The 576,716-nt window shown below is 37.1% G+C and overlaps 2 protein-coding genes and 1 pseudogene across 7 annotated transcripts; all 3 read right to left on the bottom strand.

Annotated features, from left to right (window-relative positions):
- Nucleotides 1–90,296: 90,296 nt before the first annotated feature.
- On the bottom strand, nt 90,297–576,113 carry DIAPH3 (diaphanous related formin 3). 6 transcript variants are annotated; one of them, XM_057707610.1, is made up of 30 exons: nt 575,765–575,850; nt 551,556–551,684; nt 544,329–544,361; nt 527,795–528,050; nt 524,321–524,488; nt 500,042–500,146; nt 455,219–455,349; nt 426,461–426,535; nt 426,309–426,378; nt 420,367–420,503; nt 418,365–418,470; nt 403,111–403,221; nt 402,705–402,823; nt 401,755–401,871; nt 397,243–397,361; nt 387,620–387,684; nt 382,459–382,563; nt 379,393–379,695; nt 378,575–378,689; nt 341,464–341,559; nt 332,491–332,585; nt 328,221–328,322; nt 295,265–295,504; nt 280,855–280,984; nt 263,481–263,604; nt 255,225–255,390; nt 236,856–236,991; nt 204,937–205,032; nt 204,393–204,449; nt 90,297–91,503 (listed from the first exon to the last, which is right to left on the bottom strand). In XM_057707610.1, the coding sequence occupies exons 4-30, from the start codon at nt 527,798–527,800 to the stop codon at nt 91,241–91,243; spliced, it is 3,357 nt and encodes a 1,118-aa protein (XP_057563593.1). In that variant the 5' UTR covers nt 527,801–528,050; nt 544,329–544,361; nt 551,556–551,684; nt 575,765–575,850; the 3' UTR covers nt 90,297–91,240. The 6 variants fall into 6 exon arrangements, with proteins under 6 accessions (XP_057563593.1, XP_057563595.1, XP_057563590.1 ...); XM_057707612.1 differs by lacking the exon at nt 527,795–528,050; XM_057707607.1 differs by lacking the exons at nt 527,795–528,050; nt 551,556–551,684 and having other exon boundaries at nt 575,765–576,113.
- On the bottom strand, nt 190,176–190,353 carry LOC130836026 (U2 spliceosomal RNA; annotated as a pseudogene).
- On the bottom strand, nt 352,294–354,258 carry LOC130835776 (dolichyl pyrophosphate Man9GlcNAc2 alpha-1,3-glucosyltransferase). Its single transcript, XM_057707614.1, has one exon. It carries the CDS (start codon nt 353,968–353,970, stop codon nt 352,447–352,449), a length of 1,524 nt encoding a protein of 507 aa, XP_057563597.1. The 5' UTR covers nt 353,971–354,258; the 3' UTR covers nt 352,294–352,446.
- Nucleotides 576,114–576,716: the final 603 nt, after the last annotated feature.

The following is a 576,716-nucleotide window of genomic DNA, read 5'->3' as shown; positions in this document are numbered from 1 at the left end:
AAAAAAAAAGGGTTTATAGGAATACTAAGCCACATAGCGTATACATTGGTCCTGTTTCCTTTTTTCCTGGATGATAGTTTGTAGAATTAAAAGAGGATAGGGAAATTTATATTTTGAGGGTGAGTCTTTTAAGAAGTTAATCTTTTGTAATGTCCTTTCTGTTTGAATAATACTGCAGCAGATAGGCCAGGCAATACATAATGTTCCTTTTCTGTACTTTTTATTAAAAATAACTTTTCTCTATTCAATTATTGATGGAGATTCTACTATGTATACTAGGTATTAAGTTTATATTCTTATAAGAGAGATGGACATTAAATAAACAAATAAATATGACTATAAAATATAAGTGAAATAGAGGAAAAGAATTGTGTTCCATGAGAGAAAAAATGGGGTAACCTTATTTATATGTGAGTGTGGCAGGGACGGCCTCTCTGAGAGATCTAAAGAACAGGTGCAAGTTTAAACTCATCAAGGAGGGGGAAGGACCAGGTGAAGTAACAGAATGTGCAAAAGTTCCTGCAGCAGGAAAGACCTCGGTGGGTCCAAGGAATATCATCAAGGTCAGTGTAAATGGAGTAAAGGAGAAAGTGGTACAAGATGAAGCTGGAGAGGAGGCCAGTGTTCATATTAGAGTGGTTCAAGAGTGAATAGGGGAGTTGATGTAGACTAGTATTGAATTTAATACAGGATTGAATTCCTTTTCTTCCTCCCCAAATCCATTATAAAATAGCAAACAGAAAGCAAATCTTTTATAAAAGGCATAGGAGGAAGAAAAATGGTGGTGAACTAGAAGGACATAGACTGCATCCCTCTCCACAGATGCATCAGGAATACACCAAAAGATGCAATAATTCCCAAAGAGAAAGCAGCTGAACACCAGCAAATGACCTCAGACACCAGAAAGGACTGCAAAGATCCTGACATAACTGGGTAGGACGAGGGAAAAAAAAGGAGAAAGAGGAGGAGAAGAAAGCAAAGGGATGGGTCCCACATCCTAGGGTGGGGGAATCTGAAACAAAGGGGAGATTGCCAAATTCAGGGAAATATCCCTTATCTGACAGGGAAACCCCTTCTCCAACAGGGAATTTCCCTGGGTCAGAAGGGAGGCATTTGGAACTGTTCAAAGAAGGTAAAGTGGCTGAGCTGTGGCAGACGGGAAAGAGTGAGAAAAACAGGGAGGGTCTGCACCATGGCTCAGCATGTCAGGACTGAGACATCGATTCACAGCTGAACAGGAGGTCTGGGAGCTGGAACGTGGGAACTGGAGAACTGATTCAGGGCGAGAAACATTGTTGGCAGTGGGGAGACAGACTGATAGGACAGGAGGGAAGAAATCTGCAGTGGAGAATGCCTACCGCAGAAAGCTGCATGGCCATAGTGGCAGCTTGATACTGCTGACTCACAAGCAGGGGGGAGGAGCTGCGGGTGTAGCCTCCCTCTCAGTGCCTGTGACGGACAAAGGAAGGACCCCTGTGGGCCTAGCTAATGCACTCAGGGATAACAAAGGCCCCCAGGCAGGGCTGGCCTAGAGTGTCTGTGACCAAGAGCCAAAAGCCCACAGAGTGGCCCAGCTCTGGAGACATTCTGTTTATACCTGAGCCACCAGTGTCCCTCTGCAACAGGCACCACCACGGCTGACTGAGCTGCCATGACCCAGTCAGGTGCCACTGCTCACTCACTCCCAGGGGAAGGAGCCACTATTGTACCCTCTTTCTCCCCACACACCAGCACTTACAAATGAACAATAAAGGAAGCTCTGCTGCTCACAGAATAATACAAAAAGCCCAAGGTGGGTAGAAGGACACTTACAGCTGAGACCCCAAGGAAACAGAAATATTAGTATTAATTCTATTGATCTGGTCCATTCTGGGGTCAGTTCTAGTTTTTTTGTTTGTTTTATTATTATTAATTACAATCTTAGTCCTAAGAGATCTACACATTTTATAACATATTTTTTATTCTATTTTTATTTTTAGACTTTTTATATATTTCTATTTATAAGTAACTTTTTTGTAGTGCTAACTGTATCTCTCCTACCTTCTTTTCATCTCTATCTTTTATACATTTCTCTTTCTTTCTTTTTTTTTTCATATTTCCAGTCAAACTACACTCTTCTGTTGCCCTCTCTTCTACCCTTTTTTAGTTTATTTTATCTTAATATACTTATAAGCAATATTCTCGGTCTGCTCTGTTTCCTTGCTTTATTCTCCAGATGACACACTGCTTTGGTATTTATTATTAGGTTTTGTCTTTATCTTAGTTCTAAGTATAATTGTCTGCTTTCATTCTGAGAATCTTCAGTCTGTCTGGTGGTACTCTTGCTCTTTATTATATTTGATTCTACCTTTCAAAATCTCCCTGGATTTGTGTTTGTGTGTGTGTGGTGTTTTTTTCTTTGTTTATTTGTTTTCATTTTTGTTTTGTTCTGTTTTGGTTTTGAATTTCTGTTGCTTTTCTCTTTGATTGTCTGATAGCATACTGAGGTTCTTCTGTCAGGTCTTTCTAGTGCCTTATGTTCTATTGGATTCACTATTTGTGTGTCTTATACATATATGTGTTTCCTTGACTTAGCATTTCTTTGACTCAACACTCTGCCATTAGTCTGGGACTTGGACAGTCTTCTTTAAACCCCTTTATTGCCGGGACAAGCAACCTCTGAAGTCTGGACAACTATGAGAAAACAAAGAAACACCATGCAGGCAAAGGAACAGGAAAAAAACCCACAAGACCAAATAAATGAAGAGGAACTAGGAAAAATGCCTGAAAAAGAATTCAGAGTAATGATAGTAAAGATGATACAAAATCTCAATAACAAAATACAGAAAATACAAGAAACAGTTAATAAGGACTCAGAAGAACTAAAGAGCAAACAAACAGTAATGGACAACAAAACAGCTAAAATTAAAAATACTCTAGATGGTATAAACAGCAGAATAATGGAGGCAGAAGAACGAATAAGTGAGTTGGAAGACAGAATGGGGGAAATAACTGCCACAGAGCAGGAAAAAGAAAAAAGAATAAAAAGAATGGAAGACAGTCTCAGAGACCTTGGTGACAACCTTAAGCACACATTTGAATCATAGGCATCCCAGAAGAAGAAGAAAAAAAGAAAGGGTCTGAGAAAATATTTGAAGAGGCTATAGTGGAAAACTTCCCCAACATGGGAAAGGAAATAATTAATCAAGTCCAAGAAGCACAGAGAGTCCTATACAGAATAAACCCAAGGAGAAATACACCAAGGCACATATTAATCAAACTAATGACAATTAAACACAAAGAAAAAATATTAAAAGCAGCAAGAGAAAATCAACAAATAACATATAAGGGAAAACCCATAAGGATAACAGCTGACCATTCTGCAGAAACTCTTCAGGCCAGAGGGGAATGGCAGGATATACTGAAAGTCCTGAAAGAGAGAAACCTACAGCCAAGAATACTCTACCCAGCAAGAATCTCATTCAGATTTGAGGGAGAAATCAAAAGCTTTCCAGACAGGCAAAAGTTAAGAGAATTCAGCACCACCAAACCAGCCTTACAACAATTTCTGAAGGATCTTTTCTAAGTAGGAAACACAAAAGAAGGAAAACACCTACAAAAACAAACCCAAAACAATTAAGAAAATGGTACTAGGAACACACATGTCAATAATCACCTGAAATGTAAATGGATTAAATGCTCCAACCAAAAGACACAGACTGGCTGAATCGATACAAAAACAAGACCCTTACATAGGCTGCCTACAAGAAACCCAGTTCAAACCAAGGGCCACACACAGACTGAAAGTAAGAGGATGGAAAATATATCCCATGCAAATGGAAGTCAAAAGAAAGCTGGAGTAGCAACACTCATATCAGACAAATTAGACTTTAAGGACCATTAAAAGAGACAAGGAAGGACACTACATAATGATCAAGGGACCCATCCAAAAAGAATATATAACAATTGTAAATATTCATGCACGCAACATGGGAGTATGTCAATACATAAGGCAAATACTAACAGCCATAAAAGGGGAAATTGACAGTAACACGATAATAGTAGGAGGCTTAAACACCCCACTTACATCAATGGACAGATCATCCAAACAGAAAATAAATAAGGACACACAAGCTTTAAACGATACATTAGACCATCTTGACTTAATTGATATTTATAGGACACTCCATCCAAAAACTACAGAATACACTTTCTTCTCAAGAGCACATGGAACATTTTCCAGGGTAGATCACATCTTGGGTCACAAAGCCAGCCTTGGTAAATTCAAGAAAATTGAAATCATATCAAACATCTTCTCTGACCACAATGCCATGAGACTAGATATCAATTACAGGAAAAAAACTGTAAAAAATACAAACACATGGAAGCTAAATGATATGCTATTAAACAATCAAGAAATCACTAAAGAAATCAAAGAGGAAATCAAAAAATATCTAGAAACAAATGACATTGAAAACACAACAACCCAAAACCTATGGAATGCAGCAACAGCAGTTCTAAGAGGGAAGTGTATAGCAATACAGTCCTACCTCAAGAAACAAGAAAAATATTGAATAAACAACCTAACCTTACACCTAAAACACTTAGAGAAAGAAGAGCAATGAAACCCCAAAGTGAGAAGAAGGAGAGAAATCATAAAGATCAGATCAGAAATAAATGAAAAAGAAATGAAGGAAACAATAGCAAAGATCAATGAAACTGAAAGCTGTTTCTTTGAGAAGATAAAGAAAGTTGATAAACCATTAGCCAGACACATCAGGAAAAAAGGGAGAAGATGCAAATCAACAGATTCAGAAATGAAAAAGGAGAAGTAACAACCAACACTGCAGAAATACAAAAGATCCTGAGAGACTACTACAAGCAACTATATGCCAATCAATTGGATAAGCTGAAAGAAATGGATAAATTCTTAGAAAAGTACAATCTTCCAATACTGAACCAGGAAGAAATAGAACATATGAACAGACCAATCACAAGTATGGAAATTGAGACTGTGATTAAAAATTGCCTAACAAACAAAAGCCCAGGGCCAGATGGATTCACAGGCAAATTCTATCAAACATTCCAAAATATATGCAGAAGGAGGAAAACTCCCAAACTCTTTCTACAAGGCCACCATCACCCTGATACCAAAACCAGGCAAAGATGTCACAAAAAAATAACATTACAGGCCAATATCACTGATGAATATCCATGCAAAAATCCTCAACAAAATACTAGCTAACAGAATCCACCAGCACATTAAAAAAAATCATACACCATGATCAAGTGGGGTTTCTCCCTGGGATGCAAGGATTCTTCAATATACACAAATCAATCAATGTCATATACCATATCAACAAATGGAAGGATAAAAACCATATGATCATCTCAATAAATGCAGAAAAAGCTTTTGACAAAATTCAACATCCATTTGTGATAAAAACTCTCCAGAAAATGGGCATAGAAGGAAATTACCTCAACATAATAAAAGCCATATATTAGAAACCAAAAGCCAACATTGTTCTAAATGGTGAAAAACAAAGAATTCCCTCTAAGGACAGGAACAAGACAGGGGTGTCCACTCTCACCATTATTATTCAACATAGTTTTGGAAGTTTTAGCCACAGCAATCAGAGAAGAAAAAGAAATCAAAGGAATCCAAATTGGAAAAGAAGAAGTAAAATTGTCACTCTTTGCAGAGGACATGATATTACATATAGAAAACCCTAAAGATTCTACCAGAAAACTGCTACCACTAATAGAAGAATTTAGTAAAGTAGCAGGGTACAAAATTAATGCACAGAAATGTCTTGCACTCCTATACACTAACAACAAAATGCCAGAAAGAGAAATTAAGGAAACTCTCCCATTTACCATTGCAAAAAAAGAATAAAATACCTAGGAGGCAAAAGACCTGTATGCAGAAAACTATAAGACACTGATGAAAGAAATCAAAGGTGATACAAACAGATGGAGAGACATACCATTTTCTTGGATTGGAAGAATCAACATTGTGAAAATGACTGTACTACCTAAAGCAATTTACAGAGTCAATGCAATCCCTATCAAATTACCAATGGTGTTTTTCACAGAACTAGAACAAGAAATCTTATGATTTGTATGGAAGTGCAAAAGAGCACAAATACCCAAACCAATCTTGAGAAGGAAAGATGGAGTTGGTGGAATTAGGCTTCCTGACTTCAAACTATACTACAAGGCCATAGTGATCAAGACAGTATGGTACTGGCACAAAAATAGAAAGGAAGATCAATGGAACAGAATAGAGAACTCAGAGGTAAACCCAAGCACATATGGGCACCTTATCTTTGACAAAGGAGGCAAGAATATACAATGGAAAAAAGACAGCCTCTTCAATTAGTGGTGCTGGGAAAATTGGACAGCTACATGTAAAAGAGTGAAATTCGAACACTTCCTAACACCATACACAAAAGTAAACTCAAAATGGATTAAAGACCTACATGGAAGGCCAGACACTGTAAAACTCCTAGAGGAAAACACAGGCAGAACACTCTATGACATCCATCAAAGCAAGATCCTTTTTGACCCCCCTCCTAGAATCATGGAAATAAAATCAAGAATAAACAAATGGGACCTAATGAAACTTAAAAGCTTTTGCACAGTGAAAGAAACCATAAGCGAGACAAGAAGGCAACCCCCAGAATGGGAGGAAATACTTGCCAATGAAGCAACGGACAAAGGATTAATCTCCAAAATATACAAGCAGCTCATGCAGCTTAATACCAAAAAAGCAAATAACCCAATCCACAAATGGGCAGAAGACCTAAATAGACTTTTCTCCAAAGAAGACATACAGATGGCCAACAAACACATGAAAAGAGGCTCAACATCACTAATCATTAGAGAAGTGCAAGTCAAAGCCACAATGAGGTATCACCTCACACTGGTCAGAATGGCCATCATCACAAAATCGAGAAATGATAAATGTTGGAGATGGTATGGAGAAAAGGGAACTCTCCTGCACTGTTGGTGGGACTGTAAGTTGGTACAGCCACTATGGAAAACAGGTTGGAGGTTCCTTAAAAACTAAAAATAGAACTACCACATGATCCAGTAATCCCACTCCTGGGCATATACCCAGAGAAAACCATAATCTAAAAAGAAACATGTACCATAATGTTCATTGCAGCACTGTTTACAACAGCCAGGACATGGAAGCAACCTAAATGCCCATCAATGGATGAATAGATAAAGAAGATGTGGCACATATATGCAATGGAATATTACTCAGCCATAAAAAGGAATGAAATGGAGCTATATGTAATGAGGTGGATAGACCTAGAGTCTGTCATACAGAGTGAAGTAAGCCAGAAAGAGAAAAACAAATATTGTATGCTAACTCATATACACGGAATCTAAAAAAAAGAAAAAAATTGGTACTGATGAACCCAGTGACAGGGCAAGAATAAGGATGGAGATGCAGAGACTGGACTGGAGGACATGGGGTTTGGGGGGCGGAGGGCAAAGGGGAAGCTGGGACGAAGTGAGAGAGTAGCATAGACATATTTACACCACCAGCTGTAAAATAGCTAGCTAGTGGGACGTTGCTGTATAACAAAGGGAGATCAACTCGATGATGGGTGATGCCTTGGAGGGCCGGGACGGGGAGGGTGGGGGGGCATTGCGAGAGGGTGGGGATATGGGGATATGTGTATAAATACAGCTGATTCACTTTGGTGTACCTCAAAAGCTGGTACAAGAGTGTAAAGCAATTATGTTCCAATAAAGAGCTTAAGAAAAAAAAGACATAAACCCGCAAGAACAAAGAAAGATGAAGAAGAGACAAACAGCATCAAAATTTTAGAGTTTGAAAAGCATGTGAGCAAGTGGTAATTGATTTATCAACTCTGAGAAAGTCTGAAGCAGGGAAAGCTGAGAATTCACCCAGTTTACCAAGTTACCTCTAGACATGGGGTAAAGGTGAGTTTAAAAACAGAAGTATTGGTTGAAAATCCATTCAAGAACCACTGAGACTCTGTACCAGTTAAGATGTGACTCAACACAGAGAATCAGCTGCTTAAAAAACTATTGTGAAAACTAGAGAAGTGCAGGTCAGAGAAAGCCATGGCTACTTCTTAGTTTCGCTGTCAGTTTTCAGAAAATCAAGAAGTTGCAAAAACTTCAGAAAACTGCCAAAGGTGATCACAGCTGTCTGAAGCATCATAGCAGGTGATTTGCAAGAAAACACTCTGAGGCTGCTGTAAAATCTCATATTTGCTGAAGTCCATAAAATTTCCTACAGCTGCCAGAGGGCAATAATCTGGTTTCTACCTTTCTGATGCCATCCAATGTTGTAGGTGTGTCTCTTATTGGCAGACTTGGATCCAGAACTTGGCCAGCAAATAATTCTGGGGATGTAGTTCCTGGGCTTCTAGCTCCTACAACACAAGCAAGAGTTCAAAAGAGTCGTGATAGTGGGGAGAACAGAAAGTACTGAAGCTGAGTTGCTACCTCTGTTCAATATAGAGCCCCTGCCAGACCCCATTCTGCATTTATACAACTGAGCAATCACCCTTTCCACTTGTGGACAGTTGATAAGGGGTAGGACTAGACTCAACTAATGGCTGGAAGACCATTCTTTTTTTTTTTTTTAAGCTCTTTATTGGAACATAATTGCTTTACACTCTTGCACCAGCTTTTGAGGTACACCAAAGTGAATCAGCTGTATTTATACACATATCCCCATATCCCCACCCTCTCGCAATGCCCCCCCACCCTCCCCATCCCGGCCCTCCAAGGCATCACCCATCATCGAGTTGATCTCCCTTTGTTATACAGCAACGTCCCACTAGCTAGCTATTTTACAGCTGGTGGTGTAAATATGTCTATGCTACTCTCTCACTTCGTCCCAGCTTCCCCTTTGCCCTCCGCCCCCCAAACCCCATGTCCTCCAGTCCAGTCTCTGCATCTCCATCCTTATTCTTGCCCTGTCACTGGGTTCATCAGTACCAATTTTTTTCTTTTTTTTAGATTCCGTGTATATGAGTTAGCATACAATATTTGTTTTTCTCTTTCTGGCTTACTTCACTCTGTATGACAGACTCTAGGTCTATCCACCTCATTACATATAGCTCCATTTCATTCCTTTTTATGGCTGAGTAATATTCCATTGCATATATGTGCCACATCTTCTTTATCTATTCATCCATTGATGGGCATTTAGGTTGCTTCCATGTCCTGGCTGTTGTAAACAGTGCTGCAATGAACATTATGGTACATGTTTCTTTTTAGATTATGGTTTTCTCTGGGTATATGCCCAGGAGTGGGATTACTGGATCATGTGGTAGTTCTATTTTTAGTTTTTAAGGAACCTCCAACCTGTTTTCCATAGTGGCTGTACCAACTTACAGTCCCACCAACAGTGCAGGAGAGTTCCCTTTTCTCCATACCATCTCCAACATTTATCGTTTCTCGATTTTGTGATGATGGCCATTCTGACCAGTGTGAGGTGATACCTCATTGTGGCTTTGACTTGCACTTCTCTAATGATTAGTGATGTTGAGCCTCTTTTCATGTGTTTGTTGGCCATCTGTATGTCTTCTTTGGAGAAAAGTCTATTTAGGTCTTCTGCCCATTTGTGGATTGGGTTATTTGCTTTTTTGGTATTAAGCTGCATGAGCTGCTTGTATATTTTGGAGATTAATCCTTTGTCCGTTGCTTCATTGGCAAGTATTTCCTCCCATTCTGGGGGTTGCCTTCCTGTCTCATTTATGGTTTCTTTCGCTGTGCAAAAGCTTTTAAGTTTCATTAGGTCCCATTTGTTTATTCTTGATTTTATTTCCATGATTCTAGGAGGGGGGTCAAAAAGGATCTTGCTTTGATGGATGTCATAGAGTGTTCTGCCTGTGTTTTCATCTAGGAGTTTTTCTTTTTTTTTTTTTTTAAGCTTTTGCTTTCTTTCTTTTTTTTAATTTATTCATTTATTTATTTTATTGTCTGTTGGTCTTCATTGCTGCACATGGGCTTTCTCTAGTTGCGGCGAGCAGGGGCTACTCTTCATTGTGATGCGTGGGCATCTCATTGCAGTGGCCTCTCTTGTTGCAGAGCACGGGCTCTAGGCATGCGGGCTTCAGTAGTTGCGGCACATGGGCTCAATCGTTTTGGCTCATGGGCTCTAGAGTACAGGCTCAATAGTTGTGGCACACAGGCTTAGTGGTATCTTCCTGGGGCAGGGATTGAACCCGTGTCCCCTGCACTGGCAGGCAGATTCTTACCCACTGCGCTACCTAGGAAGTCCATCCCCTAGGAGTTTTATAGTGTCTGGCCTTACTGGGAGACCATTCTTAAAACTGGGGGGTTAAAGAAACTCAACATATTAAATGTTGAGATTCCCCCCAAGACCTCTTCTCCCATTTAACTCTAGGTTGAAGCCCCCAGGCCAGACATTGAAAGAGTCTTCCCTAGAAAACCTGACCAGCCTCAAAGAAAAGCCTGCAGAAATACTTATATCAAGGATTTCTCCCAGAAAAAGTCCTTGTCAGATCACTTTATAGAGAAGCCCACAATAGCAGAAGCCAAGGATCACCAGCACTTGAGGAAGACAACAAATATAAAAATGAGCCCAAAATAAACAAATAAACAAAAAGTAAAACAAATAAAAATCATGGAAGACAGAAGACATAAAAGAAAGAGAAAAATGTCAAAAACAAAAACTATCATCAACTATCCTCAGAGAATAAGAAAGATATATTGAAATGAGAATGGGAAACAATTTTTTGTGCTCTTTATTGGAGTATAATTTCTTTATACTGATGTACCAGTTTTTACTGTACAACAAAGTGAATCAGCTATATTTATACGTCTCCATATGCCCTCCCTCCTGTGACTCCTTTCCCACCCTCCCTATCCCATCCCTCTAAGTCATCACCAATCATCAAGTTGACCTCCCTGTGTTATGCAGCAGCTTCCCACTAGCTATGGAAAACTATATTTTAATTAAAATATGATAGCAGGGCCAAAAAATTCTGCTTTTTAAAGTTTCTTAGCAGAAACTTCAGAAAATAGTTACAAAAACATCCCAGAAATTAGAGTAAAAAGACAAAGAGGTGTAAAAAAGATAAAAGGAGAGAAAAAATAGATGATGGTTCAAAAAATAGAACCTCCAAAAATAGAGAAATGAGGAAATTATATAAGAAGGAGAAGAAATTATAGTGAGGATAATTCAAAATAATATACCAGAAATGAAGGATACTGTGCTTAACACAATGAATGAACATGGACCAAGATACATTAGAACACTGGAAACAAAATCTTACAAGCCTTTAAAGAGGAAACCAACATAGGACTTATATACAAGCTTTTTCCTGTAAAGAGCCAGATCATAAATGTTTTAGACTTTGCAAGGCATACAATCTCTGTGAAACCTATGCCACTCTGCAGTTATAGTGTGAAAGCAGATATAGACAATATGCAAATGAATGTGCATGGCTGTGTTCCAATAAAACTTTATTGAAAATGGGCAGTGTGTCATACTTTGCTATCCCCTAACTTACTTATATAAAGAATCAAGAATCAAAATGGCATCAGACTTTGCAATCAACAGACTGAAGACTACATGACAATTTTTCAATGTTGGTAAAATTCTGAAGGAAAAGTATTTCTCATGTAGAATTCTATCCCCAGCCAAATTATCAAATAAAAGTGAGGGATGAATCACAATGTTTCAAAAATGTTATTTCCCACTGACCTCTTCTCAAGGAGCTAACCAACAGTGGGCTTCATCAAAATGAGAAAGAAAGGAAAGAAAAAGACATAGGATCCTGAAACCAGGAATTAGTCTCCATTTCATAGAACTCAGATTATGGTAAAGTAAAATACCAAGACTGCAAGTCATAGAGAACACAGGGCACCCACTCCAGACTGGATCACAAGATTTTGGTAGAAATGGCTTTAGGAAGATGAGATTGAGAGAATATCAACTATGTTTACATGGATTAAGAGAACACACAGCTACACAGAAAACTATCCAAATAAACAAAATGACCATTGTTAACTCCAAAAGGAACAGAAAGCTGTGAAGGAAAAGAAAGTAATCATTGATCACTGTATGACTCAACTCTGATAATGGTCTCAGAGTCATAATAAACATTATACATTGATCTAATCAAATTATGATAGCAGAAATAAAAGAGAAAATAAAAATTGGACCTAATTAAACTTGAAAGCTTTTCACAGCAAAGGAAACCATCAACAAAATGAGAAGACAACCTACTGAATGAGAGAAAATATTTGCAAATGATATGACTGATAAGGGATTAATATCAACATATATAAACAGTTCATGCAACTCAATCAAAAAATGTGCAGAAGAACAGCACAGACATTTTTCCAAAGAGGAAATGCAGACGGCCAGCAGGCACATGAAAAGATGCTCAATGTCACTAATCATCAGGTAAATGCAAGTCAAAACCACAATGAGATATCACCTTACACCTGTGAGAATGGCCATCATCCAAGAACTCAACAAATGTTGGCTAGGATCTGGAGAAAAAGGGATTCCTTGTACACTGTTGGTGGGAAGGTAAATTGGTGTAGACATTGTGGAAAATGGCATGGAGGTTTCTCAAGAAACTAAAAATAGAGCTACCATATGATCTAGCAATTCCACTCTTGGGTATATACCCGGGAAAAAAAGACACTAATTCGAAACAATACATGCACCCCAATGTTCATAAAAGTATTATTCACGATTGCCAAGATGTGGAAGCAACCTAAGTGTCCATCAACAGATGAATGATAGAGAAGATATGGTATATATGTACAACAGAATATCACTCTGCCATAAAAAAGAATATTTTGCCATTTGCAGCAACATGGATGGACTTGAAATGCATTATACTAAGTGAAATAAGTCAAACAGAGAAAGACAAATACTGTATGATAGCACTTATATGGGGGATCTAAAAAATACAACATAGTAGTGTGTATATGTCAATCCCAATTTCCCAGTTCATCCCACCCTCCCCTTCCCCCCTTCATATCCATATGTTTGTACTCTATGTCTGTGTCTCCATTTCTGCTTCACAAATAAGTTCATCTACACTACTATATATAAAATAGATAACTAATGAAAACCTACTGTATAGCACAGGGAACTCTGCTCAATGCTCTGTGGTGACCTAAATGGGGAGAAAATCCAAAAAAGAGGGGATATATGTATACATATAGATGATTCCCTTTGCTGTACAGCAGAAACTAACACAACAGTGTAAAGCAACTATACTCCAATAAAAAGTAATTTAAAAAAAACAAACTTCAGAGGATTTAGAAGCTAAAAAAAAAAAAATACAACAAACTAGTGAATGTAACAACAACAAAAAAAAGTAGACTCACAGATACAGAGAACAAACTAGTGGTGGGGGAGAGGCAATACAGGAGTAGGGGGGAGTGGGAGGTACAAACTACTGGATATAAGATGGGCTCAACGATGTATTGTAAAACACAGGGAATATAGCCAATATTTTGTGATTACTGTAAATGGAAAGTAACCTTTAAAAATTGTATAAATTTTTTGAATGTTAATAAACATTTAAAAATTTAAAAAATTATGATAGAACTACGTATATTAAAAAGATGGAGAACTGCAGTGTGTGGGAGAGGCAGGTATTTGTGGAAAAGAGAGCTAAAACCCTCTCCCATAGTGGAAAGTCAAACAATAATATATAAAGCCTAAAGTCTAAAAATAAGTAGTGTTACAAACATTTAGAGTTTTAGAGGCAAATACCAAACAAATCAGATGCAAAAGTTGAACATGGTCTTGTCAGGGTATTCTGTATTAAGGGGGGCAAGAATCATTTAACAAGCCTTATGGAGCAATGTGACCCATTTAAACTCCGAGTATGTATAAAATTTTGATTTTTTTAAGTTAATTTTTAAGAATAATGAATATTTTTTCATCAATAAGAAAATAACCAGAGACCTCCCTGGTGGTGCAGTGGTTAAGAATCCACCTGCCAATGCAGGGGACACGGATTCGATCACTAGTGCAGGAAGATGCCACATCCTGCAGAGCAACTAAGCCTGTGCTCTAGAGCCCGTGAGCCACAACTACTGAAGCACACCCTCTTAGAGCCCATGCTCCACAACCAGAGAAGCCACCACAATAAGAAGCCCATGCAGCACAATGAAGAGTAGCCCCCGCTCACTGCAACTAGAGAAAGCCCACATGCAGCAATGAAGACTCAATGTAGTCAAAAAGAAGTTAAATAAATAAACTTATTAAAAAAAAAGAGAAAATAACCAAATGATATATTTAATCGGTAGATTTTGTATAGCTCTTAAAGTAATCAAATGGAACTCATGTTTTAAGGTAAATAAAGCTCAATAACAATGTGGAAAAAGAAAACAAAACAAAGCAAACTGCAGAAAGAGCTGTGGAGTGTGATGCTCCACATCACACATTATGAGAGAAATGCAAATCAAAACCACAGTGAGGTATCACCTCACACCCGTCAGAATGGCCATCATCACAAAATCCACAAAGAGTAAATGCTGGAGAGGGTGTGGAGAAAAGGGAACCCTCTGGCACTATTGGTGGGAATGTAAATTGGTACAGCCATCATGGAGAACAGTATGGAGGTTCCTTAAAAAACTAAACATAGAGTTACCATATGATCCAGCAATCCCACTACTGGGCATATACCCTGAGAAAAACATAATTCAGAAGGACACTTGCACCGCAATGTTCATTGCAGCAGTATTTACAATAGCCAGGACATGGAAACAACTTAAATGTCCAATGACAAATAAATGGATAAAGAAGATGTGGCATGTATATACAATGGAATATTGCTCAGCCATAATAAGGAATGAAATTGGGTCATTTGTAGAGATGTGGATGGACCTAGAGTCTGTCATACAGAGTGAAGTAAGCCAGAAAGAGAAAAATAAACATCATATTAACGCATATGTGTGGAATCTAGAAAAATAGTATCGATGAACCTATTTACAGGGCAGGAATAGAGACACAGATGTAGAGAAGGGACATGTGGACACGGGATGGGGGGGTGGGGGAGGAGAGGGCAGGATGAATTGGGAGATTAGGAATGATATATATACACTACCATGCATAAAATAGATATCTAGGGGGAACTTGCTACAAAGCATAGAAAGCTCAGCTTGGTGCTCTGTGACAACCTAGATGGGTAGGATTTGGGGCGTACAGTGAGAGGGAAGTCCAAGAGGGAGGGGATATATATACACATATAGCTGACTTGCTTCATTGTACAGCAGAAGCTAACACAACACTATAAAGCAATTATATGCCAATAAAAAAATGTTTTTAAAAAAGAGATATTAAAAAATAAACCCATGGAAGACAATACTGTGTTTTGTTTATATATGCATACTAAAGAACAAAGACTTGTGTGGGAAAAACGAACAACCAATTCAGAATGTGGTTGTCTCTTGAACGGAGGACAATGGGGTCAGAGAGCGGTCCCAGGAGTGCCTTCAATCTAGAATGTTTTATTTCTCTAAAAATGTCTCCTAAGCAAATGAGGTGAAGTAATCCGGTTAAACAAAGCAGGAAGATGTCAGAGATGCAAGAAAGAGAAGGATAAACATGAAGAGCAATCATAACTTTAAAATCAGAGATGTGTCCCTTTTTCTAATAACACTTCACCCCTCCATAGAGGGTCTTCTTTTTCTTCTTTTTTTTTTTTTCTTTTCTTTTCTTGGCTACTCTTCATTGTGGTGTGGGGGCTTCTCATTGTGGTGGCTTCTATTGTTGCAGAGCACAGGCTCTAGGTGCCTGGGCTTCAGTAGTTGCAGCATGTGGGCTCAGTAGTTGTGACGCACAGGCTTAGCTGCTCCGCGGCAAGTGGGATCTTCCCAGACCAGGGATCAAACCTGTGTCCCCTGCTTTGGCAGGTGGATTCTTAACCATTATGCCACCAGGGAAGTCCAAGGGTCTTCTTTCACTTCTCTTTTTTTCTGTTTTGTTGTTGTTGTTTTGAGTGTTGTTTGTTTGGTCTTTCCACCAGCATTCCAACATGTTCTCGCAGTGACTACACCTCCCTCCAGGAAGAGTCCTGCTCAGTCAAGCTTCCTGAGAGGGTTTGTTACACACTGAGTCTCCATTTTCTTACCTCCCATCCACTTTTAAGGGATTTTTGTTTCTGAAGTAGCAATGCCTCAGTAGGATTATATTCTGGCTAAAATATAGTATTATCAATTAAAATTGTTTCTTACTTCAACCCACCCTGCCATCATATCTTTGGAGAGGGGAAGCTACAACTTAATGCACTGTGAGATTTGCAGCACAATTTCATCATTAAACATAGTGAGAAATCAGGAAAGAGCAATCTCCAGGATTGGTTCAGTCATGCAACACTGTAACCAGGAGCCGGCTCCTTCTCCACTGGCATCCTCAGAGCATTGGCTGGGTCAGTCTGAGGAGATTTGCCCCTCGCAGTGCCATGCGGATGCCACAGTCCCAGTATCAGCTCAAAGAAAAGAGGTATTTCCTCGAATGCATCTATTTTACTACAGAGGAAACCTATCTTAACAACTAAAAGCAGACGTCCCTTCAGGTTGCATTCACTGGGGTGGGATCACATGTTCATGCCATAAGTACAAAAGGTGATGGAAATGAGGCTCTAGAATCTTCAGTCTCTAGAGTGGGAGGCAGGTTCTGCCAGCAAGCAAGCGGGGATCTGGATAGGCAATCGACAGTGCCTACCACTCACCTTGGGTGGCTCAGAACATCCACCACCACACCCCACAGAGGGCACGGCAGAGCCAGTGCACAGAGCCACCCTAGCAGAAGCAGCAGCAATGCCTACCCAAGGTAGCCGTACCCAGAGGCAAGGTGGCACCAAATGGAAGCCTCAGTGGTGCCAGCAGACACAATGGTGTCCGACATAGATAGCTGAGTCCAGCACAGGGACAGACTACATTTGCACTGTTTGATGTGGTCACCAAGATCCACATGTGGCTCTTAAACAAAAATTAAATAAAATTTAAAATTCGGTTGCTCGGTCACATTAGCCACATTTCAAGCATGCAATAGCCACGGGTTGCTACAGCTATTGCTACTATACTGGACATCATAGATCAAGAACATTTCCATCTTTACAGAAAGTGTACTGTTTTAGCCCTGGGCTAGAGCAAAGGAAGAACTTCTTAAGTGACAAATCCACATTACGCAGGAATAGGCTTAAATTATAGCTCATCTGCAGGCATCTCCAGGGATGCCCAGAGCTATGGTACAAACTCTTGGCCAAGATAGCAATGAAATGTTCTAGCTAATGATTTATGATGTGCTGTTTAAAGCTCCAAATTCCCCTGGAGTTGCCCAGTACCAGTTTGTCTGCATTGTTCCATGACAATCTATAGATTGATAGTCCCTATCTGGTTTACCTGGTCCCTCAGCCTGATTTTGGCTGTGTGATCTGTGAGGTATGAAAGACCTCCAGGCAAACGTGTGCCTCGTCTTCCCTGAAACAGGTATCTGGTGCTCATAGTGATAGACCGTGATCCTGAGACAGCATATTCTGCACAGCTGAGAAAGGACCTGGAAGCTGTGCCCAGGTGTTCCAGCCTCTGTAATGTTGCTTTGTGCTTTCTGGCTCCTGGTGCTGTATATCCTTTGCTTGTAATAAATCTTTCATGAGCACACCTTGTTAGAGTCCTTCGAGTCCTTTCAATTATCTGACCCCGATTAATTGGTGCACCCCATGGTGGCCCATCAGTTTTGGTCATTAACACATACAAAACACCCCCTGGACACTGCCAGAAATAACTAGGCTGAACTTTACAAGGCTCTGGAGGTCACACTCTAGCAGGTGTGAGCAAGAAATACATTGATACATATACATAAGGTTTTGTTGTTTTCTTCACTCTTACATGGCAAAAGGGAGTCATCAATGAAGTGATATAGCTTGACAGGAATAATCAAAGAGATTATTTATGTTCAAATTCTTGGAAAGATCATTTTATTCCCTAAACCTCAATTTTCTCTTCTGTAAAATGGAAACTATTACAGAATTCACATCATAGGACTGTTTGAGGGTTTATTTGTGTAAGACGTAGTAATTAAAATGCTGAGCATAAAGTAAGAACTCCAGAAATGTGAGCTCTTATTATTACTCTCCCCAAATAAAGATATCTGTTAATAATGAACATTCGTAATAAACTGAGTAATGCATCACCTTAAAGATCTCATTGTCTGTCTTGGTTTTCATTTTCTTATTTTATCCAGTAGCATTGACTCAATTACCTTCCAATTACACGTCTATTTTGTTTTCCTTTAAATATTTTACACAAACACACACTGTTTCCAAAGAGAGTGCTGCATCTTCCAACCCCAAATAGCGTAATATTTTCATATGCTCTATTGGTGAGCTTACTTTTATTAAAAATGGTATATTTTTATTTCATGCATGGCACTTGCTCAGTGGGAAACTTACGAATGTAATTGTTAGACCACTAACTCAAATTTCTTCCCCTGGTGGTTAATCATGGTTTCTAATCCTAGTGGTATAAATGGCTTTCTAGTAGTCTGCTGGTATAATCTTCTCACTTTACAGTGAGATCTCACAGCTAGTAAATGATAGCAGTGGGACTCAAAGCCAATCAGACCCATATAAATGTTGAAGTTGTAAGAATATAGAGATGATATGATACATTTTTGGAGAGGATATCATTTATGATAAATATAAGAGATTGCGAAGAGACAAAAAAAATTTAAAGAAATTGCTTGAACCAATTTATAGGACAAAGCTGCAGGAGAGACAATGGAGTATAAGGTATTGTTCCTACCATTAAAGAACTTGGATCCCTCACTGGACCTGTCGTATTCAAGGTTCTTTAAATCACATGAAACAGAGACCCATTCAAGAGAACTCAAATAAAATTGTGATTTATCGTAAGGCTATCTTAAACAAGAAAAAGGAAATATGGCTAAGCCTCATGTAAACTAGACTGGAAATCAGAACAGTGCTAGGAGTTTGAGGCAGGCACTTTCTCCCTCTTTGATAATAAGATCCTTTACTCTGAATTACTTTCTGTCTTGCCTGGTTTCCTCTGCTCTCATATCTGAACATGGCCCAACACAGCTTGACTCTGAACTCTAGGGTCCATCGCCTCGTGTGACCAGCATCGTGTCTGTCATTTCTGTCAGGCACCATCCTCCTTACTGTTATAGTCATTCTGCATTGCTTGCCTTTGACTCAGAAGCTCATCTGTTTATCAGTTTGGCTCGAGGTTTGTGAGCACCTAGAGCTGTGAAAAATAAGCACCTCCAAACATATCCTTTATACATACGTATACATGCCACCGAAAGGCAATCATTTAAAGCTACCCCAGTGGTGCCATGTAAGGCATACACCAAATACATAGTAAAAGAGGAAGTGCTCCAACATTTCCATGGTAGTAGATATCCATGTGGGAAGAAGCTCTGGGAAGCCTGAAAGGAGGAGCTGAGTAGTCAGTGGTACCTTGAAGAATGGGTATATGATGACATGGAAAGAAGATAAAAGGATGTTCCATTCAAGTAAAAGGGCATGAAGGTAAGAAATATTAAGGTGCATTCAAGTAGCAGAGTATTTGAACTGAAGCAGAGTATTCACATATAGATGTAATTTAAAAGTAAGGGGGCCAATCCACAAATGGGCAGAAGACCTAAATAGACATTTCTCCAAAGAAGACATACAGATGGCCAACAAACACATGAAAAGATGCTCAACATCACTCATTATCAGAGAAATGCAAGTCAAAGCCACAATGAGGTATCACCTCACACCAATCAGAATGGCCATCATCACAAAGTCCGGAAACAACAAATGTTGGAGAGGGTGTGGAGAAAAGGGAACTCTCCTGCACTGTTGGTGGGACTGTAAGTTGGTACAGCCACTATGGAAAACAATTTGGAGGTTCCTTAAAAAACTACAAATAGAACTACCATATGATCCAGTAATCCCACTCCTGGGCATATACCCAAAGAAAACCATAATCCCAAAAGAAACTTGTACCATAATGTTTATTGCAGCACTCTTTACAATAGCCAGGACATGGAAGCAACCTAAATGCCCATCAACAAATGAATGGATACAGAAGATGTGGCATATATATACAATGGAATATTACTCAGCTATAAAAAGGGATGAGATGGAGCTATATGTAATGAGGTGGATAGAACTACAATCTGTCATACAGAGTGAAGTAAGTCAGAAAGAGAAGGACAAATATTGTATGCTAACTCACATATACGGAAACTAAAAATAGTACTGATGAACTCAGTGACAAGAACAAGGAAGCAGATACAGAGAATGGACTGGAGAACTCGAGGTATGGGAGGGGGCGGGGGGTGAAGGGGAAACTGAGAAGAAGCGAGAGAGTAGCACAGACATATATATACTACCAACTGTAAAATAGTCAGTGGGAAGTTATTGTATAACAAAGGGAGTCCAACTCGAGGATGGAAGATGCCTTAGAGGACTGGGGCAGGGAGGGTGGGGGGGACTCGAGGTGGGGGAGTCAAGGAAGGGAGGGAATATGGGGATATGTGTATAAAAACAGTTGATTGAACCTGGTGTACCCCCCCAAAAAAATAATAATAATAATAAAAAAAATAAAAAATAAAAAAAAAATAAAAGTAAGGGGGCTTCCTAGGTGGCACAGTGGTTACGAATTCGCCTGCCAATGCAGGGGACACAGGTTCGATCCCTTCTCCAGTAAGATCCGACATGCCAAGGAGCAACTAAGCCTGTGTGCCACAACTATTGAGCCTGCACTTTAGAGCCTGTGAGCCACAACTATTGAGCCCATGTACCGCAACCACTGAAGCCCATGTGCCTAGAGCCTGTGCTCCACAACAAGAGAAGCCACGGCAGTGAGGAACCCATGCACCACAATGAAGAGTAGCCCCCACTCGCTGCAACTAGAGAAAGCCCGTGTGCAGCAACGAAGACCCAACACAGCCAATAAGTAAATAAGTAATTAAATTTATTTTAAAAAAAATAAGGCTGTAGGGGCTTCCCTGGTGGTGCAAAGGTTAAGAATCCACCTGCCAATGCAGGGGACACAACTTCGATTCCAGGGCCAGGAAGATCCCACATGCCACAGAGCAACTAAGCCTGTGCACCACAACTACTGAGCCCATGTGTTACAACTACTGAAGCCCAAGCACCTAGAGCCCATGCTCCGCAACAAGAGAAGCTACTGCAATGAAAAGCCCTGGTAATGAAATGAAGAGTAGCCTCTGCTTGCTGCAACTAGAGAAAACCTGTGCACAGCAACGAGGACCCAATGCAGCCAAAAGTTAATTAATTAATTAATTAATTAAAAAATAAGGCTGTAGAAGGTAAATTGGTAATCAAGGAGGGTCCTGAAGTCTATAGTATAGAGAACGGATTTGATTCTAGAGGAAAATTTGGACAAGACATTGTTTAAAATATTTTCCTGTGGGGGTACATAGGGAGAAGTTTTGGTATTGGGGCTATTTGAAGATGAGTTTTGGGTGATCCCGGACTGGAAAAAAGAAGAAATGTGATATAGCACACTCTACTTCTAAGACTCCACCCTAAGGAAATTCTAAAAGATAAAGACCAAGATTTATGTACCGAAATATTCATGGCAGCACTACAAATAACACAAAATCCTGGAAATGATTTAAATACCTAACAACATGAGGTTCATTAATATATTATGTATATCCAGATGCTGTGTCATTAAAAAGAATGTTTCTGGAGAATATTTGGTGATGTAGAGGGAGGTGAGGTGGAGCTGCTCATTATATATTAAATGTAAAATTCAAGGACAAAGCTAATGTTTATGCATATGATACTGCCTAAAATTTAAACATCAAATCTTCAGAATTTTTATTATTCACTCTCTACTTCTTAAACAGAGGATGCTAACATGTTTACATGTTTGACAAAAGACATAGCAAGCAAATATTGGTATCTGCTATATGCGTTAAGATAAAAGCTTAGTTCCTATAACAAAAAGACACCAAAAGTACAAAGACTTCAATAAGACAGAGGTTTATTTCTCACTCATGTAATTGTCTGGATGGTGTAGGCTTATTGAGGAGCTTTTCTTTGAAAAGTCATTCAGGAAACCAGGTTTCTTCTGTCTTAGTTCTTCACCTTCCTCCAGGTTATCTTTCCGCTTGCCTGATCGTGCCACATCCCTGTTCTAGCCTAAAGGAAGGAAGAAAGAGAACAACTTCAACCCACTTTATTTTTAAGGATGTGTGGCAAAGTGGCTTCTGTTCATATCTCAGCAGCTGAAATTTAGTCACATGGTCTCATCTAGCTGTAAGGGAGGCTGGGAATTACAGTGGGAGGGGGTGTGCTCTGTGACTTGAAGAAAGGAGAGAAGAGATACTTGGGGGACAATAAACTCTTCCACATCTGCTGGGTGCCCAGGGATCCTTTATTAACTGTTCCCTCCAAATCCAAGCGTTTTATTTTCCTTATGTCAGTAGTGGAAACATTCTGTGACTATCAGTAAACAAGTTACCTACTTTAGTTTACTGCTCATTGAGCAAGTAAATAATCAAATAGAGCAAGGAGAAATCTAAGACCACAAACTTAGGTGGGAAAAAGTAACTGTATTCCTTTATTTTCTTTAAATCCCTCTAAATCTAACTCCAAACCCCATACCGTCTGGCTGGCAAGAAATTCACTCTTTGGCACTACTGGTCTCTTCTCCCAAGGTTGTGTCAAGGTTTCCCCCAAGTCCTCATGGTCATCAGCTATCCATGCACATCAGGTGCAGGTTTCCTCCACATGCCGGACTCTGAGATTTCCAGGCTGCACACAGAGCCCAGGAGTATTTCTGAGGCCACATGTGCACGGCACAAGCCTTACCTCTGGGATCTTTCCACCACCAATTCCCATCCCCACCCCAGCCCTGCTGGGGATCAGGTCCCAGGACCCCTGCAGGCAAGGCCTCAAGCTCTACTTTGACCTTCCCAGTTTTGTGTAAGCCTTTCTTCTCTCCCACAGTAACATTTCAGGGAAATATTGTGAAAGCCTGAAGTCGAGACTAACATTACAAATGAAAGGTAAAGCTCCAGCCTTCAGCAGGCTGTGCTTTCCACCCTGAAAATTTCTACCTGCTTAGAATGGAAATGGAAGAGAAGGAGAAAACACAGCAAACACACACATAAAGAATCACCTATTTTGCCACCAACTTACTGGAATTGTGTGTAAAATCAGAACCAATGTACTTCAGTTTGTGGACTATCTGTTTTGAATTGGCAGGTTCTTTTCTGCTTGGTTCTAGTTATTGGTCAGATTTTGGAGAGTTGGAAAGGTCAGTTAATCTGCACTTAAGCAATGTGTCCATGTCTGAGTTTCTGGAGGAGAAGAAAAGGAGAGTGGCAATGGGACACCATGAAAAAGGAGAGGTTCCTTATTTAATTGCTGAACCTACAAAGTTTACCCCTGGTTTAAGCTAAAGAACCTGGAGGCTGTTGTAAAGCTTGGAGGGTTTATATTTATTACCCAGACCTAGTCCAGCAGAGAGATGTGGAATAGTGTTGGAAGCCCTGAGCAGAACAGAGAAGAGGGAAAGAGGCGAAAATATAAATTTCACTCAAATCACACACAGGGCAGGTAAACGGGTTCCTTTCTTTCTTTAGACCACTTTCTGTCCACATCCACCACCTGAGAAAATAGAACTCTCTCTGGCTCAAAATCAGTTTTTTGAGAATCAAATCTTATTCCTCAGTTCTTTGCCTATCTGACTTCCCAAACATCAACATTTCAAATTTTTAGAAATATTTGACATTTTTCCTGTCGATTTAACACAAACCAGTGATTTTTTTTTTTTTAATTTAAGAAAGCTAATTTTAACACAGTGAAAACATGACAAGAAGCAGCATGCAGCCAAGTCCCTGCTAACGGTGCAGCCACCTCCCAGCAGACACTTGGGAAGCCCTCAGACATCAATCAAACAAGAAGAGGAGCTCAATATTTTATGTCAGGGAAAACTTCCTCTACATCTTCCCTTTTTCCTAAAGATGAAGAAGTGTAGTAGCGACTTTCCAAATGCCATGGTTAACATCTTTATTAATGATCTCACAGAGACAGCAAATGGTACTCAAATGAAGTTTGCAGATGACGCTAAATTAAGAACTGTTGCTAATACCAGTGAAGACAACACAGTAATAAACCTGCGATGGTTAAAAATACAGGGAAGAAAAAAAAGGAAGAGATACAATACATATATGACAGCAATACAGAATATGCACATCTTATAATGTTATGTGAAAGCTACCATACCCCTGAAAAGGAGACATATTTTAGGGTAAATATGAAGGCATTGCCGCATGGAGAGAAGAAATTCCATGTCCCTTCCCTCTAATTCCCTCTAATGGACCTGGACTAGGAACAGCATGTCTAATTTGGAGCCCTTATCGAACCTGAAAAAGCCTGAGAATAGAGAACAAAGAACTGAGAATCACTAAGTGTGATGCAAATAAAAAGATGAATAGGGATAAATATTTATAATTTCAAGACTACAGAAAAGTCTGCAATTATTTGGAAGGTGCGAACACTATGAAGACCAATTATTTAGCCTGGGGAAAGACTTATAACTAGAAATAATGAAGTTAAGTACAGCATTATTTCAGAAATATCAGGAAACTTTTTTTCCATCCACAAAAACTATTAGATCTAAGCAATAGGTGCAAAGAACATTCCAGAACTTTCCCTTCTGTGGGGAAGAGGAGAAGTAGTGGGAAGGATTGTAAGGTAGTTTAAGAGAAAACATTAGCCCACCAGTGAGTAAAGAGCAGGGAAATCAGGATCCAAGGGCTCAGTGGCACCAACGAAGGCCCCTGGAGGCTTTGAGATGGGCAGATCTAGGCCCGGGTTATGATGCTAAGGGAATGCATTACAAACAAATAAAGAAGACTCGTGATTTCTAGAACTCCTCCCTCCAGTCCTGGTAAGGATGAGCAGAAAAGATTCCATTCACGTATCATAGGAAATGCTTAGAAGAGATTTCTGATGCATATTCCTGGTGTCCTCTAAGAATTAACTCTCCTGTGATGGCAAGTAGGTTCTTCACATCAGCTAGTATACTGAGAATAGACAAAACTTTCAAGTGAATATTGATACATTCTGACAACAGTGAACGCACAAGGCAGTTGTGAGAAACTCTCAAGTTTGACGATTTCTCCTCCCATCTCTTCCAGATAGTTAAAAGAATTACAGGATAGAGCAACACATTCTTGGCAGGCCTCAGCTCTGCCACACAGCCGTATGATATCTTGATTAAGTTACTGGACTCTTGTGAGCCTCAGTTTTCCCATCTATAAAAATGGATAGCATAATAATATCTAGAAACTGTCATTGCCTACAATTTCCAAGGTCCAAGAATCTTCCTAATCACCTAAATGAATGTTTCATAAATCACTGGTTTTATACATTTTAGTTTTGTAAGGTAGGAAGTGGGCAATGGATGACGGCAGGCAGAGCTCTTGATTACATAAAACAAAGCCAACTCTGGTGATGAAACAAGAAATTTTCAAAAGGGGTATTTAACAGGGACAAAGATGATGTGGGAAAATTGGATATTCACATGCAAAAAAATAAGACTAGACCCTTCTCTTATACCACTCATGAAAATTAGCTCGAAACAGATGACAGACTTAAATGCAAGGCCTGACACCATAAAACTCCCAGAAGAAAACACAGAGAAAAGCTCCTTGACATGGGTCTTGGCAATGATTTTTTTGAATAAATTTAATCAGAGAAATGAAAAAAATGCAGAAGCAAAGAAAAGCAGTCAAACAGGACAAAATAATAATAGTTTAGTTATTAAACAAAGTCAACGACTTTTATTCCTCCTCAAGGGATATAGGTAATATTCTAAGCCATATCCTTTGAGCTGTTTTGTAGATACTGAGACCCCCACCAGGTGGAAGAAGTTAACTACATGATGACCAGACTGCAGCCATGACATAAATTGCTCCATCTTACACAATTCCAAGAACTGGCCTCAAAGAAATGGGAACAAACTTATCCTGGAACTGAAGATTAACTGTACGTACAACAATCAAGATGACACTCATCAGACCACTGCCTGACTAATTTCAAGATGATTGTCAGAGCTGACTGTGCTGTTCTGCATGTAGTCCGTCCCCCCCCCACCGCCTCCCTGCCATCCTACACACCCCTAAAAGTTCCCTTTAAAAGCTCCTGTTCCTGATCGGCAGCAGGGAGTTGGCTTTTGGACATTAGTCCACCTTCCCCCTTGGTTGCTGACCTCCTGAATAAACTTTCCATTCCTGCCAAGACTTGTCTCTCAAGTATTGGCTCGCTAGTGGCGAGCAGCTGAACCTGAGTTTGGTAACACAAGGAGAGGAAGTAAGGACCATTAGAGTTATTTGGTGATAATAGTGAAATATGCCACACCCATTTCCTTGGTTTCAGGACCCCGTGTTCTGGCTATGGAGGAAGCAGCACCAGATATTTGTCACTGGCTAAGGTCAAATCCACACAGAGATGTCACCCAACACAGAGCTGTTGCCCAACCAGAGTGGTAACTGAGTCTTCATGGACTATCCCACCAGGCTACCAGGCCAGCTGTTTCTGGATGTCAGGGTACACAATAGGGCCAGTGAATCCCATGACATGGGCACGTGTCTTTTGCTCTGAAATAAATTCTCTGTTCTGTAAATTCTGGCCCCAGCTAAGACCTTGTAACCATTGGGATCTTGCCTCCACCAAGTTCTCTCCTGACCCTTTTCCAGGCAGTTTAGGGGGTCAGGGAACATGATTCTCAAGACTCCTCAGAATCACACAGCAATCACAAGTAAGGCATTCCAGCCAGCAGGGTTCTGAGAGGCCAAGTTTATAGCAGTCTCAGATCTCCAATCTCTCCACCTTCCCCTCTTTCCTCCTTCCCTCCTCTCCCTTCTTCTTCCCCTCCACCCACCTCCTCTCTTTTAGCCTCTTTGTTATTATTCTTTTTTAACTCTCCCTCTCTCTTTTCTTCTTCCTCCTTTTTTTCCTAATTCTTTCTTCTCCTTCTTCACCTTGCACATTCTTTATCATTTTTGTGATTTCAGCCACCTACTATCTTTTCCAAATTGGGAGAAGCCCAATTCCTACCTAAATTTCCCAGAGCAACCTTTATCCTATTCGACCCCTAGGCATACTGTAACTTAGAACATACAGAAAAACAAACAAAAAAACCCTTAAGACTATTAAACTAAATTATTCTTGCTAACATAGAAACATTTCTCATTTGCCTTTATTTAAAAGTTCAAGCTTTGATTCTTTCACCTTAAAAAATTACTCATTTATATATCAGAGGAAGTGTTTGTAAATTCCTTAATACAGTCTTTATAAATTCCCAGTTTCAATTTCTATCTAAGATAATTTTTCTTTGAAAATAAAAACCCTCTTTCACATCCATGTTCTCACTAGATAACTGTGTTTTAAGTTGAGAATTTAATCGGCTTTTAATCTGTCTAATGTTTTTATGTTTGTTTTACTGTGTTAGATTTAAGTACATATTTTCAAGAACAGTACTTTTAGCCCTTTTGGACATTTTCTTATCTGTGTTGCTATTGTTATTGTTGTTTTACCCTTTTCTAACTTGTGTCAACAAATTTTATTTTGTGACTTTGATCTTTAGTAATAGATCTGTGATAAAAGTAATCATTATTTTTGTTATCTGACATCTTTCAAAAACTTTGAAGCCCAGGTTTAAACATTCTCTGTTGGCTGTCAGACATTTGTTTTTACTAATAATATGGTTTCATGGAAAAGATAAAGAATTGCCTAAAATTTCACTAAGGATTTTTCAATTGAGGCATAAATGGGAATGTATAAAAGAAAAAGCAACTTACTGCAAAAAGCATAAAAGAAGTAGAAATGGTCTAAAATAGAAGGAAATTTTCTAAGAATAAGAAAAAGTATTTGGAGCCCACACATAAACACACACATACTCTCCTCTTAATCCTTTTGGGTCTTGAATTCCTTTGAGAATCTAAATAAAGCTATGGACTTTCTCCCCTGAAAGAAATACATTGACACAGAAGGTCCATGGAGCCCAACTTAAGAACCCATCAACACGTCTCTAAGGAATAATATTAGATAATTAGTCAAAATACCCTCTTGATCCCCTTCTGCCCCAAGGCCCCCACTTGTTGAAATTTAGTACAATTGTGCTTCAGTACCCACAGGGTTTGTTTCCAAGACCCTCATAGATACCAAAATCTGTGAATGCTGAAATCCCTTGCATAAAATGTCAAAGTATTTATGTATAACCTGTGCACAGCCTCCCATATACTTTATTTTGTTTGTTTGTATTCGGATTTTTTTCCTTCCAGTTTTATTAAGGTATAATTGACTTACAGCACTGTATGATTTTAAGGTGTACAGTATAACGATTTCAGTTACATACATCATAAAATGATTACCACAATAAATTTAGTGAGCATCCATCACCCCATACAGTTACAAAATAAAAGAAAAAAATTATTTTCTTCCTTTGATGAGAATTCTTAGGATTTACTCTCTTAACAACTTTCATATATAACAAACAGCAGTGTTAACTATATTTATCATGTTGTATATTACATATTTAGTACTTATTTGTCTTATGACTGAAAGTTTGTACCTTTTGACTACCTTCATCCAATCCTCTTTCCCCTAACCCCTACCTCCAGTAACCACAAATCTGATCTGTTTTTCTATGAGTTTGTTTGTTTTTGAAGTATAATTGACCTACAACACTTAGTTCCAAGTGCACAATATAGTGATTCAAAATTTCTATACATTTCAAAATAATCACCATGATAAGCCAAGTTACCAACCATCACCATGCAAAGATATGACATAATTATTGACTGTATTCCCCACACTGTACATTTCCTATCCATGACTCATATCCATATTTTGTAACTGGAAAACTGTACTTCTTAATCTCCCTCACCTATTGGTCTCGTGCCCCACCCCCACCCCTGACAACCACTTGTTTGTTCTCTGTATCTGTGACTCTGTTTCTGTTTAGTTATGCTTGTTTATTGTTTTGGTTTTTAGATTCCACATAGAAATGAAATCATACAGTATTTGTTTTTCTCTATCTGACTTCTTTCATTTCGTATAATGGACCCTCTAGGTCCATCTTGTTGCAAATGGCAAGATTTCATTCTTTTTTATGGCTGAGTAATATTCCATTTTGTGTGTGTGTGTGTGTGTGTGTGTGTGTGTATACATATATATATATATCATATATTTTCTATCCATTCATCTGTTGATGAGGTACTTGGATTGCTTCCACATCTCTGCTATTGTAAATAATGGTGCAATGAGCATAAGTGTGTATATATCTTTCCTCCATATACTTTAAATCATTTCTAGATTACTTATAATACCTAATACAATGTAAATGCTATGTAAATAGTTGCTGGTGTGCAGGAAATTCAAGTTTTGCTTTTCAGAAATTTCTAGAATTTTTTTTCAAATATTTTCAATCCATGGTTTCTACCTATAGATGCAAGGGGCCAAGTGTATTCATCCTGACATAGAATTAAGATCAGTACTACCTGTGGTTTAACCTTACACCCATTACAACAGAGCAGAGAAAGAAGAAAGAAAGAAAGAAAGAAAGAAAGAAAGAAAGAAAGAAAGAAAGAAAGAAAGAAAGAAAGAAAGAAAGAAAGAAAGAAAGAAAGAAAGAAAGAAAGAAAGAAAGAAAGAAAGAAACTGAGTGAATGAAGCAGGGACAACTCATTATGGGTATGACTATGTGAAAATACTGTGGGCCCAGGTTTGGAGAAAGTCATTCTAGGCAGAAGAGACTTTTTTGGGCAGAGCAAAGGGAGGTGGTGTGAAGCACCATGCTTTGTGTGGCAAATCACCCATGTGAAGAGGCAGTGCAAGAGATGGGATCACTCCACGGGGGTAGGGAGGGGGCTGGTGTATGTAATGATTGGCACCTGGACTTTGCCCTGTGGAGAGAGGGTTTTGCACAGTAGATTAACTGGTCAGTTTGAAATGTCAGAGAGAGCACTCTGGCCAGAGTGTGGAGAGTGCATTTGAGGAGGACCAGACCAGAATGCTGAAGGCAGAGACCCCATTGGCAGGTGGTTGCAGAAGTCCAGAACAAAGAGGGTGAGAGACTGAACTAAGGCAGTGATAGTAGATGTAACAAGAAGGGGAAAAAAAATTGAAAAACAATGCAGGAAATAAAAAACATAGGACTTGGTAATGGAGTGGAGATTGGAAGTGATGGAAAAGTCAGTGTGCCATCCTTCTTAGGGGTGCTGCTATTTTACGGAGGATTTAAATTATAGAATAAACAGCTTTAGCATCCCAAAACCACTCCACTGAGGGCTTTGGGTGGTCTTGTGCTGAGGACACAGCCTCATCACGTGACAGTTTCCTTCTACTAAGTGACAGCCAAGACTGAAGTTAGGAAGCAGAAAAATTGAGGGGGGTGAAGTAAAGAAAGGAGACTCACAAAGAACTTTATACACTTGTAAATGTCCTTGTGGTCTCCCACGTCTCACATACACAGACACACACACACATACTGAGCCCTCAAAACAGAGAGTGCCCCCCTATCATTGCCACAAGCCTACAATCTGTTTGGCCAGGATTCTTGCACTACAAAGAAGGCACTGCCATTGAGTTCCTAAAGTATGTTTTCTTTGATTTTCAGAATATATTATTTCATATGGAAAAATTGCTCCCATAAGTGTTTATCCTAGTAAAATCACAGCTTATAATTCATATGCCCGTTTCTGCTTCACTGAATTTTGATTCTGTTTATAGCTGATATATTTGGGGGTATCTTCTAATTTCTGGTAAATTCCCTCTTTCTCTCTTCTTCAGGTCACTGGCCAATTGAAAAATAGAAGAACCAAAAAGAAAAAGAAAACAGTGTGTGTGTGAGAGTAATCTGAACTAGAGTTAACTCTTGATGGTTTTATCAGGGCTCTTCACCCAACTGCCTTCTCTCCATCAAGCCCAGCGTAGGGAGTGGCTACTGAGAGGGTTTCGGCACCCCAGCACCCACTAATAATCTCCATTAGTGCCTCCCTTAAGCAATTCATATAAAAATACAATAAAACATATATAAGTAAAACAATGTGATTTGTTTGTTTGTCTGTTTTGCAAGCCCAATTACAAGCCCATGTTCCAACCTCCAACCAATTTGCTGTTCCTAAGCAATTTCTCTTAGGTTGAACCATATTAAGTAACCCTTTTTACATGTCAAGAATGGTTGCATGTCAGCAATTTCACATGGCTGAACTTAATATTGTAGAAATTCTGGAGCCACTGATATCTATAATGTGTCCCTTCCTGAGCTCATAGCGAAGAAAACATTCTGAGCCATTCTTTCTGTGAATGTACCTGTTGTAACACCTCTGTGAATCCCCTGTTCCTTCTACTCCACTTGAGGAACCTCCCTTCCACAAACTTTGTGTTGGGTTGAAGGAGTAACAACAAGGTAGTCTGAAAAACTTAGAGGTTTGCTTGGAAACGACCAAAGAAAAGCCATCTGCAGCCTAGCTTGTGTCACAATCAGTGTAGTAGCGCAGAATTCCCCTCCAACTTCCCAGGACCACCCCACCAAGGGCCGCAGTGGTCCTGTGCTGAGGACACAATGCCAGCACTTGGCAGTATAGGAACCCATTATTTCCCTCCCACCAGACCCAAAGCACTGTCCTGGCTTCCTAAGAAAGATCCCCCCGCTCCTGCATACAAAAGGGAAAAATATAGATTTTATAAAATGTGGCCAACAAGAGAAATCTGAAGAGTCCAAATTCTGAAGACCCTGCTGGAAAAATTCGTATCTGACTTTAGTAATCAACAGCATATGCTGCTATCATAGCACGCACTGGGTGCCTGCAGACTGCAATACAATCAAGCTTTCATTTATATTTATGTGACCAGGAGGACTTTGTGTTTGACAATTTTAAAAGATGCATGGACTCAGCTCTGCTTAATTCTGATATATTGGCCTATTATCCATAAGAGGCCATTGGCTAAATTGTACTATTCACATGAGGGTCCGTGATGGAAATTTGTCAGAATGATAGGGAAATATTCAGATTTCAGTTTTCTTCAACAGCAAAATTTGAGAATATAAGCATATTGTGCTTCCAAATGGCCATCAGAACTAGATTTAAGAGGACCTCATAGTACAACAAATGCATTATTAAAATAGTTTGTTATGCTGCATTAAAAAAGAAGCAGCTTGACAACTGATGGAGCAGGAAAGACCAGATTCACTGAATTGCAGCAGATGAAACTACAGTCTCAGGGAGTCAAATTCAGCAAGCCTGGAAGAGGCCCCTAACAGTGAAGGAAACTGGCATTTCAAAAGGTAAGAAGAGTTATTTAGGTTTTTATTTTGCTTCAATAATGCAATATTTACTTAACTTCCTCAATGCTAATTCCATCTAGACAAGTCATTTCAGTTCTCTAGGCCCTTTCATTCATTCAGCATCTACGGGTTGGGTGTCTCAATGCGATAGTTATTGTAATGGACAGAGATTTTCAGAGACTAGTCATGGTCGCTGCCCTTAGGAATCTGGCAGTCTAGAGAGAAAATAGAGATACTGGTTGACAGAACACACTAGAGGTCCTCTTGAAGAAGGTAAGAAGTAGCAGGAAATTCCTGGTTCTCAATGGGAATTTCAAGAGCTTCAAAGAAAGGTGTTATAGGGGCAGTGAGCCCCAGTGAGCATGTTCCCCTCTCAACATCATCCTTGTTTAATGGGGCCTTTTAAGGGGCAGGGTATGTGTCTGCCGCTGTTTCAAGCAATGGTGATGGGTTTGCAGTAAATCATGTTTGTGTGTGATCAATGACATGCATATTCAGGTTGCTAGTCTTGGTGAGCCAAGATAATCAACTTTTTGTAAACAACATGGGAGATTAAAAATGCATTAGACTTGGGGTCGTAAGGCCTGGCACTGAGTTCCAGCTCTGCCACTCCCTGCCTATGTGACCCTGAAAAAAATCACTCCAGTTGCAAGGAAATCTCAGATGTGAAATGCTGATGGAATATTGAAAGTCACTAGAGGCCTAAGTTTCTAGGGCTTAGTGGAACTGAGCCTTTGCCCACCAAGCCTAACTAGACATCTTTAGATGAAGGCCACTATGCAGCATTTTGACTTTGTCTCAGAGCCACAGGTAGAATCCTGCCTGCACAAGACCACATGATCATGCTGATGAAGTAGCTTTTATTGTCTTTGGACATTATATATTGAGAACTAAAGACTAAAGATCCATCCATTCAATGAATATACATTGAGCCTATACCATGGGCTCTGGGAAACAATGGGGATAAAACAGACCCCTTTCTCTTCCCTGCATCAATAAGCAAGGAAAGCCTTCTAGAATTTATCAAGGAGGTCAAATATCTTCTAGTGGCAAGCATAGCTTAGAGCTACTATCAGAACCCTGCATCTGACATAATCTTAGAGATCATACAGGAAAATATCCTCATTTTTCAGTGAGGACCACCCTAGCTCTTGGCCACCTGGACTTTACTCCCTATAACTTCCTTCTTACATCGCCTTCAAATGTTTTGATTAGCTTCTCATCAGACCTTCCAAAGGAGGGAAATGACAAGTTGCAAACTAACCACACTAAGCCTGAATGAAAGGGGATGTGGAGGACCTGGAAGCTAATAAAATGCCTGTAGGTCCTGACATAAAATTTCTACTCTGTCGTTTTAGATACAATGATGATATCAGTTCACTCTTTTCTACTTAGTGTTGTTAAGCACCATCAGCTCCCAGTCTCTGACTTACAATTTTAATGATCCCTAACCAATAGATCTTCATTCTAAGTACAAAAATCCTAAAGATTTCTCTAACTGCTGGGCAAGCAACTTGCAAGTTTTTTGTCTCCTTTATACACAAATGCCAATGTTATCAACAAAAGTCAAACTTGTCACATGAGAAAGGGAGCATAGTGTGGTATTATTAGCCCTGAAAGAGCTTCATTGTTTGAATTAATTAATCCAATTAGTGACCCTTGTACCCGCCCAGCTAATTTTAAACCTCTATCAATGGGTGATTAGCCCATACAATTTTAATGAAAAGAGTCAAAATTTTATAAATAAGCAAGAGTGCACAAAAAGGGAATTATTTTAACCAATGTGAAAAAAAGCAATTCTAAGTTTTCAAATTCAGCAAGTCCTGACATCTCTGACAACTTCTGTGTCACTCTCACCTAACACATTAATAATCTAACAGTTATTGAAAGAGGCACTCTTCCTAGGGCTTTGATATCATATCAGTTCTCTTGTTCCCTCTTACATCCCAAGGTCTACATGCTAGAGCAGTGGTCTGAGCAGGGATGGTCAAATGGGATACTTGCAGCCCTGGGAGTATAAGGTCTTTCCAAGGGGTATGGGAACTCCTAATGTTTGGGCATTCCTTTTTTAAAAAATGAGGTATAATCGACATAACACTACATTAGTTTCAGGTGTTCAAAATAATGATTCTGTATTCATATACACTGCAAGATGATCATCACAGGTTCACCTGACATCCATCACCACATATAGTTACAAAATTTTTTTCTTGTGATGAGAAGTTTCAAGATCCAGTCTCCTAGCTACATTCAGATATGCAGTACAGTATTATTAACTGTAGTTGCAGCACCATGGTGGGGTTTATGACTCGACTGTGTCCTGGCCTCTCCTGTCTGCTTCGATGTGGGCCTTCCCTCATTGGCCTGTTGTGTAGGAGCCTGGTGTGTAGCCAGTTTTTAGGGTTTTTTCTCAGAGGAAGTTATTCTATGTGTATCTGTAGATTTAGTGTGTTTGTGGGAGGAGATGAGTTCAGGATCCTCTCACATCGCCATCTTGAACAAGTACCGACCCCTATAGTTTTAAAAAAATCAGTTTCTAGGTTCTCAGACTCCACTTATATCCTTTCCTAAGCAGGATTTGCCTGAGAATGGACCTGAGCTCACCAAAAGCCCCTTTCTTGCTTTATCAAAAGTGAACCACAGCCTCACTCCCCACCTCCACTGTAAAACATCAGCAGGGGAGAGGACCTTCTTTCCTGACTATGCAAAACACTCTAAGTTCTTAGGGCTTCCAGTAGTTTCCTCATTTTTATGTACTTCTGATAAGAATGAAGGTGGACATTAAAAATGAAAAATGTGAGTCCCTATTTGTATGTTCTAAATGCACATATACAATAAAACGGGGCTAATGATAATAAAAATAAAATGAAATAACATGGGAGTAATGATGATTTTTGCTTAATGACTTTACTTCTTTTATCCTCTGACTATTATCAAAAGATTCTCTATTCATGTTGAGAGTAAGGCAGAAACGGTGTCTGTGGGAAATATTGAAGACTAAAAATGGTCCCTTCTTTTTATGTATTTAAATGTAAGCACTTCTTTTCAGCTATTCTCAATGCTCAACCCTAAGACATGTTATTAGCTGGGAAAAAGCAGCTTTCATCAGACCAAAAAAAAAAAAGCACCTTCCATCAGCCAGAATGGTATGGATTAGTGACACAGATCTTTTAAATGTAAGTGGAATGTTGCCTGGGATTCCAAATTTTGCAAGATAGATTAGGTAAAACCCACATATAAACCTCTGTAAGATTTCTTTCAGAAACTGGTGTGTATTATTAAATAAGGTAGTTAAAACTATTTTATCTAGTCATATCTTGAAATATTTATTCTAATCTTCATCTTATGAAAAGTTTAATATTTCTACGTTATTAATAAAATAGGAAATTATGCTGGCTGCCAGACTGATTCATTTTCAGCAGTTTATATACCTTTCTCTTTTGTTTCATATGTAGGAACTTTGATCATAGTGTCAAACCAAAATAATGGAGTTATTACTTATGTGTATACCTGAATATTATTTAATTATACCTAAAAACGAGACACCAAAATATGGTACGTGCACACACACACACACACACACACATGCACCAAGTATGCACACACATTTACCTAAGGAGTGTCACGACTTTTACTATAATCTCTAATTTTTGGTGACACAATTTTACCTATACATTGTTACAAATTAAGTAATGAGAAACTACATATTGCATTATTTTTTTATATCTTATTACAAAACAGATAAGTTAGACGTACTAAAGTGAAAATATTTAAATATTGATTTAACAGTTTTAGTAACCACTTTTATATGATGCATTCCGTAATTTCTTTCTTCAAAATTTCTATTGTATACTTCAAAACCCACATTTATTTAATTTAAAAATGAAGTCAGAGAGATCTCCAATTCTAGGAAAAGATGGAGTAGGCACACTTCTCTATATTCCTGTAACTAAGTACAACTAAAAATTCAGGACATTATATAAAAAACAAACAAGAAGGCTCTGAAAGGAAGAGAGAAGGCAGACGAGTGAGAGACCTTGGGACCTATGGGATAGCACAGCGATAAGTTCCCTAGTTTTTCTGTTTGCCTTTTATATACTCTACTCTGGGCACTAAAGAAGTCAGGAACACCAACAGGTACAGGGAAAACAAAATCCCCCCAAAAGCCTGCTTTCTCTAGCCAAAGGACCAGGAAAAGGTTACCCAGCAAGAAAGAAAACTTTTAGATGATACTGCCCTACTCCAGCCATATACCATGAAAAACGTCAAGGCCATACCCCCACTCCCAAGGTGTGCCTCTCTACTGCCCAGGGGGGTGTCAGACAAGGCTAAGCGGGGAACCAGGACGCTCGCCACCACCCAGTGGTAAGGAGAGCTCCCAGTGCAGGTACACGGGGAGCTTAAACATCCAGTAACGAGGCATCCTCTCCCAGAGCATTCATGAAACCTGGACATCCACCCACACCTGACAGCAACTGAGTGGTGTCCACCTTTGCCTACCAGCATGGTTTCAGAGGAGGGCTGCTAACACAAAAGATTTAGATAAAATCCAGAGTTTCATAACAATACTCAAAATGTACAGGACATAATTTTTTAAATCACTCATTATACCAAGAACCAGGAAAATCTTAGCTCAAATACTCAACATACCCCAATACGGAAATGATACAGGTGGTAGGATTATCTAATAGAGATTCTAAAGCAGCCACAATAAAAATGTTTCAATGAGCAATTAGGAACATGATTTATACAAATTTTAAGAAATAGGAAGTTTCAGAAAAGAAATAGAAAATCACAGCAAAAAAAATAGAAGGTGTAAAAAAAGAACCAAACAGAAATTTTAGAACTGAAAAAAGCGATAGCTGAAATTTTAAAAACTCAGTGTATGGGGTCAACAGCAGAAAGGAGAGGAAAGCATCAGTTAACTGAAAGACAGAACAATAGAAATTACTCAATCTGAACAACAGAAAGAAAAATAAACCAAAAACAATTAACAGAGCCTTAAATATTTGTGACTATAACAAATGACCTAACATTCCTGGTTTTGATATGTAAGATGTAACCACGAGGGGAAACTGGGTGAAGGGTAGATGAGACCTCTCTCTACTGGTTTTGGAATTTTCTGTGAATCTTTAATGATCTAAAAATGTTTTAAATTTTTCTCCAAAAGATGAAGTTAGACACCTTCTGAGGTAAAGTAAGTCTGATTAAGTTCATCAGTTTGACAATGTGCCTTTGCTTTCTAAGTAAGCTCTATGCTGATCATTAAGGAGCTAAATTTTCTACTCTAAGCTTTAGATGAAAAACTATTTAAGCCACATGATAAAACAGAAGTATTTTCAATAACCTATAAGATATATAGGTTATTGAAAAAATTGATATACATGTATGCAAAAAAAAGTATTTTATCAAACATATAATACCGGCAAAAGTGAAATAAAATTAACAATATATTTTCCCTGTCCTTTCTGAACGTATATTGGGTTTGGGTAAATAGGGTGCCTAAAAATTTTAAAATAATAAGTATAATTAATCATCATTTGATAAGTGTGATAGAATCTTTTTGGTAGACTATACTGTACTGAAATTGGAAACTTAAGTTCAAGGAGACAAGGAAAATTACAAAAGTTTCCAAACTTCAGAGCATAATTATATGTATTTAAACTGGATGATAGTGGATAGATATTAAATCATTATGATATTTAAATTCCACTGGATACATTTCAAAGAGTAACATAACAGTTTCATATTCAAATGTAAATATTTAGAAAATACCAGAAGCTGCATCTTTTTGCAATTATTTAAAGTTATGGTAAAACATCTTTGAGGTCATTTTAAAAATGTATGAGAGGGAAAATATGCAAAAAATGTTTGAAGACCATATACATAAGCCCAGCATCTCTCAGAACTGACCTTTCTCCCCACTAGTCCTAGAGCACTCTGGGTGCAGACCATTTCTCACCAATACATAGCCACTCACAAATAACCTCTCCTATTCGCGCTTCTATCATAGTCACTACTGAACCCTTCCTAGAGCCAGTCTTAGAGTCAAGTGTTCTGGGTGTGGAGATAATAGACTTTCAATGCCAATCTAAACAAAGTGAATGAGAGGGTTAGTCAAGGATGTTTGTGCCTGGAGCACATTTGACCTGGGTCTGCTTCTGACCCATTGGATCTTTTTAACATTGGCTTTGTCAGCTTTTGATCTCCTTTACAAATTTGTTTAGTTATTTTAAGCAATATTTATAAAAATCTTCCGTATACCAAATACTGAACTTCATACATAGGTAGGTAGGTAGGTAGATAGCTTATCTATCACATATACATTTTTATATATTTTATATATATGATATATATGATACATACATTATATATATACACACACACACATACATCACTTGGCTTTTAAGAAGCTTAAAGCTAATAGATTTCAACAGATTTGAAACAAACAAAATACTGAAGGAAAGGCACAATAATAGAATATACAAAAATATCTTATTTTTTCAAATCTAAGATATCACGGAGTGTAAAATGTACTATTATCTTAAGAATCATTAAGGGAAACTACTGCCATTTAAATTATGACACAATGCTTCCTTATCACTTTATAAGTGATATAAATGCTTTCTTATACTTTATAATATAAAATAAAAGCTTTATTTTATACTTCATACTTGTTGAAAGGACCTTTAAATGTACAGTTTTATATTGTATATACATTAAAAGGAAAATGTAAGTAAATAAATTGATTAATATGCTCCTGAAATTTCTTCCAATTCAGTTTGTCTTTTCAATATCATTTTTGAGTCAAAGCTTTTTGTGTTTACATCTTTCAACATGGTATAGGACTTTCAAGTTGTGATACTCTTTCTGCAAGTATCTGCATGTTTCTTCTTGACTCTATGGAGAAACTGTCAAAAAGAATTCAAACAATTAAGATTCATGATCCTTCTTTGAAAGTCTTCCTTAAATAGTGTTGACAATGAGGGTACAGTGACAATGAGGGTTTGCAAACATTGTTTTCATAAATAATAACCACTCTAGGTACGTGCATGCATAACAATAACCACGTTATGACTGATGCCTGCCAGGCCACCAGTGATCCAGCAATGACAAAGCCTCCCTGATTTCAGAAATGATAAGCTGTAGGGGGAAAACTGGGTTTTAGATTGATTTAATATGGTAGTAGGAAGGAAAGACTTGTTAATGTTCTCCGGGATGGTCTGGGTTGATTTTCAGGGGTCACACCTGGACATGTTTTGGTTCATTTGTTTTTTTATTGCTGGGTAGGCTTCCATCAGGCAGATAAAGGGAGGGGGAGGAGAAAACATGGAGGCATGAAGCAACCAGGGACACTGGGGTATAAATGAGTTGGTGAGAGCTTAAGATGAACCTGGAAGCCACAAGGAGCCTAGATCTCAAAATAAGAAACCTAGATTCTATTAGGCAGGCTACTGTGTGCCACTGAAATTTTAAAGCAGTGTTAAGATTTTAAAACCCATTCCAGCTGCACAGTAAAGAAGTTTCAGACGTGTTGCCAGAGAGTAAGGAAAACAGGAAAGAAGTCTTCTAGCACCAATAGATTAGAGATGAGTGGGTGCTAAGACAACTGCAAACCTCCCAGCAGTCCTATACAGAACCAAAGCAGCATTTACAACATCAATACCCATGATGCAATGAAACCCAGGTCCAGCACAGTTCTGAGTAGATGAACTGTTAGAGAAATTCTTGTGCTGGAGTGAATCTCCAGTGGTGATCCTTTGCCTTTGACCTTTCAGATCTCAATGAAGTTTATTAGGCAAGAGAAAAATGCTGCTGAAGCCAACCCCTCCTCAATTCAACCAAGGTGCATTAAACCTTTATAACCAAGAAAAGAGCTTGATAGGCACTCTCCAGTAGGAGGCCAGCAATAGGCACTAGATAAAGTTCTTGTTCTCCAGAAGATGTATTAGTAAGTGAATAAACATTTGCTGACAGGAAGGGGGGGGGGGGGAGAAGTAGGGAAGATGAAGAAGAAAAAGAAGAAGGAGAAGGAGGAGGAGGGGGAGGAGGAGGGCCAGGTGGGGGGAGGAGAAGTAGTAGAAATAGTAGAGGAAGGAGAAAACTTTAAAAAGAATCAACATTTCAGATAGGAGATGCTGCTTGCATTTTGAAAGTTTAGAACAGTTTTAATAGATGATAGAGGAAAACGTCTAAAGGAATTTCTTCCTATAGGGTGAAGTTCTGGTAAATTTCATCATGTCCCCTACTACATGTTTACCCCATCTCTATTTACTCACATAAAGATTAGAATTAGGATTTATTTCCTTCTCTCCTCTGCTCCTGCGACTTCAGTTTTACATATATTAGACTTTTTACATCATTCCATAGGACCCTGAGACTCCATTCAGTTTTTTCAATCTTTTTTCCTATGATTGAGATTTGATAATTTTTATTAATCTATCTCAAGTTAACTGACTTTCCTCTGTTATCTACATTCTACTGCTAAGCCCATTCAGTAACTTTTTAAGATTTTCAGATATTGTATTTTCATTTCTATAATATCCAAATGGTTTTTCACTATCTCTGCTGAGATTTCCTGTATTTTCATTCATTGCAAATGTATTTTTCTTTATATTCTTAAGCATAGTTAAATAGTTGCTTTAAAATATTTGTCTGCTAATTCTAACATCTTGCTCACCTCACCTTTTCTCTTGAGAATGAGTCATATTTTCCTGATTCTTTAAATGTCAAATTATTTAGGATTGTATCCTTGACCTTGTAAGTATTGTGTTTTAGAAACTAATTCCTTTATATTCCTCTGAAGAGTAAATTTTCTGTTTTAGCAAGCAATTATTTGGTTGGAGTCAAACTGAAAACTGCCTCCTGGACAATACCTTAAAACTCAGTTCAGTTCTTTAATATTTGGCTGGAATCTGTCCCATACGTGATTTGAGAGTTAGCCAGAGATTTGGGCAGATTTTATAACACGACTTGGAGCTCTCCTTCTCAAACTCTCTGGGATTTCCCCTTTGTCAATAGCTGTGGTTGTGCCAACTTGTCCTCTGGTTCTTTAGGCCAGAAAAAATGAAAATTTTCCTTCAGAGTTTTAATGACATCTCAGTGCCAACTTCAGCCTGCCCTCAGACTGAATACTATTGGAAAATGGGTAATTCATCCATGCAGTTACCTTTTTTAAAGTGTCAACTCTTCACCAGCAACTGCCTGCTTTGGTTCATTTTCTTGTGCCTTTAGGTCATTGATTTTTCAGTTTTGTTCAGAATTTATAGTGTTATCAACAGAAGGGTGAGGTTTAGAAGGAGTTACTCAAGCCACATTGGAAGGAGAAGTTGGATTATGATTTAGAATTAATAATTATGATTTAGAATTACTGAGCCTTTGCTCTCTGCAAGAACTATGACAGGTAGATAGATGATAGATAGATAGATAGATAATCTCATTTAATCCTACAAGAATCCAGGGGGGAGGAAACTGTTGTTATTTACATTTTAAGGACAAGGAAATGGAAGTTGAGAAAGGCTGGAGGTCACACTCCAGTAACAGATTCAAACCCATTGTTTTAGAGTCCAAAGTCCAAACTCTTAACTTAGTGCTTTAAGGAAGAAAATTAGTTCTCCCTACCAAAAGGTTGCCCTGAGGCACCAACGACTGCCCCAGGCAGGTTTATTAATCAGAAGCCAACTTTAAACTCGAGGACTGCAGGTGCTTAGAAATTTATTTCCTTATTCACTTAAAGCAGTGTTCCCCAACTTGGCTTAACAGAAGGATCACCTGAGGGGAATCTCTGGCTAGAGATCAGACTTTGAATCAGCCTCCAGGGGCAGGGGCTGAAAATCCAAATATTTAACAGGTTCTCCAGATGATTCAATGTTCTTCCCAGTTTGAAAACACTGAGAAATGAGCACCTGGTACCCAAACACTTTATTCACAACTGTGTTTCCTGGTGTAAATAATGACGATAATAAGAAATGCTAATTATCACCTAGAGCTTACCTCAGGCGTGGCAGGCTCTTTTCTAAATATTCTACATGTATTATCTCCTTTAATCCTCCCGACAAACCTGTAAGTCACTACTGTTTTTATGAGGAAACTTGCCCACAATCATACCAGTAAGTAGAGGAGCAGGGTTTAACTAGGCTGTTTGATTCTATGACCACTCTTTTTGTTACTGCATTATTTCATTTCCACTTATCCAATCTGCCACAGCCACTCATAAAAAGAAATTTGGGTAAACGAGTGGCTGTGATACATATTTCCCAAGGGCCAAGAACAAAATCCATAACTCAGCCTGGAAAGAGTCCCTTTTCCTTGTCTGAACATATTGAAGCTTTGGGATGTGCTCTGGGCAGCATCAAAAGGTCCTGCTTCTTTGATTACTTTCAGCAGAAAGGTTGGAGAAGAGAAGGAAGGAGCACTGGAGAGCGCGGCCAGCTGATTCACAACCTGGTTACCTCCACACACTTGCCAAGTTACTTCCACACACTTGCCATAGCAGCCCCTGCACTAGGTGCCCGTGTACGAATCAGGTGAGGCGTTTACAGACTAAGGAAAGAGGAAGACAATAAACCAGATGCCAACTGCAAACTGACCTATTGACCACATGCACAATTCTTAGGGTCTTTTGTAGGAAATTGTGGCCACCGAAGAAGTTTCAAGTAGAGAGAATCAGCCATTTCCTGACAACAGGTTATGTTTAAAGCAAGTTAGACCAATAGATGTTTATTAACTAAAATTTTATTAGCAAAGCAAATATTTAAAAAAAATCATATGACTTCTGTAGACTGAGGAAGGTCTCTACTCTCTTCCCTTTCAGATGTTTTAACCATTAACTTGGCATGAAAGTCTCATTTTAGGACAATGCCAAATTTCCAGAGTCAGCATTCTATCTCCAATAGCCTGACAGAATCTAGAGTTCAAGGCTACAAACCAGACCGTTCAAGTGCAGTCCCTGAGGGGATAGTCAAAAGCCTTGCTGGGTTCCTGTACCCTATTTATGCTATTTATTAAACATTCACTGTATACTAAAGATCTTAATTTCACAACTGACAGCTCATTTTCTAATATTCCCCACATTGAGCAACAGGCTGCATTTTATGCAAATAGAAACCTATTTCTGACATCAAATATGCTAATTAGGAACAATCTGTTGTTGATGGAGATGTGGATAACTGGAGGGCCTGCGGTAGCTACCTCCCAAGTGTGCTCCTTTCTGATAGAGTGTTATCTGACCCTTCAGCTGTACGTAATTCGGATCCTAGCTGACCAGTCCTGACTGTGCTCTATAAATTAATCCCTGGGTATGGGCTTAACCTAAATTTTACATCTTATAATACCAGGTTATAATGGTAAAGAACTTTAAAGATAATTCCAGACACTAACAACAACAAATAACTAGAAACTACGATAAGTGCTATAAAGGAAGCCAATTATAGGGTGTTTGAGAGTAAGGAGGGAAACCCGTTTCCTCTCACCAGGGCCCTGAGACTTGAGCAGGCGGGGAGACTCGGGAGTCAGGGATCACCTTTCCTACTTTTTTTTCTCCCTTTCTTACTGCCTCAATTGTCCAGAAGTACAGTCAGGGCAGAGCAGAGAATGCTGGAAGAAGTGCAGATAATAGGAATCATGACAGTTAGAGGGGACAGGAAAGCTTCCTGAAAACATCCCAACTCATACCTTCCCCAGCCACCAGCAGAGCTGGTGTAGTGGTCTCAGGGGTCTTAGATGCTTGCATTCTTTCTTCTCAGAATGCAAACAATTCTAGGCTCTCAGAGCCCATTACTCCCACAAACCACCACCAACTGTGCTGTGACTGGTGCCTCCTCCACCACGTCTCCTTAGCTCCTTTCCCTCTGTTCAGCCTCATCTAATGCTTCTCTACAAAAGCCATCTCTAGTCATTCACACTTTCCAGCACAGCTTTTTCTCTGCTTCTTACTTCCTAAATGATGACAGCGAGTGGATACCTCATTTTTATACCTCCACTGGTGGGGCTTTTTTATTTTTTTTTCACAACAAAAAAAGTTATGTTTTGTGTGCTCATTATACAAAGAAATCAAGCAATATGCAAAAGAATAAGGAATAAAGCAACAATCACCTTAAATCCTACAACCCAAAGAGAACAACTGTCAGTAAATTAACTTTCAAATATCTTTTTACCAATAAATACACATAAATTTGTATAATTTTACATAAACAGGGCCTTATTATACATGTAAATTTTATCATAGCCATATTTTTTTAAACATATTTTGGCTTGCTTCCACATTCATACGTTCTAATATAATCAAACAAATGTGTACACATATACGGACGAGTTGTCATTGTTTTTAATGAAAACGTATTATGAATTCTTCCTTCATCTTGCTTTTATCACTTAATGCAGTATGGAAAATCCTCCAAGACAATGGTTTAAATTTCATTCTTTTTAATGTCAGCATAATATTCCATAAAATTACCAGGGCTTATTTAACTATTTCTTTAATGAAGGACATTCACTTGTTTCCAGATTTTGTTTGTTTGGGTTCTTTTGGATTTTCGTGGGGGTTTTGGCACTACAAACAATATATGATTGCTTCTTTGATATAATTATCACTTTTAATTCTTTGACTAGGAAAAATCTATAGGCATCAGGGATTGCTTTAAAGTTTCTTACTACTACCAATAAGACTGCAATGAACATCCTAGATTATACCTCTGATTGTTTCCTTAGGTTAAGTTCCAAAAAGTTAAATTAGTAAATTAATGAGGTAGAACATTTTTAAGTTTCTTAATGCACGTTGCCAATTTTTCTCCAGAAAGACTACAGTTGTAGCCTTTTCAATCTTTCTAGCAGAATGTAAGAGTGCCTATTTTACAGCACCCTCCCTAGTACAAACTAGTCTTCATTTCTTCACTGACGTTACCCCATAGGAACATCCCTAGTCATAACCATCATTCTGTGTGTCCACATCTCTCAACAGATCCTGAAATTCTGACATTCAGCCAGTGGTTTACTTTTTTTTTTTTTTAAGGTGGCACTCTCTGTGAAGTACCTTTAAGTAACTTCTGGAGCAAAGGGAATTCTCTTTTACTCTGGGACAGTTTTCACCATTGCTGATGGCAGTCTAGTTTATATCCCAAAATAACCAATAACTTTATCTTCCAAAGTAGACAACCTTCATCCCTTGAGGTTTCTAGCATTGATGGACATAAACTACCATAATGAGAGTGTCTTCTTGATAAAATACAGATAATATCGAGCTGGAAGAGGCTTAAAGTCTTCATTTCTTCAAGACATTTGCTTCTCAGGGATATCTGGAAACGAAGCATCCGTGAGAATTTATTTATCCCAATGATTCTCAAACCTAAAGTCCATCAGAATCACCTGAAGAGCTTGTTAAATGACCTGTTGCTAAGTCCCAACCCCAGAGTTTCTGATTCAGTAGGTCTGGGACGCTTTTCCAGGATTTGCATTTCTGACACGTTTTCCGGTGACGCTAATAATGCTTGCTCATTAGCCGCACTTGAGAACTGCTGATGTCTCCTGCCTTCCCCTCCCCATTTTGGTAACAGAGCCAAGTATTTAATAGGCCTCACCATGAAGTTCTATTACTTCTCTATAAAGTATCCCTCTTTTTTCTTCGTTCTGTCCTCTGTGACAGGAACGAGCAGCTGGTCAGCACATTCCTCATTATAACCTTTCATATCCTTGAAAGAAAATATTAAAGTTTCCTCATTCTCCTTTCACCTAACTAAAGTCCTGACTCCCTCAGCTTTCCCTCATAATCATATATCCACCTGCTCATCATTTTTATTGTTCTTCCCTGAAGCCCATTTTTGATTTCCACCCCACCCCCACCCCACTCCTGTCCCCATCTCTGTTACTAAGAGGACGTGAGGCGAAGGGGTTGTGCCAACAGAAGCCTCGAATGGTAACTTTGGGGGCTACTCCTTTGGGGCTTTTAAGTAACCACAGAAATTGGTAATTTTTTTCTCAGTTCTTTATTTTAAAAATTGTAGTGTTACATGAAAGGATAGAAAATATTGGTCACTTTCTTCATACTTATTCAAACATAATCAGCTGCATCTTTTGGTACCAAAAATCTCCATTCATTTATTAAGTCCACAAATATTTATTGAATGCCTAGAATATGCCTGGCACTGTGAGCACCGTATCTGGCGGATGTGGTGTTAATTTTTGGTCAGGTCAACTTGTTTAGGCAGGTCCTAACCGCCTGAGAATGTGGAAAACGTTTCCACCGCCCCATCCACGGTATGGCCGCAAAGATGAAGTTTAGCCACCCACATGTTATTTTAGCCGCTTCCAAATCCACTATGTTCATGTAGAAATGAACCTAGATTATAATCAACCTTCCATCATCTACATGCAGGTAATAGTATTTTCTATAATTCAAGTTGGTATGTTATTAAAAATAATCATCTCTGTTTGAAGCGTGATCTGAAATATGCACATGCAGTTTAATGCTGTCACAGGGAACACTGGTTACTTACAAACTATGTCTGAAATCATCTTAGGCCTCAAATGGTGGAAGGACAGAGACAGCTCTCTGGGTCTCTTTTATACAAGCACTAATCCCATTCACGAGGGCTCCACCTCAGGACTTAAGCACCCTGAAAAGGCCCCACCTCCAAATACCATCCCACTAGGCATTAGAATTTCAACGTATGAATTGGGGGAAGAGGGACACAAGGGTTCTGTCCATAACAGACACATTTTTAAAAGGTTCCTAGATGATTTTCCCCTGCCCTGAACACTATTCTGTCCTTTGAGGCAGCAAAAACTTGCATGGTAAACTGCATTGTGTGTTCTCTGTGCTATGCGTTCTTGCACCATGCTTGTGGTGTTAGGATGTGGGATGGTTATCCGTGCGAGCCAGGGAGCATTTTTCTCAGGTTACCCTGCATGGTGTGCTCCACATGTGAATTGTTTAATCCTCTTTCTACCAGTTATTTTGGCTTCTCATGAATGGGTTTTGACTCCTAATGCCAACAAAGTGTATGCAAATAATGGTGCTGAAACTATCTCAAGGAAACAACAACAATACAACTATCCCGTGAAATGGGAAAATGCAAGTTTTATGATAGCTTGAGTCTGCTTCAAGGAAATGACCACGAAAAAGGAAAGAAAAATCTGTAGACAATGAAGGACTGGTGCAAATGCTTCGACCTAACAATAGGCATCAGACATCACGGTAGCTGATGCCAGTCTCTGGCTTCCGGAATTTGAAGAAAATGAAGACTGATTTCCAATGTGCAACACCAGGGCCCCATTTCCTTAGGGGCTGTGCTAATCCAATCCTTTCTGATATTAATTCCATTCCTTCTAGGAACACATGGACCACATTCTGAGGGGACGTGAGGCAGGAAGTAAGCTGAGAGGCAAGCCTTTGAATGTCACACCCTGCAAACTAATTTTAAACTTTATATGAAAATTCCAAATACAGTACTAGTGAATTGAATTCAACAGTACATTAAAAATAATAATTCACTATCACCAAGCATAATTTGTTACAGTAAATTTGTTAATATACCATTTTAAAAGTCAAAATAAATAGGAAATATTATAATTGTACATTCTGAAGGGGTATTTGATAAAAATTTACTCCCATTCTTAATTTTAAGGCCTCTAAAAATTAGGAATAGAAAACTATTTTCCTAGAATGAATACCTTATTCAAACCAAATGGTAATATCACAGTCAATGGTAAAATACTGTAAGCATTTCTGTTAAAATCTGAATAAAGCAAGAATGCCTGCTACAGTAATTATTACACAAAAATCCTCTTCTTTATTCAAAAATATATATTAAGCACATACTTATTTCTAGAGGGTATAAAAATGAACAAAATAAAATCTGTTGTCTTGAAAGTTCTCACCAAACAAAAAGATATAAAGACACAGCTATTGGAAAAGAGAAAGAAATTACTGTTACCTACAAATCACGTAAGTTTATGTTGACAGTAGTTTATGTAGAAAATATCCGATAATAAACTGAAAATAAACTAGAATTAAGTGAAATTAAAAACATAAATGTCTCCAAATTAATATGGGGACCAAATGTTATGCATAAAGTAACAAAAAGATAAAATAATTAGGTACCTTACCAAGGAATATGCAGACACCAGAATGAAAGTGAAGAATACTAGAATATGCCACCCCAAAATATGCCTCTTTGGCATACAGATTATTTGGGGCTAGACTACTGAGATCTAGCAAAGGCATGGTAATCTATTTACCTCTCTCTAACTGCCTAGAAAGAGACTACAGTTGACTCTTGAACAGCTCAGGGGTCGGGGCACTAACATTTCGTGCAGTGGAAAATCTGTGTATAGATTATAGTCTGCCCTCTGTATCCACAGTTCTGTATCCGTGGATTCAACCAACAGTGGATTATATAGAACTATAGTACTTACTATTGAAAATAATCTGCATATAAGTCAATGCACATTGTTGTTCAACCATGTTATTCAAGGGCTAACTATAGAAATGTCCCCTTTTATAAACCATGTTGTTCAAGGGCTAACTATAGAAATGTCCCCTTTTATAAAGGAAATTTTCACTTGTAAGTGTCTTCACACCAGAAAGAGAGCGACCCCTGAGATAATCCTTTCACCTGAGAGAGACTCTTACCTGCATTAAGACAACACTTATTTACCATCGATTTCCTCTCCTTACCTTCCTATAGCTTGCTGCCTTTGCCCAAAAGCCCCAAATCCCTTTTCCTTTGTTAAATGTTGGATGGTACAGAGCCTCAATCATCTGGTAACCTCTTTGAGTCTCGTTTCCGTATAAAACTCTGGACATCAGTCATCGTAAGTAATTAAAATGGTTTTTTGTCTTTAATGTCTTTACTAGTGTGAATATCAGGGCCTAGTCATTGAACCTATGAAAGCAGAGGAAGATGGTTTTTTCCCTCCCCTAAAAGTGAACCTGTAAAGTCTACAGAAAGATCCCAAAGAAAATATGACTAAATGGAAAGGCATACTAACTAATCTCAATTTCTTCCAAAATAACATATATAGCTTGAATACAATATCAATTAAAATAGCAATGACTTTTTTTTTTAATTTGACAGACGATTCTAAATTTAATCAGAAAAATTAAAAAGCAAGACTACCTGAGAAAATCTTAAAAAAGATAAATGATAAAGGAGGGGTTTCTTTACCAGATATTTTAAATCTTCAGAGCTACAGTAATAATTTTTCCAGTGTCTCATTCTGGGAAAAGATTCAGGCAAAAACAATAGAACCACAAATTTAAAGGGGAAGGAATAAATTATTCAATAAATAATTTTGGTTAAATCAACAATTTAGAAATAATCCATTTAGAGCCTCACATTACAGATGAATTTTAAAAATTAAACCTAAAAATAAGTTCCTCAAAAAGTTAAAATAGAATTCTGCCAAGACCCAGAAACTACACTCTTAGGTATACATCCAAAATAATTAAAAGCAGATATTCAAACAAATACTTGTACACAAATGTTCATAACAACACTATTCACAATAGCCAGAAGTGGAATCAACCCAAATGTACACCAATGGATGAATGGTTACACAAAGTATGGTATATCATATAACAAAATACTATTCATACAAAAGATTGAAGTGGTTATGTTACCAGAGTTGCCACCAGACTCTTGCCCAATCCCTCCCTTGAAAAGGAACTAACATATATTTTTAAGTAACAAGATCTGGACACAAAGGAAACTACAGGAAAAGAAAAAACAAAAAGAGGATAGAACCATCTGAAACCAAGATGGTGATGAATCTGACCTCCAACTGACCCTGAGTCTCATTCTACACTGACTTTACTACATTAGCAAAGTAAATGACACACCTACTGGCACGTAATGGGAAGTCAATGAGCAAAAAAGGGGTGGCACCCCATTTCTAGGAAAGCCCTGCTTCTTTCCCAGAAAACTAATGCATGTTCCTCCCCACCATGAGTCTCACACCTCCCCATAATGTCCTTAAGTCCTTAGAATAAATTCTTCTCACCATTAAGGAGAGAAGTTGATTTGTGAACTAAATTCCCACTTCTCCATTCTCTGGCCTTTGAATAAAACTTGCACTGATTCAATCTCAGCTTTGGTTTCATTTTTGGCTGCATGAATCCAACAGAAAAAGAAGGCAGAAGCTTTGGCTGGGCTAGGGCTCGAGCAGGGGTCCATATAACTTAATTTGGTAACAGTTACACATGCTCCAAGATGGATGAACCTAAAAAACATTTGTTGGGAGGAAGAATTTTTCCTCTACCCTTCTAGGGTCTTCTGGCTGGTCTAAGAATTAACTGACATGAAACAGATTAAGGAGAAAATCAAACAAAAGTTTAATAACATGTATACACGGGAGAGACCAAAATGAATAACTCCCCAAAACTGAGTAACTCTCCAAAATGGCTGAAACTCTCACCTTAAATACCATCTTTAGCTAAAGGCAAAAGAGGTTGTTGGGAGTAGGGATTTGGGACATCCAAGGGGAGGAAAGCACTTCACGTGGAGATGGAAAAGCAAACGTTTGGTAAACAAATGTCTGCTGGGCTGTTCAGAGACAGTGGGACAAAGAGAGGAATTTTAACAGACTTTGCTGGGTTCCTCTCTGTTCACCACATCTATGTAGTTCATACTATCTGTGGTGACAGCTCCCTTCCTGGAACAAGTCCTCAGTCTACATTCTTTTGGGCAGTTAAGGAGAAGGTCAATGTTCTTCCTAAATCTTTTGGGTCTTAAAAATCATTGGCCTAGATTAATCTTCATGCCAAAGAAACACATTTTGGGGTGGCAAATTTTGCTCTGTACACATTATACTAAGTCATATATTTTATAAATTAGACAGTTATTCATATATATAAAATATATACATAATACATTAAAATATATGTAATAAAATATCTATAATAAAATGATTAATTTAGTTATGTGAATTTCACCTCAATAAAAATGTAAGTATACAAAATTACAGAAAAAAATGGGTGTATATGCTCTAAAATCTGGATTTGGTAGAGCTTTCTATATATAAAATCATGAAAGAAATCAAAGGAAAGGATGAATACACGATGTGTGAAAATATTTATAATTTGGTGAGTCAAACTAAATAAGAAAATGTACTATATAGATAGGATTCTGAAAGAATATGAGTCATTATGTCTCCAAACCTGCCCTTCCACATTTATAACTCTTCTCTGCTTCTCTAACCACTGCTAGAAAAAAAAAAAAAAATCAGCTCCTCTTGTTAATCTGATCTAGAGAACCAGCTGAATGAATATCAGACGTGTACATAAAATTTGTTTCACACGTTGCCAACAGCATGAAATAAGCCTTAGTATAGGCCTTATGAAGACACTATTTATACCCATAAAGTGTTGAATTTAAAAAGGAGTAGATCATAGCAAGATTTGTCATAAGTCTTAGTTTGGCTCACCTATAAACAGATTTTATTACATATTTATTTAGTTGTTCTGGGCAGATTGCTTTAATTTTGAAATTGTTTCCAGGTTGGCAGTGAAGTTTTAAATACTTGAATTCTAGAAAAGCGGCAGCTTTTAACCTTTGTACTTCTCTTTTAAAAGCTAATTAGGAAACCAAATCCAAAAGGACTGAATCCATAAAATGTTGGCTTTGTAATACTGATGGAACAATTTAAGTCACCTGCTATTTTGGTGTCATCTCCTGATTAGTCACTGGAAAGAAATCTTAAAAGATTTTTAAAAATAATTTAGAAGCTCTACCACCTTTGTTAATATTAGAAACTTTATTGCTTGGAAAATTAAATCTCAGCAGAGAAGTATTTTAGACCTTCCTATCACTCCTGGCTAAAGGTTTCCTCAATTTACTATGCCCTTGATCAGTCGGTAAACTTTGGGGATAATTCCTAGCCGTGGTGTCAGCCGGAGCTCCAGAGGCTGCCCATTATCTCTGTGGGTGCCCTGACACCCCGTGGGCTCTCACCACAAACAGCTGGAGTCCACTGAGGGGAAAAAACAGCACAAAAGCTCTTTCTACCTCCAAAGGCGTTTCCAGCCTGTGAGCACTTGAAATGCTTAGCGACATTCAAAATTCCCCTTTTCTTCAGCAGAAGGTTCTATTTACAGCTATGACCTTTGACTTCTTCAAATGAGTCTAAAATACCTCCTGACACTGAGGTAATTTTTTTCCCCTTTTATCTTAAATACGGCCAAGATCCTATGAAACCCCAATACGCAGGGAGACCCAGGTGTGTGTGCCTCAGGGGTGAGCTTCCTGGGACTCTCCTGTCAGCATCTCCATTTGAACTTTCTCCTCTTAAATACCAATGTGTGAAGCATATTTCTGGTTAATTTAATCCTCAAGAACAGCGGTCCCCAACCTTTTTGGCACCAGGAATCAGTTTCATGGAAGACAATTTTTCCATGGACCAGGGTGGGTTGGGGGGAGGGGGATGGTTCAGGTGGTAATGTGAGCAAGGGGGAACCATGGGGAGTGGCAGAAAAAGCTTCACTCACTTGCCCGCCACTCACCTCCTGCTCTGCGGCCCAGGGCTTGGGGACACCTACTCAAGAACAAACAGATTTCTTTTCCATTCAACAAATGCAACTACTGAAACTGAGCAGGGCCCCACGGGCCCCTCCTGGGTACAAATCCTTTCCGTGTCCCCTTTTCTTATTTGTAGGAAATAACCTTCATTCAGCCCTCTTGACCTTCCCTGAGTTCCAAAGGGCAGGTTCAAACAGTTGCTCATCAGGGAAGGGAGGGAATTCAGGAACAAAGGAGGAGCAGACAAGAAACTATAGTGCAGCAATGGCAAAAGGATCCTCATACTTCCTCAAGGAATATACATAACAATCTGATACAGAGCTCTGAGTCCTACAGGAACAAGGAGCCCCACCCAGGCAGAAGATGGTAACTTCAGGCTGAGTACAAGCAATGGACCCCAGATTGGTTGGAACCAGATGGCTAATGATTGAGATCCCTGGAGCATCACCCTGTTGCCTCACCACCAACCAATCAGGAGAACATCATACGCTTTGCAGCCCTCCCCCCAAATTTTGCCTATAAAAGCTCTTCCCTGAAAACTAATGGGGAGTTCGGACTTTTAGGAGTGCTTAGGGGAGGTGGATGTGACAATGAGTAACTTAAACAATATGTGTAGGTGGCAAATGAGAAGGCCACAGGGGAAAAGTAGGCTTACAAAGGAGAGTGGGCTTCATTCTGCTTTGAGGTGTGCAAGTCAGAGATGAAGTGGATCTTCAAAGGTAAAGGATGTGTTTGTTTATAGTAGTGAAGAGGAAGAGAAAAAAGCATTCCTGACTGTGGCCACTAGTCTCCAAAGACCATCACCATCACTTCCCTCCCACCTCAAAGCTGCATTATGTTCATTCCATCAAGAGTTGGATCTAATTTCCCAACTCTTGAATATGGGCTGATCTTGTATCTATCAATAAATTCCAATCTTGAATATGGGCTGATCTTAATGACTCCTTCTAACTAGTAGAAAGGGGCAGAGGTACACTGTGCGACTTCCAAAACCAGATGAAAAAAGGCCATGCCACCTCTACCTAGTGTGTGTGAGGTGCTTGATTTGGAACCCAGACACTATATTTTGAGGAAGCCCAGGCCACATGGGGGAACCTGCGTAGAGAGGAGCCAAGGGCCCCAGCTCTCAGCCCTGGCTGGACTCTAGCCCACAGCCACTATGAACTGCCACACATACAAATGAGGAAACCTGTGAGGTGACTCCAGCCCCAGCCACCATCTGACTGAAGCCCCATGAGAGGACACAGGTGAGAATCAAGAACACAGCTGAGCCCAATGGTCCTCTACTAACCCAGTGACTGTTGTGTTTAATCCACAGCATTTGGGGGTGATCTGAAACAGGAGGGAAGGGGGCATGGCACAACCTTTAAAAGAATGACATAGCAATAGGACATGAAAAAAACTGGTTAGAACTAACTAGGTCCAAGATAGGGGAAGATTTGACTTCCAGCAGACCATGAGCCTCCTTACATGCTCATTGTAATACATTAGCATGCTAAATGAAATCCACAGGAGCCATGACACTTCCAAGGCCAACCATAAAAGGCCAAAAAGTGGGCAGTGGCCCAATTTCTGGAAATCTCCACCCCTTCTTCAAAATAGTTGGGATAATCCTCCTACTCATTATTCTATGAAATTACCTAGCTTATAAAAACTAACTGCCTCATATTTTGGGGCCTCTCTCCTTCTGAGATGGTTCACACTCTGTCTTTGGTGTGTGTTTCTCCCAGGGCCATTCTTGCCTTTTGAGACAGACCACTTTCTGTCTATGCAGTGTGTATCTCTCTAAATAAATCCATTTCTTACCTATCACTTTGCTCTCACTGAATTATCTCTGCCACAAGACATCAGGAACCTGAGCTGCATCAAGTCCTCAGACCAGGTGTGTGATCTCAGTTAAAAGGTTGGTTCAAGTCCCAGTCTGGGTTTTGGCTGGGCTTGAGTCCCAGCTTGTGGGTTCCAGTCCCAATCTGAGTTGTGCAGTTTCAGCTTCTTACACAGCAGTAGAAACTAGAGCACAAAGGAGGAAGCCAAAGTAACAGCACAGGGACACTGAACAACAGCCTGACTTTGGGCATCACAGGCTCACTGAGGCTGAGGAAAGGGGACAGAAGGAAAGCATGGCGTAAGTCTGCAAAGCCAGGCACAGGATATGGACTGTCACTGATGCCATGCCAAGGGGGTCACTCCATCCTATGGGCAAAGGGGAAGCCACGGAAGGGGTCTTAGAGGGGTCATGGGAGGTTAGTATGATCAGATCTGAGACAGATCTTCTAGCAGCAGTGTGCAGAAGCCCTGGGAATACGCCTTTCATCCCAGTAGAGAGGGTGAGGGCCCTGAACTAAGGCCAGACAGAGGAGATGGAATGGAGGAGGTGGGGGCAGGTTTAAATGTGCTAGGGAAGATAATCTACAGGATTTGGAGGTTGCCCAGATTTGAGGTTGAGGGAAGGACAAATTAAAGAAAACTCATTCATTCATTAAATTCTGATTGACAGCCTGCAAAGTACTAATCATGCTTCTGAGCCCTGAAGATAAAGCAGTAAATAAGGCATTTGGGCCCTCATGAACTTGTATTCTAGTGAGGAAGAAAAACAAATGGGTTTAAATGAGTTTAAGACTCAATTTTTAGTTAATGCCCTTTCTATTCATCCATCTTCTCATATACCAGGCAGTATACAGGAGAAATGGACAATTCTCCAAAAAGTAAGATGAACTCAATTTAACATTCTGATAGTGATCTGTGGATAGATTATCTGGGTGCTGGAGAGAGTTCAGGACTTGTTCTTTGAGACTGTTAGACCCTGTGTGGAAATCCAAACACATGGGGGTCAAAGGAGTAACCCTGGGCTGTCTCTTGTGATCTTTGGTCCCAGAGACCATGGCCACGTGGCCAAAAGGAAGCATGAAGCACATGCTTGAGCCAGAAAAAGTGATTCTCATTCATTTTTCTACAGTCAGGTAGGCATTTGTTAATTCAACAAATATCCATCATTCTGACTGCTGGGCACTCTGCAGTGAAAAGAGAAAGAAGACCCCTGGGTTCATGGGACTTACACTGTATTAGGGAAGACAGGTAATAGGGAAACAAGCAACACAATATCAGTAGAGTAGCTTCCTGTTGCTGCTGCAACAAAATGTCATAAACTTAATGGCTTAAAATGCCACGAATTCATTATCTTACAGTTCTAGAGTCTGAAAATGGATCTTATGGGTTAAAATCAAAGTGTCAGCAAGACTGTGTTCTGAGAATCCATTTCCTTGCCTTTTTTAGCTTCTCGAGGCTACCTGCCTTGCTGTCTCATGGCCTCCTTTCTGCAACAGCCTCACTCTGACGCCTGCTTCCCGTGTCATATCTCCCTCCCTGACTCTGATCCTCCTGCCTCCCTCATGTAAAGACTCATGTCCCACCCAGATAATCCAGAATGATCTCCTCATCTCAGTATCCTTGACTTAATTACACCTGCAAAGTCCCTTTTTCTATGTAAAGGAAAAAACATACTGACAGGTTCTGGGGATTAGGATGGGGCATCTTTGGGGACCATTATTCATCCAACCACAGTCGAGTACTGACCACAGTGAAGAAAAATAAAGCAAGGTAAGCAAATGACTGGGGAGAAAAGGAGTAAAACAAGAGGTTGAGTTGGGGGTCTGATTAGGTAAGGTTTTTAAACCGTGGTAAGGACTTGGGAGTCTATTTTCAGCATGTAGGGAAAACTCTGGAGGATTGATTGGTCAAGTGTGGCATGATTTGGCTTACAGTTTTGAAGGTTTACTTTTGAAGATATGCGGAGAAATTTTTAAGGAATTGTATTCCAAAGAGGAACAGAAAAAAGGGCCTGAAGGGCAATGTACAGTCAAGGGAGGTGTTTGTGTTACTTTTGTTTTGATTCATTTTTTCACACTGGAGACCAACAAGTCTAGTGCCTGTGGGAATAGTCTAGTAAAGTGGGGAAATGGATAATACAGGAAGAGAAGAGGTTAAAAGCAGAGGCAGAGGCCTTGGCTGGGCAAGAAGGCAATAGGATCCAATGCATAAGTGGGGGGTTAATGTATAATAGGAGCAAAGACCATTCTTCCTTCATTAACAAGTGGGGAGGTGGAAGCAGAGGGAAGGGACAGATGTAGGGAGACCAGTACGCCGCAGTAGAATAAGAAGCGTGTGTGTGTTTTGGCGGGGCTGGGGGGTGTTATAGGAGAAAAATAAGTGTGAAATATTTGAGAGTGAGAGAGTGCATTGGCTATGGAAATGTTGTAGGTTTCCTGGGCAATGTTGAGAGCCCCTTGAGGACTGTAGTCATTAATTTAAAGCATGCGTGCTTTTTTTTTTTTTTTCAGCCATAATCAGCTGCTCGGGAACAGTAAAGTAGAATGTGAGAAGTTGGATTTGATCAGGATTAGAGTTTTGAATCTGAACACAATGGAGAGAGAAGGGGGGAAGGGATTTGAGGGTGACATTAGGGAACAAATATAAACATGGACTCTGGCATCTAAGTTGTATAAAGGAGAGAAGTGAGGACATGGGGCAGTGATAGACAGCTGAAAGAAGCAGGGTCAATGGATGGAAGATCTCAAGGGGGTAAAAAATTATTGGCATGGGAGTATTAGAGTGAGATGAAAAAATAGGAGGTAATGATCAGAGAGGCATGCCTCAAATGGAGCTTTTGAAGGAGATATATGTACAGGTACAAACCCAAAGCATACTATGGGTTTGGATAACTAAGGTGCAATGGAAGATAAGGTTATTAGAGGTAAAGACAAAGTGTTGGACAAATTATGCATATAGATATAAAAACACAAAGGATAATGATAGAATAGTGATAGGGAAATTTCCAGTAATCGAAGGCCTAAATTCTTCAACTAATTAAGGAAAAAATTAGAAGGATGGTAAGTGATTGTTAAAAAGAGGGGTACCAAATAGCATAGTCAAAGACAGTGGGTGGGGTCAGAGAGGCAGGGATAATGTTGGTCTGGAAGTGGGAATGAAGAGTATTACCACTCTAGGTCCAATGGTCCCTTGGGTTGTGGGAAGGAAAACAGCCATCATTTGAGAGATCTACAGGGAAAGCACTTGGCCTCAAAGGACAGCCAGATTTCCATAGAAACAAGATGATGAAAGGAACTTTGAGGCTTAGGATTTAAGGGATTTTGCTGATGACACTTAGTGATTTCTAGAGAATATAGCTGCCAAGTTTACAGCCTCAGAGGAGTAGGAGCTGGGGTTGGGAGAGAGCTGCACAGAGCCACGATGGGGGTAATGCCCTGGGCATTTATGGGATTAATCTGATGTTCTCTCGGGGCAGGGGCCAGCAAACATTTTCTGTAAAGAGCCAGGCAGGCTGTGTGGAACATAAGCTCTCTGTCATGATGACCACTCAGCTCTGGCAGTGCAGCCTCAGATGTGCATAAATGAATGGGGATGGCTGAGTCCCAGTAAAACGTCATTAGAAAAAACAGTCAGTTAGCTGACCGCTGCCTGAGGTGGAGTTGGTTGATGAGTTTTGGGGACTGTTGTTTGGGCGGTTGCAGGAATAAAGCAGGTGGAGGTCGGAGGAGGGTGGTGAGAATAGTATTCACACAGGGAGTTCCTGTTATTCTAGGGCCCTGCATCCCACCAGCAGGGTGAGGGCTCGGTATTCTCTGTGGCATCTGGACCTCTGCAAGCCCAATCAGACCCTGCTGTGGCCTCCTGGGTTTCAGCTAGACTAACGGGTAAATGGTGTGGTCATCCTCCAAGACACAAGTGATGAGGAAGAGCCACTTTTGATGGAAGGATGTTGAGTTTCATTTATGATGTTGACTTTGAAGTGTCTGTGGGACGTCCAAGTAGTGATGACCAGTTGGATTAGGATCTGGAGCTCACGAGATGTCTGGATGGGAAATATATATGAAGGCATCGTCCTTGGGTAAAGGATAAATTGAAGTCTCACTCAGACTTTAATTGAAGGCAATCCCCTTGGGAACACTTAAAGGCAGGCAGAGATAGTTTCCAGCTTTATATGTTGATAAAATCAGTGCCATATTTTCTAAATCCCATCCTCATTTTGTGCTGGATGGGCACCAAGATTCTGAAGAGTATGAGATGGAAAGTTTCCACTGTGCCCAGATCAGATAAATGTACTACTTGTTTGAGGTTGTATAACCAAGGAAGGAGTGCATGAAAAAAAGTCTTTCTCCTACCGTTTTTCAGTAGAGCAGCACTGATTAATGAGTTGAAGGTTGAAATTCCCTCTCCTTTTGATGGCTCATTTTTCTGCCCATCATCACCTCTAGAAGAGAACAAAGAAATGAAATCATTTAACATTACTACCAATTAACAGCTTCTGTGGAGAAACTAATGGAAACTCTTGCATAAGTGGACGTTTTTAGGTTGTCTCTTTCCCTGCCCTGAGAACCCAGAAAATCAGTACAAGGCAGTGTGGAAATGTGGTTTGTGCTGAGAATCTGAAGACCTGAATTTGAGGTGGTTTAGGTACAAACAGGACATGTGACCTTAAGCTCCTCACTTAACCTCTCTGCCCCGCAGTGTTCTCATTTGTAAAGTGCCAGCTATGTGTCAAGGATATGCCAGACACCTTGCGTGTGCCTTGTTTCGTTTAACGATTCCTGCCTAAAACAGAGTTGCTGTGAGAGCCACGGGAAATGGATATGAAAGCACTTTGTAAACCATAAAGCAATACGCCACCAGAAGGCATTCTATAGCACTAGTCACTTGTTTTCGGTAGCCCTAATGGCCAGAGAGATAATAGTCAGTTTGCCCATGCCTGAAAGCCTCATTTGGGGATTCAGTTTTCTTCTTTGGTGTCACTGTTTTTCTTTTCTTTTCTGTTCTTTTCTTCTTTTCTTTTCTCTTCTCTTCTTTTCTTTTCTTTTTTTGGCTGCATCCTGCAGCATGGGGAATCCTTTCTTTCCAACCAGGGATTAAATTCGTGCCCCCTTCATTGGAAGCATGGAGTCTTAACTCCTGGACCACTATGAAAGTCCCTGTGTTGCTGTTTTTCGTTATTGTTCTTAGGTTAAGGAACTAAATCTCCCATTTATTCTTTATATTTTATACTAAAATTGCCAAACTCAGAAAAGGGAAGGTAAAGTTCCAAAATTCTTCAGTGACCTGAGCTCCAATCCTCTTACTAAATGTGCTGTGGATTTACAAAACCCCCAGTCTGCTGCCCTTTCTAAAAGCTCCCCTTAGCAAAGTAAAGGGTTTGGAAAAGGAATCCACAGGGGTGCCCTTTTCTGGACTGAGGAGGCACTGCCATCAGAATATGATGGCATTCTTGCATTATAATTTACACCTGCATTTCATGCATTTTATTCACTGCCAATAATTATTGAATAATTACTGTGTTCTCCCACTGAGGCTTCTCTTTGTACTCCCACTTCTTCCTAGGGTTTCAGCTAAATTGTTGCCTTTTGAAAGTTTCTTTCCTTCTGAAAAGGAGGCAGGTGGCTTGTAATTCTTATTTTTGAGCCAAGCGTTTAAATAGGCAAGCTTTCTACCCGGTAGCCTATCCTATCTCCCTGGTTTCCACGTGTACTGTTTACTGGAAGGATAACAGGAAGCAGTTTGTCCTAGGAAGTCATTTTTGCTTAAAGACCTTAAAATCTATGTGTTTGTGACTCCCATGTTACCTATTTTCATGTAGCATCTTCCAAATCTGCTAAGCTGATTTGAATTGAGATAAATTAGATCATTTGCAGCCCAACTTGCCTGCCAAATTCAAACTGGCACTTGAAGCACTTTATCTATGTTTGGGGGTTTGTTGGAAGACAAAATCATCAAGACTTAGCTATAGCAAAGGAGTTTGTTTGTTTCCCCGTGTGGAAAAAATGTTAACTCCTGCTTCTTTTTGTTTTCCACACCCTTTGCTGCAAAAAATAATAATAATAATTCCCCAGTCACCTGGTTAGCCTGTCTTCATATACAGCCTATAACTCAGAGATTAGTGTCTTCTTGCCAGGAAACAAAAACTTCAGAAATGATAGCTTTAAAGTGCTAAATCTGAAGTACTAGATATCATCTGATTGCTTTACCTTCAGGATCTTCTAGTCGTTTCAGTGTCACTTTTCCTGGGAAAAGTCTGTTAAGACTGGAACCGTTACTCATCGCTCCTTTCTGCTAAAAACCTATAATTACTCTCAGAAAGAACTTAAACTTTTGTTACTCCCCAAAGTGTGCTTATGCTGCATCCTAAAGTGTTTATCGGGTTTTTGTCGCCTACTTTATAACCACAATGAACCTCAATATATGATGGTTTCATAAACAAGTCTTTCTTGGGCCTGATTATTGAAACGGAGGCAAAAGCTGTTCTGGACTCTAAGCCTTTCACATAGTCTCAGGCTGCTTTGTGTACTTTTTTCAACCTTAGAACTTGTCCAACATGACCGGAGCCCTGGTATTACAGGGTAATTGAATACTTATTATCAGAAGGCAACTTTCATTGGATAAATACAGATGTTGCTAAAATTGGTGGTATAATGTAACACCCAGCACTTCCGAAGGCAACGTTGTTTATACTCATCTCTGGTTAATCCTCACATCTAGGTCTCCCCAAAGGTAGGTGGGTGGAAAGTAGGAATTAATATGATTCTCTGCTTTACAGCACAGGAGTTGAGCTACTTGAAATTGGTTGGGAAATCTGAGCTCAAGACACTCAGAATATCATTTTGTTCCCAGGAACCTCCTCAGTATGTGTTACCAAGTGATTTTCTCATAAGAAAAGAGAAGATAATAAATAGACTCATAGGAATGTTTGAAACTTCATTTTATGTTGTTGTAAATAATACATTCCTTTAAATAATATCCCTTTGTAAGCTTATTTGTCACCTCACCCAGGCATCTCTCTTATGAAAAACTCAGATTTCGGAGATGACAGATTGGCAACCCCAATACCCCAATTGTTACAAAATGTTTGATAAAGCTGAAGTCTGCCTTCATGTATATTTTAGACACTGGTCAATTTATTCATTTAATAAATTATTATTGGACTTGCCTGGTGGCACAGTGGTTAAGAATCTGCCTGCCAATGTAGGGAACATGGGTTCGATCCCTGGTCTGGGAAGATCCCACATGCCACAGAGCAACTAAGCCCATGTGCCACAACTACTGAGTCTGCGCTCTAGAGCCTGTGTGCCACAACTACTGAGCCCATGTGCTGCAACTAGTGACACCTGTGCACCTAGAGCCTGTGCTCTGCAATAAGAGAAGCCACTGCACTGAGAAGCCCGCTCATTGCAACAAAGAGTAGCCCCCACTTGCCACAACTAGAGAAAAGCCCGCATGGGGCGTCGAAGACCCAATGCAACCAAAAAAAAAAAAATTACTATTGAACATCTGTATATGTTAGATACTGCAGTAGGTGCTAGTGGTAAAGCAGATAAAGCATAGCCCCTGCCCTTCCTAGGGCCCTCAGTACTGCTAAATGCAAAATCAGAATCAAAGTCTAGGAGATGAGATTAGTTAGATAAAGAAATGACTGACCTCAAGAAATAATCTGTACATGGGTGGCTAAGATGTTACAACACATGACCAATACATAATCACACTCGTATTGAGTCAGAGACATTAACTAAAGAAGTTGAGATAATTCACTTACTCATATATCACCTATTTATCATTCACATACCTTTCCGAACCCTCGTAGAACTTACAATGCTTATTTCCCAGTGTCTCCCTCAGTTTTCCCAGCTGTGTATATATCCCCACAACCATTCAGTTGCCTACACCAAATTGTAGGACTCACCCTTGATTCACCTCTTTCCTTCAACCTCAAACCTCCCCTGACCTCTCACCCCCAACACAATTCAGAAACAAACTTGGCCAACTCCAAAATACGCCAAACGTACTCTTGTCTCAGGGTCTGCATAGTCACTGCTCCTGTCCAGCTCCATCATCTCTCGTCTGGTCCTCAACGGAGTCCTAACTGGTCTCCCTATCTCGATTCTTCCCTTCCAACCCCAACATATATACCATCCATTTCCAACTCAGCAGCCAGAATAAACTCTTTAAAACGGAAACCAGTAATATATCAATTGCATCTCAATTAAGAAAAGAAGAAGAAACCAGATTGTGCCACTTACCAGTGCAGAGTGGCTTCCCTTGTACGGAATAAAATTCAAACTCCTTTTCAGGGGCTATAAAAGCATATGTGATCTAGCCCTGTCTTTCTCTCCAAGCTCAACTCCTATTATTATGGCCCACTCCCAGCCATACTGGGCTTTCTGTGCCTCAAATTCACTCACTTCCTTACCTTTGTACAGGCTGGTCCTCCTGATCTTTACATGGCTGATTCCTTCATCACTCAGCTCACAGCACAGAGTTACAGCCTCAGACGTCTTCCTTGAGCTCTCACTTTAACATCATATCACTACCAGTTTAAATCTCTGCACATTACTTATCACACTCTAAGGGGGGGTCCATTTTATTGGCTTATTTGATTCTTGTTTGTCTACCACCACTAAAATGGAAGCTCCACGACTATCTTGTCTGTGTAACTGTTGTGCCTAAAACAATGTCTGATAATGTATCCAATGCTCAATAAATATTTGTGGAATAAAAAGATGAATGATGTCACCTAGAAAAGGAGGGACGAATGAGGAGCTGGAGGGAGAGGAGAAGAGGAGAGACTGAGAGATGGAAAGATCTGGAGAGATGTTGACAGAGCAAGAAGAGTGAGAGCCAAAGAGACTGTGAGAGAAATTAACTGAGACTGAGATTCCAAGGACGGAAAGAAGTTAAATATGGCAGGTGAATAAAGTGGGATGGGGAAGAGGGTGGAGAGGTGAGGAAGGAGAGGTGAGCGGCAGGCAGATCTTCAAGATGCCTGAAATCCAAGCAAAGTTGTGCTTTAACCCTACAGAACCCAATTAAGGGTTTTAAGCAGGGGAGTGACAGGATCAGATTTGTGTTTTGAAAGAGCACTGTGGCTGGGGCATAAGGAATGAATTAGAAGAGAGGGGACAGAAGAAAAATTATGTTAACAGAAAGGAATGGTCAATGTGGCAGCTTAAACAAAGGGGTGTCAGAAAGCAAGGATCTGGCAGTGTTTTTCCAGCACTGTCAGGGAAGAAGCAGTAAATCTGAGGATCGGAACATTCTAGCGAGTGCAGAGGAAGTATATAATAGCAGTTAAGAGTCTGGGCTTGGAGTCAGACAGACCTGGGTTTAACCTCAAATCCATCACTCTGTAGTTTATGTGATCTAGCACACGTTATCAATTCCAAGCCATAATTTCCTTTTCTGTAAAGTAGGAATAATAATTGTAAGCATATAAACTGCTCAGCTTTCTGCCTGTTATGTGTGGATGCTAAATAAATATTCGTTTTAATGTGATATTATTAGATGTGCTCTGTTATAGGCTTGAACCCTTTACCCCATGACTGGGATGAACTATACTTCCACAGCCTCCACCTCTGTTGATACGATTCTCTGCAAGTCAAGCCACTCTCTGATTACTAACTTCGCTTCCTACATAGCTGATTCATTACTATCCTGGCTGCCAATAAAAGCGTATTTCCCAATGAATATTAGTGAGATAAGACCATGATTACATTTAGTCTCTTTCGGGTTTTGTTAGCTTGAGTCACTCCCCTGAACTTCCTCCCCTCTGGGAAAAACCAAACACAGCATCGTGAGGCCTTCGAGGCTGGTGTCCAGGCCGTGCCCAGCAGCTGCACCAAGGGTCCAGCCCAGGGGGAGCGACTGCAGGCTGCCCTGGACAGCCGTTCCCAGTTGTGCAGGTGGACTCCCGTGCTTTGAACCTAATCACTCTTGCACATGATAACTCTTCCAATACTGAAAATTTCATATTTTTCTTTTACTCCCCTCCCCCATATCTTCCTTTGAAGATGAATATCCACATAGAATAAGAAATCACTAGGGCTGTTTTATAGTTCTGAGCTTCAAATGGGTCAGGAGTGATGCCCGCCGAGGCATTTGATGTGTTTTTCTTTTAATCTGTCTTTGGGGGAAAGGGCAATATCTGTTATAGACTTAATATTTTTAGAAATTTAATAGGCTCATTTAGAGGTAAATATTTTAAACGGGCCACCCACGCATTGCCTTAAGTGCACCATACTGTGGCATTATCACAGAAGTTTCAGACCTCAGGGACCCAGAAACCTTTTAACACTCTGTTTAGTAAACGATAAACTCTTGGTTGCTGATCTGAGTTCACTCTCCTTCAGTGCAGATCAGGCTGCTGAGGCGGGTGATATTTCAGTCATTTGAATGTCAGTGTAAAAGCACGAACATCTCCGCCGCACATCATCAGAGCCCCGGGTCATTTACACTTGTGGTTGTCTTACTTCACAGCCCAGAGCCTTCCCCGAGCTGCTGTCATTCTGACCCTGAGGCCGCCCTTCACAGCCTCCTGACTCCACTCCCCACGTCACTCCCCACATCCTCTTTCAAGCCGACACAGAGCAGAAGTTGACCTTGTCCCATCAACCACTTACCCACACAGACCCAATTAATCTTTGGTCGCCAGTCAATCTAACTCACTTCCCTCCTTGAATACTTGAGAATCTCACAGAAGGGATGTTTCGGCTTCATTTACTTCCACGTGGAATGAACTGTGGCTGAAACATAGACGACTGCCCTGTGGAAGGATCTGAGGATCTAGGGACCACAGGCATCTTCTTGTTAGAGTGTCAGGGGGTGGGAACCTACCCCTACCCTTTTCCTTTGCTCCTTACGGCTTCTTTCCAAGGATAAGCAATTCCTAGGTAAATAACCAATTGCTTCCAACCTGGGAGTCTGCTCTAAGACAGATTCCATACAAAAATAAGGGGAAACGGATGAAAAAGGGCACCAAAGAAGGCATTCTGAGTGTCTCAAGATGTATGAGGGTACTGGGTGCCTGTGCATAGTGGGTGCCCAGGTGAGTTTCCCCATGGCCAGACTTGGCTTCAGTCAGGAACACAAAAACATAAATCAGTTGCTGTTTCCACAGAGGTAGGGCAGAAGTCTGTAATGAGGACTCAGTTCAGTGGTCAGTGTTTAAAACTTTCAAAATGTATTCAGACCACTTGTAAGATGATAATAATTGTTTACATGAGATGCCTATATCGGCATCAACCTGGATTTGATGAGCTGCTCAACCATGAGTAAAGGGAAGATTGGATCTGGGGCGCAAGGCTTGAAAAGAAAGATGGCATTGCCCATGGAATGAGAAACTCGAGCAGTGGGGCAGGTTGGTGGTCCAGCACACCTTCCAACACCAGGAAGAACATCCCATGGTGCCAGCCCTGGAGCTTGTGAGGCGCACCCACTGTAACAACAGTTGGGGCATATACTTGGGTCCTGCAGTAGGCAGAATACCAGCCCCCACCCCCAAAGTTGTCCGCATCCTAATCCCTGGAGATGTTGACTATGTTAAATTACATGGTAGAGGAGAATTAAGGTTACAGATGAAATTAAGGTCTCAATCAGTTTACCTGGAGAAAGGCGAGATTATCCTGAATTATCTTGGTAGGCCAATGTTATCACAAAAATCTTTAGAAGAGGGAAGCAGAAGAGGAAGTCAGAGGGATGACATAAGAAGGACTTGACCCCTGCTGCTGCTTTTGAAGATGAGAAAATGGGGCCGCAAGGCAAGGAACACAGACGGCAGGAAGAGTCACGGACAGAACCATGAGCCTAGTGCCCAGAGAAGGAGCACAGCCCTGTGCACACCTTGACTGTAGCCCCGTGAGACCCACATGGGACTTCTAAGCTGTAGACCCTGTAAGATGACACGTGTGTGTTGTTTTAAGCCATTCAGTTGTGATCACCTGTTACAGCAGCCACAGAAAACTAACACAGTGGTGGCGTCTCCCCAGGTGGCGATCCAGATGCCCTGCCCCCAGGGATAATTTGTCCAAAGCAGTGAACCATTTTTCAGCCTCTGAGGAGAGCACCTGCTCATTTTTAACCAAAAGCTAAAAGCTTCCCACTTCCACTGTCTCTTGGGGCGTATCCTGTTTAAACCAGCTCCTCGGTGGCCGCAGGCATTCAGAAGCCCTGGCTGGGCAGCTGAACGCTAGGGGAAGAACTTCCATTATTGGAAGTCAAGGTGAAACTTACCTTAGAACTTTTCAGACCACTGCTTCAAAAGAAGAACCAAACATGAAGGGCATTGGTAGGGATCTGACTGCGCAGCTTTAGGAAAACAAATCGAGACAAAATCCGTCCTCTATCTCAAGTTTACCTTTATTGTTCCAAAGAATAGCAGGGATCTTAGACGACTGTCCTCTTAAAGCACAATGTGTGGAGTTAGAGATGGAGTGGCCGTGTTAATGGAATTGCCTTGCTTTCGTAGGTTTAAGGAAAATCCTTCACATTTTCCTGCCGTTTTCTAAATTAAATTTATAAGAAATATTATGTATCCTGCTGTGCAGCGTGAAAGCTGTATTCTTGTAAAGGGCTTATAATCATATTAAAAAGCCGGAGGGTGAAGTTTGTTCATGCTATCAAAGTCACAAAGTAAAAAATAGAGTCTTACATTGTGCATTTTTATAATGGTAATACCTTTTGGCGTATATAACACCACAAAGTGCTTCCCTGATGTTGTTTCGCTAATCCTCAGAACATCCCCCCTGGGGAGGTATATTTTTATCTCCACTTTGCATATGGGCAAACTGAGGCACGGCGAGTGTCAGCAATTCGCCTTGGCCTGCCAGCGGGTTGGCAGCACAGCTGGCACCGAAGCTCCAGGATCTTAGCCTGAAGATGATTCACACCATTCATCAGACGACAGTCATCTTGCTAATCTACCTTTCTGCAGGTACAGAAATAGCTCCAGGAGGACTTCTGCTTCCCTCAAATTTTATCTTCAAGTTCCTCAAGAAAAAAAAAATCCTGTAAATAGATTTTCTGTTAATTCCACTACATCTGCTTAAAATACTTATGAAGTCAGCAGGTTGGAATGGGAGGGTTCAGAGTGGGGGCATTTTGTAAATTCAGTGGGAAATGTGGATGCTCTGGGACAAGCCAACAGTGAGAGAGTTTAGGGAGCCAGAACAGGAAGGACTTTTGGGGAAGCCAGAAGCTCTCACCAGAAGCCCTGGTCTCCCTTCAGAACAGGGAACGCCAGGCCTTTCAGAAGTCAGGTTCCCGGGCACAGAGGTTGCTCCTCTCTTTCTACAGACTTAGATTTTACCCTGGCTCTTAAGCCACTGCTTGATATGCTTTCAACCAATTATTATACTCCCCAGGTCTGAGTATCTTGATAGACAACTGCAGTAACTTAAAATCTTTACCTCTGCCCTGTGCCCTTGCAGGAGCAGGAGGTCCAAAATCTCCTTCTCTCTGCTTGTCCCCTCAGTTGTGTGTCCCTGGTTGACACAGAACCAAAGTCTTGAGAATCTTACAAGCAACAGAGGTGAATAAATGATGTTTCAAGCCCCACTACCTATAGGCATTAATCTCGGTGTGTCGCTCCGGTGGCCTCACTAGAATTAGGCTGCCCCTGTCATTACACAAGAGGAAAGGTCATCCACTCAAGGCCAAACAGCCAGTGAGTGGTAGGGCTAGGATTCGGTCCCAGGGCTGACAGGACTTAACTACCTGCTTTGAACGATCACACTCCACTCCCTCCGATATCCCGTGACTCTGCCAACCAGAAACAGTGATATACTCAGGACCGTCTGCTGTGTGTGTCTTTCTTTGGTGTCCCACCAACAAGCCTGATGTGCATGCCCATATCTTGTTTAATTTAAGGGTGTTTTATTCTCAACACCCTTTAATAAAACTATCGGGACCTTATTCCTAGTTCTTCTTCCTGAGAACTTATTTGAAACAAAGGTAGTTTATTTGGATCATTAACGTTTTCTATTCCTTTTCTTTCTATGCCCATATGCTGTATGTGTCACTAAGTGTGTGGCAAATGCTCAGTTGTTCTGTGAGTTATTTATACCAATAGTTGATTGACTGCACAGAGGCACATTTTAGAGCAAAATTTCCATTCCAGGATGAAGATCAACAATGGGGAGACAAAGGACTTGTCCTCCTGTTCCCTCCTGGATGGGGTAGGTGGTCTTACACAGTGTTGTTTCTCACACAGGGTGTCAGGAGCCAACTGGAGTGTTTCCCAGACCTGCCAGCAGAGCCCCGGCCGTATCCTCTCAATTCAGATCTTTCCAGTCTGTGCCAGTGGTGTCACGCTGCCAGCACCCCGGGCTCTGTCTGAGAGTTCCCACTGGCCACAAGCATACTCAGCGAGAGGAGGAGAGGCCAGAGGTGCTGGGGACTGACCACCCCCGGCACAACCCTAACCAGCTGTGAATTGAGTTGAGTGGATCAGTGTTCCACTTTCCTGGCCTCTCAGGTAGAATACCTCTGAGGCATATTCTATACCATCTCCCTGAGGCCCTTACAGGATGCAACCTGGTCACCCACAGAAGTAACCCTGTCTCGGCTTCCTTCAATTCCCCATCTCCCTTCTCCACTCCCTGTTGGCACCTCCTGGAATAACTTCCCAAATAAATTCAAGATCAGCTTCTGAGGGTACCCAACCTAACTCACCCATGTTTCCTGGACTTCTGTCTTTCTTTGTCCCATAAAACACCAACCTATTGAATGATAGAGTTGCATGGGAACTTCCAAATCACCTAGCTCCCAACAGACCTTCGAGGGTGAAGGAAGAGCAAGAAGGCAGGACTCTGGCCATTTCCTTCAGCTAGAACAGGGGAATTTCTATGTGTTTTACCTCTCATTTTCCCAGTAATATTCCAATTGAACTAAAGGATCTAAACCTTGAAAAAGTTGCTTGAAAACCATAGATCTAGGGAAACGTATTTTCCCATCCAGGAATCCCATCTGTATTCGTTTCCTATTGCTGCTGTGATAAATTACCACAAACTTTAAAACTACAGAAATTCATTTTTTCACAGTTCTGGAAGACAGAAGTCTGCAATCTAGGTATCAGCAAGGCCATGTTTTCTCCAAAGGTTCTGTGGGAGAATCTTTCCTGCCGCCTCCAGTTTCTAGTGGCTGCAGGCATTCCTTGGTTTGTGACGTCATCACTCCAATCTCTGCCTCATCTTCACATGGCCTTCTCCACGGGGTTCGCATCTTCTCACCTTTTGTCTTTTACAAAGACAGTTCTCATTGGATTTAGTGCCCACCCAGATAATTGAGGATGATCTTAACTTATTCATATCTGCAGAGGTCCTTTTTCCAAAAAAGGTCATATTCACAGGTTCTTGGGATTAGGACATGGACAGATCTTTTGGGAGCCACTGTTCAACCCACAACATCCTCCATGGTGTCTCTGGCCATCACAGCACAAACCTGTAATGATTAGCAATGCCTTCCCTCACAAGGCAGGGGATTCTATCTTTGCTAAACTCAAGTCTTGTAAAGAGAGTCTTCTTGTGCTCCATATTGTGCCCAAATCAACTCTCCCACCAGTCCTGCTTCTGCCTATGGAGATATCCAGGGGAAATTCAGTTCCTTTCCAATGAGATTAATGAATTGAGCTGAGCCTAAAAATTTGGGGTCAGAAAAACTTGGAAGTTTGTGACTTGAGGGCAATCTGAACAACTAACTCAACTTAATTCATCAAATATTATGTGCTTACTTTGTACAATGCACTGTGGTGGAGGCTGCAGAAGATTCTAAGATGGGTAAGAGAGTTCAGGATCCAGTATATGAGATTCTAGCAGGACCACAGGACACATTCACACGTAAGTATTATGCAAGCAACAATGAATCAAGGTAGAAGGTGACGGAGGTCATAAAAGAGGGTTAACAAAGTGCACTGGGAGTTGGATGATGGAGAATGTACCTTGCCATCCTCTCCAAACTATTCTCCACACAGAAGCCAAAATAAGTAAAAAAAAAAAAAAAAAAAAAATCTGAGCATGTTCTTCCAGGCTCAAAACTATACAGCAATTTTTCATGTAAAGAAAAAAAAATTGAACTCCTGGCATGGCCTTCAAAGCTTCTTCTGATTGGGCCCCTGCCTGCCTCTCAGCCTTGCCAGGTACACATTCTTCCTTGCTTTCTAGAAAGGCACCAGCCTCATGAACCCACATTGAGTTCCTCAGGTATGCCAAGCTCTGTCCTGCCCCAGGGCCACCTCCCCCATTACTCCCCAAGCCTGGAACCCTCTCACCCCCAACTTTTCACTATTTAGGTCTCAGCCTCAAAGAAGTCTCCCTTGATTCTTTCATAGCACCTTGATATTTCTTTACACCATTTATTACGTTAGCCATCACACACCTAGGTGTGTGGTTGTTTGATGTGGTTCTTTGCTATTCACTAGCAAGTTCATCGGGGCCATTGTCTCCCACAATGCCCACCTGGCCTATTACAGCACCTGGAAGATAGATGTTCAGTAAAGACATTTGCCAAACAAGTGACTCAATGATGAAAGAATGAGAGCAACCATTAAAAGTTTTGTGCACGAGGTGACATTTGAGGAGAATTTTGAAAAAAATGGTGGAGTTGGGGCAGGAAAAACCTTCCAGGAGAGTGAAGAATGTATAAATGGAAAGTTCAGGACTTACTGTTCAGAAAGAAGCAAATAACAGAGTTTAGTTTTAATATGAGGACATGTCTAGGGCAGGGATCAGCCAACTTTTCCATAAGGGGCCGAAGAGCAAGGACTTTAGGCTTTGTGAGCCATGGGGTCTCTGCGCCAACTACTCAACCCTGCCATTGCAGTGTGAAAGGTGACATAGACAGCATGCAAACAGGTGGGTGTGCTTGTGTTCTAACAAATCTTTATTTACAGAAACAGGTGATGGACCAAATTTGGTTAATGGGTTGCAGTTTGCTGGCCCCTGGTCCAGGGAGTAACAAGAAGGCTAGTATTCATTTGAGGCTGGTGCAGCACCCTGAATCCTAAATTGTGGATTCAATAAGTTCCTAGACAGATAATAGGCCCACTTATGGCCCAAAAAGCCATAGCAAGTTTTTGGGTAAAGAATGTATGTGATTAAAGTGGTTTTTTAGTATCATTAATCTGGCAGCATCCTCTGATGAACTGAATCAGAAGAAATTAGAGACACAGAGAGGAACAGTTGAGTGTCTATCGTAATAATAATAATCTAGGTAAGAGATGATAAGAGTCTTACTTGAAAAGAATGAACATGAAGCGATAAGGGAAAACGAAACGTTGTCTGATGTCTTCATCCTGGGTGTTAGAAAATGGCGCAAGGCTAGTAGGGAAGGAACAGGGAAGTTAGGAGGGGGAGGAGCTTTTGGTGTTGGGGGAAAATGACCAGCTTGAGTTCCCACATGTGCAGTTTAAGGTATGAAGAGGATATGCAGTGGGATATCCAACAGACGAGAGAAAATTTAGGATTCAAGTGAGGGATTCATACTGTGGCTGCAGACTTGGGCGACAGGCTGAGCGAGTGGAGAGAGGGAGGGCGTGGCGCCTGAGGACAGATATTGGCAATGATCTCCACTGAGACCCTGAGTGGAGGAAGGAAGCATGAGTAAGTGACTCAGGATAGCAGAGGACCACGGGACGCAAACAGGGAGGGTTTCACAAGGAAAGGTGAAATCAGGCCCAAACAAATCCATCTCCAGAAAGCCAATAGAAAACAAATCTGTTTCTGGAATTATTTTTTAAAATGTATTCACAACATGGTGCATTAACCAGAAATGATGCACGAAAATCAGCCAGAGCTAGCCTGGCCTTAAGGTCGGCACCGCCCCGATCTATTCAAGAACCTGCATCACAAAGAACGTGACACAGAAAAGAGACAGACCTATTTGCTTTCTTTATCCTAGGCAGCCTCGCATACTTCAGATGACCTGAAAAAATTCAATAATCTGTTCATTTGCTACAGTCTGTCTCTGAGACGCCATAGGTGGGTGATTTCTCAGAGCAGCCGGGGCCAGCGCAGGGGCATTCTCGGCATTTGCTTTGATGCTCTGATGCCAAAGCACATTATCAGGACCGAAGGCGGTTATTTCCACGGAAAACAATGGCTTGTGGTTAACACCACCCTGTTGGCATATAACAGGGGAGATGACTGGCAATAATGCGAGGGCTGAGAGTTCACTGCAGCTCACGTCTGTCCTTCAGCTGAAGCCTATCTGTCCGTTCTGCGCTCTCACGCTGCCCTGCACGCCCAGGAAGCGTGGGCTGTGTCTGTTCTTAGCACAAAGGCTCGGCATCCTCCTTGGCCCTAGGTAAAAGCAGGAGGGACAGTGTCCATCGGCAGAATACTGACAAAGGCTGATTTCACTGGAGTTTTTGCTTCCCACTCTTTAAGTCAAAGGCGTTTGACTGCAGATTCGTGCAGTTAGGCCAGCAGAGAAATTAGCGGAAGGAGGAAAGCAATGATCCCAAACAAGCTTTCCTGGAAAGGGTCCAATTTATCCTCACCTGCTGCTCTCTGCACACTTTCCAGGTACACTTGAATTTAAACTACTGTTTGTTAGTGTCTCTGGATTCTCTTTGTGAAAGATTTACCATTCTGCATTTTTTGGAAGAAAAAATAAAAAACTGCGGCGTCACTGGGGATTTTACAATGGGGAAGTAGAAAATTGTGTTTCAAAGTTGAAGCTAATGAGAGCTTGTCCTGTAATAGATGGAACGTAAGGCTCTCTGTCTGCAGAGGGAAGGGATGGATAAAACAGGCTATCTGCTCGCTGCTGTTCTCTGTCACCAGAAAAATCTCAACTTTACCGTCTGACAAGAAAGGTTTGCAGCCTGGAACAAGTCATGCCTCAAGTGAAAAACAACTGTTACCAATTCAGGTAACAATGCCTGTGATTTTCACAAAGTCATCTGGCTACAGAATAATGAGTCAGTTATTTCTCTAGAATGACTTTCCATGGAGTTTCTCTGTGAATACATTTCACATTTTAACAACACTACAGTGTTGCAAGTGTAAAAGCTACTAGGCTGTAAACTGAGCTGTGCTAAGTCATTCGCTTTTGCCCCTACAGATCGATTTTCCAGCCTTCTCTGTGCTGCATGAGGCTAACCTTTAAAAACCCTTTCACCAAAACTCCTCGTTCTCTGGTTTTCAATCGGGTTTGTCCAATAGGAGGCGCCAGCAGGAGATCAGAGGACAGGATGAGGGAGGCCGGGAGTACCTGTCCTTTCCCTGCCGAGGTTTGGGCTGCCTCCCAGTTCCCTGCTGTGCCCTTCATACCTGCCCACACCTCTGGAAGCAGTCCCTTCATTAACTTCTCTTCAGGGAAACCCTTTAAAGGAGCCTCTGCTTTCCTGATGGCTCCTTGAAGGAAACCACAACAATATGTCAATGATACCCATTGTAAAATATGTAAAGGGGAGTGTGGAAATGACTATGTATATCCTAGTCACAATTTTGGCAGGACTATTGGGAAACTTGAAAGAATAATTTGACAGAAACTTCATAGAATAATTCTATATTTCATCTGAAAGAAAAAAATATTTCAGAACATAGTCCAAAAAATTTCAAAAAAAATATTTAAAAGCAAAAGTGATGAATGGTGCCTCAATTTAGCAAATATTTCAATTGATTTTAAAAATTTACTAATTGAAACAATTTAACCCTTGTGCAAGAAGACAGGTGAGTTAAAAAAAAAAAAAAAATAGAGCCTAGCAATACACACAAGAAAATGTGGGAATACTCTTCAGGAATATATTTTATGAAAATGGAAGTATTTCCAATCATTAGGGAAAATAATGATTATTTAATAAAAGGCATTAGGGTAACTGGCCAGCCATTTGTAAAAAATGAAAAGCTGGGTTCCTAACCTCATTACCATATATCACAACAAATTACAGAGGAATCAGAGATTTTAATGAGAAAAAAAACCAAACAATAAAAATACTAGAAGAACACATATTTATAACCTTGGAGCAAGTGTGTATGTTTGTTTCTAAATATGTCAAGAAAACATGAAATAATACAGTTTTCATTCTTGTTGTGTAAAATGCAAAATTCTGTATACTTAAAAAAACAAAAATCAAAACCCACAGGACACATACGAGAAAAAATCTTAACAGAACTTACTGGCAGTCTTGTGGAAGACATAGCCCAAAATTTTTTTCCACTGAAAATAACTAAAATGCTGGATTAAAATTTTCTAAAGCTCTTTAAATGTATTATTAAGCTGGGTAAAAAATGAATTTTGAGAGGTCAAAAGTGGAATCTTAATAGCACCCTGTGAGATAAGTGAGGACTGAAACAGTTTTAACTCTGAGGGTGTCTGCCAACCCTGGTGACACAGATCTTCTCTTTTTGTTGCTTGTACAGGGAGAAGGGGACATATAAAGCAAAGGCCTGACTGGGACCACTAAGGCTATACCTTTATTGTAAGACTGAATGAGAACTAAGGCCTGTTGTGTGGAAGGATAGAGCAAGGAATCTTGCCTGTCACTGCCTTGGCACTGCATGGATAAGTTTATTTCCACTGAATGGAAAAATCCTACCCTGAGGATTTGCCAGCCCTCCTGGGGTTCTGCACCCAGAATTCTCATTATCTGGTACATCAGTCCAAAAACCTTCCAGCTGGCAGTGGCCCCAGGCAACTGGCAGAAGCAAGTACAGATCCTCTTTGAAGGCATGAAAATTCAACCCAAGCTTCAAAGAACTCTTAGAGATAAGAGTCCAAAGAAAATAAGCTCATGTTCAAAAATAAAGGAAACAAGGCACCAGAAGCAAAAGCCAGCAGATACAAACTGGCAAAATGTTTAGACATCAGAATTATCAGATACAAACTCTAAAATAATGTATTTAATACATGCTGGTAAATAAAAGAGAAGCCTAAAAATACGAAAGGAACATCAGGCTACTAAATACAGCCAAGCAGACCTGAAAAAGAAGCAAACAGATTTCTAAAACGAACCATATCATAGTCAATGTAAAAAGCAGTGGATGGATTAAACAGTAGACCCAGCTGGAGAGAAATTACTGTCCTGAACGATAGATTGGAAGAAATTATCCAAAAGCACAGAGACATAGGAGATAGACAACATCTTGGACATGTCTAACAGGAATTCCAAAAGGTGATTGAACAGAAGAGAAACAATACTCAATAAGGAAACGGCCAGAAGTTTTCAGAATTGTGGAGAGACACCAAAGCTCAAATTCAGGAAATTAAATTAACCTTGGGGAGAATAAATAAAAACAAAGCCATACCTATATAGGACACAGTAAAACTGCAGAACCTCAAAGATGAATTTAAAAATATTCAGTGAGAAAAGCAAAATTACCTATAAAGAACAGCAGTTAGACAGACAACCAATATCTCAATAGCAACAATGCACTTTGCAGAATAACACAATCATTGTGCTAAAAGAAAACATGCAAACATGAAATCTACCTTTCAAGAATGAGAGTGAAATAAAGAGAACTGCTCAGTTAAAAACTGAGTTTACTACTGATAAACTCTTACTAAAGGAAATTCTGAAGGAAGATGCAAAATGATTCCAGAAGGGTTTGAAATAAAGATGAAATGGTACTGGGAAATATAGGATACATGAAAAAAATTGTGTAAAACAGTGATAACATTAATTTACGGAGTTACAAAAAAAAGATTGCATATAATTTTGAAGGGTGTAGTTGATGTTAAAGTATTTAAGAAGTTGTATTATTTGGAAGAAGACTGAAACAGTAGAAAAAAAATATATATAGGTCTCTGCCTGTGGTTCCTGGCACAGACCCTTGTAATTTTCTGGGTGATAAGAGCACAAGAAGCATCTCTTATTCTAACATTTAGTCTCTTTAGTCTCTGACTCCATCCTTGACACAGGGCTCCTAAGTTTTAATATCCCTAAGTGATAAGGGCATGAGGAGCATCTTTTGTTCTAATGAAGTGTGGGTTTCTGGATGCGGGCAAGCCACCAAAAGACGGAGCCATGATGAGAAGCTTGGAATTTGCAGCCTTACCCCCACCGCCCTTTCTGCAGAGAGGGGGGAGGGGCTGGAGACGGAGTCAATAATTGATCATGCCTGTGCGAGGAAGCCTCCATAAAATCCCAATGTTGGGTGTTTGGGGAGTTTTCCAGGTTGATGAACTCATCCATGCTGGGAATGTGACATACCCCAACTCCATAGGGTCAGGAGACCCTATGCTCAGGACCCTTCCAGACCTTGTATCTCTTCATTTGCCTGTTCATCTGCATCTTTTATCATAAGCTTTAATGAACTGGGAAAGTTAAGTGTCTGCCTAGTTCTGAGTCACTCTAGCAAATTAATCAAACCCAGGAAGGGGGTAGTTGGAGTCTCTGATCTCTAGCTTGTTGGTCAGATGTGCAAGTGATAACCTGGGTTTTGCACTGGATTCTAAAGTGTGTTTGTGGGGAGGGGTAATTTGTGGGACTGAACCCTCAACCTGTGGGATATGATGCTATCTCCAGGTAGATTGTATCAGAATCAAATTAAATTGGAGGATACCCAGCTGATATCCGAGACCTGCTTGTTGCTGTGGGGAAAACCTTGCACATTTGGTGACTGGAAGTGTCGGAAGTGTTCTGTAAAGGAGGCCCATAGGAAGAAAGCACAATAGGGAAGAACTGGGTTTTTCCCTACATAGGAAGAAAAAAACTGTTTTCCAATTACAAAGAGTAATTAATTAACTTTAAAAGATAAAGCTATCGAAAAAGCGAAGGAAACTACTAGAAGAATAAAACGAACTTTCAAACTTACAGAGGAAAGAAATGAAGTGAGAAAATTTGGGGGTGGGATGGAATGGGACTGAAATGTGTTTTTTAGGAACATATGGAAAACCCACAAAGAAATGTGAGAGGAGAGTGAATACAAAATTCAGAAAGCTTGTGGAGACTGGACTCAAAGCGTGGCTGCTAGTCTGGGCTCCTTGGAGTGGCCGGCAGGACGGACTTGGACTGCCCAGAGCAGAGCTGGGTGGGGGAGGGCAAGGACCAGTTCTCAGCAGCACCTTCGGGAGCTGGAGGATCAATGGTGCAGATGGAGAAAAACAGGGATTCAGAGCCCAGGGCCCCTCCGTGGCTGCTCTGGCACATTTTAGCCTGGGAATCCTGTATGATCTCACTGAGGAGGAGTGACAGCCCCCAGATGTGACACGAGGGAAGCTCCGCCAGCTCTGCTCACAGCATCTGACTTAGAGAAATAAGGGAACAGGGCTTTTTTTTTTTTTTGTCTGAAAACAACAATGTTGAAGAAAACTCATTTCATTCCAAAATGTTAGTGGTGATGGTTTTTAGTGAAATTTCAAGTATTTGTCAGTTTCTTCATATTTGTATTTATAATATTTACACAAAAACTAAGATATGTATAAAACTAAATTTATCTGACTACAGAAAGGGAACTTTCCGTGTTTCGAAAAGGCCAATGTTTTTAATTCCCTAGGAGTTTCCCTGAATACATTTTTTTTCTGTAGCTTCTAATGTTCTAACTGAATTTCCTAAGGTGGGCTGTGCTTTATAAACTATCAAGCCCCCTCTATGCTACTGTTATCACTACCTTTCCTACATGGGTTAGTATTTAGCAAGCATTCTTCTCTCAAGAGATCATATTAATAAAACCACATTCATGTTGTGACATAAATGTGTCATCTTACAACGTCTTACAGCTATGTCATCACACAACAGAGGACCCACACGTTGTGGGCCTTCTGTAATTATCAATGCATGTAAATAATATTTTTTCTATCATTTTACCTGTTCTAACTACTATCCTGTTTATTATTTTCTCCTCATTGGCAAAACTCCTCTACCCTCCATCCTTCTCATCCCTCCCTAACACACACACACACACACACACACACACACACGCACACACAAGCGCGCACACTTTCCAGTTCTTTCATTTTCATCAATGGCACCATCATTGTTTCAATTTCTTGGGCCAGGAGTCATGATTTTTCCCCCTTCTTCTATATTTAATACATTCAATATTAAATACAAATAAATTTCTCCAGTAAATAATATTCCTAAAGGCAGAAGATAAGATCAGGGAGGTGGCTGTGGTGGAGACCAACCGTTTCCCCACTGCTCTCCCCTCCTTTGGGGGCACAGCTGCGGGACAGTTCTCAGCTTTCCCTATAGTGAGGTGATTCACCTCTCAGCACTGGGACATGAACACAGATGGTGTCTGCTGCTCCCAGACCTGGCCAGGAAAACCTCCCGTGTCCCCTCTCCCACGGTGTTTTTTTCTTTAAGCTGCTGTGCCCCCAACTCTCCCCAGCTCCTCACCCAAGCAACCCCAAAGTCGGACGCTGAAATGGCAAAGCCACCACCAGCCTGGGCTCTGAATGATTTGTGGGGTATTCTGCGCCCACCTCCAGGCCAACCCCAAACCTCTCTGGATTGTCTGGGGAGCGGGAAGCAAACGGCCTCCATGTTGAGCCCTGAGTCTTTGGGTCTCTTTGTTTCCACTGTCTTGCCTACCCTAACTCACATAGTGGCAAATTTGCAAGAGTCGCTCCTAATAGCCTGAGAAAGATATTTTTTTCTCTGATGACTTTCTCTAAAGTCCTTTTCAGAGGAATCCTTAAACACTGTGTGGTGTTTCACCCATGAATGTCAGATTTACCTCATTAGTTAATTTGATCTCCTGGGTGCGAAACTGTTCGTCTTTTCACTCAGTGTGATACAGAGGCACACTCTGTGGGGTACATTTCAGATGCCAAAAGTTAAGCAGAGCAGTATTTTCCACTAGAACCATTTGGTGTGTTACAATTGTGGATGGAAATGTGATCTGGAAGCTGAAACTGCAGTTCTGAAAGTGCGAAAATAGCAGCAACAAGTCATATATTTAGAGGAAACAAAAGGTTTAAAACGAGTTATAACCAAAACTAAATGACATGGGCTGTTCTGGAACAGGCTGTGGGAACTTCAGAAGCATTGTCTCCTGTTTTGATAGCTCTTCTTGAGCCTGTCTCACATGTTGCCCAAGTATAGCTGAGCCATTTATATACATCCCACAAATCTGACTCCAGATGCCTTGAGAAATCATACGGATATTTCTTAAAGGTCTTCAGGAAGGAGCGCTGCAGGGCTTCGTATGTGCTACACACAGGAAAATGCCTTCTGATGCCTCTTCACCCTCCATCTCCATCAAATCCTTGCAGTGGCTCAAAAGCACTTCTGGCCATGGAAATCTCTACATCTTCCTCCTCTGTCCTCTCCTGCCTTTTGCTCGATCCTCTCTGTTCTTTTCAGTATAAATCCTGCTACCCTGTTCTACAAATTCCCCAAATAGCCAGCCCTCACTCGGTACCCTGACCTCTGGGGAGAGATCCAAGCAAAGGGATGTGGGTTGGCAGGAAAGAGGGTGTGAATTCTTCCACATTCATTTTTTTGTCTCTGTCATAACGATATGTGAGCTTTATGGGTTTGTATTGATCAGATGGTTCTTTTCTATGCTCTCTCCACTTTTCAGGAAGAAGCGCTTAGTTCTCCAACAGCCCCATAGCCCTTAAGTAAATGAATTGGGAAAGTTTTAGGAAGTGCAAGGACCTAGGAGTTGAGAAGGCTAGAGTCAGACAATTCGCTTCATTTCACTTATTGGGGAAAAGGGTCCAGAACTAGAACTTGGGGTTCTAGGCGGCTCATGTTTCTGTTGCTCTTTTCATTTGTCTCAAGCCCTCAGTGGCTGGCAGCCCGCCTGGCGCCTCAGTCCTGGAGCCTCCGCCTCGCATTCTGAGTGCGGGGTCCCTGCCTCCCTGACAATGTCACGTTTCCTACCATCATTTCCTCTGTGACCTTTACAGTTGTCAAATGAGCTTATGGTCTTTTTTCCCTCCAGTGTTTTACCCTGAAGTGAAATAAAGCTACACGTTAATCAACCTGGGTTCCCAGACCCTTTGCTTTGAGCGTCCTCTGTAGTTTTATGCTGTCGAGTAGAACACGCAAGTAGGAGAAAGGCTGGCCTGCCCTTTCAAACTACAGTGTGTTCTCCAAGGCAGCGTGACAGAAGCTTGTTTAGATGAAAGCGCCAGGCCTGTTTTGGTAGCTTCTGTTTGGCTTATTTGACTTTGGTGAGATCATATTAAAGTTTCATGCTTTCTGGGTGTGTAAAATTGATGAAGCATAAATCAGTTGGCTGATGTATGCATTTTTGCTCTATTGTTCAAAAATGACTGTCTTTAGGAAGCTCCCTAGTGGATGCAACCTTGCCTGCATGGATCTTAGACAAAACACCCCTGCTCGCATTTCTCAGAAAAGTATGCATCTATGGATAAAAAAAAAAAAAAAAAAAAGAGTTCTCTGAAAAATCAGACAGAATGCTTATTTCTACATATTCTTATTTTTTCTCCCCATCATTTCTAAAGAATGTACATCCCGCGGTGGTGTGGGTGATATAATGGCATGGTACCAGTAGTGTTAAAAATTAGAGTGACAGACAATCTCAAATGCTATGGTTATTTTCTAAAATAAACACCTGAAAGCATATACTGAAAATGTATCAAATAGGAAGGTGATATGCTTGCCTTAAATACCAAGATAGTTTAGTGCAGATTAATTTTTGCCATAATTAATATAGTAACAGATGTTCACCTCGGAATACCTTAAATATAAATCTTGACACATATAAAATTAATAAAAATATGAAGCCTACCAATTTAGTTAGATTCTGCTTCTCTGAAGATAAAACCCAGCTTAAGGATGTTTAATACCATGAGTAATTGTTAGTTCTTTTCCTTTTGTAGGTGGCTCAACAAAATTTATACAACCTCCTGTCAAATTAAAAAAAAATTCCAATGGTTCAAGAAAAATATATGTCTGTGCATTATAAAAGAAGCAAGATGCTGGCTTGATTAGCTTCCGCTCAACCTTAGACTTACTTTGTGCCCACAAATGAAAATTTCATGCTATTTCCATCTTCAAAGCCTCTGTCTGTGTTGTTCCCTCCACCTGGAGCTCTCTCTGCCTTGCCTAGTTTACCATCCTTTCCACGTGAACTTAAGTCACTCCCCAGGAGAGCTTCCCTGACTTCCCATCAGCAGTTAGGCTCCCATTGTATTGTCCTAAAGCCTATTTCTTACGCTGAGCACACTTACTCCGTTTGTCTTCCTTGGTGACTTATACACCCCTCAACCGCAGTGGCTCTATTTCTTGAGACTTAGATCTCCAATTTTTAACAGAGTCCCTGGCATTACTGAATGAATGGATTTATGGTAAGGACTGACATCAGAACAGCTTATGATGGGCTCTTGCGTATAACTGATATTTTATATACATACCTGGACTTTAACAAAGGGGTCAGAGTTGCCTAAGAATAAACCAAGATCATTCTCTAACAGATCCTTTGGTCCTCTTTCATTAAACAAATTGTTCATTAATTATTTTCAACACAGTTGAAGTAAATTTTATCGAGCTTTATGGTATCATGCAGGACACTGAAGATATGGTAATTAACAAAACACAGAGCTTGTTTTCTATTAGCAAATCAGATAATGGAAATGTATGCCACTAGCTTTGTGTATAATGATAATGTCAGTAACTTTTAACTTTAGAAGGATTAAATTTGGGAACAGAAAGGATGGACAGATAGCAACCTTATACTGGATGTTTTAGTAAAAACAGGCAAGTTTGCTTTTCATTTAAGTTGTCTTTTAAAAATTCAATTATTTATTTGTTATTATTGCCGGCTATAGAATGGAAAAAGCATAGCTATGGGAGGCCAATACCCAGTTCAGTTCAATAAATCTACAATAAATCTCTTATCTTCAGTATGATTGGAACATAAATTGCTGCTCATCCAAATAATGGAATTCAGAAATCTCTCAAAAAATGTTAGTCCAAAATGCACAGCTTACTACTAATCAAAGGTATGAGTCCACCTTAATGAGTGGACTAGCTTCTAAAAGCTTTACACATTCTGAATTTATTTTATAAAAAACCCCAAACTCAAATGTACTCAATTTTCTAGATATTATTAAAAGGCCTAGTTTAAAGAAAGTGATGGTTTTGGCACAGAATGTCTTGTCGAAGTTACAACTTGTGTATTGTACTTCCATTTCCCCCTAAATTCAGAAAGAAAAAAGGAAGCCAAGGGAAAAACAAAAATGATGTCCATTGTTATTTTGCTGAGAGGCTAACGGTTTGGGAAGAGCTCATCTTTTGTACATACCACACTAACAGAAATCTCACGAGTCTTCAAAACACGAAGGGCTTGACAAGCTGTTCATCTGTGCAGGAAAAGCACTCCTAGTGGGAGCAGTGTCTGCAAAGTTGAGTGACCTCCGAGGACCCGACATGCCTGTCAACTGCTGGGCATTGTGACCAACAGTAGCAGCAAATGTTCATGTTTAAACTTGAACTTGTACTTATATGTGTGATGACGTGACAATACTGTACTCAGAGAGAAACCCCGATGACAGGAATGCACAAGAAAAAATATTTATCTGTTTTTATCTTTGGTATATAAGTATAGGAGATTCTGGGAAATCACAGCATTTTGAAACAACATAACGACGCTGGGTGGTGAGTTATCGCCAAGGGTAACTGCCATACAGTCTGCAAAACATGGCGCAGGTGGGGGTTTGAACCTCACCTCTGGTGTTTTTCTAGAAGGCATTTTAGAATCGCAAAGGGAGACAGTATAGCTTAGGATCACAGGGTCTGGGGTTTCAGAATGCTTAGATTTTCATTCTGTGTTCAGTCCTGTCTGGTGACCATGGATAAATTACTTAACTTCTCTACTCATTCACTGGTAAAACGGGCTCCAAAAGCAACTCTTCTTCACGAGGTTGTCAGACACATAAAGTGAGATAAGACACATAACATGCTTGGACGAGTGCTTAGCCCGTGTTAAAGTCTCTGAATGCTGGGAAGGAGCTGCCCCATCGCTCAGGCAGCACACCAGCCCAGATCTCAGCGGCTGTTCTTTCCCTCTCGGCTTTTTGCCTTTCCAGGCCCCTTCTTTCTAGGGTAGGGCTGATTTATTTCAGTTACAAGACCTGGCGCAGGCACATGAATAAACCAAGACAGTTATTATTTCCCTCAAAGAGGTAAGCAAGCGAGTGTGTGATGGCATGAAGGTGATATGCTCGAGGCTGGGGTGCCCACTTATGAGTTCATAAAGTCACAGAACACAGATTCTGCGCGTGATAAAGTCCTCCAGGGCTCCTATGTGCCAACCTTCTACCTGAGTAATAGAAGATTCCTTCATTACCTCCCAATCAGACAGAGACTGGCCTTTGCTTGCTGAGGTAAGTTGGTGAGGGAAGCCCTGTGATGAGGGCAGGGGTACCAAGAGCAAGGAGACAGGGGCTCCGGTGGGTGGGGGGCAAGTCCATTCATCCCTCAGATATACAATGAGGGGTTTGAGTTAGATGACCTCCAAGTCCCTCACAAGGACTTGCTTGAATTCTAAGACTCGATGACTTCATGACCTTGACAGACAGCCTCTCACTGGGCGGCTCTATGGTTAAAACACTTTTCCGTATAGGCTGTTGGCCCCAGCTCTCTACTCTGGAGACACACAGGATAAGACACAGATTATCTTTCCCATACCAATCTTTGAAGGATCTGAAGGCAGCTATCCTGTCCTGAGTCCTCCCGTACTCTGACCACAGACACACTGTACATCTGTATTGCTTCCAGGCCTCACCGTGGAGAACTCCCTTCTTGCACTGCTCAGCAAACCTCCTCTGATCTCCGTGTCCTATTCTGCCCTCCTCCTAACTCCCCACGTGTGCATGGCCTCTGTCCCTGCCCACACGCTCCAGTCAGTGCACCATCCCAAACCCAAATCAACAAAGAGGTCGAACCCAGGGCATAGTGTCAGCTGACAACACTATACAGTTCAGGCAACACCTGGTGCCTTGTTTCTGAGCTTTAGGGAAGGCCACAATGCCCGGACAATCCTGATGGGTATGTGGGCCATAATTCTGGGACTGAATCAGTGGTTGATATTCTGCAGGATACCCAAAGCTGTAAGAGGGCTGGGTTGTTCCTTAGAGATGGGCCTCTAGACCCCTGCCTCACATGCTGTCCTACCAGAGGACTGCGCCCCCCAGCTTCTCCTCAAAATGGGGGTGGGGGGATGTTTTCTGTGGAGGATAACAATTGTTTATTAGCGTGGATGCCTTTATATTTCCTCCCGCCTCTATCTATCTCCCTGCTTTTCTACTCAGAGCTTCATGAAGTTTTCAAAATCCCATCTTGTCTCAACTCTGCAGGGGGATGGAGGAAAGGGACTTTTGTCCTTGCTTTGACCTCAGCTTTACAGGGGAATTGGCTCCCCTTGAAGACAAGATGGCGGCAACAACGGTATTCAGGCTGAAAGAACACGGGGAAGGTGGGACGCAGGGCTCTGTTCGACGTGTGGACGTAGATGCCCTGGCTTTGTCACGTCTCAGTTCTCCATCAGTAGGCCTTCAGCTCTTACAGGTCAGATGTAAAATGCACGTGCCCTTAACAAAGGGTGACACTGGTGTTACCATCCATTTAAAGAACTCGGAGGAGGTTCAAGTATAGAGGAGGAGAAGCCGTAAGGATGGCAGAAAACCATTCTCAGCAGCACTGGGGCTTATAAAAATCAAACTTCCCCTTCCTCGTGCTCTACCTGGGGCACACCCAGAGAACAGTCATCCTGACCGAGGTCACCCTCCTGAACAGGGGAGCTGGTCTCCACAGGCACGGCTGCTGCTCCTGTGAGCCACTAATATCTTTATGCTTAAGTGTCCTTGAAGTGTGTCTGTTCTTCTTACATAAGTGTGTTCTCCTCCGGCTCATCAGACAGATGCTGTTAAGCTTCTCTGGAGAGTATGAGGAAAGCTATTATAACATATCAAAAAACTCCCTAAGTGGAATCATGAGACGGTGCCTGAGAGGCAACTCTTCCAAGTGACTGTCAGGATAAAGGAACTAATCGCTGAAAAAGTGGGTGGTACATTGGTGAACTTGGTGAATACATAATATTTCCTATAACAACCTGAGACCCCAGTTATTAAGGCACGAAGCTGGACACTTCTTGGTGAGGTCCTTTAATCTCTAAGAGATTCAGTATTCATTTCATAATGTGAGACGTACGTTTAATCTAATGGAGGCCATAAGTTCTGCAGAAAACATATGGAGTGAGTTCCAGGATATTTTAACTGACTTTCTTATAAAATCAAAAAAAAAAAAAATCAGATTTGTTTTCTTCAGGTCAGCACTCCTTTATTTGGGGGAGAGGCTGTGGAAGAAGGGGAGGGTAACAGATACAGGCTGTAATTCAGGAGGGTGATACAAGGAAGGTCAGGCAGGACAGAATGATGTGTGAGATCACATTAGAAATACCACCAGATTCCTTGGGGAGTTATAAAAGTGCCTTAATTCCTGTCCTTGCCAAACATCCTGTAATAGTACGACAAGATTTATTTATCATCAGAGTCAAATTGGACTCTGACGCTCCGGGTAGGCCACAGGTGTGGGATGTCAGTCATGGCTCTCACAATCATCAGAGCGGCCCTTGTTAGGTCATCAAGGAAAGGAAAGGAGTCAAGATGAGACCCTCCAAAGAAATGCTGGTTTTTTCAGGCTGGAGAGGCACCTGTTTGCTTTTATTAGGCAACTGCTTGGTTTTGCATGAAAGGGCCAAGTATTTGTGCCTGATAGAAGGGAAGGGAAGAAAGACCTCATTTTAAAATCAAGCTTCCCTCAGAGGTTGGACACTTTAATTATGATGTCTACATTTTGTTGCCAGGTTTTGATGTATTTTAACAGAGAATGCTCTACACATATTGAACTTTCAAATTATGACAAAGCATGTAAATAAAAATGTCCATATTATTAATATAGCTGTACCAACTCTAATTTGCCTTTATACAAGTTATTCAGTATATTAAATTAAATATGCATGTTATTCAATATTTATGGTTAATATACTGGGTTTCTTTTTATGCAAAGATAGACCTACTCCACCAGGATCAGCCATGCCTGTGAAAACTTTGGGGAAAAATTAACTGGAATATACCCATCTGAGGACTTGGGCCCCCTCTCAAGAAATAATTCCAGAATGCTTGATTCAATCTGTTTAATTGTTTTATTATTGCTTCTCTACGGTTTTTTAAAATTAATTAATTAATTAATTTATTGGCTGCGTTGGGTCTTTAGTTGCCGCGAGTGAGGGCTCCTCTTCATTGTGGCGCACAGGCTTCTCCCTGCGGTGGCTTCTCTTGTTGCAGAGCACGGGCTCTAGGCACATGGGCTTCAGTAGTTGTGGCTCACGGGCTCTAAGAGCACAGGCTCAGTAGCTGTGGCACACGGGCTTAGTTGCTCTGCGGCATGTGGGATCTTCCCGGACCAGGGGTTAAACCTGTGTGCCCTGCATTGACAGGTGGATTCTTAACCACTGCACCACCAGGGAAGTCCTGCTTCTTTATGTTTGACCATCAATCACACCCAGTCAGATTATACATGAAAAATTAAGGTTGATTGTCATTGGAGATTCATCTTTAAAATAAACTTTTAGTAACCCACAGTTAGAAAACAAGGATAAAGGAGAAATTTTTATAAATAGGTTTTTAATCCATACGTAACATGGAATAAGAATGCCAAGAAAAAAATGGAAAGTCTCAAACTTTGGATACAATTAAAAAAAAAAAGCTAAGGTACATAATAGACTTACTAAAATATGTTAAAAGGCTGTTGTAAAAGAAAATGAATAGGCAGTCCCGAAGTGATAATCCAAAAATTTGGCTTCCAATTTCATCATAAGAACCCCCTTAAAAAATTTAGATTTCAAATAGCATAAAATGTATAAACAACATAGATCTGCAGGCACCTGGAGCATGTTAATGATATTCATTGGAAGGAGGCAATTTCTGGAATCGTCAAAACATCTTTTATCCAATGGTTGGAATTTCAAAACGGACAGTAGAGGGGAGAAAAAAAATCTATCATTTTAAGTTTTCCTGAAATAAATTAAGATTCCTTCTAAGTTTCTGTCTCTTGGAGATGCTGAAGGGAGAGTGTGGTTGAAGTCAAATGTGACACAAATCTAGGTAAGTAGGAGAACGAGAGACTGCCACAAATCCTAATTAGGGGCATAGCTAACATCCACTCCACCTCAAACCCCAACCCCACCCTAGCTGTAACCTCCTCCTTTATACCCATTTTAAAAGGCAATGGTCTGTTTAGGAATAATGAAATTTTATAGCTTAAGGTTCCATTATTTTCATTTTATAGGGAGATTTGGATTCATTTCTGAAATGCCATCCAGTCTCTGTGGTTCCCTGGCAGCTCCACGTGATTTGCTAAGCAGTGGCTCTTGAGCAAAATGGTTGAACAGTTTGGCCCTAGGACGAGAGGGCCAAACAGTCACTCGAGGACACAGAGTAGGGGCGAGAGGGAAGCTGAGACGAAGTGAGAAAGTAGCACTGACATATATACACTACCAAATGTAAAACAGATAGCTAGTGGGAAGCTGCTGCATAACACAGGGAGATCAACTCGATGGTGGGTGATGCCTTAGAGGGCTGGGATAGGGAGGGTTGGAGGGAGCCGAGGGAGGGAGGGGATATGGGGATATATGTGTAAATACAGCTGATTCACTCTGTTGTACAGCAAAAACTGGCACAACAATGTGCAATTATATTCTAATAAAGAGCTTAAAAAAAAAGAACAGTCGTGCCTGGCGAGGGCATATAACAGCTACCATTCAACAATTCACCAGACAAAAATGAGGACTGGGTCACTGACAGCTACAATTCCTGAATCTCAAAGTTTTTAATAATTAACATGAAGAAAAACACAATGAATGCCATTTAAAAAATTTTTCATTCATATTAGTAGTTTATATATTAGGACCTACAACTTTCCAAAAGTTACACTCTATCACAAAACTAATCCAAATATGCTCGTAGTCCACCTGCGCTTACTATAAATGAGAGTTTAATTAATAAGATGAAATGTAACATAGACATGTACATTACAGATTTAGTTTCTAACTAGTAAACTCAGATCTACATTGGATTATGATACTTTAAAATAAGAATGAATCACCCAGGAAATAATCATTTGTGACTAAACTAGCACTTTGAAGTCATTAATAACTCCTATTTTTGAATAAATAGTATGGTAACAACTCAAAGAGTTTTGGAGTTACTTGGTATAAATAATTGTATTTTCTAGATTTAGCATAATTTTTTCATGTAAATGACTGGAATGTTTACTTACTTGTATAAACACTAGGTGTTTGGCATATTTGGTTTAAATACTCAAATATATTAACAAAAGGACATACATGCATATATGATTAGATTGCTTCCCTTATTTTTAAATTACTTTAAATATTTGATTGGGAAACGTGTTAGCAGCAGGCCTTTGTTTTTGGACCACTCAGTGATAGCTTACTGGTCCGTGTTCTTGCCAAATTTTCCCCCTGACATGAGAGAAAGGGGAGAGGAGTCTCTTTGGGGCTTGTCACTATCCTGGATGAAACATCCTCCTCAAGGCACCGACCAGCGTTGGTGGTTTTGAGTTGGCCTTTTATCTGCTAAATCAAATGAACAAAATCCGTTTGCTCAGAAACACACAATTGTACCTCCATGTCTGCCTTCAAATTAAAGGTCATCTCTATAGTTTTCATCTATAGTTGACTAAAGGAATATTATGAATTTTAAAACCCTAATTATACCCCTCTCCCCCTGTCTACTGTTGAAAGAAATATCTGCCACAGAAACCAGTGTTTCTTGGCTGGCTCTCACCTCCGTCAGCTCTTCGTTTTGTGTCTTATTCCTCATGGCTACAGCCCTCCTGTTCAGGCCTGTTCAGAGCCGAGGTGCGACAGGTGTGCTGCAGCGCTGCCAGCTGCGGGTGCCTGGCCCTCGCCTGAGGTTGTCCTGCAGCCTCCACAGGCAGGTGCTCTGGGGGCGGACTGCTCAGTGTGGGGACTTCCCTGCCGTCTGCCACCCTGGGAGGCTATGTCATCTTCACTTCCCTTTACTGGCCAGGCTGCTTCTCCCCTGTGTCTGCTCCCCGGCCCTAAGCTGACAGAGTATTTACCTGCCATCTGGTGTGTCCAAACTATTGGGTTGAATTTCAGTTTTGTTTCTGAAAATCCCAAGTCTTTGCAAAATTATGTTAAGAACAGTCAGAACTCCTTCATTTAACGTCTTCCCTCGTGGTTAGGGCTCCTGTCTGCTTAAATGCATAAATGTCCTTCACCTTCCTTGATTCTTAAGATTTGCCCTCAGGAAAATAGGAATTGCAACTGGAAGGCAAAATGCACATTTCAGCAACATAGATGAGAACAATTTATTCCCACCTTGTCTATAGATAACACTCTGTTCCCCAATGTCTATAAACAGGGCCTGGTTCATAGTTCTAATTAATTAACTTTATTAACTTGGAACTGAACGGAGGTGGCAACTTAAACAAGGAAATAAAAAGCAGTGGACCTCGCAGACTAGTTCCATATAACTGCTTTTTAACTGAAGGTAAAAGAGCAGTCCCTTGCTTATTGCATGTCATAAAGCAAAAGAGATGCTTAGATAGACTGCAGAGCACAGTCTGTTTCCAGCTAATCCACAGAATATGCTAACTACAAAAAAAAAAAAAAAAAAGAAGCAATTTTTTTCATTTAGTGCAAGTAACAAGTTTATTTTCTTTGATATAGAATTAACAGAGTTAATGTGATGCCCCCAATGAGGTAAAATTGCAATATTTGCATAGGAAAACGTTCCTTGAAACACTTCAGATCTTTGTTAAAGTTACTGATTGTCAGATTAAAGAAATCGTAATTTCAAATTTGTTCACAGAAATTAAAAAATTCGTTACTTGGGAAATTTTAAAAGGGCAATTTGATCACAGAGTCATAATTACCAGGGAGAAAATATGCTCTCTTGGCTAAGAGTTTCGGCAGCACTGTAATACTGTGTACATCCACTTTATACAAAAGCATGTACATTTTGCAAAGAGAGAGCATATATTCCTATTACATCATTTTTGGAAATGTGTTCAATTGCTGTACAGTCTCCTACAGGGTCTAATTAACATGAATTCAACAATGACGATAATGAGCTTACCAATCATTTCCTCACAGCTCTGTGATATTCAGTTTTATGTTTTCCGTGCAACGTTGATAGCATGCAGATCCAATTAAGGAGAAACCTGGGCCTATATAAATAACGGAATATACGTGGATATACAACAAGACTTGAGCCTGATGATTTGATGTTCATTAATGTTGAAAATAGTAAAGTAAAAATTACAGTGACTTGGAAAGATGGTATTTTCTTAAGGACACACTGCTGAACACATGGCCACCTACCTGTTCTCTAAAGTATTATGTACAATTCAACCACCAAATATAGAACACATGAACACCAGGAGACAAAAAAAGCATTAAAGCCCATTACAATCTTCAATAAGCCAAAACCTCAAGTACATAGGAAAAGCACTGCAATCATGTATTTAGTTTTATTTTTCTAATATATATCATAATTTAAAACTATATAAAGTCACTTATATAAAAAGCAATTTCTTCAAGTGTTATAGCTCAGAGCATGGCTTTATATTTGGCTTAATCATTTTTTACCAGTTTAATTTATAAAGCTCGTAATCTTGCCAGCAGGGCTTCAACTTCGGGAATGGATTCGTTTTCAGAAACAGAGCCAAGAAGTTCCATTTCCTTTTTTCTGTTGCTTTCTACATTACAGGCTTCCTTCTTCTCAGCTGCCTTGATCCTCCCTGTAGACGTGTGAGTGTCTAGATTATAATTAAGCTCCTTGGTGACTGCAGTCCTTGTTGAGCTGCAATTGATATTGTAGTGTGAACGTGACCCTTCTGTCAACTGCAGCTTCTGATTTTCTACAGTAAGGAAGAAAGAAACATAAAACTTATCACTGTGATAAGCAAGGACTATGCACATTATGAAACATTAAAATAATTATTCTCAACAAACAAGTCCTCTTAGACAGACTAAACTAAAAAATATTCAAAAGAGGAAGGTAGATTTAAAATAAACACACAGAGGTTAAGAGTAAGCTAAAATATATAAATAGATAACTATTTCATTAGCATTACTGCTTATTTCCTGCTTCCTTTGCGCCTGAAATGCCCATCACTCACTTATTAGCAAGGCTTGGTCCTGCATTTCATTCAGATCTCTGCTCAAATGCTATCGAGAGAGGCCATCTCTGACCATCCATTTAAAATAGCACTCACCTTTTCATCACTCTATCTTCTCACCCTCATCTTTCCCTTCACAGAACTTATAACAACCGGACACATTATGTACCTGTTTACTTGTCTGTAGTCTCTCTCTTCACTAGAATGTAAGCTCTGACACAGCAAGGACATTGCTCTAAATACTGCTGTAACACTGGTGCCTAGGATGGCCGTGGAGCACAGTAGATGCTCAGTAAATATGCATTGGGCAAAGAATTTACTTCCACACTCTATGACCCGAGATAAGCATCAGTTTGAATAATGACAAGATTAATTTCCTTTTCAAACAAATCCAAGGAGGAAAGTGTCTAATAGGAATTTTAAAATTTGATGCTTTCTTTTAAAAAAATATTGAATTTGGCAGGGAAATTGTTAAAACTTCGTAGCTAATCAAAATAACGTCATAATTTGCCAAATACATACACATATATTCATACAGGCCTGTAACCTATACATACATATATATTCTTTCACTGGTAAATGACAGTGATCCCAACTTAGCCAGGCTCTGTGGAGAGAGGTGTCATAGCTAACGGCTCAGTGGTGCTAGCTGATTGACTTTCCTGAAGAGCAACAGATCTTCTTTTAATTAACTTGACTCTCCTATCACACAACCTTATGAGTGATCTCTCTCGTAGATCTCAAACTTAAATAAAAGAAAAAAGGCACCCTCAATATTCATGTAACCTTGAACAGAGCTTGAAAATGGCTTCAACAAACTTGATATGACATTTAAAGTTTTTTGGTTATTCGCTGAGAGATGTTCCATTATCCCAATAGTGATGACTCTGGAGCTGAAGCAGTCACTCATGACAGTGTGTTTTATGTGAGTGCTGAAAATTCCAACCGAAAACAGCTTGTACATTAAAAGGTGCCTGCTGAAGATATTTACTGCACTGTCATTTCCTGACCTGGGGCTTCCAGTGATGGATGAGTATTTTACACACTTTCCTGGACACTCTCAACAAATTTTAGAAGTCTGATCACCTTTTAGCTGTTGGAAGAAAATAAATACACTTTTCCTATCACCTTCCCTATCAGATGGGCAATTGTTACTAAAAAGTTACTAACAGTGCTGTGACTTTCTCTTAGAGCTGTTTATGCTCTATAGTTTAAAACGTACATATTATGTTTGCAGTAAAAAGTGCAGCTCACGCTGTATTCCTACAGTTCCCCATGACCACACATATTATATTTCTTCTCTAGCACCCACTGTCCTGCCCCAGAATGTTTGAAAACTGTATTGTAGCTAAGTGCAAATTTTCAGTCAGCTTACTGCTCCTTCCCCAAAACATTCCTATCTCTTCTTGTCATCTGATTTCTTGTAAACGACTCCATCATGATGATATCTTCAACAAAGTAGTTTATTCTGCCGCTAGGCAACTCTCATTACATTTTTGATGACAGAGAAGAGATTAAATTGGCTAAAATATGGGTCTATAATATACATAAATAAAGTATTCCGCACCCTCGCCGGCTGTAATGCATCAAGCCCAATTCCACATGTGGCAAAGTAAAAAGAGCACGGGATATTAAGGTAAATCTGGGTTGAAATCCAACCCCTTGGCTTTAACAAGTTACCTCACCTCTTTGAGTCTCAGGTCTAATAATCAATCTCCAAGAGAACTAAAGGAAAGGATGTGGATGACACCTCCTTCAAGGTACCTGTCTGTCCCTTCCTCCCTCAAAGGTTTCCAAGGGAGGCTTCTACCACCCAAGGCTTGTTCAGATGCTCTGACCTTTCTGACTTTCTGGTGACCGTACCCGTGAGGGCTGAAATGCCATTTTATTAATAGCTTGTATTTATGTAGCACCTTTATTTCTAAAGCATTTGTTGCACTTGAAACATTGCCACCGTCATTTTACAGACTGAGAGGTAAAAGCAAAAGGAGGTTAAGTCATTTGCTTAGAATTAGTTACTGAGTAAATCAGTGGCAGAAGCCAAATGCTGTCTCTGGAGATACTAAGGCTGTCTTAAAGAAATTTAAAAAGCTTTTGCCAAGAAAAAGTGCTAAGTAATTCAAAGCTAAGTTTCATAATAACGATATCCTGTACTTATACTTCAAAATGCTTTCTGACACATTTAATACGCCCAATAACTTTGTAAAGTAGATAGTATACCTATGTAAACTACCTCAGCTTTGTACCTCCAAGGTCACACATAGACTCCTTTTCTTTCCTGGTATTACTTAAATTCCTGACTGTGAACTTCAAGTATGACCTTTACCCACTACAGTTCCCTACCACTCACTGTCCATTCTCCTAGACGACCCTTTCACCCTTCTCCTCTCCCATCAAATGTCCAACCCGTTCTCCTTCACTCCCATTTCACGCATTCATAGAAGCAATCAGAAGAGAACCCCCCTAAGCTTCCTGTGCCCCTGACACCTATCTGCTCAGTGCAGGCCCGCACACTCCTTCCCTCCCAGGGAACCTCCTGTGCTCCCCTCTGAGAACAACCCCTCAAGGTGGGCGCCAGCTTGTCCGTCCCTCTGGCAGCTGTGCCCATCTCTACTGTATTGTAAAGGTTTCTTTCTTCATGCAATCATTCCCCTCAGCATACAAGTACTATATAGTAACAATCCCAATCTTTAGAGGAAAAAAAAACACTCTGATTCCACATCCTGCTCCATTTACTTCTTCCATTATTGACTCCCTTTGCAGCAAAACATCTCAGAAGAATTGCCCATACTACTGTCTCATTTCCTCTCTTCCCAGTTTTCTCTTGAACCCACTCTGATCATGCTTTTGACCCTTTACTCTTCTGAAACAGGACTCTTCAAGGTCACTAATAAACTAGTGCTGCTAAAAACAAGACCCGTATACCCACCTGGATATTTTTGTCTTCTTTTACTCGACCTGTACCAGATCCAAGAATGAAATGCCCAGCAGAGCCTGGGTTTTTCTTTACTGTCTGCTCTAAACTTCTTTGGAGGCTTAGGTGGATAACAATGGGTGGCCAATGCAGCCAAAAGTGTTTATGCCCCATTAAGAAAACTCTACATAGTTGTGGGATAGCTTTGGGGACAAAACAATAAGAAGAAAAAACAAGCTGGATGTAACTCTTCTGTGGTTTTGGGTGGAGAATCTTTCATGAGAAGCAATAGACAAGATAGTATAAAATGGAAAGAGCCCATTCCTGAGACCATGGAAGAAACAACAAAGAATGTACACAAGGGCTTCTTTCAGAATGAGCTTATAGCTGCTAGAAATTCTTAGATAACACCTCTTCACTCCAGCCCTCACATTTCTCTCTCAGCATCCCAACAGCCCACGTCTGGGCCCCCAGCCTTGGGAGGACCAAACTGTGGCTCTCACCCTAAATTGGAAAGCAATAAATGAAACTGGGTTGGAGAATGAATCTCCTACTCCCCTGCTAACTAGAGCAAATGTTTACAAGCAGAGAAAGCTCCCAAATTCACTTTTATATAGAAATTTTATTACAGTGTTGGTTCAAGGCCAGGTGTCTTTTGCCATTACTATTATTTTAAAAGTCCACTATTGGTGGTTTCATGTGGGCTGAACTGGAGACCCAAATTTCACACAAAAGCATACACTTAGTTTATAAATGTTTCACTTCAAACATCAGAGGGATACTACAACTCTGCAAGCTGGTGAAAGCTCTATATAGGTGCTCAGAGGTATGAAATAAATTGTAATTTAAGGCCAGTGGGCTCATATCTTTTTTTATATAAAATTAGTTCCAAATACTGTACATATGGACTCTTTCAATGGAAGATATGGCTGGGTGTCAATAAAAAGAGAAGCATTTTCTATTTCCCCTCAAGTCAAATTCTTACCAATACACATTTTTCAACAGAAATGAAAAACATTAAGGTAAAGTAGAATCACTGCTTAACTCTTCAAAGACAGGAAGCCTGCGCTATTATTTTATGAATTGAATGTAAGGTTTTTTTTGCCTTTAAGATATTATAATTGATGTCTGTGAAGAGAACTATGATCTATCTAGGACTACTGCCAATATCCAGGCCATTGGTGATTGGAGTACAAGATGGGCAAGGACCAGCTGCTATTTCTAGTGCTAGGTCAGTAAGGAAATCCAATCCACACATCTTGTATTTATGCTTCTGTGGGAATAAACAGGGTGAGAATACATGCTATTTTCCTTTAAGATAGGAAAACTCACTTATTTCAGTTTAATTTCTCATATGATTCTTACCATAAGAATTGATTCTGGAGTCCCACAACAGCTTTTTTCTCAAACAATGAAAAATTGAAAACTGTTGAAAAGTTGAATGGCTCTCAAATACAGAGAACCCACTAGACTCAAAAAAAAAAAAAAAAAAAAAGAGAGAGAGAGAGAGAATAAAAGCCTTAAACCACATCCGGGGCTATATCCTGTATGACCTTGACAGACTACAGATTTGGATAACAAAGAAGGCTAAAAACAAACAAACAAAAAACAAACCACCCCCAAGCCCACCATCCTGAGCTAACTTTTGCACTGTTTCTTGAGTAACAAAAGACACAGGAACTGGGAAAATGACTGACAAAAAAGAAAATATAAACATATGCAACTTGGCATCGAAATGAGGAAATATTTCAGCCAACAGCTGTTATGCTTCCTGAGCTGAGAAGGCAAGGCTAAGGCCCTGGCTGACAGCCCTCAGGGAAAACCCTCTCTGCTACAGGAAATATCAGTTATGGTTCAGAAAGAGGCATTATTCCCTTTAAGTCGGTATTGATCCTCCATCACATTGTGGTTCTAATGGGCACTGGCTTCTTAGAAGTGCCAACTCTCAGATGAAATATAAAATTGAGCTCCTGCCTTTTGTGGTCAATGGTGAGCCTGTGGCAGCTTTGACAGGAGGAAGAATGTAGAACTCTGGTGTCCTAAATTGACTGCATCTATTCAGTCTTCCTGAAATTTGATCTCTCCTTATAATTCTTTACCTTTTGCTCTTAACTATTATTTTGACCTACTAAGTAGCTGTTTGTTTCACCCCAGCAGTGCCATTACTTAGGCAGGAGAAAAAAGTGACCCATAAATATAATTTGTAAAGCACTACTGGGCCTACATTATATTGAAGTGTGTGACAAATATATGTTTTTAATCTATGCAATAACTGAAGTTAGTGTTGGACGCCAGCAGCCCATATCCCTGTGGTTTTTCTTACTGTTGATTTATTGATGCTATAAATAACTGTCTTCCTTTGGCTTCATTTTGCTGTTTACTTTACCTTTTGTGTTGAAAATGTATAAAAATGATAAAAAGAGCAAAAGGGCATTTTGTATATAGTTAAAATCTTTTAGGCGTGCCAAGAAAACTCTCATTGAAACCAATTATGTAGAAACAAAAACAACAAAACAATTACTCCCCCAATTCAAACAAAACAGACAAAGCAGAGATGATAGATAAAAGTTATTTCTGAATAAAGGAGATAATTGACAATTAAATTAGAAGGTTTTTTGCATAAACGCGTCATATACACACTTCTATTCAGTCTTGGTCTTAAATAAAAATTTAAAGACACCACTGCCATTTTGCAATTTCCTATCCTGGGCCTTCCTAATTTGACATAGTGTAAGAAGGAACTCGAGATGCTACAGGCTCCTGGGCACAGGACAACCAGGATAAGTCCAGCTCTTTCCTCTAAAGGGAATAGTTGTTCAAACCCTTCCAGTCAACTGCTTATCTTTCTGATTTGTAACATAATAGCTGAATTGAATGCCCCACTCTATATTTGCTTCTTTCTTTCTCACCTTTCTACCCAATTTTTAGCAAATTCTAATTTGGCTTTCATCCATACCTCTCTGTTAAAAGTGCCCTCTACAAGAGTACCAGAAGTCTCAAAATCCCTAAACTCAATGGAATTTTCCCATGCCTCATTTTCTCTTACAGTTGCAACACTTTAGAGAGTGTGTAATAAAGAATTTGGTGAGCCTTTGTCCCATTCCTGGGAGGTAGCCACTAACCCCTTGAATTAAGAGAGTGACAGGAGTGTCTTTGTTATTCATGGTGGGCCTCTCAGACCACACCTGATAATTTATGCTAATGAGGGACCCTAGAATGGGGGATGGCTACATCAGAAAGACCAATCGTGTGATTGGAGGGTTGGGAGGTGGAGACTGAGTTCAGTCATGTGGCCTATCAATCACACCCAAGTAATGAAGCCTCAATACAAACTCTGGGCACTGAGGATCACGTGAGTTTTCCTGGTTGGCAATACGTATTGGCACACACTGACAACATGATGTATATTGTCACACAGCGATGCGCTGGAAGGTGGAAGGTAACATAAAACATAAAACAACAGAAGTTTTATGTTCAGAACCTGTTTGGCTGGTTCTGACTTGTGTCCTTTTGCTATAACAAGGCTGCAATAGTAAGTTTAGCACTCTCTTGGATTCTAGGAGTCATTCTAGTGAATTATTGAACCTGAGGGGATAGTGAAAAACCCCAAATTTGTAGCCAGCTAGTCAGAAGTGAGGCAGGACTGGAAACCCCCAAACTTGCAGCTGGTGTATGAAGTAAGGGCGGTCTTTTAGAGGATTGTGACTTGTGAAGTTTGGCCTAACTCTGGATAGCTGGCATCATAAGTCATTACAGAATGTTTTCTATAACTTAACATCAGTATCATCACCTTATCTTTGTACATGGATATACTATAGTTCGCAAGCACTTTCCCACACATCTACTCATTTGATTCTCATAACACTGCTGTCAGATAAGTGACATGGGTGTATTTACCTTGTTTTACATATAGTTGAGGCAGCAGATGTAACTTTCAGGCAGAGCCAGAGACAAAACTCAAGTCCTCAGACCCCTGGTTAGCACCTTCCATCATGACAAGGCCCTTGACCATGCTTACTCTTCCACTTATTGATGATTCATTCCTAGTCTTCTAATTTACTTTACCTTCTCAAACCTCCCAAACACAATGATATCTCTCTTCATGTGGCTATTTCTCATGGTTAGATCCCTGGCCCATTTCTGTCCTTTCTATATTCTCTTTACTAAGATCTCACGGCTTCAACCATCTCCCCTAGGAAGGAGACTTCCACATCTGCATCTCCAGTCCTAACGGGAGAGCTCTGGTACTGTGCCTCGGCACTTCCACCTAAAGGCCCTGCCATAATCAAACAACACATTTCCGAATCAAACTTTCACATCCATAGCAACTTCCTCTTCACACTAACATGCTGAAACCAATCACAGTGTCTGTTTCCCAGTCCTGCTATCTGTCACTGACAGCTGTCTCAGGCTACCAGGCACTCGTGGTCACCAGTGTGTGGCTCAGCAGCTATTAAGCAAATGGTTTCTAAAGTATGCAATTGCCTGTCAGCTAATAGATACCAGATAGTAAATAAATTGATTGGTTGGTCTGGTGGTTTATGAGGAAGAAGGTAAGAGAATTACACAGGGATATGGTTTCATATTACAGTCACTGAACACATACTATATGTTAAACCCTTTACATGTTATTTAAAAAATTCTCTGACAACCCTAAAATGTAAGTATTAACAACTCTGTTTCATAAATGAGGAAACTGAGGTTTAGAGAAGTCTATGAAATGTCAAGGCCACAGAGACTTTGATATTTGCCTCCAGCAATCCGAATCCAAATCTCACTCCCCCACGGCTCTGGGGGCACATGATGAGGCCATGGCAAAAAGACACACTGTGGAAGGTAAAGAGCATTTTACATTTGTGGGTTGAGGACAGGCCTATTCCCAGTGCTAATGATCAGGAAGCTGTTTTCCTGAAGCCATTTCTAAGTAGTATCTCAGAGTGTGCTTTTAAGTATTTTTTATTTTTTATACTTTCTAATTCAACATTTATTAGATATTTCGAATGTACCGATTTTTTTTTTTCTGAATGAGTAATGTATGCTATTTCAACTCCATTTCACTTTCATAGAATCATAGAATATAGAATCATGTAATCTCAGGATTGGAAAGACCCTTAGTTAGTTGGTAGAACCATCTATCCAATGCTTGAATTCTGTTTACTCAGCATCCTGTCAAGTGGTTGTCTAGCCTAAGTTTGAAGAGCTCCAGTCATAGCCTCAAAATCTCATAAGGCAATATATTCCTTTAATAATTAAATGTTTTACCTTATGTTTATCCAGTGTTTGTTCCCCTGAAATCTTAGTCACTAGCCCTATTGATTTTTCCTACTAGGGCTATATTAAGAGAGTCTAATTCACCCCTTCAACTACTTAAAGACAGATATCACACTCCCAAAATCTTTACCAGGCCAAATAGCCACAATTTCTTCAACTGTTCCTCCAGAGATCATGAGCTGAAGTTATGGTTAAGTCAACTCATTAGTTAATGCCCTGAGTACTGATCCACTGTGCTAGGTGCTGAGCCCTTGAAACATTCAGGGCTCTGTCATTTCTATTATGAACATGCAAAACCATATTCATTTAGTAGTTCAAAATTCCGGAAAGAAAAAAACCCAACTAGTATATCCAGTATTATAAAACAAAAGAATTATATGCTCATAGAATCCTTTTGAATATAACCTTTAAAAACTTTCCATGTAGACTTAGTACTTGAAGTTGATTTTCACCCTAATAAAAATCTGCTTAAAACTATCTGTTTTTATTCATTAGAGAATCCAATTCTGGGATACATTTGTAACGAAGGTGATTTTAAATGAAATAATTTTATATATGACTTTATATACCTTTCACTAAATATATATTTCACTAGCTATATCCAAAAGACAGTAATATGTTCAAGGAGCAAGAAAAACAAACTCATATCCATCCAATTCTGATCTAACTTGCTAGAATGTAAGCTCCATGAAGGCAAAGATCTTTGTTTTATTTACTTAGAATAAAACAGTACTTAGAACAGTGCCTGCTTTATAATGAGTGTTTAAAACATTATTTCTTGAGTGACTGAACCTAAGCATGACATAATTCTACCACCTCGTTCATATTAATGCTTCCCAAAGAAAACACTTCAGAATAATACTCCCTGAATAACAAACTGACGACATGTCATTTTAATTTAATGTATATTTTTGTGCTTTCTGGCCTCTTGAGGACCCAGCCTTGAGTCTAGAATAGTGCTGTCCAATAGAAATATAATAAGCATTATGAAAAAGGGAGACATATGCTACTTAAAATCTTGTAGTAGTCACAATGAATATTGGGAAAGAAAATCAGGTGTAACTAATTTTAACAATATATTTTACTTAACCAAATGTCAACTATTATCATTTCAACCTGTAAGCAAAATAAAAAATATATTCATGAAATCTTTAACATTTTTTGTACTATGTCTTCAAAACCAAATATGTATCTTACACGTACAAGTACATCTTAATTCAGACCAGCCACATTTTGAGAGCTCAAGAGCCAAATATGGCTACTGGCTACTGCACTGGGAGCACAGGCCTAGAACCTGGAATTCCGACCAGTGCTAATATCTGTAATATTTTTGAGTCAGATATTTTCATAGAAAATTTCAGTGATGAGTAACTATCTCAGTTGGATTTTGTACTATTAGAAAGCTAATAATTATTATTAAAAAGAATTTAGGAATTATAACAAAAATAATTTTTAAAATTTTAGTTTAAAAGTTCAAACTGGAATAATTCATATCCTAATGGCAATTAATATTGTTCACTCCCCCATATTTACTAAAAACACTTCTATAATTTACTATAAGTCACCACATGGGGATGCACGGTTCACAGGGCTGAAGCAAAAGTAGTAAAATCAAGATCACAAGCCCCATCGCTATATGAATATGTATTTTGGAACTTTCCTCCTCAGTATCAGGGATGCATTTATATCAGCAATTTATTTCCCTATGTAATTCAGACTAGCTTTGTTTTATGGTCACAGATTGTACAATAATCATAATTAATCAAATAAATATGTGCTGTTTGAACTACATAGGGAAATAAATTGCAGATATAAATACAACCCTAACACTGAGGGAAAAAAAATCCCAAAATACATACCTTATTGAGATTAGGTCAGTAAGTGAAAGATAACGTATTAATGCAATCAGTTATTACAGAAGGAAAATGCTTTTCAAACATAGTTTTTTAGCTACATGAAAAAACAATCAAGTGAAAGAATGCAATGTTCCAAAATTTAGCATTTCACTGTGATTTTGTTTCACACAGAAAGGAAGCCACAGTTATACATTCCTAGGTAATCTGGATTTATGTAGCTTCTGTGAATGGTAAAACAGACAATGGTTAAAGATTCAAAATGCATCATGAAATTGAATGCTACTGTTTCTACTATGTCTCTTTTGACATATGTTTATCCAGCCACCAAGGCATAGGGAAACCATGTTACCATTTAGACTCTTCTACTTTTACCTCATAGTTCTGTAGACATTTTAGTAAATCAGTGAAAATTAGAAGGCTCTAACATATTAAATGTGACTTTCCTTCTTTCCAAAACGAGACTGACCTTCATTTCTTGCCATCCTCCTATTCAAATCAGAACAGGACCTACACTGGGGCTGAGGTGCATAGAGGCACCACTGTTAAAGCTGATGGACCTGCCTTTTTTTGATTCTTCTATTCATAGTCCAGCAGCATTATCATGTACTGGATTGATGGTACCAAGTTTCATCATGAAATCTGAAACTACTTCTAAGATTTTGGTTTCTTGTATTTCTAGAAAATGAGTAAAAAAAAAATTTGGCATGAGTCGTAGCCATTACCTTAGACAGCAGCTCAGACTAGTACAATATTGCCTCCTGCTGTCAGTATGAGGAAGGAAGTTCCTCAGAGGACCTCACTCAACCATATTCTTTTTACAGATTTACAGATTACTGGCCTTCTTCTTCCAAAGTACAATTCTGCATAATATGTCCTTGGACCGGTAACTAGGAAGATATGTTGATGTTTTCTGAATTTCTCTGAATTCTTTCCCTGCTTAGACTACACTAGATATGTGACAAAAATCCAGCAAACACTCTGAGCATGGATCTTATCCACTTAAAAAAAATTAAAAAAACAAACAAACACTGCCTTTAACAATAATTCCCACATACATTTCCAAAGAAAAAGGCAAGAAAAAAATTTATATTATTTTGAAATCTTTTAACAGCTTTCTCCTAAATAAAAAATATTTGCAAGTATGAGTTAAAATAATACAGTAGGACATAACAGAAATGTTTAAATGCTTTAAGTTATGTTTCTGAAATATGGAAGGAGTACATGACAATTTAGGGTAAAAACTACTCATTTTTAGAACTAGCATATTTGGATCAATGATTTGGGTGTTGGATATAGAGTCCCTTGTGCTCAACCTGCAATCTGACTTCTGATGGTTTCGGCTGAGTCAAAGAATATCGATCTGCATTTTAAAGGTGAAATTTTTGATTGGCAAAATAAGTCAGGCAAAGAGGACCTTTCTTAGAAGCTGCTTCCTTTTAATGAGGAAACAGTAAAAGGAATAAGTCTATGTCACTTCAGTTATTTTCTTACAAATAAAACCCTAAGCTTGGTTCCTATGAAGCCCTAGGCTGTGCTGAGATCTCTGAAAAATTGGTTTCTGTAAACAACTTATTTTGAATGCAGCATCAGCTGGATCTGTGCTTCCTAACACCCTACAGACATGCAGTCGGATCTGACCACGTAATTCCCTCTTTCCATTTACGGCTATAGATTCCTGCCTCAGGCTTCGCTGGCCAGCAGGGACTGTTTCCTCAAAGACCTGCTTCTACCCATCTTCCCAGGGCTTTGGAGCACCTCCTGTCTCTATGGTAACACAAAACACAAAGCAGTAGAACTGTACTGTACAGCAGGCAGAAAAGAAAGAAGTTAGAGTGCAGTACTCTTGGTAAGCTAAAGAAGGTGCGGACTACAGGAAAATGGACAGGGGACAAGACGGAGCAATTGTTAGTTGTTCTATTTCTTGTATATTCTCCTAAAAGAGCTACAAGTGTTAGCATAGAAGAAGCCTTAAAGTATATGGAACTTTATAATCCACATGGTATTTGAAATTTTAAAAAAATTACTGGAGATCCACATTAGCCATATATGTCCAGCAATTTACAGTTCATTAAACTACTGAGATGAAAGTATTCGGTTAATTGAAATATCAAGTATGAAAAGAAAAAAATTAAATCAAATATTTCAGAATACTTTATGTTAAAGACAAAGGAAAATATGTTACTATCAAATGGCAGAATGTTCTCTTTTTTTTTATTACTCACCTTAAGATAATGTAAATTTTCTTAGTCTTTTTCAGTTTGGAGCACCATACTAATTGAAGTATCTAAGTCAATTTAATTCAGTGGTTTCATCTCCCCAAACTGTTGGTCAATTTCAATCCACTTCCTGTTTATAAATAGCATCCTTAACTCGTGATGAAGTATATGAGGAATGGTAATGCTATTCAATTTGAATCAGAAAATATTCACATAAACCTATAACATCTATGCGTTATGAAAGACGTAGTATTCATATAGACATTTGATAGCTGGTCCAAAAATATTTCATACAAGCCTATAAAATAATGCTGAACATCGATGCTGGAAGCTTGCTATGAACTTCAGAATGTCTATTAAAAACGCTGTAGAGAACACCTGGCTACTGGGCCTCAGGGCAGCATCTGCTGACACATTTCAAGCACTTGAACTCAGATTCACGAAGTTGGTTCTGGACTCTGTTCTTTGAGCACCCTAACAATCAGATCAGCAGAAACTCAGGGAAGCTAATCATACACTCACTTGTAATAGAAGCTGAGATTTCTTTCCATAGTCTTAGTTTTTTGTTGTTTTTTTTTGTGTGAAAAAACCCATCAACTGAGATGCAGCAATGAGCTATAGCCACTAGAGGTCAGACAGTTACACCTATCACTATTCATTAAGTGGGCATTTTAGCGCCTTGAATAACTTTTAGTGACTTAAAAATATGGAACGTAATACATTCTTTTACAGCTGTTACAGTAATAATAGGTTTGCTAATTACTATTCTATTTCTAACAGTCTTAGATTTTGCAATGGTACTGGCTTTCCATATTGTCTCTCACTTGATTGGAAGAGGAAAGAAACCATTGCAAATAGTGGAATCCCATAACATAAAAGGCCTCTTCTGGAGTAGAACAGAGAAATGCTGTGTTCTGCAGTTTTACCAAGTGCATTTGGTGACCCTAGTAATCATGGCCCTTTCAATATGAATGATTTTATTTATCTAATGTATTAATAATATCTTGTCTGTTTTCTCCTGGAATATACAAGCCTTATCATCTTACATCTTATCAAAGGAAAGAAGTAATTATAATGAGGGAGTGGGTCACTCCTTATCTGTCTTATGAGGTTTACTATGTGACACATCAAAAATACTTTGTTAAAAAACAACAAAATTTTCAACTATAACACAATCTGCAAAGATGGAACTCAGATTTAGTTGTAACAAAAATATAGTCACTTTATCATCACCTTATTAAAATGAATAGAATTACAATTAATAAAATAATTGTATGTAAGTGTTCCCCCTCATTTCAGCTTTTGTTTAGTAAAATACTAATAATAAAAACAATACTAATGTGTTTGAGCACTTATTAAATGCCCATCTGCACAAGGTGTTTTACATGAGTTGTAATACAATCTAATGAAGTGTGATGTTTATTCTCCCCATTTCACAGGTGAGGAAGGGATGCATTGAGGTTAAGAAACTTGCCCAAGGTCAGGAGGAAAGTGAGGGTGGAACTCAGATTCAAATGCAACTGGAGCCAGATTCAGCTCCAGGCTTCAAACTATAGCACTGTTATCTAACTGGAAAAAAAAAAAAGAAAGAAAGAAGCTATAAATGCTGAAGGAGAAGCAGACAGTATTCCTATATTAACACAAGGAACCTAAAGGAACTATGAGACACTTCACTTTTACCGATATCGTTTCTGACAAATACCTTAAAAATTTATTGAGCTCTCTAGTTAAAAAGAACCAGGAATATATTTTTCCAGAGTTTTTGCTTGTATGGTATAAAGTACTGCCTGTATTTAAAATTGCAATATAACTAGTTATTCATAGAAGAAGCAAAATCCATGGCCCAGTTTCACTAGTACGTTAGAAAATATGTAAAGCTAGTTATTTTGACATTATTACAAGTAAAAACTTTACATTTTAATTCATACTACCCAAATTGTACCAAGTAGAGAGTCCAGGGTTATAAAATTTTCTAGTTTTTACAAAAAAAAAAATGAACTAACCACAAATGCCTCAATTCTATTTTAAATTACAAAATTTTTGCATATAGTTTTTTTCTCACTAGGAATCCATGTTTGAGGAAATTACTATTCCTTAAACTAAAACATGCATTTCAACTTTTTTAGCTGTTCTTATGCAGTGAACTCTATATGTAATTCTTCTACCCCCTCCCTATCCTGTCCTAAGCATTGCCTACAATAAACTACAATCCCTCAAATCTCATCAAATGCTATCTCCTGATTTCTCAAAAGGTTGTGATGTCCCTTGCCACTGAACTTCTGTTGTACTTCTCTCGTGTGTTATACATCCTGTTGCTTGGTGGTGTGTTCCTGCTACAGGTCAGAGTCCAGTGACAAGACCATAAACTACTGGGAGCAGGATCTGTGTTCTTCTAATCCCTCATGGTGTTAAAAGCAGTGCTTTACATGCAGATGTGTTGTGTTTCGTCATAAGAGTCTACATTCAAGGGGGCAGAGTCTATGCTCCATCATTTTTTGGCATGCTGTAGAATACAAGATGGACAACTGCTTTCACTCATTTAGTCGAAAAAGTGCTGAGTATGTAGTGGCCCGCGCTATGCTAAGCGTCAGGAGTACAGCAGAGAATGAGCAGATGCAGCTCCTGCCTTCAGGAAGCCTGCAATCTAACTGCCTTGACATCTACATTCATAGCGATATCTCCTTATCATTGTCCATATACAACAAAGAGAAATGGCAAGAACTGCTCAAAGTGTTCTGAGCAGGCAATTATGCCTCTCATTTTTTAAGGCATTACTGGATTTGGTATCTGTTATGGTTTTTAGCAAAATTAGGATCCATGCCTCAAATAATAAACACAAATGTTCAAGTCTTGTGGGTGTGCTAGATTTCGAAAGAGAATGTGCAGGGTACAGGGGGATATGTCGCTTGCAGCAGATGATGAATGAAAGGAATGCAAGCAGTGCTGAAGGTAACAGAGAAAATCTAAGGAGAGCGAATGAATGAGGCTATTTGATGGACAGGCAGAAGACAGGGAGAGAAAAAAAGAAGCTATGAAGAAATGCAGCTGAAGTGCTGATTACATCAGGAATAGTTCATAAAAGGAGAATTGGGCAGGATTCGAGGAGTAACATACGAAGAAGGAAATGGATTTGTAAGAGGAAGTTCTTGAGTTCGAGACATTTTTGCTCTGCATGTAGATGAGAACGGTGGCTGCCTCCACTGTTCTTTCCTTGTGATTAAAGCCCTATTATTCTCCTGGTTGTCAATGCTGTATTAAAAGAGAGAATGACCTGAATTCATCATTCCACCTGGGCCTCTCTTAAGAGACTGGTGTTCTAGTTTTCCATTCTCTCCAGTCAGTCTGAAACCAGGTCAAAGCGCTTTGGCACAGGAAGTCACTCCCCAGGAAGCCTCCTCAACTCCCACTCCTCCACCCCTGTTGTTCATTCTCGCAGCACCGGGTTCTTTTCCTTCTGCACTTACCATAAGCATGATGTGTTTGTGAAATTGCATACTGAATATCTGCTTTCTCCACTACATTCTACCAAAGACATCTCTCACCGGGTCTTAGCCAAACAGTAATGATGATACTGCTACCATGTATTGTGTCTCTGTGTGCAAGACGTGGGGTGGGGGGTGGGGGGGGTGGGCACCTTAATAACATTTCCCCAGGTCATTCTCATACACTCTGTGAAGTTGTTCTTGATATCCCCATTATACAGGAAGAAAATCGAGACCAAGAGGTCAGCCACTATCTGTCAGACCATGACAATGCTCTCCTCAGGCAGGTTAAAGGCCCTTTTGTGGGAGGCAAGTTTAGCTTCACTCCTTCCGCTGCTGTCTCCATAGGTTTGGTTTTAAACTAAGCTTACTGCCATGGAACAATCGTTTAGTTTATCAAGCTGTACGCGCATTGATTTGTTTGTTCTTTGGATTTACATGAAAGAGAACCAACACCAATTTTCCCTGGCTCATCTGGTTAGCTGCAAACTCCACATTTGTGACAATTTGGGTCAAAGGGTCCTCTGTTATGGGGTTAGTTTATATCTAAGAGGAAAAACTGTAAGCTTTCTTCTTAGCACTATCATTCACTTTTTTATATCCTGGAATGATTCTCTTAATCTCTGTTAACTTCAGCATCTTTCTGTGTTTACAAATAAGCCAAACCTACACAGGATATTTATGACAAGAACAACATGTATGAAAGCTCTTAGATAAGGACAGATCACCGCACAAATGCACGGTCCACTCATCACAGATCTTGAAAGTGGCTGTGTTTCAGCCTCTTCTCTGATGGTTGCAGCAGAAAGAAGAGTAACACATACTCCCAAAGTCATAGAACTCGGAGTGAAAACAGAGCCATAGGTGCTTTTGGAATAATTGATCAAGATATGTCTGTTACTGTAAAAAAACAAAAAGAAAAATTCATTTCTAATATTTTCAGTATAACCTATTTCATCAGCAAACTGGCTTATGCTTACATATAGTATTAAATTCACAAAGTGATAAATCCAGTCATGTGTATTTATGTGTTAATTTTCTGGGACTAGGTGGGTGGATATCTAAATTCTGACTATATACGATGAGAATGGCAGCTGTACTACTTATGAATTATAGCTCTTTGTCATTTAAAATAATCTGGCAGCTTCCTGTTAAAGCATGATAATAGCAATAAAGAATCAAATTTGAGGATTTCAGGGCTTCCAGTTATTAAGAAAGAAATTATGAAAAGGTTTTTTTTTGGGGGGGGGTTGGGGTAGAAAGGAGATTTTTCTTTCTTAAAGCCACAGAAATATTTCACATTTTTAGAAAATGTTGGTGCTTTTCTAAGTGACTTCCTTCTACTCTCACCTTCAACTATCCTGAAAGATATATCTGTGACTTTTTTTTTTGAGTAGTAACTAACACATTATGTTCATGAATAAACTGAGAATGAGGAAACAGACTAAGAAGAACCATTGAAATCTCTAATTAAATATAAGCACTCTTGTTCTTGTAATCTCGCCTTTTCTAAGTGTCTTCCTTGTTCTCCTTGGCTATCAGATACAGGTCTCAAAGAAGCAGGTGTGCGGACACATTAGCACAAGTAGCATCCATTTAATCCTCCTGTGAGGTGGTTATTGTTTATCTCCATTCACTGACAAGGAAATTGAGCCCAGACGTTAAGTGGATCACTCCAGTGGCGCAGTGAGGAAAAGGCAGAGGCAGAATGAACACTTAACAGTATCCCCGTCTTATGTGGCATCCTGCCATTGTCTATGGGTCACAGATTAGCTGTTTTGTTGAAGGGAGTGCTCTTTATTGTAGAAGTGATTGGCTAATATGAACAGAGATAGAAAAGTGGTAATGCTGGTGGTTGTGTAGGAAAAAAAGAATATAGTGGAGCAGCAGGAGATCAAAGCATCTAAGAGCTTAAAGACTTTGTAGTAGCAGAGTTTGAGAAAGAAAAAACAAAGTTTTGCTGATCATAACTCTTGCTTTTTATGTGGAATCTTTTGGTGACTGATAGGTTTATCCTGAAATTCCCGTTTCTTTTTTATTTGCTTTTAATCTGAGATAAATGAAAATTTATATCCAAAGTTAACATTTCAGTAGTTAAGAGCTGGAAATCCCCAAATGAAAAGTGCCACTACCTGTGGCTTTATGTCATTTAGGCTCAGCTAGGTCAGTGACAAAAGGAATGCTTTTCTATTCTGAAGTTCTTTGATTCAATGAAGAAAATAAAATGATACTAAAAACAATGTCATAAATATTTGTTAGTAGAATATCCTATAGGAGAAAGAAGTAGATAAACCACAGAAAATGTGAAGCTCAGCCTTTCATTTTTTCTTCTGAAACAAAGGAACATGCAGAATCCTAATTTCAGATGATATGATGACAAGAGTATTTCTAAGCTGTAAATTTGCCAGTTACTATTGGCTGGATTTAGTACCTTAGAGGCGTCATGTACACTTTTAATCTTCTACTGTAATAATAACATCACAAAAGCCATCTATTCACATCAATGTTCTACTTGAAAAAGAAAAAACAATCACAGGTGGTTACCAGCAGGAGTACTCACAGGTTCTAAAAGCATAAATAGGAAAATGATGAAGCACTTTGGGCTCTTCAGGGAAAAGTTACTGCTATTAAATAAATTCAAGGACCTTTTTCCCATTGAGATAATGTAAAGAATGCTTTCACTGACAAAACAGGGCATTCATTTTTAACAGACTTGTATTCTGTAGACATTTACTTTGCTGTGCCAAATACAGTGTCTGATCTGCTTTGGGCTAGAGGGGCAGAAAGTTTGCTAGGAAGCCTTTTGCCTGGTTGGTACCAGAGGTTTACCAGTTTATACACCCAGGGTGAGCACATTCGAAAGCAGACCCCATCATCACACATCCTCAGGCAAAACCATGTGCACCAAAGCGTTGCAGAAACAGCCTTTAGAAGTAGAACAGAGCAGTGGCACAACAGTGAAAAACATTGCAAAGACCAGAACCTTGCATGATCTTTGACAAGTGATGGTATATAAAACAGTAACAACTTCAGAGCCATGGAGGTGCTGGGGGTTCATGTAAAAAAGCAACATCCCTTTCTCTTTGTCTGCCCTTAGTGGAGCCTCCCCATAAAGACTGAGTCTAGACCAAAAGGCAATATTAAAAACAAAAGGTTAGAGATCATCATGGGACATTAATTATGCAAAAGAAGGCAAACTGAATTTAATCAGAAGCAGCAGACTCAGGGCAGGAAGAATTTTCTCTTTTTGACAGAAGCAGTTAGGAAAACATTTACGGTAATACCACAGCATCTGCTGATTACAGTCAAAGCTGCAGGACACCAACGTTAAATCACTGAGCCATCCTGACAGCTCCTGGGTACTCAAGTCACATCGAACAGCAATTTACAGTGAAATGCATCCAAGTCTAAAAATCAGCCAACATGTTTAAACCAGAGAGCAGTAACTTAGTTTGGACTTCTAAAAAGCAATTATAAGAGGGAATTACAGCTGACAAAACTTTTGATCACATGAATTTTCAGGTCTATTAATGCAGTTTGTGATCAACAGTTTTGAAATTTGTAAAAAGAAAAGATTTTCTAAGGTCAAAAATGTAGGAAGTAGAGTTTTAACTCTTTTGACAAGTCAGGACAAAATCTGACATCTCAGTGCTTTGAAATGATGTATCTAAAGGATCCAGAGCATAATTAATTAGAAAAATAATTTTTGAACAATTAACTTGGTTGCTAAGTGAATATGAATAAAACAAAAAGCTCAGAGAAATAATGAACTACAGCTACACTATATCCTAGTGTAACCTTAGCATGGTTATTCTATAAGCTGCCCATAGAAGGATGGGCATTACCCATGTGGGAGTTGCTAAAATAGTAATTAAAAGAGTAATGAATTTCTATAGATATTACTAACTAAAATTGTCACACACAGGCGTATCAGTGGGCTTTCTTATGGTCAAAAACACAAAGATTGACATTTAAATCTTTGAATGACCCAAGAGCCCAGAGAACAAAAGATTGTGTTCAAATCTTATGAGATAAAAGTTCACAAAAGTAAATGTCTCATATTTTATCCAAAATCAACACCAAAGATTTTCTTTCACCAGTTGCTTTGGGAGTTCAACTGAATATTATTCATAACATGAGAGATTAAAGGAAAAGGAAACAAAAACTTTAAAATGACTATTTTTGAAGCAAGCCATTGAAACTCTAGTCACAAGGGATGGCTCTATTGTTGTCTTTTCCTCAGCTAGATAAACTGCTTCAAAATATGTTTGCTACAGTTAATCACTAACACAATATTCATCTGCAATTTTAAAATCTGAACCTCTCAAACACAATAAAAATGTCTCTGGACCTCTATTTATAGACATAACCTATTGATTGTAAAAATGTGACTAATCGAAAACACTGACAAAAAAACTAATAACTGAAAAGGTCAAAAAATGGACCCACTGAAAACTTCAACTTAACAAATAAGTCAATACGTAATTGAATAATGAATCAATGAATGTTTATTGCGCACCTATATGTATGAGCTACAGAGTTACATACCACCAAGAAGCTGAAGGTACTGTTGCTGGTCTGAAAGGGACCATGAACAAAAGAAGTGCTTATTGGGCTCATTTTTCAGTGTTAGGTAAGTACCAGGTGAGTTGTGCACACAGCAAACGCGCTAGGATTTCAGAGGAGTGAGGTTTACCTGGGGATAGTTTAAATGAGGGCAGGCTTCACAATGGCAGGGACTCAGTTAAGCTTTGCAGCAAAAACAGGACTTAAGATACTTCAGAAACAATTTGTAGGGCACCCCACTCAAGGGGAAATCTACTAAAAAATGTTAGAAAGGTCCCACCTAGTAGATCTTAAGGTTCAGGACAAGTGACACTCATGCAGATGAACACAGGAAGACAATCAAGAAAACATAACATAGGTCATTGAATACTAACATGTTTAATATCAAATTGTGTCAGGAATGTCACACAGAAAACATTTTTCTAATGGTTTCGACCCCATAACAATTGTTTCCATAGAAGAGGTTACATGTTTATTTCGTACTAGTTGACCCTCAGGCACAAAAGGAAAGCAATGATTGAGGGAGATGCAAATGTGAAGCTCTTGTTACAGAAAGTTAAAGATTTCAAGAATTTATCAATTTCTTTCTTTGTTCCAGCAAACTCTTTTCAAAGGCCACAAATATTCTGGGGAAGTTTAAATACAGGGCAGCAAATAAAGAGGGTTTGGACAGAGTGAGGAGGGAGTCAATCCAGCTAGCCAGAGAGAAGGAGTTGAGCCTCCAGCATTTTGTGTGGGGGAGAGCAGACCCCTGCTGACCCACCACACTCTGTCCCCTCTGGCACCCACACAAAAGGAAGGAATGAATGAGCTGGGAAAGTGGGAAGCACAGGTGGCGTGGTAAAAACAGAGGAAGGAGCTAAAATGGATTGCACTAAAATAAAAAAGAGTAGTCATTGGCAAACAGATGGCTCTTAATAGAGAAGAAAGTTGGATTAGACAGTTAGCTGGAGCATATATCTACTGCTCCAGAATCAATGGAGAAAATTTCCTCTTCCTGGAGAAACCAGAATTCTGGCTAAGGAACAAGAAGAGAGCTGTTCTTTAAGTTTGGGTGGAGACACTATGTGACTGAAGTTAGTTTCTATGTAGATTTCGGTGGCAGATGTTGGGGGAACACACTGGTTTTAAGGTAGGCATATTCAGCACACTAAGGAAACAATTGTATAAAGCAGTAAGGATATAAAGTATGCAAGCGGGGCTTGAAGCAAACTCATCACAGAAGAGAAAATTGAAGAAACTCAGACCATATTTATTAGCCCTCAAGGACATTTTTAATCCCACCAAAGGCACCACTCTGCCCAAATAATATTATGTATAGACATTCAGAACTGGAAGGTCATCAACTCCAATGTCACTTTGCCCAAGAGGAAACTAAGGCTCAGAAAGGTTAACTCATGGGTCCTCGAGCTGGTCATTATGGAAGGTGTAACATGATGGTTTTCCTGCTCCCAGCTTCCAGGTCAGGCCAAACCAGGTTTAAACCCCAGATCTACTCCATTAAATGTTTATAATTCAGTTTAATTTTATTTGTGTGTAGGTACTTTATACCATGATACACATTGCATTTATACAGTGTTCTCCCTATACGTTTCAATGTGTACTTATACCTTACTCTTTCTTCAGGGGGATCAGGCAAGAAATACCGAGTTGGGGGGGACAGTTGTAGAAACTCAGGCATAGTCAAGTCAAACAAGTTATGAGGCAAGTTAGTGAAAGAAGCTTGGAACTACGTGCAGCTGTTGCTGCTGGGTCACGTTTCATTTGCCCATCAGTATAATTTGCCCGGGAATGCAGTTTCTACACAGAAGAGGAATTTATTTACTTAATGTAATGAAAATACTGCACATTTGTACCAGTGTTGCTTTCTGCTATTTTTCATTACAACTGCAGTGTTTCAGCTACATTATGGGTTAAACAGACTCTTGAGGGCTAGCCTGGGAACCTACCCACCATTTGTAACATTTATAACATTGTTTCTGTGGGAAATTACTTTGTGAATTCCAAAACAACTGATTTAAAAATTAACTTTGGGAATACAACTGGTTTCAAAGTAGAAGGCTGTCCCTCAGACATTTCATATAAATTGGTTAGTTAATTCATTCATTGAAGAAACAGTAATGGATTGCTTACTACACACCTACAGGTCATGGTGCTGGGACTGGGAATGCAAAGGTGAAGAAGGTCCTAGACCTTGAGGCACTCCTATCTAGCAGGGAGAAGCACATTATTAAAACAAAATATAAATAAGTGCTAAAACAGTTACACGGAAAAATGCTGCTGGAGCAAAGAGGACAGAGGAATTAAGCCTACAAAGGACTGATGGCAGAAGTAACATTTGTGTCCAGTCTTGACAAGTGTGTTCAAGTCTGTCACATAAAGAAGGGGAGGAGTAGAAACAAAATACCAGGATGTGAAAGGGTCTGGTGGGTTTGGGGAAATGATGGCAGGAACTGGTAGAAGGAGTTGGGCTGTGAACTGTCAAGATGCTTTATAGTCAGAAAAAATTAACTTCTGCAGAAAGGACAAATAAAGAAAGGATCATTCCTCTGTCACTGGACCCTCAGGTTGCTTCCAAGTCCTGGCTATTGTAAACAGCGCTGCAGTGAACATTGGGGTGCATGTATATCCTTTTGAACCATGTTCTTCTCTGAATATATGCCCAGGAGTGGGATTGCTGGATCATGGTAGCTCTATTTTAATTTTTTAAGGAACCTCCATACTGTTCTCCATAGTGGCTGTACCAATTTACATTCCCACCAACATTCTAGCAGGATTCTCTTTTCTCCATATCCTCTCCAGCATTTATTGTTTGTAGATTTTCTGATGATACCCATTCTGACTGATGTGAGGTGATATCCCATTGTAGGTTTGATTTGCATTTCTCTCATAATTAGCAATGTTGAGCAGCATCTTTTCAGGTGCCTCCTGGCCATCTGTATATCTTCTTTGAAGAAATGTCTATTTAGGTCTTCTGCCCATTTTTGATTGGCTTATTTATTTTTGATATTGAGCTGCATGAGCTATCTGTAAATTTTGCAGACTAATCTCTTATCAGTCGCATTGTTTGCAAATATTTTCTCCCATTCTGTGGGTTGTCTTTCCAGTTTGTTTATAGTTTCCTTTGCTGTGCAAAGGCTTGTAAGTCTGATTAGGTCCCGTTTGTTTATTTTTGTTTTTATCTCCATTACTCAAGGAGATGGCTCAAAAAAGATATTGCTGTGATTTATGTCAAAGAGTGTTCTGCCTATGTTTTCCTCTGAAAGTTTTATGGTATTCGGTCTTACATTTAGGTCTTTAATCCATTTTGAGTTTATTTCTATGTTAAACTTACATTTAGGTCTTTAATCCATTTTGAGTTTATTTCTATGTTAAACTGTCTTTAATCCATTTTGAGTTTATTTCTATGTTATCATCTATTATGATGTTAAAGAATGTTCTAATTTCATTTTTTTTACATGTAGCTGTTCAGTTTTCCCAGCACCATTTGTTGAAGAGACTGTCTGTCCTCCATTGTATAGTCTTGCCTCCTTTGTCATAGATTAATTGACCGCAGGTGTGTGGGTTTATTTCTGGGCTTTTTATCCTGTTCCATTGAACTATATTTCCGTTTTTGTGCCAGTACTACACTGTTTCGATGACTGTAGCTTTGTAGTATAGTCTGAAGTCAGGGAGCCTGATTCCTCCAGCTCCATTATTCTTTCTCAAGATTGCTTTGGCTATTCACGGTCTTTAGTGTTTCCATATAAATTTTAAGATTTTTTGTTCTAGTTCTGTGAAAAATGCCATTGGTAATTTGATAGGGATTGCACTGAATCTGTAGGTTGCCTTGGGTAGTATAGCCATTTTGACAATGTTGATTCTTCCAATCCAAGAACACAGTATATCTTTCCATCTCTTTGTGTCATCTTTGATTTCTTTCATCAGCATCTTATAGTTTCTGGAGTACAGATCTTTGTCTCTCTAGGTAGGTTTATTCATAGGTATTTTATTCTTTTTCATGTGATGGTAAAGGGGATTCCTTCCTTAATTTCTCCTTCTGATCTTTCGTTGTTAGTGTGTAGAAATGCAACAGTTTTTGGGTTTTAACGTGTTATTGGCTGGAGACATATTAATACATCTTTTATTACCCAAATGTTGTTGACTGGGGACCTATCGATACATTTTTAGAGAGAGATACAATTAACATCACTGTGCGAAGTTGTTAGAGTTTAAAACTGATCAAAGGCTCATTGCACAACTGATGATTGTTGTCATAATTCACATTCTGCTCTGTTAGGTTTTTGTTCCAAGCCTGTGTACATTATAAATGCAAAATTTTCAAAAATGACTCATTACAAAATTTTGAGTGAAGAAGAATTTTTCAGTGAATTTATGCAGGTACTTTCTCTGATTGTCTGAACCAGTGTCTCAGAAGATGATAGTTCTTTATAACATAGTTCTGATTCAGATGATGTGAATATTAGACCAACAAAAAAGACAAAACTTTAAGTGATTGATTCTGATATGGAAAGTGAAGATGAAACTTATGGTGCTGGAGACTGCTCCTTTGCTTTTACAGAAGAGTGGATTGAAGACAATATTTCACGAAAATTAGAAGACTTTACAGGCATGTCAGGTGTAACTACTGAACGTAATAACCTGCAAAGTGTTAGTGAGATAACAGAATTAATTTTTGGCTGGCCAAAATAAAAATTGCTGGCCATAGGCATTAGTTTCTGCAAAAATCCCCTGGTCAATAATGAGTTAATTTTGTATCCAACGACTTTACCAAATTCATTGTTGAGTTCTAGTAGTTTTCTGGTAGCATCTTTAGGATTTTCTATGTATAGTATCATGTCATCTGCAAATAGTGAAATTTTACTTCTTCTTTTCCAATTTGGATTCCTTTTATTTCTTTTTCTTCTCTGATTGTCATAGGTAAGACTTCCAAAACTATGTTGAATAAAAGTGGCAAAAGCAGACATACTTGTCTTGTTCCTGATCTGAAAGGAAATGCTTTCAGCTTTTCACCATTGAGTATAATGTTAGCTGTAGGTTTGTCATATGCGGCCTTTATTATGTCGAGTTATGTTTCATCTGTGACCACTTTCTGAAGAGTTTTTTTAATCATAAATGGGTGTTGAATTTTGTCAAAAGCTTTTTCTGCATCTACTGAAATGATCATATGGTTTTCTTCTTCAGTTTCTTGATGTGGTGTATCACATTGATTGATTGGCAGATATTGAAAAATCTTTGCAACAAATGCTAAAGGAAATTCTCTAAGCAGAAAAGGAAAGGACACAATTAGAAATCAAAAGAAAGCTGGAGTAGCAATACTCATAGAAGACAACAGAGTTTAAAATAAAGACTATTACAAGAAACAAAGAAGGACAGTGCATTATGATCAAAGGATCAATCCAAGAATAAGATATAACAATTGTAAATATATATGCACCCAACATAGGAGCATCTCAATATATAAGGCAAATACTAGCAGCCATAAAAGGAGAAATCAAATGTAACACAATAATAGTGGGGAACTTAAACACCCCACTCACACCAATGGACAGATCATCCAGACACAAAATCAGCAGGGAAACACAAGTTTTAAATGACACATTAGACTTGATGGACTTAATTGATATTTATAGAGTATTCCATCCAAAACCAGCAGAGCACACATTCTTCTCATGTGCACATGGAACATTCTCCAGGACTGACCACATGCTGGGTCACAAAGTGAGCCTTGGTAAATTTAAGAAAATTGAAATCACATCAAACATCTTTTCCAACCACAACTCTATGAGACTAGATATCAACCATAAGAAAAACCTGTCAAAAACACAAACATGTGAAGGCTAGATAATATGCTACTAAACAACCAATGGATCACTGAAGAAATCAAAAAGGAAATTAAAAAATACCTAGAAACAAATGAAAACAAAAGCACAAGGACTCAAAACCTATGGGATGCAGCAAAAGCAGTTCTAAGAGGGAAGTTTACAGCAATACAATCTTACCTCAGCAAACAAGAAAAACCACAAAAAAACCTTGAACTTATACCTAAAGCAACTAGAGCAAGAAGAACAAACAAAACCCAAAGTTAGTAGAGGGAAAGAAATCATAAAGATCAAAGCAGAAATAAATGAAATAGAAACAGTAATCAATAGAAAGGATCAATGAAACTAAAAGATGTTTCTTCAAAAAGATAAACGAAATTGACAAATCTTTAGCCAGACTCATCAAGAAAAAAGGGAGAGTGTTGTTTGTTTTTTTTTATATTTAGCTGTATGAGCTGTTTGTATATTCTGGAGATTAATCCTTTGTCAGTCACATAATTTGCAAATATTTTCTCCCATTCTGTAGGTTGATATTGTATATTTATATAATGGAATATTACTCAGCCCTAAAAAAGAATGAAATAATGCCATTTGTAGTAAATGGATGGACCTAGAGATTATCATACTAAGTGAAGTAAGCCAGACAAAGAGAAATATATATCACTTATGTGTGAAATCTTAAAAAAAAAATGATACAAATGAACTTACATGCAAAACAGAAATAGACCCACAGACATATAAAACAAACTCATGGTTCCCAAAGGGGAAAGGCAGAGGGGTGAGAGGGATAAATTAGGAGTTTGGAATTTTGCACATACACACTACCATATATAAAACAGATGACCAACAAGGACCTTTTTCTTGATACCAAGAGGAAAAAAACATAGCAATCTGTGAAATGCAGACTATAAAATGGGCTTAAGGTGTGCAGAAAATAAGAAAGAAGCCCAGGGAACTATACTTGGTATTTTTGTAACAACCTATAAGGGAAAAGAGTCTGAAAAAGAATCAATATCTATAGATATATATACACACATGCATAATGGAATCACTTTGCTGTACACTTGAAACTAACACAACATTGTAAATCAACTATACTTCAATTAAAAAAAAAAGAGAAAAAAATTCACTCTCCAGCAAAAGTGAACCCCACCCCAAAAAGAAAGGATCAAAACTAGTGTATGTGCACTGCTATATGTAAAACAGATAGCTAGTGGGAAACTAGCTAGCGTAGGGAGCTGAGCTCGGTGCTCTGTGGTGACCTAGATGGGTGTGATGGGGCGGAGGGAGGTCCGGGAGAGGGGAATGTATATATATATATAGCTGATTCAGTTCATTGTACGGCAGAAACTAATACAACATTGTAAAGTAACTATACCCCAGTTTAAGAAAATGAAAAAAAAAAAAAAAAAGTAATACAAACAGAAAAAAAATTAGTGTATAAGCAAAATTGGTCCATACTGGGGCCTCTTGGACTGTCTTATCTTCTTGGATTTTCCAAAGGAAAGAGGAAGACTAGATCAAGAAAGTTACATAGACGCCTACCCTTCATGGAAGATGGAGATTTCTGCCTACTTATAATAGTATTGTTTTTAACTCCATGTGTGGTATTATTAACCTTCACCAATCATTTGCTGAACTATATAAAATTAAAAATGATAAAAGCTTGCCTAATGATATTTAGTGTTTTAGGAAATAAGATAAAGGATCAGCAATGAAAATAAAAATTGGCGTATTTTAACCATTTTCTTATGCTTGCTTCCAGTAAACTAATGTGTTTTATATTAGCAAAATTATGATCTTTTTCACTATAAGAAGCTGTCTCACTGTAAACACATGCTTCAGGAAAATTCAGAATAAAAGTTCATCGGACATTTCAGCCTGCACACAGATCAATTTTAGTTAATGCATGTAAAACTAACAACATAAACAAAAGAGAGGAAGCAAAGCTAGAAGAAGTGGAAGAAGGAAACAAAAAGGAAAGAATGTTTCAGCTCAAGTACATTTTAAATTTACAAGGAACTTTTTAATATTCAAGTACATGATCCACTTGCAGATGGCTGAAAGAGAGTGTTTAGCACTAAGTAAACTGTATTTCTTTCACGTGTAATATAAACAAAAGGATACAGTCCACTGATCCATTGTAAACACTAGTTAAAAATACCTTGACCCTTCAGGGTAACACTTATGCAGTGTACACATTAGGACTTCATTCAGCCTAAGGCAAGTTAAAAAGGGTTTTAAAAAGCCACACATAGAATTTAGAATGTAGGATACCCCAGCTGTAGTATTTGTATTCTGTTCCGTAACTAAAAATAGAATGAAATTTTATGCTTTTCCTATTTTACTTGGTACAGATTCCTCATAGCTTTGAGAAATTATTGTTTTGTTTTGTTTTTAAGAAGAGAATATCCGTTTTCACAGCTATTTTTCTGAATCCTGAGAATTTATCAATGAAATTTTGGTGAGAAAGAGGAGGGCTGAGGTTTAGAACTAGGATGCTAAGAAGGTGTGTGAATGATAAATAACGCATTGTAAATTTGGAGCCAAAGAGGTTATTAGTTTCTAGTTGCATCCCTCCTCCAGCCCTTCTACATCTCTTCATTTCCCCCCACCCCCTAGAAGCTCCATATTCTTGGCTGCCTGGAATCCCTAGCATGGCTCCCACTTATAACCCACCTTCTGGAAACCAAATAATACCAGAGCCCAAGCCTCACTGTATTCTGCTTGAGCCTGACAATATTATAGCCACAAAACTTTAGGTTTTTTTTTTACTGACAAGGAAACTGAAGTCCAGAGTGGTGAAGACACGTGCCCCAAATGAACAGTCAGGGTACACGCTTTCCATCTAAAATCCACCCACCATCAGCACCCGTCATCTATGAGGCCTCTGAAAATCAGTCTGTGCAACTCCTCTATGACACCACAGAGCCTCTCCTTGATTTTATGGTTTGCAGGCTGTGTGTTGCTCCCTGGGAATTATTTTGGTCTAATTTACCTGTCAAAAGTGTGAAATACTGAATATAATAAAGTCTTTCCTCTGACTCCAACTCTTTCTTTAATCATAGAGCTTACATTCTATTGGGAGAGGCAGGCATTAAACAAATAATCCAACAAATATGTAATTATAACTTGTAAACGCAATGAAGGAAAAGTAAAGGATGCAATTATGAAGTGTAATGGGGGACCTGATTTAAGTTTTAGAGGCAAGGCAGTTATAGGAATGCTTCAGTAAGAAAATAATATGTGAGACCAGAAAGATAATTAAAGAATTAGCGAGACAGGTTTAGTGGGAGAACTGTATTCCAGGCAGAAGGATCCGCATGAAACCCTTGGGTGGAAGACTCTTGTGGTTAGAATGTAGTGACCAAAGGTAAGAGTGACTTACTCAGCTAAGACTGGAAAGGTCTGGAATTTTGTTCAAGAACCATGGGATGCCACTAACAGATGTTAAGCAGGAGTGTGAGCTGGCCAGATGTGCATCTCTGATGGTCCTTGTCATAGAGCTCAGTTTTTAAAGTATATGTCCTGAGTCCGAAGAATGAAGAGCGTTATCAGTACAAAATCTTCTCTCCTATTTGTAAAAACACTTCAAGGCAAGTGTTCTTTTGATAGTCTTTATGTAGCATCATATAATATTTAGTATCTTAGTATTGCAATCTAACATGAAAACAAATTGCAGAACAAAAGCAGCATACTACTCAAATCCAAATTTATCCCTCCCCCCACAACCCTCTTTGGTAACCATAAGTTTGTTTTTGAAATCTGTGAGCCAGCAATCCCACCCCTGGGCATATATCTGGAGAAAACCATAATTCAAAAAGACACATGCACTCCAATGTTCACTGCAGCACTATTTTCAACAGCCAAGACATGGAAGCAACCTAAATATTCATCGACAGAGGAATGGATAAAGAAGATGTGGTATATATATATAATGGAATATTACTCAGCCATAAAAAAAAGAATGAAATAATGCCATTTGCAGCAATATGAATGGACCTAGAGATTATCATACTAAGTGAAGTCAGTCAGATGGAGACAAATATGTGATATCACTTATATGTGGAACCTAAAAAAATGATACAAATGAACTTATTTATGAAATAGAAACAGACTCATGGAGTTCAAAATTCTACTTTCTAATATGAATTTTAAAGGATCTTTATAATACTCATTTTCAAAGGCCAAAAGTGAATTTTCAATGAAACACTTTCTGAAATAAACTATGAAATGATAATCTGTTTAGTATAAAACATTCTAAATTCACCATAAAGAAAAATCCTTAGAAGTATCCTGAAATGTGATTGTGCAAATAAGTGACTTTATTTTGGTGATCCTGAATTATTCTTGTGGTGCTATATAGTTGCCAAATACTCTACTTTCAGTTTGCCTACCATTGTAGAGAAAGACAGATATGAGACATTATTAAACTTTTTGGCCTTGAAATTAATAACCAATAATCAACCTCAATAACACTAAGAAAAGTAAGTCTTTGAATGGATCTAATCAGGGTAAAATAAAATCAGAGACTGGCAAAAATTCAGAGAATTGTGTATCACCACCAACCTCCATAGGACACTCAAGATTTATTTGCTATAAGAATCAAGAATCTCTTTTCGGGTCAGGGTTTTTATTCCAGGAATAAGTTTAGGAGGTTGATACATTCTGATTTTGTTCTAGCTTACTAGAAAGGAAGACATATTTTTTATTTGTAGTACAATTCCTAACAGAAAAATGTAAAGCTCTACATCAAAAAGTTACATAATACATTGGAAGAAAGCATATTTTCATAGTTTCTGAAGTTAAATTTGTTTCTTAGTTGGGCATTTTAACAACCCAAGAATTGAAAACATTATAAATGTTACAAACCAGCTAATTTTTATAGCTTCTAATATACCTGATTGTTATAATAAATAATGCTCTTCGGATGCCTACATTTCTACTGAATAAAGGAAATTAGCCTTAACGTAGCTTCTTGAACATAAGACTTCAGTAAATACTTGCTTTGTTCCCAATTCTTAGGAAAATGTTATTAAAAACAACAAAAAAGAGAGTAAAAAACAGTTACAGTTCTAGAATGAAACAAAGTTGTTTAGTCATTTGAAACATCTGGTACTGAATGTGGATTTCTTAATTATTGAGAGGGCCCTGAAATATAAATATTCACAGGTTCAAAAGAGTGCTGCCAAATAGGTTATCAAGCAAAAAATACGCAACCACCTGGAGAACAAAATCCATCTGTCTGACTGAATTTAGTTGAAAATAATTTTTTAGACTTGTTAGTAAAACCCTCATGTAAAATTTATTCGATTGAATAATTTACCAAGAATATTTCCATAAGCATCATAAAGTGCTACAGTTGATAAAAATGAATATACTAATCATCTTTCTAACTTTGAACCACTGCCACAGCTTCCAGTGAATATATTTTGTAGGTTTCAGTTAGGCTTTATCACGTCTGTGATCTCAACTTGAAGAACAGGATTCCCATAGATATAATGTGGCCCGTCCCATTTACAGGTAAAGGGGGGTAGGAGTGAATATTCCTGGGTGTAGCTGGTATTTACTTGAAGGCAAGCAAGGATGTCTCTCCCTTAGAAATGAGCATCTGGGGCCCTCCTCATCTTCCCCAGTTCTAGAACTCGGGTGATGGCTAGAGTTAGGATGAGAAAAGCCAGCGGAAGTAATACTAATCATATATTTTCTCTCCTGGGACTTGCTTTTGCAAATAAACTGTGTATTTGGAAATAACCCACTGTTTACTATATTCAGATAATTCCCCCCTTCAAATATTTACAAGTAAAAAGGGGAATGTATTAAATGAGGTAACAGGATGTATATAAAGCATTAAGCATGGTACTTCTCATGTAAAAGTCACGAAACAAATAGTTCCATCAGGTGCCAACTTGCTCCTCCTCCTAAGCATCAGAAAACTTAACAGCAAAGTTCCTAACAAACAAGACAGGTCAGCAATCAGGTAAATCATCTTCTATTAAGTGAATTGTTATAACTCAATTGGATTCACGGTTCTGATACTAAAATGTGCATTTACTCTTTCTGAAGACTAAAAGATGTACTCAAGAAGTTAGTACTCAACTTTTAAAAGAGTAAGAGTATTCTAACAAAAGGACATTAAGTAGTAGGATAAAATGGCCCTTAGCTAAAAAAGAATGACAATTCAAGCTGAATCCAGCAATTAAAAAGATATGCACTGGTACCCTTTCTTCTAATCTAATGGTATGGAAAAAACGGTTTTTAAAAAAATTCCTTGTTCCACCACCAAAACCTCTCAATGTGGTTATCTTTAAAAACAAAACAAAAATCAGAGACTAAGATATACTCTCATCTTCCAAACACAAGAAAACAGCAGCTTACTAAATCCTTACTGAAGTTTGAAAGGTAAGAATGCAGCATCCTGTCTTTCATTCAAAAGAATTTCCATTTGCTGTACCCAATCCCATTCACTAGTTTCTATTCAGATGAGATGGTTACTTGATCCTATGCTTTTAGCCAGAGGTCAATCAAGATAATCTATTAAAATCAAAATGGCATATTATTTATATTAATAATCACTTTTTAGAAATAGCTCAATGGATTTCATATCATCTGGATTGATTTTTAAACATTAGACAACAGATGGCTCTTAATGGTGCAATTTTAGAATATAAAATTCGGGTCAGTTTGAAAACCTGTCAGTCGATATGATCACCATTTGAGAACAGGTGGAGTTACTTCATAGAGACAACGCCATGTTCCCTTACATCATAAACCTGTTACCAGGATAGGGAGGACAAACGCCTGCCATATAGTGCTATGCATCCTGTTACAATGGGTTCATTCATGTTTATAATACAATCTGTGATGTCGATGCAATCACGTTAGATCTCACTGTTATTTCAAACAAATCCATAACTGAGCAAAAAGGCAGGATGCTGACAGGAGTTAATGTGGGTTTTACGCTGTTTACAATTGCTTTCTAATCTACTAAATGGCTGTGGAAATTGATGCACTGTTAGGGGTGCTTTTATATACTAGTACAGATAAAGAGCTGTTGTGTTGCAGTAATCTCTGTAATACTAAATTGAATTTTCTACAGTGTTTTATGTTTTCTCTTGTTTGTACGTGATAAGTAGGCTGTGATTTTATGCAAACCCTTAATAAAGAAACCAAAGAATCTTCTCATTTTATTAGTTAAGATGTATTAATTGAGATGTATAGGCTTGTAATTCTATCCTAGTTACTTGTAAAATAAAACTTTTAATTGTATTTCAAATAGATTAAGGGGTCATATCCCAAAAGACTTGGATTACTTCATTCTAAATCATTTAACTTGACTAGCATGTGGTATATTGAGAGCTACAGAATCCAATGATAGTTGTGAAAATTCAGACACATCAATATGAAATATTATTAGTAATATCTCCTCATAGTACTTAACATTTTGACAATAATAGGCAAGAAGGCAGAAAGGCTTTTCAGAGAAGGAATTGAGGTTCATGTACCAATATCTATAATTATGTGTGTGTGTATATATATATATATATATACACACACACAGACACACACACGTGTGTGTGTGTATAGTTTATTTAAATATCACCGCAAACAGGCAATGTGTGAATGCCCATTAGTCATCATAGTTACCAGGAGACTGTATTGCCTCTTTGGCTGCAGCAGATAGGTACTGTAAACATGTGACAGATCTAAGAATCATTCCTCTCTTTAGTAACTGTGACTCCTGTTCCAAGCTCACCATCAGAACAATCTAGAATCTGAGGTTTCACTTGTATACAAGCTATGAATAAAGATTACCTTTTGATAAAAGCAAAGAACGACAAGTGTTCATGATGTTTGAGAAACAGCTTTAAATCACCCAACTAATTATCAACTACTTTTTTATGACACTAATCTTTTTATATTTACAAGAAAGGGATTAGAAATAGTGAATAATTAGGCTTTCATTGTCAGATGTTAATTGTGCTTGTAAAATGGTTGCTTCTATACAAAACTTTGTTTAGAAATAAATAATGCTCTTGGCATTTTTTTTTTCTTAAGCACTGGAAGTCAAAGGAAGGAAAATTCTGTTTTGTGTTGGTAAGAATTAAACGCCTAGGAAAGTTCATTTGCCCAAATATGCATAAACCAAAGAATGTGTATTTTATGACTCCTGAAACAGGGGCAGCATCTTTCAAAGATTCGTCTTCTTCCTTTTTATACTTATCAATACATTTCATACTCTTACTACTTTTCTCTCTACAAGTTACTGCATTGACATTTATAAATGCATCGTTAAGAAAATTAAATAATTGGTTGTCTGATTACAATTTCACTCTGAGCTTAATATGGGATTTTAAAGTCTCCCCGTCTGCTGTCTCTGATTCCCTGTGGTAAAGTGGTCTTTTCAGGACTTAAAATAACTTAAAGTGATGTCTTTCTAATGAAGGAACACAAGACTATTTTACTGCCTCAAAATAACTAATAAAAGAAAGGAGAAAAAACAAAAGTACTAACAACAAACCTGCTACATCTGGAAATCAGGACTTTAGAACACAGCAGTTATTGAAGCAACTTGACTATGAAAATAATATTTAATGATAGTAAAAATAACAAAGCACCAGCAAATATTCCTTTCATCTATCTTTTTAAAATCTGTTTTGAAAATATTATGGAATGAATATGCAAAAAACAAGAGTTGCTAAATTAGTGCATAAAAAAGTATTGTAATTGTATATTTTGACAAAAATAGCAGAATAAGCCATGTTCCTGCTTCCCTTAAAAATAGGAAGTAGGCAATATTCTTATTTCCTTAAATCAGCTTGAAGCAATTTATTTCCTATGAACAACACAAATACTACACAGCAAGGACTAACAGATCTAAGAGAATTAGGATGGCATGGCGAAGTCATCCCCAACAGTGCTTACAAGTGTTCACTGAGGCAAAATAACAAAAATAATGATTCCTGATGCTAAATTTATACAAATTTAAAATTACCATATGTCCTTTTCTTGGGGGTGTTAAAATATTCATATTAAAAAATGAAATATACATGTAACAGAGAAAGACAAATATTATATGACATCACATATGTGGAATCTAAAAAATAATACAAATGAATCTATATACAAAACAGAAACAGACATAGGCACAGAAAACAAATTTATGGTTACCAAAGGAGAAGGTGGGGGGAAGGATAAATTAGGAGTTTGGGATTAATAGATACAAACTACTATACATAAAATAGATAAGCATCAAGGATTTACTGTATGACACAGTGAACTCTATTCAATATCTTGTAACAACCTATAATGGAAAATAATCTGAAAAATATATATATAAATGAATCACTTTGTTGTACACCTGAAACTAACATGATATTATAAATCAACTATATTTCAAAAAAAAAGAAAAAAAAGAAATATAGGTGACTACAAAGGATCATTCTTCTATCAATTCATTCATTCAATAGTTAGGTACTGAACTCCTATTCAGTAGGAGTTCCGTCAGGCTCTGTTCTAGGAAGAGCAGACAGCAAAATTGAGAAGGTTCCTGCCCTCAGGGAGCTTGTATTCTGGGGGTGAGGCGGCGGGAGGCTCGCAAGAGACAACAAAACAAGTAAATACATCATATATCAGAGTGTGGTCGGCATAATGGAGAAAAGGGCAGACTAAACATGCCAAGGGTTGGGGTTGCTGTTTCACAAAGGATGGTTAGAAAAAGCCTCTCGGATAAGGAGAAAAATGGAGCAGTGATCTGCAGGAAAACAGGATGAACATGCATATACGTCCCAGGCAAAAGGAACAGCAAGTACAGACTAACGTGTTCTAGGGGCAGCAAGGTGGCTGGAACAGCTGATGAGTAAGCCAGGGCAGGAGCAGCAGAAGAGAGGTCAGAGACATGAGGGGGGCAGATGATTCGGCCTTGTAGGTCTCTTATCCCACTGGAAGGTTTTCAGATGAAGAGCATCCAATCTGACCTACACTTGTACAAGCTCACCCTGGCTGCTGTGTTCAGAACACACCAGAGGAGGATGAGGGTGGAGGCCAGGAGGCCAGTTAAGCGATGATTCCAATAACCCACGTGACAAATGATGTGAGTAGATTTGCTGTCCTTCCTAAGAGATCCAGAGAAAACATGAGATGTTGATTCAACAGCAATCATTTTAATAGACTTTTTAATTTATTTCCCAGGATCCCCCGCTTTTGAGGAACACTTATAGGCAGAGACTGGTCTTAATTCCAGGTTTTTGTTGGGAAGTGATTTCAGTCATTCATTCCATCTCAATCTGTAGCTGGACTTTCTTCAGGGAAGCAGAGCCCACTGGGGAAGGGCAGTTAGTGACCTCACAGATGCCGTTGGAGAGGAATCAGAATGAAGGCCTCACTTGGATTTTCTAATCTCTAAATAGGGTGGAAAGAGCTATTCTTTTTCTTCCTTTTCCTTCCAAACTTCTTGGTATATCCTTGCTGCCCCTAGTCATATGGCTCCTTCACTTCTTTTCACCTGTGATCCTCTGTGCTCCAACCTCAGTCTCTCTCTGTCAACCTGAAATGTTGGCACTTTCCTCTAGAGAGCTCACCTGTGCCCATGGCTTCAACTGTAGGCTTTTGGCGCCAAACTTCACACCTCTATGCGAAATACTTTTCTGAGTTGCTTTCTGTGTACAGAATGCCACCTTCGCCTTCTTCAAATTCCTCATGCCTAAATGCAGACTTATTTTCTCCCTGGGAGAAACACCTGCTCTCCTTCCTTACCGTCCCAATTTTGTTTAGTGGTACCGCCATTTTCCTGCTTAACCCATTACAGTAATTCCATCCTGGGGAAGGACACAGGGGAGGGAACAGGAATTCTAACACTGTATTTCTCTACAGCGTAACCACAAATTTGTCTGCTTCCCTTTTATCCAGCAGTCACTCAGGTAGAACTCTTTGTAATAGCAACCAGATATTTTTCTGGTGGGAGCTTCTTGTTTTGGAGAACCTTAGAAAAGAGGGAGGCATTTGTGTGTGCAGGGGTGCACACACCGGCCCATACAAATTCCTTTCTAAGGCCACAATGATATTTTTGCTGACAATTGTCCACAAAGAATGTAGTATTGGAAGGTATGTCAGATGCAGGGCCCACCAAATATTCCATGTGCTTTCCTACATTCCCTGGACTGCTCTGCAGTTATGCTGGGGCCATGTGACTAGTTCTGGTCTCTGAGTATGGGTTGAAGGGACCTGTGTCACATTGGGGGACGAGGCAGTTAAGAGCCACAGTGTCTCCTCCTTTCCTCCTTCCCTTCGGCAGAGACTGTTGTCTTCCAGAGGGTGTAGCTACATGATGGAAGGAGGTCGCTTGACCTATGCTGGACCTCATGTGGGAGAGAAACAAACTGTGTTAAGTCAATGAGATTCCAGGGTTTGTTTGCTATGACAGTTAAGTCATCATTAAGACCCTGACTAATAAAGATTGGCTACCCTTGATAAATCAACCTTAAATGTGAAATAGATTATTTTAGTACTCCTTCATTCTAAAATTTGTCTAAAATCTTAATTTCCATTGATATTTCCTTCCAGTATCATCTTTAGGATAATGAGTCCAGAAATTTATTTACTTAGTAAAGGAAGTTATCTAGATCAAGTTTCAAGGATATATATCTTTTATTCTAGTACTGAGGGATTTAGTAAGTCTTTGCTAACACTACATTGACTCTCTCTCTCTCAATACATATAGATACACACACACACACACATTTATATCTGTTTTATAGTGCCCTCTCTTACTTAGCCTCTGCCTTCTAGTCCAAAAAGTCACAAACTTAAAAACTGCTCTTCCCTTCTGTTCATATGTTGCTGTATTCCCCTGTACCTAACTTGAGGTGTATCAGACCTACAGATACTAAATGTTTGCAATATAGCTATAATAAAGTTCTGCTTCTGGACTTTTTTGGGGGTGAAATTTTGACTGACTGTAATCACTGGATATCAATTAGATGTCCCCTCACAGCCATCTCTGAAATCCCCGTTTCTCTGCTAAAGTCTGAATTAGGTGCCTCTCCAGGTCTCTCCAGCACTTTAGCATGGGGGTGGGCACAGTCATCACATTCCAGCACAAATGCTTCATTATCTGTCTCCTTCCCCAAACTGTAACCTATATGAGGTCAGATGCCAAGTTTGTCTTTCCAGTACCTAATACAGGGCTGAGATTATAACTGAAGCTCAATAAGTGTTTGTTCCCTCGTTGAATAAACAGATTAAGGAAATTTATTTTTGAACTTTTAATCTAGTTCAAGACCTTGAAACATGACTTATTATGGGGATTATGAGCTTTTCCCTAAGGAAAATGTTCATAACTTTAATCAGATTTTCAGAGGAATCTGGGTACTCTTCAAAAAGGGAAAAAGCCACTGCTTTAAAGTCTCTTTCTCCTCCTCCTCCCCACGCACACACACGCATACTGGACTCTTGATGGCCAGCCCTGTGTTGCTGCATTTGCCCATTCCAACACTTACTGCCCACCTGCACGGAGCTGCCTGGGTCTCCCTGAGGACACTCAACAATTTATTGACTCTTTCCTACTGGAAAGTTTTGCGTTCTCTTAAACCTCTGATATTTGACCAACTACTGCCTTTTCCCAGATTATTTGTAAAAGTCTTAAGTAAGCCTAGAGCTAATATCAATCCCTGAAGAAACCTAGTCCTTAAACTTCTCAACCTTTTCTCCTTACCTTTTGTTTTCCTTCTCTAAGAAAGTTCCTTTACCATAATTAATCCTCTCATTCAACCTGAGAAAATGAAGAATCATATTTATTTTCCCATCTTGGCTATAGAAATTACATTTTTACACACCTTTGAGCAGGAAGACAATATATAACTCTCAGGCATCCTTAGTTTTAATATCTTAATTTGTCAGGTGAAGAGATGCCTTATGTTTTTAACCAGATATCATCCTGTAATCTAACATACAATATACTGAAGACTAAGCTACTTATAATTTTAAAAATCCATGCTTAACTAATTGAATATGGTTATTTTCAATCTTTAAAATAAAAAACAAAATGTAAGAAATTTGAAAATGAATAACTGTACTGATTTTCTTGCTAGTTATTACATTCACAGTGTGGAAAAGCTGCTATTTAAAAACAGTTATGCTGAAAGAGCTTGATCATATCCTAGGGACTAGCGGAAAAGGACTCCTGAAAGCCAATTTCAAAACAAACACACAGGGCTTCCTTGGTGCCTCAGCAGTTAAGAATCCGCCTGCCAATGCAGAGGACATGGGTTCAAGCCCTGGTCTGGGAAGATCCCACATGCTGTGGAGCAACTAAGCCCGTGTGCCACAACTACCGAGCCTATGCTCTAGAGCTTGCGAGCCACAACTACTGAGCCCGAGCACTGCAACTACCGAAGCCTGCACGCCTAGAGCCTGTGCTCTGCAAAAAGAGAAGCCAGCACAATGAGAAGCCTACACACTGCAATGAAGAGTAGCCCCTGCTCCCTGCGAGTACAGAAAGCCCACATGCAGCAACGAAGACCCAATGCAGCCAATAAAAATAAATACATAAATAAATAAATAATTATTTAAAACAAAACAAACACACGCCTTCCCTGACTCTTCGCACTGCATGTTTAGTGGCACACTTATGATGGCATCACATGACTTTACCAGTCAGTCACTCTTAGGAAGTAGTTTTTTAGTTAACAACAGAAGAAAAACCAAAGCTAAGTTTTAAGCCTTAAGATCCCCCCCAATACTGTAAAAATTAATAAACAGAAACCTCAATTAAAATACAGCTGGGAGGCCAAAGGGGGCGCTCTCACACCCTATGCAATAGTAGAGCTCAACAGGAAGAGGAAAGACTAACTTTCTTGCCTGGCAAGGACTCAGCCAATGAGAGACTGTCACAAATCAGCCACTATACTGCAAGTGCTCACATCCTCCTGTAGACTCTTTGCTTACCTTCACCCTCCCAGTTTCCTTTCCCCTCTTTAAAAGCGTCTTCCTCTCCTTGCTGTGTGGGAACGTGCACATGGCTTGTCATAATTGCAAATCCTGAATTACAATTCTTTAGTGATCCTGAACAAACTCATTTGTGGTGGAGAAATAACTGGCAGTCTATTTGTTTTAGGTCAACAGTATGAAGAGAATAAACAAAACATGAAAACGTACAGATAAAGGCATATGTCAGAAATATTATGGGTTTTGTTCCAGACTAATGCAGTAAAGCAATAAAGGGAGTCACACAAATTTTTTGGTTTCTCAGTGCATATAAAAATTATGTTTACACTATACTGTAGTCTATTAGGTGTGTGATAGCATTACGTCTTTAAAAAATGTACGTACTATAATTGAAAAATAATTCATTGCTAAAAAATCATCATCTGAGCCTTCAGTGAGTGGCAACATCAAAGATCACTAATCACAGATCACCATAACAAATATAATAATAATGAAAAGTTTGGAATACTGAGAGAATTACCAAAATGTGACACAGAGACAAAAAGTATGCAAGAGCTGTTGAAAAAATGGTGCCAATAGATTTGTTCTATGAATGATTTGTTCTAAACCTCCAACTGGTTAAAGAAACCGCAGAGTCTGTGAAGCACATTGAAATGCGGTATGCCCAAACATTCTTTATCTCTAGATAAACTTTAAGAAGTATATCAGGGGAGAGGATAGGATCAAGATGGTAGAGTAGGAGGATGAGCGCTCACTCCCTCTTGCAAGACCAGTGGAATTACAACTAACTGCTGAACAATCATTGACAGAAAGACACTGGAACTCACCAAAAAAGACAGCCCACACCCAGAGACAAAGGAGAAGCCACAATGAAACAGTAGGAGGGACGCAATCACGTTAAAATCAAATCCCATAAATGCTGGGTGGGTGACTCATAAAGTGGAGAAGTTATACCACAGAAGTCCACCCACTAAAGTGAGGGTTCTGAGCCCCACGTCAGGCTTCCTAACCTGGGAGTCCAGCAACGGGAGGAGGAATCCCTAGAGAATCAGACTTTGAAAGCCAGCAGGATTTGATTGCAGGACCTCCACAGGACTGAGGGAAACAGAGACTCCACTCTTGGAGGGCACACAAAAAAGTGTGCCCACCAGGACCCAGGGGAAAGGAGCAGTGACCCCATAGGAGACTGAACAGACATACCTGCTGGTGTTGGGGGGTTGCCTGCAGAGGTGGGGGCGGCTGTGGCTCAGCGAGGAGACAGGCGCACTGGCAGCAGGGGTTCTGGGAAGTGCTCATTGGTGTGAGCCCTCCCAGAGTCCACCATTAGCCCCACCAAAGAGCCTGTGGGCTCCAGTGCTGGGTGGCCTCAGGCCAAACGACCAACAGGGTAGGAACACAGCCCCACCCATTGGGAGACAAGCAGATTAAAATTTTACTGAGCTCTGCCCACCCAGCGCTGCCCACCCAGCGCTACCCACCATCAGTCCCTCCCATCAGGAAGCACCCACGAGCCTCCTATATAGCTTCCTCCACAAGAAGGCAGACAGCAGTATCAAGCAGTATCAGCAGTATTTTGTCTTGTGGAACTGAAAACAGCCACAGAAGGAGAGAGAAAATGAAAAAGCAGAGGACTTTGTACCAGATGAAGGGACAAGATAAAACCCCAGAAAAACAACTAAATGAAGAGGAGATAGGCACCCTTCCCGAAAAAGAATTCAGAATAATGATGGTGAAGATGATCCAGGACTTTGAAAAAAGACTGGATGCAAAGATTGAAAAGTTTATCAAAGACCTAGAAGAATTAAAGAGCAAACAAACAGAGATATGCAACACAATAACTGAAATGAAAAAGATACACTAGAAGGAACCAACAGCAGATTAACTGAGGCACAAGGGCGAATAAGTGACCTAGAAGACAGAATGGTGATAATCACTGATGCGGAAAAGAATAAAGAAAAAAGAATGAAAAGAACTGAAGACAGCCTAAGAGACCTCTGGGACAATGTTAAACACACCAACACTCACATTATAGGGGTCCCAGAAGGAGAAAAGAGAGAGAAAGGACCTGAGAAAATACTGGAAGAGATTATAGTTGAAAACTTCCCTAACATGGGAAAGGAAACAGCTACCCAAGTCCAGGAAGTGCAGAGAGTCCCAGGCAGGATAAACGCAAGGAGAAACATGCCAAGACATATAGCAGTGAAACTGACAAAAATTAAAGACAGAGAAAAGTTATTAAAAGCAACAAGGGAAAAACAACAAATAACATACAAGGGAACTCCCATCAGGTTAACAGCTGATTTCTCAGCAGAAACTCTGCAAGCCACAAGGGAGTGGCATGATATTTTTCAAGTGATGAAAGGGAAGCACCTACAACCAAGAATACTCTACCCAGCAAGGATCTCATTCAGAATCAATGGAGAAATCAAAAGCTTTCCAGACAAGCAACAGCTAAGAGAATTCAGCACCACCAAACCAGCCCTACAACAAACGCTAAAGGAACTTCTCGAAGTGGGAAACACAAGAGAAGAAAAGGACCTACAAAAACAAAAACAAAACAATTAAGAAAATGGTAATAGGAACATACATATCAATAATGACCTTGAATGTAAATGGACTAAATGTACCAACCAAAAGACACAGACTGGCTGAATGGATACAAAAACAAGACCCATATATATGCTGTCTCCAAGAGACCCACTTCAGACCTAGGGACACATACAGACAGAAAGTGAGGGGATGGAAAAAGATATTCCATGCAAATGGAAGTCAAAAGAAAGCTGGAGTAGTGATACTCATATCAGATAAAACAGACTTTAAAATAAAAAATGTTACAAGAGACAAGAAAGGACACTACATAAAGATCAAGGAATCCATCCAAGAAGAAGAGATAACAATTATAAATATCTATGCACCCAATATAGGAGCACCTCAACACATAACGCAAATGCTAACAACTAGGAAAGAGGAAATTGACAGTAGCACAATAATAGTGGGGGACTTTACTACCCCACTTACACCAATGGACAGCTCATCCACACAGAAAATTAAAAAGGAAACACAAACTTTAAATGACACAATAAATCAGCTTGATTTAATAGATATCCATAGGACATTACATCCAAAAACAGCAGATTACACGTTGTTCTCAAGTGCACAAGGAATATTCTCCAGGATAGATCACATTTTGGGTCATAAATCAAGGCTTGGTAAATTCAAGAAAATTGAAATCGTATCACACATCTTTTCCGACCACAACGCTATGAGATTAGAAATCGATTACAGGAAAAAACTGTGAAAAGCACAAACACATGGAGGCTAAACAATACACTACTAAATAACCAACAGATCACTGAAGAAATCAAAGAGGAAATCAAAAAATACCTAGTGACAAATGACAATGAAAACACAATGATCCAAAACCTATGGGATGCAGCAAAGGCAGTTCTAACAGGGAAGTTTATAGCAATACAATCCTACCTCAAGAAACAAGAAAAATCCCAAATAAACAATCTAACTTTACACCTAAAGAAAGTAGAGAAAGAAGAGCAAACAAAACCCAAAGTTAGTAGACAAACTGGGACATCTGTAGAGACATGGATGGACCTAGAGACTGTTATACAGAGTGAAATGAGTCAGAAAGAGAAAAACAAATACCGTATATTAACACATATATGTGGACTATAGAAAAATGGTACAAATCAACCTGTTTGCAAGGCAGAAATAGAGACACATATGTAGAGGACAAACATATGGACACCGAGTGGGGAAAGCGGGGAGGGTTGGGGCAGAATGAATTGGGAGACTGGGATACCAAATTGTACACTCTAAAAATATGCTCTTTATTGTCTGTTAAAAAAAAAAAAGTCTATCAAAGCTTTACAGGATCTGGCTCCCTTTTGCTTCTCTAATCTAATCTTCTCGTTTCTCAGTTAATCCCTCCATCACATATCAGTCCCCTTGATGATTTTTAAAAATGCCAGCATACTCCTGCCTCAGGACCCTGCCTTCCATCTTCTTGTCTCCTGCATCTGCAAAGGACCCCTACTCCTTCATCTCCTTCATGTCTATCCTCAAATATTGCTCTTAGGGAGGGCTTCCCTCATCCCTTTCTTTAAAACCATATACCTCCTCATGTCCCCACTACCAACATTTAGCATTCTTTATCCCCTTTCCTACCTAATCTTCTAAAAAATATTGCTGCTGACTCCTTTCCTCTCTTCCTTCTGGGGTCCTAATTACATACATGTAAACCTGAGCTGCGAATATGACAGACACAGCCGCATGTAAGAGCCACATGGAGTGTAGAATGGATGTGGCCAAGTCTAAAACACATACTGATTTCAAAGACTTTGCATGAATAAAAGAAAGCAAAGTACCTGATTAGCAATATTTTCATATTAATTACATGTTGAAATAATATTTTATTAAATAATGGGTCAAATAAAATATATTGTTAAATTAACTTCAACTCTTTAAATTACATATGTATTCTGCCATCTTATGTCTATTGGACAGTGCTGTTAAACATTTTTGGATGTCTCATGTTCATTACATGTTTTTCGCCTTTTTTTCCTCTCTGTGTTTCTCATTGGATGTTTTCTAATGATGTGTCTTCCAGTTCACCAATTCTGTTTTGTCTATACTGACATTTCAACCATCATTTTACCTATCAACTTGTTTTCATATTCTGTACTTCTCAACTCCAGAATTTCCATTTAATTCTTTTTATAGATTCAAATTTTCCAGTAAAACACTCCATCTTATTATCTATTTTATTTTTCTTTTCCTTTATTTTCTTGAATATTTTAATCTCATTTAAAGTCCTTGTCTAATAACCCTAATTTCTGGATCATCTGTGTATCTATTTCTAGTGTGTGTGTGTTCATACGTCCTATCTTTTGACATACCTAGAAATGTTTTATTGCAATCTAGATGGTAAGTGTATACTTATGCCCAGATGATAATGCTTCTCCTCTCCTAGGAAGAGTTGAGTGGCTATACCTTTAGGATTCACTCAATAAGGGACTGAGCTGATCCCAGTTAAGCTGTAGTTTTAGTAAGACTCAGTCTACTCTGATTTGCCCCCTTTCCTAGGGCATTTCCCTCTAGAGTTTTTAAATGATTGCCTGGAAGGCTGTGATTTCCTCAATAAGGAAATTCTGTTTGGACTTTTAGTCTCCTGCAACTCCTGACTTCCCACAGTTTTGGAATACAGTAAATGTCACAAAGGGGAAAATGACTCTATACTGAAGCCCTTCCAGGCTCCCTTTCTGCCAGTCTAGCCTGATATGACTGCCATAACTTGGCTGAATTCTATGCCCTGAAGCATCCACCCTCTTTCTGGGGCCAAAGCAAGATTCCCAGCCTCCAGTCTCCAGCCTTAGGGATGATGACCTGCCACCAGCTCCATCCTCACCCAGAAGCAGAAGTTTGCTTTATTATTCTTTTCATAGCACACTTCACCATCTAACACTATGTATTTTATTTATTTAGTTTATCATCTTCTCTCTTCAGTAGAATATATTCTCCAGGAGAACTGGAGTTTTGTCTGTTGTTTTACATCTGCATCTTCAGTTCTCAAAATACACGGGAAGAATAAAAGAATGAATGTGACCATCACATTGGTAAGATAAGAGAAGCCTGAATAAAAGTGATTCTGAAGTAAAGACAAACTGATTTGCCCTTCCAAGAAATATTTATTCTACAAAAACCCCCCACAAAATGTACCTTCTTGGCATGATAAGAGAGCAACAGTGAATTTTTAAACATGAGGACCCTAATTAACAACAACCCCTTCAGAAGTTTCTGTGGGAAGTTATATTCTCACTCCCTGGATGCCCCTCTGGTTCTACTCAGAACAATCTGCCAGTTTTTTCTACAGTTGCCTTCAGGGCCAGCAGCATCTTTGTTTCCAATAGTGGCAAAAAATTTTCCCCTTGAAAGTAGATTTGGCTTTAGAAAAAAATAGACTCCCTTTGGAGTGAGGCTGGATAAAAAAGGAAACTCAGAAAATCATTTTCTGATCAATGAGGGAAGGCTATGATGTAAATGGGAATTCTTGTGTGGTTTGTAAACTGGCTCTGAAGGCAATTTCAAGAAACTGGAAAATTCATAAGAGTGAAAATACTGTTGAAATAAGTATTATAGTGTTTTGTTTCATTATTTTAGCCCTACGGTTAAATATATAATTTTCAAAGTATACGATGCCCATTGGAAGGTGAGAATTAAGAATACATGGAAGAAGAACTAAAATGTGAAGAATAAAGAGCTGTCTGGGAATTGTTATGGTAGATGAAATTATTTAGATTTCACAAAGCCTTTACTAGATATTGTGGTGATCATTTCACAATGTAGGCAAATGTTAAATAATTATGTAGTACACCTGAAACTAACATAGTGTGGTATATCAACTATATTTCAACTAAAAAAAAAGAATTGATTGGACAAAACAAGCAAATAAAAAAACCACACAAAAAAATCAAACATTCTCAGCTTAGAATGCAACACTTCCCTGTGCTAGTGTCACTAAGCAGGTCTCTAATAATTCTGTTCTGTGTTTCATGAGACTGAACTGTTCCCATACTGTTCATAGGTCACCTCACTGTTGATACTGTTGTTATCCACTTAGAGACAAATTGCATATATTTTTTACATCTTACAATTCTGAATCGCCCTCGAACTTAAACTTAATAATACATATAATAAAAAAACAACAGTGAAGAAATAAAGCCACCTCTTCCCATCTTCAGTTGAGGAGTTACTAGATCAAACAGGGAAGAAGAAAGAAATAAGAAACATTAAGAACATGAGTAAAATACAAACTATGAAACTGAAAGTTGGCTGCAAACAATGGTGCTTAAGTTACTTCAGTATATTTTCTTAATATACTTTGAAGAATGTTCTGATATTTTTATTTATAAACTATGAGAGGACCCAAAATGAAGAGACACTCAAAAGTGTCCAAAGCCACACGCCACCACTTTAAGAGGGCATTTCTTCTGTTATCTAGATTCTTGAATCAAATAACCTTTAGCTGTGAGAGATCTGTTACTAAGAAAATAAAGTAGCCCCTGAGAGGTCACTTCTCTTCCTTCCCCTTCTTCTCTCTCCTGTTAGTCATTCTCAGATTACTATCGATAATTTAGACTATTTACACGAGCGTTTTGGGACAGTAAGAAAGTTAAGTTGATTTCTTCAAATTGGAACTACCAACAAAAATGTTAATATTTTATATTAATAACACATTTTCTATGGGAATATTTTGATTGAGTAGAATTGACACACATATAAATGGAAGGAAGTAATTATGATTCTATTATTAGCAGTTATTGTGGAAATAATTTCAGAAAATGGTTATACCCATCTGTCTGAGAAAACAGACTTTAACACAAAATGAAGTCATATTCATTACATGAAAAAAAGTGATTAGATCCTAGTAGTAAAGCCAGATAAATGTGTTTCTACCAAGCTCTGAGTTTAAGTTTTAATGCATTTTTAAATGTTTCTGGTCTCAAAACATTGAACAGCTGACAATTTTCCCCAAGAGAACAATACCTTGAGGAGAAAAGCAATTAGAATATGGATTGACCAGCAATCAGTAATCATTACTTGGTACATTAAATGTAGTATGCTGGCACCTGGTTAAGTAATTTAGAAACTGGTTAAATAACTGGAAAACAGGGCTGTCTCAAGTTAACTGTGAAAGCTCAGAGAAATAAAATGGACTTTCTCACAGTTACAACATACCAGGAAGAAAACTGCTGAATAAGGCTTTAGAAAGTTAAAATTGGGTGAACATATTAAAAGGCAATTGGAATCAAAGGGATTGAAGTAGAAAATGTGGTATTTCTGGAAAGTTTAAATCCCCCACAGTTTATAACTTACAAGAATGGATGATACATTTCATATCAAGGTTTAATATTTCTGTGAAGGTGGTTTAAATAAACTGTACAATTCAGAAAAAAGCTTTTCATAAAATTCTTAAACTAGAAGAGAAAAATTGAAAATTACTTATAAACTGGTGAGACAAGAACTTCCACAATCTCCCTTCACTGGTGACATATTTTCACCTACCTCACTGTCCCTCACACTCTAGCTTTCCTCCCATTTCCACCCATGAACTGTCCAAGCTCTAGAGGGCCAACCTGTCCTCTGTGACCCAGACCGCATAGCCTCTCATTCAAGGACAAGACTCTAGTGACCCACTCATCATTTTCTAACACCATCAATTTCTCCCCTCATCATTGGATTCTTCTCTTTGGCAAACAAACGTGCCACTATTTCTCTAATCTTAAACAAACAAATGCCCTTTCCTGGACCCCAGTTCCTCCTCAAACTACTAATCCATTTTTCTCCTTCTTCTTACAGCAAATTTCCTTGAAAGAGTTATCTATAATCTCAGTTTCTAATTCCTCTTCTTCCCTTTTGAACCCATTTCAGTCAGGTATCCATCCTACCCACTGTAAAGTCACCTCCACAATAATAAAGCCAGTGGTCACTTCTCAGTTCTACCTTACTTGACCCCTTGGCAGGAGTGGACATGGATGTCATGGTCTCCTTCCTGAGACTGCCTTTCCTTTGGCTTCCAGGACATCACAATGCTTGGTCTCCCTGCTGAGTGTTCTGATGTGTCTCCTCATCATCCTGAGCCCTTAAGTGCTAGCAAGTCTCAGGGCTAAGGCCCTGACCATTACTTTTCTGCCCACTTACTTCCAAAGTCAGCTACCCAGTCTCATTATTCAAATACTATTTGCCTATTGAGAATTCCCAAATTTATACCTCCATAGGCCTGACCTATATCTGGAATGCATTTTCTGAATATTTTAAAGATGTATTGTTTTTAAAATCTCCCCCCACTGCCCATGCTATCTTTCTTCTGGATTAAAAAAACAACAGACAAAAAACAAAAGGACTCTATTTACTGTGGACAATCAAAAACTAATTTAAAAGTGCATTGATTCAAAAAACCTTTATTGAAATGTATGATTTCCTTAACTGCTAGGTATGAGGGCTATAAAAATGAAAAAATTGCCTGTCCTCCCATAACCCAGAGATAACTATATTTAGACACACATAAACTCATTAAAATCTATGAAAAAATACAGAGGATCTATGCCCATTTGGAACAAAATAGTACCTGGAAAAATGTTTTTAAATGTGCACATATCTTTTGTGCTCTTTCATGTCTTTAATGAATAAATTTATTTGAGTGAGGCTGTAATTTTATACAATTATTAGTTTAACATGGTTTACTTTCATTAAGTTGATCTTTTTGAAAAATAACAGATGGATGACAGCTAAGGCAGAAAATTTATATTTAAAAAAAATTATGATATATCTGTAAACTTCTTATTATTACAGACTTCAAGAGAAGAAATCCTTCATTGTTATTTCAAATGTAATCTCTAGATTTAAAGGTAGTTTAAGAAAATGGCAAAACACATGATAATCAAAACTGCAATTTGAAAAAAGGCACGTAGAAGATGTGTTCAAGATGGCAGAGTAGAAGGATGTGCACTCACTCCCTCTTGTGAGAGCACCGGAATCACCACTAGCTGCTGGACAATCGTCAATGGGAGGACACTGGAACTCACCGAGGGGGACACTTCACACCCAAAGACAAAGGAGAAGCCACATTGGGACGGTAGGAGGGGCACAATCATCATAACATCAAATCCCATAACTGCTGGGTGGGCAACTCACAAACTGGAGAATAATTATACCACAGAAGTCCACCCACCAGAGTAAAGGTTCTAAGCCCCACGACAGGCTTCCCAACCTGCGGGCCGGGCAACGGGAGAAGGAGTCCCCAGAAGGTCAGATTTTGAGGGCTAGTGGGATTTGATTGCAGGGCTTCAGTAGGACTAGGGGAAACAGATACTCCACGCTTGGCAGGTACACACAAAGCAGTGTGTGCACCAGGACCCGGGGGAAGGAGCAGTGACCACATGGGAGACGGAACTAGACCTACCTGCTGTGTTGGAGGGTCTCCTGCAGAGGTGGAGAGTGGCTGTAGCTCACCGCAGGGACAAGCAATGTGGTGGCGGAAGTTCTGGGAAGTATTCATTGGTGTGAGGCCCCCCAGAGTCTGCCATTAGCCACGTCAAACAGCCTGTAGGCTCCCGTGCTGGGTCACCTCAGGCCAAACAACCAACAGAGAGGAACTCAGCCCCACCCATCAGCAGACAAGCAGATTAAAGTTTTATTCAGCTCTGCCCAGCAGAACAACACCCAGCTATACTCACCACCAGTCCAATTTCCTAACAGGAATTGTGCACAAACCTCTTAGATAGCCTCATCTACCAGAGGGCAGAAAGCAGAAGCAAGAAATACAATCCTGCAACCTGTGGAATGAAAATGACTATCACAGAAAGGAAAACAAAATGAAAAGGCAGAGGACTATGTACCAGAATAAGTAACGAGATAAAATCTCAGAAAAATAACTAAATAAAGTGGAGATAGGCAAAATTCTAGAAAAAGAATTCAGAATAATGATAGTGAAGATGATCCAGGACCTCAGAAAAAGAATGGAGGCAAAGATCGAGAAGATGCAAGAAGTGTTTAATAAAGATTTAGAAGGATTAAAGAACAAAACAGAGATGAACAATACAATAACTGAAATGAAAAATACACTAGAAGGAATCAGTAGCAGAATGACTGAGGCAAAAGAATGGATAAGTGACCCAGAAGACAGAATGTTGGAAATCACTGCCATGGAACAGAATAAAGAAAAAAAATGAAAAGAAATGAAGACAGCCTAAAAAACCTCTGGGACAACATTAAATGCACCAACATTTGCATTACAGGGGTCCCAGAAAGAGAAAAGAGAGAGAAAGGACCTGAGAAAATATCTGAAGAGATTATAGTTGAAAACTTCCATAACATGGGAAAGGAAATAGCCACCTAAGTCCAGGAAGCACAGAGTCCCAGGCAGGATAAACCCAAGGAAAAACATGCTGAGACACATAGTAATCAAACTGACAAAAATTAAAGGCAAAGAAAAATCAAGTAATGAAATTGAAACTGTGATTAAAAATCTTCCAACAAACAAAAGTTCAGGACCAGATGGTGTCATATGTGAATTCTATCAAACATTTAGAGATGAGCTAACACCTATCCTTCTCTAACTCTTCAAAAAATTGCAGAGGGAGGAATATTCCCAAACTCATTCTACAAGTCCACAATAACCCTGATATCAAAACCAACAAAGATATTACAAAAAAAGAAAATTACAGGCCAACATCACTGATGAATAGAGCTGCAAAAAATCCTCAATAAAATACTAGCAAACAGAATCCAACAACACATTGAAACAAGTGGGATTTATCTCACAGTTGCAAAGATTCTTCAATATACACAAATCAATCAGTGTGATATACTGCATTAACAAATTAAAGAATAAACACCATATGATAATCTCAATAGATACAGAAAAGGCTTTTGACAAAATTCATCACCCATTTATGAGAAAATCTCTTCAGAAAGTGGGCATAGAGGGAATCTACCTCAAGATAATAAAGGCCATGTATGACAAACCCACAGCAAATATCATTCTCAATGGTGAAAAACTGAAAACATTTCCTCTAAGCTCAGGAACAAGACAAGGATGTCCACTCTCACCACTATTACTCAACATAGTTCTGGAAGTCCTTGCCATGGCAATCAGAGAGGAAATAAAAGGAATCCAAGTTGGAAAAGAAGTAAAACTGTCACTGTTTGAAGATGACATGATACTATACATAAATAATCCTAAGAGCTAATCAACGAATTTGGTAAAGTTTCAGGATACAAAATTAATGCAAAGAAATCACTTGCATTCCTATACACTAACAATGAAAGATCAAAAAGAGAAATTAAGGAAACAATTCCTTTCACCATTGCAACAAAAATAATAAAATACCTAGGAATAAACCTAACTAAGGAGGTAAAAGACCCGTACTTAGAAAAGAATAAGACACTGATGAAAGAAATCAAAGATAACATAACAGATAGACAGATTTATCATGTTCTTGGATTGGAAGAATCAATATTGTGAAAATGACTATACTACCCAAAGCAATCTACAGATTCAAGCAATCCCTATCAAATTACCAAAGGCATTTTTTACAGAACTAGAACAAAAAAACTTAAAATCTGTATGGAGACACAAAAGACCCCAAATACCCAAAGCAATCTTGAGAAAAAAAAATGCAGCTAGTGGAATCAGACTCCCTGACTTTAGACTATACAATAAAGCTACAGTAATCAAGACAATATGGTACTGGCACCAAAACAGAAATAGAGATCAGTGGAACAGGATAGAAAGCCCAGAGATAAACCCATGCACCTATGGTCACCTATGACAAAGGAGGCAAGGATATACAATGGAGAAAAGACAGCCTCTTCAGTAAGTGGTACTGGGAAAACTGGACAGCTACATGTAAAAGATTGAAATTAGAACACTCCCTAACACCATACACAAAAATAAGCTCAAAATGGATTAAAGACCTAAATGTAAGGCCAGACACTATAAAACTCCTAGAGGAAAACATAGGAAGAACACATTTTGACATAAATTACAGCAAGATCTTTTTTGACCCACCTCCTAGAGTAATGGAAATAAAAACAAAAATAAACAAATGGAACCTAATGAAACTTAAAAGCTTTTGCACATCAAAAGAAACTATAAATAAGACAAAAACACAACCCTCAGAATGGGAGAAAATATTGCAAATGAATCACTGGACAAAGGATTAATCTCCAAAATGTATAAACAGTTCATGTAACTAAATATCAAAAAAACAAACAACCCAATCAAAAAATGGGCAGAGGACCTAAATAGGCATTTCTCCAGAGAAGAAATACAGATGGCCAAGAGGCACATGAATATCTCAGCTGCTCAACATCACTAATTATTAGAGAAATGCAAATCAAAACTACAATAAGGTATCACCTCACACCAGTTAGAATGGGCATCATCAGAAAACCTACCAACAATAAATGCTGGAGAGGGTGTGGAGAAAAGGGAACGCTCTTGCACTGTTGGTGGGAATGTAAATTAATACAGCCACTATGAAAAATAGTATGGAGTTTCCTTAAAAAACTAAACATAGAATTACCATAGACCCAGCAATCCCACTCCTGGGCATATACCCAGAGAAAACCTTAATTCCAAAAGACATATGCACCCCAGTGTTCACTGCAGCACCATTTACAATTGCCAGGTCATGGAAGCAACCTAAAGGGCTATTGACAAATGAATGGACAAAGAAGATGTGGTACATTTATACAATGGACTATTACTCAGCCACAAGAAGGAACAATATTGGGTCATTTGTAGAGACGTGGATGGACCCAGAGACTGCCATACAGAGTGAAGTAGGTCAGAAAGAGAAAAACAAATATTGTATGTTAATGCATATATGTGGAATCTAGAAAAATGGTACAGATGAACCAGTCTGCAAGGCAGAAATAGAGACACAGATGTAGAGAACAAACGTATGGACATCAAGGGGGGAAGCCGGGGGTGGGGAGTGCTGGGATGAATTGGGAGATTGGGGTTGATATATATACACTAATGTGTATAAAATAAATAGTAAAAATTTATTTTTAAAAAAAGGCATGAGATTTAAACATGGAAGTAGATTAGGGATATATTAATAAAATGGTGATTCAACTCTCAAAAAAGTATATAATCCAACTTCCACTGAATCTGAACTGAATTCTTATCCAATTATTGTTAAACAAACAAGGATGAAGAAATAATAAAGAACTTGTTCAACTAACAACATGTTTAAAAACATGGGGTGTGAATGCTGGCTCTGTCTCTTCCAAGCTGTGTGAGCATGGGGCAGTCTAAGTTTTAGTTTCTTTGTCTGTAAAGTGAAGATAAGGCTGGCTTTCATCTCATGACAGTGATTACTGAGATAATACATGTAAATATCTTAGTACAGTGCCTGATCTATAAACTAAGGACTTAACAAATGGTAGCTATTATTACCATTATATTTAATTTCTTAAACTTGTTTACTAAATCTTGTTTTTTCCCAAGAAATTTTTTTCACCAAAACAATTCAAATGAACAAATAACAAAAGTAATTAAAACAAAGAGAATGTTCACACTGAGCTCTGAATTCTGTCTGAAAGTTTTTAAGCTACACAGTTACAGAGAACAAAGTTCTACTTTGAAATCAGTTTGTTCTGTCAAAAAGACAAAATGCTCAGAGGATGTAATTGAAGGAGTATAATACACCCTGGCCAAGAAGTGAGGCTTTAACTTGCTCGTTAAAGTACATGCAAGTGAGCACTGTTCTTTCCATTTTAATATAGACTTTCCGTCCCTAAACTGACTTTCTGAAATAGTTAGATAATTGTTGTACACTTTTAAGTCACTTTGTCAGTGTTCCTGAACTGTGAAAGTAATTCAGTGTTGAACTCATAAAATACACTCTCCAAGGTCCAAGTTTAAGTGAGCACAGTGATTTGTTTCTTAACAATAGAGCCCAACTAAATTTAAAAACTCCTTTGTACTGGACAGTCCTTGAAGCTTTCTTACCCACAGCCCTTCTGAGCAAAGCAGCCAAGGGCGGTTTTTGTGCTTATAACCTGCTATCACTACCCCCCTCATATCTCATGATCAAAGTCTCTGCCCTTCCCTGCATTCCCCCGACACTTCCCCACTGCCTCAAGGATTCCCTTTCCTGCCATCAGGACTACCGCCATTACCCTTATACCACTCCTCATGATAGATAGCAAATAAGCCCTTTACTTACATTATTTCACTTAACCCTCAGAACAACTCGAGATACACTGTTTTACAGATGAGGAAATCAAGGCACAGAGAACTTAAGAATAGTTTTTGGCCTATGTTCATATAGTTATTGAATGGGAAAGCCAGAATTTAGATCAAAGTTTTAATAACTACAAAGCACATGTTCTTTCCATGGCCTAGTGTATCACTGGTACAGAGTTAATGCTAAAAAAATACTTGTTGGATGAATGGATAAATAAAAGTTGCCAGGCTTTGGGTCATGAAGCAGTGGTGATGGCTCCCTGAACTGCTGGCAGGAGACTCTGGCCTATGGGCTATTCTAGACTTGATACTATTCAGCTCGCCCTGTAAATTCCTCTTGTGGGACAATGAAACACAGGGAGAGGGGCACAGATAATACAGGAACACTGAAATCAAGAACCAGAGAGAAGGCAGTAGGTTAGAGTCATAAAGTCAAGACAACCAGTGTAAACATAAGCCAAAAAGGTAAAAAGCATTATTATATCTGCTGGCAGTGACAACAGAAACAGAGAGAGGCAGAGACAGAGGACACATCATTTGGATGGCACAGCACCTTGGGGGCAACAGCACTGTCCTGAACAGCAGTCTGCTCTCCAAGTGGTTAACTGACACGGTAGCTGCCACTGTGCTCTCTCAAGCTCTTTCTGATTCTTCTTTCTCTAACCAAGCACTGATCCTTTTCTCAGGAAACAACAGTCTCATCCACCTGCTCAAGACAGATGTTTATTCCCCACATACAATCCCGTACCGTGTTCGATGTTTTCTCTCTATCCTCACTGCTTCAGTTCTGGTCCAACCCACCACCATCTCCTGCCTGGATCATGGCAAGTTCCAACCAATCTCCATCCATTTTCCACGTGGCTGGTCTCCCACCCCCACCTTCTGCAGCTGACTAGGACTAACTCAGCTGTCATTTAAAACACTTTCTTTGGGGAATCTCACCTTCAGAGCAGGGTTAGTCCTCCTATTAGTAAGTCTTGTCACTCTACTTTTTTAACACTTGTCACACTGACTTACAATTACATGTTCAATTTAGTAAGTCTTTGTTTCCAGATCACAGGCTCCTTGAAGACAATACTGTTTTTGTTCAATCCTGTAATCCAAGTACAGTGCCTGACCCATAAGAAGTATACAATAAATATTTGCTTAATAAACGCTGATGACTTTCTTCACATAATACATCATGTGCAGTATCCTGAAGGTCTCTGTTTTTAGAAATCTAAAAAACACTCAAAATATGATCTGAAAGTGTTTATAAATAGAACTAGAACCCAGCCCACCTCCATGGGGGACTGACATCATGAATGTACTGTGCAGAGCGATCTGGGATGGGGAAGGGGTGGGGAGTAGACTTCCTTCAGTATCTAAAGGGAAGCCACTGACAATCTTTAAGCAGTAGAATGATCTGGTCAGCTCTGTGTTTTAGGTAGAAAAATTTGATGGCAGTGGATGGACTAAAGAGTATTAATTAAGACTTGAAGAAGGAAGAGCAGCTGGGGGTGTAATTAGAATGCTACAGGTGAGAGGCTTTTTTAATGACAGAGATAGCCTCACACGTGGCCATGTGTTTTAGTTCTGGCAAAGAAGTCAGTTAAAGGATTGTTGGGAGACACTTTTCCATCCTGAAAGCAGAGACTCAAAAGAAAGAGCCCGTCCCCAGACCCTGATATCTTTGGATGTGGCTGTGATGCCAGCTATCTTGCAAGCATGAATTGATGAGCCCAAGAAAAAACAGCCATGGAGAGCAAAGAAGAAGGTTAAAAAGAGCCCAAATCCTTGATGATATTGTTGAAGCCTTTATAAAATTTAAACTAAAAATAAGTTTTACTTATAAGAAGAACGTCATGAGATGGCTGACTGGGGCTCTCAGGGAGCTGGCTGGGGTGTGAAGAACATGCAATCCCATTTTCTAGTATGTAACACAGCTCACTTCTATAGGAAAAGTGAACAAAAATAAGAATTCTACCCATCAAGAAAAGTCTCTCCAGTTAAATTCCCCCTCCCCCAAATACAAGACAACAGGGAGACAAACGAGGCGGGGCAGCGCTGAAATAATTTTCTTTCTTTCAACCAAAACTTCTTATATAAACTGAGATGCTTATATGCCAGCAAGTAGGATGGACCCCCTCTCCCCCTTTATCTGTCTACGTGAAGCCTATGGTTGTCTTCCTTCCTTTCATCCATCCAATATTTGTTAGTTTATCATATAACCATCTATTATCTAAATGTTAATGAGAGCACATCATTTTCTCTGCCCTCAAAGAATTGTTCAGAATTCATCTTAAGAAGACGTCACAAATTATCTGCTTAGCAAAGTTCCCAGCACATGGTAGGCAATCAAATATTTGCTTAATGCATCTGTTCTCTCGCATTGTATTCGTGAGGATTCTGAAACTTCGTGAAGGTAAAATCTTCAGGGTGTGGCGTCTGATTAGAGGAGGGGGTGAGGAAACAAATCACTAGAAGGTACTATTTCGAGCTTTGGAAGGTTTTTACTAGACGCAAAACCTAGTCCTTCATATAAACCTCAATTTCTTCATAACATTCCTGTCAAACAACAATTGTGCCTGTGCTTGGATCTTACAACTGGTAAAGAGGTCGTCCTGTCCTAAGGGAGGTCAGCCTGTCATAGTACAGTCCTGACTGTTAGAATGTTCTTCTTTAGAGTGAGACAAAATCTGTTCCCCAGTTAAGAGAGGAGAGGAAATTCCCGTAGTTTGTCCCAATTATAGCACTTTAAAGAAAAGCGGCGGTGGTTTGATGGAATTGAGTGACCTGGTGACACAAGACAAGGTGTAACTCTGAACAAGTCCTATAAACTCTCTGAGACTGATATCTTTATCTAAGATGAGAATGATAATCTTCACCTGCTACATTACTGTAGAAAGTAAATGATAACATAAGTGAGCATACACAGTGCTTGCTTGCATGCAAGCATTTTTTAAGATGTGCGTGAAGATAATGACACCACTGAGCACTTCTAACGATTACCCTTCGCAAAAGGATGAGTGTTTAAAAACTACACTGTAAAGTGGACCAGCCACGTTAATATCAATTAGATGTAAAATCTTAATGCACAGATATGTCATTTAACAGATAACCTCAGTTATATATGACAAGCAATGGGTTATAATGGCTAGAGTCATACTATTCTGCTGATGAAAATTTTTATATTGAAATGCAAAAATATTCTTGATTCCACTTTTCTTACATTCATTGGAATAACGCTGGACTCGGACATCCAAGAAATGTTAATTCAAAAGCAATGGTAACAAGCAATGGTCGACAACAAAAATACAGGTAACTCTCACGGAGAAGTGCTCCGTGCCAGGCGGCATACCAAACTCTTCTCATCTGAATAGCTTCAAGTGTTCATAGAAACCTTCTGAACTAGATACTACCATTATCATCTCCATGTTATAAATACGATATTGAGCTTAAGAGAGCATATATAACTCAAATAAGGTCACACTATAAATGGCTGAGGCTGAATTTGAAATCTGGTCTTTGATGTTATATTCTCTCTATTGGTTCCTTAATACATAAAATAAGTGGGTCTGACAAAATTATTATAAAATGTATTCACTCATTGAATTCTGTTTTAAATGAGATTATCTACCAACAGGGCAACAACTGACTATTTCATATTATTACACCATCCCTCCTTTACGATGATTGTGACTACAATGACGGGTGTGCCTATTAAAAAAATAAAAGGCAATAATAATACAAATATTTTAATTTAACTTTTTAAAAAAATTTTGTACACTGGAGTAACTCTCACAAACTGCACCCAGAAACACAGAACAGTATATATCAAGCAAGTATATAAATATCTTCAAAACCACTTACAAGATATATTCAAAAGCTCTACAATGGAACAGTCCAGGAGGGTTGACATTTTAAATAGTAATCAAATATATAGTGACTATAATAGTAATCAAAATATAGGACTAACAAGGGCTAGTATAATTTTAGAAAAAAAACTACTTAGAACTACTCGAGTTTGTGACACAAAAACTCTTATCATCATTAAAATGTTAAAAATTTATAATATATTGGGTACAATTTTTAAATTTTCAGTTTTTAATCTATATGCACTGATTTAAGCTGTAAACACTTTCTCTTTTCACAATCTGCACAGAGGGTAGCCAACTGTCAGCCAGCTGCTTTCAGTGCCACCCAGTGATCCACGGTGGCAGGAACTTGTGGTCTTTGTTGCTTCATCTAGTTCCAAGTCCAGCCCACTCCTCCTTGTCCAGCCAAGGCCAAGTGTATAGTCTGACTACTCACTCAGACCCTTTGGGAGAAATCTTACTTTTGGGCCACGTATTTACTATTAGTTTATGAATAAATATTATACAATGAAATTATTATATTTATTGAACTAAAACCCCCACAAAACCCATAATGATTACATTATGTTTCCAGTTACCTATGCAAGAGAAACATTGGTGACTTTTCCCCTATAACTATAAACCCACCTCAATATTACCACCATTGGGTTGACAGCAACCAAGTGAACTATAGGTAAAGGAGGATAAATCTTCCAAGGAGCTAACCTCTGAGTTCCAAGTGTTTAAAAAAAAAAAAAAGACAATGATTAAAATGGACAATCCTATATGTGTCACTAATTACACTGAACTTTCTATCTCTAATCATCTCTACTGAGATCGCTAAACCACAGCAGAGAAATTTAACAGCAGAAAGAAAGAAAAATCAACAATTATTGAACTGGCATATACCAGGCACAAGCCAGGTCCTTTATATATTAATTCTCAGACTCATAACAATGTTTTAAGGTTGGAATTGTTATTTCAGTGTTAAAGTGAGGAAACAGGCTTAAAGGTCAAGGTTATGCTGTTGGCTACCTTCTTGACACTATATTGCCTGTGGTGAGGAAAAACTTACACTCAACTTTCCTCCCTTTAGAAAGAATATCACTGAACATAAACCACTCTAATAAGGTCCTAAACCTTTAGAGAAGGTACTGTGATAAGTCCTTGGAATTACAAAGCTAAATTCCTCTTGTTCTAAAGTCTATTTTTGAATAGCTCAAAAAGAAAATCAAATCTGTCTAGCACTTGACAATCCATCCAAATTTTCAGAAACATTGATAGTGTTTTATTCAAGGAAAAGCACTATAAATTATAAACACCAAAGTGTTCCTGGCCTAAATAAAACAGACTACCTAATCCTATTCACAGCTACTGAATGTGAAGTGCATAATGAATTAGCTTAATGTGATGAGCCTGTTAAGATGATACCAGGAAGAAAGGAGATATCCATAAGCAAGTTTCCAAAACTCAAATGGTACTGTCTTCTAATAATATCTCTTAAAAGCAAATTCTTATATTAATGCATGTAATATATACAATACGTGTAAATGAAATATTTTTGGTAGTGAAATGTTTAGAAAGGCAGAAATATAATATCTTTTTTAAAAATTATATCTTTTTTAAAAAAGTAATTATTAGTTGTTAAATCCTTATGGGGTGGGATGAATTGGGAGACTGGGATTGCCATATATATATTACTAATAAGAAAAAAAATAGCAAAGTGTACACTTTAAATATATGCCATTTATTATATGTCAATTATATCTCAATAAAAGTTCCTAAAAAAATTCTTTTTGTATGCTGCAATCCAATACAGTAACCCTTTGAGCTGATTTTTAATTATCAAAAAGATTAGAGAGGAAACAAAACCATTATCTCAAGGAGATTTCCGTACTCTCATGTTCATTATAGCATTATTCACAATAGCCAAGGTATGGAAACAACCTAAGTGCCCATCAATGAATGAATGGATCAAGAAAATGTGGTGTGTGTATATATGCATATAATATATAGTGGAATATCATTCAGCCTTAAAAATAAGGAAATTCTGATATTTCATCCTGATGATATGGATGAATCTGGAGGGCATTATGTTAAGTGAAATAAGCTAGACAGAGAAAGTACCACATGGAATCACTTCTCTGTGGAATCTAAAAATGAAAAAAAAAAAAAAACTCATAGAAACAGAGAGTAAAAAAGTGGTTCCAAGAGTGGGAGGTGGGGGTGGGGGAAACAGAGAAAGACTGGTAAAAGGGCACAAACTTTCAGTAATAAAACGAATAAGGTCAGAGGATCTAATACATAACATGGTGACACTGTACTGTATAATTGTAATTTGCTAAGAAAGCAAACCTTGAATGTTCTTGCTAAAAAAAAAAAAAAGGTAAATATGTGAAATATGTGAGGTGATGGATGCATGAATTAACTCAATGGGGGCGCTGTCACAGTGTATACATATGTCAGATCATCACATACACTTAGACATCTTATAGTTTTGTATGTCAATTAGAACTCAATAAAGCTGAAAAAAACAGAGTAGTTTCCCATATATTTTATTACGGCTTCTGTGAGAAGTAACAGATACCTCACATTCACATACTTTAATGACAGTGCCACCTCAAAAAAACTTTTTTCCCCCAACTCTATTGATAATTTATAGAAAGTATATTCAGAATCCAAACCTGAAATAAGTATACTGTGACAACCACTGATAGTGCATTTCTTGCCCAGAGATTTAGCTCATGGTCTGCCTCTGATAAGAAAAGCATCTTTCTAAAAAACCCTCAGTTTTCTTTAGTACGAAAAACAGTAGATTGTTCTCTTTCTGTAATAAAAATAAAAAGGCATTCCATATAATGCCATCCTTCCAGAATATTTTTCCCCTTGAAATTAAACCATAAAATAAAATGTCCTGCTCGAAAAACAGTGGATTAGTGAAATGGGTCACGTACTCATGTAATTTGGGCTAAACCACAGAATGAATAAAGAGCCAACATTCTTACCTAGGGAAAATATCTATCACATACAACATTTAATAGCAATTCCATGTCTCATTTCTAGGTACAATTTCAGTTCACAAATAAGACACCATGATTTAATGAAGAATGGATTAACAAACTATGATATACATAAGTTATTAAAAAAGGTTGGTCCTAAACAAAATAGTGAAATACGTGAAGCCTGCCTTTGGCCACTGCTATCCCTGGTGATGCTGGTTCCAGGGAATACTTTCTCTCAAGCTGCTCGTGGCCTATCTACTACAGGCATTTCTTTCACGAGTCCCCTGTGAGCTGAACTTCTCTCTCTGTCTCCTCTTCTTGAGGCTGGGGAAAGCTCTTTATAGAGCCATGACTTTCGGCTCTTATTGACTTCTCTCTCCTCCCTGGAATACAGAAATAAGATGGCACCCCCGTAGCCAAACTGGACAAGGAGACAACCTTGAGACTAGAAGCTAAAGGATAAAGATGGTAAACATAGAGACCAAAGGAGACAATCCCTCACCTCATCCTTTCCAATCTGGGCCTGGAAGAATGGCTCCTGCAAAGAAGGGTGGTGAGAAGAGGGACTGCCATCAATGAAGGGGTGAGCAGAGAATTATAACATCAACATTCACAAGCACATCCATGGTCTGGGCTTCAAGATGCATGCCCCTGAGGCTCTCAAAGAAATTGGAAGTTCTCCATGAAGGAGATGGGAACTCAAGATGTGCACACTGACACCAGGCTCAACAAAGCTCTCTGGACCAAAGGAATCAGAATGTCCCATACTGAATACATGTGTGTTTGTTCAGAAAATGTAATGAAGATGAAGATTCACCAAACAAGCTCTATATGTTGGTTACTGATGTTCCCGTCACCACATTCAAAAATCTACAGTCAATGTGGATGAGAGCTAAGCACTGATTGTCAAATAAAGTTATAAAATTGCAAACGAAAAAGACAGGAGTCCAAGTCACTGATGACACTGTGGAACTTCCATTTAAGCATCAGACTGACACCTTTGAATTTCTCCAAGTGAAGTATTTAGGTCAATGACATTTGAGTTTTCTTTTAAATGCACGTGAACCTACTCTTAACCAATATGCATTTTTGCTGGGGAGAGGGAAACTGGCTGGTTGGAGGACAAGGGGCAGAGGGATTGTTCACTGCATTTGCTTTTGAAATTCTCAATTTGAACCATGTGAATGTATTAGTCAAAATTAAATTAAATTAAAATTAATTAAAACACAGATTCTAAAAACTTAATAAAATACTGTCTGAAATACTAGAAACTACTAACATTTAATGAAAACATTTAGGTTTATTTTATGAAAAAAGTTCATAAAAATCTAGAAATAACATTTATTTTAATAAATATGTGCAATATAATATAAACCTCGATAGTTTCTTTTGTATATCGCAGAAGGACATCAGGCCAGGAAACACTGTGTCATTTTTGTAACAAAGGCAACTAGTCACAGGTTCTGCATGTGGTTGATGCTCAAAACTGCTGGCTGAACCAATCAAATGCCATAAAATGTATCACCACTGTTAGTGTTCTCCACTGTACATGCCTGTCAGTTATCTATAAAGCTGAATGTATGAGAAAGACCATAGGCAAACAGAGAGGAAAGTGACTAGAATTTTTGAAGCTTAGAAGAGCGTTATTGGTAGTTATTTAAGGAAGTAAGTAAACATTTTAAGCCCATTTATTTATCTGCCCCAATAACTCATTTTCATTGACTGACCAGCATATATAACAATCGCAAGTGAAAGTTTAAGAAGTATTTATGTGGGGTGGGGCACAGAGTTGCTATTAAAGAAATATTGTAGGAACTTAGCCCTAATTCCTATGATTTTTATTTTTCTAAGATTTTTATCCTATTAAAACAATCCAAAAGAATGCAACTTACTAAATGTATACTTGGCTGAATTTTCACACTGAAAAATTCCACAAGTAACTCTCTAAACGTTATATAAGTCAAGGTTTTTGATTTATATTTTACATTTATACTATAGCACATCTTTTTTTGTTCTATTTAAAAAAAAAAATCACCCATCTTCCCAAAAGGGACTGTTAACAATTATAACCAACTTATGTGAAAATTTGATTAGAAAATCTCAAACGGAATTTGCAAGTAAGGTCTTTTTTTACTGAATAAATCCATGAAACTTGCAAAAGATTGATAGGAATGTGTAACTTACTTTGTCAGTTTCATTTTTCATGTCTTGGTAATAAATGTTATTTTGATAAATAAAGATGATTTTTATTGCACTTATTGCACTGTGATTTTTATACAACAATGGTTCCTCAAGTAATATAAAAGGAGGAACCATACTTCAGTACTCAAGCTGTTAACTCATGTTTCTTTTAAAGTTATTTGTCAACATTTCCACAACTGTACAAGAACTAGGTGAATTGATGATTTGGGTTTCTTTGTTTCCTACAAAATGAAAATCCTGAGGGAAAAATGGCCCTAAAAATAGCCCTGTAAGTATCTCTGGACTATCACTAATTCTACCCTATTTGCCTCTCATCATTGCCTGAGGAATCTTTTCGCTATGGGTCCATTTGAAAAATAATGGTAATGAGGGAAAAGAAGCTGTGCCATAAACAAAAGAAAACTTGGGTGGATCTGAGCATGCCCCACTTGGCATCAATCCAGCCATAGCAGTAGGTGAAAAGGGAAGGAATTCCAGTCCCATCAGGTTCCTGCTTGTGTCTGGAGGAACCAAAGCAGAACCAATCAAGGCAGAATAGTTTTGAAAACAGTTTCTGAGCACCATCAAAGTAATGGCCAGAATGGTGCTGCCAGCTCCTGTCCTTTCAGGAGTCAGACTTCATTTGACAACAAAAGCAAGGCAAATGTTTCCAAATAAAGATACAACCATATAAAGAAGCTTTTACGGGACTTCCCTGGTTGTGCAGTGGATAAGAATCCACCTGCCAATGCAGGGGACATGGTTCGGTCCCTGGTCCAGGAAGATCCCACATGCCATGGAGCAATTAAGCCTGTGTGCCGCAACTACTGAGCCTGTGCCCTAGAGCCCGGGCTCTGAAACAAGAGAAGCCACCGCACTGAGAAGCCTGCACACTGCCACGAAGACCCAACAGAGCCAAAATAATAAAAATAAATTTCTATTCTTTAAAAAAAGAAGCTTTTACATTTGACATAAAACTGTTGTCAAAACATTGTCCATTAGACATCTCATTATCCCTGTCAAATATTCTATGTTCAAAGCCCTTAGGAATTCAAGGCCAGGGAAAAAACAAACAAACAAACAAACAAAACATGCCATTGTCCAAGAATTGGTATATGACCTTATAGATGGAAACACTATGATCTAACTTACAGAAGGTCCTCAGAAACATTTTCCAAAAAGCGTCTGAGAGCCTTATGACATGGCCTTTATTTTCCCTTCTGTAGGGGGCAAATTAATAAGATGTGGCAATTACTTGTAAACAAGGTTATGCATCCTGGTTATGGAGAACTGACAGTCAACATCCATTTTAACCACCTACTACAGTGTCTTCTTGTATTATACTGGCTGGAAAGCTAAGAACCATCTCAAAGATCCTTTCACAGTTTGGATGTGATTTGGTGTGGCCAGTCTCCAAATTGCTCAAGGTTAGAAAGGTGGAAGTAAAGTAGAGGCCACATTTTTGCTAGTTTTGCTCAACAAATGTGACTTTGGGAGCATCAGCAAGTTCCCAGTATCTGGTCACTAGCTTTGTGGGTGCTGAAAGGGAAGATGGTATCTGCTATGTTGGTGTACAAGGCCCCACAAGGGCCCTGCACGGTTCTGTAGCTGGCAGTAACAATGGTAGCTCCCAGATCATAGGGACTTCGTGTCAGGAGTGGCAGTGAGGCTCTAGAGCAGCAGCTCAAGCATCAGCTTCCCAATTCAGCAGGCAGTTCTGTCTCACAGAGGAGGGAGCAACTGCCTTGGTGGCCTGTGTTCTGGTTTTGGATATTACTCATAAAGCTCAATCGAAATCGTTTCTTTATTTCTCCCAATGATACTGTAATCCATTTAATATGCCATTATAAATACTTATCTGCTTAAACTGGATTCTGGTCTCTGCAGCTGAACCCTGATCTAAATACATTCCAGCACATACATACATCTACCAAGAAATGGATTTCCAGTTTGTAGTGGAGAGGAAGAGTAATGCAGGGTTCAAAGTCTATAGCGAAGGGACCACTCCAAAATAATGTTCAGGGACTAACATTAGTGCTCTGCTCTCCTGCACTCAAAATGAAGATGTGTTCTTGGTGACACTAACACGTGTTCAAGGATGAGGAGAGGCCAATGTTTAAAATAGTCTCTTGATGTGAAGTGTCCAGATTGTTAGTATAAGTACTTCCAGAATAATATCCAAGATTTAAAACCCCAAGGATAAAGGACAGCAAGTACAATAAGAACTAAGCTTCCCAGAGTCAGTGAGACCTACCTTCTAGGACTGTGTTCTGGAAGCTGCAGGCCCCCATTAGTTCCTGGAGGCAATGGGGTGCTGAGATACACGGGATCCACTCCCGCCATGCAACCATCCAACTTCCCATAAGATGCTATCTCTCTGGCACTTTTAACCAGAAACTTAATTTAACTATACTCTGTGTGCCTGTATGTATGTGTGTTCTTTCCCGATCAATCCATAGCTCACTTGAAACAGCCAGGTCTTGTGATGAAAATTTCCTTTTTGGTTTGTTTATCATGTATGGTCTAAAGATTCTTTGTTAAGTGTCTCTTTGCTAGAAAACAATGGTCTTTCTATCGCCATTAATGTCTCAACAAAGGTTAAGAGAAGGAAAAAAAAAGGAATAAGCTTATTGTATAGCACAGGGAATTCTACTCAGTACTCTGTAATGGCCTATATGGGAGAAGAATCTAAAAAAGAGTGGATATATGTATAACTGATTCACTTTGCTATACACCTGAAACTAACACAACACTGTAAATCAACTATACTCCAATAAGATTTTTAAAAAAATAAGTTTTTGTGATAAAAGGACAGTCCTCTATTATAGTTTGTGAGGTTTACCTGTAGGCTGTGGGTAGGGTTGCCAGCTTTAGCAAAACAAAAATTTGAATTCAGATTAACAATTGTTTCAGATAAACAATGAATAATATTTTTAGTTTCAGTGTGTGCCATGCAATATTTGGGATATATTTACATTTTTAAAGTACATACTGGTATTAAAAAAGTATTCATTATTTCCTGGAATTCAAATTTAATGGACGATCTGTGTTTATCTGGCAATCCTAGTTGTGGAAAACCCCTTGCATGCACTACCACTGCAGAGTGATTTTATTCTATACCAGCTTAGGGGCCCAAGATTGTCTCAAGGATTTAAGACATTCACCTTCAGATAGAAAGAAAGAGCTCAGTGCAAGTAATACATGGCATTTTAAATAATGGGGAATAAAGAGAAAATTAAACTCTCAATTGGCCTCAGACTCTTGGTATTTCCTGGGTTTTGTTTCCTTGAACCTAGATTCAAGTATGCTCTTTCCCGGAGGATGCAGCCCAAATTTGGGTAGTCTAGAACCAGCTCTGCTTCCTTTCTTCCCCTTGGCTGTCAGGAAGCTCAGAAATAAATCACAGTACTGACTTTTCAGTTACTTCTTCATCCTTTAAATAGACAAGATACCTTAAAATCTTTAAAAAAAGAGAGGGACCATAAAATGCTCACTGAATCAAACAGCTGGCTTTCCTTCATGGTAGTCATAGATAATCAGTAAAAGAAACAGTTCTAAAAGTTACACACACTAGCAGTTACTTTTCTAATTTTTTCATCTGTGGGGAATAAAACATAATTATTTTCTTTACTTTAATAGCTACATGTAAGAAATTTGTCTATACAAGCTTTAAAAGAGTGGAGTATCCTATACTATTGTTGTTGTGATGAATGTACAACCCAGAGCAGAAAAGCTATTCCAGAGTTTCAATGTTTATTTACTAAGGCACGTACTGGATAACACAGAGAAGAGAGCAGTATATCAAGCAATTTCATGTTTTTATTTGTGAAAAGTGTTCTGCTGCTAAAGTATGAGAAGTGAAAATGTGGTTAAACTTTGAAATGTAATATATATCTGCAAAATAAAATAATTTGCAGCATAGTTAAGTTTTGCTCAAGTCTGGAGAGATAACATGAAAAATTCTCAGACTAGCAATTTGCTGACTAGAAAATCACTGTATTTTCAATCAGCCTAATACGGCAGTTGTTTTTCATAGGCAAAGAAAAGCTAAGGGAGACTTACAGCCTGTAGATATTTGGCCTAGCTTGGCAAAATTTAGCTGCTAGTTTCTTCTTATCCTTGTTATACGTTTTCCATATGGGATTTATTATTATCAACAAGAAGAAATAATAGAAGCAAACAGAAGCAAGAGGAAAGGTCCGGACTGGCGTGCATTAACTGCTTGTCAGCTATGGTTTTCCTAATGAATTGCCCTGTTGCTCTGTATCTCACTGATTACAGTACAACAGCTTTCATTAGTCACTGCAAATAAGACTTGGTGCCACCTTATTTACATCCTATTGCAAATAATTAGCATTTCATATTAGAATCGTCCAAGGCACTTCTGAACTTACAGCAAGACTATTTGACATCACCCAATACTTTTTTCCATCCTGAACAAGCCTGAAAACAGATTCTGTGCTTTTCAGTTACAACGGTGTCACCAATGAATTCTACCATGGCTTAAATTCCTGCCAATATTGTAGCTGGGGATATCAAAATGCTGCAGTAATTAGACCTTGCAAGCCTGACTTCCCTAGTGGTAGAACTGTCACAGAAGGGGAGGAATTGATATTCAAAGTTTATAATAACTAAAACCTCTACGATTATTGCCAGAACACGAAAACTACCATTTTAAACGGCAGAAAGTGACTTAAGAAAAATGGTAAAAGACAGAAAAAAAATAGCATCATATGCTTTGCTGACCAATGTCTTTTTCTCTGCTAAAATTTTATAATTACTTACTGAAACTCAAACCTGAATATTATTACTTGGGGAGAAAGTATTTCTTTTGAAAACATAGCTGCCATGTTTAACAGATTACAAGGTCCATTCTACCACATAAATTAGAACTTCACAAGTGTAGTATTCTAGAATTAAACATACAGATTTACATATATTATTTCATATCACCAAACTGATAGAAAGAAGTTTGTACAAAACCAGTTATTTCCACCTCTGTAAATAATGTGTGTGTGTGTATGTATGGACTTACATATGTATACATATATGTAATTCTTTACATGTAACATATATTTTCTCCATCATGCACATACAATAAGGCAGGAATCAATGAATCAAATAATTCTGAATTCGTGTGAATATGTTGTTCACAGATAGAACTAGCTAAACATAACACCTCGGGACAGGGTAACCGTCAGCCCCAGATAGTGGTGGGGTCCATTTGCCTGCTCTCATTTCTTTGACATTGCCATCGCTGGGCTCTGTACTATGTGTATAGATCCTGATATTTACTTCAGGGCCTCATGAGGTAATTGAGCCTCCTGATCCAGTTAACCAACTAAGGAATCTCCAACCCTTTATGTATTCCTTCAGTTCCCTGAGGCACAGATCCAGTGTAAGACTCTCCAGATGGCTGATCTCACGGCCCCTCACTCCTAAGAGTGTTGATCTTTTGGACTCTTCCTTGTCTCAGGATTTCAGTTTCCAACTGATAGTTAACTATCCTCACTAGACATTTGAGAAAAACAGGCAAGTGGGTGTTAAACTGCAATTTAATAATAATGATTGTAAATAATAATAATAATAATGAAATTAGCCTTAGGTACAAAGAAATAAATACAAACACATTAAAAATAATAGTGTATGGTTGTTGGCTAAGAGCTCACAGTGAATGTATTAGAGATTAGAGGCTAGAAATCGATGATAATAAGATGTACTCAGTTGATAAAGGCATCTCACACAAATTATCTTTTCTACAAAAAGACTGAAGACCTTCAAAGAAAGAGGGTCCTTTTTCACATTAAATGTTTTTTCCTTACCATGTCTCTCAATGGAGGCAATGAATTAATTCTATCTGAAGAAGCTTCTTCAAAAACAAAGCCAACCTCTGTGGATTTCCTGTAAGGTCAGTGTGACCTACAGGAACAAAGGGGTGTTTATTTTCCGCTGGCAACAGGTAGGTGGTCAAATCCTTAGGGGTATAGCTAGTTGTTTAGGAAACTGCAATAATAATTAGGTCTTATATCCTTGAGGTCACATAAAGCACAGTAAACAATTATTTGATATTCAGAGAAGAGGACTACTAGAACTTGTCTGGGCTGATATACAGTCAGCCTCTTTCCCAAATGTCTGCCTGAAATCAACCGGGGAATTTGGAAACTCTTTCCCATAGGAGTCCTTATCCTCATTCATCCATTTTGGTCAAGTACAGGATATGGACAAACGCATGGGTTTGAATCCCACCTGGGACATTTACTATTTATTTAACTTTGAGCGAGTTATTTAGCAACTTTCTGTGAAGTTCTTCTTTCACACACACACACACACACACACACACACACACACACACACACACACACACAAATATACCTATGCCTTATGGGATTTTTGTGATGATGGAATGAGTTACTATACGTAAGTGCAAAACACTGCCTAGCTACATAAACGTTGGCTGTTATTTCTATCATTAGGAAGATGAGATGTAGAGAAAATAAACCATCATGGACTTATGAAATTTAAAAAGGAATTTCTTGTCTATTATTAAATAAAGTGGCCTGGTCATGGTCTCATGCAGCCAGCCTACCCCCATATATAATTGTCCCTTGGTCTCCATGGGGGATTGGCTCCAGGAACCCTGCGGATACCAAAATCTACCGGTGCCCAAGTCCCTCATATAAAACAGCGTAGTGCTTTCATATCGCCTACATAATCCTGGAACATCCTCCAACCTTAATTCATCTCTCGATCACTTAAAATACCTGAATCAACGCAAATGTTATGTAAGTAGTTGTAAATACAATGAAAATGCTATAAAAATAGTTGCCAGCCTGCTATAAATTCAAGTTTGGTTTTCTGGAACTTTCTGGAATTTTAAAAATATTTTCTTTCTGGAATTTGGTTGACTCTGTGGATATGGAGGGCCAACTATACATAATTTGATGTGCAGCCCTAATGTCCACATTTTGGTCTCTAACGGTCTTCTCCATTAAAGAAACTGAGTGCCGTGGAGAGTAACTGATTACAAGTTCTACTGCAGGGAAAAAAAAGTCAAAATGAGCCTGGAACATTTGTTGCCAAAATGTAAGGACACATTAAAAAAAAAGCCTGAGATAGTGTTAAAAGGATACAGAAACTTAAAAAGGATTCTTACTGGACAAGTCTGACAATTTAGGCATCAAAAAGAAAACAGAGAAATTAGTCTTTTGTGAGTTGAAATATATTCTTTGAGTTTCTTGTTTGCTGCTGTGTGTTATAATATCTGGTAAGGCTAGACCCACACTGACCTCTCTCTCTCTCTTTTTGTTTTTAATACTTTTTCTAGTTTTTGCTTCTTTGTCTTTCCATTCAAATTTTAGAATTAGCTTATCTATTTCTAAAAAAAAATTCTGTAGATAATTTTATTGTAAATGACTTAATGTTGACTGATATCTTTACAAACTAATAAAGAATTCCTAGAAAAAAAATAGGAAAAAAACCAAATAACACAACAAAAATGGGAAAAGGATATAAAGAGATATAAGATATATAAAAAATAAGAGAGAGAAAAGATACTGGTAACATTAGTTGACTCTGAAAAGAAACTGTGTGTAAAGGACAGGGTGGGAGTGAAATATTTATAAATTTTTAATTTTGAACCATAAGAGTGCATTAGCTATTAAAAATAAAATTAATTATAAAATAAATATAATCATGGCTCACTAGAACAAGTTGAGTATGTATAAACACTAGTTAACTGGGACAATTAAAGTGGAAAATTAACATAGGATGTGAAGTAATATAAAAACAGGTGACTATGATAAGATATATAATTTTTCACTAATTTAATACACAGGGAGGTTTTTTGCTTTATTGACTTGTAATGTGTCTTTAATGTAATTACAACTATATTCCAAGGATGGAGGTGTGGTCTCAATTTGTATGGATGCCCACCACCTTCTCATTTGAGATCACCATTAGTGTGCTGTTTGCACCTTGCTGAAATGGGAATCTGCCCTTGGAAATTTAATGCTCTGAATGTAACCAGAAAATATTAATTGTGACAGAAGGGACTGGGCTGAGTCAGATCACCCATACACCAGAATAGCCTGATTTTCAGTGGTCAATACCAAAGATTCTAAATTCTGCCCCTGACTGGGAATAATACAATGCACTCTCTTCTGAACGCTGATGTTAAAAGCCACCAACTACACTGACAACACAAGACCATGTGTCTAGGATGGAGTGTTCGGGGTCATCTTACATCCCCTGTATATATGATTTATAAACTGGATTTGATCCTCGTTCCATAGGGAAGTATTGATACTTACTGAAAAAAAGTCAATACACTTATGTAGATGAATTTTTCTCCATCTGTATAAAATAGAGAAGCATCTATATAGTTCCACAAAGACAGGATATGCTGCAAGAAGTAGGAAGAGTTCCAAAGAAGGGCTGCAAGAGGTCAGATTAACCAGTATTTTGGGAGGAGAGTAGATTCTGCTCACTGAACTGCTCTTAGCTCCAGGGAGCTGAAATCTCTGGATGATATCGCTAATCATGAAATACTCAGAAGGCACAATAATGCACTTGGTGGAGTAAGTTGGGACAGCTTGTGACCAACACATTCACGTGGTGAAGATAAAAAGCACCAGGTTTCCTGGCAAGATGTGGACTTTAAAAGTTCCATCAACGCAGAATGCTGCTGCAAGAGGTGAACTTTGTAAGGTCCATAATGGCAAAAATAGCTAGACCCCAGCATCTATGACAGATGCTATGGGGAAGTGCACGATGAACAACATCTATGTATGGTGTGAATCCTCAGCATTCAACTACAAAACACTGATGAAGAAACTGTAGAATTCTGTCCAACAGTAAATCATATTTCAAGCTTAGATGTTTAACTCTGATTAATGTCTCATGAAGTTCAAAAGAAAATCCAATCATATAATTATATTAAAAAAGAATATTTGGAACACTGACACAAGCAAAGCACAACACAAAAGAGTGCCACTTTGATAAATATTAAGCAATCTAATTAGACAGCCACCATACCTATTTCTGTATAACATTTTTGACCTGCAAATTGTGCCTTCACACGATAGAGGCAGCTCTGTAATTACAATGATCACCACAGTTAAAAAGCTTAGAAAGAGAATGAGCTGGTAAATCAACGTAAAAGACATAATTGCCGTATTCGAAGATCATACAAGGCTGCTTGTTATCCATAGTTCAATATAATTATTTTTTTTTTTAAAAAAAGGAAAACAGCAAGAAGAACCAAAAGTCAGGTTGCTTGGCTTTTCATAGCTGAAATGAAAATGTTTGTAACTAAATTTAGAAAGATTTCCAGCTTATTTTCTGCTGGTTTTACTTGAATTTGAAGACTTTTAACATCTAGATGGTCTTTACTGATCATCTGTCTGAATCCTGGTGTCTACGTCACTGAAAATATTTAAAAAGCCTATTATGAGAACTGTTCATTGTGCTAAACTACACTGAATCTTTGTAGGATATTAGAGTAATTTAGAACCACAACAGTGAGTTAACAATCTCCAACTTTGACTCTCATTGTTCTGTAAAATTTGATTTGTCATGTTTTCTTTATCTGTACAGAATGCTATTAAAACATCTTCCCTAAATAGCCCTTTTCTGGAAAAAAAAAATTACCTTCCTCTACTCCTTCACAATTTAGTTCAAATAATATTTTGTTTATAAAGTTTTTTAGTCTATCCATAGTCTTCTCATTAGTATAATCTAAGTATTTATAATTTTATTTGTTATAATTTGGTATTAAGAAGGTTGGTTGTTAATGACATAACATATACAATTGTGTTTGTCCTGTTTACATTTCAGTCTATAAATTCCTTGAAGGCCTGGAGCTCAATTTCTCTTACATGTTAACAGGAGACTGTGGGGTTTGCATTAACTATTATTATTATTATTATTATTATTATTATTATTATAGTTTTTAAACAAAACCTCTCAGTTTTGAGTTTCATGTCTTGATCAGTAAAGTGAGAGAATAAAATTAGAGAAGTATTTTCTAAAATATCACATTTCTATCCATCAAGACTGGTGTTACATATTTTTAATGAAATTCAGTAGGCTAGAACAGATTGGATTAGAAAAGAAAATAGACTACATCACAATGAAGTAAAGGTAAAAACTGAACTTTGTGTTTTCTGGTTTTAAGTAGGTATGCGTGCATGTATATGTAGTGGGTCTTGATAGATTATGTTTTTCTCTAAGTGTGAGTTAAAGCAAAAAAAGTTCAAAAGTCACTGGGGATAGAAGATCTTTAAGTTCCTTCAATAACTAGATTCTGTAATTTCTAAGGTACTCACTTAGATGTTAACCTTTTTTCTTACATCATTGCTCATTAAGAACTATTACTGAATTAGACGAAATTTTATCCAAAGGAGACTATTAAAAAATTCTAATAGATAAGCACATTAAAGAATAAAAAAAGTTCATTACTGAGTAAAACTTGAAAGAAATAGATTCCTTGCTATTCCTTTTTCTCAAAACAAACAAATCCAGAACTTAATTTCCATAAGAATTTTCAATTTAAAACATCATAGTCTAGTATAACTACTGAGAAGAAAATAATAAAAGCTACTATTGAAAAAGTAGTGTATAACTAGTATATTCCATCGTCTCATTCTTAAGTTTAAAACAAAAATATCCTGAAAGATTTCTGGAAGACATCCTTATAAAGGAAAAATATACCACCTCTGATGAATTTATTATAGATAAAATATGAAGAACAATATCCAAGATATGGTGTTTTAATTATATTTAGGTCTTCTGTGCCTGCAGTATCAATGGTCTCTGAGATTTCTAATATGTTTGCTTAGGAAAAGAAAACCCCCCAAAAATATTCACCCCAATCTCTTTCCACTGTCAACCTCAACAGGTCAACGGTGTATCCAGAGAGGGCAAATGTCTTACTTCCCTATTCAGCATCCACCACAGACACCACTAGATGAACACAATGTTCTTTCCAACTGAGCCTTTCCCAACCCAGTGCTCCAGGAAGCGACTGCCAGTCAATAGGTTGTTGAGAGGAAACATTTTCCACATCTGGCCCGGATCATAATCCACGTATGTCTGAAAACTTTGGCATGGAAACCAGGCTGTCAACACACATGCACAAACGTACACACACACACCTGTATGTCTGCCCAACTGACTGATACATACATGCCTTCAGAAATCTGTTTTTCATTTAGATAATGAGGCAGATATAGTCAGTAATTCAAACTTTCGCAGCAATCCCCAACCTTTTTGGCACCAGGGACCAATTTTGTGGAAAACAATGTGGCGGGGGCCGGGGAGTGGGGGGGAAGGGAGGGATGGTTCAGGCGGTAATGTGAGGGATGGGGAGTGATGGGGAGCAGCAGATGAAGTTTTGCTCGCTCGCCCACCGCTCACCTCCTGCTGTGCGGCCCAGTTTCTGACTGGCTGGGGCTGGTACCAGTCCTAGACCTGGGGGTTGGGGACCCCTGTTCTACTGTGTTTAGTTCCTGAAGTTGCTTTATTCAAGGAAACTCAACTTATTCATATTCTTCAAACTCAGGAATCAAGATCATATATTGAAGGTAGATATCTGGTCCATATCATCTTCCTTTCTTTGCCCCCATTAAAACACACCTTCCCATCAAATGGCTTAGTAATGGAAATGATATATAATACATAATGTTCTGCATTAAAACAAATATAACCAGTGTTATTTATAGATAACAGAGTCTTGGGGGTAAAAAGAAAAACATGAAAGGCTATTCTAATCCAATAAAAAGCACCATAAACTGTTAAAAACAGAAACCTAATTTTCTCTTTCTGCTCATCAACATCATCTCATATCAAAAGTTAAAGTTTATGAATTATTGAATTGGTGAGTAAATTTGCCCCTCTAAATCATCTGACTTTGCCTCTGAGGGCTCGTGTCACCTCCTCTTCATGTCAATGTTTTGCATGGCTGAATTGCCACAATCTGCTTTGGCCACTAAAGCTCAAGTCATTCGGAGCCATCAAATCAATTATAACAGCCGCTGCTGTCTGACACCGACAACCAGTGATTGATAACAAAACCTGTCTGCTTTCAGTTCTCATCTGACAGCAACAAACCAGTCCCGGCCTGCTCTTACTGGCATTAGTCATAAATCAATAGTAATTCCACCAGGCGGAAAGGTGCTGGAGATTCTCTTTAGTCTATCTGGCCTCATTTTCTTTTCAGATTTTAAAAATATGACTATTAAGGTAGATTAATGCCAAAAGTTTATTTCTTGAAGTGTCTAATATTACATGTAAGTAATCTCATAATTTGACACCACATAATGTTCTTATCTTTAATTTTAAGGTGAATGACTAAAACACCACTAAAACTTTGAAAGGGGAAATTTTACATTCAAACACTACGATTTTATATATAATAGAGAAAAATGACATTTCCTTTTAGATTATTTCCAATCTGACACCATGTTTTTAAATGACTATTTAAGAAATATTTCAACAAAATTTCCCCAAACCAGTTTTTTCTTTACTATTTAGCAATGTCATTACAAAATGAACTAAACAATTAAATACAATATTAGAAGCAAATATCAGTTAACAAGCATTGAATATTAATTGCATGTAGAGGGCTGTACTTTGCAGATATGAAAATATAAATTTTTTCTGAAAAAATGATTACTTATGGACTAAGACCAGTGCACTTAATATTTTGTGGAGTTGAATAACACTGAGTCATTTGAAGGAAAAGAAAACAACCTTGATTGAATTTGCATAAGTTGGAGAACACTTTGAGAATTTGTAACACCTCACTATGCAATTTTCAACATCAAAAAATACCTAATAAAAAATCTGGATACATTTAGCATCGCATTAGGTAGCAAGCTAATTTAAGCAGGAATGAATGCTTCTTGCAGGAATCTTACACATTAAAACAAAAATCATTCATAATAACACAAAGCATTTATGTTAAGGGGAGAGGAGAAGGAAAGGGAAGAAACATTAAGGATCTATTTTACATAAGGCACTGACAGGACTTTTATATACATGACTTCATTGTCTCCTCAAACACCTAAGGTAGGCATTTTTATTCCAATTTACAAAAAAGGACATAGGGGCACGTCAAACTGAATTTGAAGTCAGTTCAACCTGATTTCAATGCCTATAATCTTTGTGTGTTCATTTATCATTTACTTACCACTTATTGAGACATATAAAAGCATCAGACATAGAAAAATGAATAAAATACAGGCACGGGGACTACAGGTAAACAAAACAGACACCAAACCAAGGAGGTTGTAGCAGGCAAGGATATAAAAAGAGAGCATTGCAGTGAGGAAGGCAGTAACAGTTCTACCAGCTCCAAACCCCAACATATATGTACTCACAAAGCTTGACTTAAATCTCAGTTCAGCTAACTTGAAATATGATCTTGGATAAGCTACTCTCTTAGTTTCCCTTTTTCTTACCTATAGAAATGGATTTACCTCAGAAAGGCTGATTTGAGTTTGAAATGAATTAACCTCTTCAAGAAAACACTAGGTATTTGGTGGTTGCCCATTAAATATTACTTTCACTTCCCCTTTATACACAAATCCTCACCTTCAAACACTTTCCAAGTTTAGTTGCCAATCCTTAGGAATGTACAAGACCTACCTTCTTCACATAAAATGTAAAATTACCCGATTTACAGAATTCCCTGACCAAAATTGGCACATGGGGTAACAATGGTTTGAGGTCATTTTAATAAAGATCTTCATCAAGAACGTGGCCTGTGAAAGTGCGGGGACCACAGCAGTAAGAGGGTGATGAGTGGGGTTTCAGCACCTGGAGTGGCCACCAAAGAGGTAGGAAGGGCTCAGCAGAGCTGCCTCCAGAGGGACTGTGCTCTATGCACTGGCCAGACTAAGAAGACTTGCCAAAGCAGTACCTAAGGTGCTTAAGACTTGTATTCCCTTTAGTGCACGTCCTCTCTCCTTCTGCTGGAAAGGGGTTGTTACGTTAGGCAGCCCCCAACTGGGAGAGATTTGCCGGACTGTCAGATATTAAGACTGCCGAGAAGAAAATATGCACAAGAGACTATATTCTTCAACATTATAGAATTAAAACCTGTAATTCCACTAATCCATAAAGATAGTTTTAAGTGACACCACTTTGAAAAATTTACTCCTTCATATAAGAGCTTGCAGCACCCATAAGGGAATTCTGTAGATCAAGTCACTTCTGCATCTGTTTCAATATCAGTTACAGACTGACCTTAAAGTCTCTTCCTAAATTTTAGACAGTCAGTTGACCACTGAACATTATTACCTATGTCTCTTTTATCCTGAAATATTTTCAGTATTACATCATCTGTCCACAAAAACTTGACTGTGTTTACAACCAATGGCTTTCCCACTTTTGGAAGTTTTTCCTTTTCTTTCTTTTTTCTTTTTTTGGTCAAACAGCAGTGAAGCCATTCAATTTCATATGTTAAGGACATTTCAGGGTTGAACTTTAAACTCTCTCCTTTCTGGCCTTCCATTTCTCCTGACCATGCTGTTAGGATCTATCCTTCATGCTTAGGTCCAAAGTATCAAAATTAACAACTGTTAGTAGAGGGATTAGTAAAGGGATTTGAAGTTTTGAATTTGCATTTCGTTAAGAAGGTGATCCTCTAGAATAACGTGCTGTATGAAAATAAACTAATGACATTTCGTTTACTGAACTGTAATTTGAATCTTGAATGCATCTGACATTCTAATACGGAACTACTAGAAGCTGCAAGGTATAGGAGAAAACCCACATCATACGCAAGAATTAGAAATTCTTTATTCTGTATGTAGCCATGTGAGACAGTCAGTTAACTACTGTGAGTACCCATTTTCTCATTTGTTAACTAGGAATACTAATATCACCATGTGTGGCTCACGGTGCTGTTCAGAAGACTGATGACAATACCACCAGTACCAGTAACATCAGAAGTACAATACCATCTATTGTCTGTAACTATTACTCTGGTCCAGGCATTCTGCGAAAAGTTTTGAAACAGAACTTAATTAATACCTACAGCAATCTACAGAATACATTTATTTTACGGATTTTAAAGAAGAGGGTACTTGAGGCATAGAAGGAGTAAACCTTAAGTAAATATCAAAAGCTGGGATTTGAAGCCTGGTCTGCTTATCCCAATGCATATCCTCTTATGACAGTGCTCTACTGACGCCTGTTAAGCACTACAAAAATGCGACTGAGGGCACTGGAAAATATACGAGAGTGTACATACCTACATGCTAATCATGAAAGTTTAGCAGACATGTACCAGTCACCTTTGTGATACTGTGTATGTACCCTTCTCACCTACTTATTCAAGAGTAGGTTGCAGAATCGTTTCAGGATATCCATTCCTTGTTTCCTTGGCAAATATACATGTCTAAGAACAATTAAGGGACATTTTAAACGTTAAACTTGAGATACCTATTTTGGAGTCAGAAAGATCTGAGTTCCAATCCATCCCTACCATACTATGCCTATGAGACCACACATGAATGATTTCACTTCTCTTTACCTTGGAAATAGGAATAGTCTGACTTGCTTCACAGCATCATTGTAAGAGTTAAGATAAGTACACAGTGCCTGTCACATAGAGAATACTCAGTAAATGGTATCTTCTAATATTAATTACAATGATAGTACTAATGACATTTAATCAGCCTATGTACTGGGATTTCCCACATGCTATGTCTAACACCATAGACCAAGGCCTTCTAGAAACTGTAAAATTAGCAAACAATGAACATCTAAGAAGTAGATAAAATGCCACGGAAGAAAGTAAAAGCAAGTTAAATTCTAGCTTTGGTGTCTTGAGAAAAACTTCATCAAGTTGTATGTACTGTTTCAAGAAACTTTTAATGAGCTTGAATTAGATAACTTATCTACCTTTCTTTTATAAGTTAGAATCATTTGATCTATATTAGGAAAACAATATAATTACGCCTCCCCTCATATTTTTCACAATAAGGGGATGAGGAGCAGGGGATGGTGGAACAAGAAGACAAACAGAGAAGGTGTAGCCAAAAAGCACGGAGAGCATTTTCTCAGAGCTGGTGAACAGTGGAGTAGTAGCTCAAGGTATCCACATCCAAGGCCATGAAGGAAAAAGGAACAATGGGGACGGTGAGCAAACTGGGGTTAGGTTAAGTGGTGACCTAGAACTGTAGGAAAGCAAGGGGGCTAGTAATTTCCTGTGCCCTACTCTAGCCATTAACAGGTCATTTTTACAGTTTATCCCAGTGTCATCCCTGAGAAGACAAACATGACCACCTTAAAGAAAAATTTAAAACCAAGCAGGCGCTATTTAAAAGAAAGAGCATGAGTACAATGGATGGGGTAATAAGGAAAGAAGAAACACATAGAGAAGTTTTTTTTCCCTTGAAAAAAAATTCCTCCGATTACAGGGATATTTTAGGAGTATATGCATGGAAGACAAAGAGAAAATGTGAACAAATATAAAGGGAAAAGAAAAAATTCTAATAGTCTTTATGCTATTGTACCACTTATTTATTTGAATTTCTCATATCTACATAATACTACAAATTTAACATTACAGATTTAAGTGTATTTTAGAAAGAAGAATACCAATGGAAGGCACTGCTAGTAATAAGAGAATTCTAAATATTGCTAGCAATAAGAGAAAGGGTTGCAAAATGTTACTTTTTTAGAGATATAGTCCACTCTACAATGCTAAATTATTTACATAATCTTAAATACATTAAAAATGATTAGGTAGACTGATAAACATTTTATGCAAGAATAAAATCTATAGCCCAATTCAAATATAGCTAATATGCCTAAAGTAAAAGTTTATAAAATAAAGTCTCCTAATTCCAAAATTTGACCTGTTTGAATATTATTCAACATTATATGATTTATAAATAGAGAAAAGAAGTCTGTGGAAATTATTTATAGTTTCTTGATTTTTTTTGTCATAAGCATCAACTTAAATTGACATAAGAATTTTTTCAGCCTCCTCTGTGTAGTTTCAACAAAATAATGCTAAATAAAAATCATGCAATGTAAATTGAAAAATATATGAACAAAAAGTTTCAAATATTTATAAGCTTTGCTCTTTTTTGACAGTTTGCACTTTACAGTTATGAATTAGGAATTGTAAAAATTTGGAATTAAGAGCTTAAAATATGTTTTTGTATGCAGATTTGGTATTAACATTGTTACAAGAAAAGTGGAAAGTATTAAAGTATTATTGTTTAAAATATATGAATAAGATGTGAAGCTAGTGTTTACTGAGTACAGAGTTCCAGCTGGGGAAGACTGAAAAGGTATGAAGATGGAGAGTGGGGGCAGTTGCACAATAATATGAATGTACTGAATGCCACAGAACTGTACACTTAAAAATGGTTAAAATGGTAAATTTTATGTTATACATAAAACAAAATTACTGTGGTTATATATATATTATATATATACATAAAGTATGGAAAATACATGATAAAGATATAAATAAAAGGAATAAAAAACAGAAGATTAAACACTTCATATTCTGGATAGCAGCATTAAGTATAGAAGATTTTAAAAAAAGCTTTTAGAAGAAAATAAGAATATACCGATGACCTTGAAGTAGGCAAAGATTTCTTAAACAGGACACTAAAAGTGTTAACCGAAAGAAAAGTTCAAATAACTGGCCTACATTAAAATTAAGGTCTTTTTGTTAAAAAACAAAAAAACCCACTGAAAGAGTGAAAAGGCAAGCTATAGGGTGGAAGAAGATATCTGCATTACATATATCCACCAAAAGACTTGGGTCCAGAATATATCTAGAACTTCTCAAATTAACAGGAAAAAGACAACTTAATATTAAGAAAAATGGACAAAGACTTAATCAGACATTTCATAAAAGAGGCTACAAATTTAAGGAAATACAAGTTAAAGCCCCAATGCAATACCAATACATACCAGTAGAATGGTTACAATAAGAAAGACCTTTAAAAGACTGGCAACACCAAGTGTTGTGGAGAATATGAAGCGACTGTAATTTCATTCACAGCTGATTGAAGTATAAGTTTGTAAGATTTCTTTGAAAAGTCTTCTGGTAGTATTCATGAAAGCTAAACATTGGCATACACCGTGATCCAGCAATTCCACTCCTAGGTATTTACTTGATAGGAATGCATACATCTGTGCACCAAAAAGCATGTGTGAGGATGTCCATGGCAGCACTATTGAGACGAGCTCCCAACCAGAAGCCCACCAAAGGTACTTCAACAGCAGAAAGGAAAAATTATAGACTATTCAAATAATGGAATATTAGCAGTAAGAATCAGTTGTTCTGATTAGTTGTATCATGACTGATTCTAACAGACACATTGAGTGAAAGAAGGCAAATTCCAAAGGGAACAGACTGTGATCCTCCATTTGTATGATGCTCAAATACAAGCACAGTACCCGATGGTCTTAGAAGGCATAGAATGGTTACCCTTGAGAGGGGCTGGGGGAGTAAAGGAGTTAGGGACTGGAAGGGGACTAGTAATGGGGTTCCTGGGGGTATTGGTGATGTTCTGTTCCTTGGTATGAGTGGGGCTACATGGTGTGTTTATTTTGAGAAAATATATTGAGCTATATACTTCTACAATTTGTACCTTTTTCTGAATGTATGTAATATTTCTGTAAAAAATTCAAGAATGAAATAACAAAAATCTTAAAGCAGCAAAAAGGTTAAATGACAATGTGAAAAACAATTTTCAAGGAAAAAAAAAATGGATGGACTCATAATGCACTAAAAGGCCTATCGGTAAAACATTGAAATGGAGGATGCTAACTGTTGACACATACCCCTGCAGATTTTCAGCAAACACAAATTCTCTGAATTAGTTTCAGAGCCCTTAACGGCATTTGATTCAATAGCCAAATGAAGAAATGGCGGGGGCAAAGGAGGGACAAATCAGACACCGCGATATAGAACAGGATGTAGGCTTGAAGGAGAAATACCGGTGACATATCACCCTCCTAGCCAAGAGAGACAGCTACAGGTAAAGCAGTGACAATACTAGATTCTGATACAAAAATCCTATGACATTAAGAAGGATTTCCATGAGCCACAACTACTTGGACACTGAAAAGAAAGAGAAGACTGAAGGAAATAAGAAAATATTGAAGAAATTTGAATCTCAGCCTGAGACTAAACAAACTCACTCTCACCACCTACTCATCTCAATCTTTTGCATACTATTTCCAGCAATCCACAAATGAATAGTAATCTAAAAAGACCAGCATGTGATCTGAACACAGATGCTGCTAAAAGGAGGGGAAAAAAGAGAAGAAGAACAGATCAAGACATGTCTACCCTACACAGTAGGTCATGTTTTACTTTATCAGATTTTACATTTATATTAAAGCAGCTTTGACAATTCACCCTTCAGGAATTATGACAAGACTTTAGAATTGAAGACATGACAGACTTTGAGGGTAGGAGTTCTCAGAGTAGGAATTCACATTTTTAATCTTAATGAAATGTTGAATGTGAAATATAGAGGCATTGTTCCTAGAAGATGAAGGAATTTCAGAGGTTGAAAAGTTTGGGTCAGACTGGGAACTGCAAATGGCTTAAGTACAGCCAAGTGGTGGAGTCTGGTGATGGAGAAAGGTGAGGCTGGGGAGGTACAGGCAGGATCACACAGGGATTACATTCTGAACTCCTGGTGCTTACACAGGGCATGAAAATGTCTGTATTTTTAGATGATCTCTTTAGTAGTAGTAGTGCAGAGGAGTGAAGCGGATGGGAGGAAACCTGAAGGGAAAGAGAGTGATGGGGATACTATAATAAAACCAACCATCTAGAAAGGAGGTTGGATGGGAAGAAGGCAGTGGTGCTCAAAGAGAGGAGGCCAGGTGTGAGCAACCTCATGGAGGTTGGATAAACTGTACTTGGTGATGAATGCTGTGTGTGTGTGGTAGAGATGACAAGGCAGGGAGGAGGTTTCCATTGTAGGGATGGTAATGAAGGTGGAGTTGGCAGGAGTTAGGAGGTAGAATAAGAGGCTACAGATGCACCGTGTGTGTGTGGCAGCGGGGGGGGGGGGGGGGGGGGGGGTACTTGAGGAATGACTCCCCAGGGAAAGAATGCTCTCATCCTTGCCTCACCACTGACAGTCTGCATGACAGCCCAGACTGAGGACTGTCCTGAAAAAGTATGAAATTTCCTTTTCTGAACATTTCAGAGAGAAAGTAGCCAATTATCTTTCTGTAATGGCTACTCATAGATCTACTGAAGGGTCTCTTCTAGCCTTTTGATTCTATGACAACTGTCCTTTTCAGAGTCATATAGGGATGCTTGGGGAATTAATGGGATATTTGTAAAGCATTTTCATTTTCTTTAAAGTTTTTATTTACAATCCATTTACATACATTTAAATGCAGCTAGAAAAGCATACTTAAATTCAATTTCCCTTGAAATTGCCAAGGGAATGCAAAAGGGAGAATTTAAAAAGCACTTTAATAGAGGAAAAAAGTCTACACATCACAGGCATCACCATCACTTCCTTGTCTCAAAACACACACACACACACTCACTCAAGTAAACCGGTGGCAAACCATTTCTTACACGAAGTTTATATTAGGATCAATTTTCTATTTTCTCTGGTAAGTTTCTATACTGCTGAAAAATCATGTAGGTGCTTGTTACATAGTGAGTTCATTCTGAGAAAATACATTGAACTCATGATTTGTGCATCTTCTGCATGTATGTAAAATTAAATAAGAAAATCCCAGCAACTAAAAATAAACCCTCAACTTTTAAAGATGATTAAAAGTGTGATACCACATGAAGATATAATACTCAATATTTGGACTCTGATACCAGCCAATTATCTGAAAAAATATGATCTAGAGACAAAAGACATTATGGGTAGAAATAATACTAACCACTAAGGTCACTTTTTACATATATCTGCTGAGCACTCTGCTAGGTATTAGGAAATGGGAGATGAAGACAATGGTCCCCGCCCTCCAGGAGTTCATATTCGAGTAAGAATGACCACTGCACAGACAGCCAGCAGGTGGAACAGGGGCAGAAAGCACCATGGCAGCACAGAGCAGCTGGGATTACTTTTCTTTGACCAGGAGTGGGATGGGAGGTAGGCCTGGAAGGTGATATCTGAAAGGGAGCTTTGAATCAAAGAATGTGTCTGACAAGGAAGACAAAGAATCTCCGGGAGTAAGATGTGAAGCGACTAAAGCATTTTACTTAGGGACAAGTAGAGTCGAGTTTATGGACAACTTGTAAAACTCGGGGCCTTTTTGTTCCACAAAGGTTTCTTGTTGCACTTACTTTCATAAGACTTGACAACTTTAGCCTGCCTGGAAGGAAGTATTTTAAAACTTAGTTACTTTTTTGTCTTTCTTTTTCCTCTGGCTTTAACACAGCCTGAGGTTTGTCAGCATGTTTAACAAGAACAAAGCAAGAGAATAAAAGAGAAGGTGAAATAGAACAGAGACAGGACCAAAACCCAACATGGCAGAAGCCAGCACTAGTTCAAGTGGGAATATTGTTTAACCTAGGGATTAACTAACTTTTAAAAACAGAATGCCAAAGGTTTTAGCAATTTTTCTACTATGTCTGGAGGGTGATCCTTCTAATACTAGGAATACTAGGAACACTTGGAATAGGTATTTCAGACAAGTGGTTCAAGGGTGTTGAGTTCTCTTGTAATTTTAGTGGGTAAAGAGAAGAAGCAGATTCACTAATGCCTGGTGCAAAAGGAAGCTCAAAATGGAGCCAGTATTGCTAAGCGAGCTCTCTGAGATGGAAGCCGGAGGCCACTGAGGAAGTGTAGCTCACATGCGTTTCAGCCTGAATGGAATGTGACCCTTTGACCACTTAGGCATCCAGAACATCAGCCAGAAACTCAAAATACTTACCAGCCTTACCCTAAAACAACTTGGGACAGCCAGTCCTCAGGGACAAATGCTTCCTTTCTTATGTCAGAGTACAGCCTCATGGCTTTTGCTTTATAAACCCAACTCTTTCTCTTCCCTGATCTGCATCTCCCAAATTGTAATTCTTAAGACCCCAGACAAACTCTTTTGTATTTGCAGTCTTCTATGCTTTCTTTTCTTTTCTTTTTTTCAGTTGACACTGGTGTATGCAATGGAGGTACTCCTTGCTCAACTGAGAATTACCTGCAAGCCAATGGTTACCAGTTCCCAAATATATGTAACATATGAGGCAAAACAAGGTTGCACCTACATACAAAGATAGGTTAAGCTGTCACTCATTATAATCCCACTCCCCAGCAGCCCAGACTTTGTTGATACAATGAGGAAACTGCAGGCTGGACCTAGAGTTGTCCTTCTAGACTCCAGGTGAACTGTCACTAGCAAACTGACTAAAAATGAATGCATATAAACAGTGCACACTTTAGGGTTTTCTAAAAATTATTTTTTAAACAAAGAAATTTTCTAATTAAATTTCAGCCAATTATGTCTGCTCTGCTTGTTTGGCAGTTTTTGCTAATGTTGAAAGTATGTTTCAAGCTAGTCTAAGTAAATAGCCTGGAAGGAGGAGGATTGAAAATGAATCTTTCTAATCTATCTACTGGTTCATGCAGTTGCAATTTTTTTTTTTTTTTTTTTGCACACTGGGGTGTTTTTTTTTTTTTTAACAACTTTTACACTTTAAAACAGCAATTCTGTCCACATTCCATGTTGCTTAAAGTTTATTTCCACTCAATAAGACTTACATTACCTATTTAATACCATTCTTATTGTATATATATTTACAATCAAATATTTGAAATATTTCCATTTTAGAGAAAAACAAACATCAAAAAAGAACAGAAAAGTAAAATATGAGCCAGTCAGCTGTGATTATTCTTGGAATTGACATCAAGATTTTAAGTCTTGTTTTCACATTGAAATCTGATATTAAAAGGTGAGAGAGATTACTTCCCAGATCATTGTTTCCAAAATGTTCTTTCTCCAACTAGGGATATCTTAGGGACACAATAATCATCTTAGAAATTTGTTTAAAAACAGTTCCTGAGAACCTACCCCCAGAAGCTCTGCTTCAGTAGGTCTGGAATGAGGCTTCCCAATGATTATGACACACAGCAAGGTTTGGAACCACCAATAATTTAGAGTGCTAGTTTCTGGCTTTTGACTAATCATTTTCATGTAATGACTGACATGGAGAAAAACGAGTCTAAGTTTTAAAAATTAAAAATTTGAACTATCATCAGAAAGTTATAAAATCATGCTGAGATGCAAAAAAAAAAAAAGGAAAAAAATATATAATTAGTAGATGGAAACATTACTTTTTGATCAGTTTTCTTAGGAGCAAATTGCTTAATGTTGGGCACAATGAAAAAGAATAACAAATGGTGAATAAGACAGGTTCGGTTAAAAATAATTCAGAAATAACTATAAAAATGAGCCAAACTGTAAAACACAAAACTACTAAAAAATATCTAACAGGCTGCCAAGGTGACCCATGTTACCAATTACCAATATGTGAAAAAAAAAAAAATCACCACCATTCTTCAGGACTGTCAGTGAGGTATATGTACTCAGAAAGGGACTTCCTGATACTGTCCTGGGAAGGACAGACTGTGGCATAGATCAAGAGGGAGTGAATCTTCTAATAAATACCCACAGGAGGTACCGGTTTTGCAGCTAGATTTTTAAGTCAGGCTGCCTCCATCTCTGCATTACTGGAATGGCTCATCAACCTTCCGGGGAGGATCACAGGGGGACACACCTTGATTTAAAAGGAGGGACAGGAGTGAGTGGTTTGAGCTGGGGTCAAAAAAGAATTTTAAAGTTGAAGTCACTCATTCCCTCATTTTTCCAGTGGAGTGGTTCTTCGAAGCTACCAGGCCCTGTCTTCCCTGCTGACGCCCACCTCAGAAGAAATCTCAAGCTGAATGGGGGGGCCCCCTAACTTCATGAGCGCTCAGACACATCTCCTCGTGCGTTTCCTGACGCACACCTTGGGAGGCACTCTCTCCTTGAGAGGCCAACTGTCTCACACGTGATCTGTCATTTCAGGAAGAGATTATCCCGCCACCCACATCAGCATGAGGCCAGGAGCAGCAGCTTGGGCCCTGGATTCCTTCTCTTCATAGTCAACTCCTCCTTCTCAGGTGATAGTGCTTGTTGTAAGACTCACTTCAATCAAGCAACCTGATTCTGAAAGCCTGTGGGCTGTCACCTTCCGCTAGAAGTTGTCTGGGAATGCTTTGGTTTGTTTGGTCCAGGTGAGTCAGATGTTGGCATGTCGTATCACTAAAAGCAAAGGCCTACAGACCACCCAATAAGACAAGCTGAGCTGCAGGTTTCTACACTGGAAGGCTTTGGAACACAATCAGCAATGGTCTGGTTCTGCGCCTGGAAGAAAGTTGGTGGGGGCTCTAGGTACCACAAAGAGCTGGCTTTCCAGGTGCGGTTTAATATTCATAGGATGTGCTTTCAGAACATTCCTTGATATGAGAGCACTCCTCACCCCACATTCGCGTTTTAGTCCTTTCATCTCTGGCCATTAAGACAAAGAACCTTGGTTGAGTGAGGATGGATGGTCTACTCTGATCTCTGCAGAGGGCTGCTGTGGACCAGTCATGATGGAAATCTATCCTGCCAGTTATCATCCAGTCCACTGCTAAGTTGTATGTTAACACAAATTCTCTCTGCCAAAAAAAGTGGATGTGCAGCCTTGTGGCAAGGTTAGACTTCATTTATTCTCTAAACTCTACGGGAGACCTAATCATTTGAGGGGGGCTGGAAGCCATGATTGGCAGTAAATTTAACAGTAATTTGATCTTTGAGGAATTAAGAGTATTAATATTCTTAATAAATATGCTCTTTTCTCATTTATTATACTGAGAATATAGTATTTTAGAAGTATAACCAAATATTTTAAAGTCAAGGATTTCATAAAAATAACCTTTAAAAAATATTCCAGAAAAGCTTGTTAAGGAACATCTGAGATACCTTGCATATAAAATTCACAAATAAGATATATACAACATTTAAAAGCATTTATTATATAGTTTATAGGTACTTTCTTGTCTTAAAAATTATGAAAAGAGTATTTTCTAAGGATGTTATAGAATATTTCAACAAATACATTTCAAGTCTTTTCTCCTTGGAATTTGTGGACTGAATATCTATTTTAGCTGATGGGATGGGACTAATTTGTTTAGTGTTGGAAGCACACAAATGACTTACTGTGATCACTATCGTCAGAAACTAATTTCTTTCAGGGGCACCGAATGATATTCAGTTAGTTGCCTCCCTGGAAAGAACACGACAAGCAATACAAATATTAAATACACATGGTGTTCTTTCAAGGAAACAAACAACACATTGAATTGAAAGGCCCGCTTTCCCTACTCCCCAGTAAAAAGAGGAATCTGTAGTTATGATAGAGCTATTTTTATACCAATTTTGATCATCTCAGTACAAACAAATATAAAGCTATGGTGAGGAACAGCCTGCTATAACAAGCCTATGATATTAGTTTGTCTACATTTTAAAAGGACATTTCAGCCAGGATGTACCTTCAATCTATTCAATTAAAAGGCACATGTTAAATTTATACCTAAACTACCTTGAAATTTATTACTATGTTTACACAGTAGCCGATTTTAAAAATCTCATGAACTTGACCATTTTTATGGATCAATACACTTTTAAAGGGAAGATGTAACAGTATAATTGTGCCTTACACCTTTTCTCTTACCATTATATTTTTTCCCTTCCCCAAGTACCTACAGCAATTAGGCTTTACAATGAATTATGAGGCAGGTTAATAACATTTTCTCAAAGTAGCATGCTAGACCATACAATTGGTAGATATCACTTGGTCATTTTGTTTTTCAAAAGGGGTCTGTTCTCATTTATGTTGAGTTGATTTTCAGTTTCAACTCATTTCTGGCAGCTAAATCATAAGTCTCTAAAAATACGGTTTTTAAAGAGAGGGGGGAGTTACCAGTATTAACTGAATCTAATACCTATGTGCATTACAATTGGTTGGTTCCAACCAGATGAATCATTTTACCTTAAGCCACAGTAATGCAGTTTCAGATGGAAATAAAAGAAGGAACCATTGATCTGTTTCCTACAGCCTCTGGGCATTCCAGCATTGCGTTTAGCCTGGATAAACAGTTGCTATGATATGCCTAGCACCTACCTCTGAGGGACTGGTGTCAAATTAATCTCCATGTCATCAGTACCTTCTCAACAGGTTTTAAACAGTCTTCTCTTTCCCTCTAAGTCCCAGATCAACAGTTGTCAGGGTCTGAGTCAAGCTGTGCTTCTGCCCACATAGTGGCACTGTCAGCACTGTCGGCTGCTCAAACGATTTTTTAAGCAGAGCAGCCGGTTGCCTTCAGCAGCAATGCTTTTGGGGGCACTCCGTGCTGTTCACCCAGAGTCTCTGGCTGCTCTACAACTGTGCTAGTTAAGGGATCGACAGAAGGAACAACAAATGGCTACAATTAGCATTCGCCCTGCTCCCGCAAAAGAATTTCATTGCTATGGCAACGGGAGTTGCCCAGACAACACAGGGCTTTGGCTGAGAACAGTGTACAGCATTATACCAAGTACGGAACAAAATAGAGATCAGGCTCTCGCTTCACGGCACAAAGATCTCTGCCATCATATTTAAGTTTAATTAACAAGAGCTGATTTCTTAATTTTGGAAGACAAGATTCTGGCTGCTAATAGCCTGAAACAAAATATCATTATTGATCCATTCTTTTAAAACTCCAGTAAAATAATTAGAGTGATCACATTAGATTCGCCTTAACTTGATTTTCCTATTTCCTACCTTAAGAGGCAGCCCTTACTTATATTGCTGCAACAGTGTTATTTACAAACCCCTTTTTTCCTCAATCAGTTATGACAGAGATGTATACAATGTTTGAAAAATTAACACGAGCTTCCTTACACATCCTAGATGTGTGTAATTTTATGAAGGAAGGAGCAACAATATTTCAGCAATTTTATATCAAGAGCTACAACCGCACAGTTATAGAAAAGCATTTAAAATCAAATAGGAGACTATTTATCGCTGTTTTTAAAGTAAACTTTTAAAGCAGAAAACTGAAAATATCTTGAAATTGGTTTAGTAGTAGTATAAGTAAAATGAGAAAAATTAATCTAAATGACATAGAAATAAGCTACCTTGGCTACCATTAAGGGGCTCTGCAGTCAAGCTACATAACTGGATCAGCGCCACTCATAGTCATGTAAACCATTCCATGGATCGGATCCAGGAGCACTTCTTAATGAGCCACGAAGGGGAGGATGTGCAGGCAGCGCGGGACAATGAGGCTAGTTGCTATAATTTGGCAGATGACGATCTTCTTTTGTAAAATTTTCAAAACTCGAACATTTCCCCTTCCCAAACCAACATTCCTGTCAGCACGGGACCAAATATTATCATCAATAATAACAGTTAACACTTACTGAATGCACAGTGTTTTGCATGGCTTGTTAAATTCAGTTTTCACAATTACCCTATAAGGTGGGCATAATTTCTGCCCACTGACATATGATGAAACCAAGATGCAAAGAGATTCAGTAACTGCCAGCATATAAGCAGAAAAGCTGAAATTCAAAACTAGGTCTATCCTACTTTCTCTTTACTGGTTTATCCTAGTTTCTTTTTACTTCAGCTACATTATGTTACACCACAACTAGTAATGTAGTAATTTTAGAGCTTCAGTCTTTTTTCGGAACAACAGTAAGTACAAATTCTAAAATGGGAAAAGTCTAAATGAAAACAAAATCAGTAGTACGTATAATAAGTATAATGATGCTCAGTTTAGTCAGATTTCTTAAATAATTATCTGGAGATGTGGATGACCTGAGGTGAAGAGAGAAAGAAACGAACTCTCATGGAGCCTGTTAGCTACTGGTTTTGGTACAAAATGTCTGAAAACATACATATAAACAGTCTGACCAGAAATTGTATCCCTTAACTTATGTAGATATTTATTTTCATTTTATAAAAGGTTATTTTAAATAGTAAACACTTGATTAGTACTAAGTAGCTGTTAATGAAAAGTAAGAATATTTTATTGTCTGGTAGAAATAATCCTGCTTTATAGCTTTTAAATGATATCTCCAGAGTTCAGATCATACAGTATTACTTAGTCTTCAGTTAATGCCAATCAAACCACGTCAAAGAACGTAAATAATTTTAGAGTTAAAAAAACTGTTTACATACGTAGATAAATAAACTTGACTAAGTCTAATTTTAGTCCAACCTCATGGTAAAGGGCAAAGAGTAGAAGACTTTCCAGGAAATTCAGCTTCTACTTTCATGAATCACTAGACATTTACGTATGAAATTCTAATTTAAGAAAACAAGAGTTTTTGTAAATCATTAAACTTCAGACAAAATGCAGTACAGTCTCTTTTTTTATAGTCATAAAAATGCTATAGCAATGGAAGCCTGAAAAATATAGTTTTTTATCAAACTGATATTTTGGGACTCAAAACTGAATTACATGGGGAAAAATTACTTCATTCTGAACATGTTTGAGCAGTGGCAGTATTGAGATTTTTGAGATAGAAAAAGAAGGTGTAAAATGACAGGGAAGAAAAGCAAGATCCTCCATGACACTGCCTGATGGCCAGTATTTTCCAAATAATACCTACATTTAATTTGATCATAATTAAACATCATTTATAATGAAATAAACACATTAAAAAGATACGTGCAAAGAAACTCCAGTGCAGTTGCAGCTTCTATCCAATTTGATATAAATATGTTTCTCATACTTATGGATATTTTAGGATAATAGAAGCAAAATTGTAAAAGTGCCCACCACTACAAGATAAAAAAAATTAAAGGAATGTATGTGAAAGCCCTCTGAAAACTGTAAATATGACATAGAAATGTTTCACCAAAAATGTGTTAGCTTTCAAAAACTCAAAGAAATCACCCTTGATGTTTACTTATTTTAAGTAAATCAATGGAGAAAAGAAGATGAAGTACACAAATTGCCTACCCTTCTAACCCACCCCTTCCAATCTATCTCTATTTCTAAAACCCTTATCTAGTCCATCTCCAGCCTCCCTCTCCTGGGACACCTTCACTTTTTAGCTATTTAACCAATTTAAATACATGCTAAACTCAAAAGAAAATTCCTTGGTTGATTTTTCCAATTTATTCTGTCACAAAACAGGGAGTAAACACAACTTTTCTCTCCACATTATCTTTCTGTACTCTAAATCATACTTTTGAGAACATCTTCTATTCTAGAAAAAATAATCTGATTCCATTCAAGGACGGGCAGTTTATTGAAGTGATTCAGAGAATGGAGTTTACTGTCACAGATCTGGGTTCAATTCCTAACTCTGCCATTTATCAGCTTTATGATTTGGGGCAAGGATTACTTAACCTTTTCAAGCCTCTGATTGAGACAATGTAAAAAAATGCACTCAACGATGTCTAACACGTAGTAAATGGTCAAATACTGGCTTCTTTATCCTTTACGGAATCTTATTTTCCTTTTTTTCTTCATTGCTGCACGTGGGCTTTCTCTAGTTGTGGCTAGAGGGGGCTACTCTTCCTTAAGGTGCACAGGCTTCTCATTGTGGTGGCTTCTCTTGTTGCGGAGCATGGGCTCTAGGTGCGTGGGCTTCAGTAGCTGCACCACACGGGCTCAGTAGTTGTGGCACACGGGCCCTAGAGTGCACGGGCTTCAGTAGTTGCAGCACGTGGGCTCAGCAGCTGTGGCTCATGGGCTCTAGAGTGCAGGCTCAATAGTTGGGGCACATGGGCTTAGCTGCTCCTCGGCATGTGGGATCTTCCCGGACCAGGGATCGAACCCGCATCCCCTGCATTGGCAGGCGGATTCTTAACCACTGCACCACCAGGGAGTCCCTGCAATCTTATTTTTCTAAAATAGATTCTCACTCCCCTCACCCTTGATGTCTGGGGCAATCTATTCTCTCCGCTTCTACCATTTAGCAATTAGCATCTTGTAGACGGAAGTCCTGAGTTTGAATCCTGGCTCTACCACACAGTAGTTATAATTATCTACAAAAGAACACTTTCCAATAACAAAGAGCACACTGAGAATGAAAATCTAAACTATTTGCTTGCAAAAAAAGGTGCTTCAACTTGTAAAAACCAAAAGTTCCAGATTAGGGACAGATCCCAGGCCAATCATCTTTGGGTCACTTAAATTACTAATGATCAGTCTTGTCAAACCAAACCTTAAATACCTTCTATTAACAATTCCTCGATTAACTGACTCAATCATAACTATCTGTTTGAACTGTTGCTATGTGTTAGGCTCTGCTGAGAATCTTCCATGCATTATCTGATACAAATTTTTACAACAAACCAAGGCAGGAATGATTACAATCACATTTCATAGATGACAAAACTGAGGCACAAGGAGCAAGTAACTTGCTCAAGGTTACACAACTAACACGAGGCAGCTGGTGCTCTTAACCTCTATTCTGTACAGCCACAGTGAGCGTCACGACATCCACCTGACCAATAAGCTGTAGGTTCAATGTTCAATTTTTGTGTTTCAATGCTTGTATGTCCTGTGTTGTTCATGCAGCTCATGTTATATACATATTCTCCTTAGAGTTAAAACTACATAGAGTCAGATTCAGCATTTATTTCCAACTATTCAGACGTCATGGAACTTGATCCAATAACACACGACTTCCGAGCACTAAATATCTGTTCACCAATAATGAGGAAAATGTGCGCGGCCAGGGCAAAGCCAAGGTGGCACACACGCGCGCTAGGAAGAGTCTGCAATAAAATTATAAAATGTTAAAACTTAATGAGCACAGTCTCAATTAGGAAATTGAAAATCTGCTCATTAACTTGCAGATGATACTTAGCTGGGCAGGGGTTAAACACTTTAGAAGAAAGAATAGAATTTAAAATGACCTTGATAGATTAGAGAAAAAGTTCATCAAAAACAGATAAGGTTCAATTAAGAGAAGAACACAACAGCATATTTAAGGACCAAAAGCATACCACACAGATAAAAATGGGAATGAGTAGCTAGGCAAATTGATGAGGGGAAGAAAACCCAAGCCACAAATGAAACAAACTGATTATCTGTTGGCAATATGGGCTATTCTCTCTACCTATCAGTGCCTTACAACTCTGGCTGCACACTGGAATCACAGGGAAAGTTTTAAAAAAATATTGTCCTAGGCTCCACAATGGACCAATTAAATCAGAATCTGTGGAGATAAGGTTCCACATTGGTGTTACTTAAAAGCTCTCTAGGTGTATTTAATGCGGCCAAGCTTCAGAATGACCAGAAATTATAACCAATCATCCTTTATATCCATATGAAGAGCCTATGAAAATAATAACATAGCTATTATGTGTGGTCAGATAGTGAGACATATGGTTCACAAAAAGAAACCATTTAATTAAAAAAATCTAATATTAATCAATGATGATTCCAAATACTCAAGAAACAAGATGATCTAAGATCTGTGGTTCTCCAAGTGTGGTTTCTGGATAAGCAGCCTCTGGGAATTTATGAGAAATGCAAATTTTCATGCCCACCACAAACCACCTGAATTCCTAACTCTGGGGTAGGCCTAGCAACCTGTGTTTGGATAAGCCCCTTGAGGGATTCTGATAGATGCCAAAGTTGAGAACCAAAGCTCTAAGCTAAGGAGCCAACTTTCTTCTGTTTTCTTACAGCATCTATTTTTTTCTTATAATTACAGGATTCTTACACGCTCCCTTTTGTAAGCCATCCCAAATTCTTCCTAGAAGTAAGGTATATAAATTACAAGTGAAAAAAAATCACATTTTAGCAAAGTGATCATAATGTACAATACCTTCTTTTTTGAAATATCTTTTATTAAAAATGGATTCATGTGATAAATTCGGTAAAAAAAAAAAAAATCTGTTAAAATTGCTACCAAAACTGTACAGAAGAAAAGTTTGTTGGTTGGCTCAGTTTCTTTACCTTTCAACTAGCTCTGCTGGCATCATGTAGACTAAGTTTAGTCACAAGCATCTATACAGATCTACTAGTTGCTGCCTAATGACCCAAAGTCCCCAGGGAAGGAGGTGTGAGTCCACCTGAGATTCTAGCTTGCCCTTCACCAGTTATATGCCACTGGGACTTAGGTCTGTCTCTGATTTCCATCCCTCTCCCTCTATCTCACGACTCCAATAAATCAAGAGTTGGTTACATGTTTTGTTATTGACAACCAAAATGTAAAAATAAAACCTACTCCTGGACGAGCAGCAGATAAACAGTAATAACGGCTCCTAGTTGAAAAATAAGACAGAAGAGATAACAACATTAAAATTTACGGTTTTTCCTTAATGGATGAGATAGTTTGATAAGAAACACTGAGAAAGTTTCTCTCCTCCCCCTCTATTTCTGATCTCTCTGCCCCTCACATTTTGTCAGTTATAATAAAAGACAGAAAAAGATGCAATTTCACTGCTAATTAAAAATGCAAAACAATGAGATATCATTTTGTTTAATTGCTGAAAATTTTGAAATACAGCTAGTGCTGTTGAGGGTTTGAAGGATGGACACACTCACTGGATGCTGGTGTAAGTATAAATTAGTATAATCCCTTCACCCTTCCAACATCAGTGTGGCAATACGTATAACAAAGCCTTAAACTGTTCATGTCTGTTAACTTATCCTGAATAAATAGTGCTGTTTGTTATAATGGTAAAAAATTATAAACCATGTAAAGGTAAAACCCTAAAGAAGCTGGTTAAAAACGTATGGCCCACCCTCACTATGAGACAGTCTAATACCACATTTTACAGAGAAGGAAGCATGGTAAATGACGAACTTAGGAACACATACATAGTAAACCACATCTCTTTTCCCCCCTTCCATAGATTAGAATCAACATTTAGAAAATAAGAGTAGCTTCTACTTCACATTATCTCTGTATCAATTTAAAACTACTTTAATTAATATGTTGATATTTGACCTTGGAAGATACTATACATTTTTGTGACATGTAAATGAAGGTAATCTTATAGGATAAATGTATACATTTATTCACTTAATCTGGATCTAACTCATGTAGAATCATGTGCATTGAATTGAACTCTTTCTTGGGTAACAGACTACATATTCAAAAGTAGTTTATAAAAAAGCCACTCAAATTTTATCGTAAAATTAAATCTAAATGCATTACAAGTTTGTTACTTTGAGAGTTCACCTCTGATACATGTTTGTGAGTTATAAGTTGAGGACATGATTTTAGGGCAACAGTTTACCACACTCAAGTAATATTTCCTGATTAATAGTAAATATTAGGGCAAAATGGAATGTACATCAAGCTTAGCACTGGAAGGCCCAACTTTAAGACCCAGTTACACCATCATATGTTTAGTTTTTCTTTCATGTGTTCATATATTCACACGTTCACTCACTCATTCATTCATTCATTTTACAAATGGTCTTCTGAAGTTTCACCATGACATAGCTTTTCTAGAATAATGTTCTTGTAGTGTCCCCCGCTAAGTCAGAAAAGCTAGAGGGGCCCTGGATTGTTCTCACATGATAATAAGGAGGAAAAGAATGGACAAGTGCACCAAAGGGAATTTAACAGAAGAGGGCAAATAGGCAGCAGGGTCTACAAATAGGCAGCTTGCTCTTTTAACATATATTGACCAGACCTATCATTCTAAGGTCTCTCACTGGAAGACCTGAATGATGTGTCATATTATATTACTATAAAGTAACATAGCCTTTCCTTTAATGGGCAGTTTGACACAAGTGTTATGATGGAGTTCTAAGTTGTACCAAAATCTATTCTCAATATGAAAAACACCTGCAAGCCAATAGAAAACTACCAAAAGACTTGAACAGGAACTTCACATAAGAAGATATTCAAAAAGCCAAAAGAACATGGAATAGTATTCAAGTTACTCATGAGGAAAATGCAAATCAAAACCACAATGATATATCCTACCAGAACTGTTGAAATGAAACTCTCACAAACTGCTGATGGAAGTATAAACTGGTACAATCATTTTAGAAAATTGTTGGGCAGTATCTACTAAAGCTGAACATACACTTATGCACTGAAACTGCAATTACATGCCTAGGTATATTTCTGACGAAGCCAGAAGACAGGTATAAGAATGTTCTTAGCAGTACTACTTGTAATAACCCACAACTAGAAACAATATAAATATCCACCAACAAAAGAAAAAAATTCATATATTCAGACTGGAATACTAAATAACCATTAGAATAAACAAATTACAACCTTACACAACATGGATACAAAGTGTAAGACTGTATTTATAAAAAGGACAAAGTAAGTCTAGTTATTGCTGTCACAATCAGGATGCGTGTGGGATGTGAGGTTATGAATAGGAGAAGCTGGAAGGGGCTCTGTGTTTGTTGTTTCTTGACCTGGGTACTGGTTTCATAGGTGAGTTTACTTTATGAGCATTCATCAAGCAGATACTTGTTATACTTTTCTATATGTATGTTATTCTTCTATATTAAGTATACATTTAAAATGAGGTAAGAAGTATAAGAGTATAAGAAATGTTTAAATAAAACAAAGTAATACTTTCCAGTGCAGTGCAATGCATAGTGCCAAGTACTTTATGGAAACAAAGAGAGGGCTTTTCTGAGGCAATAATTTGTACATTTACAGTCTTTTATTCCTGATTTTGAAAGTAGAGATGCTGATAAGAACAGATACTACACTTGTCTTAGCCAAAAGGCTGAGAAGGGATAACCAAATTAAGTTACTGTACACCTGCAACTAACACAACATTGTAAATTAACTATACTCCAATATAAAATAAAAATTAAACCAAATTTTTTTTAAATAATAAAAATGATTTTTTTAAAAAAAAAAGAAAGTAGAAATAACATTTGGTATTTCTTGGAAGAGGACAGTGACAGGGTTAAAGAAGATCTTAGTGTAAAACTATAAAGAGATTCAAGAGATTCTAGGTAGGACTGCAGATCTGTTTAGAAGAGGAATACATGACTAACCCTATAGGCCTACAACATGAAACAAACAAATCACACTTTTCAAAACAGATAGGCATGGACTCTGGGGCAAAGAAACTACTACAAGGAAAGCATACCAGCAAGATGTGAAAACTCATCACAAACTAATAATTAAAAACACTACTCTCAAAACCTTCCCTTTTCCTGGCTTTAAAACAAACAAATATGTAGAAGACAGAGTTAATTTCTAGGAAATATTACAAGTTTCTACAACATAGTACCTAGAGTTACTGACTCTGCCTACTTCATTCTATCACTGAATAGATTTATCTCTTACCCTGAGCAGATCATGTCTTTTTATATTTAGATGAGGAAAGAAAATGGGGATCAGTGAAGGAAGAGAAAGGAGGTTAAAAGAATGGAGAGTAATAGGCCTTGTCCAGTTTCCAGCAAGTGAGTAGCAGAGAGAGCGGTGTTTATAGGAAGTGATGAAAACCTTGAGACTTATTAGAGAGGATGCTACTGCCAACGGCTGCAAGTGTAGCACGGGTCCCAGGGGCTCTCTCTCGGGCAGTGCTTCTCTTTGCCTGGGAGACTGTACTGGTCACCTCCTCATGCACTACACCCTTCATTTATTTCTGTCTGCATGTTCAAAAATAGAACCTCATCATCATTATTTGAGAAGTTGCCTCATGACAGGTCACAATGAATTTTAAAAGATCCTTTTCTCTTTTTCCTCCTCCTTTGGGACATGAGGAAGACTAAGAAAAAAGGATGAAATTACACTTTTTACCCAATGATAAAATATACTTGGGATTAAATAAAACCCTGCTCATGGTTTATCAAATATCAGCTTAAGAATCCCTTAGCCTAATCATGTTAACAAGAATAAGAAATAAAAGGACTAATAATAGAAGTTTCTTGGTTGTGTCTTATACTTGTAGCCTTGAAATCCTATAGATTTTGAGTTATTAGCTTGTCAGAATCAAAGTACAAGATGTTATTAACATTTTTAATGCTTAATCTAAACAGTGTTTATTGGTTCATCTTTCAATATGCATATATTGGTAAATGAGAATTTTGTTTTCATTTGCATATCATATTAGCACTTTTCTGCTGCATAAATGCTTTAATGGGAAAAGCATGCACATATAATTTAACAGGCTTAATCACATTTGAAAATAAAAAGAATTGCTAGAATCTTTTAACCTTGAGGCTACTACAATGGACTGGATGAGTGTAAATGAAGTCGATATATGAGGTAAATGGTGATGCACTAATACTTTCTTTAGCAAACTTCAGTGTTCCTTTAGTTCATCATTCCTCTAGAAATCGGGATTAGGCAGCTCCTCTGACTAATTAACCCAAAGAGGTTTGACTAATAGAAGGAGATTGCAAGCATGATTAGTTGAATGATAATGTGCATAGCATTTAATGACCATTATCATTTAATCTAATATCAGAGCTAACAAATGGTGATGCTGTCATATCACAACGTACATCCCGGCTAACTCTAATAATTTCTAATTTACTTGGGACTCAATGGGACATGCAGCTTTCTTAATGCATATCAATGCTTTCTTAAATAAATTTATAGACCCTTTTAAAGTAGAAAAATATTTCTCTCCTTACCTAGACTGCATAACACCATTCCCTTCCAAAGCACAAACAGTTCTTCTAGCCACATTGGCTACATCCTTGGCTTTCATGAGGCCAGTGTAACATATTAAGACAGTTATTTACGAATAGTCAATAACTGTAACTAATATGAATTCTAAATGCAAATCTCATCCCATTCTCTTGCTTTCCAAGGATTCAGAGAATACAGATTAGCCATCAAATTCTTACGCAGCACTGGAAGGCTACTTTTGCTCTAAAATGCCAAAAAAAAAAAAAAAAAAAAAGCAGAGTGGTACTTGATTTTCTCTATTAAGCATTTCCATCATTTTCTTTCACATTAAGAATTACAAAGGACAAAAATATTCAGATATATACTGCAAAATCACTGGCCAATGCTATCTACAGAACACAAAAAATGTGGGAAGACTGTCTGATTTACATGGAGAAGCACAGTCATTATCCTGAGCTAGTGGTACCACCGTTACTGACTCACATCACTCTTTAAGAATGCACAGTGAAAAGCACTTTAGTCTCTGGATCACATAAAAATGAAAAGCTAAGAGCTAGAACAGAGAGAAATCTCCTTTATACACAGTATTAGAAGAGAGCAAATGAAAAGATGAAACATAAAAGTAAAATCAGTGTATTTTAGTAAAGAAGGAGATAGATAACTAATGAACGAAAGGAGAGATTTTAGCTTCTAGCTATTCTCAGCAGGGATAAACTGAGTCATTAGGTGTTTCCCCATCCTGACGGCCCACTTATCGCCCATTTAGATCTTAAATATTTCCAGCTTTAACTTTATTTAAAGTTAATGGTTACTTTATAAAGAAATCCAAAAGGCCTCCAGTGAAATATAGCAGTCCATTGTCCCTCTCTGCCTTTTTGATGCTTCTCCTGCTATCTCTTGATTTATCAGTGATAGACATTACTTATTGATTTCCTATTGTGATAGACTGAAGCTTAATATCCTCACAACATGGGTCTCTCCATAGGACTGCTTGCAACATAACTTGCCCCAGAATCAAGAAACGGGGAAACACAGCACCCAAGATGAAAGCCACAGTATCTTTTGTAATCTAATCTCAGACATGACATACCATCATTTCTGCCCTGTTCAACTGATTACAGACCAATGCTGGAAGATGTTTGGGGGGTAGGCTACATAAGAAAAACATCAGGAGGCAGTGATCGCTGAGGGCCATCTTAGAATCTGTCTACACAGTTCTTATCACTATTACGACTGTAAAATAGCATACAAGGCCATGTCAAGTTCAAGTAGCGTACCATGGTTATACAGTTGACTCCTGTACAACATGGGGTTAGGGGCTCTGACTCTCTATACATTTGAGAATCTGCACATGATTTAGTCAGCCCTCCATACATGAGGTTCCTCCCAGCTGTAGTTCCCCATTTATGGATTCAACCAACAGCAGATCGTGTGGTACTATAATGTTTACTATTGAAAAAAAAATTTGCGTATAAGTGAATCCATGTAGTTCAAACCCATGTTGCTCAAGGGTCAACTGTGTATCACTTTTTTCTAGAATTAATAATTGCCTCTTCTTATTTTCCTAGTGCCTATCACTCTTTCCATACTCATCCCCAAAGCTGTATAATACAATTATACAACTGTACACAGTCATATACAATTATAACAAAATTGTAGTCATGTGTCGGATTATTCTGTAAATTCTACATTTTCCCCCTTATCTCCTCTAGAACTATGTTTATGCTTTTCCAAATACTGTCCTATTTTTTCTGCTACCATATTTTTCATATCTGAAAGATCCTATTCTTTTCATCATTGAAATATTTGACATCTTTGCAATTATTAATTATGGTGTTATTCTCCACATTTTCTCTGTTTACTAAGAGATCCTCTGGTTTGTTTTCCCTTCTTTTTTCATGTTGAATGTTTTCCTCAAATGTCAGTTGATGAATCCTTGGATCAAATTAGTATTTCAGAGAAAAAAATGTGTGTGAGTGAGTAGGCTTGTTAACTAGTGGGTTTCTCTGTGTAATGTTCTTGCAGTAAGTTAGCATTTTTTGAGGGAAGGGAGACCAAAATGCCAGTTATCTGAAGGCCTTTTCTCTAGACTGTTCATTATCTCCAGAAAAATCTTCTGTCACCTGCCTGGAGTATGAGCTTGGCTTACAGTGAGTGATGGTTGGGGCCAGAAGAGGATTGTGCCATTCATGTCTCCTCTGTTCTCCTGGAGACCTGCCTCTGTATTCAGATAACCTGTTTTCAGTGCAGCACCTCACGTCTGGCTTGTACCCCAATTCTACAGTCTCCAGCACAATTTTTCCAAACAATATCTGTACCTTTTACCTCCTGGAGGGGAGAAGGAAAGAGAGGGAGGGAGGGAAGTGCAGCTGGGGGGTCACAAGTCTGGACCTGGAAGCCACGCTGCCGGGATGGAGGTTGACCTGCTTCTTTGCCATCACCCCTACTTTCAGCTGGACGCCTCATTCCACCTGTCAGTGGTTCCTGGCACCTGTGATTCCTAAGCCCTTATGTGGTGTTGTGAAGAGCACATCAGTCTGTTTCTCATTGGGGTCACCCATTGTTGTGGGTTGAACTTGTCACCCAAAATTTATGTTGAAGTCCTAACACCTGGTACCTGTGAATGTGACCTTATTTGGAAATGGGGCTTTTGCAGATTTAATCAAGTTAAGGTGGGGTCACGCTAGATTAGGGTGAGTCCTAACCAAATGATTCGTGTCCAAAAAGAAGGTTATGTGAAGACTCAGAGAGAGACACACAGGGAGGCTACGTGAAGACAGAGTCTGAGAGGAGAATGACCTAGCGGCAAGCCGACGAACAGCGAGGACCGCCAGCCACCTGGAGAGGTGAGAGGGGGAACGGGTCCTTCCTTGGAGACTCCACGAAGAACCAACCCTGCCAACATCTTGATTTCGGACTTCTAGCCTGTGGAATTGTGAGAGAACAATTTTTTGTTGCTTTAAGGCCCCCAGTTTGTGGTAATTTGTTTGGTAGCCTTGGAAACGAATACACCGGGATTTCAACTTCCACCACGTCATCTGTCTTTATATGCTGTTGTTCCAGGTTAAACATGTCTTGACTTCATAGAAGTTGACACTGGTTTTTGCTACGCCTTTTCCTTGTGGCTTTGTGGTGACTCCCATGGGGAAAAGGAGGTAAAAACATCTTTATTATTTTATTTTAAAACCAAAAGTCTCTATAGACTTTTAATTTTTTGTCTTTTTCTCTTCTAAACTAGTTCATACCAATTAATACACTTTAAGTGCAGTATAGGAACTATTCATAGTAAGAGAATGCATTTCAATCTCTCTAATGATGAACATACTCATTCTGCCTACTACTGTCACTATGCTCAAGAATACATAATAACTTTCTATCGATAAATGCATCATGGAAGGTAGGCAGAGAAGGGGAAAGAATGAGGAGGAACTAAGATATATTGAATTTATTGAATATCTGCTCAATTATAGGTACTTTAGTAGAGTCCCTTCACATACTTTCATTTTAATCTTCCAAACAGTCTATGAAGCACATAGTGTAATTTCTCTTTTTACAGCGGAGGACAAGAAAATCCAAAGGTTAAATAAGCTGCTGGGGTCACCCTTTTATTAAATCAAGAAGTCAAACCACGGTCTTTCTGCCTCTATAGCCCAAGCCTGACTCCATGCTGTCTGCAAGGTCAGACTGGCCAGATCACCCAAGGCTTCTATAAACAGGATTCAAAAATCTGGCTAGTTTTACACTTTCACAAATAGTTGGTGAGTAAGAACAGCTATTGCTCATTTTTAAGTAACTACTATGCCTGACAGACACTTGGCAAAACCTTTATTTCTGATACTGACAACAATCTTGAAAAATATTTCTGTATTTGTGGCTACTGCAAACTGACTTAAATGAGGGTAAATAATATAAAATATAAAAGTAAATCTAGTAGTACCTTAGAAATATCGAGTTTAGCATCAAGTGTTGTTTTTGTGGAAAAGATCTCAGACACATGCCTGAAGGAAAACCAGCTGAATTAGGGTCCCCACCATCCCTGTTAGAATGCCTTGCTCATAAGTAACACGACACCCAAACAATGCTGAAACACACGTGGTATAGATGTTCCAAAAGAGTTTTCAATTATCAATATTTTCCTAAGTAACTACTACACTGTTTTAAAACATGCAATACTTTATCCTCTAAAAACTGGGATGAGTCTGCTTGGCTGGTGCTGGAAAGCACACTCATTTGGCCTACTGCCAAACTGATCCCTATAGTTACATTTGGAGATTAACCTTCAGAACTTTTAGGCAATTAGAGAACCAACTGCCCTTTGTCTCAGGTCCTAGGAAGCACTTGGCTACTTTTCTTTCCCTCAGACTTTACAGACAGCTATTATTACACAAGTACTAACCTCTCTTTTCAGCAGGGCCATTGATGTAAAAATTTTCTTGCATCTCCCTGAGCAGTAACCTCTCACAACCTGTCTAGGAGACATGCCATCCTCTACTGCCCTTGCCTCTCTTCCCCACCCAGAGAATGACAATTTCAGGAGGAGACCATACATCCTAGCTCTCAAAGAAAAAAGATGTCATCAAGTGAGACCTCCAAACTCCCTTACTCAATATTTGTGTCCACCTCTCTCCATACATCCTTTCTTTTCACCGTCCACGTGGTCCACACCTGTGCTCTCCCATCCCATCCCCCAGGAATCTCACCCTCAATACTGCCCCACCAAACACTCATCCCTCCCCACTGGAGCTCCCTCCCTTCAGAATACAGACAGTAAAGCCAAAGCCACATGAAAGGCAAAGAAACATAACCCTTCATTGAACTACAACCTATTCTAGTTCCAGCTATTTCCCTTCTGTTTCATTCTTTCATACCCAGGGTTTTAGAAAGGATAGCCTGCACTATTCAAGCCAACACTGTCTGGCTTCAGTTTCTACTATTCTACCACAACTTCTCTTCCAGAGGTGAACAATGACACCTGTGCCCTTCAATGCAATATGTGCCCAGGAGCTCCTCCATCCTTTTCTTACCTGGCCTTTCTGAAGCCTATGGCTTTGTTGACTGCTCTTCCTCTTGGCCTCTGGGAAACTGCTCCTTCCCAGCTGCATAGCCCAGTGAGCCCTGCACACCTTCCTGCTTGGGAGATCCAGCAAGACTAATGACTGTCCTGGGTACAGGTGATGCCTTCCCCTCCTGCATCCTAGGTGAACCTCCACGGTAGTACCAGTCCACTTGACCTTAACTGTTTATCCTAAATAGTTTATTTGTCACTAAAATTGTAGGTCCATCAACCATTTGACACGTTTTGCACATCTGTGATTATGTCAATGAAAGTTGAGTTTTCAAATGACAAAAATTACAGTAAAAGTCATTTCAGAACTAGACTCTTACTGACACAGTCACAAATGTGGAAAACACGTGATATATATACATATACAAATGTAACATGTTTTAACAGAGAAAATTTGTAACAAATTTAATCAAACCATAAAATTATTTTTTATTCTTTGGAGAATTTGGTAAAATCAATAGATCCTTTTAGCAGGGGGGAAAAATGCCCAAACACAAAATCTAAAACAAAAGTACAGAGCTCAAGGAGCTTCTCAAGTCCATCCATCACTCATTATAAATCCAGATTCTGAACCTATGCTATAAGAAAAGGAGAGATTTAGAATAAACCAAAAAACATGTAAAGATAACAATTTATAGTCCACTATGTAACACAAACAGAACGAGAGATATTAATCATAACAACTATTTCTGGGAAGTCAAGGACATCACTTTCCTTATACAATAGTTCTTTATCTCCTTCTCACTCAATTTAGTCTCAGCCTTCAGCATACATCTGTGAATGCTCATTAAATGAAAGGCATTTGCTATTTCTTGCATAAATGTCCTTTTAAAACAACTTGAAGTCCTCACTACTTGAGAATTTTCTAACCTGTTCATGCTTAAGAGTCTGTTTGATAATGACTAGCCAAAAGGTTGTCCTGCCCTGACTATAAATTAGAAAGGCCTTTCCATCTACCCACAGGGCATCCTTACCTAGGCAGGAGCCCTGCTGAGTCTTGTTCTTCCTTTTGCTTGACTACATAGTAAATAGGAGAGACTGATGTTTGAATAAAATGTGAAATCACCCAAGTTGTTTTACATTCATGGCCTAGAAAAGTCTCCTTAAAAAATATTTAAGTCTTTTGACAGTTACAGGTAGTATTTAATTCTGCTTGAAAGCCCAAGTGTAAGGGTGTCAAAAACAATTAGTACTTTAATAGTTCCCTTTCTTAGGCAGGCACAAATTCATCAGAAAGAGAACAAAAAATATTCTCATGAAAATAAGCCAATGACAGTTAGCAAAATCATATAATTTGACTATATTATTCTTTATGCTCTTTCTACTTTAAAATAGGATACAGTTTAAAAAAATGGAAATGGTAGTTGTCAATATTTACTACTTTGATAGATAAGGTTTTCTAGACAAAGACTGGTTTGGTGTTGTCCTTCACTGTTTTCAGAAAAGCCTTAAGGCAGCTAGCGCTCAATAGACAACACTGAAAACCTTACGAATTTCATAATTCTGCCTCAAGATAAATTCTTGTTGTTTGGGAAAAAGGTAGGTCAAGAAATAAGGGGACCCAAGGCTGAGTAGGGTAGGGAGGGGGGATGGTTGGGTGTGAAGTTTTAATATACCAACAACAAAGCCTGTCTTGTGGGCCTCCCTTAGAGTTACTTTGTGGGAAATATGCTAATTCAAAGATACCTAACTAGCTTCACATTTAATTCTGACTGCCAATCTTAGAGTGGCAGAGCAGCTGCGCCTGGAGGCAATACAATCTTATTTCTATAAAAATCTCTCAAAGCTCCATATATAAGTGGAAGAGTAAAAATAGATAATCAAATCCAAATTAGGGCTATTAAGAATTGATTTAGTGTAAAGATAATATAGCAAGATTTTGTTTAGGTTATGGATGTTCGCTAAAAATGTGTAATACTTGTTTGCCTAAAATTTTGATTATGTTTTATCTTATTTTGTCACAGTTAAATAGTTTTATCATTAGGGATTTTAATTGCATATAGTTTATAGAATTCTTTCTGATTACTCTATATCCATTTAACTAAAAAAAAAAAAATTCCCACTGTACCACTTAATGAAAAGAGAACCATCTAATGAGATGCAATCAAACTACAGGCAGATGCACCATAAGGTGTGGCTGAACAATTCATATTTGTGAAGCCTTCGTCATAAATGTTTAGAGTCTGCAAGAGAAAAGAAGTCCCTGAAGAGAGTAGAAATTACTGTACCCTGAAAAACACTAGTCACTCAGTGGTAATACCACTCAGTTTTAAAAGGAAAAAGGAAACAACCACCAAAGAAAAAGAAATGGGGGAAATCAAGTCTTTGAAAGTCTTCTTCCAACCTTCATAATGTAGGCTCCACTATTATGCAATCCTTCCCATCTTCACCCTTTTTCTGCCTCTCACTGTTACTCGCCTGCGTCCATTCCTAAGGCTCAGTCCTTGACTTGCATTCTCTAGGTTTGAAGGTTTCCTGCAGATAACTCATCTGCTTTTGCAGTGTTAGCAAGTCTCTGTGAGGGTCTCAACACAGGGCTCTAGACTTGGCTTCTCTCCTCACACCTTGATAAGCTCTGACTTTTTCCCCATTCCTTGTAGCCAATCCATGTTGGCTTCAAAGTGGCTATAAAGTCCTTTCAATTCTTTCTTCTCTCTAACATCTGTCAATTCAATTCCATACAAACCGCTCAGACCTGTCATTTTCCTGCTTAAACACTTCAATAGTCCAAGTTCTTGGTCTAGCAGCAGACTCTTAATATACTTCTTCCCTAACTGGTCCTTTATTTTTAACCAAGCCAGTTGATTCACTAGCACCCAAACATGGTATGATTTTATTAAAATGCATTAATAAATATTTTGATTATCTTGACTTACTATTTTCTATAAACTATAGAAAATCTTTAGATTTCAAATGCACTGTGTTGAGTAAAGAAATGAGATAATGCCCTGTACTCATTAGCAGATGCTTTCATTTATTTACTGTTGTTAAACTTTGCTTGATTAAGCAAGGGAAAGAAATCTAATTAATAAGTAACTCTCCACTGCTAAGGAGTGAATAATCCAATCAAGATTGAACCTCACCCTTTACATCTGATACAACAACCTTCAAATCTGTGATGACTGAATATCTCCTTCTGATGACAGATCACATTTTAGGGAGAAGAGGAGAGGGAGTTAACTGGTCACAGGCAGGGCTTTAGCAGTAGGCATACTAAATCCTACTTATTTGGATGACAACCGCAGACCTGATTTTGCTCAATGTACACTAATTGTTCTAGTCAAGTCTAAACATTAACGTCTGTTCATTCAACACATTCTTACTAAACGTCCATGTGTCAGGCACCAACCCAGTGAAGAACTGGGTTTACAGCAGTAAAACAAGGCAGAAACTCTCCTTTATTGCCTTGTGTGCACCCTGATGGGACTCAGGAGTAGTGTGGCAGACACTGAATAAGAACATTTTGAGGGAAATACGTGTTGCAAAACGGGAAAAACCAGAGTGCTAGTAAGAATGTACAGGTGCTAATAAGATCATAGAGTTTTACAAGGTTCAGACTAAGGTTCAGAGAAGACCTCCTGGGAAGGTGTGTACATGCTGCTTCTGCTTCTTGGCTCACCCTTGCCCTCAAGGTTTTGCCTCATTTCTACTTACCCTTCAAAGCTCAGCTTTGATTTCAGGTCGTTCTAGAAGCCAAGTCTGAACTGCCCTCATAAAGTCTGGATTGGTCTTTCAGACTTCTTGGTATTCCAAAAGCTCTGTGCATTACTACTATCTTGGCCTTAACCAGATATATAGGCTTATTACTCATCTGTCTCCCAACTGGATGGTGAATTCTTAGAGGGTATCTCTACATCTTAAGTGCCCAGCAAGTGCTTAATAAATTTTTCTAAATAAATGAATGAGTGAAGGTTTAGCAAGGAAAAATACTAAACAGTTAATTTCTTCCTAGGTCTTAACAGACAAAGCAAAAGACAAAAGAGGTAAAGGTTTTAACCGAAGTATTTTCGGTAGAGGTTTGGAACACAACACAAGGGCTGGATTATTCAGTGTGGACAATTTCTGTGCTTCTGAAGCCCATAGGAGTTAGAATGCTTGAGGTCATCTTTTGCCAAAATATATCCCATGATATTTTAGCCCCAAGGGTTCAGAGGATACTTTATCAGGATTTTCTCATTCTGAAATAAAAGGTGTTCTCTCTCTATATATATATATGCTCACATACACACATATATATAGTCAAAGTCTATATTTATAATCTATATATAATCTAAAAGTCCCACGGTCTTTCTAACAGAGTATAAGCTTATTAAATTAATACAGATGTTTTCATACAGAGTTTATTAAAAGAAATAAGCAGTAGTCCTAATTCCAGAAGGTGGTTTTTCCTTGTAATCCAAGCCTCAAATAAAGATGAGTGCTATCTAGTGGTTCAATCTGGAAACGAGAGGAGACAGACCAGAGGCTAGAAAACCTCTGAGAGGGTGTGCGAGTGTATCTTAGTAGCTCGAATTTATGTCACAAGAGACAAAAATGTACACACATGGCTCATCTGGATGACGGGAAGAGGAAAAGACAGTGATTCAAGTACCTGCATTCAGAGCACGACATGGCAGAGACATTAAGAACTTGGACTCAGAAGTCGAGCAGGCCTGGGTTTGAAAGTTGTCCACAGGACTGGACGCAAACTATCAGACCTGTTCGATCCTTGGTTATTTTTGACTATAAAATAGAGATAAAAACATTGACTATCTGATAGGATTATTAAGAAGATTAAATGGGATATGTATAAAACACTTCAACATATTGCTTGGCTTTTAACTCAAATAACTCAATAAGCAAAGTAACAGTAAATATTAGCTTATTGTTTTTAATACTATTAATATGATTTTATTTAGGATGCAAACAAATTTAAAATAATTGCAGACAATCTCACATATCTTTTAAAGATAAAGAGAATATCAACTACTATATATTTTAAAAAAATAAATATTAGATGTTAGTTTTAAGTATCGATACATGAAAGCAAATTAAAAAATAAAAGGGGTTTCCATGTTACATTTCAGTCACATAGTTCAGTTGCAGGGTTAGTATTTTCAGTGAAAATAAAGTAACTTTTAGAAAGATTTCAAAATGAACTCTGAAATGTCACCTTTTTCTAAAAATACTCATGATCCTGTTGCAATGTCCTTAACCAAATTCTGCATTTTTCAATGTCTAGTCTAATATATCTATCTTTATATGTATAATTCTTAAAGATTAATCTGGTCATTTGAATTTTTTTCTACTGGCTAGTAATATAAAGAGAAGACAACAGAAATATCAATGAAAATAAGTTTTTAAAATACTTTAATCCACTACATTTATATTAGAACTATATACATTAGAGAATTAGATCTTTATGGTATATCTCTTTTGGTTTGCTGTATAATCTACTTGCTTAATGATCACAAAAGCCTTAGAACTTAAGATAATACATCAGCCTTGATAGAGACAGAAATGTAATGCTCACCTGCTTTTTTCATCTGGACCCAAAATATCACAATTTATAATTATAGATGAACCTCTGAAGCCTGGACACATTACTAACTTCACAGTCACAGAAGGACTGTGTTTCTCAAGGCCAGTACACAAATTTATCTTAAATAATTGTCTGCTACATAACAGCCAAAATATTTATTTTAAATTAAGCTCAGCATGGGTATCTGTATGCCATTATAATCATATCATATCATGGCTGTGGGTCTTTTCTTTAATGACTTACAATGGGGGGCTGAGTTGTTTATTTCATATTGTATTAATAATAATAATCAAAAAATTAAGTACCTATATGCAATCAAACAGGAAACATGATGGAAATCAAAACTACATTACAGTTGTGTCACTAACTAGCTCTGTACTCTCAGAAAGTTTTCAGCCTCTCTGAGTTTCTCTGTCCTTCACACTTCATGCCATTATTCAGTATACCATAGTGACTCTAAATAATAACTCAAAGCTATGCATTAATTATCCACAATGAATTTTTCTGACTTATCACAATTTTTCTTCCTATTGTTAAAATAGGGAAAGGCAAAGCAATAAAAATATACTATTGAAAAAAGTCAGAAGATCTATTTAACATTTTGGTGTAGATTTTTACCTTTTCTCTCATTTATTAAGCATCTATTATGCATACTTTACCTTGAGCAGTAAGGCTCTACACAGCTATTAAAAGATCATTACATTCATGTCTTTTTCTTATTTACCTCATACTCTTTTTAGGTTATCCTAGAAATTCAACATAAGTTTCTCTACTCAGCCACATATTCATACTTCTAGAACATAACTCATCTGTACCCCAAACAACTGAATAAAGTCTGTCAAGTATCTTTTCATTTCTAAATCTGGTAAACTTTGGGAACAATCTCACTGAATAAATGGCAATGAAAGGTAAACAGAACCTGGTAATACATAACAGTGAGGGGAAGGGAACCAAAGGAAATAGAATCCAACCAACACAAAACGGGACCGCGAAGACAGGAAGAGGGCTCCATGAGGCTGGGTGTCCAGGAGCCGGCTAGAGACGCTGCAAGGAATCAGTCTCAGATAAATATCAGAGACGAAGTTGACTCACCTCCTTCTTAGTGATTCTAGCACATCCTTCCACAATAATATCACATGAAGCTCATCTGTATTAAAGACTTTGCCAGAATGCTGGTCACAGTGCCTCACACTGTACTGACAAATATGGTAGAGTAAAACAGGCATCAATTCAACATTTCAAGCTGCATCTTAACACAAAGCAAATCCACTGCTTAAAATTGTATTAAGAAAGCACACGCTTTTGAAAGGAGACACTGGACAACACTGATCAGAAAGGGTGAGGTAACTTCAAATAATAATAATAAAAGTGAAACATGCACTTGAGACCTGAAAGAAGAATTCTTGACACTACCTCAAGGCGATAATGGAGGGAAGGAAAATATGAGCGCACAATCTCACCGCAAATATGTACAGCCACACATTTTTACTATTTTAGTCATATTGAAACTCGAGAACTTCACGGCACCCCACTAAAATCACAGATCAACAGGATAAAAGTAGATAAGAAGAATATGCAATTTATGAATACAGTTTATTACCATGGTTACAAACTTTCAGAACAGGCCGAGATGCTGGACTGAGACTTTGCCGAATATCTGTCAAAAAATATATAAAAGAAACTTAATATAGAGGCCCGTTCATCTCAGGAAGTACAACAGTATTAGACATTTTCCCAAGGTTAAGTATTTCTGGAAGCAAAGTAATGCTTCAATACCCTGAAATACTGGAAGCAATAATGTTATGACTTTTACTTCCCATTTAATTATGCTACTGTGAACTCCACTGGGATAAGGTACATATGGTTCTTTAGATGAGCCCTGTCACACTAATCAGGCTTTTCCAGGTTCAGTGCATGGATCTGTTAATGTGCTACTGACACTGGCCAACTGGAACGCTTCTCATTCTGACACTTGTCATTGCAAGAGAAGGATTAAGCAAACATAAAACTTCTGAAGAGTTGTTGCCACAGTACTACATTCTTGACACATGATTTTTAAAGAATCACAAAAGGGGAGGTGGGGGCGGGGTTTGTTCTTTGTGATAATTCCCTAGAAAGTAACACAAAACAAGCATAATGTTCACCTTTAGGCTTTGGTGTCCTTTTCCTTCGGTCGCGGAAGGCAGCCCCCGACTGCAAGGCCTCCAGCAGACTATCCATCACTCCTGTCTCATCACCCTCTGTGAAAAGAGATGCAGGGAATTCTATCAGCCCTCCGGGTTACCATAGCAATGTCAAAGCATACATAGAAACTGGTGATGGTATGGTAGGGGGAAAAAGATCAGATGCCAGGACTAAGCCAGCAATTTCAAAATATGATAAGACTTTAACTCCCTCATAAATCAAATATCTTTTAATGAAATCTGTCTCATTAGTGCCTGTGTTACTGTTCGAGAAAGAGAACTGAGTTCCATTGATTCACTTCAGAGCACTGCTTTTATAGTCTGGTGGCACAATAACTTTAAATGGAATGTGGTTCTAGTCATATATGTGTCTCAGGTTATCATAAATCACATTTCCCTTGTAGAAATGGGTTATTTTCAAGGCATCAGCTCCTATTTAAAATCGACCCAATGTGGGCAAGTGTTTCTGTTGTTGTTATTGAGATTCTGCTGTCTAATCTTATTCTACAAAATTATATTTCCAGACTAACTCATGTGAACATGCTCCCAACAACTGATTTCTTCATATCAGAGGATAATTGTCCCCAGACTTTAGGTAACACACAACAATTACTACAAACTTTTACAGAATGTATGAAAAGTTTGTCTTCTGTAATGAAAAATAGACAAAAGAGGCTCTCAGAAATCTAAAGGATTGTATCACATTATGATTGGTTTAAACTGATATTCTGTATATAATTGATGAACATGTCATTATAGAGCCAATTCTCGCGACCCAGTTATAATAATCTATAGCTATTTTATAGTTGTCAGTGCTAAATGTTATATCAAGGAAGTGGTTAAAAAAAAAAGCTTCAAAGAAATTACTGGCTCAACCTAAATTCATGGAAATGCCAAAGATTTTTGTTTTGTCCCTTAGAGAGAAGTTATTTTCAGGCATTCTCTATGAAATTATATGGCTGATATACAGTCATGTCTAAAGTACTAGAAAACTATTTTCCTCTGGATTTATTTCTTTTTTTGAAACACAATCCTTTTATAAGGGAACAGATGACAAACGAATGCAGTAGAGTACAAATAACACACTCATTTACAGTTTATAAACAGATACATAAATATAAACATGTATTGGCCCTTTTCAATCTGGTTCTGTTTCATTTTTAGAAAAGTACAGTGTAATCCAAAAATAGGTGGGTAAGAAACAATATTTGGAGGTTGTTAACTTACATGTAAATTTAATTCTAAAGTGGCTTGATGGTTATTTTAATTAAAATACATTAAATATTTCAGACCCTTTAATTGGTAACTATCTAGCCATCTTTGAAAATTTACTCTTAAACTCAATTATATTTTCCCTAAAAAGAATTGCAGGTAAAGCTAAATATTTAAGCTTGTGAATATATTTCATTAGTAAAAGGAAACATTGAACTTTCCTTAGTAAGTTTGCTTTTGGTAGTGGTACTGATGTAGTGATTGTGAAACTATTACATGTGCATTATAAGCCTGAGCAGATGGGTAAACATGTTGATGCTGCTGGCAACAGGGATGCTCGCTGTGGGAAGGGAAATAGAAATATGCAGTGGGAGGAGGAGAGGAAGAACCATGAAGTGCTGGATTGGATCTAAAGGTACATATAAGCTCAAGCTTTTAAAAAAATACTTTTTTTTTAGCTTCATGGCCCAAAAGAGCCTAGAAATAATGACACTACAGTAGCAATGAGCACACCTGGCCCTCAGATCTTGGTTACTAAATATTATTACTCACTAATAGGAACTGGACTACTTAGAAGAATGGCTTATTCTAGGGCTGAGATCAAGAAAGTATGAAATGAGTCAGGAAAATACTGTTATGCCAGAAAATAAGAAAGTGCTCAAAGACAGATAGGGATGTATCAAAAGGGCAGAGGAGCCAGACTGAAGGACAGCCTTGGCCAAATTTAGGACAACTTGAGCACTGAACGGGTAATGATGGGAGTGAATTATTACACACTGGAAAAAAGAATCATGCATCCATACTGATACTGAAAATTTAAAAATTTATTAAATACAGGCAAAGAAAAAGCTTTACTTTAAATAAGAATGTCAACTAATAGATGTCAAAGATACAAAGAGGACTGAGTTCCATTCATATAAAGAGATATATGAAGGAAACAGAAAATTCACCATATTACAACTCACACAGTAAGAATTAGCTAGGCAGAAATCATCAATGGTTACAAAAACCATTGTATGTAAGGTTATGGAGGAACATGGTATAGAGAAATCTTGCAGTTATCACCTTACCCAAATAATCAAATTTGACATCACCAGTTATGGTGTACATGGACAACAACTGTCTCCTGAAGCGATGCCCTGAGATGGACACAATATAACCTGTGTAAAATTATTTAACCTGCATCTAAATGTAAGGAAACAATCTTATAGATCCAAAGTGAGGGACATTCTGTGAAAGAACTGGTCTGGGTTCTTAAAAATCATCAATATCATGAAAGACTAAGAAAGACAAAAAGAGAAGAAAAGGTTAGGGAAGCAGCATTCTGAGTTGGAGATTAAAGAGACATGACAACTATATGCAACACACAATCTCTGATTAGCTCCTGAATTTTGTAAAAAAGTCATAAATGACATTATTGGAATAATTAGACAAATTTTAAAATGTGTTGGGTATTAAATAATTATACTGTACCAATGTTAGTTATCTGAGTGTGATAATTATATTACGGTCTGGTTGGATCATGCCATTGTTTTCAGGAGATAGATGCCGACATATTCAGGCTCACTAGACAACTAACCACAGTTCCATGTCCTCAATTTCATGGCTTTGATCATACTGCTCTGTCTACACAGAACATCCTTCCCAGCTTCTTCACCAAGCTAACTCCTTCTTCTCCTTCAAGATAGACAACTAAGAATTCTTTCCTGACCTATACAGGCTAAAGTGGGTGCCCTTCTGTGCCCTAATGGCTTGTGGTACACATAGCTTTACAATATTGTAAATGCTTTACAATACTGTTTACTTGATGGTTGCTACCACAAGACTATGAGTTCGTCAAGAGCAGGGATTGTGGTTTTCATTTCTCTTTAATACCTAGCAAAGAACGTGTTCATTAATGTACATTGACTGTGTAACAAATGAAGCACTAATGTGGTCAGCTGGAAGGAGTCACCATACAGAAGAATAAAGGCCAGAGCGGGGAGGGGATGAGCTGGCTCACATTCCCACCACCACTGTAAACAACACAGCTTTGTTCCCTCCCTTCCCTGGTCTCACACACCCGTTCAGTTGCCAAGCCTTGTTCATGCACATGCCAGTATCTCAAGAAGCGATCCACTGTTTCCTTTCTGACTAAACTTAATGCTGGTGGTCCAGAACTGACTTATTTTTCACCTGAAATATGGCATGAGTTGCCTAAAATGATGTTGCTTCTAGTTTCTCCCTAATTCTAACTAATCCCATATAGCACTTAAGCAGAATTATGATTCCCCAGTCCCAAATTTTCAATATCACTCACTTCCCACAAAAAAAAAAAAGTCCCAACTCTTTCACTTGGCCCTGACACTGACTGTGACTGCTTTTTAAATCTTACCTCTGACTTCCAACATCACAACCCGTTCTTCAGCTCAAGGCAACTGCCTGTGATTCTCCATAAACATTCTCTCTCCCATCCTTTACTCTCTACCTGGAACTTCTATCCCTGGTCTTGTTCCCCAGAGCTGATGGCTTTGCTTGGCCTTCATTCCCCACTCCCATAATGGAAAGGATACAGTATCGGAGTAAGAAAACCTATATTCTAGTCTGAGCTGTCAACTGGCTACATAATCATTCCTGACATGTGTAATAGAGATAACACCTGTCTAGGGTTCAGAAGAGGATCACATGAGATCATACAAATGAAAGCACTTGGTGAATTGCTAGGTGATATAAAAATGCAGGGAATAAATTCATAAATGAACTCCACAGTGCACTATAGGAAGTTTATGTAATATCTGATTATGTTTTCAGCACTGTTTTAGATACATTATAAATTAAACAACTCTTTTATAGCATATTTGATTATGCCCTTGAATAACATCATTTCTAAGGGAAGCACTGATCAAAAATACAAGCAGACTCTTAAAATAATTCAATGTGAAAGATGGAGACCTAAAATGCAGATGTTTTTCCAAATGCTGAAAATGCATTCAGAATATTCACTTGACACATGTTTACTGAGGGCTATGATGTGCCAGAACGTTACCAGGCATGAAGGACACCTAGGTCCCAAGAATTAACATGAAATGTTTTCAGCTCTCCAGAAGCAGAAAAGTATGCTAGGTATGGAGGGTTCTATCAGAGATGTAAGTTTTCCTGGTGATTTATGACCTGGCAGACAAGCAGGAGCTGGCCATGGCAGGGACTGAGGAGGGAACAGCATACCTGGCAGAAGAAATAGCAGGTACAAAGGAAAAAGTTATAAATAAAAACAAAAGTGAGGTATAATAAAGTATTTAAATGACTCATATTTACATTATTCTAATACAAACCAGAGAAATAAAAATTAGCCATTTTTATTGTAGACTAGAATTCAGTTTCTTTAACTACAAGTCAATTGATATTCAAAATATTTACAGCCTCTCTCTTGCTGTGAAAACTCCTTTAAATAAAGACTAACTGCAATAGTGAAAGCTGTGCTTTGTTTGAATAACACATCACCTTGTTTAATTTATAAATCGTATTTTAAAAACTCACACAGTGTCAAGGGAAAAGGAGAAGGGAGAGTTAGGGATGAGATATTTCTAAAGGAGTATCAAGAGGATGTGGGGACAGCAGGGGAGGGATCTGCTAAGGAGATCACACGGGAGACAACTGGGCTATAGGAGAAACTAAAAGCAAATCTGCTGGGTTGGACCATTTGCAAAAATGATTGTTCTTTACTTCACAGACCTATAAGAGAGTTTGGATACAACAGTGACAGCTATACACAAATACCAAGCAAATTAAAAAAACAAACTATTAGTATAAACCTAGAAATAATATTGTTGTCCAATAGGAAGCAATCATGGAATACTAACTGGAGGGGTGAGGAATATTTACACCATTGCACTATCATAAACACTGGCTATTCTTTTAACCATCAAGTATGATACAATTATAACGTGAGACAGTAGAGGCAAAGGTGAAGGGGTATATGAGGGAAGTGTAAGTGGAGAAGAGGCATAAGGGAACTAAACCTTCAACCACTTAGGAACTCAATCTCTAAAATGAAAACCTAAAAAAAATAAATAAATAAAATAAAATAAAATAAAATAAAATAAAATAAAATAAAATGAAAACCTGACAAATAATAGTCTAAGTATATTATCTAGAAATAAGGAAGAGGTAAATATGAGAAAAAAAAAACAAAACCCTAAGAATTAAAATTGGTTACCTCTGGGAAGTGGGAGGGAATTGAGAGGGTGAAGGAGAGGGTATTTTATTTTGCTATAAGCCAACTGTATTTCATTTAGGAATCTACAGAAATCACATGGATAAATACAAAGAAACAAAAAAACTCCTGACAGGTAGAGGCAATTGAGAAGGAGAAAGAGGAGAGAAAGAGGTTGCTTCTTGACCTAAACGTGCTTTCCTATGACAAGGGGAAGAAGACAGGTAAGAAGTGGTCCAATACACAATGATGAGTATTGTGATGGAGATCTCCACCCAGGAAGGACACCTGGCATAGGGCAGAGGGAGAAGGGACAGCCGTCATAGAAGGCCTCCTGGAGACCTAAGACTTAAAGAAGTCTTTACATTTGCCAGCGCTTCCTGAAGAGGGCAGGCCCTGCAGAGTGCCCAGAACAGCTGTACAGGGGACATGAAACACTTGGGAGAACTCCTGTGCCTGCAGGAATGGAGGGCAGGGGGAGGGGCTGCTGAGAGGTGATGCTGAGGAAGCAGGTAGGGGCCAACTCACCAAGCGCTGAACATGCCAGGCTGTGGAGTTTGGGGTTTATCATTAAGGGAGCTGTTAACTCGTTTTAAGTGAAGAACTAACACGGTCAGATTTTCACGTTAGGAAGATCACTCTGAGAAGAGACAAGACAAAGGGCAAGGAAAGTAAGGAAAAGGCAGGTCTCGTAATTTAAATCCAGGCAAAATACGATTGAGGGAACCAGGTAAAGAACAGAAGCGGTGAAAAAGGAAAAGAGAATGGAGGAAGAACAGAAAAATGTTGGATATGAGCATTAAAAATGAAGTTGAGGCTAATATCCAAGTATCCGGTTCAGCCAATTAGATATATGTTGCTATTATTCACCAAGTACTAAACTATTTTTGTTTCATGGTAGAATGGGGCTGAGCCAAGAGAATTCAGTTTGGATATGTTAAGTTGAGATGATCATGAGATATCCAACTTCAGGTGATTAAAGGTGTCTAGAAGGCTGATGGTTTCAGAGATTTAAAACTTGGGGGAGAGGAACTGGTTATACTAATAGGTTGAACTTAGAAGCATATTGGTCATACTCAAAGCGACAGAAAAGAACATAAGCATAGTGAAATGGTAGCCAACACAAGTTTTGAATTTAGACAACTTGCATCTAAATTCTGGCTTTCCAATTAGAAATCAGTGTGACTTTGGGCAAATTATCCAACCTTACTAACCTGCATTCTTTGTTCCTCAACTTTAATGTGTGACTAATAATACCACCTACTTCACAAGATTATTGGGAGGATTAAAAGGAGATAAATTATGTGTAACGTTTAGCAGTTACATCACAAGAACTTAATAACAGTTCGTCTTTGCTGTGGTCCTTAGTATGGTAGAGCATGAGCTCTGTTCGGAAGGGTGTGTGTAGATATAAGAAATGCGAGCTGAGGGGAAGCCACAAGGCAAGCTAATATGCAAAGGGGATTTTAGGAAGAACCGACGGTTCGCAGTCCACGACCGTTTTCCATCGCCTTCACTTTGCGTGTGCTTCCAGAGCTCCCCTTTTGACTCCCACAGTCTCTGGCACACCTTCTTTAAGTCTCACCACATTTGATACGACCTCAGTAGTAGTGAGAGATATAATAACCACCTGGAATTTGGCATAAGGATAGGGAAGGAAAGCTCAGTTTCTCCAAATAATTGTTGAAAGTGTGCAGCTGATGCTCAAAACTCAGAGGCTCAGAGTTTAACCCAAATCTTCCTAAAAGAAACACAAGACAGTTGCCCCAACAAAATTACATGAATTTATTGTTCATGCTGCTAGTTATAAGACCTCCTGGGAACCAGGCTGTATTTTCTTTACTTGGTAACCTAGTTCAGTCTTCAACCATCTAGAACAAAGCTCAAAATACTACTTAACCTAGACAGCAAAAAAGACAGGAGTAACTTAAAACAATGTCTTCGAATGTGTCTTAATCTAGATGTGAAACTTAAAATGTATCTGAGTCAAGGGAGTTAGAAAGCCAATTTTCATTGGGATTTAACTGATAAAATGATAATCAGAATAGTTCTCTCTTATACTATAATTAAATGACTGGCTCAACCATGAGAAGTGGAATTTTATATTTAAAAACCCAATACTTTAATATTTCTGGTTTTACTCACTATTCTTCATTATTTGCATCCTGAATTAAATATATTTCCTGTTACAAGTTAGAAGGAAACATTTAGAATCTTTTACAAGAATGAAGTTTGTTTTTCTTTTTCCCCAAAAAAATTACAAGCAAAGTCAAGGAGCCAAAGTGTTGGGCTTAAATCTTGGCTCTTACCAGCTGTGTGCCCCTTAAAGACCATCTTGTGCTTCCCTATTTCCTCATCTATAAGATGGCGATAATAACAGTATGCACCTCAAAAGGCTGTCATGAGGATTAAGTGAGCTAATATATGTAAAGAGCTTAGGATAATGCCTCACATGTGGTAAGGCTTCAATAAGTACTACTATTATTTTTAATATTATGATGACTGTTCTTATTCACTAATATGGTGCACACTGCTGAATGGAACACAACGTATTACCAATGCAGCACAACCACTCCCTACCCTCTCTTTGTCTGCTTCCACTACAGAGGCTGGGAAAGTTAAAACCTCATTTTCCAAAGCAGCCTTGTAGTGAAGCTGAGGGTGGCCCCATGATGCATTTCTGACTGATACAGCGTAAGTGATCGCCTGTATGGTGTTGCTAGAAACAGAAGAGGTAGATGTTGATAACCTCCCTCTCCATTCCTCCTATCTTGGAGCTGTGACAGCTGTGGCTACCATCACATGTTGCTACCTTGAATATGCTGGGACCTGTGACAGTCATCGAAACTCTGAGCACAGACCACAGGGCCATTTTTTAGTTGCTCTGGATAAAATATAAGGCTATATTTTTCAAAGCTTGAATGAAAAATATTTTGCAGATACATTTGAATGCGTAAACCATAATTATTATACTATTTATTACATTGTATTCAGATTGGAATCTAAATTATTTCATGAGAGTTATAGAGATATTTGTAAATTAAAGAATTTTTCTCATATGAACTCTCCAGTCTCAAAAAAAAAAAAATCCATTACTGGATGTCACGTATAAAGCATGGTTCTATTTTAATTATATAAACAACCAGGAAAAAATAGTAATATAAATATACTATTATAAATCAAAGTGTATTGTTATTAACTTTTAATTTCCAAGTTTCTTATGATCTAGATTCTGTTGTAAGAAAATGATTTTGGCATCACAGTCATTTAGTTTAACTCATGAAGATATCTAATTTACCTTTTTCTGGAATTTTTTACAAAAGTTCTTTCATTTTAAAAACTAATATAAAAAATTGACAAAATTCCAGAAAAATAAGTTACTTGTATGCTCATTTAATTCTCCTCTCAAATAAAAAGTGCATAACCACTTTTGGAATATAAACACACTTAAGGCACAAGATTTAAAGAAACCATATAATCAATGAATGAGTTTGTCATTACAAAATATTACAGCAAAAAGTTAGTTGGGTTGTATTAAATAGACATCCAATATTAAAAAAAAAACCTACCAAAACACAACTTCAATAAGACTGACAGAATTTCCCAAAGTGTGTACCACAGAACGCTAGTCCCATGAGAATTTCTGTGTGTGTGTGTGTGTGTGTGTGTGTGTGTGTGTGTGCATGTATTGTGGGGGAAGCAGGTGGCTCTGTGGTCAAATAAGCTTGGAAAACAATGTATAGTATATACCGCTCTTGGCAATTCATATTGAGTATTGAAACGAAATTCATGATTGAATTTCACAATGAATACAAAAACTAAATTCATGATTCATGATAAGTGTGGCATTTCATATCAGTAGAAGATAAGAAAGGTTCAATAACTACTGTGTGATGGTAGTTTATTTGGATTCCACCCTGCTACTTACACCAAGATAAATCCCAAGTGGATCAAATATTTCAACATTAAAAAATTAAATTGCAAAGTATAGCAGACAGTATAGAAAAGTATATTTTTCATTAGTTCTGAAATGGGAAGATCTTCCCAGGAAAAATCTGCATAACCAAATTTCATATAGTTTGTACTATAATAAATGCCCACAAATCACAAAAATAATAAGAACAATGTCTGCACATAAATAATGAAAGGAGAAACTAGGAAAAAATATTTGAAAACAGGTACGCCCTAAAACTGATCTTCTTGAAATAAAGAACCTTATGACTCAGTTAACAAAAAAAAAAAATCAACAATTCAATAAGAAAAATAAAAAATCAAGCAAATAATAAGTTCAGGAAACCCATCATAAAGACAAATAGGGCTTTTATATAGAGGATATAATCCTCAACGTCATTCATAATGAAAGATTTTCCAAGTACATCAGTGAGAGATCATTTTTCACTTAACAGCACGGCAATAATAACAACTGAGGATAATTGGTAAAGGTCAGAAAATAGATCATTCCACACACTATGGGTGGAAATATAAAACTCATGCAACCTCTTTGGAATGCAATTTGGCAATCTGCATCAGAAATAAAATTGCACATATTATGTGACAAAATAATTTTTTCTAAGAAAATTATCTTACTGATAACTCATGAGTACAAGGGCATATGCACAAGGATGTTCATTACAATGTTGTTTATAACAAGAGATTGAAAGCACCCTAAATGCCCATCTGCAAGAGACAGACTTAATAAACTATGACATTCGTATACTAAAATACGCTGAGATGAGAAAAAATAATGAAGCATATTTAAATTGTTGATATGGACCATATCCAAAACATACTAAGAGAAAAAGCCAATCACTTATCAATGAGGACACTGAGTACAGACCTTTCTATAATCACTGACAGCTATTAGCTACAAAGCAGAGGATACATTTCCTCAGTTCCTGCTCAGCAATTACTCCACCACATTCTTTCTGTTAAATGTTTGTTAAAATATCTCCCATCTAAGTATTGAAGTGACCAACTCTGATTAGCTTGTTCAGAGTGACCTATTTTAACAACTACTAAAGAAAACAAAATTTAAAATCAGTATTGACTCCCTGGCAAAAAGAACGTTGCCAAAGTTGTCCTTGTGTGCTGTATAGGGTCGAGGGTGCTGAACAGAGGCTATCAGATGCAGAAGCACAGTGTCAGAGGAAAAATAATGTATCTACGTAAATACATATGTAGATGTGAAATGATAATGACATTTAACAAGATGTGACTCTCACACACAGCGAACACCCGTGACCGTATAATCACAGAGTAACCCAGAGATGAAAAGGTTAATTACATGGCAAAACACCACCATTCTAAGTAGAAGCTTAACTTGCTACCCACAAGAGCTTCATTTCACTCTGAGAGAGACATCTGACAGTGCTTAAGTTTGACAACTGTTTACTTCCTGTTGAAAATATATCAGGATATATTTTTAATTTATTTTAATATTTCAAATTTTAGAAAATTTTGAAAAAGACTTTTCAATGGCTTTGTGCCTCAAAATTTTTGAGCAAAGAATGAAATGATTTCAGATAAAGAAAATAAAAATGCTTAAATTCAATACCAAGAATCAAGGGGAGGCTAAGCTAGGGAATAGAAGTGACTTCACAGGAATTTTCTTTCAAGAGAAGCTGGGACAAACGTACTTGAGGCCGTGAGGGGCCACTCTCAACTAGCAGTTACCTCGAACAGTGAATGGGGCCCAGAGGGAACCACCAGTCAAGCTCTGACAGCAGCATATGGTGCACATTGGAAGAAGGGGAAAATAAGGTCAGGAAGGGAGGCTGAGGGAGCTTGGATTCAAGGCTGAAGAACTGCCATAGAATGTTTTTGAGAGGTGTGAAATAATCAAAATTGGCCTTCACCATGATTAAAGCTGGCACAGTGTGAAGGCGCCAAGCCTGGGTGACTGGGAAAATGGTGGTATCATTAACCCAAAATGAGAACATAAAGATCAGGTTTTATGTGGAACGTGATAAGTTAGGCTTTAGATGAACTGATTTTGAGGTGCTGGCAGAAAAATCAAACTTTGTCCAAGAAGTAGTCAGAAATATAAAACTATAAAGTCTGTAGTTCATTCAATCCTACAAATATGCACTAAGGAATATGTGGCAGGTACTAAAACCAGCCCCTGTCCTGTTCTCATGGGACCTACAGTCTAAGGGCAATGTAAAGACATAATTCGTGACTACCTATATGACGAATATTCCAAAAAAGAAAGCAAAGTGCTATGAAATTGCTTAATATAGAGGCAGTAGGTTAGAGATATAGCTACAGCAACCCAGTCATGATTTCAGGGGTTATTCTTTGGTGCCTGTACTTATATTTGCACTTAAATTTCTGAAGACAGGTTTTATTTGTACTTTAAAACATATGACCCTATAGATAGCACAGTAAACAGTGGAAATTTATGTATTAGTATTTTGTGTGCCAAGAATGTTCTTAGTTAAATGCCACCTCACTATTGCCAATCTTGCCCAAAGTAATTTCACTAGATTCAAGTTCTAGGTTCATTTCAAATATCAATTTGTGGTTCAAAGTATTAAGTATTCATTAATTTTTCAGTTAATTTCAAAGGAAAATACAGATTTATTCTGTACAAATACAGTATTCCTTCCCCAATCAGATGTAGGAATTGTGGCATTAATATTACAAACTGAAGATATTTTAAAATCCTAATCAGGGTAATAGCAACATATTTTTGAAAGAAAGGAAGTCAGCAAAGACAATAAGGTAAGTCTGAATGAGTGGAAAGTGAGGAAGAAAAGGAACTGACATATGCTTTGAGAAAGCAAATAACACAGAAAAGAAATAAAAATGGGAGACAACTGAACTTTTGATGAACTCCTTAACAAGTGCAAAGAAACTGGAGGCAAAAATGTGCTAAACTCTCGCAAGAGAACAATGGAAGATTTTCCCCTCGACTGCAAAAAACTGACAAAATGAATACAGAAGCCCCCAAATAAAAACTGATATTAAGTAAGTCTGAGAACAATTTTATTTAGAAAAGAAAGAATGCATAACAAAAAGAACATAAACTAAATGTGAGTTAGATATATGAATCATTGAATGCCCATGTACTAGGATCTGTGTGGAGCATTTTACCCACATTTTCTGATTTAAGTCTCACTCCAGCCCTGCAAGGTAGCTACTACCTGATCCATTTTAAAGCTGGGAACCTGAAGCTCGCAGAAGTTAAGTAATGCACCAAAAGCCCCAAAACAGGTGGTAGCAAATGGGAGGTTTAAACCATATCTTTTGATTCTAAAGCTGACATTCTTTCCATAATACTGACTTTTCTTGACCCTCTGTATTGTGATACTCTGATACTGTGATCCTCTTAATACTCTGTATCTGTGTTGTGTGATAACTGAGAAGTACTTAGATCCTCAGCTTTGCCTAGCTGTACTTAGAGTTGTTTTAAGAAATGCCTCAAGGCACAGAGACAGCGGCTTTCACAGCTGGGAACTCAACCAGCAAGCGCAGATTAGGTTCCCCAAATTCACTGGGAGCCAGATGTCTTTCTCCAGAACCAGGTGACAAACGAGATGCAGGTCACTGATGATTCCTTCCTTATAGGGAAACGTCAGAGACATCTTCCTTCTCCCAGGACCAGGAGTATCTGGACATACTAGAATCAGTCCAGTCTGCAGTGGCCTCCTGGTGCCTCCCTACAAGCCACCTACTGGACAACTGCTACAGCTGGATTAAAACCTTGAGGCCAAACCCTATCACTGTCATTCTCAGTCACCACGTCTAAGTGCTTAGTCGCTTCTGATCTCTATTTCTTCCAGTATTTATTAACATAAGCAACTTCTCTACTACCTTGATGTCTTCAATGAACACTCCTTTCACTGCTACCAGAAAACTGGAGAGATGATCTTCCTGCCCTCTTCTAGGAGACACTGCTCACCCTCTCTTACTTCTTTGTCATCTGATTTTGTCACCCGACTCAGTCTTCCACTTTCAGCCAAGTCTTGCCATCATCCTGCATGAATTCGACTCCATGTGAACTACTAATCCGATAGCAAATGAGTTCCTTGACCTCCCTCATCTCCAGGGACCAATCTTTTCTCCCTACTTTCAATTACCCACTCTCACAACCATAATCTGAACTTTGCTACCACCCACAACTATTTTATTTCTATTAATTTGAATTCATTTAAGCCATCTCTCCTCATTTTCTCTACCTTTATCTGTCTCCGTCTTCCTCCTCCCCTCCTCTCTCTTTCTCTACTCCGCCCCGCCCCCCAGTCATCTACTCTATCCATGGAAATCTCCAACGCCCTGGCCCCACTGACTTCCTTTCCTTGCCTATCTGTGGTTCATCGCTCTGACCACAGCTCACCAGTCATTATCTTACTTTCCTCCTCCATTAGGGTCCTTTCACAGACTCCTGGTAAAACTTAAATGAACTGAAAATTCTATCTTCTTGGCACTATACACCAGCTGCTGAATAATCATGGTGAAAAATGATACTGCAGGATCAGGGCTGGTACATAATCACAGTTGCCAACCTCAACTGGATTCTTAGTACTACCCAACACTCCACCTATGTTTTACCTGGAGGCTCTCACTCCCACTCCCTGATAGGGGCTGTTTCAGCCAACTACCCTTCCTCAGCAGAGGACTTGCTCTATTTCAGACATAAAATGGAAACTACTTGATGAAAAAACCCTTAACTATTTACCATCAAATCTACAAATGTATCTGCACCTGGGCTTTCCCTCCTTCCTACTCATCACATGAGCAGAGCATGTCACTTTCCAAGACAATTTCCTCCACCTGTGCTGATATTTTATCCTCTGTACTCTGTCCTGCTGTCCTGTCAGTCTGTTTATTCAATGATCTCTTGGCAGCAAATGACAATATTGACTACCCCTTCTCCTCTGAGATGGTCTCTTCCCTGGGCTTCATGATACCAGAATTTTATAGCTCTCCTCCCACCTCCATGGTGGCTCTTTCTCACACTCTCTTTCTGGCTCCTCTTCCTCTGCCTGCACCTACACCATTCCTCACACTCTCCACTGGCATTTTAGTAACTCCCACAGCTTTGCATATTGAGAACTCCAAGTTTCCAACAACAGCACAAGCTCTACTCCTGAGCTCCGACTACAGTGACCAACAATCCCCATTTGCTAAAGACTAAGGGGTTTCCTGGAATACAGGGCTTTCAGTGCTGAAACTGGGAAAGTCTCAGGCAGATCAGGATAGGTTGGTTACCCTAGACCGTACCCAATCATTCACTAGACAGGGTGACTCGGGTGTCCTACAGATACTTCATCCCCATTTCCCCCACACTTCGTCTCCTCCTGGTGTTCCCTATCTCAGTGACTGGCACCACCTGTTAAAGTCGGATGGCAGCTGCTGAAGGCAAGTATACATAGATGGATCTCTCTGCCTCAAAGCACAGAGTTCCCAGTCACTTTTCTTACTGTGGAAACATCCAATAAGATTCTTACAGAATCTGTTAGCATTTACAAATTCAATAATTTTGTTTTTTGAAAAAACAACAAAAACTAATGTATCATTTATCTGAAAAATTACAGATCTATTGGATAGCTCCAGTGGCACAACATTTCTTTCCTCAGTGCCACATTCTTCTACGTTTCATGTTCTTGACAGTAATTTTGACCACCATCTAATCCATTATAAAATTTCTTCTTTAAACACCTTTGGTTATTTCTTTTTTTTTAATATGTTTAAAATGTATTTTATTTATTGGCTGCATTGGGTCTTTGTTGCTAAGCGCAGGCTTTCTCTAGTTGTGGCAATTCGGTGGCTACTCTTCATTGTGGTGCGCAGGCTTCTCATTGCAGTGGCTTATCCTGTTGCGAAGCACAGGCTCTAGGTGCAAGGGCTTCAGTAGCTGCGGCACGTGGGTTCACTAGTTGTGTCTCACGGGCTCTAGAGCACAGGCTCAGTAGTTGTGGTGCATGGGCTTAGTTGCTCCACAGCATGTGGGATCTTCCCAGAGCAGGGATTGAACCTGTGTCCCCTGCATTGGCAGGCAGATTCTTAACCACTGCGCCACCAGGGAAGTCCCGGATATTTCTAACATGCTATTATGAAATGATTAATTTTCTTCTTTAATAAGGTAAAATAAAGCAATGTTTCTCGAGTAAGGAAAGTCTGGGAAACAACTTGTACTAACTTATGAATGCCTCAGTCTGAAGACACAGTGCACATCCTGTAGGTCACTGGGAAGCAAAATGGTTGCTTCACGTCTTATTCTGTAAATGGTCTGTGGACCTCAGTTATCTCCACACGACTCCTGGCTGTTGGTGTGCTCAAACAATGCCTTTAAACTTGCCTGGACTAGTAAAATACAGGCCAGTGTACAAAGGAGAATGATGAAAGTTTCAGACTAAGAACCTACAAGAGAAGAGCAAGATCGAAAACTCTTTAGGCTGAAGAACATAAGAGAAATAAATCACTTCATGGTACTCAAGTTATCATGTTTACATCTCCTCATCTTCATTCAGCACCAGACAGTAAATAGGCTGACGTTACAATGAAAACTTGAGACCAAATTACAGAAAGAGTTATCAGAAAAGAAACAATTAACACAGGATCAGACTGCCTAATGGGAAAGGGAAATGGTGTCCTTTCCTTTTTCTCAAATTTAAGAACATATTCTCTCCTACTCCTGTGAGTTTAGGTATAACACTGTCGAAGTGGGAGGTTTGCTGTGCTTTCACAACTTGAAACCTCTTACTAGACTCACAGCTACAATCGTATATGAACGATTTTCCATGGCTCCATATATGTATCTAAGCCTGAACTTCCTATTTTCATCCTCTTGCCAGCCACCTTGTGACCACATTTATACATATTAGTGCTTTCACCAGGGGTTATATGCATCAATAAGAGAAGTTGAAATTAGATTAGTTAATTTGCTACTTCATTAACAGCTGTGGTAAAAAGTCCAACGAGAAAGGAGCTTGAAACTAGCTAAAATGAGGGGTTTGTATTGTAAGCGAATCTAAATTATCTATGGCCCCTACTCCAGCGGATAACTGGGAGTCAGCTGTGCACACATCTGTGGGTGTTTATAAACATTCACCATCTGTGAGAAGCTTATGGGTTGTAAATGGTGGGCTAATTAGTGAAATGTTAGTCATTCCTAATGACAGTTGTTACGGATAAAGATTTTATCCAGGTTAAATTGATCTAGGAACTTGCTGATCACTGGAGGCCACTCTACACTTTATTACAAGACTAAGGACCTACACTATGCTGTATAAGTCACCTATTAAAGATGCATTATAAATAGATTGGGCTGCTAGTTTATGCATGTTAATGAGCGCTGCTCTTAATAGACTGAAGTGCTGATCGAGTATTTGTCAGGGAAAATGAGAAGATGTCAATTTGTCAAAAGGTCAACCAATTCTATAATAAACGGCATTTTCATTTCTGTTCTATATACATACCAAACACATTCCATTCAGAAAATTAAGGTAGTATAGAAACAAACTAGTAACTGACGTGAGACAACTCATTACTGAAAAGATCTGTCCATATACATATGTATGTATCTGCATACATATGTATTTCCCTAAGTTCCCCATATCAGTAACTTTTCCTAAACTCATCTCTCTTTTACTGATCAAAACAGTGGGGAAAACACTCTGAACAGGTTAACTTTCAAACACATTTGTCCTATAACCAAATGGAAAGCAAAACAAAAACAATGCACTGCACATGGAGAAAGACTCCTATTTACTGCCAAATGAAAAGGGTATTATTGTACTAGAGTTTGTATTTTAATAAAGGACAGTGTTATAGGATCACTGAGTGCAGAACTAAAGGAATTTTGATTGTTTGGGTTCTAACACAGCAAATTTTTTACTTAAAAATTAATTTGCAGAATATAGGGACTTCCCTGGTGGCTCAGTGGTTAAGAATCCGCCTGCCAATGCAGGGGACACGGGTTTGAACCCTGGGCCAGGAAGATCCCACATGCCGCGGAGCAACAAAGCCCGTGCGCCACAACTACTGAGCCTGCACTCTAGACCCTGCAAGCCACAACTACTGAGCCCACGTGCTGCAACTACTGAAGCCCACGGGTCTAGAGCCGGTGCTCCGCAACAAGAGAAGCCACCACAATGAGAAACCCATGCACACGACAAAGAGGAGACCCCGCTCACCACAACTAGAGAAAGCCCGCACATGGCAATGAAGACCCAACACAGCCAGTAAATAAATAAATAAATAGATAAATAAATAAATGTATAAAAACAATTAATTTGCAGAATATAAATGAGATTTCAGAGTCAAAAGGAACCTTATCTTATGGATGAGAAGACTTTTGTTCTGGGAAGCTAACTGGCCTGCTCGCTGTCGCTGAGCTGCTGGCAGAGCCAGGGCTGGAAACCTGGTCATGCTGGCCTTTAGGTTGGGGCACTCAGCACTATATCGTGCTGTTTGTCACCCAAGGGGACAGCAACACTGTCCACAACACGGGGAACTGGGGCAAATTAAAAAAACTACCCTATCTAAAATGTCACTCCTTCCCACACTTCCTATCCCCATGACCCTGCTTTATTTTATTCTCCTCAGAACTTACTGACTTCTAACACTATAGTATATTTATCTTAAATGCTTTCTTCTCTGCCAGGATATAAGCCCACAAGGGCAGGGATGTTTGCTCATTTTATAGTGCTGTGACATAATATGTCTTCAATAAATATTTGTTAAATGAAGGCAACATTTTGGTAGGAAGGATATTTTTCACCACTACAGTAATAATTCTATTAATGAAGGAAGGCATTCCAATGGCAATTTTTATAAATTCTTTGTCAGAAATTTAAAACCATGAGAGCAAATCACACAGGAACCTTAGAACTGTCTTTTGTTATGCCAGATAGGGTGTAATTAATGCTTAAAAAAAAAAAAAAAGCACAAAATACTAAAACATCAAATATGCCAGGTAAGTAAACATGAAAACAAATTTCTATACTGAGAATCTGAGCTGATATCAGCTGGAGTGGAAGGAGGAGGAGTGACCCATTTTCCTTCAAAGGGGATAATGGGACATGTTCTCTTTACTGGCATCCCAGGCCTCAGTGAGACTCCAGGCAAGGGCTGCCCCCAGCTTATCCTGATGGGTTAACATGATGTATTTTTAAATATTCTTGCTTAGTGTATTTAGTAAAATGCCTAAACCGTCTTTCTTAACAAAGAAATTTGTTTCTTTCCTCTAAGAAAGAAGCTAATATTTATGTGCAGTTGTTGTGTTTCATACCCTATGCCAGGCCCTTTCAGATAAAATTACCACCCCCCCAAATAAAAAGGCTTTAAATTGGAGACGCAAACTCAGTGTGTCCTAAAGCTAGCACAGGCATCATCAACTCTGTCATGAAAGTTTCTCCCAGCCTCCCCACACCCAATCAGTGACAAAGGCCTATTGATACTACCGCTAATTGCTTTTCCAATCCATCCTGTTTTCCTGTTTTCAGTACATCCTAGTTCAGGCCTTTGGCATTTAACTCCTGTAAAACTGCAACAGTCTCCTAACTGGTCTCAGTCTTTCTACCCCCCAGACATCCTCTAATCCACCTGCCATTTTGCCATCAGAATCATCTCTCTAAATGAAGACACTATCACCGTTCTGCACAATGCCCTTGGAGGATGAAGCAAAAATCCAAAACACAGCACACTCTCCCATCTTCCAGTTTAGCTTCACCTTTTCCCACGGCTTTACCCAATGATCATTCCAGGCCTGCTACATTGTTTGCTGCTGTCTAAATATGAATTTCATGGCTCTGTGTCTTGGCTTATTTCAGTCTGTGTTCATTCAGTATCCATGTAATTCAAGATTCTGGACTTCTAAAGACCAGCAGAGGTCTGACCACTACTGCTCAGATGTCAGACCACCCTCCCTTCTTCCACCATAATGTGGAAACCGGAAGGACCATTCAAATACGGAACCTATCAACACAGGAGAGAATACATACCACATACTTGGGTTATAAATGAAAAAGATGCCCCTATCTGCTGGGAGAAAGAATAGAAAAGGAGGAGAGTCCATGCAGGGTAGGATCCCAGGATACTGCTTCTCATTCCAGAAGGACATGGGACTAACAGGCAGAATTTCCCATGGAGTCACAGAGAGTGGAATCCAAGAGTGGAAGCATCTTGTGTCCAACCAGCAGGTCTAGGAGAGTGGCAGATCCAGGGGAGTATCATGTAGATGTACCATGTGCTCCTCAGAGGTGGCCTAGGGATAAACTTAGGCACCAGAGGGCTGGAGGAGCACCCTCCCCCCCAGGACTTGAGAGCTGTGGGAGGAGCACAGGAACTCCCTATGGGCACTCGCTGGGGAGAAAAGGAAGTTAGTCCAACCAAAGAACGTGAATACACTTCTGAGAATCACCAATGTCAGGGAGCAAAGGAGATATCTATGAGTAACCCAACAGGTCTCCTGGGTCACCATTCAAGAGCAAAACAGACATCACCTTTACCAAAAGCAGACAGGAGAAATCATGTTGAAGTAGGGAGGGTGTTTTGGGCCTAGACAAAACAGAAACAAGAAAAATGCACAGTCTTAGAGGCGTACCTCAAGCCAACTTTTAAGCTTGGGGTCCCCTTTAGGGAGAGAGCTTGGCAGGGAATTTCAAACATGGATAACTGAATTCTACACTGGAATTACTAAGCTAAAACACACAGAGACAGAGAACTGACTAAGTTGTTTACCATTAGGCAGGCTAGTGGTTCAGAGTCAGAAGTTAAAATGCATTTATAGAAATATTACATCTTTACACACCTGAATTTGTTCTCTTGACTGAAACACCTATTTGTTACCAATACTATAAAAGCAACAAAACAAACTTGACAGATGTCATATCTTGTCCGAGGATTGGGTCAATTTACCTTTAAGTGAGTCTACTCAAATAGAAGATGTAAAATTGAGGACTTTCTGTCCCACAGACATGAATTTCATAAATATTTTAAAAGTGCTTATTGAACACCTGCTATGGAAAGATACTGTATTAGAAACAGAAACTCACTTTGAAAGGTTTATATTTTTTAAACATGACTAATTTTGTATGACAGAATTTCATTTTTGTGAGATTTCTTAAGAAATAATGGCATGCTTGATTTTCACGTATAAAGAAGAGGATTTTTTTTATCACTAAATCAGAACATTAATTGAAATATTCAAAATAACTATAGTAAATGTTTCATGTAATTTTCTTTTTTCACATTTTATAGAAGACAAATATCATCTAATTAATGAAATGAAATAAACCTTTTACTCCAAAGACGCCTCTGATAAGTTTTTAGGAGGAATACACCAAATTCTCTAAACTCTTAATTTTTATTTTCATAAATAACTGACCTCAAATTGAAGCAGGCGAAAAGCCTGCATACACACACACACACACACACACACACACACACACAAGCCTCCCTTAGCTAAGCTGTAATACTCAGATGTAAATTTTTGTACCTTGAAGAGTTCCTCAGATTTTAACAATACTAAACACTGTTGCACATATTTCTCCCTTCTCTTCTTACCTTTCCCTTTTTAGAGTCGATAGATGGCAATTGAGTTGGTATTCTATTTCTATTCCATCAAAGTGCACTGCTTTAGGAATACGATGGTGCCAAACATAAAATGGGAATTTTCTCCCAGGGAGGAGGAAAGATTGGAAAAACAACACTCCTTCCCAAGCTTTCCCCCGTGACAGGAGTGCAAGAGTTCCGAACACAGCTTGGTATCGTTTAGACTCTTCTAATCTTCCAGGCAGAGAAGAAACAGTTCATAAACTCATCCCTGTGCTGCCAAATATAACATGAAGTCATTTTATGTTCAATCCCAGCAGATACCATCGTGATTTAGGAAATATCACTTCCTTAGATTGCAATGCCAGGCACAGCAAAGTGAAATAGAAGACTCAGTTAGAAAACAGCATAATCCAAACCCTATGTTTCCTTGGACCAAGTTCCTTGAGTAACCCATGAAAAAGCTCTCCAAAGGCTGCAGTCTATGGGGAAGGTGAGCAACATTAGGAGCTTTCTGCAAGGATGAAAGATGCTTCCCATATTTTCATCTACCAAAGCTGAAATCAGAGGATAACTGATAGAGGCATGGCAAAATGGTAGAATCATCTATTAAAACATTTAATAGAGTTATTTATTTACATACTGATTTAATATCTATCTAATTAAAAGACTACATGCAATCAAGAAATTTGAATGGCTACTATCAAAAGTGCTATGTTTTTTCGAGAGCTTAACACTGTTCCATATTAAAATAAATAATGGAGGGCAAAGAAAAAAGAAAGTACTTTTATTCACTGGTGAAACCAACACAAAATATAATCTAATTAGCAATATTCACTGGAAATAAGAGATCATAATTGCAATTCAGCACTAACACAATCAATACTTATAAAATATATTTGAAGTGCAATAGAAAAATTGCCTTTTTCTTAATTCTTGGCTTTTGAATAGAGTCCCTTTTGTTCACCTATCTTCTTGATTTTACGACATTTGAAGGCTATTCTGCAGTTAAGTTGAAAAGAGGAACTGTTGCACATTTAGAAGCTTAGAACTAATGGCAAGTCAAAGAATCAGAGTGGGAATGGCTCCAGCCTCCTAATGCAGTGATCCTTTACACAGCACTCCTGGAAGTTGGTGATGGAGCCTCTGACTCTACACTAATTTGACAAGAAATGTTTCTACTTTGCAAGAGTTCCTGCATGAATACCACTGATAGTTTAAAAATGAACACTGAAAGGATTATATTAAACTAAAATTACTGTCACTTTTACCCATTAATAATAATTATTGGTGAAAGTTCTATGGTGACACAATTCACTCTAGCCAGCGATGTCTCCCAAGAATTGCTTATTCCAAAAACAGTCAGTCATCTATTTTCTGTATTAGATTCGTCTGTCAAAATCTTCCTGCCTTGGGGCATCCTTGCCTGTGTTAAGGCTGCCCTCAATGTTAGCTTCGTTAATAATATGCTGCTTATAATTTTCTTGAAGAACATTGGATATCTGAGGAAGGAAGCTATCCAGGAAACAATATTTTAAAATCCTATTACAAAATAATGTCTAATTTCACCGCAACACTAATGCCTATTTACACCATTTTCAAGTAACACATATATATTCAATTTCTCTGCTTAATTTCTCCAGTCTGCCCTAGGGTATACTTATTCATCATCAAAAGCCAAAGACTACTGAGTTCCTCTTTTACTCAGCAAGATAATCACTTCAGACTTTGAGCAACCTTCATGGCCAAGTGCAACACCACTGAATGGATTTCCTTCAGCTTTAAGGATTTAATGTCAAAATGACCAAAAACAGGAAGAGAACAGAGACAGCCTATTAATAAAGAAATAAAAACCTGGCTCCCCCTATGACCTTTTGACACACTGATATTTTCATCTCAAAAGATATACAAACAATAGTCCAGAAATACTGGGGACAAAAGCTGGGATAAAAGGATAAGAGCACAATGGTTGTGCTAGGTTGGTTACTGGGACAACTGACAGCCCAGGCTCTTGCTAGCATTTCAAAAGTTCAACTGCACAACTTTCCATTTCAAATTAACAGTCTAAAAGTCAGGTAATTTTCTGCTGTTCAAAATGTGCTGAAAGATTAAGTTTTCCCTAACAATTACCATGATTTTTATCAATATTTTTTACTCATTTAACTACTAGATCCTCATTTTGCAACACAAATAATCCATTTGGCAAATGCATGCTTTGGCTATAGGAAGATAAGGAAAAAGTTAACAGAACAATTTTGTTTTTACTCTGTGTCATAAAACTCAAAGGACCATCTCCATCGATTATTGATATATATTAGGAGTTGGCAAGCTTTTTCTGTAAAGGACCAGATAATAAATATGGGACAAATGGTCTGTGTCCGTATCACTCAACTCTGCACTTACAGCACAAAGGCAGCCACAGACAATATATAAAGAAATGAGGGTGGCTATTTTCCAACAAAACTTTATTTACAAGAAGAGGTGCAGGCTGATTAGGCTCAAGGCCAAAAAGGTGTATATGCTGTAAAATCATCACACACCTAGAGCAACTTAGAGCAGCATCCTCTAATTAAAAATTTTACTATTTCTGCAGCACGAATATTCACATTTGATGGACCCTCATCAGTTCAGGTCAAGTCTGACATCAAATCAGTTTGGACACTAAAGTTACTTTAAAATTTTTGGTTTTCATCGCATTCTGCATGTTTGAATTGTAAAAGGGGTTGTAGACATGTTTAACCGCTTGAAGGACCAAAGCAATTCTGTTTTGGTTGCAATTTTGTCTGGTTGATATAGTTTTTTTGACTAGCACCAATACACATATTACAGTTGGAAAAAAGGTGAAATTTATAACATCCCTGGTATGTATATATGTGTATATATATATAAAGTGTTGGACTGGACTCTATTAAGGTAACAACCAGGTTCAAAAGTCTATCCTTTATGGATCTAAAACAATTGGAGGTTTATAAAGGCCTCTGTTTCTTAGGGTAAATGCTAAAAACAGAGATTTACATAACGTTTAAAAAGAATACATTAGATTACAGAAATAAGTTTCTTAGAAGTCGGATAATTTCTTAAACTTTGTGATTATGCCTGAAAATTAGACAACATTCAGTGTCTATCTCTGAAATTGAAGAGAACAAGTTCCCATCAAATACAAATAGTAATTCCACTCAGAATTGGCAATCTGACATGGAAGGGCTCATGGTGACAAGAATCCGCTGGTTTGGAAAGTGTACACTGTGTAAACAACTACTGATTAGGGAGACACTTATCTAAGGAGTACTCAATGTTATACACAAAGAAGCTGCTACTGTGATCGAGTCCTCAATTATAGTACAATAAGTGTAGCTGATGTTATCAAAGTTATACCACTTCCACATCATAATAAGATCAAAATTATTGATTGATATCATTTCTGCCTAGAATATAAAAAGGGTGAATCTGTGCTTAGTAACACAAAAATTTATGAATAAGTGATGTTAATATAAAGAGTTCTTAGGTAAAATTCTTAAAAGTTATCCATGCTATACCATAAAGACAAATGATTTTCCCCACAAATTAATCTCTCACTCCAAAACAAACCTAAACAACAAAAGTTGGGGTCTATTTTCTACTTGGCATGTAGTTAATATTATATAATACTCATAAGAAGGGCAATGAAAATGGTTTTTAAATATTGGATGAGCGGTAAACCAATTAGTGTGAGGATATGATATTTAACAAAGAATGACACACATAACTCAAAGCAAAAAAAAAAAAAAAGAATCAAGGTTTCAAGATATGTTGTGCTGAGAGCCTCCTCTTCTAATTTCTCTTTTCTGGGGCCTTTTTGGACGGAGACTAAATGCTATGTGAGCCTTGTACAGCTACACAGAGAAGACATCTATGAGTGTGGGCAAAAGCTGTTCTCTGAATAAGTTTCCACAAATTGAAGCTGTGTTTACCAGTGAGAGACTCCTGCACACAGATGAAAACCTGTATAACTATTAGTGAGACTCTAGGAAAAGTCTCCGACCAGACACCCCTTGATACTATTCATGGGGTCTCAGTCTCTCAATAGCATCAGACAAAAAAAGTCACATGGTAGAGCTGGGGATGGGGGTGGGGTGTCTCAGGGCACTTGTGCTCCAGTAAAGCACATGGAGGTCTTTGTGCCCTTTCAAAAATACTATACTGCAAGTTCCCTGGGTCCTTAACTTCTAACTTGGGTCACCCCTTTCAAAGCTGTTGAGCTCTGGGCACAGAGCTATTCCGACCACTGAAAAATTCCTCCTTCAAGAGGGGCAGGGTGGTGCTAGTTCTAGGCATTGGAATACACAAATCTTTGGATAAGCAGAAGAATCAAAGTAGAATCTGAAGCATTCCTAATTTGGCAATTCTCTCAAAGCTTCCGAAGACGAAGGAAGAGGCTATCTAGTTTAAAACCATTGATATGGTACTAAAGAGACAGTTGTCCCTCTCAAAAGTTTTCAGGGAAGACAATTCTCAACATAGGTATACGATACATAGGTATAGTCTAGTGTCAGTCACCAACTACTAAAATTGTTTTGGTCCCTTTTTTCTGCATTATGGTTAAGTCATCAGTGGTAAAGGAATAACAGCACAATAGTTAAAAATACGACCTCTGGGACTATCATACTAAGTGAAGTAAGTCAGATGGAGAGAGACAAATAATATATGATATCACTTATATGTGAAACCTAAAAAGATAATACAAATCAACTTATTTATGAAACAGAAACAGACTCACAGACATAGAAAACAAACATTATTACCAAAAGGGAAAGGAGAGGGATAAATTAGGAGTATGGAATTAACAGATACACACCACTATATATAAAATAGATAAACAACAAGGATTTCCTGTATAGCACAGGGAACTATATTCAATATCTTGTATTAATCTATAATGGAAAAGAATCTAAAGCTGTACACCTGAAATAACACAATAATGTAAATCAACTATAGTTCAATTAAAAAAATTTAAAGAAATAAAAACAAAAATACGACCTCTGTTCAGAAAATGTGAGTATTGGCTTCACTGCTTGCTAAATCTGTGACCATGTACAAAAGGAATCAACTGACACTTTGATAAAAATAGTCTCCTAAGATCACAGCAACAATTACATGCAACAATCACATGCAACAATTACATGCAACAGAGCCTGGCAAATAATACGTGCCCCCTACACTGGTGGTCGCCTCCCTACACTAGTGGTCGCCTCCCTACACTGGTGGTGGCAGGCGCCTAACAGCAGTAGCAGCAGGTGGTGTTGCCTTCATTATCATCACCGTCACCATCGCTATTATTACTCCATAGAAGATAAAGGTAAGAAAAGAGAAGTAATCAATGACAAAGAAATCTAATTTATTTTATTCTTCTAAGTAGAGAAATAATTAAAACTACTGTCCTATATGCATAAATGGCCAAAAGATGCTAGAAAACTGAAAGCACTACTCTATAAAACTAGAATATATGTAATTATGGAAAATAACCTAAGTTTTATGATGTACGTAGAGGACAGGGTAATTGTCAAAGCCTTTGTTATAGGAAGTACACACATTAATTGCATATCTGTTGAGAGTGGTGGAGCAGCATTTCTGTAATATGCACTTCCTCTAAAATGGAGGCCTAATTGCTTAGTTATTCTAAATTGCAGAATGGAAAACAAAGGAGCAGTTTTGGCCATGTGGGTAAACAACAGATTTCTAAAAGCTAATTATCTCTTTATTTAATAGACTGAAGTTGTACCAAATGAGACATTTAAGTCTAATAAATAATAAACAAATTGTAACCTAAAGACCAAAATATAGAAGCTGCTCATATAGGTTTTATTGCTCCATTAAATAAGCTCTTATTTACTTCCTCCACAAAACGTAATTATACAACACTGGGTCCATTTCAAGACCATTCTGATGTGCTATTTAAAAATTAAGTGAATCAACTTACATACTCAGGAAGTCTTAAAGTGCAATATTTGAATTCTACTATCAAATGCCCTATTCGTTTCCATGATTAAGAAACAGAAGTGCAGTTTTGAAAAAGTTGTACATAATCACATAAAATCACTTTTTGCCTTACTAGAAATGATCACACAGAAAGATAGCTATGCACTTTAAATAAATTCTAGTGTATATACTAATTTCTACATCAGATATTTAATACTTTCAGTATCTTCTAAACTAAAATAATTCAGATTTAGACATCAACCTCAGAAAATGTATTCAAAGTTCAACCACTTAAACAAGGACATCATGAAAATGTAGTTAATTTGCTTGTTTGTTTAGTGTAATACCAAATCATTCAACAGAAATAACCACAACTGCGTATGTGAATATTTGAGACCTCCAGGTTCATCATTTTTAAAGAAAACAAAAATGAGACAAATGACCTTTTAATGCCATTACATGATAATACGAGGTGCTGTGCTTCTTAGTTTTGCTGCTCAAAAGGATTTTTAATGCTTAATTTTTCTTCTTAGGGAAACTTAGCCCACTATTCCATGTTTATTTTCATTCTACTAACAAAAATAACATTCTGAAATGGTAGTGATAATAAATAACACACTCAAAAATAGTTGCTTGCTCTCTTGCCAAGGGCAACTAATGATTTATGATGGATAAGAAAAAGCAGGGAGTCAATTTACTTCACTACCTCAAGTGGTGATACAAGAATTTGTACATCTGTGAAAAATCACAGTTCTTATTTGCATGGTGAAAATAGTAAAGTCATGAAAATATATGGAAGGAAGCTCCCTGTGGGTTTAGGGCAGGGTTATGTGAAGATTTTTCTCCTCCTTTATCATTCAGGGGTACGTGTTCTACATACAAAAATAAGAAAAAACAAAAAGTTCCTGTTCCAGACAGGTGACAAAACACTACTGTAAATTCAACAATTTGCCCTTCTACATTCTTTTGAAAACAGGAAAGCCAGGCTGACAACTTCTACAAAGATTAGAGCACTATTATGTTCTGTATGAAAATATAACACCTGGAAAGAAAAATAATAAGTTTTAGCTAAACCTCACAACAAGATGCTTAAAAAAAAAATCACAATATTAGCATATACAGCATGGTAAAAACACATGAGCCTGGTTATCCTATCAGTTTATAAGGAGTTTTATAACCAATATTTTAAATTAGTAAGTTTGACATACATTAATATTCTTCTTAGTTTTGAAGACCAAATTTCGTCACCAGCACATACTAACATAGCCAGTCTCTATTTCCACCTAATTATCCTGTCTTACTTTACTTCTCATAACTTTGTATAATCTGAAATTATCTTACATATGTGGTTGTCTGATTCACTCATTATAGTTTTAAACTTCAGCAGAAACCTGATTTATCCTGCAGTCCCAGCATATGGGGGAAAAAATGTTGATGAATTAAAAAAACAGTGGCCTAGCTATTAATTTTTTCTATACCAATAAAATAATAATGGAATAGCACAGCACATTATATTACACATAATGTCTGTTGACAAAAAGCATGTTCTACATCTAATATGGAAAGAAAAAGGTGACTTCATATTTGTACTATTTTTAAATATGAAAAAGGTACCAACAAATAAATAATAATATATTTGATTCTTATATGACTTACTTGGATATAACAAATACATTAATATTGAGACTGAACATTTTGTTTTTCTATGCTAATAATCATGTTATTGTTAAAGGAAAATTAAAGGCTATTCAGAATAATCATCATTTATTGGGATTTTAGAAGAGGTCTTTACTTTGGTGAGAAAATTATATATTTAGGTGCTCTGATATTTGGGATATAGCCCTAGATTCTTTAAAATTCTATAGTCTACATGAAAAACATTCAAAGTTGATTTCCAAAATTTTCAAATGTTTTCAAAAGAACTACATCATAGCTTTCTGGTATCAAATGCTGTATCATCTTTTATCAAATGACTTTCATACATGACATATAGTATTATTTTGACGTATTTATTGAATATTGCTTACATAAATCAATGTTAGCCAGACTAACTTTTGAAGAATACTCTCCTGGAAAATGTCGAAATGTATGGCACATATGGACCTCAGAATATAAAGGCTTTGGGAATGCCTATCAAGTGACAGCCTTACATTTATTTGAGATGCATCTATGACAATTTCCAGAACATGTTTAGGAAGAGATAGTATAGAAAAAGTTTTATAAAATAATCCAATAGGTCAAATAAGACGATCTCTAATTAACAAAAGATGTAATAGAAAGCTTTCCTTAAATTCATTTGAAAAATCAAAAGTATTCAAATTTATTTTAATAATTAAGAATAGAAAAGTAACAACCTCAATATAAAATTACCTATCTGAAAACAACATAAACCAACTATTAGCCATAATTGATGTTCAAAAGCTAGAATAGTTTTGATAGAATTCAGAAACAGACCCTAGTATATTAAAAATTATATGTCAAATATATGAATGGCTAAGAAAATTACAAACAAATGGAGCAGAACAGTATTATAAATAATGTAAATTAGAAAAAAATTGAAGCAGAATATGAAATTGCTAAAGGGATGATTTTCTAAACTTAAAGACGAGAGAAAAAGAAAATCACGAAAACAAAGATTACAATGAAACATTACATAAAAAGAAACACATATATGTCAAGATATAAAAATAAAAAGCCAAATTGTGAAAATCTATTTAAAAGGTAAATATTGATGTGTAATGAGCTAACACGTAAATCAATTAGAAAAAAGACTAAGACAACACAACTCACAAAGGAGGAAATACAAATGCACGGTAAACACTTGAAAAAATGCCCAGCTTCAGTAGTATTCAAAGAAATGCAAGTTAAGATAATAAAATACAACTTTTTAATCTATTAACAAAAACCTTAAAAAATGAGAATACTCAACCAAGGCACATTCATAAACTAACTAAATGTTAAAAGTTGGTGAAATTAGAATAATACTTCTGGAAATCAATTTGGTAACATGCACCAAAAGTCTTAAAAATATTTGTCCTTTTCTAATAATTACAAACATTTTCAATTAGTTATGCATAAATAATTATCATACTGAAAAGCTGGAAATAACTATAGTTCTATGACCTCACTGACTAACGTGACATGGTACATCCACTGGACGCAATGACATAGATATTAAAAATTACAAATCAAAAACCAAAAGTTACATAAAACACGAAACATTCAGGAAGCTCAGCAAGATAATGTGAGACACTAAACTGTCTGTTGGCTAAGAGCATATAATGATTGTTAAAAGGTAGATTTTAAAACTGAAAGAAAAATGTGTCAAAATATTAACAGTGATTCTTTGATTATGGGTAATGGTCTTTAATCCACTACTTTTTAGGTGTTTTTTATAACATGAAAATATTACTTTCAAATTGGAAAATAAAATAAATTTTAGCTATTTTTAAAAATGGAAATTTTCTTCAGGAAAAATAGAAATTTAAATGAAAACATTATTAAGAGAACATTGGATAAGAGGTTTCATTAAAATTTTTGCTTCCTATCAGGTTTCAACTTTCCAGATTGATTGCTAAAAGGATCTGTGTGACAGGCCCTTAGGTAAAACGCACAAACAATACACAGCCACTCTGCCATCAAGTAACTCATCTAGATGACTTGTTAACCAGTACTAAATGAGCTAATGTTCAAGTATCAGAATATCTGATAAATGTCTGGTAAATTTTAAAAAGGTTTCCAGAAGCATCTTTTAAAAATCAATGGTAAGTTTTCCTGATCTCCATTTTGTTAACACTTTAAGATATTTCTGAGAACACTTTCTGAATTTCAAGGGTACTCCTGTAAACAAGAAATTGTGCTTAGATAACTTTTTTCCCCTAGAAGAAACATGTACAATACATTAAGCTACTCGGCTTGCTTTATTAAAGATAAAATATGTCTGTAAAAGTGAAAATAAAGAAGGCAAAAAAGGCATCTCGGTTTACCCTGAGGGAAACCTTACGTGACTTTGCAGCTCTGAGTTGTAAACTATGGTAATTTAGCAGTGAAGTTGATGGATTTTAATTAGTCTTCTGCAATCCTTAGTATTCTTGGAGGTGGAAGAGCCAGAATTTTGAGGGGGTAAATATATAACTACAATTTACTTAATTCTTTTGCTTCTAAGTTAGTGGTATCCTTTAGCTTTAGAAAATATACGTCTCTGTAAAACAGTAATTTATTTTTCATTTTAATTTTTTCTAAGAATGTTTTACTAAAGAAAATTTCAAAATACAAAAGTTGAAAAAATGGTATAGTGCACACACCCTACCCTCCAAGTACCTATCACCCAACTTTACCAAGTAATTTTTATAGCCAATCTTGTGTCATCTATACACGTGCCTACTTTCCAGTCATGCTAGGCTATTCTGACTGAAATCCTAGACATCATATCTTTTTGTCTATAAAATTTCAGTATGAGTCTCTAAAAGAGACTTTAAAACATATTCACAACACTGTTTTCATGTCTACAAGAAAAAATATTCAAATTTTTCAGACTACTTTTTTCTACATTTGTTTGAATTGGAATATACATAAGTTTCATTTATTACAACTAGTTGATATGTCTCTTGTCTCTTTTAATCTGTAAGTTTCCTGTTCATCATTTTTCCCCCTTTCTTAGAGTATTTTGTTAAAGAAAATGGGTTACTTGTCCTGTAGAATTTCCCATAGTTGTTAACTTATTCACTGACATAAATTATTGCAGATTGGTTAAGTAGTGCCCAAAGAAATGCTAATATAATGGAACTACAACAGTACACCAGGGGACCAAAATCACCTATAACCAATGTCAGAATGAAAACACTACTTGTTAGTAAACTAAAGTGGAAAAGCCCATAAAAGAAAGAATTGCCCTACTGTTTAACTATACAAATAAGTGATCATGTCTTCCTTTCTCACATAAGTATATTAAACTGCTGATAAATAAATAAGTATTAATCTTGGTGTACACAATATAAATAGCAAATTTGATAGCACTCACCAGTCTTCATTTCTAATAAGCGCTTTTTCTTTTGTTGGCGTTCAAGTCTTTCCTTCTCTGCCAATTCTTTGGCTATCCTGGCACGTTTTTCTTTTTCCTCCGCTTCTCTTTTTTTGAAATTCTCCTTCATTGCTTGCTATTACAAACAAATTTTGGAAAATGATCAATATTAACCACAGTGACTCCACAAAGAAAATGAAAAGTTATTAATCTGTAGAATAGTGATTAAATATCTTTTAGGTAATGGTTACTTCTTATATTAGTAACAGCTTTTTAAAAGATTAGCACATGAACCCTTGTTAAATGTGTTATGTCTAAAAATACAACTGTAATGTTTAAAGCACCTGCACCTTAGTGAAATCAACTAAGAGAAGGAAGACAGAAACTAAAAATAAAAAAGCATTTAATTTACAAATCAAAACTGTTTTCCTACACATACTTCCAAAAGTGTCTAGCAAACGTATTAGTCTCCCATATCTTTTAAGTAAACTATTGAGTACAAGACAAATAATTGCTGAAGAAATGATAGAAAAGAACTGAAATTTTGTAAGGGCTACCTTATATTACAATCTATTGTTTAACGATTTCTCTCATACAGAGAGAAGTGTCATAAGGATGACTAAAGAAATATTTGGCATTTCAAAGACAGGCCCTCCGTTTTTCAAAAGCAATAATGACATGTGAAGCATAAGAAGATCTCAAAAGATATGTGATTAGCTACTTTCTGATTTTTTAATGTTTTATGCAAATCAAGAAATGCCACTCACGTGGCATTTATGGGAATTAGCAGGTAAACATGGAGTTTTCAAGGTGCCAACAAACAGCATGGCATCATATTACAATCTTCTGTGGAGACTGTATTCTCAGTACCAACGAATCCAAACAGGTTATGTAATTGCTAGTTTATCACTAATAGAACTAACTAGAAAAGTATATAATTAAACTTTAACAAGTAGGTGGCATGTTATTTTGGGGGGAGGCTTTAATTTCATCTTTACTATAATATTCTTTTTTTTTCTTTACCCTAGAGATAGTGCAAGTTCTTCATTAGAAATCAAATAATAAAGTATAATAAAAATATTACTGATCAAAACAATAAAAGGAAAAATGCGAGGGAAAAAAGGAGGAACAAAAAGCATAGAATATAGGAAATATTAACTCATCCATCCATTCATCCATGCAATAAACATTTCCTGAGAGACTGGAGAGTAAATGGTACTATCCTAAAGATTTGGGAGATAGAGATGTAGCTCTAAAACAAGTTTACATTCTGTGTGATAGGGTGGGACAGGAGGCAAAGACAGACGATAAACAATTAAAATCTTTAATAAATATAGTACTACAAAAAAAAAATCAAGAGTGATGTGATAGGTGGTCAGATAAGGTCTCCCTCTCTGATTTCATTCAAGCTCAAAGTCAAGGAGCTACCCAGATAATGATCTGAGGAAAAACAAGTGCCAAGTTTTTCATAGGTTGAAGAGAGAACAAAAAAGCCAGTATGGTGGTGTTAGAGGAGGTCAGGAGATACGCTGGGGCCTGATCACTGAGTATCTTCTAGAACAAGATAGGGGGGTTAGAGTTTCCTTCAAGGGGACTAGGAAACAACTGAAGGTTTTCAAGTAGTAGAGTACAAAACTAAGTACTCTAAGATACAAGTACTAACGAAGCACCTTTGTTCCAAACTATCTTTACAAAGACATTTATATAATGAACAGTTTTGGAAGAGAGGTAGTGTCTCCAGTATGATAAACTGGGGCAAAGGTCAAATAGCCTTACTAATTCTGAAAAAACACTGGGTTTCCTAAATTTAGCATTCCCCTCCAGTCATACAAAGCACTATGTGTGTAGGTATTAAATCCAGCCCTCTTCACATTTCACTGTGGGAATTTGAGCTCAGGAATCACAAAATGGTATACTCTGGCTATGACTGTTGCTGTAATAAACTATTCTTTGTTTCTGACCCCACAGTCTTTTGTCTTTTATATCTCAGTTCAAATGGTAATTTGGAGTTTTCTTTTATCCTAAATTTCGAGAAGTAAAAGTAGCCTAAAACAGGAAAGTCGTTTAGAGAACCACATTATTCTAGATATAATTGCGTCTTAGTTACTTCAATTTTAAAATTCAAAGCCAGAAAGGAAAGTTAAGGGTGAGACATACATAGAGATAGTAGCTATAAGACATCAATTTTTTTTAATCACCTTATTCTTAACCTGGTTTTCCATTTAGTCAGCTGGTAAATAAACTGCACTGCTACCAACTACTTTCATTTATGTAATGCCAAAAGGAATTCTTTGAGCGCTTGCAGAACTTCCATACACAACCTCGTGCATGCTCTTGGCTAAAAGATCTATGGCCTTACCAGTCTAGAGCAATGACCACAGATGGTTTTACAACTTCAGTCACGTTTTGACTGTTCATTTCAAAGGCATAACCAATAATTTACCTGGGTTCCTAAGGAACACATGCTTTTTATGGTAACAGAAGATTCCAAAATATCTATAAAAATACGTAGGTGTATTAATAAACATATATACAAAATATATAGATATATGTTAACAAATATGTGGGTGTGTATATGTGTGCATGTGTGTGTATTCTGGAGAAAATAAAATAGAGCAGTTCATAATTGTTTTCCTCCTTTGTTTACTACACAACTAAATGTAATAACAAGAACTTCGCCACAACTAGTTTAAATATACATTATAGCATTGTACAACATATTTTCTATCAGAGAAACAAAAATAACGCGAAGCCAGTAAATTTAAACGAATGTGTGTATGTGTATGTATGTACAATTTAGAAGTCTGGCAGAGTATAATTCTCCATAAGTTGTGGCTATTATCATAAACATTATCTTTGAGTTTTTTGATATTTGCATTAACCTTTATTGTAAACTTCTCTGACTTGCTTTTTCACTCAAAATTATGTTTCTAAGATTCATCCATATTTTTACATATAAACTGTGTTTTATTATTTACTCTCCCATCAGAGGGATTTGGGTTGTTTCCAATTTGGGACCACGATGAACCATGCAAACATACAAACATTTTTGTATGTTTCCCTGTGTGTATGTATAAGAGTTTTTTTAATGGCAGTTTTTTTAATGACAGTTTTTCTTAGATCTCTTTAGAAACTGTTGACAGATACTCTTTAAGTGAAAGAGAACAGAACATTTTAGAACATAACATAAACAGTGAGGATAAGTATTGTTTGTTTCTGTTCTAAAAATACATGAGTGCTGGGTACCATTGTAAACAATGTGGGTTAGGGTCAAATAGTTTGAAAGCCACTGCTCTCTACGATAGGAGCACAACGGATGAATGAAAGGAGAGGTTTATCTTCAGTCTCACTAGATGATGTGAAAGTGTTTTCAAAGTGGTTGAGCCAATGCATACCCCCACCATGAGTATATAATCATAGCCTATATACTCACCAAGACTGTTATCAGCTTTTTACCTATATGGCAGGTATATAATAGCATCACATCATGCTTTTAACTTGTATATCTATGGTTATTCAAGCATCTACTCACATGTTTATAAAACATATTTCCTAATCTATGAAATGTCTATTCATGTCTCTTTTCCGCTGTTCCATTAGGTTATCATTTTCTTAATGATTGTAGTTCTTTAAATATTCTGGATACTGATCTTCTGCTAGCTTTATGCTTTTTAAATATATCCTGGATTGTAAATGTCATTGTACTTTATGTTGTCTTTCAGTAAACAGAAGTTCTCAAATTTATGTAGCAGTCAAAAATCTTTTTCCTTAGTGTTGATACCTTTAATACATTATTTAAGAAATCCTTCCCTACATCAAAGACAACAATATTCTTCCATATTTTCTTCTTAAAGTTTTAAATGATGTTGTTCACATTTCAGTACCTACTTTATTTAACTGGGATCACATTTGTGAATACATTTGTGGATAACATGCAATGGGAATCCAATTTAATTTTTTCATATGAAAAATGAGTTGACCAATAACAATTTCACAAGTAGCCTATCCTTTTCCTCACTGATCTACAAAGCCATCTCTTCTGGATTTCAAGTGTCCCTATACATGTTGATGTTTGGGGGCTGTTTTAGTCCATTTGACCAATGTTTCCTTGTTTGCACCAATAACACTGTCTTAATTATAGTAGCTTATAACTTCTTTTTCTTCTTTAGAAATGACTGCGCTATTCTTGGGCCTTTGTTTTATCATCTATATTTCAGAATATAGATGGTTAAGGTTTTTGTAAAAGCCTATTAGGATTTTGAACAGAACTGCTGATTCTATAGATTAATATAGAATTGATATCTTTATATCTTTATATTGATATTGAATCTTTCTACTTATAAACATGATGTGGCTCCCCATTAAGTTTTGTCTTTTAAAAGTCTATTGAAGAAAACTTAGAATTTACTCCATTCAGGTCTTCGACATCTTGTTAGATTTATTAACTGTATCTTCTCTTCCTATTGCTCTTATAAATGATGCCTTTAAAAAAATTGATTTTCAATATTTTGTAACTAATGTGTAAAAATGTAGTTGATTCTATATATCCCATTGATAAAATTTCTTATTTTTAATAATTTTCCTGTAGGTTCCTTTTTGCATTATTCATAGACAACATAATGAACGATTAGTTTCTTCCTTTTTGGTTTTTATACATTTCATTCTTGTCTTATTGTACTATACTAGCTAAAAGCTAAATTCCCATTGTTAGGTAAAGATGGTTCCCTTTGTCCTACATTTCATATTGAGGGATAGAGATTCAACTAATTTATTGTTCTTGTTTTAAAATCTGAACGAGGATTGAATTTTATCAAATGTTTTCTCAATCTACTGAAACACTTAATGTAGTGATATGCATATTCTAACACTAAACCACACTTCCAATTCTGAGATAAACTCAACTTGGACATGAAGAATTTATCTTTTTTGAACATTTGGTCATAATTTCTTTTTACACTCATTAGTTTGGAATAATCGTTTAATTAAAATTTGGGAAAACTCATCTGCAAAACTTTATGGACCAAGTATTTAATTTGTTGGAAAATTTGAAAAATCATTAAATTAAAAGTTATAGACCTACTCAAGCTTTCTATTTCTTTTAAAGTCAGTTTCAATACATAATTTTTTTCCTAGGAACTTATCCATTTCATCAACCTTTCCAATTCTGGCCTACATATTTTTACAGTACACTCTTCTCTTTTTAGTATCTTCCATATCTATAGCTATATTCCTTCTTACATTCTCAATAGTTTCATTTTTTTCTTGATTAATCTCTACAGAAAGTTATCTAACTTGTCTTCAAAATAACCACATTTTGGTTTTTAAAAATTCTTTGAAGTCATTTTTCCCCCTTCATTTCCTTTTCTATTTTTTTTCTGGATTGTATACTGTTTTTAAATTTCTGAAGTCAGATGCTTACCTTATTAACTTTGTCTTTCTGATTTTTTAATGTAAAGACTTAGGGCATAAATTTCTTTACACCACTGTTATTTTGCTCCACAAATTCTGACGTATTTTCAGTACTGTTCAGGTCTATTTTTTTTCCCTATGATTTCTTCCTTGATACATTAATTACTTAGTATGTTTTTAGAATTTTTTTGAAGGTTTTAAAAGGTCACCCTTTTTTATTTTATTTCTAACTTCATGTTATTGTGGTCAACGAATAAAGCTGACATAAATTTATCAAGATTTGTTTCACAATCTTAGCTTGATAAAAGGTCCACATGTGATTGAGAAGTATATGTGTTCTTCAATTGCTAGGTTGGGTTCTATATACATGTATAAAATCAAGTCTATTAATTGAATTGTTTAAAGCTCCCATGTCTTTAGTAATATTTTTATGCTTGACTCATAAGTTAGAGAATTTTGTTGAAGTTTTCCAATATAATCTAAACCTGTCAACTTATTCCTATAGTTTATCATATTTTACATGTTTATTTTGGTGTCATATTGTAATGCACATGCAAATTTTTGAACTGTATCTTTCTGGTGAGTCAATAAGCTTTTTATCATGAAATAATATTCCCTTAAGTCTATTTTATCTGTTATTAACACAGTTTCCCTTTTTCTTTTAGTTAACATTTGCCTTGTATTTCATTAACTGTTTTGTTACTTCAAACTCTTCCATACCATTGGATTATTGGCTGCTCTCTTATAAACAGCATAAGACTATATACTTGTTTTTTATCCAATCTCATGGTCTTTTAAAATTTTATTATAATTTGTAAAATATTTGTGTCCACACCTTACAGTATTTCTTCTATTATGTCCTGCTTTATTGATGCTCCTTTTACATTTTTTTTTTTTGTCTTTTTGTTTTACTTCATACGTCTTTCCTAGTCCATTTCTCCCCCTACAGTTTGGAACTTACACTATTTTTACTGACTATACCTATAATCTTATCACACAAATAAATGACATTTAAAGTTAACTGATATCTTTTTTTTAGCTCTTTATTGGAATATAATTGCTTTACACTTTTGTACCGGCTTTTGAGGTACACCAAAGTGAATCAGCTGTATTTATACGTATATCCCCATATCCCCTCCCTCCCGCGACTCCCTTCCATCCTCCCTAACCCAGCCCTCTAAGTCATTACCCATCGAGTTGATTGTCTCCCTTCCTCCCCTTTGAACAATACAGAGAATATAAAATACCTGAACTCCAAACATCTCATTCAATTTACTTAATTTGTCCAATAGTTAAGCTCTGTCTCCCCTGCTCTGCAAAACAAGCTACACGTTGTTTTATTGTATATTTCGTTTCTATACATTTAGTTTCATGGGAGGTATGCCTTCTTATCTCTCAAATTTTTCTTTAAAAAAAATTTCTGCTTCTTTAAATGCATCCTTTAGAGCAGGGGTAAGCAAACTACAATCCTCTGTTGGCCACCTAGTTCTGTAAATAGAGTTTTATTGGAACATAGTCATACCCATTCATTTACCTACTGCCCATGGATGATTTTGCATGGCTATAGCAGAGCTGTGTAGCTGCAACAGAGGCTGCATATATTTAATATCTGGCCCATTAAAAAGTCTATGCTTTAGAAGATCTCTTAACAAAGGAAAACACCTTTATTATCTGTTTATCTGAAATTAATTTTACCCTTGTTCTATAAAGAGCTAATGCTAAATACTCCAAATTATAGGAAGAGTAATTTTTTTTCAACACCTGAAAATATCTCACTTTCTTCTATTTCCATTCTTGCTAAGGAAAAGTCATCTGTATCTAACTGTTGTTGCATTAGTGATCATATCTTTTCTCTTTGGCTGCTTTTAAGACTTTGTCTTTTAGTGTTCTACAGTTTCACTACAATATTTTTTTTCAAGTGAATTTCATTTTATTCATCTGGCTTGGTAGGTTGTACTTCCTATTCTGCGGATTCTTGATCAGGAAAACTCACAGCCATCATCTTGAAGATTGTCTTTCATTCATTCCTTCAAGTCTACCATTCTGAGACACTCATTATACAAGGGGTAGGCCTTCTCACATGTCCTCCATGTTTCTTAACATGTCTTTTACACTTCTGATCTTCTTGTTTCCCTGGATTGTACTGGACAATTTCTTTAGATCTATTGTCCAATTCACCATTTCTTTCTTCAGCTAAGTATAGTCTGCTGTTTAATACATGTTTAATTTTAACAATTATGCTTCCATTTCCTTAAATTCTATTTGGTTCTTTTCCAAACCTACTTGGTCATTTTTGGTAATCTCCTGTTTCTTTCTCTCTCTTTAATCTAATCTTTTACTTACACATTTCATAAATTATTATTCAATATCTAGAGTTTTGAGGGTTTGTATCTGCTATTTTGTTCTTTCACGATCATTTCACCATACAACCCCTTGTTTCTTTGTGTGTTTTCTGATTGCGATTAAGTACTCTTATTTGATTAAACTTAATTTGCGAGAATCTTGAGGATCAAAATTGTAATTGCCTCCTGCACAGAGCTTTTAATTTGCTTCTGTAAATAATCAGGTATCTGTATAAGTTTAATTTCCTTTTGTTCTAGGCTTGGTATATATATTTTATTTAGTGTACCTACCCTGCATTTAGCCCTGGTCTTAATCTTGGCGTCCCAGGGCAAGCCTGGCTTTCCCCTTTATGTAACTAATGCTCAACATGGAAGTTTCAGTTTTATTCTTTTGTCTTAACCCTTTTTATTCTCAGAGATTTCCCTTGCTTTCACACAAAACAGCCATGTTTTAAAATGTTTTATTGTATTGCAGTAGGATGGATCTTTAAGAATCCCTATTACCAAGTTGTGAAAAGCAAAATCCTCAAAAGTGTGTTCTTATAAAAGGTTGACCAACACATAGATCTTTATTTCTTAAATGCTTTTGTATAATGTGGCAGTTCTTATACAATGTATATTTTCTCTGGGTACCTTATACATGTATGTTTTAGAATCTAAAGGTAAAAATTTAACATTGCATAGCCATATAAAATCAGTCCTAGGCAGGCACTCAAGAGAGTTCAATGAATGAAAAGAACATCTTCAAAAATACAGTAATTATGACATTTTACTGCTTTCAGAAACTATTTAAAAAAATCTATCTGAGCTTATGACTGTATATTGGAAAGAGCATACTGGTTAGAAGGAGGAAATATGAAGTCATATTGTCTTTGAATCTTCACCTGGTATTAAATAGCTGTGTGACTTGTATTTCAGTTTCCTCTTTAGTAAAATGGGTAAAATAATTCTTACTTTATGGAGAGATTTTAAGAATTAAATAAATTAACACATAAATATAGCTTACAGAAGTGCCTGGCACATAGTAGGCCCTATATAAATGTTAGTGATTATTAATATTAGTAGTAGTAATATTATATTATTACAATCATACAATTATTTTCATTATTACTATATCATTAACCAAATACCTCAAACACAATTATTTACCCAGCAACAAATCAAGGAAGAGCCGCTCTCTAGCTTATATCATTTATATGTTTCTATCAAGAAAATAGGGGTATGCCAATTTTCATAGATCTTATGAGAATATAAATTCCTTCCATCCAGAGATGTTGGAATATAATTGTACCTGGAGTTGATAGGAAGTACTATCAAAGCATGCAACCAATACAGCTGGATTACTTGGCAGAGAAGATAAAGAGGTGAAGCTAGATGTACTCTTGATCTCAAGTCTAGCTATTTACCACTAAAGATTTAATTCATACATATATGTATGAATTTTATATATATATACACATACATACATACACACCCACACCTACACACTTCTTTATGGGGATATTGTAAGAATTATATGAATTAATACATGTATATGGCTTACAGAAGTACCTAGCATACACACACACACACACACACACACACACACAGAGACATTGTTTTTAATACTCTAATATGCTTTAAGAGATTTTTTTCTGGAAGAGAATTTAGTTTCCTGTGTTTTCCCCCCCAATAAATTCCTCACTTGAAATTTGATGTTTCTGATAAATTAACTTAAAAAATTGCCCAATGATACAATTAATAGTTGTTTTATTTTTCCCCAACAGTAAAATTTTTAAAAATCAATGTGCATTGTCACCTCTTCCCAAAAAAGCCTAAGAAATAGTCTATATTTCAAACATGCCTTTACTTGACGTATATATTAATCTTAAGTTATAAAATTGTAATAAAATATAAAATTGAGTATAAGACACAAGCAGACTTCCACAGATCCTTTTTAAATTGCATTTCTCTATTTGATTCTTAGCCTATTTAATTAGTTTAATCTGCCCAACTCAACATTTTTCAACATATGATAATATCTTGTGTATTTTCGTAACAGAAAATTTGTGGCAATTTTATTAAATGAAAAAGAAACGTTAAGTTTATAAAAGTCTTCTTGTTCAGAGTTATATTTCTTTCACCATTAATGGATATTTAAGCTATGTAAGCCAGGGATCTCTTAGTACAGTTTTTACTAAACTCAAAAATCTTTTCCTCCTGCCTAAGTATTCAGTTTTGTCTCAAGTCCCTAAAATGAGATTAGACAAACTGAATTTAAATCTGCATGCTTTCCAAAGAGATGGATGTTAGGACTATGAAGACATAGGCTAATTTTCTCAAAGTTAAACAACCACATAAGAGTCCAGCACATTCCCACTAAACGCTTGTTAGGACTTTATTAAACCTTAAGAAGAGGCGACGCTTAGCCATATGAAATGACTGCTTCCTAGAAATTCCTGATTCCTATACTCCTGTATATATGGAACATAAAAGAAAAAAAGTTAGATAATTAATACCAGTCATAAAATTCTCAAAGAATATAAAAGGTATGTGATCTACTTACCAGCTTTCCATCAAAATTATTTTTTTGACTAAATAGATTATAACTACCTCATGGAAAATGTTTAATCTTAGCAACCTCTATTGGCAATAATTACAAGGTAGATGTTTTAGAAAGAAATCTAGAATGAAAGTAAAAATTAATCAAATTATTTTCTCTGGTATTACTAAGTCCAATTTAAAAATGCTATTAATGAGAACAGGAAAGCATGATATACTAAACACTGGCACCAATACTTCATCATCTTAACACTCAAGACAAGGTGTTATTAGTTGAACTTTCTACAACCTGTGAAACTTATGAAAATGGAAAATTATCCTTTGAGAATATCCCAAAGGATGTACAGGTGCTGATGATTAAACTGTTTTAGCTTTAAGCTGCTCTTTATTGTAAAGTCAGTCTCAGATGAAACACCAAATTACTTATTAGCCCATCAGGGACTTAACATCACTGGCCCTTCATAATTATGCTATGAGTTTGTTTGCAATTCCTCCAAGCACTCTGTAAAATTTTCAAACAAATGAGATTTTTCAAACTAGTCAACGTCTTTAATAAATAAATAAAGTATGAGATGTTCATAATTAAGGTTTTCCCAAAGTAGAACTTGATTTTTCCATTAAATATGTTCTCTTCCCTTGTGTTCTGAAGTGATATACTATAAAAATACTCTTTTTATCTCCCAATCATGAGGCTAAATAAAGGCATGATTAGACACAACATGGTAGCCATGAAGAATAGTGCTTAAGGACAGCCCTGTTAACAGGACAGCATGTTTTTTTTAGCTATTGCTAATCAGCTCTTCAAGGAAAACATGCAACCAAAGCCCAACAATATTCCATGTAAACCTGGTAATGTTTAAACATAACATAAAAAGTAGCTTTAAGACAACAGTGTTTTTTCTCTCCTCTCTCTTTTGTTCAGAACATGGAAAACCAGTATATTTGATGTACAAAGATATGTCACTTTACTCATTTTCGTGTGTGGTACCCTAGTTTAGTGCTATCTATCCTATTACATGGGTTAATATACTCATTATGCTGTATTAGCTATGTAATTGATTTCTTTTTTTTCCATTATCAATTGTTGTTCTCATTACTATATTAAAATAATCCAGTCTTTACTTCTTGCTATATTATTTCAATAAACAAAATACTTAGAATGTAAAAGGGCTATACAAATCACCATTTAGTCACACAGAATCTGTCATCAAGTGCATTTATTATACCACTGAGCAATGCATACTAAGAATAAATCTTATCAGTAACGGGAAAATTAAGCCAATTAATCTAGGTGTGTTTTTATTGTGAAAAGCCTAAAGAACAAAGATTAGAAGAACCTATCTAAAGGGTGAGGCTTATCATAGGCAGAATTAATTTTCAAGGTTGCAAACCCAAATGTTCAGCACCTGAAATTGATCTAATTCTTTAAATAAACAGATACTAAAGGATAAGAAGAAAAGAAGGGCCTATAGTTAGAATATTTATTTTGTTCTAGGTTCAGAGCTTTATATCCCTAAGTATGATCTCAGAATAGCAATGGTGCCAATGAAGCTAATTTTTAAGTTGTAACCTCACCAAAATCAGCAAGGATGGAAGATACTTCCTATTATAATTACATAAGCTGGTTCAACACTGAATCACAGGACTTTTACATGATTTTCTTTTCTCTGATAATGTATAATGAGTTCATCTACAAGATTTAAGGGGCATACAGAAAATGCCTAGTGCCTTGGAGTTTCTGCTGGTCACCTAGTTGGTCTACACAGTAATCATCAGAAATGACATTTAGAGTTGACAAGCATCAAATTGGGGTAATTTAAATGATTTGGAAAAATGAGTTTTGGTTTAGCTGTACTCTATATGAAAAAATTTTACATTAAAAATTCCTTCTCATTGGATGATTTCATTTTTGTTTGGCAAATCACTACTTTAAGTATTCACTAGAAGGATAAATTGTATTTGATCAAGACATGCAGCAAGATAAAATGAGTTATAACTGATTTTATATGTTTACTACACAGTATTTTTCAATCGTATAAACCAAAAATCAACTTAATGTCCGCAAACAACATGAATGATAAATCTTTAACTAGATGAGACATAACTTTAACAAAACTGTAGACATAATCTAAAGACAAAAATAGGTAGCTATTTATTTATTTCAAAGTATTCTATACAGAAGCATAAAATAAAAAAAGAGACAAAATACTTAAACTATAGATCTCGTTGAAATGGGAAAGGTGAAAATTACTTCTATTCTCTGTAGAGAGCTCACTTATTCTGAGGGTATATGAACATTATGTCATTTGATCTTCAAACTGTAACATCCCTAAGAAACACATGCATTACCAGGGAGCTGAGGCTCAGCAGATTAAGCGACCTGCCAAAGCCATATCAGCCAAGGCACTCAGATGCCAGAGCCTGCACTCCCAGCCACAGCTGTCTCCCCAATAGTGACGTGGAGAGCAAAACATCACTATTAAATACAAAGGGTGAGGCTCATCATAGGCAGAATTGAGCAATCACTTAAAATGTGAAGAAATCAGAGGGAATTCTTTTTCTTTGATTGTCATTACACATAATTCAGATGGGAGGCGTACTTGTGGGAAACAAAATTTAGGCAGAAACAAACTGGACTTTATGGACTAGAAAATAATAATTGCAAAGCTCAGCATATATACCTAAACCCAGTGCACAAAAAGAAAAAAACAAAAACAAAAAAAACACAAGGCTCCTGCACCTTTTGTGTTTGCAACAGTAATCCTTCTTAAAAGCAGGGATTGCTTTCTGCTGCCCTCAAAATCTTAACCCTAGAGTGGGGTGTCCAGATATGCAGGGTCTCTGAACCTATTAATAAAGAAGAATGTCTAGTTATTTTTCCAGTACTTCAACATCCCAAGAGTGAATGTCCTGTGCTCAAGATAAAAGCTATATGAGCCAAAAAATCTTACTTCTTTAAGTGTAATCACATCAATTCTATACATGAATATACAGTACTGTAAACTCAAAAGGTCTACATAGTTACACATATCTAATTAAAACAGAAAAATAACATATCCTTAAGAAGTAAAATTTATTAGAAAATTTGTTTTCAAACATGTTACTTATAAGAAGACAAATAACAAAGAATCCTAAGAAGTAAAAGCATTTGGAAGTAGTTCTCTAAGATGTTAAGCAAAATAAATGAGGTGTCAGGTGAAATTTGCTCAAGGAGTTAAGAGTGTTGTTGCACTGTGCTAACAATTCTAGTTAAGGAAAGAAATAGCAAAAGGGGGGGAAGCATCATCAGGATAAGAGTGTTGAAGGAGCCATGTAATTTGGGCCTAAGGGAGTAAAGGCAGTTTGAGCAAGATTCTGTAATATGAAGATGAGTGCAAGTGGACCAGATCATATATATGCTTCGAAGCCACAGTGACCAATGAGATACACAATAATTAATTTTAAACTCAAATGACAAAAACAAGCCTGTTACAGCTATTGGATAAGATAAAGGGGGACAAGAGGGATCCTTGTAAGATCCAATAAAAATTCCATAGTGAGCTCAATTCATCCTGGAGAAGCATGTTATCTCTATAAATAACAGGTGCATTGGTAATGGCATATAACAATGAGTCTAAAACCAGACCAAAGTGGAAAACGATGATTGTCATGTAACACTACACCACCAAAGACACGAATTTCATTTGGTGAAGTGTGAGTCTGGTGGGTCACCAACAATGTGCTCAGCCTTGAGTGTGACGTCAAACATTTCCATCTAGTATCTCCAATTTGAACTTTAGGGCTCACGTGGGCCCTACAGGAAATAAAAATCTATTACAGAGAGGTGCTAACTCTACCCTTCACCTTAATCCTCACCCCAGCCACAAGGCTTTACATTAATAGGCCTCTAAGTTTAAAAGTGAACACTTTATGCTTTGAAATAGAACCAGACCTGTAAACATTTTTCTATTGTGAGCTCATCAATGGATAGAAAGTTATTCTATCAAGGGGTGAGGAAATAAAGTATGCCTTGTGCTGATTCCCTCCATAACTTATCAAAAACACCCTTAAAAATTATATTTTGACTTTTCTTACAAACTCTCTGAGCAGCAGTATACTTGGAAATGATAAAAAAAAAAAAAAGAAAGTACAGGCTTTGGAGTCAGGCAGACCTCCATTTAATCCTGCGCCCGCCAATTCCGAAGTGTCTCTGCCAAAGCATGGATTTTCTTTCTCCAGCCTGCAGTTTCCTCCAGGTAACGTTCACAACATTCATAAAAACGTTGTGAAGACTAAGTGGGATGACACATGAAGAGCACCTAGCACAGGGTCTTAGCAACTCCATCAGTGCCAGTTGTATTTGGTTGAAGACGATAATAAAAATAAAGCTAAAAAAATTACAGTGTAAACTTACTCCCTACTTCTTGGTAGTTGATCAATAGTTCTAAATAGAAACTATTCCCAATAATCACACTACATAACAGATTGTTAAAACAACAATAACAAATTGATTCCCAGTTGAGAATCCCCAACTAGAAAAGGGGTAAGTCAAACTGCTGTCACAATGAACAGCTGTTCTCAGAGGAAGCCACAAGATCATAAAAGCTTCCCCCCTTGGTCTACGGGCTTAAGGCAGCAGACTGGAACAGATGTTCCTTTGTTAGCTATTGTAAAAAGGCTCTCAGAGAGGAAAAAGGAAGGAAGGAAGAAGGGAAGGAAGGAAAAGAGGGCAAGGGAGGGAGGGGGAAGGAAGGAAGGGAGGGAGGAAGGAAGGAAGGAAGGGAAGAAACTGAATAGCTATATCTATACAAATTAGTTGGGAGATCCTAGTGACACTGCTGAGACTCCCTGGCTTAGCGTCTCCGCTGAGTCACCTGTTAGCTGTGAAACAATGGGCAAGTCACTATCTCTCTAAATGTCAGTTTCCTCATCTGTAAAATGGGCATAATCATATTTCATATATCACATCTGTTTTTTGCTGTACGGATTAGATGAATGAGAACAGCACCTGACACTTGGTTGGCAGGACATGTGTTAGCTATTAGAGAATGGCACCCACTGTAGATGGGAGCATCTGATACTAGATGAAGCAAAATCGGAGCAGAGATCAGAGGGTGAGGACGATAATTTAGCCAGGCAAAATATGGAGGGAGTGCACCAGGCATAGGGAACAACAAGCAGAGTGGCCTGAACTTTAAGAGAAAACACTCCATGGAAAGCTGCTGTAGTGGAGGGCAGGTGCAGAATGAGGACAGTGCTCCGACTTCTCATGTGTAATATAAAACAGACCTCCACCTTACAGATAAATTTGCTGCTCACTCGTGATCGGGGTCATGAATGCCAGTGGATGAAGTAACAATGTAAACATATTTTAACACACTAAACATATTTAACAATGTAAACATATCTTAACAGTATCTTAAAGAGAAAATATATTTTTTGCCTATTCTATTAATGTGGCTTTCCAGAACAGACTGCCAATGTATTAGAGGTCCACATCTATCCATAATATTTTCATATTAACTCACTAAAAGTAGCCTAGTTTCCAAAGTTGAAGCATATGGAATTAAACAGCAAACTAAGAGATGAGAAGATATTGACAAAAAGACATTTATTTATTAGTAATTTCTATCATTCTTCACACGTGGTCTTTTTAAAGATAGTGTCTAAAATTCAAGGAGTATAATCATAAAGAAAGGAAGAAAAAACATTGTGCAAAACTGCACTTCCCCTATAGTTTTCTTTGTGCTTATTTTTATTGTAAAGAAAATTCCCTCTCCAGATTATTTATTTAGATAAAGTGTCTTATGCTTAGCTCTAATGATCTTAATTTAGTACAACGTATATATGAGTGTGTGTGTCTGTATGTGTATGTATGTGACAGCAGCTACTTCTAGAACCTATGTAAACTCTGAAAGTATAGCTGTCACTCTATCACCCTCCATCTTGAATCCTTTTCCATTCAAACACTTCCTCTTTCTGCCCACCACCGAGTAACAGAAATGCCAAGTTACCCACAGAACTCCTAACCAGATCTCAGGAAGATGTGGAATTAGATCTGGATTCAAAGCCAGACAATATGGCCTTGGTCTCTTTCTTCATTTGCCAAAGAAGGATAGAAACAGCAAAAAGATACAGAATTATCATGAAGATTGACTGAGATAATATATGTAAGGCATTTGGAAAAATCTCTGGTTCACAGAAAATACTATCTGATGGGTATTATTATTTTATATATGCACTTTATAATTTTATGCATAATTGTGTCATGGGTCCCCAAGACCACTCTCAGGTTTGACAATTTGTTGGAAGGACTCACAGTACTCAAAAAAGTTCTTGTACTCACTGTTACAATTTCTTACAGTGAAAGGATACAGCTTAAAATCACAGTTGTCTTCTTCCAGTGGAGTTTCATTACACAATATGTGACAACACATGTGATGTAGTGCCAACCAGGGAAGTTACCCAAGCCTTGTTGTAAGAGTTATTGAGGAGGTCAGTCATGCAGGCATGAATATAGACCTCCTGCAACAATGATCTCGGCTCTCAGTCTCCAGCACCCCACAGAGGATGAACTGACATAGTGTGGCCCAAGGCCCCAGGTGAACCAAAACAGGTGTTCACCTAAATCACATTTTTTGCATAAACCATCTAGCTTGGCCCAAGGCCCCAAGTATAGAAACACGGCCTTATTGGGAAGGATATTCCAAGGGCTTACAGCTGCTCTCCCCAGAGCCAGTCAAGGGCCAGTACTTTCTCTGAAATGTGCAGGGCTTGAGTACCTCAAGCTCTGAGTTAACCGTTTATGCATAATAATTTATTAAGCAACTACTATGTACCAGGAGCTATGATACTTAATACACATTATCTAATTTAATATTTAAATACTCTCATGAGAAACGAATTAGCATCTCCTTTTACAAATATGGAAACTAAGGCTCGAGGTTAAAAGTATTCACAGTTATAAAACTAGTGTGGAATCCAAACCTTGCTCTCAAACTGCAAAGCCTTTGCTACTTTCACTAAGCCATGCTGCCTCATAAAACATTATAAAAATTAAAATAGTATATTATACAATACAGCAAAAATATAGACACATAATAATAGTCAAATTCATTTAGGGTTTTGAAAAAATAATTTAAAAAATCACTTTGAATTTATGGACAAAATAAACTAGAGCTGTGAGCAACTGTGTACTTACTGTAGACCAGTTTTCATTTAAAATATTGAGTTTTTATTGAAAGGCTATCTAGTTACAACCAGGTGATTATAACCAAGTCCAATAAATTCAGCAATAAAGTTTTCCTGAGATTAAAAAGAAATTCAACCTTCTTTAAATTCAACGTTCTTTTTCTTTACACCTCAAAACTTTTTAATCCCCACAAACGTTTGTGAAACACAAAAGTGACTCACCCATCTATTAAGAATAAAGTAATTTTTCGTTGTAGAAATGTACCACCAGTTTCCCGAGGGAGGCAACAATGCTTTCTCACTTTAATATGTGTGTGGTTTTTTTCCCCCATCTAATCAGCTAATACTTTTCAAAAGATCTTTTTAATGCCTAAATGAAAGGATTCCACATCAGAGACCTGACCTCCCTATTAAAGTATCTAAAGGAAACCCTAGGAATGTAAAATCCATTCAAAGGCAAATTGCAGGTAGCTTATTGTACAATGCATTAAGAAAAGAAAAGGGAAAAAAGCTTCATAAGAACTGCACAGAATTTGGTAAAATTATACCACAAAAATACAAACTGATCTTAAGTATAAAGAAACAAATTCATAGCCAAAAACTTATTACAAAAGTGCTTTGTAATCAGCCAGGAGGGGAGTCTTTATGAAAAACTTCAGAATTTGTCACTTTCTCAATCAAAATTTCTGATTACAGCTTAATGTTGAGAAGGCCAAAAAGAGAACAAAACATATATTTTTCAATAGATTTAAAAATCTGAAATTTTTAAAGCTAACTTTCAACATCAAAAAAGGTAGCTTTTACCACAGACAACAGGAGTAGAATGAAGTAATGAAATAAGAGTAATAATAGATGAAGTAATAGAAACAAATACTTTAAAAAAAACAAATTAAGATTTTTAACATACCATGAACATGGTTCTGAAGTTATTCAAATCAGTCAAAAAGTCTTCCACGGACACCTTCTTCATGTCAATGGCATAGTACCCCATTATACTCTGGTACGACTTGTCCAAGTTTTCATGTAATTTTGAAAGTTTCTCATATTGTTTTTTTGCACTGATAACAAAGCTGTATATTATAGTTAAGGTATTCTGAAATTAACAAAGTAATGTTTTAGAGGAAAAAATCCTATAAGTCCAATTTTAATTTAATTGTTAGCCATTATTACACATCTCCAAAATGCCAAAATTAACTCTAATAGTTAACTGTTCTTACAATTCAATCTACACTGTACAGTGATGAAATCTTAAATGTGATTCCTAATTAACACTGGCAAAATTATCAGAAAAGTTAAATATTTGTATATTTAATATTTCTCTTTTACAATTGAGCTCAAGAAAAGTTTTCTTCCAATTTGCCTACCTTATCAGATCATGCAGTATAATTTAAAATTATAGTTCAGTAGTTTCAACATTGAAATCAATAATACAGGCAAAGTATTATTGCATAGTAGTGGATAACCTGGGATCAATTCCTAGCTCCTGCACCTGGGTAGTATTGTGCCTGTGGACAAATGCCTTCATCTCTCTGTGCCACAATTTCATCACTTATAAAATGGAAATAATAATAATAATAAATAATAATAATAAAAAAACCTATCTCACAGGTTGTGAGGACTAATGAGTTAATACATACAAAGTTTTTAGAAAAATAAATGGCATCTAGTCGTACATACAAATACTTGGTCTTATTATTGCCCACTTATTAACTTTAAGCTCTAACACATATATGGAATCTAGAAAAATGGTACTGATGAACCTAGTAGCAGGGCAGGAATAGAGAAAAGACTTGAGGACACAGGGGTGGGGGGGAGGCAGGGGGCAGGGAAGCTAGGACGTAGTGAGAGAGTAGCATTGACATATACACACTGCCAGGTGTGAAGTGGATGGCTGCCGGGAGGCTGCTGCAGAGCATGGGGAAATCAGCTTGATGCTTTGTGAGGACCTGGAGGGGTGGGATGGGGCGGTTGGGAGAGAGGCTTGGGAGGGAGGAGATATGGGGATGTGTACATATGGCTGGTTCACTTTGTTGTACAACAGAAACTAGCACAATACTGTAAAAGAAAAGAATATATCTAAATTATATTTGAAATAACTATAAAAATAACTATAAAAATTTTTTTAAAAAAGCAATACATTTTTTAAGTTACATTAAAAACTTCTTAGGTAAGTAAATTCACATTTTAACTTCTTTGGAAAATTGGTCTATAAAATCTTCTACACATTACAGGATTTAAAATTATGATTATACACACATAGAAATGTTTTTTTCTCATTTATGACAATTAGTTAAAAGCACACTGAGACTGAGAAGACTTTCTGTGACTATGGTGGTGGCATCTGAACACATTTTCTAAACAAATCATAGAACTTCCTTTGTGGTGTGACAAGTTGCTACAGCAGCCTGATAAAAAATCTCCACACCACATTCTGAAAAGATGACTCTGTTAGAGCATCAGTCGTAATTATCTATGGCTCTTTTAAATTGGGACATTTAAAGAAATGGAACACAGAAAATTAAATTTACTGAAGTCATCCTATTGTCTCTAACACAAAAGTATAAACAGATATTAACACATTTTTTAAGAAGTTGGAAAATAAGAATAACTAGATTCAGACCAAGAGAAAGAAATTGAAAATGGAATGTTTATGTCTAAAAAAGGAAAATTTTCCACAATTTAAAAGAGATATGGTTCCTCTGGTCAGAGCATTCTCCAGTAGAGGGTGAAATAAAGAAACTGATTCAGGCCCTCTGTTTTGAGAAAAATACTGAAAGAAAGAGGTAGCACTCTGCCTGGTGGTGAACCAGGGCCAGAGAAGAATCCTAATAACTAAGAACTCAAGCTCCCACAAGGAACCAAGGCATCCCCATTAATCACAACTCACCTGTACTCATGTCTACGGTCAATCCACAGATTATACATTGCCCTTCAGTGCCTTTTTTTTCCCTTCTTTTTATCCTATGCTCTGCTTAGTTAAATATATAGTATTTTAGAAGAAAAAATAGACTAGAATGTAAGAAGTCTAGATTCTAATGCAAGAGCTGATTTTGATTTTTTTTTTAATGAGCTTAGAAAATCTATGAATCTTTCTTTGGCTAGTTTATACAGCAAAATGCCTCCTTATACTTTCTAAGAATACAGATCATAATAGTAACAGTGGTCGATGCATTTATATGCAGTATCATTTTTAAATCTTTGGATGAACAAAAGATTTTGTACATTAGTCAAATCATAAAATCATAAGAAATTATAATAACATGGTCACACGCGTTTCCATATACTTTGTCTTGTGAAACATTCATATTCGTGAAATGCTGTAGGTAAAGTGAATTTATGTAAATAAAAATCACATTTGAAATCCATTCAGAAACTCATTAAATGGAACAGATGGTGATTCACTTGTAACATGCAGTAAGTATCCCTTCATTTACCTAGCAAGTTCAGAAATCAACACTGGTTTATCTATTCAATCTATAAACTCTCACCTAAAATTTATGTCCTAAATAGAGACTATATCCACATGGATTATTTATATATCCTTAACTCCTGTCTAAAAGAGGAATTGTTTTCGGTCTTTGCTTGTCCAAACCTATCATTCAAAGCTTGGTTCAGTTCTTCCTCTTCCATGAAGCCTCCTTCTCTAATCTCTACAACTATGAGTGATCATTTGTTCCATTGAATACATAGAACTTGTAGTCCACTCTACTCTCTGTAATTAAGTTCTCTGTTTTCCCTTCTAGTCCAATCCCCTAGTATTGCTTTGTTCTTGCCACGTGTTGGGGGGGTGATCACCTGTGATTGTCAGCCCTTTCTCTAGATGCTGTATTAAGTCTAATCATCTGCAATTACTTTGGTGCCAATGACTTATTTCACCCTACTCTCATCAGTCTTAAACTTTGGTGGGAAGCGTAGCAAGCATCCTCAAAAGTGTGATGTAAGTCAAGGAACTTCTCTTCACAAAATTGCATGTATACGCGTACACACACACACACAATTTGGATGTAATGTTAAGAGCTAACAGAGTTCCTAAAAAAGTAGTTACCCTAGACAACAGGTTGCACTACTTGGTGGGTGTTTCTAATCGTATGGTTCTATAGCTACTCCTTTATTACCCCTATCACTGCTTATAATGCTTTGAGTTTCAATAACAGGCACTCCACAAATATGAGTAATTTTATTCTAATACTTGGGAATATACTCATTCACAGGAATCAGTTTGGTAAATAGGTTAAAATAAAGCTCTATTATTCAATAACACTTTTTAGATTTTCAGGTAAGCATCAAAAGTCAATGAAATATCAGAAATATGCTTGGGCGTACTTAAACAGTAAAATTCTATTTAAATAATGTGATAAGAAAGAAAACCAAGAGCCAAAACCATGGAAATTACATGGTCTTGTTCTAACAGCTAGAGAGCTTTATAATTTTCTTATCATTGTTATCTACAGAACAATTTGCTCCCAAAGGAAATGAAATAAGTGGAATTACCCACAAAAATGGCAAAACTGTGATTGAACTGAAATAATTTTGGAAAGAGCCAAATAAATTCTCAGAAGTTTAAAATGACTACTTGATAGAATGGAATAAATGGTTACCTTAATGAGGCACTCCACATCATTACTGATGGTACTCGCTCACTAAGAGATGGGGGAACATTCAGATAAAAAATCATCATCCAAAAGAACAAACAAACACAGGTGTTCATGTGCCAATTGTTAAACTCCAGTTAGAAGTTAATGCCCATATCCTTATTAGTCATCAGGCTTTATTTTTTTCCCCCAGAAAGTCCTTTACTTGCAAAGAGCTTTAGAGAAATAGGTGAGCTATTCAACAAAATTAAAATTTGATAAAATTCAGTACAGAAAGTGATACATATCCATCTACTTGATATTTTTGTAACATCTATTTTCTTTTCCTTTCCCAGGACTAAGGCCAAATTCTGATGAATTTCTACTTGAACCAGTGTAATTTTCCCATTTGAAAAGTACATGACAACCAGATCTGTGTTCACACACATTGAACCACAAATGTTTAGTGTTGGCCAATTAAGCAGTCAGACTGAGATTTGGGATTTAACTCCTGGTTAGCAAGTACTGCTCATTCCCAAGCCACCCAGCACAAATACATTCTACATTTATTCTCATGTTTGGCCCCATTATTGCACCTTCTCTAACAAGGATGTCTATTACTTCCATTAATCATCTTATAAGGACCTGCTTCAATCAGTCCTACACATCTAATACCTTTTATAGATCTTCTTAAGCACCCAGGATCTGGCCAGCCAGCCAGCCAGCCAGGCAGCCGATCTATAAGTAGTCACTAAACCCCACAGAGTACCCCTCTTCTAGGCATGAGGAAAAACAGTAGTTAACAAGGCAAGCAAAGTCCCTGCTTTCGTGAAACGGGCATTCTAGAGTGTGGTGACAGATAATAAAGAAGTAAATTAATGAGATATTCAGACAAGTAAGGAGCATGATGAAGAAAACAAGAGTCTGTGTGTGATACTGCATAGAGTGACAGAGGCTAACTTATTCTGGGTAATCAAAGACGCCCTGGCTGAGAAGGTGACACTGACTGAAGCATGACTGTCAAGCAGCCGTGAGTACGACATTGTAAGTGCAGTAAGGCCTCTGAGAAGGAAGAGATCATTGTAGACTTGAGAAGTCATAGAGGACAAGGAGCAGGATATTTTAACCAGTCTTAAAAATTTATGAAGAACGGGTTAAATGTAAAACAGGTGAGAGAGAAAGCAGAAAAAAGGGAGGAAAAAGACTAATTCAAAAGAAAACATCTGCTCTTACAAATCATCCAACTACCCAACTTTCCACTCTTGCAAATGGACCATGTATTATATGAGTTTACATTTCATCCATTCCACTCTTCTATTTTACTTCCTAACCACAGTTCAATTAAATAAAAATGTACTAAATTCATTTACTTGAAAAATGCTATGTTTTATGCAGTGTAGAATACAGATATAGGTAAGATGCAAATCTTTCTCTCAAGGAATTTATTGGGGCAGTTTTAGCTTCTAACGTAGTAATTTCAAAAGTGTCCAAAATATTGTTATACAGTGGACAAAAAAGAAAGTGTGAAAATAAAGTGTGATTACGGTGAAGAAATTTAAAGACTATAAAATGGAAAAGAGTCAAATAATTTGTCATGTAAGTTGTGTGACAAATACAAAAATATAGAAATGTCTAGCAAATTGATTTTTTCTAAGAGACTTAGGAGAGGGGGTAGGATGAGGAGAAAAGAGAAAGGTAAAGGCTTGTGCAAGGAGAATTTCAAGGGTGATGCTCTAGGATCTATTTGTTATTTTCCTTAAAATAAGAATGTAAAGAAAGGTACAGGAATCGCATGGCACCAATCCTAGCATTTTCCTAATTTTCTTACTGAAAGAGAATTTAGTAAGTATGTACACCTCACATATAATACTTTATATATCACAATATTTGTGATCCTACCACAAATCACGTTACACATTTTTCAAGTAAATATTTACACTGAAGCTACTCAACTCTAATTATACTTCTAACCAGGCTTAGCAATTGAAAACTGCTACAAGAAGCATGATGTGTTAATAAAAAGTCAATGTGATATATATGAAATAACTGTGCATGCTTTTTAAAGAATGTATTAAATTTGTATTTTTTAATATTAAGAAGTATATGTAAAGAAAGCAAGTACTGGCAGACTAAAAATGCAGTATACTATAATTGAGTGCTATTCGTGAAATTTCACTTTATAGAATTATAACAAAATTGTACACTATAATTTAAAACAATTCAATTAACAGATTATTTAATAGTTCACTAAATCATGACTGTTTAACCTAAATATCTATTTGCAAAAATGCATCCTTAACAACTTAGATAACACACATATTTTTTCAGAATTGGTTGATGAACGAAACATTTGATATGTGCTTCAACTAATAAGCATTAATACTTAAAACATAAACAAAATTCCAGTGTTTATAACCCAAACTTTTAAACACATTTTTATTCACTGTGCATTTAGTTTCCAAATTCTTCCACTTTCTAAGATGTAAAAAGCTCACAATTTGCCATTTTAATAAGAGCCGTATAAATGCATTTAATATTCAAAATCTGACTTGTTGTCAGTCCTAATTAAAGTAAACAAAGCTTTGCAATGAATGAATTTAATTACTTTGAAACTACTATGTCTAACTAAGATGAAAAGCAAACGAGTGCAATCTAATCTCAGCAAAGAATATTTATGATTATAAGCTTTGTCAATAGCAAAGTGCACCAACTGTTCATATATCTGACTTCCAAGAGATACATGAATGCTAATCAGTTCATTAGAGGCTTCTAGGTTGTGATATTTAGTGACAGGATGTAGGAGCTTTCTTGTCCATGGAGTATAATTGTACTCAGAATGAAAAATTGTTTCCAACAAAGCTTCATCCTTCCTGTTTCTGATTTCCTGCTGGTTGCTTTTTATGAGCTGCATACCTTTCAAGAAGCCGACATCATTCAGCTTCTGTGTCATATGAACACAAGTGTGGATAGGTCCTGAGATCCTCTGCTGAGCAGGATTCTAGCACCTTTATTCTAAGCTCAGGAATTTATCTCGGGTACTATGTTCCACATAACTGAGCTTCATAATTAGTGCACAGTGTATTACCAGAAACTGTATGCAAGCAAAACCTTTTCTAAAATGCTTTCTATCTATAGGAAACAATAAAACGTGCCTCAATGAACACTTCTTAATCATTACAATAAACTGTCACATATGAACATTTTAACATGATAAAATGGGGTGGGGCTAAGAATGATGAAACTGATATAATTCTGCAATAACAAATTTAGTCTTAAAAAGCATACTTTGCCAAATTAGAAGGTGTGGCAAACATATATTTGATGGATAAACACAGACTTCATCCTTAGTTTTAAAAAAAACAACCTTCTCAAATGTAGTGATAAAGGCATCCTGCCTAATAAAAGAAGAAACTGGGTGTGTAGGAAACATATGAAAGGAAACAAACACATTAGCCTGAATTGATTGTTGCTGGAGTGCATTTTTATGATATTTCCCAAAAGAGACAGTGAAGAAAGCTAACACTGAACTAATTCACAATTAAGCTGAAAGTATATAGTACAATAAAATCTATGACAAGCCAAATAATAATTCTGTGATTTGCCAAATCTCAGGGGAGAAGAAATAGAAAGAGGAAAAGTAGTTATTTTATTTCAAGTATCTCAGTTTAAAATAAAATATTAGGAGTCTCTATTTATAAGAGCTCGTTTAGAAGTGGGTTATCCTTTCATATAGAATTCTGAAGTCCATGTGGGATTTTAATAATGCATAGTAGTAATACTTTATTATAAGGCAAAAGATATCTCTAATTTCACAGAATGGTTTGGAAAGCAACTCAACATTAGCTTCTGGAAACAAATAAAAAAAAGATTATTACTTCAATTACTCATTAGCGATTGACAAAGTTAGTGAAACCAAAGATAACTGAATTCAAAGGAACCTTAAATGAAGCAGGACACAATCCTAATGCTATTAGTTCTGATGATATATGCATATCCACACACATAGACACATACGTACACACATACATTTGTCCATTTTATTTTGGGTCTAGAGAATACCTACACCAGCAGTGATTGTGGTAAGCTCGGTTTTGATTTTGGAACCATGTAGTATTTCCAAAGGAAATTTTGAAATCTCTCAAATATGAGTTAATTTTTAATATACAACTCTTGAAATTAAGCTGACTAGTCACACTGGTTTATAAAGCCTTCACCTGCTTCCTAAAAGATTTCAAAAGTATCTAAATCACATGACATTAGATTCAAACTTCCTCAAACTGAGTTTTCCTGTCCTTTCAATTTACCATGAACGTCAGAAGGAAACAGCGCATATGGAAGGAAAAAGATGAGAGAACACATTATTCATATTGATAAAAAGGAAAAAATGGATTGAAATTAATAGAATAAACTTCTATATTATTCATGATAGGTAAAACCCTCGAAAAAATTTCCTTGCAAGAAAGCAAAGGTTAAATCTTCTATAATTTGGCACTATAGAGTGATCTCTGGTTATGCAAGTATACTTAAAACATTAAGCAAATTGTACTGCTAATTGACTAGTGGCTTAAGTTATTTAGATATCAAAGGATATGGACATCTTTGTCACAAACTTATCATGCAAGTCCTCAGGAGGGGGAAAGATTTTCAAATCTTTCTCAAGCTGTTGAAGTTGCCTTCCCATCTGCTTCAAATTCTTTTCCAGCGTTTCTACAGAAACTAAAAGAATGTTATACGAGTTAAAAGGACGAAATTATAATATAAAAAAGTAAAACACTCTAGAAACAAAACATTTGTGAAAAACCTTACAATAATAATGAAAATCCATTAAAATAAAGGAAGGGTAAACCACTTAAATTTTTAGAAATCTTTTGATTTTTAAATTCAGAAATAAAGAAAATTTAATAAAAGATCCTTTAATTTTTTTTTTTGTTGTTGTTGTTTCCAATCCTTTATTAGAGATACTGTATATCTGTACAATAAACATGGATCAAACTGCAATGGAAATGTCAATAGATATTGTCAAATTGCCCTCCGTGATGGTGTACGTTAGACACTGCTACCACTATTATAAGAGGGGATGGCCTTTCACATATCAGCATTCTTTGCTGGTTGTAATGACTTGAATTATATTTTAATACCAATCTCGTATGTCAGAGGAACCATCTTACTAAGTTTTCCAATAAGGCATAAGAACCCTACTGAATAGAAAAGCAAGTTAAAAGAAAAAAAAAAAAGCAAGTTAAAACCTCAAAGGAGTCAGTGTGTGAGATATTCATGTTCCTTCCCTCTCTGTGTACCTATTTCCTAACCTTTTTTTTTTTTTTTTGGGGGGGGGTACATCAGGTTCAATCATCTGTTTTTATACACATATCCCCGTATTCCCTCCCTTCCTTGACTCCCCCCCCCCAAGTCCCCCCCACCCTCCCTGCCCCAGTCCTCTAAGGCATCTTCCATCCTCAAGTTGGACTCCCTTTGTTATACAACAACTTCCCACTGACTATTTTACAGTTAGTAGTATATATATGTCTGTGCTACTCTCTCGCTTCGTCTGAGCTTCCCCTTCACCCCCCGCCCCCTCCCATACCTCGAGTTCTCCAGTCCATTCTCTGTATCTGCATCCTTATTCTTGTCACTGAGTTCATCAGTACCATTTTTAGATTCCGTATATGTGAGTTAGCATACAATATTTGTCCTTCTCTTTCTGACTTACTTCACTATGTATGACAGATTGTAGTTCTATCCACCTCATGACATATAGCTCCATCTCATCCCTTTTTATAGCTGAGTAATATTCCATTTTATATATATGCCACATCTTCTGTATCCATTCATTTGTTGATGGGCATTTCGGTTGCTTCCATGTCCTGGCTATTGTAAATAGTGCTGCAATAAACATTATGGTACACGTTTCTTTTGGGATTATGGTTTTCTTTGGGTATATGCCCAGGAGTGGGATTACTGGATCATATGGTAGTTCTATTTGCAGTTTTTGAAGGAACCTCCAAATTGTTTTCCATAGTGGCTCTACCAACTTACATTCCTACCAACAGTGCAGGAGGGTTCCCTTTTCTCCACACCCTCTCCAACATTTGCTGTTTCCAGATTTTGTGATGATGGCCATTCTGATAGGTATGAGGTGATACCTCATTGTGGCTTTAAATTTAGGAAAAGCTCACATGAACAAATCACATTTAAGAAATATGGCTTGTTGAAAATAGGAGTCCTTGACCTCTACAAACACAACAAAATAATCAACCTATTCAGAAAAAGAAGGCAAAGAAAGACCATGTTTTTAAAATCAAACCTATTTCAATATAATGTTTAGCATTTTGCAACATCAGGATCTTTTGAGAGGGAAAAATAAAATGTACATGGAAAAGATGTGGAATGTGTGCTCTCTTGTTCAAGGTCTCCCACAACAGGAGACCTTGAAGGTATCAGGGGCTATTTGAGTAACATGTCATACAAATGTCAAACTTTCTTTAGTGGTACTCTAAGGACAATTTCTGTTTATTAACTAATAAAGATTTGTGTGTGTGTCTACATACTTGCCTTGTGCAAATCACAAGTAATTCACATACAGCTAAACCCAGGAATATACTTAAGCATTCTGGATGGATGGATAAATGGGTGGATGGAAGATAGATATACTATAACTTTTAATTAACACAAATTTAATGTGTTAACACACCAATGAACAAAATCACATACTTAAATATGATTAGGTCTGCTGATCAAATTTTATTACACACACACACACAAAATTTGGAAAACACCTAAAGAAAAGACAAATAAAAGCCTGAGGAACTCCTACTTAACAAAAAGCACAAGGCAAACACTGGGAAGGAACATATGTGGATTATTTGGTTTTTTCTGACACCTAATATATCATTCCAATACCTACCACTTCTCCAGTGCCAACTGGGCGTCTACCAATTCAGTTCAATTCTGACACTTACTGCCTGGAGTTAGCCCAGAACCCACAGGTTTAAGGGTTCAGTTCCACAAGACTGCCCTCACTTCACAGGACAGTCACAAGTCCCAGGGATCACCTATACTTCTAACCAACAATAAATTCAAGAGTTCTCATGCCCTCCCCCCACACCATTTATTTTCTATAATGTGCTAGGATAGCTTACAGAACTCAGGGAAGTACTATACTTGCTACTACAGCTTTTATTATAAAGGATATAAGTCAGGAATAGCCAAATGGAAGACATGCATAGGGCAAGGAATGGGGGGGCGGGTTACCACAGTCTCTATGTTGTGTCCAGGTACACCGCCCTCCTGGCGTATCCATGTGCTCACTACAACAGAAGCTTCCTTAGCCTCCTAGTCTCAGAGTCTTACCGAAGCTTCACAACACATGCAAGATTGATTAAAACACTGGCTATTGGTGACTGAAACGCAGGTCAGAGGGTGGGCTGACTGTTCTAACCCTGTAATCACATGGTTGCTACCTCTGTAAACCAGTCCCCTCATCCTGAAACTCCCTAAGCTGGCCCTCTCCCATCTGCCTTTAGATGATTCTCAGTAGTATACAAAATACACCCATCAATTGAAAAGATTTTAGGAACCAGGAAAAAAGACCAAATACATAGTTCTTACTCTACCACCCAGACACAGAAGCGCGTGTCTGGTCAGCAGGCAGAACCCCGCTACCTGTGAGGAGGCATAAGAGAAGTACATTTTTCATTCATGAGTTGTCATCCTCAGAGTTGCCCTCTCGGAGGAGGCCAGTGGCTTGTAATTGAACACAGGGCCATCCCAGTGAGTGAGTGCTTCTCAGTGGGATGAGAGAAGGACTTCGGGTTCAGATGAAAGGCTTATCAGGGGATCCTTTGAGCCTTTTCGAACTCACTGGTATCCAGTGGGTCAGGGACTATATCTGTCACTGAAGAAACTTCTCACTGGCTCAATTTCCACATAAGTGAAATAGGAAGAATCTCACCTCATACTTTTACCTCACTGATATTTCATAAAGATCAAATGCTGTAATAGAGGATGAAGAATTTTTAAAAAATTGATTATGAGATGTTACTCACTCTTAGAACTCAATAAGACATGAAGACCTTAAAGGCTGAAGTAAGTAATATTAGAATCAAAGGAAACTCAAAAAAAAAAAAAAAAAAAATCATCCCATCACCATAATCGTGCCAGGAACAGTGTTGTAGAACTCAGGCTAAAAAGAAAAGTTGTTAATTTCAAGAGTAAAATGCTTGGGATGTTAGGAAGCTTTGGAGCACATTCAAACATTTTTAACATATTTAAGGAATAAGAAGATTGTCTTAAAAAATGGTTCTGTGGCTACTCTGCAGATGGACATCCCATTAAGCCATTACTTAAGTTTCATCAGCACTATCTGATTACATTATTTGTACATTAGAGAATTTAAGTGCATTTGATCAACTTTTCACTGCTGGTTTTTAAATAAAGACCAAAGCACAACTGGAAGAAAGAAAGGTGTGTACAAGTTCCAGAAGAATAAAATATAATCCAATGTTTGAGGTCATCTGATTGGTCAAACTAATGAGCATTTAAGAATTTCTTTGGTGTTATACTTTTTCAGCAATTATATTTACAAAGATACTTAGTTTAGCCATACTTGTCTCATGTGTCAAGTTCTTTGAGATCAGTGACTACAAATTTTTATATTAGAAATCCCAACTGGAGCAGAGAATTTTAAATTGTACACCTTCAAAGAAGTGTTAATTTACTGGTGTCTCTGTATCTGACCTGTGTATGAATTTTATCCTTCAACTTTGTCACATTTCTTGACAAAGAAATTAATCCTATTTTTTATTCCTTTTCTTTATTTAGAAGTAACAAAACATAGCCATCATCAGACAGAGTTGACTACATTTTTTTAAGGCAATTTCAACTTCTGCATTTTACTCAATATTCAATCAGATGGGATGTCCCTCAGTCACCTCAGACACCATGTGTCTCTGCCCCCAACTAACTGCCCATATGTAATTCCCACAGGTTAGTGGGCAGCAGAACCATAAATTCTGTTTCCTGTGCCAGAAACCTGCTAGTCTTGACCCTTCCCTCTTCTGAACCCTCAGGTCCAAAGGATCATGACATCCCTTGCATTTTACTTGACAAATAGGACCTACTTCCTTGCTAGACTGAACACTGTTCAAGGCATCTGGAACATTTATCTCTTCTCTGACCTCTGGTCTCCTACTGTTTCTCTCAGAGCCATATCCACACTGTACATGGAAGCTTCCAGACAAACACTAATTTAAAGATGTCCCTTCCCTGCTTAAAAACTAGACAATAAACTGCTTACGTGACAACTTCGGAGTTCTGCCCACAACTTGGCTCTACTTCCTAATCAGGCACACTTCTTCCCAAATCAACAAAACAAGCCTGCTTGTAGTTTCCTTCCCCCCAGTCCCTTTCATCTATTCCGTACCTGATGCTGGGACTACCGTGCCTATTTGCCTTGCCCACTCCACCCAAGTCACTCCTGTGTTCATACTTTACAATAAGAGTCCAAAACCCCAGTCAGGCCCCTGGTGACGTGCCCTCCCTACCTGTCATACCTGGTAACTATCTCTATCTTGCAATTACTACACTCTATTACCTTTATCTCTTTATGTCTTCCTCTCCCAACTGACTGGGGATTCCTAAGGGGAGAGAGCCACATTTTATTTATCTTCGTATCTTGGGTTACATAATGTAGTACAGATACTCAAATGTTTGTTGAAGGAATGGATTTTGTATTTAACTTTAACCTCGCGAGATAAAAGCATTAAAAATGGGAAAATATAACAGATTAAATATCTAAAACCCTAAAATCCAAGACACAGACTTTTCTCCAACTGCCTAGTTATTATGATAATTATACACTAGAGGTGTTAGAAAAGCTCTGAATAAAAGTTAAAATCACAACCATAAATATTTAGATTTACAGAAATCATGAATATAGGCTCTCTGTAATACGATGGCCTCTATGATTTACCATGTTAAAATTTCAAATTAAAAAAAAAAGGAGAAATTACACACATTTAAGTAATCTCTGTAATTAAATAATAATTGTTTATGCATATCTCCTGGAGGTGGTGGTCATTATTTCACAACAAACTTACTAAGAAATGTCACAGTGATTCTTACATATCATGATACATTACAGGGAAGTTGATTTCTTTAAAGAATGCTTAAATGTCAACTTATTACCAAAAAACAATATAAACATTCAAACCAAATTACTCTACCTATGCTCCTAGACACAACTGTTCTGTGAGAGAAACTAGGGCTTACAGCACTTCAAGCTCCCAACATAGCGATTTTTCCTAGACGACTGTAATAATAAAGGTATTAATAAAGCTGTAAGACTATTTCACAAATGTATGTAACAAATAATAAAATGGATCGACAAGATAGACAAAAACCTCAGTACCATTAAAAGAAATCCCTAACATTAAGTAGGCCTAGGACAAAATCTAAGATCTACAGTATCATTATAAAATTCATTATGTTGACAGGAAAGCATAAAACTGAAATAAGATGGTAGAAGAGCAGAAACTCAAAATAAATTGCAGTTTGGTTCATAATAGGCAAAGGTATAAACTAAAAGGAGCAATGCTAAGTGACCGGCCAGGCATCCTCAGCATGCTCAGCTTTTCCTTCTTCCCAGTGTTCTGACTCTTGACAGAACCCCATATAATAATACACTATAATTTGCATCCCCTAATTAATTTATTATATTGGGTTGGCCAAAAAAGTTCGAGTTTCTCCATAAGATGTTACAGAAAAACCCAAATGAACTTTCTGGCCAACCCAATACTACAGAGGACCCCTGACTTACGTTCCACTTAATGATTTTTCAACTTTATGATGGTGAGGAAAGCGATACGCATTCAATAGAAACCATTCTTAGGACACTGCATGTTGATCTTTTCCTGGGATAGCAATATGTGGTGCACTCTGTCGTGATGATGGACAGTGAGCCGCAGCTCCCAGTCGGCCATGAAAGAGTAAACAATCAATACACTTACAACCATTATGTACCCATAGAACCATTCTGTTTTTCACTTTCAGCACAGTATTCAATAAATTACATGAGCTATTCAACATCTTATTATAAATTAGGCTTAGTGTTAGACGATTTTGCCCAGCTGTTGGTTAATGTAAGTGTTCTGAACATGTGTAAGTTAGGCCAGGCTAAGCTATGATCTTTGGTAGGTTAGGTATATTCACTGAATTTTCAACTTGCAATGGGTTTATCTGGACGTAACATCATCGTAAGTCAAGGAAGAGCTGTACATGCAGTGAGGGTTTTGTTGTTACTTTTTTTATACATCACACTGCAAGGGAACTGCCTATATTTGCTCTGGAGTCTGGAGAGAGGAAAGGCAGCAAAAGGTAAGCAGAGGGAATGACAAGCACAACCAGCGAGAGGGCCCAGGTCAGTTCTGCTGACCCATTTCCCCCACTCTGGGGAGAACGAAGTAGCCTTGTCCTCTCCAACTACAAGGAGAGTGTTAAAGGCATAACAACATTTTTAGAAAAGAAAACACTATTAGTAGGAGAAGCCTATCTAATGGAAAATCAAGTTTACCTATAAGCATTTGAAAACTCCTTTCTACAAATAAGATGTTCAAGAATATGGTAAATATTAAACAAAAGAGGCCCATAATAGAGATGTTTGTAACAACATTCAAAATGTTCCCTCAAGATAATGGTTTTGTATACATGTGTGCAGGAGGAAGGTGTGGTGGCTTTTAACGTGTCCCATGGTAAATATTAAGGATAGACCAACTAACATGCAAATTATGAGATGAGTCTGACTATTGGAGACTATGCAGCCTAACAAATTCTGGACTGCATGTCTCTGAAATTGAAAATTTCCACATTTTTTCTACTGCTTAGATCTTTGTCCTAAACTCCTTCTGTCTGTTGAATTTCTCTCCTTGATGTTTAATAGGCATCTTAAACTCACATTTTCAAAGTGGAACTTATCTTCCTTCTGGAATCTGCTCCTGCATCTCAGTAAATGATTGATGCTATGACTCCTCTCTTTCCCTCATACCCCACACACCCAATCACAGAATAAATCCTGTTGGTTCTCTACCTTCAACGTAGACGCATTGCCTAAATCCTTCTCATCTCCCTTGCTACCTCCTCCTGGTCCCATTATTACAGCATCAAATTGGTTTTGTTGCTTCTGCCACTGTTTCTCTACATTTTCCCCCCGCAGAGCAGCCAAAACAAACCTTTGAAAATGCAAGTCAGATGTCACTCTTTTGCTCAAAACCATTCCAATGGCTCTGCATCTTAGAGCAAAATCAAAATCCTTACAATGGCCAATAAGGTCCTACTGGATCTGTTACCTTTCTGATCATCTCCTATTACACCCTTCCCTTCCCTCCCTCCCTCTGATCCAGTCTCACATCCATATCTAGGGCTCTTCCATCTGCCTAGAGTGGTTCTCTCACATACCTTGTCATGCTTCCTTACACCTCTGTCTGGCTTTCATGCAAAGGCCTTCTCTATGGGGCCTTCTCTGACCTCTGAACCTACATTACGGGAAAAAAAAACCAAACAAAAAAACCCACCTGGCCTAGAATTCCACAGCTAACCACCTGACATAATATACATTGACTTCTTTCTTTGCTCTGTATCCACCACCTAAAATGTAAATTTCAGGACAGCAGAAGACTTTTCCTTTGTGTTCATGCACCACTCTATCCAGTACCCCAAATGGTACCTGAGACAGAAGAGGCATTCAAAAAACAACTCATGAAATAGTGAAAGAATGAATCTTATGTAAGCCACTGGTACTTTTTTTTTTTTTTTTGTCACTCAAAGTCAGTCTAATTCTTATTCTTTTTTGTTTGGTTGGTTTTTGTTTTTTGTGTTTGCCTAATCACACAAGAGCCTAGGACAGTGTCTGCTAGGCAGTAAGAATTCAATAAACTTTTTGGAAAGAATTCCTTCCTTATAGGGTCGAAACATATCAAAAACTATTAAAATGAGCACTAGTTCTTTTCTTCTGTAAAATATGTAATTTGACAGCTGCTGAGAAGCTGCCATCAAGGTGACAGACATATTTACATGACACAAGGGTCTCCCAACTGATCAGTTTTAGAACTTTGCTTCTGAGAAGAGAGGGGGAGATTATCTAAGAAGACATTTTCTTCAGGTTTTCCTGTGAAGGTGAGTAAACATCTTTTTAGATGTTTCTATTACTTCTATCATGTCTTCAGTGTTAGCTCGTATTTCTATATGGCATTCCTCAATAATTCTGGGCTGATAAATTTGATTTTACATAGCATACAAACACCTCCAGAAAAAAAAAAAACTGTAAGTTGTAGAAGAGTTGTTGGAGACTAGTTGTTTTCAAAGGTTGTTTAGCAGTAGGAACCATTTTTCAAAAGAAATCTTACATCAAAGTTCAAAATATGAAATAAAAATAGAGTGTGAGTGGAGGACATGGGGTTGGGGGGCTGAAGGGGAAGCTGGAACAAAGTGAGAGAGTAGCATAGACATATTTACACTATCAACTGTAAAACAGATAGCTAGTGAGAAGTTGCTGTGTAACAAAGGGAGATCAACTAAATGATGGGTGATGCCTTAGGGGGCCAGGACAGGGAGGGTGGGAGGGAGTCATGAGAGGGAGGGGATATGGGGATATATGTATAAATACAGCTGATTCACTTTGGTGTACCTCAAAAGCTGGTACAAGAGTGTAAAGCAATTATATTCCAATAAAGAGCTTTAAAAAAAAAATCTTAAACTCAGTATAAGATACTAAAAAAAAAAAAAAATAGAGTCTCATGTTGAAGCACATTCCCTATGCCAGTATGTGCCCAACTGGAGAAAATGCATTAAGCTGTACATTTATGATTTGTGCAATTTCCTATATGTATATTATTCTCTAATTTTTAGAAGAGTACAAAAGTTTTTCAATAACATAAATCTACAAAATTCTTGGCCTTGTACTCTAAAGCTTGCATAAGTTTTAGGCAAGACGTAGTTGGAATCTGTTCAAACAACTTTTGAGAATAGATATTAAAATTCTATAATAATATAGATCCATGTTTACCTGCATCATTAATGACAGCATAGGCAGATGTGGGTAAACAAGAAATAATCACTGAAAAACAACAGCAACAACAACTACAACAAACGTAGATAATATTCACACAGTGCTTACTAGGTGCTATATACAAGCTTTATAAATATGTAGACATGCAAACCTATCTAATCCTCACACCAAGCCTCTAGATTAAATACTATCATTATCCCCATTTTATACATAAGAAAACTGAGCCCCAGAGAGGATAAGAAACTCATCCAAGGTTATATCTCTGGCAATAGGCAGAGTTGGGGTGTGAACCCCAGTTGTTTAGCCTCAGAGTCTGTGATTGTACTCACAGCCTCTCCAATAATATAATGCCTCTATCACATTTTTATTTCACCCACTGAAATCATTTATTGGAATTACTGTAACTGTCAATAGAAACTCAAATTCAGAGGCATATTATGAATTTCAGCTTTAACTGCTTTAATATTTGTGTATGATGATATAAGAAAAAGGTATTTCACAAGCTCATCATCAACAAGAACCCTTAAACACCAAAATATTTCACAACATAATATAAATGCTTTCCATACATAAACCTAATGGTGCAGTTACCCTTAACCATTTCATAATACTCAGAGCTGATGGTGCTGCCTCCATGCACCTGTAGGAGTGACGACAAGGGTGACTGCAGTGGGTTGAATAGTGTCCCCCAAACTCCATGTCCAACCAGAACATCAGAAAGTGACTTATTTTGAAACGGGGTCTTTGCAAAGAGAATTAGTTAAGGATCTCGAGATGAAATCATCCTGGATCAAGGGTGGGCCCTAAATCAAATGACTGGTGTCCTTATAAAGAGAGGTGAGGATACAAAGACATGGAGAAGAAAGCAATATGAAAATAGAGGAAAAGGAACGCCAAGGATCGCTGGCAGCCGCTAGAAGCTAAGAGAGAGGCACTAGATGGTTCCAAGAGAGACTCCAGAAGAAATGAATTCTACCGACCCCTTGATTTCAGATTTCTGTATTCCTGAGCAGTTAGAGAAAAAAAATTATGTTGTTTAAAGCGACCCGGTGTGCGGTGATAGTTTATGGCAGCCCTAGCAAACTAATACAACTACTAATTCAAGATTTTGTAAGCTGCATAAATATAGTCTGTTTGGGGGAAGCAGCTGGCAATTCTACCTTTAGCACCTTATCAGCTCCATGCCTTTTCACCCAGTTGGTTACATGCCAACCTTGTGACCAATGAGATTCAGCAGACAGCCATAACTGTGTTTGCTCCATCCACTGCTTAGGTTTCCTCAGAGTACACAAATTGGTTATGTTCAGCAGTAAATACTGCTTCCCAGCCAGCAGTCCAAGAAAGCTCCAAGACCTTGGTTGTCACTGTTGATCCTGTCCTGTTACTTGATGTTAGCTATGGCTCATAGGTGACACTGATAAAACTGTTCAAATAGCTACTTCAAGTCTGTAGCTGGCCAAAAATCTGCAAACACTGTAAACTGTTAGTTTCTCGAAAAGATTAATGCTGTACTGATGCCACTTTCAGTCTGCGAACCTCCGAGAAGACATGGAGGGCTTCCCAACGCGCTTTTCTTCTTCATCATCATCGATCAGGCCAAGCAGCAGACGGTTCAGGAAATGTTCCCAGCTCAGTAGCTCAAAAAGCAATCTTTAGCTGCAAATAGTTCCTCCATGCCCATGTTCTTCAATGTCAGTCTACAGAATCCTTAATCCTTCTAGAAATTTTGGCCATGTTCTTTCTACTTTCCTTTCTGCTGCCTTTCAAAATAGTTTATATTTATACCATAAAATAGTGTAATACAACCTTATCATGTGCATGTCTCCAATTTAAACTTTTGACACCAACTCTACATAAATAATCCTTGGAAATAAACTGGCAGGATATAAATACCATGTCGCTCATCAAACAACTTGGACCTAGTGGCTCTTTACCAGTACACTGCATTCCCAGTGCACTATAAATATTTTTCATAAATCCTGCAATTACCTTGTGAATGGTTCAGTTATATTTCATCATACCTTTTTATGTTAAAAGTGTTAATTTGTTGAATGTAAATTTTACAAATATGGTAAATTTTACAAATAAGTGTATGCAAACCTACATGTATATTGACTTTTAAAAATAAATTTATTTTTAAATTATATTTAGCTTGTAGTAATACTAAAATTATTTTACAATTCCTGAGTATATGTATTAGATGGCTACACATGGTCAAAATAGATCATTGAGATATAACTACAGAGGAGTCACAGATTAGTGTTCCAGACATAGTTTCTTACTCTCCTTCTATATGTGGAATCAATGCTACACAAGTAGGAGACATCAAATACTTTCACTATTTCCACAGGATAATGAAAAAGATAAAATAAAATAAGGTAAAACCATCTATTCATCCCTCATTTTTGGAAAAGTGTCAACAGATAATTCAGAGTGTCACTAGTCTCTGTTAGCTACTTGCTTATAAGAAAATTACAACTATTATAGTAGCAAAACAGGGAGAAGTGGTAAAGAAATATATAGTGAGTAAGGGATATAGTGAGTAAAAGGCATGACAAAACAAAACAAAAGCTTAGCGCACTTAGTTCAGTGTAAACGAATGCATTCTAAAATAAAATCCAGGAGATGCCATAGATCTAACCCTAAAAATTAAATGTAAATGCTCATGAATATATTTACTTAGCATGCCTCAATATTTCCTCATACATGTACTAATTTATGTGTCATGTCTATTCAAAACAGGAATTGGGGCACACTTGTAATTATTTAAAATCATATGATAGTTCATGGTTTGTTTAAGAACCTTTGCCATTCCTAAATTGATTACTAGTGAACATCCAACACAGCAGATATATGACTGTTTCTTCAAATTATCTGAAAAAGTCAAAAATCATGCAGTATAGGCCACTCTATTCTAAAGCTAAAAAACTAAGCAAGAAAAATGTCTTAAATTATTGGATTAGTTTGCTAGGGCTGCCATCACAAAATGCCACAGACTGGGTGGCTTAAACAATACAAATTTATTTTCTCACAGTTCAAGATGCTGGTAAGTTTGATTTCTTCTGAAGCCTCTCCTCCTTGGCTTGCAGATAGCCACCTTCTCTCTGTGCCCTCACATGGCTGGTCTTCTGTGTATGTGTACCCGACATCTCTGTGTCCAAATCTCCTCTTCTTATAAGGACACAGGTCAGATTGTATTTGGACCCACCCTACGGGTCCCATTTTAACTTAATCACCACTTTAAAGGCCTCATCTCCATATACAGTCACATTCTGAGGCACCAGGGGTTAGAGCTTCAACATATGAAGGGCTTCAATATATGGGGATAGAATTCGGCCCATAACAGAATATATTTTGTGCTCTTTATTGACAATTCAGTTAAAGCAATACCCCACATGTTTGTCTCCTTTAACTAAATTATCTTATTATAAATGCCCCCACCATCAACAATGCGTCCTGTCAAATTATTTCACTGTACTGGCAGAAATATACACTAAAAATGTGTATTTTCATAAAACTAATATTTTACAATTGATTTGAAATACCAAAAGAATTTGTCTTACAAAATTATGAGGCCCCAACTTTAGTCTCCATGACATAATGATTCCAACTAACGTCATGTTAGTTGTGCTGTTAATTTTGTTGCACAATAAATATTTTTATATATTTACAATATACAGTTATAAAATGCAGTTGAATTAATAACTAACACTGAATACCTAAAATACATATCCAACTTGCTAATACATTTTAATTGGCATTTTTGGAAGTCTATAGCATAAGGAGGTTAATGGAAGCCCTTAAAAATGCTTTCTGCTTGTTATAGCAGATGAACTTGAAATTTTCAAACACTATGCATTTCCAGGTGGCAGCCACCTGGAAATTAAGCGTTCTAAGTGCTCACAGTAGGTGAATAAAAGACAAGCATTTGGTATTTAGTAAGGCATTTATCATAAAATGTTGGAAAGTCACGAGGAATTGAAAACTAGGAGGTGTATTTGACTAGACAAATATTTGGGTCAGACGGAGGATTACTAGCTAAAAGCAAACAAACAGTCTTAAAAGCAGAGAGGTCTATAAAATAGAGCAAACAAAAACTCAAACATAAAACATCAAAGAATGCTCCTGAAAGCCGAAAATGTGAAAATGGAAAAAGTGAAAAAAATTAGAAATGGGCAATCATTAAATCCACTCTAATAATACACTGAATATTGTCCTTTCTCTAGAAGCTAAATTCATCTCCAGCAATTCCAGGCATAGTCTCTAATCTACAGTAGTAGTTCCTAAATAATGGTCCAAGATTTTCTGGAAAACCTATGAATCAATCCTTAAAGAAAGATTGGAATGCACAGAAACTAGGTGAGGTTCCCAGCAAGCACCAGGAAAAAGTACCAAAGGGAAAGGAACATTCACTTTAAGGTAACTGACAAAGGAGAGAACTAGACAACATTGTGGGCCACAGCTGCCACTTCCCATAGAATTACCACACAGCTCTCAGTTGAGGTGCTCAAGGCTAGGAAGCGAGAAAAATGAGAAAAAGGAAATGAGAAGAAAATGAGCCAAAAAGGAGTTTGTCAAGTAAATAAAATTTGGGGAGGAGAGAGTAGGGGAATAGGAATCAAGAGCCACATTTTATGGCATATCGTGATCTACACAATGAAGAGTAGCTGGAGATGGCAAGTGAGCTGTTGGATACACAAGTGTGGAGCTTAGAAGGGAGTCTGGGATATAAATCTGTAAGTCATTCATGTAATGATGCTATTTAAGCCCTTGGGGACTAAAGAGATCACCTAAGGAGAAGATACAGGGAGAAAAAAAAGAGAAGGACTCAGTATTAGGCTAATAATAACAGCAATACTTAGAGGGTGATAGAAAAAGGGGAGGAGGTCAAGTACATTGAGCATAAAAGGGAGGAACCAGTTGGGACAGAAGCCAGATGTGAGTGAGGTAACTTGGGCTGCGCCAAGACACAGAAACCACACCTTGGACCAGTAGCAAGACAGAGCACAGTTTCGGACAGTAATCACACAACACATGCTTGTTAAATGAATGAGTGAATAAGTGAGTTACAGACTAGACTAGCATAGTATCTCTAGAATTCAGAGTTAACTATCTAGGGAAGAGCTATGATACCCTAAACAAGGCAAGGGCTAAGCAAGGTGACGCTGTAAATGTACATTGGTATTGTTTTAGTGCACTCCAAAACCCCCAAAGTTTGGTCATATTTTCTATTCATTAATAAAATACCATTCCAATTGAATAATGAAACAGGTTACTGTGAAATAATCAATAAAACCATCATATATTAGAGCTCATTAATTCCAACTGTTTAGACAAGGGAAAAATGTATTCAACCCTTAGAAGTCCATAAAGAAAAGAAATATTACAATGGTATACAGAAATACAATAATGACCCAAAATATTTTCACTGAAATACAACAGAAAAGCTGTAAGCCATTATCTTTTAGCAAAGAAGCAGCCCTAATGAAGTAGATTCTTGAAAATTGTCATACGGGTAAGCTCATTAGTTGCAATGAAAGTTCCCCCTGCTGATCCAAGAGTACCTAATGGCCAGGATTTGTTATGTCTCAAAAACAAAGGTACTTTTTAATTCATGTGATAGCTCACTGAGGAGATTTCAAATCTGGAAACTTTCAAATGATGATATATAAGAGCACTGAAATTTTCCAAAGCAAACATAGACTTATTTCATCCAAAACATTATATTTATTCCTCCAAAATCTCATCCATTAATTGGGTAATATAATCATGAAAAGAAATTATGCTCAACAATCACCTACACTATAAAAAAACAAACAAAAAACAAAAAAAAACAAACAAAACAAACAAACAAACACCTCTCAGTGATGGCTTTTCTATTTCAAATACAAAGTTGGCTGCTCCCTGTGCAATGCATTCACAGTATCTGCTGACCCACACACATATGCATGCCTCCACTGTAACAGATGGAAACTAAAACCCCCATGGCCCCAGAATGCCCCACAGAAACACCAAGAAAGAAAACAAACAGAAGAATCTCATTACCAAGTTACAACTCTGCAAGCAAGCCCTTATGAAAGTTACATATTTTTCAAAAGCAAAATATTGTAATATTTATGCAGAATTTTAAGTATAATCAAATGAGTCAAAATAAATAAATGACATTTTGGAAACAATTCATAGTAAAAACTGCAAGAAAATATATTCTACAATAAAAAACTACATCTGACAGAGAAGTATGTTCAGTTTGAGAAGTAGTAGGAAAGATGGTGAAGTGATCAGAAATGCAAACTGCTATTATCAGAAAACGCCCGCATTGGTTTAATTTTTGCTAAAAGCCTAATGCTGATGTAACCTATTAACTACTCAACCATCTTTTCCCCAGAAAAAGAAATTCCTCTAGATTTCAAGGCATGTGGTAGCACTTCTTCATCTAGTACTCTGTTACTTATCAAGCTTAATGTTCATCAAGAACACCCATTTTCAATTCTGTTTCATCCCATTTACTCAAATTTCATTCCAGAAGTTCAGAGATCTCATTTTAAGACAGTTGCCTTCCTTGAATTAATGAATTAATCACTTAAAAGCTATTTTGAGTATCTGTGAGTTATTTTTAATGGTTTTTGTCCCTTCTGTGCCCTTTTGCCCAGTCTCACGTTGTTTAATGTGAAAAAATGGTTTGGATTTATTTTCCCTTAAATTCCCTTAAAACACTTACACCTATACATACGTACATTATCTTATTATGCCAAGAACATTTTAAGGTAGTACAAGGGCAAAGTGAGGAGGAATCTAATATCAGAACATTAGGATGCAAGAGTGAAAAGTTAAAAAAAATTGCTTTTTTTGTCTTAAAAATCCAGATTGTTTCTAACTTTTTTTTCCAACAGACTGTATGAAATATACAACTTCAAAGAAACATATCCCAGGAAAGTGTGAAAGAACATCTCATTCAATCACATGCCTCTCTGCAAAAAAAAGTGCTACAATCCCCACTTTACAGAAGAAACAATTTAAACGGGGTATGAAATGATGAGTGATTTTTTTTTTTTAATTTAAGAGGAAATATTCACTCCAATACAGGAAAAAAGTATCCTTCTTTAGGTTGACAAGTGACCAGTGGCCTATACAAAGAGAGTACAGATACTCTCCCAGTTCTAATGAGATGTCTTCCAAAATGTATATCCAGACATTTGTAAATATTCATGCAAATGTGTATTCATAAATTCATCTTCTTGAGGCAAGTAAAGTTTTTTCCACAGAACTGATGTGATATATAACCTGGATTCTTCAGATGATCAAAAAATTGTATGTCATATTCAAACCAAATATAAATAATAGGCCTATCCTTTCTCTGACCCTTTCTATAATCAGATCTAAGTCCACAGTAGGGGCTACGAAGGAGGTTAGAAACTGGGGCATTAGGAAGGAGTGACTGGAATCTCTGGCAGTGTGGTGCCTACTGGGGCAAAGGAAGCAGGATCTACCTGCAAAGTAGGCGGATGGAAATTTAGCATTCAGGTCAAGGGGGACACTGACTACAGGTGCTTGGCTCGGATTCACAACCGTCCCAGGTGTTTGTGAATGACACTCACCCACGAAGCACTGCACTGGCCACAGCAGAAGGGGCTTAGCAGCAGAGGGTGGGGCTGGCAGGTATTCACAAGGCTTAAACTGCAAAACTACGTGTTTTTGAATATAGGGCCTCATTAGCCAAGCAAATTAAACTCCTAGCTCCAATAATGACAATTCATAAAGTAAATGTTCTACAGCTTTCTATTTTTAAAATGACATATTCAGTATGAAAACACTGTGACAAAGTGGCAAATATGTTCAAATAAAAGGCATTATTTTCTGTACCAACTGAAGACCCAGAGCACGAAAATATTTTCTATAAAAGCACAAACCTTTACTAGCTTTGTCCAAATGTTCCAAATCATTCACAAAATTCAGGATATCAGGGTACTTTTCTTCACATATTTCCACAAGAAAATGAAGTAGTGTTGTTTTCTGATCTGCTGATTTTGTGTCCTTTAACTAAAGACAATGAGAGGGGAAAAAAAATAGAGTCAAAAATATTTTGATAATCTCTCTACTTAAATAATGTTAATACTATTTTTTATAGATAAGAAATAAATGAGTTGTAAAATTAGTTAATGCTATTTTTGAAAAGCCAATATTTAAACAATATTTAAGCCAATATTGAAAAGCTACTCTTCATATACTGTTGTTTGGTCTAAGTCATTAATATTTACTGTAAAGAAGGAATAAACTTAATTCAATCTAGTATGCAGTGTTTCATGGGGAAGAAAATATACGGTGAAATGCCCAAGAAAACAGGACAACCTACAAACCTATGTAATATCAGCACTTAAAACAACCCTGCACACATGCTCATTTTTTACATTTGGCACATATTTATAGAATGCCTACTAGATACTACAGGAGTCAGAGATTCAACAAGAAGTCATTCCTCAAGAAGCCATTTAGTGGGGGGGGGAAAAAAAGAGAAAAAAGTGTTATTTCCCCTGGTGTGACAGAGTATAGTAAAAGTAATCACACAGTATGCCTAGGAGGACAGGGCACTTGAATTAACACTGGCAGACAGGAAGTTGTATGGGGTTGGGGATGGGAAGGAAAAAACTCAAAGGCACAGTATCACAGGCAGGTGGAGCAGCATTTGAAAAAGACCACAGGTGAGGAAAAGTGGCAATTTAGAGGAGTCTGAGTGACTCCAAATAAAAGTGTATGTAGGGGGTGGAGGGTGGGGAAGAAGGCAGAGCAGAAAGAAATATGAGAAGGAAAAGGTCAGAAAATTAAAAGAAAGGCAGGCCATGCTATGGATACAGGAATCTGATCCCTAAGAACTGGGAGGTTTTAAAACTAGACAGATAATCAGACGTACATTTTACAAAGCTCCTTCTAGCACAGTGTGGATAAAAGATTAGAGCAAGGGTAAGAACAGAGCAGGAAGAATAATTTTAAAAGCTGTAGCAATAATCCAGGCCAGGAAAGAAAACAGCCCGAGCTGAGGAAATGCCTTAGGCATGAGATAATGGGACAGGGTGGGCATGGAAACCCACATGATGGCATTTATTGAAACTGGACAGAAAGAGTGAGAAAAAGATTTGGGCGGGGTGGAGAAAAAAGACTTGTTTCAGTTTTGGACAAGTGAGTTTGAAGCTTTTGAATAATATCTAATTGGAGATGGGAAAGGATGTAGATGTATATAGGTGTAAAACAGTGTTCTCAATCTTTTTTTCATTACTGCTGGCTAAGTTTTAAAATGCCTAAGTTCTTTTAGGCATATTTTTCCTAATTATTCACACCTATGAAATTTTAAAATGATACATATACTGTCTATCTGTTTATGTACTGCACGTATATTTATGCTTTACACATAAAAATAGTAAGATGGGAAAGACATTTTTGCTCTCCAAGAACCAATTTTCCACCCATTGAGGATGATAAACTGTAGAGAGTATATAGCTAGAACTTACAGGAGTGAACTATTCTAGGAGTAGCAGTTTGTAAGCTCTTAGGCACCAAAGCTAACTCTGATCACTAGCTAGACTGATGGCCACTAACATGTGAATGACCTGCTAAAACATAACACTAAAACTGGCCTTTAAGTAGCTACGTCACCATGGGCAAGTTACTGGACTTTAGATTCACACAAGTAAAATGAGAATATGGAACTGGACAGGAAAAGGAAACTCTAAATTCACTTTCCACTCCAAAAATATTACATATACATTATAGTGGACTTAAGTGTTTATAGACATTGCAAAATCTATTTTAAAAATACTAGAATAAAAATGAAGAAACCCAGTTATAACCTCAGTTCAGAAGTTGTTTTTGCACGCTTGGTTCAATTAGAATCTTTCAGTTTCAGCTTTCACATACACTGAGAATGTTAATCCAATTTATAAAAGTTACCTTTCAACTCTACAGTTTCATTCATACAATCATCTTTAATGGATAGGGCTAGAGTAAAAGTAGCAAACTTTCATAAATATAATAGTTTCCCCTGGTACAACAACGAGTTAGTATAAAAACTGTCCTTCGTTCTTGTTTTTGCTATTTTTTTTCAAAGCACTCTAATGGTGAACTCTTCTGTTCCCCTACCTCCCTCTTTACAGCAATGACTGGAGAACACTGTTCCTTCTGTGGACTCCCATCTCCTGACTGTCACCGGTTTACACCCTTTCTTATTATGCTCCGTTCATGTGAAAATAGAAACATGGTCTGTGTGGAATGTTGACTAAGACAAGAACCTGGAAAGAACTTTCCAGTACCACTTGTGATGTATCTAAATGGCTAGCAATTGCTAGGATTAATCTATGATTAATCTCTATGATCCAACAATAAGCAACTGGATCAACCTTGATCTTTATTCATAAGCAATAAGAATTCGGAATTAGAATTTGGAACATACTATACATTATAGTATCTACCAATTTAATAAATGTTAAGGATGCAGGTCAACAACAGATTCAAGTATTTAGAGACTAAAGCTAAACACTAACTTATAGAGGAGGATGCTATCCTGGCTGCACTATTAAAAACATCAACTGGTTAGCAACTCACATACTAGTCACAGTCTAATATTTAAAATATACTCATTGAATACTAAATAGAGGTAAAAGTCTCCCATCCCTCCAAAATCTATATTTAACAACTACGAGACTTAAAAAAATACTCAAAGCCCCCAAATAAATAGATTTGAAAATACACCTAATAAAAGATAAGAAGTTAAGAAACACAGAGAGTGACCATTTATTTATAACACATGGTTACTTACAAACTACTAGTTGCTCTAAATTTCAGGACAGAAATTCTTCTTTCAGTTCCTAACATTCTTAGGAAAAAGCTGTACAATGCTGGGAAGATATTCTTCCTGCCTCAATTACTCCATTCCCTTCCTTCCTTCCCCCAAATCACTTTTAAAAAACACCCAAAACAAGAACCAACCAAAAAACAAAAAAACCCTTCCAGAAAGCACACAAAAATGTATGAAAGCACAACAAAATATATTTGCAACAGTCTTCATTTACTTATACAATATTTTTTTCACCTTTTGACAAACATTAACAACAAAAAGGGCACACTCTATTTCTACTAATTATTCATACCATACACATTCACGTGATTGAGCTAGAACAAGGGAAGCTTGAGAGATGGTGCTAATTTTGTTGCAGAGAAAAAAACAACTTGAGCATACTCTGTAGTGCTAACTCTTGGAAAGAAAATGAGGCTAAAATATCTACTTTAAAAATTTATTCTTAAGTTTAAAAAATATGCTTTATTTAAATTTTCACTGACATTGTTTGACAGGATTCCTCTGGTATCATTGTCAAGAGATTTATCTTACTGATGTGTAATCATCATTGTTAAGGAGAGTTTCTTATTTATATATTGTTTCTTTAAGGTACATTTAACCTGGCATAGATGTCAAATAAACAAAAAGATGGATGGAGTTTCTTCAACCGCTCTGTTCATTCCAGACAAAATAATGTTAAAAGCAGATCCTGTAATAAATCATGGCCTAGTTGTCAGTCTGGATAGAACTCCTTTGTAGCTATAATGCAAGGTTTGGGAATATTTTTAAGGTATTCAGCACAAATCTGGATGGCATTTAAAGAATATTCCATTGTTTTAGTCACAAGGAAGAAAATTCCTAAAATAAAAACTAAGTAGCATTTTGGTGATTTTCAGAATCCAAAGAACTACAACCCCTTACACTTTGAATAATGAAACTTTTATCTTAAGAATATTGTCAAATTTGTTACTCTTCCCCATTATTATGTTCCTATACTCTAATTATGTTATCAAGACAGCACTGACTCTTTAGATGTTGCAGACACTGCTGAACACTAAATGACAAAATTATGAGGGTCTGTAATGGCTCCGAGACCATTCTAGAACAGGGGTCTCCAACCCTCCACCCAGGCTACACAGCAGGAAGTGAGCAGCAGGCAAGCAAGAAGCTTCATCTGCGACTCCCCACCGCTCCCCATCGCTCTCATTACAGCCTGAAACACATCCCCCCACCCGCATCGTCCCCCTGTCTGTGGGAAAACTGTCTTCCACAAAACAGGTCCCTGGTGTCAAAAAGGTTGGGGGCTGCTGTTCTAGAAGACCCTACCTTGTAAACAGTATGAATGCTGAGGACAACAACAGCCTCTCTTAATTGCGTGGCATTTACTAGGAGACAGGTATTGACCAAATAATATAACACCTATTAAGTGCTTAAAACACACAACATCCCTATGAGGAAGGAACTGGTATTATACTCATTATTTTTTTTTAAGCTCTTTATTGGAATATAATTGCTTTACACTCTTGTACCAGTTTTTGAGGTCCACCAAAGTCAATCAGCTGCATTTATACACATATCCCCATATTCCCTCCCTCCCTCCCGCGATGCCCCCCCACCCTCCCTGGCCCGGCCCTCTAAGGTATACTCATTATTAAGAGGGCAAAAGAGATGTGAGACATCATGTAGCATACCCCAGATTACACAGCTACTACCCAATAGAGCCAAGATTTATTTGAACCCACTTATATGTTAATCCAAACCATTATAAAATGCAATTCCTCTACCAAACCTTTATTCAATCTAGATTATTATGCATCAAAAGAAACAAAATTCTCAAAAACACGGTGGATAAAAATAGTAGTAAGACAATAAAAGTGTTCATTAATGCAATTTAAAATACTGAAGCCCTATAACCTGCTAACTCTAGTCTGGAAAGCCTCCACACCTCTACTCTGAGGTCATTTCTAGTTCTGAAAGCATGGCATTCTTTCTATTATTTTATCTATAAAATTAATAAAAAACTACCTGCATCTTACCTCAAATGCAAAGTCTGTCCATACTGCTAAGAGATCAGTGCTGACAAAATACGATACAAATATGGCTGAATGAAATGGTAAAGTTTCATCTTTAACAGACCTAACCAAGTATATTTACCAACATCATATTGCATGTTAAATCTTTTGCAGAATAAAGTGCTTTGTATATGTTTGGAAAAAAAATCTCTAAATGTAAGTTACATGTATCTGCATGAAAATGGATGTGTGAATATGAACTGCCAAAGAATATATCATAATTGCTCAGATATGAAGCTCAAAATGTCAATGTGTAGGTTCAAATTCACTAGGGAAACCAACTACAATTATAGAATGAACTGTTTCCTGATATGTATAAATGCATTTTTAAAAAACAATCACTGTGATGATTAAATTTTTCAAAAATACTGTGTATCCCTCCAAAATGAATGGAAATTTAAAATCTTAACATAAATTAAGATTGTTTGCATCATCTCTGTCACTGCCAAAACCATTAATACCTATAATAAAACTTTCATAATGATTTTAAAGATAGGAAGAGATAAACTAATATTAGATAAGATAGACAGTAGATAAATTTATGGCATTCACATGTAAAAACAATTTATATGTATTGTTTAGTTTTCATTTTAAAACGACGAGCGTTGAAACATTAAATAAGGAAGAAAATGCTTTAAATAATGTCAACTTCTATAATTAAACTGATTTCTACCATATCCCCACAGACACACTATCTCTGAATTATATTTTAAACATATTTCTCTTGGATTTTATTGAACACTTGAGCATGAAAGCATTTTTTGCATTTTAGTAAAATTTTATCTTATTGCACTATTATATTGTTCAATGTTCTGTTTATTTAGTCACTTATTCTATAAGAAATTTAAAATAGCTGTGTTCTTTAGTTTATATAAATGGATAAAATACATTAATTTTAAATCAAATAGTTTCTATACTTAATTTTTTTGATTAACAGACTTTATATTTTAGAGCAGTTTCAGCTTTAAGACAAATTGAGCTGAAAAGACAGATTCCCATACACTCTCCCCTCCACACACACAAATTCCCCTATCCGTAACATTTTGTATTAGTGTGGTACATTTGTTAAAATTTATGTACTAATACTGATGATATTGATACATTATTATTAACCAAGAACCATGGGTTCTAAAGTTGTATGGCTTTTGCCAAGTACATAATGTCACATATCTACCATTAGTCATAGGGAACAGTTTCATCACCCTGAAAAATTCCCTGTCCTCCACCTATTCATCTCTTCCTTCTTCCCCCTCCCCTACGACCCCCAGGAAGCACTGATCTTTTTACTATCTCTATAATTTTGTCTTTTCCAGAATGTCATATGTTGGAATCAGAGTATGCAGCCTTCTCAGACTGGCTTTTCACTTAGTATTATGCATTTCTCCATGGCTTTTCTTGGCTTAAGAGATTCTTTCTTTTTATCACTGATTTAATAAGTCTACTGTATGACTTTTATCAGTGAGTTTTATCCATTCACCTACTGAAGGACTTCTCAAGTTGCTTCCGAATTTTGGCAACTATGAATAAAACTGCTATAAACATTTGTATGCAGGTTTTTTACTCCTGGGGTAAAGAGGAATGTGATTACTGAATCCTATGATAAATCTATGTTTAGCTTTGTAACTGCCAAACAGTCTTCCAAAGGGGCTGTACTACTTTGCATTCTCTTCTGCAATGAATGAGTTTCTGTTGTACCACATTCTCAGCAGCATTTGGTGCTGTCAGTGTTTTGGATTTCAGCCATTCTAATAGGTATGTAGTGGTGTCTCCTTGTTGTTTTAATTTGCAATTCCCTCACGACGTTGAGTATCTTTTCATACACTTATTTGCCATTTGTAAATCTTCAGTAAGATGTCTGTTCAGACCTTTTTTCTTTTTTTTTCAAATTCTCCATTTGCCCCCCCAAATTCTCCACTGAATTACCTGCTGCTTTGTCAAGGATCAGTTGACTATACCTGTGTGGGCCTATTTCTGGATTCTCTATTCTGTTCTATTGAACATCTATCTTTTCCCCCCAAAACCACAGTTTTGATTGCTGTAATTTTATAGTAAGTCTTGAAGTCAGTCCTACCTCCCATTCCTCCTCCTCTTCTTCCTCCTTCAATAGTTATATTGACTCTTCTGAGTCTTTCACATATCCATATAAACTTCAGAATCATTGTTAATACCCACAAAATTACTTGCTGAGATTCTGACTGGAATTGCATCAACTCTATAGATGAAACTGGGAAGAACTGACACATTAACAATACTGAATATTCCCTTCCATGAACATGGGATATCTATTTCTTTATCAGATTTTTTTTTGATTTCTTTCATCAAAGTTTTGTCATGTTCCTCATACAAATATTGTAGAAAATTTGTTGCTAAAGTAAATGATATTCCATTTTTAATTTCAAATTCTAATTTTTCATTGCTAATATTAAAAAAGTAGCCAACATTTTAATGCCAATCTGATATCCAGAAAATTTGTTCTAATTGCTTATTAGCTCCAGGAAGCATTTTTCTTTCCTTTTTTCTTTGGGGGGGGGTCAATTTGGGGGGATTTTCGACATAGGCAATCATTTTACCTATGAGCAAAAACAATTTTATTTATTCCTCCCGTATCTGTATACTTTTATATCCTTTTCTTGTCTTGTTGCATTAAGCCAGGATCTCTAGTACAATGCTGAATAGAAATGGTGAGAAGGGACATGTATCCTTTTGCCTGATCTCACGGGAAACTACTTTGTTTCTTATCAAGTATGATGCTATTTGTAGTTTTTATAGATGTTCTTTATCAACTTGAGGAAATTCCCCTGTATTTCTAGTTTGTTGAAAGTTTTTGTCATGAATGGGTATGAGTTGATTAGATGTCTTTTCTGCATATATTGATATGATCAAATGATTTTTCTCCTTTAGAGCCTGTTGATGTGATAAATTACATTAACTGATTTTCTAATGTTAAACCAGCTTTTCATACCTGGAATAAACCCCTCTTGGTCATGGTATATAATTCTTTTTATATATTGTTGGTTTTGATTTATAATATTTTATTGAGGATTTTTACATCTATGTTCACAAGAGATATTGGTCTATAATTTTCCTTGAAATGTCTCTGTCTGGTTTCGGTGTGCACCCATTTCATCATCAGACTCTTCCCTGCCACCTAAGAATACATGTTCACAAATACCAATGGATAGGTATTACTGTACAGATAATAATGTTGCCTGTTTTGTCTTTGATCCTGACCTTTGATAAATGAAAGCTTCCTAGAGTATCAGGAATGGCGTATATTGTTTAATTTTTTATTTTTATTTATAAAATGTGTCAAAACAGGAGACTAGATTAAACCCAAGATGGTTGGTAAGATTCATTACTACCTTTGATGGGTACAAGCTATCTCTAAGCATGGTGTTAAGGAGGATTCTGAGGCCATCTGCTTCAGGGACAGGAAGTTTGACAGATGAGCAATGCTGGTTTTGAGAGTGGCGAGATGGCAGCACATAAGCAGTGCATTTGCTGTTCATGAGCAAAGCCACCTGTCTTTTATAATTATATTAAAGGAGTAATGCTAATTTACAATGTTTAATAGTAACTGAAAAAAAGGTAGTGTGAATAAATTTACCAAAAACACTACTTAGTAAAGCTAATAAAATATTTCTTGGAAAATGCTATAGATTAAATGTGTTAATGAATGAGTCAAAGAGGGTTAAGAATTCTAAATAGTTTCACATTGCTTTGTAAGTCAGTATTTTTCAGTGATTTAATTGGCTGGATATAAAATAAGAATGGCATTTGTTATCTGTAAGTCTTTGGCCAAAAACTGCTTTATTTTCAAAGGGTGCCAAAACTTAACTGGAGTGGTTTTCCAATCTGATAAAGAGTAAAAAGCCCTCTAAAATCCTTCTAAGACACAAAATGCAGATGGAACAATGGATTTGTTTGGCAGAGGTCTTTCTTAAAAATAAATTCACAGTGTAAAAGAAAGGGTGATATACAAAAATTAAAATTTCACAAAAAAGATTCATAGTGGTAACCCATGTGACTATGACAGGCTTGCAAAATACAAACTGCCTGTGACAGGCAGAGGGATTTGCCTCCTGCTTTTCATAATCACTAAAACTCTACTTTACAAGGTCAAGTCCTGCAAAATAACTCAGAACACTGACCATCAACTTATTTCAGTTCCACCATGTGCCTGAGATTCATACTCCTTTCACTCCCTTTCTTCACTTTGAGTATAATGTTCAGCATGGCACGAAAGAAAAGCAGCAGTTTTTGAAAGTATTTTCACCTCTCATCCTTAAGTGAGGTAGTAGAGTTGTTTCATTTTTTATTTTGTTCTTGTGTTGGTTAGGTTTTGCTTTTGCATGTTTGTTGGTTGGTTGATTCAGGGCCACCAATCAGGAATTTTTCATTCTGGGATAAGTAAGTAGGGCAGAAGACAGACAAAGTGATTCTCAGTTCAGTTTATGCATTAAAATCACCTGGGGGAGCTTTTTAAAAATGCCACTAATCAGGATCCACATCCACACACACTGTAGTAATTGATCTGATGTGAGGCTGAGGCATCAGTATTTTTTAAAGGGCACTGTGGATTGAGAATCGATGATCTACAAGGAGAGCTGTTCACAATTTCAAGAACTCACTCACTAGAGCTGGTGACGGCATTAAAGAATGAGGAAACTAAAGATTTTTTCTAAAAATTCACCCCATCACTGCTTTGGTGAAGTTAGCCTGTGCTTGTAAAAGAAATATACAGACCAGATAAGAATTTCATGCACTAGAAAAAATAACAGACAAAAATCAATCTGGCCTGCCACCAGCCTTTTATCACCTAATTCACAACACCAACAGCCCCATTACTATGTATCCTTTGATAATTTCACCTCTGAGATGAACTAACTGCACATTGTACTGATAACAGAAAATTTCCTACAAAGTGATAATATGGACAAATTTATAGAAGAAATCAATAGTGGCTTTTTTTCTGTAATTTTCTCCCCCAAATAACAGCATAAACTGATAGAAGTAAGTTATTACAATTGGTAAACTCTTTCAAAATTTATATTTATTATCCCAGTAGGGGTAGTCAGTTACCTAGAACAAAGGGCTACATTTTACAGCTCCATCATCCAGTTGTATTGATTGGGCTGATTTGTTATTCAGAAATCACACACTTCAGTAAACATTATTAAACACATGTTATAGTCATTGTGTATGAAGTGATAACATCTGCTTTTTAAATAACAAGTTAAAATCATCTCATATATTTAATATGGTGTTGAACTTCGATAGTTGAGTCATCTCATTTTTTGCCAGAATACTGATCTATTTGGCTTTAAGCACAGGTTCTCTAAAATTACTAATTTCAACACCAACAACATACAAATTTTTCTCAGTGGGCATTTTGGTCAGGCAAGCACCCACCATTTGCTGACTGGATTTCTAAGGATACAAATTTGCATTTAATCAATAGTAGGTCCTGAAAAAAAAAAACAACTGCTTATTATCCAAATTTATCTAAAGTCTAGTAATATCCTTGGAGGATTTTATGATTGACAAGCAGTCTGTCCATTCTTCTATATAGTCCGAGGTTTATCCTTTTAAAAAGCCATATCATCAGAAAGCAAGGCATTGAATACTTATACCATTTTGCTTAAACTAGGGATAGCATTACTGTAACTGGAAAGTACATATGTATCTTACTATGAGGGTTCTCTTGGAGTGTTACCCCATAAGAGGCTCTGAGTACATATTTGTTTGGGGAGGAGGGGGGGAGTGGGGAGGGGCAGATGGTTCTAAAAGAAAGATCCTCATGAAATGTGTTTTGTCGTTTGCTGTTTAAGAGAACACTGCTCAACATCGTACTTTCCTTTCATAGTGACATACACCCAAATTTTCTCGTTAAGTTTGGCTTTGGCTAATAAGAGAAACCACAATTTTTAGATAATGAAAAGTTTCATGACCATGTTTTACATTTCACTTTTTCCATCAGAAAGCCTCAAACCTATATGTCTGCTTTAACTTATGTTTACATCTTAACACATTCTAGTCCGTGGTTACTTTATATCTCACATTTTACTTTTATATTTATCATACACCCTACCAATTCTTTGGGTAAAAGAAAGTAAAATCTTTTCTCTGAACTCAGTTATTATACTTAGTCATCTCAATTACAAATGTATACAAAGATATAATATAGATCCTAAAATCAAGCTACAATGCACACAGAATTCACGATTCATGTATTTATTTCTAAACAATGCGAAGTTAACAATTTAGTATGAATTTTCACACACTGTTCACACTTAAGCTAAATTTATAAAGGGCATTTAAAAGTAAAGATTTTGGATATAGAATACTAAATGTCGTATAATTACCCAGCATGTTTGAACAGATTAAAATACTATTACCCTGTCTTTCTACTGTCAAGTAAATATGGAATTCCTTGTGTGGGGGCTTATCATCAAATCAAATGCTTTACACTCAGTGTGAAAATTCAATCACAATTGTCAAAGATCAAGCTGCTACTTCTGATAGAAAATATGATGAGATATCATCTTGTTCAATATATACTTTCAACTTGACAGGTAGGCTAATAAAAAAATATGAAGTTGTGGTATTTATTTTGTTTCTTGTACAACAGAAGGCTCCTAAAAGGGATGATCAAAATATCCAGTATCGTTGACTAAAAATACAGTCAACTCTTATTACCTGGAGACAGATTAACTGGTTTGTAGCATGACTAGAGTGAAATAGCAGCAGCATGCACTGTATTTGTAAAAGGTTTTAAATCACTATGCAACAGCAACTGTATATCAATACGAGAGGATTTGTATTTTCAACTACATAATAACATTGTCTCTACACAACACTGTATGTACTGCATTGTGTCTATTGCACTGTTATCCATTCAACAGCTATCTATTCAGAATTTACTATATATCAAGTACTGTATTAGGCAATTCCACCTCATTAATCCAACCTAATCTCTTGTCTACACCTTTCAGGGAAGAAATAAGGGAGGGCATATAGTCAAATTCTTGTGAGTCAGCTGTAGTTCTGAGATGCAAAATCTAAAGAGGAACAGACACTTAGCACTATGAAACAAACTCCAGTAGGTTAACTTCTCCCTGACCTCGCACCTCATCCTGTTTTTCTTCCTTTGCTTCCCTTCTCAGGGAAACCCTGAGCCTGGCAGTCTTGCTTGTCTCCTTAGCCTTCAGCCTCCAAGTTCATAATCACCATGGCCTGACAATAACCAGATGTTCCTTAAATGTGTACACTTCCCTCCATCTCCTCTCCCCTTCTACCCCTTTGCCACTACCTTAGCTCAGACCTCCATTGTCTCAAAGCACAGTGACAGTTTCACAGTGGACATTCAATTATTTGGTAAAATATCTGAATAAGGTAGCTTCAATCAGATGTCTTTTAAGACACTGAGGTAAACTAGGGGAAGGAAACACAAAAATCAGCCTGAACTCGTTTCTTTTTCGAGCAACTACTCCAAACACGTCAGCAGCAAGGAGTTATCTTTGACCTCTCCCTTTTTCTGTCACCATCCCCATCTATCTTCTTGGCTCCATTTCCTCTAGCATCCTCCTAGGTCACATGACATAGGTCAGCCAATCACCGAGTCTCTCCTCACTATAACCCCTCTAACCCAGCCCTGTCCAACAGATCGTTCTGCAATGATGGAAGCGTGCCATATTTGCTGCCAGTAGGTATGGACACCGATTCACTCGAAACATGGTAAGTGTGAGGAATTAAATTTTTAATTTTATTTAAATATTAACTGATTTAAATTTAAATATGTATGGCTAATAGTGACAGTACTGGAAAGTGCAGCTTACCTTTCTTTCATACTGCTGTTAGAATTATCTTCCTAGAAGACAGATGATAACATCACTTGACTTACACAACTAACATGTCTCCATAAGACCTTCACCATAAGGTGTGACATTTGAAGCTCTTCACCATCTAGACCAATTTACTATCTCATTTCCATTTTCTCCACTCCTCTCCCATGCAGACTCCGACTGTGACGGATCACTTGGTATACTTACACATGCCATGATATAACCTTTTATGTGAACTACTGACGCTTGCTCAGAATGAATGCCTTTTCCTCTCAGGGGACAGTCACTCATCCTTCCAGATCCAGCTCAAATTCCTCCTCCTCTCTGAGTGTGTAACTGCCCTCCCTTAGCCAAGCTAGCCACACTCTAACTCTGCTGCCATAACTTTAGTATAGAACTCCATTAAAATATTTAAGCATAATTAATGGCTTACATGTGAAAAACATGAGTCCCATGTATCCCAGGTAAATACTAATCACATACATTAAATGAGATGATCAGGTCAAGCATCTGGCACAGGAGTAAGTAAGCACTCTATAAATGTGCAGTCTTGAATACATGTATTACATCCTAATACTTGGTAGGGATCTTAACTGAACACAGCAGGCTAAGAAAACACAGAGAGGAAAGTAAAAAGATGGAGACAGGAGAAGGGAAAAGCTCACAAGGCATCGATACCAACGGAAAGCATAAGCCATGGGACTCGTGTAAGAAAAGCCACATAAGCGCCAAGAGCTTATTCAGTAAACCCATAGCTAAAGCTGAACTTGTTTCTTACCTTCCCAATCTCACTGGCAATAGCAATAATCAAATTCCTTAATCAGGGAGTGTAGGTGTTACCAGGTCAAGAACAAGGGAAAGCTTTGCTTGTGATGTGTAACTGAGAAGAATTTGTTGTAAGCAGGTCAATGAAGCACTATTACTATGGCCCACTTCTTAAGACACAGCTCTGTTATATAAAACATTGAATATATTTGCTGTAAGAAAATTTAATCTGTGGAAGGACCTGGAAGAAAAAAATCTCTAAACTTACTCAATTTTCATCTACTCTAAAATTATATTTAGATAGAAGCATTTCAATTACTGACATCTGAGTTATGTTTACTCCTAACAAAATGATTTTCCCTTTATACAAAGCACTCTCACTTTTCTCTCCCTCTAGTTAGCTTTCAAAAAAGCAAAATTCAAAGAAATATTTAAATAGTCAAAGGTAAAGACTTTAGTGGCAATTTCAAGCAATTCTCAATATACATACTGTCATAAGCAGATTATTTATATTGAATGAATATTAGGTTTAAATAATATTTTGATGTTCCATTTCATCAGTTTGAGAAAGCACAGGTTTACAACATAATTTTGCTATTAAACAAAATTCTTCAACTGAATTTGCAGATCAGAGAAAATATCTGGATTTAGTTCAGAGGTTGAGTAAATTAGCGCAGTTCACTCTGGGTTTGGGTTGATAGTTCAGTTTAAGTTCTTGACAATACACACATTAAAATAAAAAATAACGTAATCAGGGCTGACATTTAAGAAAAAGTGTTCAGGCAAATTATGTGTTTAAAAAAAAAAAACTCACTTTACAAAGAGAGCTAAGGTTAAATCCGAAGGTTTGAGCATTCCGGGAGCCAGCATTCATGTAGTTTCCCATTAGCAACACAAGTTCCAGCAACTTGCTAAAGCTCCTGCTCTTCTTTATCTCTTCGCAGGCGGTACTGACAGCCATGATGTCAGGTTTGATGTTGTTCACCTGCTCTTCAAACTGAAGCTTAAAGAGAATAGCACTGAGCCGTGGCCGTAGTCTCTTCACATTGCTCATCTGATTGAAAAGAAAATAGCAGATTTCCTTTAAAATGCATGGTATACTTTAGTCTGTGTGGCTGCAAGTAATCTGGGATGATTTATTGGTATGACAGTACGGAAGAAGCAATATGTCCCCTAAAACTGATAGCAGGAAGAGAAAAAAGCCCTGCGTGTTTTTGTGAGAAATCCAGTCATCCCTCAAAGAAAAAATTAACAATTTAGATGCTCGATGAAATGAAAGCTTTAATTAAATGACAGTGCTTAATTAAGTAATAAAGTACATACTGCTTTTTTTTTAAATTGAATTTTTGAAAGGTAACAGGATACAGAGGCAACAAATTACAAAGCACTCATAGCACTGCTTTAATTTGTGTTCAATACAGAAATACACTGGGTCATGTTTAAAACATATTCAGAAAGGTCTAAAGAGGGTTTGTTTTCTTCAAACAGCAATTGCTGTCCACAGGAGCCCTGCTGACTAACAGTATGTGTTAGATCACGGAAGAGTAAATAGGTCCAAATTTGTGCTAAATTGACTTTCTTCAGCAACACAGGACAGCAGAATGACTCCTGACACATGCTAAATGAGCAGAGTCAGAGTCAGGAAACATGGGCAGAGCCGGAGACAGGAGAGGTGCAAAGCCACAGGTCCACCACGTGCCAAGTTAGGCCCGTCTGAAACTCTGGGCTTCCTTACTGGGTATGTAGGGGGTTGAAATGTTGAAAGAACAAAAGGACTAGAGGGTCAGCAAGTTCTTGCCTTAAACTTACCCCCAAATCATGTCCTAGCAACACATGCGAGGGGAAGAGCCTGAAGGCTGGAGACATATCACATTTAAGTTATATGTGAATTCCTTGACCAAATGTATTAGGAATTTGAGACTTAAAACAGATTGACGGGGCAGCAGTAGTAAAACTGGTGAACATCAACAACGATAATAAACATCAAAAGCATTATGAGGCAAGGTCAGGAAAAACAGTGACAGAACGAGATAGGATTAAAACAGGGAATAGTTCCGTTAATCACAGACCCTAAAGAAAAAGCTAAAAAATAATGCTACATAAAGCTTATAGGATTTCTGTTAAAAAACTATCTGCTCATAATATAACGATTGTTATTTAAAGTAAAATAGACCACACAAAAGACTGAACTTATTAGATTCCAGTAGGACGCTTACAGACATTGCCTTAATGACTTAACAACATAACCCAACATAACCCTCATCTAACAAAATCGGAGCAATAGCGAGCTCTAGTAGATACTTGAGACAATATCTTCAGAGGAAGCAAGTTCTTATAGTTACTAAATAGTTTCTCAACAAATAAAATAAATATCTAATTTACACATAGTATTCTCCCCAGCCACTCGACATGTTAAATTTTTATGCGTATACAACCAAGATTCTAAGTGCACAACTAATATAGTTAGTAAGAAGTCCCCTCTACAAAGTATCCTAAAGAATGTCTTAAAATTCCTTGACTTCAAGAAATGTCTTCAAATTCCAATCTAGAGAAAATAAATTTTTTCCTCCTAGAATAAAGAAACTGTAAGCTCAAAAATATCTTTTAAAGCACAAAGAAAATTACTAATAATGGTTTTATAAAATAAATTTTAGTATTATAAAACTTTTTAAAGACAAAGTGAGGCCTTATTAAGAGCATGAATCATTGTTTGGACATTGTATGTCCAGCACACAAAGTAGAGGTAGGCAGTGATTACTTCTCATAAAGTCATTTCATTTGTTTTAAAATGCTCCCAAATGGACTCACTTACCTGGAATTTGTATCCTTACTTAAATATGACAAATGTAATATTTGTACATATTCTTATTATACTGGACCAATTCTGTACGATGCTGTGTTACATTTAATTTATCCTTTAGAATAGTAGACATATAAGGGAGCACTCGCATGAGCACACGTGGTTGTGGCCATTCAGGAGGTGTATGATGGGCCCACGGCATCTCTGCTTTCAGCTTATGCCCTCATTCATGATTGTGAAGTAGGGTATTTGGTATTTTGCAATAAACAAGAGAATTCTCCAGTACTCCATGTAAAACATTAGTATTGCAAAATATATTAATTTTAACATATATTAATGTACTAGTTCACATGCAAAGAGAAAAAAAGACTACTTAAATGCCTGCATTAAACCACTCCAAAGTATGTTAAAGCTTTCCTGCTGACAAGCTAACCATATGTAGCCAGTACAAAGTAATTAATTTTCTTAGAAAAATATAACCTAGATTTGTATGAGTAATGAGTCTACCTGGCACTAGGGACAGGTACCTTGAAAAAAATAGAGTAAGTCTATGATGTAATGCAGAACAAAGTGTTATGAGTTTATGGAAAACCCTGACACAGCAAAGTCAGGAAGGATAACCTAAAGAGATCTTTGAACATCTTTTTAAATTAGATGTCCTTTTCATATTGTTCTTTCTTTCAAATTATGAAAAGTTAGTATTTTGGTTGATAAGAAATAAATACATTTTATTGAACAAAATTACTGGACTTGAATTTAAGAGATCACCAGAACTAGATCCTGTCTAGAGTCTACCATTTAGCCCATGCTGACCCCCAAGAACATATGGCTACACTTTTATTTAAAACAACAACAACAACAATAACAACAAAACACTCAATGAAAGCTAATGTTCTAAGATCTATATCTTGTGATCTATGAAGATAATAGCAGAGTTATTTTTCTCAATGGGCAAATCAAATTCTATTCCTTCAGAAAGGATCAAAGAAAAAAGGTTAAAAAATGGGAAAATATATATACTTTTTAAATCCTGAAAAATGTTTCTTCATCCCCTCACATGTTCTATCAACACTGGACATCTGCATTCTGTTTGCCTACCCAAGAATCAGAACTATGGCTTGTCTGCCAAAGACTAGACTGAAAGCAGAGGTGGAGCACTAAGATGCTCAAATAATATTCTCAATGGTAACAGAAACTCATAAAAAAAGAAAGGAAGGGTTACTGCAAAAGTTCAACTGTAAGATAGTTAATAATTAAAATATTAGAAGAAATTAGAATTCATTTTTACAGAGGTATCCTTTATATTTATTATTACAGAGTCTCAGTAATGTAAACTAACAGCACCAAAATCTGACAATAATGTGACAGTCTGAAGATCAAGCTAAAGTAAAAATATTTTGGTTTTATTACTATTTTTTGAAAGCAGGGAGCAGTATTCCGGCAACCACCCCCATCACATCACCACAGATGTCTCGTGCCAGAATGAAAAAACCTTAAGAACAGTGACTGGTTAAAATCAACAAGCAATATCCAGAACACTAAGGGTAATTTTTATTTCAAAATTTTGTTTGTTGGCAATATACCTGTTGTTGGAGCAAGTACAAAGTAAGATGAAAAGACCTTTAGAAAATCAATGAACCAACATGCATTGACTGGGTGCCCACTCAGTGCTGTGAGAGGCACAGAAGTTGTGGTTGCTGCCCTTGTATCATCAAATACTTTCCATCTGTCTTAAAGGGCAAAAAGTAGAAAAAGTCTTCAGGGAGACGTAATCTCCCATAATCTCATTATGGTTATGTTTTTCACATATAATTTTAATTTTATCCATTATTTCACGTGGGAAAAAACCAGAATCCATTTGACATTTTTATACCAACTACATTTAACACCATATCTGGTCCTCTTTATTCAGTTTCTTTTATAAATATGAGATTTTCAGGAGCCAACTTATTCAAAACTTATTGGGTTTTCCCCCACTTCTTGCCTGCAGCCTTATGTAGGCGCACCTCAAAAGAAATTTGAGAACATGCTCTGTATCTTCATTATTCTTCCCTAAAGTTGTTGTGAGACTAATTAATCATTCATTTAACTTTCTTTCTAACACTGTGAGGAATCTGCTGATTGAAAAGCTACTAGCTTGAGTCTTAACTGATTTACTACTCTAAACCTTGACTTTATACACTTTGTAAATACATAATTACAAGGAATAATGGGACAGCGTTTCTGTAAGGTTAAATGATTCCTTCAAGTCACAGGGCCAATAGCATGAGCCTAGAGCTAACTTGCTGCCAACTAACTGCGCATGACACTCAGAACATCACAACGTGGAAATTAATAACCGCAACCTAAAAGCTATCTGATACTCAAAATATCAATACGTCTACTACGTCTTCCTGTGAGTAGGAACAGACTTTAATTTCCCCACAGCAGTGATCAGATAAAACACTATGGAGACAGGTCGACCCTGCTGTGAGCTCTGCCTGCTACTACTGCGTATTTCTCTCCTTTCTTCTTGGTATACCCAACTATCCCTGTATGTTTCCAGATCCACTTCTGCTGTCCCCTGACATTGCACTCTCCACTCATATTTCCATATTTGCTAATTCTTCTACTCCCCATAAGAGAGGTGTGAAAAACAAGGAGAATGTGAAAAAACAAGCGCATCTTTGTGAAAGACAAGACTAGAGAAAACGCCAAAGGGATGAGGGAGGAAAGTGACATCCGAGAAAGGAAGGCAATCTAACAACAGACTTAAGACACTTAGGAAAAAGTTTTGAACTTGATTTTTCTAATTAAACTATATGAAAAATGTCTTCCCTCTACTGTTAGCTGGCCAATATTTTCATAATCTCCAGGATTCTCAGAAAAAAAGTTCATTTCACTTCAAGAAAGGCATCAAGTGCCTTATGCCTGGGTAGTGCTCAGAATATCAAGAGTGTTTTTAAAATAAATGTGCCCTTATGATAATAAAACTTGTAAGCTAAAATTATTTTTTTAAAAAACTACACAACAGCAAAGTACATATGGCATTTTTTATATTTTTCCCTAGGAGCAAGGTAAAGCCAAGAATTATACAAAAAAAAAAAAATTAAAGGAAAAAATTTATATTCCTCCAGCGAGTTAAGGAATAGACAATTGGCTATAGACATCAGATATGCCTTCTCTTTGTTTACAAATGCTTATCAATTCTGGACCACTAAAGATTTCACAGGAGGTCCAAATGAAGATCCTCAGGATCTGAAAGTGGTAAAGTTAAAGAGCAAGAGACTTCTTATTTAATTTGGCAGTCTTAGCAAACATTCTTAACACATAAGTTTCATATCTGATGAATTAAAAAGCTGGCATAAAACCCAGAAACATTCTGGTGTCTTAAATTCATTCATGTCTGCTTCCAGACAATCGCCACCCTAACATCGAAAACCAATGTTTTGATTGCTATCACTATAACTAAGTTTTGCCTGTTCTTGAAATTTATATAAATGATACTTTCAGTAAACACTTTTTGTGTCTGGCTTCTTTCATTCAATAAAATGACTTTGAGATTCCCACACGTAGTATGATTGAGTACTCTGTTCCTTTTTATTAATGAACAATATTTCATTGCAAAAGTACCCCAAAATTTGTTTAGCCTCTTTCCTGTTGATGGATTTTTGCTTTTTTCCCCAGTTTGGGGATGTGTAGTGGCTTGGAATGAATAGGCACTGGAAGGATAAGTCCTAAACCAGGTACCTATGAAGGTGACCTTATGTAGAAATAGGGTCTTTACAGATGTAATTAAATTAAAGATCTCCTGGTGAGATCATGCAGGATTTAGGATGACCCCTAAATCCGATGCCATGTCATCTTAAGAGACAGAAGAGAGAAAGTCACACACAGGAGAAGGTAGCATGAAGACTGTGAAGGTGGAGGCAAAGACTGGAGTGACGCTACAAGTCAAGAAATATCAAAGGCTACAAGCAGCTCCAGACGCCAGGAGAGAGAACAGATTCTTTCTCAGGGTCTCCAGAAGGAACCAACCCTGCCCACAGCTTGATGTAGGACTTTTGGTCTCCAGAAATGTAACAGAATAAACTACTGCTGTTTTAAGCCACCAAGGTTGTGGACATTTGTTACAGCAGGCCAGTGAAACTAATATACAGGATATTATGAATGTTCTTGTATGAGTCTTTTCATTTCTATTAAATATCTAAAAGGTATAGTGTAAATGCATACTTAACCTTATAAGAAATTGTTGAACTTCTTACAAAGCAGTTTATACCACTTTACGCCCCCTTTGCCAATGTTATGCTAAAGCTTTTATTTTATCTTTGCACATTTAGGTCTCTACTCCATCCCTCATTAACTGTTCTGCTGTTCTGGTGTGATGAAGGAGTTGGGCTTCATTTTAGTCAATAGACTAAGTTTCGCAGCATCATTTAGTACAAAGAAGTTCCTTTCTGTACTCACTAGCTTAAAGTCTATTGAAAAATCAACTGATGGTATCTTTGGGAATCTATTTCTAAACTTTTAAGTAAAAGTTTATTTATATATCCTTAAGCCAAAACCTTACTGTCTTGATCCCAAATCAGTAGTCGAGGTCCTCCAGGTTTGTTCTTTTTCAAAACTGATTTTGTCCATTCCAGGTCCTCTGCATGCCATGTGAATATTTGTAATATCTTGTCAGTTACTATTAGAAGGCCTGCTGGGATTGACTGAGAAGGTGTATCATGTGTATAAGGAATTTATAGATCATTTGAAGGAAAAATGAAATCTTAACAAATTGAGTCTTCCGCTCTGGGAGCATGGTTCATATCACCATTTATTTACAACTTCTTTAAGTTCCCTCAGCAATAACTTTTAGTTTTCAGTATAGAAAATTTGCACATGTTCAGTGAAATGCATCCTCAAGTACTTTACATTTTTCGATGCTATTGTAAATAGTACTATTTTTATTTTGCTTTCTAATATATCACTGCTTATAGAGAAAAATACAACTGATTTTGGAATAGCGACTATTCAGTGACCTTCTTACAAAGTTTACTACAGATTCCTTATGTATTCACATATATATTCAGTTGACTTACATAATTTCCAATGTACAGGCCTTTTATCTCATTTTTCTTTCTCATTACACAAGTGAGAACATATAGTATAATGCAGAAAAGTGATAATAGATATCCCTGCCTAGTTCCCAATCACAAATGACAAAGCATTTAATCCTTCCCAGCTAAGTATGAGGATAGCTCCATGCTTCCATAGATGTCCTTTATCAGGCTGAGAAAGTTTCCTTCTATTTTTACTTGCTAAGAGTTTTTATATATCATAAACAAGGTACAATTCTGTCAAATGCTTTTTATTTTGTATCAAGATAATTATATGATTTTTCTCCCTATTTTCTGGTAATATGGTCAACTACATTAATTAATTTTCAAATGTTAAACCAATCTTGCACAATGTGGTAGTAATTCATCCTCCTTTTTATGCATTGCACTATTTGATATAAAAACATTTTGACAATTATCACATATATGTTTATGTATGATACGGATCTCTAATTTTCTGTAGTAGATTTCCTCCTATGATTCCTGATGGAAATACAAGAATTTGGTTTTTTTCAGTGCTTTCATTTTCATTAGGTTTAAAATAATTTCTTCTTTGACCCACAAATAATTTAAAACTATGTTATCCAATTTTCAAACACAGAGATGTTCTCTTATTGTTGTTGTCCAATTTAATTTCAATTTAGACAGAAAACATACTCTATAAGATTTCAATCTTTTGAAAATCACTGAGACTTATTTTATGTTCCCATATGGTCTACCTTGGTGAATGGTCCACATGTAATTGAAAAGAATGTATATTCTGCAGTTACATGGGCAATGTTCTATAAATACCAATTAGAACAAGCTGGTTGATAAAACTGTCTTGATTTTCTAAATATTTACTGATTTATTTTTTGATCTACTTTTCCTAGAATCTGCTAAAAGAGGGGCATTAAAGTCTCATTATGATTGTGAAGTTATCTATTTTGCCATTTAATTCTGCAGGTTTTGCTTCATGAATTTTAATGTTCTTTATTAGGTGAGTACATATTTAAGATGATTGTTTCTTGTAAATTACTCCCTGTATCCTTGTGTGATGTCAGTATTTCTTACAATATGATTTGCCTTGAAATATACATTCTCTGAAATATACACAGCTATGCTACTTTTCTTATTGTTTATTATCTGTTTTGCATTTGTCCTTTCTGCTTTCTAACCTCTCTTTTATCGCTTCCTGCTTTTGTGTTTATCAAGCAATGTTTAGTATTCCATTTTATTTCTTCTACTGGCTTCTTAACTATATACCTCTTTATTATATTTTTCCTGGTTGCTCTAGGACTAACAATATGCATCTTTATGTAGTCTATTTAGAGTGACTATTAAGTCAATATTGTGCCTGTTCGTAGTTTTCATTTCCTGCCTCTCCCTTCAGCATTTCACTCACATTTCACACCTGGTTCATTTCACGTGTCTTATAATGTTAAAACAACACAATTCCATTTGTCCCACCCAATCATTTGTGCAACTACTATCATATCTTTTACTTCTATATACACAGAAACCCTAACCCGCATTGTTATTTTTTTAATTACTAGTTTTAAGTAAATTATGAGAAGAAAGAAAACAGTTCACTGATTATTTCACATGGTCTTCATTCCTTTTTGCAGATATCAATTTTCAACAAGTATCATTTCCATTTGGCCTGCAGGACAACTTTAGCATTTCTTGTAGGGCAGGCCTGATGGCCACAAACTCTCTGTTTTCACATAATAAAAATGTATTTATTTTACCCTATTTTGGGAAGGATATCTACTAAACAGAGAATTTTGAATTTACAGAGTTTGTTTCATTTCAACATTTTAAATACACCCTTCTATTGACTTCTGCTTTTCATTATTTCTACAAAGTCAGCTAAATCTCTCTCCTCGTTTTCTTATATGTTTCTTTCCCCCTCAAATCACTTTCATGACTTTCTCTTTGTCTCTGTCTTTCAGCAGTTTGACTAGAATATGCCAAAGTGTCTTTCTCTTTATATTTATCCTGGTTGGGGTTTGCTGAGATTCATGAACTGTAAGTTTATATTTTCCACTCAATTTGGCATTTCTTGGCCCTTATTTCTTCAAATATTTTGCCAGCCACAATCTTACTCTCTTCTCCTTTTTGGACTCCAATTACAGGTGTTTTAAACTATCTCCAATATGTTATTAACCCATATAATGAGTATTTTAATTCAGGTATTGAACTTTTCAGTTTGAGAATTCCCATATAGCAAATTTTTATAGTTTTCATTTCCCTGAAAAGATTCCTTAACTAAGATCATGTTTTCCTTTAATTCTTAAAAACAATTTCCTTTAGTTCTCTGAACATATTTATAATAGCCACATTAAAGTTTTTCCATTTGAAATCTAAAATCTGGGCCATCTTGTTTATTTGACTGTCCTTTTCTTTAACAATATATCCCATTTTATTAACCTTTACTTTTTAATTAAATAATGACATAACTCTTGAGTTGTAATATTCCTTTGAAGAATGTTCCTTCTTGTTTTAGCAGGCAAGTCAATCACTGAGTGATCACCTCAAATTTCTCGGTAGGCTTATTTATTGGCTTAATAGGCTTGATCTTACACTTTGTTAGTCTGGCTCTGTGGAAGGTGGGAGGTGTTTCCCTAGCCGCTCTAACTTGGTAGGACTCATTGTTCCCAGAGAAGCCTGTAGACTTGATCTCAGGTTTTGTTAAGGTGAGCCTAGAGTAGGTACTCCTTTACGATGTTGGTCATCTTTCCTAAGGTACAACCTTTCCAGTTGTTTGAGTGAATGTCAAATAAGTTAAAAAGGCGTCGAGAAGCTATCTCTATTCTGGCAGGGCCAGAACTCCAATGCCTCCTGGGAATGATGGACCCCTAGTATCTCTGTCCTACTCTCAGCACGCAGCACGTGCTATCTGGCAAATCTTGCTCAGCACACGAACAGCCAGCCTCCTGGGAAACCCCCACATGGAGAACTGGAGTCCCTTTCCACACAATTCATTCCCCTATAATGGCCTGCCATTTCAGCTGCTGTAAATTCTGATCCCTGCTCCCTTGCTCCAGAGGAAACCACACTTTCTGCTCCAACCTTAGTTCTCTGTTCTATTACTGGAAAACTTTCACCAGGCCAAAAGCTGGACATTTATAAGTTCATGAGGTTTCTATTTTCTCAAGGCTTGCAGTATTTTTCTACTGGTTCTCTACGGTCTTAAAACAGAGGACTTGCATATTTTATCCATTTTATCACTGTTAGTGGTTTACACAATTTTTTAAAAATTCATTCCTAAGTATTTTATGGTTTTGTTACTGTAAATGGAATTTTAAAAACTTTTTATTACAATTTAGGTTTTAAGAATACAAAAAAACTCTACCCAGATTAACTAAATGTTTCCATTTTGTATCATTTGCTTCACCATATTCTTTCTCTTCCTTTTCATATATCTGTATTATGAAGGAAATATATATGTGTGTATATATATTAATATAATATATGCATATTTAGCTAAGGTGATGTCCATCAATTTTTCCTATGTAAAGCTGTAATATTTTTCCTATATAATTAATAAGTTATTTATAGGAAGATGCATTAAGATTATAAATAGCATGTATACAATCTATTTTCATTAAATTTTCACCTTTGTGTTAATGGGGACAGCCATTAAGTAGAATACCAGTTACAGTATTTACTTAACTTTATTAAAAATGCACTTTACAGACCTTTCCAGATGGCTTCAAGAATGAGATATAAAATAAACCAGTCTACATCTACAATAATTACACCTTAAGCCACCAGTGCAATAAAAGTGCCTAACTCTATATGGTAACCTAGTTCCGTGAGTCCAGTCTCCCCTTTTCCATTATGTTTCCAAAATAGTCTTAGAAGAGAATATCTAGACCTATATAATGAGATTTGCAGAATACAGGAAATGCTTCTCAGGCACTAGATGATACTTGGATCTAAAAAGCAACCTTAAAACAATGCTGTTTGCAAAGTGATGAATCATAAGAGACCTTTTTGCTTATAACTACATAATGCTTTAGGCTTTATTTCAGATGAATGATGCATGGCTAGTAATTAGTATGTGACTATAATGATGTTTTGTTTTGTTTTTGCAAATGAAACACATTAAGCAGATTGTGCCATAAAATTTCAATACGACATAGATGGTCTAACTAGAAAGCATCATGTTTCTATACCAAAATACAACAAAAACAACCATAATTCCTATTATGGACTCAAATGCCCTACTTTTCAGTTGTCTATTTAGAAGATTTAAAATCCCAAAGAAGAAAAAGTAGAAACTGAGAAAATTTCCTAAACTTAATTTCAAGTTCAACACCTCAATAATTTAAGCTCCTATGTAAACATGCTAAGTAATCTGTATTTATTATTAACTCAAGTTAATCTTTAAATATTAAAAATAAATTTGCTCCAGTGATGAAGTACATAGAAACCAGTGCTAAAAGCAACTTTAAGTACAGTGGGCACCTAGAGCAAACAAATACACAAGAGTAATTACCACCACAAAAAACGGAAGATGTCCTTTAAGTGTCATAAAACTATGGTTCACAGCTGAGCTGTATTAGTTACTAGTTTAGTGAACAAGTTGCCTCAGCTAGGAAACGGTAATGCCTATTTCTGGAGTTATGTGAGAGTCAGATATAATTACTCATTCATTTGTGTATCAAATTATTTATTGAATACTTATTCAGCACCAAACTCTGCTTCAGGCCTTGGGGAATCACATTGAAAATAAGATGACAAGGACCTGGTCCAAATGGATGTACTAAAGTAAACAGACAGAGAAAGGGAGAGAAAAAGAGAAGCAATTAAACAAATAGACAAGATCATTTTCGATAAGGATAAGTGCTCATGAATAAGTAGGATAATGTAGAGAGAGAAGGGGGGGTTGGGGGGAGCATCAGTATAATGAGTCCTACCATAGGGAAGTGGCATTGGGGCTGAAGCAGAAGGAGTGGCAGGAGTAAAGGCAACTCTGAGATGGGAACAGAAAATGAATGTGGCAGAAACATAGTGGACAAGGAAGGGAGTGGCAAAATATGAGGTTGAAGAAACAGATACTAGATCATCTTACAAATTATAATGAAATTAGAAACCATCAGAACGACAAGAGGGAAATTCCCCTTCTGGCCAAAGATGGAAAAGCAGGGACTGGACTTATCTCCCTTCCCCTCCACTGTCCTGAGGCAACAGGTTTCAGACACAGATGTCAGGCAGTGTGGGATGGTGGTGCCTGAGAAAGGGGAAACAAGTGCACCCCATGGCCGCCCCAGCTTGCTGTTTGGAAAGAGTTTCCAAGCTCTCCTTCTCAGGGAGAAGGAACCCAGGTAGAGCCAGGAGGTATCCATGATTGAGAGGGAGGTGAGAGTCAGAACGCCAAGGGAACTAGAGTTCTCAGGACACAGTACCAGAAAGGAGAGCAGCAAGGAGAGAAAGCTCTGGAGTTCTCAAGAGGTTCCCCCTCATGTCTATAACTGTAGTATCCACCACATGCATGTGAGAAAACTACTGAAGGCTGGGGAAAGAATCAGTCAAAAGCACTGGAGGTAACAGTGCCCGATTCTCAGACAAAGTTGGGAACAGTACTTGTTCTCACCAGGCAGAGCAGAAAAACCTCAAAGTTCATGGGACATTGAGTAGGGTACTCAGAAGGGTATTGCCTTAATTGTGGGGAGAAATAAGCTCTAGATTCAAGGCTACTCTGATTCCATATAACAAAGCTTAATAACAAGCTACAAAAGTATTAAACTGTTTCCAAGTAATTTAACTGCCTCCCAAAACAAAGTTCAAGAATGTGTATAAGAATACAAAAGTATCTAGAGTATAGCATGGTAAAATTTTTGTTTGGCACCCAAAGAATCAGGAAAATACAAACAATGAGGAGAAAATTTAATAAAGACAGATATAGAAATGCATAGATGATAGAAATATTACACGGAAAAGTTGTTATTATATTTCATATGTTTGAGAAGGTTGATGAAAGATTAAGGATTTTAAGCAGAGACATGAAAGATATTTTTTCAAAAATACCTGAACTAAATTTCTAGAATAGAGAGCTATGATATCTGAGCTGGCTAAACAGGAAAAACAGCAAATTAAACAACAAAAAAGAAAAGATTAGTGAACTGGAATACATGTCCAAAATGAAAAAAGAGGAAAAAGAAAACAAAAAGGGCATCAATGAGCTGTACAACAACTTTAAGAAGCCTAACATACGTGTAATAATAAAATAATATATGTGTAATTTAAGTCTCTAAAAGAGAGGAGAGAAGGGAGTATAGAAAAGATATCTGACAAACATAATGGCTAAAAAAATTCCAAACTTAAAGAGAACTATAAACCCACAGATCCAAGAAACTCAACGAAACCCAAGGACAAAAAAATGAAGAAAACTACACCCAAGGTATATCATAATCAAATTATTCAAAACTAGAGATAGAGAAAATCTTCCAAAACAACCAGAAAAAAAAAAAGAGAAACATGTACAGAGGAACAAAGTTAAGAGTGATGGCAGATTTCCTGCCCAAATAAGTCAAACAAGAAGACAGCGCAGTAACATGTTTAACATGCTGAAAGAAAAAAATCGTCAGCTTGGAATTTCATACCCATGAAAACACTTCAAAATGAAGGTTACAAAAGACTTCCTCAGACATAAAAACTGAAAGAATTCATTAGCATTGGAAGAAATGTCACAGGCAACTTTTCAGGCAGAAGAAAGATGATTCCAGATGGAAGATTTACACAACAGAGAAGAGAAGAACACTGGAGAGAGTAAATAAAAAAGACAACTGATTTGTTAAAAGTAAAAATAACAATGTGTTAAGAGTTTTAAATATACACCAAGGTAAGATGTGTGATAATAAATGCACAAAGCCCCTAATGGGAGTATGTTGTTGTGAGGCTTCACACCACACTTAAAGTGGCATCGTATCATTTGAAGGTAGTTAAAAAGTATATTCTATAAACCCTAAAGCAACCACAAATAAAACAAAAAGTAATAAGCAATTAACCAACATAAGGATAAAGTTATTAAAATACTCAATCCAAGAGAAAAAGAATACCAAAGAATAGATGAGATAAATAGAAAATTAATAACAAGATGGGAGATTCAAATCCCATCATATTAATAATCACAGTAAAAGAAAATGGGCACTCTAGTTAAAAAGGAGAAATCATCACACTGAATTAAAAACAAACAAACAGAAAAACACAGAAAACAATAGCAACAAAAAAAACAATACTCAACTAATATGCCATCCTTAATAACAGTAGGTTAAAAGGAAAAGGACAAAAAAAGATATACCATGTTATCATTAATCAAAATAAAGCTGGAGTGGCTATATTAATATAATACAAAGTAAACTTCAGACCATTAGAGTATTTTAAGCTTGGAAGTGACATAATCACATTTACTTTTATACTAAAAGATCTCTAGCTGCTATGTGGAAAAGGACAGAGCATTCAAAATATGAGGCATAGGGCCTGAAACACAATAGGCTATCAACAAATGGCAAATACAAAAATATACACAGTTATGATGGCCTGGCCCAGAATCATCCTTTCCCAACAATACTATTCTAAAATGAATACCCACACTTTATTCTACTTTAAATTTGTCTTCCCGTTGCCATTCATTAACATATATGAAAAGGACCTTAAGCGTGACAACTCCTGCCTGACTTTCAGAATTTCATTTTAACAAGAGGGATTATGAGAAATCATTAAAATACCATAAACAAGATACTTACATTCAAGAGCCACTTCAGCTAAATCCTCTAAACTCACAAGTTGTTAACTAATTACATGTTCAAGATTAATCAGTGGACCAGGTAAAGGTTAGTCACAGAGTAAAAGGGAAAGTTGGAGCTGGACATCAAAAAATAGAATGTAGATCCTTGTATGTAATGCCAGCCAGCTGACCCTTTTATCTCTAATCTCCAGAAACTGACCTCACTGATAGACACTAAAGTTTGGGGTGGTACTTCAGGGAGGCAGGGTAGGGGTAGTGGAGGTAAGAGAAAGCAACACAGGAAAAACTATGTTATAGATTAGTTTATTCAAAAGTAATAAAGAATATGAGGGCCTTTTCCTGTAACATTTGCTAAGTCATATTTTAAAATAACTCTCCCCAAAATACTCTTAAGTGACCGATTCTTTGCCTTGACTTTATTTTTTCCTATGCCATTTTACAAATTCTTGTTCTTTCTCTAATGCCAGAATATTAATGGCAAAGGTGTTTCTGTATTTATTTCAAACAGAAACCCATTAAGAATGACACCTTGCTGTGTTTCTTAGTATTGATTGTTTGCAGTTTTTATTCTGTTTCTACATTAGGACAAATAAAATTCATTCAGGGACTTCTAAAAATAAATCAATGGCCTTTCAGAAATTCATTCTGTGTTTGGGTTCATGCTTCAGTTCAAGCCATTGATTTGGTGGGTGCCTTTTGGGAGCATTCAAGTCAAATCACTGTGATACATTTTCCAGGCAACTCCTCTGTCCTTCAATAATAAAGTATGTCTATTGCTTTGTCCAAAGATGCCAGAGGGCCCAGGTCTGTGATCTGCACTTCAGGCTGAATGGGAGAATTACATGGATACTGACTATGGTATGGTAAGACAAAGGAAAGTCTGAAGGCACGATTTAGACAAGGGACAAAAGTAATAAAGCTAACACCCATAGCTCTGAAAAAATAGATGGAAACCTGAATTTTGGAGTGTTTAAAGTTGAGGCGATAAAGTAGTCTTCAACTGGCAAAAGAAGTAATTATTAAAGCCAACAGTCAGAGTCACAGAGAGTTCCAAAGGAGATTACAAAAATTCACTAAGAAGTAAGAGGCTAAGAACAAGGAAAGCAAAAAAAGGCAAAAAAAAAAAAAAAAAAAAGTGCATAAAGTAATAGAATGAGAGCAGAATAGCAAACAGACAATTAAGCAATAAAGGAAAGGATTGTCATGAAGCTAAATGAACTACTTTCCTCTTAATTGCATTCAAAATACAGAATTCCTCAAAAAATTCAGGGTCAGAAATTAGGAAAAGCATAAATAATGATGGTATCAAGGAAACCCATAATACAAAGCTACTGGAACTTTAAATCCTTTCAGAATACACTGGCATTCAATTGATCAGAATGACTGAGGTGCTTTACTGTGGCTAGTAGTTCCAAAGGGAGCTACTTACAAAGGAAACACTGATAAAATAAGAGTGAAAGACTCTACTTGCCCACCGTATAAAACTTCAGTAAAGCCACATAGCTTTCTACAGGAAGAAACATAGAATATGACACCAATGAACAAAACAGTGGGAGAATACTAGTCCAATCAGTTTCAGCAATAAAGCCACAAACTATGAGAACTCAAACATATTAAAATTTATACTAAATTGACTATTTAATATATTAATGTAAGTCAGTGGTGGTCATAAGGTAAGTCAATAAGTGGTACAGTACCCATATATACAGAGAGTAAGAATTAGATTTTTCTAGCAGATGGGAATTTGGACAAAAAGGCAAATGATTTGGTAGTGGTAATGCTGGGTGGTACGAAAGTTAACCTTAGCTTTTCACTAAAGGGGAAAAAAAATTACTTTGTTCCCTATCTTATTCCTTAAATAAATATGTCAACTTGGATATAAAATTGGCATCCTTGGTAAAGAAAGAAAAATAGCATTAATAATGGATAATAGCTGAGTTGCAGGACAGGAAACTTGACCCAATGCTAGAGAAAAGAAAACAAATCCATTTATCCTTTCAAAAGAGCCAAGTGTGGTATGGAAGATAAGGATGTCTAACGAAACATGCAATTCAATACAAAATAAAAATATAAGTAAAGAGGGAAAAGAACCAACAACCAAAAAACAACAACAAAAAAAACTTTACACCCCAGACAAGTACTATAAAGAACCAGATAAATACAGGACTGAAACACCGCCACCCTCTGTGCCAGGAGCTACATGCAAATTAAGTTGAATAAAACTTATGCAACTGTGGTTCTGGGCAGCCCAAAGAAGTTTCCAAGAGCTCTTACTCTGGGCATCAGAGCAGCAGTTCCCTGTCAACCATGGGACAGAAAATGACGGAAAGGCTTCTCAGGCGAAGTGAGTGGTCACAGAGTAAGGAGCCAGATAAGGCAGTTTACATTCCAGGCTCTTCAAGGAAGGACAGAGGATTTCCCTCCTATTTGGGCTCTGAGTTTCTAAAGATAAAAAATGGTTTAGCATTTAGTTTCTGCAAACAGAAGCAAGGACGGGACTAGTCCTGAGCAAAAATGTAATGTAGCCTAAAGTGTACCTTTAAAAACCTCCCTTTGCACTCATTAGCCTTTTCCCACCTCCCGTGTACGTATGATTTGTTGCCAATAGACCAAGAGTCTTGTATCTAGAAGCAACACAGTATGGTGGAAACAAAATAAAATATGGAAATGTGGTCAGAAATCCTGAGTTTGAATATTTCCCTTCTGTCTATGATGTGTGGGGGTTCTTGGTTAAGTCACCAATTCTATACGAGTTTCAGTTCTTAGAAGCCTAAGGTGCTGTCATATCAGAGGGACAGATGTATCAGATAAATGTATATAAATATACCTTGTGAACTGTACATCACTAAAGTCAAATAATATAATTGTCAGGTAATTACCTGACTGTGCTATAGTTGCTAATTTAGTATAATACTTAAGTCATTGACCTGAAACTCCAAAATTAATCTCTCTCCTTGCTCCTACTATCCAAACTCTTAACTTCTAAGTGCAACAAGTCTCAGATACCATATTAAAAAAATAATCAGACTAAACTAACGTAGAGTAAGTTTTTAATCTCCTTTAGCTTTCCAATTGCATGATGTGATTTACAAGCAGACGGCTAAGCTGTTGTTTTACAATATCTCAGATAGTTAAAATGAATTTGGAGTATTTTTTTGTCCTTGAGCACACTTTCTATAATAACCATCAAGTTATTATTGTATGCAACTGGATGGTTTTAATTTTAGGAGATTCCTAAGGCTAAGATCTTCAGTTGGATATACCTAGTCTGAGAGCTAGAGGTAGAAAGCTTTTAGCTCATATTTCTGACTCCAACACATGCAACTAATATGAGACGTTCATCCTAAGCAGTTTTTCAGTAATTTGAATTGTCCCCTTGAAAGCTGGTCCCATGAACAGAAAATAAATACTCCAGTACCATACCTCATCATGAGACCTGGAAGTCATGATAGCTGATCACAACTGAGATGGTTCATGAGTCAGTACTGGCCTTTATGCCACACTCCTAACTGATGACCTTTGCTGCTCTGTGACACTAAATTGTGTATATTTAAAAGTCAAAGCACAAAAAGCCTGGGAGATCTAAAAAATGGTCAGAGAGAGTTATTGGAAAACAATTGTGGAGTGAATAAGATCACTGAGAAAGAGGAGCATATGAAAAGAGAGCAGAGGGCAGAATTTGAGCAAGATGCTTACTTAAGTGTAAGAAGGAGTGAAAAAAGAGCCAGGGAAGGAGTCAGAAAAGCAGTACACAAGAGTCAGAGAAGAGAACAGGAAAGCAGATAAAGCCGAGAGGGTGAGATGCTGACCACAGGTCGAGAGCATACAAGACAAGAGATGAAGGATACATGTTGGATCTGGAATTATGAGGTTGTCCATACCCTAAGAGGGTAACTCTTAAGACAGTGATGGGGGCAAAAGTACAAACATAAAACATACTAGAGCACCATAGGGGGAGAAAGAAAATTCTAAACATAAAGTAGGAAATGGTTCTTAAAGAAAGTGGGTCCTGAACTGGACTGTCACAGATGAGCAAAAAAAATAAAAAATAAAAATAAATAAACATATGATGAGGATAAAAGCAGCTAACAGAATTGAGCACTTGTTATTCACTATTGACTCCACATAGGCACGCTCTCCTTTAAATCTCACTACAATCTAAAGAGATAGGCTCTAAATTCACGTACATTTTATAAGTAAAGAAGATTAAATTGAGGGGTGTTAAGAAACTTACCCAAAATTTCATAGCTAGTATACGGTACCTTAAGAGTTCAAACCCAAGTCTGCCTAATCAGACCAGAAATGCAATGAAGGATATTGGAAGGAATCTGGAATACCAAGTTGTTTTAACCCAGATTTGTGTTTGAATACTAGGAACATGCTGCATGGCAAGTCTCAGTTAGCCAAGAGGTAAATGGTTTTATTTTTTCAGTATTTAAAATAAACCATAAAGCACCTTAGGGATTACCCATCTATCAGATATTTATTAGTGCTTCTTACATGCCATGTATTGTTCAAGACATTAGAAATTCACCAATAGATGTCTAAGAGAATATTTCTGCCGTGATCATGGTCATTCTTATCATAAACTAGTAGATAGGTTAATGGACAGAACATAATATTGTAAATGAGAAGGTAATGAGTGCTTGGTAGAAAAAAATTGAAGCAAGGAGGTGGAAAAGAAGTGCTATGGGCAACTGGGCATGCAATTTCAAATAGGGTGTTCAGAGAAGACCTCCAAAGGTTGACACAGGAAGAAAGATCAAAAGGACATAAGGAAGCAAGGCATTTGGATATATGTGGCAAATAAGTTCAAGGAGAATAAATGGCCAATGTAAACCCCCCAAGAACATGACTGGCATGTTTGAAGAAAAGTATAGAGGCCATATGGTTAAAGCTGAGTTAGCCAGGGGAGAGAGGTAGGAAATGAGGCACGAAACAGCAAGGCAATGGCTCATATGCAGAACCTTGTCAACTATAGCAAGAATGTAGGCTCCTCCTCTGAGGTGGGAAGCCAGTTTAAGGTTACAGGTAGAGACAGAACATTATCTGCTTTATGTCACTAGCTGCGGTGTTAAGAACAGACTGTGCTCACTCCCTCTTGCAAGAGCACCAGAATTACAACTAAATGCTGAACAATCATTGACAGAAAGACACTGGAACTCACCAAAAAAGACACCTCACATCCAGAGACAAAGGAGAAGCCCCAATGAGATGGTAGGAGGGGTGCAATCGTGTTAAAATCAAATCCCATAAATGCTGGGTGGGTGACTCATAAACTGGAGAACAGTTATACCACAGAAGTCCACCCACTAAAGTGGGGGTTCTGAGCCCATGTCAGGCTTCCCAACCTGGGAGTCCAGCAACAGGAGGAGGAATCCCCAGAGAATCAGACTTTGAAAGCCAGCAGGATTTGATTGCAGGACCTCCACAGGACTGGGGGAAACAGACACTCCACTTTTGGAGGGCACACAAAAAAGTGTGCTCACCAGGACCCAGGGGGAAGGAGCAGTGACCCTATTGGAGACTGAACCAGATCTATCTGCTGGAGTTGGGGGGTTGCATGCAGAGGCGGGGGGCAGCTGTGGCTGACCGAGGAGACAGGGGCACTGGCAGCAGGGGGTCTGGGAAGTGCTCATTGGCATGAACCCTCCCAGAGTCCTCCATTAGCCCCACCAAAGAGCCTGTAAGCTCCAGTGCTAAGTAGCCTCAGGCCAAACAACCAACAAGGTGTGAACACAGCCCCACCCATTAGCAGACAAGCAGATTAAGGTTTTACTGAGCTCTGCCCACCAAATCGGATTAAAGGCTTACTGAGTTCCACCCACCCAGCCCTATCCACCATCAGTCCCTCCCATCAGGAAGCATGCAGGAGACTCCTACATAGCTTCCTCCACAAGAGGGCAGACAGCAGTATCAAGCAGTATCAGCAGTATTTCATCTTGCGGAACTGAAAACCACAGCCACAGAAAGAGAGAGAAAATGAAAAAGCAGAGGACTCTGTACCAGATGAAGGGACAGGATAAAAACCCAGAAAAACAACTAAATGCAGAGGAGATAGGCACCCTTCCAGAAAAAGAATTCAGAATAATGATGGTGAAGATGATCCAGGACTTTGAAAAAAGACTGGATGCAAAGATGAAAAAGTTTACCAAAGACCTAGAAGAATTAAAGAGCAAACAAGCAGAGATAGGCAACACAATAACTGAAATGAACAATACACTAGAAGGAACCAATAGCAGATTAACTGAGGCAGAAGGGCGAATAAGTGACCTGGAAGACAGAATGGTGAAAATCACTGATGCGGAAAAGAATAAGGAAAAAAGAATGAAAAGAATAAAGACAGCCAAAGGGACCTCTGGGACAATGTTAAATGCACCAACATTCACATTATAGGGGTCCCAGAAGGAGAAGAGAGAGAGAAAGGACCCGAGACAATCTTGGAAGAGATTATAGTTGAAAACTTCCCTAACATGGGAAAGGAAATAGCGACCCAAGTCCAGGAAGTGCAGAGAGTCCCAGGCAGGATAAACCCAAGGAGAAACACGCCAAGACATATAGTAGTCAACCTGACAAAAATTAAGGACAGAGAAATGTTATTAAAAGCAACAAGGGAAAAACGACAAATAACATACAAGGGAACTCCCATCAGATGAACAGCAGATTTCACAGCAGTAACTCTGCAAGAAAGAAGGGAGTGGCATGATATATTTCAAGTGATGAAAGGGAAGAACCTACAACCAAGAATATTCTACCCAGCAAGGATCTCATTCAGATTTGATGGAGAAATCAAAAGCTTTCCAGACAAGCAAAAGCTAAGAGAATTCAGCACCACCAAACCAGCCCTACAACAAATGCTAAAGGAACTTCTCTAAGCGGGAAACATAAGAGAAGAAAAGGACCTACAAAAACAAAAACAAAACAATTAAGAAAATGGTAATAGGAACATACATCTGGATAATTACCTTGAATGTAAATGGACTAAATGCAGCAACCAAAAGACACAGACTAGCTGAATGGATACAAAAACAAGACCCATATGTATGTTGTCTACAAGAGACCCACTTCAGATCTAGTGACACATACAGATGGAAGTGAGGGGATGGAAAAAGATATTCCATGCAAATGAAAATCAAAAGAAAGCTGGAATGGCAATAGTCATATCAGATAAAATAGACTTTAAAATAGAAAATGTTACAAGAGACAAGAAAGGACATTACATAAAGATCAAGGGATCCATCCAAGAAGAGGAGATAACAATTATAAATATATATGGACCCAATATAGGAGCACCTCAATACATAAGGCAAATGCTAACAACTATGAAAGAGGAAATGCAAGGCAGAAATAGAGACACAGATGTAGAGAACAAACACATGGACACCAAGTGGGGAAAGTGGGGAGGGTTGAGGGGGAATGAATTGGGAGATTGGGATACCAAATTGTACACTCTAAATATATGCTGTTTATTGTCTGTTAACTGTATCTCAATAAAAGTTCTTAAAAAAAAAAAAAGAACAGACTGTGCTGAAGATAAGTTGACACAGATATCACTCCTTAATATTATCAAATCATTTCACAACATTTTACATGCATGCTAGATAGAACACAAACAAAACTGTGTACCTTTTGCCATCACATGGAAAAAGGGGTAAGATCAATATAAATCACAGTTGAAAATTCAAAGCTTTTGAGAAACTAGAGTTTCTCAAAACTCAATGAAATAGCATATTACTCTGATCATGCTGTGTTTTTATTAGTTCTAATAAATTAAAGAATTGCAGAGTTATTTAATACAGCTGACAGTCTACTAATTTCAGGGGAACAAGGGTAACAAAAGCTCATAAGAGGATTCATTCTGAGTTCAATTCCACTTATCCTCCCACTCTACAGAGAACACAATTGCTAGTATGTGAGTGATTTTTCCCATTAATGGCAGGATTTGATATTACTATTTTGATGTATATTTGAACTAAATGAACTCAATCCCTTGATTAAACGAGACTTACTTTATCTAAGACTATGTCTGCACACTTTTGGCATTTTAATCTTATCTTCGTTCATAATATAGGTACTATACATTTATTATTATGATACATTAGAGATTATTCCATTTTCTTTCATGAGAACAAGATCTAGAGGCAAAAGTAGTTTTTTCTTCCCTTCCACATATACACATTCTCATGACCACTATTCTCATGACCACTAGCTTCTTTCCAAAGGTCCCTGATGAAATGTATCCCACAAATGCCAAACAACCCTCTCACCCTGCCTCATGCTTAGTTTCTGAAACAAATTGCAATAGTGTCATATTATAAAATCACCTAGTACAATTCCCTAGACCAGGGATTGCAATTTTCCTCAGAGAGGTGGTGACTAGCAGCAAAAACAAACAAAACCTTGCTGCTGATAAGTCCCTCTCCAGGGACAAGATTGAGAAAAACAGTAAGGTTTACATATTTTGCCTTGCCCTTCACTGCCTCCTGTGTTACATTTCTAATTCAATCCCTGGGTGATCTCATGCAGTCCCACAGCATTAAATTCCACATGTATGTGACTGGCTCCCAAATTTATGCCTTCTGCCCTGAACTCCCAGTTTACATCCCAGTTGCATACTTGGTCCACTTAGATGTCTGCAGATGTTTTAAGTGATCTTCCCTCCCACAGTCTGTCTCTGTTTCAAGTCTTTTCCTCTTCTCTGTCAACAGGATCTCCTATCTTTCTAACTGAACAGGCCAAGCACCTTGGGGTCACCCTTGACTCCTCTCATACCCTAAATTCAATCTGGCAGAAATCCCAGCTTTCCTACTTTCGAAATACACATGGAATCTGCCCTTCTCATCAATGACACTGCCATCAAGCCTGTCAAGCCACCACTATTTCTCACCTTAATCACTGTCATACTATGTTTACTGGCCATTGGCTTCAATTTATGCCCCTACCCCACAGTCTGTTCCTCACACAGCTACCAGAATAATCAATCTGATCTAAACCTAAAGCACAGATCGGATAATTTCACTTCTTTGCTTAAAACTCTCAAATGGTTTTCTTAGGATAATGTCCATGGGCCTCACACCATGGCTGCAAGGTCCTGGGGGCCTCTCTCTAAGCTTCCCTCCTATTCCACCCCCCTTATTCACTGTGCCACAGCCCTGGCCTCAACTGCATCAAACTCTCTGGTCCCTCAAAGTCTGGTGCTTGTGGTCTCCTCTGTCTATAACACGCTTCCCCAAGACAGCCACACAGGTTTCTGCCAAGATGGGAGAGGCCTTCCCCAGCCAGTGTAATCACACACGCAGGCACTGCCCTCATGCCACCACGTTCTAAGGAGTACTTAGTATTACTTGATATTACATTACGTTTTTGTCTCTATGTATATCGCTACTATACTCAACTAAAACGTAAGATCAAGAAGGAGTTAGAGACATGTTCACTGCAACAAACTCAGAATCCAGAGCAATGTCCAGCACACAGTAGGTGTTCAATAAATATCTGTCAAATAAATGAACGAATGAATCACTGCTGAACCAAAGAGGCAGATATTGAAATAGTACACATGAGACAGTGGTGCAGTTACCAATATAACCTCATCCATAAAACATCTGGTAATCCAAACCCCTTTAACACCAAAAGGCTGAGGCAACACAGGACCCGAAGCCACTTCCTCAGAATCATCTAATGAGAACTCAAATCAATATTAGAAATGTTCTTAAATATACTCAATCTATCAGCAGTGAAGCCATGCTAAGTTCAACCATAAAAAAGCCTCTAATTTTCTGTGAATATCAGTATATTTGCCTAAATCGATAAATCTGTTACACATGTAAAGAAAAAAGTGTAAAAGGCCTTTTAAGAGTTTTGTTAACATGTACCTCCATTGTGTCATATGTAGGCAGAATAAAGAAGAAATCTGTGAGAGAAAAGATCTTCAGAGGAAATACTAGGATGGGCAAGACAGACATTTCTTTTAGCTGACAGCTGATGTTTAACTACTTAACCCAACAAAATTTCTATGAGTTTCCCTAAAAATTCAAATGGCATTGTGACCATTCTGACTTAGACTGCTGAAGGAGATGTAAAGCAGAAATCAGATCATAAGGAAAATGATAGAAGTATTACATGTCTGAAGAATTTTAGGCTACAGATTAATGACAACTGAAAGCAAGCTAAATTAATAAGCCCTAAACTAGGTGGAAGAAAAGCCATCTGTGCTAGTGAGCCTATATTAAATGCTGGATCCTGGTAGAAGCATGTCAAGAAGGTTGCAGAGCAAAGTGACAAGAATAACTGAACAACAGCTGAATGTTTATGATCTTAAGAGAAGCAGGCCTCTAAGATTTAAATAGCTATGGATACAGCTATAACAGTTTATTATTCTAAACAAATGTCCTCCTGGGTAGTAAAAGACCTGCAGATGAGATTGCCAAACTGCTGTCTAGAGCATCATGAAATGTGAAGGACCTGTGACAACTGGACAGGTACCAAAAAGCAGCAACTGAAGACAAATAGAACTTCATATTTTCCAGGAGGAGAGACTGGCAAGATTTATGCCACTGACAGACAAGACTGAAGATGAATTATTAAAGAGAAAAGGAAATAGTAATTACAAGAAGCCAAAATGGGTTCTTGAAGAAGAAACTGTATCATACTAATTCCATGTCTTTTGTTCAGTTTTAAAGTGATAATTCTGTGAAACATAAATGAGTTTTTATCTGGACATTTGCAAAGCACTTGAAATAATCAACACTTGAGGAATGAAAGAGAAATGGATATTTTAAATCCAGAAAAGCATATTCTATCAGGTTCCTCACCAATCTTGGTCAGTCTCTTCTGAAGCTGTTTCAGTAAGCCAAGATTCTTACACCAAATCACAATTTCCTCAACACCTTATAGAAGATGTAACCACTGAGTACCAAAAGAAGTACTGTTTAGGGTGCCTGAGTACTCACGACTTAAACACCATGGACTTCTGAGTTAAAGAAGGATCAGGAAAAAGTCCAATGTAGGTGCAGTACCAGGAGAAAAGTGCAATACTGTGACAAGTCTACAAGTTAGGTGGCAGAATCATATAGGGTGCTTATATTCTGTTTTGAAAAAAGTATGAATTCATACTTTTATGCTCAAAAATGTTGGTTACTTGGCCTACTTTTGAATTAACACATTCTTACCCAGAGAAATAATTGTCTAGAGACCCATTTCAACAAAAATTAAAATAACTATCTCAAAAGTACCTAACATTTTCATTTCCAAATGTGATTTAAAAAATTCTGTATTATACCATAATGATGGATATATGTCATTTTATAGCTGTCCAAATCCACAGAATGTACAACACCAAGAGTGAACCCTAAGGTAATCTATGGCCTTTGGGTGATTATGATGTGTCTGTGTAGGTTCATTAATTGTAATAAATGTATCACTCTGGTGAGAGATGTTGATAAAGTGGGAGGTTTGTGCATGCGGTGGAGGGTGGGGAGATATAGTCAATCTCTGTAACTTGCTCCCAATTTTTCTGTGGACCTCAAGCTGCTCTAAAAAGTAAAATCTTAAAATCAATTTTTAACTTTGTTTTTATTTTACTGTTCTTGCTATATATATTTTCCCTCCTTTCTGCTCATCTCATTTCAAGTATTCACTTAGCCAGTACAATGTGGCCACCACATACTGGAAGATGGGCCATGTGTCAGGAATATAAAGATGAGCATGGTATACTTCAGCCTGTCAAAAGCTTCCAAGCATAAATGAATACTGTGACTATATTCCAGGGTAATAAGCACCTTTTAGAGATATGCACTGGGCATTATGGTAACAAAGAGGAAGGATCCTGAATTCTGTAGGGGATAACAGAAGTTCTAGGGAAAGAATTCCAGAAGAGGGCTTCCTCAAAGCAAAAAGAAAGGGAATGCAGCCTATTGACAGGCCTGAGTGTGGTGCCTTGAGAGCACAGCAAGTTGCTGAGGAAAGAAGAAACACAGGGAGAAAGGAAGACAAGAGGTGGGAGGGGGTGGCAAGAACTGTCTCCTTAAAGACCTAATGCTGGGTGAGTGAGTGGCTAGGAAGGAGGGGATTATAGGGAAGTCTGAGGAAACACTTGGAGGTGATGAGTATGTTCATTATCTTGATTATGGTGATGGTTTCATGACTGTACTTATGTCAAAATCAATCAAATTCTACAAATTTCAAATATGTGTATTTTACTGTATGTCAATTATACCTAAATGACATTTTGTTTGTTTGTTTGTTTTTAAGGCTTTAAAGCTATTCTACAAATTTTAGACATCCATGTAAAAGTTATGGGAAGCAACTGAAGCAGCTTAGGGAGCCAGTGAGGGATGGTAAGTGGCATTTCATTCCTTGTTTTACAACTTTACGAGATGTTCCACACAATCAAAGAAAAGACAATCAACTGCTATTTATCACATTCCTATTATGTGCAAAGGACCAAGCTTGTCCCGAAATGCAGAACATAAAGTGAGTAACATGGATCTTCAATTAATTTTTATAATTAAACTTCAAAAATGCAGGGTACAGAAGACATAAATAAAAGTGGAAAGACAAGTGAGAGGCAATAAGAAAAACTGCAAATATTTACAAAGGAATAACACATAGGTTATACAAGAAGCTTCTACAAACTGTAAGGAAAAAAGATAATACAATAGGAAAATAAATATTAATAGGAAAATCCAAGAAGAAATATAAATAACCAATAAATATATAATAAACTACTTCAATCTCATTTGATAACCAGGAAGTATAAAGTAAAAAAAATCACCAAGTGAAAAAAGATATGTAATTTTAAGTATAAGTGATGGCGCGAGAAAAAGAATCCTCATGTATATTGTTCATAAAAGTATAAACTGACACACCTCCTGGAAGGGTAATTTGGCAGTAACTATAAAGATCAACTTTTCACCTACAGATTCAAATGCCAGGACTCTTTCCTAAAGAAATAATAATATTAATCACAAGAGCTAACCCTTATAGAGTTAAGGATTACAAGATGATTACACATATTCATTATACCAATTTATTTAATACTCAGAAGAATGGAGTGGCGTTAGGCACTACTACTGTCCCTGTGGTTGGCAGAATCATGATCCCCCAAATAGGGCCACATACTAAACCCCCAAACTTTTGAATATGTTAACTTACATGGCAGAAGGGACTCTGTGGATGTGATTAAATTAAGGCTCTTGAGCTGGGGAGATTATCCTAGATTAGCTAATATAAGCACAAGGTCCTTATAAGAGGGAGGGACAGGGTCAGAGAAGGAGGTGTGATGACAAAAGTGGAAGTGAGAGTGATGCTGGATCATAAGCCACGGAATGTGAGCGGCCTCTAAAAGCTGTAAAAAGCAAGCAAATAAATCCTTGCCAGAGCCTACAGAAGCAATACAGCACTAACGACCCATTTTAGACTTCTGACCTCCAGAATTATATTGACAAGATAATAATGTGTTTTGTTTCGACCTACTAAGTTTGTGGTACTTTGTTACAGCAGCAACGGGAAACTAATACAGTTTCATAAATAAGGAAATTTGAGGTACAGAAAAATGAATAAGCCCAAGATCACACAGCTAGTAAGGTTGATCTAGGATTTAAACCCAGAGTCCATGAACACAACCTCTATAATATACTTCCTTCAAACACATATACAAACTTGTATGCAGAATTATTATTATTTTTTAACCCCAGGGGAAACAAGAACTAACCATTCTTCATTAAGGGAATAGTTACAGAACAAGTCATAGTAGGGACTATGAAATACCACATAGAAACTTGAAAACATCACACCACAAACATAAAAATCTCAAAACATATTTCATGGTGAAAAGTTTCAGAACAATGTGCATATGAACATGCATACATTTGTAAATACAAAGAAATAGGATTGGAAAGCAGACAAAATGTTAAAAATGATCATTTTTATGGAATGCAGTGGGTAGCGAGATACAAGGAACTTCTACATTGTATTCAATATTTTTATACGTTATTTAAATGTTTTATAACAAGAATATTTAGGTGTATTCTAAAATGAGGCATTTTTAATGTAGGAATATTTGCATGAGCTTCCTACAACAGTTTTTGATACAGAAAAAAAAAAAAAAAAAAGGAGGTCTCTACTGCACAAAGTTTAAAAGCCCTGCCCTACAGTGACACCAAATGGTGGCAGATCAAAATACAGTACACAAACAGAACATTTGTTCAATTCAGCTTCCTATAAACGTTACAGTTCCTTTGAAGAACTGGCAGCTTAACAGAACTAAATAATGTGGAGACAAATACTCAAAAACCTAGAATTTTTAATTAAAGAAAGTCTAGTATACCAAGTTTCAAATGCAAATTTTAGGTCTCTTTCTAAGCTTCAGCTAAATCTTGTGATCCCATTGAATATTTACATATCTTATTTCTCACACAGTTCACCATGCCACTGTGAACACAGTGATTTTTCCTAATGGCTTATTGATCAAAAGATCCTTGCGAATATAAAAAATACAGCTATACAACTAAAATCAAGTTCTACTCAAAGGGAACCAAACTTTGGTACATAGGCAATATTTGGGGGAAATAAATGAGGAGGTTCTAGGGCTGAAGAGGGAAGGAAGGAATTCAAGGAGGTTAAGATTCTGAATTACCAGTAATAACAGATGAGCAACTACACCCTTAGTACCAAAAAATGTACCCAGGTCTAATACTCCTGCATTAAGACTATTTTTAAAGAAAAGAGATAATATCAGGATTAAAGAATTTTTGCTTCTAATTTAAAGGGAGAAATAAATAAAAGTGGACATGAAACTATATTACAGGAATCCTGGAGAGAATATAGACATAGCAAATGGTTTAGTGGTTGAAAGAAAGCTTCAAGGACATACAATTTAACGGATATTCACATGTTTCTGAATAGTATATTTCTGTACCATAATCCATAGGCTATAGAACCCTGGGTAGTTGTATGTAAGACATGACAAAAGTAAAACATATTTCTTACTTACATTTTATATATTCTATTTGGTCTGTAATTGACATTGGTTACTAGCATTTTGGATGTACTACTTTTGCACACTGCCTTTCTACCAAAGAGAAATAATGTAAACAAAAACCAATGTCCAGGTGAGCTGCATTTTGTTTGTTTACTGTTTTATATAATTCTTTTGTCAAATTAAAGTTGATTATGTAATGCAAACAACCTTCGTGATTTTATCCATTGTATCAAATTTGAGTATCTGTTTAACCAGAAAACATCTGACACAGATGTAGAGAACAAACATATGGACACCAAGGGGGAAAAGCGGGGGGCGGGGGGGGGGGGGAATGTTGTGTTGGGGTGGGATGAATTGGGAGATTGGGATTGCCATATGTACATTACTAGTAAGAAAATTTGTACCCTTTAAATATATGCAGTTTACAGTATGTCAGTTATACCTCAATAAAAGTTCTTAAAAAGAATAAATAAATAAATGGAATACATCTGTAATCCACATGAATCAAATTAATGAATTTACATAACTGGATGAAAGAAAAATGTAAACTGACTGGCAAGTAACATAACTGCAGGGTTTTAATGAATTTTTGTTAAAATGAAAACAATGCAAGAAATTACAATATCAGTGTAAAGAACCTGAAGATGAAACTGAGCTAACAGCAAATCTATCTATGGTGAAAACAAATAAAATGGCAAGCTTTGGCCCTATTCAGAGTGCAAAGGCCATTCCAACCCTTGACTCTTCCTTGTTTGTGACTCTGTGATGATTTTTCAGCTAGAAATGATTAGCACTTTAAATCTAGGTTTAGTCAATAAGTAAAGCTTTTTCTACAAGAGAAAAGTCTTGTAGGAATCTGTAGTTTAGCTTACCTCAAGTTAATAGCCCATCTTCAATATATACACAATTACGTTAAGCTTATTACTTTAAAAATGAAACAGTATTATGGGAATCTTTAGAAAATATACCTGGTAATTATAATCAGTTTCCTAAAACCACCAAGTTATTGTATCATTTATACAATGTTGATAAATTGAAAACACATCACTCTTTAATGAATTAGTGAATTTATTGAGCTTTTAATCCAGAAAGGAGAACAGAAAACCTAAGGCATTCCATGCTATTCGTCATTTTTTGGGTAACTTTCAAGTATTATTTTGAACTTTAGGCAAATTTCCCTGTCTTTTGGGGGATGGGTGGGAGTTTGAGTAGTGAGAGCCAGATTGGAAATCATGAAAAACTGAAATGGAAAAAAAGGTGAAGTTGAAGAACATTACTATTTATCACCCCCTCCCCCAAAAAAGAGTATATAAAAAGCTCTCATTTTTTCAACTGTCTTTCTCTTTTCTTCACCAAAACAATTATATTTTAAAATGTTAGTACAACAAAAACCAGAACTTGAAACAATATTTTTAGGAATATTCATAATCAACAGATAACAAAGCTCTGTTCAAATTTCCATAGCCCATGGTTTTCAAAAGCATCACTCTATTCTCATTATATTCCATTTGTAGTCAGCTATGATCCAGCATGGAATGTGGAGTCAAGGTCAAGTTCCATTGACATGTCCTGAAATGGAAGTGATCCATTTCTGTCTTAAAATCAGAACTATAACCTCTAGCCCTGGTATCTGGGAATATAATTGTTTTAACTTTGTGACCCCTCTGAGTACACTGCTTGTAAATCACACCTCTTTGATGTGAACTCTCATTTTTCATACGCAGGAATAACCTGGCTATTTAAATAAACCTAAAACATCTCCAAGTTTTAGTTCATTCTTCTGTGACAATCACTAGAAAGAACATGGGAATAGTATTAAATCTTTGTGATGATACGCAACACAAAAAATTACTCATTAAGTAGCCAATTTCACATAAGTTTGTATGTGTTTCAGACAATGTAGATGGGAATATTTCAAAATTATAATTTTACATGTTACAGTTTTCATTCAAGAGTCAAAAAAGATGGGCAAAAATCAAAACTCGAAGTAGTCTATGGTTAAAAATGTAAAGCAAATTCTCTCTTGTCTCATGGAAGATATTGTGTCAAATAGGGATCAAGAGAAAGAGTGATCAGGTGATAGAAAATAAATAAGGAAATTAAAAAAAAGATAACAGGAGAAAAGAGTACCCTAGAGAATTGGAGAATTATAAGGCTGTGAACAGCGAAAAGGCCCTTTTTTTATTTCTGAGTTCTATTCTGAGTTTATGAACTGCGGGGGCAGGGCGGGGGTGAGGGGAGTGGAGGTGCTGTAGGGAGGGCTGAATAGAATGGGTTCATGAAGAGACCGGAAGGAGTTTAAGAGCAAATGTTGACAACATGCCAAATAGAGTATGCAGACATAGTCTTTTAGTTATCCAACCCAAATTTTCAAAATTATATGAAATACAATTCCACCATGTCCCTGGAGGTTGGTAATAATATAGCTGAAAACTGCAGGAAAAAAAAATCTTACATATTAAAAAAAAATGAAATACTACTTTAAAATATCATTATGATGGCTGAGTGTAACCAACCTCAAAATTATAATTTAATGGTAGAAGGAAAGAGCAGGAGAAAAGAAAGCTTGATAAAAATCTTAAATTTAAGTTGCAATACAGCTAATATATAACACTGGGAAGTCTTTTTTCACCTCTTTAGACACCAACTTCTATAAAATAGAAGACTGGAACAAGATGATTATCAAGGTGTCACGAAGACTTTCTAAAATGTATTCATTTTTCACCCTCATTGCCAAGAAAGACTATATTTCTAATTTCAGAGTCTAAAATATGAGATGAACTGAAGTGAATGATTAGAACAAGAAACTGAAGCTACTCTTGCAATATGTTGGAATACACAGCTCTAGAATAAATCACAAATATACTCTCTAGTCTTAGGAGTGCAAGTTTCATTTTACATTTTGACATTAAATAGAGAACGTAAAAAAATCATGTTTATGCTTTTGAACAAAATCCTTGGACTTCATTTATGGCTAGAGTTTCAATATATATTTTAAAATCAAGATAATTTCACATAAATATCCTCATGTTTAAAAAAAAAAAAGGCAAGATGGACATTAAATATTTGTGAGCAATAATGATGTGAGAAGCCTTACATTTTCTTTTCTCTGTTTTTGCGTAGTATAACAATCCCCTCCAAAGAGAGCTGACACTGAAAGACAGTACTCACCACAACCGCAAACTGCTCAGGTTCACATAAGTTGTTATAGTCACTCTTGAACTGAGATAGTGAATTTAACTGTTCTTGATCAGGAAGATGCTTTATTAAGTTCTAAAAATTAAAACCAAAAGAAAATATCTCACTAAGTGTGCTTCTTAAATTCTAGGAAAATTTTTAATAAACTATGGGAAGGAAATCATTGAAGAAGTCAATCTTTAGTTTTATTTTTTGGTAACCTCCCTAATACTAAGCCTTAAAGCTACATTCTCTGTATCTTGAAAGCAACCAATTTTCCTCTTCTCCATCCAGGGTTATTATATATTCAAATCAAGCACTACTGAATGTTTATTTGATTAGCTATATAATTGAGAAAGAAGAATTCAACCTATACCAAAGGAACAGCTTTCTCACCTGGATAAATGTGATCAATTACATTTCAGCTGAGGGGAATTAAATGTCAGAAATTTCAGGCAAAGCCAAACATATTTTAGCACTTCACTCAGGGGGATAAAAGAAATCATCATATTGCTACTAATAGGCAAGGGAAAGAATAGAAAAGAAATCAAGGGAATTTTAATGACAGCACTTGCAAGATTTAACCAATATGATTACAGTTTTAATAATAAAAATGAAGACATCTCTAAAACAAAGACAAAGTAACTTTTCTGATGTGAAAGAAAATTTGAAAAGGCACTGAAGACACAGGATGATAATACCTTGCAGATAAAAGCATATAGAGAGAACTTAAGTGCCATGGCTGTAACGGCCCTACACCTACATCATCTGCAGCCCAGAAACCACAGGTTCATTTAGTTGTTCTGGCTCCTTTGTCCATGCACAGCCTTTCCCAAGCCACACACTTAGACAAGAGAAACACTTCCAATGGAGAAAGACCAAGGGAATATATATAATTATGCTTCCCTGTTAGAACTTAAATGATTAAACCATCCCTTAGACAAAGTCTATACAGATCCTCTGTATCAAAATATAATCAACTACAATAGTGTTATAGCAAGTTAGTGTACTTATATTAAAATTAAGAAAGAAAGAGTGGTTGGTGCTCACAATTCCAAATTACAGCATCAGTAAACTCTGTACAAGTCCAAAGCCAAGTACAAATTATAATTAAGCCTACATCATGTTAAATATATTCAAGGAGAACAAAAAAAAATCCCCAAAGGTGTTATTAGTTAAAAAAAATGTTAGAGAATGTTATATATCAAAGAGTTAGATCAAAGAACACATTTTTGACTCACTGTGTACCTTTGGACAAAAACTTGATTGACTGGCCAAAAACAAATAAAAAAGTGGCAATTTAAGATCATCCCTAAAAAAAGTATTCATGATTAATACTATCAAACTGAATAAAAACAATAAAGGTATATGATTTTCCCATATACGCATAAGTTTCTCTTAGTAGAATTGCCTGAGACCAAAAGACCTGGTTATTAATATTTTCTTTTAATCATTCTAGTTGACAGCTTATCTGTTTATTACATTGGGCTTCTGAATTTCTTCAGCATCCTTTTAGATAACCATCAAATCCCCTTGAATATTTTTAGTTAATATATACTTAAATTTTAATCTTTCTTCACAAATTCATTAATTTTTCACTTCATTTTTGCTTTCTAAAGTAGTAAAACTACTCTGATTTGTAAGAGTACAGGCCCAGCCTTCCTTTGTCTCTCTATCATATTTCCCATCCTAAGTTCCTATCAAATTAAATTCTTCATTAGCTCCCATACACCCAGCTTTCCCCTCACACGATCCCTCTTGCCCTTTTCTCCATACATGCCATATTCAACCTTTAAGGACCCTTACACACACATACACACACCTAGCAACAACCTCAATACAGCCATGTTTATCTTGTATTATAATTATATATAAATGCCATCTCCCTTGCCACACTATAAACTCCAGAAAGGTAAAGTCTATGTCCAACTGAGCCTAAGAGCATGCCCTGCACATGGTGGGTACTATAAATACGTGCTAAATAAATTAATTAATTAATAAAAGACTGATGGGACAAAGGTAAATGGGTGAAGAATGAGGTGGAAAAATAACATGCAAAGATGACATGAAATACTGCCATAATTGTTATATATGAATAAATAACTAAATATGCCATAATAAGATCATGAAAGTGAACAAAGCCTACCAAAATAATGATTATTACAAGGTAATGCTTTTTCCATGCCCTGTTCAAAACAGGCAAGTTCTTCACTTTACAATTAGAAAGGATTTTTAAAATTAAAAACAGGAACTTCAAATAGCATGAAATTCTTATTCTTAGTGAATATACGAAGACTTTGTACATGTCTAAACTAAATTTTTAGATTTTAAATTCATAAGATTGGTTTTATATTTAGCAAGTATGGTAACCAGAAAAATGTCCCAATTCCACTAAGAGGTCTATATCTAATCCCCAGAACCTGCGCAATATTAGGTTACATGGCAAAAAGAGAGCTGCAACCTTGCCTGGCTTAGAAAATAAAGGGAGATGTCCACCAGCCAAGGTATGCAGGCAGCCATGAGGAGCTGGAAAAGACAAAATAACGAACTCTTCTCTGAAGCCTATGGAAAGGAATGCAAGTCTGCTAACACCTGGACTGTGGCACAGTAAGGCCCACACTAGACTTCTGTTCTACAAAAATGTAACACATTTGTTTTATAGTAAGCCACTAAATTTGTGGCAAATTGTTAAAGCAATAATAGAAAACTAATATATTAATAAATTATATGGAACTGAATGTTCTTAGGACATGAACTTTAAAATGCAAACTTTTTCCATCTCAAACAACAAAAGCCACATGATCATCCAAAATATTCATATAATCAAGTTAAAAGCTACTCTGTAAATATTTAACAAGTGCATTATAAAAATACATATGCAGGACTTCCTAGGTGGCACAGTGGTAAAGAATCCGCCTGCCAGTGCAGGGGACGCGGGTTCGAGCCCTGCCCTGGGATGATTCCACATGCCCCAGAGCAACTAAGCCCGTGCGCCACAGCTGTTGAGCCTGGGCTCTAAAGCCCGTGAGCCCAACTACTGAGTCCATGTGCCGCAACTATTGAAGCCCACGTGCCTAGGGCCCATGCTCCACAACAAGAGAAGCCACTACAATGAGGAGCCTGTGCACTACAATGAAGAGTAGCCCCCGCTCGCAGCAACTAGAGAAAGCCCGTGTGCAGCAACGAAGACCTCAACGCAGCCAATAAATAAAAAAATAAAAAAATAAAAAAAAGAAATACGTATGCATTAAGTAGAAATATTTTATTGAAGGAACTTGGAAATCTACTGCCAAGAACAAAGCACATTCACAATCAACAGGAATAAAGACAAAATGTAGTAAAGAGAAATTGCTAGAGAAAAAAAAAAAGCTTGAAGAAGGGTTGTTGAACTAGGTAGCTTATGTGTCTGAGACTCAGCACAACTCACCGATGGGATTATATATTACCACCACACTTACAAGAGAGGACAGACAAAACCAAGAACTTCCAAGGATACCACTTACTGATGGATTAAAACATCTAGAATATTTTAATCAGTTGTTAACATTAACAAATAAGAATAAAAGACAGCAAACTGAAGATATTACTCTCTCACTGTATAATTTGTCGTTTGCTTCTCCAACTTTAAATTCTGTCAAGACATGCATTACTGGTACCTTATGTATGGAATTCAGCAAGTAATTCTGGTACCGTACTAGCATTCATTAAATAATCCTGTGAGTAAAAACTATTTTAAAAATCTTCCCGCCTTCTGAATGATTCAGAATACTATGTAAACAATTTCTAGTATTCATGGGAACACAAATGACTCAAGTAAGGGTTGTTAATAAAGGTTAACTCTATATAAAGAGAAAACTCCCTTGATCTTCTATACCAAACAACAATACAAGTTTATAAGACATATAAGCCCAAGAAAAACATTCTACAAGGATTATACAAATAAATTTAAATTAGCATATTACTAGTCTTAACTGTAACAAAAACATAAACATACATGTAAAAGTAAACAATTTGCTTTTCAGAAACAGTCATTTGAAATAAATGAAATGTAATCATTTGATAGCATTATATTTAGTTTGCAGTTAAGAAAAGATGCAGAGCTTTATCTGCTGGCAATGCAGAAGTTATGCTCAAACTAATTATGCAGCAATGATTTTCCAGTTGAATGATTTAGTTTAAGAATTTTGCTTCACTTACAGATTTCTATTTAATGAGAAGCCTGCAATGAAATATTGGAATTTAAGCTCTCTGCCTGTTTGTTTACCTGAATCATAGACTCTGCCAACTGTGTTTCATCCACTTCCAAAATCATCATTTTGATTTCCTCATATGGCACCCGAAAAGAGCTCAGGAAGATTGCTAAGGGGAGGAAAAAAATGTTCATAATGAAGAGGGGAAGAAAAGAATCTAAGATGAAGTTCTATACATAAAATCAAAAATAATTCATAAAATGAGAGATTTTAATTATTTAATATATTTACAGCGAGGGAAACTTTCATTAGCACATTTTATACTCCTCTCCAGTTTTAGAACTACTGTTTAAACAACAGTCCTATATTATTATGCTGCTTCTGGGGTTGATTTTTAATGCTTATGAATGGTGCCAATTTTGATGGGATTTTAAAAAACTGAAATATGTTTAGTACACTACAGAGATATCACACTGTAATGAAAAGGACCATAAAACCCCAATATGTACATGTATTATATATCTAGGCATGTGTGTTATTAGCCTGAATAATAACTTCTAGCTTTACTAAATAGTTCAGGAAAAAATATTTCTTTAAGAAAACTGCTAAGCAGTGCATTAACACTTTCCCAACTTATAATAGTACTTCACTGTTCAGAAATACTGGAGACAGTATACCAGAGAAATACCTTTTGTGTGTAACTAAAGCTTAAGTATGCAATATTAGAACACAAATTTCAAAGGAAAACTGCCCAAATGGACTAGATGGGATAATATGTTATCACTGAAAATTCCAACATTATTTACAATTTTTATACTTCATGCATCTAATGTTAAAACACAATAATCTCAAAAGTTACTGAAGTATATGAAAATATTTTCACAGCATTAGATTTAATGCCTTTACTGTTTCCCCCCTTATTTTACTAGTATTATTGTTTCTTCTCTCCAGTGACAGATGTCACTTCTTGAATACACTCAGACCTTGCTACACTACCCACTACTCTGTTACATACCAAACTTATACCATTTTATTTGTAGGTATTTTCATATAAAAACACTATTTTTCATAAGATTGAGAAAACATGATCTCTTCTTTCTTGGAGTAAGGCTGTATTCCTGAGGATACCATAGATCAACCACAGACGAACAACAAGGGCACCATCTGTGTTCCTGTCATCAGCTTCACTCACACATTTTGAGCTCAAATGGTCATAAATGTGGGTTAACTGCTAGAAATCATAAATGCGTATAATCCTCAATATCCCAAGAACAAGACGGAACAAAGGAGCTAAATGATATTGTAAAAGATAAAGATTAGTGGGATTATAAAAAGATAACCCCAGAATAGACACTAGAAAACACAAAAATATAACTATATGATCTCAAAGAGATAATCAATGAATAATTGATAGAATAAAATCTAAATCTGTACATCATATATAAAACAAGTTGCCTATGATTGTAGGCTTAAATGTAAATATTAACAAATAGGAATACTAAAAGAAATTTAACATGGCAAAGTAGCTCATTTATGGTTAGAGAAGAACTTCTTAAAGTAAAAAATTAGTGAAAAACATATGAAAAGATTGATATCTGACAAAACAAAAGGAAAATACTAATGTCAAAACACTTAAAACAATTAAAAAGCAAGGAAATATGGGAGATGAACCTGTCTCAAAATTCAGTGGCTTTCCCTTACTTCATTTAGAATACGAGGTCCAAACAGGAAAATGAGAAAAATGTATGAAAACTCAAAGAAATAAGAAAAAAATGACAAAAAATAATATGTAATGTGTTAAACATCAGAAGTAAGCAAATTGAGAAGGTAATTTAAGATGTTATCTGGATTGCAAACTAAAAGGTGAGAAAGATTAATCAGAATCCTTAAAATTCCCTTCGAGAAATAATAAATTCTATTCAAGAAACCTAACTATGGACACAATAACAAAATATAGAAAAGGCTATAATGTTAAATAGAAAGATTAAAAGGAAAGAATTACACCAAGGCATAATATAGTAATTGAGAGAGAAAGAAATTATAGTTTTATATTTCAGGGAGGAGCCCGGCAAAGTGGACAGAGAACCTTGAAATATTTTTAAAAAGTTATTTTTTATCTTAATCTTAAATCCATTTCTGAGCTGTCCTGAAAGTAAAGAAAATAGAAATCCTGGAGAAAATGAAATAATTACTTAAAGAAATGAAAGAAAAGTTTGAAAAACAGGACAGGAAAGAAAACAACATTATTAAAAAGAAACAAAAATTTGAGGGAGAAAAAAACTTTAAAAATAAAAATTTTAGCTACTGAAATGGAACACTCATATGGATTAGATATCAGATAAAGAGAAAATTGGTGACAACAAAGAGATGGAAAAATACTAGGTTAAGAGACATAGAAGATGAGTAAGGACACCTCAAAAAAGTCTTCTTGGAGTTCCAAAAGGAACACACGCGCGCGCACGCGCACACACACACACACCAGGGAAGAAGCATATTTAAAGAGAAAATGTCATTTTCCAGAATTTTAAAGAAAGACAAATCATCAGAAAAAGAAGGCTCAACAAGTCCTAAACATAATAATGTTTTCTTTAAAGCTATATTAGCTTCTTTTTTTTTTTTTAAGAACTTTTATTAAGATACAGTTAACATACAATAAACTGCATATATTTAGAGCATACGATTTGGTATCCCAGTCTCCCAATTCATTCACCCCCAACCCTACCTGCTTTCCCCACTTGGTGTCCATATGTTTGTTCTCTACACCTGTGTCGCTATTTCCACCTTGCAAACCAGTTGATTTGTACCATTTTTCTATAGTCCGCATATATGTGTTAATATATGGTATTTGTTTTTCTCTTTCTGACTCACTTCATTGTGTATGACAGTCTCCAAGTCCATCCATGTCTCTAGAAATGTCCCAGTTTCCTTGCTTTTTACAGCTGAGTAATATTCCACTGTATATATGTACCACATCTTTTTTATCCATTCATCTGTTGATGGGCATTTAGGTTGCTTCCATGTCCTGGCTATTGTAAAGAGTGCTGCAATGAACACTGGAGTGCATGTGTCGTTCTGAATTATGGTGTTCTCTGGGTATATGCCCAGCAGTGGGATTGCTGGGTCATATGGTAACTCTATTTTTAGTCTTGCAAGGAACCTCCATACTGTTCTCCATAGTGGCTGTATCAATTTACATTCCCACCAACAGTGCAAGAGCATTCCCTTTTCTCCACACCCTCTACAGCATTTACTGTTTGTAGATTTTCTGATGATGCCCATTCTAACCAGTGTGAGGTGATACCTCGTTGTCATTTTGATTTGCATTTCTCTAATAATTAGTGATGTTCAGTAGCTTTTCACGTACCTCTTGGCCATCCGTATGTCTTCTTTGGAGAAATGCCTATTTAGGTCTTCTGCCCATTTTTTGATTGGGTTGCTTGCTTTTTTGATAATGAGCTGGATAAACTGTTTATATATTTTGGAGATTAGTCCTTTGTCTGTTGATTCGTTTGCAAATATTTTTTCCCATTCTGAGGGTTGTCTTTTCGTCTTGCTTATACTTTCCTTTGCTGTGCAGAAGCTTTGAAGTTTCATTAGGTCCCACTTATTTATTTTTGTTTTTATTTCCATTACTCGAGGGGGTGGATCAAAAAAGATCTTGCTGTTATTTATATCAAAGAGTGTTCTTCCTATGTTTTCCTCTAGCAGTTTTACAGTGTCTGGCCTTACATTTAGGTTTTTAATCCATTTGGAGTTTATTTTTGTGTATGGTGTTAGGGAGTGTTCTAATCTCATTCTTTTACATGTAGTTGTCCAGTTTTCCCAGCACCACTTATTGAAGAGGGTGCCTTTTCTCCATTGTATATCCTTGGCTCCTTTGTCAAAGATTAGTTGACCACAGTTTATCTCTGGGCTTTCTCTTCTGTTCCATTGATCTATATGTCTGTTTTTGTGCCAGTACCATACTGTCTTGATCACTGTAGCCTTGTAGTATAGCCTGAAGTCAGAAAGCCTGATTCCACCAACTCCGTCTTTCCTTCTCAAGATAGCTTTGGCTATTCGGGGTCTTTTGCGTTTCCATACAAATCATAAAATTTCTTGTTCTAGTTCTGTGAAAAATGCCATTGGTAATTTGATGGGGATTGCACTGAATATGTAAATTGCTTTGGGTAGCATAGTCATTTTCACAATGTTGATTCTTCCAATGCAAGAACATAGTATGTCCCTCCATCTGTTTGTATCGTCTTTGATTTCTTTCATTAGTGTCTTATAGTTTTCTGAGTACAGGTCTTGTACCTCCTTGATGAGGTTTATTCCTAGGTATTTTATTCTTTTGGTTGCAATGGTGAATGGGATTGTTTCCTTAATTTCTCTTTCTGATCTTTCATTGTTAGTGTATAGAAATGCAACAGATTTCTGTGTGTTAATTTTGTATCCTGCAACTTTACCAAATTCATTGATTAGCTCGAGTAGTTTTCTGGTGGCATCTTTAGGATTTTCTATGTATAATATCGTGTCATCTGTGAACAGTGACAGTTTTACTTCTTCTTTTCCAATTTGGATTGCTTTTATTTCTTTACATTAGCTTTTCTTCACATTAGCTTCTTGTAAAACACCGAGCATGGGGGCGGTTGTAGGCTGGGAATGCTCAAGCTTTGACAATGGAAGAGAAAATTGGTACAAATGCCGACCAGGTATATACTGAGAGTAGAGGTCGCCAAACTTTTTCTGTAAATACCCACACGGTAAATATTTTAGTTTTGTGAGCTACACAGTCTGTCACAACTACTCAACTCTGCTACTGAAGCCCCAAAGGAGCCATAGACAGACAATATGTAAAAGAAAGCCCTGGCTAAGTTCCAATAACACCTGTTTAAAAAAACAGCAATGGATGACATTTAGCCTGAAAACCATTGTATGCCACACCCTTAATATCACCAAAAATGGGAAGCAACCCAAGTTCCAAACAATGGTTGAATGAATAAAGTATAATATTCAAAGAATGTTATATATACTAAACTGCAATGAAAATGAATATCCTATAATGAGATGCATTAACATGGTATGATTTTATACATGTAATATTCAGTATTAGTCAAAACCATCAACTTATTGTTTAGGAACTGTATGTGACTGGTAAAACTATACAGAAAAGGGACTACTTAACCCAAGATTCAGGATAAGGATAGTTCTCACAGGAATGGGGATAAGATTAGAGAGGGTCACTTAAGTATTGGTAATTAGTGTTTCTCTAGGTATTATTGTTCGATTTATATATCATGCATTTTATATATTCTCTCATATGTGTAATATGTCATAACAATATATTTAAAACAAAGTTAAATGAATACTATGAATGCCTCTGAGGGAAAAAGGTGACATACTGTGTGGTAAAGGATTAAGTTTACTCAAGTGAGGGCTGGCTCCTATGAGGTACCCTGTAAGCCCTTGGAATGTCCTGCATAAGAGTGTCTTTGTTTACTGGGGGCACTGGGCCACACTAGACTTTCTGCTCTAACACAGTGATTCATGGTGGGGGCTCGGGTCACACAGTATTAGCTTGAACTGTGGAGGAGATGGACACTAAGGTCAATCATATGAGGGTTCAGCCATAACAAAGACCCAGTAAAAATTCTGAATACCAAGGCTTGGGTGAGCATCTCTGTTGGCAATAATCTGTGAGAACTGCCACACATCGTTGCTGGGAGAAGATAGTAGTGTCCGTGGCTCCACTAGGAAAGTACAACTGCAAACTTCATGCTTCCCCCACATGCCTCTTCCTCTGCTGGTTTTAGTCTGTACCATTTTGCTGTAATAAACTATAACCATGAGTAAAAGAGCTTTCAGTCAATTCTGTGAGTCCTAACAAATTATCAAATTTAAGAGTGGGCTCAGAGACCCCCAAACTTGCAACTGGTGTCAGAAGTGAAGGTAGTCTTGAGGACTCCCTAACTTTGCAAATAAAACTATATGATCTCACTTACACAATTATGTAATTATATAAAAATAAATAACATAACATGTATAATTAATAACACATGTTTAAAATACAATAATATACAAAAGAAAAAATAAAATGTGAATAGAAAAATCTACTTTGCAGATAGACATAACTTATTCTTTAACTTTCTTCTATATTTGTTATTCATCCACTACTTTCAGCTATTATTCCATAACTAAAATAACATGTATATTAAACATATATATTTATAAAGATTGAACTATGGGTTTTTTAATAGTTTATGAATAAGCTTTTGGGAAAACGTTTGCTATAACTAAGGGCAAATAAATTACAGAAGAGTTGAAAATGGCCTAATGCATAACACACAAATCAGAAGACAAGCATAGACCTTTAAAAAAACTTCTTTTAAGTTATTGAGAATAATATGAGATACTGATTTAAAGCTTCCAAAAGAGCCACTAAACTGAATCTTTGTACTAACATGCACTTTCTCCTTCACAATGTGATGATATTGATCCCAGTGGGAAGCTCTGAGTGCAGTGAAGGATTGTAAAGTGTGAAGATTTGGGACTAGTCACACATGTTTTCTGCAAGGGAACTTAAAATTATTTAAACTTTTACATTAGATCCTAGGTTCCAGGGTTCCTCCTTTCATAGCTCCACTTCAAAAAAACCTGGGAAAGCATATGAACCTTGTAAAACTCCCAAGTCATCTCTTGATCCTAGAATGGCTAAGAATTCTATCTTTTATGCTGAGCTCAGAGTCTGCCAAAACCTTTACAAACTCAAAATATAGGGAACCTAATCCACCTTTAAATAAATAGGTAAATAAGTCTGTGAATTTTAGATCCTTTTCTCAAAACCCTGTGGAATATTTCAGTTAAGAGAAATCTAAGAGAAAGTATCTTAGATTTCTAAGTGATATGACAGAGTCTTATCACCATCACAAGACTCTTCTCAGAATTCATTATCTCAGAAGACTCTGAACTTCATAGACAACCAGCTGTGAGTTAGACTGTAATCACAGTAAAGATTACAGGCTGCTAAAGCTTCTTAAAGCTTAAATCACAACACTTGCTACAACCAGAGAGGGTAAGAATAATCCGAGATGGATTACATCACAATATGATGACCTAAGTATGAATTCTGACCTTTTCATCTTATAATTTAAAACGCGTATAACAATTAAATGAATGGATACATATCCCCTAGCTACAGCAACCCAGACAAACAGCATCCTTCTTTATGATAATATAATTTTGTTACCTCTAAATAGGAATAAATATACCCTATACTTATTGGCCATTTTCAAAATCAGCAATCTTTTTCAAGTCACTGAACTGGTACACCCACCAGATACCCTGCTTACAGTGTCAACACTACTACCTACATGGTGAGGATGTAGTATAGGTTAAAGAATCAAATACAGAACTAGCACATCAACTATTACAATTAAACTTGAAATCCTATTTAGTACATGTGCGTAATATATAAATAGAACCCTATTCAACAAGTCAAGGATTCAATTTTGAGATGGCTATTTAGGCTATTTATCACGGCTAACCCAACCTAAAAAGAATTTTATTCAAAATGATATTTTTTTAGGACCCTAACAAGACAATTTGTAATGCAGGTCATAAACATTTTCAAGATAAAAATTATCTTTCAAATCACAGAGTACAGAACTTTTTGACATTATCTAATTTACTAATGCTTTTAACAGAGACAATGTTCTTTTAAGAGGGAAATTCCCTGAAATATCTGTATCACATAAGAAACCCCCAAATTTCATTGGTCTAACCTTTCTCGCGAAAAATATTTCCAATTCAGACTACATGTTCATCAGACACCAGGAAGACAGACTCTCTTACTGACCATCCTCATATCAGGACAATGAACACTACCCTGGGTGCGGGGCAGAGAGCACTGGAGCTGCTCCCATCAGCAATTAATGTTTCCACACAAAAACTACCTCATCCCCACTGATATATTCACTGGCCCAAGCAAGTCACATGGCACCACCTAACTTGAAAAGGGCAGGTATGTACAATCAGCTTGTGCCCAGAAACAGAAAACGGTATATTGGCCAATAGCACTAATGTCTGCACACTACCCATGGGGATGTTTTTGGGCTTACACTGCAGAAAAAAGATGGTATGGCCCTGTGCCGTAGTGAGCAGGAAAGGAAGACGGTTCCAAAGCTTCCCCAAAAGGAATGTCAACTCTGCCTTCTCTGTACACTGCTCTAACTTAACTCCCCCTTTAATCAATAGCGTGGATCTTTATCCTCTCACCAAGAATTGTTTTGTCCCAATACTTGCGAAAAGCTCACTTGAGGCATGTAACAATTGAAAGCCATGTAAACTCTTCATGCCTTTAGACTCTCCACATTTTATCCCTCTCATAGCATCAGAAAGTAATATGTCCAGAGCATGTTATCTCTGTTCCAAAAAGAACTATCTTTGATGCATTTAAGATGCAGTTAGAAATGAGTCAGAAGCAAAACTATTTGCCCTCTTCCCCCATAATGATTCAGTCAGGAAGACAACTCAATACTAAGTATTTAGCTCCTGCAATCGTAATTAAATCTAAAATATTCCCAGTCAGCACTTTTGAGGAGAGACTTTGAACTGCTCAGATGGGATAACAGATTCATTTTAATCATCATCCTTACTCCCAGTAACATTCCAGCCCCCTCTGTGTGTGATCAAGTATCACGGCTAACAGAGATTCAGAGGTATAGAAGAAATAATTCACTACCAATTTTCTTCAAACTATGACGTCATCACCTAAACTCAATTGTTTACTGTTATACTTAAAAGAAAGACTTTAAAGGGTAGGTCGGTCTCTTTTCAGCTACAGGAAATAGATTTTCATTCTAAATCTCTTTCTTAGTTTTATCTTCTAATGTGCATTAATCTTTTGAAGAATTTAATTCATAATTTACCTAAAGGAAAGGAAAATGATCTTTGAATTTATTATAAATGATAATAATAAAATTAACATAAACTTAAATAATTTAAAGGAACCAGTGTGTTCAGCGGTGTGTTTTGCTAATTTAATTGTATTGAAATCCGATACTTACAAAGGTTCTGGGCAATTTTAGAATCTAAAAATTTAAGCTCTTTAATTCTTTTCTTAATAGCTTTCTTCTCTTCAAAATCTTCCTCTTCTCTTCTCTCTGTAAAACCAAGGACAGATCCATATTAAGGGCGGTAGGCACTCACTCAACTGCCAAAAGACAGGACATGAAAGTCATAAAAGAATCTAAAAAAAGATACAAATCATTTAAATCAATTATAAAAATAATAATATAATAGATATCCCAAGACCTAAACTACTTCTGATAGGGACTGGCAGCTCTTTCCCTAGATAAACTACTAAGAGTAAATATTTAAAGCTCTAAACAGGAAAAACAAAAACAAAACTGATGTGCACTATAGAAACCAATGCCATCAGGTGAAGAATAAACACAGTTAGCTCATTTGAACAGTGTACAGTACACAATTATAAAAATAAATGTATTATACTTAGGATAGGTTAAGGAGTTAGCTCTAAGAGTGCTAAACAAAGACAAAACACCCAGCTATTTTATGTTTGATTTACCTTGTTCATTTAAAAAGACAGCTCATATAAAACTGGAAGAGTAGAATGTTTACAATTTGTTTTCCAAATCTTTGAAAAATATTCAAATTTGGATACTCAGCCTACTTTATCTGAGCTTTTAAAAATCAGCAAATGCATTTAACCTCTTTCCTTGCTAAAAAATAAGAATAAATACATCATGCTAAACAACAATATATGAACTGTAGTTACAGCACAGTCCACGACAGTCAAGGTTAACAGCTGTAACCAATAAAGTGATCCTGTCATCTTTCCTCTCCTTTGCATACACTGACAGCATTTCTGATGAAAGTCAGTCATCTTCACAAAATTAGGATCTTGATAACAAAGAACAATGGAGCGAATGTTTACTTAGATATGCACAAACAAATCACTAATGTTGAGGAAGAATAACTTCAAAGGCGATCTTCATATATGATAGCATATTATAATTAAATTCTTCGCATATCAGAAAAGCATTATAATTACATGTTTGGGTACATAGTGTGAAAGGGATCAAATTTTATATTTTTCAAAATATTTATTAACTAATTATCTCTATCATTTGATGAATAATCAACCATCTTTCTCATTTAGATTACACTGATTTTACACTACACTTTTATTCTATATTTGTTTTCCTGGACTTCTCATTCTGCTCCATTGTTCCATGTACTACTCTTGCGCTATTATCATTCTGTCTTAAGCATTGTAGGATTTATGATGTATCTTACTATACAATTGGCTGTTCAAAGTATTTTTCTTCCTTTTCTAAACTTTCCTCACTGATGTCATTTATTTTTCAACATGAACCTTAGAGTAATTCCAAAGTTCCAAAAATAAAATCCATTTGAATTACAAGGAATTTATAAACAGATTCAGGGAAATTTGATATGTTGACAATTTCTAAACTTCCTAATCATGAACATGACATGTGTCTATAATTTTTCAACTTAGCACTCTGCATAGGCATCTGGTACATTTACTGTTAGTGTTCGGTGTCCTAAGTATGTCTATCACATTCTTAGGTTTCTGGAAGTATTGGTTAACTCTACTTTTCTCCACTATACTTTGTAACTAGGTACTGCTGGAATACAGAAACTTTGCTGAATTTTGCATATATGTTTTATAACCATTCACTTTACTTATTTATTCTTTCATTCAACTTAGAAGTATTTATTAAGCACCAACTAAAAAAGACCATGCTAGACAAAATGGAGATGTCTTGCCCTCAAGGAATTTAAGGACCAACTGAGGTGACTGCAAAGTAATTGGCAATTACAGTACATGGATATATCTACAGTGTTTGGGTAAGAACCACAAAAGACTAAAGAAGATTATCATACTTGTCAGGGATAGTCTTCATGGAATGAATGAAATCTATGCAAAAGCTAGAGAGAGAAAAGGAGTTAGGCAGGTGAGAAAGTTTTAGGGTGCGGGATAATGGAAGATAATGGGAGGATAGTGTTTCAGGTTCTGCAAGAACTTGAAGGGCACTGAAAAAAGTAAGAATAATAAGAGCAAAGAATATTGGGTGGAAATAAATGACACCAGAAATTAATTAGGCACCAGATCATGCAAGACCTTTCAAGCCATGATACAAATTCTGGCTTTTATCCTCAGAGCAATGCAGAGCCACAGAAGGTTTAAGTATGAGAGAGACATCAAAAGAACTGCATTTTTGAAAAAATTCAGCTTTCTGAAGGTGAACTGAAAGAGTGGCAAAAGTAATGGTAGAAGGGCAAGACAGAAGGGAGTTGCAGTAATCCAAATGAGAAAAAAATGGGACCCTCACCCAGACCACCGGGATGGAGAGAATGGATAAGCCACCAAAGCAGAATGCAGTCCAGACCCACCTCCTGAGTTCCAACTTGACTATCCAACTGCCTACTCTCACACCTCTACTTGGATGTCTAACAGGTACCTTCAACTTTATGTGTCCAAAACCCACGTTCACACACCTCCACGCTGCTCTTCCTGGAATCTTCCTCATCTGAGAAATAGGAATGCTCTTATTGCAATTGTTCAAGTCACAAAGCTTGAAGTCATCCTTCCTTCCATCAACCGAAAACTACATCTAGTCCATCAGTGAATCCCATCAATTTTAACCCTAAAATATTCACTAAAATACGCACTCCTCACCTTATCCCTGGCTACTATACTTTCCCGCTTTTGGCTACCATCCTTTTTCACCTGGATCACGATTGCTTTCTAACTAGCCTCTCCATTTTCAAGCTTGACCAAGTGCAGTCTCTTCACCACAATGCAGCAAAAGATTCCTGTTACACCTTAACAGAAAAGGTTTACTTCCCTTACTTCCTTATATAGAATAGCAGCCGGATCCCCGCCAAGTATTCCCTATCACTATCGCTCTTGCCCTTTTTTCTCCTGAAGACACTTACTCCTCACATATCATAAATTTGATACTGTCTCTCTTCCTCCATCAGAAAGCAAACTGTTAGAGACAGGAACTCTGTTCACCACTGTATATTTAGCACCAAGCCTGGAACATAGCAGGAGCTCAGTAAATGTCTGTTGGATATAGGTATGTATGTACCTGCAGACTAAAGGAGAAAGAAGGGGACACTCAGGTTTAAGCAACCAGGCAGATAATGATGGTATGGTTTATTTAATTCAGCAACAAATGAGGATGAGGAACAGTTTTGACCCAGTCCAGTTTTAAACGTGCAGTTTGAGGAGCTCTTGTACATCCACATGGTCATGTACAAGAGGCAGCTGAGTGTACAGAAGAGAAACCTGGTACAGAGATACAGGTATCACTACTAATAATTATTCTACTGACTGTCATAGGTTCTCCAGATATCAGCAAATAATGACACATTTGTCTCCTTATTCCTAGTACTGAAATCTTTTCCTTGTCTAGTTATATTGGTGAAAATTTTCAGCTGAAGGCTAGTAAAAATTTTATTAGTGGACCTCCTTTCCTTAATCTGACCAAATGCCAATCCTTTACTTTTTAGAAAATATATATATTTTATTTTTCTATCTTTATCCTCAAGAAAAAGGCTGATTCTAAGTTTTTTTTAAAATCAGTTTATTTCTCAACAGCAGTAACCTGTCACATTCTCAAATATTTTCTGGTCTACTTAAAGAAAAGAGTCAAAGAAACTAATAATCTTAAATTTGAAATAATATTGGCTGAACATCTACTAGGCATTGCACTGAACACTTTCTGTTGCATTTGCTTACATAATTCTCATAAGAGTAATACTATTTCTGTGACTACGATCATCAACATCACAGTCATGATGAGAAAAATAGTGCTTAAGGTAAGCATCTTTAAGCAACAGATCTAAGAAAAGAATGAGGGTCACTACACTTTGACTCTAATATTCTTTCTACTAGTTGTAAAATATGTTAGCTGTCACATTAAAAAAAAAAGTTTATCTAGCAATTTGACCACTTCAACCTGCAAATCAGAAACTGAAACAATTTTAACCAATTCTGCTTTTTTATAAAAATGACAAATTAGACTCTTATTGAGTTTAATGTATCAGCATACCCATAATGCAATGAAATCACAGCTTTCTCCTCTCTTCTCTGCTACCATATAGTCAAAGGATGGTTGAGGGAAGATGGAATGGAAATAGGGTAAAGGGACAGGAAGAAGCAGAGTTTTCTAAGATAGAAAACAAAAGCATTAAGAAAAAAAACAAGGTATAAATATGCTTATGTAGATATGAAACCAGATAAATCGATCTATTATCCAAACAGACTGATTTGGTTAAAATATTTCATACTGAGAAATAATGAAAAGTACTGCTGGGGAGAAAAAAATACAGCCAGAGAATGGACTGCTTCAAATCAGAGTAAAACCAGTGCAAATGTTTATGCAAAGGTCACTGATAAAGCAGGATATACATGTTGACAATAAGCAGGCATTAAAGAAGAATAAGAATAAAGGAGGTTGTTCAGTGGGAATGAAATTTTTTCAGAAAATCCTATTTCAGTTACCCATGCTGACAGTATCTCTGTGGAATACTAGCCAGGAGAGTGCAGGCTTCTGCAGGGAACTCAGGCTTGGAATCCCAATGCCAGGTTCTGCATCCTGGCCCCACAGACTACCAGACGCTGAGCCCACTGTGGCCTACATCCCTCACCTGGGGACACTGGCCCTCTAAGGACTTGTGAGAACGAAATGAAATGATCATTACCTTCCTGAAACCATCCCCCAGCCCCTGCAGTTGCAGAGAAATAAGAGACAAGAAACAGAGTGCCTGACCATAGCTCAGGAGCCCAGAGGCAAGCACATTTCAGTCTCATCTCATCCACTGGTGGAGCTCCTCTTCTATACACAGTACCAACACACTTTCACTAAAAGACTAGCTTTCCTCAAGTATGAGTCATAAAGTCAGATTATTAGTGCCATCTATACTTGTGATCTAGCTTTTCTGCCATTAGAAGTCTGTGTTTAATCTTACTTCCTAGAGATGTTGAGTAAAGCTGCATTTTTCCGAGAGAAGATTAATCCTGTTCAAGAATGGTTCTGATCACTCACACAGCATATGCCGCATTTCAATAAGGGTTTTATGTCAGAATGAAGTCAAAGATGACAAAACTTTTTATGTTGCCGAGAGCCATGAACTGAAAAATTCTTTAATTACATTTTCTCTTTATTCTTTTTCTATTTTCAAAGTTTCAAAAATAGCAGCAAAATTATATAAAGAATGTTCTTTCAAAATCTTTTCTTTCATACTAAATTTTCTGATAAAAATCATAGTTTCATGGTACATGGTTATACATCTTATTCTAGTTCATTTTCCATTATTTTCTAATCAGATTGATTAAAAATGTGACCTTTTCCTAGGAACAAGATTCCACATAAATTTTATAGTACATTATTTAACCACTGCGAAAAATTCTAGAATATGCAGTTCTAAATGTGTGAGTAGCTAGTAGAAGCATAAAACGTAATAAATACTACAGTTTCTCTTTCCATAATTGAGTCTTTTAAATCAGTAAATGCTACTAATAATTTTTTTATTCTATTTTTGTTGGTGCTTCCTGGTTAATTGTATCTTACGACATTGTTTTTAAAATACTAAGCATTTAAATTTTTTTCTGGTTTTCATTTAGCACAAGTGCTATTAAATTTTATGTTATACGTTTAAAATAAATTAGGTTATTATAACACTAGCCTTAAGAGGATAAAAGGAAGTACACCTGACTAAATAACCATTCTCTGTGACATTGAGAGAAGCCAATAAAAATAATTTCAACTACAGAAATAAAGCAAATACAAATCATATGATTAGGAAATGAAAACTGAGGCCTACCACAACCTTCAAATGGGATGAAAGGTGGGAACAGAGAGAGAGCTATATACTAGAGATTATTTGCATAATTGTTGTTTTTCTTCCTGACTTTTCTAACTACTCAGGTTCTAAGAGGTCAATAAAGAGTAGCAAAAATTTATAGGGTTGAAATTTAGAAGCATACAGCCCTTGAATATGAAGTTTAACACCTTCACTCTATCAATGAGGAAACCTAAGTACAGAAAATATGAGTTACTTGCCTAAGTTCACACAAAGGCCCTGGCTGTCACCAGATCCCAGATAAGAACCCTGACCACTGCACCAGAGGCCCAGAGAAGCTCTGGGGCAGGGAATCTACAGGAGGAAAACAGTCTGCAACCCAGCACATAAGAGGAACATAAATCCCCAAGCCTGGTGTTTACAGGTGATGGAATTTTCCCTTGCAGCACATGCCCACTGGGAGAGTAGGTGAGGCAGTGAGTGGACCTGGAGGAGGAAGAGAAATGCTTGGTCTCCTGAACACAATGAACAGGATTTAAAGTCATGGGAAAAAAACTATAGTTCTAAAGGGAAAGTCGAGAATTCACCCATTACCACTCTCACATGGTGGCTCCCTTTGGACAAGGCTCAGTTACTCAGCTTCACGGGGTGAATGGCATGGACCTGGGAGTCTCTGGGGCGGGATCTGAGAACAGGAGAATGGCTGAGAAAAGAAAGCAGATTTCTGACAGTTACTACTGTTGGAGGCTGTGATAGGACAATATGTTTCAAAGAAGATTTAGGCAGCTCAAAGGCAGAAGATACAGAATACAGAGAAAAAAGTGAAAACTTGGAATAAATTAATATTTTTTAAGTTGGCAATATCCCCTTGGCAAAATATCAAAGTAAACACTTTGGTACTGAAAACTATAATTGTATAAATAGCTTTAGTCATATCTGATCTGTCAAACCCAGTTTTAATATTTCTAGGCACAAAAATAAATGGCTATGTACCAAACTAAAAAGAAAATAAATAGAGGAGAAATAGATTATTTTTTATTCAAATATTAATATATGACTGCCATAACTAATCAGAGCATTTTACTAGCAAAAAGATGTCTGTTTGCAATTCAAAGCTAAGAGTTAAATAATATATAAGAAGAGTAGTTGAAGCACTAAATAAAATCTTATGGAATAGATGATTTCAACAACAGCAACCATCAAAAGTATAGCTAATTAATGCATATTTCTCTTTATGTGATTAGAAGACAAGGGTATAAAACAAATTTTCTTGAAGGACTTGTCTCTACAACTCAAGACCTATATGGATAGGGAAAAGGATTTCACTGTTTAACAAGTCTTTAACTAGAGTTGTAGCTAGATTTTTTTTAAACTGTGCACAAAAGGATTATTAAGGCACTAGGAATACACTTTATAAAAAACTTAAAACATATACTTCAAAACAATAATGATTTCTACATACTTAACTAAAAGCATTTGTTTTCCCCATCTCTTTTTCCTATATGAAAAAACAAACTGATCAAAACAAACGTTATAGAAACTGCTTGATCTCTAAGGGCCTTTGCAATCACAGAAATTAGCACTTTTGCTCATCTCAAAAGCATTACCACTACATACTAAAAGAACCACTTTCTTCAGATTCCCTTGTATGTAAACACCCCTTCATGGCCAAAGACTAAGACAGGAGAAAAACAGGAGTTCAAACCAAATAAAATACCAAGACTTTTCAAAATCAAATAGTCAACAACTTTTTAAACTTACGCTGTACTAGAGAGAAAAATACCCCTAGGACAGTTAACCCTATTTATCATGTATATCTTAGTGTTAATTGTTTTAATTAGTTACAAATTGAGATGAGTTTTGAGTGAATAAACTACAGGTATGAAGGAAGAAAGTAAAAAGAATCACGAAAAAGTGAAACACTCAGCTACTAGGAAACCGAAGCCTATTCTCACATGATCTTTCTTGGCTCATCACAGCTTCTCATCAAAACATCCCTAAACTGTATCCTCGAAATCTCCCCACTGTAAGGAATCTTTCTAGCACCTGCGCAAATGAATTATTTCTGAAGGTTGCTGTTTCCCAGTCATGGAATAATATGTGTATTCATAAAAAATAATTTTTCTAACTATCGTTTTTGCCAGTACAAGCTACTCCCATCTATCCTCTGATGATATCAGAAAGCACAAATATATAAAGAAATTACAAAGCAAAGACTAAAAGTTAATTCATGGCATGCTAATGCATACATACACAAGACAATCTACTGAAGGAGGGAAAAACCTATTATGAAAAGAATGAGAACTCAGTGTACTTTCCTAATTTAAAAGAAGGATTAAATCCAAATGAGGACACAGCTAACCCAGGATATCTAGCATACTGCAGAATGGAAAGACTTAATAAGCCAACTTATTAGTATTTGTACACACAGTGCTAAGCTACCTGGGAATAGAAAAAGTAACAAATTATATTAATCAACAGATAAACAGTAATGCCCTATTAAATAGGCAGCAGGTCATCCCTGACATATCAGTGTGTGGGGAAAACACAACACAGAGTTTCATCAAAATGGCCTGCAACACTATCCAAACCATGGCAGAAGACATGTGATTAGACATAAAAATGACCATTATTCCAAAAGCAGAATTTTACACTGAACATAACACTATTCAGTGGCAGCATGCTTACATTCCTCAGGATCCTGCAGTTTTGCAAAAAACTAATGAGTGTGGAGGATCAACACAAATTTCACATTAACATTTTAACGTGAGAAAAATGAAGCTCTGGTACTCTAACTCCATCATAAAAACCTTGAACTCCTTTCCAGCTATGGGCCTAGCATTGCCCTGAGAAAGAGGTATATACATCATCTCTGACCAAAAAATGCCTCAGAGAGAAAGAGAGAGAGAGAGAGAGAGAGAGAGAGAGAGAGAGAGAGAGAGAGAGTGTGTGTGTGTGTGTGTGTGTGTGTGTGTGTGTGTGTGTGTGTGTCTGTGTCTGTGCGCGTGCGCATGGGAGCCAGTATGAGGAAGAGGAGATGGAGATAATACCTGGATGTTTATTCAGTTCAATTCAACCTTAATCATACAGCCTTTCTGATAAGCAGCTATCCTGTCCCTCTGCTTTTATATTCCTATTTCTGATAGCTCAGTTGAAAATTCAAGTTATTTCCCCAATTTCTCAGTTATTGAATCATTATCTCTCTGTGTTCCAGGATACTGAAAATGTTCCACATCATTCTGGTATCCAGTTGCCCTACCTGAATAGAGCTCCATTATTTGTCTGGTCTATTTTCTAGAATCAACTATTATAAGCTAATTTCTTTCCCATAACCACCTGAACTTCAGACTTTTTTTTTTTAAATTTCAGCTTTAGAGAGCTGTGTATCTATATTATCTTCCTTTCAAGCTAGATCTCATGTTGTGTAGATCAAATATAGCCATATAAAACTTTGGCTCACATCTGTTTTCCAGCACATTGCCTTCCCTAGATGCAACCCAAATGTCCCATAGATGTCTTCCCACTATAGGTAAGTGGTTAAGGGAGCACTAGGAGGGTAGATGTTATACTGTCACTGGGGAAATGTTTTATTTTTTGCGGGGAGTGGGGGGAATGTTTTAAAAATGATCTTTACTTGGGAGACAAGGAATTGGGGAGTTAGTACTTAATGGGCCCAGACTGTCAGTTGGAGAAGATGAAAAAGTCCCAGAGATGGATTGTGGTAACAGCTGTGCAACAATGTGCATGTATTTAATGCCACAGAACTATATGCTTCAAAATAATTTAAATTGTAAAATTCTGCTACATAAATTGAGCACAATTTATAAAAATATGAAAAAAAATTTATTATTATGGTATTTCAAACCATTTTTTTAATTAATGTTAATTTGTCCTCTTCTTGATTTGGAAATGTATGTAGGAATGAGTACAGTCAAATTTTTTTTTTCTAATGAAGAAACAGATATCTAAGTGATTCCAAAATTCTTGAACCAGACAAGGCTGGGATCACTTAAAGTGCATATGATTTCTCCCACTTTCCCAAGAACTGGAGAGGTCAAGATGGTACTTAGTCACTTCACAATACCCCCACACGTATACAATGGTCTGACTACTTCTCTGATGGCACAGAAAACACTGCTGCAAAAGAATCCTTCCTCTCTTACCCCTTACTCTGGATTATCTCTCCAAATTGTACAACTGATTTAATTCTTGGGCGATTCAGTGTTTTTTTTTTTTTTTTTGATGGGGAAATGATTATTTTTATTACAGAGACTAAAGAAAACATATCTTTACATGAGAATCTATAACATGGCTATAATAAATTACTTTTACCAGTTGAATACTATAGGAAAGATGGGTGTCTAATATAGAGTGATACAGTTATTAACAGGTCTTAGTTAACATGAAGCATGATATATAGATCAACGCTTATGGCATTGGTAACCTTGAACCATGTCATAACAAAGAAGAACAGAAGGATGAACCCTGTATAAGGCCATTTAACTTAAACAGAATCATCCTGAAAGTTTAGAACTAATCATCATGAGTAATTAAAAAGACTTCATTCAAACCACATAGATTTAAATTCACGAAAATTCATTGTTAAATTGCATTCAGGTAAATCAGAGTTCTTGGAAATAAATAAGAACACAGTTTAATCTCTGCCTTGCTAAAAAAAATTCAAATTTGCACATGTAATAAGGCATGTTCAAACTTTAAACAGTTTTAATTGCCTTCTAATAGTAATTTAAAAGGTTATCACAAATTTAATCCCTGAGATTTAACTTCTAAAGCATTCTAAAATGTAAGGAAAACTAAATCTGAATACCAAAATTAATGATTTCCTTCAAAAAATAAGGTGCTAAATTCTCCCATTAAGCTCACTGTATTTGCAGATTTTTTTCAGAACAACAAATTATAAACACTGAGATTAACGGCATGTTTCTCTATTTTCCCTAACTGTGAATTTAATAAAACTACAATATTTCTTGGCCACCCAGTAGTTAGAAAATAAAAGCCTCCATTGCTTTGATACCCATTTACATTTATTTTGTATAGACAATGACTTTCCACCATTTCCTTTCCTATAATTCCATGATTCTCAAAATGATCATTTCTTTTATACACAGCAAAAAGTTCACAAAAACTTGTAGCACTATTAACATTTTCACATTTCTCTGGGGATGTAGCTAGTTGATTTTCTTCTGATTTCTTCCATTTTTGGAATCCCACATGATTATAATGTTAAAGTACACCAAGAAGAACAGGAAGTTTAAGCAGGATACAAAACACACCAATACAGAAAATAAGTCTGGTAGTTTCAGAGGAGGATCCAGTGTGACAGTCATCAGTGTCAGAAGGACCATAGTGATTACTGAGATAAGAAACGAATGTTGTATAATTCTGGGAAAAAATGTAAAACATGGAAAATATTTCCTAACATAGGTGGAAAAGGATTTCAACTGCAGTTCTTCTTCAGAAGTCTTTTCAAATATTGAAAAAGAAGTTGCACAAGCTATGAAAAATGCCATCATTGTCACAACTGAGGGCATTAGGAGTCCATCCTTCAATAGAAGAGGTAGCATACTAAATGTTGACGCAAGTAAAAACCAAGTAGACATAAAAGGAATTTCACTTAAAACTAAGCAGACTGGTAATGATACCAAAAGAATGGACTTTTCATGTACTTGGAAAGAAAACAGAAAGAATGATAGTGCACAGCTAACCAGAGTAAATCTGAATCCTTTGGGAGAGGGGTGAAATGTCAATTTTATACATGCAGGAAGCAGGCTCAAAAATGTAAAACAAAAGCTGATCATTAACTGGATGTGATGTGGCAAAATATCCTTGATCTTCAGAAAGACACTGAGGCTGCACCAAACATTGGCTACTTTATCCTCAAATAATCCACGATCAACTGGAAAGAGTCTTCTTAGAACCTGCAAGGTTTGTTCTCTTTCTGTAAAGAATGGCAGCCAGCAGAGAATGAAGGAAGCCACAACAGTACAAGCCAGCTTAATCAACAATACAAACCCCTTTCCTTTGAGGCCTTTTTTAAAACACTTGCCAAGTAAAAAACAAAAAAATGGCAAGGAGTGATAGAGTTCCATCTGCTTGTAATTTACAGCTAAGCAAAACGCCAGGGACCCTAGCAGGTCCCAGTCATAAGATACTCCAAGAACACCCCACAAAGCAAAGCCAAGACTCACAGAATTATATTGAAAATGTCCATAGTCGATAAGAATAAGGCCTGGATACAGCAATATGCATAATGCATTAGCAATCCTTTTCTTAGTTGAGATTTCTTTTAAACAACAACAGTACAAAACCACTGCAGGGATGTAAATCAGCAAATCAGCAATTAATACTGTTGCACGCATGAAGAGTTTATGTGCTTGACTCTCATATCCACGTGATGTATGAAGAGCAATCCAGTCTGGATTTATAAACTTTGCCACATATGCACACAAAAGACTATGGTAAGCTGTAAGAGGTGGATAGTCCAATCCCCAATACTGTAAATTGTTATCACTGTTGTTAAAATACCATTGTTTGATCGGTAAATTAAAAGTAACCTCTTGCCAGTGTCTCTGAGCTTCATAATCACCAAACATAGGAGGCTTTCCAGCACCTGAGTAAGAATTAAGAGAAACTGTCCACCGAACTGTTAGTCCTATTAAGACCACAGCTGTCATCAAGTACCATTTCTCCATATTTCTTCTTCAAATTTAGGGAGAGGAAAAAAAAATCAGGACCAATGCTGGAATACTTTTAACAGGCAGTCAATCACTTCTTTTCTTGATCAGAGAAATGTTATCAATTCTTTGGAATTAGGAGTTTAAGAGGATTTTAAGCAATGCTTCCTTTCCAGTTGAATATTGATTTTTATGTCTATGAAGAAGTAGCATGCTTCATTTTTTTTTTACTTCTTCCCTTGGGTTGCGGGTCCCTCCGCCTGCGGAACGCGCGGATTCGCGCCGCAGCCGGTCCCAGGAAGGCGCCTGCGCGCTCGCCCCCGCGGCGCAGGACGCCGCCGTCCTTCCTTCCGCATCCGCGTGCTCGCGCGGCGCCCTCGATTCAGTGTTTTAAGTACTGAATCACATTTCTATTTTCTTGAATGTCACAGCCCAGCTCTCAGATGGGTATGGTAGCCTATGTCAACTACTCTATAATTAGAGATGACAAGTGAGAAAACAAGGGTGGATTTTTATACAAAAGGAAATCTAATACTTCTTCTTATCCCCCACTTTAAGAGGTGAGACACAGAGTGTAGTCCTCTCACCTTTTAATTCCTTCCTTGCCTACAGCTGGCACAGGTAAGAGAGCCTGACACTTGCCAGCACTGGAATGGACACTCTCATCTCCTTGGTTGCTGCTCCATCTAGGCAGCTGGTACATGGGTTCTCAGCCTCAAACCACTTACCCGAGACCGGAAACTCTCTATTTAGCGTATTCAGACAAAAGCCACTGTAATAAAAAGGTTTTATCTTCCTGTGCTGTGGATCCCTATGGTATAAGGAAAAAAGGAGAGCTGATCCAAGACTGGATTCAGAAATCCCTGATGCTTTATAATCTCCAAGCCCAACAAAAATTCCTAAGAATTTAAGATGAGCATAATCTCCACCTCCTTCCAAATGTCTATATTTAGAGTTACAGATTTTTTATAAAATCATAATTTCCCAATGTCTTCCAGCCTGCCTCCCAAAAAACACCTTACCTTTAGTAGACTAACCAAATGTGCTATTAAAAAGAAAAAAGAAAGTATTTAACAGAACCATTCTGTGAAAAGGGAAGGGAAAAAACCTTTCATTAACAGGAATGCAGTGGCTTAAATCTTATTAGAGAATTTCACTTTAAACTCAATTACTGCACAATTATGTTGGGCCACCTGACACGAGCAGAGAAGCATTAACATCTTAGAGAAGAATCTTTACAGGAACTGAAATATCACTTACTGTAAACTATCTAACCTTACTAATTAAAAACTATCTCTAGTTTAAATGCTTCATGAAAATGTCAGACATTAAAAGTTAATGATCAAAAGACATATACCAACAAGCCAATGGAGAAGAGGAAATGAAATACTAAACAGAAAGGCACTTTGGACATCTAGTAACACCTATTAATTGGGACTATGGTGCATGTCAAACTTCCTAATCTTTAAAATGTTTTGAAATATTGTATTTCTATTCTTAAGACTATTTTACTTCATGCTAGAAACATCAAATCCATATATCAAATGATTACTTGAATTTCTGAAAGTATCAAATCCTTTTTCCTGCAATTCAAATGGACAGTAAAAAAATCATCTAATAAACATCTCAATTTACAACAAGAAAACCAAAGCAGAGTGAGGCAAAGAGTCTGCAAATGCACACCAGGATTCTGGACTCCTGTTCTTGTGCTTTTTCCACTCTGGAAATTTTACCATTCTGGCCATTGAGAGCAGTGCAAATGTGATGACATGAGAATTAAGCAGAATTAAAGGCGGAGAGTCATTCTACCCTGCAGAGAAAATAGAGCCAGATAATAACTGGAGATGATAACTGAAGATTAATTTTTTTTTCTTTCCTGAGATTTTTCTCACAGCCTTGCCATTTCAGGATCAATGACACTTATTTCCTCTGGGGAAAAGATAACGCTTAGAATAAGAGGTCATTCCTCAACACTGAGTATAAAATTAGATTACTGTTAATATCTATAGTGAGACAAAAGTCCTGAAAGCTATGTGGTTCAATTGCAAGAAATGAGTAATCAGAGGAGAAAAATGTTAATGCATTTGCAGAATTTTCCTTTAACTACATAAAACTGAGGACCGGATCCCACTATGAGCAGCGGAAAGGAAAGATGCAGAACATAAGGGCAGGACAAAGTCTTAGACACAGGAAAGACAAAAAAGCCCTTTTGGGCCAACAGAGAACTTGTAGGGGATCAGATTTTAGACCCAACTGTAGAGTGTGTGCTGCCCTCCTCCTCCCACAGATGGAAGTGGGCTGGGGAGTAAACAGACACCAAAGAGGGTTTGGAAACCTCAGAGAAGACTGTCTCCCAATGGCCTTTTTTTTTTTTTTTAAATTTATTTATTTATTTTTGGGGGGGGTACACCAGGTTCAATCATCCGTTTTTATACACATATCCCCATCTTCCCTCCCTTCCTTGACTCCTCCCCCCAACTCCCCCCCACCCTCCCCGCCCCAGTCCTCAAAGGCATCTTCCATCCTCGAGTTGGACTCCCTTTGTTATACAACAACTTCCCACTGACTATTTTACAGTTGGTAGTATATATATGTCTGTGTTACTCTCTCGCTTCGTCTCAGTTACCAACACTGGGCAAACTCTGGAGAAGAATGGCGCCTGCAAGTTTAGACAGTGAGAGTGCCTGTAGGAGTATCTTGCTTTGTAAGTGGTAAATGGGGGTGTGTGCAAGTGCTGAAAGCATCAGTGGACATATTTTCAGAAATATGTACTATAGTGCATTAGACTTTTCAAATAATGGTTGAGAAATTCACATTGGATGTAAATTGCAATTCTAATAGGAAAACAGTCTATACTATCAGCAAATATTATATTCCAAACTTTAAGACTAAGTTGGTGAGAGGAACTGCCAAAAAAAAAAAAAAAAGTCTTCCCAATATGTACATACAAATGCCCCAAAGGAATGTAACATATAAAATATACATTTCTTTTGACATACAGTACTTGACCTCAAATCACCAAATTTAAAATCTTATCCCAATACTTAGTCCTCCTAAGTTACTTGAATACTCACAATGCTTTCTCAGCTTTTCCCAAGCAGCTCCTTCTGAGCCTGAGGAAGATATATGCAACTTTTCACTTCATCAATTACTTCTGTCCTCACACTTGAGCAAACATTCTTCAGGAATAACCATTACACAGATTCCCTGTATTACAAATAGGTGTCCCTTTTGATCACTGGCGCCATTTGGAATAATTAACTATCAAATATATTGCTTTCTGAATGCAATTTACTGAATTAATGGAACCTTGTGTATGTAATATACTTGACAAAAATTTCTTTCACTTCAGAAAGCTAAGGTCATTCCTAAGCTGTGACTGTTGAAAAACAAAACAAATGACTTACATATCTTGTTACAATTTGGGGGATTCATTTATGTTGACTAAGGCAAAGTCACCCTTTTATTTTCCAGTTAAACAATACATACATAAAATATGTAAGAACTTTTTAAGAAAAAGACTAAACATACTATTCCAGCTAATTGCCCAATTATTCTGGAATTCTGGGAAAAAGAACTTACTTTTAAAAATTCATTATAAAACAATTCAAACAGTATAAAAGCACATAAAGTGAAGGTTCTTTTACCTTAATACATGTTACTACAAATATTCCCCAAAGGAATCTAGTACTGGTAATGACAGTTACCGGTAACAAAAACTGCTACAGGTAGTCTTCTAAAAGGATACACAAAAAATGTGTATGAATATAAACTCAAAAAGATGTATATACATGCATACAAAATTTTACATTTTAGGGATTTTTTTCTTTTTAACCAAATTATCTCTTACCATATATAATACTTTACATTTCACTTGTTTCACAAAGTGAAACACAAACCCTTAATATTTTTCCATATTCATATTTATGGACTGACCACATTCTTTTTAACAGCTTCATAGTACATCTCTTAGGTACCATAATTCAACAATATCATAATTTAACTATTTTCCTTATTGGTGAGGATTGTTTTTAAACTTTTGCTCTTAAAAATGTCATTACAGTGAACATTCTTATATTGATACATATGTTTTTTCATTTGTGAATAAGCCTTGTTGTGTCTACTTTTAACTGTGCCTAAGTGATAATCTCATTCATCAAAAGATGGATAGACAGGACAGAAGTAGAATGCACTCACTTTCTCTCACCCCCATGAAAAATCGCTTTCTGTATATAAATATATGAATTTGTATACACACAATATAGTATACTACAGTTCTGAATAAGTTTTCTATAGAATGTAGAAGGGAAGTTGAGTAAAAAACAAATCCAAAGGGCAAGAGCTTCAGTCACTTCCAGTCTCATTCCACTTAAGGCAGCTGAAGAACAGGGGGGTTTAATTTAAGAATTATCATCACACATGAACTCCTCATGAATCCCTGAGATAGGAGAGAAACCAATCCTTACAGGGAAGCCTAATTAAAACAATGGACACCCATGATTTGTATGCAATGAGATTTTTGATAGTTTATTTATTTAAATATATTTCTTTATTAATGCATAGTTGAGTCAAAAGCTAATTTGTTTTGAACAAACTTTTCTATGTGTTAGAAATAAAGACGCTATAGACCTTTTCATCTCTTTGTAGAGAACAGAGGCAAAGCCTCTAAAAAGAACTCACCCTTAGCATCCATCAATCTTTCTAGGCTCGTAGCAGGCCACTTCCTAGCTTTGTAAAACCACCACCACCCCACGTGGCCAGCAATGCCATCATCACCATCAACTACCTTCCAATGCCTAAGCTAGCAGGCATTTCAATAGCGTGTCAATTCTTCCTCTGTTCCCACCATTCCTTTTGCAAGAACAGTCTTCTTTCTCCCTGGTTTCAAAAAGCACAGACATCCTTCAGAACAACTCAGATATTCCAAACAGTCCGGGCTTCAAACTTCATCTCCTGCCATTCTCCCCTTTACATAATATGCCCAAGCCATACTGATCTTGACGGATCCTAGGTTACAGATTCTTTCCAACCTGAGGAACTTTGAACATGCGATTTCCTACATCTGGAGATCCTGTCCCTCGATCCCTTGCCTGGCAAATTCCTACTTCTTTTTGAGTCTCCGTTTAAATGTCATGACCTCAGAGGCTTTCCATGACCATCCTCTCCAATCCAGCACCTACCACAGCTTGCTCATTACTTTCAAAGCACATTCAAAAACTATGGTTATTTTTCTTTATCTACCTATTCATTTTCCATCTTCTCCATTTGAAAATACACTACATGAGGGCAGGATTTATATCTGTCTTGTTCAGCACCGCATCTCAGGAGACAGGACAGTACCTTTTATAGGGGAGGCATCCAATATTATTTGAGGGTTGGCTGACTGGCTGATCAGCTGGCTTGTTGGCTGAGCTGCATGATTTGCCATGATTTATTCAATAACCAAAACAAGAGCCATTGCGTGCTGATGGCAGATAACTGCAATCCTAGGCATAGTATTAAGAAGTAGCTAGCCTTGAGGGAGTATGATTTGTATATCCAATTTCACTCACTGACAGAAAAAAAGCCACAGGAGCACGAAAACTTAAGCACTTAATACAATAGGGATTACAGAGCTCTGAGGAGAAACAGCCCTTAAGCACAAAGCTGCTGGGCTAGGAGATAAGAAGACCCTCTTCTCCAGAGCAGTATGGATCCACAGAAGAGATGTGGGAACCAGTGCCAAGAGGTGCCGGTGGGTATTCCTGCCCTGTTTCTTTCAGAACTCAGGGTACATGCATGAGTATTTTCTATAATAATTATGAATTGATTTTATCAGAAAAAAATTTAAACCTAAAGAAGTTACATTTTTAAAAGCAAGCTTCGCACATTAAAAATATGCTTATATAAGAAAATAAGAATAACACTCTGGGTTATTATTAAAAACTCTCACATTAAATAGGCAATGAATTATAGGGTGTTGTCTCCATAGGGCACATAAAAAAGAAAGAAAATATTTCTCAATGATCAACAAATAACCCAAATGCATCCAATGATGGTTCTGTCGGCACAGGTTTTAAGTCTATTATGTTTAGCCATCAAAATTTTCACCTATTAAATGATAAAATGATCACTATAGATCCTACTAACTTTACAACTCAATGTTACAAGATAGAAAGCACTACGATCCTTATGGGTTTTCCTTTTAGCTAAAAAGGCTAAAAACAAGTATCTGTATAACATTTTACACTTTACAAAGTATAGCTTCCAGTTGGAACACCAAGTTCTAGTTTATCAATAATGAAGAAAATGATGAGAAAAAAAGCCCTATCAATGCTACTTCATACTGTTTCTTGCCCTGTCATTTCTTTAAAAAAACAAAAACAAATCTGTATTTAAAGTTCTTGCTCAGTATATAGCATATGAAATGTAATGTTCGCAAAAATCAACTCAAAAGATTGCTGAAGAATAGATACACAACTAATTTTAATTAGTATACAAATAACAAATGCAGAAAAAGCACTTAAGTCATTTAAAAATACAGGCAAACAGACACAAAGGAAAGAACATGTTGCTGATGAATACTGGCCCATGCTTATCAACATGAACAGCTACTGGATACAATAATTTGATCATACTTAAAACTGCAGTTATTAGTCTAAAAAACATAAGTACATAATAGACACGTTAAAAAATTTTTTTAAGAGACACCACCACTGCCAGGCACATCTTTAAAATAATGTGGAATATAAAATGAGAGAATGTGAAAATCTAGTACAATAGAAAAAAATGAAAATTGTAAAATAAAACTGATGCTGAAGTGTGTGCTGCACTGGAGGTCAACAACACTGTGTCTATTGTTCAGCTGAAACACAGAATCTGCCTTTAGATACCATTTTAATGTTCAGTCAAAAACTGTCAATCAGCATCATTTGTTTGTAATCCCTCATCAGAACCCATTGCCTCAGTCTGAACATTCACAGGAAAGAATGCAGAGAGCATATCTGCAACCACTTAACCTTCATCAACCAACATTCATGCACGCTCATTAACATTTTTTTCATCCCACTTCCAAGCATGACACAGCCCATACTGGAATAATAACTCACTGATAATTGTTCAAGACAACAGCTGGGCAGGCAGAGTGCAGAGGTGAACACTCTCACAGATTATGGGGTATAGTAATGCATTACAATTAGTATAAAGACTCATATGCTCATGTTCAATAGTTTCCAAAAAAAGTTAAGAAAATGTCATTAGCAGAAACAGCAATCCCTAACTTTAACTCTGCATGGCTCGCTGTCTAGTTCTTTTAACACTTTACTATTTTGAAATAAACCAATGGCAACCATCGACCCCAGTTACCATACCATTTCATCAATAGAAGCAATAATTTTGATGGAGTACCATCAGACATAATCTAAACTTATGATCTAATACAAAGACTACCAAGAGAGAAGGAAAAGTTTCACATCTTTCTAATAATATTGTTTTGTAATAAATCTCATAAGATTAATGTGTATCATTCAAAAAAGTGGGACTAAATCCTACACTTTAGAAATGTGAATTCAGAAAAATAAATTAATAGCACTGAAGAAACCTGGAATGATATCAACAAAAAAGGAATCCTAGACATAGAAGAGAACTTAGAGAATATCCAATCCAATATCCCATTCATAAAAGCTTCGACAGCTACTCTACTTCTTTGCCATGATGCAATACAAATAAAGCAAAATTAATATAATGATAAAAGTAGTTGCCATTTATGAAGTAATGTGAATCAGGTATCATGCTAGGCATTCAATAGACACTGTCTCTTAATAATCCTTTAAGTAGCTATTAACCTTCTTTTTCAAATGAGAAAATTAATCTTAAAAAAAAGTGAAAATTTATCTAAAGTCAAAAAAAAAGAAAGAAAGAAAGAAAGAAAGAAAGAAAGAAAGAAAGAAAGAAAGAAAGAAAGAAAGAAAGAAAGAAAGAGAAAGAAGGAAAACAAAAAAACAGAGAGACAGGATTCCAACCAGGCAGTCTGATTTAAAGCTGAAGCTTTTCACTGTTAATTTCTACATTAGAATCTTGCTTCTATTTCCATTTTTTCATTCTAACATTCTGGCTGCACAACTGTTAGAATTAGACCTGTCTCTGCAAGGTTTTTATTCCAAGACTTAGCACTTAAAGTTCCACCACTTTCTACTTTTCTCATGTTCAAGAAACCTGCTCTTAACAGTCATAAAATCTCTAATGCTATACTTTTACCTAGTTTCCCTCTGACACCCCACAATCCTTTATTTCTCTCACCACCCAGCTTAGATTTCCAGATCAAACTTCTTAAGCTAGTTCTCTGTCTTGCTCATTTAACACCTAATCACAAATGTCTGGGAGATGGATCAGCAAACCTAAGTAAATACAATGTCCGTTTCTCCAGTCCTTTTTCCAATTAGTGATCATTGTTGAAGGAAATCATATAACCTATATTGGGGTCCACCATGCTTTAATAATATAATCTGAAATAAAACCTGAGTAACATGACCCAAGGGTCAGCAAACTATAGCCCCATGCACTAAGGCCTATCTGCCAACCTGTTTTGTGAAGTATTAACTGGAACACAGCCTGGACCACTAGTTAACAGAGTCTGTGGCCACTCTTGTACTGCAACAGCACAGCTGCATGACTATGACAGAAGCTATAAGCCCACAAAGACTAAAATAGTTACTATTTGGCCTTTTATAGAAAAGCTTCGCCACCCTATGCTGGAGACCCATAACAGCATCTCAAGTCAACTGGATAAAAACCCACTTGTCTCCAACCTAAAATCTACAGACACGAACCTAATTCATGCTGTAAACCTAAATCACCCCATGGCTCTGCGATTCTTTCCAGAGCCCATCAGCTAATGATTGTCTAAACCTGGTTGATCATACATCCACAAATCTCTCTCATATCTATGCATTCCCATGGAAGTAGCCTAGATTCAGGACTTCATCACCAATCCCCTGGTAATTAAATTATTCTCTTAACTGATATTCCAGCCTCTGGAATTTCTGCTATGACACAGAGCAGCTTGATACTGAATTTTCATGCTGAAGCATAGATTATATCATGTTATATGCCTATTCAAAACAGTCCAACCTTTGTGATAGAATTTAATATATTTAATACTTTAAATTATTAACTTAATATATATAAATGAGTGACAGAACAAAATTTAAATCCTAAAGTTTGCACATAAAGACCTCCATAATATGAACACAACTCTTTCCAGGTTCAATGACATTGCCCCATCCATCTCCCCATCCCCACAGAGACTGAAGAACACCCCATCAATACTCTTAACTTCCAAGCCTACACATCTGCCAAACATGCTCAGCAAACATGTTCACAGTCTCGGCTCCCTCTCCCTGTGTGTTCATTCACTCATCCATCCAACTGGCTTATTAAGCACAATTAACATCAGACACTAGCCTGAGTAAAGGGAATGCCGTGGGAAGAAGACATATATCCACCCATGGAAAGATTACACTCTAAGAGGAAAAGAGAACATTAAATAAACAAACCGATACAAATTTTACTTGAATCACAAAACCAGTGTTATGAATGAAAAACAAAAAATGTGGAACTGAATTACAAAGGAATCTACCCTACTCTGGGAAATCAGAGAAGGCATTTCTCTAAGAAAATGACACTTAAGCCAAGAAATGAATTATGTATGGGGGTCAGCAAGGTGAAGCTACCTCCTTCATGAGGTCTTCTCTAATTACCCCAGTGTAAATCAATAGATTTTTAAATATGTCTAATAGTCGTGATATAATGACGATGTATGGCCAGTCAAGATATGATAAAAGCTTCTTAGCATAGAAAGCATGTATGAAAGTAACAAAAAATTATACTACATACACAAATTTTGAAAGGATAAAAGGAAATACAGTCAAATCCTATAATTAATTCAAGTAGGGTAGTGGAGTTTAGGGTGATTTTTTTTCTTTCATTCACTTCTAAATTTTCTCTAATATGACTGTTTTATAATGAATAAATTATAGCAGTTTAAATAGTTAAGTGAACTATCTTTACATAATTTTAATAAAAACATAAGTAATATTTTATTACTTGATTACTAACACACATATAGTACTTTATAGTTATAATACAGAATAACCCATAAAACATTTATCTTTCATGTAAAATTGCAAGCTTCCCAATTATAATACCTTTGAATCCCATACCACATCTCACTCAATAAATTTGTTATAATTAAATATTATTTGTATCCTGAGGTTTCTTTACTTGATTAAAGCTTTTATTAACCTGTATAGGAAAAGGAGTTAACATACTTGACTTTTCTGTGTGCCCAAATCTTCATAAAAGGACAGTTTTCAGTACACTTTGAAATTTTTTAAAGCTTAAAATCATAACATATCAAAAAAAAAAAAGGAAAATAAATATTAGCAAGGATGCGGAGAAACTGGAACCTTTGTACATTGTTGGTGGGAATGTAAAGTAATTCAGCTGCTTTGGAAAACAGCTGACAGTTCCTCAAAAAACTAAACATAGAATTACCATAGGATATAGCAATTCCACTCCAAAAATCAACCCAAAAGGGCTTGAAAACAGGTACTCAAACAAATACATGTATAAAAATGTTCAGAGCAGCACTATTCACAACAGCCAAAAGGAGGAAACAGCACAAACGTCCATTGAAGAAAGAATGGACAAACAAATCATGGTGTAATATACACAAGGGAATATTACTCAGCCACTGAAAGGAATGTAGTAGTGATATATTCTGTAATGTGGATGATTCTCAGAACTATTATGCTGAAAGAAGCCAGATACAAAAGGTCACATAAGGCATGATCCCATTTAAATCAAACACCCAGCTTAGATCAATTCAGAGACAGAAAACAGGCTCGTGGTTGCAGGGCTGGTGGGAGGAAGACAATGGGGAGAAACTGATTAATGGTACAGGGTTTAACTTTAAACTGATGGAAATAATTTGTAACTAGATAGTCAGGGTGGTTGCACAGCACTGTGAATGTACTAAATGCCACTGAATTGTATACTTTAAAATGGTTAATTTTATGTGATGTGAATTGTACCTCAATTAACAACTATAAAAAAATCAATATTCAACAAAGAAGCAATTTTTAGGAAAAAAAACAATAAAATGTGTTACAATTTGTTTGCTAACAGTTATTCTTGAGGTTTGTAGAAATCAAATCAAGGTCCATTTCAACAATAACAGAATTTACCTAAATTCTTTCCTCCTTCTTACATAAATTCTTGCTGCTAAAACAGAAAGAAAAGGTGAAGCATTTTAGCATCCATATGCGGAACTTATCCCACCTCAACCACCTTCATTATTCTCTGAATTTTTTACCTAATTTACAAAAGAGCCTGTTATTCACTCAGAGCTAAAGTCATCAGTGGCAGAGTTAATTGAAATCTAGATCATTTAAATAATTCTACTCTCCTTCTAAAATTCCTATTTGCTTAAAATGAAAAAAGACAGTTTGCTTGAGGAGGTTGAAATTATTATATTTCTGCTTTAAAGGAATGAAAAAATATTAATTTCAGCCAATATTAATTTGGTGCCCACTAGGTGCCAGGCAGTACCTGGGTACCCTAGGTACCCAGGGTACATCAGTAAATGAAACAAAGATCCCTCTTCTAAAGGAGTTTAAATTCCTTGGGGACGGAGAGAGAAAAAGACAAATGTATACCCAGTAAATAAGTAATAAACAATATGTTAGAAGGTGATAAATGATAATTTAATAAAAGAAAAACAAGGTAGGGAGAATTGGGTTGGGGAGGTCGGGTGCAAACACACAGGAAAGTATGGCAATACTAGACTGGGGCGTAGGTGCAGGAGCTTCATTGAAACGTGTCATTTGAGTCAAGACTTGGAGGTGGTAAGGGGCTGACTCAAGCAGATGCCTGGAATGAGAGTGTTCCAGACAGGAAAGAGCCCAAGGCAGGAGTCTACCTGGCATGTCTGAGGTGTATCACAGAGGCTCTCCAGTGTGGCTGAAGTGAAAAGAACTGAGAGGAAGGTTGTAGCAGAGGAAGCGAGAAAGCAGAGGAGCAGAAGTGAGAAAGGCTTCCAAAGCTTTGACCCTCTCCCAGCAGAAAGGGCTGGCCCACTGATGGCAGATGAGACACTGCATGGAGGGGAGGCCAGGCAGGCTCTCCAGTGTTAACCATTGGCAATAAAGCAGCAGCGGCTCCCATGCAGAGTTTTCCTAGGAGATAAAGAGTGGGTAAGGACTGCAAATTAAAACATTCAGAGTAAGCGATGAGGACACAGAGGGGCAATGAAATGCATGGTCAAATTTAGTGGAAAAAGCAGACCAAATTTACTGGAGTATGGTGTGTAGAGCAGCAAAATAGCAGGAAGTATACAGCTAGAAATACAATTCAGACCTAAATGCGAAAGGCTATAAAATGCCAGACGGGGAAGGCCTTTTTCTTTGGGAGATCTGTAGGGAAGATAAATCTGAAGACAGTTTACATTACTGTCTCAAAGACAGAAAGACAATGAGAAAACAATATGAAAATAAAGTTTGAAGAAAGTACATAATAAGTGAAATGGCTATCATGGCTTCTAAACTTCAAAGGATCAAAAAACAATGTCATCATGCTGCACTGGTAGGGTAGCTGGTCTCAAGGTCATTTCCACACCGATGCGTACGAAATTCACTCAGGCCTCTCCCAGCACGCTCGCATGCCTTTCCCTCCCTCCTTTTCTCTAGCGTCCCAACAGGAGAGAGAGGAACAAACACAAGGCATGAAGTCAAGAAGAAGTAAACCCTTGACTTTCAATTCCTTTCCAATGATGCGACCTTGAAGATTAGATTTTTAACTTCTCCAGGCAACAGCTTCTCATACTAACAAAGTTCTAACTCTTATGATGTGAGGACCAGGCCCAGTTTGGAGCTGAGCAAGCACCCATTTCCCCTTTACTGTGTAAGTCAGTCCCTTTCTCTCATTCCTTTTTGCCTCCACTAGCTGTTCTAGCCTTCTTACAACCCTAGTATAATCAAGAATAATGAGAAATTTTGATTTATTGAGGTTGTAGGTTATGCTTATTCATCAAGAACACATTGACGAAAATAGCTCTTTTGATAAAGCACACCTAAGAGATACAAGAGCAGGCAGGGAACCATCATGTCAGTTGCCTTCTCTGCACTTAACAATCTTACTGAGGAAAAAAAGATGATAAAAGAAACAAAACAGTAATCCACTGATTAGTCAGTTTTGAATTGCCTGGTCTATGGAACAGTATTCTTTCAGGTATATATATATATATATACACACAGATATATATATATATACACATATACATATACACAGATATATAGTAAATTCCATTACAAAAGTACGGTTACCACACTGAAGCTAACACAACCTACTGTTTTCCTTGCTATTGGTGTTGAAAACACTGCTAAATCTGCTTAAGTTTAATGGAAATACAAATGACTGGTAAATTTTAAAAGCTCATATTCACTTTTATATAGATAGATAAGATTTGAAATGAAGCTAAATAAAACTTGGGAAAATTAACAACTATTATTCAGAAAATGGATAATTTTGAAACAGAGAAACACAAAAGCTCTAAAAACTAATGTCCCTCATTTAAAAACAAACACAATTATCCCATTGTTTCAACTCTTCTGGGTTGAATCTTACACTAACGGGACCAAGAGCGCCAAACTGTCCCACTGCGACCTGTGAAACCCTGAAAAATAATTTGTTCTCTAATTGAAAAAGAAAAGAAGATTAAAGAAAGGAGAAGAGTCCTGCTTCAGGAAGAACAAGTGTAAGGCAATATGATGACAGAAGAGTAGACTGGCAAGTAACTAAGAGCCAACAATTAAATTAAAATAAATTGCTTATTTTGTGTGAAATGTGGTTGTATTAGATCTTTTGATAAATGTGGTTTCCCTCAGTGATGAAATTTTTCCAATTAAAATAAACTTTTTATATATAGTATTTTAAATTATCCAATGAAATATTAAATTATAATAACATTTTTCAGGCTGTAATGAAATTATATGTTCATATCCATTTGTAGATGCTTATCAGGTCTGAGTAATATTTGCACTAGGAAAGGTCCCTCTTCCCAGAGTCCCTATTATATACATATTATTCAGATAAAAATATATTGCAAAACATCGTAAAACAAGAGTAACAATCTGTACTTTAAAATATAACTGCAATTTAAGGTGAGGGAATTAAGTTTTTCAACAAGGCAATACAGAAAGTCATCTGCCAAAAGTTTATAATGTATAAAATACAACACATTTCTTTTTCTAAATTAGAACTAGTCTTTTTTTTCTTCCTTAAATAGTAACATGCGAGAGTTAAGAATCAATTTGTTTTTAAATATCAATCATTCTTTACCTTAGCTTTTTGAAGAGTATTTTTGGCTTGGAAAAAAAAATAACTAAGTAAAAATATATATACAGGATTTAGTAATATCTTGGAAAAAATGAAATCAATATTATACATTACAAACTGGAAAATATATAGTAGGTTGTGATACCTGTTGCACATTAATTAAATATAGTATATTTAAATAAAGAAGAGGAAAAATCATTCCTGGCACTTAGACATGGTAGGAAGATTTTTCCTAAAACTCTGGAAAGGCACTTAGCTATGGTAAAAAAACATGTTGGTGTGATTAGTAAAGATCCAAACAAAGCTCAGTAAACATTTAGTGAACAGAACAAATGATTTAAACAATTGAGTCAAAGTACCCCAGGACCCAAAAATGGCATTCTTATAAAGGAAATGCAGGGCTAAAGGAGACATATAATCTTAATGAGCGGTATCAACAGGGCCAAGTACCTTGTGAAATGTTGCAATTTTACGGCATCCAATTATCCCAGCCCCTGTCTTCCTCTGTCAGAGATTTCCTAATCCTTAGAACCTGTGAATATCTTACCTTACATGGTAAAGGGAACTTTGCTGATGTGGTTAAGGTTAAAGAATCCTAAGATGAAGAGTCTCCTGGACTATCCAGATGGGCCCAGTTTAATCAAATGAGTCTTTAAAGACCCTTTCCTGATGTAGGTTAGAGTCTGCGAAACATGCACTCAAGAAAGTCAGGTAAGGGAGACTCAGCCCATCGCTGCTGGCTTTGAAGAATCCAGGATAAGGCCACAAATTGAGGAATGTGGGCACCTCTGGAAGCTGGAAAAGGCAAGGGACAGATTCTCCCCGAGAGCCTCCAGAATGCAGGCCTTGATTTTAGCCCAATGAGACCCATATTGGACTGTAACCTACAGAATTGTAAGATGGCAAATTTGCATTATTTAAGCTGCTAAATTTGGAGTAATTTGTTAGAGCAGCAATAAAACTAACATAAAGTCCCATCTGTGAGCATAATGATTCCTCCCACCTTTGCCAAACTGGAGGGAAAGACAGGAAAACAGATGAGAAGCTAATCTAGAGTCCTGACATCATTGAGATACTGAATTTACCAACTCTGGGACTACCAACCACCAGACTTCTTTTTTAAATCACTTTTAACTGGGTACTACTTCCTGCAGGCAAACTTCCTCACAGATTCACCAGAAAAGACTCATTTACATACACTAATGCAGCATGTAAATTTCCAAGTTCATCTTCCAATCTTAGATTTGGGGGCGGTAAGTCATTCTGAGATAAACACTTTTTGCTTCAAGAGTTTTGCCTCCCCTGTCTATTACCAGATAGGCTATCAGAGAAGAAGAAATACCAACACCCATTTTCAATTAAGTTCTAGACATCTGTTTGTGTATTTCCTTAATTTGTCACCAGTTTAGGAAACAAGAGTTAGGCTAAACCATATGTATAAAATACAGTTGTTTACAGTTCACTTAAATAATTTCTTTAGCTTACATCACAGAACTGGAGAAGAAAAAGAGGTATAACCTATTCTTAAGAAATTATCACTCTTCTGAACCTTCTGCTAGAACTCTATGAAACTAAGAAAATAAACAGTTATGATCCCTCCTGCCCACCCTGGGGGGAATTTAGGCCATAAGCTCTACCTGACACTCTTACTTGCCTATCAACTAAAGGTTCCCTATGTCTTAATGCCACCCAGTTCCACAATGACATTAAGCTGTCCATACCACCCTCATTAGGTTGAACCTGCAAATAACTGTCAAAAATAATGAATTATTAACAAGATCCAGTAAGGTTTTATAAAGAACCAAATGAGTTCTCCAAGATCACTCTCGAATCATCAGCTCAATGCTCTAAAATGGAATCACACCAAGAAAAATAAAGTTAAATTTTTCAGTTTTTAAAGTTCATAAAATTACACATTGTTGGGCACCAGCTCCATTAATGACTCAGAAACTGAAAGAAAAAAAAATCACAGAAAACTTTTAAAAAAAGAGGGAAATAAAATCCCAAACAGGTCTTTACATTTATTCCTGTTTCAACAGATCCTTCTCTACAGAAACTTAATAAAGCATTTGACAGTTAAGATGTGCACAAAAATGAAAGAAGATGTACAGACCAGTGTTCTAGAAGTCTTCATAAGTAGCTATTAACATAGGTCCCTTAACAGAGCAGTTTCAAGGTTTAAAATAGAAAGCTTCATTTGGAAGTGACGCCAAGCCAGAGGGAGGTCATTTAACTTGTTAACCACTGTCGAAGATTCAGAGATGATACACAAAACATTACAAGTAAAAATGAGCTTGCATTCTCAGAACTTAAGTTCAGCTAATATTTCCTGAGCAACTACAATGAACCCGGCTTTGCAAAATTTAAAACATTCATTATATAACACTCACAATAACCTTATAAGCTGGATCTTATCTCCCCCATTTTAGAGAGCAAAGACCTACAGCTGCAACGGCCGAGGTCACACACTTGTAGGTGGACTCCACAGTGCCTCACTTCTCCTGCACACTCCACAGCATGATGTTAGTATTTACAGCTCAAATACTTACAGAAGTGAAGAGAGGTACCAAATGATGAAAGATGGTCTTAATAAAAAACGGCAGGTTTTTAAAGCCTTTAATACAAATTGTGGGATGAGGATGAACTGCTGTGGGGCAGTGGTAAGGTGGCAGGAGATGAGAGGAAAATTATTTTAAATCAAAGAAGAGCACTTTAAATAAAACATAATAGGATTTCTTTTAATCAGAGAAGCAGCATGGCATAGCAGAAGGAGCAATGGCTTATACACTCAGATCTGTATTCCATTCAGAGTGGCAGCTCCTTTTAACTGAACTTCACTTGAAGGGCAAAACTTTTTCTTACAGATAAAATGTATACAACATTTGCCTGGGGTCCTTCACCGGATTATTTTGGGGAGCAAATAAAATGATGTAAATGAAGTAAACATAACTGCTAAAAAAAAAAAAGACAGTATTAATACCGTTGTTTTATTATTATCTAATTAGGGGGAAAGTTTTTTATTTTTTTCCATTTTTGACATATGCTTTTATTAACAAATGCTAACGTGGATTTAAAAGATGGATGGCCAGATGTTGGAACCACCATAAAAAATTATTCTAAGTTGGATGAAATATCTCATTACAAATAACACACTGGTTCCTTCAATCACAAAACGAACCCACCCTGCAAAACCACATATATGTGAATAGGCAGCAGTTGAGTCCAGGCCCCTGAGCTCCACCCCACTTCCATATCTACAGGCTGCAGCAGGGTCTGTAGCCTTTTTTTGCCATGAATCCCCATCGGCAATCAGAGAAATGGACCCCTTCTCAGAGTAGTTTTTAAACGCATAAAATTAAAAACATAAGACTTCAAAGGAAACAAACTATTCTCGAATGCAGTTAAAAGGCACAGAAAGCCAGTTTATGGACTAGTAACAAACATGTCTGGAGACGGACTGCTCAGATCCCCCTTTAGGAAAGAACTATCCACTTGGGGACAAAGGAGCACACTTAGCTCACAGACTCTAAGCCATGAGCACCCTCAGGACCCTCCTCAGTTTTGAAGCCCAGGCCACACTCTTCCTGGGAGCCCCAGCCAAGGACTGAGCATGGCAGGAGTACTCTGGCCTGGCCATCAGTCCCTCCTGAGGCTTCTTCTCCAACAGGCATTCTGGACTCCAGCGCTCCCTCCCTGTTGCATTGACTGAGAATTTCTCAGATGTACTTCCTAGTCCCAGGTTCTTCCTGCCCAGTCCTGCTTTCAACCACCTCCTACCTTTCACGTGCATCACCCATCCCTTGCCCCTTAAAAAAACCTCCTCCACGTCAACATCTCAGCATCTTCCTGGAGGACCCAACTGACAAAGCATGCTTCTTTACTAATGTCTTAAGTAATAAGGTCTAGCTGCAGGTCTAATAATTTACTCTAATTTTGGAAGTAGTGATGAGTTTCAATGATGCTTCAATGTACTTGAAACAATTCTCACATGATATGAAAGTACATATGAACCTTACAGTAGAAAAAGCATAGGTACTGCTGTGTTTGTTGCCTATATTTATAATTGAAGGAAAAACTAAATTTCACTTAGACGTCAGTGAAAGTGATGATGTTACATTTTTTTTTCTTATCCAAGTTCACAGACCCCAAGTTAAGAACTCCTGGGGTAGAGTGTGTCTGACTTTGAAATATCCATTCTTTGAAGGCACAGACGTGCACTTAGACAAGTCAGAGCTGTGATAAGCAAAGGTCTCTAAACTGGTGTTCTCCTCAGATGCCATGACATTCATGAAAGCTTGTGTTAAAATACAGAACATGTTCAAGGTATGAGAGCATATGCCCAAGTGACCTAAACTTGAGGGACAAAAAAAGAATCCAGCTTACCTAAACACATACCTATATATAATCACCGCCAAATTTAACTTATGAAATTCAAGGTTATAAAATTACCATAAAATTATTTCCATGAAGAGGTTTTTTTTTTTTCCTGCTACAGAAGAATGTACTACACTGTTTAATATCAAATTCCTATAGCATGGAATCCAGCCAGAAGCACCTATCTCCTCATGACTCCCCTACCACATCCCCAACTCCCTCCTGGTGCTCTAGGGATGGGTCTGGGTACAATGCTAACTCTATCTGATTCTCTCTCTTCCAAGCCTGGCGAGTGGTGTGTATGGAGGTGGGCATGGGGAGCAGGGAGAAGTGGATAAGAGAGGAAATGAACAGCCAGATTTACAAAATATTATTGCAAGATTAAAATAGCATATTCAGAAGGAGGAGCCTCACTTATATCTTCAGAAGAATAATACTGTGCACTAATTATGAGTAGGAGTCCTGAGTGCTGGAACATACTGCAGACAAAGCAATTGAAAACTGCACTTTGAGCAATCAGAGGGCAACAAGAGATGCCAGGGTAAGTGCGGAAGAAGACAGAAGATGCAGGAAATGGGAGAGAAATTCCTCAGTCGAAAACTCCTAAGCAATGACAATGGAATGTAATGACTGTACAATTTTGTTAAGGTTTGATAGCTACAGGCACACCACTGAAAACTGCTACCAGAATTAAAATACCAAGATGAGCTACTTGTAAAATGGGAAACAGCATCCCCAATCTACCACTAGTCAAGTGACTCTAGTTGAATCCAGTGCCCTAATACCATTCCTTTCTCCAGTTGAAGAAGAAAAAGAGAGAAGAGAAAAAAAGAAAGAAAAAAAGCCATGTTTATGGGCACACCCCCCTCGATACAATACACACAAATCCAAGCCTCTTCCTTTTCCATTTATAGCATCAGTATAATATATAAGAAATATGTCTATTTACGGGACCATTAAAACATCTGTCACACGATGCCAAAGATATGCTGGGTAACTAAATATGCAACTGAAGCATTTTGTGAACTTGAAAGTTGCCTGTGGCCCCAACCTAAATAACCCCTTTCTTTACCCTCTCTCTTTAGGTTTTATTTCTCTAAGGCTTTCAGAATAAATTTCTGTTTCTTTTGCAACCCAACAGAGAATATAATTGGTAACGAGATACTCTCTGATGGTGAAACAAGCAAGGCATTCCCAACCTATCTCATAATTTCCTTAAGTTCTTTTGAGATTCAGCCACAGACAAGAACCAAAATAAATCCCTACAGAAATATTTAATTTTCCACTGACTTCCTCCTCAATCTTCCCAAATTAGTGTTTGTTGAATATCTTTTCAGAAACCTTTAAGATGCTAAGGATATGTTACATTCATTTTGGCGTCATCTCTGTATTAATATGCTCCAAAGAACCATATTTCTGTTGTAAGTAATATTGTTCACCTTAATGTAGGCTTCTGAGGTAGTTCAGGATTTTTTATACACTTAGGTTCATACAGAGGAATAAATTGTGTTTCAAATACAAAGCGACGTCCTGAACACAGCCAAGTCACTAGGATAATCCACAGTTTATCACTCCCTACCCCAATACTTTGTCCACTGAACTATGTCAGAAATCTAAGCTTGATTTGTTTTTAAGTACATAATCCATTAACTGTTTCCATATGCCATAACTGTTCAGTTGAGAAATTATTTATAAACCAGTTTATTGGCCCTATCTGGCAAATATGACACACCTATTATAAAATGTGATTACTTCAGAAAGCTAACAATTGTGGAATCACGTTTTCATAATATATCAGTCTAAGCAAATTAGACTATTCATACACTTTCAGAAAGCCCTTTAATCCCTATTAAGTTAACAGTTTGTGCATAATGAAAGTAATTAATATTAATTTTAGTTGATATATCCAACACCAATAACCTGTTAGTATACGTTAATCCATTTTCCAACAGCCTGTAAAAATTAACCAACAGATGCTTCCAATCTGGTAAAAAATATGCAGGTCATTAGCATTATTTTGATGATATCAAATGTTCAATACAGTATATGAATACTGTGATTAAATTTCTGAGAGATACATAAACAACGTTAAGACCTTGTTAAGTCTTAACAGGAGCCAGAGACAGTAAAACATGGCAGTCTTTTCTACAAACAAAATCAGCACTGGTTGTCCCACCCCTTGTTCTGAGGCTTCACTTGTGAACTTGACTGTGCTTCACTGAGGCCATAGAGCAGTGTGAGTACAGGGCCACATTTGCCCCCTCACCACAGGGTCCTCACATACAATATGTCCCCTGTAAATACTTGTTGACTTGAACAATCGTAGCCAAATAGGATAAAGAGAAAAACCAGGAGAGATTAAAGAGGCAGATGAGAAAAAGGAAAAGAAAAAGATAATCAGGAAAAATGTCTATGTGTTACTTTCAAAAGAATCTACGAGGATGAGTCAAAAATTATCTGCACTCCGTTTATATTAAAACTTCTATAAATTCTATAGCCAGAGTGTGGATAATTTTTGACTCACCCTCATAAACTATAGAAAGCTAAGATGTATCTCAAAAGCATAGGACGGAGAGAAGCAAGGAAACCAAAGTGAGAAACTTAATAGGGAAATAAAGTATAAAGAAGAAAATGATACAACTGAATCAGAAAAAATGTTAATTTCATAGGAAATGTCTTAGAAGTTTCCGTACTCCTTAAGATACGACACAAGACATGACCCCATTGAAGCAATGCTATAAAAGTCACAGGGAGGAGTTTAGTTTAAAAAGCAAAGTAAGTAAAATCTAACTGGAAAAAAAAGAAATATAATAAAGGGCAACGTGAGTTAAGAGGAAATGCCCAACTCTCTTACCAAGAACATCTTGCTCCATCTATGAGTTATTGGCACAGGGTGGTATTGTGAGGAACTGGAACTCTTTTGTAATCAGCAGACCAAGAGAAAAACCTCAGCAGAGATGTGGTAAAGATCAAACAAGGTCACATGAAGAAGACTCAGCTCAGGGCTGGTATACCACAGGAGCTCAATAGGGATTATTAGTTTCCCTTCTTTTCCAACTCCCAGGGTATGAGACCTCTGAAACCCAACAATCTTAACTTAAATGTCTCATAAACCTAAAGCAGTGTAAGATAAAATGCCATACTTAGTGACCAAAAATAAAGAACAGGAGAGAAGATCTTTTTAAATTATTGGATTCAGTTCCTTTCCTTTTTTTTCTTTTCTGCCAATTTCAAATGCTCAGGAAGCACAAAGATTGGCGTCTACCATTTTAAATGCATGGAATGGAACATTCACTTTTGTAATCAGAGAAAGAGCCCTGGTTCTTAGTCCAAAGAGGTACTGCAATAAAAAAAAAAAAAAAAAAAAAAAAATCCATCTTTTCTCTAAAAATCCACGATGCTTCAGTAATCTGAATCCTTTGTCCTTCCCTGCCAAGTTGTGATGCAAGCCGATGATGAGTCAACCAGCAGCCCATGCCTCAATCTCCCCCTGCCTGCTAGAGAGTGGAGAGCAACGGTATTTCCACCTGGAACTCAACAATGAATAATAAGTTTAATTTTGAATTCTGCAGAAATGACAAGATTGATTCAAAGTAACATTTGGTGTCATGGAAAACAGGCAAATATTAGCAGCCAGGCTGTGAATAAAGACACAAGGAGCAACCTATCCACCAGCCCTCTGTCTTGTCTAAGTTTTCCAGGCACCTTTCTCTTGCCTTCCTTTCTGATCTTTCCTATAAAGTATCTACTCAAAGTTCTATCTTTTTGAAAGCAGCAATGAATTGCCTTGTCTAATAGAATACTAATAATGCCAAAAAGCATACTTAAGGTACTTAAGGCTCCTCAAATAATGCTTTCTAGGAAATATTCTTTAAAATTCAGACCAAAACACAGTCACCTTCATAGCTCGCCTCCTGTTGGCATTGCAAAATGTTGGCGTTGCCCAGCATTACAACCCTGGGCTTCCCCATCTTTCTGTTGATCACGGAAATCTCATCCACTGTTACAGAAAAGAGGAAGCAGCACTTGAGCTGAGAGAAAGGAAGTTGTAGGCCTCTGCCAGCCACTAAGTCAAACCCAAGAGAGATTCAGGGCAGCAGAGATGTATGCACCGAGGCAGAGAGGCACTGAAATATGGAATATTCAGAAAAGGATCATCACTTCCTCACCTCAACGTTTACAACTAGTATTAGACGGAGCAAATACGTCGATTTTTTTCAACCTTAAATCATAAGGCTAAAGTTAGATGACTTAAGAATTTTTTAAAGGTTCAATTATTTCATTTAGGGCTAACACTACAGCTAAATTAAAGACATGCTAACAAGTTTCCCTTTTGAGCCTCATTAATTAAGAAAGTAATCAGAGTAAAGAGGGGAAAAAAAAAGAGTAGCTGGATGGCAGTATTACTTAAATAGCTTTTAGGTACAACCCTTTCCACCTAGTAGAAAAGTAAAGGGAAAACTAATCAATTCCAGATTATGAAATCTGAAATTCTGAAGCGTTTTACATGCAAATACACATTTTAACTGCCATATATTTTCCTTGATTGCCTGAAGAGTGCACTAATCTTATTCAAAGAAAATTTTGATTCTCCATAATCAAAAGGTAAAATTCAGATCTGCTTACTTCACAGGGTTTCCTAGGGCAAACTTGCTAAAAAAATGCCCCTGGTTTTCAAAGATCAAAATATATCATTTTTACTATTTTGATCAAGACCAATGGTTTTCCAAAAAAACTGATAAAGGCTTTGGATTTAACACAAATTCTAGAAATCTACCTTAATTTACAATTACCTTTTAAAGTTTCTAACTTACACTTATTTTTTAGAAAGAGTTTCTAATTTATATTTTAGAAAGCATTTCAAAGGAATGAAGATAATTTTTTTGGTATCTGCCAACATCCCTTGGTTGCTGTGATGATCAAGTTAACAGGTATATAAAACATCTAGCATGTGTCCAGTACACAGTGGGCACTTTAAGAAGTCAATTCTTCTGTCTAACCAAGCCTTCCCATCTCCATCCAGTATAATCTCTCCCCACCAGCTATCTCTGTGTTTGATGAGCCCAAGGATATAAGTGACATAAGTCTATGGTAAAAAAAAAAAGTTCTTTTTTGAAAATTAAAAGATAATGACTGATCTAAATGCCTTGTACTATGAAGCTAATATGTGTTACTTAAAAATGAACTGAACAGTGTATGTGGATATCAGCCCTGAAACATAAGTGGTAGGCCCATGACACTGGATGAGACAAAATCAAATTTCAGACGAGTAAATTCCTAAACATAATTGGTTAAAAAGAGAATCACACTGCACAGGTAAAAGCTATCTGTGATAGCTTTGGAAAATGAATTCCATTGCTTTTAATGAAAAGATGATATAATCTACTCATAGACTCTATTTCAAGCTAATTTTCAAGATACTTTATAAATTTGATATTTCTATCCCATGTGAGTCACACTAATTAATTATGTGATAGTCCCTGTAACATTAAAGGGTGGGAAAATTCTGACTAGAGGAAAACTCACATTTTCTTTTCAGTTTTTCTATTCCTCACTGATTAGAGAGAATTTTCACACTAAAATTTTCTTTGAAAATATCCTCCTTCATAAAAGTCTAATTTAGAATATCTTCAAAGAAGGTATTATATAGAAATTTGTTTGTTTTGTATTAAATCATTTGCATTTTAAAAATAGCTCAATTGATACTCTATATAACAAAATTAACTTCAGATTATTCATTGGATTATTCATTTATCTTTTAGCAACATAAAAATATCATTTACATGACACAAATAATACTTTCTAAAGGTAAGCATATAAAAAGTCGCAATATTAAAATACTAAAAGTAACAAATAACCAAGATATTAAACTCACCTTTTGGTTGGCAACAAAACGTATTCTCAAGTTTACAAAGCAAATCCACATTTTCATACTTATTTTCATTTGCTTTTACCCAGAAACAGTCTTCAGTCATTTCCTGAGGTCTGATCTGCAGTCAGAGAGAAGACTGATTCACAAACGGTTGAGTGTTTCATCTGTCCCCCACCCAACACCATGTACACACCCAGCGCCCCAGAGCTGCCAGCAGATATTTACAAAGTAATCTCTGCAAGATTTTTCCCAAAATACGTTCAATGAAATACAAGTTCTGCAGGAAGTTAAGATGTTATTAGGAAAAAAAAAAAAAGATTCCACTCTCAAACAGTTGGGGATTTTAAGCTGAAAGAAATGAAGTGTGTTTCTTCTCAATCATACTTCTCCTAGTCTTTAGCAACACTCAATTTATGTGACCATGAAACCATCTTTCTGCAGGATTTAGAATTCCTGTGTTCCAACTAAATACCCACTTCTGACAACTAATAATACTTTTCCCAATAGTTACCAACATAAAAAAGTTCCTAAGAATACTTTTTGGTACTTTTGAAAAACACTTCAAAATACAGAGTCTAATCACAATAGTGTTGAATTACCAATTTAATTACAAATAAAATCCCATTGTAACAATGAGCATCGACTGCTACCCAATTTATAAACCAGAAAGCTTCAGCTTTCTGATAGCAAAGGGCTTTGACCCAACACTTTTATTTAAAATAATGCTTGCTTATATGGGTCTTCACTGAAAATAATATACAATACAAATTTAAGTTTTAATCTAGGTAACAGTATTATTGCTCTATTTATTTCTGTTTTACCTTTAACCAATTCAATCTTCTCATGCTGGTTTCTGGTTTAAATTCTTTCTTTGGTTTTAACCCAAAAGGCAGGATTGGTGGCGGGGGAGACGTTCGTCCACTGAGAAATCCCAGGGGAGGTGGTGGAGGCACAGGACCACCACCAAATGGCATGGGCATTCCTGGAAGTGGCGGGGGTGGAGGTGGCGGTGGAGGTGGCGCGCCTCCACAAGAGGACAGTGGTGGGGGAGGAGGAGGTGCCGGGGGGCCGCTTCCATTTTCTTTTGAAGGAGGCAAATAGGAACCAGGTGGCAAGGCACCAAACTATAGAGGGAAAAAAGAAGAAACGTGACAAAAAAACTTTCTACAAAACATGTTAAAGCCCACCTGTCTCAAAAGCAAGGTATTATTTTAAACCAAAAACAACTGAATTTCAGTAATGTCATGTGGTTTAACCTAAAAACAAAATTTCAAAGATTTTTTTTTACCAATTTAAGAATATTATAGCTTTTGTTTTCATAAAAATGTATTTGTCAGAAATATTGCTCCCAATTTTGAGGTATTTATGGCTATCCAAGTGGAGATGTCCAGGAGGCAAATGGTGATATGGGTCTAAAAGATCTGAAAATCAGCAGTCTCTACAGGACAGCTGAAGAAGCCATGGGTGTAGATAAGTTTACCCAGAGTATGTAGCACGAGGAAAGGTTTATATACACAATCCTATGGGACACTAGCATTTAAGCAGTAAGTAAAAAATAAATAAATAAATAAATAAATAAATAATAAATAATCCAGAAAAGAGAGGTAAATAATATTGTCACTTCATGCCTTTGCCCTTGACAAAAAAAAATCTAAGATTCTTAGTAGGACCTGCAAGAGCATGTCATGATCTGGTCCCTGTGACCTGGTCACTAGGCACTTCTGTCCTTATGTTTCCATGGCATAATAACAATAGATGCATTTTTACTATCATAAAGGTGATCTGGGTTGATAATTTTTTGTGGTATGATTATTTCCTGAAATTACTAACTTCAACTCTGCTCTATATAGCTATATAAGTGTTAAGAAATCATTTAAAAGTTTTATGGCACTATTATGGAAAATAGATCATGTATAAAGTCTTGAAATACAAGATCAGCACAAAGAAAAAGTATCTAAGAGAAGTTGAGACCACAATCAAAAAACATGCCTTGTCAAAAACATTAAGTATAAAGAAGAATTACTTTAGTGTTATGCTGGGTTGCTGTCATCATGGAGAGCATGGCCCTTTGAATGTTCAGGATGTATGTAAATGATACTCACTCAATATACATTTATGGCTAACAATGTCTTAAAATAAAGACATGGTTGAATTTATGCTCTAGATTTTGATGGGTATGATTGATTTGAGTATATCATTGATGAGGCCAGACACTGTGACCACCTTTCGATCCCCGGCACCTAACAGTGCTTGGCTGTTAAGTGACTGAAGGAATGAAATCAAAGATAATAGAACACATTTTATTCATAATGTTATAATCAGCATAGCTTTGATCAAAGAGAAGTATATTAAGACAAATGCATAGATTTCATGAGAAATACAAACTAATCCAAAGAAAATATTTGTCAGCTCTCCAAAAATGAATATGGTGGCCAATGTGAAGTCTCTAATTACAGGCTTTCTTCTGATAGACATAAACAAAGGCCATCATTGTACACAATTTAAAACAACACAGAATACGGGGATATGTGTATAAAAACAGATGATTGAACTTGGTGTACCCCCCCAAAAAAATAATAAAGTAAAAAAAATAAAATAAAATAAAATAAAATGCTTAAAAAAAAAAAACAAAAAAAAACCAACACAGGAGATTCCTTGATTTAATCTGTTTCAAAATGTAAATATATTCTCATTTTCTATAAAAGCACATGTAGCAATAACATATCCAAAGGTGGTGAATATGTTTTCTAAAAACTGAAATTTTCTAGAGTAGATTTACAAGTAATGCTTCAATTGGGAAAAATCAAAAAGAAAGTCTAAATTTATACTAGCCCAGACCAGGAAAAGCTTGTCATGAATATTTCAGCCATTGTCTATAACTCAATCTGAAATACAAAAAACAATCAAATGTTTCTTTAATATGAGAGACAAGGAGCCACATAAAAAAGATGAAAACTTTCAATAAATTGTGGAACCTTCTCTTGAAGCACCAAAGAAAGATGATCATTGAGAATTTTTTTATAGATAGATTCTATTTTTTTTTTCCAAAATTGAACACTAACAGATAGCTCCCAGGGTACCTTCAGACAGACTCTGCAACAAAACTATATACTAAGTATAAAAGAAAACAAAATCACAAATAACACAGGAAATAGTATAACTAAGACTATTTCAACACAACCATAAATTAGGATGAAAGGAAAACAGCAAAACTATACTTAATGCTCATCATCTTATATGTGAATCTACATGAAGAAATTTAGCTGTAAATATTCTACTTCCTTACTTTCGTGCATTTAAAACATGCAGAGGATGTATTTCTTGCTACCTAAATGTTTTATGTGTAGAGAGCGTATCTGGGCTATCTGCTTCATAATCCAGATTTGCTCTCTTTTTTGTCATGTTTTAAATCTGTTTACTTTTGGAAATTGAAAAATTATCAGAAAATGTTCTCATTCAGCTAGAGGTTATCTTTCACTGCAAGGTACCCATAGGCTAAAGGTTTTGAAAAATAAATAGCTTGAGCAATAATTTTCTGTAGTGGGATAAAGATCAGTGATGAATGACAAATCTAAGAATAAAAGACTTTCTTACCCTTAACACTTAATTACCTAACGAACATGTGACATCAGGAACAAAACCCAAACGAAACATAAGGAAGCAGATTAATAAAAGTCTAGACATTTTTAAAAATGCAAATAGAAAAAAGGGGGCGAAATATTTTAAAGATAAACACAGCGGAATAGAAATACATATAAAGAATTATATGAAAACATACAAGGGAAAGTAAAGTTTCAACATGGTGATGCTATCAAGATATGATACGACCTTTGTTCCCGTGGGGAGCTTTCAATACCCAAATTCACTCCAGGTGGATGGTATTTTACCTGTGATTTAAAAGCTTGTAACTCTGCTTGAAGCTCGTTAATCTCTGCCTCTTTTTTCTGCATTTGAGCCTGAGTTTCTTGGTGGCTAGTAAACTCTTTTTCAAACTGAAAAGGAAAAAAGAAACACACACATACACACAAGACACAGAGAGAGAAAGATGAAAATAAAAAGTACTATTCCTCATATAGAAATTTGACTCTAATGATCTGTTGGTAGAACATAAACTTTTATGAAAGGAGTGGTAGGTTTTTGCTAAGTCACCCACAGCTTTTCTCTAGGTGCCTCCAGGTCCCACCAAAATCATTCATTTGCAACGGAGCAGACAAAGCCAGAAATAAAACCTGTGACCTTCTGCTCTCAGCAGAACAAACAGGGCCCACAGTTATCCAGAATCCTGGCATTTTTCTTAAAAATCCCTAAGCATCATTGCAACTTTGTGTAAAATAACAGAGAGCAAGGCACTGTACTGGATTCCCTGACCTCTACCTGCAAAAACTTATACTTGAAACTTGTCTTAAGTTTATCAACGTGATTTAAAAGAATTCCATTTTAATATTTTATTAATAAATAATTCCACTTTACAAATGCACCAATTACTTCCTCTTTTCTTACAATAACTTCATAGATTTTAAGGACCTGATACAGGCTGTAACCTTCAACAACAGTTTAAGAGGATAAAGACCATCTTATTCATCATTAATCTTTGGGAAATTAATGATAAATTAATCTTTCAAAGTCCTTAAGTGCAACACTTTGTGGGAGGAAGGCAAATAATAAAATTTGGTGAATCCAAAGTTTTCTAATTAATATAGCCATTCATCACAAGTCACCATCCTATATTCAAACAGCTTCACCTTGCCATCATCATGACTAAAAACTTCTATTAGCAGGGGTGAATTTAAATAGAGTACTATCTCATAATCAAGAACAAGGTATTTGACTCCCTTTTAAAAACATTTTTTTAAAAAAATTAATCATTTAAAAAACGCAAATACTTCACAAATGTAGCCTTGAGACTTTAAAACACAGTCAAATGAGGGTTAGGGTTGAGGGGAGGGTTAGTGTCTCCATACACTGATGGCTTCCAAGTCCCTATCACCAGCTCAGCTTCACTCATCTGTATTCCAGACTGTAAACCGGTCTATAGGTATATTTCCAACCTAATGAACATTTTTCAAGACTAAGAAAGCATTCCAGTATTTTCAAAGCCAATATTATCTTCTTCTCTACAAACTTTGTTTTTTGAATACTGCTGTTCCACCTAAAAGATAGCTCATATATCATGACTTCTTTGTTCTTAATCTTTAGTGGCTTCATTATAAAAGCCATTCTCATTAACCTAATATCTAAGAACCCCCTGATATCTGGTCCCATATCATCACCTTCCTTTATTCAATAAATACCTAATAGCATGACTATTATGTCTTTCTCAGAATGGCAGGGACTAGAGATACAGAGTTTAAGAGAATACAATCATTGTGCTTAGTAAGCATAGTGTCTGGCGGCAAAGTCAAAGCAAACTAACCACCTAAAATCTATGAATTAAAGAGAGAATAAAGAGAGAAAGGACTGGAGGGATATGCATCATTCCTGCATTATTCTCAGGTTTGAAGAACTTGAGTCATTACCTGAAAAGTGTAGCACACATTTCAAATAGAGTGACTAGAACAATGTGTACGTGAGGGACAAATCATCCCTTGTAAGGGGCACAAAAGGAGGTTTGAGAACAAACTGAGAGGATGAAGCTAGAGATACACAGGAGTGGAACTGTGGAAAGGAACTCAGCAATAAACCAAAAAGCTTTTTTTCTTTTGCCTAAAAACTAAAACCTATAGAGAGCTATTAGAGTATTTATCATAAGAAAACAACATAATCAAATTTGCACTTTGGAAAGTCCAACCAGCAGCAGTGTGGACATTGGACTGAAAGATAAATACTAGAGGCATAGAAATGAGTATAGAGCTACTGCAGTTATTCAAGCAAGAACTGAAGCCCTGCCTAAATGAAGGTAGATAATAGGGTAATGGAAAGAAAAGGAAAAAAAAAAAGAAGAAGAAGAAAAAAATATATATATATATATCCAAAAAATTAGTGTCTGGCTGAACAAAGAAAATGAGTGAGGGGACTATATCTAAGATGACTACATTGTTCTATTGCTACACAAGCCAGCAACATAGTATTATTATACGAGAAAATGACATTTTTAGGGACAAGAATGATGAATTTGGTTTAGAAGATGTTAAGCTTGAGATACTTACAGGAAATTCAAAAGAAATGTATTATCTCCTTGGACATCTCACCTTGGTGCCTCACACTAATCTATCAGGGCTCACATTGGCTATTACTTCCTTGAGTAAGTCTTTCCTGGCCACCCAAGATCCTTCCTATAGGTTTACGTACCATATAGAGTTCTCCTACCACAACAATTATCACACTGTAATATAACATAAAATTATCAAAATGTAGTATCACACACCTCAATAACACCCACCAAACTGGAAGCTCACTAAAAGTGTGAACCTTTTCTAATTTACTCATCACATTTCCAAAGCTTTATACTTATAATTAAACTCAATAAATATTTGTTGAGTTTAGTCATGAGCCAATTCCTGTCAAACCTTCCTTTATATGTTGAATAACCATGTCAGTATCATACAGTAAAGTTCCTCAATCTTCCAGCCTCAACAATCTTTGAGAGGTCATTTTCTCTATTCTCCTTTTTACGACTGCTTAGTCGATGTTTACTGATGCTTAGCAAGAAATAAAAAACTAAATTCTTACCAGGGTAAGAATGAAGGAGTCTTTTTCACAATATCAATATGAACACTATCCTATCTTACAAGGCCTTAGAATAAGATGCAGAAGGAAAAAGAATTATTTATAGGAACAAAAATAAAACTATCAAAACAACCAGTCATAATTAGTATACTCAAAGGAAACTTATTGATTTGACCATACTGAGAGTATCTGTATTACTTACCAAAGAAATAAATTTCTACATCCTCCTCTATAAAAGGATCAGACGAAATATAAACTTTGCTTTAGCATTTTTATAATATCTATAGTCAAATCACAGTAGCCTTGGGGATAAAATGAATCTCCATTAAAGATGTACTTTATAAAAACTGATATGATAGCCTCCTTCTCCAAAAAGAGTTAGTAGAGCAACATTGCACTTACAAAATTACACGCAAAAATGTCAGCAAACACAGTTAAGGGTGAGGCTCTGCTTAATTTCATTCCCTGGGGTAAATGTATTAGTGCATCTGTACAAGAAGGTTGATAACTCAATATTCTCTATGTACTTTCTGACATTTCTGGTCTTCATTTTTCAAATTTATGCACTAAAATAAAGAATGTGTCTAGCAACCATGATAGCTTCCTGCCTAAAGCAAAGTATTTACATGTGTCCCTATAAAGCTATCCGAAAAAATTCTTGCTGACACATAAAAAATGGTATGGCAATAGAAATCTTTTATGGAGCAAACAACATTTTCTGAATATACCTAAGACATTAACTGCTGACTAAAAGGAGACAACCAACCTTGAACAAGGTCTTTCTTCCATTTAGATTAAAAGCTTACAATTTTAAAACAATGCATTGAGAAAGTTATCAAGTTTAACACCACTCATATGAATACTGTATACCTAAAAGCGATTATAAAAGCACATTTAAACTATCTGGGATGTATTCACATCAAGTACTTGGAAGTTTGCTACTACTTTCCCACAATGAGTGAAAGTTTTTACTGAGCTTGGAATACAGAGTCAGTGAGGTAAGAGGTCACCATATAACACAACATCTATTAACTGGAACACTTATGACACTTAATTTAAAGGATCTGTAAATTTGTTTCCCCCACTAAACTAAGTCAATTCGCAGCAATGGCAATATCATATCCACAACTGCAATCTGAGCCTACAGCCAAAGGCCTGGGAGATAATATCCTCTCATTAAGTATTTGGTGAAACTTAGGACCTCTTAGGACACTTACAAAGTTTTTCATAAGTTACTAATAATTTACGAAAGTGTCTACCATTTGCACATTATGTTTTATCTTAAAAGTCTAACAGAAATGTACAATTCTCTCAAGATTCATTTAAGGCCTGACACATCAAAAATGTAGACCCTCTGGCATGGTGCCTAACTCCGTGTAAATGTTTAGTACATGTTCATTGAGGTGGCGGTAGCAGGAATTACCATGATTCCTCCAATGTGAGGAACCATACCCAAGAATTCAAATCAGAGTGACTACTTAAAATGTGAAGAATCCAAGAACAATAAAAAAAAATAAAATTTAAAAATAAAGTTTACAAAACAGAGAAAGGATTTCCCCAGTGGCGCAGTGGTTAGGAAACCACCTGTCAATGCAGGGGACACAGGTTCGAGCCCTAGTCTGGGAACACCCAAAGGAGCAAATTAAATTAGAAAAAAAATTAAAAAGAGAGAAAAAGTCTAATAGGTACCTGCTAAATAGAGATAAAAGCACAAAACACTACGCTTAAAGAAAAGTGGGGAATGGCTGAATGGTCAGCAATACTACTGGACAGAAACAAATGAAACTGTTGACATCCAGTTCTTTTAATCTATGAAAATGACAAATCATATGGCTCCACTTAGTCTAATGAAGCATCTTTAATCAAAACAAAAAGCTAAGTTAAACTTTCTCTTAAAATTTTTAGATATAATTTCAATCTTAAGGGACTAAATTATATGATGTCTTAAGAAATACTCCAGTCTTAAAATTCTGACTCTATATACTGTCAATCATTTATTCATTCACTCATTTAAAAAATATGTTTTAGTTATCAGTCCAGGAATTATTCTAGGCACCAGGAGAGTAGAAAAAGCAAACAAAAATGCCTCATAAAGTTTATTCCAGAAGGAGAAATAGACAAGAAATTCGCATATATACACACAGATAGGTAAACAATGTATCATGTCAGATGATGATAGATACAACAGTAGAAAAATAAGAAAAGAAGCACAGAGAGGGCCAGAGTTGGGAGTGGTTTCAGAAGTCCTCCACAGAGGATGGCATCTGCGTAAATACCTGAAGGAGGTAAGGAAGGAAGTGGGAAGAACGCAGAGTCCCTGTGGCAGAAGCATAGCTGCAGGAGCCCCCACATAGTCTTGCGAAGTTAGTCAAATTTACTTACCTTCTTGTTAAGTTCTGATGCTTTCTCTTCAAACTCTTCTAGTTTCGCTTGATCTACGCAAATATCTAAAATTGCAATAACAAAATTTTTCTTAAATTCATTGCTACTTTAAAAGTTTAGAAAGAAAAAAATCAGAGAAAAATTAGAAACAGTGTCAGTAATAAACAAAATGAAGAAACATTTATTATAATGTTGGAATGGAGAAGGATTTTCTAAGCATGATAGCAAGATCACAAAATATAAGGACAAAGATAACCTCAACTACAATTTTATCATTGTATTAGGGAGTTCAACCGTAATATACGATATTCAAAAGTTGCTATCCTCAATTCATACATATTTTGAAAGAAGAAGAGAAGAGAGAAGATGGATGACAGCCAATACAAACTAGGATAGTATGCGATACCCAAGAGCACAAAATTAGGAATTAAAAAGGTGAAAATTGTTAAATCATAAGAACAGATATTTGATTTTCCCTAGTAATATGAAAATATAAAAATTTTTAATGAGAAATAAGCAAAGATTAAATGATCCCTAACGCCAAGTACTGGAGATAGCACAGGGAACCCAACTCTCCTAAAAACAGTGGACATACAATTAATGAACTCTGCTGATAGAAACTATGAAACATGCACTAAAACTTAAAATATTTTCTTTCACCCAGTAATTCTATTTCTAAGACTTTGCCTTTAAGCAAGAATATTCATTAAAATATCATGTTAGCAAAAAACTGCAAATAAATGTCCACCAATAATAGATTAATAAGCTCTGATATGTATCCACATGACAGGATACTTTGCAGAAGTAATTCATATGGATGTCTCATGATGTACTATATCCCTTCTTTCTTTTTTTAATAAAATAATGAACATGGTTTAAGAAAATACACTACAGAACAACTGACAAGAAGCAACAGTCAACCAAATAACTGTATCCAAAACTCAGTGCGGCTTCCTAAATGCGACCTTTTACAGCTCTTTCTGTATTGGATTACCCTGGTGGTTAGCTTTTTAATTCTAAATAAAGTTGTGTACACCATTATTTCTTGATTTAACTATTTAGGACATTATAGATAACTTCCTACTATGAAATAAGAAAACTGTTTCCTGTCTAATTCCGTTTTTTTGATAATTTTACTTTCATTTGGCTGGCTCTGTAGCACTAACTTCATACCTAATCTGATTGCTGTTGCACAGACAGCATCTCTTGAATCCCACTTTAATATATGAAGTTATCTGTGCCCTAAACTTTCTAATATCTGCCTCCCCTATTGTCTTCTCTCACCCAATCATGTAAATACAGGACACTCTCTCTTCTGCATTCTGTGTTTATTCTAAGCATTTATAATCAATAAACACAATGAATTTATCATAATTATGTAAATATGTTTCACTTATATAGCCAAGAAGTATTCAAAGACTATATTTCCTTCTCAAGAATTCAATGTCTATTTTTTTAAATCTGGAGAGAAGATATTATGGTGACTGAAAATACGGTCAGGTGTCAAATATAAATGTATAAGAGCCTTAAAAAAAAAAAAAAAAAATTCAATGTCAAAATTTATCTACTCAAGGAGTAGCTGCGTGCCTGGCCCTGATAAACGTATCACACTCCTGCACGACTTTATCTGAGAAACAGATTTTGATAGCTCGCTAGGATTCAGACTGAATATTCGTTTAATCCAATACTTGGACATTAGTCTGAGGCTTGGACAGTCTTCTATAAACACCTCTATCACCAGGACAAGCAACCCCAAAAGCTTGGACAACCTGAGGAAACAAAGAAACCCCATGCAGGCAAAGGAGCAGGAAAAAAACCCACAAGACCAAATAAATGAGGAGGAAATAGGAAAAATGCCTGAAAAAGAATTTAGAGTAATGATAGTAAAAATGATACAAAATCTCGATAACAAAATAGAGAAAGTACAAGAAACAGTTCATAAGAACTCAGAAAAACAAACAGCAATGGATAACAAAATAACTGAAATTAAAAATACTCTAGATGCTATAACCAGCAGAATGACTGAGGCAGAAGAACGAATAAGTGAGTTGGAAGATAGAATGGGAGAAATAAACGCCACAGAGCAGGAAAAAGAAAAAAAAATAAAAAGACTAGAAGACAGCCTCAGAGACCTCAGTGATAACCTTAAACGTACCAACATTCGAATTATAGGCATCCCAGAAGAAGAAGAAAACAAGAAAGGGTCTGAGAAAATATTTGAAGAGGTTATAGTGGAAAACTTCCCCAACATGGGAAAGGAAATAATGAACCAAGTCCAAGAAGCACAGAGAGTCCCATACAGAATAAACCCAAGGAGGAATACACCAAGACACATATTAATCACACTAATGACAATTAAACACAAAGAAAAAATATTAAAAGCAGCAAGAGAAAAGCAACAAACAACATATAAGGGAAAACCCATCAGGATAACAGCTGACCTTTCTACAGAAACTCTGCAGGCCAGAAGGGAATGGCAGGATATACTGAAAGTCCTGAAAGAGAGAAACCTACAGCCAAGAATACTCTACCCAGCAAGAATCTCATTCAGATTTGAGGGAGAAATCAAAAGCTTTCCAGACAAGCACAAGTTAAGAGAATTCAGCACCACCAAACCAGCCTTACAACAAGTGCTAAAGGAACTTCTCTAAGGAGGAAACACAAGAAAAGGAAAACACCTACAAATACAAACCCAAAACAAGTCAGAAAATGGTCATTGGAACACACATGTCAATAATCACTTTAAATGTAAATGGATTAAGTGCTCCAACCAAAAGACACAGACTGGCTGAATGGATACAAAAACAAGACCCTTCTATATGCTGCCTACAAGAAACCTACTTCAGACCAAGGGATACATATAGACTGAAAGTGAAGGGATGGAAAAAGATATTCCATGCAAATGGAAGTCAAAAGAAAGCTGGAGTAGCAATACTCAAATCAGACAAATTAGACTTGAAAGTAAAGACTATTACAAGAGACAAGGAAGGGCACTACATAATGATCAAGGGATCCATCCAAGAAGAACATATCACAATGGTAAATATCTATGCCCCCAATATAGGAGCACCTCAATACATAAGGCAAATGCTAACAGCTATAAAAGGGGACATCGACAGGAACACAATAATAGTGGGAGACTTGAACACCCCAATTACATCAATGGACAGATCATCCAAACAGAAAATAAATAAAGACACACAAGCTTTAAATGACACATTAGACCATCTCAACTTAATTGATATTTATAGGACATTCCATCCAAAAATGACAGACTACACGTTCTTCTCAAGTGCACACAGAACATTTTCCAGGATAGATCACATCTTGGCTCACAAATCAAACCTCAGCAAATTCAAGAAAATTGAAATCATATCAAGCATCTTCTCAGACCACAACGCCATGAGACTAGATATCAATTACAGGAAAAAAACTGCAAAAAAGACAAACACATGGAGGCTAAACAATTCACTCTTAAACAACCAAGGAATCACTACAGAAATCAAAGAGGAAATCAAAAAATATCTAGAAACAAATGACAACGAAAACACAACAACCCAAAACCTATGGGATGCAGCAAAAGCAGTTCTAAGAGGGAAGTTTATAGCAATACAGTCCTACCTTAAGAAACAAGAAAATGATCGAATAAACAACCTAACCTTACACCTCAAACAACTAGAGAAATAAGAACAAAGAAACCCCAAAGTGAGAAGGAAAGAAATCATAAAGATCAGAGCAGAAATAAATGAAAAAGAAAGGAAAGAAACCATAAGAAAAATAAATGAAACTAAAAGCTGGTTCTTTGAGAAGATTAACAAAATTGATAAACCATTAGCCAGACTCATCAAGAAAAAAAGGGAGAAGATGCAAATCAACAGAATTAGAAATGAAAAAGGAGAAGTCACAACGGACACCTCAGAAATACAAAACATCATGAGAGACTACTACAAGCAACTATATGCCAATCAACTGGATAAACTGGAAGAAATGGATACATTCTTAGAAAAATACAATCTTCCAAGACTGAACCAGGAAGAAATAGAAACCATGAACAGACCAATCACAAGTACAGAAATTGAGGCAGTGATTAAAAATCTCCCAACACACAAAAGCCCAGGACCAGATGGGTTCACAGGCGAATTCTATCAAACATTTCGAGAAGAGTTAACACCTATCCTTCTCAAACTCTTCCAAAATATTGCAGAAGGCGGAGCACTCCCAAACTCATTCTACGAGGCTACCATCACCCTGATACCAAAACCAGGCAAAGATGTCACAAAAAAAGAAAACTACAGACCAATATCACTGATGAATATAGATGCAAAAATCCTCAACAAAATACTAGCGAACAGACTGCAACAGCACATTAAAAAAATCATACACCACGATCAAGTGGGGTTTATCCCTGGGATGCAAGGATTCTTCAATATACACAAATCAATCAACATGATACATCATATCAACAAATTGAAGGATAAAAACCATATGATCATTTCAATAGATGCAGAAAAAGCTTTTGACAAAGTTCAACATCCATTTATGATAAAAGCTCTCCAGAAAATGGGCATAGAAGGAAATTACCTCAACATAATAAAAGCCATACATGCAAAACCAAAAGCCAACATTGTTCTCAATGGAGAAAAACTGGAAGAATTCCCTCTAAGAACAGGAACAAGACAAGGGTGTCCACTCTCACCACTGTTATTCAACATAGTTCTGGAAGTGTTAGCCACAGCAATCAGAGAAGAAAAAGAAATTAAAGGAATCCAAATTGGAAAAGAAGAAGTAAAATTGTCACTCTTTGCAGATGACATGCTATTATATATAGAAAACCCTAAAGACTCTACCAGAAAACTGCTAGCACTCATTGATGAGTTTAGTAAAGTAGCAGGATACAAAATTAATGCACAGAAATCTCTTGCATTCCTATACACGAACAACGGAAGAGCAGAAAGAGAAATTAAGGAAACTCTCCCATTCACCATTGCAACCAAAAGAATCAAATACCTAGGAATAAACCTGCCTAAGGAGGCAAAAGATCTGTATGCAGAAAACTTTAAGACATTGATGAAAGAAATCAAAGATGACACAAACAGATGGAGGGACATACCATGTTCCTGGATTGGAAGAATCAACATCGTGAAAATGACTGTACTACCCAAAGCAATTTACAGATTCAATGCAATCCCGATCAAATTACCAATGGCATTTTTCACAGAACTAGAGCAAGAAATCTTACGATTTGTATGGAAACGCAAAAGACCCCGAATAGCCAAAGCAATCTTGAGAAGGAAAAATGGAGTTGGTGGAATCAGGCTTCCTGACTTCAAACTATACTACAAGGCCATAGTGATCAAGACAGTATGGTACTGGCACAAAAATAGAAAGGAAGATCAATGGAATAGAATAGAGAACTCAGAAGTAAGCCCAAACACATATGGGCACCTTATCTTTGACAAAGGAGGCACGAGTATACAATGGAAAAAAGACAGCCTCTTCAATAAGTGGTGCTGGGAAAATTGGACAGCCACATGTAAAAGAATGAAATTAGAACAATTCCTAACACCATACACAAAAATAAACTCCAAATGGATTAAAGACCTACATGTAAGGCCAGACACTATCAAACTCCTAGAGGAAAACATAGGCAGAACACTCTTTGACATCCATCAAAGCAACATCCTTTTTGACCCACCTCCTAGAATCATGGAAATAAAATCAAGAATAAACGAATGGGACCTCATGAAACTTAAAAGCTTTTGCACAGCAAAAGAAACCATAAACAAGACTAAAAGGCAACCCTCAGAATGGGAAAAAATAATTGCCTATGAAACAACGGACAAAGGATTAACCTCCAAAATATACAAGCAGCTCATGCAGCTTCATACCAAAAAAGCAAATAACCCAATCCACAAATGGGCAGAAGACCTAAATAGACATTTCTCCAAAGAAGACATACAGATGGCCAACAAACACATGAAAAGATGCTCAACATCACTCATCATCAGAGAAATGCAAGTCAAAGCCACAATGAGGTATCACCTCACACCAATCAGAATGGCCATCATCACAAAGTCTGGAAACAACAAATGTTGGAGAGGGTGTGGAGAAAAGAGAACTCTCCTGCACTGTTGGTGGGACTGTAAGTTGGTACAGCCACTATGGAAAACAATTTGGAGGTTCCTTAAAAAACTACAAATAGAACTACCATATGATCCAGTAATCCCACTCCTGGGCATATACCCAAAGAAAACCATAATCCCAAAAGAAACGTGTACCATAATGTTTATTGCAGCACTCTTTACAATAGCCAGGACACGGAAACAACCTAAATGCCCATCAACAAATGAATGGATACAGAAGATGTGGCATATATATACAATGGAATATTACTCAGCTATAAAAAGGGATGAGATGGAGCTATAGGTAATGAGGTGGATAGAACTACAATCTGTCATACATAGTGAAGTAAGTCAGAAAGAGAAGGACAAATATTGTATGCTAACTCACATATACGGAATCTAAAAATGGTACTGATGAACTCAGTGACAAGAACAAGGAAGCAGATACAGAGAATGGACTGGAGAACTCGAGGTATGGGAGGGGGCGGGGGGTGAAGGGGAAACTGAGAAGAAGCGAGAGAGTAGCACAGACATATATATACTACCAACTGTAAAATAGTCAGTGGGAAGTTGTTGTATAACAAAGGGAGTCCAACTCGAGGATGGAAGATGCCTTAGAGGACTGGGGCAGGGAGGGTGGGGGGGACTCGAGGGGGGGGCATCAAGGAAGGGAGGGAATATGGGGATATGTGTATAAAAACAGTTGATTGAACCTGGTGTACCCCCAAAAAATAAAAAAAAATAAAAAACAATAAAAATTTCAAAAAAAAAAAAAAAATTTATCTACTCAAGAAAAAATATTCCTAATGTCCAGGTGGAAAAAATTTCTCTTCAGACACTATTCAAAATCATTCCATGTAGAGTTGGGGGGGGAAATGAATTGGGAGATTGGGATACCAAATTGTACACGCTAAATATATGCAGTTTATTGTATGTTAACTGTATCTCAATAAAAGTTCATAAAAAATTTTTAAAAAATCATTCCACATTTTAGTTTGCTACATATTTAGAGCATATTTTTTATTCATTTCTATGTCACTCCCACCCCTAAGAACTTCTAATTTCTTCTCTCCTGTGGATAAAAACAAGTATTCACTTTATCATTCTCACTAGTATCATCTACTCCTTTCTCATTCTGTATATTCCACACTTCTTCCTGGACTCAAATATTACATGAAGAAAAAACAACTTCATGCAAATAATAGATATTCCTTTTTTTGTTTTGTTTTGTTTTTCAGAACTTTTATTGAGATACAGTTAACAGACAATAAACAGCATATATTTAGAGTGTACAATTTGGTATCCCAATCTCCCACTTCATTCCCCCCCAACCCTCTCCGCTTTCCCCACTTGGTGTCCATGTATTTGTTCTCTACATCTGTGTCTCTACTTCTGCCTTGCATTTCCTCTTTCATAGCTGTTAGCATTTGCCTTATGTATTGAGGTGCTCCTATATTGGGTGCATAGATATTTATAATTATCTCCTCTTCTTGGATGGATCCCTTGATCTTTATGTAGTGTCCTTTCTTGTCTCTTGTAACATTTTTTATTTTAAAGTCTCCTTTATCTGATATGAGTATTGCTACTCCAGCTTTCATTTGATTTCCATTTGCATGGAATATCTTTTTCCATCCCCTCACTTTCCATCTGTATGTGTCCCTAGGTCTGAAGTGGGTCTCTTATAGACAGCAAATATATGGGTCTTGTTTATGTATCCATTCAGCCAGTCTGTGTCTTTTGGTTGGTACATTTAGTCCATTTACATTCAAGGTCATTATTGATATGTATGTTCCTATTACCATTTCCTTAATTGTTTTGTTTTTGTTTTTGTAGGTCCTTTTCTTCTCTTATGTTTCCCGCTTAGAGAAGTTCCTTTAGCATTTGTTGTAGGGCTGGTTTGGTGGTGCTGAATTCTCTTAGCTTTTGCTTGTCTGGAAAGCTTTTGATTTCTCCATCAAATCTGAATGAGATCCTTGCTGGGTAGAGTATTCTTGGTTGTAGGGTCTTCCCTTGCATCACTTGAAATATATCGTGCCATTCCCTTCTGGCTTGCAGAGTTTCTGCTGAGAAATCAGCTGTTAACCTGATGGGAGTTCCCTTGTATGTTATTTGTCGTTTTTCCCTTGTTGCTTTTAATAACTTTTCTCTGTCTTTAATTTTTGTCAGGTTGACTACTATATGTCTTGGCGTGTTTCTCCTTGGGTTTATCCTGCCTGGGACTCTCTGTGCTTCCTGGACTTGGGTCGCTATTTCCTTTCCCATGTTAGGGAAGTTTTCAACTATAATCTCTTCCAAGATTGTCTCGGGTCCTTTCTCTCTCTCTTCTCCTTCTGGGACCCCTATAATGCGAATGCTCGTGCGTTTAACATTGTCCCAGAGGTCTCTTAGGCTGTCTTCAGTTCTTTTCATTCATTTTTCCTTATTCTTTTCCACATCAGTAATTTTCACCATTCTGTCTTCCAGGTCACTTATTTGCCCTTCTGCCTCAGTTAATCTGCTATTGGTTCCTTCTAGTGTATTGTTCATTTCAGTTATTGTGTTGCCTATCTCTGCTTGTTTGCTCTTTAATTCTTCTAGGTCTTTGGTAAACTTTTTCATCTTTGCATCCAGTCTTTTTTCAAAGTCCTGGATCATCTTCACCATCATTATTCTGAATTCTTTTTCTGGAAGGGTGCCTATCTCCTCTTCATTTAGTTGTTTTTCTGGGTTTTTATCCTGTCCCTTCATCTGGTACAAAGTCCTCTGCTTTTTCATTTTCTCTCTTTCTGTGGCTGTGGTTTTCAGTTTCACAAGACGAAATACTGCTGATACTCCTTGATACTGCTATCTTCCCTCTTGTGGAGGAAGCTATCTAGGAGACTTGTCTATCATTTTCATTGAAGCTATGGACACATCTCATTTCATTTTTAGGAAAGGGTGTGCCAAATACATCTGAGTAGTCACAATTTGTATGACAACCATTTATTCAAAGTTAAAAAAAAAAAAGCATTCATTTCATATGGCAACTCAGGCAATTACACAAGTATTTCCTATTGGACTCGGGTTTGCAGCACAAGTGATTCACACACAATATATTGAATACTGAATATATTCACACAGAGTATTGAAATGATGTGTACACAAAAGTAAATATTTAATCAAATTAGCATTTTTTAGTTCTTTATCAAGAACATTCTTAAGTAAAAAATGGCAGTTTTATTGTTTCATTTCTTTTGTTTTACTGAGAATAAAGAATCCCATGGCTAGTAATACAGTTTGATGCCACTGCCTTGATTCACAACAAAGTGCCAACAGTTTTCCCAATACTGTTCTGCAAATATCAACACAGTAAAAAAGGTAAATAATGTCTCAGTATCGTTATGAAAATAGTTTTGACCATTAGGACCTTCTGAAAGGGTATCCAGAATCCTCCGGAGTCTACAGGCCACACTGTGAGAGACAACACTTCAGTGTTAACCCATGGGTAAGGTATTTCTATTTAAATAACAGAGAAACACTCACCAACAAACTGACTTAAATCTAAGTCTAGTCTTTTTCGATATGTGAAGTCTGGATCCATCCCATCTCTATGCAGTACAATCTGTGATATACACTCATCAATTAATTTGAAGTACTGTTGCCTAGAATCAAGGACAAGAATAAATGTACACTCAATTTATTAGTGTAACTTTACATCAAAATATTACAGTAGCTTGATTTCTAGCTCAACAATATATTATTGTATAGTTTCAACAACTGACATAACAGATTTAACATGGGAGTGACAGTAAATACAATTGCCACTTTCCTTAAAATAATTTTAACACATTATATTTTTTATAATCTTTTAGCTATAAATACAGTGTGCTTTAAAGATCATTTTCTTATAAAAGTCAGAACCTTGACTTAATTAGTAGGCAGTAAGGAAGAGAATATCAAACTGAAGTGATATGTGCTTACAAGCAGTCCTCAGCAGAGATCATCAATCGATCATCATACCATACTGAAAGAGTTACCATTTATTAATACAAACCAAAAGATATATTTTCTAAAATATTATCTGGAAGGTTCTTAAAACCATACAGTTCACTGTTTTTAGAATGTTTGTGATACTGTGAATTGTAAACAATATCAAATGAATATTTCTTACTCAGAAGAAAGCCAGAAAAATTCAGTTCAACCATTTTTGTCCAAAATTTAAATTTAATTAAAATCTCAATAGGCTTCATGTGTAACTACAGTTAGGTTCAGTCCACTTGTATTCATAATAAACTAAAGAACATCCCTTAAAACTCAAGCCAACAAATGTGAAATATCCAGAAGATTTTTACAAACAAAAATCAAACTGCAGTGATAGAGAGAGTACATACTATTCTAATGAATACAGTCCTCCATCCCAGCCACCCCTTAGGACTTATTTCTTCTCCATGACTTTTTGCACAGTTTTCCTCTCCAACCCCTTCTCATCATGTATGTGACAGCACCTCCAGCTACTTGAGCTTTCCTTCCCTATAAACTATGACCTACTGCCTTGGACCTACTTACCTTACATCTAATATGGCATCCATCATGCTGAATAAAATTCACTACAGCTAAAACTTAGCAAATAAGACAAAGTTCACTAATTGTCATATAGTAAAAATATTCAAGCAGTGTTCTTGGGTACAAATCAAAGCAAGAAGGTATTATCAATGCTTTCCTTAGTTTTCTCAACTTCTTTCAAAGAAATAATCTCCTATTCCCTAATATTTTAGCTATAATAACCACATTTACACTTGAGATATAAATTGCACACACATTTCTATTGATCACGTTTAAAAAATTGAGGGGCTTCCTAGGTGGCGCAGTGGTTAAGAATCCGCCTGCCAATGCAGGGAACACGGGTTTGCGCCCTGCTCCAGGAAGATCCCACATGCCACAGAGTAACTAAGCCCGTGTGCCACAACTATTGAGCCTGCGCTCTAGACCCCGTGAGCCACAACTATTGAGCCCGTGTGCCACAACTACTGAAGCCCATGCGCCTAGAGCCTGTGCTCCGCAACCAGAGAAGCTACCGCAATGAGAAGCCTGCGCACCACAAGGAAGAGTAGCCCCCACTACCACAACTAGAGAAAGCCGTGTGCAGCAAGGAAGACCCAGCATAGCCAATAAATAAATAACAAATTCAAATGAATAAATAAATAAATAAATAAATAATTGAGATGATGCACTCTGTCCCTTCCTTACTCTTATTTAATGTCAATCTTGATGTTGTTTTAATAAAAACATGGCTTAAATAAACACAAGGTATTTTGTGTCATTTTTTTAAAAAAACATATTTCATTAAATGTTTTCTCACTTCCACCCTCCTAAATTATGAGCTTATTTACAATGTAGGTGAAAATTCATGCAAAAACTCTTTCACCAAGGTAATACTAGTAAAGAACAATGTACTTCTAGATTCCAGAAATGTAAATCTGGGAAATAATCTCTATGATTGATATTGGTAAGGTAGTGAAGATATCAGAGGAATACGTAAACAACCTAATTAAGGAATAAATATAAATGTCATTACTTCACTAATAAAAAGTCATTTTTGTTGGAGAATATTTTGAAATCACCTTCACTTTCTCTGCAGTTTTTTTTAACCTGATATCAGAAATTATCTCCCATGTACATTCAACTAACATGCTATTTTGTATACAATAAGCCATTAATAATTTGTTACACAATTGAATTTGATCTTCTATCTGCTTTCCAATTATCTTACTGCATTTGATTTTTCTTGGGCATCTCTGATATACATTCTCCAATTGAGTTCCATCTCAGTAAAATTTTCTTTTGTTCCAAATGTGAAAGTGACCAAAGATTTTAATTTTCCTATCCACTAATTCTTTTAAATAAGAATATTTTGCACTCTACAATGAAAATTAACTTAAAAAAAACTTTTAAAATTATGTTTATTAATATCAATATTAATTTTAAATGTTCATTAAATGAAAATGTTCAGATAACTGAAAATCTCTGAAAGGTAAAATCCAGGCCCATTTGAGATAGTAAAACCAAAACACGAAGGTAAAACCAAAAGAACAAGATCCATAGGACTGCACAACAAAAAGAGTAAAATTTACTGTATATAAATTAAAAGGTAAATATTTTTTAAATTTTAATGAATGTATAACAAAAACATTATGTAAATGACCACAACTCTGATTCTATCTTGTAATAAATGTATACTCACTATAAGAATAAACAACAACAATAATAGTAATAAATAACTGAGAATTTTGGAACATGGGAAAGAACCGATGGGATTGTCTTGACTACAGCAGTCATGAGAAGAACTCTGCCTTCATAGCAACCACACCTAGAACAAAGACAAAGGGCCTCCAGCTTAAGGAGCCAAAGAGGAAGGCAAGGTGGAGGAGTATCAAACTTAAAAGGTGATACTCAAAAAATGACCAAAGTAGATAAACTTCTATGCCTCACTAATGTCACTTTGGTGTTGCTACAATGTAATATTTCTCTACTCTTGATTCCACTGAAGTGATAGGCTCACCTGAGCATGCCCCAAAAGTGTTGTGGTTTTTAATCTGTTTTGAAGGTAGACACAACCACATTCCACGCCGCCCCCCACCACCCTCCGCTGGAGAACAGACCAAGGTCCTAAGTAAGAAATAACCCCCTTTGCAGCACTACAGACACATTCAATCCTTCAAAAGCAAACAGCAGTCTTAAATTCTTGAAAATTCAAGCAGCAAAAAATCAGAGGTTGACAGGACGAACCATACAGGGATCAAGAAAAGGACAGGATTATTTTATAATAAATGGAAGTTTCAAGTTTACTTTTAAGTAAATCTTCAGGAGGATACAGTATTACAATTACAGGATACCTATGATACTTAAAAATCTTATTTAGTCAAGTATTAGTATTTTTCATCTAGTATTTATAAAGTAGTTAAATATTTGAACTGTCTTATTTTAATAAAATATGAGAAAAAAGCAAATGAAGCCTTAAAACAGGTTCCTGAACTCATATTTTACAATTTTAGAATACCATTGGGATTTCCCATTTCTACAAAGGAAGGAGGTAGGGTGGATGGTGTATTCATCTCAAAGAATCTGAAGTTTTATCATGTTTAGACTTTTATTGTGCTAATTGTTAGGTACATCAAAAACCTAAATTATACCCTCTACATCATCCAGAGGGCCCAGCATGAATGAGACTGTCTAGTAATTCCTTCTACTTGAAATTAGAGTAAGAAAAGACATACTATCCATAGTATTTGAGAATAAATTTTCAGCAAAATTAAATTAAAGGTGACCAAAATGGTTTTATATTCAAGGATCTCAAATTCCTTCATAAACTAGTAATAAAAGAGGAAAGCGGGTATAGAGAACATGTAGTGAGTATACACCACGTGCCAGATATTTGGCTAGGAGCCTCACTGATGTTACCATTTCAATCTTCATAACAATCCAGCATCTTAAGTGCTACTATCCATATATAACTACAGATAGACAAGGATAAACAATTATTTTCTTTAAACAATTTGTTAAGCTCAAGATATCTAGGATATAATCAAACTGGAAAAGTAATTTGTCTAGCTTTCTGATACATTAGCAACATTAAACCTAACTGTCTTATTAAGGAAATTTCTAGCTACTTAAACACTAATAAAAGTGATGTTTAGTACCCTTCATGTAACTTATGAAAAGAAACTTATCAACACCATCCCTATTGCCTAAGGACTAACCAGAAAATATTATACATCATGCAATAAACTAGTAATTTGTTGCTAGTTCGCATTTTTATTCAGATGAAAAGTTGTAACCAAGAATCTGCTGGAGCTTAAAAAATAACAGTAATATCATTTCATACCATCGTCTATCTAAATATATGCCCATAGGAAACACTGCATTCTATGAATCAGTGTTATGAAAGAAACATAAATCTTAAAAATATTTGCTTGCCCAAATCAAATATCAGGTGAATTTCACAATTAATAGAATTTTATTAGTAAAAGAAAATATTAGAATATAGCTTCCTCTTACCTTATAAAATTATCATTTCGAATCAGCAAAAGATGCTGCAGAATTGAAATGAAATATCCCTCCGCTCTGGTTTCCTTAACTGTGTTCCACACCATGTTGTAAAGATCATTCACTTCAGTAAGTTGATTAAGGAATATGTGGATTTATTTATCCTCTACACCGAACAACTGCAATAATGTGACACGGAATCTGCTCTGTAAGGAAGGCTTTGAAAGATTACTGTGCATCTCAACCTAAAATAGGCATCATATATACTCAGCATATAATAAAACACACATAGTTCGGAATGAAAGTAGAGAGAAACTATGTGCAAATGACAACTTGACGTGACACTTCCTGGCTTCTCCTCCACAAGCAACTCCAACCAATCTTCCTCTCTTGAGCCAAGATGCTGCTGGCAGAAAGAGTAGTGGGCAGGTGGTTATGGAGTCTGTACTGGGTTCTGGGAGAGCCCTGACCAAGACAGCTGGTACCAGGCATTATCTACCATGGAGCAGCCCCAGTGGAAGGCAGAAATGTGGCAGATCTCTGGACAAGCACAGATATCTACAGATGCACAGAGTTAAACAAAGGCCCATATGAAGATACACCCAAGGTACAGGGTAGGAACTAACCAGCAGGCTAAGGGCACCTATTCCTAATGCTGAAAAGCACTGGAGGTAGGGAAGGAACCAGACAAAAAGAACGGATCGTACACACACACATTAAGAGGCCTGTCTAACAGCTTCCATTTGTAGGTTGTAACATCCATTTACATATGCATGTTTTCACAAAAACACATATAAACTAATAAAATAAAAAAGGTTTATACAAACATCCTTCTGATTCTTGACTTTATATTGTTTATCTAGAAATGACTTCAGAAGTTTAATATTTTAGAGGGTAGGGGACTGACTGTTTAAGGTTTAGCAGTAATTACATATTTGATTAGACATCAGAAAAAAGGATATTCAAGTTCAGCTCTAATATCTTCAAGGCGATGGGAGAACTCAATCAAATCTTCTTCCTTATGCTCATCAAAGACTTTAAGTTGGATATCCAGGCCATCATTCTTAATACGTTTTAAATTCTAGAGATATTAAATAGGAATTATAAGGAATGGTTTTGTTTTTAACAATGAAAAAAATTAACAAAAACATAAACAATAAGCCAACAATTCAACTTGATTTATAGCATTCAAACACTTAAAGTGTTAAATAATACTCAAACCTTATTATCTGTATTTCAAAAACAGATTTTATACTCAAGCCTTTTATCCTACAGATGAATTATTCTTGAAGGTAATTTATCTAAATTTCCCCCTACTCAAGTACTTTTCTAATTTAAATATTAATAAGGAGACTGCAGGGCACTTACTGGCAATATCTCTTTCAATCCACAACGCATAAATTCATTTCTGATGTGAAGCCTGAAGTCCAAATCATCAGGAGATGTAACAAGGGCATTGATGAGCTGCATACACGCTACCTACAATAAATTACACAGCAAGACTTAAACTTGGATTTCGACATTAAAAAAACAGTAATAGAGCTGAAATATCAAGGCTGTTACAAGTATTATCAAATATCTTCCTTCACAGGTGAGTCTATTAAAATAATTTGTATGTAAAATATTTGTCAATATAAATTAGACAAGAAATATAGTTCTTTTTATTTTTTAATGGGGTATAGCTGCTTTTCAGTGGAGTTTTTAATTCACTCCAACCAAAACTTAAGTTCTTGTCCAAAAATATCATTCCATACACACAGGACATAAACTGAACACACATTAGTTGAAAAACTATAAATATCCTTAGATAGACAACACATCTAAAATAGGATAATAAAATAACTTCCCATTCATCAAGAGAAACCCAAAGACTTCGAGTCAACAAGAGTTAACAAAGGCGTGAAACTAGCTAATGGGGTTGTTATTACCAAACTCTTATGTTATGAACACTGCACATCTAATTACTAGACGTTAACTTACCAAGCAATGGTTCCTACACTTTGAGAAAAATTCAAACTTACTGTGTGTTACGCTTATTAAGAAGACATAAAGAAATAACATAGCTAACTAAATGCTTCGGTATAACTTAAATGATGAAAATTAAAAATTGCTGTATTTTCCTATTCATATTTAACACTCCAACTTTCAACCTGGATCTCCTCCTTTTTTAATCCCTGGCTGAATTATATCTTTCATTATCCAAAATCTATATAATGGAAGCAAAACATGTTGTTTCTAAAGAAGCAAAGAATTCTTTGTTGTTGTTGATGATGTTATTTTTCTAAGTCCACATTCCACCAAATTCTAGCAAGAAAGACCAGCCTACTAATCAATATGTTTAACCTCATGCCATTCCCTAAATTGTCCTTTCTCCATGCCTTAAGGCAAGGTTTATATGAATTTAAAATGCCATTTTGGGATTAAGACACCAACAGGGGTCTCAGTTCTTGCTGGTTGAAATATATGGTCCAATTGTTCTATTTGATATCTAAACATTAAAATCTGGCCAGCATGTCTCTACTGTCAAAACTTGAAAGAGAGGGAAAAGGAAAACATATTTAAAAGAAAAAAAAAAAAGGGAAAGAAAAAACTTAAAAGAGAGTCTATCTTTCCAATACACGTTCACTCAGCTGTAACCAGTTCATGTCAAAAAGTCAAGTTTAAAATGCTTTCTTTTCCATTTCCTTGCCAGTCATTACCCAGTAGCCACAAATGTTTTTTTCAGCATTTTAAAAGATCTCAAACAGCATACAAGTAATGTTTCTCTATGTTCAGAGAAATTAAATTAGTATTAGTCACCAGGTTTCTGGAAAAGATACATATTATAGACAACTCAAAGATAGCAAAAATAAACATAAAAATTAGCAGCAAATATCACCCAAATGGAAAGTCGATATATGTAAAATAATATTAGCATTAAATTGAGGAGAAAGAAGAGAAATTATCCCAATTATTTCCAGGAAACATTTTAAAAGGCAATTTTTCATAAAAGAAAAAAATAGGATATTGACTTAAGCTGAAATAGTGAATTTAATTCTTTAAGATTCCCTTCCCAATTCTAATGGTAATTTGCCATTATCATGACCTACAACCACTCTTTGACAAATTTATATCATGTAAACACATGTCTACATACAGTAAAATGTATTGATTTATTTCCTTACAAATCAAAGAGTTCCTTCTAGGTTTGTAATAGATATATTGAGATATTTAGACATTTTTTATCACATGATTTCACACTGATATAGCATACCAGCATAAGTAGGTGCCGATCTGGCATCTATCCTATATAAATCAATTTCTAGAGACAGTAGAAAAGGCTCAGGAACTAAAAGGTAAAACAGGACATGCTGCCTACCCTGGTGAAGACAAGTAGGTTCAATACAAAAATATACTATGTACTATAAGAGATATGTTCAGTATATAATGAGAATATGGAGACAGTAAATTAAAAAAAGGACAGCTGAGAACAGTACTGGCTCTTAAGAATTAATAATTAATAGGAAGACAGCCAGATGAAGAGGAGGATCAAGACGTTTAAGCAGAGGAATTAACATGTTCAAAGACCTGGGCCCTTTTGTTGAATTACAAGGAATTCAGATTTCCTGAGCAGTTTGTAAAGGTAGGAAGGGGGAAAGCAGGCAAAGGACTCGATTAAGATGAGGCCAGACACATGAGGCACAGTCTCTTGTGCTGAGTCAGAAAGTTCAGCTAGCAATAGGGGAAATCGTACAGGATTTTACGCAGAGAAGAGGCAACAATTAGAGGTAATAGATTCAAGTTAAGAAGCTATCATAGAAGTAGCTTTGGTGAGCAACGAGGAGGTCTTGAACAACGTTTGAGAAACATCTGATGGCTCGGTGAACACATGGTTGAGGCAAAAGAAAAGCATTTACAAGTCCTCCCACCTTTGTTGTTCGACTAGACAGGAGGTGACCCTTGACGGAGACATAAAATGCAAGGAGAGAAACAGATTTCACAGGAGAAGAGGATAAATCCTGCCTTTAAAATTCTGAGATTGAAATGTACATTAGGAATCATACATTCATTTAAAAAATTAGTTATTGAATGCTGGGATGTTAGAAACTCGAGGAAATAATGAAATTGTGATATTCATCATAAAGAATTAATCACCGTGTTCTGTTTGATGTTCTAAAAACATAGCATATATGATCTCCATTAATTTACACTAATTATGCCATACTAATAGTTTCAACAGCAGACAAAAGCTACCTCCCTCTGGAACTGATGAGGGTAAGAAAACAGCAGTTTCTGCCCTCTTGGGAGCATCCTAAGTTGACTGAAGGTTCTGTCTTTGGGCATCAGATCTTCTCTGTTTACTAGCTCATATATTTCACTCCTTTCAAGCCTGCTAATGATGTCTACTAAGCACTTCGTGATGCTAGGGATACAGCTATGAAATGAAAAAGAAATCACTACTAGAGAAAGAGAGGAGACAAGAGACTGAACGCACAAATTTTGGCCTATGCAATTCCAAGGCTGCCAGTCATTTATTAACATGGAAAAGAAATCAGGATAAAAAGAGGAAACAGGCTTGGGAAGAAAGATCAGGCGTTCAGTTTCAGAGATGTGAAGTTGGAAATACTGTCTATGATTGATCCTCATCGAAAAAAGCAGAAAAGGAAATTGGATATAGGAGACTCTAGTCTAAGAAAGAGATCACCAAAGCAAATGTATGTAAAAACCGAGATCTTAGATGGAATCATCGAAAGAGCAGTAAACAGAGAGAAGAGAAGGTACAAGCACTGGCTGGGACATTTCAACCGTACGTTTTGATTTGAAATGAGTTAAAGAAAAGTAAAAAAAACTATCAATATGGTAGAAGATAAACGAGGAGATTGTGGTATGCTGGAAGTATGAGAGGAAAGTGTATCAACAGCAAGAGTGATCAACTGTGTCAAATGCTCCAATAGCTCAAATAAGATACTTACCACTGTGTTTGGCAAACTGGTAACTTGGCGAGAAGTTTCTACAAAGGGACAGAATTGCTATTCCACATGGAAAACATTTTCCTTCTCACATGTACCATATGCAACCAGTAAATGAAAGCATACGATTAAAATTGGCTCTAAAATATTCTCCTTGATGCATCTCTATACTTTAGAAATACTGCTTATTAACCTTTGGTTCAAACAAGGCTTACAAGTAAGACACGTCTTTAGGTGTTAGATCATGGACTCAGTTCTAATGATTTGGAAAGTAAATGTTATAAACTCATTTGTTACTCTTGCTCCAATTATCAAAAAGGAGCCTTACATGAGAAAAGGTATTTTTAATGTAACTTCTAACTATAAAGATGTGTCTGCACACACAGGCACACACATGTCCAGCTAGAACTCAGGGCAGTTGAGGATTTCCTCTAGAGCAGCAGCAGACTGAAAATGTACTACAAAAGCTGAGACCAGCAAAATCTACACAGCCAAGTTTAGGAAAATACGTAGCCAAAAAGGTAATTACACATAGTGGGACAAATGTCAGCAGTCGTAAGCTAGAAGGGGTAAAGACATGTAACAGGGGACAAAGATAAACTGTAAGCAAAAATCTCAAAGATATTCAATATGAGGGATAGAGCTTGTCAAAGGCAATCTTAGGAAAGAGGCAAATGATCAAAGGAAGTAGAAAGAGGTTAAATAGCAAGACAAAGACACACGCCAGAACTTACATCACTTAATCAGCAAAGTAGCTTTCTGCCCTTGAAAGTGAAGTGAGACGGTTTCTTCATATGTGAATACATATCACCTAAATTTCCTCCAGCACACAACTTAATTTACTGCTATCTATCACTATGCAACACAAACAGGAGAAAAAATAAACACTTTCTGCATCTTTAACCTTTGGTTTCCAACCCTTTTTGGACAAACAAGTTTAAGCGCAAACTTCCAGGTACACTAACAGCTGTGATACTTGAGACCCAAACACAGGACTGTTCAGGTTTTTCAAAGGCCACCAGCACAGATGCTTTCTCCATGATTATGTGGAAGGAACTGAAAAGGTATCCAACAAACAGCAAAAGCGAGTATTCTTTAGAAAGTTCACACTTGGTCAGTATGTTCATCCTGAATACAAGATGTTTTCACATGTAAAATGATGGCTATACTACATTGAAAACACATCTGCTTCAGAAGCTACATTGAGACTGGAAACAGGCACCAGTAGAGTACTTAAATAAAAATGCTACCAGAATCTGTGAATACTTACTATCTGGGCCTGGAAGACACAGGTTAGACCGCTATTCATCTTCCCTACCCCATAGCAGAAATCATCTGTCTCTCTTTGCACAATCAAATTCCACATTTATCAAGTTAAAATGAGTAAAAGAGAAATATCTTGCCTCCAGTACAACTAAAGAAACTCCACAGAATTTTAAAATCTCATGCATTAATTCAGAATATAAACTAAAACAGACTACTACATAATGTAGACAAACACAGAGTCAAGTGTATCAGCAGATGTAAAGTCCTATAATTTTACTTATATTTCCAATTAAATGTTCAGTAAATGAGAGACACAGTAAGAGGACAAGTCAGAGCCTGAGGTAACTGCATACATCCCATACAGATTCAGAGAAATAAACTGCAGGAATCAAGAGACTCTAATTTATATGAACAGGAACTGTTGGATTCAAGACAAAAACTGGATTCTTAAATGTTTATTCAGACACTCCCCCTGAGATATCATGAATTTCTTCTGTGTTCTCCCATTTTGCTGAAACTCCTGGTATCGCAATTTTCATATGAAACATTAGTCAGCTTTAAATTTCTAAGTATAAGCTTCTTAAGGGCTTAAGGAGTGTATTTCATTCATCTTTATAGTTCTGATATCTAGCAGAACCCTGCACAGCAATTGCTGAATAATTAACCAATTGACTGGTTAAATATGAAACTTTGCAGTTACCTTAAGTCATGAATTAAGTTTATCTTTCTGGTGGTCTGCTGCACCATAAGCAAAAAAATGTATTACACAGACTCAGAAAATTGGCAGTATACTCTAGAACAAAACTGTTACCCACTAGTTTATCATATTTACTTTGGTGTGTGTTTCACACAACAATATTTCACATTAGAATATTATTTTACTGTTTCTTTCATGTTTATTAGCTTAATAGCATATTATTTACTAGTCGATTCTAATATGTTTAACGTTTTGATTCATACAGATACAGTAACCATACTGCAGCAAACCTCAATAAAAGTAGGAGTCAAAACAGAGAGAAATTAAAATAAATTGATCTCTGCATCCTTCTGGAATGCCCCAACAATGACCCTAAAAATAAACGTTCTACTATACTCTGTATTCTTCATTTGACCCTTCGTTAAATGTGAGAACAGCGTACTTGATATTAAAAATAACTGTAGTGAACACTGACTTTTTTGAGGGGGTAGGAGATACTTGAAGCAAAAAGAAACAGTAAATCAAGATATAACCATTCATTATAGGAAGACCTTCATTTGGTCTTGGACAAGATTAAACCTGGGTACATTCTGAGCATTTAAGAGGTAAGGGAAAGAAAACAAACAGAAGTTAATGAACTTGGCTAAATTCAAAAAGGCATTGTATCTTATCTGTTTCAATGTCATATTTATTGATTATTGCCCGGTAACATACTTAAAAGTACAGTGATAATTAAATTAAGGGTGATTTTTCCTACTCTGGTTTTAATATTTTAGTGAGCCTAAACTAGTTATATAATGGGGGACTATCTCAATTTTTTAATATTAAAAAAACACCATTTTTCCTATTATCATGGAAAAATTGGATCCAATCAAATTTTCAAAGATCTATTCTGTAATTGAACTCAATGAAATCCAAAGAGTGAAAAGGTTTTTTTGGGGGGGTTTTGTTTTGTTTTGTTTTAAAGTTAAGAAAACTTTGTCTTTGCAGCAATCATGAGAATGCACTTTCAATCTCTGACTGCAGTGAGTATAAATGACCAACAGCCCTGGCTACTGCCCTGTGACATCCATCACAACAGGTGAGCTGGAGCTACGCTTCCCATGGGCTCCCCCAGCCAATGTCTGATCACAGCAAGAATACTAAACTGTGCCTGATCCTGGGATGCCCAGGACTTTAGCTGGAGGATTCCCCAGCCACCTTGCCAAGTCCTCCTAGAACTGCATAGTGATCTACAACATTTCCATCCAACCCTTCTTCCCTCCCTCTCTCCTTCACCTGGAGTCAGATCTGCACTGAGTTTGATATCCCCCAGCTTCTTCCAACTTCCTCTCCAAGTTCCCATGGAAGGCATTCCCTAGTCCCTTGCACATCAAATCCCAAGGTACCCAGATGAACAATCTTGGTTCCACAAAGCAAGTTTCAGCAAGAGTATCATTTTCAAACTGTCTAACTCATAAGCATTACAGATGAAGTTCATACTTAGCAGAACACTCAGTTTTTCTTACTGTTCTCTAAATGTGACCACCCTCTTCACTTTTCTGTGTAACCATAAGATACTTGTTAAGACCTGAATGTGTCTGTAACACAATTTTCCTCTAGTAACAGTTCCAGAGATACCAAAGACTTGGATTTTATTCCTAGTTTTTGCTTCTTTGGAAAATACATTCCAGGATAGAGAAATACCTACCACGGGAATCCTAAAAGGATATGTCAACCACTCCTGTACACTGAATCCTAGGATATATCTACCACCCCCGCCCACTGTTCCATCAACATCATCACTAGATCTTAAAAAGCCCAAAGATATGATATTACACAACACTGTGAATGTTCTTAATGTCACTTAAATGTACGCTTAAAAATGGTTTAAATGGTAAATTTAATGTTATGTATATTTTACTACAATAAAAAAAAAAACCTAAAGAGAATAATGGCTATGTGTTTCAAGAGTGGGTAAAGAAATTACAAGACTTGGGTTATTTTTACTAGGTAATAGCAAAAATAAGCGGTTCACAGAAATACAGCAAAAGTTCAGCTAACCATAAGCATTTAAGAATATACTAAGTCAAATTTTGAGAAATCTGGAGGGAATTAAAAAGACTTAAGTATATTTTAAGTGATCAAGCTAAGAAACTGAAGTTGCTACAGGAATTTTGCCCCTCCAAAAACAAGAATTTTGCCCCTCCGAAGAATTTTGCTCTCCCCTTATTCATGTTTGCTCTCTGACAGAACTCGTTCTTATCTTCTCTGATAAAGAAACTTTAGAAGACATGTTTTCCCTTTAGTCAATAATTAATGTAGGGAAAATAAGCACTCTGTAGTATCACATAAACCAAAACTAGTGAAGGTTTTGTTCCATTCTCTCAACATCAAGGTACAGTCAATGTACAGGAACACCAGGAGCATCAGACTGAAGGAAAAGCAGCCAAGAAGGTGCAAGGATCCGCTCTCCACTGCCAGGCAATTCTCTCTGTGTTTCTCGAGTTTCTGCAAGTAGAGGTATAGATGGCCTTTCTTCTGTGAGACCTTATAAGGATATCTGTATAGCAAACCACCCTGGAAGATAGAGACAGCATCTCCCCTCCAGAGCAACAGGGCAGGCAGACCCACAGCCCATTCTGAAAGATCTGTGTTCTCAAAGCTCAAAGTTCCTCTCCTGTGACACAGCCTGCCATGTCTGCCATGTCTTCACAGTCCCTCCAGAACAAAGACTGGACTCAATTATTTTCTGAACTGAGAACCCAAAAGTTTACTAGCTGACTGGGAGGTCTTGTTGAAAGCACTGTCTCCCAGTAGCCCCCCAACCAAAAGAGATCCCAATTGGGGGCCCCCAACAACTATAAACAACACGTTCCTTCCAGGAGCACCACGTGCACCTTCAGGACTATGTATCTTGTGGGGAAGCCAGGCATTAACTTGCCTCTCTCCAAAAACACCACAACTTACACCTCAGAGGTGCTCATAAGATATGTTCAGGTGTTTGAGGAAACAGCACCAGTGTAGGTACAGCCTCAGAAAACTGTGGCCATCTCTCCACACCCAGGCCAACTCTGGTTACTCCCGGGAGTTTTCTGGAGAGAACACTGATCTCTATATACGTGCATCTACATATAGATAACCCTACGATGAGTCATCTGATTAGAACAGGTGGTACGAAAGTGTCCCTGGTTTTAGCTGAAGTGATCAGTGACACTCCATCAGCCCTGAAAGGCATTCAGGTCAGCTTCAACTCACTGCCAGCGTTGTTACTAATTCAAGAGTTGCCCCACACGTCCTCCTTGCTGAACAAAGGGAAGTCTGTGCAATCATTAATACCTCAGGCGGAGTAAAAGAGCAACAGAAGAAAATAAGAAAGCTTCCTGGTAGAAAGCCCTAAGATAGACCCTGATGGTTTACAGGATTTGTTCAGCTGATGGGTTCTGGGGTCTGGAAGGCATGGCTGAGGTCAATACTGCAGGACAGGGACTTCCCTGGTGGCGCAGTGGTTAGGAATCTGCCTGCCAATGCAGGGGACATGGGTTCGAGCCCTAGTCCGGGAAGATCCCACATGCTGCAAAGCAACTAAGCTCATGCGCCACAACTACCAAGCCTGCGCTCTAGAGCCCACGAGACACAAGTACTGAGCCTATTCACTGTAATTACTGAAGCCCATGAACCTAGAGCCCATGCTCCACAACAAGAGAAGCCACTGCACTGAGAAGCCCATGCACTGCAATGAAGAGCAGCCCCTGCTCACCACAACTAGAGAAAGCCGGCACAGCAATGAAGACCCAACGCAGCCATACATACATAAATAAATACATACATACATACATACATACATACATACATACATACATACATACTGCAGGGCAGCCTCAACCTGCTGCTTGAAGCACTGCTGACCAGCAGGCTTAATTAAATACTCCAGGAGACAAATGGGACGGATCTCATCACAGCCAGTACCAGTTAAAGTCATTGCTGCCCATTCTCTAAGCTCAGGGTGTCGTTCCTATAACACAACCCACTGCAACTGGAAACCTGGACTGACAAAGCTGACACTTGAGCTACCGTTTGGCTGTGAGCAAATGAAATCCTTTGTTTGTGACCTAGGAGTTCGTGTCTTCCAACAGTACCCATACAACTGTGGCAGACTAACACAGTAGTTTACAAGTGGCTTAAAATCACAGACCCTGCATGTTCTTGACACTCCCCAGCCAGGAGTCCAAGAAGACTGGATCAAGAAGACACCGTAGGAAGGGAAAGTACAGTGTGTTGTCACTGCAGGCCTGAGAACACAGATGCAGAGGAAAAGCCAAATAGCCACCTAAAAAACTCCAGGATCCGCACACTTTGATTCCTTTCCTGACAAAAATCTACCACAATTCCATCAGCCCTATGCCTAACAACACGGGTTTGAACAAACTCCTTAGAATCCAGATAATGCTTCTGACATTCTAGCGAAGTATGGCTCTAACGAGAAAAGAGAGAAGGTACATATGGAAAGAAAAACCAATAATAAGAGAAGAGAAATGAAAATAACAATGAAAATCAAAGTGTGACAAATACTAGAGACTGGTCTACCCACATTATTCCAACCTTCTTCTAAGGAAGACCCAGCCAACACAAGGAACTCATCACACCCATGAAGACTGGACCCTATGACAGAGGGTTTGGTGCTGATGCAGAAGCTCTCCCAGCCGGCTGGCACAGTGTCTCGGGTACTGACCAGAGAAGAACATTAGGAGTGATGTTTCCATTAGAACATTCCTGGATGTGGTCTGATATTCCCTCTTATGCATTACTTCTGGCTACATATACCCACACAAGGTCCCCGCGCCTGCTAGAAATTCTGTAAGGTACTTAGTCCCATTTCCTGCTTAAATTAACTAGAGAGGATTACTTTGCTTGAAGATTAAAACCTCTGTTTGACACACTTGAGAAAAGAAAGTAATGTATCTTTAAGTGCAATATTTATATCTGCACTTTCTTTTCTGATAGTAAGGCTCACTAAGGCCTGAGAATAATTTTAAGTTATTGCTGGTACTTAGTTTTTCACTTTCTTACTATACTATGTGGGGAGAGGGGTGGAGGTCTACTCAAGTCTATCAGAAGCAGAGGCAGTCACATTATCTTCATCATCATTACTATTATCAGACTCAAGAAAATGTAACAATCCTCCTTTAAAAAGTACTTTGGAATAAATATACTTTGCAATAAAAGAACAATAAGAATTTTTTTAAATTTTACTATTTCTCATTTTCTCCAATTTAAAAGCAAACAATTGGTTTCTATTTTATTCAGAGACAAATTTTAATTTTTATTTGATTTGCTAATATCACCCCTGACTAGTACATTTTAATAAATGCAACTTATATAGCCAATGGAATAAAATGGGTACTTAGAGCAATAGCTTTACGGGAAAACTGATAACCAGCTAGTGCTAAAATATTTTTTATTTTTATTAAATTTAGAAACACCCAGAAAGGAAAGTTTTAGATATTACTAAAGTACTGCTTGATCATTTTAAAGGAAATGGAACACAATAAGCAATCCCAGAAAAGAGAATCTACTTACTTTTCTCCCCCTAAGTTAGCTCTCTGGAAAACAATACTTTTGCTCTTAACTTAAGCTTGCTACCTGCTAGCTATTTCATACATTTGGCTTAATAAAACCCACAACAAAATGGTTCAGTCGGGAATATCAGAATTTAGAACAATTCCTCCCATTGTCTATTCCTAATCAAGACCAAACAAATTTAACCTGAACTTATCAGAAAAATAAGAAAGAAATGAATTTAAATGATGCTAAAAGGACCTTTCACTTCTCAATGAAAATTAAACTTTAAAAACTACATCAAGAAATTTTAGTGTTTATAGGACATCAAAAAATAACAACACTACTGAGAGTAACAGAAAATATAATTAATTACAACTAAGGCAATTAGTTCCATGAAAGCAAATACAATCCACCACCTGTACCCTGGTAAAAAAAAAATTCTCAAGAAGTGATCGATTACATGACTTCCACAACTATGCAGGAAGCAAGAGGCTGCTGCTAGCCCCTCCTCTCCACCTACTGCCTTAACACTAAATATAACTGCTTATGCACTTGTTTAAAAAAAAAAACCTCCAAAATATTCACAGTAGCATTATTTATAATAACCAAAAAGCATAAACAACCCACATGTCCACCAACTGACAACTGATAAACAAAATGTGGTATATGTCCATATAATAGAATAATATTTGGTAACAACAACAACAAAAATGAAATTCTGATATATACTACAACATGGATGAAACTTGAAAATACTATGCTAAGTGAAAGAAGTCAGAAAAAGATCACACATTGTGTGACTTCACTGATACCAAACTAGAACATGAAACTCTATATAAAGAGAAAGTAGAGTATTGGCTGCCTCCAGCTAGAGACACTGAGAGTACTGTGGGGTGATGACCAAGGTGTGAGGTCTTTCTTTTGGGGGTGATGAAAATGTACTAAATTGATTGTGGTGAAAATTGCACAATTCTGAATATACATAAAAAAACTCAGAATTGTTCACTTTAAATGAATAAATTTTACCTCAATAAAGCTGTTGAAAAAAGAAATCATTTCAAAAGTACATCAATTCTCTAGACAAATATATTTTAATTTCTTCAAGTCAATGTCTTCTATGGAACAGTAATCTTAATTTTCAGTTTTTAATTAATAGTTCCTTTATCATATTTTATTGTAACTATAAAAATTTTTCTCCATAACATAGCACCTTCAGTAAAATCAAAGTAACTACCCATAATAGAAATGAATAAATTTATCCAAGAATTTTTTTGATTCCTATAGTGTGCCTTCAAGTTCATACAGTAAACAGGATTTTAAAAGATAAGATAGATTTACTTTAATGTGTGGTAGCCAAAACAAATTTAATACGCCAAATAACCAAGACACTTAAGGCTGCAGTAGTCAAACTTTCCAACTAATGACTCATTTACCTAGGCAAAACTTGGCTTTGTTCTTAACAAGACCTTCTTTATCCTCTTTCCCTCACAGCTTTCAAACATCAAATAATGTAATACTGTTGTAAAAAAGGCTGGAACCCTAATTTTATCAAGATTTTTTAAACTTTTTATTCTGAAGTAATTATAGATTCATAGGAAGTTGCAAAACAAAAACAAAACAAAAGTACAGATTGGTCCTTAGCACTCGTCACACAATTCCTCCCATTGGTAACATCCCGCATCATTAGAGCACAATGCCAAAACCAAGAAGTTGAAATTAGTACAATCCACAGAGCTTTCTCAGATTTTACCAGCTTTACATTCATCTGTGTTTGCATGTACAGTTCTATGCAATTTCATCACATGTGTAAATCTGTGTAACCACAACCACAATCAAGACACAGAACCGCTTCAATCACAGGACACTCCTTCCTGCTATTTATTTACAGCCACACCCAACACTTCCCCAGACTACATTCCAAACCTTTGGCAACCAGTAAAGCAGTAAACTGTTCTTAGAAGACTGTTCTCTACAATTTGGTTATTTCAAGAATGTTATATAAATGGAATCACACAGTGTGTAACCTTTTAGGACTGGCATTTTTCAATCTGTATAATTCTCTGAAGATTCATGCAAGTTGTATAAATCAGTAGTTCATTCCTTTTTGATGCTAAACAGTATTTTCTATGTACGGGTGTACCACAGTGTAACCATTCACCTGTTGAGGGACACCTGGGTTGTTCCCAGTGTGGGGCTATAACAAATAAAGCTGCTATAAAAATTTGTGCCTGTGTTTTTGCGTGAACATAAATTTTAATTAGTAAGTTTTCATTAAATGCTGGCTTATATACTTAAGTATCAATTTTAACATCAACACTGGTAATGTTTCTTAAAAAAATGACGATCACATTTAATCTCCACTGACTTTGTTTTTTTAATTTACCAAAATTACTTTTTAAAAGCTAGCATTTACTGAAAGCTTCTGCTAATGAACCAAGCAGTGTACTAAGCATTTAAACCCGTATCCTATATAATCCTTGCATCAGTAATGAGCTAGGTACTATGATTACTGCCATCTTGCAACTGAGAAAACTGAAGTATAGAAAAGATTTGGAAACTGATCCACAGTCATTAAAGCTAGGATGTGAAGAGCTGGGACTCAAATTCAAGACTGCCTGACTATTCCTTTCATCATTCTTATAACATGTGTGTCCTTAAATACAAAAAGTATGTATTAGGACAAAAAGGTCTTTACTTAGGTGATAAACTTTACATGTGACTATTACATTTCATAGTGAGACTTTTTAAATTAGATATAATTTCTAATAAGCTGAACAAATTACCAAAATTAATCTAATAACCTACTTGTATTTGCACAAACACTATACAAGCAGAAGGTACCTGAGTACTACAGGAAAACCCAGCTAAAGCAATTGTTCAGCTTTTCTCTACACAGTTTCTTTCAGGCTCACTCTTCATTAGTCCTGTGGTGAACAGGAAATCTGGGGCCAATGAGGAAGGAGGAGGAAAGGGAAATGAGAGTAATGGTATACGGATTAACAGACCTCAGCCCACCAAGCAACTGAAGGAGCAGGGTCGAGGTCAGCGGTGGACACACAGCCCAGGCCCCCACTCCCAGATGGGGAAGGAGGGGCTCTTTTTCAGAAGCTCCAGGAACTGGACCCATGCAATAGTAACCATGCACATACTCAGTTCTTCAAGTCTGCCTACTGCCCCGAGAAGCCAATCACACAGCGTTCCTCACCACCATTCACAAAAACTCCTCAGAAGTAGATTCATAAAATACCATCTTCAGAAATGACATCATAAATTACTAACTAGATAGACAGTCCCTAACATTTTCTGATTTTTCATCAAATGCCATGTTTATTTTTATTAATTTAACACTAAGATATGGCTTTTCTATTCCTACTACAATGAGAAACAATTAAATGGCTAAGGTACACAGAGCTTTAAAATAAAAATTAAAACTATAAGATTTTACTATTAAGTGTAAGACAGATTTACTTCATAGCTATTAGCACCTTGGTTTCCAAATTTTACTGCACATTAGAATCACCTGAGGATCTTTTAAAAATCCCAAGAGTCAGGTCCCAACCATACCAATTAAGTTTTTTAAAATTTGAAGGTAGGAATCAGGCATCAATAATTCCCTAAAGATACTTAGGTTTGATTAGCAATGATTGTAACAATAATTACAGCAATAAAATTCTTGTGTCTTTAAAAATAGGGGAGAAATTAAATGAATATTAAATATGCAGCTTGGGTATTGTAATGTTTCAACTCTAAATGTGACATTTTGGGACTCTTAAAAATCTTTGAAAAGATTTTTCTAAGTGTACTTTGGTCTTTTTACTCATGCACACTCTCAACTTCGCAGATATAAAACTAATACAACGAGAGGCCACAATTCACTTAATTGCCAAGACTTCTTAAAAAATTATAATAATCAACTATTGAGATAATTGATGGACTATATGATTATATATTTCACAGAGAAATCTAGCAACTAAACTTCTAAGAACCTAAGGAAATAATTATAGGTGCACATGAATTTGTATCTATAAGATAAATTATGTTAGAATTCTGTATTTATTAAAAATGCTATAAAATATTCAATGGAATGTGGGGCTTCATACTACAGTATTAAATATAAGTCAGTCAGAAAACAGTTACAAAACAGTATGAATAATAAACATGAAACCTACTTGCAATTGAACTGAATTGTGCCGAAGACCTTCCACAATAGAAGAAAATCTGTCAATTTTTCTTTCTTCTCCAGCTGATGTTAAAGCTTCTAAAACTTCTTCAAGGCTATTGGAAAATTTGAAATTATAAATTAAATTGCAAAGAGCAAATAACCCAAGTAACCCAATACAACAGCTTAATCTACTAAACTCCAGAGTCACTACTCCCAGACAACCAAGAACATTTTAAAGGTAGCTTACTGATTACATAGCACACATCGAGCACGAACTATATATATGTTTTAATTCATTTATTCCTCATAATAACCCCATGATCATGTTTATTTATCAATCATTTATATAGTGCTTACTACACATCAGGCACTATTTAAACCGGTTTTACAAATATTAACTATTTTTAATGTATATGATTCTATGAAGTAGGTTATTGTTAGCCTATATTATAGGTTAAGGAACTGAGGCAGAAAAAGGTTAAGCAATTTGTCTAAAGTCTCACATCTACTCAATGGTAGAGTGGTAGAGCAAGGATCTGGAATCAGACCGTCTGCGTACTGAGCACTATATAAATGTTCTTAACCACTACAACTCTATTTTGTCTTGAGTTTAAGTACCAATAAATGAGGCTCTGGTGGTCTAAAACATACAGTAGTAAGGAATTATAGTCAAACATTAAGAATAATGGTTATGCAAGAACTATACTTGCTACTTCTTTAAAGAATACTTATGCTAACGGTACCCAGGATACTGTAAAAGCTCACACAGTTTGTGGACATAGGCACGTAGTTCTAAGAGTTATTTGCCATTTTGATAAACTTCTGAAGTCAAGAAATTATAAAAAATAATATGGAAGTGAAGGAAAAGGAGAAGAGGGAAAAGGAAAAAGAGAAAGAGGATAAAGGAAGAGGAGGCAAAGGAGTCGGAAAAAAAGAGGGGAAAGGAAGGAAGAAGGGGTAGGGAAGGAAAAGGGAAGAGATAGAAGAAACATTATGTAGGGGAGGGAGGGGGGAAAGAGGAATGAGGGAAGATGGAGGAAGAGAAGAAACAGGTGGGGGGAGCACAGTAAGTACCTTATGTGTTGACATTAAATTCACACTTTGATTTCTACACCAAAATTAATATGGTCTTTTTAAAATGGGAAAGCTGTACACCTGGCTTTGCAGCTGGGACTGCAGCAGGCATGGCTTCATCCAAGGATACACACACTATAGCTACATATGGGGGCAGAGGGTCTGGGCTGAGTGGTGCCTGTTGACTCTCCAACTAAATCCAAACTGAGCAGCACAATAGTCAGCAGCCCCACAGGACCTCCACATGGACAATTTTGAAATGTGTACAGGAGGTTTCACTTACAGGGCTCTGCCTACACTTATAGGAGGGAGGGCCATTTCTGTTGTTTTGTTTGTTCAGTTTGTATATCTTCATCTTTATAAAAGGTATTTTAAATAATTTTTAAATGCTTTCTTGTAATAAGAACACTAATATTCCTTAAAAAGAAAATGGGTTTATTTCTTTTAATATGCATGTAATGGTCTTTTAGTTACAGCTCTAGCAATTGTGGATAATGTCTTTAAAGTTAAAACTTTACTTTATACTTCACAGTCAAGGACACTGTACCCTCAACCAGTACATTATCAATTATTCACTTATTACTGAATTAACTCTATCTGAAAAATAAAATCATAAGACACAGAACCAATTTGCATATTTTTTTAAAGTCTTCATTTAGACTGTTTATTTAGGGTTTGAGTTCAGAACAGTTTAAATATAATGAAGAAATCCATTTTTCACAGAAACATGTTGGCCCATAACTACCATATCGATTAAGAGAAAAAATTACTACTCAAACATTGCTATTCGGCCAAAATGAATCTAAATCAACTGCTTAAGTATACCTCATTTATTTAAAGTAAATTCTAGACTATAATAGAATAATGAAAACATTACATGAATCAGACTGTATTAAATTATTATGTAATTAGAGAAATAAGTTGAGAAGACTTACATGCTTTCCTCCCCTACAATACACACTGCAGAAAGGAGTTTAACCACATCCGTCATCATGCTGGTCTGCTCAGGATCGATGGCTCTGGCTAACAAAGAAAGACTCCTCTCTTCACTCATAATTCTTTCCAAGCCATACTACAACATTTTGGAAATAAGAGGTTAAATTTTAGTGGTTACTTGGAAAAATAGTGCCCTGAAGGAAATGTAGTTATGAAAAAAAAATTATAAGATATTTGTGTTATAGCCTGAAAATATAAAGAATGTATAACATCCCCCTAAAATTCATAGAAGTATTCCCTTTACATTAAGAACTATGAGAATCAAATACAGATAACCCCTCAAAGGTAATTGTACAACAATAATTATTAAGATAGATAAGTGGCCAATTGGAGAAAGTGAAAAGCAGTGAGGAATACTGAGATTTCCCAACAGGAACATACAAAATGAACAGACCGATGCTGAACCAGACACTGAGGCTGTGGGGAGCTCTCCTGAGAAGGAAAGTTGTGGCAAGAGGTACAGCAAGTAAACACACAGATTACCGGCCAGAGAAATATAATGTGAACCACATGTGTAATATAAACTTTCAGGCAAAAAGTAAAACTAATTTCAATCGAATTATTCTAATATACCCAAAATATTATCATTTCAACATATAATCAATATAAAACATTTATTGATGAGATATCTTATTTTTCTTCCTAAGTATTCAAAATCCAGTGTGTATTCTACATTTACAGTACATCTCAATTCAGACTAGCCACATTTCAAGGGCTCAGTACCCACATGTGGCAACCACGTTACACAGTGCAGGCCTCGATAGTAACACTAAGTTCATAAATGGGCAAAAGCTGAAGGGTGATTTGGGCTGATACCATGTATAAAAATTGCCATAGGAACATATGTATTCTGATCAGAATGGTATTTTGTCATCAGAAAGACAATGCAGTTGTAAACACATTATATGAACGGGATGATTTTGAATGAGGACAAAGTTTGTTTGCTACTGCCAGGATGTCACATCCAATTGGAAATAAGGAGTTATGTTAATGACTCAGTGTTTTCATTTAAGGATGTATACATCTCTTAGGGCCCACTTACAATCTATGGAAGATACGTATCAAATAACAGAGGATGAACAGAAGCAATAAAATAGTACTATTTATCTGCCATACATCCCAGAGGATCCTTGTAAAGAGTGAGAAATTAATTGATTAGAATTACTACCAAGCACTAAAAAGGGCCTTAATTCCAACAACTACAGACCTATGAATTCAAAATTAGCACTAGATACTAGTACCAAAGTAAAATCATAACAAGTTTAGATCCAAATGCTTTAAGTGTTATGAAATCTTATTTATAAATTTCCTATCTTGTATATGGCATTTACCTAAAAAAGTTTCACACAGTGGTGAAATAAGGCACTTGCCTTAAACCACTATCTAAGGAACACAAGTACAAAGAAGGAAGTACTAATACAAACAGAAGGGCCAAGGGCCCCAGGGTATGTTTTTTGAAGTGACTTCTCTGTCCTGTTGGTGAAATATTTACAAAGAAACAGCTAAACCAGCCAGGAAATACTCACTTTTGTGATACCCTGAGCTGCTTCAAACTGCAAACAAAAAAAGCAGGCATGGGGCCAGAGACTACAATATGCCTGGACAATCATTCCACGGAATTGTCAGAGGTTTGTAAAATACCACTTAGACCCAATTCAAAAAGTCAATCAGCCAATGATGACCCTGTACCAAAGGGCTGGCTCTGTCCTAATAAACCTGAGTCTGAGTAAAGCATGCCTCCAGAACTTCCCTTCACTCCCCTACCACTGGGCTGGCCTGAGCCAGCACCTGCCCTTCCGGAATCAGAATCCTGTTGCTCCTCCAGCCATTCAAGGCAACTCACACTGATCTCCTCTAAGGGGTACTACCTACCTTCCCTGCCAGGCCCTCTGGCCCTAAACCACATGTCAAGAGTGGAACACGAACATTTTCTGATCTCCTCGTTTCGACCAGCGTCCTGTGAAATTAAAGCTGCATCACAGGCAATATTCTCCAACTTGGCTAATTGAAAATTGTACGGTGCTCATTTTGAGACAGGAATGAGGTCAGATTACCACTACTGAGTATCTAGAACTAAAGCTTGAACTGCTGCCTACTTCCATAAAATTATTTTCATTCAATTATTGAAAAAAACAAAACAAAACCCGTTGACTTTGTAAGAGAAATAGTCAACTTACCAGTGCTGGCATTTAAAGTGCATTAAATAAAGGCTATTAAAAGGTTAGAGAGATGTGACAAATTTTGGAAGGTCTAAGAATGTCTCTCCACTGAGTGTCAAGGATCCACTTAGGATTATAGGAAAACTCACATGTTCTAAATTGAGGACCAGTGCCAGGTTCCATTTGTATTCTACTTGAGGCCTATTATTACCTAACAGATGGAATTTCGGGCCATTGAGGTGTGCTAGATAGGGGAAGGTGAATCCCCTAAATCTCTATGTCAGATATCCAACACTACATGAACACTGGTGCTGAATGATTACCCATAGTGAGTTAATCCCAGCAGCAGAGATAATGGGGGGAGGGGGCTGGCTTCAGGAACAAGGCACCCTCACTAGGGGTATACACCTTAAGAAACACACCAAAGTTAACCGACCAAAATGAAGCCCCTATTCTAATTACCTCTTAATTTAAAGGTATTTAACTTCAAATCTTGACTTTTATATTCTTCCTAATACATATTCAAAATCTTCTATTTAAAAACTACTATGGGACTTTCCTAGTGGCTCAGTGGTTAAGAATTTGCCTGCCAATACAGAAGACACGGGTTCGATCCCTGGTCCAGGAAGATCCCACATGCTGCAGAGCAACTAAGACCGTGTGCCACAACTACTGAGCCTGTGCTCTAGAGGCCGTGAGCCACAACTATTGAAAGCCCGTATGTCTAGACCCCATGCTCTGCAATGAGAAGCCACCACAACGCAATGATGAGTAGCCCCTGCTGACCACAACCAGAGAAAGCCCACATGTAGCAGCAAAGACCCAATGCAGCCAATACATAAATAAATACATTTATTGAAAAAATAAAAAATAACAACTACTATGAAGTTCAGTTTAGTATTATAAAAATTCAATTTCATACAGTGCTATCAGATTTTCTCATAATATCAATTATATAATTAACAACTAGTACCAAACAAGGTACCATATTTTTTTTTCTCTGTATTTTTCATCATTCAATGAACTTTTATAAAGATTTCACAGTAAGGTATAAGAAAAGTCATCAACCAATCTTGGAAAAAAAAATTTACCAAAAACTTTCACAATTAAATTTAGAATTCAGACATTATAATACTAATTCCAAGTATCAATAACTTTCTATTTGTATCATAATAGGTGGTAGCAATAAATGCAAACGGTAGTTAACGTTTTCCAGCTCCACATAAACTATAAGCAAAATAATCCATTATTATAACAATAAATCACATTATATTAATTCAAATGTAAATACATAAAGTTTACTCCCTTTCCAATTCAGTCTCAAACCAAGTAGGAATATTATCTTCCACATACCACCTCACTTTAACCAAAACGTTCCTCTCAAATTCAAATTATGATCCAAATGGCCCACCCCTTTGGTTTGGAAAAATGTTCCTGGGTTTCCTCTACTCTTAGCCTTCCCATTGTTACTGTGTAGAGGTAAATCGGACTCCATGGTAGATCTGTTTCTTTGACTTTAACCTTTGCTTTTGTTGCTTTTGTTATGGTAATCATATATGATGGCCTGCCTCTGGGAACACTGCCCCTCTGCCTGAATGTTAAACTAAATGGCCTCTGTTCAGCCCACCAGGGGACAATCTGCCCTGCCCACCTGTGTGAATGGCTGAAATTAACATATCCCCTCACTGAGGCCGGTTATTCCCGGAGATCTTTTGTAAGAGTGATGGCCCTTTAACTTTACTTCCCCACAGCCCCTCCCTCTCTGGTTCTATAAAACAAACTAGCATCCAGACCCCCATAAGATGGTTTTTTAGGCGACATTAGTCTGCCATCTTCTCAGTTTGCTGGCTTTCTAAATAAAGTCGAGACATTAGTCTGCCATCTTCTCAGTTTGCTGGCTTTCTAAATAAAGTCGGATTCCTTGCCTCAACACCTCATCTCTGATTCATTGGCCTGTCGTGAGGCAAGCAGAATGAGCTTGGACTCAGTAACACCATCACCAATGAAATTTCCAATTTCTATGTTGTCATTTTAGAAGGGCCCCCCCAAAGCAAGTATTATATACTCAGTGTGGAAAGATGTCTTCCTATTAGCAGTTTGATTCCTTTATTCACTCACTCTTAAAACATACTCTACAAAGGCTATATAATACATCTAAAATCGAATTCTCACAGAACAATGAGTTCAATACAGAAACGACTTGTGATTTCTACATCAGATCTTTTCCCTGAAAATCATATCTGATTGGAGGAAGCAGGGAGGTGAAAAATATGTCATTGGTTAAAAATAGAAAATGTAGCTCCAGAAAATTATGAAAAATCCATAAACAATTCAATAAGAAAAATAATTAGAAAATATAAATATTTGCAGCATTTAATTAAAAGAAATGTAAATGTTAATAATTTAAGTACAAGTACTTGAGTATGAAGTTCTCTAAAAGTTTATTTTAAAAATGAGAATAAAAAAAAGAAAAAACCAAAAAAATAAAAAAATTAAAATGAGAATAAGGTAAAAATATTAAAAATTAAAATTAATTAAAATACACAATTTTGGTAAAAAACATAAATAGTCATCTGCCATAGGTAAAATTTTCTCTCCCACTGTCTAATGAATGAAAACACCTATTATTACTGCACATATCATGAGGTAGATGTGTTTACATTTTGGAGCTAGAGATACAGCATTGAACAGAGCTAATTTAACAGTATGGAAAAAAAGAAACACAGTTAGATAAACCCAGTTTCAGTACAGAGCATAAACTATTTCTCTCTTCTAATGTATCCTCTTTAAATATTCAATCTGCAGATACACCATATTATATTTAGTCTCAATATTACAGTTGACCCTTGAACATCACAGGGGTTAGGGGCACCAACTCCTCACACAGTCAAATATCCAAGTATAATTTTGAGTTCCCCCAAACTTAACTACTCTTGATTGGAAGCCTTATCAATAACGTAAACAGACGATTAACATATTTTGTATGTTTTATGTATTATATACTGTATTCTTACAATAAAGTAAGGTAGAGAAAAGAAAATGTTATTTAAAAAATCATAAAGGAGAGAAGATATACTTGCAGTACAAATATTTATTTATTTTAAAAAATCCACATATAAGTGGACCAGTGCAGTTCAAACACATTGCTCAAGGGTCAATTGTACGTACATTAAGCATCATTGCCCCACCTCTGGGACCTGTTCATATCTATTCACATTAATTTCATTAAAGATTTAAATTCCTAGACTATAAAAACTATGTCTTTCCAACTTAATTCTTTGGTAATAAGTATTACTGCAGACCACATTTAATAACCGTGTATGATTTCAAAGTTGATTCATACTATAGTTTTGAAAATTAGAAAAGAAGAAAGAAGGGAGGAAGAGAGGGGAACAAAAAAGAAGAGAGACAGGTAGGTAGGTAGGTAGGTAGGTAGAGAGGTAGGGAGGAAGGACAGGAAGTAAAGAGAAGTAATCTGTGCACAAGGGTTTAAGCACAAGAAGAGGGTCTATTCACCCCCAAGTTTCTCCTGTTGAGAGACAGTTGATTTGATACAAAACTAGAGATCAGTACAATTCAATATTTTTTCCATTATATACTAATGTATGCTTATCAAAGCCATACATCACTTTAGTGCAAATTCTATACTACATAACTCTATTTCATAAGAATTTCTTTAAGAACTGATAAAGAATGACTACAGTACAACTCTATGCACATACCTGGGTATTCATCAAGGCCTTTAGACACTGTATGACTTTGTGCTGATTCTTCTTTACAATTTTTTCTTGTCTGCATAAAAGATATCAATGTTGGAATCATCACTGAACATGCAAATGTAGCTTAATTAGAAATAACGATTAGCAATACTTACATTTTGCCACTGATCAGCTTTTCCAAAATGTCCAATAATAATCCAAGCCCCTCACATCCAAAGCTCTCCACCCAACTGAAAAACAGAAAAAAAGCGTAGTCATACCAGTCAATATTCTAGTTTGGGATATCACAATAATGCTATATACTCACAAATATTTTGCACTTGTTATATTCTAGTCATAAATACAATAAAAGAATAACACTATGTATAAAATCATTTGATTCATAATCTTAGTTGTGAAAAAAGGAGCAATGAGGGGACAAGCCAGTGATGTGCTGAACCCAACGTGCACTTGGCCTGTGAGAGCTGTGTGTGCCCAGCTCTTGCATACCCCTTGCACACTGACATCACATTAGTAGCTTAAAACCTGCTCTGTTGGAAGTACTGACACTACAGAAATCAACAAATGCTGCCAATCAGAGCATCCCCTCACCCAGAGAGCTGGGTGTTAAATGTTTACCAGCACACAGCTGTGTAAGCCTCACTCACCACTGTTCCAAAGACAAGAAACTGGGTAAGTGAGCAGTATTTAAAGAGAGAAGACTCTGGTCTACCTAAAGAAAAAGCTGCTGAAAAAAAATTAGTCAAAATATTATTAAAGCATGTTCTAGGAGAATTTCCCAAATCACTAAAATACATCCTTATAAATGTTAAAATTTCTTAAATTTCAAAGTTCAGTTGTATTTTTTAAAAGAGCTTCATCATTATTTTTAAGTGAATATTTTCATCTTGACCCAACCACCTCTATTCCATAAACCCATTAATATAATCAGAGTATGTATGTAATTAGGACAACACTGCCAATAGACAACAGCTCACCTTGATTATAGAAAAACTAGCTTAGGAGAAAATCGGTGGTGATTTGGAAAGCCTAGCATAATAAAATCTGTCTTCCAAAAAGTGGGTAAAGAAAAAGATACAATATGATATATATGTGTAGTTCTTTGTATATATGTGCTTATATGAATGTGTATATTTATGATTTTGTGTGTGTGTAGCCTTTGAAAAATGGAATGTTAATAACAAAATTTCAGCCAATAATCAAAAGCAGAATGTTATAAAGAATTTTAAAAATTTAAGTCACATACCAGGATACAATACCATTTTTTTACTTAAGACACAATATTGCATTACTTAGAAAATAAAAGTAAACACCAAATGTAACATATTTGCATGAAAAATAAAAATATTATTTTAAAAATTCCAAGGATGTCCTTGGCAGCCTGGTGGTTAAGACTCTGCACTTCCATTGCACAGGGCACAGGTTCAATCCTTGGTCGGGGAAATAAGATCCCACATGCTGCATGGCGCAGCCAAAAATTTAAAAAAAAAAATCCATCTTCTTCATTGGTACACTTCTGTGAACACAGCTTAATCACCTACAAATATTCAGAGTTTGTAATTTTAACCACCCCCCCCCCCAAAAAATATGGCATTTAGATTGGCAGACTCTTAGACTATTTTACTCTTCTCTATGAAAACTACAGAATAACTAATTAAAAAATGTACTTAAACAGGAAAGATAATCCCTATAAAAGAAAAGACGAAAGATCACTATTATACTTAAGGTGAAGAAAAAAAGTTCAATGTAAGTTGCTGTTTTCAAACCAGAATGCTACCTCAAAAGTGAAGAGTTTACTCTCCACCATCAGCAACATACAGATTACTTGCAGACACTTCAAATCTTGCTTTTGTATTTCATGAAAACACCTATAGCATCCCACTTAACTGTCTGCATTGTTGACATCCTATTCTGCATTTATTCTTATTTCACTTGCAGCAAGGAAGCTTGAAATCAAACACGCAAGGAGTAATTTGAGAGTTTTACTTGGGCTGGCACTGAGATGTATGGACAGACTGCTCAACAGGCCTTCCTGTCTTACTAAATCACAGTTAAGACTTCAATATTTTGTTTTAAGTGAATTTTTCAACTATCTCTATGTTCAAAAGTATATCCATAAGGATATTCTAAAGCTAATATAAGTGGTTTAGGATCATTCATACTGCTATCACCTTCAATCATTATGGAGAATAAGGTTACTATTCCTAAAACTGCCTTATAACAAAATATACAAAGTATTTTAAAATTATGTTAATGTAACAAAAAGATTTTGTTGCACATAATATGCTCATGTTGGAGCCCACTATAAAATTTAGGAAGCATATCAATCCAGGTAAATCAAGTCTGAGTAATAAATAATAGAACACAGCTATTTCAAAAATTTATCACCCCTAATACAACAACTACAGAACTACAGAGTACTGGGACCCATAGAAGTTCTCAAATCAACTATTTCTGGACACACTAAATCACTCTCTCCTACAATGTATGAGTCATTAAAAGTAAAAGTTATGTCCACTCATGAATATTACATATGAACTAATTCTCTATAAAAGAAACTTATTAAAGCTGAATGTAGGGACTTCCCTGGTAGCAAAGTGGTTAAGAATCCGCCTGCCAATGCAGGGGACACAGGTTCAAGCCCTAGTCTGGGAAAGATCCCACATGCCACAGAGCAACTAAGCCCGTGCACCACAACTACTGAGCCCATGTGCCACGACTACTGAACCCCGTGTGCCTAAAACCAGTGCTCCGCAACAGCAGAAGCCACTGCAATGAGAAGCTCATGCACCACAATGAAGAGTAGCCCCCATTCACTGCAACTGAGAAAGCCTGTGCACAGCAACAAAGACCCAACACAGCCAATAAAGAAATAAATTTTTTTTAAAAGTTGAATGTAAAGAAGCAGTATACCCAATTACTTTACACTACAACCTTTTAACTCATGGTGGGAATTAATTTCTTGACAACAATAAAATCAGAGAGACTGGAAACAGCCTTCTGAAAGCCAGACTACACTTTAAATTTCGTAAAACATATCAAAAACAAGGAAAGTCAGGGAGCAGGGAGAGGAAGCTAAGATGCTTGATAACAAAAGAAACACTGATATTTAAACATAAGAAAGGTGATAAAAGTACTTATTGAAAAGGTAATATTGTAACACAAACTGTGTATGAAAAGGTTCCCAGTTTTTCTTAAAAATTTGCAAGTGCAACATATTGTTGTATTAATAAGTTATCATTCACAAACCCATTCTCTCAAAGCATTTGCCCTCACCCCTACTATTTTCAGCAATGTTATTTTTAAGAATAAAGGCAAATATCACTTCCTATCTCTTCTGGAAAAGATGTTCAAGATAAAAAAGTGATATTGAGTAGGTAGGTCTGCAGTGCTGACAGAGGTTTATTAAAATCCATAGCTTTCTACAGAAGTGAAAAATTTCTCATCATCAATGTAAAAAGCAACCTGGAAAAAAATTATCAACTGATCTATGAATGATCAATCTTCAGGAAACAAAATCTGTGCTATTTATTCTGTGCCTGTCGGCATAGTGCCATAGGGCATTATGTGGTTTAACTAAAACCTGCATTCATAGGTGAATAAGCATTGTGCAAATGTTTTTCATTCGTGAACAGAAATGACAGAGATTAGTATGATATTTGTAATGGAAAAAAACTGCTTTAAAACAGCAAAAAAGTAACATACTAAATACTAATTTAACACAAAATCTACCTTTTAAAATCCCATAACAGGAAATACCAAACTCTTCTCTTTTAATTGCTTCAAGAAACACTTCTAAGTGTATTACCATTTAGCACTTCCTAGTAGGGGTCTGAATGTAGGAGAAAAGAAAAGGTGAAAGGTAACAGAAGAAGGAAAAAAAAGAGAAAAGGGAGAGGGGTAACTGGTATTTAGGATTAAATGTTCAAACCACCTTTAAATGTTCAAAGCAGCTTAGGCTTTGAAATTGTTATTGCTTCCAGAGACAGAGGATGACATCAAAAGTGCAGAGTGGTTTCCGGTGTATTTTTGGCTTTATGAAGCAAATACAGTTACCTCATAGCGCAGAAATGGTAATCGGGTCTCAAATTTACTTCCTGGCCAAAGGAACAATGCACTACCTATGTATGTTTCCCACAAACTAAGGTTAAAGTTATTACCTCTCTTCCCAAGTGTGCTCTAATGAAGAGAAAGACAAACGCATCATGGATTGTCAGAGTTGGAATAAACCTACCAGATCATAAGGGCAACCTCACCTGTTACACACACCGGGAGGATAGGGACCATTTCTTATTTGTCTTTAAATCCCCAGCACCTGGCACACACTAAACACTCAAACGGTTTCAGAAGTAAATTGAATCTCCTTCCACTTTTATATAGAGTTGCCCCTGAACAACACAAGGCTTAAGGTCACTGACCCTCCATTTAATCGAAAATCAGCGTCAGCCCTCCATATCCATACCTGTGGTTCCTCCATATCTGCAGCTCGGCATCCGCAGATTCAACTAACCTCAGATTGTGTAGAACAGTAGTATTCACAACTGAAAAGAATCTGCTTATAAGTGGACCCATGCAGTTCAAGGGTCAACTGTACAAGAAAAGGGACACACAGAGAGAAGTTAAGGTTGCTTAGAAATAGCATCTAGGTCTGCTGATGCCCGGGCTCAAACCCTTGACCTTATATATGTAGAAAAGGCACCAAGTGATGATGTATTCCATGCAACATCACTGAGCCTGTCTCAACCTTCCTGCCAGAAACATCAGTCCTGATTCCAGAACTGGTACTTACACATATTGAACCAAGGATGATGAATCTGAGTCCCTGTCCTACATCACACTTTAGGACTTAACCAACTGCTGCTCAAAGAATGATGTTTTACTACTACTAAAACAAATGTTCATTAACTAACTCAGTCAGCCTTTAGAAGGGGCTCACTGCACTGTGTGCTTGATACTGCACTAGGGATGAGAAATAAAAGCTGAATAAAATATGTTCCCTGCCCTCCAAAAAATTCACAGACTACTGGTTGAAACAAATGTCGAGCAAAATTATTTCCATAATGTAAGAAGCACTATAATTATGGTGCTAAGGAAACAAAAGGTGCAGCATCTACCTCTCCTTGGGAACAAAGCAGCTGATGTCTGCCCTGAGTCTTGAATGATAACTCACAGAAAGTCGCTAAACCAGAGGGAACTCATGCAAAAACATCAAACATGAAAGGCATGGCCTGTGCTGAGCACAAGTGGCTGTAACCAAGATAAAACCAAACAGGTAGGAAGGAGTTTGTGAGAAACCTATATACACTCAGCACTCCATACCAAGAGGTTCAACAAACTACAGATCAAAAACATTTGAAGAAAACAAAGTTTCTTAAGTTCCAAAAGGCAAAAGTTGAACTTGCCACATGGTAGCAACTATTTACATAGCATTTCTGTTGTATTTACAACTATTTGCCTAGCCTTTACATTGTTATTAGGTATTATAAGTCATCTAGAGATGATTTAAAGTATACAGCAGAATATACATAGGTAATATGCAAATATCACACTACTTTACGTGAGAGACTTGCGCATCCTTAGATTTTGGTACTGATCCCCCGCAGACCCCGAGGGATCACTGAACAATGTCATGGGCAATGAGAAGCCGCTACAGGGTTAGCATACATGGTAGGCAGAGTAATCCCACCCCCGCCCCCCAAAGATGGCCACGTCCTAACACCAGAACCTCAGAATATACCACCTTACATAGCAAAGGGGGAATTAAAAACGGAATTCGGGTTACTATCAGATGATTTTAAAATAGGGAGACTAGATTATCCAGACAGGCCAAATCTAATCACATAATCATTAAGGCTGAGACCCTTTCCCAGCTGGGTTAGAGGTGAAATGGAAGAAAGAAGAGACTCAAAGCATGGGATGGACTCAATCTGCCTTTACAGGCTGTAAAGATGGAGAAAGGGGAATATAAACCAAGGAATGTGGGTGGAATCTGAAAAGCTAAGACAACCCTAAACTGACAGCTAGCAAGGCAACAGGGATGCCAGTCTCATGACTGCAGGGAATTGAATTCTGCCAATAACCCAAATGACAGAGCAAACAGGGTTGAGTCTCCTCATTCTTAAACACAGTATATATCTCCATTTCTTTAGACCGTCTTTCATTTCCTTCATCATGATTTTGTAGTTTTCAGCATAAAAGTCCTGTACACAATTTGTTAGATTTACACCCGAGTATTTTTTTTTCTTTGAGCAGTGCTAAATAGTGTTGTTTTCCAAAAGTCATTGCTAGCATATAGAAATACAATCGATCATTTTGTTCAGGTAAAAAACATAATATAAATTTTACCCTCTGAATATTTAAGTATACAGTACACTACTGTCAACTGCATGCCCACTGTTGTACAACAGAGCTCTAAAACACGTCCTCAAGCAAAACACAATTGATTTTTGTTTATCTTGAATCCTGCAATCTTGCTGAACTCAGTGATTGGTTCTAGTTCAAAAAGTTCTTTGAACTTTTCTGTGTAAACAATCATGTTATCTGCAAATAGGGACAGTTTTATTTCTTCCTTTCTGATTCATATGTATTTTATTTCACTTGTGGTCTCATTGCTCTGGCTAGAATTTCTAGCACTGTGCTGAATACGAGTGGTAAGAGGCAACACCCCTGCTTTGTTCCCAGAGGGGGGAAAGCATTCAGTCCTTTGCCATTAAATACTATAGCAGCTGTAGGATTTTTGTAGATTCATGTTATCAAGTTAAAGTAACCCTCTGTATTAGTTTTCTAGGGTTGCTATAACAAAGTATCACACAGTGGGTGACTTAAAATAACAAACTTATCCTCATAGTTCTGGAGGCTGGAAGCTCAAAATTAAGCTGTCAGCAGAATCAGGCTCCCACTGAGGTTATGGATAGAATCCTGCCTTGCCTCCTCGTAGCTTCTGGTGGTAGCTGTTATAGAGGATTCCCACACCTCTGTCATCACGTTGTGCACTTTCGGTGTCTCTTTTCTTCTTACAAGGACACCAGTTATATCGGATTAAGAGTCCACTCTACTCCCTTAGGATCCCATCTTAATTACATCTGCAATAAAGTCAAATTTTAAGGTGCCAGTTAGGACTTAAACATACCTTTCTGGGGAACACAATCCAATCCATAAAATCTGTTCTTATTTTTCTGAGAGTTTTTTATCATGAAATAGGTGTTCAGTTTTGTCAAATGCTTTGCCTGCATCGACTGCTGTGATCACGTGACTGTTCTTCCCTAGCCTTGTCCATATAGTATATTACAATAAGGATTTTTAGGTCTATATTCATGATGGCCATTGTTCTATAAAGGTGGGAGTTTCGTGAGGGTTTTGTTTGTTTTTTTGGGGGGGTCTTGTTATTGTCTTTGGTTTCGCTATCTGTACAAACTTCATAAAATAAATTGCAAACTGTTTCTTGCTCTTATATTTTCTGGAAGAAACTATAGAATTGATATTATTTTTCTTCAAATGCTTGACAGAATTTTGTAGTGAAACCATCTGTACCTGATCTCTCGAGGAGTTTTAAATTAGTAATTCAATTTCCTTAAGAGAAGACTATTCAAATTTTCTATCTCATTTTGGGTACATTGTTGTACTTTGTGCTTTTCAAAGTATTGGTCTTTTTCATCTAAGTAGTCAAATTTTTGTGTTTACAGTTGCTTGTAGCATTCCTTTATTACCCTCTTGATGTAGGGTCTGTAGTGATATTCTCTGTTTCACTCCTGATATTGGTCATTTGTGTCTTCTCGTTTTTTTCCTCATCAATATTAATAAAGGCTTGTCAATTTTATTAATCTCTCCAAAGAACCAGCTCCTTGTTTCAGTGATTTACTCTATTGTTTTTCTGTTTCCAATGTAATTGATTACTGCTGTTTATTATTTCCCTCCTTCTACTTGCTTTGGGCTTATTGCTCTTTTTTTTTTTTAAGATTTTTTTTTTTTTTAGATTCTTAAGGTGATAATTAAAATTACTAATTTGAGCCTTTTAGTCTTTTCTAATGTATGTGTTTAGTGCTATAAATTTCCCTCTCGGTACTGCTTATATGTGTCTAACAAATTTTGAAATGTTGTATTATCATTTTTGTTAAGTTTGGCATGTTTTTTATTTCCTTTGAGACTTCTTTGACCCAAGGACTATATATTAAAGTGTGTTGTTTACTTTCCAAATGTTCGGAGATCTTCCTGTTATCTTTCCACTAGTGATTTCTAGTTTTGAGTCCATTTTGGTGAGAGAACACATTTGGTATAATTTCAATTCTTTTAAATTTGATGAGGTTTGCTCTGTAGCCCAGGATATGGTCTGTCTTGGTATATGTTCTGTGGCAATAAGAAAAGAATGTGTATTCTGCTATCATTGGATGGACTCTTCTATAAATATATACTTTTGCTTGATGGTGTCACTGAGTTTTTTATACCCTTATTGATTTTCTGTCCACATGTATCAATTGTTGACTGAGTTGTGAAGTCTCCAAATCTAATTGTGGATTTACCTATTGTTCCTTTCAGTTCTGTCATTTCTTTTCATGTGTTTTGCACATGTGTGATTTGACACATACACGTCTAGGATTGAGCTTTTGGTGGTTTGACTCTATATAGAATCAATCTTTTATTTCTTTACTCTGTGGTCTAAATTATAGTCAAATAGCCACTGCTTTCTTTTGATTAATATTTGTATATACATCTACTATTTTTTAACTTTCCATTTACCTATATCAATATATCTGAAGTAAATTTCTGACAGAAAATATATAGTGATATTTTTAACCCACTCTGCAAATCTCCTTTAATTAGCATATAACCATGTATACCTAATGTAATTATTGATATGTTAGGTCTACCATTTATTTTTTGGTTTTTGCTTGTTCATTTTATCTTCTTTTTCCTGTCTTCCCATGGTTTACTTGAACACATTTTAGAATTCCATTTTGACTTATCTAGTGTGTTTTTTATGTACATCTCTTTGTATGGCCTTTTTAGTGTTTGCTCTAGTTATTATGCCATAATATATCACAGTTTATTGGTGTTATCATTCCACAAGTTTGATTTTAAAGAAATTTTCTCTCCCGCTACAGATGAGAAGTGTCCCTCAAAATTCATATGTTGAAGCCCAAACCTACAATGTGACTATATTTGGAGATACAGCCTTTAAAGCTGTAATTAAGGTTAAATGAGGTCATAAAGGCAGGGCCCTAATCCAGTATAACTAGTGTCCTTATAAGAGGAGGAGACACCAGGGATGCAGAGGAAAGGCCAAGTGTGTACACAGTAAGAAAGAACCCATCAACAAGTCAAGAAAAGAGGCCTTTGAAGAAACCAACCCTGCTGACACCTTGATCTTAAGGCGTCAAGCTTCCAGAACTATGAGAAAATAAATTTCTGTTGTTTAAGCCAGTGGTCCCCAACTTTTTAGGCACCAGGAACTGATTTCGTGAAAAACCATTTTTCCACGGATGGCGGTGCGGGGGAGGGTTCAGGCGGTAGTGTGAGTGATGAGGAGCAATGAGGAGCAGCAGATGAAGGTTTGCTCACTCGCTGCCACTCACCTCCTGCTGTGCGGCCCAGTTCCTAACAGGCTGCAGAAGGGTACCAGTCCACAGGCCGGGGGTTGGGGAACCCTGGTTTAAGCCACGCAGCCTGTAGTAAGTATTTTATTATGACAGCCCTAGTAAACCTCCCTTTACTCTTCCCATTCATAGAATCATTGCTTTTTAAGTACTTTTTCTACATGGATTTAGAACTACATAAGATAGTGCTAAAGATTTTGCTTCCACTATCAAACATAATTTACAAAAATCAAGAGAAGGAAGGAAATTATACTGTATTTACCCTTATCTTTACTTACAGTATTCTTTTTTTTTCTTCCTAATAGTCCAAGGTTCCTTCTTTTATCTTTTCCTTTCTGTTTAGAAAATGTCCTTTAGTCATCCCTTTAGGCTAAGTTTGCTGGCTATAAATTCTCTTCATATTCTTTCATCTGAGCATGTCTTGATTTTCCCTTCATTCTTGAAGGACAGTTTCACATTATGTAAGATTCTGAGCTAACTGTTCTTTTCTTCATTTGAAAAATTTTACCACTTGCTTTTGGCCTTCCATAGTTTGATGAGAAATCCAATGTCATTCAAATTGCTTTTTCCCATAATTGTCATTTCTTGCTGCTTTCAAGATTTTTCTCTCTGCCCTTAGTTTTCAGAAGTTTCACTATGTTATGTCTTAGCATGAATTTCTTTGTGTTTATCCCATTTATAGTTCATTCAGTTTCTTGAATCTGTAGGTTGATGTCTTTTGCCAAATTTGGGAAGTATACAGCCATTATTTTTTCAAGTAATTTTTATTCTACTCTCTTTCTCAAATCCTGATAGGACACTGAAGACAAGAATGTTAGATCTTTGGTTATAGCACCATAGGGCCCTAAGGTTCTGTTCTTTTTTTTTTTTTCTTTCTTTCTTTTTTAATTTTCTATTGTTCAGATTAAGTAATTTTTAATTTTTATTATTCTACACTGCAGTTCACAAATTCTTTCCTCTCATGCCTACATTTTGCTATTGAGCTCCCTCCAGTAAAACTTTGTTTTTTAATTTCAGTTATTGTATTTTTCACTTCCACAATTTCCATTTGGATCTTTAAAGAAGACTAAAGTTTCTATTTCTTTGCTGAGACTTTCCATCTTTCTTTTGTTTCAGCATTTGCATAATTGCTCATTAGAATAGTTTTAGGATGGCTGCTTTAAAAATCCCTGTCAGATAATTCTAAGATCTATGTCATATCAGTGTCGTTATCTATTAATGATCTTTTTTCCATTCAGTTTGAGATCTTCCTGCTTCTTGGGATGACAGGTTTTTACATTGAATCCTGGAAATTTGGGGTACTAAGCTAGGAGACTTTGGACCTATTTAAACTTCTTATTATGAGCTGGCTTCTTGTGACACTGCTGCAGTAGAGGAGAGAGAGGCAGCACATCAGGACTGCCAGGTGGGAACAGAAGTCCAGGTTCCTCACCTGCCCTCCACTGACATCTGAGAGGAGAGGTTCCTTGTTACTGCTGGATGTTGTGGGAGTGTGGGCTCCCCACCTGGCCTCCATGGTACCTCCCCAGCAGGGAGAGATAGGACTGCCTCATTATGTTTACCACGGAACTTCCATTGGCACCAACAAGGGAGATGGGAGGAGGCTGATCTTGTTACCACTGGATTGTGGTGCCAGTTTTGACTCTATTTGGTGTCCTATGACACTACTGCAGTGAGGAGAGAGATGAGTTCCTCACTACTGCTGTTGGGGGTCTAAGTCCAGGCTCCCTCCTACGCTTTGATGGCAGGGGTAGGGATGGGGCAATATTTTTCTCCTGTGGTGTTTGGTAGGCATACATTGGTTATTGTCATAGTTCTCTGCCTCACTGGCTGCTGCCCCTTTCATGGTCCTTTGGCTCAAGAGTAGTAGTAGTCTTTTATTGGGATTTTTGTCTATGCTTATCCAAATCTGGGATAGAAAAGGCAAAAAAAAAAAAAAAAATCCAGAGAACTCACCACCGTGTTGTTCCTTTTGTCCCAAGTTTCCTAGCCTACGTGCCATTTTGTATTTATGTCATATACATGTCTTATTTTGTAAGTTGTGCTTAGTGGGAGGAATAGGTAAAAGAATATCTACTCCATCTTCTTAGAAACACAAGTCTGAAATATCTACAGTTAACATGTGAGAACAGGCAGAAACTCCCAACCAAGGCACCTGAGAAAAGTCAGTGAAGATGACATAATGAAGCTTAAGGAATACACCAGAAACTAACACAACATTGTAAATCAACTATACTTCAATTAAAAAAAATAATTATTTTTTAAAAAAACAAATAAGGAGAGACAAAACAGTAAGAGTCAAGGGTCAACTGCTGAAGTGCAGTCAAATAAAAACTGAAAAGAACCATTAAAAGCTGAATTCAAGACCAGCTTACAAATAACTCTGTAATAGTAAAATTCTGATTGCAGAAGAATTAAAAAAGAAAAAGGGTGGTAAGAATAGAGATAATAAACATAATAGGGGATAAAGATTTGATGGGAGAAATCTGAAGGAGAAACAAGAAGAGGCAAACAAACAATTAAAATAGGGTACAATAGGCATGAGGATAAACATAAGCAAAGGATGCTAAAGAAGCAGGTAAGATAAACACCCAACATGGCAGGGGCTAGAAAAAAATCCTCAAAGAAAATTGTACACCTCAAAGAAAATCATCTTGATATGGGACGATGCTGACAAGTTTAAAAAGCAGATATGGTAATATGGTATTTTCTACTTTTTTTCAAAAATATGTATTTTTATTCACATATAGGAAATGTGTCATATATGTGGAGCTATAAAACACATTCTTAATTATCTCCTACCTAATCAGCTTGCTCATTTACCTGCTGGTTTCCATCCCATGTGCAAAACACTGGCTAATATCCATGGCAAAATGAACACTCCAAGTGAGTATTCAACTCTCTCATACATCCACATGCTTCTGCTCCCACCAAGAATCAGTTAGATTTGTTTCCAAATCAATTTTTGCCAGTTGTACTTATTACTATAATTATATAATTTAAATTACATAAACAGACAACATATCATTGGGAAAAGAGTTGCTGTTTCTATGAAAACTAAGTCTAATGCTTTGGAAACATTTTTTAAAAGATGACATTTAAACAATGTTATAGAAGTAGATGTAGATGCAAGTATAAATTTATTGAGAGAGATCATCAAAAAGACTTTTTTTTAAAGAGTAAGAATTCTATACTCAGGTTTCTTTGTAGAGCCCTCGCATTCCCGTTCCACTGTGAAACACCAACACGAAGGCGCTAAGGCATCATGGCTGTGGTTTATGCAGACAACCTATGTCTCCTGCAAGCAAAGCTCTGGGTTCTACATCTAATGTCTACAGAAAAAAATGGATGTTTGTTTTAAATCCAAAAAATAAAAAAAAAAAAACCATTAAGACTATATGTGAACCATTTAGTTCATGACTCCCTGCTTTAACCAACTTCTTTCAAATAAACATGAATATAAGTAAACAAGAAGACTTACACACACATACACACTTCCACCCAAGAAGTTAGTGTCTTTCTAAGTAGGTGATTCTATTCATTTCTCCTTCATTTTGCTTTTGTGTATTGTTTATTTTCCTGTGATGAATTTATATTTTTTGTAGTAAGACAGTATTTTTTAATTACCAAAAATAATAATTTTACATGAATGCCTAGGGAAACATAAAGTTATTTTGCTAAAAATCCATGTAAGCAGCTTCTTGAAAGAGGAAAAAAATACATCACTGGTCACATGTGACAATGTAACAAATTTTAGACCTTAAACTTAGAAGGTCAGCTTTAATACGTATAATATCCAGATCCAATTTACATTCCTCTGACAGAGTAATATATCACCAATGCTGAATATAATTATAGCTTATTTTAAGCTTTCATTTTCACCTACTCTTAGCAAGGTGACTAAATACTTAAGATGAAGTGTTCTGGTGGAGAGTATAAAGCAATTAACATGCCCTGTAGGGCAAAACAAACATATACCCACATCCCATTCAGCAGTCCATCCACAAAAATGACACTAAATTATACAAGCGGACAGAGAATTCAGGAATTAAATAATGTTCTAATTGTAAAATCTACCAAACTTCAAAATACAACCATTAACGTATATTTTTGAGGAATTGGGTTTTTAAAAAACTTTGTATTTATACATTACTAATAAGAAAAAAAATATCAAATTATACACTTCGGATATATGCAGTTTATTGTATGTCAATTGTATCTCAATAAAAGTTCTTAAAGAAAAAAAAATTATGTATTTAAAACTATTTATTCCTCCCTCTAATACTAGATGAGATAAAGTAACAAACTGAGTAATCCATTCTCAAAGTTACATTTTAGCTACAACATATTCAAGGGGATAAATGTCTAGCGAAAGTACTCCAAATAAAATGAAAAGAAAACCACATGAACTGCAATGACTAAAAACAAAGCACCTTATACAAGAAACACGAGTTCTTTATCTTTAGATGAAAAAATAGTAAGAAAACTATAGATTTAAAATAATAGATACCACTATGTACTCTAATCAAAACTTTACTATTAAAAGAAACGTATAGCAGAAAATGAAATAGTTTAAACTAATAAATAGTTTAAATATTAGTAAGCAAATTTCTTAGTACCAAATGCATCCCTACTTTAGGAAAGAGTTAACTGAATTATTCATTTTAAATATAGACATTTGACAACTGACATATGGGGAAAAGAAAAATTGTCATCACATTTCATCATCTGTTTGCATCCTAAATTCTTACTACTACTGCCCAATACCAGTCCAATACATCAGATCAGTTCATAAACTTAATTATTAAGTCCATAATCCACCCTTGATTCTATCAAATTCATTTCTAGCTTTGCTCATAATGCTCCTCCTCCACAGAAGTGCCTCTTCGATAACAAACAAAACGATTTCATCTTTCAAGGGCCAATTCAAGTTTCCTCCTTGTTTGACCTCTCACTAATTCAAGTTGCTCCTTTTGCTCAAAGGGTTTCATTCCTGTGACCCCAGGTATTCCTCCAGTTACTGCCCATTTCTCTCCTTTCTTTTACAGCAGAAGGTCTCAAGTGATTTCACCACAAGTGGTATCAGTACACCTTCATCCATTCACTCCATCTCACTTCAATCTGGCTTCTGCCATGCAGACTCCATAAAACTGTTTTTCTCAAAGGTCACCAACAGCCCTCCCCTTGCTAATTCCCACAGTATAACCTTACCCCACCTCAGGAGCATTCTACGAGGCTTGCCACTTCGTTCTTTTGAAACACTCTTCCTCTCTTAGGTTCAGAAAACCAGCCTCTTGGGTTCTCTCCTCCCCATCAGCCAGAGCTCAGTCTTTTCCTGGCTTTCCTCCCTTTCTGGGCCATGTATCACTGCTGAGTTCCTCAGAGCCTCTGCTGGGAACTCTTCTCTACCTTGTTCTTGCTGAATGCACATGCACACACACACCCCAACCCTGGATCTCTGCCATTTTCAGAGCTCTATGTACAATCTGCACATAAACACCAGTACACATCCCCACTCCACATTTTTCCACTGAGCTGCAGACTCATATATCCAGCTCCTTGCTGATATCTCAAATTGTGAAACTCTTGGACATATCAAATTTAACATGTATAAAAGACATATTTGATTTTCTTCTCCAAAATACATGGAATCAATATTAATCATCTCGCTCTATCCCAGTGTGGATGAAGAATGTCACCTGCCATACCCAAAGGATGTTGCAGCTATCAGCCTCTGCAGCCACACCCAATAGTGCACCTTGAGAGGATTTAGGATGGAGAAAAGTATGATACTGGCCCTAGATAGTTAAGGTGCATATCAAAGGAACAATTTCAATAAGCCTAGATTCTTGCATCTTCCCACACACAGAAAACTGCTAAAATCATTAACTTGAGATGTCTGGTTTTCTTTAAAAGCAATAAGTTTTTAATGTTTCGACTACTGGAATATTTTTGCAAAAATTCCTATATATCCGGGCTCCTCCCTTACCTCTTGGGAACAGCCCCTCACAACTATCTGAGAGGCTATCTCCTGGGCTTAAGTCCTCCGTAAGTCTGCTGAATAAAACATAATTCTCAACTTTCAGGTTGTGCAATTTTTTTCAGTCAACACCAGGCAACAGCACTACCATCAACCTCTTTGCGCAAGTCAAAAATCTAGGTGTCATTCCTGACTCCTCCTTTTCATTCACAGCCTACATCCAATCCATCAACATGTCCTACAGTTTCTACTTCACTTTATCTGAAAACTCTACCCAACTCCTCGCCCATTACTACAACCTTTATCCAAGCCCCCTCATCCATCCTGTGGCTACTGCCACAGCCTCCCTTCTGCTCTCCCCATCCACTCTCTCCCATCTTGAAGCTACTCTCTCCACAGCAGCGGGAGTGATCTTTTTAAACAGGTAAGTTAGAATATGTCATTTCCTGTTTAAAACTTAAATAACCTCCCACTTACTTAGAATAAAAACCCTATTTCCCTACCATGACTTTACTACCCTCAAGACCTAGCCCCTGCCCACCTCTCTGATGGTCACACCCGCCTGCCACTATTTCTCCACCTCAGGGTCTCTGCTGCTCAAGAGATGCTCCAGGCCCGGCACCAATGCCTAAGCTTCTCTTATTTGGTTCCTTGTCTTTTTTGGTCTCCTAAAATTTGACCACCTCAGAAAGACTTTCTCTGATCAGCTTGCATCTAAAAGCTCTCTATGCTTTACTGTTGGTCCCTTATTTTTTCTTGCCTGAACTAATGATATCTTTTGTTTTCTTTATTTCTATTTTCTATGTCTCTCCCCAGTATGACTCTTGCTACTGTGGTACCTTACACAGGTAGATTAATATACCCTCTGCTGTACTCTAGTGGCATGTTAGTCATATCACATACTTAAGGACTTAATTAGCTAAGAGCCGGTGGTATCATGTATTCTTTAATGTTTGTTAGACATTTCTCTCCAAATGCAATCTTAGCAATGTGAGGACCAGGAGAAGCACCTCTTCTAGTTTTGTAACATGGAGGTCCATATAGACACTCAAATACCTGGCCTTCTATCCTGAAGAATAAGCAAGACACTTGCTTGCATGCATGTCACTTCATTTCATGCTTTAATTTCCCTAGTCTCTAGTTACTATTCAAGTTCATTTAGCCTGCATTCTGATCTGCTCTTCTGAGCCCCACATTATGACTCAACAACAATAGAACATGCTGTCCCCCTCCTCAGAAATTCACAGCATGATGGAGGGAGCACTGGGCATATACCCGGAGAAAACCATAGTGCCTGCAGTACGATAATTTTTACACTGAAAATATTTACCTTTAGCAAAGAAACCAAAGTATTCAGTAAATAACGTCATACTGATATGATATTGAACGCAGAAGGTTTACATTCTCTGAAAATGCAGACAATTATCACCAAAAAGAAGAAAGTTTCTTATAGTTTGACTTTATATCCATGAGAAATTGTTTAAGATTAATAGTGGTGGGCTTCCTAGGTGGCACAGTGGTTAAGAATCCGCCTGCCGATGCTGGGGACACGGGTTCAATCCCGGCTCCAGGAAGATCCCACATGCCGCGGAACAACTAAGCCCGTGTGCCACAACTATTGAGCCCGCACTTTAGAGACCGTGAGCCACAACTATGGAGCCCATGTGCCGCAACTACTGAAGCCCACGCACCTAGAGCCCATGCTCTGCAACAAGAGAAGCCACAGCAATGAGAAGCCCGTGCATCGCAATGAAGAGTAGTCCCAACTTGATGCAACTAGAGAAAGCCTGAGCGTAGCAACAAAGACCCAACACAGCCAATAAATAAATAAATAAATAATAAGATTAATAGTGGTATTTTTCCCAAATTGTTATGGCATTAAAATGATCTTTTGTTGTCTTTTAAAGACTAATCTAATCTTTTCAAAAAAATTAGTTTTCATTCATATATGTTTCCTTTTATGCCTGAATATCAAACCACTCTATTTTAATAGCAAAAATTTGAGACCCTACATTATATTGTAACTGACTTTATATTTGAATAGGATTTTTTAAATTAATCTTGGCTATTCAAACAGCAATTTATATTTTACTTTAAATAGACTGGGAGGCATTTTAAAATAGATTGGCAGCACTTTACAATTCTAGGACTTATCAGGTCAAGTATAAATTGAGCTACATAGCTCTTATTCACCATGTTCAGAAAATATATATTTCTCTGTTAAAAGCAATTATTCTATTTTCAATGTACTCTACTTTTATTGTTAACCTTGCATTCAAAGTCAAAGCTCTAAGATACAGGTAAAGTTAACTTTGAAACCAAATAATTATAATACATTTTAATATATCTATAAGTCAAAACCAAGCTACAGTATGAATGACACTACACAAAGGAGAAAGCCTCCCAATCAGTGGGGAACACTGAGCCTTATCGAGAGTCTCTCAGAAAAACGACACCATCTTTGGAGGGGCTGTGACTGCATTGGAAAGTAATGGCTTGCCCTTCAAAAATATCAAGTTAGTATTCACTTGAAAACATTAACAGCTATTTTCTTCCAGGGCATTTTTCATTAATATTTCATTCATTTAAAGCACTTTGGAAAGAACAGCAAAATGGCCTAAAATTAGAGGTAATTTTCAACAAATATTTCTTTAATAAGCTATACTGTCATAAAAGTTACAGACCCTGAACACTAATTTACGCATAAATAATGCAAGGCATAGCCTAAGATTATGGCAACATCTAAAGAGGTAACGAAGAATATTAACATCCTACCTTACACTTTGACTTCTTATTGGAAAACAACCTGGAAAAAATGCTTTTATGAGGTAAAAGTAAGTACATCTCTGAGGAAATTTCTGTTTAAAAAAACACACACTCCACTAATATTTTTAATCTACCAAAGGGGACGCTTCTATAACTTCTATGATGTGCCATATTGCCAATTCCTTCATCCTGACAACAGGTAGCCAAAGTGAAAGCCACCATGGACCATAGCTATAGCACTGCCTGTCAGACCAGCCTCACCTTTCCTATTTTTCATAGTCCATATGAAGCCCACTCCCTTAGCCTTATCCTGCCAAGACAGTAGTCCCTGCTGTAAACAGCCTCCCTTAGATCACTCTTTGATTCTCTTAATATGAATATCCACTCACCCTCATTTTAAAAAAATAACCTTTAACCTTTCAGACTTGCATTTCTTATGTATTCTCATAGTCTTGAACATAACTTTGAGAATATAATAATCATGCAATAAACATATCAAAGAAATATGTAGTTACTCAAAAGAACCAAGATATTTAAGCAGCGCTATCTAATAAAATATAATAGAAATGGTAAATATGGGCATCCAATATGGTAGCCACTAGCCACATGTGCCTCTTAAGCACTTGAAATGATGCGCTTTTTTCATTAAATGTTAATAAATTAAATTTAAATGGCCACAAGCGGCTAGTAGCTACTGTACTGAACAGCACAGGAAAGAAAACAGAGTCACCTGCATTACTTACCTTCCTGACATCATTACTGAAGAGAAAGAAATAAAAAGAAAGGAGAGGAAAAGGAGAGACAGGAAAACTACAACATAATACATTACCAAGGAAAACCTTTACTCCTCTTGCCCATTCAGAAATTATCACTGTGACTATCACTGTAAATCTATATAAACTGCTAATTTTTCTAAGGCTGATTTTTTAAAAAAAACCTCATATCTTAATTTAAAATTCCAAAACATCATAAGAATAAAAATAAACTGGAGCATATTATCAAAGAATATCATCCTCCGTCCCTCATTTCTACAAAGGGTAAGGACTTCTACTATGTTCCCCAAAAAGCAACACTGGGGGTTACTTCTGTTCACTCCTTCTACCTCTTTATTGGAATATCCCCCTAAAAAACTGATTCATCAAATTGGTGAAAGTGGAGAAAAAACAGAATGCTCTTACATGCACAGGGCCCTGGTCTGCAGTAACCTGTTCTACTTATGACAACATTGGTAAGTGATTCAGTGGGAAGAAGTAAGAAGTATATTTCACCCTCAAGTCCCAGTTTTGCTTTTCACTGTAGCTTTTCCAGCAGTACAGCTGATTTTGTTCTTTACCCTACTTCTGTATCTCCTTTTTTAATGTACTTCAGAATGCAAAAGCAAAAAAAGGGATAATTAGCATCACGATAAAACCCAGTATTTTGCATGTGTATGTGCCAAACAGGACAGCAACTGAATTACAGGAAACTGAATAAATGATAAAAGGTCTCTTTTTTGTGGGATTTAGGGGTGAGTCATAGAGAAAAAAGATCTTTGGGAAGTCAAGCAGAATAAAGATGCTGAAAAAGTGCTGAAGTAAATGCAGGACCTGAGACATGACTGTTTTTTTCACTTGACCAAGCTGACCATGTTTAAACACAGGTCGTTTTAAGAAATTCAGAGCAGGGTAACCCTTTGTATTCTTAGCAAGTTTTTGACCTGATTCAAAATATAATGAGGCACATTATATAAGCACTTTTCTTTACATTTTCTAATACTAAAAGAACCTAAATGTCCTATGAAACTAAAAAACTGGAAAAAACAAAAATTTAATATTCACTGAGCTATTATGTGTGTTAATAAATAATGCACTGGCACTCAGCCCATTTCTTCTCACTCCCCTTCCCAACTTCTATTCTGTTCTGTTCTTGTCTCACAGGGGCTGAAGGTGCAGACTGCAGCTCCCAGGCCTCATAATCAACCTCTCCTTGCTAGATCTGACCAGAGGGAAGGTGAAGAAGGGTGTTTCTCTCCCTCTCTCTCGGCCTTTGCAGTTTCTCTGCAACAGTTGCATCTTCCCCATGCATCCAGTTTCTGCCACTCAACACCAGGCTGCAAGCTTCTGGAGCACTGCCTTCTCCTTCTCTCCCTCCTGCATGAGGTGGAACAGCTTCCTGCACAGCTAATCTCCAGTACCTCACTACTCCCTATTTGACTTCTCAGGCTTTCCATCACTCATTCAAGCCAATTTCTGGCATTAACTTCTTTTTTAAAACAACATGTAGAGTGCTCTCTGGCTCCTGTCTTCCTGTTAGGACCCTTAAAACATATACAATACACACATATACATATATGTGCATTACAGTTTGATTCTGATTTCATCTCCAACTTCTTCCTAGGAAAGCATCTTTGGTAAGACCAAGGTAAGCAGCAGAAACTCGTTAAGAATTGTAATGTGGTATAATAAAGTTTTAAGAAGAGAAAGGTTTGACTTGTAGATGTTTTAGTTTGAATGCTCTAAAGAGCTTGCACCACCCTCACCCCATCACAATGTCACTAACAGAATCCACTGACCAAGAGGAGAGACTCTGCAAGCAGGGTAGAAGGTTGAAGGCCTGGGGGGATTGGTGGTGGTGATAAAGGAGGGACAGGAAGTCTTCCTCATTCAAGTAACACTCAATCTCTTCATCATATTCATTGTCCCTTCCCCCAACTATGGGATCCCCCAACTATGGGAGGGAGAGAGGATGTAGGAAACCCAGACTTTCACTGTGTTCACTCTCTCCATGAATTTCTCGAATATTTCTGAAGAATATTAACACACCCACAAATATCTAACATCAAAAAGATAAAAATATTGCTCACCCAAATAAAATCAGGAGTGTCAAATATTTGCCACATTAATAAGAGTACCAGCAAGATGGTAAGGCTGGTTCAAAAAGAATTGGGAAAACATCAAAAGATATATAGTGACTTAAATATCTGCAGGGCAATAAAACTGCAGCTTTTGAGGCTCATCTTTAAAAAATAAAAATTAAAAAAGAAGCAATAGTAAGGTTAAAAAAAACAAGTAAAATAACATAATACTAACACATTAAAAATTTAGGGCAAAGGCACACAACACACTATTAACAGTTCACAACTGAGCAGCAGGTTTGACAACCACATGACAAAAAGAATGAAGACTTCTTCTTTTCTGGTTATACCCTTTTCTGAGGTGACAAGAAAATACAGTCTCCTTAAAAGCAAAATTTAAAGAGAGAACTTTAGATAGGTAAGCCTGCCTCAAGCCTCATTTACTCTGAGGGGCACACATGAAGCCCTGGAAACCCTACATCTCCTTTGCGGTAGCTAAGCAGAGCAAATGGGACAAGAGTTAACAGCCTCAAGCCTACCATCAAGCCTGAGACACACCTGCAAAAAGCGAGGGTCTCAAAGGGCCACATATTCAGTAAGAAGGTGACCTAGAAATAAATCTGCCCAGTAAAGGGGTACATCAAGGCCAATTTCTTCTTATAATTCATAATCCAGCCACACACATGTATGTGGAGGAGGAAAAAAAACCCAAAAACCTCAAGCCAATCATTTTAGTTTACAGCAGCCCTAGATCATTATGCTCTTAGTAGTAGAAAAACATTAATTCATTCTAGCAAAATAACTTCAAAGTAAATCTCAAAGAAAAAAGTTTCAAGGAATAGGAGGTCACACTCTAAAATTACAAAACACACAAAGAAACAAGAAATGAGTAAAGATGAGAAAAAAAAAAAAAACAGCAACAATAACCAACACCAGGAGTAGGCCTAGGAAACCTTTATTTACTAGAATTATAGACATAGAGTATAAAATATTTAATATGGTTAGAGAAATAATAAACAGGAAAAAATAAGAAAGGAGCAAAAACTAAGGAGTTTTAAAATACCCAAAAACATTATAGGGATGAAATTATAATAAGGGAAATTTAAACACAATGTGTAAATTAAACAGCAGATTAGACAACAGTAAAGAAACAATTAAGAAGCCAGAAGATCTTATAAGGTATTTCAAGACTATAGTACAGAGACACAAATAGATGGAAACTTCAAAAAGGTTAGGACATAATGGTGTATGAATTAAGAGGGTCTAACACATACACAGTTGGGGGGCTCAATATTCAAAGAGTTAATGGCTGAAATTTTCAGAGAATTTATGAAACCATACCAATCACATTCAGGAAGTGAAAAGAAATCCTTAATAAAATAATTAAGAAAGAAACTCCACCTAGACATATAGAACAAACCATAGAACACCAAAACTAAAACATAATAAAAGCAGAGAGAAAAGGCAGATTACCTAGAAAAGAACGAGTTTTAGATAAAGATTCTGCTGCTCAAAAACAGCAATGTAAAAGAAGAAAAAATATCTTCAATGGACTAAGAAAAGATATCAAAAAACCTCAATTTCATGCCCTTAGGAAAACTACTCTTCAAAAGTAAAGGCAAATAAAGTCACTTTCAAGCAAATAAAAGAAAGATTTACCATGGAAGGACTCTCACTAGGGGAACATAATGATGTACTTGAAGCAAAAGTAAAATCAGAAAAAAAATGTACAAAAACCAAAAAAAGAATGATGAGTATGTGTGTGTAAACATATATACATAAATACATATTTGTAGTATATCTCAGTAATAATAGCTAGTTTATAATATGAAAAAAGAAAAAAGAAAAAATTAAAATATCACACAGCACTAACATACAAATCAAGAAAGGATGATTGGCTACATGCAGAAAAAGCTTTTGACAAAATTCAACACCCATTTATGATAAAAAACTCTCCAGAAGGTGGGCATAGAGGGAACCTACCTCAACACAAGAAAGGCCATATATGACAAACCCACAGTAAACATCATTCTCAATGCTGAAAAACTCTCTAAGATCAGGAACAAGACAAGGATGTCCACTCTCACCACTACTATTCAACATAGTTTTGCAAGTCCTTGCCACAGCAATCAGAGAAGAAAAAGAAATCAAAGCAATCCAAATTGGAAAAGAAGTAAAACTGTCACTGTTTGCAGATGAGTTGATACTATACACAGAAAATCCTAAAGATGCCACTGGTTTAAAACTACTTGAGCTAATCAATGAATTTGATAAAGTTGCAGGATACAAAATTAACACACAGAAATCTCTTGCATTTCTACACACTAACAATGAAAGATCAGAAAGAGAAATTAAGGAAACAATCCCATTCACCATTGCAACAAAAAGAATAAAATACCTAGGAATAAACCTCACCAAGGAGGTAAGATCTTTCCTCAAAAAACTATAAGACACTAATGAAAGAAATCAAAGATGACAAAAACAGATGGAGGGACATACTATGTTCTTGCATTGGAAGAATCAACATTGTGAAAATGACTATACTACCCAAAGCAATTTACAGATTCAATTTAATCTCCATCAAATTACCAATGGCATTTTTCACAGAACTAGAACAAAAATCCTAAAATTTGTATGGAGACACAAAAGACCCCGAATAACCAAAGCAATCTTGAGAAGGAAAGATGGAGTTGGTGGAATCAGGCTTCCTGACTTCAAACTATACTACAAGGCCACAGTGATCAAGACAGTATGGTACTGGCACAGAAACAGAAATACAGATCAAGGGAACAGGATAGAAAGCCCAGAGATAAACTATAGTCAACTAATCTTTGACAAAGGAGGCAAGGATATACAATGGAGAAAAGGCAGCCTCGTCCATAAGTGGTGCTGGGAAAACTGGACAACTACACGTAAAAGAATGAAATTAGAACACTCCCTAACACCTTACATAAAAATAAACTCAAAACGGATTAAAGACCTAAATGTAAGGTCAGACACTATAAAAATCCTAGAGGAAAACATAGGAAGAACACTCTTTGACGTAAATAACAGCAAGATCTTTTTTGATCCACCCCCTCGAGTAATGGAAATAAAAACAAAAATAAATAAGTGGGACCTAATGAAACTTCAAAGCTTCTGCACAGCAAAGGAAACTAGAAGCAAGATGAAAAGACAACCCTCAGACAAAGGATTAATCTCCAAAATATATAAACAGTTCATCCAGCTCAATACCAAAAAAACAAACAACCCAATCCAAAAACGGGCAGAAGACCTAAATAGGCATTTCTCCAAAGAAGACATACGGATGGCCAAGAGGCACATGAAAAGCTGCTCAACATCACTAATTATTACAGAAATGCAAACCAAAACTATAATGAGGTAGCACCTCACATTGGTTAGAATGGGCATCATCAGAAAATCTACAAACAGTAAATGCTGGAGAGGGTATGGAGAAAATGGAACGCTCTTGCACTCTTGGTGGGAATGTAAATTGATACAGCCACTATGGAGAACAGTATGGAGGTTCCTTGCAAAACTACAAGTAGAGTTTCCATATGACCCAGCAATCCCACTACTGGGCATATACCCAGAGAACACCATAATTCAAAAAGACACATGCACTCCAATGTTCATTGCAGCACTATTTACAGTAGCCAGGACATGGAAGCAACATAAATGTCCATCAACAGAGGAATGGATTAAAAAGATGTGGTACATATATACAGTGGAATATCACTCAGCTGTAAAAAGGAATGAAACTGGGACATTTGTAGAGACATGGATGGACCTAGAGACCGTCATCCAGAGTGAAGTGAGTCAGAAAGAGAAAAACAAATATTGTATATTAACACATATATGCGGAATCTAGAAAAATGGTACAAATCAACCAGTTTGCAAGGCAGAAACAGAGATACAGATGTAGAGAACAAACATATAGACATCAAGTGGGGAAAGCGGGGAGGGTTGGGGGGAAATCAATTGGGAGACTGGGATTGCCACATATACGTTACTAATAAGAAAAAAAATACCAAACTGTACACTCTAAATATATGCAGTTTAGTGTATGTTAACTGTATCTCAATAAAACTTCTTAAAATAAGAAAAAAAGAAAGCATGAGTGGCATTAATGTATTTTAGTTTCAGAAGAAGATATCGCTCTTTTGTGCCCCTTTTAAGTATACGCATGTAAAGTATCTTTTTTAAGTGTGTGCATGTTAAATTTCTCTTCTGTTTTAAGCTCAAAGAGAATGCCTTCCAAATTAGTAAAAGAGGAAAAATGAAGTGAGAAATTTAAAAATCTATCAAAAGAATTTCAGGGAGAAGAAGGAAGACTGAAAAGAATACAGAAAAGAATAAGCCACAGGTGAGCAGGAGGAGGAGGAAGAAGAACATGGAAAAAGCAGCATAAACTGAAAATTCAAATGAAATGTCATATAAATTCCAATATATTTCCACAATTGATATGAACTACCAAGTAAAGACAAAGATTATCAGGTGAGACTTTTTTTAAAAAAGCATTCCAATACTATTTACAATAGATGTTTCTAAAATATAAGGAAAAGGTATGAAAAATGATTGTGATAAAATGTGAGTAGCTGCACACAACAAAGATAAATATATGAAATACTGAGAGGAAAATGCAAGTCTTCAAAGAGTACATAGAAGATGATGCCATTTAAATAATGTTCAAAAAGATATAAAACCAAGCAATATATTAGCATTACATATATGATAAACTATAATGCAAAGAAAAAAATGATAAATCCAAAATTCAGGAAAGTGGTTACCATGGAATAGTGAAAGAAGGGGACGCTGAATTAAGGAAGGAGATATAGAAGCTTCAAAGGTATTGGCAATATTCTATATGTTAGCCTCCATTAGTAGCTGAGTGCGTACTTGTTTCACTGTTATAACAAACAGACTTTTTTATATGTTTAACATTTTATAAAAATAATTTTTATAGTAAGTCAAACTATTAGTAAGTTCAAATTTTTGGTCTTTGGGGTTGACACGGAGGAATACAGTCATTGCTTGCCACAAGCTTTTCTGTCTCTATCCTCACACATGCGGCACAAAACTTTGAGCAACTTCAAAGATAAGCTCTTCTACCAGCTTTGTGTTTTCAAGCCCAGAAATGCAGAAAAACTACATTCCAAACATGGCACTGATTAAATGGTATAATGACACACAGGCTGCTGACTTGCTTCGCAGTAAACATATATTTTACTGCAAAATTTTCTAAAGTGATTTTCTCGAAGTTACAGTTATTAACGTAATCAAATTCAGTTCCAAAACCTCCTTAGAAATCTTCTAACAAAATAACTCGTAAAATATTTCTTGTAAACTTCAAAATGCACATTAACCATGAGTAAAGGAAAATAATGCCTAAAATCACAAAACACAAAGATCTAAGAAGACTGGTATTTCTGAGACAGAAATGTTGTCCTTGACAGCCACATCAGACTGAGCAAATGAAAGACTTCCCAGGTGGCCCAGTGGTTAAAAATCCACCTGACAATGCAGGGGACATGGGTTCACTCCCTGGTCCAGAAGATTCCACATGCAGCAGAGCAACTAAGCCCGTGTGCCACAACTACTGAGCCCGTGTACCACAACTATTGAAGCCTGTACGCCTAGAGGCCATGCTCCGCAACAAGAGAAGCCACATCACTGAGAAGCCCACGCACCGCAAGACGAGTAGTCCCCGCCCTCCACAACTAGAGAAAGCCCACACACAGCAACATAAACCCAACACAGCCAAAAATATAAACAAATAAATGAACAAATAAATAAACAAATAAATTTATTTTTTTAAAAACTGAGCAAATGAAGATGCATTCTATAACCAACATGCTATATGCAAAGATGAGTATGGACTAAAACACTTAATATCAATTATAATATGTGTCTACATTTTTACGTTTCTACCTCCATGTATTTGAAAGCTCAAACATAATTGTTGACTGTGTTGAGATCCACTAAAAGTTATATTTGATAATTTGAAAAAGTTGTTTTTTTTCCTTGTGTTCCAAAAATAAAGCAACTATGTCTTTAAGCTCAAAACTGTCCCTAAGAATACTGAATAATCAATAAAACTTCAAACAGAAGAACTATGTGATCTTCAAATCAACTCTTCATAAAACAAAGCAAATAATTTGGTATTTAAAGCACTTGTTTTTTACATAATTCACTATCCAGACAGTCAAAAGACGATATGTCTCATAATTGTTAGGCGGAGTTTCAGAGGTTGATGAATGGCTCTAAAATATTGCATACCAGGGGTGGGGTGGTTGGGGGTGCTCCTACTTCTTCCTTGATTTTTGATTTAAATATAACCTGATCCCAAACCAGCACTGGAGAACAATCATTCATCAGTACACTTGCTTCTTTTTCAACTGTATTCACAGACATTAAAGAATTTAACTGATGTTCTCAATAATACTACAGATCTAATAATAACCTCAAATGCTTACAAAAAGTGAGAATTCCTTCTCTCTTGAAATTTAGTCACATAATGTACATAAAAAAGAAAATATGAAAAACTGACTTTACCAGTAGACACATCATAGCTAACTGCAAAGTCCAAAGATTTGATCAGAGAAGTAGCTTCAAGTTTTATATGTTCAGCTAAGTCGTTCCTCTACTTGGAGCACTGGGCACAGAAATATTCTTGAGTATCTCAATTTTCTATCTACATAAAGTGCCATGATTTCAGAAAAATTTATCCAATGACATGATCTTTTATTCTTTTTAATTAAAAAGACTACTTCATAGGAAACAGCAACACTTGTGAATTCCTGATAATATATTCTAGAACTGGCCACTCTTTGCGAAAAAATTCCAGAAATTTTTATTTTTGAAATAAGGTTCAAATGAAAGAAACATACAGCATTATTTGCCATGTATATGTATATACATATATACACTTTCTATATATTTATAGAGAGAGGGCTAGAATATATATATTTATGCAGAAATAAGCATTCATTTATTATACAATAAGAAATCAAAACTAATCTACCTTAGGCTCTTGCAGCTCGGAAATTCTGATTCTACGACTGCTCAGACATTTTATAACAACTCTTACTTAAAATTTTTCAAGAATACGCTGGACTAAGAAGTCTAAAAGTTGACATATCAGGATACCTATTGTAGTGTGGCTAGATGCAGGGCACCCAGTTAACTTTGGATTTCTGGAAAAACAACAAATAATTTTTTAGTATAAGTATGTCTAAAATCCAGATTTTACTGCACATCCTATACTTTCATTTGCTAAATCTGACAACACTAACCTATGGGCGCCTATAAAGATACCACTTCCAATAAAGGAAAAATAAATTAATGGCATTTCTTGCTATGTCAAACAGGAATGAGCCAATATATATACAATACCAAAACTCAGAGTGAAACTCATTATTCACATTAAATCGACAGTTTCTGATCATGATTGTTCTCTTTTAAAAAAACACCTCAAGTTTTTAAAAATTCTAACAAAAAAAAAAGAATAACTTTTTTAAAAGTCCACAGGCTATATATCACTCAGTAGTACATACAAAAAAGTACTATTCAGACCACATTTTCACATGCATATAAAAATTATGTATTCAATTTTTACCTTGAGAAGTTATTGAGGTAGACCAGCTATTTATTCACAGGCACCATGAAGTATTGCACGAAAGTGACAGATCATGGCATCTGTTTAATTCAGTAATATGCCCTCATGTTCACATAGACGAATTACCTCACAGGATTGCTCGTCAAAGACACGCGCAGGGACTCCAAGCACGTGAGGAGCCTCTCATCTGCATACCCCATCTTCAGTTCATGGATGAATTCCTGAGGTGAGATCTGTTGACTACTCTTAAGACTTCCCTGTAAAATAAGTAAAAAAAAAAAAATTAATTCAAGCTGTGTGAAGATTATCTATTAAAATAGTAACAAATATATTAATAGCAGCACTCTTCATATTAATAGCAGCACTACAACTACTATGAGTAGTATTATTTTGAAAGGATAATTTCCTTACTTCTGCCCATAAATATATAAATTCATAATCCATGGTATCCATGAAAGATAGCAGCATAACATCAAAAAGTTTTCAAATTAAAATAATTTTTTGGTCAAATCTAGACTATCATGGAAAACAGGAAATATCTGAAAATATACCAATATGTTTTAGGCATATGCAAAATAAAAACGAAAACTCAATATAAGAATGACCCCATTAAAATTAATATTCCAAGGAACACAGAAAAAGCTGTAAGTCATTAAGCAGCCAGTTCCAGGCATTATAGACACAGAGATTATCAAAACCTAAGTCTGGAAGGAGAAACCCAAGCAAGAAAACAGTACTTTTCAGAGAAGTCTAATTCCACTAACATTTTGGCTCCAAGAGACCAAAGGAGGAACACCCTACTTGACAGATGGACAAGGGAAGCCAAGGGGAAGATAAGTAAGAGTTAAGGGAGGCGAAGACTTAGACGAGAACACCTTTCAGACTAAAATATAACACACAAACACACACACCCCAAAAAAACAAACAAACAAAAGCACACACAACTGAAGATACAGGCCATGTCCTGCAGTGGTAGAGCACTGCCACACAGATAGCTTTTCCAGGGGGGTTAGAAGGATCACACTGGCAGCAGTATGAAATACATATGAGAAGAACTGGAGTTCACTCGTTATTCAACAAACATTAATTCCCTACGAAGCGCCAGTCACTGTTCTAAGTGCTGAAAAAAGACCAGTGAACAAGCGGCAAAAATCCCTACCTGCACGGAGCTGTATTCTCCACAGGGAAGAAGAAAGACAGACAATAAATGAAAAATAATTAAAATACATCCCACTGTAGATAGTGTTTTAGAGAAAAATAAAAGCAGCAGGAATAAGCAGCATAGGAGGTGGGATGCAATTTCAAATAGGGTGGTCAAAGAAAGTCTCACAGAGAAGACTCTGAAGGACTCAAACCTGAATGTTAGAAAAAAGGCCTGAAGGAGGTGAGAGCTCTAACCACGCAGATAATCTGGGAAAAAAAGCTGTGATGGTGGTGACTGTAGGCCTTACAGGCTACCAAAGAACTTTGACTTTTACTCTGAGATCAGAAGCATCAGAAGCAGAAAGACCTGTTGAGAAGATATGGGTATAGTCCAGATGGGAAATGATGAGGATGCCCAACGAATAATAAATTCCAGAATTATATCTATTTAAATTACAGATTACAAATCCAATGGGAAGGAAAGGTACTGTATGTGTCCAAAAGCAGATTAGCTGGAATGGTAGGAAATTAGATGCATTTTTTTCATTTCTTTTTATTTTTATTAATTTGCTACGATGTTGTGCAAGGAAACATTCTCAATAATGCAAAACAAATTAGCATTGGAAACAGGCAATTTTCATAAATAGCAAGTCGTAATTTACTAAAGAAAAGTTCAGGACAAAATCTTAAGAGAACAGAATGATAAAATAAAGTTGGGAAAGGGAAAATGAAATGGTGAGAGCACTGAAAAAATCCAATCTCTTTATTAGTGACTACGTTATCTCTCATTAAAAAGAAAATACATTCTACTTGTACCAATGTATCATTTATCATCATCTCTTTGCTTTAAATTACCAAAATATTGCTTATTCAACACAGAAAATTTGGAAAACAGAAAAACAGGGGTAAAGTGCCTCAAAATGACTATTGATTTTATGTTTCTGTTTTAAGTATTTTTCTCATATATAGATATACACATAATATTATATATACCTGCATACTTAAACACATATACTTTACTTTCAAAAATATTATATGATACATATTGTTGTATAGGCTACTTTTATTATTGAGTAATATTTAATGAACATATTACAATATTAATACTTAAGTCCCAAAGAAAGTGATTTTTTCCTGCCTACAGACTATTAACATATCACTACTTACCTAATTTAGACCATCATTAATGGGCATGTATAACAGGTTGCTTATAATTTCTTGGCATTATAAATTTTTTCAAGTTTCTTGTGTAGGCTGTCAGGCCAATATTTTTACCCAAATATGTATCAGTGGAGGTTAAACTAGATCACCTCTGTAGTCTTTAAAATTTATTACTGAAATAATTGTGACTTTGGTAAAATCAAAATAAACCAAAACTGAATAGATGAATTGTTTCCTTCAACAATATTTGGGTAAACCCCAATATTTAAAGTAAATACTTTTAGAATATAAGAATAACAAGCAATAAGTGCATTTTGATTACAAATGATATTAAGAGATTTATAAAATAAAGCCACCTGCCTATCCCTTAGCCCTATCTCACAAAGACAACCACTTTTAAGTCCCTTAACTGTTTCTTCTGAAAGCTACTTAATATGCCTAAAATATGTGCTTATTCTGATATGTTTAAACTTTTAAGTTTTCAACATTACCTTGAACTTCTGTTATAAAAGATAAGGACTTAATTATCTTAAAACATTGGAACTTCTACTCTCCCACCCTCTGACTACAGTTATAAGCAAACTAAATTGAACCAAAAGATGACATTCCATGAAATGGAAGCTAACTGCATCCACATTCTATGGGGTCCTTACAGCAAAGTTCCTAGAGAGATGAGTTCAGGCATCCAAAAACTTTAACAATGCTTTAGTTTGCTTTAACAACCCAGAACAGGGCACTGAATGAACAGAATGTCCCCATTCATAAAGTCTTCCAGCTACTATAATTTCCATGTTTGTTAAATCAGCATGTTGGGTCCGCTACAACAATGTCAGCTCTCACCATTCCTATTCAGTACTAGAGTGGAGGTCCTAGCTAGTGCAGTAAGGCAATAACAACAGACACACAGATTAGAAAGGAAGAAGTAGATCTATTAACAAATGAGATTATTATCTACATGCATTTAGCAAAGTCACAGAATAAAATTCAATATAGAAAAATAATTTTTATTTCTAAATACTACCAGCTATTGGAAAATAAAACTTTTAAATATAACATTTCTAACATCATCAAAAAAAAATACTAAATCATTAGGAAATGTTCTAACAAAAGAAGGGAAATATCTATATACTGAAAGCTATAAAACATTGTGGAAAGATGACCTAAATAAATGAAGATGTTATATCATGTTCATGGATACAATGACTCAATATCAAGAAATCCATTAAGAAATCCATTTTCTGAAAAATAATCTATAGATTCAATATAATCACCATCAATGTCCCAGCAAGCTTTTTTGAAGAAATTGATAAGCAGGTCCTAAAACTAATACAGAAATGCAGGGAACCTACAATAGAACAATTTTGAAGAAGAATAAAGTTGGGGGCTTACTTTATCTGATTTGAAGATTTACTGAAAAGCTACAGTAATCAAAGTAGAATTAATGGAACATCAACAGAACAGAATAGAGTACAGAAATATACTTGAATCTATGCAGTCAATAATTCTCAACAAAGATTTCAGTGTAATTCAGTGGAGCAAGAAGAATCTTTTCAACAACTGGTGTTGGAATAACTTAACATCCACATGAAAGAATGTGAACCTAAATTCTATGTAAAAGGTAAAATTATAAAATGTCTAGAAGAAAACAGTGAAAATCTTCACTACCCTGGAGAAGGCAAAGATTTCTTAGGATACAAAAGACACTAACTATAAAGTTGGATTTCATCAAAATGTAAACCTTCTATTTTTCAAAAGACTTTTCTTAAGATAGCTTCATTAAAAAAATGAAAGGTAAGCCACAGACTGAGAAGACATTGCAAGAACTGTGCAGAGTCTAAGACTTTACCCTACATACAAGCTGAGTTAGTCTGTTACTATTTCATGAATTCTGACAGAAAACACAAGGCTCCTGAGTTAGAGACAAAGGACTCTATTATACATGTTGGCTCCCTAACCCACCAAGTCTCACAGGGAGGATAGAGAGATCCCTGATGGATGATGGATGCCTACATGTGCAGTGGATTGTATTACAAGGAAAGAACACTAAGCTTGGGGGAGTCACACTTTTCTAGTGAACAGTAACAAGTCCGCTCATTATCCACAGAGATATGACTCCATCTCTTAGGTTGCTTCACTGTAAATGCAACCCTGAAAAAGAATCGTTAGGCCTTGCATTGTTGGCATGACCAGAAAGAATATACAGGGATATCCAGGGCCCATGGTAGACTGCCTCTCCCAAAGATAAATATATCTCATAAAGGATTTCTATTCAGACCATTTAGTGAACTGCTACAATTCAACAGTAATAAGACAAACAGTCCAATTAAAAACATGAATAAATGACTTCACAAAAGAAGACAGATGAATGGCCAATAAGCACATGAAATGATGTTCAATACCATTTGTCACCAGGGAAAGGCAAAATAAAACCAAAAACAAAATAATACTACATACCTCCTAGAATGGTGAGGGTGTGAAGCACCTAGAACTCTCCTACACAACTAGTGGAGATGTACAACAGTACCACCACTGCAGAAAAGAGTTTAGAGATTTCTTTTAAACTTAAATATACAGTGACTCAGTAAGTGTGCAACTAGGTGTTAAGCAGGAGGGGGAAAAAAATCCATATAACATTCAGAACAGCTTTATTCATAAAAGCCAAAGATTGGGAACAATGCAAGTATTCATCAACAAGTTGTTATATGTCCGTACAATGGAATATTATGCAACAATAAAGAATTTCACGGATAACGCAACAAGATAGATGAATCCAAAAAACAATGCTGAGTTAAAGAAGTCAAAAAGAAAAATAGAACATAGTGTACGGTTCACTTTACAGGAAAGACCAAGACCAATTTTTCAGTCTTTTCTCTGGGGCCACTCCACTTCAAGACATAGAAGCAGAGCTGTTAATTATTGGTGTGTTTGGTTAGAGAATGAAGGTAAATGCGGACAACATTTTACATGGGGCAGCAAGTAGACTTTCCCAATAAACACTGGGAAAAACAGAATAAACTTACTGGCAAAAAAAAGCAATAATTCTTTATTTCAATCATATTAAGTTCTTCCAATTCAAAACATTTACTGTGTAAAGGCCTCTGCATTTTCACCTGATATTCCTGCCTTAACACCCTCCCCTCTTACCCAAACCCTCAGCATTACTACTATGCAGGCTCCTTGCACAGGCTACTCCCAGGCATCAGTTAGATCTGGGCTGAAACTAACTTCCCAAGAGGTCTTTTAGAAGCTGAGTCTCCCCCATCTATGGATTCCTTTTCCAAAACACTCACCACTCTGTATTAAAATAACTTTAATTACTATTTATATATTGAGCACCTACTATGTGCCAGACACTGCTTATACAATGTGGCTACAGTGGTGAAATAAAAGTCAGAGATGATTCCCGGGTCTGGGGCCTAAGCCAAAATGCAGTGCTAACTACTTAAATGGGAAACATGGAAGAAAAAGAATGAGTAAGCAGCTATTTAAAAGTCATAAGTCTGATCAAATGACATGTTTCCTGTCTAAGAAAATAAAATCTGAGCAGAGACCAGAATGAAGACACTGAGGGAAAATGGGCATTCTGGGAGAAGGATATTTCAAGCAAACAAAGAACAAATACAAAGCCCTAAGGTAGGAATGAACTTGGCATATTTGAAGGACAGCAAGAAGAGTCATCTAAATCCCACTGAGTGTGACAAAGAGATAGATGACAAGGACAGATAAAACAGGCAGACATCTAATCCTGGAGGCAGGGGACTGACAAATCACAGCCCACTGCCAAATGCTTTTGTATGATTTGAGCTAAGAATGGTTTTCACATTTGTAAAAGCCTCTAAAAAAGAAGAGGAAGAAGAGAAAACAGAGGAAGAAGAGAAAGAAACAGCAGCAGAAGCAACTGAAATGATACATAACACACAAGTGTAAAATGTTTAGGATCTGGCCATTTAAGAAAAAGTTTACTGTCCCCTGAAAAAGTCTTAAAAACCATGGTAGAGACTTCAAGTTTTATTATGAGTAGATAGAAACACATTTGAGGGTAACAAGCATAGAAATTACAAGATAGAATAAACATTTTTAGAAGATTATTCTAACTACTGTGTGGCAACAGACTCTAAGTGGCAAAACACGAAACAAGGAAAGCAATTAGGAGGCTTTTGCATTGTCTGGTCAAAAGTTGACAGCAGCCTAGTTCACAATGCCAGTGACGGAAGGCATAGATTTGCTCAATGTGAAGGATGATCAGATCAGACTTACGGATAGTTTGGATATGAGAGGTGAGGTATGAAAGAATTAAAATTCAAAGATGATGACAAAGCTTTTGGTCTCAACAACTAAGTGAATGGTGTCACCATCTACCGATTACTGTGACCTTGACAAGAGTAGCTTGAGTGGTACATTGGAGATAAGCCTGATCAGAGATTCAAGGGAGAAAGCAAGAAGAAGAATGGACAACTCTTTTGAGAAGATCTGTAAATGGGAGCAAGAACCAGGGCAGTAGCTGGAAAGGAACCTGCAGTGTGATTTTGGGGGTTGGGAGGAAAACCACAACATGCTTGCATGCTGATGGGAATAACCAAGTAAAGAGGAAGAAATGAATAATGCAAAGGTTAGGTACAGATGCAGGAAAACAAACAAGTGAACAGCAAAAAAAAAAAAACTTCAGTAGGTGACAGAGGATGTGACCTACTATACAAGAGGAAGGATTGACTTTACACAATTGCAGGGAAAGTGGATCATTCTAAGAAGAGCAAAAGCAGAACCTAAGGGAACAGATTCAGGTAGCTTGTTAGATCTGGTGATTAGGAAGTAGCTACAGCAGTTCCATTATGATTACATCGACAGTCTCAGTGATAGAAGTGGCAATATAATCAGCTAAAAGTAAGGATGCAGAGCTAAAGGTATGAGGGAAGATATGCAATCATTTTCAGAAAGTAAAAAAGCACACTGACAAAGGCCATGTGGTAGAATATCTGTTAAGGTATCTGTTAAAGGCTCACTTTGTCAACTGTGGTCATTCACAAAACACTAGTCAGGGGCTTCCCTGGCGGCACAGTGGTTAAGAATCTGCCTGCCAATGCAGAGGATACAGGTTCGAGCCCTGGTCCAGGAAGATCCCACATGCCACGGAGCAACTAAGCCTGTGTGCCACAACTACTGAACCTGCGCTCTGGAGCCCGCGAGCCACAACTACTGAGCCCGAGTGCAATAACTACTGAAGCCTGCACGACTAGAGCCACCACAATGAGAAGCCCACGCACCGCAAGAAAGAGTAGCCTCCACTCTGCAATGAGAGAAAGAGTGCGCCTAGCAATCAAGACCCAAGGCAACCAATAAATAAATAAATTTATTTAAAAAAAAGAAAGAAAACACTGGTCAGTTTGGCCATATGCTTCCTCCCAGATGCATGTTGTGCTGACGTGCAAACACAGAGCAAGTGGGAAGTTCCGTTTAACCAAGAGCAGAGTTTATATGAACACAGAGGCAAATGAACTGAAGATTTATGCAAGAGAACAAAGGACTGTGCATCTAAGGTCAATGAGAAGAAGTAAGGGCATGGTGCGGGTGGGAAGGTGATGGACATGAAAAAAGTGTAGAGTCAATAGATGAGCAGTTCTAAAAGTATCACAGAATTTTCAAAGTGGGAGTATTAAGTAAGCAGGAAAGGTCAGGAAAAGAAGTTTGTAAACCATATTTAGAGGTGGTATTTTATTATCCAACGTAATGGGTGGTTGAGGTTGGGTAGAAAAACAAAGATTGTTGGGAGTGATAAAGTCAAGGACATAAAAGAGGGTGGAATGTTACATTGATCACCTATGTGAATGACCAAGTCAGGAAGGAAGATGACAGTGGAGGGAACAGGAAGAAAAGCAATGAGCTAGGTCAGCAAATCTTCTAGGAACAGTCAGCACCTCTGTGTGGTGCCATCTTTTCCACTAGAACACATCTACTAGGGCAGCTTCTGCTTCTGGGAACCTAATTCACCACTGCGTCACCAGTCCCTTGTAAAGTACCCAGCATTCAATGAATGAATGAGGTTATAAAATGGAAGATGTGTATGCACTAAGGATTACAAGAAAGGAGACACAGATCAGTCACACACAAAAAAATTCTGAAGAATAAATGCCTAGCTAGAAAGGAGGATTTCAATTTAAAGACATAGGAAATAGGCCAGATAACTGGGAGATTAGTTTTCAGCACCATTTCGCACCTTTTATTATATTACTATCAAAATATAGGTACAAAAGAAAGGAAATTGAGGGGAGAAAATATTATGTTACATGAATAATCAGAAATATTCCTTTTAAACACAGCCCTTCTAGTGTTTCTTTCATTTTATATAACTTCAAAGGAAGTAGGCAGCCAGGGAGAGGAAGAGGATATTCACATCTGAGTATCTCTAAGTCCATTAGCCATGAAGATGAAAATACTTAGAAAGCTTTATCCCCTGTGGTATCAAAACACATTAGTTAGATAAGGATGTCTGCCTGACATCACAAAAATAGGAGGATATTTATCCAACATAGTTTTTAAATCTTTTTTAATCCCTTAGTAAATTTTACTCTAAAATACCATATGCAGGATAGAAAGAAAAGTACATACATTACTCTTGTCATATTTTTTATTAAAAACATATTCTAAGGTACAAAAAGTAATACACCCTTTCACTACTTATTTCCCTTACCTTTTCTATTTCTCTAAAATCAAACATTCATTCTTTTGCTAGGTAACCATTAAAGGTAATAGTAACCATATCCTTTGACATGTCTTAGAACAGATTCATTCGTACCTGCCTCAATGCCTGTGCTTCATCTCAGTTCAGGTATAAGACTTATTCAGCACATTTCTTCATCCTTCTGTCTCATTTATTTGTTTGCAGAGTAATTTGGAATATCATTTCTATGACAAATTAAAAATATGTTGTATTTCCAAGTTACTAGTGAAAAGTACTAGAGAGCTGACTTTCCTTTTTCAAATAACTGAATTATTTCTATACAACCATGGAGAATCCAATAGTTAATGATGACCTGATTTTTAAAATAATAAAAGTAAAAAGCTAAATCTAGAAAGTCAACATGCTCTGCAGGAGGTCGACACAGCATACTGCCCACGTTGGTGAGGACAATGGCCTTTTAGTCCCTAGTAGAGTGTCCAACACATGGTAGGTTGCTTTAAGCAAAACTTTGCCTACATCATCTGAGACATCATAGAATTCAGAAATTATATTCTTAAAACACTATTCCAATCTCTGTAAACTCCCACTCAGCTCATTAAATCGTACCTTATTCCTCTCAGAAAATAGCCTATAACAAAATCTACCGTACAGCATCTCCAGCTGCAGAGAATTACTTAATTTTTTAATTACACCTAAACCCATGAGGAAAAATTAGCATTTCTTAACATGAAGACCCAAAATATAGCCTCAAGGGATGAAAAACTTAAAATACTGGAGGACTGTAAGAACAGACTGAAACTTTAAGTGCTTTTTGTATGAAGAGTTACGAAATTCAAGAATCTTCTCCATGACATTCACTATAATTTTCAGCAGATTAACTGCAGAAAACAGAAAAATTCCATCAACATAAAGCCAAAATAGTCAAAACGCCTAAGTTCTCACAGTAATGAGTATGTGTACTCTTGCATGGGTAATGTTGGGGAATCTAGTAAAATAGTCTTGTTCAGGCTTCAGAGGCAGCACTAGGCTTCTCTCTGACCAGGACCCTAAAAGCTGGCTGCATGACAAACTGCTGAGCTGCATGCAGACCAGCAGGGGTGGGCGCCCACACACCTTGTAAATCATTAGATAAGACAGGGAGTAAGTCTGGGGGCTTCTTGAACCCTGAGGGCCTGGCCAGCCCCAGGGGATCAGAGATCATTCCAAGAATTAAGACCACGGCATTTATGACAACAACCAGAGCTGCAAACTTACACATACACACTACGGCCAGGTGCTAAAAGCTGGGCTCCTTCGAGTGGCAAAATGAAGTTTCATCCATGGGGTGGACGCACCACCCAGGACCCTCCCAACTGGGACTCCAGACTGCTGTTCAAGGGACTTCCCAGAGTGGCTTGGATCTGGATGTAAGTGCTTCTCCAATTCGGTGATGTATAAACCTCTGTCTTTACTATTCTTTCTTAACTAATTATACTATTCCTTCCTTAATTAATATACTGTATTCTTGTGTTAATGCAATAAACTCTTTAAATTTTTGCTTAACTTAGTGTGGAGTGGTTATTTTGCCAGCGAATCCTTCAAACCTAAAACGAGGGTAACACTTTTGGTAAAACAGGTGTGTACACATGTATCTCTATGTCTGTCTATTTATGTCAGTAACAAATTAAGTGCCTCAGATCCTCTTTAGCATTGCAATTCTCAAATTCTTGGTACCTATTCAGGTGACGAAACTTGTAAAGATAAATAAGATGATGAAAATATGGAGACTATTTAAAGAACTAGTTTGCATTGATAATGACAACGTTTTAAGAAAACAGTAGAGTCAGCACTGAACAAAAAGGGGTAAGCACAGTTGCTGCCAAGGGGGTAATTAAAATCTAAATTACTATCATGTATATTGCTATTAAAATGCACTGTGACAATTTCCTTGCATTTTTCAAATGATTTCTAGCATCACTAATGTTACTGATCAAAAGAAACACTAAGCTGTCATTGCAGTATGAATTACTCGTTTTCAGAACATTTACAACCCCAATAGATCTCCACTGCCAATAAAATCTGTTATTCAGGGATGATATTATGCAAACTCACAGAGGAAACAATGAGCGATGAAAAGTACTGCAGAGAGGAGCATTCCCTAACAAAATTAAGTTTAGCAAAGAGCTCCCTTAAAGAGTTAATTATTTTTTTCCATAAGCATTTAATGAACATCATTATGTGCCAAAAATTCTGCCTATAATTCTCAAAGCTGCTTTTAATGTACAGTAAAAATAGCATACATTAAAGTTTAGAATTACCAAGTACATTTTACAAAGAAACATGATAAAATACAGAAAATGTACTGCTCTCCCCTCTCTCAGTTTCTAAAATATCTTTACAAAGAAAAAAAAAAAAAAGCAGATTGATCCCATACTTACTTTAGTCTCTAAGATGTTAACTTGAATAAATAATAAAAGAAATTCAACACTCTATATTTCTCTTATTATCCATCAATACCTAACTAGCATCGATTTCCCTTCCATTCACAGAAAAGCTTTCCTTCACTGGCCCAATGCTTTCAAAAGACACTTGAATATTTAGACTATTTTATGTATTTGAGAAATGTTGTTCCAACTGCTCAATGCATTATAACATTCCCACCTGCTTACCATGACCAGAACTGAGGTGTTCTTTAGCTTTTAAGCCTCAAAAAGGGTATACCATAACAGTTAACAGTCAGCTGCTTCTACCAATAGCCAGAGGACAGTTACTAAATAAACCACAGTGAGTCACATCCCACGATCACACTGCATGAACTATATCCCCACACAGCATGAACACATAGCATGAAATACTACACGCAGTTATAAAGAATGAAGATATCACTATGAACTGACATGGCATGCTTTACAGGACATATTTTGTAGTGGAAAAATTATAAAAGAATATCTATAGTATATTACTTTCTATATTATAAAAGAGAAATAAGAACATATACATTTATCTGTTTATTTGTACAGGAAAACAGAGGAAGGAATAACCAGGAACTAATGAGATTATATTCCTTCCAGGGGTAAAAGGGAACATGGCAAATAAGATGGGGGAGTATGACACCTAAGAAAAAAGATGCTAAGTGACAAGTATTGGAATATACCTTTTGTATAGTTCAGATTTTTGGAATTATGGTGATAAAGAAAAAAAATTCAAGAACAATCAGAAGAAAAAGTTAAAATGAAATGAATCCAAATCAAATAAACTTAATTATATTTCAAATGGATAATAATGGCAAAGAAATAAGCCAGAATATGAAATTTGAAGGTGTGGTTTTGGGAGAGAGGGGGGGAGTATTTAGACAGACAGACAGATAGCTAGATAGACAGACAAAGATAGGAAAAGAAATATACATAAGATGGGTGATGGGTGTCTGTATACACATATCATGTGTTTTCCACATATATACATATATTTTACATGCATACATCACACATACATATTTGCAATATCCAAATATGCACACATGTATATACGTGTCATATACATACAAGCTCACACATGTATGTCTGTCTACATACACACACATACACATAGAAGGGCCTAGAAGTAAAGACATTCTATTAGAAGAGCTAGCACCCAGATAATGATTTTTAAACTGCATTCTCCACAAAAAAGAGAGGGGCTAGGACAAGGTGATCTTGGAAGATTTTATGCAAGATAGTAAGTAAGGAAGTGCTCAAAGAATGAAGGAGATATGCTGAAGGATAAAGGAACCAGCTTGAAAGGGTTTCTATTGGTCAAATATACAGAGGGGTGGGGAGTGTGGAGTGACAGTTTAAAGGGCATGTGGTCTCCTCTGGGGTTGATGAAAATGTTCTGGAACTAGATGGCAGCGACAGTTGAACAACATTGTCAAGATAATAAATGCCAACAAACTGTACACTTTAAGAGGGTTAAAACAATGAATTTCATATTGCCACAATAAAACTTTAAAAAAAAGCATTTATAAAACAGGAAAAAATAAATCTGTAGTGTGAGAAGTCAAGACACGAATTATCTTGGGAAGGAGGAAGGACAGGGACTGGGACACTGGCACTTGCTAGCACTGTGCCAGCTCTCCAGCTGAGCCCTGGTTACATGGATGAGCTTTCTCTGCAATACACTAAAGATATGTGGGCTTTACGAATGTAAGGTACTAAGAAGCCATTCTCAAATTTACTAATTTTGATGCTTTATGCTGTTTCTATGCTGTTAGATAGGTACCTGCAAATTGAATTCCTTTTAAATTTTTAATTTACATTTTAAAACATGCCATTTAAAATATTTTATACAGAATATGGTATATTTCCCTGATAAAACATCAAATTAAGTGAAAAAAGTTACACTATGTCAAATAAAGCCACTTGTTTTTATTTAGTATCTTCAGTATATTTTTTGGAACTGGGGGGAAAAAAGTTCAAAGTTGGGGGTGGAGGGAGCTGATTAAATAAACATGGATGTTTTAATTTGCCAGTCTCTATTTGATGGTTCAATGAAGGATAAAGATCTATTTGGCACATCTGAACAGACAGAAAAAAATGTGCTGATGCTCTTAGTCATTGGTTCATTATCTTCTTTATTGTGTTGATTATGTTTATGTAGAAAGAAAAAACACAACAAAACTTCATTGGGCATTTACCAAAAAAGGTTGGGGGGGGTGGGTGTTAGAAAACACCAGCTGTTCCAGTCTTTAAAATTAGGCAATTTGTATTTCCATCCCTCCAGGTAATTGCACAATTATTTGCCTCCACAATACTGAGTAGTACTTTCAAGTGTCATTGTTACATTTATAGTATAAGCCCATCTTCCTTTGTTTCTTCTTTCTTTTTCTTGATTTATAGAGGAAAACCACCCTGCCTCTTCATACACACATGCTAGCCTACAAATTGAATCTGTTTACGTTAGTAAAAAGCTCCAAAACATATAACAGCACAAAACCTAATACATTTCTCAGATTATTCTTCTTATAAATAACATTAACAGATAAATATGGGACAGAAACAAATAGCAGAGAGGAAGAAACAAGATTTTTGCATGAGAATCACATCCCACTCTGATCTCTGATTTCCTCGGTGTAAAATACTTACAGTGCTTATGGAGTAGAGGAAGCTGTGAAGCTGAAATACACTTGAAATATACCTGTATTATCTGATTTTGTCATAATAAACAAATATTCAATTCTCTTAAATTAGGTTTCAAAGCTGTGCAGTTTATAGATCAAAGCAAAGGAAAGGAAGGAAGGACACATAGTCTATAGGGTAGGTGAGGGAAGGAGCAACATGACCTTAATGAACTCATCAAAATGAGGAGAAGCAACTCAAGTTCAAAAGAGGTTAGATGTTCACTCTCCTTGGAACTAAGTATACAGATATGAAAAGGCTGAAACTATCTCATATTTCTTTGTATTCCCCAGAATCCCTGGCCTTATTATGTTCTAAGCAGATACTATATAAGTGCTTCTTAAATGACAGAGTAAAGAGGGTAATGGATCTGAAATGACTGAGTAACTATTACACTCCTGCTAAGAACATCCACAAAAGGTTAAAAACTTTGATAGTAGCACCCTAGCAATTTTATAAGTTTATAATTTATAGGATGTTCTATAAAACCTATCTATCCATCTAAGAATTGATTTAATGATAACCATATTTATCTTTTATGTACCAACCATTATGATGAACACTGAGACTCAAAATCAAGTAAGAGCAAATTTTGTCCATGAGGTGCTCATCATCAGGTGAGAAACAGCATTTAAACAGTTATAAGATGGGGGAGACTGGATATGAATCCATTCTCAGTGAGCAGAAGGGAGGATGCCCCAACTGTCGTCTGGGTAATTAGGGAAGGCTTCCCCGTAGAGATAATTCAAGAACCAAGTCTTAAAGGATGGGGAATGCAAAGTAGAATAACACAGACGGCAGTTAGGTGAAAGAGCCAGTGCCTTTCAGGAACTACAAGTCTACCTATATCACCGGTGGTGTACAGAGGGAAGAGAATCGTCAGAAAACACACAGGAACCAGAAAGCAAAAGGTGCCTACTTCATGCCTAGGAAAGTAGATGTTCACCCACATAAAATAGCAAGTAGCTGCAGAATTGGAAATAAAGTACAATAAGCTATATGTTAGACAGATACTCCAGCAGCAGTGAGGAAAGCAGAAATGTGAGCCTCTAGAAAGCTTATAAGGTTAGAGAGATAAGGCCAGTTCAGTTCAGGTAAACTTGTAAGAAAGAATTCATCTTCTCAGTTCTATTATAACCTTAAAAAGAAAGGAAGAGGCACACAGACAGAAAGAAAGGCAGAAAGAAGAAGAAGGAAGGAGGGAGGGATGAACAAATGTGTCACTAGAGTTGGTCACAAAAGCAGATTAGGCTCACATTAAGAAAACCTAACACGTTCTATCTCCACGTTTTGTCTCTTACAAGACAAAATACAGGATGAATCATTTCTCCTGTAATTAGACACAAAGGACTAACTATCCCACTCTTCTCAAAAATATTCAATGCTCTACCAAAAAAAAAAAATTTTTTTTCCAAGCCTACCTTTTCAACCCCATATCCCACTGTTCTCTTTCATAGGAACTTCACTATAGACAAAAGAACAACTTCCCATCCAAACGTGCATATCATGGTTCTCCCCACATATGTGCATCTTTGCGGGTGTGCTTCCTCCACCCTGCTACACCTCAACATCCCTGCACCTCCAAATGTTTAAATCCTCCCTGTCCTTCATTTCTACTCATGCCACCTTCCCATGGAAACTTCCAAATTCCCACTTTCTTATTCACTTATTTCTCCTATTGTACTTTAATTATTCTACCTAGTTTCATTATCATATTTATACATTTTATGACTTCTTGGGAATAATATAAATGTTGGGTTTGAAACTCCTTGGATTAAAAACTCCTTGGGAATAAGATAAATGTTGGTTTTATATGTTTATATGCATTCCAGAAAACAGGAACTCAAACCATTTAAGAAATTTAAAAGTCTTACCTCCATCAAAACTACATTAGGGCACTTCGTTAAAACAATACAGTTACACTCATTCATTCATTCAAAAATATGTGCAGAGCATCTATTACATGCTGGCAGTGTTCTACAAGTTAAAAATAGTGAAATGAACAAAATGATCAAAAATCCCTATTGTTTTGGAAATACACTCTTGGGATTTTTACCAGTTTGGTAGGTAATTCTTTCCTTTTCACCGTAGTTCCAGTATCACTACCACTTAGACAGTGATTCAGCATATTTCCTTTCAATTACCTTCTAAACCTTTCCTTCAGGCATCTACCAAGAACTGCCCCTCATGAACCATATGGATAAATAAGAATATGTGTCCTGGTAGAAAGGATGAACATGTCAGATTCTCAAACTCTGTGATACTCTGGAAGAATATGAACAAAAGTATTACTAGTGAAAAATAACAATACGAATTTCTCGTGCTCTCAGACCTGACCTTATATCTCATATTTATTGTTTGTCTGTCTCCTCTATTAAAATACAGGCTACATGAGAGCAGGGATACGCTCAGCTTTGTTCATCACAATATCCCTACTACAACAGTGCCCAGCACACGGCAATATTTCTTTAAAGAAAAAAAAAAAATGCGTACTTCCTAGGTTGTGCAGTGGTTAAGAATCCACCTGCCAGTGCAGGGGACACAGGTTCAAGCCCTGCTCTGGGAAGATCCCACATGCCATGGAGCAATTAAGCCTGTGTGCCACAACTACTGAGCCTGTGAGCCACAACTATTGAGCCCGTGTACCACAACTATTGAAGCCCACGCGCCTAGAGCCCATGCTCTGCAACAAGAGAAGCCACTACAATGATGAGCCCACGCACTGCAATGAAGAGTAGCCCCTGCTCTCAGCAACTAGAGAGTGCCCATGTGCAGCAACAAACACCCAACACAGGCAATAAATAAAAATTAAATAAAATAAATTTATAAAAAAAGAAAAAAAAATGAGTGAATGAATGGACAAATGAATGAGTTAAACATTTCTATTATGCTAAGAGATACACTGCTACTATAATGACTCAAAGAGCATGACTTGGAGACCAGCCCTGTGTCAATCCCTCAACATTGTTTATCTCTGGACTTGATCTTAAAAAACAATTTTCAAAAATCCCCAGGGTAGTTCACAAATAGGCTATCTTTCCAGCCCCTGTCATTAACTTGTACTGTCATCATTGCTAACACAAGAGGAGGGTCAAGTCCACTCATCATAGCTTTGAGCAACAAAAAGCAGTGCTCCATAAAGAACTGTACAAATTTGGGTATGGGAAGGGGATAAGGTAATGAAGTATCTAATTTGTCAACAGTAAATCAATGAGAAAATACAGTGGTCCTGAAAAGGCATTATTTAATCACTGTTTTGATTATTTCAGAATGAGGAATAATGTTCACGATCTACAGAAACATACACATTCCTACAAATTATTATTAAATAGCAAAATAAAATATAACGCTTTTAAATAAAACATATTTCTTTAAAATAAGCTAAAAAAATTCAAGTAGATAATATAAATTTACAGGAATACAATTTGAAGTGCCATTCCCATTCATTGATACATATCATAAGCAACAGGCCACTTATCAAGCACAAAAGTACTCCTAAATTGGGTTATCACTGAAGTACTATCACGCCCAAATGCAATGATGGAAGGAATAAATTCACACTTGAATTTTTAAGGAAGAATGCATAAAACAAAATTATAAAGTTTTAAGTATAAGAAAAGCAAATATCCTATATGTTATAAATATGTTACACTTAACAAATTCCTGATAAAAATAACTAAATTCTTGAATACATAATTTGTTTTCCCTTTTTTACAGCTACCATCTCACAGGTCATGATTTAGAATTAAATACCGTGGTGTTGCTGGTAAATGTTTAACAATCATCTCTCATGGAAAGAAAAACAATTTATTGGTAGTATTTGCCAACGGATGGGATGTAAATACTCCCAAATGGCCGATTACAAGCAACAAATACAATGTCACTAAATGTGACAGAGAAACTGGCTCTAGACCACCACTGAAAAATACACTGTGCTAGACTAATTTGTGTTTGGCACATACAGTACTTATAAATCATCCATTTACTTATCAGTAACTTATTGTGCATATGCCACAATCAGGGTTGGATGGAGGCGTGATAAAAATTACACAATCCCTGCCTCCAGTGAAATTAGAGTTCTTGTGAAAATCAGAATGGCACAATGGCATGTGAATTTCAAATTACTTAAAAATCTAAAACAAACATACTTCTTTCATCTTCACTTGGCAACAGCTTACATTCATTTTAGATTGTTTGACCACCAATCTCACTTCATCCCATCTTAATATTAAGTAACACGTTAACCTAAAGTGACAGTGAATTAAAGATCTTTCCTAAGAGTTTTATGCTTATTATATGTATGTAATCAGTACTCTAAACTACATTTTTTAAAATTATTTTCTTGCTGAAAGTCTGATTCTTTTAATTTGCATCTTCCAATATATTTACTCAACCAATATTATTAGGCATTTTATATATAGTGGGAGTACATGCATTCCTGGTGTGTGTGTGTGTGTGTGAGAGAGAGAGAGAGAGAGAGAGAGAGAGAGAGAGAGAGAGAGAGACAGAGGTTCCTTAGGCATATATATTTCTTTATTCAACATTTATTAAATGCCAGATATACATATATATACAGATAGCAGCCCCCTTGCTGGGATGAGAAGATACAAAAATGATTAAGATATGTCGTTGCCTCAAGTTTATTTCCTTCACAGTAAATCTATTAGTCATCTTCAATTTATGCCCAAAGATCAGGGCCTTCAATGTTTCTCAACTTCTTTAATTTGAGCAGTGGGATTTAAAACAGTGTTCTCAGAAGGAATTGGGGCGGGCAGATAGGTGAAGGAGATAAAGAGTACAAACCTCCAATTATATAATAAATAAGTCCTGGGGATGTGATACACAGCATAAGGAATATGGACAATTTGTAATAACTTTGTATGGGGGCAGATGGTTACCAGACTTATCATGGTGATCATTTCATAATGTATGCAAATGTCAAGTCATTATGTAGTATACGTGAAATACAATATCGTATGTCAACTATATTTCAATTTTAAAAAAGTTATTGATAAATATGATAGATATGATTAAACTGTAATCCTTTAGTATAATTTCTGAGTATAATCAAACCTGTATTGCCCTCTTGATAAGGTTTCTGTAATTTTTAAAACAATTTCTTTATTCATGTGTGTGTGTACACACACACACATATACAAAACTTCTCATAAATCCATAAAAGTGAAATTTTTTACCTCACTGCTCTATCCCTCCTTCCCATCGTAAGGTAACACATATAGAAAGCCTGGTGTATATAACCTTCCATATTCTAACTCATGCTCACATAATTTCACACATACATACACACCCACACATACACACAACTATACAGGTGGAAAGTTTATTTTTTAATGTTATCTTACATGTTTTTCTTTTCAGTTATTGTCTTATTCATCTCTGTCTGTTCTTTAGTTCTTCTAGGTCTTTGTTAAGCTTTTCTTCTATGTTCTTGATCTGTGCCTCCACTCTGTTTCCAAGATCTTGAATCATCTTTACTATCATTACTCTGAATGCTTTTTCAGATAGATTGCTTATCTCCTCTTCATTCAGTTGTTCTTGTAGGTTTTTATCTTGTTCTTTCATCTGCAACATATTTCTTTATCATCTCATTTGGTCAAACTTAATGTGTTTGTGGTCGCCTTTCCACAGGCTGCAGAATCACAGTTCCTCTTGCTTCTGGTATCTGCCCCTCGTTGGGTAAGGCCAGTCCAGAGGCTTGTGCTGTTATCCCCTTAATAGGGGCTTTGATTGGTGTTGCGGTGACCAGAGCCTGCCTTAAATACTAAGTGGGGCCTCCCCTTTGTTCTGTGGTTGTCACCACCCCGTCAGGGATAGGGTCTGCTCCCTAGTAAAGGGAGTAGAGGAGTAGAGGCCCCTAGATCTATTTCTTAGCTGTGATTCTGATTTGTGGTGCAAGGCAGGCAGGACTGGAACACTCCCACTAGGAGAGAAGCCACTGAGTTTTCCTCCTTTGGAGCTGTTCACTTGTGAATGTTCTCTCTTGTGTCCCCTTTCACCTGTTGTGCAGACTCACAAAGTATACTGTTGTTGGCACTGCTCTCAGTCCCAACTTAACTGTGGTTATGTCACCTGGTGATTCTCAGGCATTGTTTTTACCCAGCCACTGGTGTAGGTGAATTGAGCTTAGGTCACAGTGCTACAGTAGTCATGTACCTGGACCCGCTGTGGGAGCAATGGTGGCAGCTTGAACTCTGCCCTGGCCCAACCCGCACACGTACGTGCCCACAGAGCCCACAGATGCTAAAGCCAGACCCGCCCCAGCTGTAGGAGCATTTGTCCTTTCGGATGTTTCACAGGCACGGAATTTAGGCAGCCATTAGCGGGGGTGTAACTCTGCAGTTCACACAGCCAAGAGGAGAGATTTCAGCTCTTTTTCCTTTGTCACATAGCCCCTGGGGCTCAGCTGTGGTTTCAGCCCTTCTTCTGGGTGAATTTCCTAGTGGGGGGAGCTATCTGCACCCTCCCTGGACAGCGGGGCAAGTTCCAGCACCCACTGGCAGATTTCCCAGTCACAGAATCTTTCTGTGCCCTCCTGGGACAGCAGGCAGGTCCCAGTACCCACTGACAGATTTCCTGGTAGGGAGAGCTATCTGCAAGTCATTTTACATAATTTTCTACATCTTGCTTTTCTCTAATTTATACCTCATGGAAGTTTCTCAAATTATCTAGTATAATTCTAATTCTTCCTTTTTAATATTGGCATAATACTTCCTGGTATGGGTAATCATAATTTATTTAGCCACTGCCTTTTTTTTTTCCAGGTTTTTAACATAGTAAATAATAATGAAAGAAGCATCCTTGTGCATATGTTCTTATCTATTAGTGCTTTTGCTTCTTCCTCCTCACAGATTCGCAGGAGTAGAATCCATGGTCAAAGAGCATGTATTTTCCTTTTTCATAGACATTTCAGATAGCTTTTAAAAATTCTGTGTTCATTTTACAGCTCCACCAGCAACATATGAAGGTACGTTTTCCCCACATTCCTACTTAAACAGTAAAAATATCTAATGGATATAGTCACTCTAATTTGACTATGCATAATTACAAATCTTTACATATACATTTGTCCTCTTGGATTTGTTCTTCTTAAATTGTCCTTAGCCCATTTTTCAATTGGATTTTTTTTCTAGTCAACTCATGAAAGCTTACTGTAGCATAACAGCTATTAGCCCTTTGTCAAAATCATTAGAAATATTTTTTACTACATCCATTGTCTTTTGCCTATGCTTAGTTTTGCTATACAAATTCTTCTTTAAACACCTGATATGCCTATGCTTTCTTTTACAGTTTCAAGGTTTCCATTTCTGGGAGAAAGCTGTTCTGTAGTCAGAAGACAACACCAATGCTCAGAGGCCACGGGAAGAGGGGAGAGAAGGTCCTGGCATTAGAGTTTCGTTCCAGCCATCCCTTCTCTTCCAGGCAGGAGTCAATAAATTGCCTTTTTTTGCTCAAGTTTGTTCAAGTTGGGCTTCTATCACTGACAACTAAATTAGATTTGATTAATACTGCAATGTTCTTACCCAAATGAATTGCTAAGTTTGATACACTGTGGGTTTTATGCCGGTATCAGAAAATCAGTACTATAAAAATTATTTCCTATTCTCACTACCCATGTCAATGTTCCTAAGTCCCCACATGTTTATACAGAGAAAATATCACTACATGGTTTAAGAAAAAATGAATCTAATTATTTCCTAATGCACAATAGCTAAAGCTTTTGCAATGTATGTATAACTGACAGTATTATTTAAATTACCCCTAAGAACTATAGTAATAATACACTTAGAGTTTCCATTTGACAAATGTGTCTTTTTCTTAGCACAGAATTTTCATCCTTTGAATTTTTTATATTTTTACCCCATAAGAGAGGTAAGCTTCGTCTCCACCTACTGGGACAGAAAGTTACGGATATGATGGCTAATCCTTAATTTTAGAAAGTACTTACAATTTTACATGGTTGCTTTCATTTTAAAACCTAGCTTCCTGAAGGCTTTGTTCCTATATATATAATTCTACCATTCTTCCTCTTAACAATTAGAGGAAGATGAGAAAAGAAAGTTGGGCTACTTAATAGCCATTTAATAACAACCACATAAGGCAAAATGTATGTCAACGTTTTGTTGCCCCAAATACCCTGTGCTGAGATCTCCTCATGCTAGGGGGAAAGGAGTGAAAATTCAGACACATAGGCTCAGCACCCAGGGGAGCGAGGGGACAGTGACAGGCGCTCTAAATATAGGCAAAAGCAGAGCCACGGACACCTCTTGAGATCTCTAGGAAGTTTTAATAAAGCTCACGCTGCACTTACACAACTTGAGAGGCTACTGCAACACCTTCCCTGAGCTTTAGAAGCCAGGCGTGAAGGCAGCAGCAGACTCATAGAAGCATCGGGTGCTGTTTGCAGCACCCATGCAATGGGATCTTGAGGAAGCCTTCAAACGCCCCCTCCCAACAACAGCCAAACATAAATCCAGAAGCAGCATTTGTCTTTAGTCCGCCGACCTCATTCCCAACAAACACACCACACTCAGAGTTATGCATATCCAGTGGTATCATGAAGACAGGATGAGGGCCAGTCACATGATATTAACTTCATCCGTCACACTGTTTCTGCACATCTTCTCCTTGACACCCAGACTCCTGGAAGCACTTGCTTAACATGAACCCCTCAGATCTATATGTTGCTTCTTTCTTTGGATGATTTCCTAGGCATGTATTCTAGCTTCTTACTTGACCTTCTGGTATTCACTTGCCTGGCCTTAACCTCAGAGTCACTTGAATTTGCCCGATTTAGACTGTTCTGGCCTATTAGTAGTCAAAGAGAAGATGATATCAAGGTTCTAATTTATCATCTTCCTTTACTGTGCCTTCTACACTTCCTCTATCAGGACAGGCTGTATCAGTCTATACTGTATTTCCTGGACTCCAGGCTTCTGTACACATGGTCAGAGTTGACCACAGGAAGGTTAACCATGGCCTCTAAGGCCCACTACTCTTTTTCAATAGAACAGATCTACTTTCATCTTGGAGATATGATGGGGGGTTCGGGAGGGAGTCACATAAGACTATATTTTTACAAAAGGGTTCTTACACTACAGAGAATTTGCATTCATATTTATTTATATTTTCCACCCTCAAATGGGCCCTCAAGAGAGCTTTCAGATATTTTTATTCATATTCCATTCCTTCAATAGCTGTTTAAAACCCATCAGCTCTTTTCAAAGCTCTATCCCTATCTCTGCCCTACTCTTAGAGCATGACTTTGGCCCTTACTTCACTAAGAACAGTGAAACCAGGCAGCATGAATTGATTCAACTTTCCTCTTCCATCAAGGAAACCAGTTTTCTTCTATCTTTACCCTCTCCCTGCCCAGAGAAACATGAGTCCTTCTTTATTTTTATGACTTTTAACATTAAACCATCAGGCTAACAGCAGACTCTATTCCCCGCTTTGTCTGTAGTGATTCCTTTTCTACAAACCTTTTAACCAGACCCACCCTCTCATCCAAATCTCCCTCAATTCTGCTTCCCCTCAGGCTACTAATTCATTTCTTTCTTTTCTACCACAACTAAAAAACTGACAAGCATGGTGTGTATTCACTATCCCCCCCTTCCTCAAAACACACTCACTTCTTAAAGCTTCATAGATTTGGTTACCTTTGCCCTCATCAGCCCTCTCCCAGAGTTCCTCTCACAAATGGCCATCAGGCAACTCCTAGTCCATGTCTCTTCTTGGTGCGCCTCTGCCAATCTCCCTGAAGCAAAACATTTTTTTGTGTTTTTCCACCTGAGCCCTCCTCTCCCTAGACTATTGCTTCTAATTCTTGTCAAGCTCTCTATATCATATCTATAGATAAAGATACAGCTGTAGCACCTTCCCAGAATCTCCTCCTCTATCCACTCAACAGAGGCTTTCACAATGGTTCCATCATTTCTCTCTTCTTGCTAAGTTAACTTCATTGAGAAGTTTTCAACATGTCTTTATACCAATGAACATGAAAACTAATCTCTGGCATGCCATGACCAATTTCTAATATGCCATGACCAAATTCATGAATTTCAGGGAAAAATGTATACTTCTTGCTGTTCTCTACAGACAAGTATTCTATCAGACTGAACATATATAATTACACTAAAATTTTCTTTGAAATGGGACATTGGATAATGCCAAAAAACACTTAGACAGCAAATGCATTTTTTACAAGAGTCTTATACTACTTACTATAAGTTACAGTTACTAAGGGTCTCTAACAAGTCTCAGAACAAAAGGAGTTGAAACATAATTAGGACACTATTAAAAGAAAAAAAGAAAACATCAGAAATAATGCTGACACTTTAAAAAATAAAGAATGTTCCTTTCATTAGTACTACTAGATACTTTATCTAACACATGCCCAACACCATGCATGCAGTAATAACACAGTATTTCATTCTCTCCACAACTACATCTTAAGGCTGCTATTGTCAACCAGTTTCCATTCTGAATAAAAGTAACCAAAAGTGTCTAACAACAATTACCACTGGTGAAAAAACTGTGGATGGTTTTCATGTTTTTTCTTTTTTGTTTATATATATTTTCTGCCATGATTATACATAACTTTTGAAAACATATTAAGATGAAGACTTCGAGTTTTTGAAAGCAAGAAATGTAACTGAGAAACATTTCCTGGCAAAGGAAGGAATCAAAGAATTTTCAGAAATGAAAAGTAACTTAGATGTTATCAGATCCAGCCCCCTAATTTTTCATATTGAAAAAAATCAATTTCGGTAATAATAAATTCTAAGGCAGACAGAAAAACCACAGGAAATACTTCAAATGTAAATAATTCTTTTCATATATTTGAATGTAGTAATATAAGTCTTATAAGTCAAGTCTCCAAGGTTTCCTATATTTTTCATTTATTATGGTATTTACATCATCTAGTATTGTCACGCATAGGTAAATGCTTAATAAACACTACTTGGCAACGATCACAAACTGAACATTTAAATTATTCATAGATTTATCCAGATGTTTCCAAAACTTAAGTTCTGTAAATAAAAGTGATTATTAAATGAGTGCCCATTTACTACAAGAATGTAAAATGAATCTGTGTGCTATTCCAAGTTACATTTAAAAGCTTTGCAAACAGCATACTATTAGCTCTGCTGATTTGCTTTTATTTTCCTAATTGAAATGTGGTCCATGTTATCAGGCCATCTGCACCATGGCAAAATGACTTGGTAAACAAAACAAAAATGGTATTTTCTGTTAGCAACAACATCCGATTTTATTTCTGCTAAGAAAACATTATTCTAAAAAGACAATTTCTGGTACCAATACTGAAAACTTGGATAAAAGAAGCTGCAGTAGGAGCAGCTTGTTTGTTGTCCTGCTTAAGGTGCCTGCCAGGAGACTGGGGAGAGTCCAGGGTCTCCCCACTAACCACCCCGCACCCCAGGCAGAGTATGAGGCATTCTCAACACAGCTGCAGGCTACAATCCAGCACTTTACCATACACTTAGGGTCCATGTGTCCCACTGTACTCGTCTCATCTGCTGATAACATTTTGTCTCTACTAAACTGTGAGCTACTTGATATACCTGAGACCTTGTCTTACTCACATTAGCTTCCCCAAGTTTCTTGCAGGTAGTAGAAGAAAGACCTGATTACTGCAGCCTAAAATCAAGGAACAAACACCTGGCCACATGCAAAAGTCTGATGTAATCTGGGGGATGGTTGTCCTGCTCTTCCCCCCACACCATCCTCTTCGCTTTTTGTCAAAAATAAACAAACAAGCAAACAAACAAACCTGTTCATCTTGAGAAATACACAAAACATCAAAAAGTAGGTCACCCATAATCCCACTACTCCTTTTTGTTTGAGTATGAGAGAAAATGGGAATTCTTGCCTCCGTTTCTCCAGTTCTAGCCCAAGATGACAGACAACTGTGAGTGCTTTTCACAAGTTTGGTTAGAATACATCAAGAGTTTTCCTTTAAATGGATAAATACACACAGGTACCAACTCATTCACATATATATGTGCATCCTCACACAACAACTTTCTTTAAACAAAAATTGGTCTGCACTATACATATGCTTCTATATCGTTTTTTATATCAGCTAACTTTCCAAATCATAAACTCATTCATTTTAATAGCTGTATTAGCGATCACTGCATGAATGTGCTATAAATTACTTAATCATTTCTCCACTGATGGTTATTTTGGTTATTTTAAATTTCTTTGACATTTTACTCAGTGCTACAAGGAAAAACCTCATACACAGATCTTTATATATTCAAGCTATTGTGATAAAAATAGATTCAGAATAGTAGGGCTGTTAGATCAGTAGGGTATGCAAGTTTTTTATTATTTTTTGAAAGATACTGCTAAATTATATTCCCAAAAGGTGGCATTGCTTTATATTTCTACACCCTCACCAAACACTTACTGTCGGCACTCTTTTTTAGCTTTTCTAGTTTGACAGATGAAAAATGCTCTCCATACCTATTTTAATTTACATATTGAGATTGAACATCTTTTCAAGTGGCTGTTTGCCATTTGTATTTTTCTTGGGCAAATTGCTTACTCATATTAAGTAAAAATTTTCCTATTGGGTTATTCATCTTTTTCCTAATGATCTGTAGGTGTTCTTTACACATTAGTGATATGTAGCAACTATTTTCTTCCAGTTTTTTATGTCTTCTAACTTTGCTTACTCCCTTCCTCTCTCTGTCACTGCCCACATAGAAGTTTTGAGTTATTATATTAACAAATGTACCCACCTTTTCTTTTACAATTTCTGGATTTAAACTTGCTTAAAAATACTCTCTCACTCTAAGGTTATTTTTAGTAATATGACCCCAGAATGATATTTTACACATCATTTAACTTACACAGGCTAGCAAAGATGAGTTTTTCTTACTGAAGAGATAGGCCTAATATTAAAACTTCATTCTGAACTAACATTAGTTGCTCCCTCTCCTCAGTGTGGCCCTCACTCAGACTAGGAAATCTATAATGTTGAACGGGCTGTGAATCTTCACTGACTTCCCACCTTGATCCTTTGAATCCATCATCCCTACCCTACTTACCAGGTTCCCTCCAACACCTGCAGGGCTGTAAAGAGAGAGAGTAGGGAGGAAAGAATGTTATGATATAGAAAACTGCTATAATCAGGTATCACTGTCGCACTCCGGCGCCACTGTCCCCTGTAAATGGCTAACAGGCAAAGGCTGCCTCCTTCTTGGGATGCACATGTGGATTACTCAGACTCACTTGCTGAGACCTGGCAACCCACCCCACATAGATTCTCTCTGTTGAGGTCACTGCGTGTACAGGTGCGGCCCCTGGGCAAAATTCCTTCCAAGAAAACTGAAAGCCAACTTCCTTCTGAGAGGTCCATATCCAGCCAATGTTCTGGTACTAGTCCAACTTGTTCCAACAATAGGCCTAATTCTTTCTCCTTGCTCTGCCACCAAAGCAGTTCACATTGCCTCTTGCCTTTAGAGCCACCATTTGCAAATAGAGTCAGTTTCCAATCCCTATGTCCTTAAATTGGAAAGGATATAGTCAACTTAAGAGTGGTTCTCTTAAATGTCCACTCATTTGTTCTACTCCCTCAAAAGGTGTTGGTGATAATGTCATAGCTGACACCTGAATCTCCAAAGAAAGCCTCTCTATCAATCTTCTATTTTTTACATATTTGCAAACCTATTCGTACAGAGCCTGGAAGTGAATGAGCTAAGGGTAGCACAGTCTGCTTCACAATCTCTTTTCATGACCACATTGTTCTGGTATCTGCTATCCTTAGCCCACCTGCTATCCTTAGTCTCTGGACTTCTGCCAAAATGCTGACACGGTAGGAGAAGTCACATTTAATATTTCTGCTACAGAAACCTTAGTTTTACTGTTATAATTCCTTTTTAGACTTTTTCAGAATCAAAACAGCCTTAATACTGTAACTGAACACCTTATCTTCAGTTGATAGATTTTTTTTTCTTTCCTTCATGATGTCTTATATATCCTAAATTTTCTGTAATAATGCGTTATTTTTGAAATAAGAAAAAAGAAAGATTGTTAAAACTGTTACAGTTTAAGTAACTTTATTCTGTGCCTTCCCCATTAGTCATATTCTTAAGTCAGATTTTGCAATTAACTTTAAATAAGCTTTACACAAAAGTAAATAATTGCTTACAGCCATTCTATTCATTCATTTTTTATTTTTATTTTGTATTAAGATGATATATGAATTCTGATCATATCTCACAAGAAAACCAGGCCTCTACAGAACTTTTAATGCGAAAAGTATTTAGAAATTATATTACCTTTCTCAGTAAGGAAGAACAGACAAAGCAATAGGATAGTATGAAATTATTCCATATTGGTTGAAGACCACCTCATTAAGTGATACTCTAGGTTTTTAAGATGTATCTTTGATTTTGATAATTTAAAATTTGAGCATCTGAATAAATGAATGACACTTAGAATGTTACTTGATTACTAAATAAGTTGATCTCAGAATTTCTAATCATTTTGATTATTTAAACAGCCTTTGTGTCCTAAGAAAATTTTTAAAAATAACAGGGGGAAATGTATAAAGATCACAAGCTATAAAAATAAAAATTCTTAGTGAAAGAGTAAAATGGGGACACCAGTTCCTGTCACATTCTCCTCTAAAAGGAATTAAGAACTAAAAGGAGTTAAGAAGTGAACCTCAAAGGAGATACATTTTACCAAGTGTTAAGATACCCCATATCTTAAATTACAATTGACTTCAGATAATGAATTAGGAAAAATCAAAATATAACAGATAATAAATCTCCTATTAAAATGACCCAAGAGATTACACATGTGCACCAAGATCAAATATGACCTCAAGATAATATGAATATATTTTAATTACAATTAAAAGTATGACCTCAGGAATTTCAGGGTACTCTAACAGTGTGAGTATATGCTATAAGAGGAGGCAGTATGCAGGCATGTCCAGACACCCAGAGTTCTTCAGAGAGTCCCACTGAGACTCCCAGGAAAGGGGATGCCAGACACATTAACACAATCATCTAGTTTGTGCTGCATCAGGTGTTCCCTGCCTTCATGGGGCTTCTAGTCTATCGCATTAACTCAATTAATTTAATTCATACATGAAGTATGAGGGAAGGTAAGGTAGGAAAAGCATATGATGCTATGGGCACATACTCTATTATCTTCATAGTGGATCATCCAATAAAACAAGTAAGCAACTCTCTGTCATTTGGCATCCTATACAGACTAGCCTACAAAGAAAGAAGAAAATACAAGAATTTTCTCCTTAATAAGAGTATTTCTGCTTGTGGATTGTTAAAGTGATATTTGGATTTTAACACATCAGTCTCTATTAGCTTAGATTGTATACCTGCCCACAAAATACATACTGAGTCTTAGAATGTTGACCAATCAAGTTTGCCAGGCTTCAAAATCCATCACCTGTGGACAGTCGTGAATTCACAAAGGTAATACTGTCACAAAGGAATCTATCTTGTCCAGACAACACATGACCTCATTGCTTGTCTTTCTGTCTTTTTCCTCCAAGTACAAGACACAAAGGCAGAGCCAGGGCACACTGTACTTTCTCTGGGCCCTCAAGCACTAACCAAATTGGCAAAGAGAGTGGCAGTACTGAGGTCAAAGCAGCACAGAGTCTTTAATTAAACGCGGCTAAGTGGAGGATGGGAGCTAGTTAGGGGTACACGAATAGAGGAACCAGCACAGGCAACAACCAGAAGGGGTTGATGTGGACAAGATGGAAGTGAACAGGAACTGCTCCTCCGTGAACAAAGGTCACTGCAGGTTTGTGCATGCTCCCAGAACATTCCTGAATGAGTATGATAGATTCCCTTGTAAGAGGATGAATATAATGGGTAAAGTTAAAGGGGGATTTAAAATTGGGTGTTAGAGTATAATTTTTAGAAGAAAACTGATAAAAGTAAATTTTAAGTTAAAAGTTTACTTTTAGGACTTCCTAGGTGGCGCAGTGGTTAAGAATCTGCCTGCCAATGCAGGGGTTCGAGCCCTGCTCCAGGAAGATTCGACATGCCACAGAGCAACTGAGCCCGTGCGCCACAACTATTGAGCCTGTGTTCTAGAGCCCGTGAGCCACAACTACTGAGCCTGTGAGCCACAACTACTGAAGTCCACGCGCCTAGGGCCCATGCTCCACAACAAGAGAAGCCACTACAATGAGGAGCCTGCGCACCACAATGAAGAGTAGTCCCCGCTCGCAGCAACTACAGAAAGCCTGTGTGCAGCAACAAAGACCCAAATGCAGTCAATAAATAAATTAAATAAATTAATAAATTTATTAAAAAAAAAGTTTACTTTTAAAAAGGCACCAAGCCCAGAAAGTTGTATAGTTCTTGAAAATAACAAGTCACCAAGTAATTTGTAGGTTGCGTAAAAATATGTGAGTAGGGAAAAAGGGTATATCTATTTGTTTGTTGTGAATCTAGTATAGCTAAAATGTGATAAAAACTAAACAAAAAAAGAAAAGCCCAATTACTGTGTGAATGAGGCAAACTTTTCTAATGAATTATTAATATTTTGATTTATATTTTAATTATATCTTCAATTCATATTATATATTAGGGATAAAATACTAATACATTAATTTATATTACAGTAAGTCCCCTACATACAAACCTTCAAGTTGCAAACTTTCAAAGATGCAAACGTGCGTTCACGTGTCCAATCACGTAAGGCATGAATGAAACTGCAGCTTGCCCCGTCTCCTATTGTTGACAATCCTTCAGCTCTGCCATCTCCTACCTCCTCTCCCTCCTCCAGTCAGTAACTCCTCTTGCCTGTTCACCTGATGCCAGTCCCTGTATGCCAGCTGTTGTACTGTACTACTTTTCAAGGAACTGTACTGTAAGATTAAAAATGTTTTCTTTATTTGTTGTGTTTGTTTTTTTATGTATTATTTGTGTGAAAAGTATTATAAACCTATTATAGTAAAGCACTATATAGTCAATTGTGTTAGTTGGGTACCTAGGCTAACTTTATCCCACTTATGAACGAACTGGACTTACGAACGCAGTCTCCAAACAGAACTCATTCATATGTAGGGGACTTACTGTAATATGAGGTATTAATACAGGGGACATGTTTATAATAAACATTTATTGGCTTGGTGGCATATATGATCAGCTTTTTTTTAATTGATAGGAACAAAAATTTTAATTGATGTGAACAAAAATTTTTGGAGACTGCTGAGCTAAAATACAGGAACTGAGCCAGAAGGTTCTGTTAATCATCTAGATATACCATGAAAAGAACCTGAATGAATGAAGCCAAGACATAGTGAAATAGTGCTAAGAGATATGGAAGACTGAGTCATTACGTCACTTGAGAACTTAGATCCAGGCCTGCCTGAAGCCAGCATACCCCAGGGCTTCCCAGATGCAGGAGCCAACATGTTTGTGTTTTTCTGAGTCACTTCAAGCTGAGTCAGTCACTTCTAACATAGGGTAGAACATTCAAATAGGGTAAAAAATAAAACAAGTTACAGAAAATTGTATTTTTATGACCCCACTGGAGAGAGAAAGGAAAGAAAAAAGTAAAGTTCACTAGAGTGTGACTTGTTTAAGGTGCTAGACACAGACATCCAGTATCAGGCTTTCCACGAGTCTGTAACACAGAGTGATCGCTGCCCAAAGTATGCTGTGGGCTACACAGAGTTACTCCTATGAACCAAATTATATAAATACCAAGAGCTGATCTTTTTAAATAAACCCCAAACTCTTTATGAAGTATGTTAATATCTGTTCTTGTTAATGTAATAATACACAAGAATGAAAAGAGTTGTTTCTGTGACAAATTAATGCTTAGAAACAGCAAGATTAGGGTGACCTGCTTTAAAAAAAAAACTTGTTTTCAAATTAGGTATGATCAAGATAACTGAAAAGATCTCACTGTGAAAATCATACAGATCTCACAGGTTTGAATTTACACAGTTTTTACAAGTATAAATTCTTGGTTGAATTAAAATACACAAGTGGTGATCATAGATGATGCTTCATGCTTTATGTAGGAAAAATCAAAGTAGGAGCCCCTCCTACTCAAAGAAAAGGGCTTGGCTCTATATTCAAATACTGGCATGTGCATATATAATTGTATCTTCTAAGCAGAAAAAATACTGTATGTATTTTTTATGATGACCTGTTTTAATAATTTGTATTCAACTTTTTATTTCAGTATAATCAGATTTAAAAATGCTTCATCTGTAGCATTCACCCAGCCCCATTTTACACTTTACTGTAAACTTTGATAAGATGACTTACCAAGAGACTTAAGATAAAGATAACATGAGACTTTATTTAATCATTGCCCTACTCCTCATCCCATAATTCCCATAAAAACACTCCTAAATTTTATTATTTAGTAAACTAAGTCTTCGAGAGGCATAATGAATTTTCTGAAACCACCAAGCTAGAAGTGACGAAGCTGGATTCTCAGCTCCTAAAAACAAAGTATAGTCTGCCATAATGAGTAAAATAAGCTTTTATAAAATCTTGTAGAACACAGCTTTAATTTACACCATCCAGAAAAAATATAATGTATTTGCTGTTCCTATTTCAAATCACTAATATTACTATATATTTCAGTAATTTTCTTAGTGTTTAAAAATAGTATCTAAATACAATCACTCACCATGTTTGTAATTTATTTTACTACTGTTTACATAATAAAGTCCTAATGTCCATAACATTTTACAATGTGTTACAGAAATTGATGAGTTTAATTACTTAATGTGCACAGATCAATTTGAAAGAAATTGAAAATGAGCACACTGTACACTCTACTTAATCTTGTTACAGTCTTGTTTCAGAATTCACTAATTCACAAACCACTAGGCTATATTTTAAAATAATAAATAGAAAACTTTCTTTTACATCTCAGCAGTTTCAAGCTAATTAACTAAAGGTAAGTAGAATTCCATTAGTCAAAAGGTCTGACCTCAAGGCGGAAAAAAAGTCCTATGCTTTGATTATCTAAACCAACACATCTGGCTGGCTTGTTATACTCTTTTTCTTCTTAAAAATGGAAATGAAATAACATTAAACTTTTTTCTCTGTCTATAGAATAATCTTCAAATGAATTATAAGCACAAAAGGTAGACAAATGAAATAATAAAGGAAAATAATCACTCAAAGTCAATTCCAGTTGGTTAAGGATAGCACAGAACTACATACTTAAGATGAATAATACATTTTCATTCTAAGTAATATAGGTATCTGCATAAGGGGTCACACGTCACTTCTCACATTGCTAAACCATTTTAAAGCACAAGGTGATAGAAACTCTCACATGCCTATGAACTCCATTTACATGGAGTATATCACTATAATTTTTAAAGTGCATGCATATTCAAATCTGAGAAACACGATTCTGAGCTCATCAGCCCTGCTTAATTGCACCAACATCTGCAATCAATTTAAATTCTTTAAGATAGTCTTTCAGTGCTTGAAGTGATTTCATGCTGTGATAGATTTAACACACTCACTAATTTATAGACACACACAAGCAGATGAGACCTATTTTTCCAGGGGTGGGGTAAAGTACTGAAGGGCAGTCTGAATTTCCCAACTATCAATGGGATACAAAAAAGAATGCATTTTGCATAACTTATTTAAATTATATAAGATGATAGCACTGCACAAACATAATATAGAAATTAAGACTAAAGCTATGGTTTTATTTAATTCTATTTGCAGGTTATGGACCATTAAGAGGTTTGATGACAGTTTACGGATGAAATAAACAGCAAAATATAGAGCTATCATGTTACATAGGAAAATGTCATGCATTTAATATATCATCTTTTTCTCCCCTGAAAGTCAAGAGGGAGTGGGGCAAGCAAGAGGAAGAAGACTAACAATCCAGAAATGTTTTTTAACCAAAGACATAAACTGACCTAAAATAAGGAAAGGAATATGAGATTCAGAGAGGATCTAGGCAGATGGCAGCAGTAGTATAGTTTTTGAAAGAGACTGGATCTCCACAGAAAAAGAAATAAAACAACTAAACATCAAAACCAAAAACCTAACAGTGTTGAGCAATAAGGTATCTCCATGATCCTCAAAATGCAAGCAGTTAGAGAGAAACCACTGTCACAAGATCTGCAGAGCATCAAGATCTGTGGGGAAAGAAGCAGAGAAAGCAACAAGATGTCTGATGATGTGAAAACAGAATTCTAAAGTAGCTCAGAGGTATTCCTTAGCAATTCAAGAACAGCTACTGAAACTGGGTAAAGGTTGGCCCACACCAGCTGTGGATGAGTGTAAGAGGCAGAAAAGATCTGAAGAGATTAGAGCTGTCAATGTCCTGTGAGTCCCAGCACTGAGGTTAGGGCTCCCTTCCAGCTCAGGACCCCACACTGTGGAGAAAGTGTTGAGTGTGAAATTAACATGGAGCTAAATGTTCCTACTGACCACAAAAACATAACCATAAAACATGGCAAACTATAACTTACAATTTTGAAATGAACTGAGACATTAAAAACACATGTAAAACATGAAAAAAAAAAAAAAAAACCCAAAGCAGAATCAGAAAAACTCAGAAAAATGAAGTGAGAAAATTCAAGAAAAAGAATAAATCACTTCAGAAATGAAGACTGAAGAAATATAAGAACAAAAAATAATAATGAAACATGTTTACGAGATTCAGAAATGAAATACATGATTTTTTTTTAAAAACTGAAAAGAAGCTAATAAGATAAAAAGCATTTGGGGAAAAGTGGCATATTGAAGATATATAAAAGTCCAACATACTGATAATAGGATCCATGAAGTAGAACACCAAAGCAAGTACATAATGAAAAGGTATCTGCATATTTTATAATCCTAAACCAGACCTCTAAATAAATAGAGCTAGTAACTAAAGGGAATGAAAATTTGTTATCTGCAGACCTTTTAAGAGCAATGCTGTCATGCTTTATACTAGGAAAAAAGAAAAAATCGTGGGACTTCCCTGGCAGTCCATCCAGTGGTTATGACTCCAAGCTTCCACTGTAGGGGGCGTGGGTTCGATCCCTGATTGGAGAATTAAGATCCCACATGCCATGAGGTGAAAAAATAATAATAATAAATTTTTTAAAAAAAGAAAAAAATTGTATATTTAAGATCCTACAGGAATAAACATTTGAGCCAAAGATTTTATATCCAGTAAAACTGACTAAACAATAAAGGGCAAATACACTTATCAACATGGAAAACTCAGGGAATACCATTCCCAAGACCTCTTCAGACAAATCTACTAAAGAACAAACTTGAGACAAACAAAATGACTAAGAGAAATATTAACAAAAGCATTAAAATACAGTTAGTTATAGAAGTAAAGACTAAATGGGGGCTAAATACAGTTAGTAAATGCTAAAAGAGTATAAAATGCAATGGCTATACACTCCATGTAGATACAGTACAACCACAAAAACAACAGTTGGAGATGTGGACAGAACATGCAAAAGAAAAAAATTTTAAAAACATGCACATACTTTTTTTCCTTTGCTCTCTCTTCACTGAAAAGGCCTACAGACAGTGATTAACCCACTAGCAATAAGTATCCTTGACCCCAAGACTGTTCTTGAAATATTTCCCACTAAAAGAAATGACTGATTCCCAGTCCAGTGTGGGGAGAAAAAGGGGAATTTGGGTCATCTTATCTTACCAGATAGAAACAAAACAATGAAAAACACCAGGGCCATGCCAAAATGACTTGGAGCCAACTGGACAAGGTCCCACTGGTTGAAGATGGGACAATTTGAACTTTACTAAGAATAATAATGTTAAAAATAATGGATCACCTTTAGAGAATGATAGGAAACCAATTAAGTATCTTGAAAACTGGCAAACAAAAGAATCAAGCATTTATCCTAAATTTCCTATATCACAAGGTAATCAGTATTTGAGAGAAAAATGTCTCTTTATAAATATATTCCAACTAATAAATGAAAATAAAATTATAGAATTTTAACGACAAACTGGACATGAAGTACTCCCTAATGCAGAACATACCTCCTATGGTCTTACCAAAGGGATGGAACCTGAGTCTGATCAAACCTCTGGTTCTAGCTGCCACTTTGCAGGAAATACAAAGCAAAGAAAAATGTTAACTTCACCACGAGTATGCAATCGGCAAAATACAGACTGCCTTAGATTAAATAAAGGGATGGATGGGGAACCTGAAGATTAAAAAACCATTAAAGATATTCTAAATTTTAAAATATAAGCAAAAATAAACTATGGTGTACAGTGATATAATTTTGGGAGATAAAATTAAAGAAAGTCAAGGAAGTAATTCCTATAAAAGTCAAGGCAATGATTTAGGAAAAAAAGCAAGGTTTGAGACAGGGTAGATGGAGCGCTTTCTAAGGTGGCTGACAAAGTCTGCTTATTGATTTGGGTGGTGTTCTTATGATAACTTATTAAGCTACATATTTATTTGTTGGTGTTTTCTATAATTATGTTTTACTTTATAATGTGAAGTCTAAAAAATCAGAAACCCTGGTTTCTAGTCCTAGCTACTAACTGGGGGCTGTCACACACTTCATTGGCAAAATGTAGAGATACTCTAAGATAATTCCAGACCTAAGGTAAATAAAAAACCACCTCAGTAATTACAAAAATCTCTACTAAGTGAAAGAGTATAACAAAGCCATCCTTAACAGAAAACAAACAAAAAAACACCGGAAGGTGATTTTTAGCTCACCAAAACAATGCAATATAGCTTTCCCAAAGGCTACCAAGAAAAAAAAAATCCAGCGTAACAACAAAAATACACAAGAAGTAGACAAAACCTAAGATTGTCTGAATTTACTTTCAGACAATTTCATTTTCATACCTCAAAGAATCCCAAGGACAGGGTTCCCAGTTTACGTACTCTACCCTGGAAAACTTCTGATGGTAAAAGAATTTGAAGTAATTTTTACACTGAGGGTGAGAAGTTATACCAACCACGCTTATTTTCTTGAGGGTGGGGAGAAACCAGTTAGGTTTACTCCAGTTACTACCATTTCCTACTGTACCAGTTAGGAAACGGTAGTAAAGCAGAGAAGCATGAAATTAGGAATGAATGCCTTTTGTACATCAAGATGATTAACCCACTATGGATTTTTTAAGTATGTATAGAATTTATTCTCTTTAGGTATAAGTAAGAACTGAAAGGATGTCTCTAAAGTACAAACCAAAATTAAGACAGGTTTAAGTTTACTGCCACCACTGAAACTTTAAAACTAGGCACACCTGTCCTACTTGGCATCTTTTTCCAAAAAAGATGAAGGTCTTCCATCTGTTACAGTAGATAACCTTCCCCCCTCTGATGGTTTTCATGAGGCCAAGTGTCAGAGAACTTCTTCAGAGCTGCAGTACACCCTCTGAACATTCACTTTGACGTTATGCACAACCCCACTAGCCTGGAACCCACAGTGGCTCGGTAACCGTTTTATGAGCAATGTTCACCACGTTCAGCCTTTCGATCCTATTAACTTCTAGTTTTTGGCTGAATTAACGTTACACTAAAAGACATCTAGTGATAAGGCTCATCTTGTCCAGCCCAGTAGTTCTCATCCCTGACTGTACTCTGGAATCACTGACAGAGCATTACTAAATACTGATGCCTGGGGGCCCACCTGACTGAACTGTAAATGACGGGACCCAGACATCAGGATTTTTAAAGCTCCCCGGATGATTCTAATGGATATCAAGGTTAAGCACCACTGTTCCTGGTGACTTTTTTTCCTAATTCTTCAATTACCTAATGGAAGAAATTTTCACATATTGAGGTATGGAGACATTATTCTGGCTTATACATGAGTTAATTTGTATTTTATGCTGACTAAAATAGCCTGTTTGTGGCCTATCAAACATACATTGTACATCTGTTTTAATCATTAAAGAAAAGTATGCACTGACCAGAAGTAAAGAATGTCCATGGTAAAAATAAAGATTAAATGCCTCCCTTCCTGGGAGGCCAATACTGGTACTCCTTCTATGATAAGACTCCCTTCCCAGATGCCAAGGCCATACTGTATACATGCTGATCTGTGTTTGGGGTATTTGTTTTTTGAAACTGAAGGAATAGATCCCTGACTTGTTTGATGTTCTTTGTTCTGACAAGACAATGCTAAAAACAATGCTTCTCCAGAGCAGTTCCTCAGAATTATCTGAGAGGCTGTCTCCCAAGCTATAGTCTTCAGTTTGGCTCAAATAAAACACTTCTCTATTCCTATTATAGACTGTTTATTGATTATTTCCATTGACATACCTTTCCCCTTCATTCACTGAAAAACAATTGTACATACACGGCATTTTTCTCAATTTTTCACTTATTCCTTCAGAACTGTTCCTTCTTTCAAAAGGTTCATTCCATATGGATACTTGCTCTTCACTTTCATCTCCATCATAATCACATGCCTCTTCTTTCTGGCACTTTCAAAGTTTTCACTACTTTTGCAGTTATAAGACATAAGCTTAATTATAGTCATAAAAGTCTAAAAAGTAAGCATGAACATAGCAAAATATCTTAGATCAAGAAACAGCTCAGTACCCAAGATGAAAACAACCTCAGATGACCTCTAATGCCACAACTAGCATAAGCACCATTGACCCTGTGAGGCTCTAAAATTCTAGTAAATGTTACTAGTAAGTAACAATGTTTCTATATCTGGTGAATCTTTTAAAAAGTGCTATAATAAAAGAAAAGATGTCTTAACTAACTATAAGATTTTTAAAAGATCAAAAATATATAATTCTAGTTTGAACCTAATATAAATTCTTCCTATAAAAAAAAAGAAAAAAAAAAGGAAAAGATGACTGTTTTCTTCACATTCATCTCCTGCCTATAAATAAAAACACAATGCAGTAACAGCGGAGACCACTCTACACCACCGGTGCTGCTCAGGGCGACTAGTAAGAAAGCTGGATGAATTTGAGCTGTTGAAAGATAATTTTAATTGTACATAAATAAAACCTATCCTATATAGGCACAAATGGAAATTAAAATGTCAGACAGATTAGGAAATACTCTTAACAAGAAATTGGTTCATTGCCCCAAGGCTCTGAAATTTTCTCCTAGTCAGCAAGCAAGACCTGGAGACAAACAGGCAAAGTATTCTAAGGACACTGATGCTAAACAGGTAAGTGTCTAATAACCAAGAACCAGCCACAAACTTTCACCAAGCTTTTGTGTGACGGGGGTGCTTTGATCAAGTCCCTAACCTGAAATGTAAGCCAAAAAATAACTCATGTTAATTTTACCAAGAATGTGTAACTATTTATGGTTCATCTAAGTTTCTAGTGGTTAAAATATGATCTTTTTAAATAACAACAATGACAAAAAGGAGAGGAAATAAAACAAGGACAGCAACAACTTAATTTACCTGTATCTGACAATGCTTCCAAAATTTACATATGAAACTGAACTCTAAAAAATAAAATACATACTGAAAGGTATGAAAACACCCTCACTGATATTACAATACTAGCAAATCAAGTCTAGATTTTCTACCTAGAAAAAACACACATACATACGAACATACAACTAATATTTTCCGAAAACAGTTCTTTTCTGATCAAAATATGCTAGAAGACTGATACTGCAGAAAACTGTGTCCTCCGTGTTTGAGAACACCATGTCCTACTGAGCTAGAACAAGTGATAATACCTCTCAAAATACTTTTTAACACTACATTTACACACCTATATACATACACATACACACATACATGTAGGTCTATAATCCTGCACTTATGAACTCAATTTGCACTGTCATTTCATCATGCTTTTTGAAAAACTTGTTACAATTTTTCTGTGTGCCTTCTAAAATTATGTTCTATAATACTTGCTACTTAACTTCATTTTTTATTAAAGAAGACTAAGCAAGAACTAGAGAAATACTTAAGAAAGGATTCAAGGAGTAAAGCTAAACACCATCCAAACTTTTCTAATAAATGCCCTGGAGGAGCCCTTGCAGTCACTTGACAGCAGTCTAGATGGACTAGGAAAGGAAAAGATTAGAAACAAAGCCAAAGAAAGCTAGTAAACTTCCAGGAGCACTTATAAAAGAGAATTTATGCTTCACTCCCTGGGGGAAAAAAATCAAAAAAGAAAAAACGAAACACAAATAGGGAATAAAGGATGGATGTTCTAATTAGGCACCTTGGAAATATGAGATTAGGCCTTTGTTATTTCTTATCAACCCACCTAAAATGAACTTGTTACTTGCAGCTGGGACACAGATTCCAATGACATATAGGCGGTGGGGGTGGGGGGGGGGGGGTGAGGTGGGGTGGGGAGGTGGCCAGCATGTCAAGGAGCCTGTAAGAACTTTTGATTCCAAGCTAGTGCAATCCTAAGGAACTAGAAGTATGCATTTTGAAGAGATATTTTTTTAAAGCATTATATCCACACCCAATGCAACAGCCAAAACAGACCATGCACTGACAGATATCTGGGTGTAGTCTGTATAGAAATAAACTGCCTGCACAGTGTCGCCATCTTAACATATAAAAATAAATTAGGAAAAAAAGGAAAAGAAGAAGAATGGTTCTTAGAGACATAATGGTTCTTAAAGACATAATAAAGGTGTTACACTACATAGAATAAAACAAAATGTCCCTCATAACTCTGTAAATGTCTCTCTCTCTCTCTCCCCCACCCTGAAACTCAACCTCCCCGCAGAGGACCAGACATCTTTTTGGTTCTCCTTTCCTATCTCTCAAACACATCTGGCTGATTCTCCTCTTCCTCCTTCCAGAGGGTTTGCTTTCACTTTCTGGGATGTAGGTTTTGGCCTCTCAGGTTTTCTCCAGTTTTGAAGTGCCACACATCACCCTGAAAAAGCCTAAAAGTGGAACAACAAATTCTTTCATCTCAACAAATGGAAAAGAGATTTATTTTTCCTAATCGTTTGCGGGGGGGGGGGGGGGGGGGGGGCGGGGCTGAAGGCAACTCATTCATGTAAATCCTACTCTCTACAGGTATCCTCTTTAATACATTCTTTAATTGCATATAAATCAGTGGTTTTCTGTTAACCCTGTCAAGGAAGCCATTCACATTACCCAGACATAGTATACCCAGAAAATAAACACAACATATACACTGATGTCACAGATAAAGGGTTAAACATAATTAAATACATTTATATGGTAAATTTGTACTTTAAATTCTAGCCCACTTCCATTTAGAAAATAGGAAATTCTTTGGCAATTGTGGCTTAAGAGATCCTCTCTCTTGTTCTAGAATTTTTTTCTTCCTACTTTGTTTGGGAACTGTGGATTCTCTTCCACTTTGACTATCATGTCACATCCTACTTTCAAGGTCCTTACCACTAATTGCAGAATAGTCTCACCCTCCAGCAAGTAATCGTACATAGGTAAAATCTGTATCATTCTTTTTCAAAGAAGTCTTCTCCAACAAACTTGCTGCTAAGCACCTGAGGCAAGTCATTTACCAAGGAGTGGCCACCAGGCCTTATGGTGCCTCCCCATCTGTGCTCTGAGTATAGCGGGTGAGGGGAGGATCTTTAAGATACTCCTTTGGGGGCTTCCCTGGTAGCAGTGGTTAAGAATCCTCCTGCCAATGCAGGGGACACGGGTTCAAGCCCTGGTCTGGGAAGATCCCACATGCTGCAAAGCAACTAAGCCTATACACCACAACTACTGAACCTGTGCTCTAGAGCCTGCGTGCCACAACTACTGAAGCCTGCATGCCTAGAGGCCATGCTCCACAACAAGAGAAGCCACTGCAATGCGAAGCCCGCGTACCGCAACGAAGAGTAGCCCCTACTTTCTGCAACCACAGAAAGCCTGTGAGCAGCAACAAAGACTCAATGCAGCCAATAGATAAAAATAAATTTATTTAAAAAAAAAGATACTCCTTTGGATGGAAAGAGAAATTTCCAGCATGAATTAAAGAGTGAGCCCACATAGGCCTAAGTGAATCTGAATGGTCTATCAGGATGTTTACAACAGCAAAGCAGAAACCCAGTTTAAAACAGCTTAAATAAGAACAGGCATCACCTCACATAATGGAAGAGTCTGGAGGCAGGACTGCACTGGGCCAGAGCAGCAGCTCCATGATGTCAGGTGCCAAGCACCCCACACCCTCTCACAACTACAGGTGGCAGGGGAAGGCGGCCGTCCTGCTCTGGACCCTTTCATGAAGCGGGGAGACCTTTCTCAAAAGCCCCCACCAGACCCAGCCATCACTGTACTGGTCAAACCTGGATCACATACTCATGCCCTAGGATGTTAGAAACATGTGAATCTGGCATTGTTAGCCTCTAAAAATGATATCTGCTTTAGTAAATTTTAATAATCTTTCCTAACTGAAGAAATTCAGCTTTACTATTTGGCCACCCATAAAACAACCTAGTTTGATCGATGGTTTTTATAGTTTTTTGTTTTTTCCTATTTTAAAACCAAAGTGATGTCCTTTAGGGCTAGTTTGAGGGTTAACACTTCTAAAGCATTTCCAAATCATCAACTATAGGCATCAATACCATTTTCCAAAAATAATATTAATGCTTACCCACAAAAGAGAATCTCAAAGCAAATTCTAAAGCTAAAATGGTAACATCTGACAAACTCCCCACATCCTCTCTAGAACAACATATCTATGAACTTTGATTGTTTTTCTCAGAGAAACTTTTTCAGTACTCATTAACCTAAATATACTGGCATAACAAAGTCCATATCCTAGAGTTAATAAAATGTGTTTTTATTTCCAGAGCAAAAAATAGGTGACTGGTCAGCTTGAACTTTCTACAATGTTAACCATTTGCTGAATTATTCAGAACCCTCATAGGAAAAGCCATGACCCTCCACACACCAATTAAATGCTTTAATCATACTTCAGATAACTAGCATATTTCAATCCTGATAATCTAATTATCTAATCCTGGTAAATAAATTCCAACCTGAGTCCAAAATAATTAGAGGACTAAACTTTAAAATCAGTGAATGTAAACTGAAACAAATCCATTATGAAGAAGTTCAAAATGGTTTTTTCTATTAAAAAGTCTATTTATCTTAAATTCCAGATTTAAACTGTACTATTATGCCAAGGTTTTCTAAACCAGTTCTAGCTAATGAATTATCTCTTCTAATTACATTAAGCGGATTCATGCTTGTTGGATTTAAAATTCCCTAACAGGCGACTCTGCCCTGATAACGCTACATAAAACAGTTACACCATCTCCACTCCCCCTGCTTTCTTTTCCCCACATCACGTGTTTGTGTGTCTCTGTCATGTGTGTCACATGTTGCTCCATAGGCTACAATGACACACTATCTTGGTGCTCAATAGCCAGGGCTTTAAATAGTGTCTGACATACAGACATTTAATAAACGTGTTCAGTGAACAAATGAACGTCTTAGAAATGTAGACTCACTAATAAAAAATCTGTATGTTTACTGAGATACATTTACTTATATTTTTAATTATGGTGTAATGATTTCAACAGTAAGAATAATAAAGAAATCACAAAGAAAAATAAAAAACAAACAATTGCTATTATGACCACTGCTACCACAAGAAGAAACCACCAGTTAAAAATCTGTTATGTTCTAATCACAGTATAAACAATTTAATTCTAACAACAAGCCTATGGTATAGGTGTTAGCCCCATCTTATGCACAAGGAGACTGAGGATCAGAAAGATAAAATAAGATGTCCAAGATCAAACAGAGGATAAATAGTCAATCCAAAACATGGAGCTCTGACTCCTAAATCCCCACTGCTAATTTGTGATGGCTGAGAATCATCAAGGGACAAAAGCAATTAATCTCTCAATGGCAGGATACAGAGCCCATCTATAGAAAGAACTGGGAAAAGCACAGTACTCAGTGAATTCTACATCTGAACATCAGGCTGCCAAAAACTGCGATGTTTAAAAATTAAGCATCACTTGAGTCTTTCTTCCAAAAGAAATACCTCAGAGTCACTGACTGGTCTAGTAGAATAATGGAGTTAAAGTATAAATAACTTATACTCTTATAAGCTGGCCTTAGGTTCAAGTATCCAGTGAACACCTCAGTGTGTTTAGCTATTTTTCTCCAGTCCCATTCTATTTCATGTTCAGCCAAAGCATTTCCTATTGCCTTTCTACCAAGCCTTGCTTCTTCATTATCTCCCATTTTATATTTTTCATCCAATCCACTTAGTCACAATTTTTTTTATGATGGGTCAAGCTCATTTGTTGTTCCATGAAATAAATGTAATTGATTCTGCGTGCCAGACATGTTTCTCAGACATTTAGTCATTACTTCCACCCACATATTTTATGTTTCCCTAGAAAAGTGGCAGCTATGTGGAGGCTTAATGCTCCTTTCAGTGTCTACATTCATAATTTGTTACAAGCTAATTTTATCCACAGGGAAACTCACAGTAAAGATATGCCTCTAAGCCACTATTATGTACCCTGATTCAGGTCGTTAGAGTAAAATCAGTCTCACTTTTCTACAATACAAATATTATCCTAATTTATAAGTGACATTAGAAATCAATACCCATCTTAATTCACTAACAAGGAAAGGTGTTTTAGAGCGAGTAGACCAAGCAACCACAGCATTTCTTAACAGTGTGAGTGGCTAAAAAACAAAAGTAGTTTAAAAGGTATACAGTGAGAAATACTTTTAAATTAAACAAACTTATTATAATACTTGCACCTTTAATAATACATTCAAAAGCCTTCTGATTACAGTTGCCCACAAACTTAGGCACTTCATCAGACAACTGTATTGTTTTCCATACTACACCATGTTTCAGTAGTATTTCTCAATTTGACAGTTTTACTTACTGTCTTGGAAGCAGTATTAATGTACTGCATCACCATTTCTTTTTTGATACTGAAGTCCTTTTCCCGCAATGGTGCCTTTTTGTCTTCATTTAAATTCATATCTTCCTGGAAAACACCATTAAAAAGCCTCGTTTTAGAATCTAAGTAGAGCAGCAATTCTACATACACAATGAACAGAAAATCAATAATTTGTGACTAAAGCAGCATTAATTGTTTTGGAATGATTTACGTGCAGTTCTGCTTGGAGAAGAGAGAAAGGAGCTGGAGATACGGACGAGAGTATTCTAGGTCGTTTTAGCAGGTAAAACACCAGAAAAACCTTTTAAATTCACAGCAGGCTAGTAAAATTACATTCACACCACTATAGATAATAAGTTGAAGATTTCTGTCTTCCATAAGCCTATTAAGATTCACAATTCATATATAATTGTGAAATATACTATTATATAAAAATATATATACATATTTTTTACAACAGCTGCACCATTCTGAAAGCACTGCTCCATGTATCATAAAAATTAAAAGGTAAACAAGCCAATCCCTTTCTGGATTCTGATAAGCTACAAGCACATACCAAATACCTATTTGGATCCCAGCAAAAAGCAAAGCATTTTACAGTTTTAACTGTCTCTTCTCCACCCCTATCAAAAATATTCATTACCTAGTTAATTTATTGACTGTTTTAAATCACACAAAAGTTGCACTCATCAAAAGAGGTACCACCTGAAAGCCTAACATTTCTCAACAGCACCAACCAAACTGAGGGTTTAAGTAACCTAGATCTTGCTACAGGCCTAATTCTGACTAAAAAATGCAGGTCAGGAATATCCACATAACGATATGAATTGCGACCAGGATCTATCAATTAAGCTGCTTAAGTAAGAGGCTATTCTGACAAAAGGAGGGAGCCTGAGGTAAGACAGAATGGCTGAAGGAGAGGGCAGCTCAAGTGGATTTCCTCCTCATCTTAGCCTTCAGTCATCTGTGTGCAATGTAAGACACCTGAATGTATCTAAACTCCACATCCACTCAGAAACGGGCCCATAATAATCAGGACTTTGGGTCACCTAGAGAGCCCAGAGAGTCAAATTTCTTCTAAGTTTTATAAGGGTGCTACAATTCAAACACTGCAGTTTATGCCTTTAGCTGACTCAGTTTTTGGCTACCAAACCTTTGAAGCACTTAAAAGCCAAAATTCCCTTCATTTCACCTTGATATAAAATTTAAGATCTTAGAAGTGGTTCCATTTGACACTCCAATAAAAGGTAGTAATTAGTAATGTCACTCTGGCTGTTCTGGTTAGAAATATCCTATTATGTGAATAATGGTTTATTTTGTTTCTTTTTCTCTCTCTAAGCCAGTGATTTTAAATAGGCCTTAACACCACTTAGGAAGCATTTTGGAAATGTCTTGGGGCATTTCGGTTGTCATGGTGACTGAGATGATGCTACCAGCATTTACAGGGGAAAGGTGTGCTAGACAATAAGAAATTGTCCTGCATCCCACAGAGAGATACACAGAGAGAAAGAGAGAGGGAAAATCATAATTATCTAAGCCTAGACTCTAACTCAACAAAATCAGATGTTTGACGGAATTAATAGGTAAATTGTTACATACTGAATACTTTATATTACATAACTTTAATATACACTGACTTTTCCAATTATCCAACTACTCTGCAAATTATAGTTACACTGTTTTTGTTTTAAGCTTTACCACCATTTGTGCTCCATTTCTGAAATTTAAGTATCCCAGGACAATACTGCTTGTGGTATCTGAATCAATAGAACAGCACACCTATCTCAACCTACATCATAGCTGCTGTACTCACAGCGGCATGAGGCAAAGATTTCAAAATGTGACTTTACTATAACTTCTTTTTTTTTTTTAATTTATTTATTTAATTTATTTATTTGCTGCATTGGGTCTTCGTTGCTGCACACGGGCTCTCTCTACTTGCTGAGAGCGGGGGCTACTCTTCATTGTGGTGCGCAGGCTCCTCATTGTAGTGGCTTCTCTTGTTGTGGAGCACGGGTCCTAGGCGCGTGGGCTTCAACAGTTGCGGCACATGGGCTCAGTAGTTGTGGCTCACGGGCTCTAGAGCACAGGCTCAATAGTTGTGGCGCATGGGCTCAGTTGCTCCGTGGCATGTGGAATCTTCCCAGGGCAGGGCTTGAACCCGTGTCCCCTGCATTGGCAGGCAGATTTTTTACCACTGCGCCACCTAGGAAGTCCTACTATAACTTCTTGAGTAGTCAATGGCCAATTGTTTACATAGAAATACATACTGTTTTATTATATAGTACAGTAAGGCATTATATTGATTTTTTTTTAATTATGAGTGAAGACAGTTTATATAATCTATAAAGAATTTAACTAGGAAAAAGTAACGATGAAGTTAAACAACAATTGTTATAAAAGGTGTGCGGAGGGATACCTAAGAGCACTGAGAACGTCTATTTAAATTATTCACTAAATTTTTTATTTTCTGTCTAAGGGCCAAACATGACCCAGCCTCTTTAGCCAGCAAATTAAAATACTTAATAGATATAGAAAACTAAAAAACAGAAAGCCCATTAGCTGTGGCTGAAATCAAAATAAAATTTTAAGGTGGAGAGTTGTAAGAAAGAAGAGGCTACTGCTTTCTTTCTGGAAAGGCATCTTCAAGATGACATGAGCTTATACACAAAGTTGTATATTTGGAATTAAGGAAGAAACCCAGAGTTCTCCCAACTTCTTTCTTCTGGCCTATCCCACCTCTCTTGTCTAAATATGACACTCAGCTCCATAACAGAAGTTTGATGACAGTCCATGCTCAAAAACAAAAGGAAACAAAGAAGAAATGATACTACAGAGAAGTCTGGAATCAACTAGATAATCCCACGAACCTTCCAGGAGCACTCACTAGGTACACAACTTCATCTAACAGATGGTCATTTCTCATTACATCCAGGAAGAAATGGCACTTGAAAGAGTAAGAAAAATTCTGCCCTTTACAAAAGGAAAAAGAGAAATAAGGGAGTGATGGAAAGAAAAACATATATGCGTATGTATCTGTGTATAAAGAGTACAGGATTTTTAGAATTTTGAATATCTATCAGTGAAGAACAGGGCTAGAAAGAAGAAAACTCTACGAGACACTGCACTCAACTTCTGAGGGTCACAGAGGTCTAGTGAAATATATTGTAAGCTTTTTCCTGGAAAACACACATCCATATTTTATGTTACAATTCCAATTCAAGTTACGCTAACTAAGTATCTTCCAAAGCTATCCAAGAACCTGGAGCTGGCGGGGCACTGGGGGAGCCAAGCATTTTCATTTAATAAGCCCCTGCCTTAAGGTAAAACCTTCAGTATGAGAGTTTGAATATCCCATAGTCTAATAAGCTCCATGTATGTATTACTGAACAGAAAATACAGGCTCATAGAAATGAAATGACTTTTCAGAGCTGGCTGGTTGTTAGAAGCTTCAGAACTGGAGCCCAGACACCCAGTCTAGTACAGTTTCCAGGTAACTGCCCTTGTGACCAAGTCATCAATTTTCACATTACTGATTTCACATCTGGTCAGTATGATCATATCCCATTTCCACTGTCTTAGGTCATGTTCCCTAGAGGCAGACCTGAGACAGGGATACAGGTGCAGGTGATTAATGTGTGGGATGCTCTCAGGAAAAGGGGAGTAAGAGAAGCAAGGCAGGAAAGGGACACCCGAAAATGTGGCCTCAGCTGGATTCTCCTTTCAGCTTGAATTGGAGGGAGAGGCCAACCTTGACACCACCCAAGTCAGTCAGCCATTGGCTGCAGGACCCCAGTTCCCTGAAGCCAAATCTCTTGATTAAGAGAGGAGCTGTGAGGACTTCCCTGGTGGCATGGTGGTTAAGAATCTGCCTGAAGATTCTGCCAATGCAGAAGACACGGGTTCAATCCCTGGTCTGAGAAGATCCCACATGCCATGGAGTAACTAAGCCTATGTGCCACAACTACTGAGCCTGCACTCTAGAGCCCTTAAGTCACAACTATTGAGCCCGCATGCCACAACTACTGAAGCCTGTTCACCTAGAGCCTGTGCTCTGCAACAAGAGAAGCCACTGCAATGAGAAGCCTGTGCACCACAACGAAGAATAGCCCCTGGTCGCCACAACTAGAGAAGGCCTGCGTGCAGCAACGAAAACCCAACACAGCCAATAAATAAATAAATAAACTTATTAAAAAAAAAAAAAAAAAGAGGGCAGCTGTGAGCTACCAGGAGCCAATATTCACACCTGGGTATGCTTGCACCAGCCTGGTGAAGGGGGTCTTGGAGGGGCATCAACAGTGTCCACTACACCATTTGAGAATAACTTACTTTATATTATAATAAGGTTTCTTTCTATGCAGAACTGAATAATACAGAAACCTACATTAATGGCCTACACAACAATATAAACCACTGTGTGTTAACCAATTCTTCCATTCAAACATAGGTCAGGACATCTACTACACTGTTTAGATACAAAATAATCTGTAGCTACAGATTTTGTAACAGCTCTGAAAAACAGCTTATTACAACTATATATTGAAATATATGTAATTCATTAAATGTCTGCAATAAATAAAATAATGAACAGGAAATACATTGAATACACAACTGTACAGGCCTGAGGAATAATTTGAATGGGGCTAATATTTCCATGGATGTGAGAAAAATATCTATTTCTTTAAATGGAAAAACCTTATCAGTTAGCTATTTAACTGAATATATCTCATTCAAAAATATTTTCTGAGCAGTCATCAATCAAAACTTTAGTTTCTGTCAGTCTGGTTTTGTTGTTAAAGTTCTATTAATACCTTAGCAACATAAATTATGAATTAACTCATTTATAGCACTACCTACATATACATGTTTAAACACAGCTTTTTGCCTGGGGAAATTGGGAACTGCAGCATCAAAAAGTAATTTTCCTCTAGTTAATTACTTTCTAATTAAAAACTACACCTAAATTGAATCACTGTGCTATTTCACTTTGTGAGCCTGACTGGCACTAGAGGCAGATTTCAGAAATATAGGGAAGAAATACTGAAGAAAAAAAAATGAAAGGCATGCTACAAAATAACCAGTATTCTTTGAAAATGTCAAGGTCATGAGAGATGAGGAAGTACCACTGATCAAGAGATGAAAGAGACATGGCAAACCAAACACAAGATGTGATGTTGGGCTAGATGCTAGAATAGGAAAAGCACATAAGTGGGAAAACTACCAAAATCTGAATAAAGTCTGTGGTTTAGTAAGTACTGTACCAACATTAATTTCTTAGTATTAATTGCACTAAAGTTATATAAGATGTTGGCATTAGAAGAAATTGGATGAAGGGTATAAAAGAATCCTCTGTACTATTTCTGCAACTCTTCTGTAAGTCTAAGACTATTTCAAAATAATTTTTTAAAACTAAATTAAAATATTCATAAAAATTCTGCTATAAAAAATAATTTGAAAAAAACAAGAAAAATGGAACATCCCAAATTCTTTAAAAACATAGTAATTTTTTTTAAAGTCCACGAAATAAAAGGAGTAAGTTTGTAGTGTATTTGGCTACAATAAATACACCCCAACTTAACGGAGGGGAGGGAAGTAAAGAAATCACTATCAAGACAAATCTGAGGCTACCAAGAGGAAGAGTTAAGACACAGGTAACAGAAGTCCATTCAAAACCTAAAAGTCAGGCATCCTCTGGAATTTTCCAAAACACGAAAGTTCAAATTTCTCATGTCGTTCCATTTCCATTCCAAATCTGCTCTGTGAACCATCCTTCTCATTCATTCTCCCAGCAACCCTTGCTCCATCTTTTCACAAGGACCTGGTATTTCTATAATTTTAAATAATGGTTAAGTTTGAGCCCGGCACTGTGCTAAAACACTTATAAGCACAGTTCATTTAGTACTCACTAATAACCCTTTGGGGTATGTACTATCCTCTCCTTACTGAGGAGAGAACTGAGACTTTGGGAAATTCTGTAAGTTGACCACAGTCCTGTAGCTTTGATTTGTCTCTCCATTCTTATTTCCATATTAGTTATCTCCATTATCTAAAATCCACTTCCTCTGGTGCTAATGCCATCTGACATGCTGGTAGCTGACACCTTGTGTTGATTCCTCTGCCAGCCCATGCCTTGATACCCACAACCAGCAATCTTCATCTCCACTTTCCTCAGCCATGGTCTTCATGACCACACCTGGGCCTTTTCATTATCTAAAAACTGTTCCACCTCTAGTATCACCATAACCTCCAACATCCTTTTCTCAGACCTCAGTCTTCTGTTTTTCCAAGTCTCCCACTTCCAAGACACCTATTTTTGGATCTCAATAAAACTTCCAGTGTCATGACCCCCTCCATTTTCCCCCAATTAGGCTAACTCTATGGTCCATCACGTCCTACAATATTGATGGGAAATCCTAGTAGTCTCTCCTCAGAGAATACTTACTTCAAACTTGCCATTCTCCAGAAGCTATGAAACCATCACTTCTACCTATCATTTTCAGTAAGCAAATCTTAATTTCCTCTGTGAAAAGGAACCTATTATTCAATTTCCTGTTTCCTCTATTACCAATTTACTTGCACACTAATTTTTCTGTACCAACTCCTCTATCTATCCAAAGATAATCCCATTCATTTATGCTCTGGATCCTCTTTCCTCTCACCTCCTAAAAGGGCACTGCACATCAATTACCCTGTTTCAATCCCATTTCACTAAATTGTTCTCAGTTGGTTGGGTCTCAATATATAAGCCTGTTAATCCTTAATGGATTAAAAATTAAAAGAAAAAAGCTTCCCCTCAACCCTAGCTCTCCTTTATATATGCCCTTCTCTTTCCTCCTTCACAGATAATTTTTAAAAGAATTTTTTTTCTACACTTGCTGTCTTTCACAATGCATATACTTTTCACACATTTGTCAAATGAGATATAACAAAAATTCCCAAACAGAATTTGCTAGTCCTATTTTTGCACAAACATGAAATGCAGGTAAATTTTCTGGGAGATAGAGCTGGAGCCAGAGATAATACTCATAGCCCCAGCCTAGAACAATAACAGAAACAAAGTCCAGTTTCAGAGGCAGGGTCTGCAGGCAGTGGTACCGGCACAGGTAAAACCGGCCAAGCTAAAATCCATCATGGCTTCAGGGAGCACTGGCAGAACCACACACAACATCCGTGACCTGGAACAGTCAACGTGTGGCTGAGCCCTGCACAGCGGCATCTGCTTGAGGGGTGAAGAGGGCTGAGATCCCACCAAGACTTTGCTCGCCAGGCTGTGTGACTCTGTGTGGAGCTGTGTCCTCTCAGAGGAAAGAAGGTATACACGTTTTTCTAACTTGCACAAGGACACCAAATGGGTGGTTGCAGCCCTGACCTGGAAACCAGATCAATGACATGTAGTCAAGCCAGCAGCTTTTAAGATGCTCCAAAGGATTCTTCCTACATGTCAGATGGGGCTAGAAGTTCCCACAAACCAGGAAAATCCAAGTTTGCTACTATTTTTAGACACTTGACTCCATCCTAAGCTGATAAAATACTGACACAAAATAAATACCTTCCACGTTTTCTTTGGCAAAACTAAGAGAGAAAAAAAGATGTAATCTTAATACTTATGCACATATATGTAACTAGTGAGCACCAAGGAGTAATCAGAGAGTAGACATTTTTTCAACTGAATTACAAACATTAGACTCACTATTTTCATTCATGGATGTGGATTTTATAAGACAACATGCTCATTACATTTACTTACATCAGGCTGAGTAGGATAGTTAACGCCATGGAGAGTCAGACTAAATTTAAAATGATTGACTATTTGGAGAATTAAGCTAATATATAAGCAGCAAGTTGAAGATGGTCAGGTGCGAGGACATTCACCCAGAGAGGAAAAACACTACAGACTGGCAGAAGCATGGCTAGAGTTATAGAATGGATCCTGAAAAATCCCTGCAATAATGGATCAAAACATTCGTATGGATCAATAAGCATAATATTAAAAGGCAAAAATTGGAAGCACAGCAATAATCAAAACCAAACACTTATTAAGTCAACAGCTACCATCTCATTTCAATAGTGTTCAATGCTTTGTTTCATGGGGTAAAGCCAAAATAATTGTTCTTGGTAGCAGTTTTGCTAACATTTTTTTTAATACAGCCACAAATTGGTTAAGCATTTTAAGAGGTACACAATGATCCCCTAATTACTTCTAGTGAGACCTCAGTGTTCAACATCCCATAAGCACAATTTTACCCATACTTCTTCTGAAAGTGTAAGTCTGTCCTCACCACTCTGGAATTCATCCTCCACATCACACACAGTCAAAAGGTCTTGCTGATGCTTCTCCCTACTGAGGTATGTTCTTACTACCATGTGTGGTTTAATGCCAAATAAAAAATCAAAGATTTCATGATCTCATTCCAAGTAATTATATACTCTCAAATACTGCACGTTAACTGAATCTCATGTAGTTCTGCAATTTAATAAATTGTATTCTTAGATTAGGCTTAAGTAAAATTAGAAAACCTGTAAAAGATAAATACAACCAAAACCCTGGAACTTGGAATTAACTTTATTACTACTTTATATTCAAGATGCCCATAAATATGCTAAAGCTATAAAACAACTTATCTTTCTTTGTCCATCATTTTTACTATGATCTTATATAACCATTTATAATAATCCTTTCATTTTTTTACATAGCTATGATTATGAAGAGGTCAGATTTTTTGGTTTCACCAATAGTGGGGCTGGATTCACTGTTATATTCACAATGTCCTTACTCAATCCCAATTAAAATTAATAGGAAATCAGAGAGCTAGCTCATTAACAGGACAGCAGCTAGAAAATAGCATTCACCCAGAGACTGACAATGAACTCATAAACATTATTATTCAACCGAATATTCTAACTGGAGCTTATAGAAAGAGTGCAAACTATCTCAATTTGAAACCAAATTTCAATTTAACCTAATGCCAGTATCAGGGAATAAACACACGTGAAATATACCACCTTCTTTTCATATACTATAAATTTTAGCAGAATACAAAAGAAACGAGATGAATATGCAGCATGCTGCACAATTCTAATTTATTTTGTAATATAATCTGGCTGGAACTGTTCAAGCTTAGGCATAAGCACCTACAATCACAGGCAACTGCTACACAATCCAGCAGAAAAGAACAATGCTACTTATAAAAAGGGTTTCATTCACTTATTTGCTTTTCAACTTTTTTAAACAAATGGCCATTTCTTCATAAATTACATAAAGGATAAAATGGTCATTTGACAAAACACAAAGGCTGACTTTTCTAGAGAAGAAAATAAGACTGGAAAAAAGCCTCCACAGTTGCAGAAGGCTGTATCTGCTCACTTCCTAATTAGTGAAAGAGCAAGCTTAAACATTAACATAACCTTTATCCTTTTAAAACTCCCCTTGCTAACCATTTGACTTGTTCCATTAACTCCCACTAGGCAAAATCCAATGCTCCTAAATCATTTATTTTCTCATTTATCTGGATCTAGAAGAAACAACGAGACACTGACATTATCCCCCTGACAAACACAACCCATGAATCAACTTGACAATCGCCTTACACTTCCACCCCCTCTTCCCCCCTCCTCCCGCTATTTGGATTATTATTTGGATTGCTTTTAAACAAACTTTCCCTGAATTTTTCAATGTCTACCTAAAGGAAAGGGAGAAGGATGACAACTAATAGATCAGAACAAAGCATTACCACAGAACGTCTCTCATTTTATCTGGTCAATCCAAAATATACTTTTATTTTATAGTTTATAAGAAATAAAAAACACCCATGACACAGAAAAGTAGATTTGTAAAAAATGCTAATAGTTGAAATAACGAACTGCTAGTAGGAATCTATAGCAGTCAATAAGCACTTAAAGAACTAACACAAAGGAGTCTTCACTGGTTTCTCTTTTCATTCAGACTGCTGGCGACCCTTAGGACATCACTTACACATCCAACACAATAGGTATTCATTTGTCTGACTGAGGAAATAGCTATGCATAAATCCTTAACACCAATGATGAAAGAGGAAAAAAAGATTTAGAAAGAAAAAAGAAAAATTATCTTTAGCATGTACCCAAAGAGTGGCAACACAGAATAAAGATAGCAAGAAGAACCCTCCTCCCACCAACCACACCAAAAAGTATCAAATTCAATTTTAACGGTTCACTTGAGCTCTTCTTTCTTCCTCTGGACCTTAGGGTTCAAAGATATCTGAATTGACTACAAAGCTAAGAACACAGAGACATCTCAGTATTTAACTCTATGTGTACCATTTTATATCTTTTCTTGCTTAGACATGGTATTCACCAAAGCAGAAGAAACAGACCAACTCATTCAACAATACGTGCAGTACGCACTCTGAAGGCACGAAGGGAACAAAGGTGAGTAAAGGTAAATGTTCACAGTCTAATAAAATATAGTTCTTATGAAAAGATTAGAAAACTGACCTAATGAAATAATAAATAAAAGAAAACAGAAATGTATCATACATTTAATTAGTAATGGAGGATATACTCAGTTTAAAGGATAAAAATTAGCAGAGCCACACGTCTACCCTACTGGAAGGCGAGTCTAGTAAAGGGCTAGCCAACTTAATTCAAATAACTGAAATGTAAAATGAAAAAAGGCCTTTACTAAATACTTTAGGAACACGGAAAAAACAAAAACAAAACAAACAAAAAAAACATTAACTCTTTTCTGGGGTTTTCTACTCAGTGCAACGAAAGGAAAAAGAAAGGAATAAGAATAGGAAAAGATACAAAAGTTAACCACAGATATTCTGATTACATGCACAGAAAAATATGAGGAACTCCACAAATAATAAAAACTGAGAATTCAGTAAGATTACTGAACACCAAAAGCAACACACAAATTAATAAAATTAGTACGTAGTTTACTTTTTTAGAAATACTGGTTACATTTTAGAAATAAGCCAAGGAATAAATCTCATAAAAGATGTATACAACCTCTAGGGAGAAAATTATTAACTTCACCGTTTAGAAACAGAAAAAAATCTAAATAGATAGATGTAATATATCCAATGTTCACAGAAAAATTTAATATCACAAAGGTAATTTATTCAGTCTAAATCAATAAATTTATTGCAATTTCAAGCAAAATCCCAACAGGGTTTATAATAAAACTTAACTAATTGATTGTAAAATTAATATAAAATCACAAAGGGGCCAAGAACAGTCAGCACAATTTTGAAGAGGGGAACAGAGTCCTAGATATGAAGACTTATTATACCGTTATAGTAATTAAGACAAGGGATATAAATGCAGAGCTAGACAAACAGACCAAGGGACAAAATCAAACCTCAGAAACAAACCCACATATGAGCAATAACTTGATGTATAACAGTGCAGATATTACAAATGATGGTCAAAAATGGCTATTCAATAAATGTTGCTAGAAAAACTAGTTATCCATATAGGAAAAATATTCGATCCATTTCTCACATCACACATAAAGATACATAAATCTAACAATTTTAGAAATATAGAAGAACATGGGACTTCCCTGGTGGCGCAGTGGTTAAGGATGCCGGGGACACAGGTTCGATCCCTGGTCCAGGAGGATCCCACATGCCATGGAGCAACTAAGCCCATGTACCACACTCTAGCCTGCGCTCTAGAGCCCAGGAGCCACAACTGCTGAGCCCGCATGCTGTAACTACTAAAGCCCACACGCCTAGAGCCCATGCTCCACAAGAGAAGCCAACACAATGAGAAGCCCACGCACCTCAATGAAGAGTGGCCCCTGCTTGATGCAACTAGAGAAAGCCTGCGCATAATGAAGACCCAACGCAGCCAATAAGTAAATTTTTAAAAAATTCATTAAGAAATATAAGAGAACAAACCTATGATGTCAAGCTAGAAAGGGAGTTCTCAAATAATATACTGATGACATATTTAAGACCATTTAAAAATCAAAATGGACTAACTATGGTTCAGGCAACCGATATGGAGCCAGACCATTGTTGATGTGGTTTCAGACACATTCTTGCATCACTGAGAACTTGAATTTCTCTGAACTGTATCAAACTCAAGGACAGACCAGCCACTTCAAAACAATATCTGCTAGTATCTGCTAGCTACACCCTTGTAGTTTTCTAACAGAGAACAAGCCTGACTCCATATTGTATCTATCCCTTTAGCTCTTACCTTTGTGCTCTGTTGCCTGTGCTTGGTCATGCTGGCTCTGCACCTTTGTAAAACAATGCTGCCTATAGCCTGACATATACATGATAGCCCATTCATAAGGCTCTGTCTCCCAGGCTTGACCTTTAAAGGTGACCAGACCTACCTGGACAGCTGCAAGAATAAGGGATTCCTGCACCAAGAAGTTTGCAACAACCAGCCACACCTCCACCTCTTTTAGTATAAAAGAAGCCTGAATTCTAACTCAGGTAAAATGGCTCTTTGGGACCCTAGTCCACCATCTTCTAGGTCTGCTGGCTTTCTGAGTAAAGTCAGTATTCCTTCCCCAACACTTCATCTCTCCATTTCTTGGCCTGCAAGGAGCAAGTACCAGCTTGGACTCAGTAACAGTTTCAAAGTCATCTCCCTTCACAACTATGTGATTATTTCAGACCCCAGCCAATCCTTGCTTAACAAGCACCCTTACTTCTTTCCAACTCCAGCCCTAATTCTTGACTAACAATTTATGTAAATAATCTTGCAGGCTTTTTGCCTTTATAAGCCTCCCCCACTTTGTAGTCCAAAGGAACACAATTCAAGTGCTCCCTGAATCTGTATCTCCTGGGCTGCAATCCTAACAAACCCCAACAAAAGCCTCCTTATTCAATCAGGTCTCTGTTGAAATTCTGGTTAACAATACAAAAACCAGAACCCATAAAAAGATTTACAAATCTGGCCACACTGATTTTTACATTTCTGTACTTTAATCCATCCTACCACCCCCTAAAGGAAATAAAAAGACAAGACTCAGACTGTAATAGAGCCGGCGGTGTGCAGCCCTTAGTACCCAGCTGAGTCTGCACACTATCACCCCACACCCCGTTACCAGGCAATGGTTACCAGGAGACCACTATATGGGATGTTTAGAATCGCATTAGAGGCCGTGCTCAGCCATTGGTTGGCGCCACAGTGGGCCCCTCCCCCAAGTGAGCAACTGTCAATGAGCGACCGTTAGATTGACCTTTCAGCCAATGGTCAGCGGAGCGGTGGTCATCGGGCAGAGAGTGAGGTAAGAGGAGATTCCTCCTGGCCTTCTCCCCCGGGGCCCTCCAGCTCACCCAGCCTCGGGCCAGCCAGTGAGCCGGAGGGCCCAGGAAACAGGCTGAGGGCTGTGTCCTGCAGGGCTCCAGAGCCTTTGCCAAGGCCGCACAATGGCGGGGCCCAGGCCTTGAGGTGATGGTGAAACTCTCCCCATTCCCCACCTCTGTGACCTAAAGGCAGCAGCAGTCTGCATGGCACGCAATCTGTGGGACCTGGCCCCTGGCCATTTGGGTGGCCTGAGGAATCTGAGGGCAAGTTGGGTCTTGGGCACCTGGCTCCCTCAGCGATGACAGCTGGGCAGGGTCTGGGGACCTGGCCCTGAGGGAGCTGCCCACTGAGATCTGCCTCTTCAGCCAGGACCTGAACCTCGGAGGGTGAAAGTTGTGCCTTGGGACTCTGTCCTTTCTTGTCAGAACAGAGAATAACATTTGTCTGGTGGAGATTTACAGGAACGTCATTACCTGACCATGACCTGACCTCAAGAACAAGGGATCTGACACCAAGATGTTTGTAACAACCAACCACACCACTCCTTCACCTTTCCTATAGGAGGGCTTTACTGAAAGCTTTCGAGGAGTTGGGGATTTTTAAGTCACGAGCCACCCATTTCCTTGCGTGGCCCAGTAATAAACCTTTCTCTGTTCCAAACTCCAACATTTTGGTATTGTTTGGTCTCACTGTGTGTCGGGCACATGGACTTGCGTTTTGGTAACAAGACTGGGAAAAAATACTTAAAATTCATATAAACTGACACGAGCATTACTCAGGAGATGTGATGAATTCTACAAATCAATAGGAAAAAGACAAAAACCTCAATAGAAAAAACAGGCAAAAGATATGAACAAGAAATTCACAGAACAGTAAACCAGAGGGCCAATATGTATGTGAAAATATGCTCAGAAATGTTTAATAAGAACTTAGAACTAAAGAACAAAGAAACAGTGATGAACAACACAATAATTGAAATCAAAAATACACTAGAAGGAATCAACAGCAGGATAACTGAGGCATAAGCACAGATAAGTGAGCTGGAAGATAGAATGGTAGAAACAACTGCCGAGGAGCAGAATAAAGAAAAAAGAATGAAAAGACATGAGGACAGTCTCAGAGACATATGGGACAACATTAAACATAACATTCAAATTATAGGGGTTCCAAAAGAAGAAGAGACAGAGAAAGGATCTGAGAAAATACTTGAAGAAATAATAGTTGAAAATTTTCCTAACATGGGAAAGGAAATAGCCACCAAAGTCCAGGATACACAGAGAGTCCCATACAGGATAAACTCAAGCAGAAACACGCTGTGACACATATCAATCAAACTAACAAAAATTAAACGCAAAGAAAAAAATATTAAAAGCAGCAAGGGAAAAGCAACAAATAACATACAAGGGAATTCCCATTAGGTTATCAGCTGATTTTTTCAGCAGAAACTCCTTAGGCCAAAAGGGAGAGGCAAGATATATTTAAAGTGATAAAAGGGAAAAATCCTACACCCAAGATTTCTCTACTCAGCAAGGATCTCATTCAGACTCAATGGAGAAATCAAAAGCTTTAGAGACAAGTAAAAGCTAAGAGAATTCAGCATCACCAAACCAGCTTTACAACAAATGTTGAAGGAACTATTCTAGGAATCCAAATTGGAAAAGAAGTAAAACTGTCAATGTTTGCAGATGACATAATACTACACATATAAAATCCTAAAGGTTCCACCAGAAAACTACTAGAGCTAATCAATGAATTTGGTAAAGTCACAGGATATAAAATTAATACACAGAAATTTCTTGCATTTCTATACACTAACAACAAAAGATCAGAAAGGGAAATTAAGGAAACAACCCCATCCACCACTGCAACAAAAAAATAAATACCTAGGAATAAACCTAGCTAAGGAGGCAAAAGACCTGTACACAGAAAACATTAAGATACTGATGAAAGAAATCAAAGACAACACAAACAGATGGAGACATATACCATGTTCTTGGATTAGGAGAATCAACACTGTGAAAATGACTATACTACCCAAAGCAATCTACAGATTCAATGCAATCCCCATCAAATTACCAATGGCATTTTTCACAGAACTAGAACAGAAAATTTTACAATTTGTATGGAAACACAAAAGACCCCAAATAGCCAAAGCAACCCTGAGAAAGAAAATCAGAGCTTGAGCAATCAGACTCCCTGACTTCAGACTATACTACAAAGCTACAGTAATCAAGACAGTATGGTACTGGCACAAAAAAAAAAAGAAAGAAAGAAATATAGACCAATGAAACAGGATAGAAAGCCCAGAGACAAACCCAAGCACATATGGTCACCTAATCTATGACAGAGGCAAGAATATACAATGCAGAAAAGACAGCCTCTTCAATAAGTGTGGCTGGGAAAACTGGACAGCTACATGTAAAAGAATGAAATGAGAACATTCCCTAGCACCGTACACAAAAATAAACTCAAAATGGATTAAAGACTTGAATGTAAGGCCAGACACTATAAAACTCTTAGAGGAAAACATAAGCAGAACACTCTATGACATAAATTGCATCATGATCTTTTTTGATCCACCTCCTAGAGTAATGAAAATAAAAACAAAAAGTAACAAATGGGACCTAATTAAACTTAAAAACTTTTGCACAGCAAAGGAAATCATAAACAAGACAAAAAGACAATCCTCAGAATGGAAGAAAATATTTGCAAATGAAGCAACTGACAAAGGATTAATCTCCAAAACATACAAAGAGCTCATGCAGTTCAATACCAAAAAAAAAAAAAACCCAATCAAAATATGGGTAGAAGACCTAAATATGTCCTCCAAAGAGGACATACAGATGGCCAACAAACGCATGAAAAGATGCTCAATAGCACTAATTATTAGAGAAATGCAAATCAAAGCTACAATGGGTATCACCTCACACCCGTCAGAATGGCCATCATCAAAAAATCTACAAACGATAAATACTGGTGAGGGTGTGGAGAAAAAGTCCCTCTTGCACTGTTGGTGGGAACATAAACTGATACAACCACTCTGGAGGACAGTAAGGGGATACCTTAAAAAACTAAAAATAGAACTACCCACTACTGGGCATATACCCAGAGGAAACCATAATGCATCCCAGTGTTCACTGCAGCACTATTTACAACAGCCAGGACACAGAATCAACCTAAATGTTCATCAACAGATGAATGGATAAAGAAGATGAGGCACATTTATACAATGGAATATTAGCCATAAAAAGGAACGAAATTGGGTCATTTGTAGGGGAGTGGATGGACCTAGAGACTGTCATACAGAGTGAAGTAAGTCAGAAAGAGAAAAACAATATCGTATATTAACGCATATATGTGGAATCCAGAAAAATGGTATAGGTGATCTTATTTGCAAAACAGAAATAGACAAACATAGAAAACAAACTTACCGACACCAAGGAGGGAAAAGGGGAGGGGTGGGATGAATTGGGAGACTGGGATTGACATATATACACTATTGATACTATGTATAAAATAGATAACTAATGAGAACCTACTATATAGCTCAGGGAACTCTACTCAGGGCTCTGTGGTGACCTAAATGGGAAGGAAATCCAAAAAAGAGGGGATATATGTATACGTTTAGCTGATTCACTGTGCTGTACAGCAGAAACTAACACAACATTGTAAAGCAACTATGCTCCAATAAAAATCAGTTAAAAAAAGAAAAAGAAATGTTCAACCACACTTATGATCAAAGAAAAAAAAAGTGTTTAAAGTATTAGGTAACCTGTTTACATGCAACAGACTTGCAAAACTTACAAAGTCTTATTATACCAATGCAAACTCAGTGACATTCTACAAATTAACCAGGTAGAGTCTTCCAAGTGTCAAATTCATAAAATACAAGATTAAGGACCTCTTCCAGACAGAGGAGATTTTAAAACATGACAACTGAATACAACACAAAGTTCTGAACAAGATTCTTTTGCTATAAAGAGCACTGCTGGTACTACTGGTGAAGATTAGTTGATAGAAATTGATCAGTGTTAACCTCTGATGTTGGTGGTTATATTGTGGTCATGAGAAGGAGGATGCCCTTTTCTGTAGAGACCTATACTAAAATATTAAGGGATGACACACTGAGTCAGCAACTTACCAGCAAATAGTTCAGAAAAAAGGTTTTTCCTGTATATTTATCATTGACACACAGAAAACTTTTTTTAAAAACATATAGGAATAAAGCCAATAGATTCAGGGTTTTGTTCACCTTCAGAAGTTAAAGAAGAACGGGATTGAAACGAGTATACAAAGTACTTCAATTAATTATACATGTTCTATTCTTTTTGGTAAACCCCAAATACCCTATTTAAAAACAACACCACTGAACAAAAATAGATGCAACTTTATGGTACATACTGAAAATTGTTTCAAAATTAAAATTTGAATGCCTTTAGTATTATCTATACTATGTTTCCCCACACTAAAAGCTAAAATATGTATTAAATAGTAGGTCATCTAATCTTTTAATGCCAACAGACACTTCAAACACATGCTTAAGAGATAATGCTGATAGCATTTTATAAATGTGTTCTCTCCTACATTACAATAGAGCCTAGTAAACATCTTTCCAAGAAAAGATTAGAGTATTATTATTCATACTTAAGTACTTCATGCAATTTTATTAGACCATTTCTTCCACGCTTACAAGTGAGGACAGGAAGTCCAGAATTTAAATAATTTTGGTCAGAGTAATTCTGTCATCACTGGCACTCATTTAATCCCTGTTGATGATCACATCTTGACAGATGACCTTTCTTGCAGCTTTCATTCTCTCAAAAGATAGTGAAAATGAGAAAACAAAAAAAGGTATGCATGTATGAAATCCCTCTTCCTATTCATTATTTTAACTTCTTTGGTTATTTAGCAAACTGGCAGTTAAAGCTAATTTCCACCTAAACACAGTATTGAAGGTGAAAAGAAATGTAAAATCTTAGCAATCTTAAAAGTTAGAAAGATGCACTTAATTCGATAGGCAGTTATTTGAGATGATAAACCAGTTGGATGATGCTGCATGGATTTAATCTAGCAGAGAGACATATCCAAATAATAAATAAAGGATAAATTACACAAGGGACTTTTATTCAAGCAGCTCTGAGGGGTGAAAGATCTGTACACTGAACACAGCAAGTCACTGATGAAAAAAACTGCAAAAGACTCAAATAAATGGAAAAATGTCTTGTGTTCTTGGGTTGGAAGAATTAGTATTGTTAAAAATGTTCATCCTATGCAAAGCCATCTATATATTCAATGCAATCCCTATCAAGATTCCAATGGCATTTTTATAGAAACAGTCCTACAATTTGTATGGAACCACCAAAGACCATGAATAACCAAAGCAATCTTGAAAAAGAACAAGGCTGGAGACATCACACATCTCAATTTCAAACTATATTACAAAGCTATCATAATCAAAACACTATGGTACTGGTATAAAAACAAACACACAGAACAACAGAACAGAATCAAGAGTCCAGAAATAAACCCATGCATATATGGTCACCTAACAATACTCAATGGAGAGAGATAGCCTCCTCAATAAAGGAGGAAAAACTGGATAATCACAGAGAGAGAGAGAGAGAGAGAGAGAGAGAGAGAGAGAGAGAGAGAGAGAAAGAAAGAAAGAAAGAAAGAAAGAAAGAAAGAAAGAAAGAAAGAAAGAAAGAAAGAAAGAAAGGAAGGAAGGAAGGAAGGAAGGAAGGAGGAAGGAGGGAGGGAGGGAGGAAGGGAGGAAGGAGGTGGGGGAGAGAGAGAGAAAGAAAGGGAAAAAGAGAGAGAGAAAGAGATGAAAGAGAAAGAGAGAGGGAGGGAGGGTGGAAGGAAGGAAGGAAGGAAGGAGAGAAAGAAAGGAGAGAGGAAAGGAAGAAACTGTACATCACTCACAAAAAATTAACTCAAAATGGATTAAAGACAAATGTAAGACCTGAAACTCTAAAACTCCTAGAAGAAAACAGACAAGAAGCTCCTTCATGTTGATTTTGGCAATCAGTTTTTTGAACATGATGCCAAAAGCACTAGCAGCAAAAGCAAAAATAAACATGAAGGATTTCATCAAACTAAACAGCTTCTGCACAACAACAACAAAAAAACCATCAACAAAATCAAAAGGCAACTTATGAAATGGAAGAAGATGTTTGCAAACCACATATCCAATAAGAGGTTAATATCCAAAATACATAAGGAACTCATACAACTCAAAAGTAAAGAAACAAAATCTGATTAAAAATGGGAAGAACTAAATAAACCTTTCTTCAAAAAGGTTAAACAAATGGCCGATAGGTACATGAAAAGGGACTCAACATCATTAATCATCAGGGAAATGCAAATCAGAACCACAATGATTACATCACGTCACACAATCAGAATGGCTGTTTTCAAATATATATATATAAAAATATATCAAGTGCTGGGGAGGATGTGGGAAAAAAAGAATCCTTATGTAGTGATGGTAGAATATAAATTGTTACAATTACTATGGAAAATAATATGGAGGTTCCTCAAAATATTAAAAACAGAACTATCATATGATCCAACAATTCCACTTCTGGGTATTTATTCGAAGAAAGCAAAAACACTTACTTGAAAAAATATCTTCATCCCCATGTTCACTGCAGCATTATTTACAGTAGCCAAGATAGAGAAACAACCTAAGCATCATTGAGAAATGAATGGATAAAGAAACTGTGGGATGGGTGGGTGGATGGGTGTGTAGGTGTGTGTGTGTACAAAATGGAATACCATTCAGCCATAAAAAAGGAAATCCTGCCATTTTTGACAACACAGACCCTGAGGACACTATGCTAAGTGAAATAAATCAGGCAGAGAAAGAAGAATGCTGTGTGTTATCACTTACATGTGGAATCTAAAAATATCAAACTCATAGAAATGGAGTTCATTGGTGGTTGCCAGGGGCTGCGAAGTGGGGAAGGCAGGTAGAGGTAGTCAAAGTGTACAAATTTACAGTTGTAAGATGAATAAATTCTCAGGATGTGATGTACAGAATGGTGACTATAGTTTAAAAATATATAATATACTTGAAAGTTGCTAAGACAGTAAATTTTCAAGTTCTCACCTCAGGGGAAAAAAAATCATAATTATGTGAGGTGAAGGATGTGTTAACTGACCTTATTGTGGCAATCATTTTGAAAAATATATGTCTATCAAATCATCACATTGTATACTTTAAGTTTACACAATATTAAATGTCAATTGTTATTTTCCAATAAAACTGGAAAAAATAAGAAAATAAGTTCAGTTTCTGGTTTGTTGAGGTTTAACATCTCTTAGAAAGCTCGATTATTACTGCAGAGTATCAGAATATAGAGAATATTCTATAATATGAAAGGGCTCCAATCCCCCAGAAGGAGTGTGTAGGGAACCAAAGTAGGTAAAGAAAAGACAAGAGGGACAGAGGCAACACTCAGAGGAAATAAAAGGACAAATAGAAGAGGAAACATGGAAAGTAAACTGGTATAAACTGGTTAGAGAGGAGAAAAGTCAGGAAAAGGAAAAAAGTGTCATGGTACCCAAAGGAAAAAGAGAAACACGAGCAAGAGGTCAGCTGTGCTGTGTTACATGATGCAAACAGGATCTATGACTAGAAAGCCACTTACAGTTAGAGGAGTAAACATCTGCAGCAAAACAATAGCAAAAATGAAAAGCTATTGGCAGAAAGAGCCAGAATAAACTATTCTTTGTGGAGGACGGGCTCTGAATGGAACAAGATAAAGGACAGGAGCTGTGGCAAAGGACACACTAGCTTTCCATGAATAGGATATGGATCCCAGGGAGAAGCAGGCCTGGGCCATCTAAGAGGTACTGCATCCCAAAGGTGACCCCACCAGAGGAATGGGCTCCTGGAAGCCTGAAGCAGAAAAGCAAAGGAGACATCACCAGTGACGAGGGAATTATAGGTAAGATTGGGAGCAGGGGAGCCATGAAAACACCACAAGAGAAAGGAATGTGCATTTGTAATCCCCTATACCTCTGGCAGGCAAAATGGTCCCCCAAAGATATCCCTGCCCCAATCCTTGGCTTCTGTAAATACATTAAATGACATGCCAAAAGGACTCTGCAAATGTAATTAAGGTTACTAACTTTAAAACAGGGAAATTATTTTGGATTATCTGGGTGAGCCCAATAAAACAGAGCCCTTAAAAACAGAGGACTTTCTCCAAATGGAGGCAAGAGATTCCACAGAAGGGGAATTCAGAGGAATTCAAAGCGTGAGACGGATCTGATGTATCTGAGATGTAAGGGCCCATGTGAAGGAAAGGAAAGAGGCCTCTCGAGGCTAAGGCAGCCCCCCCCCACCCCACCCCCCACTGATGACAGTAAGCAGGAAAACTGGGACTTCAGTCCTACAACAACAGGGAACTGGATTCTGCCAATAACATGAACTTGGAAGAGAATTCTCCCCAAAGCCTCTGATAAGAGCCCAGCCATCTGACATTGATTTCAGCCTTGTCAGCCTACAGAAACCAGCTAAGTCGACTGGACTTCAGCCTACAGAACTATGAGACAACACACTGGTGTTTTAAGCCACCAAATCTGTGGTAATTTGTTACGGCAGCAATAAAATCTAACATGACACCCCACAGCACCAGTACCAAATTATAAATACTCTCGGCCAGAAAGTACTATTGTTCCTCCTCCCTTCACCTCCAATCTCATCCTGGAGGAGACTGATTCAGTCTGGAGAGCAGGGAAGAAGAGTAACGCAGTGTGGGGAAACAGCAGAGTCCACCACGACCCTTACCACAGCCCCAGCCATAGCCCCCACTAGAGGCTCTAAGTGGAAAAGCCTGAAAGGGGGAAAGGGAGAGGCTTTCTCTGGATAAAAGTTAACCTATTTAAACTAGGGTTTGCATTATCTGAAAGCAAATGGAAAACTCTGGGACCTGTGGTGAATTTTAAAGAGGCTGCAACAAACAAGTCGCTTTCAATCTGTACCTACCATGTTTACCTCAGTCAAAAAACCAGCTACAGAGATCTACCGTGAGTTCAAGAGCAACCACTGAAATCTGACGTCCAGAAATCAAAGCTGTATAATACAGCGATGCTCACACAACTATTTCACATATCTAAGATCCACAGAGAAACCAAGATGAGCTTTCAGATAAAAACTCCGCTTTCACTGGATGACAAACAGGAAAAAAAAAGCCCTTAAGAAGCGCAACTAAAAATTCATCACTACTTTTAAAAAGTTGCACTGAAACTGTTACCCAGCGACCAACTAAATCAATTTCCTAAATAAAAAGTGAAATGAGTGCAAATATTGAAGGATTACACAGTACTTCGCATTCATTAAGTAATCAAGTCAGCATACTGTCTTTCAAAGGACCATCTTGAGGAGGGAAAAGAGGTGTTCTTCAAAACAAAGCTTTTACTTCACGTAAAAAATCATCTAAGTACCTTTGATAATGTTGAATAAGATTTTTTAAACTGTACAATGCCAAAACAAAGAATCTAGATACAACTTTTAGATGAAACCTCATTTCAGCAAATGCCAAAAGACGAAAATGGCGGATTATTCAATGTTACTTCCTCAAAAGAATTTTCATTAATAAAAATGGTATGGATAGGTGTAAACCAAAAATAAACCTAAACCTAGCATCCTCCCCAGACACAGAAGCAGCTTTAAATTTGTAAAAGATGTGGTACCCCACCTGACAAGCCTAAGAAATATCACCAGTCCACATTTAAAGGAGAAAGACCCTTCTCATCTTCAGACTCTCCAGCAGGTTTTCCCTACAATGTATTGTGATGTGATCAAGGTATCAGAAAGGGAAACAAAGAACCTATTCCTTATTTTTTTTAAGCCTTTAGTTGTGACAAACTCACTCATTAGCAAATTGGGCAGCCCTAAGAAAGCAATAATTCATTTTACTTCTGCTGAGTAAAGTGAGTTTGACTCCAAAAGATCTTCTGCCAACAGGGAGAGACCTGTTTAAGATTTAACAAGTTATCTGGCCCAGTTATTAAATATGTAAACACTTCATAAATGCCAATATCCATCTTCCCTATTCATACAATTAAAACTGATATTCTTAGCTAGGAGAAGGGTAAGACTAACAGAAAAACACTTCTAAAGTCACCATGTTCAAAAGAGAATACCATCAACTATGTTCTGTACTTCCTAGGTAGCTGTACTTTAAAAGCTTGTGGTGAGCCTCCATAAATGTCTAACATCACTGGCTTACTTGCTCTATCTACTCAGGTGGCACCAACAATTATGATACAAAAGAAAAAATTTTCTTAACAAGATAGTCACAAGTGAACCAAAAAATTACTATTCCAGAATCTCATGGATAATTTAGGTAGTGGTTCCATATATGATGTATGAATGAGAGGGCACTTTATTATCTGGAGTCCTCAAAGGTAGTCTTGAAGAAATCTACCTTATACAAGTCTCATTAACAGATGCAAAGGCTAGCAAAAAAAAGGTTACATTCTCTTTGTTCTAGACTGAAATGATATCAACTCATGGTGATAAAAGACTTACAAAGGCACACCTCAAAGCAAATGAGTTCAAGTGTCTGCAGATTTAACTGCTGCAGGACTATTCAAACCTGGTCACCGTGAGAACTAAGAAAGGACTCGAACAAGGTTCAAAAATTAGCACACTTAACAACACACACAGCAGAGCGCTACGACTGTCATTCTCAAACACAACCAACCCGAACAGACAGATCATTTAGACAATCTATTTAAGGCAAAAGTATATCATTTGATACTTTAGAGGGTTTATGTTTTTATGTATTTCTGTGTAAAACAACTGGTATGACATTTTTCTTCAGATTCTTATTTTTGTAATCCTTAAACTCTCTATGCCTTAAGTACTATCTTAATGACATCAGAAATCACCTGTGGAACCTGAGTTTCAGACAAGTTTAGTTCACTAACATAAGCCAAAGCTAAGGCTTTTACGTCAAAAGTTTTATAAGGAATCAAAACTCTTACCATCATCTTTTCAAAAAGCTCTAAGAGTTCCTTCTCTGACAGTGGTTTTAGAATGTTTTCATTCATCTCTGAAGAGCAATCATTACTTGAAAATGCAGTCTTCAGGTTGGAAAGTGGAGTCCTTTCTTTCTTGCTCCCTGGAATTCTTATGCTGGCAAATTTGTCCAGCTATGAAGAAGATAAAATAAAAAGCACACATTAATTATTCCCTTCTCCAAAACATTTACCTAATTCCCAAAATGAAAAAGCAAACAGGGGCAATTACTTTATCACTGTGATTTCATCAAGAGGCATTCAATTCAGCACTTAATCTTTAAAATTAAAAGAAATAATAAAAATAAAAATAAAGAGTCTTCATAACCATCCTGTCTAAAGGCAGAAGAGACAGACAACCTCAAAGATTCCTTCAAACCTTAAGATTATACAGTTAAGATTCTAATACTAAGTGACCTTTGCGGCTGGCAATCAAATTAGTACTCAGTATCCTGCCCCCCATCCCCTCATCCAGTGACCTTTTCATAGGGCATGCTACACTCAGATGGGGGTGGGGGGAGAATGATTTAGACATTTTAAGAACTGAATTTTACTTACACCTCCACAGCTTGTTGGCCTGATAGACATCACACTTCTCTTTATTCAGGTTGGTCTGTATTTGAACTTCATGAACAACTATAGAGTAGGCTAAAGCCTCAAGAAATAAAACTGGGTTTTTGTTGCAATGAGATTTCTTCTACAATTATATCATCAAATAGTCCATAGATATTTGAAACTACATAGATTAGTTTACAAAGCTAATTGTTCACTCATCGAAAATTGCTTGAATTTCACAAGCTCTATTCCTCACAGAGAATCCAGACACATAGTGTTCAAGTGGTAATCAACACAAAGGCAAAGAAGTGTGTACTTAAGAAGCACAATGATTCTAGAATCATTCAGCATAACTGTGCACACATTAAGCTACTATTTTTGCCGTATATGTGTGTAGTACATAGATCTGTACTATTCATTGTGGTAGCCACTAGCTACATGTGGTTATTTAAATGTAAGTTAAATTTTAAAATTCAGTTCCTTAGTTGCCCTAGTCACATACCAAGTGTTCAAGAACCACAAGAGACTAGTGGCTCCCATATTGGTTAAAGCACACAAAGTACACTTCTATCATGACAGAAGCTTCTATTGGATAGGGCTACTAGAGCCCATTAAAGACATATAACACTTAAAATTCTCTATTTAAAAGGACAATAAGTCACAGTACTAACTACTCACTTCACTAAAGAAATAGGACTTTTTTCAAATAATGATATGCAAAGATAATAATGCTTGTCTTCCAAAGTAGGCCTTTAAATTCACTTTGGAGATAATCCCTAGGAAAAATACCATGTACTACATACTCACACATGGTTCATCTAACATGAACTAAACATTAAAGTACTAACAATATGACAGCTTCTGGAAGGATTACAAAGTAGTCACAAAACACCACTGCTCTCACCCTAACAACCAAAAGAAGCCAGATACCCTACAAAATTATACTTGCTATTGTTCTCAACCCATCAGGAGGCTGATCTTAGTAAGCTGAGCACACATGGAAACCTGTTAGAACTAAACACTGGGACGTAATAGACTGCTCTTATCCCTGAAAAACAGCTGGAGAAGAAGAATAAATTAAGCAAAGGTAAAGAAAAACCAGCCAAGTTTTTTAATGAATTATTGACAGCAGCATGGGTACTAGCATGAGAGATTAGAATTCCAAGGGCCTCCGTCATGAAGTCCCCGCCATGGAGGAAGTCTGCACCCTCCTACCAACTCTTTCCCTCAAGTCTTCACCAACTACATGGGGTAAGAAGCCAACGGCTGGGGGCAAAGCAGGAAAGCTGGGCAGGATGCTCCCTGAGGCATGAGAGGTCTCTCCCAATGCAAAGCAGGTGCCCTCTGAAGGCTCCAGACCACACAGAAGACCTAGAGAAATCCAGGCCTTGAGAGAGCACAGGACAGCTGCCACCTAACGGCTGGGGGCAGGATACCAGGTCTCTCTGAAGAAACAGAGAGCCAGCAATGGAACTGAAAACAAAGAGAATCCTCCAGAAACCCTAAAAATGGGCATCAGGACTTTAAAGCAGAAAGAGATATTCCATGGTTTTCAAAGCTAAAGTTCAGTTGTAATATCAAATATCAGATTGCCAGAATCTCAGTAGCACTCAGATCCCAAGCCCTCAAAACATTTGAGGCCACAGATGAGCTGAATAAAACTAAAGCAGCAGGAAGACCAAACCCAGCTCAGCTAGAGATCACAGTGACTTAGGCCTTCATTCCAACAGCCATTCTAAACCACACAATCAAATGTTGCTAGACGCACAAAGGAGCAAGAAATGTGGCTCATAGTTAAAAGAAGTGACCTAGAGATGGCCCACAGGGTAGAATTACTAGACAGACTATTTAAAATAAGATTTATAAAAATATGCTAAAGGATATAATGAAGAGTGGCCCTCATGCATGAAGGAAGGGGAATTTCAGCAGCAAATCACGAATACTATTTTTTTTTAATCTATAAGAACAAAAAATGTATCAGAAATGAAGAATTCATTAGATGGGCTTAACAAAACCTGAACATTACTGAGGAAAGAATTGGTGATCCTAAACACAGATCAATAAAGAGTATCCAAACTGAAACAAAATAGAAAAAAAAATGAGAAAAGGGGAGAAAAAAGAAAAAGAACAGAGTAACCAAGATCCGTGAGACGATAAGAAATGTTGTAACACAAGTATAATTGGGGTCCAGAAGCAGAAGAGAGAGAATATTAGATAGATAGATAGATAGATAGATAGATATAGATATACATATACACATATCAATTCATAGATCCAAGAAGCTCAGCAAACCCCAGAAAGAATACCAAACAAAAAACAAAAAACAAACAAAACTACTCCTAGAAACCTTATAGTTAAGCTGCTAAAAATTAAAATTGAAGGGCAAACCATAAAAGGATAGCCAGAGGAAAAAAAGATATTATATATAGACAAAAATGATACAAATGAAAATCTCTCACCAGAAACAATGCCAGCAAGACAAGTGAATGGCATCTTTGAGGTACTGAAAGAAAAATACCCTCATCCTACAATGTAAATGTCTAGTAAAAACATTCATAAATAGAAGCAAAATAAAGACATTTCCAGATACAAAAAAGCTAAGAGAATCTGTCTGCAGTAGACCTGCACTACAAAAAGTGTCAAAAGAAGTTTTTCAGGCAGATTTGATGGAAATGGAATCCCAAATTTACAAAAAGAAACAAAGAGCAATGGAGAGGTTGTTCTATTAGAACTTGGTGATACAAAGATAAATGAGCTATTTAGAATGGAAATAATTATCAGGTGGAGGAGACAAGCATATAAACAAGTAATTATATAGCTATGTAGAAAATGTAGCAAGAAATGTATATAGTGTATCACAGTAGCAAAGAAGGGTATCTAACTCACCAACATAAAGTCTACCTGCTTTGAAATAACCTAGAAACATAAAATTATCTCCACATGAACGTATGTCCAGAAGTTATGTCTCTATGTACATCAGTACTCCAATTCTTGATACTTGTTTTAAAACACGAGGGACATCCAAAAGTTGTTTTAAGAAATGGGGCTGGTTCCTCTGCCTGTCTTCTGAATCATTACTTGATTGTCATCACTTCTATACATGTAATATCAATTCTTGGTGTAGAAACTATGCTGACTTCCTCTTCACACAACACACACACACATACATACACAAAAGAAAAAGAAAAAGTTAATTAATATGCTAAACTTATAATGAAGTGAAATTAAGTAAAACATCATTAATGCAACATCAATATTATAAACATAAACATGTCAATGAATGGGAATAGTAAGCTTAAGCGATTCACAAGCTAATTTGTGAATACCTCCACCAGTGGGAGAAGAAATCAAAATTTTAGTTTTCACCAAAATAAAAATCTCTAAAAGTCATCAAAATAACAATATTTATCGAGCCCCTTCTATATATCTATATATCTACACACTGTGCTAAGAGCTTGAAATGACGCATCCAGTTGAATGCATTTGTTTAATCCTTCAATGAGGAAACTACATGTTTAAATAACAAAGAACAAGCTCCAAAACACTTTTATATACAAAATGCCATAGTATTTAGCCTATAAAATAGCATACAGGAAAAAAAAAAATCAAGCCATTATACTTTTAGATGTAGTACTGCATTTGTATCAATAAACAATATCAGAATTTGTACAATAATAATACAAAATTAGCCCACCTCCCCCATATGCTTAGCGCCTAAACTCTGGGGAGGGCTGGCTTTTATTCAAGTGTTAAAACAAATGTGCACTGGACCACTAGCCTAGTTAGCTAAAGGCAAGATAGGAAAAATTAGCACACCCCTCTTCTAACTTCTAAATCTACAAAGATGCAAAAAATCATTGTTTCATAATTTCAATGCTTTTATTTACTTTCCCTGGTTAGAAAGAAATGAAAGACAAAATAAATACATAAGATAAAAATAAATACAATCCTTCCTCCTATATTAGAACAATAAACTGAATTTGTTGAATACCCTTAGGCTTAAAGTATTGATAAAAGCATTCCCAGGTATGTGATAGCACTACAAGTAGATTCCAAAAAACTACAAGTAGATTCCAAATAATCTGGGCACTATTACAAAGCTAAGTACAGAGTGAACTTTACTATCAAATCAGTGTAAATGTTCACTTTTTTTTAAAGGAGATACTATGACTTCACTCACAAATGGGAAAAAAAATTACTCCTAATTTATCTTTCGGGGAATTACACATACAATTTGCTTAAAGCAAGGCACAAGAGAACATAAAAGCAAACATTTAAAGTACTTTAGTACATAAAAACATGATATAAATCCCCATCATACTAACTGTAAGTCGACTGTTATTTAGATTTGGCAATTTGGCTGCAAGTGTATGTGTTTTACAATGTGCACTTGGACGGCTACTCTTAATGGGTGAAGTACACAATTTGCCTTTGTTGAAGAACTAGTTAAATACACAGAAGACTGAGGGAATTCTATTATAACCCTATTTGGTGGTGGTACACCATACTTAATTAATATGGCTTCAGCTGTGTCTGGGGTGTACTGAGTTTTATAAATTAATATCACTTACCTTCAGGGGAAGTTAAATGAGCACCCTACTGAGTATTATCTCACACTGACAATCAGTAATGACAGTTTTAAAAAATTAATTAAATCAAAAACAGGCTCTAAAAAACTCCATCTTGATGTTTAGCTATGATATAGCACTGTAAGAGTAAAAACACAGTTTTTACTGTTACAAAGTTTTGAATACTAACAGAGCAGTGATTTTGTTTAATTTAAAACAAAAGGAAGATATGTACTATTAGTCATTTTAGAATTTGCAAAGTCAGAAAAACTATGTGTGATCATAAACACACTTCCTTAGAACCTAGAGAGAGTAGACATTTGCATGCAATCAAAGAGAATTATTACGCAAATAGAAGTTCATTTTAATTACTAAATGAATTCTATTGCACACATACCTGAAATCCAGAAAAATATATCACTTAAAATTATCAATTTTCATGCAATCTTGTACTACATTTAAGAGGAGGAAAAAACCTAACAGCTAAAATAACTTGGCTTTTTAATTAGCATTAGTACTAACCAAGCAACCTGCTGATTAAAAACATGGCTCCAGAGTCTGACTTCTGAATCCTGCCCAGCCCCTCATTTGCTGGGTTACCCTAACCGAACTGCTGAAAATTCCCACAGAAGTAACTTTGTTGAAGAACTGGTTAAATACACAGAGGACTGAGAAAATTCTATCATAATGCTATTTGAAGGTGGTACACCACACATAATTAATATGGCAGTGAGTTGTTAACAGGAAATAAAACTACTTCTCACCTTTCAGCTTCAGATTAAAAGGCTGGCCACTCTGTCTAAAGTAGCACATGAGCCCACCCACTCCCCTTTCCCTTTCACAGCACATGGTTTATTTCCTTCACATGTCCTGACTTATGACTTAACGAAAACCTGTAATTTTCATTTATTTTGTAATTGTTTACTCTGCCTCTTTCTCACTAAAATTTAAGCACCACGCTAGTTGTGGTGGCCAGTCTCTAGGACATCACTGGTGGCCCCAGTGATGCCCTGACTTGTGTAACCAATAGCACACTGTGAAAATTATGGAGTGCCATTTCCAAGACTAAGTTGTAAGAGACATTACAGCTTTTTCTTGCTCCCTCTTGGATCAGTCACTCCAGGATATGCCAGCTGCCAGACCACGAGGACACTCAAGAAGAAAGACCTAGGGGGAGGCCCCTGGGGCAAAGAACTGAGCTAAAGAAACTAGAGAAGCAGGGAGGCATCTTGCCAAAAGCCATGTGTGTGAGCCATTCTGGAAGCCCCAGTTGAGCCCTCAGATGATGAGAGCTCTAGACAACATCTTTACCTCAACCTGAGACACCAAGTCAGAACCATCCAGCTAAGCAACTTCAAACTCCAGACCCACAGAAACAGTATAAGATAAACATGTTCGCTGTTTTGGCTTAACGTGTTACACAGCAGCAGGTAGCTATTTTAGTTGTGTGTTCAGCCAACAGAACAGTAGCTGGCAAAAATCTAGCAGTCAGTTATAAAGGATTAATCTCCAAAATATATAAACAGTTCATCCAGCTCAATATCAAAAAAGCAAACTACCCAATCAAAAAATGAGCAGAAGACCTAAATAAACCAAAACTACAATGAGGTAGCACCGCACGTCGTTAGAATGGGCATCATCAGAAAATCTACAAACAGTAAATGCTGGAGAGGGTGTGGAGAAAACGAACACTCTTGCACTCTTGGTGGGAATGTAAATTGATACAGCCACTGCGGAGAACAGTATGGAGGTTCCTTGCAAAACTAAAAACAGAGTTCCCATATGACCCAGCAATCCCACTACTGGGCATATACCCAGAGAACACCATAATTCAAAAAGACAAATGCACTCCAATGTTCATTGCAGCACTATTTACAGTAGCCAGGACATGGAAGCAACATAAATGTCCATCAACAGAGGAATGGATAAAAAAGATGTGGTACATATATACAATGGAATATTACTCAGCTGTAAAAAGCAAGGAAACTGGGACATTTGTAGAGACATGGATGGATCTAGAGACTGTCATACAGAGTGAAGTGAGTCAGAAAGAGAAAAACAAATATCGTATATTAACACATATATGCGGACTCTAGAAAAATAGTACAAATCAACCCGTTTGCAAGGCAGAAACAGAGACACAGATGTAGAGAACAAACATATAGATACCAAGTGGGGAAAGCGGGCAGGGTTGGGGGGAAATCAATTGGGAGACTGGGATTGCCACATATACATTACTAATAAGAAAAAAAATACCAAATTGTACACTCTAAATATATACAGTTTATTGTATGTTAACTGTATCTCAATAAAAGTTCTTTAAAAAAAAAAAAGCTAGCAGTCAATTACTCCTTGAAGGTATGAATAAATAAGCAATTATTACGTGATAAAATACGTAAAATACAGTGCCATCCCACAGATGTTTACCACTTGAAGGAAAACTACAACAAATTACAAATAAAGTATTGTAAATGCTCTCAAGAAAAACATAATTAGCAACAGATAGAGACCAGAGATTAATTCTGGGGTGGGGAAGGACCCTCAAGAGAGGGAAAGGGAACCCAGTGAGGCTGATATGAGAATTACAGGAGATGGTACATGTTACAAGCTATGCAGTGTACCTGCCTTTTTCCACGGTCTTTACTAAAATGCTAGTGACATCACTGTTACATAGAGACATCACTGTGGGAAGGAAAACTGGCCATTTATTGTCTCAGGTCTGATAAGCTAACCACCCCAGTCATAGGCACAATCTTATCACCCAGTAACAATTCCTGCCAACCCACCAACTACCTTATTCTACCTTCAATGTTCCTAAATATTACAAATGGGGATTTCCCACTCTTAACTTGCATTACTGAAATTTATGAAAAGCTCTTCAGCCAGAGGCTTCTTTGAAAAGATGAAGTACCACCTTCCCCCCAAAAATTACCTATTTACAATGAATTACTCACATTTAGATGTCATATAGTATTTTAATACTATTAATTGAGAAATACTTAATAATTATATTCCTGAAATTCCTTTAAATTGCTTGAAAATAAGTTACCACGTGCAATATATATTCCACAGCCAAGTGCCATGTGCAAAGCAGCCAGTGGAGATGTCCACATAGGGAAGAACAAAGGCCTCAGTCTTTATCTGTGATAAAGTCACAGGCCAATCCTACTGTGCATGTGTTCGGACGTTCATTTGTTTTTTTGTGTTGCCTATGTTTATAATTTTCTAAAATACTAAGTTTCACTTAAAGGTTAATTAAAAGGATTTAATCCTTTTCCCATTAAGTTCTACTGCAGACCCCTTGGTGGTCCATGGACCACAGGTTAAGAGTCCCTGGTAGGTAGGTATGGAATAATAACAGAAATAGTGGTGGAAAACAAAGTAACTCAAGTTCTAACACTTGCAATGAATAAATAGGAGGGATCCGATGACCTACCATTGAGATCAACATTGAGAAATGCAATAAAAATGCTCAAAAAGAGCTGGAAGCTTTTGAATGAAGAGCTACCGGGAAATTAAGTCTTCAAATAAATAACCTCTGGGTTTCAAGTAGGGCAAGAAGGAAAGCAAACATTCAAAGATGACAGGCTTTGAGTTCCAGCAGGCAAAGCAGGCAGGTTTTCAAAGGCTGTCAGATTAGAGAAATAAATGGACCTGGATGGGGGAGAAGCATAAAGGTGCTTACTGAAGATGTGGATTGATTATCACTTCTGATGTTGACTCCAGTCAGCAGAAAAGTGATTTGAATTGTAATAATTTTAATGAAAATTAACTAGGAAACATAAATCAAACCACGCGGACTGTATCTTCATTAATCTTCTCTGCCCTCTGCCCCGACTGCCACTACCCTCCTTCAGACCACTTGGACAATTGCTGCAGCCTCCCAACTTGCCTCTATGTCTTCACTGCCCCTCCTCTACCCCTCCCTGAGCTACTGTCTGCACTGACATTAATTTGAGCTTACTGAAACGCAAATCAAATCATGTCCCTCACTCCTATGCTTAAAACCTTTCAGCCTTTGTAACCCCCTTACTCAGAGGATGACACTCCAATACCTTACCATGGCTCAAAGGTCCACTTTAATCTAAATCTTACTTCCTCTCTTCCTCTCCAGTCTACCACCCTTAGACTATATGACCTAGATGTAATGAATAACCTAGAGTCTTCTACACTTGCACAAGCTATTCCTTGTGCCTGTGGATGCCTTATCCACACCCACAATTCCTATCCCATCCCCTTTATCTGGCTAATTTCAACTCAATCTTCAGCTTTCAGTTTGAACTACATCTCATGTAAGAGCCTTTCTGACACCTCAAGACTGGATTAAATGCCCACAGACTAAGTGTTTCCATTATATAGTATGTATACTACTCTGAAACTTCCTTTCATCATATATATGTTTACTGAACGAACATTTAAGTCCTTGAGAAAAAGAATTACTTTATTCATTAAGTGTTCCTGGAACTTAGCATGGTCCGAAGCATGTAATGGGTGTTCTATTAACACTTGTTAAGTAAATTAACAAATAGCTTCCTATCATCCATGCCCAGGACACAAGCTACTGCATCTTGCATTTCTAAATCCTACTCAGCAATACTTTATATAAGGAATAATTAACACGGTGTATCATGGAGAATGCCAGGCCTTATGCCTTTTATATTTTAAATACAAAAACCCAGATTCTTTCCAACACTGATACTTCAAAGAGCAGTCCCCTATACTAAAAACAAGTGTAAGTTCCTGTAATTTAATACCATGGAGTAAGATAGTAAGGAAAATATCCACTCAAAGGAAAGTAGCACAAAAACATTTTAAGACAATTTAATGTTCAAAATACCTCAAAGTTATACATACCCATATCTACTCAAAGTACAGTTTCTAGTTACATATATTCAAACACTATAATACTATTTGCTTGAAAGGAAATATAAACTAGCTCTGTAAATAAGTATCACACTATTTTTAAACATAAACCAATAGTACCCATACACAAAAATTACCTGAAGACATCAACAATTGCTTTCTACTTGCCAACCTGATACTTCCACTAGGAATCCATTTCACTGATATCCAGGAAGTAAAGTTATTACTACCACTCCTGCCAGCCTGTATTCCAATCTGTCCTTTAAAACTCAGCTGAAAAGTCACCTTCTCTATGAAGTCTTCTCCAAGACCAAAGCTGACCTTACCACTACACCGTTCCAGCCCAAATCCCTGCACTACAACTGTATACTGGCTGTGTACACATCTGTTTCCCCACTGCCCCCAGAGGGCAGAGATAGATTATTCATCTTTGTACTCCTTTAACAGTCCTAAGTGCTCAATAAAGGCTTCATGAATGAATGGATAAAAGGATGAATAAACAAGCCTGCATACCCTACTGCACCTTAGCATATTCAACTCTGAGAGCTCTCGATCTTATTCCCAAGTTTTCTACTGATTTGAGGAGAAGCTCTCTAAACCAGCCCATTAATATTTAAAAATTCCAAGGTAGCACTTAGGTGTCACTACTGAAAATCTAAGTACAGGAAGCTCTAGTTAACTCATATTAATGGCCTCACAAAGGCCCACCCTACTTAGTGAATAGTTTAAGTTTTAAAGAATTTATTTTCACATATATTCAGTTGTCCCAGTCTATGCTGGTATATCTACTTTACACAGAATATTTTGAATATACAGTTTTACAGCAGAGCTGTGGAATATATTATCATACTTCTTGCTTTATCATTTGTTTTTAACTTAAAAAGGAAAAATAAGTTAAAAATGCAAAATAAATTATAGTACAGAAAGCTTTATGTCTTACTAGGCTAATATGATAAAATTATTTTAAATTATTCTTTTCCATTGAGCTCTTTTTTTTAAAGTTAATGATTTAGGTTCCATGACCAGACTTCCAAGTTAGGCACAAATTCAGATAATCAAAATCATTTTATTTTCTTTAATAAGTATGATGTCTGATTTAACATATATTCCACAACACACAGCATATTAGGTAGGCACAGGACTAGTCTGCAGGTAGACAAATCCAGGCCTGTCAGGCACAGCCATCTGGGAACTCCTCTTCGAGTGCACCAGTCTCACAGAAAACACCCAGGAATGTGCTGGAGCGGTCTGGTGGCAGTCAGTTTTGAGTGAGTCTGAAGGCCCACGGAGGACAGGGAATCAAAGAACAGTGCTTCTCAAAGCGCTCATCAGAACGCACACCCAGACCATGAAACTCTCAGTGTCTCTAAGACCCCATTCCTATGGGGAACTTGGGGGATGGGGTGGGGAGGGGGACCAGGAAAGCCTGCACATATATCTGCGAGTGGCTGCCGTTGTTGCTAGATCTGTGGTTTCCATACAGAAGTTTTTCTAAGTCCTTTGCAATTAATAAAATTTAAATCCTTTACCCGTTGCCATCTCTCAGTCACACATATTACTATTCCTTTGGGACAAACCTCTTTCAGTTTTGTTTACTAGAAACATTCAAAACAGTTCTTTCTTATCACAGAAAACTTCTGAGATACAGTATGTCTTTATAATTATAATTTTCTCAGGATTAAGATCAATGGTTATGATACAAGTTTTCCTTGTCAGTTTCAAGGTCAGAAGTCTCACATGGATGGCTACAATAGAAAAGCAGAAAATAAGGAGATATCCTTCTAGATTCTACACTGGCTCTCTCAATGCAGAAAGGGATAGGACTTAAGTGGCAGTGTAACTTTCTTGGTAAAGACCATGTTCTCTGGGGCCAGTCTGCCAGTTTTCCCGGCTGCCTCATGTAACTTTGAACAAGTTACTTATATCCTCTGTTGCCTCAGTTTCTCTGTCTTTGAAAAAAGGAATAATAATAATAATGCCCGCTCAGAGGCTTGTTGTGAAAACTAAATGTGTTTGTAAAGCTAACATTTGGAATGCTACTTGGCACACAGCTAATAATCAATAGTCCTCATTAACACTTAACACACCTTTTTCCAATCAGCTGCTGTGTTTTTACATTATCTAAGAAAATTCTCCAGCAACTTATCTTACATCTTTCTATTCCCTGGAAGATTCCTGCATGTTGACTGAGAGATGTATATCAAGTTAGAGTAGCAGGGTCCCACCGTGGAGGCCTTATGTGCCACACAAAAAGCTTTAGCCTTGACCTATAGATAACAGGTGCAGCTAAGCAGTTTCAAATAGGGTAAAATATGCTCAGACATGCAATTTAAATAGCTCACTCTGGTTGCTATGCAGGAAGTTGCCTTTTTTGGAAGCAACAGAAAGTTGTGAGAGTCCTGACAAAGGAATCTGTGTTCTGACAGAAGACGTGAGAGAAGAGAATACATTCAAGAAATAATCAGAAACACTGGAAGGGTGAAGTTACCGTCTATGGAATAACAAAGGAATCTGTGTTCTGACAGAAGACGTGAGAGAAGAGAATACATTCAAGAAATAATCAGAAACACTGGAAGGGTGAAGTTACCGTCTATGAAAATATAGGAATAGAAATACGTTTAAGAGGGAAGTGAAGCGTTTAATTTGGGGCACGTAGAGTTTCCAGTAAAAATGAGACATCCATATGAAGGTATTCAGTAGGCCAATGCACGAATGTCTCAACTTGAGGGAAAGGTCATAGACAGAGACATACACAAAGGCAATCACCCAAGTCAAGTACTATATACACAGGAGAGGAGCAATGGCTTCAGGAAAGCAACCTAAGAAATGACAATAATTTAAGATAGGCAAAGGAAAAACACACAATAGAGGTAGAAAAGGAAAGGTCAGAGGAATATGAAAACCTATAAAGTTTGCTGCCACAGAAGCCAAGAAATCTTTGTTCTTCAAAGAGGAAGGAGATCACAGTATCAGGCAGAGCAGAGAAACCATTAAATTTATAGACTAAAAAGTAATGAATATTACTGAGAATAAAAAGGATCATTTCACAATGATAAATTGAAACAACAACCCAAAATCTATATGCACTTAACTGCAGAGTTTCATAAAACATTAAGCAAAAGCTGAAAGAACTAAAAAGAAAAATAAAAAAATCCAAAATTATAGTTGGAGACTTTAACAGTCCTCAATAATCGTTAGAACAAGCAGATGGAAAACCAGAATATGGATGTGAACAACACTGTCAACCACTTGGCCTATTTACTATTTATGGACCATTTCTAACAAAAGCAGAATACACATGGAACATCCACCAAGACAGACCACATTCTGGGACAGAAAGCAAGACTCAAACTGAAATCACACGAAGTATGGTTACTGGCCACAAGGGAATTAAATTACATACAGTAATAGAAAGATAGCAGGAAAATCCTCAAATATTTGAAAATTAAACAACATATACCTAAATAATTAATGGGTAAAAGAAGAAATCAACAGGAAATTTAAAACTATTTCGAATATTCAGAAGATTAGTAACTAAAGTGGCTCTCAGAAGGAAATTAATAGCATAAAATTCTTATTAGAAAACAAAGTTCTCAAATCAATTATTTAAGCTTCCACCTTAAGAAGCCATAAAAAGAATAAAGCAAAAGCATAGACATAAGAAAAACAAATAACTGAAAATAAAAGAACAATAAAGAAAATTAGTGAAACCAAAAGCTGGTTCTTTGAAAAGATCAGTAAAATTGAAAAACCTCTAGACAAACTAATCAGAGGGGGAAACAGAAGACAAAGTATCACTATCAGAATTGGAAAAGAGGGAAATACAGATCCTACATTAAAAAGAAAATATCACAAATAATTCGTAATTCAACAATACATATAATATGAAAAAAAATTCCTTGAAAGACAAACTACCAGGTCTCACTCAAGAAGAAATAAAAATTTGAATAAGCCTATATTTAGTAATAGACATTTCATTTCAAACAAGATAGGAATGACAAATAAGCACATAAAAAGATGTCTAATATCATTAGTCATTAGAGGAAACAATTTGTCAGTGTTTTATAAAGTTAAACCACATGACTTGCCCTCCAAAATGAAAATATCTGTCCAAAAAAGAATTGTGCTCAAATATTCATAGCAGTTTTTTGCAACAGCCAAAAAGTGGAAACAACCCAAACTTATGAATATGTAAACCAACTTTAGTTGGTTTAGTTTACCAAACAAGGGAACACTACTGAGTAATAAAAAGAACCAATTTCTAATACACCCAATCACTAGATGAGTCTCAAAAGTATTATGCTTAGTAAAAGAAGCCAGACACAATGGCAAAATACAATGTGATGCCATTTATATGAAATCCTAGGAACTGAACTACTATATAGTTCTGAAAACTGATTAGTATTTTCCAAGAGCCAGGAAGGGGGAAGAGAATTGATGACAAAGGACAGAGGGAAATTTTCAAGGTGATGGAAATGTTTTATATCGTAACTGTAGTGTACACATGATTGTATACATTTGTCAAAATTCAGACTGCAATTCTAAAATTAACGCATTATATTATATGTAAATCATACCATAATTTTTAAAATATTTATCTATTTATTTATGAATTTTGGCAGTGCCAGGTCTTAGTTGTAGCACACAGGATCTTCGTTGCAGCATGCGGGATCTTTAGCTGTGGCATGTAGGATCTTTTAGTTGCGGCACACAGACTTTAGTTTCGGCATGTGGACTTCTTAAGTGCAGCATGCTTGCAGGATCTAGTTCCCTGATCAGGGATTGAACCCAGGCTCCCTACATTGGGAGCATGGAATCTTACCTACTGGACCAACAGGCAAATCCCTATACGTCAATTTTTAAAAGTGCATACTAATCACTAATACTGTGAATGCGTGGTTTACCAAGCATTTTGGTATATATTACTTAAATTAGCTCTTAAAAAAAAAATCCCTATAAGCAAGGGTGCCTAGGCTCCAAAGCTAAATGACCAATTCAAAGTCACAGAGCTAGTACATGGCAGAGCTGGCACCCTAACCCCGCTCCCCTACATCCGCCTACTGTAACAAACAGCAGACACCAACAGAGACCTCAGAACTTCCTCTAATTGCTGTACAAGACAACGTCTGTTTTGCTAGCTATAACCGTGGCCTATTTGGTGTCGTGAAGTCAATTTATTGGAATGAATCACCCTTCTTTTTTTGCATGGAATGGAAAGGAGTAAAAATAAGTAGAAAGGAAAGGAAAGAAAAAGATCAGAGTCCATTATGCTCAGAAACATTAAATATTGATTCTTAAAAAACTTCTGTTTCAACAGAGAGAATTTGTGTATGCGTGCTGGGCTACAAAATAAAGTGTATTTCTTACTGTGTGTCCTAGTCAAAAAAGCTTGAAAAGCATTGTTGCAGGCCACACAAGGGATTACAATAGTAACACAGGCTGCAACAAGATGAAAGCAGAGATGAAGATCAGCAGGAGGATGTTACTTTAGACAAATGGTTGTGAGGGACAAGGGAGAAAAAAAAGCAGGTCAAAAATAACCCCTATTCCACAAAAACACCCAGTGGACACTTTGATGGAAAACTAAGCATCATGACGTCCACATACAATTTCATCCAGCTTTTCACACTTGACACATACACACACCCCTCCCCCGCCACCACCCTCCCCCATCCCCTATCCTCCTCCCAATCATTTTGCCTCTACAAGGAAAGCTTTCTTTTCAACTCAGGTATAAACAATGGAGCACTGTAACTAAATGATTTTTTTTCCACCTTTATATTATCCTAGTGTCTTGGACAGCACTTTATACATAATGGATGTCCAGGTATTCCTAGAACGAATGTTGTTTAAAGTATATTAACTCCACCTAGGTATATTAACTCTGTCTGTATACTCAAGGCTACAGTAACACTTCATTCCTTTAACCCAAAAGTATCCTATGAAATTAAATTCTGATAGTAATTTAAGAAATAACCTTGAAATGTAAAGTACTTTTGCAGGCCTTTAACAAAGTGACCTAAAGAGATGGGTTCCTAACATTAATGTTTCCCAGGATATTTCGATTTAATGGTTTTAAAATACTGTTAAACGTATGACTACAGCAGACGCCATTCTTATACGCCTTCTCGCAAGTCCTGGCCAAAAAAGGCTATTCACGTTAGAAAGTTCTAAATTAAAAGCACACATGCAACGCATGTTGTAGGGATGGCAAACTTTAATTAGAAAACATATTGCTAGCACACATCAAAGCATCAGTGGCAAATGCTTCCCTGAGCTCTAACTCACCAGAAATAGTTTAAAAAGCCCTCAAAATATCCAGCTATCCTCTTCCTCCTCAAAGCTCTGCATTGATCTACAACACACATACCCTGTAAGGCTCAGCTGCAAATGTCAATCACACCACCCCTCTGTCCACATATTGGGAAATATTTTTAAAGGGGGTAAAAAGGGACAGATCTGAATGTAGCAGTTCAACATACTTTAGCTTAAATGAGACTCATCAAGACCCTATGAGGAAGGCAGAGAAGGTATAAAATTAGTCCTGCTTTACAGATAAGTGAACAATCCAATAATTGATCTGCTAAGGTCACAGAGCTTAGAAGTGGTGAAGTTCTGTCACCCAATGAGTCTTCTGATTCCAAATCCAATGCTCTTTCCACAGCGCATCAATCAACAATGACCAAGAAAGAACTCACCTGTCAGTGTCTCCTGTTCAAGACAGCTGTGCATATTCTCTGACCTCCACAACAATGGGCCAGCTACCTAAACTAGACTGCCTGCTCAATCTTTCCCTGGAAGGGGAGGATAACAAGGAATCCAGGACACTCGATCATATGCACATCTACGATGAAGGCAGGTCAAGGTAACAGTCAGAAATCCAGGCAGGTGGTCAGAATGGCTGACAGCAGGTCCTTGTCAAAGCTTCTCTACTCTGTGCAAAGGCAAGATTCCATCTCCAGAAAGCCTGACCAGCACCAAGCCAGGCCCAGATCCAAGGAAATCACAAAGTCAGACAGGTTATCAAAACCAAGACTCATTTTTTCATTCATTCAATAAATTCACGAAAATGTTTAACATGTGCCAGACAACATACTTGTAAGTATTAATAACAGCACATTGTCTTTGTCTTCAAAAAGGTTTAAACCAGTGAGAAAAACAGACCATAGACAATCATCAAAAAATCTCCAAATAATAAATGCTTTGGAGGGGGTGTAGAGAAAAGGAAACAGTCCTACACTGTTGACGGGAATATAAATTGGTACAACCATTATGGAGAACAGTATGGAGGTTCCTTAAATGACTAAATACAGAGCTGCCACATGATCCAGCAATCCCACTCCTGGGCATACAGCCAAAGAAAACCACAATTCGAAAAGATACACGCATCCCAATGTTCACTGCAGCACTATGTATAATAGCCAAGACATGGAAGCCACTTCAATGTCCATCAACAGAAGAATGGATAAAGAAGATGTGGTACATATATACAATGGAATATTACTCAGCCATAAAAAAGAACGAAATAATGCTATTTGCAGCAATATGGATGGACCTAGAGATTATCACACTAAGTGAAGTAAGTCAGACAAAGACAAATATCATATGACATCATTTATATATGAATCTAATTTAAAAATGATACAAATGAACTTGTTTATGAAACAGAAACCAACTCACCGATCTCGAAATCAAACTTATTGTTACTGAAGGGGAAATGTTGGGGGGAGTGATAAATTAGGAGATGGGAATTGACATATACACACTACTATATATAAAACAGATAACTAATAAGGACCTACTGTACAGCACAGGGAACTCTACTCAATATTCTGTAATAACCTATATGGGAAAAGAATCTGAAAAAGAATATATACACATATATGTATAACTGATTCACTTTGCCATACACCTGATATTAACACAACATTGTAAGTCAACTATACTGCAATAAAAATTAAAAAAAAAAAAAAGACGATAAATCATGTACTACTTTGATAAAAATATGCACAGGGCACTATGGTAAAACCCAAGAGTTCTGACCCTACCAAGCCCAAGGGCTAGGATAAGGGGAGAAGCGAGGAATGGAGGAAGGATGAGAGACAAAAAGTCTTCCCTGAGGAGGAACCCACTTACTAACGTAAGATCAGAGCACAGTGGCTTCCATAGCAGCCCACTAAAAGCCACTCCACAATATGACTCTGTTTCTAGAACTTGGGATACAGACTGTGGGTTGGCAAAGTACAAAGCAGAGTCAAAGGTAAGGGTAGGGGAATAGCATTCTATGTGATGATATTCTTGGCATATTTTACTTCCCCTGGGAAAAAAAATGCAGCATGCCCACAAAATACGAACAAACCTCAAGAATATCATCACATAGAATATTATTCAGCAACAGAAAGGAAGCACTGACACAGGCCACAACATGGATGAACCTTGAAAACATTATGCCAAGTAAAAGAATTCAGTCACAAAAGAGCACATATGACTCCATTTACATTAAACGTCCAGAAGAGGCAAATCTACAGACAGAAAGTAGACTGGCCATTGCCTAGCGCTGGCCAAGTTGTGAATAACACAGGATTGACTATTTACAGGTATGAGGTTTCTTTATGGGTCATGAAAATGTTCTAAAATTGATTGTGATGATGGTTTTACAAAGCTGCAAATATACTAAAAAAAAAAAACCACTGAACTGTCTGCTCTAAACGAGCTGAACTTCATGCTATCTGAATTATATCTCAATAATTTGTAAAACAAATATGCCACTGTAAATTCTCATAAAAATTCACACATAATAATAGCACATAGTTTTATTATCGGCCTTAAGAAGCCATTTGAAGGCTAAGTCAGCAGAGCAACTATACAGGTTTGGAGCTACTGGAACAAGATTCAAGCCACAGCTACCACACCAGCCAGCTGTGCACACCTAGGCTGCCTGAGGCCCAATGCACTCAGCACTAAAATAAGGACATCACCTACCCTGCAGGGCAAGAAGTCATACAGATAATATGCATAAGTGCTCAACATTACTACCATTTCTGAATATTATCCTATGAAAAAGAAATGTTATCCAGAAAAGTTTACACAAATATCCTTTTCTTTGATACTATACAGAGAAGTAAAACGTAGCATCTAATTTAATTTTCTAAATCGTGCATGTCCAGATCTATGCCTCATTCATCTTTGTATGCCCACCTGAACCACGTGCCTAAGATGGTACTTTGGATATCAGGGTGCTGAACACTTTTTGCATGCTCACTGTGTTCTAGACACTGCTTCATATTTGATATAAAGTGAAGCTGAATTCAAATCCTAATTATCAGAGTGCTGCACTTGGTCCTCTATACCATGCTTCTATATTTTTGGTGTTATGGTTTATCTGGGTCTTGTTGTTACTGTTATTGTTATTCTTAACCATTAACCAAGAGATACGTTCAAAAATATATTTCTCAGAAAAATTTATTTGAATATACAAGAATCTGTAATGGTGTTATAAAATGTTAAATACTTATAAGAAAGCTTATTATTTTCAACATGCAGAATATAGGACAAGGCATGCTTGGTTCCCTCATTTTTAAACAAAACTTTTTAAAAATATGTGCATGATATTTTAGTCTGGTTTACTTTAATTAGCAACTACATATTTTTGAAAAGCTGACATGCCTTTAGCTAATTTTTTGTGCCTCTTTTTGAAGTGTGTGATTCATCCCCAAAGAAAGAGAGCTGATTTGAATGATTCCAAGTTGACTAACAACTTGTGATTAAACAAAATTTTTAAACGAACATATTGACTAGTCCTTTTTACTATTTAAAAGCAACAATCTAATGCATTTCACCAGTTCTACCTCTTACTTTAGCACTATAAAAGGAGTCCATTTCCAAAACATGCAGTTTGTAGCAATTTCAAAGGTGTTAGTGCAGCACACCATCAACATTATGTGGTTAGTTAAGATTTACAACAAAGGAAACATCAAGGATAATCTTACCATATCATCCGTCAGTGTCTTAATATTTAAATGCTGCAAATGAAAGAAACCAATCATATCAGTAATTTATAACAGCTTTTTTAATTTTAGTTAATAGAGTACATCTAAAATTCTACAATACTAAGTTAAATGTAATTAAATTCTTGACAGTCTAATAAAAATGCATTATATATTGTTTTAATCACTTTCTCAAAAAGATAGACAAAAGCTACCCTGAATGTGATTGTCTCCTAAAAGTTCTTGACTTTGTAAACCTCACAAACTAGAAACCTCACTGAGGTACAATAAATACACCCTCCCAAATAATAGTATTAGTTACCATTAAGTATATAGTTTTAAAATGCAATGGATTTAAAGAAGATTTTCAGAAATTTTTTCAAATTATAAAACAGTGAAACTTTAAATCTGCCATTAGCATGCAGCATAATAGATAATGAAGTACTCTGCTGGCTTAATTAACTTAAACAATTCTAATAACGGAGAAGAGGGTACTGGAATGACTATTTGCATCTTTAACATCGGTTTGATTTATCACCAGTGGTGACAGTAGACACTTTTCAATTTCATTGCTACTTTCCTTGAGAACCCTTTTGCTGATTTCCTTGCTAGACAAACACAAGGCCACTTTAGAATGTGAATAAATTAGTTTCCTGCAAAGTGGAGTTCAAAAGCAAAATTAAGCATTTAGGGGGAAAAAACAATCCAAGTTTTATAAACTCTGGAGTTGGGGAAGATTGTGTATTCATGCAGCTGGAATCAATTTCCAGTTCCCCATCTTATTCATTATAGCATTAGACCTTTAAAAGGGCAGAGAAAGGGTCAAGCTAAATCAGGTCAGGTCTTACGTTAAGTATAAAAGGACACGTGTTTGCAATCATCATCTAATGGAATAAGTGGCACATAGATAAATTCAACATTTACTGACAGAATGAAATTTATCATTCATGTTTGTAACTAGAATTCACTTTTATGCTCATGAATCTACCTCAATGATGATCCAGGTTAAAAATTTGTATGATGTAAATCACTATCCCAGATTCATCTCCCTTTGAGAGAAGATATTCCTTCTTCTAGTACAGAAAAAACAGTAACTGGAGGCACCCAGCATGAGCTTTGTCTATATCAAAGACAATGAAGCTAGGTAAGTGACCACACCACTAAGTTCTGGATGGAACTGGCTGACCAGGAGACCACATATTCTGACCTTTTAATCACTACTAACTTCCGCAGTTGAAATTAACAAGTATGCACACCTGTGAGAGTGGGTGTGCTCCTGAGGCACTTAGGGCCACAGTCTCATTCCAGAGACCATGATTAGAATTAAACCCAAAGCCACATGGCTCCAGAGTTTGCAGAGAAAGAAGCAGAGGAAAGAATGTGTGGGGCTCCCTTCCTCTAACTGCCCACTATCTGTGTGCTTCCCCACAAGCAGAGACTTCGAGCCCACTGCATTTGGTTAACAACATAGCCCTCTTACTCTCCAACCAGAGGTATCACCCCAACTGCAACTCATATCACACCTGAAAGTTCATCTGTCAAGAAGAAAGGAATTGAGCCAACTTCTGACAAAACAGCATTCTAAGTGGCCTAATGCTTGAAAAGTAAGCCTAATGAAAAAGTACCACACTGAAATCCTATTTGGAATAGTATGCCACAATAAAGTGAAAAAATGTACTTACACAAATATAATATTGCAAAATGCCAGTTAGAGTTGCCTGAGGAAAATGCCATAAAATGATGTTAAAGAAGAGAGAAGAAAAAATGAAAGCAAACAATTTTAAGAGAAATGAGACTAGGGCCTATGCAAGATTTATGAACTAAAAACTGCACAGAAGATACAGAATGTATTGTACAGAAACTGTAGGAAATGTAGGTTATATGATGTAAAATTCAGAAGATGTAAATAACCAAGAGGAACATTTCTATTTACCTTCAAAAGCGTAAACTAGGACAGCCTCTTAAATTAGAGTAGTTGCTCTTGAGTACAAACAAGACACAAAGATTCATTTTTTTGGTCATAGTTTTTTGTTGTTGTTGTTTCTTTGATTTCTTTTTAATATCCTTAAACTATTTCTTTGAGGGTCTAGCAACTCAATTTGTTAACTGCTTGGCCCGTTTTTTAAAAACTATACAGGCACATATGTAAGTCCAATTACAAACTATATTACACACACTCTTTCACAAAAAAAGAACATGTGATGAATTACAATAGAATTATAATGCTTACACAGAAAAATAAGAAAACTCAAAGGGATGTAAGGTGGGAAGTTTAACAGTCTGAGAGACAAGCAAGAAGCTAAGGTCAGGTTCACTATTCCTTCTCTTCTGGAAAACATTTATCTGTCAGTTCTCACCACCAGCAAGAGAAGCCAATAGGGCAAGATGACAGCAAATTCAAGGGCAAGATGATAGCAAATTCAAGGGCCCATGACAGCACTACAGATGTTGACTAACAGAGTAAACAGTTGGAAAACTCATCTAAAAATGTTGGTTTCTATATCAAAACTACAATGTTTCACTTCAAGATTCAGCTTTCACTTTAAATGACACATTAGACCATCTTGACTTAATTGATATTTATAGGACATTCCATCCAAAGATGCCAGAATACACTTTCTTCTCAAGTGCACACGGAACATTTTCCAGGATGGACCACATCTTGAGTCACAAATCAAGCCTCGGTAAATTCAAGAAAACTAAAATCATATCAAGCATCTTCTCTGACCACAATGCCATGAGACTAGATATCAATAACAGGAAAAAAACTGTAAAGATTACAAACACATGGAGACTAAACAATACACTATTAAACAACCAAGAAATCACTAAAGATATCAAAAAGGAAATCAAAAAATATCTAGAAACAAATGACAAAACACAACAACCCAAAACCTATGGGACGCAGCAAAAGCAGTTCTAAGAGGGAAGTTTATAGCAATACAGTCCTACCTCAAGAAACAAGAAAAATATTGAATAAATAACCTAACCTTACACCTAAAACAATTAGAGAAAGAAGAACAAAGACTCAAAGTGGGCAGAAGGAAAGAAATCATAAAGATCAGATCAGAGATAAATGAAAAAGAAATGAAGGAAACAATAGCAAAGATCAATGAAACTAAAAGCTGGCTCTTTGAGAAGATAAACAAAATTGATAAACCATTAGCCAGACTCATGAGGAAAAAAAGGGAGAAGACGCAGATCAACAGAATTAGAAATGAAAAAGGAGAAGTAACAACTGACACCACAAAAATACAAAAGATCATGAGAGACTACTAAAAGCAACTATATGCCAATCAATTGGATAACCTGGAAGAAATGGATACATTCTTAGAAAAGTACAATCTTCCAAGACTGAACCAGGAAGAAACAGAAACTATGAACAGACCAATCACGAGTATGGAAATTGAGACTGTGATTAAAAATCTCCCAACAAACAAAAGCCCAGGGCCAGATGGCTTAACAGGTGAATTCTATCAAACATTTAGAGAAGAGCTAACACCTATCCTTCTCAAATTCTTCCAAAATACAGCAGAAGCAGGAACACTCCCAAATGCATTCTATGAGACCACCATCACCCTGATACCAAAACCAGGCAAAGATGTCACAAAAAAAGACAATTACAGGCCAATATCACTGATGAATATAGAAGCAAAAATCCTCAACAAAATATACTAGCTAACAGAATCCAACAGCACATTAAAAAGATCATACACCATGATCAAGTGGGGTTTATCCCTGGAATGCAAGGATTCTTCAATATACCCAAATTAATCAATGTGATACATCATATCAACAAACAGAAGGATAAAAACCATATGATCATCTCAATAGATGCAGAAAAAGCTTTTGACAAAATTAAACATCGATTTATGATAAAAACTCTCCAGAAAATGGGCATAGAAGGAAATTACCTCAACATAATAAAAGCCATATATGAGAAACCAAAAGCCAACATCGTTCTAAATGGTGAAAGACTGAAAGCATTCCCTCTAAGAACAGGAACAAGACAAGGGTGCCCACTCTCGCCGCTATTATTCAACATTGTTTTGGAAGTTTTAGCCAGAGCAATCAGAGAAGACAAGGAAATAAAAGGAATACAAATTTCACAAGAAGGAGTAAAATTCTCACTCTTTTTAGAGGACATGATATTATACATAGAAAACCTGAAACACTCTACCAGAAAACTGTTAGCACTAATTGATGAATTTAGTAAAGTAGCAGGATATAAAATTAATGAGCAGAAATCTCTTGCATTCCTATACACTAACAACGAAAGAGCAGGAAGAGAAATTAAGGGAACTCTCCCATTTACCACTGCAACAAAAAGAATAAAATACCTAGGAATAAACCTGCCTAAGGAGGCAAAAGATCTGTATGCAGAAAACTATAAGACACTGCTGAAAGAAATCAAACACAATACAAACACATGGAGGGACATACCATGTTCTTAGATTGGAAGAATCCACATTGTGAAAATGACAGTACTACCCAAAGTAATTTACAGATTCAACGCAATCCCTATCAAATTACCAACGGCATTTTTCACAGAACTAGAACAAGAAATCTTACAATTTGTATGGAAACGCAAAAGATCCCAAAGAGCCAAAGCAATCTTGAGAAGGAAAAATGGAGTTGGTGGAATTAGGCTTCCTGACTTCAAACTATACTATAAGGCCACAGTGATGAGGACAGTATGGTACTGGCACAAAAATAGAAAGGGAGATCAATGGAATAGAATAGAGAACTCAGAGGTAAACCCACACACATATGGGCACTGTATCTTTGACAAAGGAGGCAAGAATATACAATGGAAAAAAGACAGCCTCTTCCATAAGTGGTGCTGGGAAAATTGGACAGCAACATGTAAAAGAATGAAATTAGAACACTTCCTAACACTATACACAAAAATAAACTCAAAATGGATTAAAGACCTAAATGGAAGGCCAGACACTATAAAATTCCTAGAGGAAAACATAAGCAGAACACTCTATGACATCCATCAAAGCAAGATCCTTTTTGACCCACCTCCTAAAATAATGGAAATCAAATCAAGAATAAACAAATGGGACCTAATGAAACTTAAAAGCTTTTGCACAGTGAAAGAAACCATAAACAAGACAAGAAGAGAACCCTCAGAATGGGAGAAAATACTCACCAACGAAGCAACAGACAAAGGATTAATCTCCAAAATACACGAGCAGCTCATGCAGCTTAATACCAAAAAAGCAAATAACCCAATCCACAAATGGACAGAAGACCTAAATAGACATTTCTCCAAAGAAGACATACAGATGGCCAACAAACACATGAAAAGATGCTCCACATCACTAATCATTAGAGAAATGCAAGTCAAAGCCACAATGAGGTATCACCTCACACCAGTCAGAATGGCCATCATCAAAACATCTAGAAACAATAAATGCTGGAGAGGGTGTGGAGAAAAGGGAACTCTCCTGCACTGTTGGTGGGTATGTAAGTTGGTACAGCCACTATGGAAAACAGTTTGGAGGTTCCTTAAAAAACTAAAAATAGAATTACCATATGATCCAGTAATCCCACTCCTGGGCATATACCCAGAGAAAACCATAATCCAAAAAGAAACATGTACCATAATGTTTATTGCAGCACTATTTACAATAGCCAGGACATGGAAGCAACCTAAATGCCCATCAATAGATGAATGGATACAGAAGATGTGGCACATATATACAATGGAATATTACTCAGCCATAAAAAAGAATGAAATGGAGCTGTATTTAATGAGGTGGATAGACCTAGAGTCTGTCATCCAGAGTGAAGTAAGCCAGAAAGAGAAAAACAAATACTGTATGCTAACTCATATATACGGAATCTTAAAAAAAAAAAATGGTATTGATGAACCCATTGACAGGGCAAGAATAAGGATGCAGATGCAGAGAATGGACTGGAGGACACGGGTTTGAAGGGCCGGAGGCGGGGCGATGGGGAAGCTAAGGTGAAGTGAGAGAGTAGCATAGACATATATACACTACTAAATGTAAAACAGATAGCTAGTGGGAAGTTGCTGTATAACAAAGGGAGATCAATTCGATGATGGGTGATGCCTTAGAGGGCCAGGACAGGGAGAGCAGGAGGGCGTCGCAGGACGGAGGGGATATGGAGATATATGTATAAATACAGCTGATTCACTTTGGTGTACCTCAAAAGCTGGTACAAGAGTGTAAAACAATTTATTCCAATAAAGAGCTTAAAAAAAAAAAAGATTCAGCTTTCAGAAAATAGAGATTATATAGCTATTTGTCTACCCACATGCAATCTGAAAGAAACTACTATAGACAAGCTAGCATTAAATAATTTGAGTAGATCTAAGCGTGAGAAATTTCCCCTAAAAACTTAAATGTTTAATCACAGACCATTTCAAATATGACTGGGAAAAAAAAGATTAATATTTAGTGGAAAAAAGGTTAAATCAAGTGGTATCCTTTTGTAGGATCTTTGAATGCTAATATTAATTCAAGTTTATAATAAAGTTTACATTATCACAAAATCCTACCTGTTTGCATTACAGACTTCTAAAAAGTGAAGGGAGAGGGAGGAGAGAATGAATGACATAAAATCCTCAGATAACTCTGTGGGGTTTTGGCCTTGCTTTTGTAGATAGAAAACTACAAGGGTGACATCCTTAATTTTAAAAAGAAAAATTAACAATTACAAAAAAATCATTGCTTTTATACTAGTACTTGAAGTACTGTTTAAATGTCTGGTTAACCAAGACACTTTAAAAAATGAAGAAGTATTTCTGTTTTATAGCTACCAGTATGCTCTTTACTATATCATCTAATTGAGGAAAACAGGAACTGCCCACATCAATCCAGTTTATAAGCAGAATTTGCTGACATCCACACCAAGAAGGAAACAGAAACATAAAACCACTATTAAATGGAATCAAATAGGAAAACTTTAAAAAATAACAACCTGATAGCAACATTAGGGTTATATTTGCCCCCGGGGTTAAAAGCATACAAGTTTAGACATATTAAAACATTTACACCTAGATGTGACTTTATGACCTTTAGGTTACATTAACTGGCCTAAGATTCTACAGTTGTCAATGCTTTAGGACAATGGGATAGAATAAAAGTGGTGATGATATCAAAATGTAAACAACTCTGAACACAGGACTGCTGATAATTGGTTAGGGTGTGGTACTAAAGCACACTGGGGCTATGTGCCAAAGCCAAACCTCACCCTTCTTCCTGTGGTCCCGTATTTCTCAAACTGCCAATTCTACTTCTCCGTAAAAGGAAAAGTAGCTCTGCATACAGACAGGTTTTCTGCTAATGACAGTTCCTAGGATGACTGGTCAAGAGGATCACTCTAGAATTGAAAGAGAGAACAGTCTTTATAGATTTTTCTTCCAAAGAACATAGAATCAAAATGCAGGGGGGTGGATAGAAACACAGAACATAGGCTTCTATATTTCCATTTAAGCAGGCGTCAAAACCTTTATTGAAGACAGTACATGCTGTCAAAAAACAGATCTAGAGCTTTCAGAGCACTGTGCAAAATGCTGTCAATATCAAGAGGTATGAAGAACAGTCCTTACCCCACCAACTTAGCTGACAAGTAACAGAGGCCAAATAAATTATATATTACAAGGTAACATACAAACCCCTGAGGTTCACATGTAATGAAAAAAAAGATTCCAAACTGTAACCCAAGATTTTTAGCAAATTTTACATATTCTTTCATTGGTTGGCACATGTGGATTAGCAGGGATCAAATTCTCTGTCTGCTGATATCCTTAGACACGTGAAGGCCCACCAGGCATCAAACTAGCAGGCTCAGATCACTGTCAACAGAGCCAATACACAGTAATATCTTAGAATAATCCTTAGCTGTTGCAATTTAATTCTATTAAGTTTACACCACTTAACCAGGTCATTACGAGAAATTACCAACAAGAGGAAAAATTAAGATTAAAGCCTCTGAACGCAAGCGACTCAGACCCAAATCTCATAAAATAGACCCTCCAGACCAGCTGGTTTTCAGCTTGTTAGTGTGCACAAGAAACACACCAAGACTTTCTTTGTAAAAGTAGATGACAGAGCCTCAGCTTCCCAAGATCCTGGTGCAGTAGGTGTAAGGTGAGGTTTAGGAACCTGCACACTTAAGGGGCCGGAGGGCACTGTTGCTGCAGCGAGCTGGGACCACATTTCACCACTATCGGCATTAAACATCCTCTGGGCTGCACACAGACCAACGTCTGCCACGTGCCTCATTTAAAATCCCTGTTCATGAAACAAATGAAAAAATGGGTGCAGAAAAGAAGCACAGAAGATTTCAAAGAACTGAGAGACAGGGAGCTGGAATGGTTGGGACAAGCTTTACTGCCCTGAAGTGACAGGCACCAATTAGCACTGATTTAAGAGAATTCAACAATCTTTGGGTGTAGGAGGAATTTCCAACTGTATCATTTAATTCAAATGCTTAGTCTCTCTCTAAGGTACGATAATTCAATCTCATAAGCATATATGTAGTACCTAAGTATCAAAGATTGTTCACGATATCAAACCTCAACATGACACTATTTGCTTGAAAAGATGGGTGACAGGTTCTGACCAACAGAGCAAAGTTACACCTTAAGGGAAAAGGGCCAGGCTCAGTCCTCTCTTAATCATAATCTGTTTAATCATAATCATAATCTGCTCAAAGTTTTGTTTTACAGTCCAGATTACTCCCTTCCACTAATACACTTATGAATATGTATTTTAATCTAGTAACATTTCTGGGCCACACATCTGTCTTTATTTTAATATCAATGCCAATTATAAAGATTGTAGAAATGTGAAATAATACTACTAGCAACCGTGACACTAAACACACCTATGGATGGATCTAAGGGTTATCTCCCCAGAAAACACACGACACACCTAGCTGTGAAAATACTGTTCTTCAAGGGCTCCAGATTTAACATCTCAGAAGGGTCCAAAAATAACACCGAAGCTTTCCCAGCACTGAGGACAAGAGTAGAACTGGCTCTTTGATACTATAAAGTAATAAAGCTTTTAAGTTGCCTCGTTCTTCATGTGGTCATTTTTTTAGTCTGAGGTGGAGAAAAGTGAGAGAGATGTTAGGAACAGGTGAGAATCAGAAAAAGCTCACCAGCATCTTTAATCTGTTCATTTACTCAAAACTGTAATCCAGCCCATTTTAGGATGATAAACACCTGTCCACTGCCCTTTATCCAAGGCTTCTGCACTCTCACCCTCCAAGAATCCAGACCTGCCTTCTCCATAACTCCTTCTTTGTGAAAGACCAGCTTTCAGGAGGAGGCATCATTCAACCATTTACAGACATGAAAAGATTCATTTCTAAGAGGGCATAAGGTTTTCAAAAGGATCAAGAGTCTGCCACACAATTGCTAGAAAACAACCACCTCTCCAGAAAAACCAATTTTCAAATTGCTAGTTGGAACTCTCACCTGGATTACACATTACAGAGGCTGAACACCTAACGAGTCATTTTTTATTCTAGCAGAACTCTAGTGTTCCTTTTCCTTCAAAGGGAAAACATAATAACTAATCCTAGTAATACAGCTTTCATATCTATTTTAAGATATTCTCTTCAGCTGTTCCAGTTTCTTTCACCTAAACTATCAGGTCAAAAACTCTTCTCCAATGGGTCCAGGAAAAGACAATTTAAATCTCTGAACCCCTTTACAAGTAGGTCTGGTTCTAGGTCATGAGAACCCAAAAGCTTTCTCATCATCTGGAGAAGGCTAAAAAGTAAGGTGTTAGCTGCAGAAAGATTTTAAATGGTCCCAGAGCTTCCAGAATCACTTTGAAACTTATCCAACTACTAGGTTATTTCTGAGAGTGTTTCAGCCTCTTAGATGTCATGTCCAACATACAAATTTAGACTGGATATTCCTGAAGCTCATACAGTAACACACATCACTGCACCTATGTTTGAGAAGGATTTTATTTGTTTACATTCTGGCATCACCATTAAAAAAATAAATTTGGTTAAACCTCCTTACAGAACAATTTGGTAAAACAAATCCTAGTTCAACCTAGTAATTCTACTAGTAATTACTCTTTAACCTAGTAATTCTGTTTCTAGAATCTATAGTTAGGAAATAAGAAGCACAATCAAGTATTCTTATACACAAACACTACAGTTATTTTAAACAGCCAGAATTGTAATCAACCTAGAACTTCCCAGAATATGAGAAATTACAGTCCTGCCATAGGGAAAATGCTTACAATATAATGTTATATGAAACAAAGTTGTATTTAAAACTGAATTTGCAATGTAATTCTAACTTCATTAATACACACCTTTATGGAAAAAAAATCAGACAGGAACCATTGTTAATTTTATATATCTGGATTGTGGATTTGGAACATTTTTTTTTACACTTTTCTGTATTTTCTCAGTTGTCTGGAATTAACATTTTTTTTTATAATGAGAAAAAAATTTTTAATTACTATGGATAATACTTTTCACACCAAGCAGAAAATATAGATTAGTTCCTTTTCAAATAAAAATGTATGTATGAGACAGTAAAAGTAAAAATAAAAATATAAAAAATCTAATAAATACTCTGAACAGAGACTTTTTAATAGGCTCAGTTTTTTGATGTAATTTCCAATTATGTCAGAATACATTATGCACATTATTCATTGTTTTCCAAACCACATATATAAATTAACCAATCTCAAAAGGCTCCTTGGTTTCGTGAATTATTGATGTTGTCACCTGCTAGAGACTTAATTCCAAGAAAAATGTACGAAATCACTACATTACAAGCACAAATCCTTTTGACACAAATTCAATTTCTGTGGCAACAATAATATATTGACTTAGCTTTATTTTTCTATTTTATGACACTTATTAATGTCAGAAATAAAAGAAATCTATCATTTTTCCTTATTGTAAATGTAAACGATCTCATGCCATCTTGAGAAAGCTAAGGTAAATACCACTCACTTGATAAGCCCTTAATGAAGACATGATACCAAAGTATAAGAAATAAGACATGATTTTTCAAGTAAGACCTAGTCTCATAATCCTTTTTTTTTCTAATACACAATACAATTAAGCTGCCAACCTGCGCAAGACACTACATTAAATATAAAGAGGATCCAGTGCTCTGCCCTTATGAGCTTACAACCAAAGGAACAGCAAGACAAGTAAGTGAATAACCAAAATGCAAGACAATGGGATAAGCACCATAACAGAGATATTTAATGCTGACAGGGTGAGTCTCTATCTGCTAATTATATGTGCATAAATACTTGCTAATTAACATGCAAACATTACAGCAATTATCTAAAACTAAACTTGAATTAAGTTTAAGCCATGATTTAAGTAAAATTGGTAGTACAGAATTTGTCCTTACACAATGAGAGACTCCTAAAACATTCATTCATTCATTCAACAAATATTTATTAAACATTATTACCTTATTGGCAAGGGATTCATCAGTAAATAAATAAAGATTCCTGTCCTAAAGAAGCTTACTTTCTATTGGGGAAACAGACAACAAACACAATAAATAAATTACAGAGGATGTTAGAAGGTGAGGAGAGCTCTGCTAAAAATAAGAAGTAGCAAAGTTAAGTCAGGCCCAGAAAGCAGGGTGGGAGGATTTTGCAGGCTGCAATTTTAAATGTGGGAATTGGGGTGGGCATAAGTCTGAATGGGAAGGTGGCATCTGAACAGATGGAAGTGGACTAAGGGGGTAGCTATGTGGATAATGGGGGGAGTGTTTCAGATAAAAAAGCAGCCAGGACAAAGGCCATTAGGAAACAGCATGCCTAGTGTTCAAGGCAGGAGGGAGACAGCATGGCTACAACAATATGAAACCAGTCAGAGAAGAGGCAGATCTGTCCCAGGCCATCTTAAGGACATGGGCTTTTATTCTTCTAACAGAATAGTCACAAATGTTTAAGCATAAAAACACGTCATAGATTTTTTGGTGATGGCCATTCTGACTGGTGTGAGGTGATACCTCATTGTGGTTTTGATTTGCATTTCTCTAATGATTAGTGATGTTGAGCATCTTTTCATGTGTTTGTTGGCCATCTGTGTGTTTTCCTTGGAAAAATGTCTATTTAGGTCTTCCACCCATTTTTGGAGTGGGTTGTTTGTTTTTTTGATATTGAGCTGCATGAGCTGCTTCTGTATTTTGGAGATTAATCCTTTGTCAGTTGCTTCATTTACAAATATCTTCTCCCATTCTGAGGGTTGTCTTTTTGTCTTGTTTATGGTTTCCTTTGCTGTGCAAAAGCGTTTAAGTTTAATTAGGTCCCATTTGTTTATTGTTTTTATTTCCATTATTGTGGGAGGAGGGTCAAGAAGGATCTTGCTATGATTTATGTCATAGAGTAGAATATTACTCAGCTATAAATAGGGATGAAATTGAGCTATTTGTAGTGAGGTGGATGGACCTAGAGTCTGTCATACAGAGTGAAGTCAGCCAGAAAGAGAAAAACAAATACCATATGCTAACACATATTTATGGAATCCAGAAAAATGGTACTGATGAACCTAGTGGCAGGGTAGTAATAGAGATGCAGACGTAGTGAACGGACTTGAGGACACCAGAGGGAGGGGAAGCTGGGATGTAGTGAGAGAGTAGCATCGACATACACACTACCAAATGTGAAATAAGTGGCTAGTGGGAAGCTACTACAGAGCACAGGGAGACCAGCTTGATGTTTTGTGAAGACTTAAAGGGGTGGGATAGGGAGGTTGGGAGGGAGGCTCAAGAGGGAGGGGATATGGGGACATATGCATACATGTGGCTCTTTCACTTTGTTGTACAACAGAAACTGAGAGAATACTGTAAAGCAATTATACTCCAATAAAGGTAAAAAAAAAAAACATGTTATAAGTAATCAACTTAAATAGTAAATAACTGTTGAATCCACTTTGCCAGCAGCTCTGCTTTGCTGGGTGTCATTGCATTGGACCACCCTCCTTTCAGGTGCTGGGGCCCTCTCACATGCTGTCATTTTTCTTTGGTGCTGAGAACTCCAAGCAGTGGCAGCTTCCCAACACCATCCCTACAGCCAGCATGCTGCCTGGGCTCAGGAGACTGACCGCTAAAAATAATATAAGATGTGAGTAAGCAAACAGACTGAGTAGGTATTGCACATATAAATTTACAGCAAGGGTGAGTGAACCCTTAATAGCAACAAGAAATGATGATCCCACCTCTGTTGCCCATAGCTCTTTTGTTTACAGCTCCCTTGGGTCAGTGATCACTGTCTTGCAGATTGTATATATCTCTTTTTTTCTCTTTTCCTTTTTTTAAACGTGACAGGAACTTTGTTTCCCTCATCTTTGAACTCTTAGTGTGGGGAACATTTTACGCCAGTGGTTTTCATTCTGAATACGAGAATCACCTGAAGAGTTTTTGTTTTCTTTTCATGCCTGAGTAATATTCCAAACCAACTGAATCAAAATACCCAAAGAGAGGGCCTGCCATAAGTACTTGAGCTCCCCGCTAGGTGACTCTAACATACAACCAGAGCTAGAAACCACTAAACTGGGCAAACTATTATGAACTCAGTCTTCCAGTGCCTAGCATCAAGGAATCTCCAAAGACCCACACGTGCAGATATGGCAGACACCTGTTGGTTTATGTGTCTCGAGCACACAATCCCTTCTCTACATCATAAAGGTGGGACCAGCAGTCTTCCCTGTTCTTTGTGAGCCAGCCCTGCCACAGCTGATGTCAGCAGAGCTCAAGCAAAGCCAATCAAATCCTCACTCTCCCAGAAATCTGGACTTGGGATTCAGAGATGAGAATCAGGACCAAGAGTATACATGTATACCTGGAACTGTGAGGCTCTGGGATTGGCTGTGTGAAAATCAAAGCAGAAGCAACACAATGCAGAGATACAACAGTGGAGCAAATGCCTCGTAAGAAGCAACACCAGACTGTATGATCCCAGAAAAGGGAATGAGAGAAGCTGCCAGCTTTCAGTTCTCAGCTCCAATCCAAATGAGGACCAGCTAAATGTACTGTGCTTGACCCCAGGAAGAAGCCCCGTGCATCTTTACAATTGGCCTTTCTACACTTAAACTAGATAGTGCATGTTCCTTTGAGCCAAAAAAGGCCTTGACTGAGACAGAACCCAAGATTGCAAAACGGATGCCTCGGTACCCATATAATACAGCCCACCTCCTCACCATTATCACTGCCACTAACTGAGCATTACTGTAACCACTAATACACCCAACAATCTTACAAATAGTGACCAGGAAACTGAGTGTCACAAAAGTGATCTGCCAGAGCAGGTGAGTGGCCAGGCTGGGAATGGAACCTTAATCACTGTGACCCCAAACCCAGCCTCAGTCCCCTTCCATTCCCTCCCCTCAGTCCTTGCCACTCCATGGGACAGCGGCTATTTCAAACCTAGGGAGGAAGAATTACAGTGGAAATGAAGCAGCTTCTGAGTTGTTTATGAGACAAACTGAAAACAAAATCTTAACAAGAAAAATAAGCATAATTCCAATTGGACGGTTATTAAGTGTTATAACACTGACTACAAAGTCATATCTTGAAAGCTGAGGTGAGTGAATATAAGAAGTTGGGGGGGGACGACTTCCTAGGTGATGCAGTGGTTAAGAATCCACCTGCCAATGCAGGGGACACGGGTTCCATCCCTGCTCCAGGAAGATCCCACATGCCTCAGAGCAACTAAGCCCATGCACCACAGCTATTGAGCCTGCACTCTAGAGCCCGTGAGCCACAACTGTTGAGCCCATGTGCCGCAGCTACTGAAGCCCATGTGCCTAGAGCCCGTGCTCTGCAACAAGAGAAGCCACCACAATAAGGAGCCTGTGCACCACAATGAAGAGTAGCCCCCACTCGCCACAACTAGAGAAAGCCTGTGTGCAGCAACGAAGACCCAATGCAGCCAATAAAAAAATAAATTTATTTTTAAAAGTTGGGGGGGTTGTAATTTCTGTAAATTGACTAACACGAAAATATGTTTTGCTAAGAAGTTCTCCTTTTTATTTTTTAAAGCTGCTTAAGTGTAAAATAGAAATGTATTAGTTTTTTTATTATTATTTGTAGAATTTAAGCATTAGTACATGCCACAAACCTTATATACTATGTTCTTCCAAGTCAAACTAAACATAAGCCACAAAAATATCCACATTTCAAAATATCATTCAAAAAAAAAGCACGCACACACACACATACACTCAAGTCAAATTTTAATTACAGGGCAAGGACTTCCCTGGCAGTCCAATGGTTAAGATGCTGAGCTCCCAATGCAGGGGGCGCAGATTCAATCCCTGGTCAAGGAACTAAGATCCCACACGCCTCCTGGTGTGGCCAAAAAATTTTTTTAATTTTTAAAAAATTTAAAAGAAAATTACAGGGCAAAAGCTAATTAAAGAAAATTTAATTTTTAAATTATTAAGAAGTTTGAACTCTTTTTTAAATAACTAAATCACCACTAAGTTCTCTTGCATCATTTGATTACTATTTTATTACAACCTTTAAATTGGTTTGTCATTTAAAATGAGTCAAAAAGATGATTGCATATTTACAAATTTAACACCTGAAAAAGGGATAAAAAGAGCACAATTCCAGCTCTTATATGCAGTCCCACTACCATACATAAAATGTGGTTACGTTTTACATTTCTTTTAAAAATACTAACCAAGTGAGATATTATTAAGCATCTAAGCTAGCAAGACATCATGCCCAACCTGGTATATAAAGACCTATAAAACACAGCACCTGCCCCTGAAGGAGTTTACAATTCAATATGTTCTAGAGGAAAAAGTAAATAACCTAGGTCACTTATTTTCCCTTTTCAGCAATTCAAAAAATAATGTAAGTAACTGTCTTGCCAGTGCTACACACCCTGAAATGCATGGATTCCTCACCTTAATGCTTTTCATTGCACTTCTCATCCAAAGAAATTTGGGGAATTTGGAGAGAGAAATCTGTGAATGGGATTAGATACAGAGCAGTCCAATACTGTATCAAACTTACACTGTGTCACACTATGACACAGAGAAATTTCAACACATAACATTCTATGTCACAAGTTAGGTTACGAACACACCAATTTCTGTAGTCAAGCTGCAAGCTCAAGCAACTGCAGGCTAAACTGCCCTTGGCAATCTTCCAACAACACCAAGGATACTTCAACAATGACTCTCTAGTAATAAGCCAAGCGTATTTGTAAAAGACTTCTGAAAGCACGTAGTTTCATACTGATTATCACACCATTTGAGCACACTCATAAAATAAGTCAACAAGGGTTATGGGGAAGTCAGCAGCTGTCAGCCACAGGCACGGGAAGTGATCCCCCAGTGATCCTGATAACCTAGTGCAAATGACTGAGGACTGCCGGTCCTAAAAGAATAAGAACATAATTCTACTGTATGTTTCTTTTTTAATGGAGATATAATTTACATACAACATTGTGTAAGTTTAAGGTATACAATGTGTTGATCTGATATGTTTATATTTTGCAGTATGCTTGCCACAGGAGCTTTAGCTAACACCTCTACCACTTCACATAATGATCACTTCTCTTTTGTGTTCAGAACATTTAAGATCCAGTCTCTTAGCAACTTTGAAGTTTATGATATAGTATTGTTGACTATAATCACTATGCTGTACATTAGATCTCCAGAACTTACCTTCTAATTATACCCTTTAACTCATCTCCCCAAAGTTTATCTCCTTTAACATATTCCTCCACCCTTCTTTTTCAGATTCCACACGTAGGTAATATCATACAGTATTTGTCTTTCTCCCTCTGGCTTATCTCACTTAGCATAAGCCCTCAATGTCCAACCATGTTGTCACAAATGGCAGACTGTCCTTCTTTCTCACGGGTGAACAATATTCCATTGTGTCTGTGTGTGCATACACACACACACACACACAAGGGTTTGTCAAAAGTTATCCACACTCTGGCTGTAGAATTTAATTAACTTTTAGAAAAGACAAGTGCATAATTTTTCAACATAATCTCCTTGCTTTTCAATACACTTTGTCCATCTGTCAACAAGCTTTCGTATTTCCTCATTAAAAAATGTTTTAGGCTGAGCTGCGAGCCACGAATGCACTGCTGTCTTCACTTCTTCATCAGAAGAGAATCTTCATCCTCATAGGGCTGCTTTCAAAGGACCAAACAGGTGAAAGTCCGATGGAGCAAGATCAGGACTATAGGGAGGATGCTTTAACACCTCAAAACGAAGTTTTTGCAGAGTGTCCACAGTGTGGGCAGAAGTGTGTGGACATGCATTGCCATGCAAGATCACAATGCCCTTGGACAGCAGTCCTCTGCGTTTAATCCGAAGTTTCGGCTTCCGCACAAACTTTTCGAAACCTAAGTCTGTCGGGGATTATTTCATAGGCAGAACCATGGCAGATTTACAAATGATTTGCCACATAATCCACTGTCACTCATCTATTCGACAGAATCATTTTATGTGTACACTCAATGCTGTCATCAGCCATGGACGTGGACAGACGTCCAGCTCCTTCTTGATGGCCAACACTTGTGTGACCTTCCTTGAACTTCTCTATCCATTCATACACACTTCTTCATGACAAAACACTTTCTCCATACTGCGCACAAAGTCTTTAATAAATAACCACACCAGGTACACCCTGAGACCACAAAAAATGAATCACTGCATGCTGCTCTTCTTTCGTGAAAATCACAAGTGGGGCATCCATTTTTGCTCGCACTGCAGTTACAAATGAACTGATGTAACACATTCACACCTGCACAGCAGTGACTGGGGAGATAGTAGCCTTGAATGGAAAGCACTGATAAGATAGCGCAGCCAACAGAATTTTTAATATAACTGGAGTGTGGATAATTTTTGACTCATTCATATATATATATATGAAGATATGGTGTGTGTATATACATATACACTGTTGATGGACACTTAGGTTGCTTCCATATCTTGGCTATTGTGAATAATACTGCAATAAACACAGGAGTGCAGATAGCTTTTTGAGGTCCAGTTTTCATTTCCTTTGGATATATACCCAGAACTTGGATTGATGAATCATATGATAGTTCTATTTTTTTTTTTTTTTTTTTTTTTGGGCACATAGGCTTAGTTGCTCTGCGGCATGTGGGATCTTCCTGGAGCAGGGATCAAACCCGTGTTCCCTGCATTGGCAGGCACATTGTTAACCACTGCGCCACCTAGGAAGCCCTGATAGTTCTATTTTTAATTTCTGAAAAGCTTCCATACTGTTTTCCATAGTGGCTGAACCAGTTTGCATTCCCACCAACAGTGCACAAGGGTTCCCTTGTCTCTACATCCTCAGGAACCCTTGTTCTCTCTTCTTGATGACAGCCTTTCTAACAGGTGTGACCCCAAGCCTGTTTCTGTCATTGTTGATGTTGTTTTGCTCATAAACTTATCACTGAGGGTAGCTTCAGAGGCTATAAAAGTGTATCATCTTTGCCTGAACAAGATGTGCAAGTTATCCAGCAGGAATAAACTGTCACATCATTGGAAAGCAGTGTGACTTACAGATGAAGACTCTGACACCACAGGCAGTCCCTTTAAACATGAACGTGGGCCAAAGTCTGCCATCAGCCCCAAGCCACACGTGGCTATTTCAAAAGTTCATTCAAATTAAATCAATCAGCCCTTTGGTAGCATTAGCCACATATGACTAGTAAATATCAAATCAGACACAGCAGAACAGCACATTTCTATCATCACAGAAAGTTGTATTAAACAGGTGGTAGTAAAAAGCTAATGAAATAAGTTCATTCTAGAAGGAGGTATTAAGTAAAATAAATAAATAAATAAAAAATCAAAGAGATAGTATTTGGGAACACTAAGAGGGACGAGCGAAGATTAGACGAGAAGAACAAGTTACAGCAAAGGGTCAGTGCTAACACTTTGAAGTCTAGTAAGATGAAGCTTGAAAATCAGCCACTGAGTTGGCAGTCATTGATCTGCCAAAGGAATTTCAGTGGAATGACAGAAGCAAAGACAAGGTTGAGGAACCTGTGGGAGGTGTCTGAATTCCTCCTTTATGAGCACACCCTACCCTTGGCCGATGCCATCATGACAGCAGAAACAAGCTAAGAGCCGTTTAGTACTTAGCGGTTAACCCCCATCATAACACACTGAAACAGGTGCTACTGTTCCCCCTTCACAGATACAGAAACAAACAATAACAACAACAACAAAAGTAATTTCCCAAGGTCACACAGCTACCAATTTCAGAGCCAGGACTTAAACCCAGGTTAACTCCAGAGCCTGAGTTCTTAAAAATTACACAATATGGATTCCCTGGTAATACCGCACACTTGGTCTATACCACTCTTCTCCATGCCAAGCTGAATGGGAGGCTCTTCAAGTCGAGGACCAAACTGTACCCACCTGTGCTATGCTTGGTATTAAAGGCCATTCAAATATTTACAGAATAAATGAAAACTAATTCACAGAATTTGGCTATAAGGGAAGGAAACAGAGCATGGTATTGCGAGGGGCACAGGGTCATGGGAAAGTTGGAAAGGAAGGTTGTGTGGTTTTGCTTCTGCTTTTTCTTTCAGAATGAAAGACATCTGAGCATTCTTATAGGATGGAGCCTGTGAAAAGTAAAACAGCCTCATGGAATGGGACTGGGTCAAGATCAGCGGCAAAGGGATTAAACTTGAACAGAAAAACAGACACTTCTGTGGATATAGGAGGAGAAAGGATGAAGAGTTGCAGATATAGAAGATTATAGCAGCAATAGCAGGAAATTGAGCCAGTTCAAGCAATATAGCCTCTATTTTCTCTCTGAAGACAGTGTCAAGGTGAGTGTGAAGAGTCAGGAGAAACCATCTCTAAAAATCATTTCAGCGAATGCTGTGCCGTGTTCCAAGTGGGAGACTCACACACACAGAGAATATCATTAAAGGATCCAAAAGAAAATAATCAAAGTCATCACTGCCTCCATATGGGGAAAATCTGAACTGGTGGTCTGGGATGTAAAGCAGTCAAGTGAATTTCACTCTGAACTCCTACACCACTGCGTTTTTTAAGAGGTTCACACATTACTTTTTCAACTTAAAAAAATATTTACAACAGAAAGAAATCAGGCCCATAGAGAAGGTAAAAAGAGTGAATACAGTCTCAGCATAAATGCTGAGAAATAAAAAAGGACGTAACCAAAAAGCCAGTTCAAAGCCAGGGCTCTGGGCCAGCCCAGCTGTGTTTGCATCCATCATTCCCTGTTCCCAAGGTGCCCGCAAACCTCTCTCCCTGCCTCAGTTCCATCAAGTGCAACAAAAGGGTAGTGAGAGGACCTACTTCAAAGCATTGTATTAGGATGAAGTGATTAAAGGAGCGCCCAGCCCACCAAGAGAGCTGAATAAGCCTAGCTATCATGACGATTATTGTGATCAACATCTCTGAAGACCCCACTAATTAGTGGGTCCACAGGTTCCTGACATCTTAAGGGCTTCAGTTCACAGAGCTGGAGGGGTTTCCACCAGGATGCAGCAGCACAGGTTAGACACAGAGACGCCTGTCAGGTTACTTCAGGCTTGGAGATAGGAGGCAAGTGGACAAAGAGGCCAGACCGTCTTTATTTATATTCTACCTTATGTCAGGTTTGAGGAGGCAAGGAATGTGAAGGCATCCTAGTTCAAAAGGAGGTCCTGGGTTACTTTTGTAGGGTGTGGGTTTAGTGCGCAGCAAATGTTGTTAGGAGGAGGCTGACAGAGAAAGAAAGAGCAGCAAGGTCAAGGGGATGGAGGTCTAGATTAAACAGAAAGGAGGGACCAAACCTCTTGGACTGTTCCCCACTGGAATTAAGGTCAGGTCCCTGGACACAATGCAGGTGTCCAGCAGGAATGAAGGAAGGAGGAGGGAGAGAAGTGGGAAGCAGAAGAAAAGTCAAAAACACTGTCAAAAACAGATCTTGCCACATGCCCTTCAAGATGACTAGCCCCAGAGAATTCAACAGTACGAGGTGGAATCTCCCCTATTTTGGGGTCCAGGAAGGAATCAAAAGAATAAAACTACAGTCTCCAGGGACTTCCCTGGTGGCGCAGCGGTTAAGACTCTGTGCTCCCAATGCAGGGGGACCGGGTTCGCTTCCCTGACCAGGTAACCAGATCCCACATGCATGCTATAACTAAAAGTTTCCATGCCACAACTAAGAAGCCCACCTGCCGCAACTAAGGAGCCCACCTGCCCCAATTAAGACCCAGCACAACCAAAATAAATAATTAAATAAACTACAGTCTCCCACTTACAAAGTTGCAACTTTACAATGATGCAAAACCTATACTCATTCAATAGAAACTATACTTTAAATTTTAAGTTTTGATCCTTTCCTAGGCTAGCAATAGGCGGTAGGATACTCTCTCGTGATGCTGGGCGCACAGCAGCTGCAGCTCCCATCAGCCACGCAATCAGCGAGGGAAACAACCACTCTGGACCCACACAACCAGTCTGTTTTTCACTCTCAGTACAGTATTCAATACATGACATGAGATATTCAACACTCTATTAGAAAATAGGCTTTGTGTTAGATGAGTTTCCCCAACTATAGGCCAATGTAAGTGTTCCAAGCACATTTAAGGTAGCCTAGGCTAAGCTATGATGTTCAGTAGGTTACACATATTCCATATATTTTTAACTTATGATATTTTAAACTTACAACAGGTTTATCGGGCCCTAACCTCATGGTTAATCCAGAAAGATCTGTAATAACAGCTGTCATGTATTAGCTGCTCAGCTCTGGGCCCAAGCTATTGTAACATGCATTTCCTCAACTAATCCTCACAATACTATGATTATCTATTCCATTTTACAGATAGGATAACTGAGACACAGAAGTTAATTTGCCCAAGGACATACAGCCATATGTGAATCAAACCCAAGCCTTCTTTATTATAGTGGTTGGGGCATGGGGGGGGGGGGGGGATTCAAACCCATGCTGCCAGACCCCTGGAGGAGCTTGAATCAGCAGGAGGCTCAGTTCTCCAATGACCCAGATACATTTCCAGTAGTCTTTACATGCCCTCACCCACCACCACTACAATCTTCTATAAAAAGAAAATAGACATTTAGGCTATATCAATAACATTTAAATTTAAATTAATCATGAATAGATTAATGAGCCAGGCAGTGTAAAGTTACAAGAGCAGTTTTACATAGATTTTCAATTAGCCAAGTGTTCACATTGTAAGCTCAAGACTATATCAGGCACCACCAAGAGAGAAAGTGACTTCCAAAAGCTTACAAACATATGCATATAGCTACTGAAAGCAAGCTCGAGATAACGTACCAATAAGAGCAAAATAATACCCTCAGAAGAGAGGCTGAGTGCAGTTACAACATGGTTTTAATAGAGACCGTCACCTTTTTTAAAGAAATGAAATTGTCACACTGAATTTCTGAATGTAGATTATGTGCATTCTATTTTTCATGTTCATTTCTCAGGCTGTCAAATTTTTTATTAGAAATGAATTGTAATTGTCATTATGAATTGCATTGCATCCAAGGTTTTGATAAACAAAAAGAGTTTAATACTATAGTACAGTCCATAATGTCACCAATTTGTAAATCCTGGTTAAAAACTGAACATAATAAAGTTCATTTTTATGATACCCAAATAAACAGCCTGCCTCAGGAAAATGCAGCAATTACAGGATAAACTCCCCCATATCCTGGGAAGATACCTCACAATAAAATTAGCCAAATAATTGTAACATTATGGATCTTACAATTAGATTAATCCATGTACCTGACTGAGAGTTTCAAGAAATTCTACACCTTAACTCCAGAAAAACCATATACTTTTTTTTTTTAACAGCTAGAATGACTTGGAATTAGCAATAATTTCCTTGGAGAGCTTCGAACAGGTTATTTAGCCATCTTTAATCCATGAAGGTCTGACGTGGGCCATAGCTACTTGGGTATACCCCAAGGCCCTCAGCACACAGAATGCCCTCAGTACATGTTTGATACATTAAATCCTAGTGACCCCTTTTTTTCTGGTATTTAAGATGGGCCATGATGCTCAAAGATGGAGAGATTAGAAAGTTATTGGGTATTAATTCCATTCATGGATCTATTTTTAGGGAAAAGAGATAGATATAAATTGGAACCAACCCCCAAACCAAAAAAAAAAAAAAAAAACTCATAAAAATTTTTTTTTAAATTTTAAATCCTGTAAGCCCTTACTTCAAAGAAATGAAGAGATATGGATAGAAAGGGAAGAAATGAACATTTCAATAGAATTTATGGTTTCATTTCTCAAGCTTACTGGCGAGCAATACATGGTGTTCTATACCTCTTCTGTATGATCAAATGTACTTTTTAAAGATTGCAAAGGAAATGTTGACCCTTAGAAAACCATTTAGAGGTAAACTGTTTTGAAGCACATTGTATGTATCCTTTGCTACTGATAAATACTTCCTAATCTCTTCTAGCTCATCAGGAAATGAAAAACTAAACAATGGTGCAAAACCTCTACCTGTTCAAGGACTCTCCTAACTTCTTGTCTTAAGTCACCTTCAAGTTCCTCAGACTGAGGTCTACAGGGCCCTTTCACAGAATCTCCACTTCTATCAGACTTTTAAAACTTTGTATTTTTCCAAGGTTATGGTAAACATTAGAAATAAAGCAAGCACGTTCTGGACAATCTGAACCACCCCTCCAGAACCACTAGTTCCCTCAGGCACTTTTGGGGACCATGCATGCATTTGTGTGCTCTACCAATATGGTGTCAGCAGGCCAAACAACAGGGACTTCATGCCACGTAAGTTTCACAAGCTCCTGCCCTTAGGAAGAATTCAGTTCCAAAAGGCTTTAATAATTCCAAACGACAGTATTCATGGATCTATATACCCACAGCCATGGGAAGCTAAATTTCAAGAGAAAAATGAATATACAGGCTGGTGGTCTTGGCTCCAATTCTTTCTGCTCTTTTTCAACAATTTCATATAATTTACCAAAAAAAAAAAATTTACATATGGCTCTTTTCTTTTAATCATAAACAGGGCCTCAAGTCCAGACTTTGTGAAAAAAGACGACAGGCCTCCACCAACAGTGTGGCACTGGATCTTTGGATCCATCAGTCTGTGCTTAGCTCCCCCAGCTCTGGAATTCCATTTCTATCCAAGAGCCAAGTTGACAATAAAGGAAAACAGCAAACCACACGCATATCTTTCCACTATTAAATCCAACAATGATAATTTCAAAAATCATCATCACATTAAATTAATGTTGTTAATTTATATTTTATTGGTTTTATAGTTTTGTTTTGGATTTTATATGTAAATCTGTTTTGTAAAAGAGCCATAAGCATAAAGAGCTACACTTAGTTTTATATCTATACATATATAAGTAACATTATTTTTACTATCATTCAATCCACAATGGAGTATCACAAGAATTCTTTTTCCTAAATTTGAGGTTCTTTCCTTTGCAAGTTTCTTTTTGTAAGTTTCATTGGTGCCCAAGTTTCACAGCTGCACGAAATTCCTTTCACAAATAAGAGCATACCCCTAAGAAAGCTTCAGAAACTTGCTCTGACTGCTTAGCCATAAGAATCAGAAGTCTGCATCAATGTGCATGTCACTTGACCTGCCAGGATAAGACCTAGGAACAGAATGCCTCTACCTCATCATGGGGAAAAAGTCTGGCCTAATTAAGATTTCCCAGTAAAAGAAAGTTATTCAAATATCCAATGTAACATCCCCAGTGCCCTAAAATCTAGACAAAAATTGTACTACTACTACTGTCACTACCAATGTGACAACAACAAACCTATAAATAGTAAATATTCAGAGGTTACAATGCTGTTACAAGTACTGTTCTTGGCCTATCACATTAACTTTTAAGCTTCCCAACAACACCATTTTACACGTGAGGAAACAGGCACAGAAAGAGGTTAAATAACTCGCCCAAGTTCACACAGCTAATATGTGACACAGCTGAAACTGAAGCCTAAGAGTGGTACAAATCACTGCTCATAAACATTATTAATAATGCCTCTTCTACAGAAAACTGTGAGAAAGGACGGCAGTGGGTTTTCTGAAGAATAAAATCTATGGCAAAGCATTTCCAAGTAGTTTTCATAAATTAGCTATATCTTGAATATTTCAGCACCAAAACTTAACTTACTGAAACTCTTTAATTCTCCCCCAAGTTAATAATGATTACGTGATTTGCTATTTGAGAAAATTACTCCCAATGGTAAGGTATTTCAATGCTACCCTGCTGCTACTGAGAGAAAGTTACCTTTGTAGATCCTGTTCAAAGAAAGCTCATGCTTTGATCCTTAATATCCCATGAACTAAAAGGTTATGCTTAATCTATATTTTATAGATCTAAAAGTCAAATTAGTTTCTGGGATAAACAAGCAGAGTGTGATGGTAAGCATATTCTGTAGCATTCATTTCAATCCTAGTTTGGAGGATATTACGTGCTGAGTTAAAGACAGTTACATTAGTGTAATACATAGCAGTTTTTTCTTGTATTATTCTGCAAGCATAAACAAGTTATGCACATGTTAATTTACATTCTATATAAAAAGCCAATTTTAAATCCAATTTATAAGGCAATAAATATATAAAGATTCTAGGACACAGCAATAAAGTTATGCCATAAAGTAGAGTTAATTTAAGACAACAATAATAAAAGCATGACAAATTTTAGCATTCTACCAACTGCGCAAAGGTGTTTCAGGTAACATCTGTTCAGAAGCAATTGCTACAAGACAGACTAGATGAGATGCAAGGTTTCACAGTGCAATAAATGTATGTCGGTTTGCTTGCTTCATAATTAAAGACATGAGTCTCTGAAAAAAGCAATTAAGCCTTGCTCTAAATCTAAGCCAATCATCCCTGCTCCCACCCCTTTTTTATGCACAAAGAACAGATCCAGAGTGATCCAGAGGTAATATACACCATACATCATCCATTTTCAGCAGCTAAATATACTCCCCAAAAGCCACCTGATATACTCTGTTTCTCCTGATAAATCATCTATTAATAAACAAAAGTAAATTTATTTTTTTGACAGAAAGAAAAGAAAGTCTGGGATGATTCAGAGGAATTTACATTCAACCCTCTGTATCCACAGGTTCTGAATGCAACCACAGATCAAAAATATTTGGGGAAAAAAGTTCCAGAAAGTTCCAAAAAGCAAACTTTGAATTTGCCACACAATAGCAACTATTTACATAGCATTTACATTGCATTAGGTATTATAAGTAGTCTAGAGATGATTTAATGGAGGATGTACGTAGGTTACACACATTTTAAATAGGGGACTTGAGCCTCCATGGATTTTAGTATCCAAGGAGGGTCCTGGAGCCAACCCCCCTGGATACCGAAAGACAACTCTACTTAGAAGACTGGGCTAAATAAAGTGATTTTTATGTTATGAAGGTTTCAATGCCGGCTGGGTTAAGTGGAATTTTGACATGAATAAAACTCAGGTACCTAAAGCCTTCAACTTAGAATACTATCTCCAACTCCTGACAGTGTAACTCTAGGACAACTGAAAGCATCACTTTAGCAGATGACTCAATGAAGAAATAAATTCAGAAAGAGCACCAGAAATCACCTGTGTCATTATCATAGTTGCTTTATGATAATGATACAGCACAGCAAGATGAATGAAGGTTTACTCATTACTCCAGGAAACCAAACTGTAGTTATCTTATATTCACTCAAATCACAAATCTTCCAAAGTAAATGATACCACAGGAAGAGATTTACATGAATCTGACAGCTCTCCTAAAACATACATTCATAAACTCTGAAACTGAAACTTTCAATGTGATCACCCTCATCACTGCTGTTAGTTTCCCATGGCTGCGGTAACAAATTACCACAAACCTGATGGCTTAAAACAACAGAAATGTATTCAACTGGGCTAAAATCAAGGTGTTGGCAAAGCCAACCTCCCTCTGGAGGCTCCATGGGAGAACTGTTCCTTGCCTCTTCCAGTTTCTGATGGCTGCCAGCATTCTTTGGCATGTGGCTGCATCTCTAATCTCTGCCTTGTTGTCACCTCACCTTCTCCCCTGCTGTAGTCAAATCTCCCTCTTGCTTGCATTTAGGACCCATCCTGATAACCCAGGAAAATATCCCCATTTTTAAAACCTTAACTTAGGAACTTCCCTGGTGGAGCAGTGGTTAAGAATCCACCTGCCAATGCAGGGGACACGGGTTCAATCCCTGGTCCAGGAAGATTCCATGTACCAAGGAGCAACTAAGCCCATGTGCCACAACTACGGAGCCTGTGCTCTAGAGCCCTCGAACCACAACTACTGAGCCCACATGCTGGAACTACTGAAGCCTGCATGCCTAGAGCCCATGCTCTGCAACAAGAGAAGCCACGGCACTGAGAAGCTCGTGCACCGCAACAAAGACCCAAAGCAGCCAATAAATAAATAAATAAATACCTTAACTTAATCATGCCTGCAATGTTCTCTTTTGTCATAAGGTAACATTCACAGGTTCCAGGAATTAACATGAATGTTAAGACGTGAACACCTTTGGGGGGATCATTATTCAGCCTACCACATCTGCCTCCAAATAAGCCCAAGGAAATGAGGCGAGCAGACACTATTCCCACCAAGCCCACTCTGATTTCAATTCTCAAGTTCCCAATGCTGAAAGCAAAAGTTCTCTAACCTAGTACCTCTTCCCAGGTCACAATCTGCCTATAATCAGGAATTCACTAATTCTGTATTCATTAAAGGTATTACTAACTATTGTTGACAGTTCCTTAATGAAAACAGAAGCAGTGAAGAGTAAAACTCCCACTAGCATGGGAGAGTAATACAGGACAGGGACTAAGAATGTGTTCTCTGGAGCCAGCTTGCCTAGGTTCAAATCCCAGCCTTGCCCACTGGCAGCTGTGCGACCTAAGGCAATTTAACCTCTCTACCTCAGTTTCCCCTTCTAGCGAACAAGGCTAATTAATACTATCTACCTCATAGGGTTGTTATAGGATTAGAGTTGAAATTTATGAAGCACCTAGAACAGTGCTCAGCTCACTAAGGTTAACTGTTATTACTAACAATGACCAAACACAGTAGACACACAGATCTTAATGGACATGGTGAAAAACCTCTCACAACCAAAACCAAAAGGACTGTAATGACATAACTAGACAACAATAATCTACACCATGGAAACCACAAGATTAGATGTGAGATTTACACTAAAGTCTGTGAGAACTTTTAAAGGATATTCCTAAAGGAAAAAGAAGAGCTACTCTGCCAGCTTGAATCATGGAATTTGCAGGCCCCCTTTCAAAGGACTGTGGCACATCCTAGAGACAGAGACTTCTCCCGAAGCCACATGTCTTGCTCTCACTCTGGACCTGGCGGCCACCACTGTGCATACTTTGTGTTTCTAATAGTGGGAGGTAAGAACGAAATGCCCAATATCACTGAAAGGCTTTTCACAATGAGTAGGAAACTGTTTTGTTTTGTTCTAGAAGGGAAATAGGACTTGGGTCCAGGTACTGATGGTATGACCTAGGGCAGGTACCAGTTTAATGATCCTACAGAATTCTATTCAACTTCACAAAGTCTTCATCCAGGTTCCCGCCTTTTCCTTCCAGCCTCCACTGGTTGCATCCCATCCCCAGTACCTTAATACACACACATGGCTTGCCTTGTTCTCTGCTGAAACCTAGCTGGTTAGTTCACAAGCAGCCCAAAAGAAGTTGATTCATTATGCAGCCAAACTATCCTACATTTATAATAGACAAATTTCTACTGCTTACATATACCTATGGGGAGAAGTTCTATGCTACAGACATTTATACACAACTCAGAAGTAACTTGAGACCCACAACTACACATGCAGTAGAAAACAAGGATTTGTTTGTTTGCTTTATCCGGGTTCAAAGTAAAACAGGATTTCAGTGGGGACCAGAGCTCCTGCCTTTCACACTAAGACAGGAGACAGTGGCCAGTTTAGTCCTGAGTTCCACTACCAGCTTGTAGGTTTGTGGTTTGCAAACACCAAACGTCATCCCTACTCCTGTCCCGTCACCAACCTGCATTACTTGTTTCAGTCAAAAGCAGCTGCCCCAGGCAACCAGGTGACCTAATGACCAGATGACCTGAAGAAATTCAGGCTAGCTAGCATCACTTCATCCCAAATCAAGAGAAAGCCAAGAACCGACCTGATGTCTGCCAGTACAGCAGACTGAACGACAGAACAGTCACTTTTTGAGGCACTGCTGAGATCTCGTGAGGAAGAGGTAGTCTCCAAAGATCACCCTCCAACCTATAAACAAGTGTTACTGAAGTGGGACTGAGAACAGTGAGAAGGAAGCAGACTGGGAACAGCTGCTCAGAAGGTAACCTTGAGATTGGGATACTGAGCCTAGGCCAGGACAGAGTTAGAGCTAAGCCTGGAACTCCAGGCCCTCTAAGAGTCCAGTTCTATAGGGAGGTGACACCCCCAGGCTCCTGGTGGAAACAGATCTTCTCCAAAGAAAAGTCTCCCTGGTTAGGCCTCCTAGAAGACAGGTTAAGATAAACTAATGAAATTACTGAATTTGAAATTATTGCAATACAAAGCTTAACAAGCACAGAGGGAGAGACCAAGCTACCATGGGTGCAAGTCAATGTCAGTCCAAAGATGCACATATCAGAACTGCCAAAGAAAGAATAAAAAGAGTAAAGTAGGAAATGTCTAAAGAAGTAAAAGAATAAGAAGCAAGGAATATCAGGAATACAATAACCAGACAGATTTGAAAAAAAAGCAAATGGAACTTGTAGAAATAAAATATAATTGCTAACTCAAATATTCAGAACAAGTTAAATATATTAGACATAGCTGATGACAGAATTAGTGAAATGGAAAACACCAAGAAATTACCATGTAAGCAAGAATCTAAATTAGTTTGAGATTACAAAGAATCTAAATTATTTCTAAATTAAAATCATGATTCAAATCAGATCCCTATCTAAAAACACACAGTGTTTTAGATGTGTTTATTAGATTTAGGGCTTAAAAGTGCTGTCTTTAGACATTTTTTCATTTTTACAACATACCTAAGAAATGAAAAACAGCACAGGCCCTAGCACTCACATCACCTGATACATCCTTCAAGGAAACTAAACCTAAATATTATTTTAGGTTCTGTTTTCATGACCTCCTTGCTGAAATGAGTCACAGAAAATCAAACCTCATGTATTCTGGAGCACAGGAGTCAGAGACAAAATGGAAAGACAACATTAACCCAGAGAGTAAACTGTAAAAGGAAGAAGTCATTGCCCAGTGGATTCTTCTAATATGGGGTAGAATCTTTCATTGCCAATCTAACCCCATCTTATTTATTCCTCAACTCTGTCAAGATAACAGTCAACAACATAGTTGATCCTCCTGGAAAATTTCACCATTCATATGGCCATCTTGACACTTAATTTTGCACAATTAAACCATGTTGTCCCTCATTTTCAGTATACTGATACATCTCATAGCTCTGCTCTCAGTTTTATTTATCTATCATTTTTAACTGTTCTATGTAGCTACTCAGTCCTCCTCCACAAGCCTTTATTCCCTTAATTTGTGTATCCTGACTTACATTTCTAACAACTTTCATTTGTTCACAGAAGGCATATACTGTACTGTAAAATTTCACCTATGACTAAAATGTTTCTCCATATTCCTAAGTAAAATGGATGGATCAGTATTAAATTTTCATTTCTGTTGGTCTCACCCCAAATGTATCAACCCTCTTTGTGATTTATTTACACACATACAACAGAACAGTCTTCACTGCCTCTTCTTTCACTAGTTGATGCCAACAGAAAGATTTACAAGGCACTAATCGTGACACTTCCTTTGACTGTTAAAGTGAGTAAGAGAAGCAACCAGAATAGCGGGTTTCAAATACTTAGACTTCTTTCCAAACTAAACAAAACATTCTTTAGCAGTGACCTCATGACCCGCCAAGTTTTAAAACGAGCTGTTTCAACTCAGAAAATTATAATCTACTTTTAAAAATTCTTCTTGGGATTAAAATATCAAGCAGAAAAAGAAATACTATCACCCAAAAGTTCACTCTGATATAGCTCATACCCTCAGATGTTGGGGGGAAAAGGAAAAGTTTAACATAGACAATGCAAAGTCCACAGAGAGACGACATACTTATACGTTTGAATTGCGGCTCACGTCAGCCTCAAAAAATCTGGGGCAACAGAATGATCAGGATATTTGTCAAAGGATCCACACAGAACTGGACCCTGCCGTCATACATCTATGAAGAGACTGGCGGCTCTGACCATCCAGAACAAAACCTAGCCCCCTGTTAGGCCCTGTGGGCCCCCCCGCGCCGTCAGTCAGGTCAGGGATGACTGAAATTGAAGGACCCGGGACCGCGCCGCAGCCCACCGGCCCGGTAGGAACTGCCCCACCCCAGCTTCAGACCTAACTTACAAACTTGGGGCGCTTCTCTCCAGGCTCGTCGGGGCCGCCGGGCGGCGGAGGGTGCTGGGGGCCCTTCCTGCGCGGCATCTTGCCGTCCCGGCAGCGGCGGAGCGAGACGGAGGAGGGGTACGGGGCCCCGGCGGCCGAGCCCTGCGCCGCGGGGTGCAGCCGCGGCCGGTGCCGTTCCATGCGTCCCCACAACTGCGGGGGTGGAGGGAGAAGAAGGAGGGCGGCAGCTCCGCAAGCCACAGGCGGGAGCCCGCGGGTCCGCGGCGCACTCGCCTTCCCGGGTCCGCCGCCCACGTCGCCAGCCGGGTTCAGCCCAACCGCTGCCTCTCCGGCAGCCGCCAACACATCCGAAAACTCCCGCCGCCGCGGACCGCCCGGGACCAGCCAATCCCGCGCCGCGCGGTCAGCGACACTCCCAGGAGCCGCCCCTTCCGGGCAAAAGGAAAGGTGATTGGCTGTCCCTCCCGTTCTGTACGCCGCTCAAGCCACTGGCGGTTCAGGCAATCCACCTTAAGGGCGCTGGGGGGGCTTGGGTTTGGGGAAGCGCGGAGAAATGACGGAGAAGCGCGGAGAAATGACCGGGAAGTCGCTTGTCTGGGTGTATTTGGAATTCGGAGTCCGCTCACGGGTAGCAGAGACGCCGCCAAAACTCAGACGGCGCTGAGCCACAACCTTAAGGAGCTCTCAGCCTAATGTGCTTCACAAATCCTTACGCAAATAACAGAAGAATGTAAATGTTGTAGCAGTTATTTTAAAAGTTCATTGAGAGCAAAAGGGAGAGGTATTAAATCTGAAGGAGGGGATTTGGAAAGAGGAAAGGAAGGATGCAAAGATTTTCTTTGGACAGAAAAGAGTGGCGGGACTTTTCAAATAAAAGACTTTCCAGGCAGGATCAAGGCCAAGAGGAGTCAAGCAAAGAGTTGAAAAAATTTCAAGGGCATGTAATGAAGGG

The sequence above is a fragment of the Hippopotamus amphibius genome, chromosome 14 (assembly GCF_030028045.1).
Source record: "Hippopotamus amphibius kiboko isolate mHipAmp2 chromosome 14, mHipAmp2.hap2, whole genome shotgun sequence".
Lineage (NCBI taxonomy): Eukaryota > Metazoa > Chordata > Mammalia > Artiodactyla > Hippopotamidae > Hippopotamus > Hippopotamus amphibius.
Note: the sequence above shows the minus strand (reverse complement) of the source record. Positions and strands in the feature narration are given on the sequence as shown.

Excerpts from the sequence above, each read along its gene's own strand:
- DIAPH3 (XM_057707607.1), bottom strand. The coding sequence starts at position 575,944 with ATGGAACGGCACCGGCCGCGGCTGCACCCCGCGGCGCAGGGCTCGGCC. Across the intron at positions 378,690-379,392 it reads GAAGATTGAATTGGTTAAAG|ATCAGACCTCAGGAAATGAC; the intron begins GTAAAACAGAAA and ends CTCTGACTGCAG. Across the intron at positions 236,992-255,224 it reads ACTTCAGAACCATGTTCATG|CAAGCAATGAAGGAGAATTT; the intron begins GTATGTTAAAAA and ends TGTTTGTAATAG.
- LOC130835776 (XM_057707614.1), bottom strand. The coding sequence starts at position 353,970 with ATGGAGAAATGGTACTTGATGACAGCTGTGGTCTTAATAGGACTAACA.